The 564,528-nt window shown below is 38.9% G+C and overlaps 3 protein-coding genes and 3 pseudogenes across 4 annotated transcripts; 3 read left to right on the top strand and 3 right to left on the bottom strand.

Moving 5' to 3' along the window:
• Positions 1-25,515: 25,515 nt before the first annotated feature.
• On the bottom strand, positions 25,516-76,089 carry NME8 (NME/NM23 family member 8). Its single transcript, XM_024557921.4, has 16 exons — positions 76,048-76,089; positions 75,278-75,317; positions 75,142-75,199; positions 74,847-74,953; positions 72,416-72,487; positions 68,315-68,431; positions 62,130-62,196; positions 60,559-60,632; positions 48,493-48,585; positions 47,204-47,391; positions 36,070-36,245; positions 30,511-30,655; positions 29,713-29,820; positions 27,620-27,771; positions 26,900-27,044; positions 25,516-26,253 (listed from the first exon to the last, which is right to left on the bottom strand). Exons 2-16 carry the CDS (start codon positions 75,308-75,310, stop codon positions 26,025-26,027), a joined length of 1,764 nt encoding a protein of 587 aa, XP_024413689.2. The 5' UTR covers positions 75,311-75,317; positions 76,048-76,089; the 3' UTR covers positions 25,516-26,024.
• Positions 76,090-124,668: 48,579 nt separating this feature from the next.
• LOC112301779 (spermatid perinuclear RNA-binding protein pseudogene) lies at positions 124,669-126,683 on the bottom strand (annotated as a pseudogene).
• Positions 126,684-138,117: 11,434 nt separating this feature from the next.
• On the top strand, positions 138,118-192,956 carry PNPLA8 (patatin like phospholipase domain containing 8). Of its 2 annotated transcripts, none has more exons than XM_024558389.3 (10): positions 138,118-138,271; positions 146,426-147,577; positions 147,716-147,865; positions 156,079-156,230; positions 160,302-160,396; positions 163,869-164,040; positions 174,668-174,725; positions 176,781-176,975; positions 188,257-188,452; positions 191,902-192,956. In XM_024558389.3, the coding sequence occupies exons 2-10, from the start codon at positions 146,516-146,518 to the stop codon at positions 192,174-192,176; spliced, it is 2,355 nt and encodes a 784-aa protein (XP_024414157.2). In that variant the 5' UTR covers positions 138,118-138,271; positions 146,426-146,515; the 3' UTR covers positions 192,177-192,956. The 2 variants fall into 2 exon arrangements, with proteins under 2 accessions (XP_024414157.2, XP_024414163.2); XM_024558395.3 differs by having other exon boundaries at positions 138,119-138,271; positions 146,560-147,577.
• Positions 192,957-220,708: 27,752 nt separating this feature from the next.
• On the top strand, positions 220,709-543,692 carry NRCAM (neuronal cell adhesion molecule). Its single transcript, XM_053926256.2, has 31 exons — positions 220,709-220,828; positions 288,863-289,014; positions 459,096-459,296; positions 461,414-461,431; positions 464,633-464,738; positions 466,549-466,745; positions 468,099-468,221; positions 470,540-470,710; positions 471,210-471,266; positions 473,091-473,202; positions 476,111-476,295; positions 477,712-477,843; positions 486,102-486,245; positions 487,735-487,846; positions 489,205-489,371; positions 489,466-489,613; positions 491,163-491,287; positions 491,744-491,773; positions 493,279-493,380; positions 497,541-497,738; positions 497,835-497,905; positions 498,977-499,202; positions 499,571-499,686; positions 502,416-502,620; positions 504,998-505,120; positions 505,930-506,115; positions 512,516-512,632; positions 513,826-513,978; positions 519,796-519,927; positions 520,509-520,587; positions 535,622-543,692. Exons 3-31 carry the CDS (start codon positions 459,191-459,193, stop codon positions 535,857-535,859), a joined length of 3,879 nt encoding a protein of 1,292 aa, XP_053782231.1. The 5' UTR covers positions 220,709-220,828; positions 288,863-289,014; positions 459,096-459,190; the 3' UTR covers positions 535,860-543,692.
• Positions 229,180-229,696, bottom strand: LOC112301785 (large ribosomal subunit protein uL23 pseudogene; annotated as a pseudogene).
• On the top strand, positions 527,727-528,107 carry LOC112302948 (alpha-ketoglutarate dehydrogenase component 4 pseudogene; annotated as a pseudogene).
• Positions 543,693-564,528: the final 20,836 nt, after the last annotated feature.

The following is a 564,528-nucleotide window of genomic DNA, read 5'->3' as shown; positions in this document are numbered from 1 at the left end:
TAAGAGAGACATGCCTGAATTCCAGATGTCACCAGAAAGCCTTAAGGAATTGAGATAGACTTTCAAAGCTAATAAAAGCCCATTAGAAATAGCTTGTTACCTTGCCTGGTCACATGGTTCATGGCAGTCTTTCCAGGTAAGGAACGAAGGTTGCTTTCCTGAAAGATGAAAAGGAGGGAACCTCAAGACATTTTTGGAGACATGAGGAACTTGAAGAACTTACCCAAACCTATAGGTATTACAGGTAAAGCCAGATGGCAATTGTGTGGCTCAGCTCTACACCATGAGTGACTAAACTAAAGCTCAATCTGAAGGTTCCTTGTGAGCATCCAGCAAATCAGATTTGAAAGAGCCTGTGTGATCAATTGTTATTCTTGTTGTGTTCATACAAATAATCAGGCCAAATTAAAACTGGACTTAATTCAGGCTCTTTGATACAAAATAGGGTTACTTTAGTGAGAAAAATTGTGTTTCAACGGAAATCACAATGCATAGTTATGGATATTGAACTTCAGTGCAGTTAATTGTCTTCAAAGTTTGTTTTCACTTGTAAACTGGACTGGTCTTTGAATTCTCCTGGTTTTCTTCAACTTTCCAAATTCATGTTTCATTTTTTTCTCCTGTTTTTTGGCTGGAAATAATTAGGAACTAAAACTTTTTCTAAGGCTTTTTCTGTGTATGCCATACAGAACTTACCTCAGCACCTGATGAAATCACTGGGGATATTCACAATGCAAACAAAGAGGATCTGTCAAACTGTCTGCTTGCTTTTATTCTAGCAAAGCCTTGTATTTGGAAATCTTCGCATCTGACACTCTTGGAGACTGAGAAACTGGCTTATGATTTGCTGTGTTCATTAACCTTTGTGTTTTTGTCTTCTGTTTTCATAGGGTGTATATCTATGACTTTATTTACCTGATTGCTTGTTTACACAGTATAGGCCTCACTTTAAAAGCCCATCTGCATCATCACCTCCTCAAATGAGACTCAACAGTTTGGCTGGATTGACTGGTTGTCAGGACTAAAGGTTGTGTTAGTGAGGTATGGGGTCAGTCTATCAGCTTCACCTCAAACTGTTTTCCTTTTTATGTCCAAATTGTTTCAGACAATGGAGGCTTAAAGGTCTTCAGGGAGGAAATCTTAAAATGTTCACCTTTGCCTAGTTTAGGTACGGTATATAAGGGAACTTCAGACAGGTGTGACATACCTTCCTCTATGGAAGCCACTTCTCCAACTTAATCTGGGACACTGAAAAGTTAGTCCCGCCCTTTATCACCTAGTTTATACCTCTTACCAGACCTTTAGTTTCTATAATTCTCCTCATTTTTGGACTATATATTTTAACCTTTTTGTCAAATTTGTCACCTCTGGAATACAACGAGGATGCCAGCTTATCCCACATTGCCAGCCTTTAGACATCACATATGACACCTCTTAGGGATAGAGGACTGACCTGGACCTTGCAAAATCCCTCTTCTCTGATTCTTTCCTTTTGCTCCTTTCTTCCTTTAGCAAATAGGAAGAACTTCTGGGCCTGGAGATAGGCAGGACTATGCCCCTTGACATCAAGAAGCAGCTACAGATATGAGATCTTCATCCATTTACCATTGTACGATTACAAGGCCAAAGGTATTCAGGAGGGAAATGTTAGCACAGTTAGCTGGTTATTAATAAAGTAAGGAATCAAAGGGAACTGGGTATTGTTAAGCATAACCAACTGGGGAGCATGAGCCTGCTTCTTCACCAGGATGCTGTAGCATTTACAGACCCATTCACACACTTCAGGGGACTGCCACTGAGGAGATTTAATCCTCAAGACAAACAGGTAATCTCCCCAGGGGCATTGTAAACCCTTCAGTACCAGCTTATCAGGGGATCAGGGGAAGATAAGCACATGTGTAATAAAAGTCAAAATGGTGCCAAGGGGAGGTGCTTGACCATAGAGGCCTGTCAGTCTAGCCTGAGGAAAGAAGGGATTAGTTGGGAGGTGGACCCATCCAAAGTCTGTGAAAGCTTGGGAAGTTGATTGGTTATTTTGAAAAAGAGCCTAGTTCGTCCCAAACCTGAGATAATATAACTCAGCTTAATAAAGAAGTGCCCTCTCTCACTTGGGAACATGTGCTCACCCCTTTCATTCATACTTTCTTTTGGCAGCAACCATGAAGGTCTAGCAGCTGTGGACTCCAAATGCAGGCCCAGGCAGGAGCCTTGGTACAGCGGCATAGCCAGGAACAGCACTAAGCTGTTCCTTAGTCACCTGGACGGTGACTAAGACTGCTAATGCCAGAACAATGAAACAGAAAATCTGGACATTGGCTTTTGTTTGGCCTTGCTGAAGATACCACTAGACATTTTCCGTGGTGGTACAGATAGAGATAGGGCACAAGAGCAGCCTTCCATTTCCACCTGAATAAATCTTCCACAGCCACACCACAATCTCCTGTGCATGGATCAGTGAAATGCTTTTCTCACAATCCCATGAAAGAGCCTGACTTCTACCAGCAATGGTAGGTAGGTAGGTAGGTAGGTAGGTAAGTAGATGGATGGAAGGATAGATAGATGATAGATAGATAGATAGATAGATAGATAGATAGATAGATAGATGATAGATTTCTTGACTTCAGGGGAAAACTTATACAATCTCTTCATTTCTTTAATAATTCAAATTTAATATAACTTATCACCTAGACATAAAATTAGGATTTAGCAGAAGTTTCTAGGAAGGGAGAGGAAGAGGAAGAGAAAAATATATGTAAGAAACATCAACTAGTTACCTCTCATACACACCTGGCCAGGAACTGAACCCACAACCTAGGCACACACCATGCCTGGGAATTGAACCTGTGACATTTTGGTTTACAGGGCAACACTCTAAGCAAATGATCCACACCAGCCAGGCATAGTTGCATACTTTCCAGTTCTGAACCAGTGCAGGCTGCCACACTTTTGGTTTCTGGGCTTGGATTCTTATAAGACTGTCCACTACAAACTTAGTATAAATTTCTTTTATTTAAACTAGCTCAAGGGTACTTCTGCTTGGTGGAGCCAGTCCCTGAATAAAAAAGAAGGGAACATTGCAAGTCTCTACCTGCTGTTATCACCAATTCAAAAGCAAAAATGGTTATTTGGAAGCATGGAATAAAAATATTGAATGAGATCTATCTCATGTAGCTTGCTGAAGTAAGGCTGTCAGGGCTTGGCTAATGTCTCACAGGTTGCTAGAGAAAGATCTGGGACCCCAGCGTTACTCAATTTTAGTTTAGCAGACCAAAGTGTACTGTTTTTTTTTGTAACATAAAACCATTCTACTAAAGGGAATAATCAATTATCATGATAGAACAACAAGAGAACAAATTTCTATTACAGGTTATAATCTGATATGTGCTAATATTGATCATATGTCCTAATGGAAAATACTTTTTGAAAAACACATTCTATACTGAGAGATATATTATGTTATACTAACAGACACACCAACCAAAAATTTTAGTTAATTGTCACTTTTGTGACTTAACTGATAAGCAAGCAGTGTTGTGTTCTCAGATCAATAGACTACCTGGGTAGGGTATCTGTCTTAATATCAGTACCCCTACCCCCAAAAATGCTTGACACTAGAATAGCAAAGAAATATAACCCCTTTTATTATTAAACAAATGAGATCAATAAAAATAAAAAAATTTAAAAAAGCATCCAAAATGTCAAAATGGCCACCTCAAATGTCAAATTAGCATTTCAGTATGAATCCTTTCAGATTTTCTCCATTTGTATGTATGAATTTAATAATGACACAAACATTTTTCCTATAAGAAATACAACTAAATTTTTATTTTTCACAGCTGCATAGCATGAATGTGTCAGAGTTTATTTTGCCAATAACTTCTGAAAACAGACTTTTAGTGTAGTTCCCAGGCATGCTAGGGCAGGACAAATTTTTGTGACACTATTTTTTTCTACTATTATTTAATTCTCTGGACCAGAAAAAAATGGGACATGAATTTTTTGTACTTTTTCTAATGAACGTGTTACTTTTATAAGCAGAAGGTACTACAACAATGAAATGGATTTAAGCCACGTTGACATGCAAACATGTAAACTGTTATGTCATTGATTACATATTTGTTAGTCTCTGTCCTTAGAATAGCAAACATCAAAAGGGAATTAAACTAAATAAGAAAGGATTCTGTTAGAGGAAATACCCATGAGACAAACTAAGAGGGGTCGAATTGGAGAGGGGAAAGGAAGCATTTCAGACTGCCTCACTGTCTAACGATGGTTTGTCAAGGCTTCTGGGAGCACTGAGCTAAGCACTAAAAAGTTCCTTGCTCCTGGGAATGGCTCTGACTTTGTGTCCTGCTGTACTCTGTCATTGATTAGGAACAGCCAATAGGCAGCTTGGTCTTGGTGCAAAGGTAGCAACAGATTCCACACTGTGGTGTCTGGATACCTGGTTAATTATGGTTCCTGTACTTGGAGTCTATGACTCGTATCCTCATACACTTCAAAGTATGACAATTATAAAAATATTGAGATTTTGCTACTACATTTTCAACAAAATCTATAAAGTGGTGTTGTCAAGCAACAAAATGTCTCTGTCAACTTCTGTAACTATCATCAATACACTACTTGAATCCCCAAATGTCAAAAATTTTTCTCTCCATGTCTTTTTTGTCTTTTATTTCAAACTTATTGAAGAAAAAATGTTGAGTATGACTACAAGGCTTACATATTTATTTTTCTTAAAAGAGGTCTCTTTATACTACAGTGTAAGGAAACATTTTTAGAGGAACTTAATGGCTATAAGAAACACAGTGGGAGTTCGGGCCAAGATGGAGGTGTAGGTAGAAACGTTTCACTTCCTTGCACAACCAAAAGAAGGACAACAACCAATTTAAAAACAAAAACCAACCAGAACTTCCAGAAAATCAAACTGCATGGAATTCTAATAACCAAGGAGTTAAACATTCATCCAGACTGGTAGGAAGGGCACAAATGGAGAGCTGGGGCACAGAGAAAGTACGGCAAAGTGGCAGACCACATGGGCGAGGTGGCAGCTTGCTGAGCGGGTAGTCCCACATTTGTGTGCGGATAAGCTGGGAGGAACAGCTAGGGAGCAGGACAGTCCACACAACCCAAGATTTCAGCTCTGGAAACTAAATACTCAAAACCTCTGACTGTAAAAAACCTGTGGGGGTTGCAGCAGTGGGAGAAACTCCCAGTGTCACAGGAGAGTCTGTTGGAAAGGCCCGTGGGGTCCTAGAACATACACAAATCCACCCACCTGGGAATCAGCACCTAAAAGGGCACAATCAACTTGTGAGAAGCAAGGGAAGTGATGGAAAGTGGGGCAAGAGCCAAGCAAGTGGCAGTGTTCCCTCTCTGACCCCTCCCCCACAGACAGTGCCACAATGCAATGAAGAGAGTTGCCCTGCCTTGGCAAATACCTAAGGTTCTGCCCTTACAATGTAACGGGTGCACCAAGACAAAGAAAGATGGCCCAAATGAAAGAACAGATCAAAACTCCAGAAAAAGAACTAAGTGATAAATAGATAGCCAACCTATCAGATGCAGAGTTAGAAACACGGGTAATCAGGATGCTCACAGAAATGATTGAGTGTGGTCACAAAATGAAGGGAGAAATGAAGACTATACAAAGTGAAATAAAGGAAAATATACAAGGAATCAACAGTGAAGGGAAGGAAACTAGGACTCAGTGATTTGGAACAAAAGAAAAAAGCAAACATCAAACTGGAACAGAATGAAGAAACAAGAATTCAAGAAAATGAGGAGAGGCTGAGGAATCTCTGGGACAACTTTAAACGTTACAACATGTGAATCATAGCGGGACCAGAAGCAGAAAAGGAAGAGCAAGATATTGAAAATTTATCTGAACAAATAATAAAGGAAAACTTCCACAATCTGGCAAAGGAAATAGACTTCCAGGAAGTCCAGGAAGTTCAGAGGATCCCCAAAAAGTTGTACCCTAGGAAGCACACACCAAGGCACATCTCAATGACATTACCCAAGATTAAGATAAGGAGAGAATATTAAAAGCAGCAAGAGAAAAGGAGACAGTTACCTATAAAGGAGTTCCCCAAAGACCATCAGCTGATTTCTCAAAAGAAACCTTGCAGGCAAGAAGGGGCTGGAAAGAAGTATTCAAAGTATGAAAGTCAAGAACCTACATCCAAGATTACTGTATCCAGCAAAGCTATCATTTAGAATGGAAGGGCAGATAAAGTGTTCCCAGATAAGGTCAAGTTAAAGGAGTTCATCATCACCAAGGCCTTGTGATATGAAATGTTAAAGGGAATTATCTAAGAAATAGAAGATCAAAAACTATGACAGCAAAATGACAACAAACTCATAACTATCAACAACTGAACCTAAAAACCAAAAATAAAAACTAAGCAAATGACTGGAACAGGAACAGAATCACAGAAATGGAGATGACATGGAGGGTTATCAGTGGGGAGGGGGAGGAGGAGAATGGGGGCAAAAGGTACAGGGAATAAGAAGCATAATTGGTAGGTCCAAAATAGACAGAGGTTAAGAATAGAATAGGATATGGAGAAGCCAAAGAACTTATATGTGCAACCCATGGGCTTGAAGTAAGGGAGGGGAATGCTGGCAGGTGGTGAGGTGCAGGGTGGAGGAAGATAAAGGGGAGAAAAAAATTGGTACAACTGTAATAGCATAACCAATAAAATGTACTTAAAAAGAAGAAATGCTATGATGTGTAATTTTGCCATTACCTGTAGAAGCCTAATATTCCTAGCTGCAATATTTTCATGAGAACAATTTTATAACTCGATAATCCTAAAATACGTAGTTGCAATATCTAGATGAGAACCACTTTATAATGGGAAGTTTGGATCACATTAGTGAAATACTTTGAGAGGGAAAAAGAGCATACTTTTTAACAATTAAATTTACCTAAGAGCAGACTCATAACCACAAGGCTGAGCCCAAATCTCACAAAATTGTAATAACATGAATAATATAACATAGTGTAAAGAACTGACATTAAGCAAAAAAATATTATGAATAAAATTCCTTGAAGGTACTGAGAAATATATAAAATGCTGTTGTTGAATCAAACTGATGGATTTTTCAAATTTATTATCATTTTAGTCCTCAAACAATTTCAAATATTATGTCATTGAAACATTTCAGCAGCTGAGTAACATGGGAAATGGCCTAGTGATCTTTATTTCTTTATTAAAAGCACTTAAATAACTGGCTTGGGAGGTCATCCAAAGTAGCCTCCAAGGGTGAGGAAGTTTAGCCACAGTTCGGGCAAGAATCAGTGTCAGTGTATCATTCCAGTGAAAAGAAAAGGCAGCAAAAAAGTCCAAGAAGAGGAACATAAAACAAAGCATAGCATATTTTAGAAAATATGTCCATTTTATCAGAGCTTCTTCCCATAGGGCACAGGATGCAGGTAGAGGGTGATAGAAAGTATTAGTCTCAAATCAGGAATGCTTTAGGACTTCTGTCTCAGAAAGATGCTAGCGGGGCTCAGTAGGGCAATCAAAGAAACTCTGGCTTCAGAGTCAAGGTGCATGACTGAGCCAGCACTAAACAATGGGGCCTGTTATGTATGGTTAAAATCACGAAGACCCAGACCTCATCCCCAGCTCCGTTTGTTGAGATAGAGGCACTTCGCCCACAGGCGTACCGTTGTCTAACCTCTGAGCCAGTTCTTGTGTTAGTACCCATCTCCTCACCATCACATGCTTCTCATCACATTTGCAAATCTCAGCTCAGAGCTATAATGTGTGTCCACCAATATTGTAGACCTCAGTATGGTCCACCTCAGCCACAATGGCCTGGAACATGTGCTTTTAGCTGAAAGTCCAGGTGAGATTCAAGATCAGCCCCTTTAGCTGGAGCCCTGACAACTTCTGGCCTTCTCTAACCTTTCTCCCCAAGGCCAATAAGATATTCCCAGGATAAACCTGCCCTCATATGCCTGCCTCATACTGTGGTGTTCCACCCACTGAATTCAATCCACTCAACACCAACATCAACATAAACTAAAGTTTAATTGACTATATCTCTTTGGACATTGATTATTAGATTTCTGACTAGTTACCTCAGGACTAATTCTATAATCTGAAATAGCCTTTCTTAATGTATTATTTATAAAATCTTTGTACATATATGTACACATATATAAACAACTGAGTGAAGCTTGTCATCTGCTGTTGAAGTACTCATAGGTTATTAATTTTTAGAAAGAGAGTTTGTGTTTTTAATGCTTTTGAAGTTCTGGATCATTTAATAACAATGTATCAATTAACACAATTATATATTATGGACACCCAAATACTATCAGGCATGTAAAGCAGTAAATAAGAGTATTTGATTTGGCCCTGGCCAGTGTGGCTCAGTTGACTGAAGCATCAACCCATACATGAAAGGTTCCAAGTTGAATTCTCGGTTATGGCAATACCTAGTTTGTGGGTTTGACCCCCAGTCTGGGTGTGTGTGATCCCTGGTCTACTAACATACAGGAAACAACCACTTAATGATTCTCCCTTACATTGATGTTTCTCTCTCTTCCTTCTTCTGTCTATAAAAGCAATGAAAAAATATCCCTGGGTGAGGATTAAAAAGAGAGAGAGTACTTGATTTGAATGAGTGTAGAATGTGAAAGAAGTGAGAAAGGTGAAGATTTTCACTATGCTTATTTCTCTGCACAATTCAAAGAAAGCCAATAATTAATTTACCCTAGTTTTTTTAAAAAATGCATTCTGAAAAATATTAAGAAACATCCTTACTGGTAATTCACATGTGACTGGGTTTTGTACATTTTTTTAAATATATTTATTGATTATGCTATTACAGTTGTCCCATTTCCCCCCCCACTCCACTCCATCCTGCCCACCCCCCTCCCTCCCACATTCCCCCCCTATAGTTCATGTCCATAGGTCATACTTACAAGTTCTTTGGCTTCTACATTTCCTACACTATTTTTACCCTCCTCTTGTCTATTTTCCACCTATCATCTATGCTACTTATTCTCTGTACCTTTCCCCCCCTCTCCCCCTCCCACTCCCTTAATGACAACCCTCATGTTCTAGTTGTTTGCCTAGTTTGCTCTCGTTTTTGTTTTATGTGTGGCCGTTAATAACTGTGAGTTTGCTGTCATTTTTACTGTTCATATTTTTGATCTTCTTTTTCTTAGGTAACTCCCTTTAACATTTCATATAATAAGGGCTTGGTGATGATGAACTTCTTTAACTTGACCTTATCTGAGAAGCACTTTATCTTCCCTTCCATTCTAAGTGATAGCTTTGCTGGATACAGTAATCTTGGATGTAGGTCCTTGCATTTAATCTTGGGTAATGTAATTATGATGTGCCTTGGCGTGTTCCTCCTTGGGTCCAGCTTCTTTGGGACTCTCTGAACTTCCTGGACTTCCCGGAAGTCTATTTCCTTTGCCAGATTGGGGAAGTTCTCCTTCATTATTTGTTCAAATAAGTTTTCAATTTTTTGTTCTTCCTCTTCTCCTTCTGGCACCCCTATAATTCGGATGTTGGAACGTTTCAAGGCGTCCGGGAGGTTCCTAAGCCTCTCCTCATTTTTCCAAGTTCTTGTTTCTTCATTCTTTTCTGGTTGGATGTTTCTTTCTTCCTTCTGGTCCACACCATTGATTTGAGTCCCAGTTTCCTTCTCATCACTATTGGTTCCCTGTACATTTTCCTTTGTTTCTCTTAGCATAGGCTTCATTTTTTCATCTGTTTTTTGAATAGATTCAACCAAGTCTGTGAGCATATTGATAACCAGTGCTTTGAACTGTGCATCCGATAGGTTGGCTATCTCTTCCTCGCTTAGTTGTATTTTTTCTGGAGCTTTGAAGTGTTCTGTCATTTGGGCCACTTTTTTTTTTTTTTTTTTTTTTTTTTGTCTTGGCACGTCTGTTACTTTAAGGGGCGGAGCCTTAGGTGTTCACCAGGGCAGGGTAATGCTGGTCACAGCGCTGTGATGCTGTACGTGGGGGAGGGGCCGAGTGGGAGCTGTGGCGCCCGCCTCACTCTCCTCCGGCTTTCAATCTTTCACTCTGCTACCCACAATCAAACTGGGCCACTCTGGTGCTGGTTCCCGAGTAAGTGGGCCTGTACACACTCTAGGCCCCTGTGGGTCTCTCCAACAACCTCTCCTGTGAGGCTGGGAGTCTCTCCTGCTGCCGCCCCAACCCCCACGGGCGTTTTCAATCAGAGGTTTGAGGCTTTATTTCCCTGAGCTGGAGCCGTGGGTTACGCAGTCTGCTTCGCTCCCTGCCATTCGTCCAGTTTATCTGTGGGCGAATGTGGTGCCGCGGGTTGCTACCCACTGCTCTGCCTGCCCCATTCTCCGCCACTCTGAGTCCGGCCCTCTGGGTTTATCTGTGCAAATGTGGGGCCGCAGGGTCTGCTAGTGCTCAGACTGCCTGCGCCATTTGTCCCACACTCCGCCAGTCTCAGTCCCGCCACAGCCATGTGAGTCCTCTCCACCCTGGTGCCCGTCTCCGCCCCTCCTACCAGTCTGGATGAATATTTATTTTCTATTTCCTTGGTGTTGGTCCCCCTTGCTGTTCGATTCTCTGTCAGTTCTGGTTGTGCGAGGAGGCGCAGTGTGTCTACCTACGCCGCCATCTTGGTTCTCCCCAGTTTTGTACATTTTACAACACAGATGAATGTCCACAGATGTGGTTCTCATAGTGTCTGAATACCAGAGTTTTGAGGTGAGTAGTGTGTTACCGATACTAAGTGTTCAAGAGATGACATCAGCAGGATGTCAGATCAGGTAGCTTTGAACCATCCTTCCCCCACAAACTCACTAACTCAGCAATAATTCATGGACAAATTCCATATTTGAGAAATCCATAAACTAAGTGAAAAGCTCCTATACTCTAGGTGACCATGAAACCAGGCTCATGAAAGCTGGTAGGGAGATTTGGGACACCCTCTGGCTGCAGTCCCTGCCCCCAGTGCAGCACTGTTCAATCAGAAAGAGACCCCTTAAATCTTGACTTCTCATAGGGGAGTGAAAGGATTTGTTCACATGTCCAGTGCCCCAACTTTTCTGAGAGGGATCTCAGAGGAATAACCTCTGTCCATCTTAGAGCTGGATGGATCCACCACAGCCTAAGAGCCTAGAGGAAAACAGAGATGGCATGTGGGGATGGAAAACACCATAGCTTCCCCTTTTGCCCTATGCAGAGAAAGCAGATAAAAACAAACACAGCAATATGGAGAGAGGCCCCACATCCCATACAGATATCAGGGCCATATGGCGTCTAGCCCTCACAACCTATCCAGCTTCTGCATCAGAGACACAATATGAAAACTCACTTGTCCCAGGCAGATGGCCAGGTGGGCAGGGGCAAACCCTGGCCATGACGGTCTAGAGAACACAAGTGCCTGAGACCAAATGCAAGGTTGCAAGCTGCATATACACACACTGTACAACTCTGAGCATCCAGGGAGCCCATGTGCCCATCCCTGTGTCTGGGCTGTGAAGGAAGAGACTAAGCCATGGGTGTGTGTATCTGGGGGCCACATCACTCTCCCAAGGTCAAGACCACTCCAAAACAAAAGAGGTTATTTCCCAGAAGCCAGATCTTGTGGGATCTCTGAAGCCATGCCATGCTCAGTGGCACCAGGAGTCTAAAAATGAGAGACTTGTGACTCCTGATTACAAGAGAGGGCCTGTATCCCATATGGACAGGAGGACCATAATAAAACACTGGAGTCTCAGTTTTCCCGTGGGAATGGAAGAGTAGAGCTGCTTGTATAGCACCCCAATTTCTCCAAAGGTGCTCTCCAGAGGACTTGGTCCTGCCAACTCTGGAATTTAGATGAGTCCACCACATACTAGCAGCCCGGGGGAGAATGGAGATGGTAAGTTGGGTTGGCACCCAAATAGCTGCCCTGCCTGGTTCACCAGAGAGGGAACTGACAAAAAGAAACACACACACACACAACTACCTACTTCTTCCTGAGGAGGAAAAAAGTTTGTAGAGGTCTTTAAATTGCTGGTCAAACTGATTTGTGGCAGTCGTGACCATTATGAGGGACCAGGAGAGATGTCTTTTTTGTCTAATGCACAGACATCAACAAAGAAATTCAAGGAAAATTAAGAATTAGGTGAAGATGTTCTAAACAAAGGAACAAGATAAATCTCTAGAAACTGACCCTAAAAAATGGAGTTCTATGATTTACCTGACAGAGAATTCAAAATAGCTGTCATAAAGATTCTCACTGAGCTCAAGAGAACAAAGCATGAACAAAGTGAGAATTTCAACAAAGAGATAAAAAAAATTTTGAAATATCTAATGGATACTAGGAAACGATAATTAAGTAACTGAACTGAACTATTTATTAGAGGAACTCAATAACAGATTAGACCAAGCAGAAGAATGTGTGAGCAAATTTTAAAACAGGCCTTTGGAAATGATTCACTCAGAGGAACAAAAAAGAAAAAAGAAAAGAAAGAAATAAGTGAACAAAGATTAAGGTACTTATAGAATACCATCAAGTAGACCAAACACACACACACACACACACACACACACATTATAGGAGTCTCAGGCAGAAGAGAGAGACAGAGAGACAGAGAAAGAAAGGACCAGGAGGCTGAAAATTCCTGAAGTATGGAAAAAAAAATGGATATCCAGATCTAAAAACTCCCAAACTCCCAAAATAAAATAAATCCAAAAACTCACTGAAACTCATATAATCAACTTGTCAAACATCAAAGACTAAAAGAATTTTGAAGACAGTAAGAAAAAGTAAACTGGTTACATACAAGAGAACTCCATAAAATTATCAGCAGATTTTTCAATAGAAACCTTACAAGTCAGAAGGGAGTGATACGATATTCAAAGTGGTGAAGAAAAACAGAGTTTAACTAAGGTGGAAATTATGAGCAAGCAGCCAAAATGGGAAGACAAAGAAACAGACCCCAAATGAAAGAACAATCAATTTCCCTAGAGAAGAGCTAAATAAAATGGAGGTAAGTAACTTATCAGAGAGAGAGTTTATAGGAATTATTATAAGGATGCTCAACAGCATGAAAAAAAAGACATAGAAACCATAAAAAAGGACCAGTCAGAAATGTTAAAAAATGCAATAGCTGAAATATATGGAAGGAATAAACAGTAGGTTAGATAAAGCAAATGATCAAATCAGTGATTTGGAAAACAAGATATGGAAAACTACTCAACCAGGGTAGAAAAAGAAAAAAAGAATTGAAAAATAGGAGGAGAGCTTAAAAAATGCTTTGGACAACATGAAGCATAACAATATCCATATCATGGGAAGATCAGAAGGAGAAGAGAGTGAGCAAGGGATCAAGCATCTATTTGAAGGACTGATGACTGAAAACTTCCCTAATCTGGTGAAGGAAAAAGGCACACAAGTCCAGGAAGCTCAGAGAGTCCCAAATAATTTGGACCCAAAGAGGCCCAAACAATTTGGACCCAAAGTGGCCCACGCAGAGACACATCATAATTAAAATGACAAGGTTTAAAGGCAAGAAGAGAATCCTAAAAGCCACAAGAGAAAAGTGGTTAGTTACATACAAAGGAGCACCAATTAGATTGTCAACTGATTACTCGACAGAAATATTTCAGGGCAGAAGGGAGTGGTATGAAATATTCAAGGTGATGAAAAGCAAGGACCTACAACCAAGGCTACTTTACCCAACACAGCTATCATTTAAAATATAAGGAGAAAAAGGAGCTTTGTATACAAGAAAAGATAAAGGATTTTGTTAATACCAAACCAGACTCACAATAAATGTTAAGGGTTTGCTTTAAGAAGAAGCAGAAGAAAATAGAACAAAAAAAATAGAGGAAAATAGTCTAAGAATAAAATGGCACCAAATATGTATCTATCAATAATCACCTTAAATGTAAATGGCTTAAGTACTCCAACCAAGAGACATAGGGTAGATGAATAGGTAAGAAAACAAGACCCATATATATGCTGCCTCCAAGAGACACACCACAGATCAGAAAAATACACACAGACTAAAAGTAAAGGGATAGAAAAAGATATTTCATGCAAATGGAAAGGAAAAAAAAGTGAGGTAGCAGTACTTATATCTGACAAATAGAATTTAAAACCAAGGATATAGTAAGAGATAAAGAAGGACACTACATAATGTGAAAGGGAATGATCCAACAAAGAGGACAAAACCCCAGTAAATATTTATACACCCAACATAGGAGCTCCTAAATATGTGAAGCAAATCTTGACTGACATAAAAGGAGAGATTTATAGTCATAGTCGGGATTTTAACACCACATAGACTTCAATGGATAGATCTTGCAGACAGAAAATGAACAAGGAGACAGTGGCCTTAAATGACAGACTACATCAAAGGGATTTAATTGATATCTTTAGGGCACTTCATCCCCAAATAGAAGATTATACATGCTTTTCAAGTGCACATGAAATGTTTTTTAGGATAGATCACATGTTAAGACACAAAACAAGTCTCAATAAATTTAAGAAGATTGAAATCATATCCAGCATCTCCTCTGACCACAATGCTACGAAACTAGAAATCAATCACAAGGACACTGAACAACACACAAAGACATGGAAGCTAAATAACCTGTTATTAAACAATGAATGGTCAACAATGAGATCAAAGAAGAAATCAAAAAATACCTTGAAACAAATAACAATGAGGACACAACAATCCAAAATCTGTGGGATACTGGGAAAGATATCCTAAGAGGGGAAATTCATAGCATTAACAGGCCTATCTTAAAAATCAAGACAAAGCTCAAATAAACTATCTAACTTCACACTTAAAGGAACTTGAAAAAGAGCAACAAAAAAGTCCAAAATGAGTAGAAGGAAGGAAATATTAAAGATCAGAGCAGAAATAAGTGAAATAGAGTCTAAAAAAAATGACAAGAGATCAATGAATCCAAGAGCTGGTTCTTTGAAAAGATAAACAAGATTGACAAATCTTTTACCCAGCCTCATCACACAAAAAAGAGAAAGTACCCAAATAAATAAAATCAGAAAGAAAGAGGAGAAATTACAAATGACCAAAGAAATACAAAGACAATGCAAGACAACATTATGAACAACTACATGCCAAAAAACTGGACAACCTGGGTGGATGAATTTATAGAAACATACAATCTTCCTACACTAAATCAGAAAAAATAAGAGCATCTGAACAGACAGATTATACCTAATGAACTTGAAGCAGTAATCAAAAAACTCTCGACAAAGAAAAGCCCTGGACCAGATAGGTTCACAAGTGAATTTCACCAACATTCAAAGAAGAACTAACATTTCTCCTTCTTAACTATTTCATAAAATTGAAGAGGAGGGAAGGATCCCAAACTCATTTTTTGAGGCCAGCATTATCCTAATTCCAAAACCAGAAAAAGACACTACAAAGAAAGGGAATTATTGGCCAATATCTCTGATGAATGTAGATATTAAAATATTCACCAAAATGCTAGCAAACCAAATACAGCAATGTATCAAAAAGATCATATACCATGATCAAGTGGGATTTACTCTGGGAATGCAAGGTTGGTACAATATTCACAAATCAATAAATTCATTCACCACATAAACAAAATGAAGGAGAAAAAGCACATGATCATATCAATAGATGCAAAAAAAGCATTTGATAAAATCCAGCACTGATTTATGAAAAAAACTCTCAGCAAAGTGGGATTAGAGGGAACACACCTAAACATAATAAAGACCATATATGATAACCCACTACCAGCATTACATAATGGTCTTTTCTTGTCTCATAAACTTTTTTAGATGTAAAATGTACTTTTCATATAATAATAAAGCCACTCCAGTTCTCTTTTAGTTAATATTTGCATCTTTTTCTTTTCTATCCTTTTACTTCCAAGCTCTTTGTGTCTTTAAATCTAAAGTGAGTTTCTCACAGACAGTATATACGGGCAAACCTGGAAGATATTACGGGTTTGGTTCCAGACCAACACAATAAAGTAAATATCACTATAAGTAAGACACACACATTTTTTTGGTTTCATAGTGCATATAAAATTGTTTACACTATACGGTAGTCTATTAAGTGTGGAATAGCATTTTGTCTAATGATATACATACATTAATTTAAAATATTTTTGTTAAAAATGCTAACCATAATCTTAGCCTCCAGCAAGTTGTAATTATTTTACAGGTAGGGATCTTGCCTTCATATTGTCAAAAACGCAATTCTGCAAAGCACAATGATACTAAGCGTGCCTGTACACGGATCATGTGTTTAATTCATCCTGCCAATCTCTGCCTTTAAGTTAGAAAATTCCATTTACTCTACTTAATTACTGACTGACTAACTTCTGCCATTTAGCTGTTTGTTTTTCATATGTCATTTGTGTTTGTGTTCCTCAATTCTTCCATTACAGGCTCTTTTTGTATTTGATTTTTTTGTGTCATGTACAACTTGATTTCTTCTTTTTTTCTGTAATTTAAAAAATATTTTAGTTGTTACATTAGAAATTACAATATCCTAAAATTTATAACCACCTAGTTAAATAATACCAACTAATTTTTTTAATTTTTTATTGTTATTCAATTACAGTTGTGTGCCTTTTCTCCCCATCCCTCCACACCACCCCAACCGAACCCCCCTCCCTCCCTCACCTCTACCCTCCCCTTTGATTTGGTCCATGTGTCCTTTAAAGTAGTTCCTGTAATCCCCTCTCCTCACTGTCCCCTCCCCACTCCCCCCTGTCCATTGTTAGATTGTTCTTAACTTCAATGTCTCTGGTTATATTTTGTTTGCTTTTTTTTTCTATTTATTATGTTCCAGTTAAAGGTGAGATCATATGGTATTTGTCCCTCACCACCTGGCTTATTTCACTTAGAATAATGCTCTACAGTTCCATCCACGCTGTTGCAAAGGGTATAAGCTCCTTCTTTCTCTCTGCTGCGTAGAATTCCATTGTGTAAATATACCATAGTTTTTGGATCCACTCATTTGCTGATGGGCACTTAGGTTGTTACCAGTACTTGGCTATTGTAAATTGTGCTGCTATGAACATTGGGGTGCACAGGTTCTTTTGGATTGGTGTTTCAGGGTTCTTAGGGTATAATCCCAGTAGCGGAATTGCTGGGTCAAAGGGCAGTTCCATTTTTAGTTTTCTGAGGAAATTCCATGCTGTTTTCCACAGTGGCCTCACCAGTCTGCATTCCCACCAACAGTGCACTAGGGTTCCCTTTTCTCTGCATCCTCTCCAACATTTGTTTGTGGATTTGTTTATGTTGGCCACTCTGACTGGTATGAGATGGGACCTCGTGGTTTTAATTTGCATCTCTCTGATGGCTAGTGATGCTGAGCATCTTTTCATATGTCTCTGGGCCCTCTGTATGTCTTCCTTAGAGAAGTATCTGTTCAAGTCCTTTGCCCATTTTTTAATTGGGTTGTTTGTCTTCCTGTAGTGGAGTTGTGTGAGTTCTTTATATATTTTGGAGATCAGGCCCGTGTCTGAGGTATCATTGGCAAGTATGTTTTCCCATACTGTTGGTTCTCTTTGTAATTTGGTGCTGTTTTCTTTAGCCATGCAGAAGCTTTTTATTTTGATGAGGTCCCATTTGTTTATTCTTTCCTTTATGTCCCTTGCTTTAGGGGACATCCAACTAATTTTTTATATATATTTGAAACTCCTATACATTTCTGTCTCTTGTCCTTTTATATTACAGATTGCATATTCATAATTTTGGGCCCATTAACATGTTTATAAATTTTTATTATTGTTTTTTCCCACATTATAGGAAAAATGAGAAACCAAAAGTACAATAATACTGCCCTTTATATTTACCTGCATAGTTACTTTTACCAGCATTCTTTATTTCTCCATTTGGCTTTGAGTTATGGTCTAGCATCCTTTCATTTCAGTTTGAAATACTCCCTTTAGCATTTCTTGGAGAGAAGGTCTATTAGAAACAAGCTCCTTTATTCTTTTGTTAACTTGAAAATGTCTTAGTTTCACCTTCATTTTTAAATTTTAGTTTTGCTGGATGTAGAATTCTTGGTTGAGTTTTCTTTGTTGTTGTTGCTCTTTCAGCACGTTAAATACCTTCTGGCCTCCATGGTGTCTGATGAGAAATAAGTTGTTATTGAGGATTCCATGTGCATAACAAGTTGCTTCTCAGTTGCTGCTCTCAAGAATCTGTCTTTATTTTTGGCATTTCACAATTTGACTATAATGTGTCACAGTGTAAATGTCTTTCCATTTATCCTGTTTGGAATCATTGAGCTCCTTGGATGTGTGGATTTAGGTATTTTATTATATTTGGGAAGTTTTCAGCCATTATTTCTTCAAATATTTTTTGCTCCTTCTTCTCACTGTTTATATTCTGGGAACCTCACTGTGCATGTGCTAGTCTGATGGACAGTTGGCCACAGATCTCTTAGGCCCTGTTCACTTTTTGTCATCGTCATTTTTATTTTTGCTCCTTAGACTGGATAATTCCCACTGTCTTGTCTTTTAGTTCACTGATTCTTTCTTCTGCTTGCTCAAATTTGTTTTGAATCCTTTAGCAAATTTTTCAGTTTAGTTATTGCATGTATCCAGCTCTAAAATTCCTACTTGGCTTATTTTTATAATTTATCTTTATTGATATTCCCATTTTGTTCATACATAATCTTCCCAAATTCCTTGATCAATGCTTTCCTCAGCTATTGAGCATATTAAGACAATTGGTTTAAAGTTTTTATCTAGAGGCTTTCAGACAAGATGGCAGCATAGGTAAATGTGGTGCTCACATCCTCTCACATCCACAACAAAGTTACAACTAAACAACAGAACGTCCATCATTCAAAACTGCCTGAAACTAGCTGAACATAAGTCCTGTAACTAAACATATAAGGAAGAAGCCACATCCAGACTGATAGGAGGGGCAGAGAGTCAGAACAGCTGGTCCCACACCAATGTGTGGTGGTAAAAAATCAGGAGAAATATTTAGGCTATGGAGGAATATCTAGTCCCTGAAGAGCAAGGGCTCTTAGCCCCACACTAGGTCCCCCAGCCCAGGTTTCCAGTGCCAGGAAGGGAAATACCCATAACTTTTGGCTTTAAAAACCAGTGGGGATTGTGGCTGAGTGAGACAGAGGGCTTCTAGAGTCACAGGCATTCCTTTTAAACGGATCACACATAAACTTACTTGCACTTTCTCTGAGCTCCAGCATGGGGCAGCAACTTGAAAGGCACTGGGGATATATGGGAAGGAACTGAATTGTCTGGCTTTTTGGTGAGAATTGGAGAGGCAGCCTCCTCCCAGAAAAAAGTACTGGCAGAACCATTGTTCCTTTGCTGAGTCCTCGCCACACAGAGCTTGCTGGCAGGCACCATAAATGAGTGTCCATCAACCTAGTTATTATTGTTCTCCTGCCCTGCTGATTCCCTAAGACCCCGCTCCACCTAACTTGCTGGGTGATCCTAGGGCAGGGCACAGGCAGAAGCTGATCTTGGCCTGCATCTCTCAGGAGACACAGAGCAAGCACACCTAATAGACAACTTCAGATCCTGCTGGATCTTGCAGATCCCACAAAACCACCTCCATGAGCAACACACTCAGGGGATAACTAATCAGGCACCAAAGCCCCAATGAAGTGAGTTTTTCTCTGTGCCATTTACCTCTGTACAGCAGCTCCTTAACTGTGGTCATAGCCAGTCCTCACAGGCAATTGGTGTGGGGATAAAGCTCTCCCATTGACATTACAGCAATCAAGTCTCAATTACAACAGGAGGGTGCACAGAAACTACATGAGGGTTGCACTTGCAGTGCTTAGCTCAGGGGGGCTGTACCACTTGGCCCTAGAGAATGCCTACTATGTAAGGCCACACCACCAAAACTGGGAGATGTAGCAGCTCTACCTAATACATAGAAAAAAACACAGGGGGACAGCCAATATGGGGAGACAAAGAAACATGTTTCAAATGGGGAAAAAAACCAACAAAACTGAAAAAGAACTAAATAAAATGGAGAAAAGCAACCTACTAGATACAGAGCTCAAAACACTGGTTATAAAGATGATCAATAAACTTAGTGGAAAAGTATATGAACTTAGGGTAAACTTTAATAGAGATCAAAAGCATAAAAATGCAGATAGAAAATATAAAAAAGAAAGTCAGAAATGAAGACTACAATAACTAAAATAAAGAACACATTATAGGAAAACTACAGCAGAGTAGATGAAGGAGAGGATCAAATCAGAGATTTGGAAGACAAGAAAGCAAAAATCATCCAAGCAGGACAGCAAAAAGAAAAAGGATTCCAAAAAGATAGGGATAGGAAAGACGTCTGTAGGACAACTTCCTGCATGCCAATATTCACATCACGGGGTTGCCAGAAGGAGAAGAGAGAAACAACAGAATTGAAAACTTACTTGAAAAAGTAATGACAGAAAACTTCCCTAACCTGGTGAAGAAAATAGACACACAAGTTCAGGAAATGCATAGAGTCCAAAACAAGATGAACCTAACAAGGCCCACAAAAAACCCATCATAATTAAAATGGCAAAAGTTAAAGAGAAAATCTTAAAGGCAGCACGAGTTCACATTAGACTGTCATCTGAGTTCTCAACAGAAACTTTGCAGGCCAGAAGGGATTGGCATGAAATATTACTCTACTCAGCAATGCTATAATTTAGAACCAAAGGACAGAATAAGAGCATCCAGATAAGAAAAATCTAAATGAGTTCATCACCACCAAACCAGTATTACAAGGAAATTTGAGAGGTCTTATTTAAGAAGAAAAATAAGGATCAAAAATGGCATTAAATACATACTTATTAATATTTACTTTAAATACAGGTTGATTAAATTCTCCAATCAAAAGATATAAAATGATTGAATGGATAAGAAAATATGACCCTTACATATGTTGCCTATAAGAGACTCATTTCAGCTCAAAAGACACACACAGACTGAAGGTAAAGGGATGGAAAATTATACTTCAAGAAAATTGAAATTAAAAAAATAAGCTGTGGTAACAATACTTATACCAGACAAAATAGTCTTTAAAACAAAGACTATAAGGAGAGACAAATAAGGACCCAGAAATTCCACCTCTGAGTATTTATCCAAAGAAACCCAAAACACTAAATCAAAAAGATATATACATTCATATGTTCATTGCAGCATTTATAGCAGCCAAGATATGGAAGCAACCTAAGTGCCCATCAATAGATGAATAGATAAAGAAGTCTTGCACATACGTGATGGAATGTGACTCAGCCATAAAAAAGAAAGAAATCTCACCATCTGCAACAACATGGATGAAACTAGAGGGTATTGTGCTGAGTAAGCTAAGTTCAGACAGAGAAAGACAAATGCTGTATGGTTCCTTTATATATGGAATCTAAAAAACAAAATAAACAAATGAGCAGAATAGAAACAGACTCATAGAAACGAGAATATTTTGATGGTTGCCAGATGGGAGGAGTTTAGGAGATGAGTGAAAGGGCTGAATGGATTAAGGACAAATTCATTGGTACAAAATGGTCATGGGGATTAAAGTACAGCATAGGGAATATAGTCAATGATATTGTAATAACTATGTATGGTGTTAGATAGGTACTAGATTTATTGGAGTGATTACTTCATAAGTTATATAAATGTGTAATCACTGGTTTTACACCTGAAAATAATATAATGTTGTATATCACCTGTAATTTAAAAATAAAAAAATATTTTTAAGAATAGGACTGTTATCCCTGACTGGGGTAGCTTAGTTGGTTGGGTGTCATCCTGCAAAACAGGAGGTAGTCAGTTTTATCCCCAGTCGGGAACCATGCTTGGGTTGCATGCACGGGTCCCCATTGGGGAGTGAGCGAGAAGCAGCCAATGGATGTTTCTCTTGTGCATAAATGTTTATCTCCCTCTGCTTCTCCTTCCCTTATCGTTTTTCTAAAAATAAATAAATAAAATCTTTTAAAAAAAGAATTGTTAGTTTACTATGGTCTGATGGATCTCATGGATACAAATCCCACTTGGCTCTCAGAACCAGGCTTTTGGGAAGCCCATCTCTCAGCTGGATGTCTTAAAATTGGAGGCATTATATGTTCAGTTCAAACCATTCACTCCTCAGGAAAATGCTGGGAGTTGTGTGACTTCTCTCCTGATTGTACAGTTATGGCCAGAGTGTCTCAACCTCTTCCATCCATTACAACATGGTTGTGTTGTTTTGTTGTTCTTTTTTTCTCCATTTGCCTGAGGGGTAGGAGTCACTCAGACAGTGCTTGGATTTCTTTCAGAAGGAATTATGCCATATGTAGCTAAGATCTGGTGTGTCCATGGGAGGAGGTGACTTCAGGAGCCTCCTATGTGACCATCATGAACTGCAACCTCAAGAAATCTCATGAGACATTTACAAATAAGACAATGATTAAAATGTTAAGTCCTTTCCCCAGAAACAGGCAACTAGTAGGTGGTGAAACCAGAATTTGAAGCCAGGCAGAATGACTCCTAAACATATTCTCCTAATTGCTATATTCTATCCAGCTTTCTCTACTGTGTTCTATGGTTATATTGTTCTTATCATGGTTATAGAAAAACATCTTATTTTAACTAATATCAATGGGCATATAAGAATTTCATTAATACCACATGCATATTATATTAATCTTTGACCCGAAGCAGCTGTGGGATTTCTGATCACCATATAGCATTTTTGAGCAATGCCCATTACTTTTCCTAAGTGATTTTTTTCAGTTAGGCAAAACAGAGATGAGTGCCCTGTGTCATTTTTCAGGCAGCCTCCAGACAGGTTAGAACAGAAAAATACAATAAGCTTTTAATAATATCTGCTCTATTCTCTTTGGAACCAGAGACCAGAGTCCCATGCTGAGAACACAGGCTGCAATCTCCAAAACTGTGACCAAGCTGGGGAAGCGGAAGGGCAAAGGCACGGGAAAATGTCACAAAGCTTTCACACCCTTTTTAAGTTGCTCTCTTATTGATTCAGCACTCATTTATTTACTATAAACCTTTGATTGTTTTCCAGAGCTCTAACAATGTTTGTTCTGATAGTTTCTACCTATTTTTTCAATGCCCCTGTGGACATTATAGTTGCCTACTTTACCATTTGGCTGTTGTCACTCCAAAGGAGCTTTCTTATCTTTGCCACACATTGACTTACTCTCAGCTCAGGTGCCTTCTTCCCAATGTGAGCAAAACAGAACTCATGGTATTTCCTTACCTGCTTCTCTCTGCTGGGTTCCCTACCTGAGAATGGTTAGAACATTCTTCAGTTACTCAAGCCAGGAGGCTTTATCTTTTCCCACTTATCTGACAGAGTGGTAGTCAGTCACAAAGTCCTTTGGATGCAATGCAGCCTTTCAAGGATTCTCTGATCATTCTAGTTATCACTAACTCACCATTTCTATAGGTTGCTGTCATCTTCCACTTTGACTATTAAAATGCCTCTTGCTTGGATAGTTTGCACCTCATTTTCCCTCTCCACCTCCTATATGCATCTGCTCAAAGCACTCTGTGCTTAACCCTAATTTTGTATCTCCTGCTTTTAAGTCCTACACTCCTTTAGAACAAGGACTGTGTGTATTCAGCTCTGCAACAGTGTCCAGCATATAGCAAGAGCCAAACAAATGATTCCTGAATGTCTGAAACTGACCCACAATACTATCCCTCAGAGTGGTATGATACAATACAATAGGTATAATAAAATCAACCATCAAAATGTCCTTATATATGTATAAACATAAAGACATACATAACAATTTAGAAACTTTTAAAACTGAATTCACTTTCTTGCTTACTTACTTCTGATTTTGAAAATCTTACCCTTTATTCAATCTCTATTTCATTTCTTACCTCCTCAAACCCCTACCCATCAAATATACATCTGTCAATTTGGCACTGAATTATACACAAATCTGAAGTCCCTGATACTATTCATAATGCTCCCCTCATCAAAAAAGGAAGGGATATGCAAATGTTAGGATAGATCTATACCATGTTGCTAATAGATGCTATTAACACAATGCAATTCCACTAACCCCCCCAGCCCAAGTTATTCATCACTGATATGCTTAATAATATGCTGTTTTATGTTGGCTATAATTAGATATTATTTTTGTGAGTTTTGTCTCCCCATTATATTTGCATCTTCCCTAAGGTAAAAACCTTCATTCAACCAGTTTTCTATTAACCAAAACCCACAGTTCAAACAGATATACAATACATATTTTCCCAACATAAAAGTTTATAGGTTGTACAATGATGCTTTGGTCTATAATTGAATAAGTTTATGGGAAGAGCAGTACTATGCCAGAATTTACTTTTATTTTTGCATTTAAAGTTTTGATAGAATGTTCTAATGTGTGGAGAAATCATAGCCTAAATGACAATATTAAGGGAACAATGTACTCTTTTCTTCCTGAGGAAACTGAATGGGTGTGGTGGGGTTTCTCCATTTCCCATTGTTTTCTCATTATGCTCAGGAAATGGATTTTTAATGTGATGGAGACAACACTGCACATGGAAAGAGTCTGTACAGTCATATTCAAGACAGCATTCAGAGCCATACATTTGTGAGCCTTCTCTTTGAAAAGAAAGAAGGAAAGGAGGCTTAATGGGAAAAGTCATCTGTTTTACATTCTATCTCCCACATTGCCCAGGATTAAAAAGTTTTCAAGTTTTCTCTCTAACATGAGGGTTGTCAATAAGGGAGTGGGAGGGGGAGAGGGGGGTAAAGGTACAGAGAATAAGTAGCATAGATGATAGGTGGAAAATAGACAGGGGGAGGGTAAAAATAGTGTAGGAAATGTAGAAGCCAAAGAACTTATAAGTATGACCCACGGACATGAACTATGGGGGGGGAATGTGGGAGGGAGGGGGGTGGGCAGGATGGAGTGGAGTGTGGGGGGGGAAATGGGACAACTGTAATAGCATAATCAATAAATATATTTAAAAAAAAAAAGTTTTCAAGTTTTCTCTCAACAAAAGAACCTATGCATCCCAATGTTCATAGCAGCACAAGTTACAATAGCCAAGTACTAGAAGCAACCTAAGTGCCCATTAGCAAATGAGTGGATCAAAAAACTATGGTACATTTACACAATGGAATTCTATGTAGCAGAAAGAAAGAAGGAGCTTATACCCTTTGCAACATCATGGATGGAACTGTAGAGCATTATGCTAAGTGAAATAAGCCAGGTGGTGAGGGACAAATACCATATGATCTCACCTTTAACCGGAACCTAATTAACAAAAGAAAAAAAGCAAACAAAATATAACCAGAGACATTGAAGTTAAGAACAATTTAACAACAGCCAGAGGGGAATGGGGAGGGGATAGTGGGGAGAGGGGTTTTCAGGAACTACTATAAAGGACACATGGATAAAACCAAGGGGGAGGGTGGAGGCGGGGGAGGGAGGTGGGTTTGGCTGGGGTGGGGTGGAGGGGTGGGGAGAAAATGCAGACAACTGTAATTGAACAGCAATAAAAAAATGTTTAATTAATTTTAAAAAAACAACTAAGCAGTCTCAGTTTACATGAATATTACGCAGCTATTTATCCCTGAATAAGTACCTATTTGCCAAGGAATAGAAATGACTGCCTTTTGCTTTATGACTTCTAATATTCTATTATCATATATCACCTACAGGTAGCTAGTGGGTTTCAAGTTCTCAAATACTTAGTGAATAGAGTTGAGGTTGCTGAATGAGACCTTGGCAATTCAAAGAGGAGAAATGAAGGGGAATCAAGGAGAGGGACTTCATGAAACTTTCACTACAGCACAAACAGCTTGCAACCAAGGCTTTCAAACCCAAGGGTATCCTGCTTGCCTTACTATCTCCCAGGTCCCTGGCACATACAAGGCTTGACTTTGAGGCTTCAAGGCTACTATTGAACAGCATAATATTATTGTCTGGCAGGAATCGTTTAACATAGGAACATGGGGAATGTTCTGATCAGAACAATCTTGTCCTAGACAGAGTCACTATAACAACCAAAGAAAAGGAAGTAACAATTACTAAAGAAGTACTGTGCTTTAGTTTGCCTCAGGAACAAAACCTTCGAATATTTTATTAATTGTCTCCATTGCTTCATAGGTATTAGATGATCCATGTACAACATTTCTCAAAACACTTCTTCCAAATCTGGCTCGGATAGAGTCTGGGGACAATAGTTTTGCTTCATCTGGGTCTGTGGGACCCATCAATCTTCTCCATTCTGAAGCAGCATTCCACTTGGTCAGAACCATGACCAAAGATGGACCCCTGCAAAAAACAATGCTTTCAGAAGACTTGGGCTATTTACAACTGTACAAATTGCATACATGGCTAAAGACAGAATGCACAGCTTCATCCAGAGACCTTTTCTTTATTTTTTGTACTTACCAGTGATATTTTGTGCTTTTTTTTTTCATTTCATTTCGCCCCCTTTCAACAGTTTCTGTGTGTGCGCTTAAAAAAATGCTGTGGTTTAATTCTAAAGACATATGCCAGACACTGTTCAAGTACTTTCAGTGTATTAATTATTTATCCTTCACAACAAACCTGTGAGGTAGGTAATATTATTATCCCCATTTTACATACAAGAAAACTAAGACACAGATAAATTTTGTTGGTAATGGGGATTTAAACCCAAGTAGCCTCTATACCTAATGTAAAGACCTAAATAAAAAAAGAGAAAGGAAATAAGGAAGGGAGGGAAAGGAAGGAAAGAAGAAATAAGGAGAGGAGGAAGGAAGGAGAGAAAGGCAAGAAAAGAAGGAAATAGAAAAAAAATGAACCCAAATATTAACAAGGTGTCTGTTCATGAATGAGATTAGATGGAATGTTTTAATGAATTTTTATATTTTTCAGTTTCTACAATGAACATTTACTACTTAATAATGAAAAGAACTATATATCAGAAACTTACTCAGACAGTATTTCCAGTACATCTTTATAAAAGCTTTTTTTTACAATTTTAAAATAAATTTTGTCTGCTTGCTCTTTGGTTAGTAGCATTTCCTTCATCTGTGTTATATCAAATCCAGATTCTTTAATAAGGTTGAAGATCTCCTCTAGGGAAAATAGATATTTGTTAATCATACAGATTGCCTCTATTTTTGCTCCATATTCAAGCAGATTGAAATAACTAAGGAAAGTAATAATTTTATTGCATGACTGTGATTTAAAAAAAAAAAAAGCTATGATAAACTTTGGAACTTAAAAAGCACCAGACTAACATTCAGAAGAACTTTAATATGTTATTATAGATGTTCAGTCCCTGAGACCCATCTTTCGAGAAACCACCTGAAATGTCTGGTGGACTACGGAAGTAGGAGAGGAGGAGCTCCACTCCTGTGTTACAAGTGAAGACTTGTTTCGTCTCCATGCTGCAAATGCCAAGGAATTTCTTGCTAGAGGTGGATTGGAGGTGAGAGCCAATCTGAACTCTTCTCCCTCAAGTACAAGAGCACCACTGAGGGAATTAAATAAAGTAAATCTTGTCAAAATCTCACCAATAGCCTAAACTCTGGTGGCTACATTCTGCAGAGGAAGGTGTTCATTGCATTATTCTTTCAACTTTTCTGTTTGAAAAATTTCACTCAATTTGGAGAAATGTATACATTGGCTTTTATTTTTAAATATTTACCTCTTTGTTCTTGTGTTACATGAGGTTTAATCAGTGCTAAAGTGCTTTGAGGAGGAAAGAAATACTGTATTTCCCTTTCAGCAGCTTCTAATGAGTCACTTCCATACAACTGGTTGATAGGCAAACTTTCTGTTGCAAATTGTACACATAAACTTTGGAAAAGAAATCAAGTTAAAAACTGTTATAACATAACATAGCATAACATAACATAACACAATGTAACACCATTTATATAAATTGTTCAAAAATCACCAAGCAATAGTAACTCATCCCTGATCTACACCTCATGGAAAAGGAAGTAATTGCTGAGTAACTTGGGGCATGCTATTTCATTCTAAGGATATAATAGTCTTTAGGAAGATAGGAAGTGGACATTTACATAATCCTGATCATGGATACTGACAGACAGCTGTGAGTGGAGGAATGGATGCCCGGGCCCAGTGACAGAACCCTGATCTCACTACTTGCTAGCTATGTGATATTACTTCTCTGTGCATTAGTTTTCTCCAATATAAAAGTGATAATAAAACTTGTTTTGGAAAGTGATTCTGAGGATGTAATCACATGATGTATTTGAAATATATGGTACAAGTTAAGCTCTCAATAAATATTCTTTTCCCTTCTTTCACCACTAACTATTATCAAACACTAGAGATAGCATTTGACTCTACACCAAAGATACCAAACTATCAACTTTAAATCCAAGTGAAACTACAATGGAACCCTCCTGGTAAGCAAGAGCAGCAATGAAAGAGGAGCCCAGGTATGGCTATGACCACAGTTAAGGAGCTGCTGTGCAGAGGGTGACAGCCCGGAGCAGAACTTACTTTCTTGGGGTCCTAGTGCCTGATTAGTCAGCCCCTGAGTGTTTTGCTCATGGAGGTGGTTGGGTGGTGCCCCATCAGGGTCTGAAGCTGTGCACCAGGCATACTCGCTCTGCACCTCCTGGGAGATGCAGGCCAAGATCAGCTTGCAGATCCAGCCAAGATTTCTAGTGGCCTTTCCATAAAAACAACCTGTCTTGGCTCTCGCTGCAGACTTTCCTAAAATCTCTCAAAGGTTCACAAACCTCAAGCAAACAGTATCTGGCCTCAGCATGCCTTGTACCTCTTGCACAGTGGTCCCAGACCCAGCACTCATGGCAGCCAGACTCAGTTTGCAGTTTTGCCATTTCTGGGCACCTCCAAGCCCAGCACAAGTAGCAGCCACCTACAGGTCACTCTGTAGCTCATGCTGGGTGGCTTTAGGGCAGGGCACAGGCAACAGTTGATCGTGGCCTACATCTTCCAGGAAGCCCAGAGTAAGCACACTTTTATATAAGTGGTGTTTCATAAGTACTGTTATTTATTGTGTAAATATGTGTCCAGCTTGCTCTGCCTGATAAGAGCATCTCTATTCTTGCTCACTTGAAGGCAGAGCCTTTCTTCCCCTAAACTGAATCCTTCAATTAAGTATTGGCACAAAGAATTCAAGCTAATTGCACTTCAGTTGGCTTCCATCAGTGACATGCCAAGAATGGGGATGCATGAGATAATATCCCCATCCTCCGGGTGATAGTAAGTCTGACAGTTAAGATCAAAAAATATTTACAAAGTGCCCTCCATGTGCCAGATAATATATCATGTGTTAAATTGATTACAAAGTTTAGCTATAATCTACAGTTCATCAGTAAGCTAATTTAGTAACGGTTCCTAACAAATTATAGACTATACATCAAGTTAATCAAAATTGTCTTGAAATGCTTATGATCAACTAAATAACCTTCAGCTGCCATCACATCCTTCTCAAAAGAATTTTTCCCAAACAGTGGATGCAGTAGTTATTTCTGCCAAAAGCTGGCCTTTGGGATGGGTATGCACCACTGATTTCACAGCTCCAAACCAACAGCTCACAACCTTCTCTTGCAAAGCTTTGGCAATATTCAGGTTGGCACTGGGCTAGGCCTCCAGGCAATAGCAGTCCATCCCTGACCCGGAAAAAGTAGCAATCCTGAGAACTTCCCCTGAGCTAGAGCTGTTTCTGTACTCTATATCAAAAGGAAATTATAATGGCTCCCCCTGATAACATTTTGGGATACATGATATGAATCCTACCTCTCTGAAAGACAGCCTTTTGCTTCTTCAACAGTGCTTGGTCCAATTAACTTTTTCCAGTGTTGTAAACCATTGTCTCTTAATAAAACAAGGGCTAGAGATGGACCACTGTTAGAAAAGGAAAAAAGAAGCTAATAAAAATATGACTCAGTAGCTAATTATACATAGATAATACAAGTCTATTTGTAAATAGACAATAAAATGTCAAAGTAATCCTTTTATCAAGAGTATAAAATTAATTTCCATTGGTGTATTCTTAAGAGCATATTTATAAAATTTTTGGATGAAAGCAGAAATGAAGGGAAAAGAAGGGCTTTGGTTCTAATAGAGTGGTTTCTGTATAGTTCCCATACTCCTGCTAATTTATATATATACTCTCGCTGGATTTCTACCTCAGCTTCTATTTCACTTACTCTTTTTGAAACCTGATAGATTCCTAGCATCACATGCCTCTCTTAGAACTAGTGATCTTTAGAATTAAAAAAGTCCTTGAGGGTCAGTCAGTTCTGTTCGGACTTGATGTTGTACACCCTGGATTTCTGGCATTCAACTCAAGCAGACTTCAGCAACTTCACCTGGGATATTTCCATTACTCCAATAACCTTCCAGGAGGACCAGAGAAGGCAGACAGTTGAACAGAGTATCAACATGGGAGAGAAATTGGCAAAAAAGCAGACTCAGCACTTATTTACAGAATTGAGAGGCGTGGCAACTTGAGCAGAAAAAAAGGTTAAAAGAAGATTTAAGTGATTCAAAAGTAAATCAGAGCATGCATTCTACAGCTGAAATCTGCTTTACCTGGTCATGTTTTCTATAAGATTTTCAAAATAATCTTCATTTTCATATTCCTTGCACAGTATCTGTGCCTCTTCTTTTGATAATACTATTTGTCTTTGCATCAGTATTTTGAAGCCTTCAACTTGAATAATATTCAAAACATCCTCTAAATAAAAAGTCACATAAGTTTTAAATTGCTAGGTTAGTTTTTATACACACAATGTAGAATATATTATCATGGGGCATATAATCATTTTATCGTATTATGAAATTTAAAATTTGGCAAAAATAGCTCATTAGACTTTAGTTTAAGGTGAACAATATTCTTAACATATCAAATTATAATGCTATGTCCAATTTTTCATGACATAACATTCATACATACACACACATTGAAGTATCTCATTAGCAAATATTTTCTATACTATATGCTTTGATTCTAGTACTGGAATCAAGGCAGGGCTATCCTCTCTCATCACTCCTATTTGACATCATACTGGAAAACCCAGCTAGTCAAATAACACAAGAAAAGGAAAAAAGGGTATACAGATTGGGAAGGAGAAAATAAAACTGTTTCTATTTATTGTCAAAACAGATGACATAATTGTCTATGTAGAAAACCCCAAAGAAACAACAAAATTCCTGTAACTAACAAGAAACTGTTATAGCAAAGTTGCAAGTTATAATTAATATACAAAAGTTAATGACTTCCCTATGCACTAACAATGAACATTGGAATTTGAAATTTAAAACACCACCATTTACATTAGTACATTAGTATTACAAATATATTAAATGAAAAATATTTGCAAACTACATATACCAATTACATTAGTACTTCAAAAAATGAAATACATGAGTATAAATCTAACAAAATACATATAGGCCTTAAGTGAGAAATACTACAAACCTTTGGCAAAAAGCATCAAAGATCTTAAATAATGGGAACATATTCAGTGTTCATGGCTAGGAAGACTCAATGTTGTTAAGGTTTCAATAAATTCTATACAATCCCAATCAAAAGCCCAGCAAGTTACTTTGTGGATATGGATATTGACAAGCTGATTCTAAAGTTTATATAGTAAGGCAAAAACCCAGAACAGCCAACTCAGTATTGAAAAAGAAAAGCAATGTTGGAGGACTGATACTACCCACCTCACGATTGACTACAAAACTAGACAGAGAGGGATAGGCAAAACAAAAGACACATATATCAATAGAAATGAATGGAGAACCCACAAATATTCACACATCAATATGTCAACTGATCTGTGACAAATAAGCGAAGGTAATACAGTGGAGCAATGATAGTTTTTCCACAAAAGGTGATATAGAACAACTGGACATAAACATGAAAAAAAATCTAGACACACACCTTATACCTTTCATGAAAATTAACTCAAATGGATTATAACCTTAAATGTAAAACACCTATAAATATACTATAAACTTTCTAAAAGATAACAGGCGAGAAAATCTTGGTGCTCTTGGGTTTGGCAATGATATTTTAACTTAAACACTAAAAGAACAATCCAAAAAAAAAACTCTGATAAATTGAACTATATTAAAAATAAAAACTTTTCAGTGAAAGACACTCTTTAAAAAACACAGAATTAAAAACTTAGAAAAATATTTGCAAACACCACATATACGAGTATATAAAGGACATGGTCACAATATACAAAGAACTAATAACTCAACAGTACAAACAACTCACCTAAGAAATGGGCAAAAATCTGAAGAAATATCTCAACAAAGATACAGAAATAGAACTTATCATATGAAAAGATGCCCAGCATCATATGTCATTAGGGAATTGTAAATCAAGACAACAGTGAGATACCATTATATACTTATTAAAATAGAAAAAATCTAAACAACTACCTGTAGAGCAACAGAAACTCCCATTAACTGCTGTTTGAAACTGGAAATGCAACAGCCACTTTGGAAGGCATTTGACAGTTTCTTACAAAGCTAAACATAGTTTAACCATATGATCCGGTATTCATGCTCCTGGTGAAATATTTACCCTGCTGAGGTGAAAATTTACGTCTACACATGCAAACCAATCATATATTAATGCCTATAGCTGCCTATAGCAGCTTTATTCATAAAAACCAAAACTAAATGCAACAAAGATGTCCTTTAATAGGTAACTGGATAAATTTTGGTACAGCCATAAAATGGAACATTATTCAGCAAAAAAAGAAATGAGCTAACAGGTCACAAAAAGACATGGAGGAACTAAAGTGCATATTAAGTAGCTTTTTAATTTGATGTACTCCCATTTGTTTATTCTTTCCTTTATACCTCTTACTCTAGGGGGCATATTGGTGAAAATATTGCTGTGTGGAATATCTGAAATTTTCCTGCCTATGTTCTCCTCTAGGACTTTTATGATGTTGTGACTTATATTTAAGTCTTTTATCCATCTTGAGTTTATTTTTATGTATAGTGTAAGTTGGTGGCCGAGTTTCATTTTTTAGTATGTAGCTGTCCAGATCTCCAAAAGGGAACCAACCATATGAGAAAATATATTGGCCAATGATACCTCAGACAAGGGTTCAATCTCCAAAATATAGAAGGAGTCACATGACTCCACACCAGGAAGACATACAATCCAATTAAAAAATGGGCAAAGGACCTGAACAGACACTTCTCCAAGGAGGACATACAGAGGGCCCAGAGACATTATGAAAGGATGCTCAGATCACTAGCCATCAGAGAGATGCAAATTAAAACCACAATGAGATACCACTTCACACCACTGAGAATGGCTATCATAACCAAATCAACAAAAAACAAGTGCTGGTGAGAATGTGGAGAAAAGGGAACCCTCCCACAACAGTACACTGTTGGTGGGAATGCAGACTAGTACAGCCACTGTGGAAAACAGTATGGCATTTCCTCGGAAAACTAAAAATGGAACTGCCTTTTGATCCAGTGACTCCACTGCTGGGATTATACCCTAAGAGCCCTGAAACACCTATTCAAAAGAACATATGCACCCCAATGTTCGTTGTAGCACTCTTTATAATTGCCAAGTGCTGGAAACAGGCCAAGTGCCCATCAGTGAATGAGTGTATAAAAAAACTGTGGTACATTTACATGATGGAATATTACACAGCAGAAAGAGTTAAGGAACTCCTACCCTTCCTGATAGCATGGATGGTACAGAATAGTATTATGCTATGTGAAATAAGCCAGGTGGTGAAAGACAAATACCATGTGATCTCACCTATAAGTGGAACCTAATCAAGAAAATAAACAAGTGAGCAAAATAGAACCAGAGGCATGGAAATAAAGAACAAACCGACAGTAACCAGAGGGGAGAGGGGAGAGGGATAATGAGGGAAAGAAGTGGTAGGGTCAGGTCAAGGCACATGTATAAAGGACCCAAGGACAAAGATATAAGAGGTTGGAGGAAGAATTGAATGTGGGAGGTGGGGGGTGGGTAAGGCAGAGGGGAATAATTTGGGGAAAATGGGGACAAGTATAATTGAAAAACAATAAAAATAAATAAATAAATTCTACTTATCCTAAAAAAGAGAAATGCATATTAAGTAAAAGAAATCAGTCTGGAAAAGCTACATACTGTGTGATTCCAACTATTTGACATTCTGAAAAAGGCAAAACTATAGAGACAGCAAAAAGATCAGTGGGTGTCTTGGGCTGGGAGGAGGATGGGAGGAATGAATAGGTTATTCTATTCTGTATGATACTCTAAAGAGGACACATGACATTATGCATTTGTAAAAACCCACAGAAGTTATGAAATAAAGAACTTTAATGTAAACTATGAACTTTAGTCACTAACAATGTATCAATATCAGTTCATTAATTGTAAAAATATATCACAGAAATATATTAATAGGAGAAACTGTTAAGAAGGCATGTGGGAACTCTATACTATCTTAATTTTTCTATAAAACTACAAGTGTTCTAATTTATAAAAATCTATACATTTAACAAGCATGTAAATATTAAGAAAAATTCTAAAGGCAAACAAAACATTCCAAAGAACAACACTCTAGGCCCAGACAGTTACACTAGTAAATTCTGATAAACATTTGAGAAAGATATATTAATTATACACTGTCTCTTCCAGAAAGTAAAAGAGGAGTAACAACTCCCCTCATTTTATGAGGCCTGCATTATGCTGACACCAAAACCAGATAAAGACATTACAAGAAAAGAACAAATTACCCCCCGTGAATATAAGCACAAACGTCCTCAACAAAGTATTTAAATACCAGGTCCAGAAGTGTGTAAAGAAAATGAATAAAACAACCAAATGTGGTTTATTTGGAGAATGCAAAGCTGCTTCAACACTCAAAAATCACAGTAATTGCCATATTATCAAACAAAGAAAAAAATTGTATCAGTAGATACAGAAAAAAATATTTGAGAAAATACAACATCCATTCACGAAAAAAAAAAAATTCCAGAACTTGGAATAAGTGGGAATTTCTTTAATTTGATAAAGAATATACAGCCATGCCATAATACTTAATGGTAAAAATTGAATGCTTTCACTATAAGGTCAGGAACAAGGCAAGCCTGTCTACTCTCACCTTTCCTAGTGCACATCAGTCGGGAAGTTCTAGCTAGTCAGAACAACGAAGCAAGCCAAAGAAATAAAGGTATGCAGATTGGAAAGGAAAAGTTATAACTATCTTGATTTGCAGTGATATTATTGTTTACATCAGTAGCTCTGGGCCAAAGAATTTTGTCCCCCAAGAGTCCACATGACCACGTCATTTTTTGTTGTTGGGGACAATGGGTGAGTGCTACTGGCATCTCCTCAGTTGAGACCAAGGGTGTTGTAAACATTTTACAATGCACATGACACAGCCTCCCTCAGCCAAGAATTATCTAGTCCCAAATGTAAGTAGGTCTGAGATTAAGAAATTCTGGTCTCCATAGAAATTCCCAAGGAGACCACATCAAAGCTTCTAAAATTGAGTTCAGCAAGTCATACCAGGTCAATATAAACATAGTATAGTATTTTCACACACTGGCTATGAAAAAGAGTTGATAGTGAGAGTTTATGGTTGTGCTCTTATTCTGCCACCATGTTCACTCTGCTATGTGAATACAGAATTAGGAAATGACTAGAACTTTTTAAGTGTTTGTTTTCTCATTTATGTTTTCTCATTTACATATGGATTGTTTGGTTCTTTTAATTTAGTTTTCAATTAAAGTTTATATTCAGTATTATTCTGTGTTAGAAAAAATAGACTTGATAAAGCATCTTCTTCAAATCATGCTATTAATAAGGTATTGACCCGAGCTTTGAATTAAGGCATTTCAGACACGAAAGCTTCCAATCTTTATTATATAATAATTCCTGCCACGTTAAAATTTACTCTAACAAATTCATAGGTAAGAAAATATGTTGTAAACTCTCAAACTGCATAAATATTTTATTATTACCTATTGAGAAATTATTAAACTATTAACTAAATTTCTTCTTTAGGTACTTTTTTAAATTCTAAAAATATATGTTAATGTAATTGCTCTAGGGTTTATTCAAATCCATGTATGAAATACTTTAACAATTTATTCCTTATTTCTTACCTCCCTTTTCTCGAAAGAGATCTGGTCGAAGTAATGCCAGTATCCTTTCTAACTTTACACTTCTCATACTTTTAAAATCAGGAAAGAAGATATCGATAAACTTATTAACATTATCTACATTCTCTTCAATATCACAAAACGGAGATATATCTTGTCTTTCCAGATATTCTTGTAAACTGTTGAAATCAAAATATAATTTAAGATTATAAACTAAAGTTTAATAACCATGCTAGGAAATTAAAACCAATAATATGTTCACTAAGAACTTGGGGCTTAGAAAAACAAAGAAATGTTGGAGAGAATACGGAGAAAAGGGAACCCTAGTGCACTGTTGGTGGGAATGCAGACTGCTGCGGCCACTGTGGAAAACAGCATGGAATTTCCTCAGAAAACTAAAAACGGAACTGCCCTTTGATCCAGCAATTCTGCTGCTGGGATTATACCCTAAGAACCCTGAAACACCAATCCAAAAGATGCTTTATCAAGTCTATTTCTTCTAACACAGAATAATACTGAATATAAACTTTAATTGAAAACTAAATTAAAAGAACCTGTGCACCCCAAAGTTCATAGCAGCACAATTTACAATAGCCAAGTACTGGAAGCAACCTAAGTGCCCATCAGCAAATGAGTGGATCAAAAAACCATGGTACATTTACACAATGGAATTCTATGCAACAGAGAGAAAGAAGGAGCTTATACCCTTTGCAACAGCATGGATGGAACTGGAGAGCCTTATGCTAAGTGAAATAAGCCAGGTGGTGAGGGACAAATACCATATAATCTCACCTTTAACTGGAACATAATGAACAAAAGAAAAAAGCAAACAAAATATAACCAGAGACATTGAAGTTAAGAACAATGTAACAATAGCCAGAGGGGAGTGGGGAGGGGATAGTGGGGAGAGGGGTCTATAGGAGCTACTATAATGGACACAAGGACAAAATCAAGGGGGAGGATAGAGGTGGGGGAGGGAGGTGGGACTGGGGAGGTGGGATTGGCTGGGGTGGAGTGGAGGGATGGGGAGAAAATGCAGACAATTGTAACTGAATAGATAAATAAATAAATAAAACTTTTAAAAAAGAAAAGAAAAACAAAAATATAATTTCACATAAAGATAAGTTGCATCTATCACATCAAAGAATAATATATTTAATTCAACTTTTTATTGAACCAATCCACAGATCAACCAAATGAAATCATGTATATTTGACTTCATGGGAAGATAAAAAAGACCAAAATAAAATGTTTAACTTTTTTTCTTTCCTCTGTGTAAAGATTTTCAGATGGTTTCTATTTTTCCTTTGTTATTTTGTCTTTGAATCAAGAGTTATTAAGGAGCACACTTCACATTTTCAAATAGGTAAGACATTTTGGTCATTTTTTAAATTATTTCCCATGTAATTGGATTATAATCAGAAAATGTGTGTGGTGAAATCTTAATTTAAAAAAATGTTGACAGCTGTCAGAGGGAAGCGGGGTTGGGGACTAGATAAAAGGTGAAGGGATTAAGCAAAACTACTACAGGGTGGTGATAACCAGAGGGAAAGGGATGGGGGTAGATGGAGGTAGGCAAAGGGGGGATAAGTGGAGATGGAAGGAAACTTTGCTTTGGATGATGGGCACACAAGACAGTGTGCAGATGAGTTTTAGTTGAGTTGTACACCTAAAAACTATAGTTTTGTGAACCAATGTCAATCCAATAAATTTTCAAAACCCTGTTATGGCTTTCTTTGTAAACAAAGAAAATTTTATTTGTAAGTATATTTATATTTCATATATTATAGATTATTATATATAATTCTTGAATAGGCATTTTCCATTCATATGTATCCTTATTTATCTTTACCTGCCCTGTATTGAAATTTTTTACTGAGGTATTTTTGTCTACTCCTTATTTTTCTAATACTTTCATTTTTGTATTTTTAACTGTTACATTGTTTGGGGGCATTTTGACTACTATATCTTCTTCATAAATGTTGCCTGTTGCATCATGTTTTTTTTTAAATCGAGTTTAACACTTTTAATGTTCAATTCTAATACATTATTTTTCCTGGCTTTTGGGGTTTTTTTTTTTGCCATCCCTTTAGTTTTCTTTTTATTTGTGTGTTTCTTTCAAACAATATGAGTGCAGTTTTTAAAACTTTATTTTGAAATGACAGAAAGTTTCAAGACTTTGGGTAATGAACTTTAAACTCACCAACTGTTAACATTTTGTCACATACTAGAATCTCATACACAGTCCTCATTCAAATTTCATCAATTTTATAATAAGGTGTTATCTATAGTAATTTTTTCCTAATCTGGGATTACACTTGCATGTAGTTGTCCTATCTCCCTAATCTCTCTTGATCTCCAGTGCCTCAGCCTTTTTTGTCGTTCAAAACAGTGATATTTTGGAGTCCAAGCCAGTTGTTCTGTACAGTTCCTCGTTTTGAATGGTTTCAAAGTCTTGGATGGCCCAGTAGTTTCCTATTACATTAAGGTATGAACCTTTGGCAGGAATACTGCATAAATTGTGCTGTATTCTTCTTGGTACATCACAATAAAGAGTACACAATGCCAATTTTCCCTATTACTAGTGATATTAATATGGTTACAGTGGTACCCCCTAGTTTTCTCCACTGAAAAGTTATGATTTCCACTTTGTAAATAATAAGATATCTTGAGTACCCTATTTGAAACTGTGTATTTTTCACACAATGGTTTTAGCACCCACTGATGATTCTTTTCTGCATCAATAATTTACTGTTTTTTAATTTAGTTTTTAATTTTAAGTTTAGTTTTTAGTTTTTAATTTAGTTTTTTTACCTTGGCTTCATAATCTCTGTACTTAATGGGATAATTAACCTTTCCATAATTAGCAAAATAACCATATACTTGACTATGCTCCTTCCATCTTATTTTATATGTACTATTTATTTTAAATGGTACTGTCATCTTTTTTTTTCTTTCCCTTATTTTGCTGATCTGAGCAAATTGCTATTCATTCCATGTTTTCCCCCTTGCTAATGGAGCAATTTTATTATACTAATCCACCACACCAGTGTTTGCTAATTTTTGCCATCTTTTGCCTGCTTCCATAAACACATATACACCAAATGTTTCTTGCATTCTGGCACACTATTTCTCTAAATAACACTCCATTCATCCCTTTTCTGCAAATTCAAATAAGAATCTTAAAATACTTCATTACCTTATTCATCTCATCTTTCCTCTCTCCTCTCTGGGATTTTGTAATCATTATGCCACACATACGAGGTAATTCCTGAATGTGTTAAGATAATTTAGGATCTATCAGAGTTCTCTTTTGTTCAAAGAGTCCTTCACTAGCTATTGTACTATAACCCAGAATTATGTAATGTGCATGTGTGTTATTTGGGGTCGGGGGGTGTCTGTGTTCATAAATTCCAAGGTTCACTGATAACAACTGTTTCCCTTCTTTTATTATCCTCATATCAAGGTGTCATTTTTTATTTTTGGCTTTGTTGAGTTCTTCCTTAAACATTTTCCATGGAAAGATTACATAGGTGATATATTCCTAAGCATTCCTTGAACATCTTCCTTTGCTCCACCAGGTAAGTGATATCTTGGCTTCATTAAGAATGTTGGATTTGGCTCTAGCAAGATAGCTCAGTTGGTTGGAACATCATTCTGCAATCCTCTGCACCAGAAGGTTGTGGGTTCAAGTCCTGATTAGGGCACAAACCTAGGTTGTGGGTTTGATCCCCAGTTGGGGTGCATACAGGAGGCAAGCAATCAATGTTTCTCCCTTGCATTGATGTTTCTTACTATCTTCCTTTTTCTCTCTCTGCAATCAATTAAAAGCCATATTCTTGGGTGAGGATTTAAAAAAAAAAGAATGCAGGTGTTGGAGTCCTTTTCTCTTAGTAGTCCAATAACAAGTCTTAGTAGTCTGATAACAAGTCCTATTGCAGTCAGAGATTTTTTCTTTGTAAGTAACTCAGTTGCTGCCAACAATGGAGTTGGTGGAAGGGGTAAACTGTGGGTTGTGTTGTCTGTAGGGAAATTTTAAGCCAATAGTAAAACCAACTAACAGCTGAGTTGTTTTATTATCACCACGTACCAGCAATTCTAAACAATGTTGGTGATAAACTAGTTTTCCTTGAAAAAAAATATTTTGTTTATCTACATGCTAAACAATTCCTGTGGCAAGTGCTGAATTTTCAAAATATATTGTATAATTAGGCTTCAGGTTAGTTATCTTTAATAAACAGTAAACTTGACATTGTACTCTGCATGAAAGAATCAATCCTAAAATAACAAAGCTATGGGTAGTACTTGAATTTTTGGAATTTATTGTGAAACAGGAATTTTATGTATCTTTGTTTGTTAAACATCAATATACAAGGTCTTTATGGAAAAAGTTTAGCCATTGTTAATATGAGAACACTTTGCACAACATCAATGTGACCTAGGAGAGTGGAGTGGAATGTGCATGTGTGAACAATGACAACTTCACTGTACTAGTCAGTGGGGGCAATAGACACCATTGAGTTAGCATGTGTACTGTGTGGTCAATGTATTCAAAATGACTGAGCAAGTAGAGCAATGAATCTGCATCAAATTTTGTGTTAAGTTTGAACATTCCTCTGCAGAAACTATTTGGATGATTCAGGAGGATTTCGGGGACAATGCAATAAGTGCAGCACAAATAAAAGTGTGGCACAAATGCTTCAAAGATGGTCGAGAATCTGTTGAAAGTGATCCATGTTCTGGAAAGCCTGCAACAAACACAACACTTGAGAACGTCAAATGTGTATGGGCTACAATCAACAAAAATTGGCAACCAACAGTGTGAGAACTAGAAGCTGATCTGGGGATTCCAAAAACTACTGTGGCCAAGATTTTGATGCAGGATCTTGGCATGAAATGATGTGCCATGGCAAAATTTATTCCACAGCTTCTGCTACTAGAGCAGAAGAAACATCATGCTTCAGTTGCTAATGACTTGATTCAAACCATTAATGATGAACCAGATTTCCTAAAGGTCATAACTGGGAGATGAATCGTGGGTCTATGGCTCTGATCTGGAAATGAAGGCCCAGTCATCCCAATGGAAATTGCCTGGTTCTCCACACCTGAAGAAAGTGCAGCAAAGTCACAGCAAGACCAAGACCACATTAACAGTGTTTTTTTGATTGGGAAAGTGTTGTCCATCATGAGTACGCCCCTCCAGGCCTAACAATTAATAAGGAGTATTACCTCAATGTCCTTTCTCAGTTGAGTGATGCAATACAATGAAAACAGCCACCGCTATGGGCAACTGGTGATTGGTAGCTTTATCACGACAACCCACCCACTCATGCTTCATGTCTCATGTAGAGTTTTTTGGTGAAGCATCAAATCACCCAGGTGACTCAGTGCCCCTACAAGTTAGGATTTGGCGCCCTTGTGACTTCTGGTTTTTCCCAAAACTAAAATCACCTTTGAAAGGGAAGAGATTTTAGATGTCAATGAGATTCAGTAAAATATGATGGGGCAGCTGATGGCAACTCTAACAAAGGATTTTGCTGTGTTTTGAACAATGGAAGAGATGTTGGGAGAACTGTGTGAGGTCCCACGATGCCAACTTTGTAGGGGACTGAGGCATCATTGTCCTAGATGCAATATTTCTTGTATCTTGTATCTTCATCAATATATGTCTCTATTTTTCATATTACATGGCTGGATACTTCCTGGACAGACCTCATATAGCGGAGATCAGTTTTGAGACTGTCACTCACAAATCTTCAAAAGTTAAGGCTTACAAAAAAACTCTACTTTTTTAAATGCATTACTGTAATTAAACAGTAGTAACCTATTTCCATTTTTGTGTTACTTTTTTTGTTCATTTATACACAAAATGCCATAAAAAACAATTTTCACTGTGTTTCTTTTCTGTCCATTATTATTTGTCTCATTCAGAAATTGGAACTTAACATTGCCATGTAGTGGAGAGGGGTGTTAAGAAAACTACCTGCTCTGAGTCTCAAACATTAAGTATATCACTGCCTGTTCTTTTTCTCTAGAAACACTGTACAGTATTTTCCCCAGGATATCTGCATGTGTTTCTTCATTCCAGGGAATTTTGCTACTATTACTTGTTGATTCATAGCTAGTCCATTTGTCCTTTCTTCTCTGTATGGAATGTCTCTTATTACCTCATGATTCTCCAGCATATTCTTCAGATTACTTATGTCTGTTCTCAGAATGTCTGTCTCATTTTTTTTTCTGTACTTGGAGTTATTTCTTGCAGCTCATTTTCCAAGCCCTTAATTCAAGTCTCAAATGACTATCATGCTAATGATAAGTCAATGATTAGTCAAATGATTAGTCAAATAACTAATTCTTCACTTAACTTATAATTCAAATTGTGATTTTCATAGTACAAATTTAAAGTTTACTGTCAGTAGTAGTAGCAGTATCACTATTATTTTATTTAAGGATGTTTCTGTCCCTAGCAGTTCATTTTCAATGGGCTTGTGTTTTGATTTCTGTGTACATCTTCCTTTCTCTGGATGCTAGACTCCCTTAGGTAGATAGTCATTTTTCTATATCAGCTTTTTGTGGGTTAATGTTTGTTTTTTGGTGTGTTGGGTGTTGGAAAACCTGTACTTACTTGGAAGGCAAAAATGGCCTCTGGGTTACAAGCCAGCAGGCTGTCATCCCCTTACAGAAACAATTGGAAAAAGCCCTTAGAGAGCTGGAGTTCGAAGGCAAGGAATTCAATAATCCTTCTTAGCTATATCTTGGACTTTCAGGAGTCAGGAGGCCCAGTGAACTCCGGGCCTCACCTATGGCCAGCTGCTTATTAGTACAGATTCCCTTTAATTCTAAAGAGGCAAGAAAGGTCTGGAGTTGGGAGTAGAGAGTGAAGTTATAGAATTCAGACTGTTCTGATCCCAGAAACACTTTTAAAAGAGAATTTTGTAAAAGGAAAACTAACTGTCTATAGCTATGACATGTACAGAAATAAATAGGATACCGAGAACATAGGATACATACATTCTATATAGAGAGAAATACAATATATTATAGAAGTAGGAACTGTTATCTTCACTCAGTCATAAAGATACAAAGCTGAAAGGGACCTTAGAAATCACCTAATTTTTTCCTCATATTTGTATCCTCAGGACTTGGCACATAGGACTTTAATAAATATGAGATGAATGAAGGGATGCATAACAGAATATATAAGTGAGTGAATGAATGAGTGAGTGAAGACTGCCCCAAACTACTTATATGACTGAGCAATACAGCTGAGGAACCACACCTTCCCCTTCTGAAGGATGACTGGAAAACAAAGATAAACAACATTGTATTTTGGGTTCTTAATACAACTGGTTAAGGAGACAGACATGTAAATAGATAACATAAATAATGTGATAAAAAGCCATCATAAATGAATTTGAAATCTGGGTGAAAAATTTGGTTTCCTGTGTCCTATTTTCCTGTTTCTTTCTCACTCCTCCCTAGCCAACCATTGGATCATGTGGACAAAGTTTTCCCATACCATGTGAGTTCACAAACTGTTTTTCTCTGCAGGGATAACCAACCTGACATACCTGGGGCTCTGCTGTCCTGGGACTAGCTCATGTTTACAGAAGGGGCCACCTATTGCTCACAGCATAACTGATCTGTTTTTAACTTCCATTCTGCCTCACCCCCATCCCCTACCACCCAGACAGGAAGGTGAGGAAGCTTTGAGGTAGGGGAGGGTGGCAAGAAAAAGAAAAGTGAACAAATGTGTAAATTACTCATGAGAGATTTTGTCCTTGATTCTTTAGTTTCCAGATCTACTAAAAGATGGCAAGTGGAAGTACACAGCACCTGTTAGGCCCTGCCTCCAGAACAAGAGCTGTGAAATCTGAGTCCCACCAACAAGCTCCTCACCACTCCATGCTGCCCCTTTGTGGCCACTGCTCAGGATAAACACTGCCTGAAGGCAAAAGGAATCTCTTTAAGTCTAGAAAGAAAATACTGCAGACTTTGTCAAAACAAGATTAACACATCTCACTTCACTCCCACGCTGCCAGTTGCTTAAATTGTTCATCCCATTATGTGGGTATTGAACTGACTGGAGACAACTCCTTCTCAAAGTTGGATGTAATGGAGACTTACCTGAACAATGACACCAAAGCAATACTGACTTCTCATGTCAGTTGCATTCATGAGAATTGCACAAAACTCTTTTTTTCTTTATTGCCCAAAAGTTCTGGTATGAAATCTGGTATTGTTTTGAGCCAAACTCTGCCCACCCAAACCTTCTTTCTGGTAAGGTAATCCAACTGCTGACAAAGGGCTTTGTAAACAGTGATATGTATTTTCAGAGTTTTAAGAAAAAAATGACTCAGAATATCATTTTTTTCTTAAAACTCTGAAAATAGGTATCACTGTTTACAAAGCCCTTTGTCAGCAATTGGCTTACCTTAATGAGTCCCTCTACCCTACTTAAGAATTGGAATGAGTGATGTTAGGGTTTCTCTGTTACCTAAAAATCTACATTTCTAGGAACCAGCAGATGTAGCTACTTAAGAAAAGCCAATGCAATTCATTAGCAACACAACAAGGAAAGTTCTAGAGATTCCTAGCCAGAAGATGCAATGTGAGTATAGAGGGGTCAGGCATTCCCTTTCTCAGATTTGACTTGCTAATAGATGAGGAAACCCTCCAGTTGTTGTCTTACCCCATTAATATAGTGCAGGTACAAAAAGCATTACAGGAATATGGAAACAAAATTCTATCTGCCCCCAATAAAGACCACTAATACAAACAAATTAAACCAGGGTATATGTGGTCTATTTAAAAACCTGGAGGTACAACTGTTCTAAGTCCTAATTACAACTCAGATGGAAAGATCCACATAAGGTCCTACTAAGCACCTCAACTGCAGTAAAACTCACAGGGATATGCAGTTATGTTCATTTATCTCTAATTAAACCTGTTTCTTGTGAGCCCCCACAGGAATCACAACCTGAGACATATTCTTGTGAACCCATCAAAGACCTCAAACTCCTCTTCAAGAAACAAAAACCTGTTGTAGATAAGTAATATAACAGCTGGGTTTTTTAAAAATATATATTTATTTATTTTTACAGACAGGGGAAGGGAAGGAGAAAGACAGATAGTTAAACATCATTGTGTGGTTACTTCTCATGCACCCTCTACTGGTGACCTGGCCTGTAACTCAGGCATGTGCCCTGACTTGGAATTGAACTGGCAACCTTTTGGTTCGGAAGCTGGCACTCAATCCACTGAGCCACACTAGCCAGGGCTAATAGCTGGGCTTTAATACAATTCTCTTTCTCAAATTTTTGACACTCTTTCTAATAGCCTGTCTCTACATTCAGCCTCCTCCCCCAGGAAAGAAATTTTTCTGTCCTTGCTGGATTTAACCCTTATCAGATAAAGTTCTAGGTGCTCCACTCCACTAACCTTCTTGTCAAATTTGTCACCTCTATGCTATAATTCTATATCAAGATGATGACACTTCAGAAATTTCAACCCATCTGTACTTTAAAAGAAGCAGCCAGTGGCCTCTCTGTTCTGGTCTCAGATCCCATTCCCTTGTCCCCCCTTAGATCAGACAGGGAGAGACTTCCATACCCTATATAGGCATGGACCACATACCTTGTCAGCAGGAAGCAGTTACTTAAGACAAATCATCTTCCCTAATCTACTTTAAAAGACTTTAGGGATAGAAGTCGCTGAGGGGGAAATGAAGCAAGTTAGTAAGACACCAGGGAAATTCCTTGACAAGCAAAATGAGAGAAACTGAGACAAAAATAATTAAACAAGGCCAAATAATTTGAGCAATTTACAGCCAGCTAATGAAACACAAGGTTTTGTCTTCCCTAATCATGGACACTTAGGAGCAAATGGTTTATCCATTCCAGACCTTCTTGGGACAGACCAGCTTTGATCCCAGTCCATCTTCAATGATGTTCTTGATGACATTCTTTGAAAATTAACTAAACAGAAAATAAACCCTGACTCCTCTTTAGGCGCATGTTGATGAATCAGCATATTGAACGACATACCTGAAAAGCTAATGAATAATCTGTAAAGACCTCCCCTAGGATTCTGGCTAAAGATAGATTAAAAGCCTCAAGACAAAGGACCTACAGCTCACTGTCACTAGAGTACACCTACAACTTGTATCTCTGCTAAACTCTAAGGGTCTCCATAAGACTTGCAACCAGAGGAGAAGTAGGCAGTGGCAGCTAATACTGTGCTTACCCCCTGAGCCTGTCTCCTTTTTCTCTGACTTTCTAGTGAACCAAAAGCAGAGCTGCCTTGGCCCACTTCTTTCTTTGAGACTTTTATTTCTCAGTGAGCCAAAACAACCCTGCCTGAGCTCACTTCTTTCCTATACCTTAATCCCTTTGTTTGACTGTCCCCAGGTTTAATAAACATACTCTCAAAATCAGTTGGACTCATATTGTGAAATCTTTCCTGCATGGAGTCAAGAATCCACATACTATCAGCAGACCCAAGGCAGACCCACTCCAACCTGGTCCTCACCTGGTAACAATGAAGCCTCAAGACTTAACTAATCTCAGTATGTTCCCACTCACCCACCTTTCCTTCAGACACAACTCAGACAACCTTTGTGTTAAATTCTGGATTTTCTGAGTCAACAGAGGAATAAAAGGCACAAATAGCAGTGCAAAAAACAAACATTCAATAAATTATTTACATTTGGTTTCAAATATTTAAAAACACATTAACAAAAACATACAACTACTTAATTCTTAATGTATAACCACTAACTGCATTAAGCAAAAGAGTAGAGTATGTTTGATGTCTTTAGGACACAGGGAAGGTAGAAGTGGAATGTAGGGAAATGGGAGAGGAGACAGGGTTGGGAGGGATTATGCATGGTCCTAGCCTACCTCTGCCGACCCAGCCAATGAGGCCAGACTGGTGTGGAAATTTTTTCTCTTGCTAATCCCCTTGATATAAACTTTCAGAGCAACCCCAGCTTTGCTGAATATATAGTATTCTAGATTGACTCAGAGAAATACTAGTGGCTTCAACATAAATGTTTTCCTTCAGGTTTTGAAATATTTGAACATTACACTTCATTATCTACTAAGACATTGTAAACCGCTTCCTGGTCTTGAGCTACCTGTCCCTCTTCCTTTTCATCACTGTAGGCATGGCCATCTCATGTTGATCCTCAGGTAGTTCTTTATATTCAGTCTCAGGATTAGGTACAGTTTCTTCCCAGGAAGGTTCTTGTTTATTGCCTTGAGCTATAACTAGAATATAGCTTAGGCCATTTGTCATTAAAGGGATAAAATCTTCGAATTCAGGCTACAAAATAAAGTGTAAACTGTTCAGTCTCCTGAAATGGATAGACTAACATGGCAGCTACTACCTAAGTTAAATGACATCTTCCCCATTATAATCAGTGGGCAAGGGTATGGTATCCTTATAAAGCTCCTGTTAACAAACACATCTTTCAAGGATAAAAGTTCACAGCTAGCAGGGATTGACCTTAAAGATAGTCTCATAACTATTCTCAAACTTTAGGATGTTTCCAAATGATCTGAAGGGCTTGTTAAAACACCAGTTTCTGGATTCTGGTCCCAGAGTTTATGATTTGGTAGACTTAGAGGGGCCTTGGATTTGGATTTTCACAAAAGCTCCCAGGTGATGCTGATGTAGCTGGTCCAACCCTTTCTTGGGGCCAAGAAAGATGTTTTGAGTGGGGCAGCTGGTTCACAAAGTGCTGTGCAGTAGAACTTTCTGTGATAACAAACATGTTCTGTGCTCCTTAACATATGAAGCCACATGCAGCTATTGAGCACTTGAAATGTGGCTAGTCAAAATGAGACTGAATTTTTATTTAATTTTAATGAGTTTAAATTAAAATGGACACAAGTATCTTAATGGCCACCATACTGGACAGTACATTTGTAGAAGCTATGTCTCCTGACCCCCAAGCCAGCGCACTCTCCAATATATAGCACTGCCTTTATCATATTCCCCCAGGCAAGAAAGAATTTCAAAAATAGCTTGAAAGAAAGGCCTTTGTGTACAGAAAGAATTAAAGTTTTCCTGTAAAGTGTGTGACAAGGAACCTTCAACCTAGGATAAAAATCTATATGAAGTGCCTGGATATTAACTTCCAGGGCTGATGCAGGGAGTCTTAAAGGACATAACATAACGAGGTCTTCACTCCAAAAGAAAACAATCAGATCATCCATCCACTTTTGCTTGACTGCTACTATTTCTACTAGAGATTTCTCCTGAGTCACTGTCTTTGGTATTACCATGATATGAACATCAACAGCAATACTGGAAGGTTATTTGATTGGTTATACTTATTCATTTGTTTTTCTATAATGAAGATCTAAAACTTATAAGAATCTATTGTATTTGAAAACAGTAGCTTTTTTTAAACTTTCTTACCTGGTCTGCTATATGACTATAGAAGTCCCTCACTTGCTTTACAGTGAGCACTCTCTTATCTTCTGCTTCTATGACAAATCCTCCACTGATAATCTTCAATGAGAGAGTATGGTCAGATCCAGACATTGTGGGACCACATACAAAACAAGTCAAAGAGATTTGCTCCCTAGGCTTAACATACCACCCAGATCTCAATGGATTTCATGTAAGAACATCAGCACAATCTGTTGGGCACTAGATTTGAAGATGCTCAAAAATATATAAACCAATAAACTCCATAATATTTATATTATTTAAGTGAGTTTTCTGAAGACATGAAAAAACTAACTGAATTCCCAAAAAAGGTATCATAGTTTTTTGAATCGATCATAAAAATCATAAATCTATAAGGACTTTTTAATAATCTATTTTCAAAATCATTTTAACTTTTCTAAGGTTTTACTTTGATAAGGCTATAACTTATAATCTATTATATTTTCCTCTTAGCAACAAAAATTATGCAAATTATGGGAAAGGACAGAATTTAAGATTTAGAGATGCTTTACTTGTCTTAAAGAAAACTTAATGACAAATTCAACTTGCATGTTATTCAAGTATAATAAAATGTAACACGTAGAAGTTTTGAAGCTAATATAACAAGTCCAATGAGTTATTAGACAATTAAATATAAGAGTTGCCTGGGTTCAAAGCAACTTAGTAATTACATGAAATGATACCAATAATTTGAGCTCAATTTTATTTGGGAGTACCCAGCACCAAGTACCTCTTCTTCTATCATGAAAGCAAGCCCTGAACTGGTTCCATGGGTTTGTATATTACAGAGCTGTACTTGCATCTTAGTGACCTCTCTCCTAACATTCCAAATTGAAAAATTTCTAAATACTCAAATCATGCCTGTTAAGTTACTAAGTGTCTGACAAAAGAAGATAATATCCAAGCAACATTGAAACGTGATAGCTTCTCCTTTACTATAGTTGAAAAATGCAGTGTGTTCATTTCCTTTTTATTCAAAACATTGGAAAAACTTTTATTTAGCCTTTTACTATATTCCAAAGAGGAAAAGTATTTAATAGATATTCATAATTTACATTTCTGAAATGTCATTTACTCAAATGACATTTGACTAAAACAAACAAAAAAGCCAGATGATTAATAGTATTGCCTCAAGTAAAGAACAATATGATTTTGAAAATCTTCCCTATTGCAGTTATTAAAAAACATACTGAAATAAGGAAGAGTAAACCACTGGTATGTGATATTATTTTTGAAAACTTAAAAAAGTATAAGCAGGAGAACCAAGATGGCAGCGTAGGTAGACACACTGCGCCTCCTCGCACAACCAGAACTGACAGAGAATCGAACGGCAAGGGGGTCCGACACCAAGGAAATAGAAAATAAACATTCATCTAGACCGGTAGGAGGGACGGAGACGGGCACCAGGGTGGAGAGGACTCACGTAGCTGTGGCAGGACACAGACTGGCGGAGTGTGGGACGAACAGGGCAGGCAGTCCGAGCACTAGCAGACCCTGCGGCCACACATTCGCGCAGATAAACTAAGAGGGCCGGACTCAGAGTGGCAGAGAACAGGGCAGGCAGAGTGCGGGTAGCACCCCGCAGCCCCACATTCGAACATAGATAAACCGGACGAATGGCAGGGAGCAAAGCAGACTACACAATCCAGGGCTCCAGCACGGGGAAATAAAGTCTCAAACCTTTGATTGAAGGCGCCTGTGGGGGTTGGGGCGGCAGCAGGAGAGACTCCCAGCCTCACGGGAGAGGTCGTTGGAGAGACCCACAGGGGCCTAGAGTGTGCACAAGCTCACCCACTCAGGAACCAGCACCAGAGGGGCCCAGTTTGATTGTGGGTAGCAGAGTGAAAGACTGAAATCCAGAGGAGAGTGGAGCTGGCGCCATTGCTCCCTCTCGGCCCCTCCCCCACGTACAGCGTCACAGCCCAGCAACCAGCGTTACCACGCCCCGGTGAACACCTAAGGCTCCGCCCCTTAAAGTAACAGATGCTCCAAGACAAAAAAAAAAAAGAAAAAAAAAATGGCCCAAATGACAGAACACTTCAAAGCTCCAAAAAAAATACAACTAAGCGAGGAAGAGATAGCCAACCTATCGGATGCACAGTTCAAAGCACTGGTTATCAAGATGCTCACAGAATTGGTTGAATCTGTTCGAAAACCAGATGAAAAAATGAAGCCTATGCTAAGAGAAACAAAGGAAAATGTACAGGGAACCAATAGTGATGAGAAGGAAACTGGGACTCAAATCAATGGTGTGGACCAGAATGAAGAAAGAAACATCCAACCAGAAAAGAATGAAGAAACAAGAACTCGGAAAAATGAGGAGAGACTTAGGAACCTCCAGGACATCTTGAAACGTTCCAACATCCGAATTATAGGGGTGCCAGAAGAAGAGGAAGAACAAAAAATTGAAAACTTATTTGAACAAATAATGAAGGAGAACCTCCCTACTCTGGCAAAGGAAATAGACTTCCAGGAAATCCAGGAAGCTCAGAGAGTCCCAAAGAAGCTGGACCCAAGGAGGAACACACCAAGGCACATCATAATTACATTACCCAAGATTAAATGCAAGGACCTACATCCAAGATTATCCAGCAAAGCTATCATTTAGAATGGAAGGGAAGATAAAGTGCACCTCAGATAAGGTCAAGTTAAAGAAGTCCATCATCACCAAGCCCTTATTATATGAAATGTTAAAGGGAGTTACCTAAGAAAAAGAAGATAAAAAATATGAACAGTAAAAATGACAGCAAACTCACAGTTATTAACGACCACACCTAAAACCAAAACAAAAGAAAACTAAGCAAACAACTAGAACAGAAACAGAACCACAGAAATGGAGATCACATGGAGGGTTGTCAATAGGGGAGTGGGAGGGGGAGGGAGGGGAAAGGTACAGAGAATAAGTAGCATAGATGATAGGTGGAAAATAGACAGGGGGAGGGTAAAAATAGTGTAGGAAATGTAGAAGCCAAAGAACTTATAAGTATGACCCATGGACATGAACTATAGGGGGGGAATGTGGGAGGGAGGGGGTGGGCAGGATGGAGTGGAGTGAGGGGGGGGGATGGGACAACTGTAATAGCATAATCAATAAATATATTTTTAAAAAAGTATAAGCAATATATGGGGTCTGGGATATGGTCTGGTGTTCCCCTCTTCCACATATACACTAGAATCTGGAAAAGGGTGGAGGGACAGGGTGCTATACTTGGAGAATGATATTAATTAAATCAACTGGTAATAGGAGAGAGACTGTGTCATGGACCATAATCAATGATAATGCTACTATACCTAAAGAAAGAATGCATGATAGCAAGTTCATCAAGAGATACCCAAACCCTGCTGACATAGCTCCCAATGTGATCTCTACTATGCATGAAACATCCTTTCAAGTTTCTATATAATTTTGTTGTTTCAACACAAAGTCATTGTTCAAGGGTCAGCAAATTATAGCCTGCAGTCAAAATCTGGCACAATGCCTATTTTGGGGAATAAAGTTTATTGGAACATAGTCACGCTCATTTGTTTACATAGTGCCTGCAGGTGCTTTCTCCATACGATCTCAGACTTAAGCAGTCGTGACAGAGATCATATGCCCCACAAACGTGAAAGTGGTTACCAAATAGCTCTTTATAGAAAAAGTCTGCTGAGATATTTTTGATGATGGCGGTGAGGTAGGTAGGAGCAGAGCCTACTTCCCCCTGCGAACAGGTGGAACACCTAGCCGATCTTCTGAGGAACAGAGTGAACAGCCAACAGTATCCCAGCATATATGAAGGCTGGAGGCCAAAACTGTAGGGGACATTGAAAAACAGACGGTAAGGAGAGTGCTTTGGAATGGTAAGGTCCCTGGGACCAGCATGGGGACCAGGGCTCCTACAGCCCCTGGTCCGGCACCTGCCTGCACATGCTGCAGGATCCTTGGAAGAGAGCCAGGTCAACGGCTCCCTCCCCTACATGAAAAGGGAGGATAAAGTGGCACCAGGACAGACCTGTCTTCTTGAAGTCACTGGGGGGAATAAAGACGAAATGGGAGATGCACAGAGGCAGTGTTCACCCATAAGTCTGTGGACACCAGAGAAATTGGGGAGCCGAGTGATACCTGGAGAAGGGAGAAGAGTTGGTCTGTGACAGACCCTGACCCGGACAGCCTCCAGGCTGGTTGGAAAGTTGGGCTGTGTGAGAGGCTGGGCGCTTGTCAGGAGCAGCAGGCTTGAACAGGAATATTTTGTTGAAAAAAAGGCTCTCGGTGCCTTTTTAGGGAACTCTCCCATGGTGGTCACACCCACACCCCTGTCACCACAACTGAAGCCGGGTCCCTGCCCCCGTGCCTCAGCAGCAGAGGTCGCACCTCCACCAACTTGGCAGACTCGGCCTTGCATATGGCCCCAACACCCCTGCCACCAAGGCCAGGCTGACTCAGTAAGAGGAAGGAGGAGGTGTCCCTGAAGAAGAGAGCAGCGGGGCCCAGGGAGTTAGCAGTCCCCAGAAAGCTTTAACTCAGTGGGGGAGCTGAACTACCCTGAAGAGACTTTGAGAATGCCTAGCACTAGGACAGCAAAGAGCGAGAAGGTGGTGTGTGAGTTGCCCCTAATTAGTGCACCTCAAGTACGGCACAACTGGTGGACTGAAGGCACCAGCCTGGCACAGATGGGCAGTGGGGACCTGGCAGTGAACTGAGGAACTGGGCTGGAGGCTGGGCAACTGTGAATATTGAGGTCCACACCTGGCCCAAATCCTCACAAAACCATAGGAAGGAAGAAAATCTTAGCCCAAACCCTGTCTGCCTGAGGCAGCCAGGAAGACCCACAAAACTCGCTTGGCTTGGTGGATTTAAAGTCAGCAGGAGGCTTTTCTTTATTTTTTTTTTCCCCCAAATGAGACAAAAAGACCTGGAACTGTGAAAGGACCAGAGTCAGACCCAAAGAGGGATCACAAGGCTAATCCCAACAACTGAGAAACTGAGACAAATTTCACTTTGCTATTACAGAGAATTTGCATGTTATTGCTTATTTGTGTTATTATTATTTTTTCATTGTTTTTACTTTTTATTTTATTAGTATTTTTTATTGTTCTTTCTGTTTAGTTTTCTTCATTTTGTGTATTTAATTGCATTGTTTGACTGGTTTTCCTTGTTCTCTCTGTCATAGTGTATTTTAATTTTCCTTCTTTCACTTTCCTCATGTTTTAATAGCACACTACTCTAAATCATGTACTTCCTATTCTTGTTATTTAGATCACATAGTTTCTGTAATATGACTATTGTTCCAGATTTGTAAATAATTGTTGTTCCATATAATTGTAAATACTACACAGCAACCCCCACCCCTCAAAGATCTTAGCCCATTTCACTATCTTGCAGAACTTTATTACTGTTGTGGTTAATTCTATTCTCTCTCATACTACTCCTATTTTCTATCCTTTACTCTCACTATATCTCATAATCTGACCTCCCAAAAGCTCTGTTTTCTGGATTCAACTCACAAAACTTCTCCCTTCTAACAAGTCTTACATCTTTTCCACCCTTTCTAAAAAGTGGCAAGTTGGGTGAAATATCACAGTTAACACTACACTTATCCAAAGGATCTCCTATCTCTTCTCTATGGGTTGGCACTTTAAATCCCATAGAATACACTCTTGCTGTCTTAATCCATTTTGCCTTCCCCTCCAACTGATCACCTAAAAGAGTAGGTGGGAGCTGTGAACACCAATATACCTGCTAGAAGAGAGAACCCACCAGCTAAGGAACCACCAACAAGTAATAAAGGAAGAAGGTGGAGCAATGAAAGAAAACCAACACTAACCACCACCCAGGACCAATCTGGAATTACAACTAAATGGTAGTGAAATCCAAAACAAAACTCTGAACAATAGTGAAAGAGAAGCCTCATAAACTCGGACAGACAGAAGAACCAGCTTCAAAACAACCTATCCGACCTGCACAACAAAATACAAGATGTGGTGGGCACAGTGACCTGCCAGCTGACCCTCAGTTAACCAGCTGCTGGGAAGGACCCACCACCAAATACAACATCCAACAACAATCAAATCCAAATACATTCAGAGAACCAACATAAACAACAGCCCAAGAGCAGCAACTTCAGGAGATCAAGGAGACTGTGCCACTGATCTCACATAGAAGTGAGAACTCACCTACCATAGAAGTTCATACCACAAACCCAGGGAATTAGAACAGATCAATTTAAGAAGCAGAGACTAACAAGAAGAGTCTCACAAATAATGGGAAGACAAAAAAACAATCCTCCAAATGATAGGAAAGGAGGAAGCTTCAGAAAGAATGGTAATGAAATAGAGGCAAGTCAACTATCAGATATTGAGTTCAAACCAATGGTTATAAGGAAGCTCAATGAGCTCACTGAGAATTAACAAAAACTACAGGGAAACTATGATGAACTCACTGCAAACTATATCAACATGAAAAAGGAAGTAGAAACTATCCACTAGGGCCAAAAGGAAATGCAGAATACAATTTCTGAATTGAAGAATACAGAGGAAAGAATAAAAAGCAGGAAAGATGAAGCAGAGGATCGAATCAGTGAACTGGAGAACAAGACAGAAAAAAACACCCAGGAAGAGCAAGAAAATGAAAAGACTCAGAAAGAACGAAGAGGTGTTAAGGGAAATGCAGGACAACATGAAACACAACAATATCCATGTAATAAGGAACCAGAAGGAGAAGAGCAAGGGATAGAAAACTGCTTGAAAAAGTAATGATAGAAAATTTCCCTAATTTGATGGGAGAAAAAGTTGCATAAATCCAAGAAACACAGAGTCCCAATCAAGAGGAACCCAAAGAGACCCATTTCAATATACATCGTAATTAAAATGGCAAAATTCCAAGACAAAGAGAGAATCTTAAAGGCACCAAGGGAGAAACAGGAAGTAACACACAAGGGACACCCAATAAGACTAGCACCTCACTTCTCAATGGAAACGCTCCAAGCCATATGGAATTGGAAAGAAATATTCCAAGTAATGAAAACCAAGAGCCTGCCACCAAGACTACTCTATCCAGCAAGGTTCTCAATTAAAATGGAAGGCCAAATAAGGAGTTTCCCACACAAAAGAAGGCTCAAAGAATACACCATCTCCAAAACCAGCACTGCAAGAGATGCTAAAGAATCTGCTCTAAGGAAGGGAAGAAAAAGAGGGAGAGAGATAGGAACACAGGTACAAAAGAAGTAAAATGGCAATGAATAAGTACCTATCAATAATAACCTTAAATGTAAGTGGATTAAATGTTCCAATCAAAAGACATAAAATAGCTAAATGGGTAAGAAATCATGACCCACATATAGGCTGCCTACAAGAGACCCACCCTCAGAACAAAAAGACCTACACCGACTGAAAGTGAAGGGATGGAACAAATATTTCAAGCAAATGGACAGAAAAAAAATCCAGGGTAGCAATACTCATATCAGACAAAATAAACTTCAAAACAAGGGCCATAAAAAGAGACCAAGAACGTCACTTCATAATACTCAAGGGAAGAACCCATCAAGAAGACATAAACATTGTAAGCATAAATGCACCGAACATAGGAGCACCCAAATATATAAGGAAAATCTTGGAGGACTTCAAGAAAGATATTGACAGCAACACAATTATACTAGGGGTTTTTAACACCCCACTGTCAAAGATGGATAGATCTTCCAAACAAAATATCAGCAAAGATTCTGTGGCATTGAACAATGTCCCAGATCAAATGCACTTAACTGATATATACAGAACCTTTCATATCAAAAAAGCAAAATACACATGCTTTTCAAATGCACATAGAATATTTTCAAAGATAGACCACATGATAGGACGCAAAGCAAGCCTCAACAAATTCAAGAAAATCAAAATCATACCAAGCATTTTCGCTGACCACAAGGGACTGAAACTAGAAACCAACCTCAAAGAAAAAACTATAAAACACTCAAACTCATGGAGATTGAATACCATGCTATTAAACAATGGATGGGTCAAGACTGAGATCAAGGAAGAAATCAAAAAGTTTCTGGAAACAAATGAAAATGAACTCACAACAATCCAAAATTTATGGGACACAGTGAAGGCAGTTCTGAGAGGGAAGTGCATAGCTATACAGGCATACCTAAAAAAATAGAAACATTTCAAATAAACAACCTAACCCTACACCTACAAGAACTGGAGGAACAACAAAGGCAATCCAGAGCAAGTACAAAGAAGGAAATAATCAAGATCAGAGCACAATTAAGTGACATAGAGACTAAAAGCACAATTCTAAGGATCAATAAATCCAGGAGCTAGTTCTTTGAAAAGATAAACAAATTCAAGAAGCCTTTAAGCAGACTTATCCAGAAGAAAAGAGATAGGACCCAAATAATCACAATCAAAAATGAAAGAGGAGAGACTACAACTGATACCACCAAAATATAAAGGATTGTAAGAAATTACTACAAAGAACTATATGCCAAGAAAAGTGAAAACTTAGGTGAAATGGACAAATTTCTAGAAAAATATAATCTTCCAAAACTGAATGAAGAAGCAAAAGCCTGCTCAGACCAATAACAGCTGACGAAATTGAAGCAGTAATCAAAATTCCCAACACACAACAGCCCTGGACCAGATGGTTTCACAGGAGAATTTTACAAAACATTTAAGGAAGAGATAACTTCTATCATTCATAGACTATTCCAAAAAATTCAAGAAAAAGGAAGATTCCCAAACTCTTTTTATGAAGCCAGCATCATCCTACTTCCAAAACCAGGTAAAGACATAACAAAGAAAGAAAACTACAGGCCAATGTTGCTAATGAACATAGACACTAAAATCCACAACAAAATATGGGCAAACTGCATCTAGAAATATATTAAAAAGATTATACACCGTGATCAAGTGGGATTCATCCCAGGGATGCAAGGATGGTACAATATTCACAAATCAATAAATGTAATATATCACATAAACAAAAGGAAAGACAAAAATCACATGATCATATCAATAGATGCAGAAAAAGCATTTGATAAGGTACAGCACCCATTTGTGATAAAAACACTCAGCAAAATGGGAATAGAAGGAGCATTACTCAACATAATAAAGGCCATATACAAGAGACATACAGATAACATAATACTCAAGGCGCAAAAACTAAAACCTTTCCCACTAAGATAAGGAATAAGACAAGGATGACCTCTTTCACCACTCCTATTCACCATAGTATTGGAAGTCCTAGCCACAGCAATCAGACAAGAAAAAGAAATAAAAGACATCCAAATTGGAAAGGAGGAAACGAAACTGTCATTGTTTGCAGATGACATGATAGTATACATAGAAAATCTTATAGACTCCACCAAAAAACTACTCAACTTAATAAGTGAATTTGGCAAAACAGTGGGATACAAAGTCAATATTCAGAAATCAAAGGCATTTTTGTGTACCAACAATGAAATATCAGAAACAGAAATCAGGAAAAATATCCCATTTGGTATAACAAGAAAAATAAAGTACCTAGGAATAAACCTAACCAAGGAGGTAAAAGACCTGTACTCAGAAAACTACACAACACTGAAGAAAGAAATTAAGTAAGATACAAACAAATGGAAGCATGTATCATGTTCATGGATTGGAAGAATTAACATTTTGATGTTAATATCATCAAAATGTCCATACTACCCAAAGCAATTTATAGATAAAATGCAATCCATATTAAAGTACCAATGGCATATTTCACAGATACAGAACAAGCACTTCAAAAAATTATATGGAACCATAAACGACCCCAAATAACTACAGCAATTTTGAGAAAGAAGAACAAAGTAGGAGGGATCACAATACCTGATACCAAACTGTATTACAAGGCCACTGCAATCAAAAAAAGCCTGCTACTGGCATAAGAACAGCCACACAGACCAATGGAACAGAATAGAGAGCCCAGAAATAAACTCAATTCTCTATGGTCCACTAATATTTGACAAAGGGGACAGAAGCATAAAAGGAATAAAAATAGCTTCTTCAACAAATGGTGTTGGGAGAGCTGGACAGCTACATGCAAAAAAAATGAAACATGATCACCAACTTACACTATATACAAAAATAAATTCAATGTGGATAAAAGACTTAAATATAAGTTGTGACATCATAAAAGTCTTTCAGGAGAACATAGGCAGGAAAATCTCAGATATTCTATGTGGCAATATTTTCACGGAGATGTCCCCTAGAGCAAGGGACATAAAGGAAAGAATAAACAAATGAGATCTCATCAAAGTAAAAAGCTTGTGCATGGCTAAAGAGAACAGCATTAAAATGAAAAGAGAACCAACCTTTGGGAAAACATATTTGCCAAGGATACCTCAGACAAGGGTTTGATCTCCAAAATATATAAAAAATTCATACAACTCCACTCTAGGAAGACAAAAAAAACAATTAAAAATGGGCAAAGGACTTAAACAGATACTTCTCTAAAGAAGGGTCATACAAAGGGTCCAGAGTCATATGAAAAGATGCTCAGCATGGCTAGCTACCAGAGAGATGCTAATTAAAACCACAAAGAGTTACCACTTCACACCAGTGAGAATGACCATCATAAACAAAGCAACAAACAACAAGTGTTGGAGAGGATATAGAGAAAAGGGAGCCCTAGTGCACTGTTGATGGGATTGCAGATGGGTGCAGCCACTATAGAAAATAGTATGGAATTTCCTGAGAAAACTAAAAATGGAACTGCCTTTTGACCCAGCAATTCCACTGCTAGGATTATATCCTACGAACCCTGAAGCACCAATTCAAAAGAACCTATACACCCCAATGTTCATAGCAGCATAATTTACAATAGCCAAGTGCTGGAAGCAACCTAAGTACCCATCAGTAAGTGAGTGGATCAAAAAACTATGGTACATTCACATGATGGAATACTATGCAGCAGAAAGAAAGAAGGAGCTCCTACCCTTGGGATGGTATGAATGGAACTGGAGAGCATTATACTAAGTGAAATAAGTCAGGTGGTGAAAGACAAATACCATATGATCTCACCTAAGTGGAATCTAATCAACAAAACAAACAAGCAGGAAAATATAACCAGAGACATTAAAATTAAGAACAATTTCACAGCAATAAGAGGGGAGGTGGGAGGGGATAATGGGGGAAAGGGGTCAGGGTTTTCAGGAACACTATAAAAGACATATGTACAAAACCAATGGGGGGTGGAATTAGGGGAGGAAAGTGGGGATGGCTGGGGTGGGGTGGAGTTGTGGGGGGAAAATGCAGAAAACTGTACTTGAACAACAATAAAATAATAAAAAATAAAGAAAATGTCTGCTGACCTTTGCATTAGAATGCTCTAAAGCAAAACATTAAAAGGGTCCTTAGGCTATCATGTATATAAAAGGAATCATACACTTGTAACAACATACAGGGAAATAAAGCAAGCTAATGTGAGCCTATAACACATTTGTTATACAATAGTTAACACATATTAATTGCTAATTACTCAACATGACAAACATTTGCTACAATCCAGTGTAAGAACTACAGTTTTGGAAGCACTTTTCTCAATCCATTGAGATCTTGTTTCCAAGCATGTCCTTTGTTTGGCTCAAATAAACCCTTACTTAAAAAAAATAACTATAATTTTTGTCATTTATATTTGATGCTGGTAGAGCAGAGTTATTTAAGTAAAGACACTTGAGTAGGTCTAGACCAGGGGTGTCAAATTCATTTTCAAGAGGAGCCACGTCAGAGCTTCAGTTGCCTTCAAAGGGCTGAATATAATTTTTGGACTGTATGAATGTAACTACTCCTTAACTAGGGTCAAGGAGCTCTACATTTGGCCCTTGGAAGGCAACTGTGAGGCTGACGTGGCCCCCGGTGAAAATGAGTTTGACACTCCTGGTCTAGCTTTTGTAAAGACAAACTGTTCAAAGCCATTGGAGGCACCAGAAGTTCATTATGTTCTATTTTACTCTAAATTATAAGGTTGTCTCTAAATTGACGATTAAGGGGTTGTTATTTTTCAACTAATTTAAACTATTATGGCAAAATATTACTTACTTTTTCTTTAATTTCTATAGTTTTCCCAGTAGTCACAGCCTTGGGTTTGATAATAACGATACTGTATAGTTTGTCTAGGAAAAAAATAAATATACAAATTTTATTTTCTTGGTACAAAGTCTAGATAATCAAGGTTTGGGCAATTAAAAATGTAAACTACTAATGTCCACTGAATTTTTGTCAACTGACAGCTTTGTTCATATTATGGTATTTCAACTACCAAAGAGTTTCTATTTAGAACCAAAGTGCACTTTCATGTTTGCATACAAGAAAAACACTCACAAGAGTTTGTAGTCAATACCCAAAGAAAGAAAAAAGGAAGGAAGCAAGCAAGCAAGGAAGCAAGGAAAGAAGGAAGGGGAGAAAGAAACAGAGATGAAAGAAAGAGAGAAAGAGAGAGGAAGGAAGGAAGGGAAGAAGGAAGGGAGGGAGGGAGGGAGGGAAGAAGGAAGGAAGGAAAAGAAAGCAAGCACCAGTTACTTTAATACGATTCACATAAATTAAGAATCACACCCATGACCCATTCAGTTCGGTATTATTTGTGAGTGGAGTTTCAAATGCAAGCAAACATCACACACTAATGGATTTACCACTGTGGATTTATCCATATTTATCTACATATTCTTAGATATTTTACCTCTACTCCCTAAGTAGAATAGAAAGTACACTCATACACCCACATAGACCATCCAGAGAACCCAGGAAATTATTAACTGTAAAGTAAATTGGAAGTGTAGGTCATCAAGAAAGTGATTATTTTCAAAAGTTGAAGGATAAAATAAGAGAAAGCTGTTGTCCAGATGAATTACCTGTGGTCCTGCCTGGGTAACCTCTGAAAGGTTCTAGGCATAGAAACCAAAGAGAAATGGGAGGAAAGCAAAAGAGGTTTCTTTCTTTTTTTCTTTATGTTCTATAAATTAGTACGATTTTATTTTTTATCTTTATTTTTATTGTTCAATTACAGTTGTTTCACCTTTTTCCTCATTGCTCTCCCCTGCCCCATCCCACCCCCCACGCACAGTTAATCCCCACTGTCCATGCCCATGGGTCCTCTGTTCATATTCCTTGACTTGCTACTTCCTTCTTCTTTCCCCCATTACCCCCCTCCCCCAGCCCCTCTGGTCACTGTCAGTTTGTTCTTTATTTCCATGTCTCTGGTTCTATTTTGCTCATTTATTTGTAGCAGCATCATTTACAATAGCCAAGTGCCAGAAACAGCATAAGTGCCCATCAGTAAATGAGTGGATCAAAAAGCGGGTACATTTACATAATGGAATACTACACAGCAGGAAGAAAGAGGGAACCCCTACCTTTCACAACAGCATGGATGGAACTGGAGAGCATTATACTAAGTGAAATGAGCCAGGTGGTGAAAGACAAATACCATATGATCTCACTTATAAGAGGTTTCATTTTAATAGCTAAGTCTAGTATTGTACAAATCATCATTTATCCTACCAGTTCCTTATCAATTAATATTGATGTCATTTTGAGCTCTTTGCTGCTTTAAGTGATGTTGTAATGAACATTCATGTACACAAATCCTCTGCCATTACTTTAAAGTTACTTACCAACATTTTCATTGGATGCTTCCCCAGTATCTTCTGCATCTGAGTCTACAAATGCAATTTCATGATACTATAGAAGAAAATGCAAATAGAACAGTTATATTTTAATGTGATAGTGAGTTTTTAGAAACTTTGTTTATAATAAATATTTATAATCTAAGGGATAAAAGACAAATGAGATATGTGCCTGCATTTATCTAACACTACTTTTCTCAAGCTTTCCATTAAAATAGATAAAGAATATTTAAAACAGTTGGGGTAGGAGGACTATCAGAAATGATGCATATATGTTGTATGAAAATGATTAAAAACAAAGAACTTTATAACTTTTGAAGAGCACAGTGAATAAAATAAGAAGCATAGATTAACAAGTAGGAAAACAATAAATACATAAAGAAAACAGCATTAAAATGAAAAGAGAACCAACAGTATGGGAAAACATATTTGCCAATGATACAGGGTCTGATATCCAAAATATATAAAGAACTCACACGACTCCACTCCAGGAAGACAAACAACCCAATTACAAAATGGGCAAAGGACCTGAACAGACACTTCTCCAAGGAGGACATACAGAGGGCCCAGAGACACATGAAAAGACGCTCAGCATCACTAGCCATCAGAGAGATGCAAATTAAAACCACGATGAGGTACCACCTTACCAGTCAGGGTGGCCAACATAAACAAATCAACAAACAAATGTTGGAGAGGATGCAGAGAAAAGAAAACCCTAGTACATTGTTGATGGGAATGGAGACTGGTGCAGCCACTGTGGAAAACAGCATGGAATTTCCTCAGAAAACTAAAAATGGAACTGCCCTTTGACCCAGCAATTCCACTGCTGGGATTATACCTTAAGAACCCTGAAACACCAATCCAAAAGAACCTATGCACCCCAATGTTCATAGCAGCACAATTTACAATAGCCAAGTACTGGAAGCAACCTAAGTGCCCATCAGCAAATGAGTGGATCAAAAAACTATGATACATTTGCACAATGGAATTCTACGCAACAGAGAGAAAGAAGGAGCTTATACCCTTTGCAACAGCGTGGATGGAACTGGAGAGCATTATGCTAAGTGAAATAAGCCAGGCGGTGAGAGACAAATACCATATGATCTCACCTTTAACTGGAACCTAATCAACAAAAGAAAAAAGCAAACAAAATATAACCAGAGACATTGAAGTTAAGAACAATGTAACAATAGCCAGAGGGGAGTGGGGAGGGGATAGTGGGGAGAGGGGTCTATAGGAGCTACTATAATGGACACAAGGACAAAATCAAGGGGGAGGGTGGAAGCAGGGGAGGGAGGTGGGTTTGGCTGGGGTGGGGTAGATGAGTGGGGAGAAAAGGCAGACAACTGTAATTGAACACTAATAAAATAATTTTAAAAAATAAATAAAAAACAAAAACAAAAACAAAAAAACTCCTGAGGCAAATAAAAATGGAAATACAATGTAAAGAATATAGTTCAACTTCTAGCCAAGGTGGAGGTGTAGGTAGGCACACTGTGCCTTCTTGCACAACCAAAAGAAGGAAAACAACAAATTTAAAAACAAACAAAAAAACCCAGAAATGACAGAAAACTGAGCTGTATGGAAGTCCAACAACCAAGGAGTTAAAGAAGAAACATTAATCCAGACTGGCAAGAGGGGTGGAGATGGGCAGCTGGGGCGGAGAGGACTCACAGAAAGGTGGCAGCTGGTGGAGCCTGGTGGAGCAGTTGGTCTGACAGTTGAATGCGGATAAAGTGGGAGGAACAACTGGGAAGAGAGATAGACCATGCAACCCAGCGTTACAGCACAAGGAAATAAAACCTCAAAACCTCTAACTAAAAAAACCTGTGAGAATTGCGGCGGGGGGGAGAAACTCCCAACCTGACAGGAGAGTTCGCTGGAGACACCCACAGGGTCCTAGAATGTACACAAACCCACCCACCTGGGAATCAGCACCAGAAGGACCCAATGTGCTTGTGGGTAGTGGTGGAAATGACTGAAAGCTGGCAGAGAGTAGAGCAAGTGGCACTGTTCCCTCTCCGGCCCCTCCCCACTGACAGCACCACAACATAGTGACTTGGATTACCCCACTGTAGTGAACACATAAGGCTCTGCCCCTTACTATGTAACAGGTGTCCAAGACAAAAAAAAAAAAAAATGGCCCAAATGAAAGAACAGATCAAAGGTCCAGAAAAGATACAACTAAGCAACAAAGAGATAGCCAACCTATCGGATGCACAGTTCAAAACACTGGTAATCAGGAAGCTCATGGAACTGGTTGAGTATGGTCACAAAATACAGGAAAAAATGAAGGCTATGAAAAGTGAAATAAAGGAAAAAAGGAAAATGTACAAGGAACCAACAGTGATGAGAAGGAAACCGGGACTCAAAGCAATGGTGTGGAGCCAAAGGAAGAAAGAAACATTCAACCAGAACAGAATGAAGAAATAAGAATTGAAAAATATGAGGAAAGGCTGAGGAACCTCCAGGACACCTTTAAATGTTCGAACATCCAAATCATAAGGGTGCCAGAAGAGGAAGAGGAAGAGCAAGAAATTGAAAACTTATTTGAAAAATAATGAAGGGGAACTTCCCCAATCTGGCAAAGGAAATAGATTTCCAGGAAGTCCAGGAAGCTCAGAGAGTCCCAAAAAATTGAACCCGAAGAAGGACACACCAAGGCACATCATAATTACATTACCTAAGATTAAATAGGAGATAATCTTAAAAGCAGCAAAAGAAAAGGACACAGTTACCTACAAAGGAGTTCCCATTAGACTATCGGCTGATTTCTCAAAAGAAATCTTGCAGGCAAAAAGGGGCTGGCAAGAAGTATTCAAAGTCATGAAAGGCAAGGACCTACATCCAAGATAACTCTATCCAGCAAAGCTATCATTTAGAATGGAAGGGTAGATAAAGTGCTTCCTAGATAAGGTCAAGTTCAAGGAGTTCACCATCACCAAGCCCTTATTATATGAAATGTTGAAGGGACTTATCTAAGAAAAAGAAGATCAAAAATATGAATAGTAAAATGACAATAAACTCACAACAATTAACAACAGAACCTTAAAAACAAAAACAAACTAAGCAAGCAACTAGAACAGGAACAGAATCACAGAAATGGAGATCACATGGAGGGTTATCAGCGCGGGGAGTGGGAGGCGGCGAGAGGGAAAAGGTACAGGGAATAAGAAGCATAAATGGTAGGCACAAAATAGACAGGGGGAGGTTAAGAATAGTATAGGAAATGTTGAAGCCAAAGAACTTATATGTATGACCCATGGACATGAACTAAAGGGGAGGGAATGCAGGTGGGAGTAGTGTGCAGGGTGGAGGGGAATAAAGGGGAAGGGGAATGGGACAACTGTAATAGCATAATCAATAAAGTATATTTTTTTAAAACTTAAAGAATACAACAAAAGATTTCTAAGAAGGGAAGTTACAGCAATAAATGCCTACATTTTTTTTAAATCTCAAGTAAACATTATAACTTTACACTTCAAGAAACTAGAACAACAACAAAAAAGAAACTAGAACAAGAACAACTGAAGCCAAAGTTAGTACATGAAGGAAGTGATCAGAGCAGAAGTAAATACAATGGAAACTATAAATACATAGAAAAAGTCAGTGAAACTAAATCTGGTTATTTTAAAAAATAAAGGAAACACACAAACCTTTCAGATAGATTCTGAAGAAAAAAAGAAAGAAACCTCAAATAAAACGAAATGAAAGGGCAGACATTATAACTGATACCACTGACACCAAGGAAATACAAAGAATCTTAAGAGACTGCTAGGACCGACTGTTAAATCACTATCTCAGAAAGTTATCTGCACTCTAATGTTCATTGCAGCATTACAGCTGACGCTTAAACAACCTGTATTTGAACTGCACGAGTACTTATAGGCAGATTTTTTTTTCAGTAAACATACCATTGGCCACCCATATCCCTCCCTGGGTTTGGCATTCAAATGTAAATCAAAACAGTCCTTTTGGCCCAAGGTTGGGAATCCATGGAAGCGGAGAGCTGACTGTGTGCATTGCTTTATGCCATTTTACATAAGGGACTTGAGCATTAATGGACTTTGGTATCTGCAGGGTGTTCTAGAACCAATCCCACTTAGATGTAGGACTGGGTTTGGGAGGAGCCAAAAGTTATATGGGGATTTTCAACTTTGCAAAGGTCATTTCCTCTAACCCCTACATCACCCAAGTGTCAACTGTATTTACCATAGCCAAGATATGAAAACAAGCTAAGTGTCCATAAATGGATGAATGGATAAAGAAAATGTGGTATATAAATATGATAAAATATTATTCATCCATAAAAAAGGATATTTTACCATTTTTGACAACATGGATGGACCTTGAGGGCATTATGCTAAGTGAAATAAAACAGAGAAAGACAAATACTGTATGATCTCCTATGTAGAAGCTTTAAAAATCTGAAGTCATAGATACAGAAAACAGAATGGTTGTTGCCAGAGAAGGAGGGTAGGGAGTGGGGGAATTGGGTGAAAGTAGTCAAAGGGTACAAGTTTCCAGTTTAAGATAAGTTCTGGGGTATAATATACAGGATGGTGACTCTAGTTAAATGATATATTTTATATTTGAAAATTGCTAAGAGAAATCTTAGAAGTTCTTATATGAAAAAAGATAATCATGAGAGGTGACAGATGTTAACTATCCTTGGTGTGATAATCATTTTGTAATATACACATATATAAAATCATTACATCTTAAACTATACACTGTTATTTGTCACTTATATCTCAACAAAGCTGGAGGTGAAAAGATTTCTGTAAGGATTAAATGAGATCTGTTTGCAAATCATAGCAAACAGTAACTCTCCAATCATTTCTAGTAATGTTAATTTTTAAAAAGTGGGGAGTGTGGGAAGAGAGAGAGAGAAGGAAGAAGATTCCCCCCAAAACAAGAAAACCTAAAAAAGTAAAGAAAAATGTCCTTGGATGATATAAATCTCCATTAGAGATATAAATTCCTTACATTTGTCATTTTTTCAGTTGTCCATCAAAATGTTTTTTAATGCTCTTAATAAAGTACTTTGTATACAACGTCAATATTAGCACACTGACACACAGCACATGTTTCCCAGTTCATTGCCTTCCTTTACATTTTGAGTGCACTTCAAAGTTTTAAATAATTAAATCTATTTTTCCTTTTTGATATCTCTGGTTTGTGTTATACTTACAAGGCATTCCTCAATCTATGACAATATAGGGATCTGACAATATTTTCTCCTAATACTTTTATACTTAGCTTCTTCATATTCAGCTCTTTAATTCATTTGTAATGTACTTATGTATGTATGAGAAAATGATACAACTTTCTTATACAAATAGTAAACCAATATTCTAAGCCTGTTTATTGAATTGTGTATCCTTTCCTGATTTAAACTGACATTTTTATAGCAAATCCTTATAAAAGTTTGGGCTTATATCTTCTCAACATTTCTATTTTACAATATCTCTTGGCTAATATCAACTTTCTATTTCTTAAATTCATATTTCCCTTGGGTTTGTTGTTGTTGTTGTTGTTTGTATGTATATGCATGTATATTTCAATAACACCAGTTGCTCCTATTTATATACCTAAATTTCTGATCACTTTTTTATGTGGCTCAATGCACTGTTATGTTCATACCTCTATATACTTATGGTTTGTTTCATGATTTTAAAATATTTCATTTCTTATTACATAGGTAGTATGCTTCACATACACAGGATCTTATTCTAAATATCCTCTTAAGTATACTCTTTCTTAAATTTGTCTATCTTGGCCTCTTTCTACATCAATAATATAGAGTTAAAACACACTAAATAACATCTTACTATGGATTTTTATAATTTATGACATAAATTATAGACATTTTATGTAATCTATTGGCTATTGCTAGCATTTGGGTTAATTCCAAATTTTTCATAACACTGCAACAAATATTCTTTCTATATTTGTCTCATTATCTTCTTAGAAAAAATTAATTGTTCAGTCAAAGGATATATGTGTTTTTTAAGGCCTTTGATTCATATTGCCAAAATACTTCCCAGAAACTTGGCAACATTTAGACACCTAGAGAGTTATAAAATTAGGTAAAATGCTTTAGGAAAACAAACAAAAAAGATGTAATGGAATATTTTTAAAACAAAATAATCAGCAGTCTAAAGTATTACCTGAGGGCGAACCATTTTACCTGCTGCAATTTTTCTCTCCTCATTGATCAAGTTAATAATTTTTTTGTTAACAAGTGGTGCATTTGCACCCTCAATCTTTGCAATAATTTTGCCATTCTACAAAGGAAAAGAAAGCACAAAGAAAACTTTCATTTTCAGGATAAGTCAAAAATGAATACTTCAACTAAACTAAGTAAACCCACTCTGACCCACACCTCCACCAATCCTTTCTTAACAACTGAAATGAGCCATTTTAAAATATGGTATCAGTGACGTGAAACTATGTCTTCATTTGGTAAACCTCACTCTTTGAGTTCTACCTGCAGTTTGCCTGTCCTCCTACAACCAAAGACAGGCCATCCCTGCATTATATTTTAATGGTCTTTGTAGTTCTACCAATATTACCCTCCCTAATTATCTCTGACATTATAGTGCTTTTACCTGTATTACAGCACATTTTTACTAAATACTTGTTAGTAGCACTATACCAGGCATGATGTTATGGAATAATAGTCTTACCTATTACTACCTGACCTACAATACCTGACCTAGTTAAATCACAACACAGGCACATACACACACACACATGAAATAACAACCATGACAGGCACCATCAAAAGAGGAACAAAGAACTTGGAGAATCTATAAGAATTGGATCCTGATCAAGTTGATCACAGAAGGTATTTATTAATAACAGGAAGTGATTCTTGGTGTAAAATATGAAGTATGGGTAAGAGATAACTAGGCAAAAAGGAGAAGAAAGAGCATTCTAGGCAAAAGAAATAGAGATCAAAGCATCTAAAGGCCAGAAGGGAATAAGTCAAATGAGAAGGCCAGCCAAGAAAGTGAGGGATGACAGGTCTGAGATGAAGCTCACAGCCATGGGGAGCCAGACCCTGCAGAGCCTTGTGGTCATGGAAGGATGCAGCCTTTATCTTCACTGCACTGAGAAGCCTTCAAAATATTTAAACAGGCAGTGACCACAATTAGAACTGTTGTTTGTTAAGAACATCTCACCTACCATGTGGAGAAAGGATTAGAGGAGAATCAGAAGATATACAAATCAGAACCTATTCTAGAATTGAAGATGAGAGGGAAGGTTGCTGAGTCTCTGGAAGTGGTGATGAGATGGAAAGAATGAAAAGGAAGAGATGAGTGTGAGGGAGTCTTGGGTGGTAAAATCGACAGGTCCAAGTTCTGGTCTGGATTGGGTATGATGTTAAAAAGAGAAGTTGCTAAGATAACTTTACAGTTCTGGCTTGAGAAATTGAATAAATTAAGAGGTTATTCACCAGAAGAGGCAACACTAGACAACCGTGTTTTCTGGGAGAGGGAGGATTGGATCAGTTCATTGTGAGATGCCCTTGAGACAACCAAGAGAAAATGTCAAGCCACCAGTTAGACACACAGGTCTGGAGCTCAAGAAGAGGATTTAGCGGAAGATGCAAACTAGAGCCATTGATATATGAGGAGACAACTGAAACTGTAGAGGATATTTTCTAAGAAAGGTACATGACATGATAAAGTCAATATTTAACAGTCGAATAAAGAAGGATAAATCTGCAAAAGAGATGGAGAGAGGGTAGCATCTAGGAAGGGAAAAGAAAAACCAAGTCACAAACGAAGCAAATGTTTCAAAAAGAAAGACATGGTCACAGTATTCAATACATGTGAGAGGTAGAGTATGATGAAGCCCTAAGACTATTCGGTATATTTAGCAATAAGCTGGTAACAGGATACATTAGCAATAGTGAATTTTGGTGGAATAATAAGACATAAGTTAGACTGAATGGGTGTGGAGTTAATGGGATAAGAAGAAATGGAGTAAAAATAAATTAAAAACTCTTCTGATAAATTTAGCTGAGAACTAAAAGAGAGAGATGGGTAGAAGTTATAGAGAGACATGGTATCAAAAAGAAGTATTCCATTTTAAAAGGAAAGAATTATATTCAAAGGCCAAAGAAAATAATCCATTTGAGAAAGATTTAAGTGAAATCTGACATTCTAATAACCATTTCCCACTGAAAGGAACTTTCCAACAATTCTGTGAGCTTTCTAATGTCCCTTGAAAAAGCCCTTCTTGATGGAATTTGCTGAAATAAATTTGTTGTCAGCGAAGAATGCTGACCAATACAAAGGGTCATTGTGGAACTATTTGCACAAATAAACAGGGGTTAATGCTGGTTTTGTGATTACAGATTGAGATTCTTAATGATTACAGATAAGGAACGTGAGTGATAACAAAGTCTGAGCCATAAAGCACAGGAGTGATTGGATGAGGTCCACTGCAAGGAAATTTCGTTGAAAGTTAGGTGGCCAAGAATTAAGAGTCCAGGATTGGGGGTTGGTTGTCAGTGTAAAGTCCCAGGGTGATGGCAGGACTTGGTGTGAAAGGAATACTTTAAGCCACATGCCAACGTCTTCAGTCATCTACACAATTGATCCAAAGGCCAGTGAATAACAGAAATAAGGTGGGGGAGGAGGAGTCAAATAGAGAGGACCTCCAACACACAAGGAAAAGAAAGTTATTATAGTAACAAGTAAAGGAACACCAATTCTACACCTGGCCTCGAGAAAGAATCTGAGAAAATAGTCACCATTTCTGGGCAGCAGGGAAAATGTCCTAAGTAAGGATGCAGACTTAAGGAAAGTCAGGAAAGTAGAACAAAAGTTCAGGGCCAAGGGTAAAGCTTCAGAAGTCTGATAATTGCTTATAACAATTCCAGATGTCACACAGTGAAAGGGTTTGAGAGATGGGGGAACACTAGAGAAACGGGTCTGGGAAAAAATATTCTGAGTTTTGGGATGGAGCATGCATGGCTGAAAGGAGGGATGGTCTTATAATTTGGGCATTGATTGCAGATAAAAGAACATTGACTGGATGGCCCATATCAGAAGGGTGGGCATGAGTCTACTAATCAGACCTGACTAACTTGGCAGGATGATGGTCATCCCAGAGCTCTAGACTCTACGTGGTGGTTCACCCACCCAGTCTTTTCTCCTCATTCCCATGCTCCTAAGTGCTCCTGCTGCTGCAGTCTCCTCATTGTCTAAGTCCATTTCTTAGTCTATTTCATGAGTCTAAGTCCATTTCTGCTTCATGGAGTTACTCATTCTGGTTCACTAAACTACCTTCGGGCCAGTGGTCAGCAAACTATGACCCAACACAGCGCCAGCATTCTGGGAAAGCTAAAAATAGTTAGCTGACCCCTCATCTAACTCATCAAATCCTACATATGCAGATCTACAATGCGATTTTCAATTCAATTAACCCAGTAATTCAGTTCCTTGAAATAATTGCAAAGAGTAGTACTTACCAGAAGGAAAAAGTTATGTCTAGAAGTATTTTTATTATCAAAAATGACAACTGAAGTGTCCAGCAGCACAAGAACAGTCCAGGCCCTCTCTGGGAAGCCTTTCCTTAGGATCCCAGTTCTCCAGCTGTCTGTGTAGCAGCTACACTCTGTGTCACACAGCTTAGCACTCAACTGTATACTCGCCTTTTAGAAAACAGCACTTATTATGGTTTTCTGATTCTTAAAGCTGTTGTGTTTGTTACAGGATATTTGGAAAACATTGTAAGTATAAAGAAGAAAACTGAAATTATGCAATTTTCCTCCATACATAGAAAACTAGTGACATTTTGGCGATTACACAGTCTTCGTTCCATTTATTTGTAAATACAGAGATAAAAGTGATAGATATTACAAAATGGTGATTATACAGCTATTTCCTTGATTGGTATATGTGAATATCTATAAGCAATTCTCTCCTACTGCATGTCTAAGAAATTTCTGATTTTTCACTCCTTTAAATAATAATTCATCATACAAATGTCTGATTATTTCCTTATGAAAGGTTAATACAACTTGTTTTTCTTTTCCCCAATCAGCTTAGTGCATAGTAGTCTAATCACTCAATCTATTAGTAGCTCCTAGAAGTCAGGCTATAAAATATATTAATAAATAAGCAAAGATAAAGTAAAAAATCTACAATTAGTATCATCAAAAAAAGTTCCGTGGTAATTTTACAATGCTACTTGCTCTTTAACTATAAATTAGAATCTGATAATACATTTGAGACAATAAATATTATACTTACAACACTAAAAAGAAAAATAGGTTCACATTTATCTCTAAATGGCTGCAAAGTCACAATGTTGTCAGCCTCTGCCTGGAAAAAACACATTAATCTTTCACATGTTAATAAAGGAAACTATATCCAAGTCATTAGATACACTATGTACAAAAAACACAGATACACATATAATTTTTATTTTTATACTTACTCAACATTCTCTTAGTGTGTTATAGTTGTTTTAAGGACCAAATTGCAAATACTGACAAGTCAGGCCCTGTGTCAGTCAGCCTTAGCCTGACCTCTGGCTGTTCACATTTAAGGTACCACCCACCCACCCAAAGAGAGAACAAAAGGGGCTGAAAGAAACTATAATATTAAAGAACAGAAGGCAAAGATTATATTTAAAAGTAATTAGGTATCATCATTACATAATCTCACACAGCTCTGAGCTGGGCTGAGATGAGATCCTAACAATGTAAATGGTCTAATTTTTCTTCCACACCTACTTGGCAGCCTCCATCACCATCCCCTCCCCACACATACCCCAGGTTTGTTCCTACTTCGATTCAACAAACAAGGAGGGAAATCATGACTCTAGACCACCTGGAAACACAGCATCCAGTTACACTACCTCACTGCCTAAGGACTTCTTCCTTGCTTTCCTCTGCTCAAGTTCCTTTCCAGCTAGCCTGACAGGTAAATAGGGGGGCCTGCTTTGTTGTCAGCCTACCCCCATGGACCCCCAGTTTGCTTTTAGACACTGGAATTTCCCCATGGTTCCTAGCCCATGAAACTGCCCTCCTACCACAACCAGACAGCTACTAGGATTCATGAGAATGTTCTAATGACGCTCGATCATCTGTGATCTATTTGCCAGCTGTCAGATCCTCCTGATACTGCCTTTTAGCTTCTAATACCAACGTATTGTCTACTGCATGTGATGATCCTGTTTAGGCACCATTCTCTGTCCTCTAAAATTAGTTCTTCTTCCAGGCCAAGGATCAAATTTAGAATCACATTCCAGCCTCATTCAGGTGGTTCTGACTCTTCAGAGTAAATAAAGCAGGTTGTTATGTAATGCTGCCTTTTAAAACACTACAGGGCCCTTTTTTCATAAGGCAACCCCAACCTCTATTTCATTTTTAAAAAATTTTTCTCTGTTGGTTCTTTAGTTTTTTCTTTGCCACCTACTGTCTTCAAGAGAAAAAATAATAAGAGGTGGGTTTCTAAGCTTTATACTGCTTATTTGTAAAGTAGAACTAAAAAAAAGGTCCTGTAAACAATGTGTCTGCAGAAGGGGAGGGATGCACAAACACAAGTTAAGGTCAGTAAGGAATTTCGTCCCCAGTGTCTGGGTTGGGAGGGGTCATGGAAAACCTGAGAGCATGCACTGGGTTGAGATTTCATGTTTGCATCAGGGATTATGCATTTTAGGGATAAGGAATAAAGATGGGTAATCAGTTATCTGTTTCTGCATCTTAGGTCTAGCTGGTTCGGACACTGTTCTGTCCAATAGAAGTAGAATGTGAGCCACAATTATACTTTTAAATTTTCTAGTAGCCACATTTAAAAACTAAAAAGAAATGGGGGAAACTAATATAATAATATATTTAATAATACAAATTTCTTATAAAATAATATCCAAAATATGATCATTTTAACATGTGATCAATGTCAACATTATTGAGATATCTCACATTCTTTTCATCATACTAAGTCTTCAAAATCTCATGTTTATTTTACCCTTAGAGTACATCTCAATTTATGGGTTAAATTTTAACCATAAATAATTGACCTCTAATTTGATTTCACAAAATTTACAGTCAAAAAAGTAGATTCACATACCCAAGTTTCCCCAAGCAACTTTAAAAGTTTTACAGTTACTGAATTGAGTATATTTTTAAATTTAAGTAAGTTAATTAAAAATAAAAGTTCAGTTCCTCGGGCACACCAGCCACATTTCAGTGCTCCAAAGACACTTGTGCCTAGTGTCCACCATATTAAATAATTAAATAAAGCTCTAAATAGTTAATAATTTAATGTGGATAAATTGAAAATCAATACAATTAACTTTTTGTCACATTTGGGTGGCAAATAAATAAGGGAAATCACTATGTGATAAATGCCCAGCGTCCATCCCAAAGCTGTTTAGTGAACAGCATTTGCAGCCCTTGTTCTAAGAGACACACTGCATTTGGTCAGGTGAAAAGAAACATGTCAATAGACAGATACCCATTTTTATACTTTTCTAACATTCACAACCATGGTCAATAACCTCAATGTATAGGAATGGAATAAAAATCACATTAGTTCTCAGATCAGATGAACTAAACATATAGTAAAACTACCAAGTAAACACTGTCCATTTTGAAGAGTTAACAATCCTTAGAGAGCATACTTCAATACTTAAAATAACAAGAAAGCAATAGTTTAATAGAAATTAAATTCTTACTACAACAAAATGCAGAATTTCATCTTCATTCAGCTCATTTTTCAATTTTCTGAATAAAGTTTGCATTGCTTTGCAAGGTCCACACCAGGCTTGGTAAACATCGATCACTAGAAGATGATGGTATTTATGAAAGAACATAGTCAAAAATTCTAGAATAGCAGGGGCTATTGCCCCAGGGGCAAAGGCAAAGGACATAGCAGGGCTCTATGCTGGAAGTAGGGAGCCATACTCTGTGCTGGGGTGCCATGTTCCGGGCCAAACTACAGGTGACTGGACAAGGAGGCAAACCCAGTACCTGTTAGGCCTTTGTTGTGCAACATCTCATCCCATAGGCTTTGGTTATTGATGACTGCCTGCAAAAAGGAAGGCGCTGTAAAAGGTCTTCAAGAGCCAATGCACCAAGTGAAGAATTATTGATACATCATGCCCACCTGCAACTGGACTTCTCGCTTTTTGCCTGCCATTTATCCACTATCATGTGAAAGAGGAAGCAAAACAGAAAATATTTCAGGTAAATTGAAATAATGTTCTGCTTATGCATTCAAGCATCTTAATGTACCATAGAAATTTTCCTTCAGTATCAGCTATATGCTCCCACCTCTGTAGAAAGAGGGGCTCCAATGTCCCTGAAATGCTCTTCATGCTGTTTAAAAACCTACTTACTTACAACAGCCAAACTTCTTACTTTCCCAAGATTCCTGAAGCAAACTAAATATGTTAGGGGTTACAATTTTTTAAAAACAGTTGTGTTTGTTTTCCTGAAATATTATGCAGTGCTCTCTATTTTCAGTCACACACGTTAACTGTCTATGGAAACGCTCATGGATCTTTCTTGGGTCCCTCTCCAAGGACATTTAATTTTTAGAACAAGGCCCCCAGTCGAGTGGAGCACAACATAAACTGTCACAGCTGTTACATCAGTGAGGCCCAAATGCCCTATGCAATGGCCTCAGGGACGTTGAAAGTGTGGTCTGTGTGTGTGATAGCAGACACTAGCGTGGAACAGAGGAGTGACCGACAACCAGATTACATCCCAACAAAGCACAATGGAATCTGCAAAAAGCCTTACGGGAACAGAACCTTCTTTAAACTCGATTGGGACGTTTAAAGAATAGGAAGGAACCACCCCCACAGGATCAAAATCGGCCACATTTGCCAACAATTGTGACTTTGTGGGATGAGCTCCACCAAGTTGGAGTACCTGAATGCCCCGCAGGTAGGGCCGCAGGGTGGCGGGCTTCTGCTGCGTTTTCTGCCCGCGCTAATCCGCGCAAACAGCGGGAGGAGGGACCCGGGTGTGGCCCGGAGAAGGAGGCGGGAGCCAACGATTCCTGCCGGCCTGCCGGCTGCTCAGGCCCTTCTGACCCTCGAGCCCCCCACCCCGGCACTCAGACCCCGACCGCGGTTAGAGCGGTTGGCCCACGGCCAGGAAAATCGCGCCCTCTTGTGCCCCTACCCTGAAGGGACTACAAAGACCTGTTTCCCGGTCTTCCTCAGCTGTCTCCTCTCTGTCTTGGTCTCTCCATGAAAGACAATAGACGAAATTAGGTTTTTAAACATCACTCCTATTGATTGCAAAAAGCTTGAATGTTGAGGCTTTGAAACATAAACCCGATGAGATTTTGATTTGGGTCTTCCTAGGACAAGTGCACTCTGAAAATGTTATTTATAAGAAACTGCAATTGTATTTTATTAAAACAGAGCATAAATTATACATGCCAAGTAGCTTATGAGAAATGTCATTCCTGAAGAGATCTAATAGTATGTTTTGCTCCTTGCGTATATTTGACATTATCTTTCAAGATTTGTTGAAAGTGTTTTTTTTTTTTGTACATTGCGCTGCACAGCGCTATTTATAGTATTTAATTATTTTCTTGGGTCATAGATTTATTACCACTTGCTTCATTTGTATATTCACTCAACCTCTATCTAAATATAGTATGTATGAAGACCCAGAGAAGAGGATCTGATCTTTCTCAAATTTGCTGAATCTTTGCCATTTCTCATGTGTTGAGTCCATCTAATGAATGCTTTACTTCAGTTATTTTATCTTTCAATTTTACAATACCATTTTTAATAGTTAGCATTTCCTGTTGAGATTTCCTATCTGATATGACATTGATGTCATATTTTCATTAATCTAAAAATGTTTTTTCTTTCTTTGAACATATTTTTTCACAGTTGCTTTGAAATCTTTGCTAAATATAACATTTAGGCACACTCAGAATCAATTTCTATTAATTGCCCTTTTTCTTCCTGAGCAAAAGGTATACTTTTCTGTTTCTTTGAACATTTAGTAAGTTTTAGTCAAAAACTGGGCATTATTGATAATAATGTCAGCCTTGTAAAGACTCTGACTGAGTTCTTGTGTTATTTTATTTTTTTTTAAGATTTTATTTATTTATTTTTAGAGAGGGGAAGGGAGGAAGAGAAGGAGAGAAACATCAGTGTGCAGTTGCTTCTCACATGTCCCCTACTGGGGACCTGGCCTGCAACCCAGGCATGTGCCCTGATTGGGAATCGAACCCATGACCCTCTGCCTCACAGGCCAGCACTCAGTCCACTGAGCCACACCAGCCAGGGCTCTTGTATTATTTTAAACATTGCTATTTAATTATTCTAGCAGGTGATTAACTTTCTTCTTTGGACTCAAAATGCAAAGTTAGAATACCCCATGATGTGCAGCATCTAATAAAAGGTTACAGATAAGTTGAAAGTCAATGATGAAAAAGATATAATGTAAACAGTAAGCATAGAAAGTTGACCTGACCATATTAATATCAGACAAAGTGACTTCAGTACAAGAGTATTTTCATAGATAGACATTTCCTGATGATAAAAAGTTTTATCAGGAAGACAAATGTTTTTAAATGTATATACTAACAACAGAGCTCAAAAATACATAGAGCAAAAAAATTGCCTGAATTAAATGAAAGAATAGGCACATCCACAATCATAATTAGAGATTCTAACATCCCTTTCCCAGTAAGTGATAAAATAAGTATACACAAATCACGAAGCTTTTTGAAGAAGTAAACAACCTTATCAATCATGTTGACTTAATTGACATTTACTGACAGCTGCAGAATATACCTTCTCTTCAAGTGTAGTTGGAATATTTTCCACAATGAACCATATAGTAGGTAATTTTACCCTGTGTTTTTAAAAGATTTTATTTATTTATTTTTAGAGAGAGGGTAAGGGAGGAAGAAAGAGAGGGAGAGAACATCAATATGTGGTTGCCTTTTGCACGTCCCCTACTGGGCACCTGGCCCACAACTCAGACATGTGCCCTGACTGAGAATCAAACCGGTGACCCTTTGGTTCCCAGGCCAGCGCTCAATCCACTGAGCCACACCAGCCAGGACCGTATAGTAGGTAATTTTAAAAAGCACAGTAAATTTCAAAAATTGGAATCTTTCAGCATATTTTCTCTAATCACAATAGAAATAAACTAGAAATCAATAACAATAAAATATTTTGTAAATTATTAAACAACTGATAGTTAAGCAACACTCTACTAAATAACCCATGAATCAAGAAATCAAAAGGGAGGGAGAGGTGGGGAGAAAATGCAAACAACTGTAATTGAATAACAATAAAATAATTTTTAAAAAATCAAAAGGGAAATTACAATATATTTTAAGTTGAATAATAATTGAAACAACATATCAAAATTTGTTAGATGTTGTAATTCAGTGGTTAAAGAAAAATCATAATAATAAAGACATACAGGTTTTAAAATATATAATGCTTTAAGTTACAACTTAAGAACTAAAAGAATGTATTAAGGTGAGGGAAGAAAATAAAAAAGATTAGAAAAAAAATCATTTAAATAGAAAACTGAAAATAAAGTGATATTGACAAAATCAAAAGTTGTTCTTTTTTAAAGATCAGTAAAATTGATAAATTCAGAACAATAGTGATCAAGAAAAATGGGGTAAACACCAACTACCAACATCACAAATAACAAATAAGAGATGAAATATCACTAGTGATCTCACAGCAATTAAAACAACAATAATAAAATATTATAACAACTTTATGCCATTAATTTTTTAAAATTAGATGAAATAAAAATTCATCAAAAATTGCAACTTGCCTTTTAAAATACAATTATTATAAAATATAAATGTTTTGTGCATTTAAATATATACAAATATACCAAAATACAAACATATCACATTACAGCAGTTTTTATATAAAGTGGTGACAAAGAGTAGATACAATAAGCCATAAATTGTATCTGCAATATTTGGATACTGACACTGAAAATTGTCAAGTATTAAGTATAACTTGTATAATCGAATATATTAATTCTAAATAAATAATTGTTAATGTTTAGGATTATTAGAATAAAAATTAGAAGCAATATAAATGACCCAAATCATATTAGTATTATGAAATTATATTAAAAATGATTAATACTTACAGATGAATATAATGACTGCATTGGAAAGATACTACTACTCATCCTTGAGTGGTGAAATTATTTGTGATCTCCATTTTAATCTTTATACTTTTTCTATATTTTTCATAATTTGTACAGTTATATTTATTTTAGAATCAGAAAAAGCAGTAAATATTTTTAAATCCACTTTTCCCAGTACTTTTACAGTAGCTTTTCTTTGATTGTCCTTGGGTTCTTTCTTAACTACTTTCAACTATTTTAATAAAGAAGATTAATTTTCACTTAATCTGGTTTTCCTCGCTACTTTAACATGGCATTTCACTTATTTTCTGAGTATTACCCTTTTTTTAAGCTATGGGTATTTTTTCAGAGACATCTTTTTTTGCCCATATAATAGCCGTTTTTACAGAAACATCTTAATACCACCCTCTTACCTTTACTAGATAACTCAGTGACCTTTCAGAAGTACTTTCTCCTCCCTCTTTGATCTATCTGAATGCAGGGAGACTTTGGAGTCTAAACACTTAGGTTTAAACCCTGGCATTCCCCTTACCCTTAGTCTAACCTAGAACAAGTTGCTATGACCTTTCCAACCTTAATTTACCTATCTTCAGGTGGGGATTATAGTAGCATGTTTATGAAATTAATAACATAAATAACAGAGAGCGCCTAATGTAGAGTGTGTTCCATGGTAGGTGCATTTGCTTAACTTCTCTCCCTCTGCTTTCTTTGGTTTTTTCCTTCTGAGGCAGAACCTGATGATAGCTACAGAATTTTTAAAAAATAAGTCCTCATAAATAGTACAATAACTGAAATTGAATTTTCTAGTAAGATGTTCTTGGATCCTAGTTTGAAAAGGACAAATTCCTAAATGCTAACATTTTTAAGACCTCTGAGAATTTTCTCTTTTCCTACTATTATTTAATTTCTTTAGTGAAATCTAAATCAAAACTTTCCTTTTAAATATATTCTGCCCGAGGCCTTTATGTGAATTGGGTTTTTTTGCACATATTTATAAAAACAACTCATGACATTGTTTACCGTCAGCACTATTTGAAGTTTACAAGTAATAATGTGTAAGTGCAACTTCTCAAAAAGTCCATATGGTGGCTGTTTATATCATTGTGGTGACAGTTGAGAAGCAGCTCACTATGAAACCTAACATTTCTGACCACATCTTGCTGCCAAGCCTCTGTAGCCCTCCTGCCCCCTGCCCATTTGGAGGACTAGTACTCTCCTGAATAACTAGACATATATAGAGATACAAAGAGCTATAATCTCATATTCTGGGGCTCAGAATTGTCTTTTCTCTTCTTCATCTTCCACCATAGTTCCAAAATGACACCCCCACTTGTAAGATACATAAAGCTCTGGGACTCACAGCTTTCCAAGTGCTCCTGCAGCTCAGTTGTTCCCAGCTTGAAAGAGGTCTCTGTTCAGGAGTGGAAGGACTTCCTAGCAGCCTGACAGTATAGCCAGATAATAATTATAAGTCAAAGCTGATAAATATATGTCAAATGACCTCGTAGTATACTTTGATATCAGGTATTGTGATCCTTCCAAATTTGTTCTTCTATCTCACAATTGCTGAGGCTATTCAGGGTCCTTTTGGGATCCATGTAAATTTTTGGAATATTTGTTCCAGATCTGTGAAATAGCCATCAATATTTTAATAGGAATTATGTTGAATCTATAGATTGCTTTTGGTAGTATGGACATTTTAATGATACTAATTCTTCCAATCAATAAACATGGTATATGCTTCCACATTTTTATTTCTTCCTCATTTTTTTTCCTTTGGTATCCTGTAATTTTTTTCGAGTAAAGGTCTTTTACCTCTTTGGTTAAATTTATTCCTAGGTACCTTATTTTCATTATTGTAATAGTAAATGGAATTGGGTTTTTTTTTAGTTTCTCTTTCTGATAGTTCATTATTGGTGTATTAAAATGCCACCAATTTCTGAATAATTATTTTGTATCCTGCTAATTCACCAAATTCCTTTATAGATCTGGTAGCTTTTTGGTGGAGTTTTTAGGGTTCTGTGTACCATATTACATCATCTGTGAACAATGACAGTTTTACTTCCTCCTTTCCAATTTAAATGCCTTCTATTTCTTCTTCTGATTTTATTGGTTTGGCTAGAACTTCCAGTACTATGTTGAATAAGAGTGGTGAAAGCAGACATCCCTGTGTTGTTCCTGATTTTTACAGGAAACACTTTCAGTTTTTGCTCATTGAGTATGAAATTGACTGTGGGCTTGTCATATATAGCCCTCATTATGTTGAGATACGTTACCCCAATTTCCACTTTAGGGAGAGGTTTTTTATCATAAGTGGGTGCTGAGTTTTATTAAATGCTTTTTCTGCATCTATTCATATGATCACATAGTTTTCATTCTTCATTTTGTTTCTGTGATGTATCGAGCTTATTGATTTATGGATATTGTATGAACCTTGCAACCCCATAATAAAGACCATTCTATTGGTGTATGATCTTTTTAATATATTGCTAGATCTGATTTGCTAATATTCTGTTGAGAATTTTAGCATCTATGTTCATCAGGGACATTGGTCTATAATTCTCTTTCTTTGCAGTCTTTATGCATTTTGGAATTAGGATAATGCTGTCCTTATAAAATGAGCTTGGGGGTCTTCTTCTTGAAGTTTTAGAATAGTTTGAGAAGGATAGGTTTTAGTTCTTTCAATGTTTGGTAAAATTCACCTGTAGAGCAATCTAGATTAGGACTTTTATTTTGGGGGATTTTTTTTGTTTACTGCTTCAATTTCACTAGTTGCAATCTATCTATTCAGGTTCTCTGATTCTTTCTGATTCAGTTTTGGAAGATTATATGTTTCTAGGAATTTATCCACTTTGCCAAAATCGTCCAATTTGTTGGCATGTAGTTGTTCATAGTATTTTCTTGAAATCCTTTTTGCATTTCTCTGATGTCAGTTGTTACTTCTTTCATTTCTGATTTTATTTATTTGGGTCTTCTCTCTTTTTTTCTTGATGAGTCTTGTTAAAGATTTGTAAATCTTGTTTATCTTTTCAAAGAACCAGCTCTTGGCTTTATTGATCTTTTGTATTTTTTTAGACTTTATTTTGTTTAGTTCTGCTCTGATCTTTATTATTTCCTTCCTTCTACTCACTTTGGGCCCCATTTGTTGTTAGGGTTTTTTTTCTAGCTTTGTTAAAGATAGTTATTTGTTTATTTGAGTTTTTCCTTGTTTTCTGGGGGAGGCATGTAATGCAATGAAGTTCTGTTTAGGGTTGCTTTCACTATGTCCCATAGATTTTGGGTTGTGTTCTCTTTTTTATTGCTTCCAAGGGAACTTTTGATTACTCCCTTGATCTCATTGTTAACCCGTTCATTATTTAGTAGCACATTATTTAGCCTCCAGGAGTTTGTATATTTTTCAGTGTTATTCTTGTGGATGATTTCTAGTTTCTTATCATTATGGTTACAGAAGGTGCTTGATATGATTTCAATCTTCTTAAACTTACTGAAACTTGTTTTGTCTCCTAACATGTGGTTGATTCTGAAAAATTTCCATGTGTGCTTGAAAAGAATGTGTATTCTGTTGCTTTGGGGTGAAATGCTCTGAAGATATCAACTAAAGTCATCTGATAGAGTATGCCATAATAGGCCACCATTTCCTTGTTGATTTTATATCTGAAAGATCTGTCCATTGACACCAATGATGTGCTAAAATCCCCTACTATAACTATATTACTGTCAATCTCTGTTTTTTAGCCATCAAGATTCGCTTTACATATTTAGGCACCCCTGTGTTGGATGCATAAATGTTCCCCAGTGTTATGTCCTCTTGTTACATTGCTCCTGTTATAGGTACCAAACAGCACAAGAGGGATCCTGCTGCCCACTGCCACCTTCTAGGCAAAATTCTGGAGGCAGAGGTTTGGTGATAAAGGAAAGGAGTCTTTATTCAAAAGCTACACAATTTTGGAATAACAGCTTTCCACATGCATTAGTCACTTACAGCTTTAATCACTTAAACCTATCAATTAAGGATAAAATCATCAACTCTTTAGTTATAGCTTTAATCATTTAAGCCTATCAATTAAGGCTAAACTCTAACTCTTTAGTTACAGCTATAATCACTAAGTGATGCGGACTCCAGCCCACCAGGGTCTGTGTGTTGTGGCTGCCATGAACAAATTCACATGGACTACAGAAAGGGACAGCATGGCCACTCTCTAAGTGAGAGAGAGGAACCCAACCCCTGCCTGGACAGGATTTTATTGCTTTTCTGGGTACATTACATTGAGGATGGTCCTCACTTGGTTGGCTCTAGGCAATTACCTTTTACAGATAACAAAAGAAAGAATGTTGCTAATTACTTCAAAGAGAAGGATGTTGCAGATCAAGGGGAAAAGTGGCTGAACTGGTTACTCTGCATACTTGGGAGGTTCAGCTCAGATTTTAGGAAGTTACTTTAGAGATATGCAGTAAACATTTGCTGCCTCAAGTCAGGGTGAGGGAGTTTTAGCAAAAGCAAGCCTCATAGCAGCCTAGATACAATGCAGGCCTGATTCCCCATGGGAAAACCTATCCATGGGCTTGTGTCCTATGTGCTGACTCACTCCCCACTGGATTTTCTGAGTCAGGGGCTGGGCTACATTCCCCATGCCACGCAGAACAGTTCCTTATAACTAAACCTATCAATTAAGGATAAAATCTTTAACACCTCAGTTCTCCTATTATTCTGCATGTTAGTTTTTAATTATTATATTTCTATAGGGTTAGTTTACAAAGTAAAACTGTAAGATACAAAAGCTACACAATTTTGGAAGAATGGCAGTCTTCTACCTCAGAGCTTGTCCCCTCTAGAACACCCAAAGAAGAATAACCCTGCCACACTCTGCCAGGCCAGTCCAATCCTAGGCCATGCCTGGAGTTTCTTCTCCCATCCAAAATACCATCCTTAGGGAAACAGACAGCTGCAGCACGATCATCCAGGTATCCTCCAGGAAGAGAACCTGAGAGTCAGTCTCTGCCCATTTTTTATTTTAAATCTTGTGGCCCATAATTCCATGCACTCTTGGAGACATTCAGCTTCTCAGCCAACCCCTTCCTAAACTGTTTACCATTGCCTTGGGCAACCTCCTTCTACATCCCCTTCCTACTCCTCCCCAGTGATCTGACCAGATCTCTCTGTATCATCATTATTATTATCCTTCTTTGATTTTACTATAGCCTTTGTTTTAAAGTCTATTTTGTCAGATATAAGTATTGCCACCCTAGCTTTTTTTTTCATTTCCATTTGCATGAAATATTATTTTCTATTCCTTCACTTTTAGCCTTCATGTATCTTTCATTCTGCGGTGGATCTCTTGTAGACAGCATACATATGGCTCTTGCTTCCTTATCCATTCAGCTACCCTGGCTGGAGCATTTAATCTATTTATATTAAAGAGATTATTGATAGGTACATATTTTTTTTCTCTGTTCCCCTGGGGGTTTTGTTTGGTTATTCTTGTTTTTCTTCTTGTACTGCTTCTTAAAACAGGCCCTTTAACATTTCTTGTAATACTGGTTTGGTGGTAACAAACTCCTTTAGCTTTTCTTGTCTACAAAGTTCTTTATTTCGCCTTCAAATTTAAGTGATAGCCTTGCTAGGTGAAGTAATCTTGGTTGTAGGTCCTTTCTTTTCATCAGTTAGAATATATCATGCCAATCTTTTCTGGCCTGAAATGTTTCTGTAAACTCAGCTAAAAGTCTTATGTGAACTCCCTTGTAGGTAATTAACTGCTTTTCTCTTGCTGTTTTTAAGATTATTCCTTTGTCTTTAAGCTTTTTCATTTAATTATGATCACTCTTGTGTGCCTCTTTGGGTTCATCTTGTTTGGGACTCTCTATACTTCCTGGACTTGTATATCTTTTATCTTCACCAGATTAGGAAATTTTTTTATTATTATTTCTTTAAATATGTTCTCAATCCCTTGCTCTCTCTCTTCTCCTTTTTGTATCTCCTTTTTGGGTGTTGTTATGCTTCATGTGTCCCAATATGCCCTTAAACTATCCTCATTCCTCATTCTTTTTAATTCTTTTTTTTCTTTTTGATGTTTTAATGGGTGTTTTTTTTTTCCTGCCTTGTCTTCCAAATCACTGTTCAATGCTCTGCTTCATCCAACCTACTTTTTATTCCTTCCAGTGTATTCTTGATGTCAGATGTGTGGTATTCTTCATTTCTGACTGGCTCTTTTTCATAGTTTCTATGGCCTTTTTTGTACTATTGTAGTTCTCACTAAATTCCTTGAGCATCCTTATAACCATTACTTTGAACTCTATATCTGATAGATTGTTTACCTGCATTTCATTTAGCTCTTTTTTTTCTGAATATTTCTCCTGTTCTTTCCTTTAGGGCTTGTTTCTTGATCTCCCCTTTTTGTATGTTTCTTCACATTTGTTTCTATGTATTAGATAGATCTGTATGACTCCCAGTTTTCATGGGGTGGCCTCATGTAGTAGTTGTATCTTGGGATCCAATGGTGCAGTCTCCTTTATGTCCTGAGCTGGGTGCTCTAGGAATGTCACTTGTGTGGGTTATATGGGTCATCTTGTTGTAATTGTGTCTTGATTGCTGTTGGCCCATTTATGCATGGGATTGACATCAGGCTTGCTAACTGTGAGGCTCAGACTCAACTATGGCATGCAAGTTGCTGTGCAGGTGCTGACCAAAAAAAGAAAGAAAGAAAGAAAAACAGAAAAAGAAGACAAAGGAAAGATGAAACAGAAAGAAAGAAAGAGAAGAAAGAAGAAAGAAAGAAAGAAAGAAAGAAAGAAAGAAAGAAAGAAAGAAAGAGAGAGAGAAAGAAAGAAAGAAAAGAAAAAAGGAAGGAAAGAAGGAAGGAAGGAAGGAAAGAAAGAAAGAAAGAAAGAAAGAAAGAAAGAAAGAAAGAAAGAAAGAAAGAAAGAAAGAGGAGAGAGAGAGAGAGAAAGAAAGAAAGAAAGAAAGAAAGAAAGAAAGAAAGAAAGAAAGAAAGGCCAGCTTTTAACAGCTCTTGGCCCAGATGCAGTTTGGTAAAAATCCCAGGGCACCTTGGGATCCTCTTCTGCTGTCCTTTGCCTGCCAGCTCCCTCTTAAACTCTTTCATTGGAAAAGCCTCTGGTGAGATTGGGAGGATGAGGTCTGTGGATCTTCCCTTAGGGGGAATTACTGTTCAGGCTTCAGGGAATCTAGTGGTGAGGTATCCACCCCACAGCCACATGCTTGACTCTGTTCCAGACTTTTCCCTCACCTCAGCAGGGTGGAGATCCTTGTAGTCAGGCTAATAGCGACTATGGAGCCCAGTGGTTGTGTCTGCTGGAAGCAGGGAGGTTGGTTCTATTGGCTCTCCCATGAGAAGGAAGCCCCAGTCAGGTTCACAGGAAAGTAGGGGGAATAGCTCTGCCCTAAAGCCTGTCAGTGATGCCCCCATGAGACTGGCCAGATTTCTACACTCCAGCCTATGTTGCTAACTCCTCAGCAGGGCTTAAACTCCCCAAGGTAGATAGAGCAAGAGGGATCCCAAGGGTGGGGTAAGTGCTTTCCCTCAGCCTAATGCCACTCTAAGGGGGGTGCTCTGTCCAGGAGGGTTGGTGACTACAGTATTGGAGAATGACTCAGTGCAGGGGTCCTGGTGGCTGTCCCCACCCCCAGCCTCCTCCCCAAAGCCTCAAACCCAAGACTCTCCTCAGGCAACTATACTTCATACTACCATCCTTCTGTGGAGCCCAGGTGAGTGGCCATGAACAAAACATTGTGTATTGGTCCTGTAAGAGGGTGTTTATGTCTCCACCACATTTCATCATTCCTAGGTGAACAGAAACTCCCTTGCTTTTCACATCTGGATATTATGTGGGTGTCTCTTCCTACTTCTGGTGCTCTGGGCTGCGGAACCAGGTTTGAGGTTTAGACCCCATGCTTCTCAGGGGGATCCTACCAATCACTGAGATATCTCTCTGGAACCTCAACCACCACCTATGGGAGCAGGGGCAGACCTTTTTACATCTCTACCCTTCCTATCAGTCTCACCATGGCTTCCTCTGTAAATTCTTGGTTATAAGAATCCTCTTAAGCTAGTCCTTAATTGGTTATTCATGATGATTGTTCTTTATTTTTCTATTTCTTTTTTAAATGAACCATTATTGTATGCTTTTAGATTATATTTTAGTCCCCTTACATCCTCTCCCCCAAGCAATTACCACACTGTTGTCCTTGTCCATGAGTCCTTTTTCTTTTTTGCTCAGTCCGAAGGAACCCAAAACCCTAATTTGAAAGAACATAAGCACCCCCCTGTTCATTGCAGCATCATTTACAATCTCCAAGATATGGAAGCAGCCCAAGTGCCCATCACTAGAGGAGCAGATAAAACAACTGCAGGACATTTACACAACAGAATTCTACATGGCCATAAAAAAACATGATGATTGTTCTTTAATTTAGTCAAATGGGAGAAATCTGGTCAAGATGGTGGTGTAAAGAGACGTGGCTCACCTCTTCACACAATCACATCAAAATTACAACTAAAATATGGAACAACCATCACATACAACCATTAGACATCAAATCAAAAAGAAGTCTGACAACTACAGAATTAAAGAACCCACAGCCATCCAGACTGGTGGGAGGGGAGCAGATGTGGAACAGGCTGGTCCCTCACATACATGTGGTGGACAAAAATTCAGAAGAGATGTCTCAGGAGTGAGGAGTCTCAGACCCACACCAAGCCCCCCAGCTCAAGATTCCAGTGCCAGTAAGATAAGCCCCCACAACTTCTGACTGCAAAACCCAGCATGGATTGAGTTGGTGGAAGAAACTGCTGGACCCCCAGCAGTTCCTCTTAAAGAATGCACACATCGACTCACCTACTCAGACTCACTCCCTCTGAGCTACAGCACTGAGGTAGCAGCTTGCAAGACACCAATGGAATAAAGGGAGTAATTGAAATGTCTGGCATCTAGGTGAGCAAAGCCCATTGTTGCTTTCCTAAACCCTCCCCTCACAGAACCAGCAAGCTGGTGCCACATCTGAGATTCCATTAACCTAGCTAACATTGCTTTACCCACTTTGGAAACTAGAGACTCTGCCCAACCCAAATTACAGGCCCACCTAAGCTGTTTTTCCATATGAATGGCTGGTCTTGGTTCATGCATCACAACTTCCTAAATCCTCTCAAACAAGCAACAATTGGCCTCAATGAGCCCCACACCCAGCACTAGCAGCAGCTAGCTTAGATTCACAGCTTGATTTGCCTGGGAATCTTCAAGCCCAGCACAAGCAGCAGTCACCTCAGATTGCTTTACAACTCAGGCAGGGTGGCCCTGGATAAAACACAGGTGGGGACTGACCTTGGCACTAAGTGGACAAATACAGACCATGTCAGAACACCACCACCTTGCCTCTGCACATCTGATCCTCCATGAAGGGAGGAGGTTAGTGGTCAGAGGTCACAGTCAATCCTTACAGCTGACTGGCCTGGGTAAACCCCTCCCACTGATCTGCCAACAGCAATTAGGTCTCAACTACAAGAGAGGGGTGTGCTCAGACCACATGGATGGTGCACCTTGAGTATCCAGCTTGGGTGATGGGGAGACTGTGCCACTGGACCCTATAAGATACCTACTACATCAGGCAACACTAACAAAACATGCAGTTGAAGGAGCTATACCTAATATATAGAAATATACACAGGGAGGCTGCCAAAATGAGGAGACAAAGAAACATGGCCCAAATGAAAGAACAGATCAAAAATCCAGAAAAATAGTGAAACAAAATAGAAATAAGCAATCTATCAGATGCAGAGTTCAAAACACTGGTTATAAGGATGCACAAGGAACTTAGTGAGGACCTCAACAGCATAAAAAAGATCTAGTCAGAAATGAGGGGTACACTAATTGAAATAAAGAACTATTTCCAGGGAAACAACAGTAAAATGGATGAAACTGATAATCAAATCAATGATTTGGAACATAGGTAAGAAAAAAACAACCAATCAAAAGAACAAGAAAAAAAAAGAATCCAAAAATTGAAGATACTATAAGCAGCCTCTGGGACAACTTCAAGAGGTCCAACATTCACAGCATAAGGGTGCCAGAAGGAGAAGAGAAAGCAAGAAATTGGAAAACCACTTGAAAAAATAATGAAAGAAAACTTCCCTAATTTGGTGAAGGAAATAGACATGAAAGTCCAGGAGGCACAGAGAGACCCAAACATAATAGACCCAAACAGGACTAAACCAAGACACATCATACTTAAAATGCCAAAGATTAAAGATAAAGAGAGAATCTTAAAAGCAGCAAGAGAAAAGCAGTTAGAGACCTCTAGGGGAGTTCCCATAAGACTGTCATCTGATTTCTCAAAAGAAACTTTGCAGGCTAGAAAGGATTGGCAAGAAATATTCAAAATCATGAAAAGCAAGTACCTACAGCCAAGATTGCTCTACCCAGCAAAGCTATCATTTAAAATTGATGGGCTGATAAAGAGCTTCCCAGGTATGAAAAACTAAAGGAGTTTTTCATTGCCAAACCATTATTATATGAAATGTTAAAAGGACTTATTTAAGAAAAAGATCAAAACTATGAATAATAAAATGGCAAAAAATACATATCTATCAACAAATTAATATAAAAAACAAACTAAGCAAACAAGAAGAACAGAGCCTCATGGATGCAGAGAGTGTTTTGATGGTTCCCTGATGGGAGGGTGTTGTGGGGGAATGGGTGAAGAGGTGAGGGGATTAAGAAGTACAAATAGGTAGTTACAGAATAGCCACGGGGGTGTAAAGTACGGTATTGGAAATGGAGTAGTCAAAGAACTTATATGCATGACCCGTGGACATGAACAATGATGAGGGCATTGCCTGAGGTAGTGGTAGGGAGTGCTGGGTAGAAGCAGTCAAAGGGGAAAAATGAGGATAATTGTAATAGCATAATCAATAAAATATAATTTAAAACATTTTTTTAAGTTTAATTGTATTTCCAGTTTTCTTCTGGGATAAAGTGAGTGTAACATCCACCTATTCTGTTGCCAGCTTAAAGTCAAAATATTAACATTATTTATAGTGATAAATTGATTGAATATGTTTTGGATATTTTTGAAAGGTTGGTTTAATATGTATGATAAAGTGATTCAAATGTCTGCTTCTAAGTTTTAAGTGGCATTTCAATTTTGGAAGCACTTTCTCACAGGATAATATTATTTAAAATGAATTAGATTTCTTCTTCATTAGATGTATTTATTCTAGCATGATACTCATCATTCAATATCATCTAGAAATTATGCAAAAACTTTTATTACAATTACTCTAATATCTTACCATCCTATATTATTATTTTTATGAAGAAATATAATAATATTCTTATCCAAATGTAAGAATATGACCCAATTCTCCTTGCAGTTGAGGGATTTGTTGAAGATTTTATTTTATTATTATTTTTTTTAATTTTGTATTGTTATTCAATTACAGTTGTGTGCCTTTTCTCCCCATCCCTCCACCCTGTTGAAGATTTTAAGATCGCATAGGAAAAAGAATATGTAGAACTGAGGACACAAGTGAACCTATAGGAGAAGTCTATAAAGTCAATTTTCATGTAAAAATTAAAACAGTACATAACAAATAATAGGTCATAGAGATTCACTAGTGTTAAGTTTCTTAAGGGGCAATGACCACATCTGTTTTTTTCTTAATTAAGTCATTTTAATTGTTATTCTACTAAAGTTGTCCCAATTTTTCCCCCTTTGCCCTCCTGTGCCCATTCCACACCCCACTCACACAGTTAATTCCCACACTGTTGTCCATTTCTGTGGGTCACTCATACATTATCCTATATTATTTCAATCACTTTCCTAGAAAACTAACAAAACTATTTAATTTTCTAAGTGACCTAAAATTTTTTTAATTTAAAAAAAATTTGAAACAGAAAATTTGCAATTTAAACAAAATAGAAAATTTGCAATTCTAAGATTTTTTAATGTGTAATTTTCAAGGTATTTATTTATGTATGTTCACCATTAAAATCATGTTACTTATAGGGATATTTCTAAATACCAATTTTCATATAGTTCTGCTTTGTTACCATTAATTTTTTCAAAAGTCCTCAAATTTAAAACACTTTTTTTTCCACTTCCAGCCAAGATGGGTGCATAGATAGATACACTTTGCTTCCTCACACAACCAAAAGAAGGACAACAACAAATTAAAAAAAAAACAAAAAACCCAGAACTGCCAGAAAATCAAACTGTGTGGAAGCCTGACAACCAAGGAGTTAAAGAGGAAACATTCATTCAGATTGGTAGGAGGGCCAGAGACAGGCAGCCAGGATGGAGAGAACACATAGCAAGGCCATGGCTGGAGGACTGGGTGGGTGAGGCAGAGGCTGCAGACCTGGTGGTCCCACATTTCTGTGCAGATAAACCAGAGGAACAACTGGGGAGTGAGATAGACAGCACAACCCACAATTCCAACGTGGGGAAATAAAGCCTCAAAACGTCTGGCTGCAAAATTCTGTGGGAATTGTGGTGGTGGCAGGGACTCCAACTTCACAGGAAAGTCCTTTGGAGAGACCCACAGGGTCCTAGAACATACACAAAACCACCCACCCCGGAATCAGCACCAGAAGGGCCAGATTTGTTTGTGGGTAGTGGGGGAAGTGACTGAAAGCCAGCAGAGAGCCAAGCAAACGGCATTGATCCTGCTCAGACCCTTCCCCCACATACAGCGTTACAACGCAGCTATGTGGGCTGCCCACCCTAGCAAATACCTAAGGCTCCATCCCTTACTATGTAGCAGGTGTACTGAGACAAAAAAAAATATGGCCCAAATGAAAGAATAGGTGAAAGATCCAAAAATAGAACTGTGTGATGAAGAGATAGCCAACCTATCAGATGCACAGTTCAAAACACTGGTAATTAGGATGCTCACAGAAATGGTTGAATATGGTTGCAAAATGGAGGAAAAAGTGAAGGCTATGCAAAGCAAAATAAAGAAAAATGTACAGGGAACCAACAGTGAAGGGAAGGAAACCAAGACTAAATCAACGATTTGGAGCAGAAGGAAGAAATAAACATTGAACCAGAACAGAATGAAGAAACAAGGATTTTGGGGACTGAGACAAATTTAATATTTCTTAGAGTGCTGTTAAGAAGAGAAATCAGACAGCTATATGTAAATAGTTAAAATAAATAAGTAAATTCAGGAAGCTGGCCATTTAAGGAATTGATTAGAGTGAGAGTCTTTTGCTGAATTGACTTTTGGCCACTGACCTACTGCCAACGACTGCAAGGTTGAATGATCAGCATATCAGCAGCAGCAACCATCAGTAGCCTTTCCATCTTTCTGCATTATCCTGCCTCCCAACTCAGCCCCAGGCCTGTGGCATGGTGGCTGCCAGAGTGCAGACATTACCTGCAGACTCACCAACATTTAACAGAAGCAGGACCTTGCTTTCCTGTGTCTTCTTTCAAGATGGAGAAATTTTTTTTCCAGAAGCCTTCCTATTCCAAACCATCTCACTGGCCTGAAATAAACCACATACCTACCCATGACTCAACCTAACACTGGCAAGGGAAACTCATGGTGACCATGGATTCCTTTCTTAGCTCAGTACTGGCCCCTGCCTCCCCTGAAGAACAGGGCTATGCAAAAAAAGATAGAAACCTAAAAAAAAAAGTGTGTTGTTAGTAAGGAGAAAAGAAATGGTATGTGTAGGAAGACTGTAGGAAGTGGGTATGAGTATTTCGTACCCATACAAAACCACATCTTTTTGATCTAACATACATAAATTTCTCCATGGCAATAAATATTTTTAAAAATCACGATTTTTAACTGAGAACATAATTGCACGACTGAATCATAGTTTATTTACCAAGTTCCTTATTGTTAGACATTTAAGGCAGTTTGATTTTTTGCTATTATGAGTGACTCATTGTTTTGTCTTAAAACTGTCAAATTAATGTCCATAAACCCATTGCTTTGCATAATGCTGTTTCACTGAAATAAGTATTATCATTACCAGTTAAAGATGTTGTTATGTTTGCTCATATGTCAGCAATAAATCAGTCAATGATCGTTCAAGAAATACGGACTTGTAATATGTGCATGGACTCTTTTAACCTTTATGACCAGCTCCTGCACTGATTGCCTCACTTTATTCCTGAACTAGAAGAGCTCTAGGCCAACTCATTTCATCAAATACTATTTACTGATAATTTTGTCAAGTGCCATAAGATGAGTAAGACCCACTCTCTATCTTTTTGAACTTATAATTTGATAGGGTTTTTCCTGAGGTAACTCTCAGCAGAAAAAGATCTTGAGATTTTCATAACTGTCTGATTCACCTGTTTGTTTAATACACACTAAGCATCTGTTTCATGCCATGGCCCGTACTAGGATCCAGGGTATGATGCCCTCATTGAACTTCATAATCTTCTCAGCCACTAAGAAAGCAGTCCAAGTGCATCTTCCAAATTGTTCCTCCTACCTTTTGTTCCCAGGACACCCTTTGTCACTTAAAGAGGAATCAACTGAGGAAATTCCATACTGTTTTCTGTAGTGGCTGCACCAGTCTACATTCCCACCAACAGTGTGCTAAGGTCCCCTTTTCTCCACATCCTCTCCAACACTTGTTTGTTGATTTGTTTATGATGGCCATTCTCACCAGTGTGAAGTGGTATCTCATTGTGGTTTTAATTTGCATCTCTCTGATGGCTAGTGATGCTGAGCATCTTTTCATATGCCTCTGAGCCCACTGTATGTCCTCCTTGGAGAAGTGTCTGTTCAAGTCTTTTGCCCATTTTTTAATTGGGTTGTTTGTCTTCCTGGAGTGGAGTTGTGTGAGTTCTTTATATATTTTGGAGATCAGACCTTTGTCCGAGCTGTCATTGGCAAATATGTTTTACCATATAGTTGTTTCTCTTTTCATTTTAATGCTATTATCCAATGGAATACTATGCAGCAGAGAGAAAGAAGGAGCCCCTACCCTTTGTGACAGCATGGATAGAACTGGAGAGCATTATGCTAAGTGAAATAAGTCAGGCGGTGAAGGACAAATACCATATGATTTCACCTTTAACAGGAACCTAATCAACAAAAGAAAGCAAGCAAAATATAACCAGAAACATTGAAATTAAGAACAATCTGACAGTAACCAGAGGGGATGTGGGAGGGGATAATGGGGGCAAGGGTTTTCAGGAACAACTATAAAGGACACATGGACAAAACCAAGGCGGGGGAGGGGGGGTGGAAGCAAGGGAGGGAGGTGGGTTTGGCTGGAGTGGGAGGGGAGAGTGGTGGAGGGTAAATGCAGACAACTGTAATTGAACAACAATAAAATAATTTTAAAAAATAAAATATATTTAAGAAAAGAGGAAACACCTGGCCTCCTGCTTTTTTCCAAATACTTCTGTGAAATAAATTCATGTATATTTTCTCACCTTTGGCCTTATCACTGATGTCATAGATAATGTGGCTATTTTAACAGAGGACTCAGTCAGAAAGTAAAATTTGATAAACTTTATTTCCTGATGCAGTTTGTGGCCTAGAACAAGGCAGGAAGTGCTGATCACAGTGAACTTTGTTGGCTATAGTTGTGAATGAAATGGCTGCACTGAGATACTGCTGACCCAGCTGGCCTGCTCTCTCCAGGGACCCCAGACCTGCCCAGTAGTGAAAGGCCACAAGGTGTGGGCTCAGACATGGGATTTCTATTCAGCTTGAAATTTTTCAAGATAGATTGTCATCTTTACAAATGGAATGTAAATGTAAACAGTTTTGCAGTTGCCTGGGTGAACTTGATTTTTTAAAAAACGATATAAACATTTCATTTTTACTAAAATTAAATGAGAAGAATCTTTCTCCCTTTTTGTAGTTCATCTAATTCTAGACAATTAATAATTTTTTGGTTTCGGCTTAAAGGAAAAACAAAGAAACAAGAATTCAAAAAAATGAGGAGAAGCTCAGGAACTTCTGGGACAACTTTAAATGTTCCAACACCCAAATAATAGGGGTGCCAGAAGAAGAAGAAGGAAAGCAAGAAATTGAAAACTTATTTGAACAAATAACGAAGGAGAACTTCCCTAATCTGGCAAAGGAAATAGACTTCCAGGAAGCCCAGGAAACTCAGAGAGTCCCAAACAAATTGGACTCAAGGAAGCACACACCAATGCACATCATAATTACATTACCCAAGATTCAGAGAAGGACAGAATCTTAAAAGCAGCAAGAGAAAAGGAGACAGTTACCTACAAAGGAGTTCCCCAAAGACCATCATCTGATTTCTCAAAAGAAACCTTGCAGGCAAAAAGGGCTGGAAAGAAGTATTCAAAGTCATGAAAGGCAAGGACCTACATCCAAGGTTATTCTATCCAGCAAAGCTATCATTTAGAATGGAAGGGCAGATAAAGTGCTTCCCAGATAAGGTTAAGTTCAAGGAGTTCATCATCACCAAGCCCTTATTATATGAAATGTAAAGGGGCTTATCTAAGAAAAAGAAGATGATAAAATATATGACAGTAAAATTACAACAAACTCACAACTATCGACAACTGAACCTAAAAAAACCCCACCAAAACAAGATCAAACTAAGCAAACAACTAGAACAGAAACAGAATCACAGAAATGGAAATCACATGGAGGGTTATCAGTGGGGATAGAGAAGGGGGAGAATGGGGGAAAAGGTAGAGGGAATAAGAAGCATAAGTGGTAGGCACAAAATAGACAGGGGAGGGTAAGCATAGTGATGAAGGAAATGGAGAAGTCAAAGAACCTATATGTACGACCCATGGACATGAACTGGTGGGAGATGGGGTGCAGGGTGGAGGGAAATAAAGGGGAGAAAAAAATTGAGACAACTGTAATAGCATAATCAATAACATATTAAAAAATTAAAAAACCATTTTTTCCAAAATAAAAATGAATTTTCCAATAAAATAACCAGTAAAATTCTGTGTAGAACAAAGTATTCTCATAGTTACTCTCCATCCTACAAAAAGCAGTGTAAAGATTTCTGCGTTAAGATCATGGGTGTGTTTTTAATGAAATTAATAACTTGGATGTAATATAACATGTATAGGATGGGTTAATTCTCTATGAAATTAATGGTACGAACAGCTTGGATATAATGTATGTATAGAATGGGTTAATCTCAGCTGATCTGGATTGATGACATGCTTATTTCCCAAGCTACTTGGAGAACCATGGTGACTCTTGTCCGATGGTATAGATTATATTAAATAATATACATGATCCTGGAACCATAGATATATGAGTTGTTTTAGAATAGACATATGAATCTGTCAGTATCATTTAGGAATAATAATTAGAATTATAATTTGTACCACCTGATTTTGCTGGAGTTTGGGTGTGAAGAGTAAAGAGTGAGAGAGAGATCAATGGCCACGCATAGCTGGGATGTGCCTATGTGTGACCAGCTTTATATGAGAAGCAACCAACAGCTATTGAGCTTCCTGGTACCTGTGGTGGTTGGAGAGCTAGAGGTAAAGCATGCCTTTTGTGACCCAAAAATGAGAGAACAAAGAACGACACTACTACCGATAAATATATAAGCATTAACAGAGCATAATATCTTTCCCATTTTTCAGGTAAGAAACACAATTAGAAATATCCAATTTTTTTCTTCTGTAACATCAGATTATTTGTCACACCTCAGGAAACATGTGCATAACACATTGAAGACAACTGGATATAAACTAGAGGTGTCTAAAAAAGATCTGGGTAGGAAATAGAGGTTTCCATATAATTGGCATATTAAGGACGTAACAATAAAGGGGATGGCCAAAGAAAGTGCATCATTTGAGAATCTGAACACCCAAGAGGGTGTGGAGGGAACATCAAAATTTTGGAACAGATGAAAAGAAGTTCATGAAGGAAGAAGAGGAACAAAAAGGGGGTAACATCAGAGAAATCAAAGGAGCAATAGTCAATATTGCCAAGTGTGATAAAGTAGTCAAATAAAAAAACCACAGGTAAAGAACAAAGGAGACAACTTTTGAGATATTTGGGTTGTTATCAACAAGACTTGGGGAGTGACCTTTATAAGGGTTAGCAAGGAGAAACCGCAGAAGACTCCTAAGTTTCAAGTGTGGGTGAGTGAATAATGCCTTTCACACAAATGTGGGGTGTAAATGGAGGGCCAGACCTGGAGGAAAGGTCATGGTTCAAGTTGGTAGGATAATAAGGTGGAAGGAGGAAACTCATTACCACTATCGACAGTTAAATCAGGATTATTATGACCCACAACATTGATGAATCCCAAGGGAACAATTAGTAAGGCAAAAGCCCTTCTGCACCATAGCATTAGGCTTCAGTAATAGCCCGTTCAAGATCAATCTTGCTCTGTGTGATCAGGAATTTGTGAATAAATAAAGTGGATTACATATATTATGGCTTTTTAAAAAATCTTCACTGTAGGATATTTTTTATTCATTTTAGAGAGGGAGGGAGGGAGGGAGAGAGAAACATCAATCAGTTACCTCCTGTATGTGCCCTGACCTGAAATTGAACGCACAACCTAGGTATGTGCTTTGACCAAGAATTGAACTCACAACCTTTTGATGTGTGGAGTGACGCTCCAACCAACTGAGCCACCTGGCCAAGGCAAGGCCGTTTTTAGCTAATATGCCCCCTGCTCCAACATAATTACACATTTTCAGTGAAATTCCTGTGAGAAAATATTTTGTAGTGGTGCTCTTTGTGACCTTGGGCACGTTATTTAACCCCTCTGCACTCTAATGTCTTTATGGAAATAATAATGGAACCTATTAATCTCTTCTGTGAGAATTCAATGATTTATTTCATTTTTTAAAAATATTTAATTTATTTATTTTTAGAGAGAGTGGAAGGGAGGGAGAAAGAGAGGGATAGAAACATCAGTGTGTGGTTGCCTCTTGCATGCCCCACACTGGGGCATGACCCACAACCCAGGCATGTGCCCCCACTGGGAATCGAACTGGTGACCCTTTGGTTTGTAGGCCCATGCTCAATCCGCTGAGCTACCCTATCCAGGGCTCCATGATTTAAAATATATAAAAGACTTAAAATAGTCTTCAGCTTATGGTGAGCAATCAATAATTGCTATCTATTGACATGCAGAAATATAACTCTAAAATATTTTTATTAGTAATCCTGTACAGAAGTACAGTTTATCTGAAACTTGCAAAGCTATCTTTTCACAAAAATTCCTATCACTTTTAAGTAAGAATTGAATGAAGATGGTAGAGAAAGAATGCCAGGGAGACTAGCATGGGCATGAGGAAGGGAGAAGAATTACATGACTAAAATGTTTTCAGATAATGGATACTGATATCATCTTACACTGATAATTCAGTGATTAATTACTAAATGAAAACAAAAATGTGATTATAATGTCTGTATGCAGGTCATCTTAGCATTATTACAACATCTGGGACAAATTGCACAACCCACAGAAAAGAAGGTCATGATCATGAATATCTATGACATGTTGTTATATTTTGTTACATATTTTATTTCTGTGGTTCCCACCAAGATGGAGTAACAGGGACCAGATTCAACCTACTGCCTGAAACAATAAAAAAAAAACCTGACAAAATACAGATAATGATGGTTTTAAAGACATTGGATAGACATCAGGCAAAGGACAGTTATCAATGAAAGGTGGGAAACAAATGAGATGAGCCCTATGATTACCCCATCTTACTGCCTCCTAAAATCTTCCCGTTTGCAACATCAGAAGAAGGAATCGAGGCAGAACCAGCGGAATCCCTGTGTCGGGGAGTCTGAACTGATAATCCAGGTAGATAAAATTTGCAGGGCATGGTAACAGAAAGTAGACGGCAAAACAGAGACAGAACTCCAGGCATTTACAGAACACCACCCACACCCTTTTCTGTCCAGGGAAAGATACATACAGAATTAGTAGAAACTGCTCACACAGGATTGGGAATAGTGCATGTTCCCATCAGACAGATTGAAGAACATAATAATAATTTAAGGACCCTAGTTACATATTACTCAAGATCTTGACTGAATAATAGGGAAAAAAATAGCTCTAGATTGAACACTGCTCTGGATCTGCCTAACAAATCTTAAAAACACCACCTAAGAAGCTCAAAATGCATCCAGAAGATAGCTCAAGAATATTTATAAAAATACAAAAATATCCAACATCTAACCAGGTAAAAGTTACAATGAATGCCCTCCAATTAAAAATTGTCAGACATGAAAACCAAGAAAATATAACCCATAATGAGGGAAAAAATAATCCAAATTGATCCAGAACTGATACAGATACTAAAATTAGCAGAGAAGAACATTAAAATAGCAACCATAATTTTGTTCCATATATCACCATCAAGGAAAGAGGAATAAAAGATATAAAAAGGACCCAAATCAAATTTCTAGAGATGAACAAACACCCTGTCTCATGAAAAGTACACTAAATGGGATTAATGGAAAGTTGGACATTTCAGAAATAAAGATTAGTGAACTTTAAGACAAAACAAATGAAACTATCCAAATAAAACACAGAGAGAAAAAATAACTTTAAAAAAGAAGAAAAGTCCATCAGTGCAGTGAAGGAAATTTATAGCTGTAAACACATTTAAAAAGAAGAAAAAGTCAAAATATCAACTCTCTGAAGAAGGTTCTATTCCCATTCTACATAAGAGGAAGCTGAACGTCAGGGAGATACAGGGCCAGTCTCCTGTAAGGGAAGGGTCCTCAGGTGCATCCTCTGGACTAATCATGAGCCATTTGTGGCCATTGAAATGTGGCTACTCAGAATTAGAATGTCCTATAAACATTAAATACAAACCAGATTTTAAAGAACTTATTATGAATAAAATGATGCAAAATAGCTCATAATTTTTATATTGATTAGTTTTTATAATAATAAGATTGTGAATAGAAGTAGTTAAATATCCCTGGCTGGTGTGGCTCAATGAAATGAGTGCTGACTTGCAAACCGAAGTGTCACCGGTTTGATTCCCGGTCAGGGCACATACCCGGGTTGCAGGCTGGGTCCCCTAAAAGGGGGCGTGAGAGGCAACCACCCATTGGTGTTTCTCTCCCTCTCTTTCTTCCTTCCTCTTTCTCTAAAAATAAATAAATAAAAATTTTAGAAAGAATTAGTTAAATAAATTTTATTATATAATTTTACCTCTTTCATTTTAGTTTTTAATATGGCAACCAGAAAATGTTAAATCACATATGTGGCTCATATTTCCAACTTGCATTACATTTCTATTGAACAGCACTAATCTAGAATTTTATTTGCAGTGAGTCATTAATTACTATAATTACATATTGTTGCATAACAAATTACCCCCAAAATCTAGTGGCTTAAAACAATCATTTCATTATATCTCTTAATTGTGTGGGCCAAGTGTTCAGGCAAACTTGGGTGAGCAATTTCTCTTACACAAGATCGTGTGGACTGGAATCACTTGGTGGTATCCATGTGGCAGCTGGGCTGGTTTGGAGCGCCCAAGGACCTTCATTTACCCACCAGGCGCTTTGAGTGGAAAGCTGGGCTTGTCTAGGTTTATCTTCCCTTCCTCGCTGTCTGGGGACTACTCTAGGCTACACATCTCCAAGTTTTCTCTCCTGCAGAGAAGTCAGACTTCTTGACCTTTCAGGCTCAAAAATTAGTGTGTTTCAGGGACAGGAAATGAAGGTTACCAGTCTCCTAAGTCCTTCCGCTAGAAATTGGCCATGCCACTTCTGGGTTCTGTTGGTTGGAGTTGTCACAAATTCCACTAATAGTGAGGGTGTTGGGAATAGAAATTCCACCTCTCACTGGAGCCGTGTTAAGGAATATGTGCCCTTTATCAACCTATCTACTTAATCTAGAGCAGTGGTTCTCAGACTTTAGTTCACAGAAGGATCACCTGTGAGGCTTGTTAAAATACATTGTCGTGCCCTGGTTGAGCTGCTCAGTTGGTTGGAACATTGTCCCATACACCAAATGTTTGAGGGTTTGATACCCGTTCAGGTCATATACATAGGATGAAGGTTTGATCCCCAACCAGTGTATGTACAAGAGGCAATCAATCGATGTTTCTCTCTCTTATTAATATTTCTCTCTCTCCTTCCCTCCCACCCTTCCACTCTCTCTAAAGTCAATAAACATATCCTTGGATGAGGATTAAAAAAGTACATTATCATTCTTCCCAGGTGTTGCTGCTGGTGGTGGTCTGAGAACAGTGCTTGGAGAACCAGGATTCTGCCCACTCCCCTACTATTCCCCTTGAGATCTTTACCTTAAACCACCCCACTGTATTTCCATGTACTATCATATAAGTCTACTTATACTATTTAGGGATAGAAGTAAAGCTTCTACAATACCAGACAATTCTTATTGACTCAGAGAACAGTCAAGGACATGTTTGTTACGGTGAGGAACTGGAGCAGACAAGAACTACAAGTGGATTGTAAATATCAGACACAAGTACCTTATGTGGCAGCATTTCACAGGTACAAATAAATTGTATTTGTTATCTATTGTTGCAAAACACATTATTCTAAGATTTACTGGCTTATAACAACAAGTATTTATTGTATCATAATTTTATGTCAGGAATCTAGGAGCAGATCAGCCAAGTGGCTCTGGCTCAGGCTTTTTCACAAGGCTGCAGTCAGTGTCAGCCAGGGCTGCAAGCACCTCAAGATTCAACTACAGAGGGTCTTCTCCTGAGCTCACTGTATCTCTACTAACAGATCTCAGAAAATCTACTTCCAAGCTCACTCACATGGCTGTTATAATGTCTCACTTTTTTGCCATGTGTGCTGCCTCATGACATGACACCTAGTTTTCTTCACATTGAATTAATCCAAGAGAGAGTAAGAAAGAGTGCCCAAGATGAAAGCCACAGTCTTTTTGTAACCTAACATTGGCAGTGATAACCCAATGCTCTGCCCTATTCTATTTATAATAAGTCAATAAAAGGGAGCAGTTTACACAGGGGAGGGAATATTATTAGTAGGCAGGGATCATCAGAGGCCTTTTTATCTCTGATGTCCATCATATTAAAAGAAACTCAAGGAACACAATGCTCTAGTAAGTTGAACATGACTATATCCTAACTATAACTAATCACAATTGGTCTTGGGGTTACTATTACATCCAAGTAACATGTCCCTGTGGGGTCAGGAAAATAATTTCTCCCACCTTTCTAAATTCTTCTTTCAGAATTAATAATCAAATTAATGTAAGACAGATTAGCAGGAGAAAAACAACTTAAAGTTTAATACAGTAACATGTATACCTCCTTTGGAGACCCAAGAAAACTGAGTAACTTGCCAAAATGGCAGAAGCCATCACTTTAAATAGGACCTTCAGCTGAAAACAAAAGAAGATGCTGGATTGGAGAGTCAGTTATAAGAAGCTTCAAGTAAGTTTTACATTTCAAAAGCTAAATTGACAGATTGCTCTGTATCTCATTAAATCAGTCTCACTCTTGAGAACTGGTCAGTTCAGTTAAACACTTGTGGCTCATGCCAGGAGGCAGTCTTGGCAGGTTGCAGGAGGCAGGTTGGTGGGTTCCCAAAATTAGGCCCTATATTATGAAAGAAGTAGGTAACTAGTAAGAGACATGTCTGTGGAAACAAATGAGTACCAAAAGTTAATGATTAGAACAAATTATAATCCCAGTTTCTCAGTTCTGATACCAGGTAGTTGAGATAATTTCTGGATGATGGGGTCAAACATCTTTTGAAGTTTGAAAGTGTTTGGTGATCTTTCTTCAACAGGCACAAGGATTATCCATGTATGAGCTGTTGTGGCGATTTATCTAAAGTGTATATCATGTTGTCTAGAGGGAGTTCTCAGGGCTTTGGGAAAAGGGGAAGTTTTAGTTCTTGATCATTCCAAATCAAAGGATGAAGAAAACTAGAAAAATTAGTTCAGAGAGTGTAACCAAATATTGGGGGAACTGGAATAATTCTGGATCCAGTCTAGTTCAGAGGTAAAAAGCAAAACCTCAAAGACTAGAATCTAATTATCATAAGTATGTATTATAGTTTCTATTGAAACATAATTTTTCTCTCTAAAATCACTCTCATGTTTACCAAAGGTAACCAAAGTAAGACTAATTTATTTGCAAAATAAACTTGGCCTGATTATTTATACAAGTACAAGAATAGCATTTGAGCATATAGGCTCTGTTAGAACTGTTCTGATGGAATTTTTCATAAGTAATCTCCACATTGAACTTTTAACAGCCTCTCAAGGCTGAGGCCAAGCTAAGGACTTGCCATTAGGCTGCACCTGCAATACCTATAGATTTTGGGTTACTTCCTTTCTTCTGAGGTTCCCCAAATGTCCCAGGGTGCCTGAACCTTCCAGGAAGTGACCTTCCTTACTCACCTTGTAAGGTTGCTGGGAACCCTGTAAAAAAGTACCAGGCTGATTTTTCCAAGGGGCTTTTTACTGACTTACATAGTCGATCTAGTTCCTTAAAACTATCTGGGCATATCTGAGTTTAAGCAAATCTCTTTCAAACATAATATTCTAGTCAAAGCCTTATTAATATAACCAGTTTCCAATTGTGTCCCGTTGTAAGGAAAACAGATTCCTGTTGAACTTATGCAAATAACAACATTGCCATGAAAATAAGAATATTCACTGAGAGTGTCCAAATTCTGGAGGGATAGTAGAGAGAAAAAGGTAAATGTTCTTCAGTTCTTTCAGTCCCACATAATTAAGACTTGTTCTTTTCAATGCAGTTTTTTTCATTAGTTCTGAGACCATGCCTGATTATTGAGGGTGATAGGGACAGTGACCATTCCAAGAAGTGTGCAAGGCCTTCATCAGAGCTTGTACAATTTGCTCAGTGAAGTGGGTGCCTCAATCACCAGAGATTGTGGAAGATAAACCCCAAGTGGAAAACACAATTTCTAACAGGTTGTTTGTTGGGGGGGGGGGGTTGCTACTGTATAGGTATCAGCTTTGCAGCAGGGGATGACTTCAACCCATCTGGAAAATGCACGTACAACAATAGTATATATTTATAACCCATACTAAGTGGCAATCGAATGAAGTCCAGCTTAAATGCAGTATGGTAAATGAAAGAATGCAAAAACTGAAAATGGAGTTTTCCAGAGAGCTAGAAAAAAAATCCAGCAGCCATCTTGGGTTTCCCATTATCCCAACCATTTATTTAATTTACAGCCATTTTTTAACCATACAATATATCCTAGAAATTTATCATCACTTATTATATGATTCCCATGCAACTTAACCTACCAAATAGGTCTAATTAGTTTAATGTCTCTTTTATAAGAAAAGGAAAAAAAAACTCTGAAATGTCCAGAGATAAGATGCCAGCCCAGATGACGGCACAGGTAAATGTGGTACTTGCCTCTGCCCACACCTACATCAAACTACAGAACACCATCACTCAGAACCACCTGAAGTCTGGCTGAATGGAAGTCCTACAACTAGAGAATTAAAGAAGTAGCCACATGAAGACTCATGGAAGGGACGTGTTGCAAAATTGGCTGATCTCAGCCAATTTACTCACCCAAGTGTGGTGAGTAAAAACTGGGAGGACTATCTTGGCTGGTAAGGTGCCCTGAGGAGCAAGGAGTCCTAGCCCCACCCCACGCTTCCAAGCCCAAAGTTCCAGTGCCAGGAAGACAAGTTCCCATAACTTCTGGCTATAAAACCAGAAGAGATTGAGGCTGAGTGAGACAGAGGGCTGCTAAAGCCCCAGGTAGTTCTTCTTAAAGGAACCATACACGGACTTACACAGACTTACTCCCTCTGAGCTTTATAGTTCTAGAGTAGCAGCTTGAAAGGCACCAAAGACATATGAGGAGTTTGGTATCAGGGTGAGAGCTGGGGGTACAATTTCTCCCACACAGAAATGCTGGCAGAGGCCACTGTTCTTTTGATGAGCCCTCCCCCCACAGAGGTGTCAGTCAAACACCATATCTGAGTCTCCATCAACCTGGCTCACACTGTTCACTTTGACCTGATGATTCCCTAAGACACTGCCCCACCCAACTTTCAGGGACCCCCAAGCTGTTTCCAGTGGCTTTTTCATGTACAAATGATCTGTCTTGGCTTATGCTTCAGATTTTCCTAAAATCTCTCAAATAGTAGCACCTGGACTCAGTGTACCCTGTACTTCTTTCTAAGTGACCCCAGGACTGGCACTAGCAGCAGCCAGCTTTGGTTCACAGCGTGGCCTTTTCTGGGTACCTCCAAGCGCAGAAATCAAGTAGCAGCCATCTGCAGATCACTTTGTAGCTTATGCCAGAGGGCCTCAGGCAGAACACAGATGGTGGCTGACCTTGGCCTACACCTCCCCAGAGGTTCCAAAGCCAGCACCCCTAATGGAGAGCTTCAGACCCTGTTGAAGCACTGCCACCCAACCACCTCCATAAGCAACACACTCAAAAGGCAGATTTAGCGGGCACCAGAGTCCCTCTGGAGTAAGTCCTGCTTTGTGGGTGGGCCCCTGCACAGCTGGTTTTCCATAGTGGTTGGAGGTTGGAGTTTGTAGCCAGTCCTTGCAGCAGATTGGCCTGGGGGCAAATCCTTTCCATTGATGTGCCAACAAAAATCAAGGCTCAACTACAAGAGGAGGTGCACACAGCCTTCTTTGGGGGACACCTCAAGTGCCCAGCTTGGGTGATTGGGGAGGCTATGATGACCCTACACAACACCTACTAAAGAAGGCCACTCCACCAGCCTGTGAGATGTAGCAGCTCCACCTAATACATAGAAACAAACATAGGGAGACTGGAAAAGAGAGGAGACAAAGAAACAGGTGCCAAATGAAAGAACAGGACAAAACTCCAGGAAAAGATCTAAACAAAATAGAGGCAAGCAATCTACTAGATGTAGAGTTCAAAACGCTGGTTATAAGGATGCTCAATGAACTTAGGGGAAGAGTAGATGAAGTTAGTGAGAACTTCCACAAAGAGATAGGCAACATAAAAGTGGAACTGGAAAACATAAAAAGGAACCAGTCAAAATTTAAAATACATTAACTGAAATGAAGAATATATTATAGGGAATCAACAGTAGAGTTGAGTAGATGAAGGAGAGAATCAAATCAGAGATTGGGAAGATAAGAAACCTGAAAACAACAAATAAGAACAACAAAAAGAATCCAAAAAAATGAGGATAGTTTAAAGAGCCTCTGGGACAACTTCAAGCATGTCAATATTTATACCATGGGGTACTAGAAGGAGAAGAGAGGGAGCAAGAAATTGAAAACCTATTTTAAGAAACAATGCCAGAAAACTTCCCTAACTTGATGAAGGAAAAAGATATACAAGTCAAGAAAGCACCGAGTCCCAAACAAGAAGAACCCAAAGAGGCACACACCAAGACACATCATAAATAAAATGCCAAAGTTAAGACAGAGAATCTTAAAAGCAGCAAGAGAGACCTCTTGCTCTTGAGACTGGTTACAGCTTATTTTAAAGGTGGTTAACCTAGATGCACAAAACAATGGGCAGGGGCTTGCTTAAGAAAAAGACAAACCTTTCACTAAAAAGTCATATGCTTGGGCTATGAATACCCACCGTGACCTGCCCAGTTAGGAACTCCGCTGGTTGTAACAGAGTAAAAGGCTCAGTCTCTACGACTCCATCTTTGTTACGCCTGCATTGTTGCCATGGCCTTCAGATTAACAGCTTCTGCTTAGTCTTGCACATATATATGCTAATCATTAAAGGAATTCTGATTGCAGCTTGAGTTTTACAAAAATAGCCAGTCCCATTTTCCCTTTTCTTGCCATAAAAAAGCCTAAACTCTGTACTTATCAATACTTAAAATAATTTGAGGTACCACTAGGGCTCCCATGTTCTCATTTGGTGCCTTCTCGATAAAAACACATTTCTTTAGTCCAAACGCAGACATTTTGAGTTTTGGCCTTTCGAACCATTAGGCATATGGACTTTGGAGCCACAACAAGGTTACTTTTCCATAGAACCCCCTCTTTTTGATTTCACACTGGTTTTGCAAATATTTATTCCTGCCAACATAAATTTAGCTCACTAATTCTTATTCCCACTGAATGCTGCAGACAGATCAGAGATGCTGACAGGATAAGAATGCTTACTCTTCCAGCTTTTCGTCAGAGGTCACAAATCTCTGTAGCTGTAGCAGTGGCTGTAGCAGTTACTGGAGAGCAAGCAGTGCACCAGCCAGTGAACTCTCATGACTGGCTTGCCAAAACCGCCAGGGTCGAAAAATAATTTTCCTCTCATATGTCTATGGTTTTCAGGTTTGACTAATAATCACATTAACATGAGACACATTATCAGGAGAAAAACTAATTGTTGTTTAATAACATGTATACTTCTGTATACATGAGAGAGACCCAGGAAAACTAAGTAACTAGCCCAAACAGCAGAAGCCACCACCTTAAATAATACCCTGAGCTAAAAACAAAAGAAGATATTGGGTGTGCAGATTCAGTTATGAAGGTGAGCAAGAAAAGCACAATAAGCAAGGTAAGATTGTTACACACAATTAAGTCTAGGCCTTTTCCATTGTTAGTGAAGGCAGACCTGGTACAGTGAGGAAAACACCCTTACAGATGGAGATTTCCCTTACAAATATAAATGTCCTTTTATACTTGCTTTTTTATAATTTCTACTTGCTTTTCATAATTTCTCCCATGTCTACTATTTCTTAAAATTAACCAGCCTAAATTAATGTTTCAAAGGGGCGTATTTTAAAGTGACAAATTCTGTTCCCCTTAGTTTCCTAAAAAGGCTATTACCTGTAATTTAAGTATGTCGCTTATTTCTTTATGTGACAGCAAGATTATAGAATGGTTCTATTATATTATTTTAAAGTAAAATTAATAATTATAGTTCTAAAATGATGGTTCTTACAGGCAAAAATAAGATAAGCATCCATATAGTTATTGATTAAATAAAGTCATAAAGTGTGAGATCAATATTTATCAATAATAGCTTCTGAGACTCTAAAACATATTTCTATGTGGATCAACATTTTAGACCTATATTTAAAATTGTTTTGCAAAAAGGTGTCACTGTATTAGGAAAAGAAGTACTGCCTTTTTTCCCTTGAGCAACATGGAGGTCAGAGGTGCCAATTCCCCACAGAGTCAAAAATCTGCATATATCAAAAACCATTGTCTACCCCAAAACTTAACTATTAATATTCTACTTTGACCAGAAAGCTTACCAATAACAAATAGTTGATTAACACATATTTTATATGTTATATGTATTATATACTGTATTCTTAAAATAAGCTAGAGAAAAAATGTTGTTAAAAATCATACAGAAGAGAAAATACATTTATAGTGCTGTACATATTTATTGAAAAAAATCTGCCTATAATTGGAACCATACAGTTCAAACATTTATTGTTCAAGAGTGAACTGTAATATTATTCTGAGTACCATATACCAGGCACTATGCCACTATTTAACACTTGTTGTTATCTTGTTTCATCTTTACCAAAATCCTGTAACATAGAAAACTGGGGCTCCGACATCAATGTCATAAGACAGACAAGAGAAGAGTTGGAACAATAGGCCTGGTACAGAAGGTCAACAGGGCAGAAAGTCCCAGGTGCCTAGCAATGGGCGATTATCAAGTGGGACCTCACCACCAGAGTGACCTTTCCTTCCTTAGCATATCACTAATCATGTCGTAGACCCCCTTAGAGGAGGAACAAAGGGGCTGCATAATAGCCTCATATAACTCCTATACAGGCCCCTGTACTACCACTCCCTTAAACATTAAGCCCTTAAGACAATGAGATTCTGGCCCACATCAAATAATCTTAGGAACAAAACCACAGGTCTTCTGTTGACCACAGAGACAGAGTTTTGGTCACACTAGACATAATATCTAGGCCTCAGTTGTGTTTTAGCTTCCAGACCCAGAAAAGCAGGAAAACCAGACAGAACAACACCATGCCTGACATCAGGACCAGATGCAATGACCAGTCATCCCTTCCCCTAGCGCTGATCAATCAGTGGAGACCAAAACCCTGAAAGGCCACACCTGGAAAAGCTGATGAATATTGTACTGAGATCCTCCTCTGGAATCTCCCCTAAGATCACCGCCTTTACAGAGGGGATAAAACCCTCAGGATGGAGGACCCAGTGCTCTCTCTTTCTCTCTCTCACATGCCTGTGCCTTTCCCCACCTGTTCTTTCCCCAGGTCAGTGCTCTCCCTGGAGCACAACCACACCATTCCCTCCCCCCCACCCAAGGTGCATTACCACTACCTTTTTTCCTCTTAAGCTCTAGGGGCACTTCTTTGCCTCTGCAACTCATTTCCTGAGCCCACACAGACCTGCTGGCTTCTTCCATGGCTCATTTCTTCTACCCGTGTGACTTCCTATAATAAATAAATAAAATTTTGCTTGTATTTAAGTCTTGGGTCTGAAATCTTTCTCAGCCAGAACTCAAATACCAAGGTTGCTGAACCAAGGTCCAATTGCTGGTAATATTCTGATGCCATTTTGCCACTAACATAAATACCTCACTCAAAATTCCATAGTTACTAAACAGTTTTAAATCCAGAATCTCCAAATGACTCCAAAACTATTTTGTATTAACTATGCCACCTTGTTAACCAGTAAGGGCATTGTTTGGTTCTTGGATTCATTGAATTTAGTCTTAAAGGTAGTAACATTATTATAAGTAAAGCATAAGAGCATGTTAATTTTTATATCAGACAAGCAGAATCTAAGTTGGTTATTCTGGTTGTTTTTATTTAGTTTAACTAATACCAGCATTGATTTTAATTATGTGACACTACTTGGTCATACAGGGTGCCTTGAACAAGCTTAAGAACAGTCCCACAGTCTCAAATGTTTGGGCTCTCGTACAGTCTTCTACTATGCTTAGACTATGTCCAGATGTCTTCCACCTTTTAAATGTTCTTTTCTTGCTTAATAAATCCATGTCTGGGAAGATAGATCTAGGAGGCATTCTCTTACTTGTCTTAGTAAAAGTCAAATTACATCAATTCTTCTCCAGTTCTGAAAGTGCTTCCTCTGAGTCACTTGACTATATGAGCTACTCTTTTCCTCCAAATACCACAGCCAGCAGCCACAGATTTACTAGATATCAGTCATTTTCAAGAGGCAACTTTCTCAATTTGTGTATAAATTTAGTAAGTTGAATTTGTTGTCAAGTCACTATCTTGGAATTCTAGTTTGGAGGTGGAGACAAAGAATAGTCCAAGATTAAAGCTCAGTGAGAGTAAATGCAAAAAGGAGAACAGCCTGGATGATGTATAGGGAAAACCAATAGCTGGGCTTGGGGAAAATAAATATTACATGAAAAAGAGGTAGGGGTTAAGTCTGGAAGGGATGTTTTGGGTCAACTTGTACAGAGCTAAGGAAAGTGAACTCTATTAGTTAATGGAAAATAAGTAAGAGTTCTTTTGAGAAGAAGGAAACAATCAATCCTCACACTTTTTTATGGAAAAATAATTTGGTGATGATTAAGAGCAGAAAATTTAAAACTTTTGAAATCATAGTAGAATCCATTCAATTGAAACCATTTTGTTACAATGGTGAAAACTGAACAATGCATGTGACGTAAGAGTATTTAATGGATAACTCCACCTATGAAACACAGCATATCCAGGCAACAGACAGTAGTTAAAGCAACAAAAATTTCATTATAAAGAACTAACTCAGAATTTTCTATTGAATAATTTTGAATAAAGTGTACCCGGAATGCATGGTGGGGTACAAAACAGACAACTACTACTACAAGGAAGAAGAAGCTCTTGACTTGAGCTCTGTACTCTTGATGGGCCCACATGTCAGGCCAAAGAGCCTTTATCAGTTGAGTGATGACAGCCATCTGTATCAGAAAGAGGGTCATGAGCACTGTGATTATAATAACAACCATACAATAGTTCAAAATAATGAATTTCCTGCGATTGAGATCTCTGTGGAACTCAAAGCATCGGTGCTGTTCTGAGTAACTTGGATCTACGCCGTATTGTAAAAAAAATATTGGCAAAAATATTAGGCTACCCACCATCCAAATAATAATGTTTAAAACTACCACATGGTACTTTTGTAACTCTTGCATCTGGAGTTTCTTAAAATAGATGAGCAATCGGAGTATGACAATGGTCACATAGAAAACAAAGGTGAAGTACATATGCCAGTATATTATGCTGCTAACCAATCGGCATGTAAAAGATCCAAACTCCCAGGCGCCTAATACATAATAGCTGAGGCGGAATGGGAGGCTGATTAGGAGGATCAGGTGCAGTACTATGATATTAAGAACAATCGTGGCAATCACTGATAGGTTCTTCCTTTTGATCATTAAACGTGACATCAATACTGTTCCAGTAGTACCTCCAAGAAAAACCACGCTGTAGAGTGTTATCAGAATCATCTTGCAGTGTGTGTTGCAGCAGCTTGGTTCTAAGTTCGAGGTATTTGACTGGGTGGTTGTATTGATTGACTCCATGTTTCACCACAAAATGCTTAGAAGATCATAAACCCTTAAATAAAAAGTTTTACAAAATTATGATGAATGTATTGAAACTTTACAGCAACTGCACATTAATAGTATTGAGTTTTACAATCCTAGCCAATTATTTACAAACCTAAATAAAATTGGATATCCAATAAGTATTGTCAGAGACTCCACCTGATTACCCAAATATATTAAAGGGACAGAATTGAGTGAAACAAAATCACAAAAATAAATTTTAATATAAAATTCATAACTGTATGCTCAGGTATTCTATTAACATATATGTCTAAGTTCAAGTAGTAAGGCCAGGATCAGTGTGAGACACGTTAGCCTTCAGCATGAAATTTAAGGAAGGGCCAAAAACTCAGTATTCAAAGTATACACTATTTTAACACAGTATCTTTTAAAAATAAAAATCAATGCAAAAAATTCATGATGGACAAACTAAGAAATTTTTAATAAAAATTGGGTCAGTATACACATAGGGTGTGTTCAGATCAGATATATAAAAGTTATCTCTCCTGTTGTCAGAAGATCCAGCTTGAGGTAATGTAGAGAAGACAGTATAAAGCATATAATTCTTGTAAGAAGGGATATCAGACATTGTAAAATATTTCCTGTGAACAATTTTTGAGCAAGAAGCAGTATATAATATATATGTTATCTGCATTCTTTTTTTTTCTTCCTGACCCTGAATCTTTTCCTAGACTGATGTGCTACATTTTGGTGAAAAATCTGGGTTTGAGAATAGGTTCTTTTTAGTTTTTATATGGATTTCAAGAATGGATGCATGAGGGCAGTGACTGTGTAGCAGAAAGGGTGCTGGCAATCTACCATCCTTCAAGTAAGTGCCAACTCTGCGTTTGGTCTCTGTGGGAACACACATGGAGCCTCGCTGTGAAATGGGAAAGGCTGTACTGCCTACTTTAAAGGGTTACTAGAAAATTAAATGAGTTAGTATGTTTGAGGCAGCTTTATAACCGAAATAAAAAACCATATAAAAATTATGATTCTTAAGGTGAAACAATAAAAACAAAAGACATTGTTTTCGTCTTTCTCCTTACTCTACATAGGGGCAGGTACCCAGTTATACTACGTAAAATTGCTGTTGCATCAGTAAGTATTTAATAAATACCTTACCATTAAAAAACTTTTTCAGACCTTTGACTAGACTGTATGAGACCCAGGCATCAGCACATCAGACTTTTCCCTTAGAAAGTGTCTGTGTCCATTTTCCTCATCTATCTCCTGCCCACCTGGCCAGAAGCAAAGTTTGAGCATTGGTATCTGAGGGAGAAGTTATTCCACAGTGAACATCTAAATATTTTAATATTTTTCTTCTGCTACTAAAGAATCTTCTTAGAATAATGGTTTTGTTTGTGAAAAATTATACTGGACCTGGCATATTTAATACCCTCAAATAAGATTTCGTTGTAACAACAACATAATTATAACTTGCATAGCAACCTAAATTTTGTGTGTTGAAATATGCATTTAAACAAAGTACATACATATAAAATATGTAATGCTTATACACTTTTTGCATAAAACTGAATAGTCTAGATGATTTACAAACAAACAAGATACTAACTTGGTTTTAAAATATTCTTAGTCTTTAAGTCTAAGCAGACAAGATTTTTTTTTAATTCAGTTACAATTGTCTGCATTTTCTCCCCATCCCTCCACCTCACCCCAGCCAGTCCCACCTCCCTCCCCCACCTCTACCCTCCCCCTTTTTTTGTCCTTGTGTCCTTTATAGTAGCTCCTATAGACCCCTCCAGCAGACAAGATTTAATTTGGAAATTATTTTAAAGCTTTGAAAACCTAAATTATGTATCAGATCCACAGTCTGAATGGACACATTGAGAAAACAGGTTGCACTGCCACCTACTAGCTGGCTAATCATGGGACACATATTTAATTGTAAAGTTGTCTCTCATCTGTAAATGTGAAAACGAGAAGATCTATTTTGCAAGAACGTTTTGAGAAGTATGTTCAAATGCATCTATAAAGATCACAACAGATTTACTGACAGAGAATAAGTCATCAAAGTGTCAATGCTACTTCTCCCTCCCTAATGTACACAAAGATCCTTCACAAAGACAAGTTCCTATTCTTTTTTAGTTGCTTCTCAGAACTGTCCTATGAATATTTCAATGCACAGTGATGAATTCATTAAACAAAGAGAAGTTAAATCATCACTTTTCTTTTCCCTCAGGCTATTACCCTTATGACCATCATGGCCCCAACGTTATTCTTCAACAACCTGTAGTTTCTCTGCTCATTAAAACCAAGTACTGAAATTTCTAGATTTGTTTTCTATGCAGAAACAAATTACAACCCAAACTACTCACTTGTTCTTTTCCTCTAATAATTTGCTTCTGGTAGAGGACTTAAAGCATCCAGGCCATTCATTGGTGCTCTACATCAAGGCAGGCAATAAGAACAGTTTGCTATAATCGAGACTCCACGAACAACACAGTCAAGAGAGATCTTGTGATGAACGATGAACTGGGGAATAGCTCAAACTTTAGACAGAGGCTCTGACGTTCAACCGCCAAAATGGAGGAACCAGATAAAATGAGTGGACCACAAACGGATGTTTACTTTTACAGCTAGTGGTTAAACAGTTTCAACATCATTTCTGTAAGTAAAGAGTTTCATTTTTACTATCAATGACTGATCTGAAGGAATTTTTTTTATTATTGTGAACAACTTAGAGTTCTTTTTAACATGCTATTTCTTATCACACTTGTATGTTTTACACAAAATGTTTCACATTCAGAATAAAAATGACCTACTTTCTGTGAGACTTTCATAGACTCAACAGCAAGCTCAAAATATTTGTATTTTGCCTTTCAATTTCCAAAGACTCCCTTCCTTCATTAACTGCCATTTGGAAATTGTTCTTTGTGAAGCTCAACCCTCCAGTGATGTCACTTCAAAAAGAGGATTCATTTCATTTCTCTCAAAAGTCTTTCATTTTCTTACATCGACCTTCTCATTGCCTGTCCTAACTTCATAGTCATCTTTAGGTATGCTAAGAACTCATGGCATGTTTAAGAAAGTATTGTGTTTAGTACACATAAAGATAGGAAACCAACATGCCTTCAAAAGTTCCAGGCAAATCCAACCCCAAATCATATTATTATTTTGTTACAGGAATTCAAAATGACCAAAACTCTATCACCGTATAACAAGCTCATTATGGCCTGCATTTAGGTAACAACTGATAAAATTCTTGTTTTCTTTGGAAAAGAATGAGAATCACTCTCTCTTGTGTCATGTGCTATATAATTTGTCTAATAGTGCTAATGGCCACAGAGATATAAAATAAAATCAAAACATAATGAAACCATATGCTTAATTATTTCAAGAAAAATTCTCAATAGAAGATACAAATACAACTCTTCCTATCAAAAGCAAATTCAAATCAAAAGCAAAAACAATTCAACTCAGCTGGAAAAATTTCCCATGGAACCAATTTTTCAACCAATTATATATATGATGAGTATATAAATCCTTAAATTAATAAAATTAATTCAAAAATAGAAAAATATAGGTTATATGACTGTATTTGAACATATTTTTCTGGCAGGATTCATTTTCAGATGTAAACATGTTTCTGGAATCTGCAGGGTAAAGCATGTTCCCAACAAAACCACGCAATATTTAAGGGTTGTTTGTCTGACAAAGGACTAAATTGACAATAAGTTAGTTGTGACCAAGAGTGGAGCATAAAAGTAAAATTCAGTTATTATTTGGAAGTATGACCAGCATACAAAAATGAATTATTAACATTGATTATATAAGAATTTCAAGGTACTGAAATGTATGTATTTATATTTACAGCACAGTAAGAAGAATGCATGTATTCCATATTTTTTCCAACTATATTCAGAATTCAGGGTTTTTTTTCCTTAAGCAATGTCCAGATTTTAAAGAGAGTGAACAAAATCATAATATGGGAGTTAGAAATCACATAGTCCAGAATAGTACAATCATCTTATGTAAAAGCTAGAGCCCCCACAATTCAGGGAGTTTTGAAAACTGCCATAGGCCACAGGACTAGGTAAGGAGCAGATAAGGATGAGAACCGCATCCCTGTTCCAAGCACACATGTCCACTGCACTACAATGCACATATGGTGAACTTGAGATTATTTCTGGTGACACATGAACAATCTGTGGCTTAATTTTCCATCTTCTTCCCTGTAACATCTGGAATCTTATTCTTGGAATGGACCTTAATGTTTAAGTAAAAACTTTTTTTTTAATCCTAGAGAATTAAAACTCTTCTCTAAATATAGTTCTTCCCCAAGCCTCCCAAAAATGTTAGAATAAGGCATTAACATTGGTAATTAGCTTAAGGTAGTTTTAAGAAGGCAAAGTCCATCTGTCCTCTGCTGGAACAGGTCCAAAGCAAATGCTGCTGGAGATGCCGTCATCTTGCCCACGTCTCCCCCTCCATGGGACATGTGTTTTGAGATGACTGTTGGTGAGCAATCTCAGCTCCTGAGAGAATGGGTGCAAGTCACTTGTCTGTCTAAAGTGTTCAATTGCTACTGTACCTAACAGAAATGGGGTTATGCTGACCACCACCATCCTCTAGGCAAATTCCAGAGACAAAGGTTAGTGGGGAAGGAAAAGGTCTTTATTAAGATGCTCCACGATTTGGGGGCTGGGAAACTCCCTAGCTCCAGGCCAATCTCTTCCACAAAACATGGGAAAAAACCTACTTGTTCCCAAAAAGACTGAAACCCAAAACCATGCCCAGAAATCCCACTCCATCCTTATCTGTTATTTGGAGCTCAAGACTGCTAAGCAGATGGCTCTCCGGCTTCAGACTCCCCGGGGTCTGCACAGGAGGTTCGCACCACCATTGCCACACTGTGGCTTCCTGCACTAGGGGCCCAGGGCTTGCCTCCTGGCCACATGACTTCCAGGGCCCACCAGTCTCCTAGTGCTCTGGCACACGTCAGTGCCGTGGATCCCGAGGAAGAGAAGAACGGTGAGTATCTTCCTTCCTTCCATTTAAATCTCCTGGTCCAAGTTTCCAAGCAATCCAGAGGGCTCCAGCAGCCCAGCCAATCCCATTCTTCTACCAGTCTAGACTTACAGAATTTTCCCAGCGCAGCACCTCCCCCTTCCACCATGTACCACAAGGGAGTAGGAGGGCTTTTCACTAGCCTCACTCATGCTCTGTGCAGGGCCGCCTCCTGCTGTGTCTCCATCCAGGGATAGAGAAATCGGTCATCACAGGCCACACTAGCTTGTTTATCATTGCCCTGGGCCACCTCCTCTTACAAACTGTCCCTTTCCAGGGTATGGCCAGGCTGTCTGGTCAGATCAACATGTACCACTACCATAAAATATTCTTAGGGAAGCAGTAACAAAATCCGTAACTGCCCATTCTCAAACCTGTTTACCCTCAAAAGTCATTAACCAAGATCTTAAAATGCCATGCTTGGTGCCCTATTTGACTCAAAAGGTCCAAAGACTAAGCCTACCTAGATACTGGAGGCTGTACCTGGGACTTTGATGTCTCCTACTCCAGGTACCTGCATCCTCAGTCCCTCTCTCTGTTGATGGCATGGCTCTATCTTTCTCACTCTCTCCCAGGAGCAACATAACTTTCTTCCATGGAGACATGAAATTTTAAACCGCAAGCATCCAGAGAGATCATCCCATCCCTCTTCTGCATTTCACAAATAGGATATGGAGACCCAGAAAGATCATTCTGTCCCTCTCACTCCTTCCCCTACAGAAGGGGACTTGCTGATAATCTCTAGGTGCAAACAAACTGAAGAGCATCAAACAAGCAGGTTTCTAGGAACCCATATTTCTTCAAAAAAAATAAATATTCTCTAGTATTTATTTTTTAGTGTCAGTATAGTCTAACATAATAAAATCTAAGTTGATGCACAATAATAGCCTTGGATGGTCGAAAGCCATGGATATTAGTATTCAAATATACATATAAATGTGTAATTCATCCTGTGTTCTCTACAGCTGATAAAAAAATTATGTGATTTTAAGTACAGCAAGAGAGATTGAGATTAGACATTAAGAAGGAAACTTTAATGAAGGCAGGGAGAGGTTTATGCTGGCCCCAAAAGCCTTCCATTAACATGTTCAACATTGATTCATACCACACCATCCTCCGTGCTTCAACTTTTTTTCCTCCTCGAGCCCATTCAGGCACTTGTATATTGTGTCTTGTGCCATTATGGGTCTTTCTGCCTGGAGTGCTATAATCACTTCCACATGTCAGTCTGCCTCTTGTCATTTAGTTCTCAATGCTGATGTCACCTCCTTGAGGAAGCTCTCTCTGACTGCCATAATGTTAGGCAACTGCTCAGGTACTACCTCCTTGCCCCATTTTAAATCTGTACATATAAGTTTTCCACCAGATATTTTAATTGTTCATCATGGGTTTTTTATTTGCCTTCTTGTCTGCCTCCAGTATCTGATTATACTTAGCTTTTGGACTTTAATGTCAAACAGGACATCCTGCCTAGCATTTCAAAGTCTTGGTCAATGACTTGGTAGTGTAAACATATTTGAGAAATAGCCATTGCTGATTTATTTACAATTTTCTTAAATATGTATTACACCAGGCCCTAACTGTATTGTTCATTGTTACTTCCCAATGCCCAGAATAGTTCCTGGCACATACTTGTTGAATAAACTTAATGTTTGTTGAATGAATGTATAAATGTACATGATTTCCTAAGAGTGACTAGAAATAACACTCCTTTTGAAGATAATTATTTAATAATTTTTAACTTTCTCAGATTAGGGTTGAGTATGAAATGTAGAATTGACCTAAACCAGGCTCTATTGAATCCAAGTAAATCATTTTACAGAAGAAGGAAGTGAAGCCAGAGAGGCAAGGCAGCCTGAATGGAAGCAGCCTGCATAGATGTCCTGCCTCTGATACTCCAAGCCCATCCTTTTCTGACCTGCTTTACCACCCCAGGTGACCATCTGACCACCTTCCAGGCCACAACAATGGAGTCTTTACCATATTCAAGAGCCTTGTGTCATTTTTAGGTGACTGTGTCTCCTAGCCATTTGGAAGCATTCAGAGCGTGGAGATATTCAATCAATAGTAAGGAAATATTTTGTTCAACATAAACTATTCCTATAATCTTTCTTTAGCTTCAGATCTCTAAATGTTTTATGTGAATCATCTCTTGTGCCTGAGGGTACCCACTGGTACAGAAAAAGCAGGTTACCTCTTTGGGGCTTACTGTATAATGTGGTTTAATTTTTTTCCTTCTGTTTTATTCTACTCTTTTATGAAAGGGAGGCAATGTTTCCTCAGAACACAGGAAAGTAACAGGTGGTTTTACTAACACATGACACATACTAGACTGAAGAATGAGATGTAACTCAGATCAATAGATTAAACTCAACTGCTTTCTTGAAATGATCATTATCTTAGTACTTCAATATCCAGAGATACTTCAGTCAGGATATGGCCAACAGTGTATCTGATTACCATGTCAAGAAGGACTTGGCAAAAATTCACAGAAAGAAACTTTCTCAGGGTATAATAATATACAGAAACTGTGCTAGGCCTCACACTGTAGTGCTTTAAAAATACCCTTCTAGAAAAATGTTTCTCATGTTATTGTTGTTATAAATCACCTGGAGATCTTGTTAAAATGCAGATTCAGATTCAGTAGGTCCGTGTAGGAGCCTGAGATTCTGTATTTCTAATGGCATGAAGATCATGCATAAGCTGGTGATCCATGGACCACGCTTTGAGTAGCAAGACTGTACTACACTGTCCATATGGTAGCCATTTGACACATGTGGTTATGTCAATTTGTTTAAAATAAATTAACAACTCATTTCCCCAGTTGCATTAGGCACATTTCAAGTGCTCAGTTACAAAAAGTTCTATTGAACAGATTTACTAAAGAAAGCATAATTTGTCAAATAATTACTAGTCCCCATGATCTTACCTCCTTTCTTTCCTATGAGGTGCCAGATCTTATTTTAAAAATGGCAAGCATTTGACGGACAAGTAGGTGTGTTTAGAACTGAGGGAGATGGGGCAGAAGAGAACCAGGAAAAGAGTTGTTGAGGAATCCAAAGAATAAAAGGATTTCAAGAATGGGAAGGTCAACAGTGTCAAATGTTGAAAGCTGTCCATTGACTATGAAAGTGTGGATAGAGCAAAAGGGTAATAGTTGGTGGAACATAGGATCAAATGAGGGTTTTAAAGATAGAATATTTTTGCTTATATACATGATGAAATTTGAAAATGCCAGTCATGAGCCACAAGGGAGAATAATCATAAGAATACCATAACCATAACCATATTGGTTTTGTATATTGAAGTCAAAAAGGGATATGTGGTGACCTAGTTCATGCTTTGTATGTTCAAAGAACTTAAATACTACACTCATTGCATGCATTTGAGATCTTGCTCCCCAGAGTGTGTCATCAGTTTGGCTCAAATAAACTTTTCTTTTTAAATTCTTATCTGAGGACATGTTTATTGATTTTAGAGAGGGGGGAAGGGGCAAGAGAAGGAAATACTGATGTGAGAAGAGAGAAATATTGATGTGAGAGAGAAATGTGGATCATTTGCCTTCTCACATGCTCCCACCATTGATAGAATCCAAAACCTAAGCTTGTACCCTGACCGGAAATCAAATCCATGACCTTTTGGGTTATAGGAAGTCTCTCTAACCAACTGAGCCATACCAGCCAGGGCTCAGATAAATTCTTATTTAAAAAAATCACAATCATCAAAGACTTCTGTTCTGATGTGCACAGCCCAAACCCTCAAAGAAACCTCATATTTCCTCCTGGTTAAGTAGACAAATAATTGCTTTGTCTTTATTATATGAGTAACTACAGAACTACTGGCTCTTTTACGGGCTCTAGTTAGGATGAAGAGTAATTTCACTAATCACTTTTTACTTAACATCTCACCAGATCCTTAAAAATAAACTATCTTTTCAAGGAGAGGCCAAGTGCTAAGGGATTTCATCAGTCAAAAAACTAAGGAAACAAGTAGAACAGGAACAGAATCACAGAAATTGAGATCACATGGAGGATTATCAGTGGGGAGGGGGAGGGGAGATGAGGGGTGAAAAGGTAGAGGGAATAAGAAGCATAATAGTTAAGTACAAAATAGACAAGAGAAGGTTAAGAGCAGTATAGGAAATGGAGAAGGCAAAGAACTTATATGTACAACCCATGGACATGAACTAAGGCAGGAAAATGCTGGGGCAGGGCACAGTGCAGGGCAGAGCGGAATAAAGGGGAGGAAGAAATGGGATAACTGTAATAGCATAATCAATAAAATATATTTGAAAAAAAGGAAAAAAATTAAAGTAACCACAGATAATACATTTAAAAACTGTATGTAGCTGTGTTTTAATAAAATTTTTATATAAATAAAAAATCTGATACCTCATTCAGGGTATAAAAGCAGTTTTAACTAGGGTAGGTTACCTCTGAGCACTGAGTGACAGCAGAACTTTGGGCTGGCTTGCCTAAGAATCTCATGACTTTCCTCTCTCTCATGGCTACAAAATGGCAGTCTTTGCTTTAGTTTTCACATTCTCCCACAACTTTATGGAGAGACAGAAAAAAGAACTGTGCCTCTTTTCATCAGGAAGGAAAACATTTCTGGTAGCCCTCTAACGGATCTGTCTATACATCTCTTTGGTCAGAATGGGTTGTTTGTTGACTCCTCTACCCATCTTAGAACATTTATGGTTTACATTCTGTGGCTGTGGAAGGGTCTCCCTTCCCTAAGCCTACTTCACTGAAGTACTGAAATGGGCTGAAGTGCACGGGGAAGGAGTAGGGAGACCTCTTCAGAAGGCATCATTTGTTGTCTTTATCTATCCTCTCAGTAACACAATCAAAGGATTCTAAACACAAGGAAGAGGTCCTTATACAATTTACTGCATAAATTCTTTATGGTCTATCCATTATTAAATGAAAAAAACTTATGGTCAAGGAGATAAGATCTTAAATCTAACTCAGAGCACTACCAATTGTTTATCCATTCATCTTCCTCTAAAACACAGTGCCTATTCCCTCCCTGCACCCTCTCCTGTGCAGGGCCTGGGAGTCTTCGTGTCACATCAACCTTTGTGTTGAGGTGCACTTAGCTGCGTTTCTTAACTTGGGCCTTTTCTCACTTTAAATTTTTGAAACCAAATATTCCTTCTTCCAACCTTGTTTTCATTTTATTTTGATCCATCTCATTTCAGATATTTCACCTCTAACATATTTCCTTCTTCAAGGGAAGGTGAAAAAGCATTTCTTTTTAAATGCTATAGAAAAGTAGTCTGGGTTCTGTTTTTGAAATGACATGAAAACATTTATGACTAATGATTTCTGTGAGTCATAAAACATATAGACTTCCTGCTTGACTTAGTAATGTTTCATAAAGGCGATGTTCAGTTTGTATAATACCTTAAAGCTATTTCAAAAGAATACTTACAGTAAGACTATCTTAGTTGATTTTTGTATTTCTTCTTTCCCTTTCTTTTTCCAAAATTAAAATAAAGAAATGAAACATGATCTCAATATCAAAACAATCTTAAGTTTGAATATTCAACACAGTCAAGCTCCTTTTCCCCTTAAGAACAAGAAATGGTATTGCAAAAACAATTAGCCATTGTATCTAGAATCTATAAAGAATTCTTCATGGCTGGATAAGTGTTAAAAATCCAGAAGACTAATTGTTGAGAAAAAACTTATAGTCATAAGACCATCAGTGTTCAAAGAAACATCTATAATTAAGTTAGACACTAATCTTACTGTAAGAAGTTAAAACGAGAAAGGTGATGATGACAGTTGTTCAAATTTCACCTGAAGTAGGATGCAGAAACAACTCTTGATTTGTTCAGGCTATACACACACTGCTAAATATGACTGCCCCATATGGCTAATAAGTACTTTAAATGTGGTGCATCCTTGTTGAGATGTGTTATAGATATAAACTACACACTGGATTTTGAAGACTTACTATTTTTTAAATAAAATATTATTTATTTTTCATATTGATTATAGGTTGAAGCAATATTTTGAATATATTAGATTACATAAAATATATTAATTTCACCTATTTATTTTTTACTTTATTAAAATGTGGCTACCAGAGAATTTTGTAGTGTATTTTGAAATCAGTTAGTTTGGGGTGGGGAGGTTGTGTGTGTGTTCAAAATTACTTTGGCTATTTTTTGTCTTTTGTGGTTCCATATGAATTTTAGAATTGTTTTTCTATTTCTGTGAAAATGCCATTGAAATTTTCATAAAGATGGTATTGAATCTGTATATTGCTTTAGGTACTATGAATACTTTAAAAACTCTTCCCATCCATGAATATAGAAATCTTCCAATTTATTTGTGTCTTCTTGAATTTCTTTCATCAATGTCTTACAGTTTTCAGTGTATAGATCTTTTACATTCTTGGTAAATTCATTCTCGAATATTTTCTTTATGTCATTACCCACCATGACCTTCTCACATCACATTTTGGGGACTATTTTACCTCGGTTTAGGAATTTTCTCTGTAGTCTGATTAACTCAGACCATTTATTTGAATTATAGTGATTGGCTTATTAGCTAGCAAAGCCCCTCCTTCCCCTATGCTGACAAATTTCTGGCATTGTATATGTTTGACTGAAAAAATAAGGAAGTTTTCCATTTGTGCCTCCTTGGTGAGATAAGATGTGCCTTTGATTCACACATTGTGACTCCATTGTGAATTGTGTCACTTCCTGTTCTTTGGGGATTTGTAAGGTGCATCATAGTTTCTGAATATTTCAATTGCATACAGTCTTGCTTTATCCACTCTAAAGCCTGTGATTCACATATCTAAGTGTTGACCAACCTTCCTAGAGAGAACTAATTTCTCATTTTTTTTTAGACAGGCCTTTTCCTCTTCTTCTCAAGGTATTCATGGTATTTTAATTGTTTACTTTTTTAAGCTAAATTAATTAAAAATTTGTTTAATCTGAAGTTATTTCCAGGTTTCTTCAAGATTCTATTAGGTAACAGCTAGGAATGGGTAGCAAGAGGGGAAATAAATGCAGAGCCCTTGCCATTATTGTCTAACAAAGAACTTAATACAGGAGGCTAGAAGCAAAGGAAGACAGGTCTCACCCATTGACCTAGCAGTCCTGGCCCTGGTCCAATATGATTGCCAGGAATTCTGTAGAATACAAGCAAAACTATGATAGTACAAGAGGAGGAGAGAGTCCTTGAGACTGGGCTTCTGTAAGCTTCTGTAACACTTACTAAGATTTCCAAATGTCCTAAACATCCCAAGGCCTAGAAGGTGGAAGAGAAGCCCTTGAAATTCTATGTATCATTTCCACTATCTTGGAAAGAACCCTCACACATACTTTTGGGTAATCATGTCCCCTAGGGGAAGCTGGCACCACCTTTACCCACCAATCAATATGTAACTCCCTCACCCCAATCCTGCCAACTATATAAGTCCTCAGAACAAAGGACCTGAAACCTCTTGCCACCATTGTTATTGCCATCCTGCCTCTTGTCACCCTTTCCTCTTGCCACCTTTACTCTTGTCACCCTTGCTTTTGTCACCCAAGCTCTTGCCTCTCACCCTTATCTGGGCAAGGCCCATTCTCTTCCATGAGAATGTATCAATCATAAAATTTGCTTGCATAGTAATAGGTTTGCTGATCTGTAATTCTTTACTGTGTTGGCAAGAAGAACTGAGTGAGTTTCTCCTGTAACAATTCCATTTTTTTAAAATAATAACAGTACCTCCTTCTAGAGAAGCCCACCTACCAGGCCTTCTCTGTGGGATTTTTCTATTATTTTTTCTAATTTTTTTTCAAGTATGTGTTCAAAGAAAACAAGATTAAAAGGCTTTTTCTCTAACATTCTGTATTGTATTGTAGTGTTGTTCAATAGGAATAAGCTTCTGTCATTTGCTAAAAGAATGAGTAGTGGGGAACAGGATATGTTAGGAATTTCATAATGGGTAACAGAACCATTCTCTTGGGTTTACCCAAGAGAATGGGGCTGGGGCTGTAACCATTTGGTGTTCCATAGCCTGGAGCTATGTATCCAGGAGCAGCCGTGGCACCAACAAAAGCTCCCCTTGTTAAAGTTCCTCTTCCTCTGCCCTGAACAGCTTGGACTGCTGCAGACACAGCTGTGTTCACAATACCCTTTGCCTGAGGGATAATCTTCTTTTTCTTATTTGCTGCATTGGGTCCATAAAACAGCTTCTCCAGGGCAGCTAATGCTGCACTTGCCTTTGCCACTTTCTTATTTGGATCTGCACCTCTGAGTTTCTGTCCATCCACTTCTACCTCCATTACAAAGCATTTGTCATGGCTTCCACCAGTCTCTGAGATGAGTTCATACTTAAGACCTCTTCTTTTCTCATTGAGCTCCATTACAGGATTTTTGCCACTTGCTGTGAGGATAGGGCCCTGAGTTCTGAACTCTAAGGTACTGGAGGTTTCAGTTGTAGAATTTCCAGTATCATTGCTTGAGTCTGAAGACACGGTTTCATTTTTGCTTTCATTATCTGATTTTTCATCGGAACTCATATATTCAATATCTACATCAAAGCCTGTTGGGTACCACATTGCCCGTAATACCTTCACTGCTACATGAAGTTTTGCTGTTTTCTTGGATGGTCCTGAGGCTTCATATGTTGTACCATCTACATCTACAGACATTGTAAAGACAGGAGCATGGACAGGGCCAGACTGAGATAAGAACTTATATTGAAGCCCTGGCCTGATCTGATCTAGCCTCATTAGTGCATTCATAAGGTCTAATGCTTTACTAACAAGAATTTTCCTTAAATTTTGTTTCATTTTCTTATTGGGGTCTTTATCATCCCCTAATCCATCTTCAAATGGCCTCTTCAGAGCTGAAGACCCAGCACCTTCTTTATCAGTAACCGACCAGAAATATTTCTGAAAAGGCTTACTAGATGGAAGGAGGTCCATCTCCAGCACTTTATAAATCTGGCCAAAGTCTGACAATCGTAGTGCATGCTGGGCACTGTGGGTAATATCTTCTTTTTGCTGGATGGTCATATAGCTCAGAACATCTGTTGGGTCTCAGTCACAAGGATCATGAAGACCAGGACCCCCAGGAAGTAGTATTCCAGATGCCAAACACTCCATTACTAGTCTCAAGGCCTCCCCAGCATCCAAAGGTCTATTACAAGTACCTATAGACTTTTCACATATAAGCTCCAGTGGCCATCTTTTTAATGGTGCTCATGTGGGGACTCTGTTGCACAAATCACACAGAATGTGAAGCACAATTACACATGATTTTAATCCATTTGCTCTTGCCTGAAACCATTTGGCATGTCGGAAAGACACCAAGGCATTCAGACATTTCTGCCTGTACAGTAAGTTCGGAGGGTCTTTCATCGCAACCTTTTCTCCATCCTTCTTCTCCAATTCATCCCTAACGAGAGGGGAAGTAAGTATCAGCTTCAAAGTTAGCGTGGGCTCTTTTGTATTCCAAATTATAATAATGCCTCATCTACACATTGTTCCACTTCATATTTCTCTTCTATGAGTTTCTGAATCTGAATAGGAAGATTATCTTTGACTGTATTTAACAGGGTCTCTGTGGGTTTGTCTTTGCACATTAAAACCAGCTCCAAGTCCATATCATCTTTACTCAGCAAGCCCTTTGCAACCAGGCCAATCCTCATCACACCACACAATGTTCGACCACCTTGATCCTTGGAATAGGTGTCTATGGCCTCATCCTTCTTTACTGCTGTCTCACCCTTTGTTTTTGTTCCTGTATTTGTTTCATCCAGCCAATCTGAGACATGTTTAAGAGCACATTCAACAGTAGACACCACATTCTGAACAGCTTCAAGTTCCTCAGGAGATGGGTAGATGGTTGAATGTTTCACCATCACGTGGCGATCATCACTGGCAAAAGATCTAATAGATCTCATGGTTTTCTATAGTGTTTTAGCTTTTTTTCCCAATCCTGTCCCCTCTTTCTTGTCGTCTTCACTAGACAGTGTTTTGTGTGACAGAACCTCCTCATAAGCCTGAGTCCCCTGACAGCTCAGTCATTACAGCAAAGATGTCTGAAGACTGTTTTCTGGATTACACCCGCGCCGATGCACTCGGCCCGCGCCGGTCCCGCGCCCACTCCGCAACTGCTGCCACCAAGTCAGCCCGCATCTCCAGTTACTCAACCCAGCGGTGGCTGCTGAAGCGCCTACTGCCCTGCTGGCGCTCGCGGCTTCGGTCTGGATTTTTCTGTTATTATAGGCACAGTACATCTGTAACTTCAATATTCAAAAATGGAATGGAAAGATTTAATTTTATTTAACCAGAATTATACCCTACTAAATGTCTTTCTACATTCTTCCATTTGAAAATAATTAAGTTCTGTGGCTCGTCAGCAGCTCTCTTTAATAGTGTAGTCAAATAAAATACAAGACGTTCAGTTAAATTTGAGTTTCTGATAAACAAATAATATTTTAGTACAAGTGTATCCCAACTATTTTTATTTTGCTGAAGATGACAACCCTATCCCTCCCTAACCCCTTTCTGGAATCGATCAGTGCCTTCTCTGAATTTCGGTATCACTTTGCTGGTTCTTTTGTTATATAACGTATTTCATTCTTCCTTGTTTTATAGTAAATTTAGAGATTTGCTTTTTCTATAAGTGTATGAACACTTCTGTGAATGAAAAAGGGGTTCCATGAAAAGTAACCTCATGGAGCAATCTAGAAAGGTTGTGGAGGTAGTCATGCCCCAGACAGACAACTTTTTATGCAAGGTTTACCTTTGCCTTAAGCAAGCCCTGTCCATTGTTTCTGTACATCTAGGTTAATATACGTTTGAAATAAGCTTAACCACCCACAAGAGAGCACATATCTTATTAACTATTCTGTAATCCAATCCCTGCTTTGATTTCCCCCCATCTTCATGTAATCTTTCTTATGGTCCTTCCCTTAATTTCAAATGCTACAAAACTGATATTCTCCAGAGCATCTGAGATCTTGCTCCCCAGCAAATGTGGTCAGTTTCACTCAAATAAACTTTTATAAAAATTTTCCACATGTTTGAACTTTTACTACAATGACATTTTAAATGTGGAAATGATAGGGAAATGAAAGAGTTAAAAATTTTTGCCTTAGTTGATAAGCTTATGTGACTAATACAAGTGGAAAGCTGTTATTCCAGGAACTGGAATGCACAACATGTGAATGACTCCAGGAGGTCCACAAGCAATTCAATCTTTACCCCAGGGGGTCTGTTGTGCTCCAGGGATGGAACACCCATGATGCAGACAAAGGATTTTTGATCACCAGATAAAGAAGTGCCAAGAAAATTGCTGCTGGACTGCAAATCTTATCCAATTAACCTTTTTCTAAACTCCTTACCTACTCTTCTATCCAATTAACCTTTTCCAAACCCCTTACCCACCCTTTCTTCTGTTTATAAGAATGTCAGCCTGAAAGGAGAGAGTTAAGGTGAGTTTTGAGGGTACATAGCCTGCCATCCTCTCAGATCACCAGGTATCTGAATAAAGCACCCATGAAGATTCAATCCTTGTCTCTACTTATTGGTTCTGGTAGTGACAGGAAGCAGGAACTCCAACTTCTCCAGTTTCAGAAACTGCACATAGCTCACTATGTTGCATATAGTCAATGTTCATAAATGTAACGTCTACTTAATAGACTTCATCATCCTCGTATGTTGGTTCAGCTACACTCTTACTTAAAATAATATGTCTAAAACCCTAAGAACTTATTTTCAGCCCTGTTAAATTGGTATTGATATGCTAATAATATTAACAAAATTTACTAAATATATTCTCTGTGTTCATACTGCTAAATTATACAGATCACCAGGGCTAGGCCTCCATCTCTTTTATTGACCAATATATATTCAAAGACTACCACAATGATCAGGTTACTAAAAATGTACTATAAACTTTTGTTTTTAAATACTAGGCATTTATATATATTATCTCATTTACACCTCTGAAAAACCCTGTACAATTGGTATTACTGAACCCATTTTTTTTTTTTTTTGGATGAGGATAGTAAGACTCAAGGAGGTTACAACACTTTCCCACCATCATTTTGGGAGTGATAAGATAATTATGGTTCATATGGCTCTCCAGACCATATTTTGAAGTATTTTATGATATGATACAAGTAAGTATTGCTGCCTTTCAAAAATTGATATTCTATTTCAAAGTGGATTCAAATGTCCTTGAAGAGTTCCTTGCAAACAGAATAATATATTTTTTCAAGCATTGGAACTGAGACTTTAAAGTTAGATAATTTGCTCAAATAAATGGCAAAGCTAAAACAGGAATTTAGGTTTGCCCAATTTCAAAGCCCTTGGTTTTCACAAGTGCTGTACTTCCCAGGGTTAGTCCCTAACAATGTCTAGCTCTGGCAGACTGTAAATAACACTAAAGGAAAAGGGCTGCTTGCTCTCTTGCATGTAAGTACTGATTCATTCCTAGTTCCAACCAACATTCATCTGCTTGCTGTGTGGCCCAGCCTCTTTGTTTTTCTGCCCTACATTCCCCTCCTTCTTCTGGAAAAAGAAAAGAAAAAAAAAAAAAAAAAAACCTTTCTCCAAAAGAAAATTCTGTGGTTGTGAGGAAGCTGCTGTTCTCTTAAATGACCCAACATCTTAGGGCATTGTTGAGGGGTTTGAGGTAGCCTTATCATGCTGTCCAATCATAGTACCTCTCCCCTAGCTGTAGATCATAATAACCTTAGGTGATTAAATTGGGATTTTGAGAACATTTGCTGATGAAGAAAGGGAAGCTTGTAGAAGTTATTTGCTCAAGGTATCACAACCACTAAAAGTTAAATAAGGCTAGGGCTCCAATACTGCCTTAACGCTGAAGTTAAGTAACACAAATATTGATACTTGCCTATAAGAAAATGGCAATAACATTCAATAGCAGGGCACTTTAAGATTTTTGCTAAATTTGTAACTGGATAAGATAACTTCCAAATAAGTATTAAGTGAAGAAATAACCTACAAAAGTATTACATAAAAGGTAAAATGTAAGTCAGAATCAAGAGAAAGTTAAAGAAAATATAATTGCTTGTGTCTTTAAGATTTTAATTTTGTGCTGTTACTTTTATGCTAAAACCTGAAATATAAACTTTTTATTAATAAAACTATTGTTTGTTCAACCAGAAAATTACATCATACAAACTGGTTTACCTCCTCTGGCGATGTCTTTTTTTAAGCTTGATAGAGGCAAAGTACTTAAGGCAATTTTGGAAGGTGAAGAAAAAATTGATTAAATAGGAAAATAGATAACAATAACAGAGCACCTCATTTTCTCCAAATCTTGTCCTCTCATGATACCAAAAGAAATCTACTTAAAATTTATATTTGCTTTGGCCAGGTGGCTCAGTTAGTTGGATCATCGCCCTGTACACTGAAATGTTGTGGTTTCATTCCTTATCAGGACATATAGCTAGGTTGCGGATTTGATCCCCAGTCAGGGTGTGTACAGGAGGCAACCAATATATGATTCTCTTTCACATTGATGTTCTCTCTATCTTTTCATTCTTCTTTCTCTAAAATCAATAAATATATCCTGGGGTGAGGATTAATTTTTTAAAAATATGACCATAGTACTCTTCCAACAATCTTCTTAAAATCTAACAATGACTTTGATTACCAAGAAGATTAGATCCAAGCTCAGCCTCAGCTCTCCCCCAACTCTTATATCACATTTCCAGGACCAGCAATATGGAAAAGATCATAGTTCTTTTCATGCGTATTGGTGAGTACTCAGTAACTGTTTGTATTTTATCTCATTGGGTTTGATCATGATATCTATTCTCTCTGTAGAGCTATCTCCCTTCTTCCACACCTTTACCACCTCCACTGCTGCCATCTATCTTGCTAACAACTTCATCTTTTAAGACTCATATCAGAAATTTACTCTCCAAGTAAGTTTTTTTCTAACTCTATAACTTGGGCTTGGTATCCCTGCTCTGAGTTCTTATAATATTGGGTGCATATCCTTATTAGCACTCTTTCCATATTATGATGTAATTACCTAAACTTACACCATGAATTCCCTTCAATTTTTTTTTTAATCAAATAGCTCTATTAAACAGCTTGGTGCTTCTTGATAGGCACATAGTAGACACTCAGAAAATAACTGTTGAATCAATGAATCTAATTCAATCAAGATGCAATCATCAAATATTTACTGAGTATAATAAATGCCAGGCCTAGATGCTAAGGATAGAACAGGTAAAGTCCTTGCCTTCATTTCCTTAAACTATATAAAGGTAATTATAGTATATTCTATTGCTGTTGAAAGAAAATACCACTTAGCACAGTTATTAACGACCACACATAAAACAAAAACAAGAGCAAACTAGGCAAACAACTAGAACATGAGGGTTGTCAATAAGGGAGTGGGAGGGGGAGAGGGGGGTAAAGGTACAGAGAATAAGTAGCATAGATGATAGGTGGACAATAGACAGGGGGAGGGTAAAAATAGTGTAGGAAATGTAGAAGCCAAAGAACTTATAAGTATGACCCATGGACATGAACTATGGGGGGGGAATGTGGGAGGGAGGGGGGTGGGCAGGATGGAGTGGAGTGGGGGGGGGAAATGGGACAACTGTAATAGCATAATCAATAAATATATTTAAAAAAAAAAAGAAAATACCACTTAGTAACTAAAAACAACTCAGATTTATTATGTCACAATTCTATAGGTCAGAAGTCCTAATAGGTAGGGGTCAACTGGTTCCTCTGCACCAGATCTCACAAGGTCAAAATCAAGATGTCGTTAGCCCAGGGTGGCCCTGGGGGAGAAAATGCATTCAAAGGTAACTTCAGATGTTGTCATACTTCAATTTCATTTAACTGTAGAAGTAAGGTGTCCATTTTCTTGTTGGCTGTCAGCAAGGAGTATCTCCTAACTCTGTAAGCCCCCTATATTTCTTGCCAAATGGTCCCCACTTCTCCCCACCACACCTACCACTCAAGAATATCTCCCACTACCCTTCTGCCACATTTAATAGCTTCCAGCCTGAGAAAGTTCTCTGCTATCTTTTTCTAATTTTTATTGTTATTCAATTACAGGTGTCTGCATTTTCTCCCCATCCCACCACCCTCTCCCAAACAAACCCACCTCCCGCCCCTGCCTCCACCCACCCCTTGATTTTGTCCATGTGTCTTCTATAGTAGTTCCTGTAATCCCCTCTTCCCACTGTCCCCCCCCCCACCCCCCGCTATTGTTAGATTGTTCTTAACTTCAATGTCTCTGGTTATATTTTGTTTGCTTTTTTCTTCTATTGATTATGTTCCAGTTAAAGGTGAGATAATATACCCTTTGCAACAGCATGGATGAAACTGGAGAGCATTATGCTAACTCTGGTCTTTTCAGAACTCCAGGTTTTATTGTCTTACCTGTGGGAAAAGGAGGAAAAAAAAAGAAAAGAAAAAGAAAAAGGGAAGGAAGGAAAAAGGAATAGAAAAGGAAAAGAAGGAAGGAAGGAAGAAGGAATAAAAAAAAAGGAAGGACAGAAAGAAAGAAGGAATTTTAAAAAAAAAGTCTTCTGCTGGCTTTAAACTGGTGAGGTCAATTCTGCTGGTCTTCCTGTCTGTGAAATGAGAGGGGGTGGGTGAAGGGATTGGTTTCACTTTTCTCCCTTCCTGAGCCACACTCTTCGCTGTTGTCCAGCCTCCAGTCCAGTTCCTCAGGGTCCTTCTGCTCCCCCCTAGGCCTTTAGTCCACCAGTTGTGCTGTCCTGGAGGTGTGCCAATTAGGGGAAACTCACACTCTACCTTCTTGCTCTTTGCTGTCCTAGATGCTAGGGGCTCTCGGTGCTCCTTCAGGGTAGTTCAGCCCCCTACTGGGTCAAGTCTTTCCAGGGACTGTAGTGTCCCCTAGCCCGGCAGCTCCCCTCTGTTGGGCGTTCTGCCTTCGTCCTAGAGAATGAGTAGGCCCTGCAGGGCTCTATGCGCAGGGGCTAGGTGGGAGGTGTCAGTGCCAGGTATTTCAGTCATGGTCGCCGGCGGGCAGCCAGGCCGTTGATCAGGGTGCGCACCAACCTGGGCTTCAGGTGTGTACTGGGCCTGCTTACCCGGTGTTCACAGTCCAGGGGCTGAGGGGGTAGGGTCATAAGAGGCCACGGCTGCTGTGGAGAATTCTCTAAACAGCCGCTGAGTACCTCTATTTTCTCTTTTTTCTTTTGAGAAATTCTTCCTGTTCAGGCCCCCCCCAGTCCATACAAGCACCCAGCCTCTCACACAGCCCAGCCTGGCTCTCTCCCAAGAATCTTGCAGCAGACCCAGAGGCCCTGGCAGGGGGCTTCAGCCGCACTGGTTCCCCCGCTAGTCCCTGGGACCTTATTGTCCTTAAGCACTCTTCTTACCATCTGATTTTTCAATGTCCTCTACAATTTTTGGTCTCTGATCTTCATATATGCTGGAATACGGTTGGCTGTTCGCTCTGTTCCTCAGATCAGGCAGGCATTTCACTGGTGTTGAGGGGAAGTGGACTCTGTTCCCACCTATCTTGCCGCCATCTCAGTTCTCTGCTTTTAATGGCTCATGTGATTAGATTGAGCCAAAATGGATAATCCAAAATAATTTCCCTTTCTTAAAATTTGTACCCATAATTATATCTGCAAAGTCCCGTGTGCCATGTAACATAACATGCTTACCAGTTCATGGATTAGGACAAGGGCTTTTCTTAGGAAGCTATCATTCACTTACTACAGTAACTACTCATCTTGAATTATTTCCTGGCATATCCCTCATTGGGTGTTTTAAAAAATGTATCTTGCAGTGATATGACTAAATTTATTTTTGGGTGTAGCATTGAGTTTTGTTTGAACAATCAAGAGAGACTAGAAGCTCTTTGCGGAGAACTTAATTATGAGCCAGACCTTGTTAGTAGAACGAGAGGTTGACTAAGGATTTAGAGAAGGGAAAGATCTAAAATAGACCTTGTAAGTGGAATTTAAAGAGCAAGTAAATTATAGAGGAGCAATGTGGATATCTATTTGGTTTAGCAGCAAAAGAATATGATAGGGTAGAACAATTACTATATTTCACATTATTATAAGTATGATGTTTCATAAATGCTATTAAGTATTATTAATCTGCTATTAAGAACAATATCTTATTTTACACACTACTGAATTTATTTTGTTTGAAATGAACTGAAATTCACTTTTCTCTTAAAACTTTTTCCAACATCAAACGAATCATGAAGGGGTTTTATTCTATATTTCAACGCATTAACTAGTAATCTAGAATAAAATTAAAGTTCAATTCAACAATATAGAATTTTAGAGCATCTACTATTTGCTGGGTATTTATGCTAGATCCAGAAGATAGGAATATAGTTATGTTATTTTCCTTGCCTACAGGAAACACATAGGCACATAAATGAATAAATTACAATACCGTGCAGATAGGGCAGTAAGAGAAGCAAGAACACATGGAAGAAATGATTTACTCTATGAAGTAGTAAGATAAGCCTTCCCTGTGGGTTTTTCTTTTTAAAGGCAATATTTTTTAGATAGGTTTTTGGTTCACAGAAAAAGTGAAAGGACAGAAGTTTCTCATATAGTCTCTGCCCCCACACATACATAGTGTCCCCTATTACCAACATCCCCCACTAGAGGGGTACATTTGTTACAATCAATGAACCTACATTGATGCATCAAAATACCCCAAAGTTCACAGTTTAACTTAAGGTTTACTTTTGGTGTTGTACATTCTGTGGGTCTGGACAAATGTTTATGACATGTACCCATCATTGTAGCGTCATACTGAGTATCTTCGTTGCCCTAAAAATCCTCTGGGCTCCACCTGTTCACCCCACCCCTGCCATCCCAATTAACCACTACTGATCTTTTTACTGTCTCCATAGATTTGCCTTTTTCAGAATGTGATATTGTTGGGATGATACAGTAATGTAGTCTTTCAAGATTTGCTTCTTTCAATTAGTAATAAGCATTTAAGGTTCTTCCATAGCTTGACACTCATTTCTTATCAGTGTTTAATACTATTCCATTGTCTGGAAGTATCACAGTTTATTTATACATTCACCTACCAGATGACATCTTGGTTGCTTCCAAGTTTGGCAATTATGAATAAAGCTGCTACAAACACCTGTCTGTAGGTTTTTGTGTGAATATAAGTTTTCAACTTTTTTGGATACACTGTAATGTTACACAGTTCGGGGTGATGGATATTAACTGGAATTATTTAGGTGATCATTTTGCAATATACACAAGTATTGAACCATTACACTGGACACCTGAAACTAATATAATGTTATGTCAATTTTACCTCAATTTTAAAAAGTACAATTCAAATTTAACATTTAAAAAAAAGATGGGGTTGTAGAGATGAAAGCCTAAGCTAAAGTTGCAGAAATGACAATGCAGAGTGGAGGAGAGATTTTGAAGAATCGACAGACTTCCTGACTGTTAAAGGCATGTGTGCAAAAGGGAGAGAAGGGAAGGGCAAAGGAGGAAAGTGAACAGCAAAGACAGGAAGATTTGACATTTTTGAAAACTTCTGACATGGTAAAAAAAAATCCAGATACTTAATAAAGGCTGACGAAATTAGAGAATAAAGAAAAACAAGGGTTTGGGGGGAGGGAGGTGGGGAGGGCTGGGGGTCAGGTGGGGGGAAAAGGCAGAGAACTGTACTTCAATAACAATAAAATTAGGGAAAAAATAAAATAAAATACTAGTTATTAAATATGTAGAGTTAATTCTTATTAAATAAAGAGTACTTTTTCCTAAAAAAAAAAAAAAGAAAGAAAGAAAGAAAAAGAAAAGAAAAACAAGGGGTGAACGGATGGTGGCGAACACTTTCCCCTTGACCAAACTTTTATTAGTTTTCTCAAAGCTCTCTTCTTGTCTAGGCTTCCTGTCTGGGTCCTGTCTTTGGCCTGCCAAGTTCAGTGTTAGCAAGAACTCTGTTAAGTCAGTTTAGATAGAGTTTCCCACTCTTGACATCTCATCACCCTTGGTATCTGATCAAATTCCTCATCTCTCACCCTTAATATTTCATTACATTAGTCCATCTTTAGCAAGAATCCTGTAAAGTCAGTTTAGCAAGGATCACCCCCACTCTTGAAGTCCCCTCTTAGTAATTTTCCACCCACTGACTTCTTTCCTTCTGCTCTTGAACTATTTAGTTCCATCTGTCCTTGTCATATTCATGATTGAGGCCAATCTGTCTCCTACTCTTCTGGAAGTCTTGACACCTACAGCAATAGTTTTAGGACTATAAACTCTTCCTAATCATTTTAACAAGTGTAAGAATATTTTTTTCCTGTAACAATGGGGAGAAACATCTCTCCAAAACTAAAGATACTTCTATATGTCTGCAAAGTTTAGTTTGTAATACATCTTTTAACTACTGTATAGCTAAATAACATGTCCAGATTATGTACTTCAGGGTTTGTTTACCGGGCATAGTGATGTACACAATCCATCCACATGTGCCCCAAGAGTCTAGCAAGCTGGCTTTCTCATCTTAATAAAATAATAATGATAATAATGTCAGTCCAGCACCACAGTGTTTGGCAGCTTATCCTTCCTAAAAGACTTTACAGTAGTTTTACAGGGGAGCTAAACCTTAACACCCATGAGGATACCTGTGAGCCTAGGGGGAGAGGGTAAAAAACTTGGTAACATTTTGAGTTTGAGGTACAGTAATGACACTTTTTCTATTTCTTAACCTCAATTTATTTGCTAGTTCAATTCAAAGGAGTAAGGGGGAAGCTGTTGTAAATACCCAAATTTGCTGCTATAGCATGAAAGCTGCTTGACATGTAAAAAAAATGAGCATGGCTGGGTTCTAATAAAATTATTTTTATGGACACTGAAATTTGAATTTCATGTAATTGTCACATGTCCTAAAACATTTTTATTTTTTTAACCACTGAAAAAATGTAAAAGCCATTCTTAGCTCACAGATACTCAAAACAACGGGTGGGTCATATTTGTCCTAAGGGCTATCTATAGTTTGCTGACCTGGTCCACATAAAATGTCAGAATTTGAGTATATACCATACATATTTCTCAGACTATAAGACACACCTCCCCCCTCCAAATTTGGGAGGAAAATGGGGGGGGGTCATATAGTCCCAATGTAGTGTACTTGGCTCACTGGTAGCGGAGGGGGGGTGCATTGGTGGAGCAGGGTCACAGGAGGCAAGGCAGGAGCAGGGTCACCACTGCAAGAAGCTCGCTGTGGCAGGAGTGGGTCGATGCTGCGGGCCCTGGGCTGGTTGGAGGAGTGTCCTAGCCGTAGGAAGCAAGGGAGGCAGGAGCGGAGTCCCCACTGCTGCGGCATGCTACAGTGCTAGGGAGGAGGGTACACGTGGTGCAGGCACGTTAGGAGAAGAAAGCCTGCGGTGCCCTTATGTGCCTCCATCACATGATTGGTGTGTCCTCCATTAACATTAACATAGGCAAATTCCACTGCAGCGTCACCTGTCAATGTGGCCCTTCAGCTGTTGCAAAACTACAACTCCCATCATGCCTGGACAGGTTGGGATGACGGGAGCTGTAATTTGGCAACAGCTGCAGAGCCACACGGGTTGTGCAAAACTGGTGTCCCCAGACAAGAAAGAGTATTGCACAACCTGTGGCCCTCCAGCAGCAGATCTCCCCATAACAGTGCGTCATCCACTGATGTTCTCAGCTACAGTGCCCCCACAACTATGAAGGACACGGTGCTGATAGTTCTGTCATTAACTGTATTTTGTTATACAAAGATATGTACCGTAGTCTCCTGCTTAATCTACCGTAATTGTGGGACGATGTCAAAGCAGAAAAGGATTTCTACTTTAAAGAATGTTATTAAATATTTTACCATATTCTTTGCTTCAATTTTTTTTTCCTATTTTCCTCCTCTAAAACCTAGGTGCATCTTATGGTCCGGTGCATTTTATAGTCCGAAAAATACGGTACTACCTTCACAGGGTGACTTCCAACGATATAATAATACATGTTAAACCATGTTCCAGTGATACTTAGTTCGGTGGCCAAGCCCAGGGATGGTGACAGCTAAACGGTAGAGGCCCAAAGTCACGCTCCAAGGGACAAGGAGACCGGTTCGGCTGGGACCTCAGCTGACAAAGAACAGAAGCCCAAAAAGAACCGAAGCCCGCAAAAAGAACGCAACAAAACTGCTTCGGCCGCCCCCAAGCGGCGGCGCCGTTCCAGTCGCACGCAGGCACCCGCACGCACGCCTTTCGCCTCACTCCCAGTTTTGCTCTACTGCGCATTTCTTGAGGCGAGGGAAGGTGGGCGACTGACTGGCTGGCCAGGGCCACGCCTTCCGGATGGGCGGGTAGACGCTGACCACGTTACGTCACTTCCTCTGGGGCGGGGCGGAGCTGGGGAGGGGTGGTTTCGGGCTCCTCCGGTTGGGTTTGTGTTGGTAGCTCAGCTGATGCGGGCTGGCGGGAGTGGACGTTAATTCCCTGAAGAGGCGCGTCGCCACAGCCGCCGTAGTAGTTGCGGCCTGCACCAGGGTAAGTGGCCGCTGGGGCACAGAGGCGGAAGCTGGGAGCCTAGGAGCCCGGGCGCTTGTTCAGCACTCCTAGTCTCCTGATCTCTCCTTGGAGGACAATTTCAGAGAGAGGGCGGGGAGACTCGCAGCTTGCCGGAGGCCCCAGGACCTAGGCTCCAAAAGGCTACCCGACTACAGGAGCTCGGGAGTGCTGGGGCTCTTTGGTGCGCAGTGCCCTCCGTCTCTGGCACCCCCGTGGGTTTTGATGGGTTCAGACATGCAAACTGTTTTGATTTCTCTGGTCCCTCCCCGCGCTTCCTGCTCCACTTTCACGACTCCCAGCCTAGTTACCCTGAGTCTGCTTGGCTTCCCCCGACGGTAGGGTTTTCCAGCATTTCCCCGGTGACTGTCAAAACGGTTTCCCTATTCTACATCATTCTCGAATGTCAGCGCACCGGATGACTTCATTGCTGGGTGTTTTTGTCAGCGACTGCTTTTTAACCCCACCCACATTTAACCCTGTCCTTAACTATTGTTTATGCGGATTGAGTTGTGTGCTTTTTATTTTATTTTATTTTTTAAGATTTTATTTAAAATGGCGGGAAGGGAGAAGGAGAGAAACATCAATGCTTGGTTGCCTCTCACATGCCCCCCATTGGGGACCCAGCCCGCAACCCAGGCATGTGTCCTAGACTGGGACTGGAACCCATGACCCTCTGGTTCGCAGACCGGCATTCAATCCACTGAGCCACACCAGTCAGGGCCAGTTGTGTGCTTTTTAAAGGGTGATACTTTAAATATAATGATACTTTAAATATAAAGGGTGATACTTTAAATATAAATATAATGAATGAATCATTATATTGCAGTGCTTCCCGTCATCGTCATGTTGGGAGGAACCTGGTTTCTGTGCTTAATACAATGGTAATATTAAAGAAAAGTGGTGACTCGTAGGAAAAACTTAGGAGATTTGTCATTAGGGACTGTCATATAATCCTGTTTAAAGCAGTGTTTTTACTTCCAGTGATAGTTGCATCCTGGTTTTAGGTCCTAATTTTTCAGATTTCAAAAGTGGAAAAAACTGTTTAAATGTATCGAGAAAATGCTGTTAAAACAGTATTATTAAGAATTTAAAAAGTGAGAATTTTTAGAGTGTATGCCTATGAGGCAGTTGTTTCAAGCCTATTGTTATTTTGTTAAACTGCTTGTGCAGATTTGTGTACTTTCAATAAAACAACATGATCTGATTTCATAATTTTTATTAATCAAATATTTTCTTAATGTTGATATTGTTTTTCCAGTTCTGTGAGATGTAAATTAAATCTTGAAAACAATATCCTTTTAATGAGTGACGTTGAATGAAAGGATCAGTTTCACTAGTTTATGTATTTACTTCACATGCAAAGTTAAAAGTACAGCTTGTACTTTGACTTGTTTTTTTGGCTCAGCCATTGACAAAGGAATTGTGCTGAAGGTACATATTGTGTCACTTGTGTAACATTTATGAAAATGCCAGAGTTAGAGCTATTAGCCCAAGACACTTTCCTGTCTCCTTATGTCTTAGTTCTCATCTTTCACTTTGTTCATTATCCATTTATTTTTTAAATACTTATTTTTAGAGAGAGGGGAAGGAAGTAAGAAAGAGAGGGAGAGAAACATCAATGTGTGGTTGCCTCTCATGAAGGCCCCCCACCAGGGACCCAGTCTATGCAACCCAGGCATACACTCAGACTGGGAATCGAACCAGCAGCCCTGTGGTTCACAGGCCAGCACTCAGTCCACTGAGCCACGCTAGCCTGGGCTATACCCATCAGTTTGTAGAACTTTGCTATTGTATTGATTTCATTGTCCTGACTTTTTTTCAGGCTATCTTTTTGCCTGTGCCTTTTGTTTCCTTGGATGACTTCCTCTTTCTATCTCTGGGTAGCAGTCAAGGCTATACCCTCGTACTCTCTAAACTACAGTTTTAAAATTTGAAATCCAAGGAATACATTAGTAGGTCCATGAATATCCTGAAGTGTCATGGAAAATGTAGTATATATATGCAACTAAGCATTTTTCAAGGTAGAGGCACTTTTTTTCAGGTTCTGTGATCCCCAAATTCTCAAGAATTATTACTGTAAACCTTTCTTTGGTAAATCCAATCTTACCGTTTCAGCTGTCACTGTGCTTGTAACTCCAAACATAAATCCGTAGCTTATGTTCCTATAGTACATCTCCATTTCAATGTACGACTAAGTATAAGAGGTTTTTCTTTCATATTTAATTGGCCCCCTTCCCAGTTATCTCATATTTACAAATGACATTCTCCTATGACTGATTAAATACCTTTAGTTGTCTTGACACCTCCTTTTCCTTACCCAGTCTTTCCTGCCCTGTGTTGTTTCCCCATTTTCAAAGTGTGGCTCAGAGTTACTCCCCCCTCCGTTATAGTACTTCTACCTTAATTCAAATCCTTGTCAGTTTTTGCCTTCATGATTGCAATAACTAAGTGAAGTCCCTAGAAATTCATTCTTTCCATCCTCAGCTGAGTCTCCACCTAGAAATTCCCACATTTCTTTTCTATTAAATTTATACCTCCATTGTATTTATACTACCCAAAAAAAGGTAGTCTAATATTCCCTGCTCTTTTCTTAGTTGATGATGTCACCTCACTTTACATTTTTCTCCTAACTTCATTTCAGGTGCATTTACTCTCAAAACACTTACCTGCATTTACTAGTGTGATTTGGGAGCAGTTAAATTAAGCTTCTTGATTTTATTAATAGCTCTTTACGTTTATTAATTTTTCTTGACAATTGTCATTTCTGGAGAGGTGTATTAAAAATTGGTTGTGAAATTATCTAGTCTTCCTGTAATTGTCCCATCCCCTTTTTTTCTGCCTTATATACTATATTTCAATACCAGGTTGATAGGCGTATTTATAATTGGTCACAAGGGTTATATCCTATTGGAGAGATACAGTTCAGACCTCTACTGTAGTCTGGGCTTATGTGGCTCTGTCTTTTGACTCTTGGGCCCATTTCTACCATTTTTCCTGCTTTTTCTTCCCTTCAAACCACCTTTTGTTCTTGCTATTCCTGATCAGACAAAGTCCATTCTTGTCTCCAAAGGTTGATCGCTTTTTCCTCTGCCTTGAACGCTTTTTTTTCCAGATACTTTGAATAATTTGTGTCCTCACTTTATTCAGATCTCCAGTAAAATGTCAATGCACTTCTCCTGACTGCCTCGAGTAAAATACCACCTTCTGTGCCTTTCCTTCCCAACCCCCAGCTTTATTTTTCTTTATGACATTCTTCTACCTGATATTATATGTTATATTAATTCTTTATTTGTTAATAGATTGTACTGTCCTCCAAGACCTAAAAGACTACCTGAGATTTAATAAATAATTGGATTATTCCTTTTACTATTATATAGTATCCCTTTTATTAATCCATATTTAATGATTTTTACCTTGAATTTGTCTTAAAGTGCTTTTTTGCTTTCTTTTGGTTAGTATATGCCTTTCTTTTGGTTAGTATATCATTTCCCGTGTTCCATTATTCTTTGTCATTTTGGTATGGGTATGTCTAGCATGTAACTGAAGTTTTCATTTCAGAAATTTGCTCTCTCTGTTCACTCTTTGTACAATTCTTTATTGTCTCCTTATTTTTGTTCTTCTGTGTTTTCATTGACATTGTAAATCTACTTAGTTTTTTCTGTTATTTCTAAATCCTGGTTACAGATTTTTCATTTTGGCTGTGTTTGCCAGTACTCTTGAGGTGATGGTTTATTTTCTTGCTTGTTTCATACTCTTTATGAGTTAAACTTGAGTGGTGGTGTAGGAATATCTTTTGCCTTGTGCTTTAGAAGTGTTCTTAAATGTTAATTTCTGTTGACTTCCACCAGCTCTGACTAGTTTTCATTTGTTTAGGGTCTGTGTACCATCAAGATAATGTGACTGTGGATCTAGGTCTGTGATTCCTCTTCACCTGTGGATTTCCCACTGTTTTTGTGTTTGTGTGGTCAAAAACACATATAAAATTTACCTGAACCATTCTTATCATATAGTTCAGTGGCATTAAGTTCATTCACATTGTTGTAAAACAGATCTCCAGAACTTTTTTATGTTGTAGAGCTGAAACTCTGTACCTATGAAATAACCACTGTCCTTTGCCCTTTTCCCCGAACCCCTTATAACCACCACTCTACTTTCTGTATCTGAATTTGACTACTCTAGATACCTCCTGTAAGTGGAACCAGTATTTGCCCTTTTGTGACTGGCTTATGTCATTTAAAATAATGTCCTAAAGGTTCATCCATGTTGTAGCATGTGATGAGACTTTTTTCCTTTTTTTAAGGCTGCATTATGTTATATTTCTTTGCCATGTTTTGTTTATCTGTCCATAGACCCGGGTTGTTTCCACCTCTGTTGTTGTGAATAGTGCTGCTATGAATATAGGTGTGCAAATATCTCTTTTCTTTGAGACCCTGCTTTCAATTCCTTTGGTCATATACCCAGAAGTAGGCTTCCTGGATCATATGGTAGTTCTATTTGAGTAATATTTTGAGGAAACACCATACTGTCTCCCATAGCAGCCACATCATTTTAGTCCCACCAACAGTTCTCAAGGGTTCCAACTTTTCCACATCTCTGCCAACACTTGGTATTTATTTATTTTGATAATAGCCATCCTAATGAGGTAATATATCACTTGGTTTTGATGTGCATTTCTCTGATGATCAGTGATGTTGAGCCTCTTTTCATATGCCTGTTGGCGGTTTATTTATCATCTTCAGAGAAAAGTGTATTCAAGTCCTTTACCTCTTTCTTAATTGGGTTGTTTTTTGTTGAGTTGTGGGACTCCATTATTGGTTTTGAGCATGGCTTTTTGTCCACAGATATCCATAACTATGATTGTATTTTATCAAATATTTCTGTGTTGGGGATTTTAGAGTTTTTATGTTAATTCAGCTTATTATATTGACTGCAAGTCCTGAGGAGCTCACAGGAGCCAGGAAGGCAGATAGGTTTGCTGCTTTTCTCACCTCCCCACTGTAAAATTGGGTATTTTAAAATAATATGCACACATGCAATTTAGAAATATTTTAGTTCATACTACCATCTTCTGAACAGTCACACTAGGTTCTTGTCCCATTACTCCATTCTCTCAGAGATCTGCTAGAATCATCTTTTAATGTGATTCCTTTCCTTAAAATACTTTATTGACAGTTTGATTTTTAATCTCCTTAGAAAGATTTATAAGACTCTTCATCATGTGGTCCAAACTGCCTTTGCAATATCATCTTCTACCTCTCATTGTTCTCTCCAGATCCTGGAGTGAAAGTAGACTACTTGCAGTTTTTGTTCATGTTGTGTTTGCTTTCTTAAATGCTTGTTTTGTTTTGTTTTGTTTTTTTCATTAGAATTGTCTCCTTCCCTTATCTTTATCCTGTGATGATACTTCTTAATTTTGCCCAGTTTTTAGCATCTTTCTTCATACTTACCTGGATATTTACTCTCACTTTGTGTCTTCCATTCACAAGGCACCATCTATTAAAGGGCTTTAAACTGTTTGATTTCCCTGATTACAAAAATAAAATAAAAAGTAAAAGTCCTTCTAATTTTCTTTAGACACCACTCTTCAGTTCACAGGAATAAACTGGTGCTTATCCTTTCAGAATCAATCAGTGTGTATAGCCACAGCTTTAAACTACATATGTAGGCTTTTATTTTCATTTATTACATATTTATATATCTACATTTATGTGTCTTCATCTGCGTATGCTACATATAGTGTTGCAACTTGCATTTTACTGTACTCTGTGTGAAGGATATGTCAGTATGCAGATCACCTGGTTGTCTTTAACTGGTATGGTAACTGTGGGGGGGCTCCGCCCACAAGGTGCCCCCATCCACGAAGGATGAGACTAAGTCTACCAAGACATGATCTGCTTGGGGAGGAAAGGTGCCCTGTCTCTCAAAGGAGAAGGGGTAGGAGCCTGTTCCTCAGTGGGCTTTTATTGGGTTCAGTTTGCACAGGAATACAGGTAAAGCTCATCAATCATTGTCAAGTAGTATGATCAAACAATAGATAACATTCCAAGAACTATGAGGGCTTATTCTGAGTCAGGGTCAGTTAGCTAAAGGGCCATAAAACTTTGGGGAAACAAACTCATTCTGTGCTTGGACCCTTATCATTTAAACTGAGGGTATTAGCAAAACAGGTTTCAGAAGATTTTATGCATTCTTTCTTAGGCCTGATTGCTCTGGGGAACCCTCCCTTTCCAGCACAGGGCCACACCCACCTCCAGTGTTGTTTCAGACTTAAATCAGGCAAAGGAAGTGAGACAGCCAAGAGATTAGGAGACTTCTCGCAGACAGAATGAAGACTCAGGCTATCTCAAAGCTGAGGGGAGAGGGTCCATCACCCCCTTTTTCTATAGCCGCCCAAGTCCTTCCCCAAGGGATCCTTCATGACCTGTGCCTGTCTTAGTTTGTCCCTCCCTTGAGGAATCTTACCGGTCATTGGCTAACCAGTCTTCTACCTGGGGCCAAGCAGGGTGAAGTAGAAGGCTGCAGAGGTATTGCCCCTGAGAAGATAAGCTTTATCTCCTTAGTGGCTTATGGTCCCAAGGTCTCTTTATTCAGCTTTAGCCATAGGGGGTTACAGCTTCTGAAACCAGGCAGGGCAGTTCCCAACATGTAACTCATTCCATTGTATGTATGGACCATAATTTATTTAACCATCCCTTGCCAGAAGAAATTTACATTTGCCTTTGAAATTTACATTTCAGTGTTTTGATATTTCAAGCAGTGCATCAGGGATTGTGTGTATGTACCTTTGCACTATTCTGCAAGCAATTCTTAAAGGGGAATTGCTGATTAAAGAATATGTGCCTTTAACATTTGATAGATAGCACTTAATATTTCATTAGATACTGTCAAATAGCTCTCTGTATCCAATTCCCCCATCCCCTTATTAAATACTGGATATTATTAGTCATTTACATTTTTACCAATTGTAAGAACAAAATACCTTTAATTGGCATTTTTCTTTAATACAAAGATGTTTTCATAATTTTTTGTATTTATCCTGCTGTGACTGGACTGTTTATGGTCTTTGCCTGTTTTTCTGTTGGATTATTATTTCTTTTTTTTTACTTGTATGTGTTCTTTTTTATATTGTGGTTATGAACCCCTCAGCTATTTGATGTTGCACATAACTTCTTCTAGTCTGACTTCTTTAATAAGAACTTATTACTAGATAGTGAAATTTTCTTTACATAGCTATCTCTAGCTCTAAACTGAAAGTTCCTTAGTATCATGTTTGTCCTTGTGGTCTCAGCATTTAGCAACATATGGAGTATAGATTACATATTCTATAAACAATTTACAATAAATGAATTATGAGACCTGACCCTTGTCTTCAAAGAACATAGTCTAGCATCACGTAAACTTGTCAAGACTTTAAGAACAAAGAAGAAAAACAGCATAGTATCTAAAATGCACATTCAGTTAAGTGTCGTATAAAAACTTAACTGTTGAGTAGCTTCTCTAAGTTAGTACTCATGAAACATCCTACTATTTTTTCATTGACTTCTGTCCTGAAAGATGAATTATTTTCTATTAGCTTTATTTATTTTTCTTTTCTTTTAATTAATTTATTTTTATTCAGTTACAATTGTCTGCATTTTCTCCACATCCCTCCACCCCACCCCAGCCAGTCCCACCTCCCTCCCCCACCTCTACCCTCCCCCTTGATTTTGTCCTTGTGTCCTTTATAGTAGCTCCTATAGACCCCTCTCCCCACTATCCCCTCCCAACTCCCCTCTGGCTATTGTTACAATGTTCTTAATTTCAATGTCTCTGGTTATATTTTGTTTGCTTTTTTCTTCTGTTGATTATGTTCCAGTTAAAGGTGAGATCATATGGTATTTGTCCCTCACCGCCTGGCTTATTTCACTTAGCATAATGCTCTCCAGTTCCATCCATGCTGTTGCAAAGGGTATAAGCTCCTTCTTTCTCTCTGCTGTGTAGTGAAATCTATATCAACCATAATGGAATTACATTATTCTGTCTTTTCTTTGAGACAAGTTTCCAAGTTTAGTTCATGTAGTAATTAATGTATTTTTCTTACACCCAATTTTAATTTTACCTTGAATTCTAATTTTTTTTTCCTTGCCATTTCAGGTAAGACCATGAATTATGTCATTTCTTAAATGAAGCATTCAGGAATGAAGTGAAAGTCATAACAAATAGAAAATAAGTGATTTCTAAGTTATGTCTATTAATTTGACTATAGATATATATATTTACCTCCTTAGTAATGCACGAAGTCTTTGTGGGAAGCAGAAAAGCAAGCAACTACATTTCTTGTGCTCACCTAAATATTACTGGAAGATAAGCCACATCAGTCTACAAAGAGGTTTTCATACAAGCAAAATAAGATGTAAATGGACCAAAAGTGAAGCCTCTGCTTGCAGTAAACACTCTTACTCTCCAAGCAACAATGATTTACATATTGGAATTTTGAGACTCAGCACTTCTGCTCCCAAGGGACTTACAAAAGTGAGCATTCGTATGTCCCGTATTAAAAGTACTTTGAACTCTGTTTCAAAGGCTCTTTTTGGAAATCAGAATGAAATGATCTCACGTTTAGCTCAATTTAAGCCAAGTTCTAAAACATTAAGAAAAGTACCAGATGGTGGTTGGTTAAAACAGAAAAACATTAAACAAACCATCAAATCTCTAAAAAACTATAGTGACAAATCAGCAGAAAAGAGTTCTGTTCCAGAAAAGCAAAGTCACATTATAGATAAAGATGAAAATACTGGTAAGCAAAGCGTTTTTCATTACACAAATAGTATAACCACAAAATTTGGAGAGTCATTCTACTTTTTATCCAATCATATTAATTCATACTTCAAACGTGAGGAAAAAATGTCTCAACAAAGGGAAAACAAACATTTCCAGAACAAATCAAAACTTGAAGATAAAAAGGTTGAAGAAGAGAAATCCAATTCTCCAGATCCTGGTGTGCTGACTGATAAGAAGCTAGACTCAGAATCTTCTTCATATACTGTGGGCAAGCCTGAAAGTCCCAGTGGGACACCTGAGGTTCTTCCAGTTTCTACTAAACAAAGCATTGCTAACTTCCTTTCTCGTCCCACTGAAGGTGTACAAGCTTTAGTAGGTGGTTATATTGGTGGACTTGTCCCCAAATTAAAGTATGATTCAAAGAGTCAGTCAGAAGAACAGGAAGAAGCCACCAAAGCTGAGCAGGCTGTCGGCAAAGATAAAAACGCAGAGGAGAAAAAGCGTTTATCTCTTCAGCGAGAAAAGGCAAGTTGTTATGATGGTTTTAAGCTTTAATTTTTGTGAAATTGATGTTTTCCTTCCTAATGGGACTTAGAAACTTGAACCGTTTGTATTACTAGAGCAGTATCATATTATAATCATATATTTCACATGTCTTTGTAGATTATTGCAAGAGTGAGTATTGATAACAGAACCCGGGCATTAGTTCAGGCATTAAGGAGAACAACTGACCCAAAACTTTGCATTAATAGGGTTGAAGAACTGACTTTTCATCTTCTAGAATTTCCTGAAGGAAAAGGAGTGGCCGTCAAGGTAATTGTAATTTTTTTATCTGGTTTTGTCTTGGAATAAAAATACTGATAAGCCTTCTAAAATGGGGAAGGCAGTACCTTTCATATTATTTAAATATTTTTGTGGTTTATATCATGCATGTGGTATATAATATTCAATAAATTGCCCCATATATTCTATGATATACATTATACTAAATGCTCCCTTTTATTCTGTTATAAATTGTGCTGTTAGTAATAATATCTATATTTTAAAATTAAACATTTTATAATGGAGGATAAATCTCAATATATTAACTTTTATTTGCCTCAGTTTTTCAAATATAAAATAGTCAAAATAATTTATACCCACTTAAACAGAATGCTTTCAGAAAAATAAAATATGAATGATGTGGCTGAGTGTGCATCTGTGGTAGGATTATTTGTAATATTTAATGAACAATTCAAAATATAATGAATAGATAATGTTAATATTTCATTAGAGATCTGTAGTGCCTATTTTTAACTTGACATTCAGAAAATTTTAAATTAGTTCATATTCAACTTTTGACAGCCATCTTTGCTGAAAAATTATCTATGTCTTTGAATAATCTAGTTTTATATTATAATAATAGCTAAACTTTCATGCTCACAAAATTTGGAATTATCTTTCATATGGATATAATCTCTTACCTAAAAGATAAATTTTCTAAATATAAATATTCATTTAAGTCCATCTAACATTTTCATTGATATACTGAAAGCAGAGACCTAGAATTTCATATTTTAAAGAACTCTTTAAAAACATTTATTGAAGTAAGTTGTGAGTGTAAAGTTCAATGAATTTTCAAAGACTAAACACATCCTTGTAACTAGCACCCAGTTGAAGAATAAATTGACTGATGCTTCAGAAGCTTACCTTGTACCGCAAATCACAGTCCCCCAGAAAAGTATTCACAGGTTAGTTTTACTTCATGTTGTGTATTATATGAAATACAGCGATTGGCTTCTTGGAAGAAATCACTCATATTGTGGTTAGTTGTGTATCATTTAGTCATTGCTTTCATATTTCATTGTGGTTTGAATATACCACAATTTATTTATTAATTGCACTATTGATGGATTTTTTTATTAGTTTCATGTTTAGTCTATTATGAATAGTCTTGCTAACTGAAATTTGAGGACTCTTATTTTGCATCACTGATCCCAAATCAAAGGACCCTTCAGTACCAAGGAGAAATGTGATATAGGAATGTATATTCAGATCAGTTATGGATGAAAATGTGGGTAGTCTAAAGAAAGTTTTCACTCTTCTAAATAATAACTTAGTAACAATGAAGTTGATAAATTGCTTTGGACATGTTAGCATGTACACTTTCATATGACCTTTCCCAACTGAATTTTTAATTACTAGCAAGAATTGAGCTGTTGAAAAATGTTAGAATTGTTTATAAAACATCTATATGAGTTTTGTGTGTACCATATTTATGGTGGGCAAATCTAGGAAATTGTCTTTTGTATCTAATGCTCTAAATGAAACTATTTTCTTTTATGTGTATGTATTTTGTGTACTGCACCATGGCAGCCATATCTAGGAAATTATCTTTGATGATTTTTTCATTGTTGGTGGTGAAGATGATATTCCTTCACTATTTTTTAAATAAAAAAGTAACCTTTTTATAATTTTTTAAAAAGAGAGCACATGGAAATTGTAGAAAATTTTTAGAAAAAGCAAAAGTACGAAAATAAAAACATATTTCTACTACCCAAGATTACTACTATTGTTAAAGTATTAGTATCTATTTATATTAATCAGATTGAGCTGAGTTAAACTCTAATAAGAAACAATGCCAAAATCTCAGCAGCTTAACACAAGTTTATTTATCACTCATGCAAAGTCAGCAGTGATTCTGGGTGACTCCAAGAAAGTATACTTACGTGCAGTGGTTACTTTGATCCTGTTTTTTATATCTCAGTAGGAGGTCTCCTTCGTCTTTTCTGTATTCAGAGTGAGAGTACTTGAGCAGAAAGTACCACAGGTTTGTTCTGCTCAAAATTTACTTGTCCTGCCTGGTTCTACTGGCCTGAGAAGTACTTGCCTTTGTGTTCCTAGAAGGGGAAGTGAACTAGGTATTGGTAATGTCTACCACAATATTCCTCCAGAAATTGTTCAAAATAAAGTCATTGTATTTGGTTTTATTTGTCATTGGTTTTATTTTATAACCTGTTTTGTTCAGTTTGCATTGTACACCTTTCTGAATCAGTAAATTTTCATCTCATCCTATACCCAGTTCAAAATGTTTATTATATAACTGATTGGATCTAAATGAGGTTCCAATTTAAACCATACATTTCATGTGGTTATTTTCCCTAAGTTATGTAAGAGGTCTGTTCAGAAAGTATCCAGCCATGTACTATGAAAAATAGAGACATTTATTGAAGAAGATACAAGAAACACTGTACATAGGACAATGACGCCTCAGTCCCCTTCAAAGTAGACACTTTGGGACCTCACACAGTTATCCCAGCATCTCTTCTAGTATTCAAAACACTCTGCAAAATCCTTTGTTGGAATTGCCATCAGCTGCCCCCATTGTATTTTCCTTAATCTCATCAACCATCTGAAACCTCTTCCCTTTCAAATATGACTTTAATTTTGGAGAAAGCCAGAAGTCACAGGATGCCAAGTCTGGGCTGTAGGTGGGCCGAGTCACCTGGGTGATACGATGATTCATCAAAAAACTCTACAAGTGCTTCATGAACAGGTGCTTGTTGTGATGAAGCTGCCAATCACCAGATGCCCATAGCTGTGGCCATTTTTGTCATACTGCATGTCTCAACTGACAAAGAACATTGAAGTGTAGTACTCGTTATTAATTATTTGGCCTGGAGTGGCGTACTTGTGATGGACAGCACCTTCCCAATCAAAAAACACAGTTAACGTGGTCTTGATCTTGGTGTGATTTTGTTGTGTCTCTTTAGGCATGGAGAACCAGGGGACTTCTATTGGGATGACTCAGCCTTCATTTCTGTCATAGCTGTAGACCCACAATTCATCTCAGGTTGTGACCTTCTTGAGAACATCTGGTTCATGGGTAGTGGTTTCAATCAAGTCATTAGCAACTGCAGCCTGATATCCCTTCTGCTCTGGTAGCAGAAGCCGTGGAACAGATTTTGCCATGACACATTTCATGCCAAGATCCTGCATCAAAATCTCAGACACAGTAGTTTTTGAAATCCCCAGATGAGCTTCTACTCTCGCACTGTCAGTTACTGATCTTTGTTGATTGTAGCCGATACATGTTCAACATTCTCAGGTGTTCTGCTTGTTGCAGGTGGATCACTTTCAACAGATTCTTGAACATCTTTGAAGTGTTTGTGCCACACTTTTATTTGCGCTGCCCTCATTGCATCGTCTTCAATAGCCTTCTGAATCATCCACGTAGTTTCCACAGAGGAATGTTCAAGTTTAACATAAAATCTGATGCAGATTCATTGCTCTATTCTCAGTCATTTTGAATGCAATGGCCACACAGTACACATGTTCACTCAACGGTGTCTAGCACCACCACTGACTAGTACAGTAAAGTTGTTGTCATAGTTCACTCACGGCATTCCAGTCCACTCTCCTTGGCTGCCAGCTTACATTGATGTGCAAACCGTTCTCATTATATTAACAATATCTGGACTTTTTCCAGACACACCTTGTATAATATAATGTAGACCTTCCTTACCTGCACCATTAGAACGGACTAATTGAAGAGACCAGGCTATTTATCTTGTAGAATGGCTCGACTTTCTGGATTTACTTGGCTTCCTCTTCTTAGTGTTATTTGCTATAGTCCTCTTTCCTTTTTTATTTCCTGAACACTGGAATTTAAATATAAAGGCTTGATTGAGTTAAACATTTTCTTACCAGAACAAATTGCAATTGATGTTCAGTGCTTCATACTGCGTTCTGTTAGAACACAGAGTTGGTAGAACAACCATTAGTAATGCTAACTAAGGCTGACCACTGGATTAGGGAGGTGACAGTCTGATCTTTTCCTTGGACATTTAAGCTGGAACCATTATTTTATCAACCATTAACCTGTTTCCAGAACTAGTTGTTTCATTAGGATTGCAGAATAAATTTCTAATTCTGTCATTCTTCTGCATTATAATTGATATTATTCTGTCAAAATTCACTAGCTAAAGCAATTAGGTTATTCTCAAAGATCAATTTTACATGAAAAGCAAGAGAAATAATTTATTCCTTGTCATCAGTTTTTAAAGTAAAGAGTTGCTTCAAAAGCTACCTCAATGGTGACATGATTGGGGTATTTTTTTCTTTACTATCATTATGAACTTACGGTTTTTAATAAGTTGTGTTTCTATAATCTTTTTTTCTTCCCCTCTTTTTTTAAATGCTTAATTTGTCTTTGACTTGGAGGTTCCTCTTCAAGCTGATTTAAGTATCTTTTTAAAAAGTTACTATAAAAGTATATATAGAAAAATATATATCATAAGTATACAGCTCCATGAATTTTCAAAAATTGAACACATCTGTGAAGCCACCACCCAGTGAAAGAAAAAGAGTGTTACCAGTGTTTCAAAAGCTCCTTTATTGCCCCTCTAATCACTGTCTCCAAAAACATTGACCACTTTTTCTGTTTTCTAGCAGTGTAGATTAGCTGTGCCTTTTTCTAAATGTTATATAAATGGAATAATACAGTATGTGGCTTTTTATGTGTTTCTTTTTTCTGTTTAACATCATGTTTGCTAGAACCTTCTATATTATTGAGCATAGTTGTGGAACATTCATTCTCATCACGGTGCATTCTGTGGTGTGAATATGGCACAACGTATATATCCATTTTACTGCCGATGGCCATTTGGAGAGTTTCCAGTTTGGGAATATTCAGGAATAGTGCTTCTGGGTTGTGTCTTGGAAAACATATGTCTTCATTTCTTGGGGAGTATACCCAAGAGTAGTATTCCTGGTCATAGATTATGCTTGTTTTCTTCTCTAGTAGATAATGCCTGATGATTTTGCATAGTGCTTGTACCAGTTTATACGTTCACCAGAAATGCATGAGCCTTCTGGTGGTTCTGCTTCCTCTTCAGCACTTTATATTATTTATCTTATTTTAGCCATTTTGTTGAATGTTTAGTGGTATTGAATTGTGGCTTTAATTTGTATTTGTCTGGTGACAGTGAAGGTCAGCACCTTTTCCAGTGTTTATTGGTCATTTGAATATTTCCTTTGTGAAGTGCATATTTCAGGTCATGCTCATTTTCCCATTGAGTTGACCAGCTTTTTCCTACTGATTTGGAGAATCTATTTATATATAATGGATGTAAATATTTCTATATATATTATAATATGTGTATATACAATATACATTTGTGTTTATTGTAAGTATATTCTCCCAGTCTAGCTTACCTTTTCTTTCTGATGGTTTTTGGCAAACAAATATTCTTAATTTTAATATTGTCCAGTTTATAAATATTTTCCTTTATGCTCAGTGTATCCTGTTTAAGATATTTTTAGCCTATCCTAAGAGATTTTCCTGTGTTTTCTTGTAAAATTTTATTGTTTTACTCTTCACATATGTTTGCTATTCATGTAGGATAAATTAGGTTATATGGTGTGAGACCTGCTTTTTTTTTTTTAATATACATATCCAGTTGACCTGGAACATAATTGTCATAAATCAGGTGATTACTATGGATCTGTTTCTGAATACTGTATTCTGTTGCATTGGTGTATTTATCCTTGCTCCAATACTATACTGCTGAAATTAAAACTTTATAATAAATTTGATATCCAGTAGCACAAATCTTTTAACTTTGTTCTTCATCTTAATATTGACTTAGGTGTTCTTGGCACATTGTATTTCCATATAAATTTTAGAATCACCTTATCTATCAAAAAATTTTAAAAAAGAAGAATTATTCATGCTGGGATTACATTGATTCTATAGAGCAATTTAGGGTGAATTGAGTCTTTGTAATACTGAGTCTTCCAAGCCTTGAATGTAATACATTCTTCTGTTTATTTGGACCGTCTTTATTTTCCCTCAGTGTATTAGTACATTCGGACTGCTACAGCAAAATACCAACTAGGTGGCTTATAAACAATAGAAATGTATTTTCTGGAAGCTAGAAGTTCAAGTCCCAGGTGCCAGCATGGTCACTTTTGGTGAAGGTCCTCTTTCTGGTTCCTAGCTGGTACCTTCTCACTCTGCCCTTTCATGCTGGAAGGTACAAGGGATCTCTTTGAGGCCTGTTTTATAAGGGCACTGATCCCATTTATGAGAGCTCTGCTCTCATGACCTAAGCTCTTCCCTAGGTACCATCATCTTTGGGCATTAGGATTTCAACATAGAAATTTTGAGAGGACACAATACTCAGACCAGAGTACTCAGTGTTTAAAAGTTTTTCAATCAGTGTCTTGCACATATTTCATTAGATTAAAAAAAATAAAAACTAATTCCTAGGTGTATAATGTTTGGGTATAGTAATTTTATTTTTGGTATTTTTATTTAATATATTTGACTGGTGATGATTATATTAGGATCACCTCTTGGTCTTCGATCATTTGGTACTTGTTTCACATTTTCTGGATACTGGACATTGTGGATTTTTAAAAAATGCTTAAGATCTAGATTGTATCAAATGATTTCTTTGTCTAGAGACGGTTTATTTGTTCCTCTGCTTGAAACATAGGGTGGGGGCACTGATGACCTTAAATCAGTTAGGGTCAGAGCTGGGTTAAGACTGGGTTACAATTTGGTGAGACCTTTAGTTTGCCCTTTTTTTAGGCCATATTTCTCTAGGGCTTGCTGTTGAGAGCCTGGTGTGTTCACGACCACCACTACCATTACCCTTCTGAGCCCTAAAACTCAAGAGTACAAAAAGTTGCACTCTCATTTTCAGACTTTTTCAGCTTTAACTTCCCATGCTATATAATTGAAGAATCCACCGAATATCTTGAGGTGAAACCAGCCTTGTGATTCGTGGCCCCTCAAGTCTTCAGTTTTGTGGCTCTAAACCCATGAGACTAAATTCTAAATGACCTACTGGTTTCACTGTCCTCCATGTATGGTCCTCTGTCTGAACCAAACCCAGCATTTCAATCTTTAGTTTCTTCTCCAACTCAGCAAATGGTTCAGAGGATTTTTTAAATAAAAGTTCACATCCTAGCAGTTATCCTCTTTCCAGAATCTTATCTCCTCCTGCCCCTACAGCTTCGTTAGTTCTTCAGTGCTTTTAAATCAGTGGCACATTTTTTTAAATCAAGCTTTCCAGATGGTCTTACAAATAGACTGTTCTGTGCCAACAAGAATGAAAATGAACATATTCATGCTCCACCATTGCTCAGGTTCCTCTGGTGGGGCCTTGGAGGTCAACACTAAGCCAGAGCAAATAAAACAAAAAAATTAAAAAATTTAGAACAATAGTATTTTAGATTTGATTTATTAAAAAAAGAGAAACAAAATGAGTGATACTTCGGGGATTATTTGATTTACTGGAGGTTACACAGCACAAGTATAGCTGCAGCTCAACTCTTCCTTTAAATCTTAAATCTGGGCTACCGGCCAGATGAGATGTTTCTGTGCACAGAACCTAGAGAGCCTGGTAAACTCATTGTAGAACCCTAGGATTTAAGCTCTTGCCTCTGATCAACAGTATGAAGTTGAATGCTTAGCATCTTGAAGTCCCAGGTTTGTTTAACTTTTTAATTGTAATGGTCAGCTTTTGCCTTCTACCTTAACTTTATTAATTACCTTTTGTTCATATATCACCATGAGCTACCTTTGTGTTCCATGTTGAGTGTACACAAGGTGTTTGTTTTTTTTTCTTTTAGTAGCAAGTTTAGTTTCTGGTAATTACCATGAAGCAGTTTCATCTTAATTTTGGGATTTAGATAAAATATTGTATAAAATTTATAATGTTAACCTTTTGTCGTACATTGTTTATAAAGTTTCGTTAAGCAAATTACATTTTCTCTAATTGTTCAGCATTGCATCTTTAAAGGAAATATTTGGAAAGAGGTTAATTTTTGACCTAGATATTAGGACAAATATATTCTAGAATGTTAATTGGCATTAATTAATGTGTCAAGATTAATGTATCATTTAAGATTCCTGAGAAAGTAATAAACACTAGCACCTTCATTGCATGTGATGGTATACATGGATTGGTTACAAATAATCACGTATTTTTACTTTTGATTTGACAAAAGTAACAAAAAATTATTTTTCAATATAGGAGAAAATTATTCCATATTTATTACGATTGAGGCAAATTAAGGATGAAACTCTTCAGGCTGCAGTTAGAGAAATTTTGGCTTTGATTGGCTATGTGGATCCAGTGAAAGGAAGAGGAATTCGAATTCTTACAATTGATGGTGGAGGAACAAGGTAAGACTGGAAAAATGATGTTTAAAATGCATAATTCCAATTCAGCCTTATGAATTTTTAAAAAATAATTTGGTATAATTATTCATTGCAAAATCAAATTTTTTAAATAAAACATGAAATGGTTTTTCTTAATTTACTTATCAATTTTAGAGTTCCTTTAACATATCTGAATTTCCTTTTATTTTAATTCAACCTAGTATTTATATATTAATTTGGTCTTTTCAGACAGTTTTGGCAGTTTAGGACAGTTGATGAACCAACCTGAAAATCTTGGTGGTGTTTTATAATGTTCACTTTTTTTTTTTACTATGTTTATCCTACCATATGTCAACTACTCATTTAGTAAAGTGATGGTAATAAAGGAGCCTATATCAGTGACTTCTTGACTCCCAACATCTTCACTTGCAGATGCCAGTTCTGGTGCTACCCAAGAATTGTTAAATGCATTCTTAGCTCAGAAGGAGATAACTTTACTGTCAAGCTCCATTCTTCTGTCAGTCCATCCATGCTTCGTATTCTGTCTTAGTTCGTATAGTTTCTTATACTTAGTGGGTAGATTCTTTGGCTTGGTTTTATGAAACTTTCTCCCAAATTTGCTAGCTTGGGTTCCAGTTCCCTGCCATTTTTACTCTTACCTCTGGGATTCATAGTACATGCCTTGCTTAATGTTCTTCAATTAATTTATCTCTCTGATTTCCTTCTCTGGTATATCTGCTTTGCCAATCACTCTTCTGAATGATCAAGTACTATCCTTATTTTTTTGTTAAATTCTATAGTTGTGCATGTGAGCCAAATTCCTTAATGTGAGTGATGAGAGGAGGAGGCTATTTAATAATCTAGGCAGAGGGCAATAAAATACCAGCCTCAGGTGGTGGCAAGTGGGAAGCAAGAGAAAGGAATAATAAGCAAAAAATTTGAAGAGAAAAGGGGGCTGGATATAATAACAGTAGGTCAAGTATAAACCCTGTGGATGACTAGGATAGAATTGCAGGGATAGGGGAGAAGGTGATTGATATTGAAAAAGAGTTCTGTTTTAGACATGTTGAATATAAGGTATCACACTTCCACGTAGAAGTGCTTAGTTGGTAAATGAAAATAAAATTGTTTGAGAGGGAAAGTCTTAGAAGACCTTTTGGATTGTTCTTAGGGAAATGAAACAATCCAAGAAGGGGGATTCATGTGATAAAGTTGTAAAGAATTGGAGAGAATCATTCTAATTCACAGAATTGGTTCAAGAGATGAGAAGCAGGGAAAGTGGCAGTTAAGTGAGTAGGGGATTTCACTGAGGAGTAGGAAGAAGCCAGTCCTCTCTGCCATTAAGTTCAGGGGAGTTGGGAGTGATGGTGTCATTCACTGAGTCAACTAATAAGTATTGATTAAGTACCTACCATGTTCTAAATACTGATTGAGGTCCTGGTGTGACTCATTAAATAAAACAGACAAAATCCAAGTCTTATCATGCTACTATTCTAGAGAAGGAAAGAGACAACAAATAGAAAAAAATATTGAGTAATGGGTGCTATGAAGAAAATAAAAGCAAGGTAAAGGGATAGAGAGTATCAGTGTTATTTCACAGAGTGAGCATGACTGACTGCTTTTTGAAGAAGTAACATTTAAGTGGAGATCTGAAAGAAGAACATTAAAGGGCATTCAAATGTCTGTTGAGAGTGAGGAAGATAAAGGGGAAAAAGAGCTTTATGACCGATAAGTATTTGACTTCCTAGAAATGGGAGTTTTGAAAGTCATAGGAAATTAAAGTGAAGATAATTTGGGAAAACCTAGAGGTGGGTTAGAATGAAGGTAGGGGTAGATCATTGATTCTTCTCTGGAGACATCTTTTCCCCCTAGAAGACATTTGTGTCTAGAGACATTTTTGGTTGTCGCAACTAGGGGACTGCCACTTTGATTTAGTGAGAAGACAGTTGTTGCTGAGTATCTACAATGCATAGGATAGCCCTCTACAACAGAGTTATCCGTCCTGAAATGTCAGCGGTGCTGTTGTTGAGAGAAACCTTGGAACCTTGGTTTAGGGGAATGTGACAGAGCAGCCAGAATGGGAAATATGTGTTGAAATGAGTAAGATAAGAGGGTTTGTAAGAAAAAGAATTCTTATCTTTATTTTGTGTAAGAAAAGGTACAGTATTGGGCTTATAGAACCAACCTGGCAAGTATATTTATTTTTAAATTTATCCTGAGTTAATTTCTAAATATAGCATTTACAAGTAGTTTTCTTTCTCATTATATAAGTAAAATTATGGAGGAAAAATATATGATCAAGTACTACCCTTATTTTTTTGTTAAACTCTGTAGTTGTGCATGTGAGTGAGCCAGATCCTTTCATGTGAGTGATGAGAGGAGGAGGCTATTTAATAATCTAGGCAGAGGGCCTAAGTAAAACAAATCATAGCTCAGAATTTGAAGATTATTTTGATTTATTTCTTGAAATATTTTTCTATGTGAATATACATGCATGTTTTATTTCATTTTTATAAGTAAGGGAGGTCATATTGTTAAATATATTTTATCCAGCATTATCTTTAATTCTTCATGTCTCACCTTGAATTCATAACGTAGCTCTATTATAAGCCATCTTATGTTCTCTTAACACTTCAAATCCACATTACTTCTTAGAATTAAAATAAACATCTGCATTTTTGATTTTCTGATGACTTCCTGTTACCAGTATCAAAGTATAATTCATCATTCTCAATTTTATTTTGTGTTGTCTGACCGCCATTGTGTTCAGGACTTCTCTGCCCCACACCTTGGGTTGGGATTACAACGTTTCATTATTTTTGTCTATTCTCCGAGTGTTAAGAATTGTCCACGTCCCAGAGGTTATTATACTAAGTGAAATAAGTCAGACAAAGACAAATATCAAGATTTTACTTATCAAGATGTGCAATCTAAAAAAACACAATAAATGAACACACAAAACAAACTCTTAGATACAGAGAACAAACTAATGGTTGCCAGACGGGAGTGGGTTGTGGGAACAGGTGGAAAAGGTAAAAGGATTTTGAAGTACAAATTGGTACTTACAAAATACTCATGGAGATGTGAAGAACAGCATAGGAAATATAGTCAATAATACTGTGATAATTATATATGGTGCCAGATAGTTTACCAGACTTACTGTGGTGATCACTTTGTCAGTTATATAAATGTCTAATCACTATGGTACACACCCGAAACTAATGTAATATTGTATATCAACTATAATTGAAAAATAAATTCAAAATTTTTCAAAAAAGAATTGTCTACCCTGAATTGGCCTAAACACACACCCTGATTGGCCTACACTTCCTAGACTATTTCATCTTTTATATTCATTGTGAAGTTATTTGCCGCCTTTGGCAAAGATCCAGAAATGAATAAAGTCAGTAGCATAAATTAATACATCTTTGATGTAGACCACTATCCTAAGGTTGTTAAGAGTTTTAAAAAATGAATAAAAGCTTAAAAACATGACTAGTGAAATGTGTAAAACAAAACCGTGTAGAAGCATAGGTGACTGACTACAATGGTTAGAGAAGAAACCAATATGTGGCATTGCCAAACTGGTGAGTGGAGACTTTAGGTATTTTCCACTGTTGGGATATTTTTGATGTTTTTATCTTTATTATTATTTTTTATGTATTGATTTTTAGGAAGAGAGAGACCTCAGTTTGTTGTTCCACTTATTTATGCACTCAGTGGTTGATTCTTGCATGTGTCCTGACCCGGGATCGAACTCGTAACCAGGATGACACTAAGCGACTTAGCTACCCAGCCTGGGCAGTTGGGTTGTTTTTGTTTTCTTTTTACTCTTACATTGGCATATCTTTGTAGTCTAGACACTAGTATAAATTTAAAAATGTGCAGCTGTAGCACAGGTTTTGTACCATTATTTAGATATTGGATATTCAAAAATCATCTTGAAAACTTAAACAACTTTTGCTGATGCTGAATTATATTATTTGTTTTTGTGTTAGCATACAAGCTAGAAAAGCAATTTTTAGGATTGTTTTATTCAATAACTTAACTTTCCTTGACACAGGAATTCTTATTTTGTCTTTATCTTTTCTATAGGGGTTTGGTTGCTCTTCAGACACTGCGAAAATTAGTTGAACTTACTCAGAAGCCAGTTCACCAGCTGTTTGATTACATCTGTGGTGTAAGCACAGGTAATTATTATTATGGGAATGGAACATCCTAGCAGTTCATTAAGAAAAAGAACATCAAGCACTTATGTTGAAGATCTTTCTTTGAAGTGATGAATATTAATTTCATGTTTTGGTGAATAATCCTTTGGTTTGCTTAATGAATTTTTAAAAATATTTATTGGCAATAAAGTAACATTAAGAAGAGAGTTTTTAATGTGTTTGCTAATATTTTCTAAATAAGTCACAGTGACAAGTTACAAACTATGAATTATTGCTTGATGGTATAGTCACCTTAAGGACAGTGATGAAATGAAAGGTCAGTAGGTACTCAACTTGTACTTGAACCAATAGAATATTAACGATAGGTAAGGTTATACTTGTTTGTGAGAGGTGTCCCTTTGTGAATTAATTGCTTTTTCTATCATTTTTCTTTAATCTGGTTGTTTGTATTACAGAACCCCACCTATGCTGTTGTGGGACAGCTGTGGGGTTTGATTGTCTGCCACCAAGAAGCATGACTTACAAGGCAAGAGTTTGGTGAAAAAGGAAAGGGAGTGTTTATTTACAGGTTATACAGATTCAGAATAATGGCAGATTTCTGCTATTAAGTCCCACTTGGTTTAAAACACCCCAAAACACATAATCCTGCCCGCCTTTGCCAACCCAGGCCAGTTTTAGATTACAGCAGTCAGAGGTACTGTCTTTCAGAAAAGCAGAAATCTGAAGCTTAGCATTTCCGGTCACAGTTAAGCATTCCAGGCATCTCCCACTAATCCGTGCTTGGTTAGACAGGTCTGTGCACAGCTCCATCAGCTCTGCCACTGTGTTCTCCAGGTAGGTTTCCCAGCAGGTCTCCTGTTTTTTTACTCCAGCTCTTAATCCAAAACTGCATGGCATCTCCTTACTCTAAACCACGTGGTGCCTTATTATACACCAGACCTCATGGCCAAATCCCCCTACTTCACGGCTCTTTCCTCATAGCTGCCTCCTTCTCTCTCAGACCTCACAGCTGCTCTTCACTGCTGACCTCATGGCCAGTGAGGTGGCCCTTCTATACCCTTTCAAACCGCATGGCTGCTACCCTTCTCTTTCTCATCCTACCCTTATTCTAAATGCTGACCTGGAGCTTCCTATGTGACCTCATATCTGACCCTCTACAATGTGCTACTGTTGCCAGTTTCCCCATATCTTTTATCTTCTTTTGGCTGCCATCTTTAGTCAGGGTGAGAGTACCCCATGACACAGGAGTCTTTGGCTCTTGTGTCTCGTGCAGGGTGCTATATGAGCTTCCCACCTGCATCAGGAGTCACTGTATGGTCTGAAAGTCACGTAAACCTTTTACGGTGGGGGGAGGGGGTGCACGGCTATCAATTAGCTGTCAACTTGCCACCGTTATGAAAAGTATTTTATCTGCAGTATCATCCCCTTCACCCATCCCCCAACCTTGGGCTATGGGGAGTATTTTAAGGGACCCCCCACTTTGTACCCCATTTCATTTGAAGCCAGAATTTAAATTGATAAATGCGAGAATCTATGTTTATAGGCTACTTTTAATATTGCTAGTTGACACATAGTTAAAATTTATAGTTTCATGTTTATATAGAAGAAATTGGCAACATAGAATACAATTGTACTGAATTATTTCTTAGTTTTTATTGACTCACCATCAGATGAATTTTTGTTTTGTTCTTCTGTCTCCTTACGCCAGCTCTCTCACCCATCTATTCCCCACTCCCAATACATCCCACCTGTTCATACCATATCTCAGGATACTAATTGCTGTTGCTTACCTCCCAGGTAACTCTGAAGGACTATTAAGATTGCAGATCCTTGCTGTATATTTTACTGTTTGACATGATAATTTCTCAGTTTAGTTTATCTTCATAGATTTTAATTTCTATATTTTTATCTATTTTTTGAATTATAATAGTAGTTTTAAAGACCACTAGCAACAGAATCAAATTATTTGTGTCAAGTATAACAAGTTGTAAAAACTGAATGAAAATAGTCACAGGGATGATTCAGTAGCGTTGGGAATCTGATTTCTATGTTATTACACTGCATACTAATTCCTCAAGATGTTAGCGTATTTGGAAAATGTTGGGTTAAAAGAAGTTAAACAAATTTCTTTATAGAAGCACTTCTGAGATCTTTTAGTGTGTTAAAAGTGCATTGTGACTTTCAGAATTGGAAAATAATATGTATATCCCAGATTGATTTAACTATGGAAACTTTTCTTGAAGAGACATTTTCCAGGGCTAGAGTTTTTTTGGTAATTTTTTTGGATCTATTACCTTGACTATTTCTTTTACATTTTAGAATGATCCTAGCAATTCAACTATTTAAACATATCTACAAGGTAACTTTTTGCTTTGACACTATTCTTAGTAGGTGGGTGCTCAGTAAAGAGAATTTTAAGTCACAAAGATTAACCCATGGAGTAGAATATCAGCTTATGTAATATGTACATTTCTGTATTAATCATAATATATCTTTTCCATTGTTTTCTAGCTTATGTTAAATTTAGTTTATAATATAGTACTTACAATTTTTCTTTTTTCCATTTTGTATATTTTAATGTAGAAATTTTGTTTCATTTATAATTTCTATAAAGTTAATAAATATATACTTAATACAAGGGTGATGTCCTTACCAGTTCAATAAAATTCAGTATTTTTAATATCTGCTCATTTATACAGTAGCTCTACTTGAAAGAAACTTGATTTTTTGGCAAGTTATTTCTTGTGTTAATTACAACTTTTCTACAGATTGAAAAATAACAATATCTGTTATATAGTTATGCCACACAGTATAAAGTATAAGCTATCTTACCTTTCACTAGAATAAGAGTTAATATAGTAAAATACATAAAATATGTAAAATACAGTATGGTAGTGATTTTCTATTTTCTCTTTCTTTGCAATCTCAAAGTAAGCAGTGATATGATACTGGTGTTTGCCTTGTCCAACGCAACTGTCTCCTCATCCCTCTAAACCCTTCTCCAGTTTTTCTTGTTAGTTCAGAGTTAGGCCAACTAGGTACACTAGATGGCAGCGTGTCCCATCAATTGTAGCTAGGATACGAAATCTGCTATTTAAAATGATATCCTAGAGACCTAATTTCTTTAATTACATTAGTTCCCAGGACCAGCCTGAAGGAGGAGCAATTTTTTTAATGAATTGGACTGTGACTAAAACTAAGGAATTTCTTAAGGTTAGAAAGGACATTCTCTACCACAATATCTTAATTATATATGATTTAATATAAGGTAAAACAACATATTTTTGTATATTTTTAAATTGTCATCAGTCATCACTGGTTGCCATTTATGTATCCTTATTGAGGCCAAGTAAATAAGGCCCTTTACATGTGTTATCCCAATATAAGGACCTTGTAAATTTTTGTTGTAATTATCCTTGCTTCATAAATGAAAAAATTGGGCTCTGAGAGATTAAGTAGTTTGTCTTTGGTGACACAGTTTGTTTTCTTTCAGGTGCTATATTAGCATTCATGTTGGGATTATTTCATATGCCCCTGGATGAATGTGAGGAACTTTATCGAAAATTAGGAACAGATGTGTTTTCACAAAATGTCATTGTTGGAACAGTCAAAATGAGTTGGAGCCATGCATTTTATGACAGTCAAACATGGGAAAATATTCTTAAGTAAGTTATAATTATTCTTTCTAAAAACATTTTGATTATCTGGGTAATACTGCATATTATAATGAGAGAAATGTGGAAAAATATAAGGATGACTATTAAACTATAGATCCTACTAGTTAGAGATGATCACGATGAATATTTTGGTGAATATGTTCTACTCACTATTTTCTTGGGTTCATATCTGTGAGATTTGCATGTAAAAGTTGCAATTGCCTTTCAAAAATTGAGACCATATTGTGTATAGGCCATGTCTGCATCCTATTATTTTTATTTACCATATTAGTCTTCCTTAGAAGTCATTAACATATAATTTGTCTAAAACATTAATTTTTAAACGTTTCTTTCAAAGCACAACAAAGACATTATACCACTTTCCAAAGTAGAAGCATTAAGTACAAACTTAAAACTTTACACAATCTTGACCTTCCAATGTATCAGTTTCTAAGATGCATAATTATTGGACCAATGCTGATGTGTTTTAAAAATAATCATATATGTCTCAGAGTGTCCTTTCAGGCAAAGCCAAACTAAACTACTATGTGGTGGGAGTTGTGAACACCAGTATACCTGCTAAAACAGGAAACCCACCAACAAAGAAACCACCAACGGATAACAATGGAAGAGGGTGAAGGAGAGACCGGAAGCCACACTAACCTCCACCCAGGACCAATCTGGAAATACAACTAAACGGTAGAGAGATAACCCAGGACAAACAACTGAACAAGAACAAGAGAAAAGCCTCAAAACCTTGTACACATGGAGGAAACCAGCTCCAACACAACCTGCTCATACCTGTACAACAGAAAACAAGAGGTGGCAGACAGACTGACATGCAGTAAACCAGCTGGTGGAACCCACCAAAGAAAGACCCAACAGCAACCAAAAACCAAAGACATGCACAGAGCCAACATAAACAGCATCCCAAGAGCATCAAGTTCAGGATATCAAGGAAACTGCACTACTGAATCTCACAGGTCTTCTACCATAGAAGTTCACACCATAAACCCAGGGAGTCAGAACAGATCAATTTAAGAAGCAGAGGCTAACAAGAAGAGTCTCACGATGGGAAGACAAAGAAACAATCCCCAAATGAAAGGAAAGGAGGAAGCTTCAGAAAGAATGCTAAATTAAATAGAGGCAAGTCAATTGTCAGATATTGACTTCAAAGCAGTGGTTATCAGGAAGCTCACTGAGCTCACAGAGAATTGCCAGAAACTGCAGGGACACTACAATGAACTCACTGCAAACTGTATCAATATGAAAAAGGAAATAGAAACTATCAACAAGGACCAAGAGGAAATGAAGAATACAGTTTCTAAACTGAAGAACACAGTAGAAGGAATCAAAAGCAGACTTGATGAAGCAGAGGATTGGATCAGCGAGCAGGGGGACAAAGTAGAAAAAAAAAGCCAGAAAAAGCAAGAAAAGGAAAAGAGGCTCAGAAAGAATGAATAATGATTAAGGGAAATGCAGGACAACATGAAACGTAATAATATCCGTATAATAGGGATACCAGAAGGAGAAGAGAAAGAGCAAGAGATAGAAAACCTCTTTGAAAAGGTAATGATGGAAAATTTCCCTAATCTGATGAGGGGAAAAGTCACACAAATTCAGAAATCACAGAGTCGCAAGCAAGAGGAACCAAAACAGGCCCACTGCAAGTCACATAATAATTGAAATGGCAAAATTCCAAGACAAAGAGAGAATCTTAAAGGCAGCAAGGGAGAAACTGGAAGTAACATACAAGGGAGCCTTGATAAAGGTTAGCAGCTGACTTCTCAATGGAAATGCTCCAAGCCAGAAGAGAATGGCAAAAAATATTCTAAGTAATGAGAACCAGTGGCCTGCAACCAAGGCTACTTTACCCAGCAAGGCTGCCAATCAAGATAGAAGGCCAAATGAGGAGTTTCCCAGACAAAAGAAGTCTAAAAGAATATAACTCCACCAAACCAGCTCTGCAAGAGATGCTAAATGGACTGCTTTAAGAAAAGGAAGGATGGGAATGCAGACTGGTGCGGCCACTGTGGAAAACAGTATGGAATTTCCTCAGAAAACTAAAAATGGAACTACCCTTTGACCCAGCAATTCCGCTACTGGGATTATACCCTAAGAACCCTGAAACACCAATCCAAAAGAACCTGTGCACCCCAATGTTTATAGCAGCACAATTTACAATAGCCAAGTACTGGAAGCACCCTAAGTGCCCATCAGCAAATGAGTTGATCCAAAAACCATGGTACATTTACAGAATGGAATTCTATGCAGCAGAGAGAAAGAAGGAGCTTATACCCTTTGCAATGGCATGGATGGAACTGGAGAGCATTATGCTAAGTGAAATAAGCCAGGAGGTGAGGGACAAATACCATATGATCTCACCTTTAACTGGAACATAATCAACAAAAGAAAAAAAGCAAACAAAATATAACGTTATACATTGAAATTAAGAACAATGTAACAATTGCCAGAGGGGAGTGGGGAGGGGATAGTGGGGAGAGGGGTCTATAGGAGCTACTATAAAGGACACAAGGACAAAATCAAGGGTGAGGGTAGAGATGAGGGAGGGAGGTGGGACAGGTTGGGGTGGGGTGGAGGGAAGGGGAGAAAATGCAGACAATGGTAACTGAATAAAAATAAATAAATAAATTTAAAAGAAAAGGAAGGAAAAGAGAGAGGAACACAGGTATGAAAAACTGGCAATTAGTAAGTACCTATCAATAATAACCTTAAATGTAAATGCATTAAATGCTCCAATCAAAAGACATAGACTAGCTGACTGGACAAGAAAGCATGACCCACACATATGCTGCCTACAAGAGACCTGCCTCTGGACAGAAGACCTACACAGACTGAAAGCAAAGTGCTGGAAACAATTTTTCCAAGCAAACGGACTGGGACAAAAAGCCGAATAGCAATACTCATATCAGACAAAGTAGACTTCAAACGAAGGACCATAAAGAGAGACACAGAAGGTCACTTCATAATATTGAAAGGAAGAATCCACCAAGAAGACATAAACATTGTAAATAGATATGCACCCAACATAGGAGCACCCAAATACATAAAGAAAATCTTGGAGGACTTCAAGAAAGATATTGACAGCAACACAATTATAGTAGGGGATTTTAACACCCCACTGTCAAAAATGGACAGATCTTCCAAACAAAATATCAAGAAAGATATTGTGTCACTGAACAATACCCTAGATGAAATGGACTTAACTGATATATAGAGAGATTTTCGTCCCAAAGAAGCAAAATGCACATTCTTTTCAAGTGTACATGGAACATTTTCAAAGATAGACCACATGACAGGCCACAAAGCAAGCCTCAACAAATTCAAGAAAATTGAAATCATATCAAGCATTTTATCTGACCACAAGGGACTGAAACTAGAAATCAACCCCAAAGGAAAAAAACAAAAACACTCATGGAGATTGAATAGCATGCTATTAAACAATGAATGGGTCAAGAACGAGATTAGGGAAGAAATCAAAAAAGATTCTGGAAACAAACAAAAATGAACTCACAATAACCCAAAACCTATGGGACAAAGCAAAGACACTCCTGAGAGGGAAGTTAATAGCAATACAGGCCTACCTTAAAAAGATAGAAACATTTCAAACAAACAACCTAACCCTATGCCTACAACAACTCAAGGAACAACAACAAAGACAGCCCGGAGCAAGTAGAAGGAAGGAAATAATCAAGATCAGAGCAGAATTAAATGACATAGAGACTAAAAGCACAATTGTAAGGATCAATGAATCCAGGAGCAGGTTCTTTGAAAAGATAAACAAAATCGACAAGCCTTTAAGCAGGCTCATCAAGAAAAAAAGAAAGAAGATCCAAATAAACACAACTAGAAATGAAAGAGGAGAGATTACAACTGATACCACAGAAATACAAAGAATTGTACGAAATTACTACCAAGAACTGTACTCCAAGAAATTTGAAAACCTAGGTGAAATGGACACATTTCTAGAAAAATAAAATCTTCCAAAACTGAATGAAGAAGAAGCAGAAAGCCTGAACAGACCCATAACAGCAGACGAAATTGAAGCAGTCATCAAAAAACTCCCAATACACAACAGCCCTGAACCAGATGGTTTCACAGGAGAATTGTACAAAGCATTTAAGGGAGAGCTAACCCCCTATCCTTCACAGACTATTTGAAAAAATCCAAAATGATGGAAGACTCCCAAACTCTCTTTATGAAGCCAACATCATCCTAATCCCCATACCAGATAAAGACACAAGAAAAAAAGAAAACTTCAGGCCAATATCGCTGATGAACATAGACGCTAAAATTCTCAACAAAATATTGGCAAACCTCATCCAGCAATACATTAAAAGGATCATACAACATGATCAAGTGGGATTCATCCCAGGGATGCAAGGATGGTACAATATTCGCAAAATCATTAAACAAAATACATCACATAAACAACAGCAAAGACAAAAATCAAATGATCGTATCCATAGATGCAGAAAAAGCATTTGATAAGATACAACACCCATTTCTGATAAAAACGCTCAGCTAAATTGGAATAGAGGGAGCATTCCTCAACCTAATAAAGGCCATATATGAGAGACCTACAGCCAACATCATACTCAATGGACAAAAACTTAGAGCTTTCCCACTAAGATCAGGAACAAGACAAGGATGCCCTCTCTCACCACTCCTGTTCAACATAGTATTGGAAGTCCTAGCCACAGCAATCAGAAAGAAAAATAAATAAAAGGCATCCAAATTGGAAGGGAGGAAATGAAACTGTCACTGTTTGCAGATGACATGATAGTGTAATGGAAAATCCTATAGACTCCACCAAAACACTACTCGACCTAATAAATGAACTTGGCAAAACAGCTGGATACAAAGTCAATACTCAGAAATCAAAGGCATTCCTGTATACCAACAATGAAACTGCAAAAACAGAAATCAGGAAAAAAATCCCATTTGACAGAGCAACAAGAAAAATAAAGTACCTAGGAATAAACCTAACCAAGGAGGTAAAAGACCTGTACTCAGAAAACTACACAACACTGAAGAAAGAAATTAAGGATGACAGAAACAAATGGAAGCATGCGCCATGCTCATGGATTGGAAGAATTAACATCATCAAAATGGCCATACTACCCAAAGCAATTTATAGATTCAATGCAATCCCTATTAGAGTACCCATGACATATTTCACAGATATAGAACAAACATTTCAGAAATTTATATGGAACCATAAACGTCCCCGTATAGCTGCAGCAATTTTGAGAAAGAAGAACAAAGCAGGAGGGATCACAATACCTGATATCCAACTGTATTACAAGGCCACTGTAATTAGAACAGCCTGGTCCTGGCATAAAAACAGGCGCATAGACCAATGGAACAGAACAGAGAGCCCAGAAATAAACCCAAGTCTTTATGGTCAATTCATATTTGACAAAGGAGTCAGGAGCATAAAATGGAGCAAAAATAGCCTCTTCAACAAATGGTGTTGGGAGATCTGGACAGCTATGTGCAAAAAAATGAAACTCTATCACCAACTTACGCCATACAGAAAAATAAATTCAAGGTGGAGAAAAGACTTAAATATAAGTTGCAACACCATAAAAGTCCTAGAGGAAAACATTGGCAGGAAAATCTCAGACATTCCATGCAGCAACATCCTCACAGACATGTCCCCTAAAGCAAGGGACATAAAGGAAAGAATGAACAAATGGGACCTCATCAAAATAAAAAGCTTCTGCATGGCCAAAGTAAAGAGCATTAAAATGAAAAGAGAACCAACATTATGGGGAAATGTATTTGCCCATGATACCTTGGACAAGGATTTCATTTCCAAGATTTAAAGAACTTACACAACTGCACTCCAGGAAGACAAACAACCCAATTAAAAAATGGGCAAAGGACTTGAACAGACACTTCTCCAAGGAGGACATACAGAGGGCCCAGGGACATATGAAAAGATGCTCAGCTCATTAGCTATCAGAGAGATGCACTTAAAACCACAATGCAGTCCCACTTCACACTGGTGAGAATTACTATCATAAACAAATCAACAAACAAGTGTTGGAGAGGATGTAGAGGAAAGGGATCGTGAATGCACTGTTGGTGGGAATGCAGACTGGTGCGTCCACTGTGGAAAACAGTATGGAATTTCCTCAAAACTAAAAATGCAACTGCCTTTTGACCCAGCAATTCCACTGCTGGGATTATATCCTAATAACCCTGAAACACCAGTCCAAAAGAACCTATGCACCCCAATGTTCATAGCAGCACAATTTACAATAGCCAAGTACTGGAAGCAACCTAAGTGCCCATCAGTAATTAAGTGGATAAGAAAAACTATGGCACATGTGCACAATGGAATACTACAGTACAGAAAGAAAGAAGGAGCTCCTGTCCTTTGCAACAGCATGGATGGAACTGGAGAGTTTATGCAAAAACCTGACGGTGAGGGACAAATACCATATGATCTCACGTTTAACTGGAACATAATAAACAAAAGAAAGAAGCAAATTAATTATAACCAGAGATATTGAAATTAAGAACAATCTAATGAAAACCAGAGGGGAGGGCAGAGTGGACAATGCAGGGAAGGGTTTTCAGGAACTACTGTAAAGGACACATAGATAATACCAGGGTGGGGGTGGAATCAGGGGAGGGAGGTGGGCTAGGGCGGCAGTGGTGGGGAGACAATGCAAACAACTGTAATTGAACAACAATAAAATAATTTTTAAAGTAATCATATAGGAAATATTGAGCATATAAAGAAAACATTGATAATAATGTATAATGATACTATTGACATGGTGATGTATGGGGGGTTGTTTTTTTTTTTATAGAATTTTTTTATAGATAAATAAGTGTATATGTATGGGGTTCTGAGAATACCCGTCACAAAATTGAGGTGATAATGAACCTGTAATTTTGATCTTGTGTTTTTACCTTAGCATTTATTATGAATGATATCCTACATCATTGTTTGCTGAGGAACTTTTAATGGTTTTTTACTGTCCTTTATGGATGTGCTACTTGTTTTCATTTAACAAATTCCCTATTGGAAAAGAAGGATACTTAAAAAATATTTACAGTTTAAAGTAAATGGACATCCTATATCTGTACTTAAATCTTGGATTATATCTTTAAGGTAAATTTCTAGTGTGAACTTTTGGGACAGAAATAATACATTTAAAAAAAATTATGAGATATTTGCGAGAGTTCTATATATATATATATAAATGTACATGAATATATATATGAATTGTTCTTCAAAACATTTGACCCAGTTTATTCACCCAACAGCATCAATTTGTATTTCCATTTCACCAAACATTTTAATTTTAAAACCATCAGTTTGAGAGATTTTTAAACTGATGTTTCAAATTTGTATCACTTTGATAAATTGTAACAATTTTTTGTCTTTTATTTTTTATATATAGTTATATATATTTATATTTTGGTGTATTTTAAGGGCATAAATGTTCTCATTTCATATCAGGGCATTCCTTACTATATTGTAAATATATGTATCATTTATATGTTGATTGTGTTTTTTAATTAACAATAGTTTTTAATGTTAGAGAAATTTAAAATCTTCAGTCAAATCATTTTTTATTTTAACTTTGCTTTCATGTTTAAAAAGGTATTTTTGCATTAAAATGAAATAAATCTTTATATTACTTTCTAGTCCTGAGGTTTAATTAATTTTGTTTACAATCCTTGTCATCTGAAATTTATTTTGATGTATATTGTAAGGAGGTTAGACTTAATTTTTTCCTCCAGTGTTAAATATCCCTGTACCTATAGTAGGTACTTGGTGTAATCAAGTACTTTTTTCCTTTTTTTTCCCCCACTGATTTGAAACACCAAATATATCATATTTTAAATTCTTATCTAAATTCGAATCTTGGTCAAGTTTTTGGGTTTTTTTATTGACTTTAACATTTTTAGTCCAAATTCATTGTTTAGTCACTGATTCTTTCCATGTTTTTATACCCTAACCCTAACCCTACTTATATTTTGATTGAAATTACATGAAATGTAGAAGTTATTTTTGGAATAATGGCATCTTTCCAGTTGAGTGATCTTTCCATTCATTAATGTTGTTCATTGCTTATATTGGGGTCTTCTTTTGTGTCTATTCAAAAAAATAAAAATTGTATTCTCATCATAGAATCATAGTACTGGTAAAAAGATTTTAATGAATATTTGAAAATTTACCTTAAAACCAGCCTCTGTGCTATGAAATGTTTTTTTCCTTTTATTATTCATTACAATATTTTCATGTGTTTGCTTATGGCTATTTCACTGATGCTCCTCCAAAGGCTTCTTTATTTCTAATCACATCATTGTGAAACTTTCTAAATGTGATCAGTTCTTTTTTCCTTTTTCAACTTTTCCACTCAACCTTTGGTGCAAAAGAGATCATTCCAAAACTTGTTGTTTTAAAATGACAGTTATTTAGTCTCATGCTTCTGGGGTTTGAGGGTGTTTCTTCTGTTCTTATCTAAACTCACTCACAGGGTGAGAGTGGCTGTGGGCTGTCAGCTGCTCAGCTGAGATGGCTGCGACAGCTGATCTCTCTGCACACGGTCACTCTCACCCTAGACTTTACCTCATAATGGTGGTCTCAGAGTTCCAAGAAGGCAAGCCCCAGTGCAAAAGTACTTACCAAGCCTTATTTTATTTTATTCTAATGTATTTAATTTTGCTGCAATATATATATTTTTTAATTCAAAGTGAATCAACAGTAACACACCATAAATTCTTTTTGATAGACATTAAAATAGTCACCTGGAAAACCCCCTTTTTCTGACAAAGTATAGAAGGCTTAGTCACATTTAAATCACTGAGAACTAGAGAGAATTACTACTGAAACTGTAATAGACAGTAATGTCCGTACCAGTCTTCCCAGTCCTTGTTGTAGTATTGCGCAGTGCAGTTGCTACTTGGTAAACTAGTGCAGCATAGAAGTAAAAGCAAAAACAAACCAAAGGAAAAAAGCCACAAGTCTAGAATTGTTAAACAGTTAATAGTTTAAACTTAGTAATCAAATCTGTCATTGGGTTAATTAAAACAAATCCTTGTATACCTTACAGTGTATGATTTAACTTTTACTTTTAACACAGACCAAGTTTAAAATTATCAGTAGAGATAGAAATGAAAAGATTTTTGCCACGGCATGTTTGCCAATGTCCCACTGACCATAGCCCCTCGAACCCAGGGTCTAGGTGGGAAGGAACTATGTACAGGTATATGGGTATCAGGAAGTGTATTCATGGGGGGCCATTATTATCATAATCTACCATACCTACTCCCTGGACTTTTTTGTCATCTTTTTTTTCTCATTGTTTCTTGAGAGCATTTTTATAGGTGTTTGTTCCCGTGAAAATGATTCTGTATTATTTTAGGGATACTTTTAATTATAGCATCAGCAGAATCTAGAAATATTGAGATTTTTAAAAAATATTTTGATATCTCTCTGAAATAAGCAGTGTTCCTGACTTTCTCTTTGAATTTACAACTTAATTCACTAACACATTTTGGTTCTGTTAATAAAATCAAAGTTTAAAGAAAAAGTAAATGTGAACTTTGCTTAAAGTGTGAAAGCAGCATGCTCCCAAGGGTCTCTGCCCCAATCTTACAGCAGGAGTTCTATGAAAAGATAAAGTGAAAAATCTGTAGAAGAATAAAATTGCATTGATCTTTTGCAGAAGAAACATGGGTCAGGTTGGGAAAGACAAAGATTTTGTCTGTTTTAGAAAGTACTTTACATTAATAGTTTTGAATGATTGTGAAGGGTAGACCACAAAATCTGTCAATACTACCCTTATGTGAATCCACTAACATTATAGTTGAGAAACAGGAGTATTATTTGAAAAAAATGTCATTTGAAAAATGTTTTTTCTTATTGAAGCAAGTTGGTAAAAAGCATAGTCTTTATATTCAATACAGGGGAAAAGGGATAATTTTAAGTCAGGAAAAAGTCTACACTGAAATAAAATTCCCATCATGGAATTTTACAAATTGCTGCCCAAAGACAATTTCTGTAATGTTACAGTAGTTCAAACGCCAGTTCAGATGACTTAAAAAACATTTTGGGGGATGGTGGTGACATTGGCTTTGTATTACTAATACAAGTTTAAAGTCTAAATGTCCTTGATCTGGATTGCTCTGTAACTAGCTTACCCATTCTGCAGTATTATCTCCACGCAGCTCCTTTATCCTCTCAGAAGGACCCTGCAAACAACACATTTATTCTGCACCTGTGCCTTTGCTGTTTATGTCCTGACTTTGAATGTGTTATGTTGCCATGTTTTGGTGTCCTTTTCAAGCTACACCTCTATATTTCTTTCCCAGATACTGCGGCCTATATAATTCCCTGCCCCCGCTCAGAACCATAGTTACCTGTAGTTTGAATCAGAGATTAATAAATAATCACATACTGTTTCATGTGCCTTGATTGGATGATAAGCCTACTAGAGGAGAGTCTTATACTTTTTGTTTTTAATTTGGTCCCTCATAGCACTTTGACAAAGCCATGGGCAAATAATAATTGCATAGTGTATGTTCCCTGATATTAGGAGATAAAATAATTTTGATATAATTTATTTCTTCTCCTTTAATAAAGGGATAGAATGGGATCTTCACTAATGATTGAAACAGCAAGAAACCCCACATGTCCTAAGGTAAGTTTAGAGTATATAACACCTAGTTAAGAGTTGAAGGTGAGGTGAAAATACTTATATTGAAGGCCCTTTATTAAAGGAAAAAATTCTAGGAAACTTTTAATAGATTATATTGATTCCTTATATATTGAGTCATTCTATGAAAATATGTGATCGTTAGACCTTTTCTATATGTAGTAAAAGTAAAATAAACGTTTAAGAACATGAAAGACTGAGACTAAAAATAAGGAAGAATTATCATAAGAGTTAAATCCAGTGATTAAGAAAAATTGTGGCATTTTCTCTCCTAGAAATTCTGTATGCCTCATATATATATATATATATATATATATATATATGATTAATATACACAAGGAATCCTAATGTTAAAAATGTTATTGTTACTAGAATAAGTCTCAGCCTGGCTTCTCTTTCTTTATTTTGTTTGAAACACAATGTACTGAATATTGCTCAAGTTCTATGTTCTTTGATAATACTTGTTATTTGATTAAGGAATAGGATTTCTGTGCCTAGGAATTCCATGCAGCTTGTATTTATTTTTGGATAACAAGCTATAACCATGAAAACAAATATTGCTCCCTCTATTGGTCTTTCACCCTTGTTTATTTATATTTTCATTGATTCTTTAGGTTAATTATGTACCCAATGTACCAGAATTGTGCTAGGCTCCTTGGATACCTTAGTGCGTAAATGCAGACATGGAATTATTAATCAAATAATCACACAAATGAAATAAAGTTTCCCTGAAATAAGTTTTACGCAGCATTAAAAACAGTTCTCTGAAAGCATGTATTCTCAGGGACTTGAGGGAAGGCTACTACAAGGAAATGAGATTTGAGATCTCAGTGTGAAGGCTGATGAGTAGGAGTATGCCTGGCAAAGGGAATGACCTCTGCAGGAGGAATTCTGGAGATAGTCAGGAACTGGAGGAGTTCCTGAAGACTAGAGCCTACAGATCCAAGGACAACTTGTGAAATGAGGCTGGAGTGGTAGGTGGATCAGACCAAGCAGGGCCTTAGAAGCCATGATACTGAGAGACATATATTCTTTTGGAGAAGACCCTTGGATGCACTGTATACCTCATGTTTGTTCCCCTGAATCATCAGGGCTGCTTCTTTATTTTTAAATCATGGGAGTTGCCGACTTTAAATAATAAAGAATAGAGTGGGTGTGGGGGAGCTTTAGCCACCTCGAATAGTAATTCACACATGATAAATGGAACAGTCACCCATGTTTCTTAGTTCAGTCTGTGTGTATACCAATAGATAGAGAGATCTTCTGTATTATAATATATGGCCAACTTTTATCCATAGTCACCTAGAGCTACACTTGGATCACTCATAGGAACTTGGGCTGAGGCCTTTAGTTTATACGAGAGCAAAGCACACAGGCCCTTGGCAGGCTTGACACAGGACTCTTAACAGCTTTGGCCTTCTCAATACCTTTCACTGTTTAACTTTATATTTCAGGTCATTGATACATATTTATTGTACATGAATACAGCTGATGTTGATAAAATCTGAGACCCAGGGTGATGGTGCACATTAGTTTTTTTAATAAAAATAATTACCTAGTTGCCAGTTACTAACTATGATCAGAAAGTCTTGAGAGTTCATGTAGTCTGAGTTTCAGTTGTTAAAGTCATAATGTTTTCAAAGAGAATAGGAACAAAACTAATTAGTAAATTTTATTGTGAAAATAGTATATTTATCTTAGGTAGTTTTCATTTGTTGCTGCTATTGCTGTATCTGTTATTATTTAAAGATCTACAAATGTATGCCTTCTTGAATATCTTCTTAAATAGCTGTCAAATCATGTAGTCAAAAATACCTTTTGTATTTCTCAAAATTATCTCAGTCTTTGTATCTACTTCTTTATAAAGAAATACCTATTTAAAAAGATTGGGTTTGCATTGCTTAATGTGATAGTTATTTTTACACTTATCTTGATGGGTAGACTTGCAGGTTTTAATTCATACTACTAAAAAATATTTAATTTTATAAATCCCAAATATTGCTGCTTACAGTGGGTATTGTTCACTTTTTAATTTACTAGGTGGCTGCAGTAAGTACCATAGTAAACAGAGGGATAACACCAAAAGCTTTTGTGTTCAGAAACTACGGTCATTTTCCTGGAGTCAACTCTCACTATTTGGGAGGCTGTCAGTACAAAATGTGGCAGGCCATTAGAGCCTCATCTGCTGCTCCAGGCTACTTTGCAGAGTATGCATTGGGAAATGATCTCCATCAGGTAAGTTGAGTCTATGGCCTATCTTTTAAAACTTTACACGATTGCTTTAGCCAGGTGGCTCAGTTGGTTGGAGAGTCATCTCATGCCAGGGGTGTCCGACCTTTTGGTGTCCCTGGGACACACTGGAAGAAGAAGAGTTGTCTTGGGCCACACATTAAATACACAAACACTAACGGAAACTGATGAGCAAAAAAGAGGTTTTAAATAAATTTACAATTTGGTGTTGGGCTGCATTCATAGCCATCCTGGGCTACATGCGGCCCATGGGCCGCGGGTTGGACACCCCTGTGCCATACACCAAAAAGTGGGTTTGATTCCCTGTCAGCGCGCATATCCAAGTTGCTAGTTGGATCCCTAGTCAGAATGTGTATGGGAGGTGACCAATCAATGTTCTCTCTCACATTGATGTTTCTTTCTCTCTCCCTCCCCCTTCCTCACTCTCTAAAGTCAGTAAACATATCCTCAGGCAAGGGTTTAAAAAGAAAACGTTACCTGATTAAAAAGAATCAGCACTTATTAAATGTCACTGAACCTAGAGTAGATCAGCCCAGGAGACTTTCTTCGTCATGTCTCCATGTGGTAGGAGATGTACAGTACAAGATTTTTTGTTGTTATTGTCTGTCTTTCTTTAAATTAACAAGCCTTCTGGCTTAAAGAGCATATTTTAGGAAAGATTCTTTGTATTTTCCATAACATGATTGATAGCCAATTACGGTAATGATTGGCTTTCCAAATGTGACAAAAATTAAAAATGAAACACAGTCCCTGGAAGTGCAAAACACAATCTGTTTGACAGTTTGGGTGGTCACTTAAAACACTTTTTTTCAGTTATTGTTGACATCGAATATTATATTAGTTTCAGTTGTACAACATAGCAATCTAGTAATTTATTTATAGACATTTATATAACTTAAAAAGTGATCCCCCTGATAAGTCTAGTACCCATCTGACACCATAGAAATGTATTATTGACTATATCCCCTATGTTCTGCTTTACATTTGGTGGTCATGTTTTGAATGAGAGGATATACTAAAGTAATAGTAAACACTTCAGTTACCTGTGCGCTAGATACTATATAGTCCTTTGTATGCATTATCTCAGTTAATCATCACTGCTTATGAGGTAGATAGAGTTATTTCCATTTTACAAATAAATTTGAATCTTTAGAAAGGTTAAGTGACTGGACTAGGATGAGCTGTTAAGTGACAGGATGCTTTCTGTAATTACACTAAAAATTTATGGCTAAATGATATATAAAATTGAATATTTCTGGTAATTCATTCCTTTTCTGTTATATAGACTTATTTCCTTATAAATTTTTTTCCTCTGTCAAAAGTGTTTCCCACTTCGTATGGAAATCTTAAGTCATAACTTATATTAAGTATTAAAAGCAATAAAGGTTTTGAGCTGATATTGCTAAAATTTATATATTTTATACATGCTAAATTTTGTATATAATATCCCACTTAAAGTTAGTCCCATTTGAGGTAATCAATAGCTTTAGCTTTCCTCTTTAGTCACTGAAGTACAGTATGCTCTCTTTATTTGGTATTCAGATATATGTTGAGAAAAATAAACTAAAATTTTGACAGAATTTTCAGATGTTATTCAGAACATCATACATAGATCTTCTATATAAACTACATATCAACTATATACTCTTAATTTATGTGTCAATGTTATAACATTTTTATCAATTTTATTTTTTCTATTAATATAGCATATTTTTAATATTTTAATATATATATTTAAATGTATATTAAATATATTTTTAAATGTGACTGTTAGCTCTCATTTTCTTTCTATCTTTGTAGTTAAGAGATTAAAGTAGGATTTCTTTTGTCTTTGGAGTCAATTCTATTTCTCTGTCAAATCAGTCATTGTTGAATTATATAAGACACTTCCCCTTGTCACCTTTCTCTCTTCCATCCCCTCAAGGCAGAAGCTATGGAGTTTTTCTCACATTGATTTCAGGCCTTATTGGTCAAAATAAAATTTTTATTTTAATATGTAGCTTGCTGTTTTTAACGACTTATTCTTACCATGTCATAAATGATGAAGTAACAGTGCATTCAAAAATAGTAGTTAATTTTTATAACTTTAAGATGGTTGTTATGCAGCCATCTTAAGGTGAAAAGATTAGACAAAAAACATACGCTTAACCCATAGACACTGACAAGTATGTTGATGCCCTGAGGGAAGGAGACAGGGGTAGAGGCTGTGTGGCAGTGGACAAAGGTAGGGGTGAATAGAGGTAATTGTAATAGTGTCAATAATAAAAATAAAGTTAAAAACAAAGATGGTTGTCATGCTTACAAAATTGCCATTATAACAAATATTAGTGAAAGTCTCAAATAAGTCACTGTACTTCAAAACCATACGTTCCCATTTTTTCTTATTTTTTATCTAAGAAGTAGTTCTAAAGTTTAATTTGGCCCTGTAGAGTACATGTAACAAAAGTAATTTAGTGGTTCTTTTTGATTTCAGATAGGTCAGTGATACTTCTTTTCATGCTTAGCCATTTCTGCTTTGATGACCATAATCTTTGAACTTAGGTTGAAATAACTTCTATAAATTTTATGTAAAGCATATGACCACATGCACAGAGCATGTGTTTTTATGTAAATAGTGACTGACTGCAGAAAGATTGGCACATTGAATTTAATAAGAATATTCAAATGGAATCTGGACTCCAAACAAACCTTAAGTAATATTTTCTTTACTGCCTTCTCTTCTAGTACTTGAAGAAGAAATGTGGTATTTTTCTCTTCAAAAGATACTATGAAAGATTGATTAGCATATTCTATGGTGTGAATGATCTTGATTGCTTAAACAAAGAAAACATTTAAGCAAAGTTTCTTTTCAGTTCTTCAGAAGTTGCTAAGAAGTTTAAAACTAAAATGTACTTATTACAATCCTCTTATCTGCTATGGTCTTGGATACTCAGTTGTCTCCAGTCTCATTTTTAAAACTACTTTTAATTGTTATGTGACACATGTTCTAGTGTATAAGTTACTTCATATCCCTTTTGGAATCAGGAAAGTATAAATTATAGATTAATATTCCATTTCAGCAGTTTTTGAAGGTAGTGCTGTAATTGATTGTGTTTTGGAAGACAGCTGTATGTGCAGAAGTGGCCCTCAAATGCTGAAGGAGCCAAGGGACCAGGGAATGGGGCAGACAAATCCAGCTTGTAGGTTGAAGAGTTTAATAGAGGACTTATGTACAGAAACACAGTCCTGGGCAGTAACAAGATGAAATGGATCCCCACAACTTCACCCCTCATACCATGTGCTTATATCTCTGAAGCAATGAGAGTGCTCTGATGATCAAAGGTATGAGGTGCCGGGAAGCTCTGGTGCCAGAGATAGACGAGTTAAGAGATAGGCAATGTTGAATGCAACTCGCCCTGGACAGAGAACTACTGGAAATCCTGTGATCAGACCAGAGCTCTGTGTACATATTCTATCAGTCACCTGGGGCAAGCCGAGAGGCTCAAGGATCCTCATTTACCCAGATGTCAAGATGGCAGGTTAAGGTGGAGTCATTTATGTTTTCACACAAAGCAGATAGACAAATTGCATTTGCCTTTGATTATAAAGAGAATATTATAGGTTTATTACATGTCCTAGAACATTATTGTCAATCCATAGTCATAGGAATAAATTCAACATCAACAGGGATGCCTAATTTGAGGTGCATTGAAGCACAAAACTATTCATTACAAACAGTTCGGTATATGATACAGAACAACTCTGAGAACAGCTCGGCTGTGGAACAGCTCAGTAGTGTGGCAGCTCAATTACGAAGAAGCACAGCTATGAAATAGCATGGCTGGGAGGTGCTAGGGCCAGGTCCCTCTTTGGCTAGACAGCTGTGCTCTGCTTCTGTTCAGTCCACTCAGGCCTGCTATGCCCTGCTCCTCGCTGTCTGCTCTTCTCTGCTCTGATCTGGCAAGATGTCTTTGGTGTTTCAGCTACAGTCTGGGACACAGCCCTTAGTCTGTGGTGGAAAGGGAAAGTGTGCTCTCAAAGCCAGAAGGGAGCTGACTTATATAGAAGTCCCCACCCTTCACGCCTGATTGGTCTACCCTCAAGCAAATAAGGACTCCAAATCCCCCCAGTGTGATTGGTCCAAAAAGCACTGTCCTGATAGGTCAAAATAAAGCTGCTCTGATTGGTTGGTGAAAATGCTGATGGGGGATATAGGTGCACAGCTCCAATTTTGGATTGGGAAAGCCTCAGTCTTACTGGTTAAAGTAATATTCCAGTAACTCCCTTTTAAGGGCTGGCTCACATGGCAGGAACCCAGCGCAGGCAGGCAGTTCAGTGCTTCAAGCAGGCAATTTAATGCAGGATTCTCCCTGAAGTGTGATTTGTATGAAAAGCCCTTATGGGGAAATGGCTGGTAGGCTCTGGTTTTGTTTTTTTGTTTTTTTGTGTTTTTTTTTGAATCCAATTAAACTACTGAGAACCCTTCTTAGTGGGTATTTTCTTTCTCTTGGTTCGCATTATAAAGTGGGAAGAAGTATTTTTGAGTAGTTTCTAATGTATTCTCACTTCCCTGCCCAACTAGCATCATATTTATCTTGAAATAGTACTTTTTACACAAAATTATTCCTCTCTTCTCTCCTCTCTCTACTTCTCTCTCTCCCCCCGAAAAAACTGCACAGATACTATGTATACAATTTGATGAATTTAGATATAACCCTTTTATTCCCTGTCTTTAGAGAAAAAGTCTGATAAATTGTTTGCATTAGGGATTTTGATGACAGTCTCAAACAATATTTTTTAGGCCTTATTTACATTTTAAAAGGTTATGTTCAGAACTCAGAATGCATTAACCTAAAGGGAATTATGATAATTCATAAAAATATTCTAGGTAAAGAGTGTTTTTAGCAGAGAACCTGCCTAGCACCTGCCAAATTGTACATATGCCAGGTCACAACTATTAATTTTTGTTATGACTGGACAAAAATGTAGTGAGCACTTACTCAGTGGTAGGCGCTGTGTCAGCCATGAGAAATATAAAGGTTTTTAATAAGTGCTAGCATATTGTTTGTATTTCCTGGATTCTACTCTCAAGCTAGAAGAATATAAATACAGTTATAGAATGAGATGATAAATTCAATAATAAAAATTAGTTCAGGCTTAAGAAGTAGTGTAGAAGATACGATTTCTTCTGTCATGATTAGCTTTACAAAGATGTTTTGTTCTGAATTGATGTGTAAAGAATGAATAATTGATTAGGATAGAACCAGAGGGGGAGGACAGCATGGGGAGTGATTGTGTAATAGTTACAGAGTTTCTGTTTAGGGTAGATAACTTTTTGGAAATAGGTAGTGGTAGTTGTTGTAAAATATTTTGAATGTAATTAATGCCACTGAATTATGAAAATGGTTTAAAAGGCCAATTTTATGTTATGTATATATTTTACCATGATAAAAAACAAACTTAAAAAAACCTAAAAAGAAAAACGATGATATGATTAGGAGACATTTATATTGTCCATTGGTTATTTTCTGATAGGTGCTCTGATTTATGATTTGAAAAGATTAAATATGCTTTGAAAGTAATAAAAAGTGCCTGAAATTTAGGCCATTAAGTACATGCACAATGTACTGTAGACAGAATGTAATCCTGCATATTTCTCTGAAATTATTCAGTCAGTTTGTTTTTGAAGTCTTTTTTACCTCGGCACCTACCAATGTGCCTGGCAAATGCCAAGTACACAATAAATAAATAAATGTGAATTTGACTATTTAAAGGAATGGAAAGACTAAATAAAATACCATAAATATAACATTTGCCTAATGACTTAGTGATAGGAGAGGCATCTGACAAAAGTAGGCTAACTAACTGTAGGCAGAGTTGAAGGGGTGCTAAGCCTCGCCACTAGAGTAAGAGTGAGTACCAAAATCTTCACTTCAGCACTTTTTGGAGGGAAAGCAGGTAAAGTGTAAAGAACAGGAATTTACTCTGAGGCATGGCAACTTTTTGATTTGGGATTGATCTTCTTATTACCAATTCTTGCTAAACCTTCTTTGTCTCTTCTTTTCTCCCCTTTTTGTCTTCTTAATCTTCATAATAGATATAAAAGTGTTTCATTTAATATACCAGATGATTAGAAGTTATGCAGAGTATAACTATAGAATTTAAGATAAAAATAGTTGAATAAAAAAAGATAACTTTTGCTGAATTAGCAATCAAATGTTACCTCTATTATGGGATGGGTATCATTCTAATGTACTATTAATTGAAAACAAAGCAAAAAGTTAAAAGGATTAAATTTGACCTGAGAAAACCTCTAGAAAATAACTTAATTATTATTATCTCCATTTAAGGAAACTAAGTAGATATTTACAAAGGTAAACAATATAGGTTCCCAGCCAATTCATGACTTTCAAAAGATAGCTAAATTTAAAAGTAGTTTTTTTCAGCTGGTGAATGGATAAACTGTTACATTTCAATAATTTGAATAATTAACTATTACTCAACCATAAAAAGGTATGAATTACATGGATGGATCTTAGAAGCATTCTCTAGGTGAAAGAAACCAGACTTAAAAGACTATGTGCTGTGTGATTCCATTTATTTTGGTAACAAAAGCTAATGTGTGACCTTAGAGAGTAGGGAGAATAGTTTCTGTGGATAAGAGGATTATGGGACTGATAATCCAAGGTATTGTAAAGATGTGAAGTCATGTTGGGTGATATAAAGGATTTCTGCCCTTTGCACATGGGCTAGCAAGTAAGTCTGTGAGCCACGTGCTGACTTGACTGACTTGTTGAATAGGAGGAGTGATTAGAGGTTTGTAGGTGACAACAATACTGGGGAAATGGTGGTGTAGTGGAATAGCAGTGTTTAAAGAACATGAAGGAAAGTGAGCCTAGTGCACTAAAAACTTGTCCCACTCACCATACTGATTGGTTCTAGCAGGTACAGTCTCAGTTCATTTGCTTCAAACAGCACACACAGCGGTCACGCTTTTTGGTCTGTCGTAGAGTAGGTGGACTTTTAAGTTTTTAATGAATGAACTGAAACAATCTACTTGGTCAGAGAAGGCTTACTTCTTACAATCTGAACTTGCACTTTGATAAGTTTAGTTTAGGATTCTGATATTTTGTGCATATTCTCTGCCATTCTGTGAGTTTAGGAAAGATTCAACTATTACTATAGCATTTAGCTATCTTACTAAAATTTACACTGAAAATTGGGCCTATTGAGTCTGTAATAAAGGTAAGTACAATGCTAGCATGTGTGTTGCTTTTTTGTCATTGTGCTCCTGGTACACATTTCCTTCTTCCTGAGCCTAAAGAAAGGAGGAAGGTTTCACTTTTCTTAGCACACCTGCTGCCACTTGGGGGGATAAATAAGGTGAACCCAGCCTTCCCCCACTCCCACCATTTTTCTCCTGTCCCAGACCTGGGTCATTCACAGGCCATCTTTCTATCATTTCTAGGTTTCAGAGACAATCTCAACTTAAGCACATCTCAGCCACAAAGGGACATTTAGGAAAAGAGCCAAAGACCTGAAATATGGTGGTCCTGTGAATAAATGTGCCCCTGTTGACAAGAGATTTCTTTTAAAAGGATAGTCTTTTCTCCTGAAAGTCACAAATGTGGAAACAAGACATTCGTTTGAAGAGATGCAGTTAGAGTGGAGGAGGTTGCCAGCTCAGGAAGGTAGAGAGTAGATTTGAAGTGGCAGCAAACAACCCATTCTAAAATGGCAGAGCCAGCACTGAGAACATGTGATAAAACAGCTTTTCTGAGAGTCCACACAGCCCTGTGTGTTCTTGTTAATCATCCCAAAGGCATCATAAAGCTGCATGTTGGGGATGAATGACATATTCCATGATAAAGGACCATTAACCTCCCATTGGGTATTCCTTAACTATAGAGCCAATTAACTTTCTCTGGAAAGTGTGGTTCTGTTTTGGAACATTTCTATATTGCTGCCATCCAGTGTAATCTCGACTAGTTGAACCAGGCTGTTATTTGAGATACCTGTTTTTGAGAGTTGTTTTGGTAATGTTTAAAATGAAGAGTTATCATTACCAATGATTTGTGAAATAAATATGACCCCTCCTAAAATAACTGAATATAAGTACACAAGAGGTTAGGAGTGCTTCTCCTTCACAGTCTGTAACACATTTTAGTAACAGTAGTGCATTTCATTAGCAGAGCAAAGTCCTGCATGTTTTTAATGGGGCCTTAAGCTAGAGACCACTAATACTGACAGTGGTGGAAGTTTAGGGTAGATGATTTTTCACAAGGAAAGGAAACCACTTGGGAGAAGTTTCTTTGATCCTTTGATAAACTAATTTTGTAAAAATACAGGCAAATGATTACCTCTTTATAGAGGTTGGGTTGCTGCATGTTCTTTTTACCTTTATTAGAAACTCGCAGATTATTTGAAAGGAAAACTTGTTAAAGTTCTAGTGCCAGTACTGAAATAAGTTGCTGTTGAGCTCATTTAAAGTTGTACATGTATCTATAATCAAAACAATATCTAATCATAAAATTTTGGAACTGGAATGGACTTTAGAAATTATCTAGTCAAACTTTATTTTTTTTAAAGTATGATGCCTCAACCAATGAGCTAATGAGTACAAGAGCTGAATTTAGAATTACAAATATCAATATTCCTAATCTGTGTTTTCCCTACAATCCTGAATCCTCAAGAAAAATTTAAGTAACATTATATTTTTTAAAAAGTGTATGGCATTTCAGTAAAAGTTTAATTTTAAAGATTTTATTTATTTTATTTTTAGACAGAGGGGAAGGGAGGGATAGAAACATCAATGTTTGGTTGCCTCTGCGCATCCCCTACTGGGGCCCCGCAACAACCTGGGCATGTGCCTTGATTGGGAATTGAACTGGCCACCCTCTGGTTCACAGGCTGGCATTCAATCCACTGAGCCACACCAGCCAGGGCAAAAGTTTAATTTTTAAATACACACACATACACTCTCCGCTCTAAGGAAAACCCTGCTATGCAAATCAGTTCATTTGCCAAGCATTCTAGATTACCATAATTTTACTGTACTAGGACATTAAAAAGGAATTTTGAAGGAAAAAAAAAGTATTTCACAAAAAAATTTACGTCATTGTATGTCTTTGCCCAAGAATGTATGAGTTACTATGATGGCAGTACCTTCCTTTAAAATATGTATTGCATTATTGCATGACAATTTAAGGTTATATTTCTCTTCTTATCGTTGTGGAAGAAATTATTTCAAAATTCATTTTTCATGTACTGGTATTGAATTCAGTAATGTCTTATCTTCCAGAAGAAATAGATTGGTTTCTACTCAGTATATTAGTATAATTTCAGTTAGGTTCTTCATAGAATAGATGACTTTTGGACCATATTCTTAATAGAATAGATGACTCTTGGGCCACAGTTTCAAGAATTAATGGGAGTTAGTTGAGCAAAGAAGAGGACAGAGCATTTTGAGATGACAACATGAACAAAGACGTGAAGGCAGGAGAATGTGGCTCATTCAGAAACTGCAAGTAATTCAAAAGTGACTAGATGGTAGGATTAGACAACCAATTCGGCGTACTTGCAAAATCTACAATTAATAGGTAAAAGTTACAGAGAGAGATTTGCGCTTATTGGAAGGAGTAATTTTCTAGCAGTTCATAGCTTTTCAAAATTGAGTGGACAATAAAACCAAGTTGTATATTGGTTTTACACTCTTATTCTACTACATTTTAATAGTACTCTATCAGCATATTTTACCCTTTTTTCCTTTTCAATTCTTCAAAATAATATTGATTATTGATAAATGCCTAGAAATATAAAGTTTGCCTGCTTTGTTTAGGTTATGTGTGCATTATAATCAATGTGATGGTTTGAAATTGTACCATATTAACCACTAAGCAAAGGATAATGTATCTTTAGAAAGTAATTCAATTTATTTCAGTAGTTTTGAGCAAAATGGATAAAGCAATCCAAGAAGTTCACAGAACCTTCATAGTAAGAAAGGAAAGCTTAATAAGGCCAGTGAGGCCAGTGAGTTTTTACATGACTTTTTGTAGCCATAATATATAAGATAAATTCACTTTTAAAGGACCTTTTTTTAAAAATTAAAACCACAATGAGATACCACTTCACATCGGTCAGAATAACCATCATAAACAAATCAACAAACAAGTGCTGGAGAGGTTGTGGAGAAAAGGGAACCCTAGTACACTGTTGGCTGCACCTAGTACACAGACTGGTGCGGCCACTGTGGAAAACAGTATGGAAGTTTCTCAAAAAACTAAAAACGGAACTTTCTTTTGGCCCAGCAATTCCACTGCTGGGATTATACCCTAAGAATCCTGAAACACCAATTCGAAAGGACCTATGCACCCCAATGTTCATAGCAGCACAATTTATAATACCCAAGTGCTGGAAGCGACCTAAGTGCCCATCAGTAAAGGAGTGGATCAAAAAACTATGGTACTTTACATAATGGAATACTATACAGCAGAAAGAAAGAAGGAGCTCCTACCCTTTGGGACAGCATGGATGGAACTGGAGGGCATTATGCTAAGTGAAATAAGCCAGGTGGTGAAAGACAAATACCATATGATCTCACCTGTAAGTAGAACTAACCAACAAAACAAACAAATGAGCAAAATAGAACCAGAAACATGGAAATTGACAGTGAACAGAGTTGGGGGGTAAGGGGGGGTGGAATAAGAGGAAAGAAGTGGAAGGGTCAAGTCAAGGAACATGTATAAAGGACCCATGGACAAGAACAACAAGAAGGATTGAGTGTGGAGGTGGGGGGTGGGCTGGGCAGGGGAAAGTAATGGGGCGGAATGGGGACAACTAACGGAATAACAGTAAAAGATTTAAAAGTTTTTTAAAAAGCTTTTTTTAATGGTATGTTATTTTTGTAAGATTTTCTTTGTATTTTATTTTTTTTATAGAGACGGGAGGGAGGAGAAAGAAAAGAGAAACACTGATGTAAGAGAGGAACATCAATTGGTTGCCTCTCATATGCGCCCGTCCAGGGATCAAACCCGCAACCCAGGCATGTGCCCTGAGCGGGGGTAGAATCAGTGACCTTTCCCTTTGCGGATGATGCCCAACCAACTGAGCCTTACCAGTCAGGGTGCTTTAAAGAAACCTTTTGTTATTAAATAATATGTTGTTGAATTTATTATATAGTCCAGCTTTCCCTGTAAGTTTTAAACTATTTACAATTTTTTGTTTTCGTATTTGTAAAATAGAATTTTACTTTTAAGAGTTTTGTCTTATGTTTTCTTATACTTTGCAGGATGGAGGTTTGCTTCTGAATAATCCTTCAGCATTAGCAATGCATGAGTGTAAATGTCTTTGGCCAGACGTCCCATTAGAGTGTATAGTGTCCCTGGGCACTGGACGTTATGAGAGTGATGTGAGAAACACCATGACATACACAAGCTTGAAAACGAAACTATCTAATGTTATCAACAGTGCTACAGATACGGAAGGTTAGTTGTTTGCTACATTAGAGCACTTTAACTTCTAGAATTCAGCTTTTGTAGAATATGCTGCTGCTTACTGCAAAAGAGTATGTGTTAATGTCTGTATTGTAGGCTTAGGAAGCACATGGTAGTAAGTCTTCTATTGTTTTTATTTCTCCCCACTTATTTCTTCTAAGGGACCCTAGAATAGAGACTCTTCTCCATGTGGGAGTTAGGCCTTTGCCTATTTAGAGTTGGAGAAGTAATCTATAGCTGGGTTAGCACAAAGGCTTGGTTGGAGACTTTTAAGCCATTTAAGAAACTAGTAAAAGAAAAGGAGTCAGGTTGGTCCAAATACACACACAACAGTGAGAAAATTAGAATACTTACAGCATTAGATTATTTAGTAATATGGAGGCAAACTGGAATTAGAATAAGTTCTTTTGCCCTTGATGCTCCTGTAATCTAGTTTTCATATGAAAGCTGAAGTGAATTTTTAAAAAACATAAATCATGTCTTTTGCCCTGCTCAAAACCCTCCAGGCTTCCCATGACACTTAGAACCAAATCCAGAAGTCTCATTCACTGAAATTTACCAGGCCCTGTAAAACCCAGCTTTTGACTACATCTCCTCCTCCTCTCCTTTCCCCACAAAATGTGTCTTTTGTAAATATGTCCACCTGCACTTTAATTTTTACTTTTCTTCAAACTTGCTAAGAAGTCTCCTGCCTCAGGACCACTACATTTGCTGTATTCTCTTCCTATAAGGCCTTTCCAAGATACATGCTTGATTCATTCCCTAATTTTATTCAAGTCACTGCTCAGATATCATTTTCTTAGAGACCTCTCTTGACTACTTTCCTGCCCCCTCATCATCTCTCTCTAACACCTTATCCTGTTTCTTTCTTATTTTCAACCTCCTAGAGCATTTATCTCATTTGGATATATGTTACATATTTGCTTGTTTAATTGCCTGTTATCTCTCTATCCTACAAGAATGGAAGGCAGGAATTTATCCAGTTGAATATGTTGACTTTAGTGTCTGGCACTTAGTAGACAGTCAATATTTGCTGAATTTCTAGTTTGGGCCTTGAGATCTAGATATCCTTATTTTACTCTTTTATTTTTAAATCCTATGTGAAATCAATTATTAAATTTTTGAAAAGAATTGTTACCACTTAGCCCCTCGCTTCTGAATCTCACTTTTTCTTATTAACATGTTATTAGCTAACTCATTTGCCTGCATAAGGACCTTAATAACCCACGCAGGACTTTCATCTATTCAGTGATATCCCAAGAAAGGCTGACATGCATACTGGTTTTTTCACTATGTGAAATTTTGTTGTCAAATCAATAAAATATTCTTCTTACTGTAAGCAATCTACTGAGAAAAAGATAACTTTAAATTATGTAGTTTCGTATTAAACACATACCTTGTGCAAACCCTATGATGAGCTCACTTCAGATTTTCAAGAAACGTGAAATGCTGCCATTCTATACTTATTTCACTCTAGTTAATGAGAATTTATATGTCTGTGCAAAGGATCTAAAATAGCCAAGACAGTTTTGAAAAAGAACAGTTGGAGGACCTAAACCCTCTGATTTCAAGACCGAAGTACAGAAAGCAAGGGACTATGTTATTTGCATAAAGATAGACATAGATCAGTGGTATGTAATAGAGAGTACAGAAGTTCATCTATACATGTAAGCCCAAAAGGTTTCTGAGAAAAGGAAATTTTCAACAAATTGTACTGGAACAACTAGATAGCTGTATTCAAAAAAGATTGAACTTTGTCCCTTCATTACATATATAAAAATTAACTTGAATGGATTATGAACCTAAATATAACAGCTACAACTGTAAAACTTCCTAGAAGAATATTAATATTCTCCTAGGAGAAAATATTAATGGCCTGTGCTAGGTAAAATTTTTTAAATATAACACAAAAAACATGAACCAAAAGAAAATAAATTAGATTTCATCAAATTACAAATTTTGCTCTTTCAAAGATACTTCTTTTTCTTTTTTTAAGATTTTATTGCTTTATTTTTAGAGAGGGGAAGGGTCGGAGAAAGACAGGGAAATATCAGTGTGTGGTTGCCTCTTGCACTCCCCCTGCTGGGGACTTGGCCGGAAACTCAGGCATGTGCCCTGACTGGGAATGAAACTGATGACCCTTGGGTTCACAGGCCTGCACCCAGTCCACTGAGCCACACCAGCCAGGGCTCAAAGATACTTCTAATAATGAACAGACAAGCTACACGCTGAAATAAAGTATTAGTAAAACCATATATCTGATCCATTGCCAGAAATATACAGTCATACCCAAAATATATAGAAAATTCCTATATCTATAAAGAATATATAAAGAAGAAAACAAGAAATTCAGTAAAAAAAAAATGCAAAATATTTGGACAGACACTCCATGAAGAAGATGTACAGATGATTAATAAGTACCCAAAAGACTTCTCAACATCATTAGTTATTAGTGAAATGAAAATTAGAGCCCCAAGATTCCACTGCACATCCTCTTAATGGCTAAATTTAAGACTGACAATACTAAGTTTTGGCAAAGATATGAAGCAGTGGGAACTCTGGTGTACTAATGGTTGGAATGCAAAATGGTATAGCTTTTTGGAAAACAGTGTTGTAGTTCTTAAAAAGATAAACATACTTTACCAGTTTCATCCCCTGGTATTTACCCTAGAGAAATGGAATCATTTATCTGCAAAAATACTTGGGTGTAAATGTTTATAGGAGGATTATTTCTAGTATCTAAAAACTGAAGAGAAATAACTAGAGAGAACAAATTATGCTAAATTGTACAATAGAATACTAGTCAGCAATAAAAAGGAAGGAACTATTTAAACATGCTAAACATAGATAAATTTTAAAAGCCTTTTGTTAAGTAAAGGCAGCTAGACATAGAAGGACTTACATCCCTATGATTCTGTTCATGTGAAATTCTAGAAGAGGCAGAGGTAAGGGGAGACCAACTATAAAGAGGCCTGAAGGAACTTTTGGGGATGAAGGAAATGTTCTATGTCATGATTATTATTGTGGTTACATATGAGTGTGTACATTTGTCAAACCTTGTCAAATTATATTGGTAAAATGGGTAAGTTTTATTGTCTGTAAATTATGTCTCAACAAACATGATCCCAGAAAACTAAGAACAAAAATAGGAGATTGGAAAGGCATTTCAGCAGTGGCTAACAGTGTGACCAAAAACAGAGAGAAGAGAATATTGGATCAAGTATCCTAACTTAACAGAACTATATAAAGCATTCTGGGAGATGAATTTTACTATAGTTATATTTATTATTATGGATTTATTTTCTACTGTTAATTAGCTGGAATGATGAAATAAGCAAGGTTTTGTAATTTTCTCTGAAAGAAGATAACTTTTAAAAAAGAACATTAGATCACTGCAGAAGAATAACTGTTTTCTTAACCACCCTATTCTCTTTTAACAGAAGTCCATGTAATGCTTGATGGTCTGTTACCTCCTGACACCTATTTTAGATTCAATCCTGTAATGTGTGAAAATATACCTCTAGATGAAAGTCGAAATGAAAAGCTGGATCAGCTGCAGTTGGAAGGGTTGAGATACATAGAAAGAAATGAAGAAAAAATGAAAAAACTTGCAAAAATATTAAGTCAAGAAAAAACAACTCTGCAGAAAATTAATGATTGGATAAAACTAAAAACTGACATGTATGAAGGCCTTCCATTCTTTTCAAAATTGTGATGAGTGTGTGTGTATATTCCCATAATGAAGGCCTGTTCCGAAGATCCACTGAATTCAGTGAGGAATCGTGGAGTTCAACGTCAGTTAACTTTGAAATATTTATGAATTCTTGGGGATCCCGAAGATGTGGCTTGGACCAGCTTGCACAGCACAGGGGGTATACTTGGTTTCAGACTATATAAGGAAATTAGGTTTTTATGGTGTTAATAATTAACTGTGCTTTAGGAATTATCTTATTGTGTTAGTTGGTTGTAGTAAATATTGGTGTTATATTGTTTGATGTTTGAAAATTTATTAATATATGTGCCAAGCAAGAACTGAAAAATATACTTGATTTTTTTTCTGTAGTCACCATAATCATGTTGAATTTACTTGATCATTGATTTTCTTCTATGTGGAAAAGCTAATTACTTAAATTTATATCACATGTTTTTATCAGCTACATTCTGCAATCCAAATGTTGCCTTTTGCTGTAATATCATTTAAACGTATAGAAAGTTGGAATTTTCTTTGTCAAAGGACTTTTACATTGGAAATATGAAAAAATCATAAACAGTTTTCTATTCAAACTTGTTTATTTCAACATTGTTTGATTAAAAATCATAGGAGAGATTCCAATCACTTTCTGCCCTTAAAATTTCAAGATAATTCTGTATGTTAACTTTTCTAGTGCTAGCTTATTATTTACTGTTATAAAATTAATTATTTGAATTTACTGAGAAAATATCCCTATCAACAACAAGAATAAAGTATTGAAATAATTTATTGTTAAAAGGCTAATGTTTTAAGATTGTCTATTGTTTGTAACGTAGCTCCCCATCTCTTTGTAGCATTTGAATATACCGGTTAACAGTGGTATGCACTAAAAAATGTTGGGCTTGTTTTGCCATATTAACTCCTTTAACTGTCTGTATTTCACAGAAATTAATAACATATACCAACTCAAATCATTGTTTATGCCAGCCAAATTTATCTCTGTTGGATTATCTATCTGCCTTGTTAATCATGTTTAGATTTGTGAAAAAAATCAAAAAAGGTAAGTGCCCTTTGCTTTGTACATATAAACTAAAGCTAACAACTTCCGTTGCCCAGATTGTCACATTGCTTCTTTGCAACGCTGACTTACAGAGTGTGACGCGATTCAGTGAGTGCCGAGGGGAGCTGAGAGTCTGAATGCTAATCCCAGCTGGACTGCAGAGTCCTATTTGTGACCTGAAGGAGGGCAGAAACCTTTCTGAGTTTCAGATATTTCATTTGTAAAATTAGGAAAGCTAGCTCTAAAATAGTAAAATATTATTTGCTTTTCTTTGTAGCAACCTAAAAACTAATCTGTAAATGTACAGGGAAAAGACAGAAAGAGATGTGAAAATGAATTTTCAGTACTACCCAGGTAAAATATGTTTTTTTTAAGAAGTAAAGAAGAGTATTTTAGAAATAAAATGTAATAAATTCTCCAACTCATCAGTTATGTAAAAAAAATATAGAGAATAAGAAGTATAGATGGGCAATTACAGAATAGCCATCGGAATGTAAAGTACGGTATAGGAAATGGAGTAGCCAAAGAACTTACACGCATGACCCGATAACATGAACCATGGTGAGGGCATTGCTTGGGGGAGTGGGGGATGCTGGGTGGAGAGGGGGCTAAGGGGGAAAAATCAGAACAACTGTAATAGCATAATCAATAAAATTAATTATATAGAGAGAATAAAAATTGTTTTGTTGCTAGGCCTTCTTGGACGTCTCAAAATGCTCATCAGTATAATAAACGGCATGCTGGGGATACTTCAGCTCCCTCCTTGCTGCAGATACTACTCCTTAATACAAATAGTACCTCAGATAGATTGTCCGTAGAGGCCTATGGTCTGTCTGGGGTTTCCCCTGGGGGTTGGAGGTAGCCTGGCCTGGGCTATAATTACACTGTGCACTTTTCCCCTCCCAAACTGCATTTCATTCAGGAGAAAGCAGATACCAAAAGAATCTTCAGAGTGGGGAAGAAAGTCATGAAAAGTCAGTCTGTAGTCTGAGGAGATAGAGGAGGATCTTACAGCTTTGTTTTGGTAGTTGGATGGAGGGGGTCCTTTTTAGTTTCCCTTCCCCCAGTAGCTACTGACACCTGTCTCCCCTTTTCCCTTATAAAGCTGCTAATTACTGAAGTAGCTAGGACTCTTAGAGTTCAAAGCTCAATTTTACCTAACCTGTTATGCTCTAGAAAAAATTCTAACAGTTTTGAATATTTCACAGGTATTGGTGCTAGTAATATGATTAAAAACATTAACTTTTACTATCTGAATCACTTCTAGATGCAGTATAGGCAAATGTGAAGGTACCAATTATTTCTAAAAATGTAAAATAATCCTTTTGGACAATGAATATCTCATATTCATATGCAACTAGAAAAACTTGTAAATGTAAGAAAAATACAAATAATTGGAAATGAGAATATTTTTGAGTATTCTTTGTATTAAGCCAAATTTTATGCACAATAAAGTGGTATTTGATGCATTTTGCATATATGTACCTATCATGAAGTTAACTCTGTCCCTTGTTTTTGCTTAGCTGATTATTTCCCTCTTGAATAGCAATAAAATATACAGGGTGGAGCAAAAGTAGGTTTATAGTTGTATGTGAAACAGTTTATTTTTGTATTTATCAATTGTATTATTTTCCATACAGACAACTGTAAACCTACTTTTGCCCTAAGTTGTACTCTGGGAATAGTTTCTTTCTTAAACTACAAAGTATTGTACTAGGGTGGGTTGGGCCAAGTCGCTGGGAAGGTGCTGAGGGACCCCAGAAGCAGTGCTAGAGCCAGTACCTACCCCCGCCCCATGGCAGAGGGGCTGCAGGAAGTGCCAGAGGCTGCCAGGGTTGCCTGGCTTGAAAGCGCAACCCAAATCACGTGACAACCTTCCCCATATCCTAAGGCAACGAGGCTGCGCAAACCAGCGTGTGTTGCTCTAGCAGCTGCGCAGCTCCTGACAGAGCCTACAAAGATCCTGCATCAGCTGTGGGGGCCATACACCCAATGTCCGGCTGAGACACTTGTGTGCCCGTGCACTGCCGGGAAACTTCGGCCCCCTTGTGCAAAATGGCTGCGGGAAGAGGAGCAGAGACACTGCCAAACATGCGGACATTAGCCCACGTTGGTTGAAAAGCCCGATGCTCCATCGCACATGGGTTTCTGGGCCTAGGCATTAAAACAGAACGCCTTTGCCTTTGGTTGGTGTGCAGGGAGTGCTCAGCAGGACGCCAGGCCTTACTCAGCAGCTCATGCCCTGCCATCTTGTTTTGGAGCAGGGCCCTGCGCAGGACATGCACCCCACCAGTGATGGTCTCTGGCGAGATTCTGCAGCCCTACAACCACACAGCAGGAGTGCTTCCTCTCTTGTCCTGAGGGTAGTATCTTTTGCCCTGAGGGTAGCACAGATGAGCATGCTGGGAAGGTTCCTTTGTCCCAAGGACACTAGCAGCTTTGGATGCTCGGGCCTCACGGAGGGATCCCCTTCATGACTGATTGGAGTGACCTGGCAGGGTGCACCCCCAGACCCTGGGGGAGAGAGAAAGCTGCGTGAGACGATGATGACTCTGGAACCCTCAAGTGCACACCTCAGAGAGCCTAAAAGCTGGAGAGACAGAGATCTGTTTGGTAGCTAGCTGCTTTGGACTTCAACAGGACAGTTAAGGAATGATGAAGAACAACTGGGCATAGGTTTAGATTTTTCTCTTCCTGGGAAGAGGAGAATTTCTGTGTTTTGCAGAAGAGCTTGGCTCCGAGCAGAGATATTCCTAGCCCCACCAAATTGGCTATCCTGTTAATAAAGACCTTTTTCTTTATCCACCAAGCCTCAAGTTATGCTTGCACACAGTGGCAGGCGGCCAGACCCCAGGCTGCTCAGTTACAACATGGCAGCTAAGTATGTTCCCAGGCTGCATGGTTTTTTTAGCTCTTACCACTCTCTAACCAAAGGTGCACCCAGTTGTGAGGTATACCAATTTTCAGCCATTGCTGTTTGCATTTGTATTTGAAACTGGTTATCTACAGAACTCTGTAAGTTACCTGAGATAATCATTTTATAATGCAGCCAGTGCTTTTCTTTGTCCAAGAGCAGATATTTCTTTTCAGGAAAGAACAGCCGAAGAACAATTTTCTGAAGGATGAGAACTCATTACCAAACAGGTTATGGATTCTCCATTGGACTGTTTTTTAGTAGGATTAAGTTTTTATGATAGAAATTTTAAAGATAGAAAAATGGCCTAGTTAGGTTCCTTCCAACCCTGTAATTCTGTGATTATATATATGTACTACAATGATCATATAAAAGAAATATTTGTTGGTCAAAGAAGAATTTAGGACATTGTATTACTTGTTCATTCATATTACTTATTCTGTAAGATTTAACTGATGTTTTTAAAAGTTTATGCTTTTTGATAAACATATATTTAAATCAGTCTTCATTCATACCAATGGATAGATCTCATTTTGTTAATCATTTTAATATTTTTAAACATGCCAATGTGTGCCTTGAACATGGCTATATTTTGAAAAATTTGATTGAAGAAACAAAATTTATCCACTCAATAGTTTTATTACAACTTTGAGTAACATTGATTAAGTTGTGGTTCTATTTTTACATTAAGAAATTTCATAGCTACAGAAACAGAAAAATATAAATGTGTTTTGTTAAGTATTTTTGCATTTATAGAGGAAACCTGAATATTGTTTTTTAAACAGAATTTTTTTTAAAGATTTTATTTATTTATTTTTTAGAGAGGGGAAGGAAGGGAGAGAGGGAGAGAAACATCAATGTGTGGTTTTCTCTTGTGCACCCCCTACTGGGGACCTGGCCCACAACCCAGGCATGTGCCCTAGACCTGGAATCCAACTGATGAACCTTTGATTATCAGGCCAGCACTCAGCTGCTGAGTCACACTAGCCAGGGCAAACCTGAATATTTTTGTGATGGTTAATAGCCAGTACCTAGCACCTGTATGCCAAGCACTATACTGAAATCTCTATACCTGTGATCTTGTTAGGTCTCATTATACACCTGTGAAGAAGGTATTAGTACTCCTATTTCCAACTAAGGACACCAGGGTTATAGAAAGTTAAATAATAGTTTTCAGGATTTGCTGACAATGCTGCATAATGCTGCTATGAAAATCATGTACACGCCTTTGAGAGGATGTATGATTTCATTTCTCTTGAATAGATAATCTGAGAATGGAATTACTGCAGTTGTATGGTAAGTGTATATTTAACCTTCCAGGAAAGAGCCAGTTTTCCTGTGTCTGTCATTTTATGTTCCTGTCAGCAGTCTGTGTAAGAGTTCCAGTTTCTCCACATCTTCAACAGCCCTGGATATTGTCTGTCTCTTTAATCATAGACATCTGTAGGGCTATGTAATGGAATCTCATTATGGTTTTAATTTGCAGTCCCCTAATGATTATTGATGTTGAGCATCTTTTTAGGTGCTTTTAGCTATTTGTGTATTTTCAATGAAATGTCCGTTCAAATATTTGCCCATTTTTAAATTGGTTTTTCTTACTAAGTTGTAAGAATTCTTTATGTAGTCTAGAAACAAGTATTTTGCCACATAAAGCATTTGCAACTATGTTCTCCTAGACTGTATCTTGTCTTTTTATTTTGTTTTTAATGTTGATGGTTAGTTTATCAATTTGATCTTTGGTGTTCATTTTGTGTCTATTGTAAATAACAGTCAAATTTATTTATTTATTCATTCACTATTTATTTATTTATAGGGATATCCTGTTGTTTCAGCATTATTTGTTTAAAAAACATAACCTCTCACCACTGAAGTACTTTTAAACTTTTGTCAAAAATGTGTTTTCATTATATTTGAGAGGCTATTTTTGGACTCTTCTGTTCCATTGATCTATATGTTAACCCTATGCCATTACCAGACTGTCCTGGTTACTATACCTATGTAAGTTTTGAAATCAGACAGTATAGTTATTTTGACTCTTCTGGTTCCTTTGCATTTCCATATAAATTTTAAAATAAGCTTATCAATCACTGTACACACAGAGATCCTGCTGGAATTCTAACAGAGACAGCATTGATGTATAAAGTTGAAAGAACTGTCATATTAACAATATTGAGTCTTTTCAGTGGTGTCTGTCTTTTGAAACATACAATGAACATGGACTAGCTCTCCATTAATTTAGTTTTAAAAGTTTTTTTCAGCAATATTTTACAGTTTTCAGTGTATAAATCTTGCACATTTTTGTAAAACTTAATTCTAAGTCACATTTTGATACAGTTGTGAACAGAATTTTTACTTCATTTTCTGATTGTGACTAGTATGTAGAAATATATACAATGATTACAGCTCTGGTGGTAGCATGTTTTTTGAGCTTGTGAATTATCGAACTAGTCATGTTACAGTGACCTCATCCATGAATTGTGGGTAGAGTGCTATAAATTGTGAAAAATAATTGTAGTAGTATCTTACTGATTGTGCAAGACTGGTAGTTTTGGGTTTTTATTTGGGGCATTGAACACCTGTTTTAAAGTGTTCAGTTCTAATTGTGCAACTATATATGTATGTATACAGTTCCACAATGTGTTAAGTATCACATTTACATTACTGTGTTATTTTGGCATAAAGATATGTAAATCTAAAAAAATATTTACTTAGAAAAAAGTCAGATCCTGCCTTGGTATCTGGATTGGATTATATTTTATTGTTGCAGGCAGGCACTCAGTATCTGGTGAGTTAATTGTTACATTTTAGCATTTTGTTATTCTTTGTAAAATGTTTTTAGTTTATTTTTGATTAAATATGTTGAATTGGGCTAGATTTCAGTCTGAACCAGTAAAAACATGAATTGCAGGCTATTTTTGAGAAGAACAACATATTAGGTGCTCAATACATTTGTTAGATTAAGAAGTTAGGAATTAGAGAGCATGCTTTCTTGTTTTCATATTCCTTTACTGTGGGTTCCTGTGTTGAATACATAATTAAAGAAACAAAACATTTCGACATAGGCTGAGCAGTTATGAACTATCAAATACAGAAGTTCCGGATTATATCTATTTGGAACAGGAATAGTAATGAGTGTAAAATAGGGCACAAAATAAGAAACACGAAAGCTCATCTCAGACTTTATAACTTTATTAAAACACATACTTTTTTTTCACCAGTTAAGAAGACAACAAAGAAGTCATTTCTAGTAGTAGAAGTTGCCATTTGCCTTATATTTAGTTATTTCTGAAGCTGCCCTAATTTTCCTTTGTTTCTTCCAGTATACATTATTCAGACAAATTCTTGGTCCTTCTGAATGACAGCCATTAAACACATAAACTCCTACTTCGCCACCTTTATGCTTAACGGCCATAAACTGAATACCAAGAACTGACCTAAGCAAGTTCCATGTATTAGAACATTTAATCCCCACAGTAAGCCTATGAGATAAATAATATCATTTTCTCTTTCTCAGAAAAAGTTGCCCCCGTTATCACAGCTAAGAAGTGGTAGAACCAAGATAAATCCATTTTCTTGACTATCACTCTTTTATAAAATGTCCTTTCCTGAATGTTACAAAATGAATTCAAATCTAGTATACTAAACTGTAATTCATAAACTCAGGTTTAGTCCATGAAAAAGTGTAATTTCAACATCAAATTGTATTATACTCCTGATGTCCTTGTTTACTACCGCAGTAGTTCTCTGCTAGGTGTGGTATTACCCCTCTTCCTGGAAGAATTTGAAAATCTGGGGGAATGAGGAGAGATGGTGGGTAATCAGAGAGGGCAAATGTCAGGCAATGCACAGGGCATATGACAGCCACTCATAATGGAGAACCGTCCCACCTGGAACACCAACATTGCTCCCTCTCAGAAACTGTGAGTTGGTTATCCACAGAATACAAATTCTTCCATGAGAAACTGAGTATATACTTTACTCAGAGTTAGGGTACATAAACCATTGGTAAAATTCCACTTTGATTCTATCCCAACAGGAATTTTTTAAAAATTAATTGCTCCTCTTCCTTTTTTTAATTTTTTTGCCACGTCTATTTATTTTTTGTATAGATATGCCACATTTGATTTATTCCATTCATTGGTTGATGGACATGTGAACATTAGTGAGTAAATTTTTAGATGGATGTATATTTTCATTTCTCTTGAGTATATACCAAGTAATAGAATTGTTGGGTGATAGGATTTCTGCTGTCTGCTAATTACCGAACACGTATCCCAAGGTATGTTCCAAACATGTATGGAGATTTGGCAGAGTTCTTGCCTAAACAGTGCAGAAGGAAACATGAAGATTCCTTAAACAGTTTTTTTTAAATTAATTGAATGTATTGGGGTGACATTGGTTCGCAAAACCATACAGGTATCAAGGGTACAACTCAATAAAACAACATCTGCACATTGCATCCTGTGCCCATCACCCCAAGCAGTTTCTTTATGTCCTCATTTTCCCATCCTTTGCCCACCTCCACCTAGCCCCCACTGCCCTTTCCCTCTGGGTATTACCACACTGTTGTCTGTGCTTATGTGTTTTCATTTGCATAATCCCTTCACTTTCTTTCATCTGGTCCACCAACACCCCTCCCCTCTGACAGCTGTCAGTCTGTTCCATGTATCCATGACACTTTTCCTATTTTGTTTGTCAGTTTATTTTTTTATTAGATTCCACATCTAAATGAGATGAGATCATGTGGTATTTGGCTTATTTCACTTAGCATAATAAGCTCTAGGTCCACCATTGCTGTCACAAAAGGTAAGATTTCCCTTTTTTATGGTCAAATAGTGTTCCATTGTGTAAATGTACCATAGTGGTTTTTTTTATCCACTCATCTACTGATGGGGACTTAGGGTGTTTCCAGATCTTGGCTATTAAAAAGAGTGATGCAATGAACATAGGGGTGCATGTATTCTTTTAAGTTACTATTTTGGGTTTCTTCAGATATACTCCCAGAAGTAGGATTGCTGGGTCAAAAAAGGAGTTCCATTTTTTAAATTTTTTGTGGAAACACCATAGTGTTTTCCAAATGGCTACTCCAATCTGCATTCCCACCAACAGTGTACAAGGGTTTCCTTATCTCTACATCCTCACCAGCACTTGTTGCTTCTTGATTTATTTATGATAACCATTCTGATAGGCAAGAGTGATTATCTTATTGTGGTTTTAATTTACATCTCTCTGATGGCTAGTGATGTTGAGCATCCTTTCATATGTCTCTGGGCCCTCTTTATGTCCTCTTTGGAAAAATGTCTGTTCAGGTCTTTTGCCCATTTTTTTATTGGATTGTTTGTCTTCCTGGTATGGAGTTATGTGAGTTCTTTTTATATTTTGGAGATCAAGCCCTTGTCCGAGGTATCATTGACAAATATGTTTTTTCCATGTGGTTGGTTCCAAAGAAGCTTTTTAATTTGATGTAGTCTGATTTATTTAGTCTTTCCTTTATTTCCCTTGCCCTAGAGGATATATTGGTGAAAATATTGCTGTGTGGGATATCTGAAATTTTGCCTATGTTCTCTTCTAGGACTTTTATGGTGTCATGATTTACGTTTAAGTCTTTCATCCACCTTGAGTTTATTTTTATGTATGGTGTAAGCTGGTGGTCTACTTTCATTTTTTAAAAGATTTTATTTATTTTTAGGCAGAGGGAGAGGGAGGGAGAAAGAGAGGGAGAGAAACATCATTGTGTAGTTGCCTATCACGCGCCCCAACCAGGTTCCTGGCCTGCAACCCAGGCATGTGCCTTTAACTGGGAATTGAACCAGCAACCCTTTGGTTCACAGGCTGGTGCTCAATCCACTGAGCCACACCAGCCAGGTAGTTTCATTTTTTTGCATGTACCATTACAGTTCTCCCAGCATCATTTGTTGAAGAGGCTGTTTTTACTTCATTTTATGTTTCTCCCCCTTTGTTAAATATTAATTGACCGTAGAGACTTAGGTTTATTTCTGGGCTTTCTATTCTGTTCCATTGATCTATGTGTCTGTTTTTATGCCAGTACCAGACTGTTTTGATTACAGTGGCTTTGTAATATAGTTCAATATCAGGTATTGTGATCCTTCTTTATTTGTTCTTTTTCAAGATTGCTGCAACTATTTGGGGTCGTTTATGGTTCCATATAAATTTCTGAAATGTTTGTTCTATATCTGTGAAATATGTCTTTGGTATTTTAATAGGGATTGTGTTGACTCTGTATATTGCTTTGGGTAGTGTGAACATTTTAATGATGTTAATTTTCCAGTCCATGAACATGCTATATGATTCTATTTATTGATATCTTCCTTAATTTCTTTCTTCAATGTTGTATAGTTTTCTGAGTACAGGTCTTTTACCTACTTCGTTAAGTTTATTCTTAGGTACTTTATTTTTCTTGTTGTACTAAATGGGATTTTTTTCCTGCTTTCTGTTTCTGCTATTTCATTGCTGGTGTACAAAAATGCCTTTGGTTCCTGAATGTTGACTTTGTATCCCACTATTTTGCCAAATACATTTTTTAGGTTGAGTAGTGTTTTGGTGGAGCCTATAGAGTTTTCATGTACACTATCATGTCATAGGCTGCAAACAACAGTTTTACTTCCTTTTTTCCAATTTGGATGCCTTTTATTTCTTTATCTTCCTTGATTGCTGTGACTACAACTGTCAATACGGTGTTGAATAAAAGTGGTGAAAGCGGACACCATTGTCCTGTTCCTGATCTTAGGGGGGAAATTTTTAGTTTTTGTCCATTGAGTATGATGTTGCTATAGGTTTTTCGTATATGGCCCCCACTTTGCTGAACGTTTCTATCATAAATGGGTGCTGTACTTTATCAATAGATGCTTTTTCAGCTGAAAAAGCATCTATTGATATGATCATGTGATTTTTTTCTTTAATTTTGTTTATGTGGTGTATTACATTTACTGATTTGCAAATATTTTACCATCCTTGCATCCCTGGGATGAATCCCACTTGATCATGGTGGATGATCTTTTTAATGTATTGCTGGATGATGCGGTTTGCCAATATTTTGTTGAGGATTTTAGTATTGATGTTCATCATTGATATTGGCCTGTAGTTTTCTTTCTTGTGTCTTTACCTGGTTTTGGATTTAGGATAACACTGGCCTCATAAAAAGAGTTTGGGAGTCTTCCGTCTTCTTGAATTTTTTGGAATAGTTTGAGAAGAATAGGAATTAACTCTTCCTTAAATGTTTGGTAAAATTCACCTGTAAAGCTGTCCGGACCAGGGCTTTTGTGTGCTGGGAGTTTTTTTATTACTATTTCAGTTTCACTAGTTTTTATCAGTCTAATCAGGCTCTCTGCTTCTTCTTGATTTAGTTTTGGAAGATTATCTGTTTTTAGAAATTTGTCCATTTCACCAAGATTGTCAAATTTCTTGTCATATAGTAGTAATTTCTTACAATTCTTTGTATTTCTGTGGTATTAGTTGTAATTTCCCCTCTTTCATTTCTGATGTTATTTGGGCTCTCCCTCTCTTTCTTATGAGTCTGGTAAAGGCTTGTTGATTTTGTTTATCTTTTCAAAGCACCAGCTCCTGGATTTATTGATCCCTTGGGTCGTTCTTTTAGTCTCTGTGTCATTTATTCTGCTCTGAACTTATTTCCTTCATTCTACTCTGTGCTTTGTTTGTTGCTGTTCCTCTAGTTCTTATGGATGTAGGGTTAGGTTGTTTATTTGAGATTTTTCTATCTATTTTAGGTAGGCCTGTATTGCTGTGAACTTCCCTCTCAGGACTGCTTTCACTGTGTCCCATAGGTTTTGGGCTGTTGTGTGTTCATTTTCATTTGTTTCTAGAAATGTTTTGATTTTTTCCTTGATGGTGTTGTTCACCCATTAATTATTTAATAGCATTTTATTCAGTTTCCATGAATTTGAATGTTTTTGAGTTTTTCCTTGAGGTTGGTTTGTAGTTTCAAGCTATCATGATTTGAGCACATACTTGATATGACTTCAATTTTCTAAATTTGTTGAGGCTCGTTTTGTATCCTACCATGTGGTCTGTCTTTACTATCTTTGAAAATATTACATGTGTATTTGAGAAGAATGTATATTTTGCTGCTTTGGGGTGAAAGGTTCTGTATATATTGATTATGTCCATTTGATCTAGAGTATTGTTCAATGCCACAATATTCTTGTTTGGAATATCTATCCACTGTTGACAGTGGAGTGGTAAAATCTCTTATGATGAGTGTGTTGATGTCGATATCTTTCTTGAAGTCCTCCAAGATTTTCTCTATATGTTTGGGTGCCTATAGGTTGGGGGCATATATGTTTACAAGGGTTGTATCATCATGATGGATTATTCACCTAAGTTATGTTGTGTCCTTCTTTGTTTCTTTTTATGGCTTTTGTTTTGAAGTCTATTTTGTCTGTTATAAGTATTACTACCCCAGATTTTTTTTTCCATGTCCATTTGCTTGGAATATTTTTTTTTCCATCCCTTCACTTTCAGTCTGTGTAGATCTTTTGTTCTAAGGTAGGTCTCTTAAAGACAGCATATATGTGGGTCATATTTTCTTATCCATTCAGCTACCCTATCTCTTTTGATTTAAGCATTTAATCAATTTACATAAAGGTTATTATTGATAGATACTTACTCATTGCCTTTTGTTCTCTTTTCCTGTGTACTTTTGTACCTGTGTTCCTTTCTCTCTTTTTCTTCATCTTCGTAAAGCAGTCCCTTTAGCATCTCTTGCAATACTGGTTTCGTGGAGGTGTATTCTTTTAGCCTTTTTTGTCAGGGAAACTCCTTATTTCGCCTTCCATTTTAAATGAGAGCCTTACTGAGTCGAGTATTCCTGGTTGCAGGCCTTTGTGTTTCTTTAGTTGGAATTCATCTCAGTAGAATCCAGTGTTTACACTATCTTCTCTTTCCAGATCCACCCCTGGTGATGTCAGATGGTGTCCCAGTCTGGCCCTAGGCAGTCTGTTCAAGATACCAGTGATCCACAGTCTGTGTCTTTCTCCTTCAGTTGTTAATCTAGTCAATCTGTAATCAGCCCTCATACTTAAGCACTACATGGTGGGGTCAAGGTAATTCTTGTGGGCAGGGCTGTTGCTTCCCCTCAGGCTGAGGCCACTTGGAGGGGAGTGCTCTGCCTGACCAAGATGGCCACTGCAGTATGGGGGATGACTCAGCACAGGGATCCCTGGAGGCTGCTCCCTCAATTCTCTCCCCAAAGCCACCATTCCCACCATTCTCCTCAAGTGTCTCTAGTCCACTCTATTCCCACTTTGCTGGAGCCCAGGGTAAGTGGCTGTAAATGAAATTGTGTGCATGGGCCCTTTAAGAGGCTCCCTGTGTCTCCAGCCATTTCTCCCTGGCAGACATAAACCCTGCTGCTTTCTTGTCCTCTAAATCATCTGCTACTCTGCTTCATCTAACCTGCTGTTGATTACTTAAAGTATATTCTTCATTTCAGATACTGTGTTCTTCATTTCTGATTGATTCTTTTTTTATGGTTTCTGTGTCTTTTTTTAATGCTTACTCTCTCTTTATTTAAGTTTCCACTGCAATCATTCGTTTCCTCCAAGATCCTTGAGCATCCTTATAACCATTGTTTCAAACTCCGCAACTGATACTTTGGTTGCTTCCATTTAATTTAATTTTTTCCATGGTATTCTCTTGTTCTTTCCCTTGATGCCTATTTCTTTTTCTCCCCATTTTGTCTATGTATTGTATCTGCTATGACTTCCAACTTATTATGATGGCTTTGTGATGCAGGTATCTTGTTTGACTTGGTGGCACAATCTTCCAGATCACCTGAGCTTGGTGCTCCAGGAATATTGTTTTGTGGGTTATGTGCAACCTCCTGTTGTAGTTGTGTTAAGTGCTGTTGGCCCTTTTGTGGGTGGAGTTCACCCTTCAGGCTGGCTGACTATAAGGATAAACCTCAATAACCATGTATGTACAGAGGTTGCCCCTCAAGGCAGAGTTGTTCCCAGCAGGGTCTAATATCTTTAATTGGGTTGAGCGCTGATGTGGTCTGAAGCCCAGTACTGTTTGTGTTGGTTCTGGGTCCATTTGAATGGGGTTCAGCTACAATGAATAGCATGGTGGCTCCAGAAAGGTAGCCCTCTTGTTGTCTGGAGCTACCATGCTATTAACTGTTTGTTGCTGTGTCTACTGGGCCTGAGTGTGGGGGGGAGGGACCAATCTGTGTACAAGGATCTGGTTCCTCCAGCTTACAGCTGGGGCAGATCTGGAAAAGATTCGAGGCTCCCTGAGGTCTGCCTCCACCTATCAGCTACTTTGCCTCCCTCTGAGGTTGCCTGATCTTCCTCCAGAGCCTTCCAAAGACTGTAATGGGCCCAGGCTAGCCACACCCACAGATCTTTTCACAGGTCACAAACTCGGTGTGGTGGGGAGATGGGTTGAGAGGATGGGGCTAGTGGTTCCCCTACTTGGGAGCCATGTGGTCAGGCACTCAATGAGGGGAAAGTGGCTCCTAGTCGAGAACCAAAGCACTCAGTCTCTGCCATAGTCTCCAGCTCCAGCCCCAGGAACAGCACATTGCAAGTTCAGGTTGGGTACAGCTGGCCATCCCCTTTGCAGGAGGAAGCTTGGCAGGGCAAAGCCCCTGGGGTTTGGGGGAGACAGATTAAAAGAGGCTCTCATTGGTGGTGGTGCCAGTTGTGCCTGCAGTTGGAATCCAAGCACTTTGTCTTGGTCCCCAACAGTAGCTTCTAAGGGAGACAGACTTCAAATGTCCCAGCTCCAAGCAGCCCTCCCTTCCCCCTACAGAAGTGAGCTCAGCTGGGTGGGGCCACTGGGACTTGGGAGGGCAGATCCAAATGGTCTCTCACTGGGGGTGCTGCAGACAGCCTATAGAGGGGGGAAGGACAGTTCTTCCCCTTCCCAGAATACTGTAGCCTGAGCTTGCAGTGGAGATAGGAGTGCCTGCCCCACTCCCCTCAATGAAGCCACACAACCCGCCACCCACCTGTCTGATCTGTGGACAGAAGCTTCCGTGGGAGACAGCCCTCCAAAACTACCAGCTCTGCATGGTGCGTGTGCATGCTCGCTCGCTCTCCCCTCTCTCTTTTTGCCAAGTTTAAATACAATTGAACTATTCACTTGATCTCACCATTTTTGGACCAAATCTATGGCAGCTACTCTTCATGAGTAGGAAATAGAAAGGAGGAAGATCACATTTTTAAAAAAAATTTTGTTCTGTTGCTCTCTGGAGCTATCCACCATCCAAAAAAGACTGAGTGCGGATGTCTCTGGACTAAATTATTTGCATGTACTTGTCCAAGGGGTTGATAAATGTCTTTTTCAGAAGTCACACTGATTGCCTTATTATAACCTTTATTCAACTAATGCAAGTGGCATGAAAATTATCACTTTATAGATATGTATTACTACTTTATATAATTAGTCAAAAATAAAGTGCTGGCTGTAATGTTGACTTAACCTTCATAATAAAATCTTTAACTTGATACAGACCCATTCTTTACCTCTAGACAATATATATTAAGGTGTATTTTAAAAATCTTAATCTGGCCCTGGCTGGTGTAGCTCAGTGGACTGATCCTAGACCTGTGAACCAAAGTGTTGCTGGTTTGATTCCCAATCAGTGCACATGCCTGGGTTGTGGGCCAGGTCCCTAGTAGGGGTCATGCAAGAGGCAACCATACATTGATGTTTGTTTCTCTCTCTCTCTCTTTCACCCTCCCTTCCCCTCTCTGTAAAAATAAGTAAATAAAATCTTTAAAAGTATATATTTAAAAAATAATTTAAAAAAAGATCTTAGTCGGATTGAATAAGGTCTAAAATGTTTGCATTCTAGTCGTAGTTGTAGCTAACATTTAGCCATTCAATCTTCACAACAACCTTATGAGGTAGGTATTATCACTACCCCTAGTTTACACTAGCACTGAGATGATGATGAGAAAAGTCATTTATTTTTGACTGCTGTTTAGACTCTGTATAGATTATAGTATGAACATGGTGTGTAGCAGTCTTTCTTAAATTACATGTCTAAGATAAATACTTTAATATCCTTTCACATATTCTAATCTAACCCACACTACATTTAAATGCCTGGTTTGTATTACTTAGGCAATTTTCAAGGATCAACCCAAAATAAATGTGTCCCTCTTCTAGAAGAATAAAATAGTTAAAATTACTCTTTGTAACACTCTTTCTTATAGCATACACTACCACTGACAATTTTGGTAAAAGACAAAGTAACACAATCCAAAAATACAATTATCTGAGAAGAAAGGAAAGCTGTGTCATCTTAAGTTAATTGTATTACTTTGTATTCCCAACATACCTTCCTCCAAAAGTCTTTAGTGTAGCATTGCAATTAAATTACCTACCAAAATAATTGTAAAAGAACTGTGAATGCAGATATGGGTTAAAGCTAACCCATGTCTGACCAAACAGAGCAATAGTAAGAGAAGAAACAAGTCACTGAGCATTCTATGCCAAGACCAGCAGTCCTGTAGTCAGTATCGGAATCTCACCAAATAAATTCTCTTATCTTCCATTATGTTTTGCGCAATTGTACCACATTTTTAAAAGTAAATGTTCTAGGATAACAAACATAGTCACTCTACTTTGTGTTTGTAGTAACATATATGAGCAATCTGAAGAATTCTCGATCAGAAGTATCTCAGATTGAAAAAGTTAAAACTAGTGTAACTTATACTTCTCTCTGCCTTTCAGATTTATTTAAAAAACAAGTTTTTAATAAAACTAGTAGGATTAAGAGCCACTTAAACTCACAATTCTTTTCTGTCTCTTAGTCATTGAAGCCACATTCTTGTAAATTACCGGTGCTCTTACTTTGCTTATTATGATGAACACGCTTGGTATCAGGATACAGTTAATCCACACACATCTAAACATGCCTTCAGGTATGTACTTCCAATCTGAATTGTGGGAAAAGTGCCCAATGCTGACACCCAAGCACTGTAGAAGCAATGGAACCTTAAACTATGATAAGTATGTAATGTAAATATTTGCTTATCTATGCATATGAAGTATAACAAGGAAATATATGCTTCAAGGTTTTGATGAAGTTCAGATAGTACAGAATTTTAATGTAAGCTTTGTCAACCAATTGCCATTGGCCATCAATTCAGTATCAACAGGATTTGGGGTGCAGTAAAAAAAGGAAACTTTATTCAGTGCAAACAGCTCAATTGTGATACAGCACAGCTGTGAAAACAGCAAGGCTATGGAATAGCTCAATAGTGTTACAGCTCAATTATGAGGCAGCATGGTTGTGAGGCGGCCCTGGGGCGAGGCCGTTCTCCAGCTAGACAGCTCTGCTTTGCTCTGGTGTGATCCACTTGCTCTGATCCAGTTGGCTTGACTCTGCTCAGGTGAAACATCTGTAGTGTTTCAGCTCCAGTCAGGAAAACAGTCTTCAGTTTTCAGTGGAATGGGAGAAAATGCACTCCCTGAGCCAGGGGCACTGACTTATGTAGGCAGAAGTCCCTGGCCCTGGTCCCAGATAGATCTGTTCCCACGCAAATGAGGACTCTAAATCCTCACAGTTTGGTCCAAAAGGCACTGTCCTGTTTGGGCTGGCTCAGACGGCAGGAACACAGTGCAGGAACGCAGTTCAGCGCAGGAAGCAGGCAGCTCAGTGCAGGCTGCCTCCTGAAGTATGGTTTGCATGAGAGGCTGTTGAGTAGAAATCACTGCAAGGTTGTTATTTTTGTTTTTCTTTTTAATTTGAGCACAGTTAGCCCTGGGAGCCTTCCAAGTAGGTATCTTCTTTCTCAAATGCAAAGCTTATACCATTGTCATTTTCTGAGCATGGGTAAGTGGCTATGTCCTGATATTCAGACAGTGTCCCACGTGTCTACTACAGTGTGTGGAAAAACAATGTTACAGCCATCTCGTCACAAGCTTAATCAACAGCTTAAAGGATACTCTCTTTAAAGTTTCACAACCAGAGAGTTACTTTTTAAAAAAAAAAGAACACTGCAATCATTTGAAAACATCTGCAAAAGTCATGATTACAATTTTAAACCTTGTACATAAAACTATTATATGTGCTTCTTTATGAAGCATGAGAGAAAAATGAAAGAAAACAGACATTGGGCAATAACTGAAATAATGTAGCCTTGTTTTATCTAGTTATTTTATGTATTCCCAACTCAATTGTCATATGCTCTCCTTAGGAATATTTCACAGTTGTAGAATTATGTACTTGAAACCTGTATAATTTGGTTAACCAGTCTCACCGCCAATAAATTCAATAAAAAGGAAAAAACTAAAAATTAAAAAAATTAACATTAAAAATAAATCTCATAGTCTCTATCACTCTGCTAGATGCATTATAGGTCCCTAATAAATATTTTTCTTAAATTAGGCTTAATTGAATGATCTGCTTTATGCCCTTATGTGGAGTTGGCAAAATGAAAATGTTGGTGGTAGAATCTTGGCTGGGGTCGTTTCCTTCATGTGAGCAAGACCCTTTCCAGACAATAAAAATTGCGTGGTTTGCAAAGCCTATCATTTCATTCCACCCAGCGCCTGAGGTTAACATTGTTCACACTGTTTGCATGTCTTATATGTTGACAGGGATCAAATACAACCCTCTGGGCACAGAAGAAAGATTTCTTTTGTTTGAAGTGTGAGCTTTTTCTTTGTCCTACCTCTTTCTGACCAGTACCTGTTCATTCTGAAAGCATATTTCTCATCACTGCCTCCTAGCTTGGGATCTTCCTCATTTTGTCAGACTGAGGCTTTTTATTGAGCTGCCTTATTGCCTAAACCCTTAAAGACACACCTTATTTTACTTAGTTTATGGATAGGGAGCTCCGTATCTTCAGTGAACAGTAACTACAGTAATATATTTGTGTACACTTATTTACAGGTGATACAGCATTTATATACTTTCCAAAACACCTTTAATATATTTCATTTATTCTAACAGCCATCCTGTAGGTTTGGAAAGGCCTGCATTGTTATCCCAACAAGGAATATATGGAAAATATAGCACTGAAAAATCCAAAGGCTTGTTTGACCTCATCCTGTTAAATAAGATGTCTGGAGCCAGTGGATTCTCAGCCCTTTCCTCTGCTTTCCAAATAGTTGGGAGTAGTGAGATCAGATGCAACGAATATGTTTGATCATGATGGCAATTTGTATTCTTTCCCAATATTGCACAAAACTTGTATTTCTGTGATATTTGCTTTTGTATTCCTAGTATGGGAGTCCTTCATCATCTAAATAACATTTGTTAAGTGCCCTTTGTATCATCGATCTGTTTTTTAAAGATTTATTTATGTATTTGTAGAGAGAAGGGAAGGGAGGAGGAAAGAGAGGGAGGGAAACAGCAATGTGTGGTTGCCTCTTTCATGATCCCAACTGGGGACCTGCCCTGCAACCCAGGCATGTGCCCTGACTGGGAATTGAACCAGTGACCCTTTGTTTCACAGGCCAGTACTCAATCCACTGAGCCACACCAGCCAGGTCTGTATCATCAATCTTAATTTGAATGACATTTCAGTATATTAAAGAATTTGACCTGTGAAGGTTCTGTGATGATCTGGATGAAAAAAATAATATAGTGAGTGAAATCCTATACACTATGGAAGTACACAAATGGAACTAGGTCAACATAGTGTTGCCCAGTTTGTACCTAGTTTCTCCAAAATCCCTGGTCATAGTCCATAGGAGGTAATAGGATTTGTGTTTAAGATGAAGGCTTTTGTCAAAACTTGAATGGGTTCAAAGTGAAGCCTTAGACAAGTCACTTCACATCCCTGAGAGTTTCCTTACTTGAAAAATGCAGAGTTACGAGCACTAGGACTAATGGAGGTTAAAGTGCCTGGATTGTAATAGCTTCTCAATAAATAATAGCTGTCATTTTTATGTCCTGGGCAATTAAAATACTGAGGGAAGTATAAAGAATTAATTTTTACTGCAATGTATTTTTCTGAAATCAAAGTGTGTGTTTCTCAAATACAATGTCACAGATCTAAGTTGTGCAAAACTCTTCCCTTCCAGTTCTTGAAAGGAACATGCAATCACTTGATATGATCTCTATACTTTTCTGCATTATCTTTTATTATTCTGTTATATTGTACCATATGGTACATTGCTAAAAACACTAATACTAGTATTATACTTTGGGGATATAAATTGAGGATATAAATAATACCAACTCTTGTTTATAGGAAAATAATATTATAGATCTTAGAGACAAATGCTCTTCTTGCATATAAGTACATTTTATGTCATTTGCTTCCGAATAATTTTAAACAATTTTCAATGCCCTAGTTTCTGAAATTGATTTTAAAATAAAACAAGTATGAACTTAGAAACTTGATTGTTTATTTATGCCTAAAAAGATACTTTAAGATATTGAGAAAATTATATATCCCTTAGGTTGCAGAAGTTACTAAATGTGTGGGTCACACTATTTGAAATGAAAACAGTTCTGACTTTCTACATTGACAAAGATACCTTCAGAAAGATCTTGATGTCCACATTTGAATTTATAATTCTTGGACTTCAGTGCCAGAATGTGGTGGTATAGGGAGAGCAGCCCCACACCCCAGCCCATGGCCCACCCTTGGCTTAGTCCTGGACCTTCAAAGGCCTCGGGCATACTTAGGTGAACACCCCAACCTACATTCCCAAGTTCTGTCCACACCCCTGTTCAGTCACTTATCAGAACAACAGGTTTTTGTTTGTTTGTTGTTGTTGTTTTTCCAGCTTTAGGAAGATATATTTGGCATATAACATTGTATAAGTTTAAGGTGCACAATGAAATGATTTGATATATGTATATATTGCAAAATAACAAGATTAACGCATCTATCACAATTTTTTTCTATTGAGATATAAGTGATATATAACATTGTATTAGTTTCAGGGGTGGTCAACACAATGATATTTGTATATATTATGAAATTATCACTACAATAAATCTAGTTAATATCCATCACCACACATACTTACAATTTTTTTTTCTTGTGATGAGAACTTTTTTTTCCTTATTAAAGAATTCCCTTTAACATTTGCAATACTGGTTTGGTGGTGACAAACTGTTTTAGCTTTTTCTTGTTTGGTAAGCTCTTTTTGTCTCCTTGGATTCTAATTCATAGCCTTTCTGGGTAGGTCTTTGCTTTCTATCACTTTTAATATTTCATGCCAATTCCTTCTGGCCTGTAAAATTTTGTTGAGAAACCAGGTGACAGTCTTATGGGAGCTCCCTTGTAGGCAACTAACTGCTATTATCATGCTGCTTTTAAGATTCTCTCCTTGTCCTTAATCTTTGGCATTTTAATTATGATGTGTCTTGGTTTGGGCCTCTTTGGGTTCATCTTGTTTGGAACTCTCTGTGCTTCCTGGACTTGTATGTCTATTTCCATCACCAGGTTAGGGGCATTTGCAGTTATTATTTCTTTAAGTAGATTTTCAATCCCTGTTCTCTTCTCCTTCTGGTACCACTATGGCCCAAATGTTGGTGCACTTGATACTGTCCAAGAGGTCCCTTAAACTGGACTCATTTTTTTAAATTCTTTTTTCTTTTTGTTGTTCTGATTGGGTGTTTTCCACAACCTTGCATTCCAGATTATTGATTCAGTCCTCTGCTTCGTCCAATCTGCTGTTGATTTCTTCTAATATATTCTTTATTTCTGACTGGTTATTTTTATGATTTCTATCTCTTTGTGTAAGTTCCCTCTGAGTTGACCTATTCTTCTAAGTTCATTGAGCATCCTTATAACCAGTATTTTGAACTCTGTTTATGGTAGATTGCTTGCCTCCATTTCATTTAGTTCTTTTTCTGGAGTTTTGTTCTCTTCTTTCATTTGAGGAGACATGTTTGTCTCCTCAATTTGGCTGCCTCTCTGTACCTGTCTATATATATTCAGTAGATCTGCTGTGTCTCCAAGGCTTCGCCAAGTGGCCTTATGTAGTAGGTGTCCTGTGAAGCCCAGTGTTAGTCTCCCTGATCACCTGAAAGTGGGCATGTGTGCCTTCCCATTGCAATTGAGCTCTGATTGTTGTTGGCACATCAGTGGGTGAGATTGACCCTCAGGCTGACAGTTTTTTAAAGATTTTATTTATTTTTAGAGAGAGGGGAAGGGAAGGAGAAAGAAGGAAAAAGAGAGGGAGAGAAACATCAATGTGTAGTTGCCTCTCACATGCCCCCCACTGGGGACCTGGCCTGCAACCCAGGCATGTGCCCTGACTGGGAATCGAACAATTGACCCTTTGGTTCACAGGTCCGCACTCAATCCACTGAGCCACTCCAGCCAGGGCTCCTCGCAGATTTGTACAACCAGATATTGAGGGGAGTTCTCTTTCTGGCACTGGTGCCCCAGGCTGGGGAGCCCATTGTGTGGCTGGGACCCCTTGCTACTCAGGGGAGACTTCCACAACTGAGATATCCCTCCTGATTCTTAACTGCCACATGTGGGTGTTGGACCAGCTCTTTAACATCTCCACCCCTCCTACCAGTCTGGGCATGGCTTATTTATATCTTCAGTTATAGGAGTTCTGTTCAGCTAGTTTTTAGGCGGTTCTCAAAAGTGGTTTTTCTGTAAGTTAGTTGTAATTTTGATGTAGCCCTGGGAGGAGGTGAGCAAAGTTTACCTACTCAGCTTTCTTGACCACTGGAGAACTTTTTAGATCTATTCTCTTCAGGCCTCAAGTTCTGCACACCAGGAGAGCAGTCCTCTACTAGGAGAATGACAAGCAGGACTTTGCATGTTTAATGGTCCCAGAAGTGGTACTTAGGTGGACACGGCCACCAGAGCAGGACTTTCTAAAACACAAGACCCTGGAAGGTTGGTGCTGCACCTGTTTTTGTCCTATAAAAATCTGACATTTAAAAATATAGGAAGACCTTCAAGTAAAATTCAATCAACATTTAAAGAAAATATAAACAGAAGTAAATGTTAGTATCTATTTACTTAACATCTTTGTTGTTCTTTTAAAAATGTGGCGTAAAAACAAATAGGAAAGAGTGTAAGTCAACCATTCATTTAGATCTCAGAGTATTGTTCCTGAAGTCATTTCCTTTCTTTTCTCCATAGTGAATTCATCTTCATCGTACCTGTCACCGGTTCCCTCTTAAGGTAGATATGAAGGGCACATAGCAAGAGTGTTGGTCAGTATCTCTGTTTCCGGAGCAACAGTTTTCTGTCCCTGATGACCCCAATTGCAATAGCTAATTGCACATTGACCTTGGCTAGTCTGAAATCCATTCAGTAGAATGGATTTGTACACTCTTAAAGATAGACACTGTAGGAACAGATGGAGGAGTTGGCCTCAAGGAATAGGCTTATTATTATTGAAAATGTTCCTTCTTTTTCCAGCTTGGTTCTCCAGGCACGAGGTTGGGCAGAAGATCTTTGTGACTCATAGGTTCTCGAGAAAAAAATCCACTTATAACAACAGCTAAAGGCACATTTTCCTTCAATAGCTTGAGCATTACATTCTTCAGATAAGTGTAGGGATACTGTATTGCTAAGCACTAGGCAAGAAATTGGTTGCAAATTTCTGGTTTCTGTTTCACACATGCCCAAGTGGAGCCAGACAAGCACACAGAATTTTGTGGTTATTTGGCGGATGATGAGGAGAGGCATGAGAGAACAATTGATATTTTGCATCTGTGGTAACTCCTCTACTCACTGGTCAGGCCATGTATGAAACTGCACATCCTATTATTATCTGTGGTGGGTAATAATCACCCATTATGAAGTTTCAAGAAGTGTGGTACAGCTGAGCCTGTGGCTGACATACAAGAGGAGAAAGGAGCAGCTCTGGTTGGGCACAGTAGATGGCTAACCCCATGCTTGCCTGTATGAGCTGTATGTCTTTGGGTTGTGGAACTAGGAGCTGCTGAGGTTCACCTTGGACAAGTCATAGTGATATCTGTTTTCCACAATTGCTTCTTTAACCACCACCATATCTGCATCTTATGACAACTATCATTTAGTCAGTTTTCTCCTTTCCTGTACTGAAAAGAGATATGATTGGTGTGGTCAGATTCAAATTTAGAGTTCTGAGGTGCACTTACATAACTGTATCAGTAATGAATTTAGCAGCTTAATACGAGAAACATTTATTATCTCCCAATACAGATGAACTGAGTGTTCTGGCTCTGGGTCTCTCAAAAGGCTGCAGTCGGGGAGCCATCCTGGACTGGAGTCTCTTCCATGCTCACTTAGATGTCTGGGGCAGGATTTGTCTCCTCCTGGGCCATTGAACTGAGGGTCTCTTTCCTCACAGGCCATTGGCCAGAGGCCTCTCTCAGTTCCTTAACATGTGGGCCACTCTATAGGGCAGCTCACAACACACAGCTAGCTTTCCTCTGGGCAAGCAAGCAAAAGAGCAAGACTGCAAGACAGAAGAAGCCAGTTGTTTTTTTTCTTTTTAAAGCCAGAGTCCTTTTGGAACAATATCAGAAGTGACATCCCAGTACTCTTGCCATATTGTATTCATTAGAAGTGAGTCACTAGCTCTGGTCTATACTCAAGGGGAGGGTCAGGGAATGAATACCAGGAGGAGGGGGTCCCTGGGAGCCATCTTGGAAGCTGCTCACCATAACAATTATGCTTTTTGATAATATTCAGTTGTAATAATATCCTTTCAAATAGAAGGGTTTTAAAAATTACTGACTTTACTATATCCCTGTCAGAAACCCAAGGCATGTTGCCCAGCTATGGAATATTAAGACAATGATGACACTGATGTAAGCCACTCTTGTAGCCAACAACCTTGTTACTACAGAACATTTTTAGTGATTCACTCTTTCTTACCTAGAGTTCTGCTAGCTTTCATCTGACTTTTACCATAGCAGTTACCACCAGAATCATAAAATGACGCAGCTAACAATGTTTGTTTTTCCCTAGCCCAACTCCTTCCTTTCACAGTGTGGAAACACAAAAAGAAGAAATGACTTGTTCATGGACACACAGCTTGGTATAGTGTGGCTGGGTCCATGTTAGGTTTTGGTAAACTGAACATTGGTTTTAGGACAGGGCTAATTGCACTGCCTCACCTGGGTGGCCTGAGCATGGATGAAGATCAAGAAAACTAGGATGGAAACTAAGGCGAGGCAAGAAAAAAGTGAAAGATAAAAAGTAGAGAGGGAAAATTCCAAGAAAGAAACAAATAGGGTTGAAGATGAAGAGGCAAGGAGAAAGGCTCAAAACGTATGCACTGCGGGTACCACTGGAGGGCTCCATGACTTCCCGATGCAGCTGCTTTAACGCGATGACATTCTTAGGCATCCGTCCACACACATTATAGTGTGCTGTCACTGAAAGGCAGCAGAGCACAGTGGGTAAGGCTGCGGACCCTAAAGCTAGAATGTCCAGGCTTGAATCCCAGCCCTGCTACTGGCTTGTGTGACCTCTGCAAGTTACTTAGTCCCACTTTCCTTGTTTTCTACAATGGGGATAATACTAGTACACACTGCATGGGATTTCCATGGGATTAAATGAGTTAATCACTCTAAGTGCAAACAACAGTGCTGGGCATATGGAAAAATGCCTAAGCTGGGTTTGAAGGTGAAGTGAATCTTGGGATAGAGAACAAGGTAAGGCTCAGGGTGGAATAAGGCTTGGCAGTTAAGGTAAGGTGTGTCAGTACGCAGTCAGATCAGAATGCCATATACATCACCAAGCAAATCACATGGATAGTTCTGTTGCCCACTCAGGCATCTTTCTAATCCTTTTCCAGATCATTCCTCTTTCTCCTCATGCTCTCTTCTTTTTAGCTCCTTGCGCAGCAGCTGTTTGGTTGTTCCTGTCACTCATCCTCTAGGGACACTAATCTCCAACATGCAGAGCTGAAATGAAATTAGAACCATATAATAATTTCATATTATTACAAATATACATATCAAAATTATTTAATTTTTTGGTGCTGTCACTGTAGTCGTGTTTTCTCCAGAGCTTTTTTCCCTCTGCTGTCTTTGTTCTTATTATTGAAGGAATATTCATATGACAAAACATCTGATTAAACAATTGCTTTTCAAACTAGAATTTGCTGAATACCTATTATGTCCTAGACCCTGTGCAGTGTTTTAAGTTGACCCTTATAATAACTCTGTGTATTAAGTATTGCTATTCTACCTGTAAAGATAAGGAAAACTACCTAGAGAAGTTGTTACTTGCCTGAGATTCCGTCGTGTCTGCATTCCTTCAACAACTGAGTGCCTCTGCGTCATAGGCAGTCTCCAGGGCCCAGGACTGACCTGGACCTCCCTAGGCTCCATGCACCAGGGCTGGGGTCTGAAGAGTAAGACCCGTTCCAAACAGCAGCTGGAGTTGTTTAAGGAGGGTCCTTATGAGGTTATGACATTGGGGAACACAAGCAGTGCTTCAGTGTCCAGGGGACAAATTGCTACCCAGAACTAGGGCAAGAACTGAAGAGGGTAGAGTGCCATTTTTCTACCTCACAGGTTTGCCATGTGGGTGCCCTGGGAAGGCATGCCATCAGGGGATCTGTCTCATAGTGGCTGGGTGAAGGGGTACCCTTGGCATGCCAGAGCACAGAGCAGAAGAACACGCTGTACAACCCCAGGCAATACTGGGGTTGGGAATTGTACTGAGGAGGGAATTGAGGGCTCTGAAGTCTTTTACACAGGTAGGGATGGTGAGGCAGTGAGAGTTTAATTATGCTTATCTGCAGCTCTATTTTATGTTAGTCTGGAATGTGGTCACACAAAAATAAGTAAGACAAACTGTCCTCAAAGAAGTGGTATTTTCTGGAGTCAAATATGCTAACATAACTAAAATGTGACAATTACTATTACAATAAAACACCTAGGAACTTAGGAAAGACTTCAGAAATAAAGTAACAACCGAGCAAGGCTCTGAGAGATGAGCAAGAGTTTGGCAGATGAAAAGAGCAGAGGAATATTCTGGAAAAGAGGAATCACATACAGGGGTTTCACGTTATAAAAATTCTTTTCTCTGAAGGATGGAGAAGCTAGGGGCAGACTGTGAAGGAGTATGCCAGGAGAGCTGGAATTTACTTAATAGGCAACGGGGAACCAAGCCCATACTTTTAAGTAAGGGTATCATCGATTCACAGCCCCACCTTTTTTTTAAAGAAAGGTAATTTAGAGGGAAATTTGGACAATTGAAAGGTGAAAGGTACCCAGGTGGTAGGGTAGGGTAAAGACTAGGATCAGAAAGCAATGGGATTGAGGAAAAATTATGCAAAGACCCAATAGTTATAGTACTGTTTCAGGAACTGTGGTTTCAGGAACAGGAGGTTCTGTGTGGCTGGAGCACATTTGGTGGTGGGAGGGGAGGATGGCAGCAGCAAGAGAAAGAAAAGGCTGCTCACTTGCATGCATGGAGCTGTGGGTAGAAGTGGCAAGTTCAAATTGAAGTTAGAGTAGAGCAGAGTTGTCAGGATGACCTTGTGCCTTTTTTATTCCTGAACCCCCTTCCTAGCACTGGGGCCCAGAGCCTGGGAGTAGGGAGAGGGGACCGAGGGCTACAGAAATGCTTTCTTGAATTAAACTAGAGAACTGCCCCAAGCAAGGCTCAGGCCCGGTGGGAGTAGAACCTGCAGCGAGTGGTGGTCAAGTGGGTGACACCTCGTGGCTGAGAGGAACCTCTGGGAAAGCGGGGGGGGGGGGGGGGGGGCAGAGCAGAGTAGATCACTGAGGACCTTAATGCCAGGCTAAGGGTCTCGGGCACCATGTAGGATACAGTGGAGTTAGGGCTCCGGAACTGGCCTATGCAGACCTCGGGGTGTTTGCTAAAATTCTCTACATTTAGAAAATTTTAACTCTCTTCTTACATTTCAAATAATTCTCCATAATGTTCACAAAGCGGAAAATAAGCAAATTTGAACGAATTCTGTTCTCGGGGATAAGATGACCCAATTCCTACCGCGAATGGATAGCATCTACCTTACCCTGAAGGCTCCCTTTTCTGGGGGCTGTTTGGAAATAACGCTTGAAAAATAAGCAAGTAAATAAGTAAATAAATAAATAAAAACAAAAGGAACTCATCTCGATCATCCCACCTGGCAAGTTTTGAAGAAATTAAATGTTTTAAAAGAAAAGGAAGAAAGAAAAAAGACCGCGGACGTTGCACAGAAATGGATACCCGGGAGAGTGGCATTTAAAAACCACCCATTTATTTTCTGGAACATCTTTTGTAGCCAAATCCCAACCACCCTCGTCCCCGGAGCCCTCCCACCCTCTGTCCCTCCGTCCCTCCCTACCCCCAGCATCCTCCTGCCCACCCCCCGCACCCCTCCCCGACAACCACCACTTCACACGCCGGCAGGATGACGTTGCGTGGTGGTGGCGGGTGCTCAGGTGAGGCGCTCCCCAACCCCCCAGGCGCTGGCGGCCAGAGTCCATTCGCAGCCGGCACCACAGCAGCAGGGGCGGGAGGGGTGCTGGCCAGGCGGGGAAGGGGCGGGGTACCCCGGGGAGTGCGGGAGCCCAGAGGAGGAAGAGCAGACGCGGGGAGGGGGAGCGGCGAGGGCGGGAGCGGCGGGGGCGCGCCGGCGCGGGGCCGGTCCAGCTTCACTCCGGTCGTCGGCTGACGCGCGCTGCAGTCGGAGCCCCAGTCGCGCGGGCGCAGGGACGGCGAGGGGCTGCCAGAGGCCACAGCTTCGTCACGATCGGCAGTGCGTGCTGGGCTCCCGGGCCAGCGCCCCAGGGCTGAGAGGTGGGCGCCACGTTAGAACGTGAGTAGCTCGGTGCAAGTCTGACTGTGACACTCGGTCCTGACCGGGGGGTACGCCTGAGGCGGAGGAGGGCGCGGGGACCCCGGCCCCGGGTTTGGCAGAGCGCTCTCCGGGCTGGCAGCGCCGCGCCGGCTGTCCTGCGGCGGGGCGAGCCTTGTGGCCAACTTCCCGCTTCGCCCCAGGCCCCCCGACCCCGCCGCGGGCGCCCGGGTGAGGGCACAGCCCTAGTGCCCACCGCTGCCCAGGCTGGCGCCCATCGCCGCCTCCTGGCTGTGGCCAACTTCTGCCTCGGCGCCCGAGCCCTCCGCGTACGGGCAAGCCCGCCTGGCGGTCTCTCTGTGCAGAGTTGGGCCTGGAGGGGCTGCCGAGCTGGACGCTGCGCTTCCCGGGCGCGGAACTCGGCGCGGGGAGGTCACGCCCCAGGGCCCGCACAGGAGCGGGGCGCTGGGCCGGCGCGCTCGGGCGTGTGCGCCTGGAGGTCCCCGCGGACACAGCTGGGCGTGGGCTTTGTTCGTGCGTGCTCTCACCTGCGCGGACCGCCGGAGTTCTGGGGCGGGCAGACCTCCGCTGTCGCCGCCCCGGAGAGAACTCGGGGAGACTAGAGGGAACGGCAATGTGGGCGCTTTCCTGGGCTTTGTGGCCCTACAGGTGCGGGCCCCGGGGGACCTGGCGCCCCGCCCAGCCTCGGGGGGCTGGTACTTGTCGGGGCTGGCTCGCCTCGGCTTGGGGCCGACTCGGAAGAGCACCTTCCCTATCCGTGCGCCCCAAAGCGGTCCCTGCCCACGCTCCCGAAGCGGGTATCTGGCCACAGCTTCGGCCGACAAAGCTGTGTTGAGCCGGGAGGGACTGCTGGCTCTGGAGCATCCGTTGCGCGGACAGCGCCTTCCGTGCCGGATCCATCCACACCTCGCGGGTGGGAACCGCAGCGCTCTGGTCCCCAGTGGATCGCCAGCTCAACCATTCCCAGCCCGCATCTGCCAGCGCGCAGAGAGGGGGAGCCAAGGAGTCGTCATTTCTTCCAAAGCTGTGTACACGGGGCAGCAAGTGACGCCGGTGGGTTCCGTGGGTCCGGGGGACTGGCGAGCAAGCCTTTTTCCTTCTCTTCGCAAGGCCTCCCCGCCCGCCTGCCTCCCAGTCCGCAGGCTCATTCTCTACCCCCGCACACTCCCTAGCCGCCCCTTCGTGGCGGCGGGCGGGGAGAGAGGATGCCCGGGCTGAGTCTTGGCGTCTCTTTCCCACCCCACCTCTCCCCGCCTTTTCGTACCGTCGGCACCAGCCGGAAGCCACAGCGAGCGCGGAGCTGTCTGTTCTAAGAGCGGGGCTTTCTTTTCCTGCCGGGTCGCTCCGGTTGAACGCGCCGAGGTGCTGTTCCAAGGGGCTGGGCCCTTTCTCGTCCTAGGCTCTTGCGAGAAGAGGTGGAGGCGACTGTACGAGGGTGGGAGTCATTCGCTCAGTACCAGGAGCTCCCCCTGGGGCTATCCTGGGAAGGGACAGCGGTAGCCGCTGAATACAAACCGAAGGAGGCTGGGATGCTTTGGGTTGGGACTGTTTTACGTTAACCATGTCCTGTTATTAAAATATTGTAATAATAGCTCGCGAGTAAATGAGACCTTCCAGGAGTATAGAACTGAGTTTAGACAATTGGATGCTTTCTACCTTAATGGTAATAATAGTCAACATTTTTTTTGAAAAGCTTCAGATATACTGGGTAACTTACATGTATGATGTCACTTACTTTCCACAACAATCCCATGTAAAAACTGGGAGATGGAGACTTAGAGAAGTCAAGTAACTTTCCTAAGGCCACACGCTAGGAGAAGCAAGGGTTAGCTTTTTGCCCCTACACTTTGTCATTGAAGACTGTGAAAATGGAGCCTTTGGGAGGCTTATCATTAGTTTAGAGGAAGCCTGAAATCATCGAGTGTTCAAAAATCAGGGACACATTATAAACCCATTTAATTCCAACCCCTGCAGACCTCACAGTAGCAGGCAATATAGTAATTCAGCGAACTGTATTGTGTAAATAGTCTTTTATTGCCCTTTAATTCCTTTACAAGTTCCTTTATTCCTGTTAGCTTTTAAGTGCTTGGCTGTTAACCACAGTCCAACTAGTTACAGTCACTGGACTGTTCTTAGTGACCAGAGCCCCCCTGCCATTACAGAGAAGCTGAAAGTTTCCCGGCACATGACAATTTTTGAGAAACCTTTTAATTTATGTAGTTATTTTCTTTTTTAAGAAAAGGCAACATTTCCATTTGGCAACTGTTTCTACTTCAGGTTCCCAGCCTTGAATCTCTTTTGTAGACCCTTTTGGCTGAGGAAGATTAACTCCTCAAATTGGATGTTGGATTTGAGTAGACCCTAGTTATAAAATCTTAGAAAAGCATTCGATATCCTAAATATTTAAGACTGTGGGTGCATTTGCAGAATGCTCCATGTTAACTATTAGAAACAAGAATTTGAACTAAAGAGAAAGCATCTATTCCTGCAACAGCCTTTAGAATGATTATAATTGGCTGATCAATCGAAAAAATGAGTTCTAAATTCTACTAACTCTTGGTCTTCTTTCAACCTGCTTTCACCTTATTACAGGAAATCTGCTAAACATTTTCTATAATCCAGGAACTTTAGAGCTGTGAGAGAACACTACCTGAACTTCGGGTTGCAGAATAAGTTCAGTGGGGCCGGGAGGTTACCCAGCCCTCTAATGCAGGGTAGTGAGGAAGTCTTTGGACTGCAGGCCAGTGCCCTTCCACCACGTCATTTATTTTAAAGATTTTCTTTATTCATTTTAGAGAGGGGAAGGGAGGGAGGAAGAGAGGGAGAGAAACATCAATGTGTGGTTCCCTGTCGTGCGCCCCTTGTTGGGGTCTTGGCCTGCAACCTAGGCATGTGCCCTGACTAGGAATCAAACCGGTGACCTTTTGGTTCGCAGGCCGGGTGAGGGGTTCAATCCACTGAGCCACACCAGCCAGGGCCACCACATCATTTTTTAATTATTGCATCAGTGAGTAAATGAAAAAGAAGTTATCTTTGGAAATCATACTTTCTGTGAGGCCCATGTGACAATGACAACAATAGCTGGGTGTGAGTACTTCAGGAAGGTGAGAGGGTAATGAGAATGTATACACCTGGGGTGTAGAAAATTTCCTTAAGAGTCATTTCAAATAACGTTTTTGTGTTGGTGTAGTTTTCCTTGTGTAACTGAATGAATATGAGTAGAATCTGAAGATATATTGTATATGTACAAAGGAGTTATTTAATGGAATCCTACAGGAAGCTTTTCTGATAAAGGGATTCATTCATTCATTCATTCATTCATCACTGTTTACTGTGTGCATGACCTACTGTTCTAGACACTGAGGTTACAGTGGTGAGCAAAGCAGAATCCCTGCCTTCAGGGAGAATAATTCTAATTTTATGCTACATACTTCCACACAGAGAGATTCTTTTTTCACATACTGTAAATGTACAGCTTGCTGAACTTGCACAAACTGAACACACCAGACTAGCTCAAAAAAAGGAACAAAATGTTATGAACATCGGAGAAAGCCCTCTTGTGGCTTCTACCAGTCATTACTTGCCCTAAGGGTAACCACGGAGACACCCTTTGCCTTTTTTCTGATAGCCTCACCATAAAATCAGCGTCTATGTCCTAGTCAGCTTGGGCTGCCCGAGCAAAGTGCCATTGACTGGGTGTCTTAAAGAATAGACATTTATTGTCTTACACTTCCGGTGTCTGGAAGTCAGCGATCAAGGTGCCAGCTTGGTTGCTGGTGAGAGCCCCCTTCCCAGCTTGCAGACTGTCTTCTTGGTGCCTGCCTGTTGAGAGAGAGCACCCCCTTCCCTTTCCTCTTCTTATAAGGGCCCTGATCCAATCAGATTGGGCCCACCCTTATTAATTTGAGGTTACCTCAGTTAACCTTGATTGTCTCCTAAAAGCCGTATCTCCAAACACAGTCACACTGGGGATTAGGACTTCAGCATATGAAGTCCTAATGTGGGCACAGTTCAGCCCATAGGAGGAGACCTGATTTGCCACCTCTCTCAGCAAACTTTGGTGTTTCATTCCCATTTTCAAAGAACAGTTTCGATTTGAGAAGCGTGGTAACCAATAACAAATTTAACAAGAACATAGACTTCCTAATGTATTCTTTTTGTCTGGGAAGTTTTGTGTGTTTGCATCTCAAGACTGCTTTAGATCAGCCTTCAGCTGCTGAGATGATTGTCGAAGAGGAAAATGAAGATTATTTGAAATGGTCGAAAATTACTAAATACATTTAGTTGTATTTCCCTTTTATACTTCATGCTTTCCCACCTGAAGGAGCCATGGTTTTCCTGCCAGGTGAGAACAGAGGAGATGGTAGGGACCTCCTAGCATCTAGGGATGCCAGGGGCAAGAACCCAATGGCTTATTTTATTTAACCCTTGTCCATCCAGCCAAACAAAAGGCCCCTTTGGGAGGCTGAAGTTTCTAAGACTAGGAAAGTGTTCCAAAATGAACTGATGAATGTTGATTTTTTCCTCTCAAAATGTGAAGGAAGGGGCCACATGAGGAAAATATGGGAATAGCTGTACCTCCAGTTTTAGCAGTGATAACTCTTTCAATATTGGGTTGTCTTTAAATGGGGGAGTAAATGCAGTATATCCATAGTTATATACAATGTGATGTTCTTGGTAAATTAATTTTACATTGTGGTGAAACATATAACAAAATTTACTGTTTTACCCCCTGGCTGGTGTGACTCAATGGATTGAGCGCTGGCCTGTGAACTGAAAGGTCACTCGGTCAATTACCAGTCAGGGCACATGCCTGGGTTGTGGGTTAGGTCTCTAGGCCGGGGTGTACGAGAGAGGCAACCAATTGATATATCTCTCCTTCTCTTTTTCCCCCCCTTCCCCTCTCTCTAAAAATAAATTTTAAAAATCTTTTAAAAATTTACTGTTTTAACCATTTTCAACTGTGTAGTTTAGTGGCATTAAATATTTCCCGTTATGTAGCCGTCACCACTGTCCATCTCTAGCGCTTTTGTCACCTTCCCGAACTGAAACTCAATGTCTAGTAAACACTCACTCCCTATTCCCCTTCTCCCCAAACCCTGGAAAAAAATCATTCCATTTTCTGTCTCTCTGAATTTGTCTACCCTAAATACCTCATAGGAGTGAATTTATAGAGTGTCTGTCCCTTTGTACCTGGCTTATTTTACATCACTTGGTATAATGTCTTCAAGGCTCACCCATGTGTCAGAATTTCCTTCCTTTTTAAAGCTGAATAATATTCCATTATATATACATACCACTTTTTTAAAAAAATTATTAACCTGTCAATGGACAGTTGGGCTAGTTCCACTTTTTGGCCATTGTGAACAACGTTGCTATGATCATGGCATCGTGTACAAATATTTTTTTGAGTCACTGCTTTCAACTCTTTTGGGTATGTAGCCAGATGTGGGATTGCTGGATCATATGGTAATTCTATTTTAATTTTTTGAGGGACCACCATACTGTTTTCCACAGCAGCTGCGCAATGTTACATTCCCACCAAGATTGCACAAGGATTCCAATTTCTCCACATCAGCACCAACTCTTATTTTCTATGTTCTTGAAAAAGCCATTCTATTGGTGTCAAGAGCTATAGTTGTTATTTTTTAAAGTTATAACAATATACAATGTATTATGAACAAGTTATTCATAATGTTTTCTAACTTATCAGTTTAACTTTTATTAATAAGGAGATGTATGGTTTTTAAGAAGTATTCATTGACTCCATACTTTGTGCAAAGCCAAAGTAGATGCTGTGTAGCATGTGTGCCGTAGTGCAGGACGAGCCAGCATTGCCGACATATATTCATGGTATTTTTTTGATGCTGAATTGGATCATATATGTCTGTAGTGCATTTGTGCTCAGTGATTTTGCTGTGAAGATAGATTAAATATTAGGGTGCTTTTATTTACTGGAAAAATGATATTATTATTTTAACCCATATCAACAGCAATTTGCTTCATATCCAGAAATATTTAGGGATGCCCTGGAGGTGTGTATTCCAGGGCTGGGTTGGGCATTTCCCCCCACCACTGAGTCTCTAAAGATGACAGCACAAACACTCACCACCCAATTATAATTGCTTAGCTGAGCTAAAAAAGACGTGCTGTCAACTTAATTGACCTATTTTACTAGCATACAAGATTGGAATTTTAAATTAGGAACAGGTAATTTTTAAAAACTTGATGGAGGGTTTCCCTCAACTGACTAAAAAATTAGTGAATAAGAGAAATGCCAATGGTAAAGGGAACAAATCTGCAAACACCGATGCTCATCGACGGCACATACTGTCCAACTGGCCTATTCAGTTTAAAAACAGGAATAACAAATAAATCTCATCTTGTCCTTTGTGCTCTCTGATTTTCTTTCACACTGCTCTGTATGCAATGAAGCATTGCTGAGTTCACATGAGTGTGAAAATGACAGTTACTATCAGCGGAAAATGATCCTTTTAAGAATTCTCCTTACTAAATGTCGAAAGGAAGGGCTGGAGAAAATATTTTGAATATACATGTATATAAATTTATATGTATATTTAAATTTTATGATGTGCATGGTATATTGGTTCAAAACTGACTGTAACAAGAAAAATATATTCCCAGGGCAATCTGAGGGAATCCTGTAGGAGGTCTTCTACTGTGTAATATACAATGAATTTGATTTATCTTTCTCAAGTGGGCTGAGAGCATTCAAAAAATTCAGTATATGTATTCAGTGTGTAGCAATCTTTTCTCCAAATTTCAACTTTAAAGCCACTTTCATGCCACTTTCAGATGCCCTTGGCATTTGAATGGTATGATTTGCAGCCTACATTTTTGATGAACATTACAAACTCATGTAAAACACCATTAACATATTCTCTCTCCAGGGAAAGGGAAAGTACTTATGTTCCATTAATTGTGGCTTAAGGTGAAAGTGGACTGTCGAAAGAGTTCCATCCTCCAGTTTTTTGGTCTTTGAGGGAGGCGGCTTGCGAGCTGGTGCGCTGCTGCCTTCCAAAGCCTGTGTGCTTTTCAGTGCCTCACCTCAATAGAGAGCTGAAAGGACAAAAGTGAACAAAGGAGGCCTGTTTTGCCTGCCCCACTTGCTGGGCTGTTGTCTTGGCCCTTTTCAGTGAAGGAAGGAGGGGGAGCTGGGTCAAAGTTGAAGAACACTGAAAAGGAATTCAAGCTTCATGTCGAAATTTGAATTATAGCTTTAGTTTGAGTGTCGAGTAGATTAGTTGGAATTGAAATTTGTGAATCTGCGGAAGCTTAAGTGACAGATGGTGTTGGAACAACGTACACAGAGCTGGATGGTGTTCCCGAAATGTTGAGTGCCCAAGCGAGGCACTCGGTAAACATCTAGTTAACTGACAAAAGTTTTAAAATTGTAGGAAGTGCAGTTTGATGCCGCACACTGCATTAAGACATTGGACTGCGTGAATAAGGAGAGGCCCCTGCATCTGGCATACACTCAGATGCCCTCGTCCCTCCTAATTGCATTGCAAATCTTCTTCTGACTGTTCTGCTGCTTTCGCCTCTAGTGTCCAGTTGAATAAACACAGAAATTCCCAATCAGCTTCCCCTGTAAAATCTCACTGTAGTGTTATGATATTGATCACAGATTGTTTTGATATGTGACAAGATAAACCTATCATAAACATTGACTAACCAGTGTTTTCTCCTATATGAATACATTTAAGGAGAGTGATTTCAGCTTTCTGCTTCTAGTGGGAATCCATCACTATCATATTTGTTATTGAAGTTTTTAATATGGCACATGGTTCCCCATTCAATTTGATAGGCAGCATCTGATTTAAAACATTTCAGAAAGAGAAGTTAGCTGAGTGTATAACGAGAATAATAAGTAGCTACTGGGAAGTCGAAGCTACTGGAATGCAAGAAAAATAAAAAATAATTTGGGGTAATTTGAAATACTTCCTGGAGTTCCATGAAACTACAATTGGAAAATTTTGCTTTGGCATCTTTGACCATTTGCAGGATCTGATGGCAGTAGCCTTTTGTTCTGATGTAAGTGACACGATAGCTAAAAGCCATTTTTATATACACTTAATACACTCAACTGACTGTCTACTTCTGGAGAAATAATGGCAAGAAATTTCTACATGAACAAAATAGTAAAGTAGAAATTCAGAGATAATTAATACTATTACTTATGTAATATAAACAAAAATAAATTTACTTCAGAATTGATTACATTAATTCCTATTACATGTTTTCTTTACATAAATCATGATATATGCTTTGTATGTCTCACAAATTTTAAGATAACTTGCATTTTATTTTATTTTATTATTTTTTTTAGTATAAAATTTTTATATTTAGAATTAGCCAGCTGGACTCAGTTCAGATGATCCCAATTTTGTTGGCAACATCCAAAGCATCAAAGTCTGGAGCCAGTCGAACATATGCCTTCTTCTCCCCATCAGGCCTGATCAGGGTGTTGACCTTGGCCACATCAATATCATACAGCTTCTTCACAGCCTGTTTGATCTGATGCTTGTTGGCCTTGACATTCACAATGAACACAAGTGTATTGTTGTCTTCTATTTTCTTCATGGCTGATTCAGTGGTCAGGGGGAACTTGATGATGGCATAGTGGTCAAGCTTGTTTCTCCTGGGGGCGCTCTTCCGAGGATATTTAGGCTGCCTAGGGAGCCGCAGTGTCTTAGGCCTCCTGAAGGTGGGTGACGTGCGGATCTTCTTTTTTTTTGTGGCTGTGGACGCCTTTTAGCACTGCTTTCTTTGCCTTCATAGCCTTTGCCTTGGCTTCAGCTTTGGGAGGGGCAGGGGCTTCCTTCTTCACTTTGGGAGCCATCTTTGTGAAAAAGAGATAACTTGCATTTTAAAAAATAGTTGGAATAGGGTTTAAAAACTCCATTACTATATGTATATATATTTTTAGTAACAGTTACCTTGTTGCAAAATTAAGTGGAAGGTAAAATATATCAAGGGTTTATTGCTGTCCTAGAACTAAAGGGGGACTCATTAAACAGCAAGGAGTGAGTTCATGGTCAGATTGATTGGTAGGACTGGGATTGGAAGAGTAGAGATCAGAGAGTGTGGAGGATTCAGATGGCGGGGAGGCTCAGGTGGGTAATGAGAATTGTGACATCCTGGAGAAGTGTCCTCTACAGAAGGCAGAATAAGTGAAAGGAATTTTAAATAATGAGAAAAGAGTAAAGAACACAGCACTGTAGAAGCAATAACTTAAAATCTGAAAGAAAGGCAAAGAAGGTAAAACTCTGGTAGTTGGTCAGCTAATGGAGAATAGTCTCCATTTCAGAGTGTTCAATACTAAATATTTTAAAAGGAATTTTTTGTGGTATGTTATGTCATTGAAGGAACTTGACATCATAAAGTGTAAATAACTTATAAGCCATTCTTCAAAATGAAATATGATAATACATTTACATTGAAAAGAAATGCAATGAGAAGAACTTACTAAGAGTCAAAGCTAAAGTTGTTTCAGAATAAAATAGGTTTATTCTTTTTTTTTGAGTTTTAATTGTACCATTTATTTATTTATTTAATATATTTTATTGATTATGCTATTACAGTTGTCACATTTTTTCTCCCTTTTATTCCCCTCCACCCTGTACTCCCTCTCAACCTCATTCCCCCCCTCCTTAGTTCATGTCCATGGGTCATACATATAAGTTCTTTGGCTTCTCCTTTTCCCATACTATTCTCAACCTCCTACTGTCTATTTTGTACCTACCATTTATGCTTCTTATTCCCTGTACCTTTCACCCCATTCTTCCCCTTCCCCCTCTGTGCTGATAACCCTCCATATGATCTCTATTTCTGTGATTCTGTTCCTGTTCTAGTTCTTTGCTTAGTTTGTTTTTGTTTTTGTTTTTTTTAGGTTCAGTTGTTGATAGTTGTGAGTTTGTTGTCATTTTACTATTCATAGTTTTGATCATCTTCATTTTCTTAGATAAGTCCCTTTAACATTTCATATAACAAGGGCTTGGTGATGATAAATTCCTTGAACTTGACCTTATCTGGGAAGCACTTTATCTGCCCTCCTATTTTAAATGATAGCTTTGCTGGATACAGCAATCTTGGATGTAGGTTGTTGCCTTTCATGACTTCGAATACTTCTTTCCAGCCCCTTCTTGCCTGCAAGGTTTCTTTTGAGAAATCAGCTGACAGTCTTATGGGAACTCATTTGTAGGTAACTGTCTCCTTTTCTCTTGCTGTTTTTAAGATTCTCTCCTTATCTTTAATCTTGGGTAATGTAATCATTATGTGCCTTGGTATGTGCTTCCTTGGGTCCAACTTCTTTGGGGCTCTCTGAGCTTCCTGGACTTCCTGGAAGTCTATTTCCTTTGCCAGACTGGGGAAGTTCTCCTTCATTATTTGTTCAAATAAGTTTTCAATTTTTTTTCTTCCTCTTCTCCTTCTGGCACCCCTATGATTCAGGTATTGAAACATTTAAAGTCATCCCGGAGGTTCCTAATCTTCTCCTCTTTTTTTTAACTCTTGTTTCTTCTTTATTCTGTTCTGATTGAATGATTATTTCTTCCTTCTGCTCCAGACTGTTGATTTGAGTACCAGTTTCATTCCCTTTACTGTTAGTTCCCTGTACATTTTCCTTTCACTTTATATAGCCTTCACTTCTTCTCTTTTGCAACCATATTCAACTATTTCTGTGAGCATCCTGATTACCAGTGTTTTGAATTCTGCATCTGATAGATTGGCTATCTCTTCATCACTTAGTGCTATTTTTGGAGCTTTGATCTGTCCTTTCATTTGGGCCATATTTTTTTTTTTTGTCTCCATGCCTGTTACATAGTAAGGGGTGAAGCCTTAGGTATTCACCAGGGCAGGGCAACCTACGTCACTGGCTTGTGGCTCCGTATGAGGGGGAGGGGTTTGAGAGGCAATAATGCTGCTTACTTGGTGCTCAGCTGACTTTCAGTCACTTCCCCCACTATGCACAAGCAAATTGGGACCTTCTGGTGCTGATTCCTAAGTGGGTGGGTTTATGTATGTTTGGGGACCCCGTGGGTCTCTCCAAAGAACTCTCCTGTGAGGCTCAAAGTTTCTCCTGCCAATGCAACCCCCACTGGTTTTTACAGTCACAGGTTTTGAGGCTTTATTTCCCTGCAATGGTACCCTGGGTTGCGCAGTCTGTCTCAGTCCCCAGTTGTTCCTCCTGGTTTATCTGCATGCAAATATGGGACCGCCCAGTCCTCCAGCACTGCCTTGCCAGGAGTCCTCTCCATCCTGGCTGCCAGTCTCTGCCCCTCCTGCCAATCTGGATGAATGTTCCTTCTTTAACTCCTTGGTTGTTGGATTTCCATACAGTTTGATTTTCTGGCAGTTCTGGTTATTTTTTGTTTTTAAATTTGTTGTTGTCATTCTTTTAGTTGTGCAAGGGAGCAAATATATAAAACAGTTAAATTCTTAATCAGATCACCTCTTCTTTAGCTATTTTTCCTTTATACAATATATAGATGGCCCCACCTTGAGAAAATTAGATATATTAAAACATGAACTTGACCAATATATTTGGGGTGATTATTAATAGTAAGTAGGATTCTTTGCTTTGCACAGGATTATATGATGAGTGAGCTCCTATAAAATGTTTCAAAGTTCAATTCATGCACAACTTTTCAGGGATATCTAAGTGGACGGGTTATTCTGTCTACTGAAAGAGCACAGTGTAATAGGTATAAAGTGAAACCCCAAGCAAAAGACAAAAGAAAAATCAGTAAAGAGGTTAACAGGTGGTAAATGAAAAGAATTACCTCAATTTATGAAAATATTTGATATTTTCTCTGGATAACATTGAGAGGCCAAGTGTCTCATGATAAAGAAAAGCAGATAATAGTCATCCAGGTGATCCAGGCAATTTTGGCCTGCTCATAAAAGAGTTCAGTTAGCTCTCCCAGCCTTGTGATTGTGGAAGTCAGCCCTTGATATGCTTCATTCGGAGCCTGAGCCGCATTTCTCATTATGCATGTGGTATGTATGCAAGAGTCCCCATACTTGGTGAATGAGTGACTGCAAGAGTGAATGAATACTTGAATATTGCAAAATGTCAAGTAGATCTTTTATTGGAGAAAATGGACAATTTGATCCTTAGCCCTGGTTAAAAGACATAGACAAAGTCTAGACCAATGGAAATCAAACATTCATAATTTCATGCCTGGATTCTGCATGATTGTAATTTGCCTCCTGGTTCTAAACTAGGCACTCGAGCAGACAGGTGAAATAATTTAATCCGGAAGGGTACCATTTTTTAAATTGCTGCTTTGGAGCCCTAAATGACATTTTTGTGTCCTGAAAGGGTTCCTGTGTAATTGTCTACCATTGCTTGTATGATTCAGGATTTGCACAAGGTTTTTCTTCCCCTTCACTGTCTGAAGCTGGTGTTTGTCATTTCCTTCTGGATGTCTCTGGGTGGCTGCACACTGATCACTGATTGAGTTAAGTAGTTTCTGAGGGTGCTATCTACTCTCTGAATTTGAAGAAATCAGAAGTGAAACACACAGGACAGAACTGAAATGAGAAGTATAGAGGCTGGTGCATGAAACCAGGCCCAGAAGCACTCAGGATGAAGTTTTAAATCTAAATTTTCTTACTGTTTGGTTGGTCATTAAGTACTCCTATCTCTTGTTTTCTTTATATTCCAAGATGTGAGTTGATAGCCTGGCATTATCCAAACAGTTAGGGGGTTACAGTGATTGGGTTCAGGGCAGTGGTGCCATGTTTGAGAGATACCCAGAGAAAAAAATTTACACGGAATTTATAATTAATTAAATTTTGAGAAGTACCGATCCACTCTACATAGACTAAAAAACCTTAGTATATGTATAACTTTGGAAAAGTAGCTTAAGTACTTCTCTTCCTTTAGCTAGACAATGAAGGTAAAACATAAATTTTCTTATCATCCAACCTACCTCACAAGAATATGTCATTATGACAAGTGAAAACAATGAAAGTGCTGAAAGACAACATCAGTCTATGTTCTTATTAGGTAGAATGCACCTGCCACTTTTTTCACATTTTTCTGCCAAATGTTCTTCAGAGGTATGTATGTGTCACGAGTCCTTAACAACAATTATATCTACGTGATTTTAAATAAATGAAGTAGTCTCATGCTGCAAATAGCATCTTTTTGATGCTGCATGGTGGGACTGTTTTCAAAACACAAACTCTATTCTTCAACAAATGATAATATGTATGCGAAATCAGCTTGAGTCAACATGATTAAAAAGTTTGTGAATTCAGCAAACACATTTTTCCAAATGTATTCTGTCAGTAATAGTCTTTTGAAATCTAATTGTTTTATTTCAAGCCATATCCTATTTATATTTTTCAAGAGGACAATGATTAATATTTTTGTGTGTCAGTCACAAGGAACTAACAACTCCACAAGCAAAACATGAAATCATATCAATATATTAAACTAATCAAGCTCACAAATTGAATATGCTTCAAGTCAAGGTTTTACATAAAGAGAAACATGCAATGAAGCTTGTGAGTAGGCTCGTGTATATATCCTTGTTTGTGTTTATTCTATTCCTCTGCACTGCAGAGAAGAGATAGCTACTTAAAAATAGTAGCCACACAGCTACTTTGGAAAACATTAAAAACAGAACTATCATATGATCCAGCAGTTCCACCTCGGGTATATATCCAAAGGAAATAAAAACAGGATATTTAAGAGATATCTTTATCTTCACTCCCATGTTCATCACTGCATTAGTCACAATAGTCAAGATATGGAAACAACCTAAGTGTCTATCAACAGACAAATGCATCTTTATGAAGATGTTCCATGTATATTTGTGACAACGTGAATGAACCTGGAGGGCATAGAGAAAGACCAATTCTGCATAGTATTAATTATATGTGGAATCTAAAAAACAAAGTCAAACTCACAGAAACAGAATAGAAAAGTGGCTGTCAGGGGCTGGGGGATGGGGAAATAGAGGTTGGTGAAATGGTACAAACTTTCAGTTATAAGAAGAATAAGGTCTGAGGATCTAGTGTAAAACATGGTGATTATAGTTAATAACACTGTATTGTATAATTAAAATTTGCTAAGAGAATAACACTTAAACATTCTCACCCTCATTCCTCCACCAAATAGGTGATGGATGTGTTAATTAACTAGATGGGAGGAATCCTTGCACAATGCATAGGTCCATTAAATCGTCACGATGTACACTTAAATATCTAAGTTTTATTTGTCAATTATACCTCAATAAAGCTGAAAAGTAGTGATCATCATTGACCTGGGTATAGACACAGAACTTTAGAAATGGGCATGTGTTCCAGGTGGACAGTGTCCCCTCAAATTTATGTTGAAATTCTAAACCCTAGTACCTCAGAATATGACCTTATTTGGAGATAAGGCCTTTACAGTTAAAATGAGATCATTAGAGTGGACCCTAATTCAGTATAACTAGTGTCTTCGTAAAAAAGAGGAAATTTGGAGGTAGGCAGAGTGGGAGAAAACCATGTGGAGATGAAGGCAGAGACTACAAAACAAGGAACACCAAAGATTGCCAGCAAACCACCAGAAGCCAGGGACAAGCATGGAACAGATTCTCCCTCACAGCCCTCAGAAGGAACTAACCCTGCTGACACCTTAGTTTTGGACTTCCAGCCTCCAGAACTATGTCAGATGTCTATATATCTATATCCATCATTGTCTACTTTGTGTACCAAAGGAGTATGTGTATATAAATCATTTATTTAGAAAGTCTCCATACCTTGAATTAAATCACATAAATACTGGGAGTGATGGGGAGAGTATTCATTTTCTTAACTGGACAATGTGTGAAGTAGTAGTTTAATGAGGTGATTACTCTTTTTGGTTGTAATCAAGTTGACTCGAACCTGACTGACTTTCTCATCACTTGGGAACTTAAGGGGGTACATTTTGTTCAAGTCTTTGTAGGTGCCTTTGCCGCTCCTTGCCAAGCAGAAGGTGTCTTTACACTTAGACCATGGTAGGTTGCTGATATTTCCTCACGCTGAGGAAAGTGAAGGCTTGGACGAGTTGCCAGACTTCACTTCAGTGGAACAGGGTGAAGGATAACATTGTGCAGCTCAGTGTAATCGGGCAGCGCCTCTGTCATTTGAAGAAGCAGATTGCCAAGCACTTTTAGTCAACTTGAATATTAGTTTGAATGAATTAAAAGCTCTAAAAGCATTTTGGCTGATCCTTAGTGATGTCTGCCCACTTGATGTGAATGTCTCTGCTTCATTTTCACCAATGACAGCCTTGTCTGTCCGAGCTGGTAAGCTCCTTTATGTCAATGCCCCTACCTATTAATGTCTTATGTATATCATTTAATGAGTTGCACGTCCAAGGAAGGGCCCCAATGTTTTCAGTAAAAACAATGAGATGACTTGGTAGGAAGGTTTTGGGAATGAGCACTGAGGACGTTATGCCTCTGAGTTGTACGATTTACTAATTCCATTTTAATCTGTAAACCATTGGCTAATTTGGGGTTTCCTCCTGGTAATAATGTTTTTCCCTTGCTAGGTACTCAAGTCAGGAGGGACTAATGAAAACCCACCAGCATCCAGCAGGAACTAATTTGTAATCTGGGCTGTTTTAATTGTGCGGGTTCTTACAGCTTCTCTTCCCCATGCAAGGCAGTGAGATGCAAACTGACAGAGAGAAATGTCCAAGGCCCTAGACAAGAGCAGAATACAGGCAGTGGTTTGTTTCCAAATATCACCAGCTCAGTGTAAATTCTTTACATATTTTAATATCTGCCTTGAAAGACAATTTCCTGAAGATGGCTTGAAAGATTTATGGAGACCATTGTGCCATTTGGTGTTGACCAAAACTTATTTGTGAATGTACTAATACGGAGCTAGCAGTGCTACTTCTGGGACAGATTACCAGCTTTATATCTTATTATTTATTCATAATCCTCACCTGAGGATTTAGAGAGAGGGGAAAGGAAAGAGAAAGAGAGAGGGAGAGAGACATCAATGTGAGAGGGAAACATCAATCGGTTGCCTCCTGTATGCTCCCCAATTGAGTATCAAACCTGCAAATTAGGTTTGTGCCCTGACTGAGAATTAAACCCTCAACCTTTTGGTGAATGGGATGATGCTTCAACCAACCAAGCCTCTGGGCCAGGTCATGTTATTATTTTAAATTGTTAGCCTAGATTTTGTTACATTAAACTCACATTTAAAATTTTTGTGTACAAGGCCACACTTTTCTTATTTCCTATCCTGGACAAGTAGAGTACATCTTGGGAAAACAGCTATTTCTAGGGAAAATGGAAATAGGCAGTGCTCTGATCATCTTCTGAGCCTAATTTCAGCCCTTCCCAGCCCTGCTCCAATCCCCTCTACAGTCAGGAGTGGGGCTAACGATAAATATGCATGTGTCACACACCTGTGACCAAGATATTCCCCATCAAGGAACAGCAGAGTATCAGTTTCTTGAAATGGATGGCTTGTGGCAGCTGCTGTCCGAGGCCCGCCGGGCTCACTGCCCTGCACCGACAGCTGCACATCACATCCTGCCATCACACCACCTCGGTCACCTCCATCAAAAAAGGGGGCTGAGCCTACTGATCCCAAGGCATTACTTCATGGGCAGTCTGCCCCGAGGCCAAATATATAAGATGCCTCTCTGAATTTTAGGAAATAAGATCACAATGATTTTTATAACTTTTTACTATTAATAAATAACAATAATCCATGTTTATTGGTTCCTTAACTATATAAACACCTTACATGAATTATCTTATTATTTAATCTGCATGATGACCCTTTATGTCAGAGGCCAGCAAATTTTTTCTGTAAAGAGCCAGATAGTAAATATTTTAGACTTTGTAGGCTATGCAGCCTCTCTCAAAACAGTCATAGAAAATGTGTAAATGAATGGACATTTCCATGTTCCCATAAACTTTCTTTACAAAAACAGGCAGTGGGCCAGATTTGGCCCATGGGCCATAGTTTGCCAACCCCATTTCATGCTATTATACCCTTTTTAAAGATGAGAAAACTGAGGCTTAGAGAGTTTAAGGGGCAAAATAGCACAACTATTAAATTGTAGAACCCACGGAGTCTGACTTCCATTCCTTAGTCTTAACTCCTATGAGCTATGGTTATCCTGCCATGAGAAATGACAAGAAATTGAATTTTAGTTTCCACATGTTGCGAGTTATAGATTATGTCCCAAACTTCAAAGAGAAACTTCCAGTTCCCTTAGAAACATTGTGAAGTGAAGAGTATCCGTCCATGTCTTGAAGACGTTAGTTAGGTAATACAGGCAGTCTAATCTTACAGTACATTCAAGTGATGAGACTGCATCCTTGTGTAATTGGATAAGCCCTTTAAGATTCTCCAAATGACCTGATATTGTGGCCATTTTAGTCAATAGGATTGCAGAAGCCAAATTACCCTAATTAAAAAATATATGTAAATTATTACTTTTTAAATTTGCTTATACATTGGTGGTCCATGTGTTAATGTAGCCAGAAAACTTTGGCATATTCTCAGGAAAGACTTTTATTTTTATAAAACACCAAATTATGCAGAGGAGTCTCATGTTTAATGTAAAATCCTTGAATGAGAATTATAAACAGTTTTTATTTTCCAGGATGGGCAACTTCTTTTGTGTCTTATTTCCATGGTAACAGTTAAGTTTCTACTTGAGAACAACAAACCTGCAAGATAACCATCCAGTTGACATTGTTGGGCGTCCCTTTAGGGAATTTGTAATGCATCATGGTGTTGAGATAGCACCTGAAGTAGAAAAACACAGGCCTTCTGTGTTTTCCATGCAACAAGCTCTTATTTAAAGGCTGAAGTTTCTGAGAATAGACTGAAGTTAGGAAATATTTCGTTTTAGGCAGCAGCTGAGCACAGGTAAAATACCATGAGTAGCCAAACTTCAAAGATGGTCCCAAGACGCCATGAAGAGTTCCAGGACTCATAGTTCCTGACCTCCGGGTGACTGAAATTTTAGGAAGTATGCAGCTGGCGAAATGGAGGCTTCATGTGACTAAACATTGTTGTGTGTTCTTTGTTTGAGAGAAGCTCAAATTGGAGCCACTCCCTGGTGGAGAAATCAGAGAGTAGAAACTTGTGGGGAGGTAACTCTATTCTCTTGAAAATCTGAAGTCTTTGAATTTAAGTGAGCTTCTATTCCTTACTAAAAAAGCTGAAGAAGAAAACCCAACTAGTGGAAAAGTTGACTACTGTGTTCCTGGGAAGTGGTTACTTGTGAATTAATTGGTGTAATAAATTGTGAAAGGCATGGTCAGACAAATGTAGAAAAATTCTTTGTTGAATCATTTCCTAATGGGTTAGTTCATTTAATGAAAAAAAAAAGTAGCCCAAATAAATAATGGAATTCTGATACATGGGCAACTTTTTGTTTTTCTTGGCATTATTTTATTTATTTATTTATTTATTCAGCTAACAGAGTTTACAATTTTATTTTCACATTTCACAATACAAATGAAATTTTTTTTGTCCCACTATTCCCCTCCAAAAGTACTCTCTCGTCGATAGGAAGAGGCAGTGAGTCTTCCTTGTCACGCTGTTAGAACACACTCAGAGTCACAGCACCACGGTCTCCTGGTGAAGCAGAACAAGTAGTGTAAAACCAGTCTGTCTTTCTCACAGATGGAGAGTCAGGGTGAGGTATGTATTGCAGTGATCACAGAAAAACTTGCATGTTGTTCTGCAGGCTGTTGGCCACTCGGTTGTACACCTCCGGCATTATTTTACATATTATCTAAGTTAAGTATGCAACTTAGTGATTTTTAAAATAAATTTTAAAATGGAATAACTTTAAAAATTGTGTAACTGTGGTAAACAGATTTCTAAGATGGCCTCTAAGCTTCTCTTCCCTGGTGTATGAACCCTGTACAAAACCTTCCTTTAAAGTGTGGGCAGACCTATGAATATGATGGGATGGCACGCCCATAAGTAGGTTACACATTATATGGCAAAGGTGATGGCATTTTGCATATGTAATTAAGGTCCCAAGTCAGTCAATTAAGAGTTAGTGGAAAGGGAGATATCCTGGCCAGACTGACTTAATCAGCTGTAATGCCTCAAAAAAATAAATAAATAAATAAAAGGATAGTCACAAGAGAGACACTTTCCCACAGGCCTTGAAGAAGTTTTTATCCACCTTGTGAATTACTTATGGAGAAGTTCCTTGTGGTCCTTCAACCGAAAGGAATTTAGTTCTGCCAACAACCTGAATGAGCTTGTAAGCGGACCCCTGAGCTCCAGATAAGAAAGCAGTTTGACTAACACCTTGATAGACTCAGCTCAGCCATGACCAGACTTCTGACCTGTGACAAAGTGTGAGATAATATATGTATTAAGACTCTAAATTTGTGGTAACTTGTTGCCTATCATAGGAAAATAATGTAGCAACTGCCCCCACAATCTAGTTTTGAACATTTTCATCATTTCCCCTAAAATATTCTTGAGGGGCTAAAACCACTGATCTGTTTTATTTCTCTACAAATTTACCTTTACTGGACATTTCATATTAATGGAATAATTCAATTTGGAATCCTTTGTGTTTGGTTTCTTTCATTTAGCATGTTTGTACCTTGTAATAATTCTTGAAATTAGGTAGTATAAATCTTCCAAAATTTTCTGCTTTTTAGTTGCATCCCATAAATTTTAATATTAATATTATTGACTTGGTTGGGTTTATGTATGACACTTTGCAATTTATTTTCTATTTGTTTCATTTCTTGTTTGTTTCACTGATTTTCTTTTACTGAGTTTTTATGTGAAATAATTTTTAGAGTACCATTTCAGTTCCTGCATTGAGTTTTTACACCCTTTTCTTGAATTATTTCCCTAATGCATAAGATATATGCATCTTATCATGCTGTACTTCAGAAAAATACTTTTAGCAAAATATACAAACTTTGCTTCAATATATCTCCTTTTATCATCAAAGCATATAATACATAATAATATATTGTCTGTCCAGAAGGTATCCAGCCATGTAATATGAAAAATAGAGACATGTTTTGAAGAAGATACAAAATACAAGAAGCATTGTACATGGGACAGTGATGTCTCAGTCCTGTTCAAAATAGGCATCTTGAGACCTCACACAGTTCTCCCAGTTGCCATCAGCCTGCTCCACTGTATTTTCCTGAATCTCATTAACAGTCTGAAATCTCTTCCCTTTCAAAGGTGATTTTAGTTTTGGGAAAAGCCAGAAGTTTCAGGGCACCATATCTGGGCTGTAGGGGCTGAGACACCTGGGTGATTTGATGTTTCACAAAAATCTCTGTACAGGACATGATGCATGAGCGGGAGTGTTGTGATGAAGCTGCCAATCACCAGTTGTCCATAGCTGTGGCCTTCTGAATCATCCAATCAGTTTCCACGGAGGAATGTTCAAGCTTAACACAATATTCGGTGGATATTTGTTGCTCTACTCGCTCAGACATTTTGAATGTAATGGGGTTACACAGTGCACGTGCTCACTCAATGGCATCTACCTCCCCCACTGACTAGTACAGTGAAGTTGTCTGTTGTTCACACATGGTCATTCCAGGCCACTCTCCTTGGCTGCCAGGTTACATCAATGTCGCACAAACTGTTCTTGTTATACTAACAATGGTTGGATTTTTTCTGGACAGGCTTCCTGTGTGTGTGTGTGTGTGTGTGTGTGTGTGTGTTACTATTTTATCTCCATACCTAAACACAAAATTATTTTCTAGTTTTTCTTTTTTTCATGCATTATTAGTCTGAGAAAATGCTTTTATTTCCCCCTTTGCTGTGCTCATTAACTACTTGAACTATTTAGCCAACAAATTTTTAATACATTTGTTTACTGTGTTTTTGACAACTGAGAATCCTCCATTTTTCTAGCTGGCTACTTAGAGCTGTTGCAAAGATGTGTCTTATACTGTTTGTTGGAAATTGATAGTATTGTTATATCAATTCTTTGAACAAGAAGCATGCTAATGTTATCTCTGAAGAATTGGCAGAAATAGCCAGTAATTGCCATTACCTGCATTTTAAGCAATCCATATGAGTGGATGAAGAGGATCAATGCCAATAACCTTTCTTCATTCCTTATTCTTTTAAAAAAATTAAACACTTTGTCTTTTTAAGCAGTTTTAGGTTTAGAACAAAATTGAGAGGGTGGTACAGAGGTTTCCCATAGGCCCCCTGCCCCCTTAGATGCATTACCTTTCCCACTATCAACATCACTCACCAAATGGGACTTTTTTTTTTCTTTTTTTTTTTTTTTTACCAAGAATGGACCTACTTTGACACATCATACCCAAAGTCCATAGTTTATCTTAGAGTTCACTATAGGTATTGTACCTTCCATGGATTTGGACTAATACATAGCAACACACCATATCCATCATTATAATATACCAATATTATTTTCAGATTACATTGTACATTTGTATGGAACCACAAATTTCCAAGACTAATCTACTCTAGCACATGTGAATACATCTAATGCATTCTTTTTAAAAAACACATAGATGGCTTAATTTAGCTTTAGATATTACATTGAGCTGGTAATTCTAATAGAAAATACTCTCCTTTGGGTTTTACAGAATAGAGCAAACTCACTTAACTGCCCAGTGTCTGGGCCAGCATAGCTTGGGAGTCACCTGGCATCTACAGAAATTTCTCCTGACTTGCCTGGGTCTGTTTCCTTCCCTAGACAAGGCAGGGTGCCAGAAATCAGGTTGGTAAAAGCATAATTTATAAGATCAACTATGTCTTTCTTTTTTTTAATGTGGAAAAACTAATAATAATAAATCATACCAAGTATTTTCAGTGCCCTAAAAATCCCCTGTGCTCTGTGTCTTCATCCCCACCCCTGCAACCCCTAATTTTTTGTTGTCTCCACAGTTTTGCCTTTTCCAGAATGTTAACTGGAGTCATACAGCATGCAGCCTTTTCAGATTGGCTTTTTTCACTTAGTAATATGCATTTAATTTGCCTCCATGTATTTTAATGTCTTGATAGCTTGTTTCTTTTTAGCACTGAATAATATTCCATTGTCTGGATATACCACAGTTTACTTACCCATTCACCTACTGAAGGGCCTCTTGGTTGCTTTCCAAGTTTTGGCAATTATGAATAAAGTTGCTGTAAACATCTGTGGGTAGGTTTTGGGGTGGATGTTAGTTTTCAGCTATCTTGGGTATATACCGTGGAGTGCAATTGCTGGATTGTATAGTAAGAGTATGTTTCTTATTCTTTCTTAAAGCTTGTAGAAAGCTGTTGTAGTACACATGATACAAAGATTACTGGTTGAGACAGTAGACATTCTGTAAAGACAACACGTGCAAACAGTATTACAAACAAATCTAGCAACTGAGACAAGGGTTATCCACTAGGATTCTGAATACATTTCCTAGCAGCATCTCTTCTTGCCTGCCTTGCTAACTAACTGAAAAATTTGCTGCCAGAAGCTGGCTGCAGAATTGCTGGGTTACTCAGAGAAGTTCCAGGTCCATAGAGCAGATTGGCTTACTAAAGCTAAGTTACCTTTACCTCCACCTCTTGATTTAGTTATTATGGCTCTTTTAAAATGAACATTTAGCACTATTATCTTACTCACATTTGGGTTATGCTCTTTAAAAATCCTTTGAATTGAATGCTAGTATTGTGCACTGTTCTTTTGACAGGGATTATGCATCATGATCAAAACTAAGGACAGTAGTCAATTGTTGAAGAGTTGCTGAAGCCTTTGGCCATAGTGCCACACAAGGCCTGAATTTCCCCAACATAAGATGTATATAACAAAGGAGGTGCTTCTGTTGGCCACCCAGGCAGACTCTGTGGCAGTGGAAAGAGCACTGGGTGAAGAGTCTGGAAGCTTTGGCTGGAGTTCAGTCTGCCATAAATTACATGACATGTCACACATAGCAAGTCAAGCATTTTTCCCATTGACACAAACAATGTTCCCTCTCTTCTCAGGAATATTATTGAGATAAAATGAGATAATATGTCAGAGTGCTTTGAAAAAGTGAAAAGCGGGGGCAAATATTAGTACTGTGTTTTTATTCATTTAGCAAACATGTACATGCCAGACATGCACTATCTGCATTTGTACACTAGGAGACGCCTAGCTGATCCATGAGCTGGATCCTGTGGTTACTGGGTTAGTGGGGAGATGAACCAATAAGCATGTCCTCACATTGCAGCATAGTTGGGTGTTAGAGCTTACCCAGGTATGAAATCCTATAAGAGAACGAAAGTGGCCCTGGGTAACTCTGCCTAAGGAAGTGGTTGAATTCATCACAGAGATAGAGGGTTTTGATATGGCTCTTGGAAAATGGGAGTTTGCCAGACTGAAGGGAAGTAAAAGACCATTCTAGGCAGAAGGACCTGCATGTTTAAAGGTATAGAGGTGTGACTGCATAACATTACCAGCAAATTAAAATTAATCCAACTGAGAACCTACTCTCTAGGCACTGCTGAGGACTAGAGAATTAACAGTGAATAAAATGGCCTCAGCCCCTATGTACTTTTGAATTTGTTTATTTTATTAGTTTCCTATGGCTAATGTAGCAAATTACCACAAAGTCAATGGCTTAAAACAGCACAAATGTAGTTTTTTACAGTTCTGGAGATTGGAAGTCCTAAAATAAGGCATCATCTGGTCTGCATTTTATCTGGAGACTCCAGGGGAGTACCTTTTTCCTCTCCTTTTCCAATGTCTAGAGGCTGCCTCCATTGGTTGACTCATGGACTTTCCTTCACCTTCAGAGCTAGCAGCGTAGCGTCTTCAAAATTCTCTCTCTCTCTCTCTCTGATTCTGGCCCTCCTGCTTTTTTCTTATAAGGACCCTTGTGATTATACTGGGTCCACTTGGATAATGCTGGATAATCTTGCCATCTCAAGATCCTTAATTTAATCACATCTGAAAATCTCTTTTGCTCCATAAGGCTACATAGTCACAGGCTCCAGGAATTAGGACAGAGACATCTTTCAGGGGCCATTATTCAGCCTACTGCATTCATTCATTCAGCCAGTAGTTTTCAGTTTCACACCATTGGGCGCTAGAATAAGGTAAATGAGCCTCTTGCTCTCAAGGATTTCCATGAGTGTCTTGGATAACGGGGCAATTACAATATATTCATTTGTGCCCTAGGTACTAGACAGATTTAACAAAGAAGTGTTTCATACCCGGTACATCCCAAACTGACCTGCTTTCCTCCCCGAACCAGACTTGCTTTATCTCAGTTGATCCTTTTAGTTGCTTGTACTCAATTTTTGAAGTTCCACTTGAGCCCTTTTTTCTTCTATATGACATATGTAACCCATCAGGAAATCCAGTTCATTCTACCTTCAAAATATATTCAGAATCCATCTACTTCTCATCATCACCACCAGTTCCACACATGATCAGACCACTGTCTGGATTACTGTAAAAACCTCCTCCTGTTCTGTTTCATCCTTGGCTGCTACATTTTATTCTCAACGGGGAAAACATAAAGACCTTCTTAAAATAAAAGTCAGATCATGTCACCTCTAATAACAACCCATTTCCCTCAGAGTAAAAGCAAGATTCTCCAGGCATTGCCCCTGCCTTAGACTTTTGCGTTGGCTACGTCTTAGGCCCTACACCTTCTTTCCCTGGTCCATTCCTTCACCTCCATCATGTCATTGTCCAAATGTATCCTTTTAATTAGGCTAATCTGGTTACCCTATTTAAATTGCAACTCCCCATCCCTTACTTCTTTTGTTTTCCCCCAGCTTTTAGAAACTTTATTTTCCATCACTCTTACTTCCGTTCTGTTAAGAGTTTGTGGAAGACCAGCTTAAGATCACTCAGTGGTTGTTCCTACCCATTCAGTGGCCTGCACGGTGGGGGCTGCAGACCAGTCTCCAGTGGCAGGCTGAGCACTCCAGTCTTCAGTGCGAAACCGCTGAACAGGCACAGAGGGCACCTGCGCCTTCAGACCAGTCAGCGACCTCAGGCTGTGTGGCAGTGAACTCGGGAGCTGGAGCTGTCCATTCACCCTGAAGTTCCTCCTTGGTCACAGCCTTTTCAGCAGTGGCCTACTCTTCCTTCTCAATCTCTTCAGGATCTCTGTAGCAGTAGAGATCAGAGGGGACCTCCCCTGGGTGTTCATGGGAGATAGTGCTATGCATGTACAGAACTTCCCGGGCCAGCATCCATCCACCACATCAGACCCACTGAGTGGACCCCCCTTGTTGTTGCAAAGGATGGCAATGTCCACATAGCCCAGAGGAGAGTGTGTTACATGGAACAATGGTAGGCAGGTCAACACTGGATGCCTCCATGAGAGACTGGTGGTCAGCCCTGGGATCGGTAACCACCAGAAGTCTCAGCTCCCGGGAGGCCTCCTGGATCTGGTTACTGAAGGTGCCAGGAGTGAAGCAGCCGGCAACGGGAGTGGCTCCAGTGGCAGCAGCAGACTTCAGCACAGCTCGCTGGCCAGTGTTCCTGGACGATGTAACCCTGACGTCAGCGAGGTTCTCAGTGGCAACAACAGGACAGGCTGCCAGCAGAACTTCTTGCAGGATCTCTGCAGATTGATGATGCAGATGCCATCACTTTTCCTTTTGTAGATGTCCTGTTCCATTTGGGAGTCAAGGTTGGTGCTACCTAAGTAGGTGTCTGTGGAAGGATTTTGAGGACATCTCCTCATTCATTTGCAGGACATCGAGAGCTCCGGATATTGTGAAAGTTTCCCTTTAAGTTATGTGGGAACTGAGAACAATGCCCAACGGGCCCTTCTCTTGGTAGCATGGAAAGGCCCATCCCTTACTTCTGACTCCCCTTAACTTGCTGTACTTTTCCATAGTACTTACTACTTTTTAAGTATTGCATATTTGTTTGTTTAATTTGTCTCCCCCAAAAGAAATTTAAGCTTCACAAGACCAGAGATTTTGCATCCCAAGCACATAGAATCCAGTATACATTAGGTACTAGCAAACATTTGTTGAATGAATAAATGAAAAACATCACAGTGTATGCTGTCAAGAAACTTCTCTATGTGAGGAAAAATGATGGGCACCACTGAAACAATTGTGTGCCATCTTGGATTATTTGTGATTTAAATATTGTATCATCTTTAGTTGGGAGAGTCATAAAAAGTCTGCAATGGTGAGAAGGAAAATGAACTCAGGCCTTTCTTCTGTGTGAGAGTGTATATTTGAGAAATGAACATTTGGTTAAAGAGGAGACTTTCAAATCAACTCCCTGGTCTTGTTTTGCAATTAAAAAATAAATGTCATTAATTGAGCATCTGTAACATAATGCATATTTTGCTAGGCCCTCTGAATTAGACAAAGCTTGCATGGAACCATCAACCTTCCTCTTTATGGTCTGGAGAATTGGGACACTTGGTAATTCTTGCAATGCCTTTAAAAAAATAAACTTGAGGTCCAAATGGAATGTCAGAATAACAATTTTCCTTCTTACTCTTGGTCTTTGCCAAGAATTACTATAAATAATTTTTTAAAAGGATAGCATGTTTTCTGCCAGCTTGTCAAGAAGTGTTTCTATTCTTCTGCAAACCAAAGGAATTGAAAAACAAGTGTAAATGAAGAGTGATAGATGAAAAAGAATATGAAAGATTTCAAAGTCTGAAAGGAAAGGAGTTCTGTACTATTTTAAACATGCTTACTGAACAGTACATAAAATTATTTACATTGATATCAAGGAAAATTTCTGTGAAAGCCAGTAGTTTTAGTGTATTTTAGATATTTGCCCATGGAGGGGTGACCCCTGTCTGCTGAGCCCATCAGTGTGTAATGAACCTGCTGCTTGGTTTTATTCCCTTTTCTATTTCTCTTACCCTCTCTCCTCCTCTGTCTTCCTTTTGTCCAAGGATGTCAGCGTCTTTTGATTTGAAGTCTGTGAGTTTCTTGGCAAGAATATGTAGCCTTTTCACAAACCAAAAGGTCACATGTGCAAAGTCCTGGTTTTCTACCCCTTAGGACAGTGGCTTTGTCCACATGCTTTTTTTCTTCTTCTTTTTTTAAAAATTATTTTATTGTTGTCCAATTACACTTCTCTGCATTTTCTACCCACCCCTCTACCCCACCCCAGCCAAACCCACCTTCTTCCCCTGCTTCCACCCTCCCCCTTGGTTTTGTCCATGTGTCCTTTATAGTAGTTCCTGAAAACTCTTCTCCCCACTGTCCCTTCCCCCCTCCCCTCTGGCTGTTGTTAGATTGTTCTTAACTTCAATGTCTCTGGTTATATTTTGTTTGCTTTTTTCTTCTGTTGATTATGTTCCAGTTAAAGGTGAGATCATATGGTATTTGTCTCTCACCACCTGGCTTATTTCACTTAGCATAATGCTCTCCAGTTCCATCCATGCTGTTGCAAAGGGTAGAAGCTCCTTCTTTCTCTCTGCTGAGTAGAATCCATTGTGTAAATGTACCATAGTTTTCTGATCCACTCATTTGCTGATGGGCACTTAGGTTGCTTCCAGTACTTGGCTATTGTAAATTGTGCTGCTATAAACATTGGGGTGCATAGGTTCTTTTGGATTGGTGTTTCAGGGTTCTTAGGGTATAATCCCAGTAGCGGAATTGCTGGGTCAAAGGGCAGTTCCATTTTTAGTTTTCTGAGGAAATTCCATACTGTTTTCCACAGTGGCTGCACCAGTCTGCATTCCCACCAACAGTGCACTAGGGTTCCCTTTTCTCTGCATCCTCTCCAACATTTGTTTGTTGATTTGTTTATGTTGGCCACTCTGACCAGTATGAGATGGTACTTCATTGTGGTTTTAATTTGCATCTCTCTGATAGCTAGTGATGCTGAGCATCTTCTCATATGTCTCTGGACCCTCTGTATGTCTTCCTTGGAGAAGTGTCTGTTCAAGTCCTTTGCCCATTTTTTAATTGGGTTGTTTGTCTTCCTGGAGTGGACTCATGTGAGTTCTTTATATATTTTGGAGATCAGGCCCTTGTCTGAGGTATCACTGGCAAATATGTTTTCCCATACTGTTGGTTCTCTTTTCATTTGAATGCTGTTTTCTTTAGCCATGCAGAAGCTTTTTATTTTGATGAGGTCCCATTTGTTCCTTCTTTCTTTTATGTCCCTTACTTTAGGGGATTTGTTTGTGAGGATGTTGCTGTGTGGAATGTCTGAGATTTTCCTGCCAATGTTTTCCTCTAGAACTTTTATGGTGTTATGACTTATATTTAAGTCTTTTATCCACCTTGAATTTATTTTTGTGTATGGTGTAAGTTGGTGATCGAGTTTTATTTTTTTGCATGTAGCTGTCCAGATCTCCCAACACCATTTGTTGAAGAGGCTATTTTTGCTCCCTTTTATGCTCCTGCCTCCTTTGTCAAATATTAATTGACCATAGAGACATGGGTTTATTTCTGGGCTTTCTGTTCTTTTCCATTGGTCTATGTGCCTGTTTTTATGCTACAACCAGGCTGTTTTGATTATAATGGCCTTGTAATGCAGTTTGACATCCAGTATTGTGATCCTTTCTGCTTTCTTCTTCTTTCTCAAAATTGCTGCAGCTATTTGGGGTCATTTATGGTTCCATATAAATTTCTGAAATGTTTGTTCCATATCTGTGAAATATGTCATTGGTACTTTAATAGGGATTGCATTGAATCTATAAATTGCTTTGGGTATGGCCATTTTGGTAATGTTAATTCTTCCAATCCATGAGCGAGGTACATGCCTCCATTTGTTTGTGTCTTCCTTAATTTCTTTCTTCAGTGTTCTGTAGTTCTCTGAGTACAGGTCTTTTACCTCCTAGGTACTTTATTTTTCTTATTGCTATATCAAATGGGATTTTTTCCCTGATTTCTGTTTCTGATGTTTCATTGTTGGTGTGCAAGAATTCCTTTGATTTCTGAGTATTGACTTTGTATCCAGCTGCTTTGCAAAATTCATTTATTAGGTCGAGTAGTTTTTTGGTGGAGTCTATAGGATTTTCTACGTACACTATCATGTCATCTGCAAATAATGACAGTTTTGTTTCCTCCTTTCCAATTTGGATGCCTTGTATTTCTTTCTTGCCTGATTGCTGTGGCTACGACTTCCAGTACTGTGTTGAGTAGGAGTGGTGAAAACAGGCATCCTTGTCTTGTTCCTGATCTTAGTGGGAAAGCTCTAAGTTTTTGTCCATTGAGTGTGATGTTAGCTGTAGGTCTCTCATATATGGCGTCTATTATGTTGAGGAATGCTCCCTTTATTCCCACTTTGCTGAGTGTTTTTATCAGAAATGGGTGCTGTATCTTATCAAATGCTTTTTCCACATCTATTGATATGATCATGTGATTTTTGTCTTTGCTGTTGTTGATGTGGTGTATTATGTTTATTGATTTGCGAGTATTGTACCATCCTTGCATCCTTGGGATGAATCCCACTTGATCATAGTGTATGATCTTTTTAATGTATTCCTGCATGTGGTTTGCCAATATTTTATCGAGGATTTTAGCATTTATGTTCATCAGCGATATTGGCCTGAAGTTTTCTTGCTTTGTTATGTCTTTATCTGGTTTGGGGATTAGGATGATGTTGGCTTCATAAAACGGGTTTGGGAGTCTTCCATCTTCTTGAATTTTTTGAAATAATCTGTGGAGGATGGGGGTTAGCTCTCCCTTAAATGCTCTGTAGAATTCTCCTGTGAAACCATCTGGTCCAGGGCCTTGTGTGTCAGAAGCTTTTTGATTACTGTTTCTATTTCATCAGGTCTTATTGGTCTGTTCAGGCTTTCTGCTTCATCTTCACTGAGCTTTGGAAGGTTATATTTTTCTAGAAATTTGTCCATTTCATCTAGGTTTTCACATTTCTTGGCATATAGTTCTTCGTAGTAATTTCTTACATTCCTTTGTATTTCGGTGGTATCAGTTGTAGTCTCTCCTCTTTCATTTCTGATTGTGTTTATTTGGGTCCTCTCCTTTTTGCTTGATGATCCTGCCTAAGGGCTTATCGATTTTGTTTATCTTTCAAAGAACCAGCTCCTGGATTCATTGATCCTTAAAATTGTGCTTTTAGTCTCTATGTCACTTAATTCTGCTCTGATCTTGGTTATTTCCTTCCTTGTACTTTCTCTGGGTTGTCTTTGTTGTTGTTCCTCAAGTTCTTGTAGGTGTAGCGTTAGGTTATTTATTTGAAATGTTTCTATTCTTTTTAGGCAGGCCTGTATCACTATGAACTTCCCTCTCAGGACTGCCTTTGCTGTGTCCCATAGGTTTTGGACAGTTGTGAGTCGATTTTCACTTGTTTCCAGAAACTTTTTTATTTCTTCCCTAATCTCATTCTTCACCCATTCATTGTTTAATAGCATGGTATTCAATCTCCATATTTTTTAGTGTTTTGGGTTTTTTTCCTTGAGATTTTTTTCTAGTTTCAGTCCCTTGTGGTCAGAGAAAATGCTTGATATGATTTCAATGTTCTTGAACTTGTTGAGGTTTGCTTTGTGTCCTATCATGTGATCTATCTTTGAAAATGTTCCATGTGCATTTGGAAAGAATATGTATCTTGCTTCTTTGGGATGAAAGGCTCTCTATATATCAGTTAAGTGCATTTCATCTAGGGCATTGTTCAATGCCACATTATCTTTGTTGATATTTTGTTTGGATGATCTGTCCATCTTTGAGAGTGGGGTGTTAAAATCCCTTACTATAATTGTGTTGCTGTCAATATCTTTCTTGAAGTCCTCCAACATTTTCCTTATGTATTTGGATGCTCCTATGTTGGGTGCATATATATTTACAATGTTTATGTCTTTTTGGTGGATTCTTCCTTTGAGTATTATGAAGTGACCTTCTGGGTCTCTCTTTATGGCCCTTTGTTGAAGTCTATTTTGTCTTATATGAGTATTGCTACCCCTGCTTTTTTTGCCTGTCCTTTTGCTTTGAAAATTTGTTTCCAACTTTTCCCTTTCAGTCTGTGTAGGTCTTTTGTCCTGAGGTGGGTCTCTTGTAGATAGCATGTGTGGGTCCTGCTTTCTTATCCATTCAGCTATTGTATGTCTTTTGATTGGAGCATTTAATCCATTTACATTTAAGGTTATTATTGATAGGTACTTATTCATTGCTGGTTTTTTGTACCTGTTTTCCTCTCTCTCTCTCTCTCTCTTTTCCATCCTTTTCTTAAAGCAGTTCATTTAGCATCTCTTGCAGAGCTGGTTTGGTGGAGGTATATTCTTTTAGACTTCTTTTGTCTGGGAAACTCCTTATTTGGCCTTCTATCTTGATTGAGAGCCTTGCTGGGTAAAGTAGTCTTGGTTGCAGGCCTCTGGTTCTCATTACTTGGAATATTTTTTGCCATTCTTTTCTGGATTAGAGCATTTCCATTGAGAAATCAGCTGCTAACCTTATTTAGGCTCCCTTGTATGTTACTTCCTGTTTCTCCCTTGCTGCCTGTAAGATCCTCTCTTTCTCTTGGAATTTAGCCATTTGAATTATGATGTGTCTTGAAGTGGGCCTCTTTGAGTTCCTCTTGATTGGGACTCTCTGTGATTCCTGGATTTGTGTGACTTTTTCTCTCATCAAATTAGGGAAAATTTCCATCATTTCTTTTTCAAACAGATTTTCTATCACTTGCTCTTCCTCTTCTCCTTCTGGTATTCCTATTATAGGGATATTATTACATTTCATGCTGTCCTGCATTTCCCTTAATCCCTCTTCATTCTTTCTGAGCCTCTTTTCCTTTTCTTGCTCATTCTGGGTGCTTTTTTCTACCTTGTCCTCCAGTTCGCTGATCCAAAACTCTGCTTCATGGAGCCTGCTTTTGATTCCTTCTACTGTGTTCTTCAGTTCAGAAACTGTATTCTTCATTTCCTGTTGGCTCTTTTTGATAGTTTCTATTTCCTTTTTCATGTTGATGTAGTTTGCAGTGAGTTCATTGTAGTTTCCCTGTCGTTTTTGGTAATTCTGCGTGAGCTCATTAAGCTTCCTTATAACCAATGCTTTGAACTCAACATCTGAGAGTTGACTTGCCTCTTCTTCATTTAGCATTGTTTCTGAGACTTCTTCCTTTCCTGTCATTTGGGGATTATTTCTTTGTCTTCCCATTGTTTGTGAGACTCTTCCTGTTAGCCTCTGCTTCTTAAGTTGCTCTGTTCTGACCCCCTGGATTTATGGTGTAAAATTCTGTGGTAGAATACCTGTGAGATTCAGTGGTACAGTCTCCTTGATCTCCTGGGCTTAGGGATCTTGGTGTGTCATTTATTTGGCTCTGTGTATGTGTTTGGTTTTTGGTTTTTCTTGGGTCTTTCTTTGGTGGGTTATTCTCACCAGCTGGTTAGCTGAGGGTCAGAAAACCTATTGTTTTCTGTTGTACAGGTGTTGGCAGGTTGTGTTGGAGCTTGTTCTTTTGTGTGTACAAGGTTTTGAGGCTTTTCTCTTGCTCTTGTTCAGTTGTTTGTTCTGAGTAATTTCTCCATTATTTAGTTGTATTTCCAGATAGGTCCTGAGTTGAGTTAGTGTGATTTCCACTTTCTCCTTCTCCTTCTTCTGTTCTTAGCTGTTGGTAGTTCCTTTCTTGATGGGTTTACTCTTCCAGAAGGTATCCTGGTGTTCACAGCTTCTACCTACTCTTTTTTGTGATAGGTTGGAGGAGGAAGGCAAAATGGTTTAAGACAGCAGGAGTGTATTCTATGATATTTAAAGTACCAGCCCTTAGAGAAGAGATAGGAGATCCAATGGATAGGAATAGTGTTAACCATGATAATTCACCCACCTAGCCACTTTTTAGAAAGGGTAGAAAAAAGATAAGACTTGTTGCAGAGGGGAAGGATTGTGAGTTGGGTCTAGAAATCTGTGAGCTTGTGGGAGGTCAGATTATGAGATAAAGTGAGAGTAAAGGGTAGAAAATAGGTGTAATGTGTGAGAGAACAGATTTAACCAAACCAGTAATAAAGTTCAGGGAACAGTGAAGTGGGCTGAGATCTGGGAGGGGTTCTGTGTAGTATTTACAAAAGTTTGGAACAGCTATTATTTACAATAGTAATGGAGCAACAACATATGACAGACTCTATGTGATCTGGATAGCTAGAATAGGGAGTATAGGTCCTAGAGTAGTGTGCTAATGGAACACAAGTGAAGTGAAAGACAGTTAATTAACAATACATTATGAAAGAGAGAACAAGGGGAAGCCAGTCAAACAATGCTAATTAACCAGTCAAGTGAAGAAGACTAAGCAGAAAGAAGAGAAATACAAAAATACTAATAAAATGAGTGATATAAAAAGCTATAAAAAATAATAATACAAAAATAATAGAAAAAATAATATAAATGTACAATAACTTGCAAGTTCTCTGGAGTAGCAAAGTGAAATTTGTTTCACTGTCTCAGCTGTTGGGATGCCCCCTCTTTGGGTCCAACTCTGGTCTTTTCACAGTTCCAGGTTTTATTGTCTCACTTGTGGGGATTAAAAAAAAAAAAAAGACGAAGAAAGAAGAGATATAAAGGGAGAGAAAGAAGGAGTAGAACAAGAAAGAATGAAAGAGAGAAAGAAGCTTCTACTTCTTTAAAAAGAAATAAAAGAAAGAAAAAATAAAAATAATAATAATAATTACTTTAAAAAAGAAAAAAAAGAAAAAAAACAAGCCTGCTGGCTTCATACTGGCCAAGCCAGTTTTTGCTGGTCTTTTTGGCTGCAGCCAACTCAGGGGACCTAGCCCAGCTCTTCTCCGTTCCCAATCAGCACTGGGATAGCCTCCCGTCCAGCTCTCCAGCAACCCCCAGACCCACAGGTTCAGGCACTCACCCTCCTCCAGGCTATGGGTACGTGCTGGGCCTTCCATGGTGTGTACTGTCCTCAGTGCCTGTGGTCTCAGGACCCTCCGAGGTGAGGTGTGTACACTTCCTGATGCCTGTGGTCTCAGGTCCCTCCAAGGTGCGCACTCTCCCTGGTGCTTTGGATGTGGGCTGATGCCCCCTACACCCCTGCGAGCCCCTGGCGGCCAGGTGGAGAGGAGACTGGAGCTGCTGCTGCAGGAGAATTCCCCAAAGTGCCCCCAAGTGTCTTTTTCTTTTTGAGAAAATCCTCCTGCTCAATCCTGCCGCTCCCTCTGTATAAGGAAGGGCCTGTCCTCTCACACAGCCCACTTCTCCAGCTAGACTGGGGACTGTCTGTGTCAGGGCCTGACATGGCCCAACTCTCAACTCTCCCCAGGTGGCTCCCACAGTCTCCCTGGGCTTACCACTTTGTCCTAATTCCCTTCCCTGTGACTTCAAGCAACCAGGTCTCTCTCAGTGCTGCTCAAGCCTTGTTTGGCAGGGGAGGGAGCATTAACCCGGCTCTCTCCCAGGAGTCCTGCTGTAGGCCCAGTGGGCCTGGGCCTGGGGCTGCAGCCACCCTGGTCCCCGCACTGGCCCCAGGGACCTTTTTGTCCTGAAGCAATCCCTTTACCTTCTGTTTTTTCAGTGTCCTCTATACTTTTTGGTCTCCTATCTTCATAAACGCTGGGGTACTGTTGGCTGTTCGCTTTGTTCCTCAGTGGATCAGGTAGGTGTTTCACCCGTGTGCAGGGGGAAGTGGACTCTGCTCCCACCTATCTCGCCGCCATCTTGAGAATCTGCTTTTCTTCAAATAAGTATCACATAGAAACCAAAGAGGTCTAAAGTGGAAATATTTATATATTTTTATTTATATATTTAGGTGGAACTAATGCAGTCTATTTAATCAATTAATTTTTATAATTCTAAACATATTAACCAAAAATATTTTTAAAGGCCACTTTTTCTTTTCTCAACTGTGGGTAGGAAAACTGAGTGTTTTTTTGTGCATAATAGCATGTAGCTATAAGTAATGTCAGCAAGATGCTTACAGATTTATATCGTTTTTATTTCTATGAAGTTTTAGAATTTTATTCATTGTTTGTTTATTTACTTATTTTGCTTTATCATGTCCTTACGCTGGTTAAAGCTATCCATCACATAGCCCATTTGTCATTAATGACCTATGACCCCTTTTTATTAGACATACTGGAGAAGGTTATGGATCTTAACTCAGTTGTAAAGGGGACATTTCATTTTCCTAATTTGCAGATTGTGAGACCACAGAGGAATCTTAAAATTTGATTGATGGTTAATCACTCAAATAAAATATGGAGGTAAAATAATTAAGAAAAAATAAATCTAGAGGAAAGTCAGATAACTATGTTTTATAGGATTTCTCAGGCTTATTGTTTATTTTTGAAATAATTATTTTTATTACCAGCTAGTAAATTCTTTCTGAACAAAAGACTTATGCTAGTGGCCATCTCTTGCTGTTCAGTAAAGGATTCTAAGTTTCTGATCTCTGTTTTGGATATACTTGTATATATCCAGGAAATATGGTGGAGTTCAGATATTATGAATGAAGTGAGAATGGTAATCATAAATAAATTTCTCTTTTTCTCTTAAAGATAAAATTGGTGCTACTTCTGAGTAATTCTCTCCATTTAGTGACATTGTAATGAAGAGTGAAATCAGTCCATTCCTCAAGAAACTTGGTTTAGATTGAAATTTTGAGCCAAATAATAATTACGTGCAACAAATATTTATTGAATGCCTGTCATGTGCCAGGCACATTTGTAAAGTAAGTTACTTTACAATATGCTTCCATATGTATTTGATCCTCATTGTTTTCATTTGATTATATTTGATCCTCATAACGGTCTCAAGCAATGGGGTAAACAATATTTACTATCCCAACTGCGCTATAAGAGAGTAAACTAAAACCATGATCTTGCCATGGCCAGATAGCTGCTAGTAACAGAACAAACCAGGAAGCCAGTTCTTTGGGCTTCCTGTCCTGTGCCTGTCCCAATATTTTGTACTGCATTCTTTCTCCTGCCAGTTATCAGCTCAAGTGATTGAACCGTACCAGTAGTTCTTAAAGTGTGGGCACAGGACCAACACCATCATCTGGGGACTTGTTAGATATGCAGATTCTAAAGCCCCGCCTCTGACCTACTGACTTGGAAATTCAGATAGAGCGCAGTCATCTGTGCCAAACACTCTAGGTGGTTCTGATGGGCACTCAAATTTTGAAACCACTGAACTCGAGAATACATTTCTTGGTCAGTAAAAGTGTGGGGTAGGCCTGGCTGGTGTGGCTCAGTTGGTTGGAGTTTCATCCCATAACTGAAAAGCTGAGGGTTTAATTCTTGGTTAGGCCCCATATCTAGGTTTCAGGTCTGATCCCCGGGTGCATGTATGGGAGGCAACAAATGGATGCTTCTCTCTTGCATCAGTGTTTTCATCTCTTCTTCCTTCCTCTCTCCCTCTCTCTCTAAATATCCTGGGTGAGGATTAAAATTTTTTTTAAAACTTGGGAGAGGCAGTTTATTATTTATCCATAAGAGCTGCCTTGTGGGAGGCATGGGGAGTGTTTGTCTTCTAGGTACTCATCAAGTTGAGAAGAGCAGACTAGCTCAGCTGAAACAATTGCATGTGCCTGCATTGTTCATTCATTAAGGGCTAGGTCAAGGGTAGCAAGAGCTATTCATGTAGTGGGTCTTCAGGAAAGGGAGTCATCCCTGGAAATAGCAATGGTTGGAGAAGGCTTCCCAGAAGAAAAATAATTGGAGCTGGATTTTGAGGTGCCCTAGGACTTGGAATGAGGAGTCTAGAGAGAGGTAATTTCTGAAGAAAGACAATTTTGTGAAACAGTAAGGAATACTGGTTTAAACAGAGCTTTTATCTTAGGAATAGAAGTAGATTGGGTGAGTAAAGTGGACCAAATTGTAATAAACTTCCTTAGTGAAAAGATCGTTTAGCACAGGACAATGTGGAGAAATAATGGGTTTTGATTAAATAACTGAGATAATAACAGCATTTTTGAGGACCATTAAACTACCATGTGTGACAGGATCCCCATATGATTTGAGTATCTCTCAGTGTTTTGTACATTGTTTCTACCCCCCATAAATATTTGTGGGTTTTGGAGTAAAGTCTGGTTTTACAGATATTTTTAAAACAAAAAATAATTTTCTTTTAGATTATGGAAATAATTACATATTTTGATTGCTGAGTGAAATAAGCAGGTGTTCCTGGTTTTTGGGTGGGTGGTCTTAATCCGCTGATGAAGAAAAGAAGCCAGGGTCTCCTCTGATCAATATAGCTGGTGTTGCTCCCCCTTCATGGGCCTTCTTGTTTTGTAGGTAGAGGGGCTTCAGCCCTACCGTGAATGAGGCTTCTGCTTAGAGAAAGAAGAATGATGTGGACTTTTTCTGGTCAGAACGACCTTTGCACATGGGCACCATGCAATTGAGAGCTTTATCAATTGCAAAGGCCTTTAGTTAAATATTTATTTTACACAATTAAAATAAAGAGGAAAAGGGTATCAAGTACTTAATCATTTAAGCCTTGTGCCCAAGGCATAGCAATGGCTGTGCTATGTTCCCTTGTCTATAGCTGACATCTAGAGCTTTGGGGGAGACAGGAACACTGACATTCATAAGAGAATATAAAATGGAAAACAGTTATGTAGCTTCAGCTGACAAGTGAAGATAAAATTAGAAATGTCACCACATTCTGCCTCATATCTAGTTCTTATGGCACAGATATACTTATCTTTTTGGCTATGTGGACATAATCAGCCCTGCTTCAGAGATACCTGGAGTGATCCATCAGTCCCCCTTGAAGATTTGAATTCACTCTTTCAAATAATTAATGCATTACTGCCATCCTTGCGAGGTAGAAAACTTAACATTTCCATCATAAATAGAGAAGACAATGGTTTAGGCCACCTGATCTAAATCCTAAAGAAAACTAGGGGCAGTAGTGACTCAGAGACCCCAGAGCTTTGCTTTCCTCAGTGTGGCGGGGAAGTTGAGGCTTTCCTCAGTAATTGTGTTTCTCCCTGAAGTCTGTTCTCCTCTCTGCCCATTTCTCTCATGATGTGCCGGAACAGTGTTCAGTGTCAACAGTTTATTTAACCTGCTGTGACAATGAGAATGCATGTGATTTGCCAGTACAGTCAGTGGAGCCAGACAGGCTGATGTGACAATTCTGTGTATTTAGGTGGCCACTCTTACTATTTTGTATTTTATTTTATAACCTCGAATTTTGATCTGATTGTTAGGGTAAGCATGTATGTTCTAAACATATTTAAGAACTATCAAATCTCGGGCAATCACTTGAGGCAGCAAAGTTGCTGTGACATATTTATGTATCTTGACAGACTCATTTAATAGATTGTGAGAACAATAAACACACTGTGAGTTTAAGTCAGAAAACCTCCCAAACCACCACAAGTGAAACCTGCTGGTTTAACACACTGCATATGGTCACCTCTCCCAGGGTGGACTCCCACTTTGCAGTGGGATAGGAGAGGAATGTGGGGGTTTAGAGTTGTGTGGGGTCTCAGCCCCCATATGTATATAGAAAAACTGATCAGAAATGGTTTTAGAAAGACAAATGAAGGAAATATTGGGAAAATAATACCTTACTTTTTAAATAAGGTATTACTTCTCTGAGGTTTCTATAAGGTATTACTTCTATAAAGTTTCACTTCTCTGAGTTATTTTCTACCATAAACATCATGCTTTGTTATAATCTTACTAATAATCTAGTATGGTAGTTTTTAACCTTCTGGGTCATGATTACTTTTAGAATCCAGTGAGAGTTATGACCCCTCACCCCAGAAAATCACTCATGTGCACATTCTTACGAAAATATTCATGAAATTTGGGGAGGGGTTCATGAGCTTTGTCAAACCCTAAGTCTTAAGGCATTCATTGAATGTAACAAATTAACTTATTATCTATGCCCTAGCTATATTTGAGGAAAATAATCATGCATATCATTTTTATAGAGCTTATTTTTTTTTCAAAATTAAGTGAAACCCTGATTGAGAAAGGCTGTGGGTGAAACAAAACAAAAACCCTCTTATATTATATGCTAAATTTATGGTCATCCTACTGCTTGAAAGTAATATACAAGCTTGAAATTTAATAATTATGCATTTCAAAGATGGATTAGTTTCCAGTATGTTCTTTTGCCCTGATATTTTTTATGTTAGAATAAGTCATGTTCAGGTTCACTGAAATGACTATTTGCTTGGCACCTTTGAGAACCATTGCACACTAGCTACAGATAGTACTACCCTGCATTCAATTTTTAAAATCCAGAATAACAATGTAAACTCCACTGACAAAAGCTAAGTTTAAAAATGATGTGTTTTGTTCTGCTGGGGTGGGGTGGAGGGATGGGGAGAAAAGGTATACAACTGTAATTGAAAACAATAAATTTTTTTTTAAATGATGTGTTTTAACGTATTATGTTAAAGGAAGCAGAAGACATTTTGGCTTCCACACATCTTTGTTTACTCGCCCAACAGGCCACACATTACTCTATTCGAGTGATTAGTGGACATGCTAATTGGCAGTTTGAGATGTCAACTGTACATCTAACCATTGTCCTTCTCTCCAGGGCTTCTAGGAAAGCCCAGCACAGGCAGTTTTTCCAATAGTACTTTATCTTGTTGAATGAACAGAATGGCTACCATCTTGGTTTCACAGGAAAGCCACAGAGGGCTGGAAGTGGCAATTTCTAGCTTATTCCCTTCTCACCAACTCTTTGACACTCCATTCCTTATAGGAAGCACAATATACCATTACTCTCATCCGTCCCCAAATTGGGGTCCTAAGATTTGTGACTGTGCAGGGGTGATACTTCTTTTCTTTTGTATGAATGTGCAAATCCAAGGCTGATGGGCACACAGAGGCATGTGACTGATAATCAGAACAACTGGCCTGGGGTGCATTTGGGGTAATTGCAGTGGCTGCTGTCCTCTTGGAGAGGAGGGAGAAGCATCTGGAGAAGAGGCCGTGACAACAATAGATTAGATGTGAGGCTTGTCACTCTAATTAGTAGGAGAAACTTGAAGATCAACTTCCAGAAAGGAGATTTCTCCATCCTGGTGTCAGCATTTACCAATTATTTGGCTTCCCTGTAGCTAAATGTCTTCATTCTCTGGAATTTCCCACCCTTGCCTCATTAGAGAATGGAGCTCCAGCCCTCCCACATGAGTGGCCCCTACATGTATCACTGATGTTCTTGGTGATGACCCAGAGGGAGAGAGAAAAGGTTAAATTCTATTTGAGAAGGTCAGGAAGCGTGGCACGTTTTTGGCAACCTTTCCACTCAAAATAAGGTCGAGGGCTTAGAGTTATAAATCCGTTACCTGGAATATTGACTCATTCAATGGCAAAGATGAGGTGCCACTAGATTTTATTTCAGAGCCCCAGCAATCAAAATGTTCATACTTGAACTTCTCAAGTTCCCATTTAAAGCAAGCTCAAAGCATATAGTCAAGTTTGAGATGACCTTTTATTTTTATCGCATTGTTCTCTCATAATTTCCTCATTTTTATGTCTTTTTATCCTTTCCTCTATAACTTGTAAGTTCTCCTCATTTTTGTTAAGAAACTCCTGCTGAGGGCTGGACTCCTGCCTCAGCCTTCCCTCCCCACCCACTCTACCTTGGATTTTTTTCTCACTTTCTCTTCCTTCTTACCTTAAATCTTTCTTATGCTTTCATTACCTACCTCCCTGGCCTACTATAATTTTTTTTCTTCCCTTAACTACTTCTGCTCTTTGTATTACATATATATGCAATTATTTTCATATATATGAAAAGATAAAGAGTGATACAGTGAACAACACTGTCCTCTCTGCTATGCTGAAGGAGCAGAACATCACCAATTTAGCTGAATCCCTATCCCCAACTATAACCCTCACACTTCTGCCTAGAGGTAACTACTGACTTATATACTACTTCACATCCTATTCTGATTGCCCAGGGCAGGAGGAAGGATGCTGTCCCCAGTTCTTAGCCTTTCCAAAGGCATCTTCTCTTGGCTGCTGGAAGCCAAGCCTAGACTGGGACTGACACGAGAAGGCCACCCCACTGAAGCCAGGGTGGGGGGAGGGCCAGAGCAGGTGGGAAAGGGTAGCTTTCACTACAGAACTTGGCTGCATCACTCCTCCTTTGAGAGTCATGTTTTCATTCAGATGCTCTTTCCCGACCTCTTTGACGTATTTGAACAAGAAAATGTTACGAGTCCAATAAACTTTTAGTAAGCACTTTCTCAGTGATCGGCACTGTGCTTAATAGGACTTTATCTACCAGGTTTGTAGATTCACTTCTCTCCTTTCTTCCTATTACCTTTTCTTTTGGATAGAGAAACTCCATTATATATTTTAAATGTATTTTTATATAAAGAGTTATTTGTATCTTTCAATTTAAGTATATTTGTTGACAAGCTGGGTAATATGTATTATATGTTCTGCTTCTCGCTATATTTGAAATATTTCACATACATTAAAGAGCTTGGGCCAGAGGCATACAGACATGGGATAGACCCTAGCTGAGCCGCTTACTAGTAGGATGACCTTAAGCAAATTACGTAGGTTCTCTCAGCATTGGTCTTTATTTATTTATTTTTATTATTTTTAATAATTTCATTTTTAAAATTTATTTATTTTCACAGAGAGGGGAAGGGAGAGGGAAAGTGAGGGAGAGAAACATTGATCTGTTGCCTCTTGCACACCTTCAACTGGGGACCTGGCTTACAACCCAGGCATGTGCCTTGACCAGGAATTGAACTGGTGACCTTTCAGTTCACAGGCCAGTGCTCAATCCACTAAGCCATATCAGCCAGGGCAATAGTTTATTTTTTATTGTATTTTTTTCCATTGCCATTTATCCCCCTTATAGTCTCTTCCACCTCCACTCCACTCTGCAAGCACCACACTGTTGCCCCTGTCCATGAGTTCTTTTTATTTATCGTTCAATCCCTCCTCACCAACGCCCCCCTCCAGAACTGTCAGCCTTGATTTTTTTAAAGTATGTTTTATTATGCTATTACACTTATCCCAATATTTTTCTCCCCTTTCTCCCCCTCGTTCCTGTACCCTCCACATTTCAGCATTCCCCCACTCCTTTGGTTCATGTCCATGGGTTACACATATAAGTTCTTTGGCTTCTCTGTTTCCTATACTGTTCTTAACTTCGCCCTATTTTGTGCCTACCAATTATGCTTCTTATTCCGTGTACCTTTTCCCCCATTCTCCTCCTCCCCACTGATAACTCTCCTTGTGATCTCCATTTCTGTGATTCTGTTCTTGTTCTAGTTGTTTGCTTAGTTTTTGTTTTTGTCTTTTAGGTTCAGTTGATGATAGCTCTGAGTTTGTTGTCACTTTGCTGTTCGTAGGTTTTGATGTTTTTCTTAGCTAAATCCCTTTAACATTTCATATAATAAGGGCTTGGTGATGATGAACTCCTTGAACTTGACCTTATCTGGGAAGCACTTTATCTGCTCTCCCATTCTAAATGATAGCTTTGCTGGATACAGTAATCTTGGATGTAGGTGCTTGCCTTTCATGACTTCAAATACTTCTTTCCAGCTCTTTCTTGCCTGTAAGGTTTCTTTTGAGAAATCAGGTGATAGTCTTATAGGAACTCCATTGTAGGTAACTGTCTCCTTTTCTCTTGCTGCTTTTAAGATTCTCTCCTTATTTTTAATCTTGGGTAACTTAATTATGATGTGTCTTGGAGTGTTTCTTCTTAGACCCAACTTCTTTGGGACTCTGAGTGTCCTGGACTTGCGCATCTAGTTCCTTTGCCAGACTGGGGAACTTTTCCTTCATTATTTTTTAAAATTAGTTTCCAATTTCTTGCTCTTCCTCTTCTCCTTCTGGTACCCTATGATTCGGATGTTGGAACATTTGAAGTTGTCCCAGAGGTTCCTCAGCCTCTCCCTACATTTTTTTTTTAAATTCTTCGTACTTCATTCTGTACCGGTTGGATGTTTACTTCTTCCTTTTGTTCCAAATCATTGATTTGAGTCCTGGTTTCCTTCCCTTCTCTGTTGGTTCTCTATATTTTCCTTTATTTCACTTTGTATAGCGTTCATTTCTTCCTTCATTTTGCTACCGAACTTAATAATTTCTGTGAGCATCCTTTTTAACAGTGCTTTGAACTCTGTATCTGATAGGTTGTCTATCTCCTTGTTGCTTAGTTCTTTTTTCAGAGTTTTGATCTATTCTTTCATTTGGGCCACATTTCTTTGTCCCCACGCACCTGTTATGTTGTTAGGGGCAGAGCCTTAGGTATTCGCCAGGGCTGGGTAACCCACTTCCATGCATTGTGGCACTGTAGGTGGGGGAGGGGTCAGAGAGGGAACAATGCCCCTTGCTGGCTTTCTTGGCTCTCGCCCCAATTTCTGTCACTTCCCTTGCTTCCCACCATTGGATTATACCCTTTCAGGTGCTGATTCCTGTGGCAAGAGTGTTGGTTTAAGTACATTCTAGAACTCCGTGGGTCTCTGCAATGGATTCTCCTATGAGGCTGGGAGTTTCTTCCACCACCGCAACTGCCACAGATTTTTACAGCCAGAGATTTTGAGGCTTTAGTTTCCTGCACTGGAACCCTGAGTTCAGTGGTTTGTCTCACTCTCCACTTGTTCCTCCTGGCTTATCGGTGCACAAATGTGGGAAATCCCATCCACCAGCCACCACCTCGCCCACCTGGTCTGTCAGTGCCTTGCCACACATCCTCTCTGCCCAGGCTGCTTGTCTCTACCCTTCCTACTAGTCTGGATGAATGTTTCTTCTTTAACTTCTTGGTTATCAGACTTCCATGCAGTTTGGTATTCTGGAAGTGCTGGGGGGTTTTTTGTTTTTAAGTTGCTTGTTATTCTTCTTTTGGTTGTGCGAGGAAGTGAAGTGTTTCTACCTACACCTCCATCTTGGCTTCTCCCAGCCTTGGTTTTTAAATGTGGGAAGAAGGAGATGACAATACCACCTCTCAAAGCTGTTTATGAAAGGAGGTAATGCATGGAAAGTGCTTACTGCAGTGCAAGGCATGCAGGACTAAATACAGGCTAGCTATAGTAACATTGGATTTTGAATTTAGAACGTAAAGCTGAGATATATTTAATTTGAAGCCCTTATTTTAGGATGGAATATAGCATTTGAATAGAGCATAGAGCATTTGTGTGGTTGACATTGCAGCTCAGAAAAGAAGCATAGGAGAAGGGGGGAAATTCTTCATAGAAAATACATTCTTCCTTCTGCCTTAGGACTTGTGAAGCAGCCCCTGGAGGAGGCCTAGTCTATGAAACGTCATGTTGTTGTGGAGGAGGCCGGAATCCCACGTCCCATAGACCTGTTCTTCCTGCTGGTCCACTGTGAATGGCATGTAATAAACATCCCTACAGTTTCCTGTGGAGGGGCTGCTGACATTCTGTCTGTCTGATCTTTCTCCTCCCGTTAGGCAGAATGTGATTAAATGTACAGTTTATTTCCACAGCAGGTCAGAAGGCTCTGTAAACTTTTAAGATCCTACCAGTAGCTAAGACCACAGAGTTCTCAAAATAAGCTGTGCAGATTGATCATAAAGCAAAAGGATTGAAGAGCAAAATGACTTATTCTGTCAGTGGTTACTACCCCATTGATATTCCTTGAGTTGTGAATGGCTTCAGTTTCCAATCTGGAATACAGAAGGAATGATACTCTTTTATTTAAAAACAGAACACAATTTAGGTCATACTGTATATTAATTTTGTGGTCTGCTTTTTCCTTCAAGTAATTTTACAACTAAAATAACAATAATGATGATTCTGACTCTGCTTCATGATAAAGATTTTCCATTTACGTTTTCACATTCTCAGTTTATCTTCAGAAAACCTGGTGTTTATATGTTTTAATTACTTTTCTTAATAAGAGAAACTTAGTTTTTCTAATAAATTCCATAAATGTGTTATTTCTTACTATACTAATTACTCAGAACCTGTGAAGGACAGATAATGGTAAAATTATTTTTTACGTATTTTCTTGCTTCTCAGTGCTGCTACAGTGATGGAAACATTCTTAGCAAAAAGCATTGACATGTTCTGTTGTTGATTGATAAGCACTTGCTCACAATTTTGGAAATTTTATTACAAAGTTTAACAATATTTATTTTTGAACCTTTTTTAAACATTAACATTTGTGTATTATGAATGAAATTGCAATAATTTATATTATGGAATACTTACAAATATTTGAAGATATGATTATGAAACACCTAAACATTAACAAATGAAATTGTTATAGGCACCATGAAATTGTTGTAGGCAATACCTCCGTGTGACATGTCAAAGATAAGGCTTTTTAAATTCAACCAGAGCTTGCTAATATCTAGCTCACACTAATTTCTCTCATAATGTTTCCACCTATTCTACTCCATCTAATGCAAGTTGATGATTCTTTTATGTTGCTTAATGTGCACACACACAATCTTGTTTTCCCAGCACCTACTGTAATGTTGAACTCGTAGTGGTGGGGTAATGAATCCTCCTTAACTGTCTGTGTAGGGCTGCTTTCCTGTGTGTGCTATTTTAGGGTGTGTGGGGGAGTGGAATTAGGTCTTTGTTTTCAAACAGTTGTGGTTTTCATTAACCCTTAGTTAACAGGCACTCTTTCCAATATGCTCTTACTGTATTAAGGAGATATTTACCATAATTAGTTTCTTCCCCTTTTATCCAAACACACACCCCCTTACTTTCTTCCTCCCCACCAATTCTGAAAGATGTTTCCTTAGAGAGCTCTGAGACAGTGTCATATACTGGAACGAATATAATACTAGGGGTACAGAGACATCTAGGTTATCTGGATATTTACTATTGTGTTTCTACTCTGGGCTTTGGGAAGAGATTCAATGAGACCAAAGTTAGGAGACTAATAGAATAGTTGGGATGAGAAACCATGGGTACCTTAAAAAAAGTCAAGTCATAATATAAATTCACCTAGAATAAGTATAAAATTAGTTGATCCATAGGTACTATTGAATATGGGAAATGTTTTGTGAATCAGGGAATTGGTCTAATTTTTTTCTAGGTAGCTGAGAAACCCTTCCTACAACAAGGGACTCCAGGACTCCCTTAAAATATGTGGCCAGAAGAATGGTGGATAAAAATTTGTTTTTATACTTACATACTTTAAAAATCACCAGTTCACATATTTTTAAGAACTTTGCATTAAAAAACACATAGATTGTTTCTTCTTTTAGCAAAGTGCTGCTGTTTGGGAATGAGGATCTTCTCAGAAGTAGAAATGCATAAAGGAGACCATCAAGTGTCTGCGAAGATATATTTTGTGGGTGTTCATAAAACAGAATCTCTGCAGTAATGTCTACTGAAGTAGGCATTTTTAATGATTGATGGAGGAGGTAAATATTGACTAGTGCCAAAGAAAAATAAGATCTGTTCTTTTCCCCAGATTCCTTAGTCTTGTGCAGATATTATAAAGGTAGATAGCTTTTGTAGATGCAAGTGACAACAAATCAGATTTATATATGAAATTAAAGCACTGTATGAGTACTGAAGTATTAGACTTCCTGATCTGTAACTGAATAACTAAAGGTGGTTGTGTCACACATAAAAATGAAAAATAAGGTGAAGTTCATTTACTCACGCCGACTTCCCCCTTTTTTACTCTTTTTCTCTGTCTGTGGTGCTACTGGAGTGACAAAATGCCCATTAGACACCCCCACCCCAACACCAAAACCTGTCCTCAAGAAAGTCCCCAAGTTTAAATCCATTAGTGCAAAATCAGGTCATTATTCACCTGCCATGTTTTAAGCCATCTCTGTAGTTCTGGCATGAAAAAGATTTTTGTGTTATCTAGAGCAGTTTCAGGTGTTGATATGGGAGTGGAGAAATACAACTTTCTTGGGGTGGGAGAAGGGTGTCTTTGAAGTGAGAGCACCTGGCGAGCCCTCACTTCTCTATGTCCTAGATGTGTCCTATTTATCAGGATGATATTTAACATGTATCTCCAAACTCATAAAAAATTGAATGCTGAATGAGCTTAGATGGAAAGATCAACATTTAATAGACGTGCAGTTTTATTTTATTTGGGTTTTGAGCATTAAAATTTACAATCTCTTGCACATAGGTGAATGAGATTGAATTAGAAACAATGTAAATCATATGTCTCCCTTGAAATATGATAAAAGAAGGCGGATGTACAAGAGAAAATCTTGGATGTGAGCTGGGCAGGATTATGAAGAGAAGAAACTAATTGAAGATTATATGGGAAAAAAAACCCAAAACCCTGTCTGCAGCACTCCCAGGGGAAATTAACTGCCAGATGAGCAGCATATTGTGAAAACACGGTGACTAACATCTTTTAAGAACAGTTTTGGGGATGATGGCAGAGCTTTTACCTAAACAACAAAAAAATGAACCAACGAATCTGAAAAGGGTGAAAAAAACTGATATGATAAGCACTAACAGGGTAGACATGGTGAAATTTTTTTGGTGAAACCAATTAAGCATACATGTATCCTATTAATGCCTCTTGTTATCAAAGGGACTGTGAGACATTTTTAGAGGTTATGGGGAGAGAATAAAAACTCCTGAAAAACGTTTAATTTTTGCTTGCCACTGAGTTACTTGGAAAGTACTTGTGTCACAATCTAATGCACTGTATTGATGGTCAAATAAATTTTCTTTCCTTAAAAATGTTTTATTTTTCATTAACAGTTGATATAAAATATTATAATAGTTTCAGGTATACAACAGAGTGATTAGACATTTATATACCCTGGTAAGTCTGGTACCCACCTGACACAATACATAGTTATTATAATATTATTGACTGCCATATTTTGCCATGTGTAATGCACAGTTTTTTGCCCAAACTTTTGAGGGAAAAATAAGGATGTGCATTATACATGGGTATAATGATTACATACCATGGGTATGATAATCCTGTGTACAATGCACACAAAATATGGATGCACATTATACAAGGCAAAATACGGGTATATTTCCATGCTGTACTCTACATCCTCATGACTATTTTTATAACTGTCAATTTGTACTTCTTAATCTCTTTATCTTTCCAGCCATCTACTCCCATAAATAAATTTTCATACCGGAAAAATAAGCTAGAAGAAATCTACATGGTTGTATAAAATGTTAAAATTGTATTAAATGTTTGCGATCAAATTAATTATTGACCTTTATCATAATGGGAAAATGAGAATGCGGGTGTACTTTCTGACACTTAGGTGTTTGGTAAGTGTGGTTAGGCCAAGGCAGCTTTCATGGCTCAGGCTGTGGTGGTCACCACTTCAAGGTGGAGTGTCACCACTTGTCCCAAGTATTACCATACTGTTCAGTAAAATCCTCATCCAGAGAACGCACCAGCCATTCATGTCCACAGAGAAGCTCGTCTGCTGGTATTCTGTGAAGGGCTTGTCTTTCTTCTCAAAATATACTGTGGTAGAGTGTGCTTCCTGGAAGCACAGGAATCTTTTGTTTGGTCAGAGAATCTCTAGTTTAGAAATATTATGTAAGTCAGCCAGTCCTCTTGCATTGATTGGCCTTGAGCTCCAGAAAAGACCAAAGAAATGCAGATCTGTGGTACCACAGCTCTCAAGGAAGTGGGGGACCGTACCTCTCCCTGTCACTTGGAGGTTGTCTCTTGTTGTGTGTCACAGATGTAGCTTCTTCTATGAATGTGGCTTCCAGAGAGCCATGCTTTTATTTCTCTGCTGAAATCAGTGTGGAGCTCATTGGCTCACTGTTAGTGACTGCAGCCTTCAGTGCCAAAAGGCTGTGGTTGTGTTACAGAGCAAGGGGGGGGGGGGGTTCACAATAAATTATTACAGAAAGGATCCCCCTTTCTGTCTCTGGAGGTTCCTTCCCCCACGCCCACCTGCTAGGTTCGAAATGCCCGCCGCCAGAGGAAAGACGTCTCTCAATGCCAGAGACTGGTGAAAAGGAAAGGAATTGTTTATTTAAAAGTTACACAAACTTAAGAGTAATGGCTTAATGACTTCAATAAGATACTAAAGTCCTCTAGAATACCCACAGATGCGCAGTCCTTCCCTCTCCCTGTGCCCAGTCCGGGGTACCGTGTCTCAGGAAAAGAAGTAGAAGTCCGTGATTCAAGCTCCCGGCACCATCAGCTGGGTGGCTGCTGCAATCTCCAGTTAATCCAAAACCATGTGGCACCTTCTCGTGGCCCACCAGCAAGAGTCCTTTCTCCCCTTCTCTTCCCGGCAAAGTCTCTCCTGCTGCCTAAGCCGCGTGGCAAAAAGAAGCACTCCAAAACCTCGTGGTCCTCTACTCTCCTTCAGAACCTTGTGGTCCTTTTCCCCATTTCAGAACTGCGTGGTCCTCTTCCTTTCCCTTCAGAACCGCATGGTCCTCTCTTTACTTCACCAAAGCTGCCTGATCCTGGCCCTCTTCCTTTCCCCTCAGAACCTCGTGGTACTCTCCTCTTTTACTTCAGAACCACATGGACCTCTATCTATCTACTTGCTTCAGAACCTTGTGGTTCCCCCATTTACTTCAGAGCCACGTGGTCTACTCCCTATTTACTTCAGAGCCGCATGGTCTACTCCTTTCTCCCCCAAAACCTTGTGGTCCTCCCCCCTTCTATGGCTGCTGCACCTAGGTTTAAATCCCAGCACCCATCTTCCTTTGCAGCCCCATTTCCGACTCCTCCTACAGTCAGTTACACCTGCCAGCATCCCTGTATTCTTCCAGCTTTACTGGGCTGCCATAGTAAGTCTGGTCAGGTGTGGCCCCATGGCATGGAGCCAATCATCTCCAAGCTCTCACGCAGGCCCTGTAACCAGGGGGGGTTGCTTCCCAGTCCCACCTTGGGTGGAAGTCACTCCCATCTCCCTGGCTCAAAAGCAGGGCCACAGCTATTTAACATATCCATGAAACCAGTTAAAGGCCATAGATATGTTAAATGACCATGCCAGGGGTTAGCTGCAAAGCTCTTGCTACCCAAAACAGCTCTGAATGGCCCTGTTCCATGTGTCCCATCCCCCCTGGCTCAGGCTTGTGGGGGTGAGGACATCCTACATACATTTTTCTAATATTTCCTGGACACCCCGAGTCCTGGACCCCATTACAAATCCCTTCTTGGGGACCTCCTCTTGGCTGCACCCTGCTTCAGTTGCAGGTCAAGGTGAGACATTGAGAATTGCTGCCCACTTAGTGTACATATTGTTGGAAAGTCAGTTTGGCTCAAGGGCTGCCATAATATCAGAAAGATGAGTAATGAGTGGCTGTCAGCTAGTGGTGTTTAACCAGGTACATACAGAAGTGTCACCCATGCGGCTTGTAAAAGAAGGGGAAAAAAAAGAGAGAAAAGTCACTTGCCCAGTGTCCAGAGATTTGGGGTTTGAGGGCTGGATGTTTCAGAAAAAAGAAACATGCTATAAGGGATTGCGACATGAATTCCCAATTGAATTGCTGGAATATCTACCTCAGTTACAAGAATATTATTTCTTTTCTCCACTGTAATTTTAATAGGCTACTGTCATTATCTTAAATATTCCTAGAAGCACCGGTGTTCATGGCAAAAGCAGAGACTCATGAGACATTTAGTTACTCTTTAAGGGAAGATGGGAAACAAATAAATGGCCAATGACGACAACAGCAACCCATCAAAAGTGATGTTCCCAAACTAAGATTCTTCTCTGGAGGGCGTGTGTTTGTTATGGTGTCAATTGATTGAGCAGAAAAGTTAACAGAGTGGAGGTGAAATGGGAGGGGACTGTCATAAAGCACAACCTCTTTTAAGAGTTCTTAAAAGTAGGTGCTATTTGATAGTAGGGCTTACTAAAAGTAGGGCTTACTAGCTCTACTAGCCTTACTAGTAGGGCTAGTAAGATCCAGGAGGAACCTCACTTAATTATGAATGGCAATAGTAATTAATAGGATGTGTGAACTGTTCTGCAGTGACTGAAATTTCATTCAAGTTTCCTTTCCCTCCTGCTGGTTTCTTTCTGCTTTGTGGAAGGAGGTCCCAGGCCTTCAACTGCCTGGTCATGAAATTCAAGTCTTAAAAAGTATATTATAAAAAGCCAACATTTTCCTTGGGGTATTAATATGTCTAGTTAAGAAAGACTTATTGTTAGTTGTTTCTTTCCCAAAGAGGCAGGCAATTAGATGTAAAATGAAAGAAAAAAACCCTACATGATTGCCTTCTGGCCAGAACATGTGACCTGCTGCCATGGAAACATCTCTGTGATCAGAGAAATGATGACAAAGCATAGTTCTGATAAAGCAGGTTCCTTGCCACATGCATAAGGTTTTATCTCCCCCTCCCCCAGAATTGTCAACCATGTCAATTGTACTGGAATGTCTCAAAACATCTGTAAAATACTGATTAAAATAGACACAATGGTACTATACAAGAAATGTGTTGTCTTTATTGTGTCTCTATCTTACCTCCTAGAATTGCATTTGCAGTTTTATTAAAGCAAATGTGTTATCTAAATCTCCTATAGCAATCCTTGCTAGAATAAGGTGAGTATTTTGATCATGCTGGACTAGAGGGATGGGCTCACTTGTGCCTGTTGGCCCTGTCCTGTCATGAAAGAGTAATTTTTCTGGAGTACAGAAAACAAATGAAATGTTTCTGAAATGTTTGGGGTGTCTCTCAGAGGAAAAAAGAAACTCCATGGCAGAAATATAGCCAGAGATGGCCACTGTAAAACACACTCGAGGATAAGAAAAACCACATAAGAGAAACCACCTGGAAGCCACCGAGCCCTCTCATGTCCTCTTTATGGGCAGAAATTAGGACGTGGGACAACCACTTAATTAAGAAGCTTTCATTATCTCCTTTGTCATGCTTGTCATTGCATCCTGCTCTGCACCAAACCCCTCTGCTGTGGCGAGGCCGTCAGACCCTTCCCCCCCCCCGCCCCCCACGGCACACCCACTGCTGCAGCTGCGCCCTCTTCACCAGGGTGACTCCTCCACAGAGCCCCCTCCAACATCCCCTCCCAACCTCTTCCCTAGCAATTGGCTGTAGGTGGGTTGGATGGTTTTTCTTCTCTCTGTGAATACCTTTTGTATTTATTGTATGCCCTATTACAAAGACTACTATAAAATAGTTTCCATTTTTTAACCCTCTGCTCAACAAGCCTTTCATTACATTCATTCTGGTTTTTCCCTTCCTTCATCCTGTCTTCTTCACTTACTGTTACATGTATAGATGTCTTGCCTCCTCAAATAGATTGTTAGGTTGCTGTGAACAGGATTGGTTTTTCTATCTTTTGTACCCCTACCCAGGGCTAGTCTAATGCACAGTGCAGTGTTTATATACATAGTGGGCTTGCCTTAGCTTGGGCTCTCTGGAAAACATAGTCTGAGACAAAAGTTACATAAAGGGCTTTTGGAGAAGGTGCAATTTCAGAACAGCTATAGTGAGAGAAAAGGGTAAGCCAATACAAGATAACATGTTACCAAGCTGCCCATAGCTTCTTGTGCTATGATATATATTTTCTTACAGACAAGTCTTTGGAAGCACTGTACCTCACAGTAGTCTGTCACAGAGAGAAAAGACAAGGAATTGATCTTCTACATCCTTCTTGTCTTCTGTCTTTAAGTGGCCAAGGTTACCCCCATTGGACTTTAAGTCCGTGTTTCCAGGTTGTGTTACCCAGCCCCTCTGTTGTGGGGTATAGGATCTGGGGAAGCCAGTTTGGTGCTTCATGGGATTCCTGAAGTGGAGGGCGGAGCCAGAGCTCCACGATACCAGGTAAGGTAGACTAGGGTGCCAAGGCTGCTACTGCTCATGCCGCATGCTCAGGACAGAGCCAGAGCCAGGGCTGTCACCCTCGGAGAGGCTGAGACAGCTGGTGGTGTTGGAGACAAGGTGGCAGCAGGGGCAGTGACTGTATGGAGTCCAGTACAGCACACAATAAATAGATATTGGCTGAACAACTAAACATAGTAAGTGTATAATAAACACTCCCTTTTGTTGTTTGCTTCCTATATTTTTACCTTATTAATATTATTGGGAGATACAAAGGGAGATTTAAGAGTCAGCACAAAATAAATATGTAAGTATTGAGAGATCAAAGTAGAGGAAGAATTAAAATGTGAGAGATCAAGCAAATTAATCCAGGAAGGCTTTCTGGAGGAGGTAAGTTTTGAGTTGTCTTTTAAAGGCTATAATGGCAAGGATTTATAAGTAGGAAGGAGTTTTCTGCAAATGTCTCTTGGAATCTTAGAACCTGAGCTAAATGCCAGGTTTGGGGGTAGATTTTTGACATATGTTAGGATAGTTTAGCTTCACTGTTTTTTTAAAAATGCAACAATAGTCTAGAATATCACTATTTTGGCTTATGATCCAAACTTTGGAAAAACCAAATGGTGTTTTTTGCCTTTGAGACTATAAAAATTAAAGTATTTAATGTTGGAAAGAGGTAGAAAAATAGTTTTCTTATGCATTATTATAAGTGTGTAAATAATCATAGCATTTTTGGAAGTCAGTCTAAATTTTTTTACCAAAATTTTAAATCCAAATAAATTGTTGTTCCAAATTCCATTTTTTATAATATATATATTTACATGTTATCCATTGCAGTTTTGTTTCTAATAGTGCAAATGGGCTCAAATGAAGTACCTATTAACAGTGGAATTGATAACAAACTAATGAAATGTTTCTGAAATGGTGGTGGTGTCTCCCAGAGAAATAGGAAATTCCACGGTAGAAGTATAGCCAGAGAAGGCCACTATGAAAAAAAATATATGAGGATAAGAAAATCCACATAAGAAAACCCTAGGTAAGCTACATTTTTGTGTGTCTGTTAAGAGATGCAGACCCACATGGACTGGTGTGGAAGGATCTCAATACACATGAAAATGCAAGTTGCAAAAGAGCTTGTCTAGTATCAGCCCAGTGGTATGAGAGACAACAAAGAGCAAAACGTTAAAGAAAATTCCAACCAAAGGATTGGGACATGAAGGGATTTTTTTCTTTTTGTTCTGTTTGCTGCTGCATGTATTACCTTGTCTAAATTGAAGAGGAAAAAAAACCCTTAAGGGTATCACCTTTAAATAAGAACAGAAGTTTATCTCCCAGAAAGGGTCAGAAGAAATTTTGATATTAATGCTTCCGGATAAAAAAATAAATAAAAAGTATAATTGAAAAAGAATCCACAGGTAGTTCTGTGCCAATGACATTTCAAAGAACATTTAGAATGAGGAATTTTTTTATTAATTGAAGAAAAACAAATGCCAGCTAATTTAAAGAGGCTTTTATAGGCTGAAGTAGTAGGAAGATGGAAAAGAGTATCAAAAATTACAATGTAATAATTCCATTAATTGTGGAAGGAAAAAAAATAATAGACCAATACTGAAAACAATAAAATTTTGATTTTACTTTGTAGATTAGGAAGTTTTATGTGGACAATATGAAAGATTTTATGCAAATTGTTTTGTTCTAAGGATGGCATTGCAAATGAGGTATTTATTTTTGTTTTCTAATTCTAACTTAAATACCAACCCTAGGTAGAACTAGTAAAAAGAAGAGAAGAATCAGTTTCAAAGATTTTAGGACCCCTTTTTCCATGGTCCATGATTGGGGCTCAGATACGTAGCCCCTCCTTCCAGGCTTGCTGTGACAGGCGACTCTCCCCGGACCCCCCAGTACTATTTAAGTAAAAACTACCTTGGGGGACAGTTTACTTCTAATACAGGGAATAAGCTTTGAAAGTCAATCAAGGCCCAGTCCCACCCTGGACCAATTAAGTCCCTGGGAATGTGGCTCAAGCATCAGCATGTTTCGGCAAGTGCCCCAGAGAGCTTCAGGTGCAGAGCAGATCGCCAACCACTGTGCTCCTGGCTGCTTGTCCCATTTATAGAGGGCACGCTCGTGTTTCACCTTCATGCCTTCTCCAAGAAAATTGTCCTCCAGTCTTCATGTGAAATGGCTTGTAATATTTTAAAGTTCTGTACAATGAGTCTCAATTTATAACTGAAATAACTAACAGGGCTTTTCTTTATTAGAAATTATGTGAAGTACAGTTGTAGTGATAAGAATCATATTGCCAGGAAACAGACCGACATTTAACCATGGGTTATTTAGTATACACATATGGGCTTCTATTTTCATATCTGCACTTTAATGAAGTGTGTTAACTCGAAATCCAAGGTCTTCTCAGTTGCAACATTTGGATTAAATGCACTGTAAGGGTATGGATTTGGGAGTTTTCTGAGTCAGAAATCCCTGTACTGAGCAGGCTTTTCTGAGTCTATGTTTGTTTTTTAAAGTGTCAATATTCTGCTTTTTGTATTGATTTAAAAACCAACCCAAGGCAGTGGCAGAAATAAGCCAAAGGTGGGATATATACAGCTTTATAAAAAGAAAATATAATAGGAAGGATATAATGTTTTTGGTGTCAAGTTTGGTAGTGAGAACTAGAAATTATGATATGCATAATTTTAGAATCTAGGTTTCCTCCCAAAGTCTATGATCCTATTTTATCTTGCAAAATAAGGTAAACATAGCCTTGTGTTCACAGTTTCTATGGAGCATAAGGATTGCTTTTGCCTGAGGAAATTTTGTTAAAGTTGAATTTCTCACTGCTGAAATGAGAGTCCATCCAGGTCTCTCATAAGGTGATGTTCAAACACCCAGAACAATGTGTATGTGTGTGTGAGGTGGGTAAGCCAAGGCATTTGGGCCCTCTTGAAATAGAACTGCTCTGGGTTCTATTGCCCACTGCCAAAAGAACTATGACTTCCAATGCCAGAGTCTTATGAAAAGAAAAGGAACTATTTTTTCAAAAGTTATACAGCATTAAAATGGTGGAATTTTTCGGCTAAATCCCAATCCCTTAGAATAAAAAAACACACACAGTCCTGCCTCCCCTTGCCAAACTAGGCCAGTCAGAGGTACCGTTTCTTAGGAAAAGAAATAGAAGTGTATGGATTATGGTAGCTAGCTAGGCAGATTCCCGTTTCAACGTTCCAGCTTCTCCCAGTTGTCTGTGTTCAGCTAGGCTCCTGATCTTAATCCCAAACCACATGGCCCCTCCTCATGGTGGGCATGGTGGGCTGGTTTTCTGCATCCTTTCAAACCGTCTGGCCAAGACCCCCTTCTCCGCTCCCAAGCCACATGGTTAAGAGAGCACGGCTGCCCCACACTTGGGTTTAAATCTGGGTGCAGATCTTCCTCTGTAACCCCATTTCTGACTCCTCCCACAAAGGATTACACCTGCCAGTGCTCTAGTTACTTCTGCCTTTCTCAGCTGCCATTGTTAATCTGGGCAGCTTTGGCCCGTGACTGGATGTGGAAAACTGCCTTCCTGCTCTTGCACAGGTATTTTAGCCAGGGGACCACCTGCCAGCTGCATGGGGGTTAGAGTCAGGAGCTCTTGTCTCCCTGGCTCCAGCAGACAGGCCCAGCTATTAGCATTACTAAGACACTGGCCAAGTTCTTTAGATATGCAAAGTAGCCCTCAATGGCCTTACTCTGCTTCTCCTTTTCCCAAGCCAGATTAGTGGGGGACTTTCCCGTTTGGGGGGAACCTCCATATTCCCTGTTATGCTCCCACCAAAAAACTGGTTTCTGAACCCCTGATCTAGGCATTGGGATGAAGATGGGGTGACCTGGTCCTCAGGCCTGGAGACAGGTGATCTGAGAAATGGATTTGGGGTTGAAAATGGAATTGAAGACTGATCCAGGCATGGATCTAAAGAGGCTCTGAAGAGATACCAACAGTGGGTGTCAGATAGCAGGAAGTTTGGGGAAGGAAGTGTCAAGAGGAGCCCCAGTTTTTAGTTTGAGTGTAGCTGTCAATCTTGGCTTTTAGTAGGAGGGAGCTGTGTAAGGTATTGAGCTGAGGTTAAGTTGTAAGTTGATCTTTTTATTTCTGTAAGGGATATAATCTATTTCATCCATTTTGATTGAGGAAAACATAAGTTAAATATTGCTTAATTTTAGCTAAAGTGGTGATAGGGGCCAGCAGTCTGGAAGTCATATATTTTCCCATTTTACGTTTTTCTTAATACTCCTCACACATGGACTCTAACCTTACTGTTGAATTTCTACTTGGTGTTCATTCATTCATTGTGACTAAAGTGGTCGTATTCAGCCCAGCAGCCTGACTCTCCGCGTTGCCTCTTCATCTGGCTGGTTGTTCTACAAATGGCCTCACTGCAAGCAGCTCTCTGGACAAGCCACACTCACAGTCCCCACCCAAAGTGCATCAATTATCTGTGACTTCGGTTTGTGGTGCCTTATGGAGATTGGCGGTGACAAGGAACTGAGAAGGAACTGTGTTAGTCACAGTTCTGTCCCCATCACCACACACAGTCATTCTACTTAACTTAGACCATTTCTTTCTGAATGAAGAGGGTTGGTTCCATTTCTTTTCTTCAAATCCCTTTCAGAGAGTGCTCAGCCTTTGTGAGTAATGAAACCCTATGCTCCATGGCTCATGTCCAGCTGGGTGCAGTTCCAAACTGTACTCAAAGCCAACACTAATTATGTTCAAAATTTCTTATTAATAATAGAGTAAAGACATATGAGTGAATATTGAATATTAATTTTCTCTAATAAGAGAGCTCGGCTATTTTATTATGATGTGAAGCTGTGTTGGTATCTATCGATGGAACCCTGGCATAGAGCCTCAAATATCAGGAGGGGATGATGGTGCCCTCTGGCAGGAAGCTTCTGATTTTCTGGGACAGCTATTCCTACATTCTTGCTAAAAAACCCAAGCCCCGCTCATTGGCTTGTCAACAGAGAGTTTAAAACCTCCTGGATTTTACCCAGTCTCATAGAGAATCTGTGATTGCTCTCTGGGGCCATAACAGCTTCATTTTTACATTTTCTGTGTTTAGTTTTCCTAGATAAATCAACGTTTAAACTAGTTTTTTAATTAATCTGATTTAAATCTGCTTAAGAGAATGGTGAACTCTTTAAAAGTGGTAATTCTGCACAAAAACATGATCCATGATATGTCTAGAATAGCACTTGGTACACAATAGGCTCTTTAAAGTTTGATTAATGAATTATTACAAATTATTAAGGCAAGACTAAATTTATTTGCTGGGTAGCACTTTTTAAAATGGCAGATTTTGTTATTCTTTGTATTTGAAAATGATGAAATCATTTATTTAAAAATATCCTCTTATCAGTTTCATATCAATTAATTAATTTAAATTAAGAAGATTCATTCTACATTAGATCAATGATTGTTGCCTTTCCATTAAGAGCCCCTGTCAAAATCAGTCAAATCAGAATGTCAGGTGTGGGTTTTGGACACCTAAGGTCTTACTCAGTTTTTTAACAGCTTTATTGAAGTATAGTTAACACAGAACAACTGAGCATATTTAACATGAATAGTTTGGTAAGTTTTGCCCACCTGTGATGCCATCGCCACACTACAGATAGAGAACACACATCATCTCTGGGTTCCTAAGTGCCAGCAAGGTGGAGAACTATTACAGTGGAGACTCAGTCATAAGCTGTTCTTCTTTTTTAACAAAACATATATTTTATTGATTATGCTTTACAATTGTCCCAATTTTTCACCCTCTACACCCCTCTACCTGGTATCCCCATTCCCTCCAGCAATACCCCCCTAGTTCATGCATATAAGTTCTTTGGCTACTCCATTTTCTATACTATTCTTGGCATCCCCTGTGTATTTTGTACCTACCAATTTGTACTTCTTAATCCCTGCATGTTTTCCCCATCCTTCCCATTCCCCCTCCCAACTGATAACCCTGCAAATGATCTCCATATCTATGATTCTGTTTCTGTTCTGCTTGTTTGCTTAGTTTGTTTTTTAGAGACAATTGTCAATAGTTGTGAATTTATTGCCATTTTAATGCTCATAGTTTTGATCTTTTTCTTATATAATTCCCTTTAACATTTCATATATTAATAGCTTGGTGATGATGAGCCCCTTTAGTTTTACCTTCTCTGGAAAGCATTTCTCTTCTCTTCCATTCTAAATGATACCTTTACTGGATAGAGTAATCTAGGTTGTAGGTCCTTGCTTTTCATCATTTTGAGTACTTCTTGCCAGTCCTTCTAGCTTTCAAAGTTGCTTTTGAGAAATGAGCTCACAGTCTTATGGGAACTCCTTTTTAGGTAACTATCTGCTTTTCTCTTGCTGCTTTTAAGAATCTCTCTTTATCTTTAACCTTTGATAGTTTAATTATGATGCGCCTTGGTGTGGTTCTCTTTGGGTCCATCTTGTTTGGGACTCTGTGTGCTTCCTGGACTTGTAAGTCTATTTCCTTTACCAAGTTAGGGAAGTTTTCCTTCATTATTTTTTCAAATAAGTTTTCAATTTCTTCCTCTTCCTCTTCTCCTTCTGTCACCTCTGTGATTCAGTTGTTGGTACATTTGAAGATGTCCCAGAAGCTCCTTAGTCTCTCCTCATTTTTTTTTTTGAATTCTTTTTTCTTCGTGCTGTTCTGATTGAATGCTTTTCTCTTCCTTAGGTTCCAAATTGTTGATTTGATTCTTGGCTTTATCCCCTCCACTGTTGGTTCCCTATAGATTTTTCTTTATTTCACTTAATGTAACCTTTATTTCTGCCTGAGTCTTTTTTTATGCTCTTGAAGTACCCAGTGAGTTCCTTGAGGATCCTGATAACCAATGTTTTCATCTCTGCATTTGATAGGTCACTTATCTCCATTTCATTCGGTTTTTTTTCTGGAGTTTTGTTCTGTTGTGTCCTTTGGGCCATATTTCTTTGTCTCCTCATTTTGGCAGCCTCCCTGTGTTTGTTTCTATGTATTAAGTAGAGATGCTTTGACTCCCTGACTTAGCAGCATGGCTTATTGTAGAAAAGCACACCTGTAAGTTGTATGGGGCAGAGCCTTAGGTGATTGCCAGGGTAGGTCAACCCATGTCACCTCTCTGTGGCTCTGTGTAGGGGAGGGCTCAGAGAGGGGACAATGCCGCTGCCCGGCCTCTGGAGTTTTGCCTGGGAGGAAGCTGTCTCCTGGCAATCACCTTGATGCCAGTTACTTCAATATCTCCCCCTATGCCACTGGTGACCTTCCAGCAGTTGCCCTGTTGCTGAATCACAGAGATAGTGAAAGTCCTAAGTCCGTTGTAGGCCCTTTAAGAGGAGTGTCCTAAGAATCCCGCAGTTTCTTCCACCACTCCAACCCCCACTGGTTTTTACAGCCAGATATTATGGAGATTTATCTTCCTAGCACTGGAACCCTGGGTGGTCTGACCTGGGGCTGGGATCCCTCACTCTTGAGGCATCCCTCCTAATTTTTATCTACTACGTGTGAATGTGGGACTTCCCATTCCATGTCTCTGCACCTTTCCACATCACACTGCTGTGCCTCTCTGGGCCTCTCCACATGTCTCCATGTCTCCACCCCTCCTACCCGTTTAGATGAATGTGGCTTCTTTAAATCCTTGGTTGTTGGGAACACAGTTCAGTTTTCTGACTATTCTGGGTGATATTTGTTTTGTAGACTAGTTGTAATTTTTTCTGTAGTTGTTTGAGGAGGTGAGGTATATTTACCTTTGTCTCCATCTTGACTGGAAGTCAGTTCTCATCATCTAACATGTAATAATAATAATAACACAAAAGAAAATAGTTACTGATAAGTTCACAATCTAGCCCTTTGTTTCTTTTGAGACATAATATAACCACCTTATAACAAGAAGAAATGTTATCATTTTTTAAATGTCAGGCTATCTATCAGCGTTGCCCCCAAACTCTCTTTCTGTCCTAGGAAGAACTGTCTCCACACACAGTCTGGGATTAGGGGCCAATTGGTTCATCTATCCTTCTGTGATATGTTCACTGGAAAATTCAAGCTTTTAAAATAATCTGGGTCAAGAGGCAGCCAATGCCTCTAATCACACGTAATGAAGCAGACTACCCATTGCCAAAGTTCAGATGTGTGGCAAATGAGAAGGCAAATGAGAAGGCAAATGAAGCCAATGAGAAAGGCAGGACTGGGATGGCAAAAGGTGGGGCCAGGCAGGACATGTGCTCGTGCTGCTCTGAGCAGCACCAGCCTGACACCCTGTCACTGAATAATGATCCACACAGTAATTGCGTAAGAATTTTACTGGCTCTTTTTCAGCCAGTGCTAGTCAAATAGTACATCTCTGGTAAATGATACAAAAAAGTCAGCCAAATGGAATAACATTAATGGCTAATACTAGGAAATTGGTTAAAAATATGATTTTTATATGGTAAAATATTATGCAGAAACTAAAACTGATTTTGTAGAATACATAATAACGTGGGGAAATGTTCATTTTATGTTGTTAAGTGGAAACAACAGGTTATTAAATCCATGCACACTGTATGATACTTGTACTTTAAAAATGTGTACACAGACCCTTGTACATATAGGAAAAATAAAACACTTGCAAGACAAACACCAAAATATTCACAATTTTTATTTCTGGTGGTAGAAAAAAATTGCTTTTTTATTTTTAAAAAAGCTATTATTAAAAAATAGCTTTGAAAGTTCCTCAAAATAAAAGTAAAACCCTTTCTAAAACAATCCAGTCAAAATGAGGAATGAAAATAAAATTAATTAGCATTCCAGCTTCAAACTAGTGTGCGTTACCCAAAAGGCACTCACTAAATGTTTTTTGCGTGATTAGAATAAATGACTGGAGCTAAGCAAAATAAACAAACCCCTGCTAAAGTTGGAACTAGTTCAGTTGCTTTTCAGAGTCATCAAAACAATTTTGTTTTGTTTATTCTATTAAACTCAAGTTGAGGTTGCAAGGCATTTGTATTACAGTTGAAATGTGTTGGCATTTCATTTCATTTTGACTGACGCCAACTGTTTTTAGTAAGAGGACTGGGCAATATGCAAATAAGCACGTTTCTGCACATGGGCTGCATGTTGCTTCCGTTCTTGAAGACTAACTTCAGAAGCGCTTCAGTCGGAGGGGTGTTCTCTCCCACATGGGAGAAGAAATGAAATGAGTCCACACGTTCCTTATGTGGAGGTAAAGGGGCCAAAGTAGAGTAAGAATTCCATTCCTTAGGTGTGTGAACCTTCTATCAAGCTCTCTTCATTGGGCCTTGGCTTTGTCCACTACTTTTGCCGCTTGCAGCTTCATTCTCTCTGTCTTTCTTTGTTGCATCTGTCTTCCCACCTTCAAATGTGCTCAGATCCCCACTGGCTTCTCTTGTGTGCTGCTTCCTGGAGTTAGCATTTTATTCCTCTCCTTTCTTTCACTGCCAATGTCTCAGTGAAGTCATTGGTAGTAACTGCCTGACCCCAGCCTGGAGTACTTTCTTCCTTCTCTGAACCCCCATGCACTTTCTCGGTGGGAGTCCAGGCACATTTTGTCTTTGACACATTTCTCCCTCTACCTCCAATTTTTTAGGAACACAGAGGCCCTGTGGGGACTGATTTCTGAGACTTCAGATTAAGAACATGGAAAGGTTTGTATAGGTTCCTGGATTTTCCTGTGGAACATATTTCCACTAAGTGCCTTGTGGGGGGCTTCTTGGGGGCAGGGGTTTCTTGTTTGTTTTACATATACCTCACATCGAAAGTTAACTGCCTTTCCAACATTAACAAAGTTTTATTTCTCAGACATACCAGGCTCAAATCCCATCTCTGACATGGACAAGGTTTCTGACTTTGGGGTGCATTATTGGGCTTCTCTGTGCCTCAGTATGCTCATGTGGAACATTGGCATAACAATGGCCACCTTGTAGGATTGAAAGAAACCTTTTGCCCTATATAACAGTTACTCACTAAATTTGGTTTCTTTTGTACTGATTCCATTTTTTCATACCTGAAAACAGGTTCAGAGTACTGCACTGTGGTGTGAGTGCCTAGCAGCCAGCAGATTTGTGCCACTCAAGCTGGTGTCCCAGCAGACTGCCAAATCATACTTCATGAGCCTCCCGGGCGGCCACTGCAACATCATCAACCATGCATGCCAAGGGTCTCCTCTCTCCGCTTTGCTCAGCCAGTGTGATCTGTCCAACGAATTGGAAATTGTAGAAACACACATTGCAAGTATTAATGCAGCAGGTGCTATTCATACACGGGAAGCTTTTCTGTCCAGTCACTCACACCACCAGAGTCATGGAGGAGGGAAAGGGGCAGCATCACATTTCCCTCTCTTCTTAGAATTGCCACCTTTTTCTCGTCTCCAGTGCCAGTGTCTTCTTACAGGATTAACGATAGAAGAAAAGTTTCGCTGTTCTGGCAATGGTAAAAAAAAGTTCCCACTCTTTCTAAGCATTCTTCCTAGCAACAGACCCAGTGACTTCCTCCATGTTTCTGCCGGGTGCACTGCTCTCAGAGTATTTATCGCTTTCTGCCACCTGCCAGACATACAGCCGTGGGTCAGTAGTCACTTTCTGTGCCTCAGTTTTCTGATCTGTTTCATGGGGATAATAGGATCGCTCACCTCATTAAGTTGTTATAAGAACCAAAATTATGTCAGCCAGTTATAAAAGTAACTACTTACACATGTTGCTTTGTAGTCATTTATTTGCATAAATAATGAATGGACCTATGGGCTGGTGGAAGTAATGTGGACTAAGAATCACAGAGCTTGCCTCTGGGGTCCTACCTTTGCCACTTACTAGCTGTGATGAATCATTGTGAAGTCCCGTACTCTTTCTGAACCTTTCCTTCTCTCTGTAAAATGTTGAGAAAATACTTATGTTTCAGTATTAAGTGAGATTACTTCTATGCAAAATAAACCACAAAATGCCATATAACACAAAATGGTATTATTATGTCTCATATCTGTCTTTGACCTGCTGAGTCTCAGTCATATTTGTGTTTCTTGTGGCCCCCAGGGTAGTACTTTCCCCCTAGTATATCTAAACAGTAATTGTTGAAAGAACGGTTTAATAATTCAATGCAGCTGAGAAAAAAGAAGTGTGCCAAGAAGGCCTCTGTGTGGCCAACAGAGATGGTATGAACCTACACACACGCTCCTGGGAGCGCTGGAGTATCCAGTTAGAAGCAGTAAGAATGGGTTTGGTTGCTCCAGGCAGGCACACTGACCACCATGGGAAACTGGAATTTGGCAGTCTGACTGTAATGGTGGAGACAGAAAAACTGAGAAAAGCGGACATGAGAACTTAAAAAGCCATTCAGTGAGGTGCTTTTAACTGTAAGAAGAGATCCAAGGAGGCTTACTGAAAGATAAATTAGACAAAGCAGTTGAGATCTTTGGAAAACAATTTCACTTTGGCAAGAATATACCAGGTGACTTGACATGACAGATTCTCCTAATTTTCATGATTGCCTCCGGGAAGGATGAAGCTAAACTGGCTCTGTTTTTGCAATATGTTTCTCAAACATCACTTCTTGGCCTGCTGCACAGGTGATTAACTACAAAGTTCATGTTGCCAATTATCTCAACGATGGCCTAATTTTCTCTAGTGATCCTGGAACCTACTGTATTTCCGGACTACAAGATGCACCGGACCATAAGATGCAGCTAGGTTTTAGAGGAGGAAAATAGGAAAAAAACCTTGCCCCACCACCACCAACCCCCCACCCCATCGAGCCAAGTAAGCTACATTTGGACTATAAGACGCGCCCCCATTTCCCTCCTAAATTTGGGGGGGTACGTCTTATACTCTGAAAAATATGGTAATTCTCCTGGGTTTTGCAATATCTACCAAGTAAATGTTAAAACCTTTATTTAGCAAATGAATTGCTTGGTCAGTTTATGTAGCTATTTATATCTTCAGGATGATTTGCAGTCAGTTTGGAGAGTTGGTAATTATTAATTTTAAGTAATGACTTTGACACTAAAACAAATTCATTTAAATTTATTGACTATTTGATTTTCACTATTTTTATGCCACTATTAGCTCTATGAAATAGCATCCAATTTAGTGTTTTTATCACATGAACATCAATCTAGATGGCATGCTTACCTAATTTGTAGATAACATGAAGAGGAAAGGCATAAAAAATATTTTAGAAGGGCAGAATTGGGAAGCCAGAGTTTTGAGCAGGTTAGAACCCATTCTAAAAAGGTAAAATAATAATGTGGTAAAATAAAGCCTTCACTAGGTTCTAACAGAAACACCTACAAAAAGATAAGGGAAATATTGTCATGTGATATGCAACTATGGGATCAGCTGGTAAATGAGGTCCTGTAATTTAGTTCATATCTATTGTGCATTTGAGGTTATAGAGACCAGATTCACTCAGAGCACCATCAGAAGAGCGACTTCCCAACACAGCAGCCCTGTCTGGATCTGCAAGGTGCAAAGTTATCAGGGTCGTCAGAAACTTATCAGCAGGAAGTTAAGAGGCAACTTCAGGGACTGCCTCTTCTCTCTTGTGGTATCTCTTTGGCCTGAGTACCTCTCATATTCAGTAGGTTCTCCTCTGGCTCCTGATATCTGGGAGATATTAGACCAGAGAGAGCTGGTTTAATTGGCTTCATCGATTATCATTTCTAGAACAGAGACCTTTGCAGAGATCACCTCATGTGTCATCCACCAGATTCTATGGGATACCCTTGAGTCAGGTGCTTGCCCGGGTCTCATCAGTGGCCACCTGTGCTAAAACAACAGTTTAGCCCTGCTTTTCAGAACAATGGGCTGTGGTAGAGGAAGTTCACACTAGAATGTAAATCTGGATATATTTCTAAGGGCCCGAATTGGGACCAATGGGTGAAAGCTACAGGAAGAGAGATTCAACTCCATACAGAATTCTCTAAAAATGCAATAGGCCATAGGTACTAGATGGTTGGATACTATGACATTTCAGGTCTCTTCCAGTTCCCAAAGTTGTGCGGTTTTTTAAAAAATCACTCTTTTGCTTCTTCCCAGAAGTGTCTAATGAAAGCCATCTTTCTTCATTATTATTATTATAACAAGCCATGAAGATAATTCTGCCATAGTGTAAGTAGGATATGCCTACAGTGTCAGAAATAGTAATGCTTTTGCCATAACCTCTTAAATAAAATATATTTCATAGTAGAATATTTGTAAATAAAATTTTACTATAGTGAATAACAATAATTTATTTTTTATTTATTGATTTTTAGAAAGAGAGAGAGGAAGGGAAAGAGAAAAAGAGAGAGAAGCTTCTATTTGTTGTTCCACTTATTTTTACATTCATTGGTTGTTCTTGTATGTGCCCTGACTGGGGATCAAACCCATAACCTTGTTGTATTGGGATGATGCTCTAACAAACTGAGTACCCAACTAGGGCTAATAACAATACTTCAAAGAAAGGGAATTATTTTAAATAAGGTAAATGAAATGAGGCAGCAAACTGCAACAAAGATATTTCTCTAAGATAACTGAAGATGAATGTAAGAATGTTTGGTGAATTTTTTACAAATGGTCTGTAAATGGTGTTCCAGAGATTTCAGCTAGGCTTTTACACGCATATGACATGATGGGCAGAGTCATTTAGGGCAGATTTCAGTGATGGCTCTTCTGATAGTGGCCAAGCTGAAGTCTCCAAAATAGTATAATTAAATCTCAGCATTCAAACTCTACTAATTTAGAAGTGTGTGTGTGTGTGTGTGTGGTGAAGGGAGAAATGTGAATCCTCTTACAAACAACAGGAATTAGCAATTTAATCTGAGAAAATCTGAAAGCACTGGGAAGACTCCAGAATGCTTCTGTTTTCACTTCCAATTTGGAAATGCATTGTGACAAATGAATACAAAGCAGATACAAGGGCGGAGTAGCCTTGCCTCCCTCTGCCTGTTAACTGCATACCCTCAAGGCAATTTATGGTTAAGAGAGAGAGACCAGCTTTGTAAAAATTCTAGTTCCATTATTTTGGAGACAAGGCTAAACTCTCTTGGCTTCAGTTTCCTCTTTTATAAATTGGGGATAATAACAGCACTTAGGTCGGAGAGTTCTTGTGAGAATTAAAGCACTTCTTAGCACAGTGTCTAGCTCACATGAAGTGCTCATAATTTAGCTACTAGGGTTATTTTTCTCTTTATTATTTCTTAAGGGGTGGGAACCCTGAGGGTAGGCTCTCCTCTGCCCAGGCAGCCAGGGCTTCAGTGCCTAGTCATCATTGTGGCCCCACCTCTTCTTATTATACTGAAGTAGAGTTATGCCCAAATACAGTTACATCCAGCTCCAGTTCCTGGTCCAACTTTGTCCTCTCCAGATGACTTGATTCCGCCCTGGAATTTGCTTCCACCTTGCATGAGTCACTGTACCTCTCAGAGCCTCAGTTATGGGACCTGCTTTCAAAAATTGGTGATCTATTTAATTTTACTGGGTTTTTTAATTTTTGATACTATTAATTTAAATTTGTTTTAAAACAATTTTGAGCATTATCTTGTACAAAATGTGTAGAAAAAGATGACATTAGAAGTAGATGAGCTGTTGAAAAACATCTCTGACTTTCTCTATTTTGAAAAAAATGCCTATACTCTGGTTCCATCCTACTGGCTGAGGATTTATTTGGCCTGTGAGGGGGCAAGCCATCATCATTTTTTAAAAGCCCTCCCACTGATGCTCATGTGCCCATAAGGCTGAAAAGCACTTAGCAAGCCCGAGGTCAGACTGTGGTGGTGGAAGCATGTCTGGATCTCCTGGCTTCTGCTCTTCTCACTACCTACTGACCCCAAGTTCTGGTTTCAAAGAGGCTCTCTAAATGATTCTTTCTGTAATTTCCACCCTTTCTCAAAAAAGGGGGGGTATTAAATAAGCACACTATTCAAGCACTTCTGTTTGTTGGTTTCTTTTTAATTAAGGTTTCACTCTATATTGTTCTACCCTAACCTTATGCTTGTTTTTCTTATCCCCAGTTGCCTCTTTTCTCACTGCCTTCAAAGCCGCCTCTAAAATGTAATTGTATTGCTGAATTCCTCTCTGACATCATCAACCTTGATCAAATACTTGGTCTTCATTGTTTGTTCTTTTCAGTCTGTATTAGATTTTTCCCACCCATGGCTTGGGTGTTTATGTGATTATAAAGTACAGTGTATTCCCATGAAGTATGAGAGTAGAATAAGATCAGGTGCATTTTTTACTTTTTGATTTGTGTATACAGTGTTTTTAGGGGTCATTCAGACCAAAATGTAATTGGAATTATGCTACATTTATTTCATTACCTGTTGCCATTAAATTACTTGAAGTTTCTTTGACATTGATGTCCTTAAGTACAGTAATTCTTGGTTCAACTTAATCATGGAATTTAATATGTATTAAGTTCTCCTTGTCAATTGTAGTAGGATAATAGAATGAAATCTCAGTTAAATAGAATTAACTAACCCAAAACAATTTTTCACTGTTCTGTGGGGGTTTTTTTCTTTTCAGGAATCTGTGATATTCTTCCTCAGCAACGCCCACCCCTGCTTGGCGAAGACTCACCAAGCTGCCGTCAGCTGTTGGCATCAACCTGAGAAAAAGACGGCTTCGAAAATCAGGGAAATGTTCAGGAAACTGTTGGCCCACTAGATCTTCCAAAGGTGAGAACCAATCAGTTCTCCTTTTGTATTTGGAAATCTGAATGAGCTGTTTTGTCTTCTGAAATACACTTCTTTAAAGGAGAGTGGTTAGAGGATGAGGTTATTGAAAACTATCTATGAAGAATTGGAAGTTTTTCTTTATTAGGAGAAATTTTTAGTAGTTATGAAGGAAACCAATGGCCTATTTTGACCAAGTAGAAATTTATGTGAGGTTGTATTTCTGACTTACGAAGACCTACTGAACATGCACATGCAGGTGCGCATGCGCACACACCCTTACCTGAAAAAGCCGATAACATTTCCTCCCCAGAGGGATTTCTTACGTACAAGAGTGCCCCTTATCTATAGGAGAAATGTTCCAGTGGATCCCCAGTAGACCCCTGAAACTGCAGATGGTACCAAATCCCATATATGCTGTTTTTTCCTATACATACATACATACATACATACATACCTTTTCATTTAAAGGAAGCACTTAATGGCTTCTCTTTGACAGATCTGAATAGCCAGCAACTTGCGCTTTGGGGCCATTATTAAGTAAAATAAGGGTTACTGGAAGTCAAGCACTGAGATATGGTGATATTCGATCTGTAACCATGGTTACTAAGTGATCTAGCGGGCATGGATACACTGGACAAAGGGATGAACCACATTGGGGGGAGAGACGGATGGGGATGGCATGAGATTTCATCATGCTACTCAGAGCCATGTGAGATTTAAAACTTACAAATGGTCCATTTGTGGAATTTTTGTATTTAATATTTTTGAACCATGGTTGACTGTGGGTAACTGAAATTGTGGAAAGCAAAACTGCGGAGGGGGCTACTGTGTTTGGAGTCTACATCAGTCTTCATATCTACCTTACCCTTCTCTCTAGGATTGTTTTAAGGCTCAAACAATATAAGCAATATGAAAACACGTTGTAAATCCATGAAATATTATTTGTATAAGTAAGAAAAACAACTATCATTTCTAAACAGTTATAACCCTCCAAAATATTCTCATATCCTCCAATGTGTTTTCTTAAATAGCTTGATTCACTTTAATTTGATGCAATAAACTGCTAGGGTTTCAAGAAGCAAAGGTGATAAGTACTTACCTTCAAGGAATATCTGTCAAATGCAAGAGACATACACATAAATCAATATGCTTACCTCCAATATGATAAAAGTATACTAAGATTATATTAAGGAATGGAAAATGTATCAAATGGAACATGAGGCCAGAGGATTGTATATAAAGAAGTCTTTCTGGAGGTGACCCCTGAGATGGCTCTTGAGAAATGAATAGGAGTCAGTCTGCTAAAGAGCAGGGGGATGAGGAGGGCATTGCAGACGGGAGCAGTGGGATTGGAGTATGAAACCCACATGTGGAAATAGTAAGTTGTACAAGGTATGGGGTGTGTGTGTAAGCACTGAGGTGTTTTGAGCTCACAATCATTAGTATTGTAGGTATGTTACCCTGGAGAGAATATAGAGAAAGAGCTGGAGGTGAGCAAGATTGAAAGGAGGAAGATTCATTTGTAATGATTTGGGGAGAAGATTGGAGGGCTAGAATTAGGGTACAACCAGAGAGGAACACAGAGAGAGAGAAATGCAAAAGAGCTAGAAGGTGTTGGTTTTGGTGATAGCCTGGGCACTAGAATTGAAACCATGTTAGAACTTGGGATTCTGAGGCATCTGACTTGGGTGATTGAGAAAATGATTATGCCATAAAGGGAATTTAGGAGGAAAGAGGACTTACTCTTGGGGAGAAGAAAACTTTGAGGCATATATGTGACATTTAGGTATAAATGTCCATCAGCAGTTGGAAGTATAAATGTGAAGTTTAGGGAGGGTTTAGGGCTAGAAACATTGATCTTAAGAAATGCAGGCAATGGTTAAAAATATTTTTAAAATTTTTTTATTGTTGTTCAAATACAGTTATCTCCATTTTCCCCTCACCTTTCCCCCCACCCCATCTATGCCCACTTCTCACCCTTGATCCTACTGTCCTTTGGCTTTGTCCTTGTGTCCTTTATACATAAAGTTGATTTTGTACTTAAGCCTTCAATATTATTTATTCAATATTATACTTAAAAAACAACTCACCACATTCTCAATTTCCATTTCATTTTGATATTACCTATCATTTCATCTGTCTATAATTGTTGTTCTTATTTTCTTGGCATAATAAATGAAGATTTTTCCTAGGAACATATGTGATAACTTTTTTTAGTTTGATAAATGTAAATTTAAACCAGTATTTAAAAACCAATGTAAACCCTAAAATTTAGAAGAGTTATAAGCCAGTAGTATTCTCCATTTTAATTCATAGTAGATACAGAAATTAAGAAAGTTGCTTTGCCTTCCAAAATATTGTTCTTTTTCTGTATGAATCACGGTTTCTTATCAATTCCCCACTTTCCTTGCTCTGCCCAGGATTTGGACATTGCATATGGGAGACTAAGCAGGATCTTTCTTCATCCTTCAGCGGGATAGTGCCAGGACTTCCCCGCCGCTTGGGTCTTCCCGGCATCAACCCAGAATGTCTCCAAGGGTCCTGTTAAACAGAGGCTGCCCTGTTTGAGAACAAGTTTACAGAAGTTAGACTTTTGAAACACATTACTCAGAGGCTTCTTTGAGGGAATGTTGTGGGGGAAAATTTTAAATTCAAATAATACTTACAATAGTACTATTTTGAATGAATTTTATTAGATTACCATGGCCTTCCTTAACTTACTGACATTTTTTTAAGACCTGTTGTAAAATTGGAAAATGCTCCTTTTTATAGTCCACTTCACTACCATCTTTCCCCCAAATTCAAAGATCAGCTAAACTCTCACTTTCATTTTCATATATAAGAAAAATAATGTGAAGCAGAAATAAATTATTTAATGGTAACAGCTGAAGCCAGAGCCCTGGTCTCTTAAAACTCGTTCTGCTCTTTTCACTTCATCATTTTTTCTCTCATTCCAAATCTTCATTGAACTGTGAAGTTATCTGTATGTCCTAAAATAGGAAATTGAATTAAGGAAATCCATTCATACTGATGGCATTGGCTTTGGCTGTCACTCTTCATTCAACAGACAGATTTTGCATTAGTAATTTTGGCTCTGATTAAGGTGTTATTATTTTAAACTTTTTAACATGTATTTTGTTTTCAGCATCTTCTATTTATCATACTAGTTAAAATGAAGGATTGGGAGAGAATCAAAACCACCTATGTTTAGAATACAGTTGAAAAGGACACTCAGCCAACACTCATCACCACGCCAGTTTCCCCCAGCAGGTACTCTCAGTGCCACTGTATCAGGCGCACTCACGACCAGTGCAAGTGCTGGCTACACAGCCCCGTGCCATGAAACATGCTAGTTTTTCAGTTTTATTTTCCCATTTCAATAGAAGATAACTTTTACACATAAAAAGGCACTCAACAATTATTGTAAAACTAACAAGCACAAGATAGTTCTGATTTTCTCAAACATATTACAGTACCCTATGAATTTTGTGTATAAAAGTTTATGGAAATGCTGAGTTGGTGTAAGTTAGAATGATGTCACATGCATGCAAGTTGTAGGTGGTCTCAAGGACAATGAATTGTTCTCTGAAATTCACAGAACAGTCAGTCATCGCTGTGAAACCAGTGGGCTGTAAATCATCGAGATGCATGTACAAAACATGATTCACTCATCCGCAAAGCTGCCAGTAACAAAAGGGGTTTCCTCTCGTTTCTCTGTAAAACAAGAAATATGTCTCTCTGATTTGATATCTTTAGGGGGGTGTGGTTTCTTTTTCTGCCTCTTTCATCCTTGTCTCTATGTCTTTTTCCTGTCTCACTTATATTCTCTGTGTGATAGACACATACTAATATGATGTCTCCAGAATGTGATACCCTTGACAGTTTGTGTTTATGGAACTGGCTGTGGAAGCAGCTGAGACACCCTTCATTTCATGAGGGGTGAGAGCTGTGGGAGGCATTGTCTGACATGGTTGCCCTCTGCATATCTTGGCTACATTGGGCAGAATGACAGCATGAACAGGGATGGACAGATAGGGAGTCAGTGAACACAAGACGGTATGGCTGGTAAACAGCTTTCACCACTGTTGTCTAGTGGTGGGGTCTTCTTCTGAACCATCTTACCATGGCCAAAGTGCAGAATGCAACAGTAGTGGGTGGCTGCTCAGAGTACCATCAGGCTACAAAATAATGGATAGACTTTATGTTGGCTTGGAGCTGCCACTTACAAGTATTAAGAATTTTAAAGAATAATTAAGACTGCCCTTCTACTGTGTGGTTAGAGCACAGAATGCTGCTGGGGGAATATTGTTCAGGGGAAACTCCTATTAGAAAGAAGCCATAGGTGAGTTGCTAGGTGACACTTCTGAAATGGGCAAGACAATGTGTTATCCTATGCCTTTCTGTAGTGTGGGATTTTTTAAAGAAAGGGGAGAGCATATGCTGAGCCACCAACTCTTGATACAAATTCAGTCGTATTATAGAGGTCAGGGACTGCATCAGCAATTTGTGGGCCGTTTTTGGTGGACAACAATGATAATGGATTTCTAATCAGATAATGTCCTGCTACATTTGAATTTTCACTTTTTACTGCCTTTTGTTGTTGGAGTACTTTTGAAATTATTCTTGATTCAGGTTTATTATTAACTTTTTAAAATCTAGCTTCTGCACTAATGTCTTGCTGCTCATGTTAAAATGAGAATGGTGACCAGAGAATTTATTTTTGCATTTGTTAATAGAATAGCAAGGCAGCATAATATGAATTAATGACTCTTCCCATTTCCCCATAATATAAGCTAGATTCGTCATCCCCTGGGGATCTATTTCAAATTCATGCCCTAATAAACCATTCTTGCTAGTTGTTGCCTTTCTAGCATTTTAAAAGCTTCTACATAATGGATAAATAGATAACTATCAATAATAAATCATTTTTATTTTAAACTTAAAAAAATTTTTGATTGTTCTCATTATAAAATGGAAAATGAAACAGAACTTCCTCTTCACAATCAATTTGTGCTTTGTGTTTTGTTGTTTTTGGTGGGAACCATCCTGTGGCAATTGTCTTTTTAATATGTTTTAGAAAATAAAATCTATGAGGAAAGATTGAGGATAAAAGAAATTATTGAGGATGCAGAACTACTAATAGGGTTTATTCAGTCTTTGTAATATCTTTTATTTAGAGGATATATATATATATATTATCATTGACAGAACTATTTTAAAATGACAGTATCTACTTGGGTAATAGTTATGTTACCAATATTTTAGGTTATTCTCTTTTGTTCCCCCTCTTTGCTATCAAAGTTGTCATGTTTTGTTGAGAGTCATCATATTAGTGTGTTGTATGTGACACATAAAAGGGACAGATACAGAGAGAACAAGAGAAACAGAGGTGACCAGAGAGAAACTGAAACCAGAGAGAGATATTCCTCATTTGCAACACATACATCAAAGCAGTATTTGTAGTTCTTCCCCCCTCTATCTTATTTCTCTGATTTCTTTGGCATTAAAGCTATGTAATTTTTGTAACATACAAGCCTATGAACAGGTACACAGAACTATATCCTAAGCTGGGCATCAGAATACGGTTACCATTGTTGAACTCTGAGGTGCCACCGAGATCCCTTGCCCTGCTGAGGACTGAGACACTCCTCCTCCAGCTTCTGGGAGTATTGACAGCTGGGAGCTCATAGCCCAGTCCCTCCATTTGGAGACTGCCCCCAGCCTTCAGCTAAAGAGTTGCCTTACTCAAAGTTATACCACCTGCCCCAGGGCAGCAGCGTATGTTCAATGACTGGTCTATTTGGGGACACAAAGGCCCTTAGGACAATTCAAGACAACTCTGTAGGACCTGTAGGGTCAGTTGAGACTTTCATTGTGACTGCATCACAGCCCAGCTTTTCCAGCACCTTGTCTGGCTTTGTTCAGTCATTGTTACATAGTGAGCCCAAGAGCCCACACCAATAAAATTCCTGCATGCCAATCCTCATGTCAGAGTCTGGTTCTAGGGAAACTTGGCCTGCAGCAGTCACCAGACATGGACCATGTCATGCACACATGTGTGAGCCTGTGATTATGTATGTTTATAGCACTGTGATATGGTACTAGCTCCAAAATCATAATCAAGATCTCTGAAAATCTAGGCCAGGCAATTCTGTGAAAATAGGGATAACAATACCTACCTCTTAGAGATTGCCAGAATTTGATAGCAAGGTATTCAGTGCCTGGTAAAAATGAAGCACTTATTCAATTATACTTTTTATTGTAATTAGTAGTAATTACCTACAAATAACCCACTAGTTCTGACCAATTGGTTACAGTGCAGTATGCATTTTAGTGTCATTTTTATTACTACGTTTGTTTTAGTAGAGTATGAAGGTTAATAAAAGATATATCACCTGCAAATTTAAGTAATTTTTCAAATTTGTTAGTCCTCTTTTCTAAAGTATGTGGAGAAATTGGGCATAGTTCCATAAGAAACCTAAAGTGGTTAAAGAGATTAAAATAAGTTCTATGAGTAAAAGTTAAAGATCTGAAGTTGTTTAAGATTGGAAGATGAAGGTAAAACTTACCTTCTATCTTCAAGTGAGTGGAGGTGTTTTGTGTATGTAATTGGTGGGGGTGGATTATTTGACATGTTTCGTCCAGGTTTACAGAGAATACAACAACCAAAAATGGGCATAAATTAGAGGAGGAGACTAGTTGGGTTTAAATTAAGGCAATTTCTCCACTATTGGATGATAAGAAACAGGAAGGAGCTTATAGAATATACACTTAAAAAAATCTTCAGAAAAAGAAAAGACAACATTAAGTCCTTAGTCACTGAGATGCTTCCCAGGGAATTGATGGAGAACTCTGGACTCTTGATTCTGTGGTTTCATATTTCAGAAATGATGTTTCTAAGAAACTCAATCACATGTTCTATTTTGCAAATGGGGGAAAATAACTATCCACATTTGTTTTTTAAATATACTTTATTGATTATGCTATTACAGTTGTCCCATTTTTTTCTGCCCTTCACCCCCCTTCACCCTGTACCACCCTCCCACCAGCATTCCCCCCCCGCCTTAGTTCATGTCTATGGGTCATACATATAAGTTCTTTGGTTTCTCCATTTCCTATACTATTCTTAACCTCCCCCTGTCTATTTTGTACCTACAGTTATGCTCCATATACCCTGTACCTTTTCCCCCATTCTCCCTCCTCCACCTCCCTGCTGATAACCCTCCATGTGGTCTCCATTTCTGTGATCCTGTTCATGTTCTATTTGTTTGCTTAGTTTGTTTTTGTTTTTGTTTTTCAGATTCATTTGTTGATAGTTGTGTGTTTGTTGTCATTTTACTCTTCATAGTTTTGATCTTCTTATTCTTAGACAAGTCCCTTTAATATTTCATATAATAAGGGCTTGGCGATGATGAACTCTTTCAACTTGACCTTATCTGGGAAGCACTTTATCTGCCCATCTACTGTAAATGATAGCTTTGCTGGATAGAGCAATCTTGGATGTAGGTCCTTGTCTTTAATGACTTTGAATGCTTCTTTCCAGCCCCTTCTTGCCTATAAGGTTTCTTTTGAGAAATCAGCTGAGAGTCTTCTGGGAACTCCTTTGTAGGTAACTGTCTCCTTTTCTCTTGCTGCTTTTAAAATTCTCTCCTTATTTTTGATCTTGGGTAATTTAATTATGATGTGTTCCTCCTTGTGTCTACCACTTACAATGTAACAGGTTCACCAATACAAAGACATATGGCCCAAATGAAAGAACAGATCAAAACCTCAGAAAAAGAACTGAGCAATGAGGAGACAGCCAACCTATCAGATGCAGAGTTCAAAACACTGGTAATCAGGATGCTCACAGAAGTGATTGAGTATATATACAAAATAGAGGAAGCAGTGAAGGCTATGCAAAGTGATATAAATAAAATTATACAGGGAACCAACGGAGAAGGGAAGGAAACCAGGACTGAAATCACTGATTTGGAGCAGAAGGAAGAAATAAACATTCAACTAGAACAGATTGAAGAAACAAGAATTTTAAAAAATGAGAAGAGGCTTAGGAACCACTGGGGCAACTTTAAACATTCCAACATCTGAATCATAGGGGCGCCAGAAGGAGAAGAGGAAGACCACATTTGTTTTTTAACTGAATTTCTTAAGAGTATATATGAAAGTGTCCATATGCACTTTGTATGTGGTTTCTGATAATGAAACAAATCTGTTTCACTGAATAGATGCCTTTCTACATTTTAAAATATGATAGATATTACCATAATTTTCAATCTCACTGTATGTTATCTCTTTATATTTCATATAAAAATAAATTAAAACCTACCAACATGGACCATTTATTTGTACCCAATGTAAATTCTGAGACTCAGATTTTGGGATGACATTGTTAAAACACTAATGAGTATTACGTCACTATGATGGACTGTAAAACAACAGCAAGAAGTCTGGAATTTTGGAGTAGAACAGCTTTTTCAATCAATTAATTGCTCATAGATAAGACTAAAAATGGGTAATGGAGCTAGGTTTTTACACTAAATGCTCTTTTAAGACTTCAGTGTAAGAAGATAAGAGGAAGCCACTAAGAAGTTTCTAAATTATTAATAAGTATATTGGATTTTGCATTCTCCTTGCCATATCTTGTCAAGTAGTAACAGGCCTAGAGACAGAACGTAGGAAAAAGAGCACTGGACTGGAAGCCAAAATGTCTGGCTCTGGTTTAATCACAGCCACTGAATGATCTCTTCTTCTCATAAAACTATGTCTCTCTCTATAGGTTTCCTTTCTTGTTCCAGCATCATATCTTAGATGCTCATCACACTACTGTACCTGCTTTCAAAAGAAGCCCAGTGGACCTGAAGATTCAACCTCAGCCTGGGAGCTCTGTCACACATTGACCTAAAGAAGCTCTGATTTAATTTAATTCTTTTTAGCATACATAGGTAAATAGACAGAGATTTTCTTTAAGATTTCACTTGATTAAATGGATCTATTGCTAGAAAAATGAGTTTTAAAGGTATCCTTACTGATTTCCATGTTTTCAATATTCTCCCCAATATATTCCATCAAAATACTCAAGTTTATTTCTTCTGTTACTGCCAAGCTAAAACTCTTCAAATGGCTCTATATCTCATGAGGAAAAACATATGCAATCCTTGCCTTGGTATTCCAGGCCTCCCTGCTTACCCCATGAGTTGAGGGGCCTCAGTGTTCTCATACAAGGTCATCCTGATCTGGTTATTGGATGCAGGGCCTGCGCTGGGTTTGCTATCACAAGCCACTCATTCAACTGAGCTCCAATTCTGATTTTGCTCAGCGTTGTTCTTGGTCCTCTGCTCGGCTATCTAAGCCATCGTCTTTCTCTCCAGCAAACCCCAAAGCACATTATCGTCCTCCAAAAAGCCTTCCTTGATTATTCTAGTCCACATTCATCTGTCTATCTCTGAATTCTTCCATGTGTTTGGGTATTTTACTTGTCTACATTACATTTTACCTAGTTGACAATGGTGTTATATAGGCTGTGTGGAGAGTTAGTATTGCTGTGAGTACTGGGAGTACAGTGGCCTATGGAAATACAGTTGCTTGAATCCCCCCATATCATATGTAAATGTTCAATGTAATATGTGGATTGAGATAGGAAGGTAGATGTATTTTGGAAATAAATTTCAGCAACATGGATGGAAATAAAAGTGATCTGGTCCTCATGTTACCTTAAGATGCAAAACATTCTGAGGTGGTATCTCATTGTGGTTTTAATTTGCATCTCTCTTATGAACAATAATAAAATAATTTTTTTAAAAGATGCAAAACATCGAAGCTCAAAGTACTTGCTTAAGATCAAATGATAAAGTTTTAAGCATAATTCTGCCTCTGCACTTTGGGTCCTTTGGCAAGATTTATCCTATGTGATTTTCTTTTTAATAACTGTGATAATATTCCTATTCTTTCTTTTGTGCACATCACAAAACACTTTTGTATGTTGTTTAATTTTAGCTTCACAGTGACCCATGGCAACTAGGGCAAGCTAGTTAGTATCTGTCAAACAAGAAAACTGAGCTTGGGAACATGCCCCAAACCCTAGTGTGTTAAATTCACAGCAGGCACTGAAACGCAAACCTTCTGGTTTCTATTTTAGTGTTCTATGCACGTGTTACTAAAAGTACCTTCTATAGTTCTGCAGCATGGGCATCACCTAGGCGCCTGTGAAAATGCAGAAGCTCAGGCTTCATTTTAACAAGATGCCCAGGGATTTACATGTACTTTAAATGTGGAGAATTCCTATAATTTAAGGACAGTGTAAGCCTCTGAGGTACAAACATGAAAAGGTTTTATTTTTATTCCTACCACTGCCATCACATCTCCTCTTCCTTTTGACAAGGTCTATAGCCACTCTGATAGATTTTTTTGTTACTTTCAGGTTTTTAAAAGTTTAATACACTCTAGTCCACTTTTAAAACTTCAAACTCATGTGGAAGGAAAAGCCCACAGCCCAGCTGTGCCCTTCAACAATGTTTTTCCTATTCATCAACCTTTTCCTGAACCGCATGGACCACTTCCAAGCTCTGCCTTTTAGTGACGTACCATGATGATGCTCATTTTTCAGGATAAGAAATTCAGTTGCCCCACTCAGTCTTCAGTAAAACTCAGAAGTAAAAACCAAGCCCATATACCCAACATAAAATAACTAAGAAATTTCCATCTTTATTCATTATATTTCACTAAGGTATTGGCCCAAGGATGATATAATGGTTGTCTTTGGCAAGAACTAAAGTTGATGAAGTATGAGAATATACTTCATTAGGGAGAGACACCTGTTAAGCTGTTGTTCTTAATTTTATTTGAAATTTTTAATATTCTCAGGCTAAGAAGCCAAGAGTTAGTCTATTCACCATGAGCCAAATGGCTGCCTTAAATGTTCAAGAGGAACTCCATTGAAGTACCTGGGGGCTACGTTCATTAGAATTCTTAGGGGTTGTGTATTACCCAGTCCAAGCTATCTATTATATCAAACTTCTATCGCCTTATGTTCATCCCTGTAATGAGGTTTTATTTTGGCTCTCCTGCTCCCTCCTCTGTGTTTTGTTTGTTTTCCCTTTAAAGTGACAAGAAAAGACAGATTTTGTCTTTATTTCTGGTTAGCAGACTTCATAAATATTTATTAACAGGTTCCCTTTCCAGCTACTATTTTGTGATTTGTTGTTTTGAGATGAAATCTAAAGTGAAAAATAACTCCCAGTTCTTACTTAAGTACATTTGAGTTGTTAACCTTGATTTTGGAGGTCATGAGCCAGACAGGAGTAACTTTTGAAGACTGTTTTCCTGGGCTACATCATTTTGAGAAGGCACAGGCCTTGTGTGGGTGGGGGGTGGGGAGGGTAGAGAGAGTCTTGTGACTCAGTGGGCAAGTAAATAGGACTAGTGAATAAATGCAAGGAATATTTCCAGAGCACCTGCAGGGGTGGCAGGCAGTATATCCACTGTGCCTCCATATCTTCACAAGGGCACTGTGAGGCAGGTGTAACCATATCTGTCTGATAAACTAGGACCTAGAGCTTAGGAGAAGTTAGCAATTTGTTCCAATTCACGAAGCTGGTAAGTGAAGGAGCCGTGATGTCAGAAGTTGTTGAAAAGTGAGTGTTGCACAGTGCTCTTCTGGTTGTTCTCTTGAGGTTGATAGTGGGTAATTTTGAAGTAATTACCTTTAGAGAGTCGATATGCTTTTGTTTTGGTAGATTAACTTGTTAAGAAAAAAATGTTAACAGGCCTGGGCTACTTGGAGTAGAGCCTGACGTTCCTGTGCTCACCCAGCTCCTGAGGCTGGGTGCTAGCACTTAGATGCCAGGGGACTGACCCTGTGTTTCTTTGGATTGCCCTTTCAGTTAGTGTTTTCTTTATTGGAGAAGGCTACTAAACTCCGCCGTTATCTGTCTGTAGAGAGATTTTCCCTCATTTAAGAAAGCTCTGCTTTGTAGAAATGTGTTCCTGTCCCCTCCTCTGCAAAGCACAACAGATGCAACTCTCAAGTGACCCTGTGGCCCAGTAGCACGCAATCAGCAGCTGCCGTTCAGCCCTCTGCTGTGCTCCCCTGAGCGTCAGCAGGACACTCGCGCTCCCATTTAGGGACTGCTTTTCTAAACTTATAGTCAGTCGGGGACTCTCTTTGTCCTGTGAGTCTGTTTCTTGACCGCGGCATAAAATTCTGTGTCTCGCCTTATTCAGGCTGGTGTCTGTGGACAGGGGATCGCCCCCACCACCATCACCACCCAGGCACCTTTCTGCCTTGGGTAGGTGGGGGACTGTCCCAAAGTCACAGAGGCGCATGTCAAGACAAGTCTGAAGCAAACTCTTTACCAGCCTCTTACAGTTTTTTTGCTGAAATTTAGAACACTGCTTTTGGATACAAAATGAAGGCCCTTATTTTGGAACCTAGTAACACTCGTAATTGTCTATTATCTGCCAAGGAAAGTTGTAATTAGGCTTCCTATGTAATTTACCACAGGATTTAAGGCATGTCATTTACATACAAAAAAGCAAAGGGCAGGGATATTTTTAAATAATATCGATCTTTCCTCCTAAGTATAAAAGTAATACATAGTCATTACAGATAATTTATAAAATGAAGAAAAATATGAAGAGAATGAAATAACAGGTAAAATGATTATTAATCTTTGATATATATTTTTGTTACATTCACACACAAGTATAGATACACACGTTTGTTGCAAAAACATTTTTAATGGCATTACTCCTTGGGACTTTAATGCCAACCATTTTTTCCTTTTAAATTCTTTCTTTTTATTTTTAGGATGGAATATTAACATAGTATATACAAAAGAGAAGGAAAATAACACAGTATTCAGGAACATTTACTATAGAAACGCATTGCCTAGATTATGGTCTTGGCTCTGTCATTTGCTAGGCTGGAATCTTGGGAAAGTTACTTCATGTTTTATGCTAGTTTTCCCATACATAAAATGGGGATAAAGTAGTTCTTATTTCATTCATAGGGTTCTTGTTCAAATTACATAATAAACAGTTAGCTATTATTATTTTTTAAAATGAGTATAACATATATAAGGTGAGAAGAATAAAAACCAACACAACATAGGAAATTTATTATTATGTTGTTTGTTTTACTCCTTGATCACACCCCTCCTCCCGTTTCTCCCAGAGGTAAACATCACCCTAAATCATTGTTTAGCTTTATATATCTTGAAACTCTTATAATTAATGTCATAGTAATTTTTACTTAGCATTTATGCTTTCAAGATTTCTTCAAGGTGAATTTTTTAGAACTCCTAGTATATATCACAATTTTTTATCTCTTTGGGTTGTTTTTAAATTTTGTACGGTTATAAGCAATGTTGCTATGAACATGTCTTTTAGTGCACATGTGCAAAGATTGTTGCTCTGTTCTTTTTTAAATTTATTCTAGAGAGAGGAAGGTGGAGAGAGAGAGAGTAACATTGATTTGTTGTGCCACTTAGGCATTCCTTGGTTGATTCTTACATGTATCCTGACCAGGGAATCAAACCTGCAACCTTGCGTAGTGGGATGACCTCCTAACCAACTGAGCTATATACAAGGCCAGGGCCAGGTCTTTTGATTTTTGTTTTTTAAAGAAGTCTAATTGCTGAGTAGAGGTATATATGTATTTTTAACTAAATAATGAAGAATTATTTTCTGAAATGGTTGTAGTGGTGTATATATACTTGGATTTATAAGAGGTGAAAAGTCAGTAGGCAGTTTAACTTTTGCTCAGTATTGATGATATGCATTTTCTCTTTGAGTGCTTTGAAGTATTAGCTTGTCATTGGAGAGCTGTAGTTTTATTATAATGTGCTGGGTGGTATTTCTCACTATTCACCCTTCTTGGTATTCACAGTTGCTGTGTCAGTGAATTCATGTCTTCCTTGCAGCTGGAAAATTGCAACTGTTCCTTCTTTGCCCATTGCTTTGCCTTCATTCTTTGCCTTTGAAACTAACTAGAATTACTTAGACCTTCTCATTTTATTTTATTTATTTATCTTCTTTTTTATTGAACTTATTGGAATGACACTGGTTAATAAAATTATATATATTTCCGGTGTACAATTTCATAATTCATCGTCTGTATATTATATTGTGTGTTCACCATCCCAAGCCAAGTCTTTTATCACCATTTATCGCCCCATTCCCTGTTCTACCTCCCTCTACCTGCTTTCCCTCTGGTAATCACCATCCTGTTGATTGTGTCAATGGGTTTTTATTTTGCTTAATCCCTTTCCTTTATTCACCAGCACCCCCCCACCCCCTTTGCCTTCTGAAAGCTGTAGTCTCTTCACTGTATTTATGAGTCTGTTGCTATTTTGTTTGTTAGTTTATTTTGTTCATTAGATTCCACATCTAAGTAAAATTATATGGTACTTTTCTTTCTCTGACTAACTTATTTCACTTAGCATAATAAGCTCCAGGTCCATCCATGCTGTCGCAAAGGGTAAGAGTTTCTTTTTATGGCTAGGGAGTATTCCATCATGTAAATGTTCCACTGCTTTTTACCCCGTCACTAGTGATGAGCACTTCGGTTGCTTTCCTAGCTGGCTATTGTAAATAATGCTGAACATTGGTGTGCATATATTCTTTCAAATTAGCGTTTTGGGTTTCATCAAACCCAAAGTGGGATCACTGGGTCATAAGGCAGTTCCATTGTTAATTTTTTGAGGTAACTCCATACTGTCTTCCACAGTAGCTGCACAAGTCTGCATTCCCACCAACAGTGCCCTGGGGTTCCCTTTTCTCCACATCCTCACCAACGCTTGTTTGTTGATTTACTGATGACAGCCATTCTGACAGGTGTCAGGTGATATCTCATTGTGGCTTTAACTTGCATTTCTCTGATGGTTAGTGACATTGAGTATCTTTTCATGTGTCTGTTGGCTATCTGTATGTCCTCTATGGAGAAGTGTCTATTCAGGTCCTATGCCCGTTTTTTAATTGGAATTTCTGTTGTTAGGTGTTGAGTTTTATAGGTTCTTTATACATTTTGGCTATTAACCCCTTATCAGATGTATCATTGGTGAGTACATTCACCCATTCGTGGGTTGTCTTTCCACTTTGTTAAAGATTTCCTTTGCTGTGCCAAAACTTTTTAGTTTGACATAGTATTTGTTCACTTTTTCTTTTGTTTCCCTACCCAAGGACATATATCAGAAAAAATATTGCTATAAGAAATGTATGAGATTTTACTGTGTATGTTTTCTTCTAGCGTATTTATGGTTTCAAGTCTAACATTTAAGCCTTTAATACATTTTGAGTTTATTCTTATTTGTGTTATAAGAAGGTGACCTAGCATCATTTTTTGTATGTATCTGTCCAAATTTCTCAATAAATTTTCTCAACATTCATTGAATAGACTATCTCTCCCCCATTGTATGTTCTTGCTTCCTTTATCAAATATTAGTTGACTATGAAGGCATAGGTTTATTTCTGGGCTCTCTATTCTGTTTCATTGATCTATGTCAGAGGGCGGTGGGACATTGAAACCCAGGGGGCAGCTTCTGTCACACAAATAAACCATCTTCCACCCCAGAATCTCATGTGCATGGGTTCTTGAAATGCTTTTCTTGTGAGTCTGTGGAAAAGCCTAATTCCCACCTACAACACTGCTACTTTACTGAATTTATTATCAGTTCCAGTAGTTTTTGTGGTGGAATCTTTAGCGTTCTCTATGTACAGTATCATTTCCTCTGCAAATAATGAGTTTTACTCCTTCCTTTCCTATTTGGATGTCTTTCATTTATTCTTCTTGTCTAATTGCCGTGGCTAGGGCTTCCAGTACTGTGTTAAAAAAGAGTGGTGAAAACAGACATCCCTGTCTTGTTCCCAGTCATAAGGAAAATGCTTTTAGTTTCTGCATTGAGTATGATGTTGGCTATTGGCTTATTACATATGGCTTTCATCGTGTTGAGGTATGTTCCCTCTATTCCCACTTTCCTGAGAGTTTTTTTCCATAAATGGGTGCTGAATTTTGTCAAATGCTTTTTCGGCATCTATTGATTTGATCATGTGGCTTTTATTCTTCATTTTGTTTATGTGATGTATCATGTTTATTGATTTGCGGATATAGTACCAACCTTGCATTCCTGGAATAAAGCCCACTTGATCATGGTGTTTGCTGATATTTTGTTGGGAATTTTAGCATGTTCATCAGGGATATTGGTCTATAATTTTCTTTCTTTGTAGTGTCTTTATCTGGTTTTGGAATTAGGATAATCCTGACCTCATAAAGTGAGATTGGTAGTCTTTCCTTCGCTTGAATTTTTCGGAATACTTTGAGAAGGATAGGTGTTAGTGCTTCTTGAGTATTTATAATATTTGCCTGTGAAGCCATCCAGACCCGGACTTTTTTAATTGGGAGTTTTTTTGATTACTGCTTCAATTTCATTAGTTGCAATCAGTTTGTTTAGGTTCTCTGACTCTTTCTGATTCAGTTTTGGAAGATTATATGTTTCTAGGAACTTAACCATTTTGTTCAAATTGTACAATTTATTGGCATATAGTTGTTTGTAACATTTCCTTAGCATCTTTTTATTTCTTTGGTGTCATTTGTTATTTCTCCTCTTTAATTTTGCTTTTATTTATTTGGGTCCTTTCTCTTTTTCCTCTTTTTTAAAAATTAGTGGCTTATCTCTCTTTTTTTTTTAATTAGTGTATCCTCATTTCTGACTGGATTCTTTTTATGCTGCTGAGTTCCTCAGTAAGTTCTTTGAGCATCATTATAAGCAGTATTTTGAACTCTGCATCTGATAGATTTTGTTTGGCTCTTTCTCTGGAGTTTTGATCTGTTCTTTCATTTGGGACATGTTTCTTTGTCTCCTTATTTTGGCAGCCTCCCTGTGTTTGTTTCTATGTGTCAGATAGAGCTGTTTTGACTCCACGTCTTGGTAGTGTGGACTAATGTAGTAGGTATCCTATTGGGTCCAGTGGCACAGCCTCCCCTATCACCCAAACTGGGTAGTCAAGTTGCACCCTTCGTGTGGGCTGAGTACACCCTTCTCTTGGAGTTGAAACTTGGTTGCTATTGGCAGGTCAATGGGAGGGATTTACCCAGGCCAGTCAGCTGCAAGGACTGGCTGTGAGCACTTACCACCAACTTCCATCTGTGGAGAATCAGCTGTGCAGGGGCAGGGTGGTGGTGCTCCAACATGGTCTGTAGCTGTCCACTGGGTATGTTTACTCTGAGGTTTTCCAGGTGTGGCAGGCCACCAAGGTCTGCCCCCACCTATGTTTTGCCTGGGGCACCCTGCCTGAGCTATAAAGCAATCCAAGGTGGCTGTTACTTGTGGTGGGCTTGAAGATTCCCCGGAGAAGCCAAACTGTGAATGAAATCTGGCTGCTACTAGGGCTCACTGAAGCCACCTGTTGCTTGTTCAATAGGATTTAGGAGCCAACACCAGCCATTTGATATGATTGTTCAAGGAGGTGAACCGTGTCTGCCTATACTGCCATCTTGACCAGAAATCTCTTTTTCTTGAGTGGGCCTGTAAGTTGGGTGGGGCAGAGCCTCTGGGGAACTCCCAAGCAGATCAAGCAATGGTAGCCAAGTTGATGGAGTCTCAGATATGGCACCAGCTTTCCAGCTCTGTGGGGGGAGGGTTTAGCAAAGAGACAATAGCCTCTGCTTACCTTGATGCCAGACACTTCAGTTTCTCCCTGTATACTACTGGTACCTTTTAAGGTGCTACCCTGGTGCTGGAGTTCAGAGGGAGTGAGTCTGAGTGGGTGAGTCCATGTGTGGGTTCTTTAAGAGGAACTGCTTGGGGCTCCAGAAGTTTCTTCCACTGACTCAAACCCTGGTTTTTGCAGCCAGAAGTTGTGTGGACTTATCTTACTGGTACTGGAATCCTGGGCGGGGGGCCTGATTTGTGTCTGGCACTCCTTGCTCCCGAGATATCCCTCCCCAACTTTTATCCATGTGGGTGTGGGACCAGCCCATTCTGCATCTGTGCCCCTCCTACCAGTTTCAATGAATGTGGTTTCTTTAATTCCATTGTTGTCAGATTTCCATTCAGCTTGGTTTCTGATGTTCCTGAGTGATGGTTGTTCTATATTTTAGTTGTAATTTTGATGTGGTTGTTCAAGGAGTTGAACCATGTCTGCCTACACTGCCATCTTGATTGGAAATCTCTTTTTCTTGGTAAATCTGGTTAAAGGGTTGTCACTCTTGTTTATTTCTTCAAAGAATCAGCTTTTGTTTATGTCTGCTCTGATCTTTATTATTTCCTTTCTTCTATTCAGTTTGGGTTTGGTTTGTTGTCCTTTTCTAGTTCCTTTAAGTATAAAGTTAAATTGTTTACTTGAGCTTTTTCTTGTTTCTTAAAATAGGCCTATAATGGCTGTGAATTTCCCTTATAAGATTGCTTTTGCCGTGTCCCATAGATTTTGAGTTGTTGTGTTCTCATTTTCATTTGTTTCAAGGTATCTTTTGATTTCTTCCTTAATCTCATTGTTGACCCATTCATTGTTTAGTAACATGTTATTTAGTGTCCTTGTCTTTATGTGTTTTTCAGTTTTTTGTGTGTGTATGTTATTGAATTCTAATTTCATATCATTATGGTCATAGAAGATGCTTGATATATTTTCAATTTTCTTAAATATATTGAGACTTGTTTTGTGTCCTAACATGTGGTCTCTCCTAAAAATATTTCATGTATGCTTGAAAAGAATGTATATTGTGCTGCTTTGGGATGAAATGCTTCGAAAATATTAATTAAATTCATCTGATCCAGTGTGTCATTTAAAGCTGCTGTTTCTTTGTTGATTTTCCATTGCCAGCCACTTTGGTTGATATCCATTGAACTCAATGGGGTATCAAAATCTCCTGCTGTGTCCCTATCCATGTGTCCCTTTACATCCATGAAGTTTGCTTTCTGAATATGTTTAGGTTCTCTTATGTTGGGTGCATAAATGCTTATAAGGGTTATATCCTCTTGTTAGATTGTTCCCTTTTTCCTTACGTAGTGTTCTTCTTTGTCTTTTAATACAGCCTTTGTTTTAAAGTCTATTTTGTCAGTTATAAATATTGCTACCCCAGTTTTTTTTCATTTCCATTTGCATGAATATCTTTTCCCATCCCTCTACTTTTAGTCTTTGTGTATCTTTTGTTCTGTGCTGGGTCTCTTATAGACAGCGTATATATGAGTCTTGTTTTATTATCCATTGAGATACCCTATGAATTTTGATGAAGCATTTAAGCCATTTACATTTAAAAATATCAGGTACATATTTATTACCATTGTATTCTTTTAAATATGTTCCTCTTTTTTTCTTACTCTTCTTTTCCTCCCCTTCTCCCTACTCTTTCTCTTCCCCTCCTCCTCCACTACTTCTCCTTCTTCCCCTTCTCCTTCTCCTTCTGCTTCTTCTAGAAGGCCCTTTAACATTTCTTGTAATACTGGTTCGGTGGTAACAAACTTTTTTAGTTTTTCTTTGTCTGGGAAGCTATTTATTTCTCTTTTATTTTAAATGATAGCTTTGCTGTGTTAAGTAGTCTTGATTGTAGGTCCTTGCTTTTCATCGCTTTGAATATTTCATGCCAATCTCTTCTGGCCTCAAATGTTTCTGCTGAGAAATCAGATGTCAGTCTTATGGGAGCTCCCGGGTAGGTAACTAACTCTCTTTCTCTTGCTGCTTTTAAGATTCTCTCTTTGTCTTTAATCTTTGCCATTTTAATTGTGATGTGTCCTGCTGTAGGTCTATTTGAACTTATTTTGTTTGGGACTCTGCACTTCATGACCTTGTGTGTCATTTTCCTTCATCAGGTTAGGGAATTTTAGGTCATTATTTCTTCAAATACTTTCTCAATCTCTTGTTCTGTCACCTCCTTCTTGTTCCGCTGTAATGCAGATGTTGTTAAGCTTCATGTTGTCCCAAAGGCCCCTTAAACCATCATAATTTTTTAAATGCCTTTCTCTTTTTGCTGTTGCAGTTGGGTGTTTTCTTCCCCCCGTCTTCCAAATTGCTGATTCGGTCCCCTCCTTTCAACCTACTGTTTATTCCTTCCAGCATATTCTTCATTTCAGATATTGTATTCTTCATTTATGACTCATTCTTTTTTAAAGTTCCTATGTCTTTTTTCATGCTGTTGTAGTTTTCACTAAGTTCTTTGTAGTTCTCACTAAGTTCTTTGAGCATCCTTATAACCCTTTTTTGAACTCTATATCTGATGAATTGCTTGCCTCCATTTCATTTAGCTCTTTTTCTGGAGATTTTTCCTGTTTTTTCTTTTGGGGTATGTTTCTTTGTCTCCCCATTTTGGCTGCTTCTTTGTGTTTGTTTTATGTATTAGGTAGATGTGCTATCACTCCCAGTCTTGGTAGGGTGGCCTAATGCAGTTAGTAGGTGTCCTGTTAGACCCAGTGATGCAGTCTCCTTGATCACCTCAGCTGGGTGCTCTAAGAATGTCCCTTATATTGGTTATGTGGGCTCTTCTATTGTAATTGAGTTTGCTTGCTATTGGCCCATTTATGGGAGAGGTTGACCCTCAGGCTAACTGTGAGTATCAATCCCAACCACAGTGTAGAAGCTCCTGTGCAGGTGCTAACTTCCTGAAGTGCAATTTTCCTCAGCAGGGTCTGGCACCTGCCAAGGTGTGCTTTTGGATATGTTGCTTGTGAAGCTATTGGGATCCTGCTCTGATGTGGTCTGAAGCTGGCCTCTGGGTGTGTTGGTTCTGGGACCTCTTGGGAGGAACTGCAGTGCAGGACAATATCAGTTGCTGCCTGGCTGGCTCTGGGCAACCGGTTTGGAGTTACAGAATCATCCATAGCTTGTGGCTGCCTCTGCTGGGCCTGGTTGTGCACAGGAACGATCAAACTGTGCACCAAGGTGGGCTTTTACCAGCCCCAGGCCTGGAGACAGGTCAGCAAAAATTTCAAGGCATCCCAGGATCCACCTCCACCTATCTCTGCCTGCCGGTTGCCTGTTTGGCTCAGTCACCGAAATTGCCTCTGGCAGTACTCAAGTTACATGAGAGGTGAGTCACCAGGTAGGGGCGAGTGTTGTTTCCCACAGTGATATAGGTTCATACTTGGTGCCAGTGCTGGATCTGAGGCCCCTCAACAAATATCCCATGACATGCCAAGTCCAGCAGTCTCTTGCCAGGCGCTCACACACCTTAGTGATGTGACAGGGTCTCAGAGAGTCATCAGAGTGAAGCCAGTAGTTTATCGGGCCCAAACAGACCAAAATTTGACATGTTGAAGTGAGGGCTCTGCACTGGTCAGACGTGTGAGGGAAAAATGTTCCTTGTCCTAGAGCCACAAAGCTGTCTGTCCCAGATTCTGCCCAGAGCCCCATCTCAGCTGGGTGGGGCAACCAGGATTCAGAAGGATGGGGCCAGTGGATCTCCCATGAGGGGGAGGTGACAGTCAGGCCTGGGGGAAAGTGGTGGGAGTGGCCCCCACCTCAAAGCCATACAATTGAGTCTGTCCTGGATTCTACCCAGAACTCAGCAGGGTGAAGCCACTAAGAGTCAGGAGGGTGGGGCTATTGGGGCTTCAGAACTTGAGGCTAATAGGTTTCCTGTGAAGGGGAGGCACCAGTCAGGTTCATGGGATAGTCGGGGAAATGGTCCCCACCCCAAGTCCATAAAACTCTGTCACTAAAACCCTCCAAGTGTACCCAGACTTCTACACCCTGGCCCAGGCAGCTGACTCCTCAGCAGGTTGCAGGTTCTTCAGGGTGGGGCTACAAAGTCCAGAGGGTAGAGCTATTGCATTCTCCTAGGCTGATGTGCTGTAGGGTGGGTAGCTCTTCACCCCAGAAAGATAGGGTCTGCAGTACGGGAGAATAACTCAGTGCAGGGATCCTGGCAGCTGTTCCTTCAGCTCTCTCCCCAGAGCCACAAACCCCAGTCTGTCTTCACATGACACTAGTCTGCTCCACCTTCTCTTTACCAGATCCCAGGGTGAGTGTCTGTGAATGAGATTTTGTGTGTTGGCCCTTTAAGAGGGCACCTATTTCTCTAGCAAACTTTTGTTTCTCCTTGGTGGACAGAATCCCTGCTGATTTTCACGGCAGATGTTATGTGGGCACCTATTCCCGTCTCTGATGATCTGAGCTGGGGATCCCTGCTTGGAGTTAACACCCCATGCCTTTCAGGGGAACTTCTGCAGTTGAGATATCCCTCCAAGAATCTCAGCTGCTGCTCTTGGGAGCAGGGCCAGCCCTTTTTGCATCTCCACCCTGTCTACCAGTTTCATTACGGTGACTTCTATAAATCCCTGGTTATAAGACTTCTCTTCAGCTAGGCTTCAGTTTGTTATTTAGGTTGAATGTTCTATAATTTAGTTGTAATTCCAGTTTGGTCCTGGGAGGAAGTAAGTGTAACATCCACCTACTCCACCACCATCTTGGATCCCTCATTTTATTTTCTATTAACCTCTCTTTCATGTTTTCTGTTTGTGCTGTACTCTAGATCAGTTTAGTTCTATTTTCTTTTTAATAATAGCATCTTTAGCTGTATCTAATATGTTTATTATATATTGGGTTTTTCAAAAAATTAAGCGGCTTTATTTTTCATTTTCATAAGTTTTATTTGTTATTTTGTAAGTCTGCCTGGTCACTCTTATAACATTTTCTCCTCTGTGATTAAAAAAAATTTAATTTTGGTAAAATACACAAAAAAAGTACCATCTTAATCATTCGTAACTGTACAGTTCATTTAATTACATCCATGATGTTGTGCAACCCATCTACAGAACCTTTTCTCTTGCAAAACTGAAACTCTGTGTCTTTTAAACAACTCCATTTTACCCAACCTCTGGCAAACACCATTCTACTTTCTGTCTCTATTAATTTGACTATTCTAGATGTCTTAGATAGTGGAATCATACAGAATCTGTCCTTTGTGACTGCCTTATTTCACTCAGGACAATGTCCTCAGCGTTCACCTATGTTGTAGCATGTGTCAGGATTTCCTTTTTTTTTTTTTTTTAATTTTAAAGGTTTTATTTATTTATTTTTTTAGAGAGAAGGGAAGGGAGAAAAAAAGGGAGGGAGATAAATATCAGTGTGCAAGAGAAATTTCCATTGGTTGCCTGTTGCACGCCCCCCAAATGGGGACCTGGCCTGCAACCCAGGCATGGGCCCTGACGGGGAATCAAACTGAAGACCCTCTGGTTTGCAGGATGATGCCTAACCCAATGTGCCACACCAGTCAGGGCTAGATTTCCTTCCTTTTTAAGGCAGAATAATATTCCATTGTATGTTTGTTTTTGATTTTTTATTAGCATATTTATTTTTTAAACTACTTCAGATATAATGATTTTCATTAGTATCTGATAATTGTAACATTTGAAGTTCTTTGGCATCTAGATAAGTTATTTGTTCTACTAGTTTTCCTTCACGGTAGCTTGTTCCCCTAAGTGTTTGGTACTAGTATTTATGAGATTATAATAAAATGAATTTATATTGGGAATCCTGAGATCTATCTCAGGGAAGATTTTAATTTGCTTCTGTCAGGGGCCTAGGTACTACCAACCTGGATCCACATTAGCCTTTCAGGCTTAACGTTGGAATTTCAGTTGCAGCCCCACCTCACAAGCAGCCTCTATAAGGCTGTTGTCAGCATTCACTCCCAAGGGAAGTCTGCCTTTTCTGTGTGTGAATCAGCACCATTCTGAATTTATAATGGGGTGCAGAGCGAGGAGTGCCCCCAGGAAAATAGGAGAAAATCACCACAAATCTTGGTTGGGGGGTGGGGGAGAGTGGATGAAAGGAGAACTGGCAAATGTTGCTCATTGTGGGAGGAGTTGGAGATGAGGTTACACAGGAGGTTCCGTGCCAAGATTTGAACTAAGGGCAGGCGGCCATGAGGGAATTTGGCCATGCGTCTTGGAAGGTAGTAGAAGAACCATGAGAGAGCCATGATGCAGCTGGTAGTGAAAGTAGATTCCGGTAGGCTGCTGGTAGTGAGATAGGAGCCATGCGATCTGTAGGAGCTGGTCTGCCATGGGCTAGTAAGAAAGCAGACAGGCTGCTTTGATCGCGCCCAATTCTAGTGCACTCCAAAGCCATGAAGGACCCTTCTTGCAAGATGCTGACCTGCTGCTTTGCAGACCTGGATTTTATCTGGACTTTTGAGACTTGTGACATTCCTGGATTTCGCCAAGATCCACTGCATACAGCACATACTTTCCTAGACTGTTACACAGAGGCTGGTGACGACGTATCCCAGATCCTGAAGGAGAGAGCTGCTGCATGAGGTTGGCAACTTTGGTACCTGCCAGAGAGGCTGGAGAACTGTTTGCGCAGCCAGCTTAAGATAAGAATATGGGGAATTATTGGGTTTGCCTTTGGCTGATAGCCTTTTGGGAAACAAGGGAAGTGCTAGGTCTTGTGGAAAAGGAGGGCTCCAAGCATAAGTACTCTGAGCCCCACCAAGGTTGGAATATTGTAAATAAAGACCTGTTCCTTCCAATACTGATTGTTGGGTCGTTCACTGAGGTGCCATGTGGATGACCCCTGTCTGCTTGGTTACAGTTTCAGCTGTTTTCCCCCCTTTTCTCCTTCTTTTCCATTCTTTTCCATAATATTCCTTCCTTGTGTTTTTTTTATTCCTTCTTTCTCCTTCCCTCTTCCCTTTTCATGTTTTCTCTTCATTCACCACAATGACTTATCTCTGAGACAAGTTCTTGAGGTTTTCTTTTTGCCTTTGGAATTCTGAAATTTCACTGTCTTGTCTGTGTTGGAGTCTAGTTTCATATTTTCTTTTATTTATTTATTTACTCTGTTAGGAAATCCTACTTGTTATTTATCCTGATTCCTGAATCTTGGAGTTTGTGTATTACATCCATTCTGGGAAACTCTTAGGCATTCTCTTCACATATTGTCTCCCTGTCATCCTCACTATTATCTCTTTCTAGAATTCTTTTTATGTATGTTATTCATTTATTTTCACCCTTTATGCCACTTAATCTTTTTTTTACATATTTTCTTTTTGTTTTTGTTTATTTTTGTCTTTGTTACCAGATTTGTGTTCCAGTTATCTCAAACCCTACTTTTACCTACATCTTATTAGCTAGTTGACCCATTCAATATTTTTTTTATTTAAATCAATATATTTTTATTTCAGGAAGTTCTATTTGGTTCTTTTTCAAATTGGCTTCTTATTTTTATAGTCTCTTTCTTTGCTTATATACTCAGTTCTCTCTTTAATCTTTTTTAATAGCAGATAATTTATAATTCCAACATCCCGTCTACGGCCATACCACCCTGAACACACCTGATCTCATCTGATCTCAGAAGCTAAGCAGGGTCGGGCCTTGTTAGTACTTGGATGGGAGATCAACATATCTTGGCTCTTTGTACTGTATCTTCTTTTGCTGACTCTCGTTTATGTTGTCTTTTGTTTTCATGTAATCAACTTTTTTATTGTGAAATGATATTTGTTGGGACTTATCTATGGGGCTTCTGCAAGGTCTGATTTGAGGGTACATTCCACTGTAGAGGATTTAGGTTAATTTCTAAAGGAAAAGGGACTGGTTTAAGTTTATTTGTTGGCTTTGGAGGATTATGCAGTGAGTATAAATCAGGACCTAAATTAAAAAAGGAGGTGTGTGTGTTGGTTTCTGATTACATATTGTCTAGGAGACTTTTTTATTCTTCACTCAATATCAAAGTCAAATGGAGCAGTTTCTTGGCCACTTCTCTTTGCAGGGTGAGCTTTTTTTCCTACTTCACCAAGGGCATAACCCTTTGGGGGTTAAGCTTCATGCAGTTGCCTCTGTTTGAATTCTCTCCTGATGCGGGCCCAAAACTTTCCCCTCTCCCCCTACCTTCCCAGAAATGGGAAATGGAAAATTACCCTTAAAGTAACTACTGATTTTAGTCTGGCTTAACCTTTTCTGATTATTGTTTTTGCTTTAATGCTATCCTCTCATATTTCCCTTTTAATTTTTTATAGCTCAGCTATTCTTTTACAAGCATGTCTTTTATACTTTAATTACAATAGAATATTTTGGTGTTTATTTGCGTTTCAGAATGTGTAGTCTGCTGTGAATGCAAATTCTGAGTATTTAAAATGCTACCCATTCTCAAAAGTATTAGAAACAGTATTGCTCTGATGTTGGTAAATAAGATGGTACCCTTGCTCTGGTGTGGACTGAAGGGCAGCAAAAAAGCCTTTTTGATTTGTTGAGTCCAAGCTATCCAAAAGCCTTCTTGACTTACTGAGTTTCTAAGAATAGTGGTATGGTCATAATAATATTTTGAGGCTCCTGTGTTTGCTTTAGTTTCTGAAATATCTCCATTTTATTAATTTTGATCTTTTCTACTCTTAATTGATACTATCCACTCTCAGTTTGATGATTTCCCAAAGAAAAATTCTCATCGAGGGTATTTATAGCCAGGTTTGTTGATGCTCATTTCTGACATCTTGTAATTATTCTCTTCATGTCTTTCTCTTTATTAGACTGTAAACCAGGTTACCAAGTGTGAAAGTGCTATAGCTGCTCTGGATTTGTTTTGATTGCTAAGCAGGGTTTTTTGTTTGTTTGTTTTTGGTTTTGGCCTGGCTAGGTAGGAGCTTCCTGATGCTTAAATTTTGTTTTGAGAACATATGCAGGTATGTTTGTAAATATATGTGTATATTTATATGTACGTGGTCCAGCAGAAGTAAGGCCTGCTTGAGTGTGGTTGGTGGGGTACGAGAAAGTCACACAAGATGGACAGCAATTTGAATATTTCATCTAAAATGTTGTGTGGTATGCTTGAGTGTGGTATTGTTATGTTACAGAATTACATGCTTATGATTTTGTAACAAAATATTTTGTAATAAAAAGGGGCATTATTTGCACCAGACCCTGTATTATACATGTTTATATATGTTATATATATACACACATATGTTTATATGTATAAAATAACTTTCTATTAATGTTGTTCTATTGTCTCTTTTCAGTGCTAGGAAGATAGTGCATAAACGATCACTTAAGAGAGTCGCCAGTGACATTATTTTAGAAAGAATTGCTTAACAGTAGGTTTTATGTAGCCATTAATTTTTGCTAGGATTTAAGACAGATTATAGAAAGAAATTGGGATGGTCATTTCACTAGCTTTCCATATGGATTTTGCCTAACATTCATCTCTAACTGGACCCTAACTGGAAGAGAGGTAGAAGAAAAAAATAGGAAAGAATGAGGGAGGAGTTGCCCAACATGGTTTACATACACTCATTGGTAAATGCAGCCCGCCAGAAGATTTCACAGTAACCGGAAAACAGGGACCCACCTCTCCAGCACGGCACTTTACGCTCATCCTTTCTTAGGAGGGCAGCAGGTACCAGGTGTGTGCTCGTCCTGCACATGTGCATATGACAACACTCAACTTTGACTGACTTAGTGAAAATTTATGGGAAGGCCACTAGGAGAGCACAGAAGTTACAGGATAACTCAATCACCAAACTTGAATATAGGCAGGGACCAGGTCATCTCCAGAGAGCAGGAAGTAGGAACAATAGGTGTTATCTTACAACAGAAACAGTCTGGTTGGGATGACAGTGGTTCAAATGGATGAACCTCAGTCATTTCGGTCTCCTAGGCACTCTGCTCAGGATTTGAGCTTCAGGCAGATTGATCAAGCTAGGGTTACATAGCTGCCCCACGGCTGGGAGAGGTAGGGAACTAGATTCAGCGCCCCTGCAAATTATATCCAAAATTGAAATAACCCTCAAAAGAAATTTTGGGTGCACATAGAAACATGTACAGAGACATAAGGCAACCGAACACCAGCAGACATCCATCTCAATGAACCACTGGAATGTTTAACGTAATGGCAGTTTGTCAAAATCAGAGCAGCCGTCTGCAATACCTGTGGTCAATTCTAAATATTCCTGGGTTCATAATTTCTCAGATGTTTTCAGGTATGTTTTCTCTTCTTCTTATTTCCTTTGTCCTCTAGCCATTTCAGGTCACATTATTTTCTCTACAAAAGACCGGACAGGAGACAATTGTTAAACTTCACACTTGTGCACACAAAATGAAATAGAAACGGTGTTTGAAGGATAGTGGAATGAAGGATATATTGACTGTAATTATATTTATGGGGTTAACTAATTTTTATACTTTTGTATAATGTATATCAGATCAACAAATGACTCAAGATAAGCTATAGTTTGGATAAAAATTTGAAATCTCTCCAGAGAGTAAGCTTTACCTTTATCGCTTGTGCCTTTTTTCTGGGGAAATTGCTTATCTTAGAATAGAGAAAAGTGGTGACTCAATGAGTGTTTCAAGACTATGACTCTTTTATTTCCAGGTTTATTCTGAGTAGTTTTAAACTCTCAGAGGCCATATACAACAGGAAATGTTCTAACATTAGCCTTTTACTAAGTTGTGTCATATGGAAGAACATGTTGATTCTTAGAAGAAATTGGGACAAATTATCCCTTGAAAGAGTGTAAAGATTGGTATTGATTATTTTGGGGGAGAGAATGGTGCTTTAGATTGATTCTTTCATTCATTCAATAGTCAGATATTGAGTGCCTTCTATGTGTCATGTACTGAACCACTGCCCCAAGAAGCTCATGGTCTACTTAGGAGAAGACAGACACATAAGTATCTACATGTACAGCTAGCTAGAACTTGTCAGTCAAAAAAGAGGCCTGGAAATGAGCTAAACCTACCAAGACAGGCAGCCTGGACTGTGAGGCCAGGTTCCCTGCCTTCTAGCTTTCAGATAGTTTGTGTTTTAGATAAAACATTTAATTCCTGACATCTACACAGTTCCATGTACTCAATAAGTATTTGATGTCTAAAGCTGCAGAGTTATCATTCTTGGTAATCACTAAGGAACAAAACAAAAAGCAGATATCTCCTGCCTAAGAGTACTGCTAGCAGAAAACTCATTATTCATGACTTCTATGGACTATGGCCCCTTCTTTGACCTCTCCCTAATCATTGAGCGTGAGCTTATGCACGCCCACACTATGTTCTGAGTTTTGCTTTTATTATGGCATCTGTTTCATCTCATGGCATCTTTCTACTTGTAGGTTTACCTTGTATTTGAAGAAAGGAATTTCTTTGTTTCATCTGTGTAACTCCAGTGTCTGGCAAAGCATCCTACACATAGCTCAGTAGGGATTTGCTGAACTGAAATTTCACTTTATAGTTTGTATTCCTTGTTTTTCTATATATGCTTAATACCTGCCCTGACTAGAGTGAACTCAGATAGAAACAAGCCTCGTTAAGAGAGTACTCCATTATAAGTTCAGATGGCCTGCTGTTGCTCGCTTTGGGAACAGAACATCGATCACATTTAGGTAATGTATTCCTCTTGCCCTAGGTATCACTACACTAAACACTGAGGTTCTTTGCTTGAGATGTCATGAAACAGTAATTTGGTAAGTGTAGTGATATGTTTATTATACCTAACTATTTGCAACAAACTCTGAGTGTACATGCTAGGTTGGTTCAGTTATTAGTTCTTCCTCATCAAGTTCTGTTCATAGCCTTTTGTGATTGTGACTTAAGTATGGTTCAGACTAGATTCTCCTGCAGGTCCTATGTGTTCTCCTTGGCTCCCTCTGCTGGGATGCTTCTTCATTCAGAGTCCTAATTACTGGTCATTGAGTAACTCATAAGTTATAGGTTACTCTTAATCTGTGCACTTTTCAAGAGTACCATTTGACTACCAAGTATTGGATTATCTCAATGGGAGGCTTTCCTTTACCCTAGTCTACATGGTAAAATACTGGCTCCCTTATTTTGAAAAGCTCTATATGAAGCAATTCTCTATTTTTCTGGTCTGGATGTGTTGTTTCTTAATTCTGTTTGGTAGCTATGTTCCTCTCTTCCAGCATCACTGTTCTTTTGCTCTCTTTATAGATGGGAAGAACATTTAAAAATATGCTTGGCAAGTAGAATTGCTATCTTAATGTGGGAGCTTAAGTATGTTCTCCATTTAGAATAAATGTGATTGAAACTTCCCGTGTAACATCAATAAACATCTCCCACTCCCACAGTAACTTAGGAAGTTACCATTCAGTCACCTCAAGTCCAAGTGTATGTGGCCTGCCCGTTTACATCCCAGTAGTAACCATTTGCTTCCTTGTTCACAGGTCTTGCCCTCCTGTTATTATCTGGGGCAATCTGCGATGACTACGGATAAGGCAGCTGCATATTCAATGGCTCCTTTGCCTACCTAGTACAGGATTTGTGGGTACAACATCAGTATGCTGGCAACCATAAATGATTTTTGTCTCTTCTGCCTTACTCTAGCATCAGCCTGTTGTGGGAAGGGCAGCTACACCTCATGGTGGATTTGGGTCTGTAGTTGAAAGTAAGAGGTGGTGGCAGGACACCGGTCCCCTGAACAGGTCTGTAGCACAGTAAAGAGGGAGGGTTCCATTCACACCAATGTCTTTCAGCCTCTTTTTGAAGAAGCTTTTTTATGTTTCACCAGATAGTTTATTAATAAGTTCCTTTAAAGAGAGAGACTACTTGATGTATTTAAACTGTGATTTTTAAATGCTTTGTGTATATGGTTGTTTTCTTGGCCTTAAAAGCCTTTGTTTGTTGTTGTTATTGTTGCTGTTTTGAATTTAGAATTAACCATTCTCTCCCCAGCCTTTCTAAAGTACATGGCTTCTATCAGAGCACTTTCTCTGTGTGTAACATGTTCATGGAGCTCCTACCCTGGATGGGTAAGCTTCCGGAACAAGTGGGTGGTGTCCTACTCATCTGTATATCCACAGTGGCCATTCTAGTGCCTTACATCAGAGATGTTCAGTAAGTAGTTATTAATAAATAAAAATATATGTTTACTTACCCTAAAATTTGAGAATGCTTTTATAGCATCAAGTTTCCTTGAACGTGCAAATGGGACAACATATCATTTCCCCCAGGGAAGCCCTGGAGACACGTATGTGCGTTAGCATGCCCGCTGTGCCCCGGGCACACTGTGTTGCCCAGTGGAAGGCCCCGTGGCCATTTTGCCTGCTGGTCACACATATCACTTTGCAGAAAAGCAAAATTATTCTTTTCCTTGGTCATAGTAGTGAGTGGAGTGCTATTAGATGGTTTACATCTGGCATGCACAAATGCTTGTATATAGCCTGGGCATCCTGTGAGATTCCCAAGGACTGTCTCAGCACCAGGGACAAACAGAAAAACGTTCTACTCTGTTGTGAAAAGCTGGACTTGTGATGGTAAACTAATGCAGAGGGTCCTAGGAAATTGGACCAGGGCATGTGGCATAGGCCCAAGGCCTACATGGGGCTCTTGCTTCAAATTTTACCTCCCAAGGGTCCTGAGGATATTATTCATGTAGGCCACATGGAGAAGTGTAGGGAGAGACAAAAACTTTTTCATCCCCTCCTGTTTCCTTCCTTCTTCCTGTAGTCGGTGTATTAGGAGAAAGGGGTAGGGAGATGTCGCTGATTAAGAATTAAAACAACAAAGTTCCTGTTTCTACTCTATCAAGAAGTGTTTAAGGAAATAAATTTTAGCTCAATTTTCCCCTTTCTTCATTGCTTTCTTAGGCATTTTTATGGCCAATATGTGTAGTGTCTAACATCTACTAGGTAAAATTATTTCTCATAACACGTTTGCTTAAGGCCTCAGAGTCTCTGCAAAAAGAAGTAAATCTGAATTATCCTAAGTTGCAATTTTGGTTTTAATCTCAGAAAACACATTTAGTCTTTATAGGAGGCAGTAGGAAATTCACTTTCATTTAGTCTGTAGTCTGTGACAGATTTCACAGTTTTTTAAGAAGGAAATCTAATTCTGGTAGATAGCATCAATGCATAAAAACCAAGCAAACTTTGGAGGCTGAAGTAAGCAGAAGGTGGTTGGAAAAATAGCATTAGCATGATTACAAGCATATATGAATTTTGTAAGGTGTGAAGAAGTAGTTGTGAAAGATGTTATATTTTAAGCCTTGAAACGTGGGTGGACTGCCATCTTGACTAGATTTAAAATTAACCACAGTCTTGAAGCTTTAATTTGTATGTATAATGTGGGAGATGTGTTACAGGAATAGATACACCAAATGTTGGAGTTCAATCCACTCTACTTTTGCTGCTACTTTGTGGCACATAGAAAGAATTATCTATTGTAATATCAAGGAAAGAGTGGTTAGTGAATGAAATATTTGGTTGTCTGAAAAAGTTATGTTTTTATTAATGTCTATAGAAGGGACATGATGATTACTAATGTATTGTTCCAGAAAACTTTGACAAAATATCCTTCTTATATTTACTTAATCGCCCTCATCAAGATATTTTTTCTTTGACGTTCATGCCCATTATCTTTGAATATGATACTTTTACAGTGGAACTGGAAAACAGCAGGAGCCTTTACACCATGCAATGAAAATATTCTCTGTTGCCTGACTCCCTGATTCTGTTTCTGAGGGTTCTGACACACTTTACACAGCAAGTGAAATGAAAAGAAAGCCCTCCCAGTACAAAATAATGTACTTCAAGCCCGAACTGCCCAGAACGGCTTTAACTTGGAGCTATGGAGAACATTGGCTCAAGGTTGGGTCTTCCCCAAGATTATAGTACTATCCTGAGTTCCTTTCCAGTAATTATGTACATCTATTGTATCATAACTTTGGGGCACTTTTGGATTTTATGTTAGAAAAATAATGGAAAGGTATAGAGAAATATAATTGAATTCTTCACTAAGTCTATGAAATAAATCAGCAGTCCCACCAGAATGAATGATTCTATTTCTAAATATTTTCAGATAGCTAGAATTAAAATTTTTTTATAATTCCCATTTTATTTAAAAATGTTTTATGTTTTTGCATTAAAATGTATTGAATTTATTGGGGTGACATGGGTAACAAAATTATATAGGCTTCAGGTGTATAGTTCTATGATACATCATCTGTATATTGTCTTGTGTGTTCAGCACCCAAAGTCAAGTCTCCTTCTGTCTCCGTTTATCCCTCCTCTACCCTCTTCTACCTCCCCCACCCCCTTTCCCTCTGGTAATCACCATATTGTTGTTTGTGTCTATGAAGGGTTTTTAATTTTGCTTATTCTGTTAACAAATCTAAAAAATTCTTAGTTCTCATTACTATAAAATTATCAATTAAGATTGACATTTTGTTATCAAGTAACATTTCCTCTAAATGATGCTGAAGGTCAGCTTCAACACTTGGAAACATTATATATCCTTTAAAATTATTTTTTGTTTCTTAAACTCCTGAGGAACTGTGGCTGCAAAGGGAAAATTTCATTTGAATCTATATGTTAAAGTTAATCAGCAAATGTTTTATGACAAGAAAATAGGTTAATTGACATGGGAAAGCTCAAAGATGGATAATTCATTTCAACAAACATTTTAGGTAAGGCACAATATTTTGTTCTCAGGACCTCTTAGTCTCCTGGGGAAGAAAAACTTGTCTGTAAGTAAATTAATTGAAATTCAGGAAAGAAAACAAATTCTACATGCTTCATATGAACAAATAACTAAGAAACTATTGGGAAACAAAATATATTTGAAGAGGAGAAACATAATGAGCTAATAGCATCTGTTGACATTTCTTTAGGAATATTAAGTCAATTTAAAATTTTGTTAATTTTTTCAAGGAAAATTGCTTTCAAATACTTTTCAGTTGACTGTACTTCATAAAATATTTTTAAAATTTCAAGAAAATATCATTAGTAATTCTATATAATGTTTTGATAAATTTATAACTTACTAATGTAAATAATGAAAATTTATAAATAGGTGTCAGAAAATTTATGTGTTTGTGGGTAGACCAATATATAGAGTAGTATTGTAATTATAGTCTGATGAGTGTAAAATCACTGATATAATTAGAATTTATTGGAATAGGCTTATAGTCTTCAAAAATTCTGAAACCTGTTAACATGAATTACATTATAAATGTATAACAAGATATGATAAACAATTTAAATAAAGTTAAAATATATTGTCTATATGACAATCTGCTGTTTTACTGAAGAATCTTTAATTTGGATTCACAAAGGGGGAATATATGATATAGTACATTTAGTATTTTTAATATTGTTTATCTCTTTGGTACTTTTAAAATACAGCACAAATCAGGACCAAATTGTCTGTTAAATTCCCCTTTTTTAGTTCATCTTAAGACAATTCAATATTTAGATTTATAGCCTATCCACAACAGGTCATTTTCACTGTATTGTTGAGAGGTTTCTATCATAGGTTGCCTGTGTGAAAATGCATCTCTAAAGTTCTACCGAGTGGGTCTTCTGGAGAACGAATCTTTCAGAATTATATGGTTTCTTATGGTATTTGCTTTACTTTGTGCTTGTTTTTTTCTGGTTTGAGGAATTTGTTCAGTGGCATGTTTGTTAGATCAGCTGGCCCTCAGCACTGCCCTGATACAAAGTCTTGCAAACAGATGGAGAAATTTAATTTTCAGTTAGGAAGGGTTCCATAGCAACCTCTGAGAGAAATATATGTCTGGCCACATTTACTGGGCTATTGGCGTTACAAACCAAACATACGCATAAGTGTGATCTGGACAGGGACATTTAAAATATATGCTGCTTATCTATTCCCTTACGATTTATCTCTTTTTTCAATGTAGAAGATGTTTTAAATTTTATTTCAGAAATACTGAGTGTGTGTCTGTGTTTGTACTTAGCATATCAAATGGCTTTTGACAAGCCTTAATAAACTTCATTTGATAAGTCAAGTCACATGAAAAGATGTTTCCCCCATATTGTTGTGAGTAGAAATTAGTCATTCAGAAAGCACGTTTCAGGATTTAGATGATATATTCAGCAGTAGTGAGGGGTGTGTGACAGTGTGATTCCATGTTGTCTAGGCTGCTGCAGGAAGAGCTGGTGCTAAATATACCACAGTGGGATCTAGGCAGACAACAAGAACCTGGTGAGGAGCATGATAAAAATAACAACGCTGCCAAGCCCCCTCTGTCTGGAAGACAGTCAACCTCAGCTCAAATAGTTAGTGCATTTTCATCAAACTGTATTAAGTGATGATTAACAGGCATACTAGTGAAACTGAGGCATGATAAAATACTGAACTACTTCTCAAAGCATGAAAAAAATATTAAACTGTACAGTATATTAATGCTTGGGTCTTTTTTATATAATTGCTTGACATTGATGGATAAGCAATGTGGGGTTTATATAGTAACTTTTAGAGATAAAATATTTAATTAAACTAGATATTTTTCATTTTGTTTTTTAATTTAACCATATAGATTAAATGGTTAAACCATTTAATGGCAACCATTTTCTTTTTTAATTAAAAAATTTTTTGTTTAAAATTTTTATATTTTTCAATTATATTTAACATACATTAATTATATTAGTTTAAGGTGTACACCCTAGTGATTAGACATTATATAACTTAAGTGATTATCCCAATAAATCTCACACCCATCTGACACATGCACAACTATTAGAATATTATTGACCATGCTGTACTTTACATCCCCCCGTGACAATTCTATAACAGCAGATTTGTCCTTTTTCATCCCTTCACCTTTTCACCCACCCTCCCAATACCTCTCCCATCTGGCAGCCATCAGATTGTTCTCTGTATCTATGAGTCCGTTTCTGTTCTGCTTGTTTATTTTGTTTTTTAGATTCAATTGTTGATAGATATATATTCATTGCCATTTTGTTCATATTTTTTAATCCTCATTTTGCTTCCTCTTCTTTTTATAAAAATACATTTAACATTTCATATAATACTGGTTTGGTGGTGATGAAATCTTCTAGCTTTTCCTTGTTTGGTATGCTCTTTATCTCTCCGTGGATTCTGAATGATAGCTTTGCTGGGTAGAGTAATCTTAGTTATAGGTCCTTGCTTTTCATTACTTTGAAATAGTTCTTGCCAATTCCTTCTGTCCTGCAAACTAGGGTCCAGTGGCATAGCCTCCCCAATCACCCAAGCTGGGCACTTGAGGTGTGGCCCCATGTGGGCTGTGTGCACCTCCTCTTGTGTTTGAGCCTTGAGTGCTGTTGCCATGTCAATGGCAGGGATTTACCCACAGGCCAATCAGCTGCAAGGACTGGCCGTGACCAACCACTGTGGAGGATCAGCTGTGCAGGGGCTCACCCCAAAGAGCAGGACTTAAGTCAGTGGGGCCCTGGTGCCTGCTGAGTGTCCCTTGAGTGTGTTACTTGTGGAGGTGATTGGGTGATGGTGCTTCAATGTGATCTGGTCTGAAGCCGTCCACTGGGTGTGCTGGCTCTGAGGCCTCTAGGGATGAATTACAATGCAATTTGCAGATGCTAGCTACTTGTGCTGGACGGAGGTGCCCAGATGAGGCCAAGCTGTGAACCAAGGCTGGCTGGTTCTAGTGCCATGCCTGGGACCACTTAGTGAGAGCTATGGGGCAGTTTGAGGCCAGATGGTACTTGCTTGAGAGATTTTAGGACAATCTGAAGTGTGAACCAAGACAGGCCATTCATTTGGAAAAGCCACTGGAAACAGCTTGTGTGGGCTTGCAAGTTGGTGGGGCTGTTCTCAGGGAATTACTAGTGTGGGCCAAACAGTGTGAGCCAAGTTGATGGGAGAGTTCCTGCTGGCTCTGTGGGGGGAGGGCTGATCAAAGGAACAACAGCTTCCTCCAGCTCTTCCGTCTGGGAGAAAGCTTATCCCCAGCACTCGCCCTGACGTTAGACAATTCCGCTCCTCCTTGTATGTCTCTAGTGCCTTTCAAGCTGCTGCCTCAGTGCTGGAGCTCAAAGGGAGTAAGTCAGAGTAAGTCCTTTAAGAAGAACTTCCCGGGACTGCAGAAGTCCTTCATCTCCCTCAACCTCAATCCCTGACGGTTTTTATAGCTAGAAGTTATGGAGACTTCTCTTCCTGGCACTGAAACCCTAGGATAGTTGGGTCTGGTGTGGGACTGGGACTCTTGCTCCTCAGGGGGTACTTCTGCAGCCAAGATATCCCTACTGATTTTTATCCACCACACGTAGGTGCGGGACCAGCCTGTTCTGCATTACCACCCCTCCTACCAGTCTCGGTGTGGCCTCTTCTTTAATTCCCTACTTGTAGGACTTCCATTCAGCCAGATTTCAGGCGGCTCTGAATGATGGTTGTCCGTAGTTTAGTTGTGATTTTTATGTAGTTGTGGGAGGAGGCTCTGACAACCTTCTCCCTGCACTACCATCTTCCCTGCATTTACTTGCACTACCATCTTCTCTGGAAGCCAAACACCTTTCGTCTTTTCTAACCATTTTCGTAAATGGATATTTATATGATACCTCATATTTATATAAATAAATTTTTAACTCCTCAAAGTATTTTCACTTATAAAATGTGATCTTTCACATAGTTCTTTGTTGAGAATCTTGTTTAGATATATAAGAAAAAATTGATTTTAGAGACAAGATCATGTTTTATAAAAACATTAAATATGAAACATTCCAGCAAATTCCCAAAGCCTAGCTTAGCTCTGCTTATGACATAGCTTTCCAAACTGCTATATCATTCCTGAGCAAGCAATAGATTTATTTTTTTAAAAATCTTAGTGGATGCAGTAGGAACCCTATAGATAGAACCTCAGTTTTTAATTTTGGAATTATTCTTAAAAACTGAGATGTTTTGTAAGATGCCACACAATAAGTCAAATACCTCCTTTAAGATTAAATCAGGCATAAATTAAAATGAAAGTGCTATGTATATAATTTCTATCTAATATGATTATTTAATGTTATATGTAAAAAAGATGAACCTAGAGTTTTAGTGGGATAATATTTCAAGGCAACTGCTTTATGGGTATAATGGGAATCCTTACCTGAGGATATGTTTATTGATTTTAGAGAGAGAGGAAGGGAGAACCAGAGAGAGAGAAACATCAATATGAGACAGAAACATCAATCTGTTGCCTTCTATATGTGCCCCGACCATAAATCAAACCCTTAACCTACATGGGGTATATGCCCTGAACTGGAATCAAACCCGAAACCTTCTGGTATACAGGACAATACTCCAGCCCACCAAGCAACCGGCCAGGGCAAATAGGCACCTTTTTTACAGGCATCTCCAAAGTCACAATCTGTGTGACTTCCATGCCCGTCATTGGTTGAGGCAGCCACTTTCACTGTCTCATATCCATTCTAGTTAAAGTAGTTTACTGCCATAGAATTGAGTAAAATGCCTTTTTAACATTTAAGATTAGGTATATGACATCTCTCCCCAAAATCATTTCAACAGTTTCTTCTTATTTACCTTTGGATAGAATTACTCCACAGCATAAAAATAATAATGAAGATAATGTGTTTTGATCTCAGATGGTAAATCTTTAGCACCTTGTCCCAGGTTTACTTAGTGAGGTCCCAGGCTTCATGCTGAGACGGTCAAGGATCATTACAGTGGACTATGGTATAATCCAATGAGTTGAGTCAGACAGATCTGGGTTTGAATTCTGGCTGTATCACCGTTTAGTTAAATCCAGCTAAACTAAATCCTAAAACTTGGAGAGGTTAAGAAACTTCAACAAAGAAGCAGAACTAAGATTTAAATTCAGCTTATCTGACTGTGGCACTGGTCCATCTCTGCATTACATTACACTGGCAAACTCGGTTTGGAAACATATTCAGATATGACTTTTAAAAATAAGTGCATAGTTAAAATATATAATTTCACATTTGCAGTAATGACTTCATGGGAGGGTTATATATAAATTGTCTAAAACATACCTCTACCTATTTTTTTAGTAACCAAAAAAATGAGACAAAATCATGAATCTGATATGTATTATGCTTAAAATCTTTGCATGTTATTATACTTAAACATTCAACAATGAAAAGCACAATTCTATCCCCACCCCGCAAATAACCAAAGAAAGTATGTTTTCACAAAAGAAAATTAAATCACCTCTGAATTGGGAAAATAAGATATTTAAATTTAAAGCAATTATAAATTTTTGTAGCACTCTTATTCACAGCTTCAGTGTTCAGGTCTTCTGTATCCAGAACCAGAGAGTATGCTGTTTGTAAGGTTTAGCTGTTTGGTTTTCATTCTGAATGTGTATTTGTCTGAATATAAAAAGGAAGAATAAATTAATAATTCAGAAGCTAAAAAGCATTTTCATGTTATCTAACTTGGTCCTAAAGACAATTCTATGAGATAAGTAGGACAGTGATGAGAAATCTAACATTTGAGAGGTTGAGATACCGGGAAATGTAATGGTTGAGAGCTGGCCATGGAATGAGTCAGCCTAGTTTTAAATCCAACTCTGCCACAATTCTTTAAACTGCAGATAATTTTTTGTCTTTAAAATGTAGATAATAATACCTACTTCTTGGCTTGACTATGAGGATTGAATAAAAGAGTACATATTAGATGCTGAGCTATCAGGCAGCCTGGAGGGCAACATGTGTAGGTCTCTTCACAGATTACACCCTCCAGCACCACAAGCACTGAGATACATAATTACTGCTTTTAGTGCAGGGTGAGCTAGGGACTGGCTTCTTTCACTTAGCATAATGTTTTCAAGGTTAATTCACATCGTAGCATGTATCAGCTACCTGACAAAATAATATGCCATTGTGTGGATCACCACATTTTGTTTATTCATTCATCACTTGATGGATATTTGGGTTGGTTTCACGTTTTAGCTATGATAAATAATGTTCCTCTGAACATCTGTGGACAGGTTTTCATGTGGGTATATGTTTTTAATTCTCTTGGGTCTATACATAGGGTCACATGGTTATTTTATGTTTAACATTTTGAACACCAGCCAAATTATTTATCAAAGTGGCCTCATTATTTCACCATTAAATCAGCAATGTATGAGGATTTCTCCACATCCTCATCAACACTTGTTATTGTCTGTCTTTTTGATTATAGCTGTGGTCTAAGTAGATGTGAAGTGCTAACTTATTGCAGTTTTGATTTGCATTTCCCTAATGACTAATGATGTTGAGCATCTTTTCACATGCTTATAGCCATTTGTTTAACTTTGTTGGAAAAATGTCTATTTAAATCCTTTGCCTTTAAAAAGTTTATATTCATTTAAACAGCTTTAGATTTACAGAAAAATTGCTGATTGTGTAGAGAATTCCTTTAAACACCATACCCAGTTTCCCTATTATTAACATCTAATGTAAGTGTGATACATAAGTTACAATTAATGAACCAATATTGATACACTATTATTAACATTATGGTTGTTTCCATTTACTTGCGTTTTTACCTAATGTTGCTTTTCTGTTCCAGGACCTCATCTAGGATATCACACATTTATTTAGTTATCATATCTCTTTAGACTGCCTTTACTGTGACAGTTTCTTGGTCTCTTCTTGTTTTTGATGACTTGGACAATTTTGAGGAGTACTGGCAGAAATTTTATTAAATGTCATTCTACTGGGATTTTTTGGATTTTTTTCTCATGATTAGACTTGAGTTATGGTTTTTTGGGAGGAACACCACAGTGCTATTGTACCATTTTCATAATATCGTATCAAGGTTACATACTATCAATATGTCTTATATGTTGATGTTGACTTTGATCACATGACTGAGGTAGTGTTTGTCCGGTTTCTGCAATAGACAGTCACTTCTTCCGCACCTTCCCATAGTCTGAGTCACTATGAGAAGCTCATATTTAAGAAATATGGAGACAGGCTCCACCTTCTTGAGGGGGAAGTATCTTCATAAGTTATTTGGAATTCTGCACAAGAGATCTGTCTCTCTCTATTCATTGTTAAATTTATTCAATTATTTATTTATATTGCTATGCACTCATGCATATTTATTTTATGCTTTGAACTATAATCCAATACTACTTTATTTATCTTATTTCTCACATTGTTCCAGTTTGAGCTATTGGGACCTATTTTAGTTGGTTCCTGTGTGCCTTTGACGTACGTCATCATGGTGGGTTTTCATAATCACTGCCTTGTTTTCTGCACCACTAGGCCCTCCAGGATCATCTGGTGTATTTCCTGCCGCAGACCTAAAGTCAGCCATTTTCCTTGCAGCACTTATTTCTTTTATTAGAAAATGACACTGGAAACCAAGATGTGGCCACTAGATGTGCTCATTGCCATGACGATGTCCTTCCCTTTAGGCCTGAAAGGGCAAAGAAGTATATAGACACATAGCAACCTGTGTTATATACATATTCCTATATATACATATAAGATTATGGAACTATCCGAATCTATAGTAAGATAAACATGGGTTCATACAAATGCCCCCTACTCTAATTCATTACCACATGGCTCATTCCAGTCTCTTCCCCTTGCTTATATGTAAACTTACTCCAACAGTGAGAACCTTGGCTTCTATTATCAACCATCCATTTACTTTGTCTATGTCATATATGTATATCAGGTATAACTTTTTCAACAGTATAATATGTCTTCATGCCAGAATCACACTGTCTTGATTATTGCAGCTTGGTAATAAGTTTTGAAATCAGGATGTATGAGCTCTTCACCTTTGTTCTGCTTTTTAAAGATCGTTTTGGCTATTCTACATCCCTTGCATTTCCATGTGTATTTTAGCTTTTGAAATATTTTAATCATTGAAATTTATCTTTTAATTATTTTCTTCCTTTCTATCTTTCCATGCAGTGTTAATGTGTATTTGGTCCTGCCCTTTCTTACCAATGACTTCCCCTTTATCAGGACCAATCAGCTAAATGTTAATTAATGCTATTGGAAGCTGTTAAATAACCCTATGGATTAAACTTGGACCTTGCAGGGACTTTACCTGGGGAGGATATGTTTATACCAATTCTTGGCTTTTTCCCTCCCCACTTTTCCTTCTCTGGTTAATAGACAAGTTCTCTAGCCTTGTACCTACCCCAGTATCATTTGAATCCACTCCCTCTGTACATTTCGATAGACCTCACTTCCCTCAAATATACTGCTGAAATTATTTTCCTCTCGTCAGCAACTTCTTTTTTTATGTATATTTTATAGATTATGCTATTACAGTTGTCCCAAATTTTTCTCCCCTTTATCCCTCTCTGCCCTGCTCCCCCCTACCCTCCAGCATTCCCCCTCCCCCATAGTTCACATTCATGGGTTGTACATATAAGTTCTTTGGCTTCTCTATTTCCTGTACTATTCTTAACTTCCCCCTGTCTATTTTGTGCTTACCTATTATGCCTCTTATTCCCTGTACCCTCCCCCTCTTCTCCCCCCTCTTGCTCCCCACTGATAACCCTCCATGTGATCTCTATTTCTGTGATTCTGTTCCTCTTCTAGTTCTTTGCTTAGTTTTTGTTTTTCTTTTTTAGGTTCAGGTGTTGATAGTTGTGAGTTTGGTGTCATTTTACTATTCATAGTTTTGATCTTCTTCTATTTCTTAGATCAGTCCCTTTAACATTTCATATAATAAGGTCTTTTTTTAATATATTTATTGATTATGCTATTACAGTTGTCCCATTCCCCCCCAACTCCACTCCATCCTGCCCACCCTCTCCCTCCCACATTCCCCCCCTATAGTTCATGTCCATGGGTCATGTATATAAGTTCTTTGGCTTCTACATTTCCTACACTATTCTTACCCTCCCCCTGTCTATTTTCTACCTACCATTTATGCTACTTATTCTCTGTACCTTTCCCCCCTCTCCCCCTCCCACTCCCCTATTGACAACCCTCCATGTGATCTCCATTTCTGTGGTTCTGTTTCTGTTCTAGTTGTTTGCTTAGTTTTCTTTTGTTTTGGTTTTAGGTGTGGTCGTTAATAACTGTGAGTTTGCTGTCATTTTTACTGTTCCTTTTTTTGATCTTCTTTTTCTTAGGTAACTCCCTTTAACATTTCAAATAATAAGGGCTTGATGATGATGAACTTCTTTAACTTGACCTTATCTGAGAAGCACTTTATCTTCCCTTCCATTCTAAATGAAAGCTTTGCTGGATACAGTAATCTTGGATGTAGGTCCTTGCGTTTAATCTTGGGTAATGTAATTATGATGTGCCTCGGTGTGTTCCTCCTTGGGTCTAGCTTCTTTGGGACTCTCTGAGCTTCCTGGACTTCCTGGAAGTCTGTTTCCTTTGCCAGATTAGGGAAGTTCTCCTTCATTATTTGTTCAAATAAGTTTTCAATTTTTTGTTCTTCCTCTTCTCCTGGCATCCCTATAATTCGGATGTTGGAACTTTTCAAGATGTCCTGGAGGTTCCTAAGCCTCTCCTCATTTTTCCGAATTCTTGTTTCTTCATTCTTTTCTGGTCGGATGTTCCTTTCTTCCTTCTGGTCCACACCATTGATTTGAGTCCCAGTTTCCTTCACATCACTATTGGTTCCCTGTACATTTTCCTTTGTTTCTCTTAGCATAGGCTTCATTTTTTCATCTACTTTTCGAACAGATTCAACCAATTCTGTGAGCATATTGATAACCAGTGCTTTGAACTGTGCATCCGATAGGTTGGCTATCTCTTCCTCGCTTAGTTGTATTTTTTCTGGAGCTTTGAAGTGTTCTGCCATTTGGGCCATTTTTTTTTCTTTTTTTTGTCTTGGCGCGTCTGTTACTTTAAAGGGCGGAGCCTTAGGTGTTCCGGGGGGGGGGGGGGGGGGGGGTAAGGCTGGTTGCTATGCTGTGATGCTGTACGTGGGGGAGGGGCCCAGAGGGAGAAATGGCGCCCACTTCACTCTCCTCCAGATTTCAATCTTTCACTCTGATACCCATAATCAAACTGGGCCCCTCTGGTGCTGGTTCCCGAGTGGGTGGGCCTGTGCACACTCTAGGCCCCTGTGGGTCTCTCCAAGGACCTCTCCTGTGAGGCTGGGAGTCTCTCCTGCTGCCGCCCCAACCCCCCGTGGGCATTTTCAATCAAAGGTTTGAGGCTTTATTTCCCTGAGCTTTAGCCCTGGGTTGCTCGGTCTGCTTCGTTCCCTGCTGTTCCTCTGGTTTATCTATGTTCGAATGTGGGGCTGCGGTATGCTACCCACACTCTGCCTGCCCAGCTCTCCACCACTCCGAGTCCGGCCCTCTCGGTTTATCTTCGAGAATGTGTGGCCGCAGGGTCTGCTAGTGGTCAGACTGCCTGCCCCGTTCATCCCACACCCCGCCAGTCTCAGTCCTGCCACAGCCATGCGAGTCATCTCCACCCCGGTGCCCATCTCCGCCCCTCTTACCAGTCTAGATGAATGTTTATTTTTTATTTCCTTGGTGTCGGACCCCCTTGCCGTTCAATTCTCTGTCAGTTCTGGTTGTGCGAGGAGGTGCAGTGTGTCTACCTACGCCACCATCTTGGTTCTCCATATAATAATGTCTTGATAATGATGAACTCCTTTAACTTTACCTTATCTGGGAAGCAGTTTATCTGCCCTTCCATGCCAAATGATAGCTTTGCTGGATAGAGTAATTTTGGATGTAGGTCCTTGCCTTTCATGACTTTGAATACTTCTTTCCAGCCCCTTCTTGTCTGCAAGGTTTCTTTTGAGAAATCAGCTGATAGTCTTATGGGAACTCCTTTGTAGGTAACTGTGTCCTTTTCTCTCACTGCTTTTAAGGCTCTCTCCTTATCTTTAATCTTGGGTAATGTAATTATGATGTGCCTTGGTGTATGCTTCCTTGGGTCCAACTTCTTTGGGGCTCTCTGTGCTTCCTGGACTTCCTGGAAGTCTATTTCTTTTGCCAGATTGGAGAAGTTCTCCTTCATTATATTTTCAAATAAGTTTTCAATTTCTTGCTCTTCCTCTTTTCCTTCTGGCACCCCTATGATTCAGACATTGGGATGTTTAAAGTTGTCCTAGAGGTTCCTAAGCCTCTCTTCATTTTCTTGAATTCCTGTTTTTTCATTCTGTTCTGGTTGAATGATTATTTCTTCCTTCTGCTCCAAACTGTTGATTTGAGTCTTTCCCTTCACTGTTGGTTCCCTGTATATTTTCTTTTATTTCACTCTTCATAGCCTTCACTTCTTCCTCTATTTTGCGACCATACTCAACCACATCTGTGAGCATCCTGATTACCAGTGTTTTGAACTGTGCATCTGATAAGTTGGTATCTCTTTATCACTTATTTTATTTTTTCTGGAGCTTTGATCTGTTCTTCATTTGGGCTATATATTTTTTTGTCTTGGCATGCCTATTTTGTAGTAAGGTGTGGAGCCCTAGGTATTTGCTAGGGCCAGCCATGTTGCTGCATTGTGGTGCTATATGTGGGGGAGGGGTCTGAGAGGCAACAATGCCACTTGCTCTGCTCTCTGCAGGCTTTCAGTCACTTCTTCTGCTACCCCCAAGCAAATTGGGCCCTTCTGGTGCTGATTCCCTAGTGGGTGGGTTTTTGTACATTTTAGGACCCTGTGGGTCTCTCCAACGAACTCTCCTGTGAGGCTGGGGGTTTCTCCTGCAGCCTCAACCCCCACAGATTTTTTCAGTCAGAGGTTTTGAGACTTTATTTTCCTGTGCTGGAATCCAGGGTTCTGCGGTCTGTCTCTCTCCCCAGTTGTTCCTCCCAGTTCATCTGCAAATGTAGGGCTGCCTGGTCCACCAGCCACCACCTCACCCACCCTGATCCTCTATTTGCCGCCTTCCTGAAGTTCCTCTTCACCCCAGCTGCTTGTCTCTGCCCCTCATCATTCTGGATGAATGTTTCTTCTTTAACTCTTTGGTTGTTGGACTTCCATACAGTTCAATTTTCTGGCAGTTCTGGTTATTATTTGTTTTAAAACTTGTTGTTTTCCGTCTTTTGGTTGTGCGAGGAGGCAAAGTGTATCTACCTATGCCTGTATCTTGGCCAGAAGTCTCCTTTTTCTGTAATTTTGATCTGTTCTTTCATTTGAGCCACATTTCTTTGTCTCTGGGCACCTGTTACATTATAAAGGGCAGAGCCAAGCAGGGTGTACCCTCTTTTCTGCCTTGTGGTGCTGTCTGTGGGGGTGGGGTCAGAGAGGGAAAAAGGCCACTTGCTAAGCTCTCGCCCACTATCTCACTTCCCTGGCATCCCACAAGGAGATTGTGCCCTTTCTGGTGCTGATTCACAGGTGGATGGGTGTGTGTACATTCTAGGATCCTGTGGGCCTCTTCAAAAGACTCTCTTGTGATACTGGGAGTTTCTCTCACCTTTGAAACCCCCTCAGATTTTTACAGCCAGCTATTTTGAGTCTTTCATTTCCTGTGCTAAAAGCCCTGGGTTTCCTGGTCTCACTCCCCATTTGTTCCTCCCGGCTTATCCACGCACAAATGTGGAATGGCCTGGTCAGCCAGCCCCCAGCCTCCTTACCAGCACTGTCCACCTCCTTGCCATGTGTCCTCTCTACCCTGCTGTTCATCTGCCCCTCCTACCATTCTGATTGAATGTTTCTTTACCTTCTTGATTGTCGGACTTCCATGCAGTTTGATATTCTGGCAGTTCTGGTTGTTCTTTGTTTTTAAATTGGTTATTATCCTTCTTTTGGTTGTGGGAGGAAGCAAAGCATTTCAACCTATGCCTCCATCTTGACTTGAACCCCTTCCTCTTCAGCAACTTCTAAACACTAGGGCCAGGTTAATTATCCAGTGTAGAATTATAATCATAGTATTTTTGCTGCTTAAAAACATTTTAAAACATGGATGAATCTCAAAAACATGTTGAGTGAAAGAACCCACACACAAAAGAGTGCCTGCTTATTGTATGATTGCTTTTTCATGGAGTCCAAGAACAGACAAAGTTGATCTATGGGAATAAAACTCAGAACATTGGTTGCCCCTGGAGATGGGGAGAGGATTAGACTTGAATGAGATGAGAGGGAATTTTCTAGAGTGTTTGGGTCATTTGTTAATTACACAGATGCAGACATTTGTCACAACTCATTGAGCTGGACAGTGAAGATGTGTGCATTTTCTGTATAAAATTATATACTTCAATTTTTTCAAGTAAAAAATAAAATATAAACATCACCTTTAGCTCAAATGCCTTGACTTGTCATTTAAGGACTTTGAAAACCTGACATCTACCTAACTTGTCAAGTTTCTCTTATTATTTCCCTTCCATACCCTGTAATCCAGCAAAATAGACTTCTCTCTCTTCTTCATAAGTGCCATGTTTATCCATTTCTGTCTTTGCTCTCACTTTTCACTCAGTCAGGAATGTCTTCCAATAGCTCACTGCCAATCACCTTGTGTCCAAATTATCTTCCCTCAAATTCCATATCAAAAGCCACTCCTTCTCTAAACACCTGTCTTGATAGCATTTTGTATTTCTCTAATGGCACTCTCGACTTTCCCCTGATTTTATCATAATTATTTGTATTGCTATGTTTGTATGTTCCTGGTACTGTTTATGAACATCCTATTCCCACTTCAGCCCATAAGTTCCATTAAATGCAATACTTACATTTGCCTCATTTTTATCACCAACAGGACCTAGATAAGTATTTATTAAACGGATGGATGGAGTGATGGATGGAAGAATTAATTGGATGGTATGGGCAGCGGGGAATACTGGGGAGCAGTAGCCATCTCAGCACCTTCCAAATCCTCTAACATACCCTCCATCATGCTTGGGAGGTGAATGAATGAGCTGAAATATGACAAGAGATAAATAAAATTTTGGTGGCTGTCAGCAAAGTCCTGAGCTTATAAATAGATCTATGCAAATATGGAAAACATGACAGCTCCTGGAATGAGTTTTAAACAGTTTTGTGCAGTCAGTTAAATCATTTTCTCCATTGTAATCCCCCAACTCCTGGGGGTTTGTGATGTCCTCATCGTGGCAGTGCCTTTAGACTTTGTCCTCAGGCATTAATTCCCAACCAAGGCATCTGGCACATCTATGGGTCCAGAGGCGGTACTTAGTTGGTTTTGCTAATAGGGTAAACAAACTCCCTTGACAGGAGGGAGTGATTTACAATGTTCAGGGAGCCTGCTGAAGCAAGCAAAGATCTGGTGGTTACACAGTCATTGGATAGGAAAGCCCGGCTCAAGTTCAAGAGATGTGAGCTTTCAGCAGGGGCTGGTGCATTATGGGTTGTGAGAATTTGTGTGTATGAATTCAACCTCACCTGACATTGGTGAAGCATCCTTATGAAATGTAACAAAACAAAGACAACATCTTCCCCCCTCCCTTTAAAAAATTCATTTTATAGAGGTATCTTGGGAAGTTGACAGGAAGCTTTTAAACCCTTAAAAAGAAAGAGTAGCCAAAGAACATATGGCCAGGAAAAGGAATGTTTGTGAATTTCATCATTAGCTTATTGAGATTTCATTTATAAGATTCTTTCCTGAGATGTTACACAATCTGTAAGGGCAGGCTAGTTCTTATGGATGAGAAGGCCCCCCCATCTTTCTCTGCCATACATACTCTTCAAGGTCAGGGGGACCATGATAGCCAAAGGAATAATGTTTTAGCCTCATTCTTTCCCTTCCCAAATAGGCCACATTAGCAGGGGAAGGGAAAAACATAACTTGACAAATCTGAATGTCTGTTTAAAATCTCAGAGAACTGATTAGGTCAGAATACTTGTGTGTGATTTAATCAACAGAGGAGGTGCACTTACTGAAGGCAAGAGAAAAGAATGAGTCCCTCCACTCCCGTGGTATGGCTAATTGTATATGTATATACACAGTTTCCATTTTGCTAAGATGTTGGACCCATTTAACAAAAGAAAACTTTTTAATACTATCCCATTATGAAAAGACTCAAGAACAATGAAAATCTTGGAAGAGCTTTAAACAAACTGGCAAAAACCGTAGTCCAGAAAGTATACACGTTATAGTGACAATCAATGTTGTTTGCAAAGTAAAGCTCCCAACTGAGACTTTTTACCTCCTTTTTTTCCTGCCATCATTACCTGGCTAGAATGGTGACTTAGCAAAACAGTGACGCATGCATAATAGAGCTCTGTAGAGACTCTGTGCTGGACTCAGGTCCTTTCCTGACCCAGAACATTCAGCCTCCATGGATCTCTAAGTTATTATGCTGTGCATGTAATTTATAACTCATGTAAGACAAGCCCTCTGGCTCCTCTTTGGTCTATATAGCTATATTTTGGCAGGCTGTAATAATCATTTTTAAAAAACAGTTCATCTTTTTGCATTTCCTTAAACAGATTTTCAGACTACAGCCACATAACATTTTGCTGGTTCGCCATTAGCAGAAATGGAGTATACAATCAGTTTTTCCCTTCACATTCGGGCTTCCAGCTGATTACTTTATAAACCACACAAGCATTTTTCATCACTCTTTATTTTATATATCATTCAGATAATATGTAAATGTGTTATTATTATTTTTAAAAGTATAATTCAAAATTATACAGATGAGAAATAGAAGTTCTTTATCGGTGTCCCTCACCCTCTTAAAACTTATGTTCCTTCCTCCCTAGAGGTAACAACTGTTACCAATTTTGTGTCTGTTCTTCTGGATCTTTTCTTTACTTTTACATCACATTTATACATTTAGAAATGCATTGCCCCTTTGCTTTTTCATTATACATTTTAGAATCAGCTTGTCAGGTTTCATAGAAAAATGACATGGGATTTTATTTGCAATTGTATTGACTTTATAGATTAATTTGGAGACAATTGATATCTAAGATAATAAAGCTTCGTATTAATGAACAGATGTCTTTAAAATTCTTAAATGAAGTTTTGTTTCTGCCCTATGGTTTTACAGATATTTCATTGTATTTATTCCTAAGTATCTTGTATATTGTGTTATATTATGTTAATTTACTTTTAAAAACTACTTGTTGCTGGCATTGAGAAATAAAAATATTTTTATAAGTGTTGGTCTTATAGCCAACAAACTGCTGAAATCTCTGTGAATTCTGTCATATGTGAACTCAAGTTCCCATGAGTCTTCTTTGCAGGAAATCATACTGTGTGTAAAATATTGCTGGTTCTGTGTCTTTATTTCTATCATTTCTACCTTTTATTTCTTCTTACCTGACTATCCTGACAAGAATCTCTAGTACATGGTGGAGCAGAAGTAGTAATAATGGCCATCCTTGTCCTGTTTTTGATTTTTTTCCTCTAATTTTATTGTTGATCGAGTACAGTTCTCTGCCTTTTTCCCCCAACCCAGCCTAACCTCCAGCCCTCCCCACTCTCTCCCATTTCCACCACCCCACCCCGTTATTGTCCATGTGTCCTTTATAATTGTTCCTACAAGCCTATAGACTCCGCCAAAAACTGCTAAACCTAATAAATGAATTTGGCATAAGAGAGGGATACAAAGTAAATACTCAGAAATCAAAGGCATTTTTGTACACCAACAATGAAACAGCAGAGACAGAAATCAGGGAAAAAAATCCCATTTGATATAGCAACGAGAAAAATAAAATACCTAGGAATAAACCTAACCAAGGAGGTAAAAGACCTGCACACAGAAAACTACACAACACTGAAGAAAGAAATCAAGGAAGACACAAACAAATGGAAACATATACCGTGTTCGTGGATCAGAAGAATTAACATCATCAAAATGGCCATACTACACAAAGCAATTTATAAATTCAATGCAACACCTATTAAAGTACCCATGACATATTTCACAGATATAGAACAAACACTTCAAAAATTTATAGGGAACCATAAATGACCCTGAATAGCTGCTGCAATTTTGAGAAAGAAGAGCAAAGTAGGAGGGATCCCAATACCTGATACCAAACTGTATTACAAGGCCACTATAATCAAAACAGCCTCGTACTGGCATAAAAACAGGCACATAGACCAATGGAACAGAACAGAGAGCCCAGAAATAAATAGACTTGCATTTATTGCAAGTCTCTATGGTCAATTAATTTTTGACAAAGGGAGCAGCAGTATAAAATGGAGCAAAAATAGCCTCTTCAACAACTGGTGCTGGGAGAGCTGGACAGTTACCTGCAAAAAAATGAAACTTGAGCACCAACTTACACCATACACAAAAATAAATTCAAGGTGGATAAAAGACTTAAATATAAATCCATAACACCATAAAAGTCCTAGAGGAAAACATAGGCAGGAAAATCTCAGGTATTTCATGCAGCAGTATTTTCACTGACATGTCCCCTAGAGCAAGGGACATAAAGGAAAGAATAAACAAATTGGATCTCATCAAAACAAAAAGCTTCTGCATGCCTAAAGAAAACAGTATTAAAATGAAAAGAGAACCAACAGTATGGGAAAACATATTTGCCAATGATACCTCAGAAAAGGGTTTAATCTCCAAAATATATAAAGAACTCACATGACTCCATTCTAAGACAACAAACAAGCCAACTAAAAAATGGACAAAGGACTTGAACAGACACTTCTCCAAGGAAGACATACAGAGGGTCCAGAGACATATGAAAAGATGCTCAGTATCACTAGCCATCAGAGAGATGCAAATTAAAATCACAATGAAATACCACCTCACACCAGTCAGAATGGCCATCATAACCAAAGCAACAAACAACAAGTGTTGGAGAGGTTGTGGAGAAAAGGGAACCTTAGTGCACTGTTGATGGGATTGCAGACTGGTGCAACCACTATGGAAAACAGTATGGAATTTTTCTCAGAAAACTAAAAATTGATCTGCCTTTTGACCCAGCAATTCCACTGATAGGATTATGTCCTAAGAACCCTGAAACACCAATCCAAAAAAACCTATGCACTCCAATGTTCATAGCAGCACAATTTACAATAGCCAAGTGCTGGAAGCAACCTAAGTGCCCATCAGTAAATGAATGGATCAAAAAACCATGGTACATTTACACAATGGAATTCAATGTAGCAGAAAGAAAGAAGGAGCTGTTTTTGATTTTTAAAGGCAGTGCTTCTAACATGTCAATATAAACTGTGATGTTTCCTGTAAGTTTTTGATAAGTTTCTCTTATCAGGTTAAAGAAGTTTTCTTCTATTTCTAGTTATCTAAAAGCTTTATGTTAAATGAGTATAGAATTTGATTATTTTTCTGTAGCTAATGAGATGAACATATAGTTTTCTCCTTTAATATTTATATTAAATATTCTTTTAATATATTTTATAATGTTGAACTATTTATATATTCCTTGGAAATCCTATTTTATATTTATACACTTTTATGCATTGTTGGATACTTTATTCAGCAACATCTAATGGAATTGGGAGCTAGACTTTGAAGGCTGTCTAAAGTAGCTTGTGGCTCCATGGTTCTCTGATTTTCTTTAAGGACTCTATGATTTGTATAAAACTTTGGGAAGGACATGTGCGTGATAATTTTTCCTCTTGGGAGGAAACTAAAAACACTAAATGATCAATCTAAGACCACACATTGGGAACAAGAGTTACTGGTGTGTGCAGTGGTTGTACTTCACGAGTTTTACAACTCTGTCATTTACTATTTCATGAGCCCAGTGTTCCTCTGTACAGTGGAGATCATAGTAGTCCCTATCTCGTGTCTTGTTGGAGCTTAAAAGCAACAGTGTATCTGATGTGCTTTGCACAGTTCTTAGCACATGGTAAAGAAATCATTCATTCATTCATTTATTCACTCTTTTTTTTTCTTTCAACAAACGATTATTGCACACCTGCCATGTGTTCTATGAATTGAGGACATAGCAGAAAATAAGACAGAAGAGGTGCTTGTTTGCAAGAAGTTTATATTCTAGTAACAAGGGACAGATAATAAATGCATACAAAAGACAATGAAAAATCAATGAAGGATTTCCAGAATGGGTGTGACATGACGTGGTTTATATTTTAAAGAGATTACTCTAGTGCTCTGTGGAGAATAAACTAGACAGTAGGAGGCTGTTACAATCTTCAATGCAAGTAAGTAAAGACAGTGGCTGGGACTAAGGTGGTAAGAACAGACTTGGTGAGAAATGGATGGAGTTGGAATATATTTTGTACATGTAATAAGTGGGATTTGCTGATGGATTAGCTGTATAGGTGAACATTAAGGATTTTTTTAGCTTACACTTTATAGTTGTGGCTACTCTAGAGAAATAAGTGTGGCAAAAGAAAATAATTCAACATGACTCCTAGTTTTTTATTTTGACAACTGGGCCATATATTTTACTGAAATCACAATGTTTGGAGGAGGAATAGATATTCCCCCAAGGGGGTACAAGAGTTGATCATCAAAAATTTTGCACCATTATATTCAATCTTTGCATTATATTCCAAGTCTCATTGCTTTCTTCTCTTTTGGTGAGCCAAAGTATTTATAAATTTTCAAAAAAGGAATAAAAATAAATTTTATTATAGTTAAATATAAAATATAAGCAGAGCTATATTTTTGACAAATCAATTTTCTCTTTATTTTCAGTGATATTTTTTATAATATGGGGCAATTACACAATATGTAAAGTGCATTCTTTACTAAAAAAAGACACACATAGGGAAGCATGTGCACCATGAATTCCCCTATCTAAGCATTGTGATTAGGTGTGTATTTACTGTTGGTACTTGTCAAGTAAAATATGGTCAGTAAACTTTCACAAAATATTTAAAATTATTTCTATATGTGGTTATTTTTATGGTAACTCCTGAAAATATGACATAAAATTTTATTTCCTTCATAGAATTTTAAGTATGAAAATATCTCTCACAGGCAGAGCAGCCTTTCCGACGTTCAGCAGACCTCTGCACTGTATTTACTATCTTCAGTAGGCCTGATGCTGCCTGACCGTGTGAAGGCAAATTCTCTTTGACTTTAACATAGAGCACTGTTCAGTACCTCTTTGATTAGGTTATACATAAAATTTATATGTATGTCACTCACTGGAGATTAAATAATTAAGATACTCTTAATATTGCAGGGGAAACATTACAATTCTCATTATTTTAATGGACTGGTGGACTCTAGAGATTTGATAATAGGATGCAACACCTTGCATTTATTTCAGCCAAATTCATGATTTTGAATGTTTGGTGACCTAAATTTGCAAGCTTTTGATGACTTGTGCAGAAAGATGTAGTCTCAGATCAAATCTTAGCAGACAGATCGTTCTTAAAAATAATAACAGTAATTCATGTAATGGTGCCTTTATTATTAGTGTCATTCAAGCACTAATGACTCCACAGCCAGGGAATGAGTGGTCTTTTAATCTTTGCTTTGAGAGGGGTCCCGCAGGCCCTGAGGCACTCTCAGGGCTGCTGCACAGCTGTCTGTGCTTTACTGGACATTGTCTTTTAGGGGCCTCACTACGGATGACTAATAGGTCGCATAATCCAATAATTACACTGCAGTGTTTGCACTGGAAATACAAAAAGACAAATATTTTCTTTTGTTCAATTTATGTTCCATCTTGTTCTAAAATAACCTTAACTAGCTTATTAAAAAACAAAAAGTATGACCTGCTCTACAATCTTGAAGTACAATTTCTGATTTTGTCTCTATAAATCTGTGACTTACTGGTTAAGACTGTCATAGTAGTAGTATGTCCAGTATCTTACTCCACAGGGTCACCCTCCTTCTAAGTTGTAAAATGCTAAAGTGAAACAAATATGAGGCCTTAGGTGCTCCAATCCTGAAATCTATCTAAAGTTCTGTGCTCGGTGGAGTGAGCCTTTCTCTAACCAGTGCAACAGTGCTGTTGCTTCTTGCAGCTACCAGCATTGCCTCTTAGTCCTCCACAGTCCAGTGATGAGGTTAGTCTACCCTTGAAGGGACCTGGATGTTCCAATTTCCTGAGGATGAGCTGTGGCTCTTGAAAGGAGGCACACTGCCCCCTCAATGCCACACCTGATCAAGTGTTTTAGTGAAGCATCTATTCTTCTAGGCACATTTCAGTTTAGCAGGAATATAGTGGAGAATGGAGAATAAAAATCCAAACTTCGGCAGGTAGCATATATTCTACTGGGGGTTCCAATCAACAAGTAACTGACAATCAATCTACTTTATGTAACACCGTGAATAGATGCTACTGATGAGCTCATTTGCACAGGGACCCCCAAATGGAGGTTGCCTCAGTGGCCCAGCCGATTCACAAATGTGAACCCAAGTGAGCCTGCACTTACGGAAAACACCTTTCGAGGGAACCTAACAAACACCAGTCACAATCCTCCAACTCAGCTTAGCTAGCTTAAATTATCCTGGAAAAGAGGGCCTGCTACTTTCCTAAAGTAATCCTTACCCTCCCAGCCAATCCTGCCCTGTTTCCGTGTTGCCTCTTACTACTGTTCTGTACAACTCCCTTTTGCCTAAAATCACTCAGGAAGAGTGCCCCACTGTTTGTGAGGCTCTGTAGGCTCCCAAAGGCATGGGTTCTTTTCCTTTAAATAAAGAACATCAAACCAAAACTAAACTGATTTAGTTTTGTCATTTGATACTACCAGCTAAACTGTGACAAACCACCTACTAGATAGGATGTGATTTTTATTTTCAAAGGTGTTAAGTTGTAAAAAGAGAGAGAGAAAGAGAGGGGGGAAGGAATGAACAACAGACAGGAGGTAGGGAGGGACAGGGACAGAGAGGGGAAAAAGAAAGGTAGGAAAGAAGGTAACTGGGTTACCCCAAAAGAAGACTTTGAAATAAGGACTTGAGTGCAAGTAATTTGTTTGGGAGTGGCCCCAGGGAGTACCAACAAGGGAGCAGGTACATGAGACAGGAAAGAGAAAGAGCCAATCAGGATGTAGTAATGAGCAGGTAACCTTATTACCTGTGGGCAACTGGGGAGCTCAGTCCCACTGTGAGCTTTGGGAGTGGGTTAGAATATGTCTCAGTGTTGTCCTCCTTGAGTTGCAAGGAGGATGGGACATTTATCTACCAACTCTTTTTGTTTTCATAATAAAATGTTTTATAAGAACCGTTTATTTTAGAGCACTAATACAATGGGCATTAATTATGCAACAAAATATAACCAACACAAAATAATACTGACTATAATGTAACCCCATTTTCAGTTCACAGAAGATAGTAATAACAGAATACTCCAGAGTTTCAGGAACTCAAAAAACACACTTAAAGCTATTCACAAATATGTTGTGACTATTAGCATTGGCTACTTTTCTGTGAAGGACCTAATAGTGAATATTTTCAGCTTTGGCACATGTTCTTTTGTTCCTTTCTTCTTTATTTATATACATATATAAATAAATATATGTGAAATACACACACACATACATATACACACATGTGCATATGTGTATATGTATATCCACATATATATTTAGAGGGTTTTGTTATTACAACCCCTTAAAATATAAAAAACATTCCCTTTTTTACATTCGATATTGTTTTATTTTAGTTTCAGATATACAGTATAGTGGTTAGACAATCATGTATCTTACAAAGTGTTCCCCCTGATATTTCGAGTACCCAACTGGCACCATACATAGTAATTACAATATCACTGACTGGATTCTCTCTGCTGTACTTTATAACCTGTGACTACTTTGTAACTACTCATTTGTACTGCTTAGTACCTTCACTGTTACCACGTGGTCCCCCACACCTCTCCCTTCTGGCAACCATCAGTCTATTCTTTGTATCTATGAGTCTGTTTCTGTTTTGTTTATTCATTTATATTGTTCTTTAGATTCCACATACAAATGAAATTATGTGATATTTTTCTTTCTCTGACTGACTTATTTCACTGAGCATAATACACTCTGGGTCTATTCATGCTTTCACAAATGGTAAGATTTAGTTCCTTTTTATGGCTGAGTAATATTCCATTGTGTAAATTTACCACAGGCTTTTTATCCACTCATCTATTGATGGGCACATGGGTTGCTTCCATAGCTTGGCTATGGTAAATAACACTGCAGTAAACATAGGGGTGCATATGTTCTTTCAAATTAGTGTTTCAAGTTCTTCGGGTATATTCCCAGAAGTGGAATCACTGGGTCATAAGACAAACCCATTTCTTATTTTTTGAGGACCCTTCATACTGCTTTCCACCAGTCTGCACTCCCACCAACAGTGCATGAGGGAGCCCCTTCCTCCACATCTTCTCCAACACTTGTTGTTTGTTGATTTATTGATGATAGCCATTCTGACGGGTGTGAGGTGGTATCTCATTGAGGTAATATGAGGGAACACTGACAGTGTCTGTTACAATGAGCACCTCAGGAGTTTTGAACAGAAATTTTAGATAGTAGTGAACATCATGAAGGAAATTAAATGGAGGAAAGTTGTAGAGGTGGGAGGGAAAATGCAACTTTTGAGAACATGGTGGGAGTTGGTGTGCACTGCAGAAAGTGACACTTGAGCAGAAAACAGAATATTGAGGACTGAAGCATTGGTAGACCTGAGGGAGGGGTCTCCAGTGGAGGAGCCAGCGAATGTAAAGGCCCTGAAATGGCAGAAAGCTTGGCAGGTCAGGAACTAAAGAAGCTGTTGTGGATGAAGCATCGTCAACAGAGGTGTAAATGGTAGGGAATGCCTTTGGTGAGGTAGAAAAGTACCATTCATGCAGATCTTTATAGCCAGGACAAGGAATTTGCATTTTATTTTGAATATGATGAGAAGCTATTAAAGGGTTGTGAGCAGTATGTTTGATTCCATTTTGCTTTAAGCAATCACTCTGACCTCTGTATGGTGATAAGGGTAGAAACAGTAGATGGATTAGGAGGCTATTGTAATAATTCAGGTGAGAGACTTTTGTGGCTTAGAACAGAAAAATAGAAATATTACAATAAGAAATATTCTTATGATAAAGAAGAGTGCTTCCTGTTCACAAAAAAAGTGCTATCCAACCATATATAATAAAAGGATGAAATATGTAGCAAACAAGATCTAAAAATAGAATGGATCATTGGCTCAGAAAAAGACTTAAGAATTAATAACTAAGTGCATACTTATAGAGCAGTAACAAGGATAGTGACAAATATACAAGAGGGTCAAAAGAGCCAGAAGGCTCAGAGCAATAATCAAAATAAAATGCATACAACCTAAAACCTTCGCAAGTCTCTAGACCATAAAGTAACATTTAGTTATTCAACAGTCCAATGGGGAAATTTCTGAAAAATAATGTAAATTGTAGTTAGCTTTTTGGGCCCTGGAATTTTTGCCCATCACATGGCAAAACTTTCCCAAATGCTCTTTTGCCACCACATCCCTTCCACCAGATAGGTCATCCACTCCTTGGCTGCCCCTAAGACTTTCCTTCCCAATTCTAAATTTCTGTAAATGCTGCCCACAACATCGAGCCAAAGGTGCCATTATTCCTCATTCATTGCCCAATAGATTCTTAATTGCTGTTTTTGCCTTTAATCCTCTCCCAGCACACAGTGCACTGTTCCCTAAAATACTCCTTTTATCCTGTCAGTTTCCTGAATGAAATCTTTCTGAGGTTCTTATTCCTTGTCTAAGGATAACAATCTCCTTAGTTGCTAGATAAGGTTTATCTCCCACTCCTCCCTCACAACCCTCAACCTCAGCTTAACAGAGCTTGACATGAATATACCTTGTGGCTACCCCTTTTGGTCTTTTCTCTTCTCCCCCTATTCTGGAATTTTACATTGTGTCACACAGACACACACACACACACACACCATCTCCGCCTACAAAAAATACATCTCAAGCTTTCCTTCTTTTCTTTTATTTTCTTTCTTTCTTTCTTTCTTTCTTTCTTTCTTTCTTTCTTTCTTTCTTTCTTTCTTTCTTTCTTTCTTTCAGAGAGGAAGAGAGAGAGAGGAAGGGAAGGAGAAAGAGAAGGAGAGAAACATCAATGTGTGGTTGCCTCTCACACACCCGCAACTGGGACCTAGCCTGCAACCCAGACAATATGCCCTGACTGGAAATCTAAGTGGTGACCCTTTGCTTCACAGGCCCACGCTCAACTAAACTACAGCAACCTGGGCTCAAGTCTTTTTCTTAAAGCCTTTCCTATATGTGATGCATCCCAGCAGAGGTTCATAAAGTAGCACAGTTACAAGTATTAGCCAAGCATTTAGTCATTTATTGAGTGCCTACTTCATACCAACTTCTCTATTTAGTGTACAAAGATCAATATAGAATGCTCCTGCCTTAAGGAGCTGAATCCATTGGGAGAGATGAATGCAGAAATATAGCTTTGTAGAACATGATGAGTGTGATGTTTGAGATATGAACAGGCGTTAGGGTTATGGGTGTCCAGGATTGCAAATAAGGCAACGCAGGGCAGGGCAGAAGGGTTCAGCTGGCAGGCACAGAGAGCCAGGTCTGAGCTCAACCAAAGGCAGAGGTCTCTCAGTACCAAGGAGAGCACCTTGTGCACCCAGTTTTGAGGCATTCTTCACATTTTTGGAAGCAGCTCAAAAGTTCTGTTAGGCTCTATCCTGACAAGCAATAGTTTCTGGTAACAGAACCCTCAGACATACCCTGGGCCCCCTTGAGTAAGGAAAATAGTACTTACATATGAACTTGCAGGATTTGAGGACTGAAGGTTAGCTGAGGAATTTATATCCTTAGAAGATCCTTTTTAATCAAATCCTCAGAGGATGGTTTTCACTCCAGCATCTGAGATGGAAACCAGGACTTTATTTTATTGGGATTTTCTTGTTCAGGCTTTGGGGGATTGGAGCCTGATTCCTGACTACTACAGATAGAATTTATATCCCCAGTCTCATATACCATGCACCCGGCAGCTATGATGTTATTATGAATGTCATACTTTCTCCAAATATGATGTAAATTTCTAGAGTAGCACAGTCCAATAGAAATGTAATATGAGTCACTTTATGTAATTTTAAAATTTCTAGTAGCCAATTAAGAAAGTAAAAACAAACAGGTGAGATTAGTTTGTTTTATTTAAACCAGTAAATCTGAAATGCTATTTCAACATGTAATGAATATTAAACAATTAATAAGATATCTCACATTGTGTTTTTCACACTAACTCTTCAACGTCCAGCATATATGTTCTCATGCAGAACATTTCAGTGCAGACTAGCCATGTTTCAAGTGCACAGTTGCCACCTGTGGTTAGTGGCTGCTGGATTGGACAGCACGACTCTGGGTGTTAGACTGTCTGTATTCCCACACCAGCCTTTCTGACATTTCATCTTCCCAAATCTCATGGGTATTGGTAAGAAAAACAGCGTCACTGTGAGAGGTGGTATCAAACCAAGTATGTTTTGTCCTCTGTTTACAACTGAATAGGAGGGAGAAGGAAAGAATGTTTTAAGTTTCAAAATAAATTTGTGTATTTAAAAAATCAACCTAATAGAATTGACCAGCTAGTTGGCCACGTAGTGGGTAGAAAAATGGGTTAATGAATGATGACAAAATACTAAATCTGTACAGAGATGTATCATAATGAGGGAAACTAATGTTAAGGAGTATAATATACTTCTTTCCCCTGAAAAACATTTTTAGAGTGTTAAACATATATATTCTGGTGGTGAGGAGAAAAGAGCACTGGAGGTCAGGAGATTTTAATTTTCGTTTTTTGATCTGCCACAAAGTAGTTAAATTTAGATTCTTAAACAAGCAAATTAATCTTTCTAGCCCTCAGTTTCCTCCTCCCTAAAATAAAGGGATTGGATCAGATGTCCTCCCACTCGGAATCCCTGTTGACTTGGTCTCTTCCATAAATTCCACAGCCATTGTCTCCTTTCCAGCCCGACTGCATAATTCCTCACCTGACCTACCATGTCCAGTCTCCGTAACAGTTTCTCAAATCTGTTCTGTTCTTGACACTGCCATCAATGAAACCTTTCTAAATAAAATGTCTCATCATCTCATGCTTAATGTCATTAGTGGCTCCTACTAATTGTCCATGGCGATTTGTATGGTCTGCTTTTATCTGCTCTCCAGCTCCTGGAAAGTCTTGTAATTTTTAAAATATGTGCAATGAAAACCCAGGATTTAAAAAACATACAATGTTGTTGAAAGGCTAGTAGTTTTTGCTGTTAAACCCTACAGATAAGTTTAAATCAGCTAATCTCTCTAGTCTGCATCCTTTTAAAAGTCTTCTATGATTTCATTATTATATTTTTGTAAACACTGCACCCATTCTTCTGGATACATAAAAGTGGATACAAACATACCAAGTGACAGAGGCTCCACCACAAAAAGCTTCAAATTTGACTAGATATCCAGAAACAGGAACTTGGAGGGTGGGTTGCCTGCCTCCATTATGTGAATGAGTTGGGTGGTATTATACAACCTTTTAAATATGAATAATTAACTATAGAAAATAAGGTCAGCAAAATCTTGAACTGGAGAGAGGTCATTTAAATGAAGCAGAGGTCATGAACTGCAAGCAATGCATATGGACCAGAACAAAACGGGTCTATGGGGTTCCATTTGTGTGTGAGGTCATTTCAAATCAAATAGATGAGAGAGGCATTTTCAGAATTAGTGTTTTGATTAGAATAGGTAATTGAAAATGTGCTTTTGTTCTTGATATTAATCCTCATAATGACAACCCTTTCTGCTGCTTGTAGAAAGTAGGAAGAGAAACAAAGTTAAGCAACAAAGGGAGACAGTGGACCATTAATAATAGACAGATGTTGAGTCCTATGTGTGAGCGGTGAGCTTTCCCAGGATTGGAATTTGAGGTACTGGAGGATACTGCAGTCAGTTTATAGCAATACTAAGATTTCTGTGCTTCAGCTAGAGGGAAAAAATAAACCTGGAAATCACTAAAGAGCATTGTTTTACTCCACCACTTTGAAACTATCTCTAAAGGAACAAAACCCTGCCCAGATATTTGGAGACTTCTGTGTAAAATAAATATCTAAGCATTTTCTGAATCTAAAGGATGGAAAAGAGATCAAAATAGTTAAATCTGAGATGGCCCAAGCATTCTCAAAATTACTTTCCCATTTTTGGCAGGCAGCCAGCCAGCCCCTTGTCTTTGCAGTGAAAACTCAAAAGAAAAAGATGGAGAAGGAGTGGGGGCGGGCGGGGGAGGAGGAGGAGGAAAAGCTGGCAGAACAAATTCACAGGACATAAACCAGCCAGATGAGGAATTGAAAGGAGAAGTGCCCATTCACTTTTCCTTTTCTTTTTTCTTTTTATTGTCATCAGGAAAAACAAACAGGGAATCTCCTCTCTCTCCTGTGAAGGAAAATACATCAGTGGCAGAAGCATTTGTAGCTTTATAGAGCCAGTGGTGAGCTCTATAGATTTGAATGGCATGGTCCATTTAAGGTTTAATAGGAATTTTGGTACGATACCTTTGTCTGAAGGAATGCACATGAACCACTGACACTAAGGTTTGTACACTAACAAATTCCAGCTCCCAGATTTTCTTGCTGTGTGACTTCAGGCCAGTTATGAAACCTCTTTGACTGTCTGCATACTCTTCTGTAAAATGGCAGCAGTAACTGGAAATACATCATCATGTCACTATGAGGATCAAATTAGTTACTAGGTGTACATATGGCTACAACTGTGATAGACAGATTCAGCCAATGCCACCTTTTATTACATAACTATGTCAAATTTCCTCATTTTCTAATTTGTCTCTTCATTTATCATTCCTCATCTTACATAAAACATTAATTACATCAAGAGCTCCCATTCTATTATTTCTTGATTACTAGATACTGTCTCATATTTATTTTTAAATGGAAAGAAATCCAATGGGGAGGATGGTTTTTGCTAACAAGCCCTTCTTTCAGGTTGTGTGAGTCATTGCAGGCACACGCTGTCCAGTGGGTCATGCCTCCGTGTCAAGGTTCTCATCTCAGGCAGGACTCTGATCTGATCATGCCTGTCACCCATGACAAAGCCCCATAGCAATCAGCTCTTCCCCAGTCAGGTCAGATCTTGTCCCTCTGTCCCTCCCTCACCTTTGCTCCTCTTGTCCTTTTCATCCAGGAGGGCCTGTTCTTTCCCAGAGATGGGCACACATCAAATCACTTTTCTGCTTCTTCTTTGGGTATTTGCATACTATAAAAAGGATGGCTTTGTACAGTAGTGGGCTTTAGAAATGCCAACCATAAATACATTATATTTGGGAATATGGTTGTGAATAAAGGGAGTTAAGGAACTGTGTAAGCTTATGAAATAGTAGGGATGCAATGAACCTGGAAAGAAAAAAGCTAATGGAGAGTCTTGAATAAAGAAGATACGGGTTAACAAACTTGTGTTCAAATTTTCTATTCTGTTAATCATTTCATTACAGTTTTCTTTACTAATTAATTATGCTTACTTTCCAATTTATTTTTTAATTAATAAAGAAAAAGGGAAGAAAAGGTAGAGAGGATTTGTATGATAAATAGTAGGAAAATAAGAGTAATTGGGAGAAGTGACAAAATTTTAAAACAAAGAATTTATAAAACAAACAGATTGATCTTGTTAAAAGTTAATTAACATTAAGCATTTATAAATAAATAAGATAATGCTTTGCATATAATTTAGTATTTTTTCCTTCACACTCTGTGAGGTAGGTTACTACTATTAGGGCCATTTACAAATGGACTTCAAAGAGGCAAAAAGGCCTAAGGTTACAAACTAGTAAAGGGACAGAGCCCAAGTCTGAACCCAGGACAGTCCGACCCCAAAGTTCTTAACCACTAGGTCCCCCTATGAATATATAGAATAAATGAGCTGAAAAGGAAATGGAAACATGAAGTAATAACTGAGGAAAAAGTAAGTTTTAGGGAAAATAAACAATGATATCTGAGTTGGTGGAAACGATGGAATGATTGGAAGACTGTTAAAGGAAAGACAGGAGGTACAGAAGAACAAGGAGTGACAACCTGCAGGAAAAGGCATATAGCCAAGAAGTAATTATTCATGCTAATGAATATGTGATGAGGTAAAGATTTTTGTATTTGAATGCATTTTTTTCTCAAGTCATATACAGTTCATATACCGGAAAGCTTAGCCATACTTAGACATTCACTGATTGGTCTAACAGTTAATAGGTAACTGCTGTGTTCAAAGCACGGTGCTCGGTGTTAGAGTTAATAGAAAATAGCTTATAATTGAAATTGGGAAGAAGAGTCAATTATATTTTTAAAAACTAAATCACAAAAAATAGTCAGTGTATGATAAGTGCTAAACAATAAGGTGTAAGGGCAGAGGGGCGGTTCCCTGATGACTGTGTACCACAGTTACATTGTCATGGGGGCAAATGGATTTGATTTAGTGCTGATGGAAGGGAGAGAGTTACACAAAGGGATCGGGAGCACATTCCTCGAGTGATGTCTGGAAACAGAGTCAACAGAGGCGCAAAGCTGGAATGGGCAGCGATCACAGACCTGTTTAGATGGAAGAAACTGTGTGTTTACGACTCATGGAATATCAGCTTGGAGTTATAGGTGGGGGCTGGATTGTAAAGGATTTTAAATAACAGTCTAAGGACTTCATAGGCAATGGAAATATCTCAACATTCCAATAATACGTGCTTAATTTGGGAAAACTAACATGTCTTACACCTATTGCACTGACCAAAATATTTTAAGATAATTTCCAGTATTGCAACATGTAAAGGTGACCACATACACTTCTGGTTGCACTAGAAATAACAATGCAACCATTTAAAAATAATGTGGAATGGCACATCCATAAAGATGTTTTCACTTATAATTATTTTCAGAAATGTTTTTCAAAAGTGTCTGGTTTCACTCTAGCTGGTGTGGCTCAGTTGGTTGGAGCATCATCCCATAAACCCAGGGGTCATGGGTTCAATTCCTGGTCAGGGTGTATATGTAGGTTGTGGGCTCGGTCCCTGGTCCGGGCATGTGCAAGAGGCAACCGATTGATGTTTCTTTCCTGCATTCATGTTTTTCTCCCTCTCTCTCTCCCTCCCTTGCCCTCTCTCTAAGATCAGTGGGCATGTCCTCAGGTGAGGATTAAAGAAACAAATCCTTGGTATATGGTGATAAAAATTGTGGTGCAGCACTACAGTGGAATATTGGCTGTTCACTTAAAATCACAATACTGAATACTGTTAGCAATATGAAAAATATTTATGACACAATGTTAACTTCAAAAATGAAAAATTTCGAGATTGTAACTTTGCTGAAATCATACACACACACACATTCAGACAAGAACTGTAATGAAACTCTGACACACTGGAAGAATTGGAAGAATTTTATTATTTCCTGTTAGTGTTGTCTAAGAAAAAGAAAGATGAGTGATGAGTAGAATGAATTGTGACACAAAAGGTAAAATCAATTACAAGAGTTGCATTAATCTTTTAGGTACTCTGAAATTGGATTCTTGAACTTCTATCATGTGTTCAGGGGGTTCTGAATTTTCATGAGTTAACATTCCATACTTTCAACAGATTCTTAAAATCGTTCTATTGCTTGAACTTCTAAAATAAATCTAAGGAAGCTTGATTTGTAATGTGTTCCACAAACATTCTGTAACAATTGAAATGAAAGAGAATTCACTCACTGACAATTTTTATAAGAGGAGGTGGTAGATTTTACAATTCAGAAAAGATTTGAAAATACGTGATTAAAAAGATCTCTTTCAGCTTGGATGATTTTGGTGGATTTTGTTAGAATAGAATTGGCAATCTTCTTTCTATTTTATTTTTATGAATGAATTGCTTCTGCATTATTCAAATAAGATCTCAGATGTCACATGTAAAGTCATTTTGAAAAATGAACTTGTATTATTACACAGAGGTATATTCAGGGGGATTGATTCTAGAAAAGGTGTACATGTGTTTAAAGGTGGGGTAGAGAGGTGGGGAGAAAATGCAGACAACTGTAACTGGACAACAATAAAATAATTTAAAAATTGAAAAAAGATCAACTGCATAAATTTATCATATTAAATAAATGTTGTAGTAATAGCAAAATAAATAAATAAATAAATAAATGTCTAATGAAGAAGAGGTAGGAAAAATTACTTTGCCACTCAAACACACTTTAACAATGTGTGGCTGTTTGACGTCATTGATTATAGCAGCTGAAACTTCTAGAAAATGGCTATGAACCTTGTTTTATACCAGCGATAGAAATGAGAATTATTTGCTCTGGGAACCTGGGCTGTATTTCAGATACATAATTTGGATATTACTAGAGTTGGGAAGTCCCAGGCAAGGAGTTAGGTTTAATGACATGAAATTACTGATATTTGACCTTTTTTGACCTAGCAAATGGCCACTTAATGTGGTTTGATCCCCTAATGTGTTTCCTATTTCTTACAATCTACTTTTTTACTCTTCTCATTTCTATTTCTTGTTGTTATATACTTTCAAACTTCAGTTATGATTGCATTGTTGCTATTCTATTCTTTACATTGTCTGATAAATTTCCATGTATGTAAAGATAATTCTAAGAAGACTTTAAATGCAGTGCACTTAAAGATATGTTTTAAATAAAACACATGTCATGTAATATATTGATACACATATGAATTGCCATAAAGGAACTCTATATAAAATGTTGCAAGAATATAGTGTTCAAAAAATTCTGGTTCTCGTTACTCTCATTAAAGGTGTCCAGTGTTTTCATCACTTTCATTTGAAAAACTCTTTTCTTATAGAATCATTCTTAATTATAATAATACCAGAATTCTTTTTTAAAAATAAATATATTATATATTTATTATATGTTAAAAATAAAATTGTACTTTACAAACCACTGTTTAAAAAAATATATCTCTGGTATTGTTACACTTAGAAATATACAGCCCTGGCTGGGTGGCTCAGTTGGTTGGTGCGTCATCCCAAACATGGAAACATTGCAGGTTCAGTCCCCAGTCAGGGCACACTCCCCGGTTCTGGTTCTATCCCGGTTAGAGCAGGAGGAGTGGGAGAGAGATGGAGACTGGGAAAAGAAGGACGAAGACTTACTTGACTTGGGGTGGTGACACTCAGTACAGTGTACAGATGATGATGCGTTGTGGAATTGTGCACCTGAGATCCGTATAATTTTGTTAGCCAGTGTCACCACTGGCTAAATTTAATAAGAAGGAAGGAACACTTCTTATTAAATAAGAATTTAATGAGAAGTTAATTTAATAAGAAGGAAAAATATTTTAAAAGTTTTTTTAAAGAAAAAAGAGATGGAGCTGAGAATTAATGAATGTTTTATTGTTTCGATGGTACACAGATTGAGAAAGAAAATATGTCTCTGCTGTTCTCTTGAAATATTCGAATGGACCAATCCTCTTCAGGAACAGCTTCTCTCAGCCTCCCTCCTTAACTCAGCATCACAATACCTTTCTAGAATCTTGGCATTTTGCTTAGCAGTAAATTATTAAAAAGCAATAGGATGCCAGCCTCTTGTGCCATCATATTATCTGTGGGATTCCTGGGTCTCTGTACTGTGTTTACAGAAACAGATGGCTCTTGTGACACTTTCACCGAATGACATGACACTTAGCATGTCCCTATCATGCAGAGCCACATCCTTGAGAAATATGCCTGTTGATACCTGGGAGCTTGTGGGTGCAGCATAGCATTTCAGGATGGGGGAAAGCAACGCTAATTAATTCATTTTTCCCACTCAGTTTATAGGCTACTTTAGCAAAAAAAATTGTATCTCACATTCCACCAGCTAATTGACATTCTTTTTTCTTTCTGCAAGGGAATTCAGAAGAAAAGCATTCATAACTTTTGCACTGGAGAACTTAGAGACTGTTGCAGAAAACTGACAGTGAATGGGTACTCGGGCAAATATAAAAGCCTGTCAAATAATGACAAAATTAAGATCATGAAGGTAAACTAATAGTTCAGGGTAGAGATCTTCCATTCTGGAAGAATGCCTGAAAGAATCATTGCATATATTCTAATTCATAGATAGTATTTGATTTATTTTTATTTGTTTAATACGAACACTCACATAGTATCTACTATATGCTAGGCATTGTTCTAAGTACTTTAAAATATTAACTAATTTAATCCCCCTAGCAACTTTAGGATGATGGTACTATATTATCCTCATTAAACAGATAGGGAAACTGAGGCACAGAGGTTGGATATTCTGCACCTGGATTATGACATTTGGATAGAACATAATTTTTTAAAAACTGAAAATTTCTGATTGTGTCTATTTGAATAAAAATCTAGAAACGTAATTTTAGATTTAAAGGAAGCACTGTATCTGTTAAAAAAGCACATCTGTTATTCTTATGTACTTCTAAGAATGGGTACTGGCTCATAGCATGTAGAAAATCAGTCACATGCCGGAAATGGGCAAGTCTGTGCGATCTGAGAGATTGTGTGTGGGAAACAGAAAGAAAGCACATTCGGTGCCATACGTTGCCTCACCTGGTTCCCAAAACAGGACTGTTTGAGAATGACATGCTAAGCAGGATGATGAGTTAGTTAGTAGCCAATGAATTTTAAATGAAATATCCAAAATTACATTTTCAAATCAGAGCCACTTCTGTGGAAGAAGTAATAACTGTCAGCTTCAACTTCTCTTAATAAAAATATATTGCAAAGTGAAAGAGTTACTTCAAAGGGCCCTCCCTGCATGGCATTCCCAATGGCACTGTTTTAAAGTGGGACAATACCCATTCTTGTCATAAAATGACAGATTTGATTATGGATTTTAAGAAGCCTGTTAAACCCAGTACCTCTATTTACCAAAAAATGTTTTGAGTAGCCCACTGAGTAACCACTGTTGAAAAGCAACAGGTCGCAGTGGGAGACAGAGCGAGAACCGGGCCTGCAGAAGCGTTTAGCCTTTAATGGGTCTGTGGCTGTAGTGAAGCACTGTGCTGAAATAATTCTGATTAGGCTCGGTCAGTCAGCCCGCATAATCAGACTGGGCTCTCCTCCATTCAGCCTTGCTGTTCAGAGCACAATCACAGTTTAAAGCACCATTTTAAGTAGTCCTTACACTGTTCTTTGAAATACAGCCTTCATTCAAATTCCTTCATGAGCCTTTTTTATACCTGTGGGAATAGCTAGCTAGGAGAAGATAAAAGTTATGTTAACATATTAATAGAAGAACATAGGCACATTCTACTTTCCAATGGGAGTGTTTAAATTTATAAAATTCACTCCAAAGAAATTATTGGAAAATACCAAAAGGGGAAACAGGTATGAATCATACTGTCTAGCCAGGCTTCTGTTACCAGCGGTGTGTGACACACTGGTGACCCCGGCAGCTGATCATTTGTTTCCTATCAGATGGTGCCAACTAATAATACATATTCAGAGCAGCAGGTATGTAGTTAGGAGGAAATACCTTTATAGGCTTTTCCCTCATACTTGTTTTATCTTTTAAAAAAGTAAAAACTAAGTCAGAAATTATTTTATATATTCAAGTTCTGTGAGCAAATTTAAAGCTAATTAGGATACAGTAAGCAGAGAAACAGCTGTGGGGAGGTAGGACCCAGTCAGGATTTCTCCGATGTGTCTACTTGGTTGGGTTTTAGAGGTCTTGTGGCTGTGGTTATTGATGATCTCCCCAACAGTATGCTTTGAAGGAGATTGTGTTACATTTTGGTTGTGCTTTTGTGAAGAAAGGCATTATTCTAAGCAGATCTTAAGAAGTGCTGAAAAGTGCTTCAAAGAAATATACTCACCCATTGTTCATGCCTGTCACTGTAATAAATGGGGGACAGATTTTTAGGTTTGTTCTTAGGAAGTGAATAACTGTAATTGAAAATACAGTAAACGGACACCATCTAAACCTGAATCATAGCTGGTGGTGAATGACTTGTAAACCTGCTTCTCTTGAAGTTTGTCCAGAGAACCTAAAAGCTTGCAAAATAATCATTAGAAACTCAAGGAGAAGCGAGCGGCTTGAAGCTCCCTGGCAGTGTCTACCGTGGTGTCGCCCTGTGCGTACATTTTAGAGCACCTTCCGTTCCTTAGGTCTTCTTAACAGGAAATACAACTCAGATGTATTTAGGACTCTAATGGAAATACTTGTTCACGATTTATTATTTTTATTTGTGTACTTATGTATCTGTAATATCTGACTTACAATAATAGTAATAAGCAACATTTAAAAGTTTTTACAGCTTGGATAGGTAAATACTAATGACAATAGACCAGAGAAGCTTAAAAGAGGAATGAAATTGAGAAATAGGAGAAAGAGACAAAGAAAAATAGTTACAATATTGATTTTTACTAAGATCTCATATAAAATTAATTGAAGCAAATAGAGTTTCTAGGCTACCATGATAGGAAAAAGGAAGAAATTATTGTTGTGAGCCAAATGGATGGCAGGTAGACATGTATGTGAAGTAGGTTCTGAGGCCGAACTAAACAAGCCAGTCTCAAGTACTTACTGTGTCCTCTAAAGAAAGAATATTTAAACAGAGACCAGATAGGAATTCTAAAATGTTACTTTGAGTTAATACTAGGTTAAAAAGAAGAAGAAGAAATTACTGTATAACATCCCCCACATAGGAGAAAATAAGGCAGTTATTCTCTTCAAACAACGATGTTACCAAACCAGAACCTATGTGTGTTTTGCTAAATAATTTTGAGCAACTAAACAGATTTTTCTTGCTTCTAAATGGATACGAGGAAATGTTTAACCCCCATTGTATTGCCACAAAGCCAGGCTGATCGCCCTGGGAGGCCCCAGAGGTCTGAGCAGCTTTGGATTGGCTGTCAGAGGACTTTAACATTTTACTGCACGTGGTCCGGCCTCAGCAGGGTTCAGTTGCCAATGTTTCATCTGCAGAAATGTGCTGGGATGAACACTTCGTTTAAGATTTTTCTTTTGCTACTGGGAGGAAACAGGAAGCAGTAAGATAACTTCATTTGGAAGGTAATAACCGTGCTTGTTTCTGTGTAGAGCGAATTGATATTTGACTACTTATTGGGACTGATTGATTTTTGTTCCCACTCTCAGGTATCATTTTAATGATTTGTTTAAAACTGAAGTCAAAATTAGAGGTGTATTCCAACTGGAAAGCTTGTCTGGAACAGATGTTTTCTGTTCATTGATTTGGTTTCATTTAGTGTGCTGACCTGGTTAATGCAATTTCAATGTATTTTGTTATTCTCTGTATAGATATTTGTTCTCAGTGATCTCATGGACCATTTTTTTATATTACTGGAAAACAATTTCCCAGCCAGACCTTATTTTCCCTTTTCTGCTGCATTCCTGGTTTTTAAATTATTGTAATGTAGTATTTTTGTGCATAAGGTGTGGGATAAGCTTACCCATTTGTGTTTTTAATTAAAAAGAGGATTCAATTGTAATTCTTTCTGCACCAGCTTGAGAGTTTCTCCCAAGTTTCCTGTATTAATTCTCCTGTATTCCAGAGAACTCAGTGGTCGAGAGGATGAGAAAAAGATTAGAGGCATATTTTTAATGCCATAATTGGATTTGCTAGCTTTAGCTCATGAAATATGTTCAAAGATCAGCTGTAAGATTATATTTAATGTCTCATTTTTTAATCTCATGAAATGAAAAATGGTGTGACTATAATAATGCAACAAAGTTTTGCATCCTTGAAAATACCCCTAAAAACATCCATTATCTGATTTTTTATTGCTAGACATAGAGCAAGTGTATTGAAAGACATTCTGCCTTTTTCCTGTGGCAGTTTTCTCTTTATCTTTATATTTTGCACTGACAGTAGTAAAATAGCATTGAAATCATGACAAAATTAAATTATGTTTGTATATAGTGCTTTTCAGTTTACATTATATAGTTTTATCCTCTTAACTATTTTCTGCAGAAGTGGAAGGTCTCACTATTCCCATTTTCAGGATGAGAAAAGTAAGATTCGGGGAGATTCACTGCTGCACCCCAAGTAATTCAACGTAGAATGTACAGAGCTGGATTTCTGAGTCCGGCATTTGGGCCACTGCTCTTTCCAAAACACTGTGTTGGCTGCCTGTGCTGCATGTTTGCTTTAAAGATCAGACTATTTGAACTAAGCCCTTTAATAGGAAGGCTCTGGCAACAGCTGGTGTTAGATGGATTAAAAATAAAATCAAAGCCCTTGGTTGGAAAGTGGAGTAATCAAGAGAGTAAGAGAAAAGGTTAAAAAGACACTAAAACATCTGAGTGATGTTAAAAGAATTGCGGGATAAGGGCAACGTGATTCCTGAGGTTCATGTTTCCTTCTTTTCTCTCCATCCAAACAAGTCTCCATCCCTCCAGTGTTTCTCTGCCTGTCTCTTATTTCTTTTGGGAAATTTGCCATGCTTTGTCACCACAGGCCACTGTTAATTACAAATAGACTCCAGAGCACATTTCCCAAACTTAAACATACATTTCATTTCCAGAAAACAAACTGCCAGATCTATAAATCCTCCCTTTATGTGACAGATGGCCTAGATCTCTTCTTTACCTAAGTTACCTTGAGAATAATATTTACTTCAAGTTGCATTCACTCGCCATGTCTTCCTTCTTTTCCTTCTGAACTTTCTTACTCTTTAAATAACTATTCTCTTGTGGTTGAATTCTACTACTTTGTCAGCCCGCTTCTCTCTGACTTTCCTGACTGTACTGTTCATGGCTTCTTTCATTTTCTCAGGAAATCTCACTACGGCGGATACTAAATTGTATAATAGCCTTGCCCTGAAACTCAAATGAAAACTGAAATGGTTTTCAAGCCTTGGCTTCAATTGAAATACTTGCCACCACGTTGTTAGTATAAGTAAAGTTCTTCAGTGTTCAAAGTGTCCTGATTATTGGGAAGTCCTTTAGCTACAGTTGTCTTTGGTACTGACCAGATCTGTTAGGTGTGAGATCCTTGAGCATTCGAAAACTAGAAGACCAATTGAGTGTATCTTCTTGTCTTTGCATGTCTCATCAAACACTTTGTATATGTTTATGTGTATATTTTTACACTTATTTTGTGGTTAACTAATTTTAAATGAACATTTAGTTGTTTTACTATTTCAGATTATAAAAATAATTTAAAATAGCCCATAATTCATATCATCCGGGTATCTCTGAGTGCTAATAAAAAAATTCTAATGATCTAAAGATGTTGATAGTACATTCAACTAAGCAATGATATGTAGATTTCTCCCCCTCAAGTCTTCCCTGAAGATAAACTCTGTTATCAGTCTCTTGTGTATCCTTCTGGAAATCTTACTATACATGTGCTAACCAAAATTGATCTTTTAAATATAACATTTCAACTTAAGATTATTATCTGATCCCTCTGTGGAATTCATTCATTCAGTAGCTAGTTATTGATATTCTCTGTGTGTTAGACATTGTTCTACGAGGCACTGGGAATATAGTGAGAACAAAAGCAGACAAAAATCTCTGTGCTCTTGAAGACAACAAACAAAATATGTCAACAAAATATGTAACATTTTAGATGGTGATTAGTGCTAAGGAGAAAAATAAAGCAAGGAAGGAGTGCAGGAAGTTGGGTATGGGCTGCCGTTTCGGACAAGGCCAGCCACGGAAGGTCTCACCAAGAAGGTGGCTTCAGGCCCTGAAGCAGATGCAGGAACAGGCAATGCAAACACTTGGAGGAACTAGAGCCAAGGGTAGACCCCAAGCTCCGAAAAAAACATTTTCTTCTAAATGTCAAGAGGTATCTTTTTTGGGGGTAAGTCAGCCAAAATGAAGAGAAGAGAGATACTTTATTTAAAGTAATAATCCAATAAATGTCATGTCATTTTATTTATAGAATGGAAATTCTCATTCCTACTTATTCTGAAAAAAAAAAGAAAAAAAGGAGATCCAGATAAAAAGTAAGAGTACTCCCACCTACATGAAGCAGATGCCATGGTAATCCAAGAACTCTCTGGTTGCACTTTCTTCCTTCACTATTGGTCTTAAAGTTGCTAAAAACTTTTCTTCTAGGTTGGCTGTAAAGACTAATGTATTTTCCTCCTTTTCACATAAGGGCCATTTCCAGAATCTTCTCTTTGGGCAGTAGCCATTGCCACTACCTTCCTAGAGTAAATGGAACTGTGCTGAAGTGTGGGCCACCTCCTTTCTGTTTGGTGAAGGGAATATCTGCCCTTGTTTCTTTGCAGTCGGGGCTCAGGGCTTAGGTTTGTCTGGTACATGGTGTCTCATTACAATGGTCCTGGCTAAAGATTTTTATTAAGTACTAAATTTTCTTTAAGTACTAAATTTTACACACACACACAGGAGTTAGAAGTCAGTGAGCATTTCTTTGGTTTGTATGGACATAAGAGCATAGAAAAACAAGATAATAGTTTGTTTCAAAAAGTGGTTTTTGCATTCTAAGTGGGACTTAATTAACTCAAAATGCAAGCAGATTTGTAGAGCTTACTGAAAATTGAAGCTGTTGGCCTCACCCCAGACCTCTGTACCCAATCCAATCACTCCCCACGAACCCCCACTCCACTTCAAAGGGAGGGTCTTACTCCACGGTCAGATATACTGTGATGCAGTGCCTGTTGAGGAGTGGCAGGTGTCTTTACTGAGAACTTTGACAGAACCCTATCAGGTCCTTTCAGCTTTGGGAGAGCAGTGTTAAAAATAAGACAACAGACCCAGAATGGAATCACTTATGCTAACTGAGACTTAACGTACAGTTTCAGCTCTCCTAGAAACAGAATCTTAAACCAGTCAATCAGGAGTCGCCTGATCAGCAATAGTTAGGTAATCTACCTCATAGACCCTTGGCATCCCTTAAAAGAAAAGCGACCTTCTAATATCCAACCTAAGTTTTCACCTGTGGAACTTCCTTGTCCCTCCTCCTGCCTATGAAAGTCTTTCATTTAGTAGAGCTCCTCAGAGTTCCTTTCTGTCTGCTAGATTGTATGCTGTCTGATTCAAATGGATTTTTCCTCAAAAAAAAAACCTCTTATAAAATTATAATATGCCCTCAGTTTATCTTTTAACAGTAGTGTGCTTGCTGACTAGACTACATCCAAATGTGGCATGTTTCGATCCTAAGATGGTCTGGTTAGAGGGAAAGTATTATTACTGACAGGGAGGGAAGGGAAGGGAAGGCTTTAAAGAAAAAAATACTTTCTTAGAAGTAATTCAAATAAGAAAGCACAGCTAGGTGAAGAGGAATGTGATTAATAAGGAAAAGCTGTGAAACTGTACCCATGCACCACCCTCACTGGCTCCAGCCACTAACATCTGCTCTGAACTATTGCAGTAGCCTTCTCTGTGGCCTTTGTGTCTCAGCTTTGCTCCCCTTCAGCCTATTCTCAATACAGCTATTCCAGTCTTTAAAATAGAAGTCAGATCATGTCACTCTGCTCAAAACCTCCCTTGGGCTTCCCATTTCACTCACAGTAAAAACCAGAGGCCTTGCAATGAGGTACCGGCCCTAGATCATCTGGTACCTCACTCCATCTCTGCCTTCATCTCCCACTTTTCTCCTTTTGCTCACTCCCTTCAGCTACCCTATTTTTAAACTTGAGAACTCCTACCTCAGGGCCTTTGCATTTGCCTGGAACCCTTGACTTATCTCCAAGCCCTTTCCCAGTGGCTGACACAGTCAAGTCCCTCAAATTTTTATTCAAAGCACACCTTCTCAAGGACTTTTATCCCTGCCCACCATATCTAAAATTGCAGCCTTCCCCCATATCCCATATTTGCACTCTCGTCCTCTCACCATTTCTTCATTTGAACATATATTTACTTACCTATTATTTTTGCTTACTGTTTGTTTTCACCACTGGAATACAAGCTATGAGAGAGCAGGGATTTCTGACTTCTTTATTCAGTGCTGTCTCCAGCACCTAGGACAGTACCTGGCACCTGTTAGGTACTCAGTAGTAACTATTAGTCAGTGGTGAAGGCCAGGAGGGGATGGAGGGCAGATAAAGAGATTCCCAGACAAGAAAAAACTAAAAGAGGCCTGGGTGGAGGGGAGCAAAGCAGGGGAAGAGTGGGGAACAACTGTAATAGCACCAGCAATAAAAAACATGGTTAAGCCCCCCACTCCCCAAAAATGCATGAATTGTGGAAATTTAACTCGGGAAGAGAACTTACATTTTCTAAAAGTAATGAAAGTCTGGGCATCAAACAATAAAAATACCTTAAAATGAAAGAAGGGTAGTGCCTACACAGCCCATGCCTGATGACAGGCCTGTTTCCTCCTGGGTGTGCCAGATAGTTGATTCAGAAAGAAAGGCCTTGGATGCTCCAAAGTCATGCTTTAAAGCAAATTATGCTGGTAGTAGCAATGAGAATAATGGGAGGGGGGAGCCGATGGAAATTGCAAATGGTTGTTTTGCTTCCAAAATAATGATTTCCAAAGCAAAGGAATTGAATAGGAAATAAATTCACAAAAACTCTGTCTCTGAAAACTCAAACTTCATTTACATTCTAATCTGTGCTGTTTTTCAAGTTCAGCCATCCAAGGTCACAGGGCACTTGTATTTGCATAGACCTTGCTTTGGTAATTCACCTCTGACTAACCCTCTGAATTCCTTTTTATGATAGTGGCATTCCAGTGACAATGAAAACCAAGCTCTCATAACACCAGCAACATTCGTACAGCACTTAGACAATTCCTAAACGCATTGTCTCCAGAGACCTTAAAAGATAGATTGAGATTATTAACCCCATTTGTACACAAAGAGGAAGTAATTTGCTTAATGTCACCTGGTAAAGCTATTGAATTCATAATTTAACTGCTTTATTTAGAAATAATAGCTTGTTTAATACAGGCCATGTTGCATTAAAGATTACCTCTTTTTAAATGGACAGCTTCATATTTGGACTTAACTTTATTAGTGACCTGGAACTAATAGTATTCCAGATTTCTATAGGACCAGGGTTTTAAATTCTCAAGCTGAGAGACCGATGCAGAGGACTGAGAGATGTGAGACTCCCAAAGCCATTTTGGTATTTTCCAGGATCAGGCCATTCTGCTCAGATACCACTATGGAAATCTCTAATGGTAGGCTTAGGTGTGATTGGGGATCTTTCCAAGCCATAATTTAAGTCCTGTTTGAATTTCTTTGCTTTTATTTTTTAGGTTAATAAAGTTCCCCTTGGTTCACAAAATCAGTATAACTAACATTGAAAATCACAGATAACTGAGAAATGGAGACAAATCCTCACTAGGGGGTCCCCAGTGCCTGTCAGTGTTATAGGAAACATAGGATGAACATTACTGAAGCTGTATTAAAGTTGTGTTTGGAGCCCATTTTATTTTTTTCTGTTGTGGCTCATTCTTTTTCCTTCCGGTCCAGTATTATGAAAAGACCTCAACTTCAGTTCAATGAACATGGCAACTAATCAGGAAGTTGTGAGGAAAAATAAAAGGGAGGGGCTACTTGTGAGTTCATGTCTATAGCTAGAAAGGACTAGAAATCTAGAGCATCTAAAAAGAATTATGAAGCGAAAAAGACTTGCTGACTTTGAATGCTGATAATTAAGAAAAACGAAAAGAAATGTCTAGTCTTTAAATGTTTGACAGTTTTTCAAATCTCTTTCATTTTATCTTTACAGTGACATTTGCTTAGTGCCAGCAACAACAAAAAATGTACAACCAAATTACAATTTTAATATTTAAAAATATTTTCCGTATGGGAAATGCACTCATTCTCCTTTACTGTTCCTGAATCTGATTTACTACATTTTCCCCCCTTTCTTTATAATCTGACTTATTATTTGTAATATCTACTAGGAATATGAATTACAGTTTTGATAACAATGGGCAATTTAGCTGGGTCTCAAACTTTGTGTTAAAAATCAAAAGTATTCTGCATGTGAAATTTAAAAACACTTTGTATCTGAGTACATTAAATTGGTCAGACCAAAGTGTAAATTTATAGAACAATAAAATTGTGAGGTTATAAATCAAGTCAAATTAAACTTTATAATTAAGATCTTTGTAAGGCTCATAAAGTGGTGGTAGTAGAGGCTTCTGCATATAAGGTATAACTCTCAGAACCTATGAAATCAAGGGGGCTTTGGTGGTTTATAATGTAGCTAAAGCATCCTCGGGAGCAGTCTTCTAGCTAAATACATGGCCTTCTTAAGGTAATTTAAGCAGAACAACAGAGTGACAGATCTGAATTGTGTAAGTGACAATTTGGTGACAAGGTGAATTGTGCAAATTATATGGGTCAAGTCTATACAACTTTTCTGAACTTTGAGAGACAGTCTGGAATCTATTATGTTGTTCAATGGTCAGATTAGCTTTCAACCAAATTAAACGTTTGCTCTTTCCTACCCCTATGTGTAGCCAGGAGTTGAAATACAGAATTCTCTGTTACCTACTTATTGAATTTTTAAATCTGCCTAAATTAAAATAATAAGCAAGTGACTAACCTGACTATACATGAAAGTTGGAGTTTTCTTATTACCTTATATATCTGCTCTTTGCCCACAGCATTATGGAAGTCTGAATTTTTTTCTGTTCAACAATAAATATTAACATTGACACTAAATTTTAAAGGGAGAAATACTGTGTATTGGATTCTTTGTTCAAGGTCTTAAATATTAATCAAACTGGTGCAACATTTAGTTAAGTCTTATTGTCACCTTATGTTTTGTTTTTGTGTGTTTTTACTTTTTTATTGAATTTATTGTGGTGACATTGGTTAATAAAAGTATACAGGTGTCTGTTATACAGTTCTATAGCACTTCATATGTATGTTGTGTGTTCACCACCCAAGTCAAGTCCATCGTCACTTTATGTTAATGGAAGATGCCTAAGTAATCATATTTTGTGATGGTTAATACACTTTATTTTTTTTATAAAATAGTTTTGCTGTTTTTTTCCCCTTGAAGTTTCCACTTTTTAAAATTTTACCTTCATTTATTCTTTCTCTAACACTCTACCTTTCATTGCCATTACCTTCTTCCTAGCAGATTTCTTTTTTAATTATATTTTATTGCTTATGCTATTACAGTTGTCCCATTTTTCCCCTTTTGCCCCCTTCCACCCAACACTCCCTCAGGCAATTTCCCCGCCATTGTTCATGTCCATGGGTCATGCATATAAGTTCTTTGGCTACTCCATTTCCTATACTGTATTTTACATCCCCATGGCTATTCTGTAACTACCTTTTTGTACTTCTTAATCCTGCCGCCTCTTTACCCTTTCCCCTATACCCCCCTCCCATCTGGCAACCATCAAAACACTGTCCATATCCATGATTCTGTTTCTGTTTTTCTTGTTTGCTTAGATTATTTTTAGATTTGATTTTTGAAAGATATGTATTTATTGCCATTTTATTGTTCATAGTTTTGATCTTTTTCTTAAATAAGTCCCTTTAACATTTCATATATACTGGTTTGGTGGTGATGAACTCCTTTAGTTTTTTCTTATCTGGGAATCTCTTTATCTGCCCTTCAATTCTAAATGATAGCTTTGCTGGGTAGAGCAATCTTGGCTGTAAGTCCCTGCTTTTCAAGACTTTGAATATTTCTTGCCAATCACTTCTAGCCTGCAAAGTTTCTTTTGAGAAATCAGCTGAAAGTCTTATGGAAATTCCCTTGTAGGTAACTAACTGCTTTTCTCTTGCTGTTTTTAAGATTCTCTCTTCATCTTTAACCTTTGGAATTTTAATTATGATGTGTCTTGGATGTGTCTTGGAGTGGGCCTTTTTACATCCATTTTGTTGGGGATTCTGTGTGCTTCCTGGACTTGTATGTCTCTTTCCTTCACCAAATTAGGAAAGGGTTTTTTTTTTCATTACTTTTTTCAGTAGATTCCAATTTGTTGCTCTTTCTCTTTTCCTTCTGGCACCTCTATGATATAAATGTTGGACCTCTTGAAGTTGTCCCAAAGGCTGCTTATACTATTGTCATTTTTTTGGATTTTTTTTCTTCTTGTTCTGGTTGGTTGTTTTTTTCTGTTTTATGTTCCAAGTCATTGATTTGATTCTCAGCTTCATTCACTCCACTGTTGTTTCCCTGTAAATTGTTCTGTATTTCAATCAGTGTATCCTTTGTTTCTGGCTGGATCTTTTTTATGCTGCTGAGGTCCTCACTAAGCTCCTTGAGCATCTTTATAACCAGTGTTTTGAATTCTGCACCTGATAAATTGCTTATCTCCATTTTGTCTAGTTCTTTTTCTGGAGTTTTGATCTGTTCTTTCATTTGGGCCATGTTTCTTTGTCTCCTCATTTTGGCAGCCTCCCTGTGTTTTTTTCTATTAAACAGTATTAATCAAATATGAGCAACATAAGTTACCAGGCTTACAAATTCAGGTAACTCACTTTTAATCAAATTCAGCTTCATTAGTAAGTTATATAATAGAATCTTAAGAGATTCTGTTTTGATCAACTCTAGAGAATTAAAAATTGGAGTGATGTTTATAATTTCTTATTTAATCACAGTAATTCTTTGATATGGTAAACACTGTCTTTTATCTGAAGCCTTCAAAGAGTTTCACCTATTTTTATAACTGTATAGGAATTCACTTGTAGTTCTTGCCCTCATTTTCAGTCAGTAATTTTTACACTGTTAGAGCAGCTAAGTAAGTATTATTTTTGATCAAGTGATTCCTTCCCCACCCTTTCCTCCCTAGACTCTTTAAAGTACATCAGTGGCTCCCATTGCCCTTAGGATAAAGACTGAAAGATCTGTAGGGCTACGTGTGACCAGACCTCCACCTCCTTCTTCAGCCTCAACTCTCCTTCTTCTCTGCTCTGCTCAGCCCACACTCTCCTTCCCAACCCTGTTCATCAGTCATCATTTCTTTTAGAAAGACCAACCTTCTTGACTAAGCCAATTCCCATCATCATATACTCTAGGAGCTTCACACATCTCTCCTTTGATGACTTTTCAAAGTTGATATTTTAGATTCCTTTCTGTGATTATTTGGCCAATATCTACCTCCTGCACTCGACTATGAGCTTCATGAGGGCAAGGAAGGGTCTGGTTTGCTGAGGTTTTCATCGTTATCTTTTACCATTATATTTCTGGTATCTAGCATAGAGACTGGCCAGTGATAGACATTTAATAAATATTTGTTGAGTTTATGAGGGAATGAATACACAAATGCTACATGAGGACAGGACAGGACTTTTAAAAATTCTGTTAACTGCTGTACCTACAGGCCTAGAACAGTGCCTGGGCCATGGAACAGTGCTCATTAAATATTTGTTGAATGAATTAATTTTTCCTGACTTTTCAAAGTCATAGGAAGTATTAATGGGATAGTGTAAAATGTAAGTTGAATTTTTTCCTACAAATATCCTATTAGATTTATTAACTTACAGAATTAGAAGGAAGTCCACAGCCATAGTCATGGGGTTTTATAATCTTTTGTTGGTTTTCCTTAGAATCTTTTCTTTTCAGTACTTGACATGTTCAATATGTAAAATACATAAACATGAGCTGCTTTTGCTTCTTTTTTAAAAGATTGTATTTATTTACTTTTAGAGGGAGGGGAAGGGAAGGAGACAAAGAGGGAGAAAAATACTGTTGTGTGAGAGAGAAGCAATTGCCTCCCACATGCACCCAGCTGGGAACCTGGCTCACAACCCAGGCATGTGCCCTCACTGGGAATTGAACCGCCAACATTTCAGTTTGCAGGCTGGCACTCAATCCACTGAGCCACACCAGCCAGGGCTGCTTTTGCTTCTTGAATAGGGTTGGGTGCATCCCCATCCTGTTTCATTCTGTATCTTAGTTGGTGATAACATTATCTGGAGACTGTGTTCCAGGGCAGAGATACCCAGGGGAGATTGGGGAACCTGGGGCCATACTGGGGACCTCTGCCCACCCAGGCATGATATCTTATCTTCCCAAGGCAAACCCAAAGTCATCTTTGTTTCTTCCTTTTCCTCATCACCAGCCCCTCTACACACACACACACACTGATATATATTCAAGGTCACTCTGCTAAGACTTTGAGTTGCTTATAGGTTGGGATCCTATCCTACTTGTCTACATTACCAAGCCTCTGTAATGTTTCTTGACAGGGTGTGTTTTCCATCTGGTAGATGAAAAACTTTCGCAGTTTTAATTTCTTATTTAGGGAGGAAATTGACAACCTCACCAAGTGGTATACATATTTCACTGTTTAACCATCATTACCCTAGAGACATTCTTCACCGTATTGCTCATGGTGTGTCCCATGACCACCTGCATCAGAACCCCCTGGGGCTGCCTATTAGCCAAGTGGATTTCCAGGCCCTCCCTACACTTACTGAATCAGATTCTCTCAAAAACTTTCAATGTTCTAGGTACAATGTTGTTTTATATAGCATCATGTAAATCTTCTCTATTTGTTTGGTTTATATTTAATGAAGTTGAAAGATAGTTTTTCTCTATGTGCTATAAAAATTCTTAAGACCTTCATGTATTTACTGACAACTTCACTAGTCTCATTTAAACTTTTTCTTCCCTGGGAAAAGTAAACACTGTTACTTTAACTGTCTTTAGTAGGACTAATTTAATAACTTTTAATCATGTTGCTTTACTGTTCTGGATACATTAATATTTTAAAATTAGAATAGATTTAATTTAATGTTCCCATTATGTTCATGACATGCTGACTCTACTAGATAGGACAGAGTCAGCTAGTGCAGCAAACCCCTAAATTCTAGAAACTTCACAGGATTAAAAGTCCTTTCCTACTCATGTAACAGTCTGGTGCTCATAATGTAGATCGCTTGTATGAAGGGAAGGACCTCTGTTTGTCTCCCTTCAGGGACCTATGCTGACAGAGGCCATGCCATGTGACTTCTAGTCATACTGAGCATTGACATCCAGCTCACTGGGAGAGCTAACACAGGTGGGAAAACACACTTGCTTCTTAAACATCTGGGCAAAGAAGTGATACACATTAGCTCTGTTACATCTCACAGTCCCACCCACATATAGGGGGAGCTGTAAGTGAAGAGCCTGGACAGGAGCCTCTTCCCCACAACCACTCTACGTGTGACAGCTAACCATTACTGCACCCTGGATCGCTAGGCTTCTGTTTATAGTTACAGCAATTCCTCCTATAAAACCATAAAATGTAATAACCATGTATGTGATAGTGTGATTATCACTGCACTGACATAGTAAGGTGACGTATGCCCACCCTGATAGATCAGTGTCATTTGCCCACTGTTGAATGTTCAAACCAGTCTACAAGGTAGTAAGGGATGATGTCACTTGAAACTGTCGAAAGCTTCTGGGGTGGTCAGTCTTCAATCTGTTTAATTTGGTTTATCAAGGGATCGGTGGTTTCCTTTCTCTAAAAGTAAAGCAGGATACACCTGCAAGTTCCCCATCAGAAGGGATCCCGTCAGCCTTGTTCCCATCCTGACATTTAAAAGGTCATGGAGTTCATCCCAAGTCCCAACAAATTTCCTAGGTCTTCCAAAAGGCTAAAACTGGGGCTAAAAGTCAGGACCTCGTGTGCCCAGAACACCAGCCAGCCAGGTGGAGGTAGAGGTGGGCTCATCTGGGCACCGTCTGGTTGAGGTACTAGTTGGAGAACCTGCTGTATTTCAGAACATACTCTGCTCTTTGGAATGGGTTGTTTCATAGCTTGCTGAAATGGGGAGAACTGGGTTTCAAGATGGTTTTGGCTTGTTCTCACGCCATGCTGAATTAAATTGCTGGGTGACAGACATACCCCAGAGAAACTAAAGATAAATGCCAATTTTAATAGGGTTGTTTGTTTATCCTTTTCTCTCCAGTTAATAAGTATGAATGGACCCCAAATTCAGTCAAGAGAGCATGTCAAAGGCAGAAAGTTAGGAAAAAAGTATTTCAGGGTTAGTTCGTGATTTTGGTACTACTGAAGTTTTGTTAAGATCAAAGATTAAAAATAAGTTTGTAAATTGCTATCATTTTATAGTGATAAAAACTCAAAACAATTTTGCATGCTACAGAAATACATAATAGTGTATGGTTATAAATATATTGTTACATGTAAGGTTTTCAAAATAGATACTTTAAAAAGTATTTCTTAGCTGTTTACTTTTTAAGAGTGTAAACAGGAAATAATTATCATTGTTGAAAACACAGTTTGCTCGAGGGGACAGATGCTTAATATTTTAATGTAATCTATCCTTTGCTGTATCATCAATAAGGCCAGTTTTTAGAAATCAACCTCACAGGAACCAAAGAGTAAGCATGTTTAATGTCCTCATAGTTGTTCCATAGAGTATAAACCAAATGAGATTTTGAATGGTTTTGTTTGATAATAATTGTTACCTTCTAGTATTTTCAATAATTGATTTTTTTGTTGTTTTAAATGTTATAGATTTTAATTAAAAAAACACAAAAATATTCCTGCAAAAAATTTATGCCAGTCAATAGTTTGATCTACTTTAGCAAGATTAGGGGGGCCCAATATTTTATTTTTCCATGAGTGGCTAAGGCAAGTATTCACTTTCTTGAATTATTAAAATCTTTATGTAATACTTAGGTACCATTAAGTTACCTTTATTGTAATTGGTTTATTGTGTGTACTATAGCCTTTGGGTTTACATTTTTCACCTAGATATTATTCATGTTTTCTGAAGGCTACTTTTAAATTACATCAGATCTAATCTTGACCTTTTGACTTAGGACTGGTTTTATTTAATAGGGTAAGTTGATCATATTTAGGTAAAAAAAATTAAACTATTATTTTTGTTATTGGAAAAATAGTCCTTAGCAATGATGTATTACTTTATTCCCTCCATCTAAACATGTTCCAGAATGATGAAAGCCCATTGACATAGCTGTCAAACCAAGAGTAATGAATGTAACAAAAATGTATTCCCTAGAAATGTTTGGCATAATTGCTGACATGGCAATACAATTAATACATAGTTTTTTGGTGTTCTTTGCAAAGGCTTGAGGGCTTAAATCATCATAGGGAGATTAAAAATGAGGCAGTGCCCTATCAATAATAACACTAGCAAGGATGAAATAATTTTTCCACAGCATGCCTATAGAAAGCATACCTATACCAAGCTGTGTTCTTTTCAGGGCAATTGGCCCTGAATTAAATTATATTAAAAACTATTCAAAACAATCAAAATAACCACATTGAGTCTTCCTCGACACAATACCCAGTAGTATTTTCCTACCTGCCTTATTTATGAAACATTATTAATACAAGTTATACTTGGCATAGGGGCATAGAGAAGGTAGTGCAGTTATGTGTCACTGAAAGCTAGAAACCACAGTCCCCAGGGAGGATGTGGTAGTTGCCAGCTTAGGCTTCGGGGACTTCGCACTGACAGCTGCTGAGTTCTCCCCTGAAGGCTTTGACCCTGTGGATCACAGGCCTCCTCTCCTGACCCTCTTATTTCTTGGTTTTCTCAATGCCTCCCTCTCAGTCTGACCACTCTTTCTTACAGCTTCTGCTGCTGCTGCCCTCCCTTTAAATCTCAGTAGCACCCCAACTCCCAAGTTTATTCTGTCCTCTCTCATAAACTGTAGGGTGAAGATGAAGAAGCACGAGTTTTGTATTTAAACAGAAGAGGTATTGTATTCCAGATGTATTGTCTGCTAGCTGTGACTAGGATATTTCTTTAACCTCTATGTGCTTTAGTTGATGCCTATGTATTGAGGCAACAGTGATACTTATAGAATTGGTACATCACCTGCAATATACACACAGGGTCTGGGACATAGTAGTAGCCTATGAAATGTGAGTTCTCTTCTCTCTTCTGATAAAAATGACAATAAAATTATTTTTATTGACATGCATGTTTGATTCATTTATTCCCCAATATTTAGCTGTAGCTTCTAGTCACCTGTGACACAGCTTTTCAGCAACACTTTCACAACAGTGTGGTGTGGGCTCTTCAGACCCAATGAGAAGTCCCGAATAATTAGGGTGAAGATCCTCCTTAAGGACTTGGTTCAGCGAACTAATGGTCTCTCTAAGTTTCTATTGATTTTACCATACATAGAAATTTGTTTTAGAAGAGACATTTTTTTTAGAAGAGACTTTAAGAAGGATGGAACAGGCTACACTTTTGAGTTTCATATCTATCACACCATGATTTTTTTGGAGATGAAGGATTATGGTATGCTTTGGCCAGAAGACCCAAGAATGCTTATGTTCTATTTTGCCTATGTGGCCCCCAAAGGAGACTTTTGAGTGGGGACACAGACAAAGCAAGAGAAAGTACAAATGAATTATTAGCTTAAGCTTTGGTCTTGAGTCCCAATTCACAGCTCTATTACAATAGGTTAGAAGAGGTGACAGGCTCCTGGTTTCCTGAGTGAGGTTGGCTTGAATGACCTGAAAGTAACATATTCTGTTAGGCAGGCTCTGATTCCCTTGAGCTCAAACCAATGTCAGACATTAATACTCCAATGTGAAGAGAAAGAGAGATACAAGGTGCACATCCAGCAACATGAAAAAAGGATACAGAGAGATGTTTCCCAGCTATAAAATGTGTCACTGGGCTAACCCACCTGCCACAGGTCCTGGGCAGGCCCAAAAGCAGAGCTGCCCTGGGGGAGAGAGATGGTGGGAAGATGGAGAGATGGCTAGGGGAAAAGGAGAAAAATGAGACCACAGCCACCTACTGACCTAAGCAAGTTCTACCTATAGAGGTGCACTCACATATCAGGATAACAGAAAATCACAAAATTGTTCCATTGATAAAGTAAAGAGATGTGCAATAATACTGGCCGTCATGGCCAAATCAGTGTCCTTACCCCTAAATCAGTGTTGCATCTATGTAACCTGATTCATCTTGGCGAGGAAACAAATGTACACTTGTTGGGCTGAGCTTAGGAAGGAGGCAGTGGTTGTCCTTAGAATTCAATAATCTAGAATGTTGATTACTGAAACACCCATTAAACAGTCTCCCTTTCCAATCTCTACCCTCTCTGAAACAGTTACCCACTCTACTGACAAGTGATCTGCATCCCACCTAAAATCTTCAATAAGTCCACATTGTTTTTAAGTTCAAGTCCAGACTTATAAATTGGTAGGTGCTCAAGAGGCCCTGCGCACTCTGCTTCCAAAAGATCTCTGTAGCCTCCCCTCTTTGCCATACTCCTTGCCCACCCCTCATAGCTTCATTGCTGTACTAGAGGAACATATCACCTGCTTTGTCATTGCCATTTTGCTCCTGCCATTCCCTATATTCAGAATGCCCTTTCTACCCACCTTTAACGTTCAACTTGAGTGTTATCTCCTATAGAAAGCCTTCCTTTTGTCCCTTTCTTCTGTGGTCTCATAATGCTCTATAAATACTGAATTTTTATGATGGTTGGTAGTAGTTCTGTTTTTCCCAGTAGCATCTGGACTAAGATCCATTATGGTACAATACATGTCTTATTTACATTTTATTCTTTTTTCTGTATTTATATTTATCTAATATGTTGACATATATTAACTGTTCAATATACTTGTAGAGTTGAGTTATTATTGTAGACATAGCTTCAAATCATTATGGACTCTTTCCTACCCACCTCTCGTGCTAAAGGAGTTTGTTAACATCAAACCAGTACTGCAAAAAATGTTAAAGGGCTTGCTTGAAGAAGGAGAAGGAGGAGGAGGCAGAGGAGGAGAAGAAGAAGGAGGAGAAGGAGAAGAAAAAGAAACAAAACAGAGGAAAATAGTCTAATAATAAAATGGCCCTACATACATATCTATCAATAATCACCTTAAGAGTAAATGGCTTAAATGCTCCAACCAAAAGACACAGGGTAGCTGAATGGTTAAGAAAACAGACCCATATATATGCAGCCTCCAAGAGACCCACCTCAGATCAAAAGATACACACAGACTAACAGTAAAAGGATGGAAAAATACATTTCATGCAAATGGAAAGGAAAAAAAAAGCTGGGGTAGCAGTACTTATATCCAACAAAATAGACTTTAAAACCAAGGCTATAGTAAGAGACAAAGGAGGATACTACATAATGATAAAGTGAACAATCCAACAAGAGGATATAACCCTAGTAAACATTTATGTACCCAACATAGGAGCACCTAAATATGTAAAGAAATCTTGATGGACATAAAGTGAGAGATCGACAGAAATACAGTCAGAGTTGGGGATTTCAACAACTCTTTGACCAATGTATAGATTTTCCAACAGAAAATCAACAAGAAGACAGCAGTCTTAAATGACATGCTAGATCAAGTGGATTTCATTGGTATCTTCAGAGAATTTCACCCCAAAGCAGCAGAATATACATACTTTTCAAGCGCACATGGAATGTTTTCTAGGATAGACCACATGTTAGGACATAAAACAAGTCTCAGTAAATTTAAGAAGAGTGAAATCACATCATGTATCTTCTCTGACCACAATGTTATGAAACTAGAAATCAATCACAAGAAGAATACTGAAAGACATACAAACACATGGAAGCTAAATAACTGTTATTAAACAATGAACGGGTCAACAAGGAGATCAAGGAAGAAATCAAAAGATACCTTGAAACAAATGAAAATGAGAACACAACAATCCAAAACCTGTGGGACACAGTGAAAGCAATTCTAAGAGGGAAATTTATAGCATTACAGGCATATTTCAAAAAAAAAACCAAGAAAAAGCTAAAATAAACAATCTAACTTTATACTTAAAGGAACTTGAAAAAGAACAAGAAGCAGCCAAAAGTGTGTAGAAGGAAGGAAATAAAGATCAGAGTAGAAGTAGATGAAACAGACTCTAAAAAAATGATACAAAAGATAAATGAATCTGAGAGATGGTTCTTCGAAAAGATAAACAAGATTGACAAACTTTTAACCAGACTAATCAAGAAAAAAAATAGGACCCCAAATAAATAAAATCAGAAATGACAGAGGAGAAATAACTGATACCAAAGAAATACAAAGGATTGTAAGGATATACTATGAACAACTCTATGCCAAAAAACTGGACAACCTGGATGAAATGGATAAATTCCTAGAAACATACAGTCTTCCAAAACTAAATCAGGAAGAATCAGAGAATCTGAATAGACAGATTACACCTAGTGAAATTGAAGCATTAATCAAAAAACTCCCACAAAACAAAGGCCCTGGACCAGACGGCTTCACAGGTGAATTTTACCAAATAGTCTGAGGAGAACTAAAATCTCTGCTTCTCAACTATTTCAAAAAATTCAAGAGGAGGGAAGGCTCCCAAGCTCATTTTATGAGGCCAAAACCAGATAAAGACACTACAGAAAAAGAAAATTACAGGCTGATATTCCTAATGAACATAGATGCCAAAATGCTCAATAAAATATGAGCAAACTGAATACAGCAATGCATCCAAACTGTCATACTTCACAACCAAGTGGGATTTATCCTGAGAATGCAAGGTTGGTACAACATTTGCAAATCAATAAATGTGATTTATCACATACACAAAATGAAAGAAATAAACCATATGATCATATCAGTAGATTCCAAAAAAGCTTTTGATAAAATCCAGCACCCATTTATGATAAAAACTCTCAGCAAAGTGGGAATAGTGGGAACATACCTAAACATAATAAAGGCCATGTATGACAAACCCACTGCCAGATTCATACTCAGTGGGCAAAAACTACAAGTGTTCCCCTTAGTATAAGGAACAACATGGGGGTTTCAGCTTTTACCTCTTTTATTCACACAACACTGGAGGTCCTAGCCACAACAATCAGAGAAGAAGAAATAAAAGTCATCCAAATTGGAAAGGAAGAAGTAAAACTGTCTCTATTTGCAGATGACATGATATTGTACATGCAGAATCCAAAATATTCCACCAAGAAACTACTGGAACTGATAAATGAATTCAGCAAAGTAGCAGAATATAAAATTAATATCCAGACATCAGTTGCATTTTTATATGCCAATAATGAACTAACTGAAAGGGAAATTAAAAAACAATCCCATTTACAATTGCTTCAAAAAGAATCAAATACCTAGGAATAAATCTAACCAAGGATGTAAAAGACTAATACTCAGAACATTATAAGACACTGAAGAAATAAATGGAAGAAGATACAGATAAGTGGAAGCACATACCATGTTCATGGATAGGAAGAATTAACATCATCCAAAGCAATCTAAGGATTCAATACAATTTCTATCAAAATTCCAATGATGTATTTCACAGAACTAGAAAAAATATTTCAAAAATGTATATGGATCCACAAAAGACCACACATAGCAACAGCAATCCTGAGAAAGAAGAACAAAGTTGAAGGAATCACGCTACCTGATATCAAACTCTACTAGAAAGCCATAGTAATTAAAACAGCATGGAACTAGCATACAGACACAGAGATCAATGAAACTGAAAAGAGAGCCCAGGAATAGACCCATAACTTCATAGTCAATTAATATTCAGCAGAGGAAGCAAGCACATGCAGTAGGCTAAAGATAGTTTATTCAATAAATGGTGTTGGGAAAATTGGACAGATATGTGCAGAAAAATTAAAGCAAACCACTTTCTTATACCACACACAAGAATAAATTCAAAGTGGATTAAAGACTTAAATGTTAGACCCAAAACTATAAAAATCATAGAAGAAAACATAGGCAACAAAATCTTAGACATACCTCATAGCAATATTTTATCTGATATAACTCCCTAGGCAAGGGAAATAAAAAAGAAAAAATTAGACTACATCAAACTAAAATGTTTTTGCACAGCAAACAAAAGCATCAAAAAGATTAAAAGACAACCCATGGAATGGGATAACATGTTCACTGATACATCTGATAAGAGGTTAATATCCAAAATTTATAAAGAACTTAGAAAACTCAACACCAAAAAAATAAGCAACCCAACTTAAAAATGGGCAAAGGATCTGAATAGACACTTCTCCAAAGAGGACATACAGATGACCAATAGACATGTGAAAAGATGCTAAACATCACTAATCATAAGAGAAATGCAAACTAAAACCACAGTGAGATACCATCTCATACCTGTCAGAGTGGCTACCATCAAGAAATTAACAAACAACAAGTGGATGTGGAGAAAGGGTAACAGTTCTGCACTGTTGGTGGGAATGCAGATTGGTGTAGCCACTGTGGAAAGCAGTATGGAGATACCTCAAAAAATTTTAAATGAATCTGCCTTTTGATCCAGTAATTCCACTTCTGGGAATATAGCCAAAGATACCCAAAATACTAATTCAAAAGAACATAAGGACCCCTATGTTCATTGCAGCGTTATTTACAATTACCAAGATATGGAGGCAGCCCAAGTGTCCAAAAGTAGATGAGTGGATAACACAACTATGGGACATTTACACAAGAGAATACTACTCGGCTGGAAAAAAAGAAAGTTTTACCCTTTATGACAGTATGGATGAACCTGGAGAACATTATATGAAATAAAATAAGCCAGGCAGAGAAAAACAAATACCATATGATTTCACTCACATGTGGAATCTAATGAACAAAACTGAACTAACAAGCAAAATGGAGACAGACTCATACATGGAGAGCAGGATGACAGCTAAGCAGGGAGGAAGATGAGGGGGTGGAGGGATTGCACAAAAAGGAAAAAAGACTCATGGACGTGGACAACAGTGTGGTGATTGTGTTGAGGAGAGGAGTATAGGGGGACTAAATGGTAATGAAAAAATACAATGAAAATTATTTTTAAAATAATAAAATAAAAGTGGGAAATGATTGACAATGAAAGAAAAACCTGTCTAAATCTCACTCTAAAAACCTTGCTATAAAATGAGTTTTAATTGCAAGAAAGAATTACCAACCTTCATAACACTAAAAGTTTGTTCTGATAAAATATCACGCATCAAATCCAATGAAAATTTCTATTAAAGATTATCTTTATATGTAATTAAGAAAAAGCTTTTTGCAGTTTAATTCAGAAAATACTTTATAATGCATGCATAATCCAAAATATCTGAACTGATTACACATCTTTTATTTTAATTAATGGAATCATTTGAAATTTATAGTTGTCTTAATATTTGAATGCAGCCAGGAGGTTCTGAATTGACACTTGTTTCTCATCTCTGAAGGGTTTTTCAAAGGTTGATAGTACGACTTCTGTTTCCAAAAGTCCAAAGTCCAAAAAGCCACAAATCCTCCTTTAGAAAGCGATGGATGTCACTGAGTTGGTTGTCTGAAAAAAATGGAACCTAATGTGCTCAGCTGTGATTGTACTACTCCGGGTCCCCGCTGTCCTTTTTTGGCTAATTCTCAGCTGGAATATTTGCAAAGGGAGCATTTAGGCTGAGAAAAGAGTTCAGGACCAAGCTCTGAAGCTGTGCATAGCTGAGCCTTTGTCATGGCCCAGGTGGGGCCGCTCCACTTTTGGCTACTCCCATCATCTACTTATGACCCTCACTGAAAACTTGGGACCTTTCAAAGACAGTCAAAAGAATTCCTACTATGATAAATGAAAAATTTAAATAATAATAATAAAATAATAAGCCCACAACAATGAAATATTTTATTCACACAGTATAAATGCATTACAAAAACCCTCTCTAGTCCCCTAAAATGAAAAGAGAAAACAGACATGATTTTTTGGGGTGGGATCCATTAAGAGATTAGCCACCAAAGTTTCAGTAACCTGTCTGCTTTCAGTTTTGATTGAAACCAGTGATGTGTTTTTCCAGGTCTGTTCAGGAGTCCCCCTATAATTGTGTTTCCCATCAGGGAGTCACTTGGGGTTAATGTATTGACAATATCCTGTGATTGATGACAAATGTCTTGTTAATATTCCCCCTCCCCTCAATCTACAGAGCAATACTGAGAAGACTTCTAGTTTAAATTACGAAAATGAAGAACAACCTATTCAGACTTTCTTCAGAGGCAGTAGTTTATCTTTTTGAAAGAAAGGAATTATACCATAAAGTGATGTGATTATGTAATATTTTTGCCATCCGTAATACTTTTTAATCCAGAGAGTATGATAAAAGGCAGGAAGTAGGAACATAGATGCAAAACATTAATCATACTGCTTCTCGAAGAGGATAGATCAAGCACATAGAATACAAAGCAAAGAAAACCAGCCCTTCGTATCCTTTCATAGTAATAAGATTTTTGTTTTACTAAATTATGAATCATAAACTTCAAGAAAGAGACAGCAGGATAAAAGCATTGCGAGTAAACAATATATTCTGAAGGAATTAAACACTTAAGATGACAGGGAATCATTGATAAGAAAAGAGTTTTCCTTTTGATTTAATCATTTATCAAAAATCTCCAGAGAACATACTCTCTGTACATGATTTTTCTTGTCTCACAGTGAAGTCCAAAATACAAAAGTCCTTTTGGAAACTTAAATATTACTTTGATATGTGCTTTCTGCTTTGTAAATTCCTTCCCCACCCCTTCTTTCCCACCCCCACCACTCACCCCACTCCCATTTATTATATGTCATTTAAAATTATCAGCTTCAGAATGGACTCTGCCAGGCCTATGATGCCTTCTGAAAGGCCATTATTATAGTATTGACCTTCATGAAAAATATCTTACTTGGAGATCTGGGACACAGTTCAGAGAACCATATCTCAACCAATAATGGCTTTCTTAAAAAATGTATGAGAACATGATTATTCAGACATTTAGTCCTATACCTCCTGGGTTTCATTTGGTAAATAAACTCTCATGGACTTTAATTAAGAAAAAAGATTTCATGCAAGATTTTGAGGTAATAAAATAGTCTAAACATGTTGTCCCTTGTCCTTGAGAGTTCTTTGATTCATTCAGATGTTGTTTTGTACTTAAAAGGAAATGATTCATGCCTTGGTTGAATTTGCTTCCAGTGTGCTGTATTGAAACTGATTTTATATGACTAGTTTTTATGGTGTTTCAGAGTACCACCAGAATTCCCCAAATCAGTACCCTGGAAACTAAGAACACTGCTTTTTACATCAAATCACATATTTTGTTTTGCTTGAGTATGACCAATACCAAAAGAGCCTTAATTTGTATAAATGGCTCTTTTAGTAGGAACCTCCCTTCGTTGATGTAAAATGTCTGATTTTACAATGTTTTTGATATACCTATACATACCCCCTCCAACAAGTGTCCGTATTTAATAAAATAAACGTACCTACCTGCAAGGTAGAGCAGTGTACTAGTAACATTCTGACAGAGGCATGAAAGTCTGTGTACACCAAACCACAGTTGTTAGGAACTAGGACTTAGTAGTAATGGTGTGAAGTGGCCTAAATAAAACACTAATATCAGCAGTAAGTTATAGCAAGTTCTTATGTAGATAATATATTGTGTGATACCTAGGAGAAGTAGAAAGACAGCAAGACCAGGTCTGTAAGTGGTCATTTCTAATTAAAGAAGAAAAGACATGAAGACAAAGCCAGGGAAGGGACCACTAGGAAGGAGTGCATGCAGCCCTGTTAAGGGGGCAGCAATGGGGCTCAGTAAAGGGTGCTGTCCCACTTTTGAGGATGCTCTCAGCTGGTTTCTAAGGGAGTTTTCCTGGCTGCTTCCATTCTTTTCTTTTATTCATTGTGTGAGCGTTATTTGACTTAAAATCTCTATCTTCTAGAATAATAGGTAAAAAGGTTTAGTTCTACCTCTCTCAACATATTCTCATTGATCTTTTTGTCTAGGCTTTTGTTAAATGACTGAAGTGAACTTTTAGTTGTAAAGCACTATTGGAGCCACTAAAATATCTCATTTTACCTTTGTGAATGATTTAATCTGGTTGAAACTAAATACTGAGTGTCTTCCCCATTCTTTCCCTTGCTTCACAAAAACTCCCTAAAACTTCCTGAAATTCTGAAGCACACTTGTATTCAGAATGTCCCCAGGCAGTTCAAGAATTGGCCTCTCACATTAGAATAAGAAAGTTTTTTTTTGTAGTTAGTGTTTTCAGTAGTCTTTCCCACATTCACTGGTGTGCTCTGGTCTCCGAAAGATAGGAGCAGCCAGAACTGTGGTTTGTGAACCCCCACTCCCACGTCCACATCCTTCTCTCTGGAAGGTGCTACCTCTACCAATTTCCAGTGGCATATTAAAAATGTGCTCACATTCATCATTAATGCTATTGTGTAAATTCTCTCCAAGGGAAATCTGCTTCCCACCTGAGCTTGAAAACCTTGAGCTAAAATGCAGGAGAACGATTGTGGAATTTCAGCAGCAACCACAGTGAGGAGAATGGACACCCCCAAAATGACTTCATAGAATTGGTTTTCTGCTCTGGCTGCATTTGTGTAAGTTTGGTTCTGGTTGTCACCATAAGAGGTCTGAAGAAGCATCCTGGCCGTGCTGCACCTTAAAGCATGCTCCCATTTGGCAAGCTATGGTAACAAGGAAATTCTGACATGTTATTGGAGTTCTTTAATAGTCGTTTTTGGTTAATGGTTTGAAAGTTGTTCTTTCCCTTGGACTCATAGTGCTAACTTCCTGAAATTATGCATACATCTCAGGACAAGGGTAGTTAGAGTTGACCCTTGAATAACACAGGAATTAGGAGCCCTGACCCCTTGTAAAGTTAAAAATTCAGGTACAATTTTTGACTTCCCCCAAACTTAAGTTGTCCCTTGATATCTACATGCAATTAGTTCTAGGACCCCCTACAGATACTAGGATGCGCAAATTCCCTATATAAAATGGCATAGATCGATTCACACAGTTGGCCCTCCACGTCCACAGACTCTCAGACATTGATCAAAAACAATACAGACACTTACTGAAAAAAAAGAACATGTGTAAGTGGACCCATGCAGTTCAAACCTGTGCCATTTAAGGGCCAACTGCATAGACTAAGGAGATCATAGTAAAGTTCATAACAGTAAAAAGACTATCTTATAATTAAGTTGATTTGTAAATGTGAGTCAGAATTTTATAACAAAGTCCAAATGTGACTACTGTTTCACTATGAATGTTACATGACACCAGACAAGTCCAGGAGACACAGATCATCCACAAAAGGAATATTCACCTCATGAAACTGGAGATGAATAAAAGCAGTTACCCTAGGAAGCCTAGAACTTAAGAAAAACAAGACAGGGATTTAAATTTAAGCAAAGGATCTTTCCTTCTTTCTTTCTTTCTATCTTTCTTTCTTGAATTTATTGGGGTGAGATTGTATAACATTTCGGGTACACAATTCTATAATACATTACCTGTATATTGTATTATGTGTTCACCACCTCAAGTCAAGTCTCTTTCCATCACCATTTATTCCGCCTCTACCTTCTTCTACCTCCTTGCTGCAGGGGGGTGAAAAAAGGTGAAGGGATTAAGAAAAAATAAAACCTCAGAGACACATGGTAATTATCTTTATTTTTTTAAATTGATGAGGTATTAGTCAGCTAGAAAACCAGAATGATCTTTTCTTATACTTTCTGACTTACTCCCTCTTTATCCTGACATATGATGAGTAATCACATCTCTTGAAACATTAGTGAAAGGTTTTCTTAGGCTCTGCTGAGGAAGAAATGCTAATCAGCCACAAAATTAGGCAGTACAGGGGTTTGCACACCCAGGCGAAATTCTCTGGTCCTCAGAGCAGGTGGAGAAGGTTGCCCCAAGCAGGGAATATGGTGGGGGTTTTATGCACCAAATTCTGATTGGCTCCCCTTGAGGGCTAGGGATTGGTCTCCTGGAACAAAGCTGTGATCCATCATTGGTGGTTCCCCTCGAGCTCAGGCTGCCAGGCGGATATCCCCACCCATCCTGACAATTAGCACCCTCCATTGTGATTGCAGCAAACTTCTTCATGGAGTGACTGCTCCTCACCAAAGTTCAGCATTCCTGAAAGCTGAACGAGAAAGAAAACATTCTGTTCTTCCATCCCCATGTACCACCCAGCTTTCCATTACTGTGTGGAGACTGAGTAATGCCCTGAGACCTGAGGTCAGATGGGAGAATATTAAATCTCATGTACAGCGATTCTGTAGGGATGTCGGATAATAATATACTTTGTGATATCAGATCTGAGTTATGGCATCCATGATTGGGATACCTTTATTCATTAAGCCCTTTCTGCCCCTTGCATCCTCTGTTCATAATTGTTATGGGACACAACCTCCTAGATCTATGGTTGCATTTACAAAGGCACTGGTGTGAAATGTGCAGAGACCAGTTGTCTCTGGTAACTCACCCCATTCCCTCCCCACTACTCTGGGCTGCTCATATTGTTAACAGTTTCTGAAGGCTCAGAAAGAGCTACTGAAAGGTATGTGAAGAAAGACATCAGCACACTCTCTTAGGAGACAGTGGGAGGTGGGTGGTCATGCAAGGGTGAGAGTGCTGAAAAAGGTGGCATTACGTTTTTGTGGCCGCAACAATTAGTGGTAGTAGTCATTAGAGGAATCTTGCAGCTTTCAACGCTTTGTAAGTGTAATTCCCCTTGCCTCCCACTGTGGTCTAATGGGGAGAGATATCTGCTTTGAATTTTGGAAGGAGAAAATTGCCTGAGTCACTCCAGTAGAGGAAATGCGTAGCAACTTAGCATTTATACACAAAAGGGCTGATGCAGTGACATTTGCAAATAGTTCTTTGCACATACTTAGTGGATCACTAAGTGGATCAGATTTGTTTTCCCTGAGGCACTTTTGGCTTGTAGTTTTTAAAAATACTTTCTAGTATTACCAGACTTAGAACTGGTGGTAAGTCTAGATCAGTGGGCCATGGACTTTGATTTGGGGGCCCACTGCCACCAGAGAGGGGAGCCTCTGCTCTGCCACCCTTGTTCCCAACAAGTACAACCTCTAATGAAACAACTCTGCCCCTGAGAGGAAGCTTATTCAAAATGATAACTATAAATAGTATCCATTATTCATTCAGAATTATGATCTTTATGTTCAGCTTTCTCATGACCAAAATCAATAGTTATTGAATTCTGTCCACCATAACCTACTGCATGAGACACTCTGACTGTTGATAATACAAGAAAGCCTGAAATGTCCAGGTCCATGTAACTGCACGCACAAAGGTAGAAATGTGTGCCTAGGTTCTGTGGGGGCTTTATCAGATCCCTTCCTTCCAGCATCTGGACATTTCATCCCTGGCTGCTTTTGGAGGGAGTCAAATCCTGACAGGAGGGTTATCTAGGGAACTACCCAGGGGGAAAATGAAGCCCAATGTGGAGCAGGAGGCCAGATCCAGGCCCCTGCTGGTAATGCAGTATGTTGCTGTCACATCTGACTGCATACACAAATAGATGCTTGAACTTCTGTTTTGTTTTATTTTGCCTTATTTTGCCTTTCACAACAGCATTCATTTCATATGGCAAAGAAAAAAGTCTTTTGGAAGGATTCAAGTTTTCATATCTGCAGAGAGCATTGCTACAGCTTTCGTCAAATTTAGCTGGTCTATAAAGTGTCTTTGTTTCTGGTTGACTTGTAGAAAGCAAGCACGTAAACTAGTGTGAACACAGGAGAGAAGGATTTCTATTGAAAGTGTCGAGTAGGATATGGTGCATGGGTCCAGTGCTGAGAGGGCTTTGTTTCTTGCAGCATGGTGGAAATTCACATTCATATTGCTGCTTCGTGTTCGTTAGCATGCATGGTTAAACAATGGGACATGCCAGCCAGCGTGGCAGCGTTGATTAATGCATTCCTCAAATGTGTTGATTAATGTGTTCCTGAGATGCCTCCTTAAGCTGCCACCGCACCTGAGGTGTACAGGGTGTGCCTTCTCACACACTGCTGTGTCGCTCACACGAGCCCATTTGCACATGGATCTTCTCTGTGTATATTTCACACCAGTGCCTTTGTAAATACAACCACAGATCTAGGAGGTTTTTTACAGAAATATTTTCCTCTCACAAAAGTGTCCTACACTATAATGTACAATAGCAGGGACTCTGTACACTATGAAGTTACCTAGAAGGAATTATCTGGTAGCTACATGTATATACTTGGTACTATCTGTCTCTCCTGTGGATGATTCTGCCCTAATTTTAATTTTTGTTCTTCTCAGTGTTTTTGTAAACAGAAAAAGCTGAAAATACTTATTGCATACAATTTTATCTAGATGAAACAGGGAGAGATATGCAAATGGACTGTCCATTAGACACTTGGTGAACTTGGCATCTCAGCTGGAAACCTAGTCTTCCCAGAGACAGGGATTCCCATCAGCCCAGCCAGGGTACTTCTGTCACCAGTCAGCCTAATTCAGGATGATGACTTTTCTTGCTGTATTATGAATTCCCATTAAATCACACAGGTTTTCATGTCTTGTTTCCAAAAAGTCTCATCTCAATGGGATTCTGCCTTGCCAATGGTTTGAAGAAGGACTGTTTGAGAGTTTTTATTTATGTAGTATCATTTACTTGTTATTTCAGACATAAGAATTCTACTGCTACGTTTTAAACTCTCTGACCCTAGAGGTCTCAGCAAGATGGCCAAAATGTTGAAAAGGCCATGTTCTAAAATGTTGAGAGAATGTCCGAGCACAGAAGAAATGATTCCCTAGTGCTGAGGGCGATAGTGTTGCCCTCCATGTCTCAGTCTCCAGCTATAACATTTTAACAGAGAAAATCATCAGTGCTATTCAGAAACACTTCTTTCAACACTGGGAAAAGCAGAGCAAACAAGTTCATCCTGAGCAAAAGGAACTTTTATATGTCTGAGAATTATGAAACTATTATATGAAGAAATAGTAAAGTTACCAATACTTATCCCATTTAATTATTGGATGAAATTAATGGTGAAGGATGGCGTTCTGATATTTTCAAGAATAAGACTTGAGTGAAGGTTCTTTAGTCCATTTATACTTAGCAGTGATAAGACCATTCTAAGGTCTACTTTGGAGATTCATAACTTCTGTTACTTGATTAATGACATCTAACTCTATTACTTTAAAATGCTTATTTATGTCTGTCTCACAAGGAATATTTATTATGCAAAAATTAAAATGGTAAAATATTTAATTATTCCCTTGGCATTTGAATACATAAGCTCTTTTGGAATTTGAGGTACACAGAATACATGTTTAAATAATTACAATACATATTTGATGTGGAAGACATTTTGGAAAGCTAATTTTATTTGATTTTCAGAGAATCTTTTTTTATATGATATGTTTAAAAGAGAAATGCACCAAAATAACTAAGAGGGAATTCACATTTGTGATTAGACATGCATTTTCGTGGTTTGCTTAAATTCTACAAGAACCAAAGGGGTAAACAAAGAGAAGCAGCGAACATGATTAATCTGTTTTCCTGCAAGCTTTTCATACTGTACTGAATAAAAGCCTTGCAGACAGAAGCTGTTATCCTGGTGAAGGAAAGGGCATAGGAACAGGTTATGAAAGGAGAGAATGGAAGGCAGAGAACAATCCCCTTGGAGAAGGAGCACAGGGGAAATGGTTTCTGCTAGTTTCTATTTATTTTTTTGTCAATAACACAGAAAACATGTAGTTAATTTAGTTTCCAAAATGGCTTTGTTCCCTGGGGCAAAAACAAAAAAACAAAATGGGAAGAGAATTTAACAAATATTACTGGACAAAACTACCACATTAAAATTATTCAAGTGGCCTGGAAAATATATCTATCAAGTTCCAAGTGCCCTAGAAAATATTTCTTCATTGTGTAACATTTCCCTCTTATAGAGAATATAAGTACAGATATGGTTCAATACAAAAAACAAGTTTTTGAATTGATATGTTGTACAAAATAAATTATTTGACCAGTATACATTTTTGAAGGCCCTTAAAAAGCTTTCTTGCCATAGGCAAATGGGAAAAAACGATTATGTTTTAGGAAGCCTCTTGCACTATCTTGGGTACTTAGTTCATTCTCTGTAAATATCTGTTAAATTGAAATGAATACTTGTTATGTACCAAAACCAGGAGGCACCCCTCAAGAAAACTTTCCCGCTAATTCTCTCTGGGTCTTTCCATCGGTTGCTGGTGATTGTTGATTACTCAAAGCAGCTTTATGGTAAATTGATAGACATTTTCATTTTCCTAAAAACAAATTTTTGAACATTAGAGTAAGCATCTTCCAAGTTCAGTGAGGAAGTGTATTTCAAGTATGTACATTACAATGGATTTGCTGAATTCTGTCCAAATTATTATTTTAAATCGTCACCTGAGGATATGTTTATTGATTTTAGAGAGAGAAGAAAGGGGAGAGAGAAAGAGAGAGAGAAATATTAATTGGTTGCCTCCCATATACGCCCTGACCGGGGATGGAACCCACAACCTAGCTATGTTCCCGGACCAGGAATCGAACCCTCAACCTTTTGGTGTATGGGATGATGCTCCAACCGAGTCACCAGCCCAAATTATTTTTATTACTGAAATGTAGCTGCCTTGATCTAGTAAGTGTTTCAATAGGTACAGAAAGGGCATGGACAGATCTTTGTTAAGAATAAACAATTAAAAGACTCTCTTTTATAAAACAGATTTCCCTCAGCTGAGAGTCAAACCCAATTCTTCACAAGTAGAGTATTCAGTAACCACTGAATGACTTATGAAACCGTTGCCCATACTGAAACCTAGACTGTCACCAGTTTACTGACAATAAATCTAAGGTTTTTCTCGAGTTATTTGGTTTTTATTAATACAAATAAAATACTAACTTAAGGGACCTACATATAGTTTCTATATGCTCACCATCTTCATTAATAAACATTGTTGATTGTGTTTTATTTATAGGAAATTATAAGAGGTTCTAATAATGCATTCTGAATTAAAAGATATGGCTCTTGCCCTTCAGTGACTCACATTCCTTAGTTATATAAATATGGGTTGACTGTTCACATACTCTTTAAGCCTCGCAGTTGATATACTTTGAGTGTATTGGTATGACTGAAGGTGAAGTCGCAGGTGCTGTGAAGGCAGGTCAGAGAGTGTTGTCTGGGCTAGGGCTTTGGGATAGGTATGGGATTCTACTTAAGGATTTTTGAATAGAGGAGTCATATAATTATCTGAGTTTAGAACAAATACGCTGGTAACTATGCAAAATAGATGGTTGAAATTGGGAACTGGAATCCAGCAGTAGGCAAGAGATGATAATGCCCTACCCAGGATCCTAGCAGAGGGGCCGCAGAGAAGGAGATAGTTTAAGTTATATAACATTTCAGTGGACCTACATGCCAACTGGGAATGAAGAATGAGGAAAAGCAAGGCTTGACATCTGACTTTAGAGACTGGGTGGATGGATGGTGGGGCTACTGACCAGAATACAAAATGCTGAAGGCCTGCTTTTGAGAGGAAGATATTCTGTCATAAATATGTTGAGTGTGAAGTATGTCTGATTGTGAATGTACGGTACTGAGTTTGAATTATGTTCGGTTATAAACCCTTTTAGTTCTCGAGTGAGCAGTGATGTGTGCCCACCATTGTTTTGAAAATGTTAATTTGGCATCAGTATTTTAGGAAAATTCAGTGAAAGCATCTTGAAGACAAGGGAAGCAGTTACCATGAGGAGAGCGGAAACTGTGGCTGTGGTGCATGTGTGACTACTAACATCCCCAAACTAGGAGACAGGCTGTGGCGATGGCGAGTGGAAATGCCAGGAATCAAACAGCTGCAGCTGGAGGAGAAAGAACCCTTGCCTTTCATCATTTTATTTAAATTTCACCAAGCTTTTGTTTCATTATTTCGTGAATACAATCTTAGTTGAAACATCTCTGCCTTGGTTGAGTTCTTTGGAACTCAGAGAACTGAGTTGGTAGCATGATAACGGGTCATCCCAGGTTGTCCTTGGAATTAGTGCCTTTTTTGAAGTGGGTGGTTTCCCATGGACCACATGTGAGGAGAATTAATGCCATCAATCATCCAAGAGAAGAACAGGCTGTAGAAACCAAAAGGTCAAAAACTCTTATTAACCTCAGGACCTAGAATGTACACAATTTAAACTGAAATGACTTTCTCAAAGAGCGATCTAAACAAAGAAGTTTTGCCAAGGGCATAGCATTCCCAAGAGTCACTGGAAACATTTTTGAAGCAATAACGTGGGATATTACTAAGCAGACAAATTTGAGTCCAATGTAAGGGGAAAGAGATGCATTGTTTGTTTCTGTTGTTATGTTTGTGTTTAATGTTTTTTTTCTCCTGCAATCACTATTTGGACACATGCCAAATAACCAAGATGGCATTAACATTAAACATTTTTATTTCAACAATTCTTTCAGATTTCTAGACAAAAGGCAGCTTAACCCTGGGGTAGTACTAACATGAATCACTAGTCTCAGAAATAGTGTCCTACCACGACGCGTTGCCTGCAGAGGGAATTCGTGTACTCATAGACAAATTCTGGAGTAGTTAGTGCCCCAGGTCATCATTTTAAATGCCCAAATCATAATTTATATTAATACATTTTTCACTTTGAGATCCTAGATATTTTTTAAACAAAACTCATACCACTGTCCATTCATCTTCTATTTAATCAATCAAAAGGAAAAGAACTATAATTTTTTTAAGAATAAAAGAAATTATCTAATTTCCCTTCTACTTCTCATGCACATAAGATAAGCAGAAAAAACTGAATTTTGGCCCTTCTTTCATTTATTCCAGAAACATGGCATGGAATAGTATGCAATAAAGTGGTTCATGTCACGGGGGCACCCTGCTTGCTTCCTCTACAGTTTACCAGTTAAGTCTTGTTACTAATAGCCTCCCAGGTGCCTGGTACCAATTCTTCATTAGTTCCTGCTGTCCTAGAAGTCATGTTGGTGATCCATGTGGACCATGGAACCTATTTTCTGGAGAATTGTCTACTACTTATTTTAATTTCTATAAATTTTATCTGTGGGAAACCCTCTGTTTTGTTTTCCAAATTTTACTTGTATTATTTTGAATCTGGCCGACATATAACATACTTTGGCATCTGTAATGAAATTATATTTATCATCTGTCAGTAATTTGCTTCCTGATAAAAGGCATGGGACATGTTTGTTAGAATATACAATAGCACTATTTTTAAATTGTTAAATTATGTAGAATTCTTTGCTAATGATGTTAGAGAGTTCGTTACAATTTAAATTTATTTTATCAAAATTTTCCTTTTTCTTCTTGGCATTATATAGCTGTGCCTTGTATACTTTTTCACTGTAATTAAATGTTTTACCTCTATTTATAGAATACAGAGAATCTTGTGCATTTTCCTTTATTAGTTTTATAAAGATTTATAATGAGAATTTATGAGCTATTGAAATCTAGCTCTATTGAAATAGTTATTCAATATAAGTACAATTTGTTTCCTGAATAAAAAGTAAAGTAAAACAGAGGTTTTTTAATATTTTTTGTTACAGAGTTGATAATAGTATATTTTGATTAAAAATATTTGAATTTAAGAGGATTCTTTTTCATGATTGAGCTTCTGTTGATTTGTAAAACATTTTGTTGCCACAAATTCAGCACCATAATTTCAATCTTAAAATAAATTAGAAAAGAAATTGAAGAAATCCTAGGTTGTAAACCAGATCTGATACCAATTTTGCCTGATCTCTTTGTTATTAACTTATGTGTCTTCCTGGCTAGGTGCCTCCACCATGGTAGACATTGCCATTCTTCTTTGGAACTGCTCACTTGAACTGTTCCTAGTTTAGCTCAACACAGAGGCAAGTTATTTTCCCAAAGGGTCTTAATTTACCCGGGGATGCATTTGTCTCATGCTTCTCTGTTTTGTTTGCATATATGTACAACATGATGGCCTTTCAGAAAATAGATGTGTGTTGTAAAAATAGCACCTGGGATCCTCTAAGGCTGTATTCCATAAAGATAAATTAGTTTAATTTTACATAATATATTTTAATTTCTTCCCAATGGTGATGGTCCTTTTTCAATATTTAATAAGGTAAAATTAATACAATGTAATAACAATTGAGAATAATCAAAATATGCCCTAAGCAGTATTCTATTTTTAATATCAGCCCTTCCTTCCTTCTTTCCTTTCCTTTTTTGTCTATACCTATAAAAAATGTCAACAGAATGCTCTGGCCAGTGTGGTTCAGTTGTTTGGAGCATCATCCTGTAAACCAAAAGGCTGAGGGTTCAATTCCTAGTCAGGGCACGTGCCTAGGTTGCAAGTTCCGCGTCTGGTCAGGGCATGATGTTTCTCTCTCATGCTGATGTTTCCCTCTCTCTCTCCCTTCCTTCCCCTCTCTCTAAAATCAATGAGCATGTACTCAGGTAAGGATTAAAAAATATGTCAACAGAAGTTTTGGGAAGGATTAAATTTTTATGTAGACACTAATACCATAATAGTGGAACTGAATATTCTCAGTGGTACCTGTGCTGAAAACCATTATGTTCCACTGTGATAATAGTCACCATTCATAAAGTTTACTATGTACTAGACAGGCTCTAAGCATGTTTTACCTCATGTCATCCTCACAGTAACCTGTTGTCATCTCCATTACATAGATGAAGTAGAGAATTAAGTACATTGCCCATAGATACACAGCGAGTAAATAGAGCAGGGATTCAAAACAAGTTAGTCTAATTCCAGGGCACATATGCTCCACCAGCATACCTCTCCTTGGGCAAGAGATGTGCCCACCAGATGCTTAACTCATTAATGAGGGAAGCCCTTGGCCTTAGGAATTCTGGTCAATATGCTATATGTACATGACAAATAAGGTCTGTATGGAAATCAAAGCTATTACACTGCTGCCCATTCACATCAAATAATAAATCTAAAGGCTATGAAGGTTGTTACACTGCACCTGTGGGTCTAAATATCCACTTCATGTCCACGCACATTGTGTGGAATGAATGGGAGCTAGAGAATGAGGAAAAATACTCTAGGCCAAACAGTAGAAAAAGGTAGGAAAGCTTGCCTGCTACAAGATGGCATGGCATCAGCGTTGGCCCTTTTTCTTATCTCTTATGTAGCTGATTATACCTGAAGAAAAAGTGATTGGGATTTTAGTGTCAGTGTGATTTGCTCATAGGTGTGACATTTGTCCACTTCAATAGAAATAGTCATAATTAAAGCTTGCTTTTTGTACCTTGTCACCACCTTCACATCGCACCTCTGCCTCCTAGAGTTCTGCAGAAACCCTCTCCATGTTTCATTCACGCAGGAGATCAACAGCAGCCAGCTGCCTACTGCGTCTCAGAAATCACCTGGGAACTGCTTTAGGTGTGACTTCCTACTCTTTTCCCTGCCCCTTCCCATCCTAACCCAGTATTTGTATCTTAATAGAAGAATCTGGAAAACAAATGGCCTTGAAATGTAAAGGAAGGAAAAATTAAACCCTATCATTAAAGTTGTAGAATTCCATGTTGAGGGCTTTTCTCTTTGGGCAGGGGAGCACTGTCCCACAAACACCTGAAAGCACTACACAGTAAAACTAGCTACTCATGAAGCCCCCACCTACTTAGATTATACTAATTTTGGTAAATGATCATGATTAGTATGTACTTTTAAAAAGTCATTAGTAATAAAATATGGCTTTGCAATATATATTTTATTTAAATTTATAGTTTTTATTAACTATCTTCTTATTATCAAGTGCTTTACTGTAGATATTACTTTTTCTTTATCTTAATTAAGTATGTACAAAGGCAAAGCCCTTATCCTGACCTCACTCCTGTTCCTTTCCCCAATTCTGTTCTCAATATATTGGCCCCCTCGATGTCCCTTGAACAAGCCAGGCACACTCTCCACCTCAGAGTCTTCACACTGTGGTTCCTTCTGTCCAGAACACTCTTTCTGTATATGCTCCAATTGCTTGTTGCCTCTTCTTCATATTTTTGCTCAAATATCACTTTTTAGTGAGCTATTTCTGGATCCTGTGGTGAGCCAGTGAACTTATGCATACACACACACACACACACACACACACACCACCTTGGAACCCATACCTCCTTCTCTAGTTCTCTAGTTTTATTTTTTTCTCCAGAGTACTTACTACTTAACAAACTGTACAATAAACTGCTATTTTGTTATTATCTGTCTCCCGTCATTAGAGTATACAGTCCATGAGGGCAGGAACTTCTGTCTATTGTGTTCATTAATTTTCCCAGCACCAGGAATACTGCCTAGCATATAGTAGATGCTTAATTTGTTCAGCAAATAAACCAATGAGTGAATGAATGTAGCCCTTTGAAAATTTTAAGTTTCAGCCCTTTTAATAATGTCATTAGCTAAATAAATTCTGCTTAACTTTTGTGTAACATTCTGACTTCCAAAGTTTCAGAAATGTCATAATTAAGAACTCAGCTCACTCACATATTCTGCTAACAGTCAGAAAGGGTATTGTAATTTCCCATTGTTAAATGTGGAGGTGGAGTTGGAAAACAATCAAAAGAAATGTTCCTCTTATTTTTTGGAACAAATGAACAAATCTAGCATTTGATTTTGTGAGAACAAATGCTCTTTGCAAAGAACAAGAAACTGTTCCCGAAATCTTTGAAGTGTGTCACTGATCCCTTACCCAGTAGCTGGAAAAGCAAGTATCGCAGTGACAAAAATGGGCTTTGTTGGGATGAAAGCTAATGATAAGTTTACAAAGACTGACTGGGCATTCGGGTTGTGACTAATTCCTGGCAGTGACACAGAGTAAGCTCTGAACTGGCCCGGGCACATATATTTTAAGTAAAGATGCTTGTCCTCAAAGAAATTTGATTTTTTGCCTAGTGCTCTCGTTTAAATTAAAATAATGCATTGCTCAAGATATAAATAACATTTAGAATTCTGTCAAAGTCACAACAGTTTCTATAATGGTAGAGGGAAACAGATTATTAGGGACAGGGATTATCATTATTTGTTTCTTACAAGTTCTTTTTTCCAATAAGCATTTAATTTGCTGGTTGCAAAACCGCAATGAATCAGAAAAATGTTCCTAATGGTCTTCCAATTTTTGGATCTGTTTTCTGGTACAAATATTGAAGCCAGCCTGTTTCCTATCAACAGTAAAAATCTTTATCAACCACCGAGGAACGTTCAGGCAGTGATTTCAGGATGTTCAGAGCTTTCCAGCCTGCTGATTAGTGCCTAAACTTGTGCTAGCGCATGGTTTCCTAAATTCAGTTCTGAATTTATTGAGCTGCTTCTGCTTCAATGACCTATCAGACATGGAATTAGCACTGAGTCATCTATATACTCTCCCGTATGCCAGGAACTTTAAGCTTTAATCCTTACCGAAATGAAACCTTGGAGGTCTCATTCACATGTAATGTTTTACTGGCTCCATATTTCAGCTCTTTCCAGGGAAAGATATCAGGATACCTGTACAGAACTGGAAAGTACAATAAACTTTCCCAGCTTTAAAAATGTATAGAGGCTCAGCCTTGTCCACAAGTTATAAGGATAAAATGCTAATTGCTTGAAAGCCTGTGGTTCTCTTAGCAGATGCCCTGTTTCTTCTGCCCTTCTTAAGACCTTGAAGGTGTCAAGTGCAGCAGGCAGAAGTGCAGATTTCCATGTATAACCACGTAGAACAAAGAAGTAGCATTTGCTTCTTGAGACAAGCTCTGGGAACTTGGAACTTGGTACTAGCTCAGATGCACACCTTCAGCAGGTTCAGTGGAGCCCTTTTCAAATATAAGGTCATGTGTAGAATTCCAGCGTGTAACTCGGAGAAGAGCTGAGCTGTTCTGGAGCCCCTCCTGTTAAGCTTTTCCCAAGTGCCCCGAAGAGGCTCTGCCCCATGATGCTCTCCTCTGGCACAGGACACTGACCACAGAGGTACTTGGGTGGTTGTCACAAATGCTCTTCTGCATCCATGGAAACCGGGCCAGTTCAGTGTTGTTTTAAAGTGTACAGACTCCGGAGGCAGACAACCTGATTAGACAACATGAGTCCTGGCTTTGCCAATAATAAGTAAGGAACATGGAGAAGTAACCGGACCACTATGGGCCTCACTTTCTTCATCTGTAAAACGGGAAAACATATGGTTTTGAAGAGGTTTAACAGACTAACATATGCCAAGGACCTGGTACAGAGTAAGCCCTTAGTAAAAAGTAGTTGTAAAAGTAAATAAAACTTAATCCCAAATGATATAGAATGCTTCAGTTTTAGAGGATAAAAAATAAAATCAGTAGCTTTAATAAAGACTGAAAAAAATGTGACAATCTAGCAATAATTTAATCACTTTTTCTTCCACTCTTAACCCCGTTTGTAATTAATAGTTCTATCCTTTTTTGCTATAGACAAAAAGTTTCTGATGTATGGTGATGCAAATGTGGATTTAAGGGATGCTAATGTTATAATGAGCCAGAAGTTAATGAACAGGAAACTGAACAAGAATGGGGCAGACAACTTGGCACCAGAGATGGCTTCGGGGCAGGAAGTATAAACCCAGCAAGTCCAGAAAGGGGAAGTGATTTGGAAGACCAGAAGAGTGGACTGGGTGTGGGGCTGTGTCTGGGCTGGCTATGAATAGATTTCACTGCGTGCTGAAGGGAAAGCCCAAGTGCAAGACCCTCTCCGTGCGTCAAGCAGATGGTTTGTGATGCACTACCTGCGTGCTTTCCCATCTCACAGATAGTCTGTGTGCCATTTACCTCAGCCCCTGAATGTGTCTATTATTTCTTATTTACTTGCTGTTCAAATGTATTAGTTCTATTACCCAGGTAGATTATAGATTTCTTCAGGACAATGTCTTCTGCTTTATATCCCTCTCCCCAAGTATTGCCACATAGCAGGTATATTTGTATCAGACAAGGTACAGAGGAAAACAGAAGCCATTTTTGGTATTTTAAACAAGAGACTGTATTAGAAAGGCTGGAGCTGTAAGGGAGAGAGAGAGAGGGAGAGAGAGAGAGAAAGAGATCTTGGAGGAACAAAAAGGAAGAAGAGGTGATAACCTATTTCAGAAGCAGCTAACACCTCTGAGATGGAACCCATGAACTTGCTTTAGCTGTTGCAAGTTGGTTGGAGACGTATGCATTTGATTCTGGGTCTACTCAGGAGGTGCTATGTCAACCAGGATTGAAACCCATAAAAAAGTGCTGGTCCTTCCTGTGCTGCTGGAGTCAAGAATCACACCAGCCCCACTGCTACTATAGCAACTACCAGCAACTGCCTCATTCTGAGTCAGAACTGAGAATATTGTCCTTACCATTCTTTTGTATTACCCTCATTACCTACAGTTAGCAGGACCAAATGGAAAGACAATGGTAAAAGAGTGTGGAATTTTAGTTTGCAAACTCCTAGTCCCAGTAGTACAAAGTATGGTAGAACAGCTGTGGAACTGAAAGACAACAGATGCATAATTATAATGGAAAGAGCATTTGATTTAACATCAAAAGACCTGAAACTAAGCCCATATCTCAGACTTAGTAGTCAAGTGATCTTGTACAAAGCACTTAACCTCTCAGAGCCTCGGCTTTCTTAGAATGATAATAGTACTACTTAAAAGAGTTGTTCGGAGGAATAAATGAGATAATTCATATGGAAAACATTTAAAAATGATAAAATACTGTGTGAATATGTTATGTTACACAGACCTGTTATGAGACAATCATACGGGCTTTTTATAAACTAGAAAGATGTCTGCCATTCTTGCATGTACTTAGACTTCCTTTATGGCACAGGAGAGCATTACTAAATTGTGGGAGATGTGAGATCAGTAGTATTTGTCAATTTAGCAGATTAAAAAAAATTTTAACAGTTCTCTTTTAATGGGTCACATCCAAAGATAAGCAGCTGAGCCCTCTTAGCAGCAGGAAGGAAGGGAGACTAACGTAGGGTTACACAAATGAACTTATTAAGGGGATTTATAAAGCCATCTAGTTAATCAGAAAGGAGGGGAGTAAATACAGCCTTTCTTAGCCAAGCCATGATCACCCGCTGGACAATTAGAAGCACAGCTTTCATTATACTGTTGTAGTCCTCTGTTGGGGTCAGGCATCAGAGCCAGCTACAGCTGGTGGGTGCGTGCAGGAAGGCTGTTAATGAATCACAAGGGGGTGGAAACCAAGGATGAGGCATTCACACCCTTTGATTTCAAATGGCCCCAGTTCCACTGCATTGACCCGCATTTCCTAAGTTGACCTCTGTTAGATGTCTATGAACTGTGGCATGTTAGGTCCTCATTTACAAGTTGCCAGTGGAGTTGTTTAGGCAAACCATTGACTTTGGCCTTGATTGGATGAAGGTGTAATTTATTTTATGTATTCTAGAGTAAAACGCTAGTATAAGCAGTGTAAGAGATTTGGTAGATTTACCTATTAACACTGGTAATAACAACAGCTAATTTTTTTCTGATGCCTTTTCTGTGTCAGACACTATGCTAAGCACTACTAAAAATTTATTTAACCTTCATAATAACACTAAGAGGTAGGAACTGTGATTCCCATTTTCACATATGTGAAAATTAGGGCACACAGATCTTAGACAACTTGTGTAAGACACAGTTAGTAAATGGGGAAACGGGCTTTGAACCCAGGCCAAGGCTGGCTCCCGTGTGTGTTCTTGACCACTAGGAAGCATGGCCTCTCAAAAATGGAAACTTCTTTCATGTCGCTTCTTGTTTGGTGATTGTTCACCTCATTAGATGTGGCATATTTAACAACAGAAACTTCCGTAGTTAAATCATACTCCTGAATTAGCCATCAAGTCTCTTAATGGCGATTGTCCTTTTGGACTTCAGTATCACATATTTTAGTACTCCAACTTACTGAGAATTAAAGTTTCTAAACAGTTTCTCCACAAGTAAAGAAATTTATTACATAAAAGCACCAGAGCAGGCATCTGGTGCCAAGAGAAACCTGGACATGTGTTTTTCAGATAAGGAATCAGTCTCAAGGAGACCCACAGCTACTTAGTAACAGCAGAAAGTCTAGCAGATGGCATCTGGCCCTGGATGTGTCTCTTTATCCTGGAGCCACACAGCATTTTTACATTAGTTGTTACTACTGTAAAAACAGTTAATTTCATATGTGAATTTGAATTTCTGGCTGTTTAAGAAAAAAAAAATAGGTGGTCTGACAACACTGGGTTTTTATTTCCCTGACCACAGTCAGCTGGAGCTCAGTAGCAGCAGACCCCTGGCTGCAGGGCCTGAGCCTTCGTTCCTCCACTGGGCGTATTCATTCTGTAACTGCTTGGCCACTCATAGCATTTTAGTGTGAGACCTCTAGTTTGGGACAAAGACTTCCTGATTCCAGTCAAGTCTTTTTACACTAACACATTGTTCTCTCAGCAGATGATATAGCTGTTTATAATTCAGATACCTTAAAAAATGTTTTAGTAAAGATTATAGTCAGTGTTTAACTTCTCCTATTGGGTGATAGTGTTTAACTTCTCCTATTGGGATAAAGTTCATCTCCTTCCCTTTGTTCCCCTTCTTTACCTCCCCTCTCCTCTCCAAGAACTTGTGGTTATATATTCGTTTCAGGCACAATCAAAAGAAAGATTGATCATTCTCTTCATTTACATGCAATAAATATATACATACATATCTAAAAACTGGTGGCACACCAAAGAAGACATGCAGATGGCGAATAATCATGTGAAAATGAAAAGGTGCTTCAAATCATATGTCATTAGGAAAATGACTATTAAAACACCAATGATTGAATGGAATCACAAAAGACCCCAATAGCCAAAGCAATCTTGAAAAGAAGGAACAAAGCTGGAGGCATCCTGATTTAAACTATATAATAAAGCTATAGTTATCAAAAGAGTGTGGTATTGGTATAAAATAGACACATATATCAATGGAACAGAATAAAGATTCCAGAAATAAACCTATGTCTATATGCTCTATTAACTACAACAAAGGAAACAAAAAATATATAATGGGGAAAAGACAGTCTTTTCAATAAATGGTATTGTGAAGCCTGGACAACATGCAGAAGATGGAAGCTGGACCACTACTTACACCACATACAAAAATTAACTCAAAATGGATGAAAGACTTGAATGTAAGACCTGAAACTATAAAACTCATAGAAGAAAGCATAGGTGGTAAGTTCCCTGACATCAGTCTTAGAGGTGATTTTTGGATTTGACACCAAAAACAAAGGCAACAAAAGCAAAACTAAACAAGTGGACTACAACAAACTAAAGAGCTTCTGCACAGTAAAGGAAACAATCAAGAAAAACAAAAAGGCAACCTACTGAATAGGAGAAAGTATTTGCAAATAATATATCTGATAAGGAATTAATATCCAAAATATATAAAGAACTTATACAATTCAATAGCAAAAAAACAAAACAAAACAAGAACCCCCCCCCAAAAATTCAATTGAAAAATGGGCAGAGGATCTGAATAGACATTTTTTTTTCCAAAGAAGACACACAGATGACCAGACATGTACATGAAAAGATGTCCAATATTACTAACGATCAGGGAAGTACAAATCAAAACCACAATGAGGTATCACCTCACACATGTTAGGATGAATACTATCAAAAAGACAAGAAATAACAAATTTTGGCAAGGATGTGAAGAAAAAGGAACACTTATACTCTATTGGTGAGAATCTAAATTGGTTAAGTCACTGTGGAAAACAGAGTGGAGGTTCCTCAAAATATTAAAAATACAATTACCATATGATTCAGAAGTTCTACTTCTGGGTATTTATCTGAAGGAAATAAAGACACTCAGTTGGATACATATCTGCACCCCCATGTTCATTGCCATGTTATTTACAATAGGCAAGATATGGAAGCAACCGAACTATCCATTGATGAATGAATGAAGATTTTTTATATATATAATATATAAATTAGATGTTTTATATATACATATAAATGTAGATATGCATATATTAAACATCTGTATAAATCTATTTATAAAACATCTCTATAAATTATCTATATGTAAAACATATAATATAAATTATATGTATTTTCTATATAAAATATGTATGAATGTATGAATTGTGTGATATATGCAAAATACATATATAATTCATATACATGCATGTGAATTGTGTGTGTGTCATACATGTATGAAATAGATGTGTATATGAACTGTGTGAGTATGTGTGTGTGTGTATAAATAATTCAGCCATAAAACAGAATGAAATCTTTTCATATGTGACAACATGGCTGGACCTTGAGGGCATTCTGCTAAATGAGATAAGTCAGAGAAAGACAAATGCCATAGGATCTCACTTATGTGTGGAATGAAAAATAAGTTTTGTAAAAAGCTAACTATAGATACAGTAAACAGATTGATTAGCAGAGGTTGGGGGTGAGAGGTGGACAATTTGGGTAAAGGGAGCCAAAAGTTACAAAATTCCAGTTACAAATAAATAAGTCATGGGAATATGTATATAGTATGGTGACTATAGTTAATAATCTTGTATTGCACATTCAAAAGTTTCTAAGGGAATAGATCTTAGAAGTTCTCATCACAAGAAAACCATCTATAACCATGTATGGTCATGTATGTTAGTTAACTAAACTTACTCTGGTGATTATTTCACAATATATACAAATATCAAATCATTAAGTTGTACCCCTGAAATTAATATAATGTATGTGAATTATACCTCAGTTATAAAAATGAGGCCAAAAGAACAACAGTGAGAAACCAGTACCACTTATCAGAATGGCCAAACTCCAGAACACTGAAAACGTCAGATGCAGATGAGGATGTGGAGCAACAGGGGCTCTCACGCATTGCTGCTGGGAATGCAAACTGGTACAACCACTTTGGAAAACAGTTTCAGGTTTCTTACAAAACATACTCTTCTATGATCCAGCAACCATGCTCCTTGGTATTGATTCAAATGAGTTGAAAATATATGTTCACACAAAAACCTGTACACAAATGTTTATAGCAGCTTTATATATGATAACCAAAACTTAGAAGCAAATAAGATGTCCTTCAGTAGGTGAATAGATAAGTAAACTATGGTACAACAATGTAATATTATTCAGAGCTAGCAAGTCATGAGAAGATGTGAAGAGACTTTAAATACCTATTACTAAGTGAAAGAAGCCAATTCGAAAAGGCTATATTACTGTAGGATACCAAGTTTATGGCATTCTGGAAAAGGCAAAACTATGGAAAACTTTCAGACTAGTGGAAAGATTTGCTGTTGCCAGGAGTTAGGATGGGGAGAGGGATGCATAGACAAAGCACAGAGGATTTTTAAGACAGTGAAAATATTTCATATAATAATGGATACATGTTATTATACATTTGTCCAAACCTATAGAATGTACAACACCAAGAGTGAGCCCTGAGGTAAACTATGGACTTTGCTGATTTTGATGCGTCAGTGTAGGTTCATCAGTGATAACAAACGTACCACTCTGGTGGGGATGTCGATAAGGGGGGAGACTATGCTTGCGCAGAGGAATACATGGGAAATCATTTTACCTTCCTCTGAATTTTGTTTTTAGTCAAAAACTGCTCTAAAAAGTAAAGCCTTTAATTTTTTTTTAAACCAAAACACTGGTGATGCTGTCATTAGCCAGTGTTTATGACCCATGTTTAACTCAAGACACATGAAAGAACAAGCAATTTAGAATCAATTCTCTTTCCTCATGTTGTTCTGCCAGTGGTTAAATTGTATTAATTTCTGTGTCTCTAATTATGTGTCATCAAGCTTATGACCTGTAAGCATTTGCTTGTTATCTGGCTATTTTTAATTCAAAAATAAATTGCATAATGAAAGTAATTCTATTTTCCATTGAGATAATGTATTTTTAATTACTGAGAAGGGAGTCAAATTAAGTAGTATTTACCCAAAGTAAGTGCAGGAGATAATAAAATGTCTTTATGACATATTTAATTCAAAACAGTCATGTGCACAAATTAATTGTTGTTGGATTAGAGGTATGTGGAGGAAGAGGTTGCCCAGAGACACAGCTCTTGTCTTTTGATCTTGTGTATTTCCCCTGCCAACAGCTCAGTGGTTAGATTCTGGAGTTGCCAGTTTCCTTTCCTGTGGAACCAATGGAAATGTGACTAATCCCAGCAGGTTTTGTTCATGCTCATGTACAGTTTGGTCTCTGGAAGTGCCCAGACGTGAGCACTGTTAACTCTGGCTTTGTAATGCCATTTATCTAGCAACAGAAGCCCTGTTGGCAGCAGTTAACTATCTTTTTTATATTTACCACAGTCCAGTGGTGTTGCAGAGCTTTGTGGCTTCAGTAGCTCGTTGAAGACAATCAGCAGATTCTAAAGCCTTTTCAGAACCCTGAAAGAATAGATACTGATAATGTATAATGCTGAAATGAGGAAAAGAATAATGGATATTCAAATGTTGATGCAATATAGCTTCCAAAAAGGATTACAGTTCATTTTCTTTGATTAGCTTTTCAAGTTTTGACTTTAATTCTTTATTGTTTAACTTCTGTAAAATGACAAGCAGAGAAACATTGCCACATGAAATCTGTCAGAAATGCTTAGACAGTTGTAATCACAGAGTAGAACTGCCTGCCTTGTTCTGTGCTGTTGACCCTGCTGTGCCCTACACTGATACTTGCTGATTCAACTTTTTAAGCATATAAATGATTGCTTTTTAAATGTTTGAGGGAAATGTTGTTTAGCTTCTGTATGACATAGGAATGGTGTTCAGCTGACAGAAACTCGAAAAAGAATGAGTTAAATGAAGTAGTATTATTTTTACTCAGATCAAGAAGCCCAGCATTTCTTTCACAGCTCAGGAAAATATGGTACTCCACAGATTATGACCGAGACACTAGATCCTTTTTGCTTTCTGCTCTTCCCTCCTTACACTGTGTCCCTAGTCCTCATTCTTTGAATGTGACTGCTGGGAATGCCCACATTTCATGCCACAAGATAGGGCAGGGCAAAAAGGATGAACGCCTCATGGAGCCCTCAAACTTTGATGAGATTAATGTCTAAGCCTACCTATTATCTAAAACCTTGTAAGTTTATATTTGGTGGCACCATAGGTTTGCCCCAAATGTGGGAAATGTATTTCTTCCTCTTGGCAGACTTCCCTTCAGGAAAGCAGGAACCCCACAATACCACTATTAGTTTGATTGCAGTGGTTCTCATATGTTAGTGTCAGAATCACCTGAAGGATTTGTTGGTATATGGATTCCAATCCCATCTTCAGAGTTTCAGATTCAGTGGGGCTGGCATAGGGCCCAAGAATTTAACTACCCAACAAACTTCCAGGTAACGCTGATGCTACTGGTCTAGAGACCACACTTGGAGAATCACTGAGTTAAAAGACTTTCATCTACAGCAGGTCGAAATTCCTGCTAGTAAGGAATTCCCACATAAGGCTCTGAAGGTTTAACTTCAGTGAGTTAGCTGTTGAATCCATTTAACTCAACAATCACTTCTTGAGAGCTTGGTGTGCCTGGCCCTGACAGATACTGCTAGTCATGAGAAGAGAAACAAAGATGAGTTAGACAAAGACTTAGAACATTTACAAACATATGTCAAGTACCTAAATAACTTCTGTACTTTTTCAGCTTACACTGTTGGCAGTGTATATATAGGAATTTTAACGGAATGCCAAAATTCTTTGATCATACTGTTCCAAATGCAGTGGTTAGTCTGCATTTTTATTTAAAACAGGGGGTCATGTCCTGTGACCACTCTGAACCCTAGATAACCTTTGTTTTGAGAAACCCCAGCCCAATCCACAGCATGTGCTATTCCAAGCAGGCTGATTTTCACCATGTCCTATTATTCTCCCCCCAAAAAAATAGAAATGGAGAAAAGCCAACATAAGCAATAACAGAGACTCAAGATCTAAATCATAGTTTTTGGCTAAAGAAATAACTCATATCTCCTCCCACGGAAGGCAAATAACACCTGCACCAAAGATAAAAATAAACAAATTCAGTAGTGGTGGCTCATATGGTTAGTTATATGACATCTTTTTATTGAGGGAAACACTTTCTCAACTATTATTCTTTCTCTTACTTTCTCCTTCTCTCCCTAGCCACTGAAGATTGCTGATTTACCCTGAAAAGCATTTAGAGAGTGGAGGTAGTAGTGGGGAAAGATACTAATATAATTTAAACTCTCTACCAACCTGAGGAAGGATTCATGTCTCCAGTAAAACATACTATTAAGCAAAGATAGGGGAATACAATAAATGTGTGATCCATGTAACGTGAGCTAAAAATAAAGGATCCTTATTGAATCTAGACTAATTGGCACGTTCAATTAAAAATTAAAAGTAAAAAGAAAAAACTAAATAAACTAATTGGCATAGAGAGAAACATTTACAGTAGCTTACTTATAGTTCTCAAAATACTATATGATATACATTTCCCATGTACCATTGAATAACCATTGCTAGTACATGCATTTTAATGTTAGAAAATATACTTAGTAAAGAGTTTGAATGCACAAACATATTTATGTGGCCATAAAAATTTCCTATTTAGAATTTCTTAGATTTAAAAACTCAATGTACTGGAATGTCACTATATAACAGCAACTTTCAAACTGTGTGCCATAAGAATTTTTGAAACATGAAATACCTGACTTTTTTTAATATATTTATTGATTATGCTATTACAGTTGTCCCTTTTCTGCCCCTTCACTCAACTCCATCCTGCCCACCCCCTCCCTCCCACATTCCCCCCTTATAGTTCATGTCCATGGGTCATACTTATAAGTTCTTTGGCTTCTACATTTCCTGCACTATTTTTACCCTCCCCCTGTCTATTTTCCACCTATCATTTATGCTATTTATTCTCCGTACCTTTCCCCCCCTCTCTCCCCCTCCCAATCCCCTATTGATAACCCTCCCTGTGATCTCCATTTCTGTGGTTCTGTTTCTGTTCTAGTTGTTTGCTTAGTTTTCTTTTGTTTTGATTTTAGGGGTGGTTGTTTATAACTGTGAGTTTGCTGTCATTTTGACTGTTCCTATTTTTTATCTTCTTTTTCTTAGATAAGTCCCTTTCACATTTCATATAATAAGGGCTTGGTGATGATGAACTTCTTTAACTTGACCTTATCTGAGAAGCACTTTATCTTCCCTTCCATTCTAAATGATAGCTTTACTGGATACAGTAATCTTGGATGTAGGCCCTTGCCTTTCATGACTTGGAATACTTCTTTCCAGTCCCTTCTTGCCTGTAAGGTCTCCTTTGAGAAATCAGCTGACAGTCTTATGGGAACTCCTTTGTAGGTAACTGTCTCCTTTTCTCTTGCTGCTTCTAAGATTCTCTCCTTATTTTTAATCTTGGGTAATGTAATTATGACGTGCCTTGGTGTGTTCCTCCTTGGGTCCAGCTTCTTTGGGACTCTCTGAGCTTCCTGGACTTCCTAGAAGTCTATTTCCTTTGCCAGATTAGGGAAGTTCTCCTTCATTATTTGTTCAAATAAGTTTTCAATTTTTTGTTCTTCCTCTTCTCCTTCTGGCACCCCTATAATTCAGATGTTGGAACATTTCAAGATGTCCTGGAGGTTCCTAAGCCTCTCCTCATTTTTTTGAATTCTTGTTTCTTTATTCTTTTCTGGTTGGATGTTTCTTTCTTCCTTCTGTTCCACACTGTTGATTTGAGTTCCAGTTTCCTTCCCATCACTATTGGTTCCCTATACATTTTCCTTTGTTTCTCTTAGCATAGGCTTCATTTTTTCATCTGGTTTTCGAACAGATTCAACCAATTCTGTGAGCGTCTTGATGACCAGTGTTTTGAACTGTGCATCCAATAGGTTGGCTATCTCTTCCTTGCTTAGTTGTATTTTTTCTGGAGCTTTAAAGTGTTCTGTCATTTGGGCCTTTTTTTTTTTTTTTTGCCAATATTGTCTTGGCGTGTCTGTTACTTTAAGGCGCCGAGCCTTAGGTGTTCACCAGGGCGGGGTAACACTGGTTGCTGCGCTGTGACGCCGTACGTGGGGGAGGGGCCAAGAGGGAGCAATGGCGTCTGCTCCACTTTCCACTGGGTTTCAGCCACTCCCTCTGCTTCCCACAATCAAATTGGGGCCCTCTGGTGCTGGTTCCCAAGTGGGTGGGCTTGTGCACACTCTAGGCCCCTGTGGGTCTCTCCAACCACCTCTCCCGTGAGGCTGGGAGTCTCTCCTGTTGCTGCCCCAACCTCCACAGGCGTTTTCAATCAGAGGTTTGAGGTTTTATTTCCCTGCGCTGGAGCCCTGGGTTACTCCGACTGCTTCTCTCCCCTCCATTCCTCCTAGTTTATCTGCGGGAATGTGGGGCCACAGGGTCTGCTAGTGGTCAGACTGCCTTCCCTGTTCGTCCCACACTCCGCCAGTCTCAGTCCCGCACAGCAACTGAGTCCTCTTTGCCCCGGCTGCCCGTCTCTGCCCCTCCTACCGGTCTGGATGAATGTTTATTTTTTATTTACTTGGTGTCGGACTTCCTTGCCGTTGGATTTTCTGTCAGTTCTGGTTGTGCGAGGAGGCGCAGTGTGTCTACCTATGCCGCCGTCTTGGTTCTCCATACGAAATACCTGACTTTTTAGTCAGGGACACTGACCTCTTTTCTCTTAGATTGTCGAATAAAAAAATTACAAGAGCCAACACAACAATAGCCATCTGGTGTGAATGAATCCAAATATACCTATTTTTTGTTAAATCAGCAGAAAATATAATATATATTTTTGTGCCACAATATAAAATTCTGTGCCACAGAATTTTAGTAATAAGGTTATGTGTGCCATGAGATTAAAAAGGTTGAAGAGTGCTGCTATGTAAGATATGCCTAAAAATAATAAAAAAGACATAGCTGATCTTACAGACATCGAAGTGGAGTGGAGAGAGCATGGGCCGTGAAGTACCATAGACCTGGCTTTGAATCACGGCCCTGCCATTTAATAGCTAAGTGTTGATAAAATGGGGAAAGTAATATCTACTTCACAGGATTTGGGGGGACTAAATAAAATAAGGTACATAAAGTATTTAGAAGAATGTTTGATGCATGTTAATCACTCAGTAAATACTTTTCTCTTCCACCTCTAATCTTTCCTTTTTTCCTCCTCCTGTCCTTTTCCTCTTCTTTCTTTTCTCTACTTCTTTTTCCTCCTTTTTCTACTCCTTCCTCTTCCTTTTTCCTGGACTTAACTTCCTACTCCTCCTCATATTTCCATTGTTTGATTTGTCTCAGTGAGTTCCTCCCTACTCAAAGAATCATCTCACTGAATTCTGTCATCATTTTCACCTGTGAGGTTAAATTTGGTTTCTGAATGGTCAAATATCATTTATAGACAACGCTATACCTGTGGATAAGGCTGGTGAGCCCTGCCCTAAAGCAGTGATCTACAAACTACTGCTGCTTCAAATCCAGCTCTCTGCCTGTTTTGTATGGCCCATGAGTTAAAGATGGTTTTTACGTTTTTAAATTGTTGGCAACAAAAAATCAGACTCTCAGGAAAAAGAGTAGGCATGGACTGGATGTGAGTGCAAACAAAGAATTACCAGCTTGATCGGGTGAGGCATTCTGGGACAATTCTATGGAAACCCTTCCTCTCTTATCCCCTAAAAAGAAGAAAAAAGAAAAGAAAAATCAGAAGAATATTTCATGATATGTGAAAATTACATGAAATTCAAATTTCAGTGTCTACAAATAAAGTTTTATTGGAACCCCACCATGAAAAACAGGCTGCTTTTACACAATGGTGCCAGAGACTAATTGTTGCAACAGAGAGTATATGTCCACAAAAACTAAATATATTTATTATCTGATCCTTCCCAGAAAAATTTTGCAAACCTATTCTAAAGGAATGGAACATGTGTGAATTTTAATTTGGTGTTGAAGCCACTTCTGAAAGGGGAGCTTTGTGGTAGAAGCTGCTGCAGCAGGGTTACAATGAATATTAAGCTTCTCGGGTGCCTCTGTAGAGGAGAGCATTCAAGGAGATAGATGGTGGAGCTTCTGATAGAATTGCCTACACGGGGACAAAAATCCACCTCTTTGCTCTTATTCTGTTAACTCCTGACAATATTAGTGAATCACGAGCATATACAAAGGAGTTTTGTTACTCACTCCTGATGCTTTTTAGACCATTTTATCTCTGAAGGAATCAGGGCAGTGGTCTGGGGGAGACGGGTGTAGCAGTTCACTAAAACAATACCTAGGAATGGTTTGGACCTGTATTTCAGAAGATATCCAATGACAATGCAAATCCCTCTCCTTCCATTGAAGAAATCCATTGTCTTCCCTGAGCAAGCTGGGAATTCCATTGTACCTCTTTAGGAGAAGGACCGACCAGATCAAATATCTACCTTGAAACCCATTGTAAATGTTTTTTTAGAAACAAATTGAAACTGATCACATATTCCTTGATAGTACGCCCAGACGGAGCCAGTACTGACATTTGTGAACACATGGGTATTGTTTTTTTCAATTAAATGCAAACAGCTAATCCTGGGAGGGTTAGTAGTATAGTGTTGTGCTCTAAAGAAATGGAACTGGTGAATAGGAAAGGGTGGGAGGTCAGGTTTTTCCTACAGCCGTGAAGACACGGCGTGATCTGGTATCCAGTGACTGATGCTGAGGGAGAAGACAGAGGAATAAAGCCATTAGTTGAACTACTTAAAGCTCAGATGGTTGAATTAGACAAGCCAGTGTGTTTAATAAGTTAATGAATGCCGTCTGTCAATTGCATCAGTTCTCCTGACTTTTCATTGCAGCCTCTATTTCTCTCTTCTCTCAAAGTCTCACCACAGCCCATTGTTCCCATTGCTGCTCCAGTCATTCAGTGAGAAGATGAATGAGCCCTTCTCCCACACAGCTCTGATTAGTCAGTCACTCATTCATTTGAGTGCTAATTATGTACCAGGCATAGTGTTAAGTGCATGAGACACAAAGCAGAACAAGAAGTCTTTCCTGCCCTCCCCAGTCAGGTGCTCACAGGCTCCCAGCAGAGACAGACTTATAAACAAGTGTAGTGAAGTGTGGGGGCCTCCTAATAGATGCATGTGGAGTGAAAATCTTGCCCTGGGGACAGACAAGTAAACTAATAGTTGCAGTTCAGTATAAACCACAAGTTGGACACAGAGGAAGAACATCTGACTCAGAGCAAGAATCTCTAAAGATTTCCAGGGAGAGGATTGAGACTTGAGGAATGAGAAGGGAGGCATGCGAGGCAGGCAGGAGAAACCACATTTAGAAAGGCATACACACCTGAACACTAACTAACTGCAGGTGGGTCGGAATGGCTAGAATCACAGTGTGTATGAAAGAGTATCATGTTAGAAGTGATCAAGTATCAAATCATAAGGGACGAATGTGCCAGGTAGGCATTCTGGACGTTAACCTAGGAACCCCAGGAACCTGAGCAGGGGAGCCATGTCATTGGGATTTTGCAATGAGGCTCTGGAAACCAGTGGAGAACAGACTGGAGTGTATTGATGCTGGAAGCAGGAAGCCTAGTGAAAGCCATTAGGGTATCTAGAGAAGGTGAAAAATAGAGGTTGAGGAGAAAGACTCAACTAAACAACATAACTTCTTAAGGTGGGAGAGAAGAAGAGAGAAGAGTGGATGGCATATAGGTTCCAGCTTGAACGCCAAACACATGAAAGCAGTTCAAATCCTGCACCTTTGTTGTATGAGAAATGAAGACAGGAGAGAGTAAATAAATTCAGGGACACGAAATTTTTGAGAAATGTGATAGAATTTTGGAAATGAGCAATATACAGGGTGAGTGGAGAAAGAGAAGTCTAAAGGGGGCTGGAAAAGGACACCAGGAAGCAAGAAAATACAGGATATTGTGGATCCTGAGGGAAAGGAGTGCAGGAAGGAGGGCAGCAGCTGGACAGCAATGCCACACACTGCAGAGACAACCAGCAAGGCCACAGTAGAAACTGTCATTCATGTCCCAGGAACCTCAAACTTAGACATGGAGGGTTCTCCCAGAAGTGCTTCAGCCTCCTTTTTGGGATGTATCACCTTTTACTTTTTGCTTCTGCCAAATTGAACTATTCTGTTTCCTGGGTGTATTCCTCAATTTCCAATTTTTATGGAACGAATGATTCAAAGTTCACATCAAATACTATCACCTTCAACTTTGACTGAACTGGAATTGATCTCTCCTTTTTCTCAGTAATCATAACATGTTTTTTTAAGATTTTATTTATTTACTTTTAGAGAGAGGGGAAGGGAGGGAGAAAGAAAGTGAGAGAAACATCAATGTGTGGTTGCCTCTCACACCCCCTTACTGGGGACCTGGCTTGCAACCCAGGCATGTGCCCTCACCAGGAATGGAACTGGCGACCCTTTGGTTCACAGGTCAGCGCTTAATCCACTGAACCACACCAGTAAAGGCTTTTTTTTTTTTTTTAAGATTTTATTTAAGCAATCATAACACTTTATCTGTACTATATCTGTGTGTCACTAGTCACCTTCTACCTAATGTTACAATTACTCATGAAATTACACCCTTTCTGCTCACTTGTAAAACATACAAATCATATTTGCAGAATACTTTAGGATTCAAGTATGAGGTCATACTAAAAACATGGGATTGTCTTTGGCTAATAATTTAAAGAATTCTAAAATCAACCCTCACACCACCAAAATTTAGCGCTTATCAGAAATTTAATTATTTGTGATGAAATCAGTAGACCTGACCTTCTTATAATATTCTTACATTGTTCATTTTCATAAACAGTTTGAATTTGATTACAAAATGCTATTATGCTTAAGGTGCATGAAACAGAGGAGCACTTGAAAACACTGGTTCCCACATGCTGGAATCACCAGGGGAGTTTATAAAACACAGACACCACTGCCTGGCTCCACCCCCAGAACTCCCGACTTCATTGGTGGGGAGCGTGGCCTGGGCTGCGGGAGCTTTCAGACCACCTCAGCTGGCTCTCCGGAGCAGTAGACTTTGGGAACCACCATTTTTCAAGCTGACACATTTCAAGTTTCACATCTTTTGCTGGTGATGACTTATTGTTCCTTACACTGAAATCCGTGTATAGTGATAAAGCAGAAATTTGTTTCAAACTACAATGTATTCTCTCTCTCTCACTCTTTCTCCTGCTCCCCTCTGCTCCCAACCCAGGAGAGAGCAATCCTGAAAGCATGACTGACAGACGTTTTCTCTCTGCCAGGAGGAGAATGCCATTCTCTTCTATAAATGTGTCACTTTGGCCACATGCCAACAAACAACAAACTCTTGAATCTATAAAAGTATTTCATACTGAAATCTTGGGGTGCATCAATGTCATTAATGGTATTACGGCCACATATTAGCTGTGTTCTCAATAAGTTGCACTGGAACTGAAATCCCCAACATAAACATGTCGGTGGGTGCTGCTGCCCAAGCTCTATATATCTCTAGTAATCGAGTCAGAAGGAAAAAGTGTATAAAATATTTCTTTCTTTAAAGAGGAGTAAAAGGATGAGAGAGAAGCCCTAGGTATCATTCAGTTCATTGCAGACATTAGTAAAATACTCCTGCTTGTGTTTCATGGGCGAAATGATGTCCTGCATACCTTCTCTGTTAAAAGTCGTAATTTTGGTCATTTTATTAGAAGTAGTAGTAATATCTAATATATTTTGTTATACTACTAAGTTTGTGTATATATACACTATAAAGAGCTAGGTTTATTTTAAAATACTAAGTAAATTATCATACATGGCTGCTGGAATTAATTTTATTGTTATTTAAGATATTTTATATTTATAAAACAGTTATGTCAAAGAAGCAGGACTGAATGACATAGCAACTTTATTTTTCCCATACGCCCCCTACACTCCTGCTCCTGGAAGAAATCTCCATTTATCCACTTGCTGTGTTTAATCAAAAGTCTTCCAGACACTTGAAGCCCCAAAACACTCTCAGTTCTGTCATTATCATGTCCAGTTTAGTTTATTCATCAAAACTGTCAACTTTATTGAAAGCCAGAGTTGTGTGCCTTCCCCAGCTCCAGCCTGCTGGTGTGGGCAGAGCAGCCCCAAGCCAGCGGTCATTTCACGCTGATCTCTCCTGAGTTCCTGAGAGACGCCCCTCCCACCTCACAACTGCCATTTGGGCTTTTTCACCTGCACGTTCTGGTGGGTAGAGGATAATCCTTCTGGCAGCCCTTGGGCAGCATTCTTTCAAATCCTTGCCATGGTGTATTTCAAATACTTTCTGCCCCACAAAAACTTTTGGATTCAAAATCCCAAGATAACTTGCCTTTCTCTGAGCTCTCACAGAAAATTGTGCTATTTCTAAACCTTTTATCCCTTTATTCCTTGCATCACAGTTATTTATGATACAGCCTCCTGTATTATCTCCCCCATTGCTCAAAGCTCCTTGAGAACTCGCATCATTCATTTCTTATTGCCCACAATGCACAGGGTACAAAAGTAAAAATAAAGGCATTTATAAAACGTGTAGTTAGGTTATTGGCATATAAAGTTACATATGTAAACAAGTGTACAATTGAACACATGAGAAAATTGCTCAAGGTCTTAATTTGGTTTATTTCTTCAGGTTAAGTGTTTATGTTTTTACAGTTTTTTTCACATATTTTAAAATGGAAATATGTGCAATAATTCAGAGTAATTTATCTAAATATTTTAAGTTGTTCCATGAAATAATTATCGTAGTTATTGTGTTACACCACAGAGCAGACAGCAAATCACTTACTCCCTTTAGCAAGGAACCCATTTCTAAAGACTGTTGGGACTTCAGAAGGACAGGTTTTTCATCATTTAATTTTTAAGTGTAGTTAATGCTTCCATTTTAAGAGTTGTTGGCATAAGAGGCCCATTGCTTCCCTGTCTACATTCCCTGTCTTTATGAGGAAGATAATTCATAATTTCATTTTTTTGACCTAGTGTTAGTGAGCAGACAAAAAAGCATATGAAATATTTTACAAAATCATATTAAGGTAGCATTTGTGCTTTTATAGAAGCTTCTAGCTGTATTGCCAGATCCTTGATTTTATTATGTAAAATACAATGACTTTGTTATTCCTATCAAACCAGTTTAAAATGGACAAGGCTCGAACTACAGGGTCCGGCACAATTAAAGCCCCTTTTTCATTACAAAATCTTTTATTACAAAATCATAAGCATGTAATTCTGTAATGTAACAATATCACACTCGAGCATACCATATGACATTTTAGGTGAATGTTCAAATTAAAACTATAAATCATTACACCCCCATATTATTACCCTACCACCCACACTCAAGCAGGCGTTACTTCTGCTGGACCCTGTGTTTTCAGTAGCACCAAAGGCACTACATGTAGGAATTCTGGATTAACCCAAAGCAATTTTTGAGACAGTTCAATGAAAAATATGATTTTGAGATACAGATTTGTGAACATTTGTTATTGTTCAGTGGGAGGCTTCTATTCCAACTCTTACCATTCTGTGATTTCAATAGTTCTTTCTAAAAGGTAGTTGGATCCTAACTGACTAGGATAGACTGACAGTGTGCTTGATATGCCAGCGTAGCTCTAGGGCATCCCACTAATTCTCCTTGGCAAGAGAAAAGGCTTTTACACCACATACTAAATACCTCATTTCTTCCTCACATCTGAAACTGTGGCCTCTTCCTGCCTTTTGCAGATTGACCTTAATTCTAGTGAAAGGTGCCAGAATTGCTGGACCTTCAGTGCTTAATAGCCAACAGAAAGAATCACTTTATTTGGAACTACCAAAAGAAAGATAATGCTAAATCCATTGAAATAGAGAGGAGGCCAGCCCTTACCCCAGAGGGTTCTGTTGTTCTCTTTTCATCCTAATATTTTAAAATTATATTTACTATTAAGTTCTTTGGATATAAAATTTGCTTGGAGAGACCTAAGACTTTTGGTTTTGATAGTAAATGTTGGTACTGTTTCTGCTGAAGTCGAATATGCAGCTGAAAATGTGAAATGCCTTGGTTTCCTCTGCCTCAGTGCTTGGATTTCCCCCACTTTAAAACACTCTATGCCCATAGTTATCTTGCTGCCAGATTACAAATAAAACCCAGCTTCATTAGGAAGAATTAAAATGGTGGTGCAAAAGTCTCCCTGGGGGGGAGGCATAAGTCTGCCACACCCCCAAACTCCCCAAAACATAATATTTTAATATATTTATGTATATAATATATACAATATATTTATATAAATCCCCACATGAGGATGTGTTTATTGCTTTTAGAGACACAGGAAAGGGGAGAGAGAGACAGAGAAAGGGAGAGACAGGGAGAGAAACAGAAACGTCGATATGAGAGAGAAACATCAATCGGTTGCCTCCCATACACACCCTGACTAGGGATCAAAGTAGGTATGTGGCCTGACCTGGAATCAAACCCATAACCTTTTTTTGGTGTACAGGCCAATGTCCCAACCAACTGAGCTGCCCAGCCAGGGCTATATACAATATATTTTTAATATTTTAAGAACATAAGTGTTTAAAAGCATATGAAACAAATTATAGCAATTGTGAAACATAAGCCAGGCTTCTATTTGATTTGTGAGTATGGAAAATTTTCATATTTTTTCATGAAGACAGGAAATAAAAACAAAGAAAATACAATTGATAAAAACTGAATCCTACCAGTATCATACTCAAGGAATAAGTATCTGTTCAACTTTTTTAGTTCTGCTACACTTATGCCTGGAAGCCCACACAGATAGCACCAAATCTAATCTCTTACCTTACACTCTTCTCCTATCATCTAGTGTACTGGAAAGCAGACAGCCATTATAAGGAGACAGCCCTCTTTCAGTACCTTTTTGCCTCTTGCTTGCTATATGGCCTTGGCAAGATACCACCACTCTCTGAGCCTCGGTTTCTTCATCTGTAAAATGAGAATCCAAGTTCATGATTCTCTTTGTGAAATCTTGGGACCAGATGAGTTTAGAATTCAGGATTTTCTTAGAATTTCTGTTTTAGAAAGATAACACAGTGTAAATACAAATGTTATATAACAACCCTAGCCGGGTCTGAAGAAGAATTGTATAATCAAACACGTTAGTAATTCTGCAGTAAAATGTACAGATAGTCACATTTAGTGGGATGGAGTGTATAAAAATGGGTCAAAGCTGTCACCAAAACTTGCATTTTTCAGAATGTATGGATAAGTGAACCTGTACTAATCCTTTCTTTGAGGATGTATGTATTATTTGTTTAGCAAATAGCAGTTGCTTTGCCAATGGTAGCTGTTGTTTTTATTAGAATTAATGTCAGATAATGTGGATTTCATCTCTTAACAGAAATTGGAATGTGATAATTCTACTCACCATATCCTCTCATTCCCATTCAACTTCATAAAAGGCCATTATAATACTTTTAAAATGGTGATCTTCACTCTTCAAGAAAATATTCACAAAAGGGTATAAATGCTTTCTTCAGTAATTTTAGATCTAGATAGTTACTCTGCTCTGAGATGATTGATAAGATCAGGTTATAGATTTAGAACAGGAAATGAGCTTTCCATTACATATAGTTAAAATTAGCACCAGCACATTTTTAGCTTTTTCTCCTTTCACCATAATTCTTACTTGAGGGGATAAAAATCAATCACTTCACCCGTTCAGCCAGTGTCTGAACATTCTAAAGTGACTTATGTTTCTTCATGCTAACTTTTGCTTGCTCGCTTATGCTCGATGTGACCTTAGGCTTGCAGGTTTCAACTCACTGGTGTACCAGGGTCAGTGTGAGCTGTCTCATAAAAAGTTTTACCAATAATCAAGTACCAGAGTTTGTAAATTATTTAATTAAAGAATCAATGAGTCGTTATTTCAGGTTACCCTATGATAATGTCCTTTTCACTTTCTTAGGTTCTAATATACTTTCTCAAAGGGAGAGAAGGGAAGGCATTGTGCAGGACTGTATATTGATTGAATGCTACCCAACACATCCTAGCAGGAGAATTTTCCTCTTTATTGTTCTGTTACAGTTGTCACAATTTTCCCCCTTTGCTCTCCCCTGCCCTGCCCATCCCCCACTCCCACAGTCAATCCCCACCCCATTGTCCATGTCCATGGGTCATTTATACCTGTTCCTTGACTAAACAATTTTCCCTCTTTCTGCCTTTACTCCACTTCCCCTCTCCGTTCTGGTCGCTGTCAGTCTGTTCCTTCTTTCTATGCCTCTGGTTCTATTTTGCTCATTTGTTTGTTTTGTTCATTAGGTTCCTCTTATAGCTGAGATCATATGATATTTGTCTTTCACTGCCTGGCTTATTTCACTTGGCATAATACTTTCCAGTTCCATCCATGCTGTCACGAAGAGTACGAGCCCCTTCTTTCTTTCTGCTGTGTAATATTCCATCATATAAGTGTACCATAAATTTTTACTCCACTCATTTACTGATGGGCACTTAGGTTGCTTCCAGCACTTGGCTATTGTAAATTCTGCTGCTATGAACATTGGGGTGCATAGGGTCTTTTGAATTGGTGTTTCAGGATTCTGAGGGTATAGTCCCAGCAGTGGAGTTCCTGGATCAAAAGGCTGTTCCATTTTTAGTTTTCTGAGGAAATTCCATACTGTTTTCCATGGTAGCTACACCAGTCTGCATTCCCACCGACAATGCACTAAGGTTTGCTTTTCTCCATATCCCCTCCAACACTTGTTGTTTGTTAATTTGTTAATGATGGCCATTCTGATCCATGTGAGGTGGTATCTCACTGTGGTTTTAATTTGCATCTCTCTCATGACTGAATTTTTTTAAAAAACCTTTTTTCTAGCATATCTACCTGTTAATCAAAGTATGTCGATTTTTAATCTTTTTTAAATATGTATTTTATGTTACATTTGGAAAGATTAATTTTTTAAAATTCTTACTGGCAACTGCTTAATTTTTTCATCGTGGAAAAAATACATAACATGAAACTTACCATTTTTAAGTGTACAGTTTTGTGGCATTAAGTACATTCACGTTGTTGTGCTACCATCATCACCATCCATCACCAAATTTTTTATCTTTCCCCACTGAAACTCGGGAACCATTAGACATGTAACTCCCCACTCCTCTCTTGCTCTAGCCCCTAGCAACCACCATCCTACTTTCTGTCTCTAAGAATTTGACTACTCTAGGTACCTCAGATAAGTGGACTCATACAGCATTTGTCCTTTATGACTAGCTTATTTCACTTCACATGTCTTTAAGATGCATAAATGTTATAGCATCACCTGTCAGTATGTCCTTCCTTTTTATAGCTAAATAATGTTTATATGTATGTATATCCATTTTATTTTAATCCATTCATTCATTGAGGGCTCCTTGCACTGCTTCTACCTTTTGGCTGTTGTGAGTAGTTCTGCTATGAACATGGGTGTACACATGCCTGAGCTTGAATTAGTACAGTTACTACTTGTATGTTCAGTGATGCTCATATTATCGTAAAAAATAAGTCTGTTAATATGTTAATTTGGCTATTTAAAGTCTCAGTAGCAGAAATTCAGCATAAATAGCAGTTTTAAATTGAACATTTAACTGTGTAACACTGATATTTCACCTATCGCCTACCTGTGAATTATTAAGGTACCAGTCTCTATATGAAGAGAGCCTTGAAAAGGGGGTGTTTGGTCTTCTCTGACTAAGGAAACATGCAAGAGCATCACCAAATAAATTTCTTATGACAGGCTCTGAAGGCCAGTTCTAACCTTAGAATCTAGGATGTAGTGGAAAAGGAAGTGCTTGGTTTTCCTACTGAATTATTTTTGAGTCTCATACTGTCTCTCTTCTTACCTTACTACCTTTTTCCATCTTACAGTTCTTCAAATAATCAACAAATACTCTCCTTACAAAATAGGAATAATGGAGATTTATGAAATAGGGAAAACTATTGTTTTCCAAACTCATTATAGCTTCTGAAGATAAGGAAAGCTTTTTTAGATGAAATATTTTCAACTCTAACAAACAGTCAAAAAACAATGTCTCTTTTAGATGTAAAACAGATAATGCAGAGTATGGTTGCTATGTCAGGAAACCCCATTAAGATTTCTAGCACATTCAAAACCTTTTATATAGCTACCAATTTCTATTTATTCCTTTCTACTCCTACAAGTGCTATGGTGATAATGCCTGGATCTTGTACCTAAAGGATAAAATAGCACCGGGATGATATTTTCAATTTTAATAAAAATTTTAATTTGCTTTCAGCCCAATTTATTTTATTTTCAGCTCAATTTCTTTTATGATTTATGCACATAGGCCATTGATTATTTACCTGGAATGTAAATAATCTCATTACAATTTTGCCTAGCTTTGTATTCATTATCTTTTATATGGGTTCCTTGTGTCAGGTATGTAGTTGTGTCGTATTTGAGTGAGTAACCTGTAAGAGCCATGTCCCTTCCTTCTTATGACAGCCAAACACCCTTCCTATCAGGCACTCCTATCTCCTAGTCAGGCCCTTCTTTCAGCCTGTCTGGGACAAAAGAGTGACCCCAAACAGTCCCCTGCTCTCACAGAGTTTACCATGTTCTAAAACGCAGAGGGGCAGCAGCCTAATAAGCACACCACATTTGTACAATTACAAACTGAAGTCAGAGTTTGAAGAGACAAAGTTTTTAGGAGATTGTGGACCATAGTAGTTACAGACACAAACGCCAAAGCAATGCCCTGCTGAGCCAGATTGGAGGCCAAGGCAAGGGTAAGTAGGTAATATTGATCTTCTCTTTATTTCAACTTTTGATATTTATTCAAATGGGTCATTTGCATTAATTTGTTTTCTCAAATACTTTATTAAGATATTATTTATCATGATAATTGAATTTTTGGTGCCCCCGCAAGTTTTGCACCTAAGGATGGTGCCTCATTCACCTCACCCTAGTCCTAGTCCTGTTCCAAAGCCAAACTACCTGAGTTCTGGTCCTGGTTTAGCCACTCACTAGCTGTGTGCCATTGGGAAAGTTGCTTATATAGTGTACCTCAGTTTCCTCATCTGTAAAATAGGGATAATAATAGTAATACTTCAAAAGATTGTCAGGAGTATTAAAATAAATTAATGTTTGTAAAGCATCAGAGAAGTACCTGGCACAAAGTACTACATGTACTTAAGATGTGTAATAAAGAAAGAAGTCTCTAGCCTGGTTCAGATACTGAAAGAGTCGATATGAGCTGGATCCCATATGTGTGAATTCACCGGGCTGCCATGAGTGGGTTTCTAACCCCCGGCACTTTTGCTAAATTTACACATACTACTCAGGAAGTCTTATAGCTAATGTGATTGCATATTTTGAAAGTGAAGGACTTCCTTCATGCATTTTCTTTTTCCCTTCTCATTGTTTTGTTTTGTTTTTTACTCTTAAATAACCAGGGATATGATGGGGAATTGAGTCCACCACCCTCAGGCAATGGCATCTTTTAGGCACTTTCAGAAACATGCAACACTTCCTGGGTTTGTGTTTTTCTCACGCGGAGGCTGGGTCAGCCTCTGTGTCACTGCAGTGTCGTTTAGGAGATTCGCACCACCATTAGATCCTCACCCTCGCTCGCTAACGAGTTTCTCACGCAGCCGTTTCCGAGTACTGCGCACGCGTGAACATGCCAGTTCCTCGTCAGGATCCCCACTTGTAAAATCCACTGCTTCTCTTCCTCTCTGTGGGGAAACGCCTAGCCTTCCTCCAGCCTTTATTCCTAGTGCCATTTTAAATTCCACTCACGGCGTTCTACAGAGTCTAACACACTTCTGTTTATTCGTGTAATCACTTTTAATGAAATATCGTTCCCTTATGACAGAGGTATTGTGTTTACACTTTAATAGTATAAAGAGTAAACAGGAAAAAAATCCTAATTTAAAAAGTGAAAAAACTCATTGTAAATTAATTTTACTTATTCAAGATATTCATGTGAAAATGGCTAAATACACATTTCACTTTAAAAGACAAACTCTGATGTGCACTAATTTATTTCACAAGACTGGGGCAACTCTGTGAGATAAGCAGGAATTTAATTGTCTGTACAGAATTCTGGTTAACAGGTAATATTTTTGCTAAAGTAGACTCTATGTATGAACATACTAAGTGCCCTCAGGAAAATAACATTATACCGTGGAAGAAATGAGCCACGTCTCTGAGCAAATGAATGGATTCTTTCCTATTTTACCCTTAAGCTTTGAATTAACAATTTATTGAAAGAGGGCCACTGGATTAGAATTAGCATTCTCCTTTGATGAACTCTATTCATATTCTGTCTGAGATTATAAGTACATGTAAGTATCTTTCTATCTCTTATAAAGAATCCAAATGAGCTACAGTTTAAATGCAGTGTTTCAATTTAAATAATGAAGCACTAAGAAATAAAAATGTTTCCCTTTAAGGATATATGTTTTGTGATCACACTTGTTAAAACTTGGTTAAATTGAGAGAATTTATAGTGAAATTCTAAATAACATTAGAATGTCTTGGGAAATGTGACCAAAAGTCATTATTGACATTTACATTCTCTTTGGAGGCCATGGGATTCTCAGGGCCCAAAGCCAAGAGCCCTGACTGAAGGCATGAGGTTGCCTGTTGAAAGAGTGTTGCTCTATTACAGAGCCACACAGTCTGCCTCTCTGCCACAACAAGCAGCAGCAAAATTAAGAGATTGTTGGGAGAAAACTCTCCATAGGCCCCTTGCACATCTTGCAAGCAGAGGCACTGGTTACACTTTGTTGCAAACTCTCTTTTTGATGATGTTTGTATAATGAACAACCTCAGAAGGTGGAGAAAGTGTTTCCCTCTAGAGCAAAGGGCAGGCGTGCTCACCATCCATTGTAAAAGATTCCCTAAGCTCCAAGTCCTCTCTCATAATTCATTCTGCATACAAGTGTCACCTGGTCCTCTTCATATCACCCTGTAGGAATTGAAACCTTGGGAATTTGGGCAAGAAAATGCTGATATTCTGTATACTCTGGCTACTGTTATTGCTGTATGCAATAAAGGTCTTTGTTTTTGACCCAGGAATCTTGTGTCCTCTACTGGCATCCGTAAAACTGTAGCAAAATGACTCATTAGCTTGTGAGTGAGGTAAAATCTCAAACCCTTTACACCTGTTGATGGAAGTGACCATTAAAAGACAGATAAAGATTTTTGTCCCTTTGTACATGATCCCAAGTAGTTGGTGGTGGGTTTATAGATAACATGGCCTGAGGACAGTGTGTGGGTAGAGCCCCGCATGATATGGCAGGGCATCCAACTCTAAATATAGAAGGTGGTGTGAATTGGAGAGAATAACTGGTATTTCTCCAAAAGTGTAGGAGATTGTCTGCTTATAAAGACTTTGTACACCCAAGGACAAAAAGGATGCTGGATCTGATTTGGACTTCATCTCTTTCGGCTCAGATACTCAAGAATAACAGTATCTAAATTTACCTAGAGAGCCTGCCATGTGTACTGACTGCTTACTCTCGGAGACGGCAGATAACCATAAGCCTTTTCCTGTAATAATAGCTCATTTTTGCTGTCATGTCCAGGCTTCACCATGCCAGAATGCCAAAGTCTACATTGTTATGAGTTATAAAACAACAACATTTCTTCATATTTGCCTTCCTAGTATGGGCACACCTCTAAGAAATGGATCTGCTAGACTAGACAGAAATGTCTTGTACTTCACCCAAAATGGCTAAGTTGAGGCCACACCATCCGGAATAGGGGAGCCAGCATGGAGCCTTTCTGGTACTTGTTAACTCACAAGAGAAAGAATGCTAAGTGATTTTTACATGCCGTTCAGGTGAAGGCCCAAAGTGTCCATTTCTACGTGTTTTGGCATATGATATGATGGGAGAGATAAAAGGACTTCACCTAAGAGTGGCAGTAAGAAATTATAGAGGGGTCTTCACAAGTAGCCCAAAGGTTTTTTCATTGTTGTTAAGTGAGGTTGGCCAACAGGTGGCACTGCTGCTGCCCCTGCTCCCCTGTGTGTCCCCGCGGCCTTGCTGGGCTAACCAGCCTTCTCTCTGATAGCACCTCTAGCCTCCGGCTTCTCCACCCAGTCCTCCATGAAGCCACTGCCAATTGACTCATGATGGCCAGGGAGTCCAAACCTGTTTGTTCCATTTCTGTAAATGTTTATGATGATTCAGTAGGCTTGTGAATCAGAAAGCCCCACTGAAACAATGATGCAGGCAAACCTTACAAAGAACACTGAGAAATCAACTTCTCGTACAGAAGAACATTTTAAACTTTCACAACAGTGTTAAGAATTTTAAAAAATGGAAAATTTCAAGGAAAACAATAAAAACCAGATTAGATGTATGAGAGGCATATTTCAAATGATTTCACCAATTCAGAACTATCCAAAATGATGCGTATTATTCTAGCACTTACACGACCACCGTTTTTCATATTCGCCAGTTTTCTCGTCTACCAGGTGTGCTTTCGTTGTCTAGACACCCATGGTATATTTTAGTGTAAACCATCCTACAGATAAGAAAGGCATGGTTTGAGGATATAATTGTGCTGGTTAATTCTTGAAGAATCTTACCGTTTTTGTGAACTCTGCTAAGTGTCTGGGAAACTTTATATTAAGGTGCCTTTATCTGTTAATTATAATACCTCACTCAGAGAACTGCTGTGAAGATCAAATAAGGTAAATGTGTGCAAATTTCTCAGCACTTAGTAAATGCTCAGTAAATGTTGACTGTAATTATAAGAAAGGAACAGTTTAAAACATGCATTTTAGACATTAGGAATACACCCACTGATGTTCTCGGCTACAGTGCCCCCATAACCATGAAGGACACAGTGCTTATAGTTCTGTCATTAACTGTGTTTTGTTGTAGAAAGATATGATAGTGTACCGTAGTCTCCTGCTAAATCTACCGTAATTGTGGAAAGATGTCAAAGCAGAAAAGGATTTCTTCTTTAAAGGGTGTTATTAAATATTTTACCACATTTTTTGCTTCAAATTTTTTTTTCCTATTTTCCTCCTCTAAAACCTAGGTGCATCTTATGGTCCGGTGAGTCTTATAGTCCGAAAAATAGGGTGTTTAGAGGAAGCCAAATTCTGCTGTGTAATTTGAAAAGTATGAAATAGAAGTCAGATGTGAATTTGTTTCCTAGAAGGTGATGAAGAAATAAAAGGACGACTATACCTACTTGCTAAACTGGGTCAAATTGGGATAGGTCTCAACATAGATGTTCTGTGAAGTCGTCTATGTCTCACAGAGAGACATTGGGATCCACTTACAAGGTGACCAACCATTACTACTGACTCAGGGTGAGGTCACTGGTAAGGCCTTCCACCAGGGGAGGGATATTCCATTAACCTGTGTCCCAAAGCTCCAGGGTTGACATCAAGATCCAGAAGCACCAGAGTTGCACAGATGATAAAGGAAGGGACAACCAGGAGTGTGCCCTGGGTATTGTTTACAGGTTTACTTTCTAAATGCAGCTATGTCCCCTGAAACCTTGTGAGCCTTAGCTGCCACATATCAGCTCTGAACATCTTTCAGAAGGTGAGGTTGAAATGAACTATCGGTCATGAGAGGTTACACAGGTGCTACCATTGCCCGGAAGCACCTAATGGAGCTTAAGGCTCAGATATCTCAGTCCCTCTTGAGCAGGGGTGTCAAACTCATTTTCACCGGGGGCCACATTAGCCTTGCGGTTGCTCTCAAAGGGTCGAATGTAATTTCAACTCCTTAACAGTTAAGGAGTAGTTACATTTTTACAGTCCTAAAATTACATTAAGGAGTTGAAATTTTCACCAGGGAGGCCCCTGGTGAAAATGAGTTTGACACCCCTGCTCTTGAGCAAATGTAAGGTCAATGTCCACTACCTATCTGGTAGCCGACCCTCACTGTTTATCTGCTGATGGAAGGAGAGATCATTGCTTTTTCATTATACCTTGCCTGGAGGAAAGAATAATTTTTCTTCTCCTCCCCCACTTCTGTGGAATTAGAAACCTAGAAACTGAATGAGCGCTCGATCCAATGAATCAGACTGGAAACAGACTCTGATTTCTGATTAAAGAGAACAACTCAGGGAAAGAGAAACATACATGTCTGTTACAGGAACAATGGTCTTTGTTTTTTGCCCTAATTCTGGAGAGGACCATAAGAAATAATGGGTTGCCATTATGAGGCTTTTAAAGACAGCTGCTATGTAAATGATTGATGCCAGTTACAGTTAAATGCAGTATTATTTAGTGTGGGGTATAAATATGTCTCTGAAATATGTTTGTTACAGTGGTTGGACCACTTTTGGAGTGATAATTTCAATTAAAAGTAGAGGACTAATCCTAGTTTTGGTGAGATCTAGTGACCTTAAGGTCCTTGTGATTTCCCCAAGAGTCCCCATTGTGTGTTATCTTTAAAAAGTAAACCAAAGAAAGTAACTAAGCTTGCATAAATTATAAGCATAATTAAAAATGAAATAATGCAGCATTAAATATCTTCTTAGTTAAACGAACAAAGAGCTTTACACGGGAAGTAGAAGTTGCTAATCCATATTTTATTTTCAAACACTGCATTAAATGTAACAGTAATATTATGGTATGTTTTAGAAACAGCAGGCAATGCAATATGGGGAGGCTGAATCAGAGAAGACCTACATGGACTATAAGGTAAATAAAGTTCAGGAACTCTCTGGACTGCTGGGCTAGTATGAGGCCTGGCCCAGGTCACTTTCAGCTGTCTAACATGTGTTCCTCACTCATGGCACCCACCCAACATGAAAATGAGCTGTCCTGATTAAGTCATCTCATAAGCCCATGAGCCAAGCTCTGTGGAGTGGGTCATTCGTGGAGATGAATGGCTTCTAGTTTCCTAAGTGGTTTCTGTGTGACAGTTGTGCTCATGGAAGGGGTAAGGGCTTCAGAGAAACACCCCATGATTTCGGGCAATTGCACAGCCTAGTTCACGGCTGGGAAAGGCAGCACCTGCCAGATGGTGCTGGCAGGAAGTGGGCACGGGGCGAGCCTGTGTCAGCGCTGCCTGATGAGGAAGCCACTTTGCACCTGTTAGTGAAGAGGCCACACTATTGTGTCATTCATGTGCAGAGGATTTCTTTCTTTATAACCTTTGGAATTAGTGTTATTCCCCTCCCATCTCTATGCTGGGGGGAAAAGAACATCAGTTCTCATTTGCATTGAAAAAAGGGGGGTATGGAAAGTAGTATGGAAATTCTCTTCTGTGAAGAAGAATGAACAGAGTGACGTGAGGCAAACAGATAAAATAATATGATTTGGTTATTTCTCCTGGAGTCTAGAATCTGAGAGGAAATTCATCAAGGTGTTTCTTGAGGGGCCATAGAAGAATGGTAGTCACTCTAACTTAGCGCCTCGGAAATTGAGAGTGGTTTTGGTTGTCTCTCAGACTATATGGTATGTTCGTTTTCCTCCCAGTGTGTGCCCCCATGTCAAGCTGGTAGCCAGGCTTGAGGAGACATTAAAGATGTCTGAGAAATGCCTCTCCAAGATGTGGCTACTGTGTTCTTGCACATAACAAAAGAACTTGCACCAAGGGAGTTTGTAGTTATGTTTCCAGTGATGCAAAGGTGAATAAACAGCTAAGCCAAGGGGCTTCAAAGTGGAAGAATGCGAGGCAAAAGGAGAAAAGGGGGGAAATTTCTAGGCAATGAAGCAGAAAGACTTTTCACATTGTGAGTTAGTATGGGCCACTCGGACATCTTGTGTTCCCTCTGGAGATGGAGGTGAACCAAATTCAGAGTCCAGAGAAAAATGGCCCCACGGAGGAGGGAAACTGCACGTCTGGAGATACATCTTGTATAATGCTTGTCCTGCGGATCTTCAGGGGGTAAATGTGGAAGGGAAAGGATGCTGAAGACTTGTAGTAGTGAGGACTTGTCTACTTAGTATGCTATGGAAAGAGTATAGGCTTTGAACCCACAGGACTTGATACAAATCCTAGTTTGAATTCTCACTGTGAGATCTTGAATGAGCTATCTGGCCATAGTGAAATTGTTTCCTCCTTGTGTAAAGAGGACAATAAGAAAACTAAATAAAGCTGGGCACATAAGTGCTCAGGGAATAGCTGTTTCTGTTTCCCCTGTTAGTCTGGGGAAGAAGAGACAAATCAGTGCAGCTGAAGAGTCCTAGTGTTGGGGGTGGGGTACCTCAAGGGCAAGCTGTGGGTGTTGTAATCCTGAAGCATGAATCCATGGCATGAGACTTTGCAAATCCAATCTAAGAGGGCACCCTTTTGTCTTAGCTTAAGGTCTCTCAAAAGCTAAGTGAGAGACCAACCTTGTGCATAGGTAGCTTCTTTGGAAATGCCATCTCAGGGAGCAGAAATGCAGGACAGGAGGAGTGAAACAGAAAAAGAGGGACACCAACACAAGGATGCATGATGGCACAGTGGCTGTTTCTTTGCCCCAGTTCCCATAAGGGGGGATATGAAATGCATCTCAGAACTGTCTGCTAGGAGATGAAAGTGTGATCCACTTACTCACTGGCTCCAGCTGGTCAAGAGGGGCTCCACAGCACTAAGTGCCTGGCCCTGCTGGGCTCAGCATGCCTGAATGCAGAATGGATTCCAGGGACTTTGAGCTACAGAGTAGAGGTGCCCAGGGCAGGAAGCAAACAGCCCCTTATGAGGGACAAAGTGAGGCTGCTGCTGTCCAGGTGCACCTGTGCAAAGCTGCTCAAATCCTGCCAGGGAACAAGACCCTAACAGCTGTGGCTGAAGTACAAGGAGCCACAGAGATGGTTTTAGAGTGGTGCAGAAGAGGGATGAACACACTAACTCTCATGGAAATGCCTCCTTTTGTCCTTCTCTCTAGAAGGAAGGTGCTGAAATAATTTCTTGGAGTGTCTTTGGCCTTTCATGTCTATGATTGATGAAGACGGGAAAAAAACTTACTAAAAATATCTGAATAAAATGTGAATGGACACAGCAGATCACAGCAATAGCAATTCTCCAAAAGATATCTGCCAGCTGTAGAGAAGGTGTGGAGCAAAACAGAGATGTATCCGGTGTCTATTTAGAGACCTGAATAGGCAGCTGTGATATACACTGAAAACAAAGAAATCAGTGCTTGGGCTCTGAGGAAAATCTGGTGAAGTCACGTTTATTGATTCTTAGTACCATAACCATTACCTGGGCCTAAGTGGTTTTTATAATTTAGGTAATCTTATTAAAGGTGAAAGTTTGGAAGAGGTGCCAGGGTGGTTTTATTAACATGAGATTTAAGGAGAAGACATAGGAAACCTTTCAAAATACACTTGACTCCAGGCAAAATTATAAAATGGATCAGGTTTTTCAGCCCTCCTCTGTTCACCAGACTCCCCTAACATCCCACACTCCCTATTTCTGCATCATCTTTACCCTTTGGTGACCTAGAACCCCACTGGGCTGCTCAGATGCCTCTATGCTCTCATCCAGTCGATTTTTATTGATGCTTATCGTGCACCCAGAACCTTTCCAGGAATCAAGTGTGGGATCAAACACAGAATTTTGTAAAATCTTCTCCAAATGTCTTATCCTCCGGTTTCTAAGTCCTGCCCATGATGACTAGATAATTTGAAAGATAAATTTATATACATTGTGCCAGGCGTCTTTTATGCTCCACCTCAGAGTCTCTTGGGCTCCCCATCTCTCGTTCCAGCTTTTAATGGGCTCTGACCAACTTGGTACCAGTACACTTCTCATCTCCAGCTGCAGACTCTGGGGTTGACCCACTGCAGGACCTACCTGCCCGACTTGGAATGCACAACGCAGAGATGACTAAGTGGAGCTTGGGATAAATTTTTCCTCCTTTTCCCACTTTATCCTAGGGCTGGTGCTTAACTGCCATTTATACAGCATCTCTGGGCTGTGCTCTATGGATTGAACAGTCATGCTCAGCAGCTTAATTTACGTCTCCGTATTACCTCTTCTTCCTCCTCAGCTCATTCCCTTTGTACTTCAATCCTCCCTAAGATTATATTACATGATGAGATCATAGCACACTCAGTCCTTCAACTAATATTTGTAAGGTACATATTATGTGCTGGACACTATCCCAAGACACTGTAAGTACAGAGGTATTTTATATTCAGTGACTTATCTGACATCAGATATTTTCCCAGATGCCATATTGTTTAATTTCCTTTCAAGGAGGTCAAGAAATCCTGGCCACTTGGTGTAGAGCTGGGCTTGCCCAAGCAGATTAGGGACCCAGAGCGACCAGAAACAAATGTAATCCCATAAAAATACATGATGAGATGAAGAAGAGGGATGCCAGGAACAGAGCATTAGAAGCAGGATATAGCAGCTGATCTGGGAAGACACACATCAGAAAAGAGGTAAGAGTCAGCAGTCAAGGAGGTCAGGAACTGAATCAAAGGATTTGGAGTGGATTGCGAAATGGAGGTAAAACAAAGCAGAACCATTCAGGTCCAATTGCTGAAAGCAAGGATGTCAGGAGCTCCTTCCTCATGACTCTGCGGCCTCCAGGCAATTAAAAAAAATTTTTTTTAAGCTATTTAATTAATGTCTCAGTAACTTACTTAGCAAACTCGTACCAATTGAAGTGGTGCTTCAGAAAACTCATAGTTCATACAGAAAAACAAAGAATCAAAAATCAAAGCATGATCAGTAAGTGCTCTTATAAAAGTATGCATTTGGAGGATCCAAGATGGCAGAGGAGTAAGTGGAAGCTACACTAACCTCCTCCCAGGACCAATCTGGAATTACAACTAAATTATAGAGAAATCATCTAGAATAACTAACTCAACAATAGCTGGAGAGAAGCCTTATAACTAGGGACAGAAAGAAGAAACCACTACACTACAATGTGACTGGTATGGAATGTGGCGGAGAAGCAAGAGGACTGGGTGGACTCCCACATGCGGCAACTGAAGTGCTGGAGAGAAATCTCAGTGGCCAGGTGGTTCCCCCTGAGAAGTGTAGGGTCTAAACCCCAAGCTGGACTCCCCAGCCTAAGCACCAGAGCTGGAAAGGAACCCAGATAACATACAGCTGTGAAAAGCAGCATGATTTCTGTCTGCCAGGGAGACAAGACTGGAGACACAGAGATCCTCTTAAAGAGCCAATGCACAAAATTTCATTTATGGCCACTTACCCTGGGCTGTAGCAAAGCGGTACAGAGTGGACTAGAGACACTTGAGGAGACTGTGGGGATGGTGGCTTTTGGGAGAGAACTAAGGGAATAGCCACGAGGATCCCTGTCCTGTAATTCACCAACTGCAGGAGCCAGTTTGCTCAGGCAAAGCAATCCCCTACAAGTGGCACCAGCCTGAGGGGAAGCATGGAGGAATTCCTCTGCCCCACCCTGTGGAGTTTAAGCCTCACTGCTGATTACAGATTGACTACATTAACAACTGAAGGAGATAGACTTCTAGCAAAGATGGAGACGTAGGTAGACACCCTGCGCCTCCTCACACAACCAAAAGAAGGACAACAATTTAAAAACAAAAAATAACCAGAACTGACAGAAAATCGAACTGTATGGAAGTCCGGCAACCAAGGAGAAAAGGAAGAAACATCCATCCAGACTGGTAGGAGGGGTAGCCGGGTGTAGAGGACTTACTGCAAGGCAGCGGCTGGCTGGCAAGGCAGCAGCTGGTAGACTGGGAGACAGACCTCGCAACCCAGAGTTGCAGTGCGGGGAAATAAAGCCTCAAACCACTGACTGAAAACACCTGTGGGGGTTGAGGCAGCAGCGGGAGAAACCCCCAGCCTCACAGGAGAGTTTGTTGGAGAGACCCACAGGGCCCTAAAACGTACACAAACCCACCCACCCTGGAATCAGCACCAGAAGGGCCCAATTTGATTGTGGGTAGCAGATGGAGTGACTGAAAACTGGCAGAGAGAGGAGCAAGTGCCATGGCTCCCTATTGGCCCCCTCCCCCATGTACAGCCTCACAGCACAGCCACCAGCATTACCGTGGTGAATACCTAAGCCTCCACCCCTTTATGTAACAGGCATGCCAAGACAAAAAAAAAAAAAAAGACCCAAATGAAAGAACAGATCAAAGCTCCAGAAAAAATATAAGTAAGCAACAAAGAGATAGCCAACTTGTCAGATGCACAGTTCAAAATACTGGTAATCAGAAAACTCACAGAATTGGTTGAATTTGGTCACAAATTAGATGAAAAAATGAAGGCTATGCTAAGAGAAACAAAGGAAAATGTACAGGGAACCAATAGTGAGGCGAAGGAAACTGGTATTCAAATCAATGGTGTGGACCAGAAGGAAGAAAGAAACATCCAACCAGAAAAGAATAAAGAAACAAGAATTCAAAAAAATGAGGAGAGGCTTAGGAACCTCGAGGACATCTTGAAACGTTCCCACATCCGAATTATAGGGGTGCCAGAAGGAGAAGAGGAAGAACAAAAAATTGAAAACTTATTTGAACAAATAATGAAGGAGAACTTCCCCGATCTGGCAAAGGAAATAGACTTCCAGGAAGTCCAGGAAGCTCAGAGAGTCCCAAAGAAGCTAGACCCAAGGAGGAACACACCAAGGCACATCATAATTACATTACCCAAGATGAAACAGAAGGAGAGAATCTTAGAAGCAGCAAGAGAAAAGAACACAGTTACCTACAAAGGACTTCCCATAAGACTGTCAGCTGATTTCTCAAAAGAGACCTTACAGGCAAGAAGGGGCTGGCAAGAAGTATTCCAAGTCATGAAAGGCAAGGGCCTACATCCAAGATTGTTCTATCCAGCAAAGCTATCATTTAGAATGGAAGGGCAGATAAAGTGCTTCTCAGATAAGGTCAAGTTAAAGGAGTTCCTCATCACCAAGCCATTATATGAAATGTGAAAGGGATTTATCTAAGAAAAAGAAGATAAAAAATATGAACAGTAAAAATGATAGCAAACTGACAGTTATTAACAACCACACCTAAAACAAATACAAAAGCAAATTAAGCAAACAACTGGAACAGGAACAGAGCCACAGAAATGGAGATCACATGGAGGGTTATCGACAGGGGAGTGGGAAGGGGAGAGGAGGGGGGGAAAGAATAAGTTGCATAAATGGTAGGTAGAAAATAGACAGGGTGAGGGTAAGAATAGTATAGGAAATGTAGAAGCCAAAGAACTTATAAGTATGACCCATGGACATGAACTATATGGGGGGAATGTGGGAGGGAGGGGGTGAGCAGGATGGAGTGGAGTGAAGGGGGGGAAATGGGACAACTGTAATAGCATAATCAATAAAATATTAAAAAATTAAAAATAAAGAAACAATTAAGGAGATAGACTGTGGATTGCTGGTAGTCTTGAACAGGCTGTGTAGGGCCAGACTGGGACACCATCTGATGTCACCAGGGGCAGATCTGGAAAGAGAAGACAGTGGTAAACACTGGATTCTACTGCAATGAATTCCAAGTAATGAAAAGCAAAGGCCTGCAACCAAGACTACTCTACCCAACAAGGCTCTCATTTAAAATAGAAGAAAAAATAAGGAGTTTCCCAGACAAAAGAAGGCTAAAAGAATACATCTCCACCAAACCTAAAGGGACTAGAGATGCTAAACTTAGAGATGCTAAAGGGACGGTTTTAAGAGGATGACAAAAGAGAGAGAGGAAGACAGGTACAGAAGTACAAAGGGAAAAAATGGCAAGAATAAGTACCTATCAATAATAACCTTAAATATAAATGGGTCAAATGCTCCAGTCAAAAGACATAGGGTAGCTGAACGGATAAGAAAACATGTCCCACATATATGTTGTCTATAAGAGACCTACCTCAGAACAAAAGATCTACACAGACTGAAAGTGAAGGGATAGAAAAATATTCCACACAAACGGACATGAAAAAAAAGCTAGGATAGTAATGCTTATGTCAGACAAAATAGATGTCAAACCAAAGGCCATAAAAAGAGACAACAAAGGACACTACATAATACTTAAGGGAATAATACAACAAGATGACATAACATTTGTAAACATAGGCACCCAACATAGGAGCACCCAAATATATAAAGAAATTCTTGGAAGACTTCAAGAAAGATATCGATAGCAACACACTCATAGTAGGGTATTTTAACACCCCATTGTCAACAATGGATAGATCTTGCAAGCAAAGAATCAACAAGGATATTGTGACATTGAACAACACTCTAGATCAAATGGACTTAATTGATATATGCAAAGCCTTTCATCCTAAAGAATCAAAATATACATTCTTTTCAAAGGCACATGGAATATTTTCAAAGATAGACCACATGGTAGGACACAAAACAAGCCTCAACAAACTCCAGAAAATTCAAATCATATCAAGCATCTTCTCAAATCACAATGGCTTGAAACTAGAAACCAACCTCAAGGAAAAATCTCAAAAACATTCAAATTCTTGGAGACTGAATAACATGCTACTAAATAATGAATGGGTTAATAGTGAGGTCAATGAAGAAATTGAAAAGTTTCTGTAAACAAATAAAAATGAACAAACAACAGCCCAAAACCTAGACACAGCAGAGGCAGTCCTGAGAGGGCAGTTCACAGTAATACAGGCCTACTTAAAAAAGAAAAATCTCAAATAAACAATCCAGCTCTACAACTACAAGGAAGAACTAGAGGAACAACAACAAACAAAGCCCAGAGTGAGTAGAGGGAAGGAAATAATCAAGATCAGAGCAGAATTAAATGACACAGAGATAATTCAAAAGAACAATTCAAAGCATCAACAAATCCAGGAGCTGGTTCTTTGAAAATATAAACAAAATTGACAAGCCTTTAACCAGACTCATCAAGAACAAAAGAGAGAAGACCAAATGAAATAAAATCACAGATGAAAGAGGAGAAACTACAACCGATACCAGAAAAATGCAAAGGATTGTAAGAAATTACTACTATATGCCAAGAAATTTGACAACCTGGGTGGAATGGACAAATTTCTAGAAATACATAATCTTCCAAAACTGAATCAAGAAAAAGCAGAACACCTGAATAGACTGATAACAACTTGTGAAATTGAAGCAGTAATCAAAAAACTCCCAGCATACAAAAGCCCTGGACTGGACAGCTTCACAGGCAAATTTTACCAAATATTTAGGAAGAGGTAACTCCTATCCTTCTCAAACTATCCTGAAATATTCAAGAAGAGGGAAAACTCCCAAACTCTTTTTATGAGGCCAGTATTATCCTAATTCCAAAACCAAGTAAAGACACAAAAAGAAAGAAAACTGCAGACCGATAACATTAATAAACATAGATGCTAAAATCCTCAACAAAATATTGGCAAACTGGATCCAGCAATACATTAAAAAGATCATACACCATGATCAAGTGGGATTCATCCCACAGATGCAAGGATGGTACAATATTCACAAATTAATACATGTAATATACCACATTAAAAAAATGAAAGACAAAAATCACATGATCATATCAATAGATGCTGGAAAAAGCATTTGATAAAATACAGCACCCATTTATAATAAAAATGCTCAGCAAAATGGGAATAGTGGGAGCATACTTCAACATAACAAAGACCATATTTGAGAAACCTACAGCCAACATCATACTCAATGGGCAAAACTAAAATCTTTCCCTCTAAGATCAGGAACAAGACAATGGTGTCCGCTTTCACCACTCCTATTCAACATAGTATTGGAAGTTCTAGCCACAGTGATCAGATAAGAAAAAGAAATAAAAGGCATCTAAATTGGAAAAGAGGAAGCAAAACTGTCATTGTTTGCAGATGACATGATAGTGTACATAGAAAACCCTATAGGCTCCACCAAAAAACTACTCAACCTAATAAGTGAATTTGGCAAAACAGCAGGATACAAAGTCAATATTCAGAAATCAAAGGTATTTTTGTACACCAACAATAAAATATCAGAAACAGAAATCAGGAAAAAAATCCCATTTACTATAGCAACGACAAAATAAAGTACCTAGGAATAAACCTAACCAAGGAGGTAAAAGACCTGTATACTCAGAAAACCATGGAACAGTGAAGAAAGAAATTAAGGAAGTCACAAATAAATGGAAGCATATACTGTGTTCATGGATTGGAAGAATTAACATCATTAAAATGCCCATACTACCCAAAGCAATCTATAGATTCAATGAAATCCCTATTAAAATACCAAAGACATATTTCACAGATTTAGAACAAATATTTCAAAAATGTATATGGAACCAAAAACAACCCCAAATAGCCTCAGCAATCTTGGGAAAGAAGAACAAAGTAAGAAGGATCACTATACCTGATATCAAACTGTATTACAAGGCCACTGTGATCAAAACAGTCTGGTCCTGGGATAACAACAGACACATAGATCAATGGAATAGAATAGAGAGCCCAGAAATAAACCCATGTCTCTATGGTCAATTACTATTTGACAAAAGGGCAGGAGCATAAAGTAGAGGAAAACATAGCCTCTTCAACAGATGTTTTGGGAGAACCAGAATGGTACATGCAAAATAAAATGAAACTGGACCACCAACTTACCATATACCAGAATAAAATGAAAATGGATAAAAAACTTAAACATAAGCCATAACACCATAAAAGTCCTAGAGGAAAACATAAGCAGTAATATTTCAGATATCCCATGCAATAATATTTTCCTCGATATAGGGCAAGGGAATTAAAGGAAAGAATAAACAAATGGGGTACATAAAATTAAAAAGCTTCTTCATGGTTAAACAAAACATCATCAAAATGAAAAGGGAACCAACCATGGGGGAAAACATATTTGCCAATGATAACTTGGACAAGGGTTTGATCTCCAAATTATATAGAGAATTCATCCAACTCAACAAGAGGAAGACAAACAATCCCATAAAAAATGGACAAAGGACATGAACAGACACCTCTCCAAGGACATACAGAGGGCCCATAAGCATATGAAAGGATGCTCAACGTCACTAGCCATCAGAGAGATGCAAATTAAAACCACAATGATATGCCACCTCACACTGGTCAGAATGGCCATCATTAACAAATCAACAAATCATAAGTGCTGACAAGGATGTGGGAAAAAGGGAACCCTAGTGCACTATTGGTGGAAATGCAGACTGGTGTAGTCCCTGTGGAAAAGAGTATGGAATTTGAACTGCCTTTCAACCTGGCAATTCCACTGCTGGGATTATACCCTAAGAATCTCAAAACATTAGTTAAAAAGAACTTATGCACCCCAATGTTCATAGCAGCATTATTTACAATAGCCAAGTGCTTGAAACAGCCTAAGTGCCCATCAGTAAATGAGTGTATAAAAAACTGTGGTACTTTACACAATGGAATACTACACAGCAAAAAGAAAGAAGTAACTCCTACCTTTCTCAACAGCATAAATGGAACTGGAGAGTATTATGCTAAATGAAATAAGCCAGGAGGTGAAAGACAAATACCATATGATCTCACCTATAAGAGGAACCTAATGAACAAAACAAACAAATGAGCAAAATAGAACCTGAGGCATGGAAACAAGGAACAAACTGATAGCAACCAGAGGGAAAGTAGGTGGATAAAGAAGGAAAGTACACATTGGTTCTTTGGTGAAAGGTTAGCAAAGATGTGTTCTCTAGAACTGTTCTGTGCAACAGAACTTCCTATGATGGTGCAAATGAGTTCTATTCTGCAATGTCCATCACAGCAGCCACTAGCCAGCCACATGTGGCTATTGGGCACTTGAAATGTGGTTAGTGTGACTGAGGAAGTGAATTTTCTGTTGTACTTAATTTTAGGTAATTTAAATCCAAATAGCTGCATGTGCTTAAGGGCTACTGTTTAGGACAGCACAGTTCTAGAGGATGACACCTTAGTTGAGTCTTCAGGAATTAGGCGGCATTATCTAGGTCATGAGGAGTGTGAGGGTCAAGTAGAGAGTAGGAGAAGTGTTCCAATCAGAAGGAACAGCAAAGAAAGGCATGGAGATCAGTGTGTCTGCTTATTAGTCTTGTGATAGAGCAAGTGACAAAAAAAGGAGTCTAGAAAGGTATACGGAGGCTGTGTGTGACAGGCCTTGTCACGTTTACTAAGTCTCCATTTACGAAGGGTACACTAAGTTCGTGGCATGTTGCTGAGTTCATTACATATTCATTTCATCTCTACAGCACTGGAGCTGGGTTAATTAGCCCCATTTTATTGGTGAGGAGACTAAGGCACACAGAGTTGATTTAACAACCAGTGCAACACAGCTCATAAGTGGCAGAGTCAAGATTTAAAGGGGGATCTGACTCCACAGCCTCTCTTCTTTCCACTTTGTTACTTCACCCCACTATGCATGCCGCTAGTCTGCATTGGTATTTTTCCTAGGCAGGCATGATGTAAAAACAAGGAGACAGAGGAGTTGAGACCACTGGCCAGAAAAATGAAGGATCGCCCATGGGACCCAGGCTAGAAAGAGAAGGAAGTTAAGAGAGACCAAAGAACAGAGACAGTGGAATGATTAAGAGAACTGCAGGTGAAGACGTTATGGTCAGAGAGGATTATTGACATTTTAGTGGCTTTCAGCCAGAGGAAGAGGTGACTATTTTCAGCCCTGGAATTGAGGGTGTTAATTGGTGGAGAAAGCCTTTGGCAAAGTTCCCGTCCAGCACATAGGCAACCTTCTCTTTTTCCAACAGGCAGAGACCCAGGTTCCTCCTCCATGTGAGCATCCTCAGAAACTGAATCCGAGTTTCAGAAGTTTTATATTTTTATCTCTATTTTGGTGACTTATTTTTGCTTAGTGAAATAGAAATAAATAGCATTAATTTTTAAAAGTCAGTGTTTGTATCCCTCAGCATGCTAAGAAATAGGGAGCCCGGGAGGAGGCGTCCGGGATGTATGGATGGGGCGAATGCCCTCACCTGCACCTCTTGGTGACAGATCCTCTCTGCCTGAATTACGTTTTAAGATCTCATGTGCATTAGATGAGAAGGAAGTGAATGTGAGGTTAAATGTATTTTTGATTTGAAATCAAAATTATATAGAAATGAGTCTTAATATATCATAAAAATTATTTTGAAAAATGTTAAAATTGTCCTGATCTCTAATTAAGGAAACTGATTTGCAGATGGTGATAGAAATACTTTTCATGAAAATGACAAATGTAGCTTATTTTCATTGGCATTATGGGTGTTAGTTAAAATAGCTCCTATCTCTACATTTCTTCTCTTAAAATGACTCCTTCAATAATTCAGTTAGACTCATAAAATAATATATTATTTGTTGTTTCTCTCAGTATTACTTAGTTTTCTTTTTTCAGAAAAATATATGTATTTAACCTATACTAGGACTAGAGTATTATATGTGAGAGCACATAGCAGGGGAAATAAGGTCATAAATGTATCAAGTGTATCCTGATTTGGAAAACACAGGGTGTTCAAGTTATTTCCTTTTTTATGGCTTTATTGAGATATAGTTTATATACCACAAAATTTACTCATTTTAAGTGTAGTTTTAAGAACAAGTATAAGTGACCCATGGACATGGACAACAGGGTGGGGATTGACTGTGGGAATGGGGGGTAGGTGGGCAGGGAGAGCAATGGGGGAAAATTGGGACAACTGTACTAGAACAACAATAAAAATAATAATAAGTGTAGTTTTGTTACCAAACAAAAGCGTGGTTCTGTTGCCTGCTGCCCAGCACAGGAATATTCCAAAGACAAAGATTGGTAGGGAAGGAAAAAGGTCTTTATTAGGGTGTTGCACAATTTGCGGGAATGGGAGACTCCTCAACTCAAGCCAGTCTCTTCCATGAAACAGAAAAAAAAATCATCTGTTGCCAAAAAGCCTGAAACCCAAAACCATGTCCAGAAATACTGCTCATCCTTATCTGTCCTTTGGAGCATGAAGCTGCTAGGCAGACGGCTCTCTGGCTTCAGGTTCCCTGGAGTCTTCATGTGGCCTGGCACTGCCATCCCCACCACTTCCCATGCCAGGGTCCTGGGCCACTGCTAAACGCTGCAGTTGGCCATGCAGGGGCTCCGTCATGCCAGCCGCAGGGTCCAGAGCCCACCCCTGGCCACGAGGCTTCCAGGGCCCACCAGTCAGTTCACAAGCATTCCAGCCCACATGTCCGTGCTGCAGATCTGGGAGGAAGAGAAAGAGTGAGACAAGTCTCTGCCTTCCCTTCATCTAAATCTCCCAACCTGAACTTGCCTGCACTCCAGAGGGTTCAGCTCCTTTGGCCAATCCTGTCCTTTTCCCAGGCTAGACTAACAGGTCTTATTCTAGTGCAGCACCGCCCCTGCCACCATGTTGATCTTGAGGGTACATGTGACCGTACCCTCTGGTCCCCTGTTTAATTAGGGACCAGAAGAGGTAAGATGGCTTTTCCCTTTGTCCATCCCTCTAGCCTCCTGCACACTCCATGCAGGGCCTCCTCCTGCTGTGTCTCTGCCCAAGGTGTAGGGAAATCTGTCATCAAGTGCCACACTAGCAGTGCAGCTTACCCCCGCTGCCTCCTGGACCCCCTCCCTCACTCCGGGGCCTGGCCAGGCCTGGTCTGCCTGCATCAGTTTGATGAGTTTTAGTAAATTTAGACATTTGTGCAGACTTCACCCCAATCTAGTTTTAGAACAGTACTATTGCCCCCTAAAATTACTTCCTATTTCTAGTCAATCTCATCTCCCAATTCCAGGCACAGGCAGCCACTGATCTGTTTTCTGATTCTAGAGTTTTACCTTTCTTACAAAGTTCATATAAATGGAATTATATACAGTTGACACTTGAACAACATGAGTTTGAACTGAATGGCCACTTATATGCAGGTTTTGTTTCGATAGCTATAGTTGGCCCTCTGTATTCACACCCATGGATTCAACCATTGGCAGGTGGAAAACTATTTTGAATCCACAGTTGGGAAATTCATGGATTTGGAGAGCCAACTGTGTGCATTATTCTGTGTCATTTTACATAAGGGAATCGAGCATACACAGACTTTTGTGCTGTGGGGGCCCTGAAACCAGTCCCCTTGAAGATACTGAGGGATGACTGTAGTTAAGTGTTGGGAGAGTCAAAAGTTATACAAGGATTTGCAACTGCACAAGGTTATTGACTCAACCCATTGTTCAAGAGCCACCTGTATAGCCTTTTGTGTCTGGCTCCTTTCACACGTAATGGTGAGGGTATACCCAAGTTGCTGCACGTATCAGTAGTTCATTCTTTGGTATTGTTGAAAGTTTTCCATTATGTGAATATACCTCATTTTTCTTTTCACCAACTGATGGACATTTGGATTGTTTCTAATTTTATATTATTATTAAAAATGCTGCTGTGTACATTTGCATACAACTACTTTTGTTTTCATTACTCTTAGGTAAATATCTAGGAGTGGAATAAGGGTTGTAGAGTAAGTGTATCTTTTACCTTCTAAGAAATTGCCAAACTGTTTACCAAAGTGGCTATGCCTTGTTACATTCCCATAGCAATGTGTAAGAATTCCATCTCTCCACATCCTTTCCAATACTTAATATAATCAGTCTTTTTAAATATAGCTATTCAAATGATGTATGGTGGTATCTCATGGTTTAAATTTGTATTTCCCTAATGATAAATTATATTGAACATCTTTTCATGGGCTTATTAGACATTTGTATATATTCTATGGGAAAATGCCTTTCCAACTTTTTTGCCCATTTTTTTATTCTCTTATTTTTGAGTTGTAAGCATTTCTTTATATCTTGTTGATACAAGTCCTTTACTAGCTATACGATTTGTAAATATATTTCTCCTAGTCTGTGCCATGTCTTTGCATTTTTATTGGTACCTTTTGGAAAAATATTTTTAGTTTTGATAATGTCCAATTTATCTTTCGTTGTCTTTTATGGATCATACTTTTAGTGTCATATCTAAGAATCTACCTGATCTAAAATCACAAAGCTATTTTTCTACATTAAGACTATTGACTTTTATTCCTTTAAAAATGATCAAGAATTATCTGAATGTCACAACAATACCTTGGCAGTCTCTGTCTGTTGGTTTTATGGGTTTTTTGGACTTTAAAAAATACTTTGCTTTTTAGTTCATAATGATAATTTGAAAAGAAAATTCCTGTTACTTAATTTTTTCCTTTATGCTGAGTTTTGAAAGTGAGAATATTAATGAGAAAAGAATAACAAAGTATTTAAGCAAGACATGCCAGAAATAAACTGTCACCTAGATATAGTAAAAAAGAAAACTTAAACTGATGACTTGTGAATTTTATTTTTTAAGTTTCTTTTTTTTTAATCCTCACCCGAGGATATGTTTATTGATTTTAGAGAGAGAGGGAGGGAGAGAAACAGACAGACATCAATATGAGAGAAACTTCGATTGGTTGCCTCCCATATGCACCCAGACTGGGGATCAAACCCGCAACCTTAGTACGTACCCTGACCAGGAATCGAACCTGCAATCTTTTGCAGTATGGGATGACACTCCAACAAACTGAGCCACCCAGCCAGGGCTTAAGTTTCTTAATCACAATCTAAGAACTTATTTATATGCCATATTTGAAGCATTAAGTAAATATGTTAAATTGGGACTTTACTTAATCCAGTCTGTTTCTCCCACTTAAGGTATATTTGGTTTGGTGGTTGTGGTAATGATAGGGGTCAGGAGGCCTGGTGTATTGTTGTCACTTTAGAAAATATAACTTGGCCCCAGAAGCCGTCTATCATTCATTCTGCTTAGCACTATACTCAAAAAAGTATATACCCTCCTGCCTGTTTGCCATTCATCTATCTCCTCTTTGACTGCCCTCAGCCTCAGGCAGCCATTGATCTGTACATAACTGATCCTCAGATTATTGAATTTAATTGAATCCTCTAAAATTTCCTGCACATTTTACTCTTTGCATGAGAATATGGTACTCTCCATAGTCCTTTTGAAAAAGTTAACTCACCATACTCAGCTTAGTGCTTTGAAACTCATCTAATTTTATGATGAAGTCCAAAGTCAATGACACGGCATTTAAGTTCACCTGCAATCTGGCACCAGCTCGCCACTTCCGCCCCATTCCTCCCTTCCCACCATGCGTCCTTCAGCACCATCTAGGCACTTGCCGGAAACATGCAGTACCCTCTGTGCCCTGTGACTTTATTCAGGGCTTCCATCTTCTGTGCCTGGGGGATTCTTGTTACTCTCCAAGGCAGAGTTCAGATCTCACCTCCTGAAGTCTTTCTTCAGGAAGAGTCTCTCCTCTTGAGCAGAACTGGTCGCATCGTCCTTCTCTGCTCCCATCAGCTCAGGTCCTGCAGCTGCCGGAGCACTTACCACATTGTTTTTATATTTAGTTCTTCTAGAGTTTACTTCCCTCTCCAATGCCCAGATTTGAGCACTTCAAGGGCATGAGTTATGTCCAATTCACTTTTGAAATCCCCCCAGAATATCTGAAACTTAATAGGTATGCAATGAATATTTTAAATAAAATGTTTGAAACCAGTCCTACAAAGAAGTCTATGTAATTGCATTTAGACACAGCTCTGATGCTGCAGTTTTAAAGCTTCTGAGTAAAACTGAGTGCACTCTCCCCTAAGCTCTGTCATTTTAGAAATGCTCAGGCCTGGCAGCCCTCTCAGGCAGCCCTGCCTCTGTGCCGCTAGTGTGAGCTCTGTTCTCGATTTTGTAGCCTTGCCCTCCAGTTAGAATTTTCAGCATCCAAGGTAGAGATTTTATCACTTGCTTCCCTGTCTTGAGCAAAACAGTCTCATTAAAATATCCAGATATTCTTCTCCGTTTAAACCCTTGCTCTCAATGGAAACCTAAAGTACATCTTCCAAACATGACTGTAACTTTCTGCTTCTTGCCTGTCTACCTGAGAGTTTGGCACAATTTCTGAAGTATGTACATAAGAACCAGGTTCTTTGTTTGTTTGTTCAATCATAAACTTTATTTTCAGAGCAGTTTTAGCTTTACAGAAAAATTGAGCAGAAAGTACAGGGAAGTGCCATATGTCTCCTGCCCCCCCGCCACTGGACAGCCTCTCCCACCAACATCCTGCACCAGGGTGGGACATTTATTACAATCAATCAATCTACAGTGAACTACTTAAATATATGAGAAAAATGAGAATGTAAATATCATGTTCTGTAATCAACTTTGATGAGAAATTAGAAATTACCACTGAGCTGCTATGGTGTATTGACAGATCTTTCTAGAAGGGGACTTGGCCTTTCAAAAATACACACAAACTTCTCTACAAAGCTTGGAGAGGAGTTGGAGATCAACAATTAATGTTTTGTATTCTAGCAATGGCCTAGAACACTCTTATTTTAAATTTTTGATGGAAACAAAAACCTAACTTTGCCTTTCTCAGACTGGACATATTTAAGATGCTGCCCTTAGCCTAGTGAAGTGTGGCAAGAGGGACCCCAATGTTTACCGACTTAATCCTGACCCTGCTGACCCTGCAGGGAGGGGACCTTTTACTGTTTCTTCCTGCCTGTGCCCGAGCAATTTCCATACTCATACTCAAAACCCTTTAAAAGCCATATGTAGTCATTCTTTTTAGCTCTAGGAATGTCTCTAGGTTTTGTCTCCCACATCCCTTGCTCTCAAACCTCATACCTTAGGAATGTGGTCTCCCTTAGGAACCTTTCTACTATCTCTTACCTGGATTGTGTTCTTTACCCAGGCCTTTCACTTCTAGACTCTGTTGGCTGTTCTGCCAGGCTTTTGAATTGCCTTCTCCACAAGAGGTTTTCTCTTGTCTTGCCACCACTGGACACAAAGATCCAGCAAGTGGTGCCCAGACCAAGAAACCAGTGCTCAGCCTTGGCCAAGAGCCCCAAGCCCACTCTTCTCTGAGAAGGCACTGGGCACAGACTTGCCTTACCTGCTGACATCATGCTGCCCTTTGTTGAGACAGTAACATGTAGCTAATACTCGTTTTTTTCATTCCTGCCTTGCCTACCTTCATCAGATGCAATAACCAACAGCCTCACAGAATCGGATGCCTAACTCGCTGTTTTCCAATTTCTGGTCTTGGTGTTTCCTTCTGCTGTGGCATCTCAGTGGCTGTACAGTTTATTGATGGCTGAACTACTTACTGATGGCTGCTTTATTTAACTCCACTTACGTTTTGGCAGAAGCGGCTCTCATGATCAAAGGGTAGGACTGGAAGAGGCTGCGCGGGTGTTATCAGCATGAGCCCTTACAGAGGCACTCCTTCGTAAACCTTTTCCTTAAAATTTTTGTGACTCCTTTCATATACTTAAAATTTTTTCCCGTAGCTATTTTTCTGCCCAGTTTCTTTCTTAATTATAATTTCTGAATCCCCTCCAAAAAAGTGATGATAGTAATAATGATGTAACTTGAAATTGTCTTGCATCTATGACATTTCTTTCTTTGCTTTCTCTTTGTCCTCTTATATCACTTTTCCTTCTTACTTCCCAACTCTCTTCCCAGAAAGGCACAAATATCTGTCTTTAGGAAATAAATGCTCAGTTTACCTCAAAATTTTTTCCATGAAAACCCAACTGAAGAAACACAAGGAGGCAGTAATTCTGGATTTAATGTTCTTATCAACCAACTTTGATTTAAAAAAATAAAAAAAAACTCTGAGGGCCTTTTTTGTGCTGATTCTTTCAGAGAGATGGACGTTTGGACCAAGACTACTTTCTCCCAGATGGTATTTCTGACCTGCTCTTTGACTCGCCATTTCTTTCACACCAAAGCAATGGGATATATTCTTTCTATAGAGTTCATTTAAGTAGTAATGGAAATAGAATATGATCTTCTCATAGAAAACGTGGCTCCTGAGAAGCTGGTGTCCATTAGCACACACAGCAGAACATCCTAAAACTTTGAATGTTAGGTTGGTTAAATCTCACATTGTAGAGAATGTTGTTTTAACACTCACACTTTTGTGTACATAGCTTTTATAGAGCATATGGCTCTTGAGGAACTAGTATTTGACTTCCTGGAAGCAATCACGCTCTAAATGCTCAGGAGGAAGATGTTCTTTGGAGTAAATCTGATAACTTATTTTGGAAGCAAATGATCACTTACCATTTTTTTTGTGGATTTTCACCTGGCCTGTTTAAAATTAAATGTGCCTGGAGCTAAATAGTATTTCATGCCTGACTCCCTGTTTTGCTGGTAAATCCTCTGCAGTACAAAATGCATAAGAGCAAGTGACTCAGATTTGTTCTTTATGTAAAATAGCCTCTGGCTGGAATGAAGGATTTTCAGCTATTTAATTTATGATAATATATTTTCCCCAGCACCAATGACAAGGGGAAACCACAATTCTTCATGTCACATCAGTCTCCGTTTCTCATTTTCATGGTCCTGTTGTGATTATACAGAGCCTGGATACCTTAGCAAAATATATTTGGAAATGTTACTGTGAAGATTATAGTAATCTGTGACATGAAAGGAGTGATGTCCCTTAGATTTGATAAATCTGGGTCTTCTGCCTCCTCACCCCCACACCTAGGCCCATGGTTGGGAAAAGCCCAACTTGCAGGAAAGAGTGATGCAGAAATGCAGCTGGGAGGTAGGCAGAGAGGGTGACTGCAGCCAACCCACACCCACACAGCCCTTGCTCATACCATCATTCTGCTCCCTAACTGATCACTGAGATGCAACATGAGAGAGCTTTCTTGTAGAATGTCACTTCTGAAACTCTTTCCAAAAACAGGCATCTTCAGGTTTATGGTGAATCCAGCACATACTCTGTAACAGAGGTGGAAGTGCTCACTAAATATTCCACAGGCACCTTGTCTTCATGACTACTGCTGGTCAATGGGTTGTGAGCAAAAGCTGTGTGCATCATCTCTAAGTGGAGGCAGTAGAGAGCAGGGGAACATGGGGGCTCTGGAAGCCACCTGTTGAAATGACAGCATCACAAAGTGGTGGAGCTTCCATCAGCCTGGAGCAGAGCCCCCTGCCACCCACTCTGAACATTAGCATGAGTGAGGTATGAACTGTTTCGTGCTAAGCCAGAGATCTCTGGGTTAATTTCTCACTACAGCACCGACTCACTCTCTCGCACGTTCTCTCTTCTCCCTTCCCCCTCCCTTCAGCCCCATTAGGAGAGGAGCACACACTGAGATTTTGGCCCATGTGCTGCCTCTCCACACTGAATGGCTCATTACAGTTTAGATCCTGGCTTTTAAAAAATATATATTATTTATTGATTTGAGAGAGAGAGAGATTGATTTGTTCAGGCTTTTATTGGTCTATTCTTGTATGTGCCCTGACCAGGGATCAAACCTGCAAACTTGACATATCTGGGTGACATTCTAACCAACTGAGCAACTCGGCTGGGGCCAAGTTCTGGATTCTTGTATTTGAAATGTGACAAAACTTTTTTTTAATGACTAGCCTACCATGAAATACATGGCTACTAGTCTGCCATGCATTTGTTTACTTAACAAATGAATGAGGTATAGTCCCTTTAAAATATTAATATTTCATATGGCCTTTTTGCTAAAGGTTTTAATAAACTTTCTGATACTTCCATCTTTTCAGTGATATTTGTAGAAAGCTCAATTTATAGGAAGATAGAATCAGAGCTTTCTCAACAATTCAACAAATGTTTTTGAATATGTTACTATCAAGACCTATGGTCAGAATTAAATTTCTATTTCTCAGACTTCACCTTTAGAGAAATTCCCTACTTTCATTTTTAAAGATTAGAACTTTTTTTTGTTTTATAATTGGAAGGAAACCAACTGGGAAGTGGGCTTTGTGATAAAGGAATAGATTTGTCTCTAGCTTAATTTTTGCTTTTCTGCATTAGAAATAAATCATTATAATGCCTAAGACTCTCAGTTAGTCATAATCCACAATTGTTTTAGTGTAAACAAACTTGTTAGACATCAGTGGTAACTGTCTTCTGTTTATTCTGAGTATAAGTTTTGCGTGAGAAATGTAACTTGTCTGTGCATTTTGGTTGCACCAACATATATAGAAGGAAGTATATCTAGAAAAAAATGATACATCACTTTAGAGGAGAAAACCTGTATCACCGTACTATTCAATTAGAATTCCTGTGGTTCCAATCATGCTCTTGTAAGGAGATCTGTGTATTTGAATCATTAAGGATCCTCTAAGGGGTTCACATTAGGGTCTTTCTGATTACATGAAACAACCAACCTCCATTTATCTTAATTAATTGTTTCAGATATCTGCGCTATGTAACAAATCACCTCCAAAATCTGTGGCTTAAAACAACAATAATTTATTATTTATCGTAATTCTGAGCAGTTGTTAACCCTCAGATGGCTAGCATCTGATTGTGTTTGGAGATTTTTCAGAACAGAATCAGATGCAGATTTTGTGGATTAACAAGTCACTTAACTGCCTTCAGCTGGGAGCTCAGTTAGGACCAGAAAGTCCATGATGGTCATTCATGTTTCAGGGTCTCTTTCCATGGGCCTCTTATCATTCATTAGTCTAGCTCAAACTTCCCCAAGGGAACATTACAAGAGAATAAGCCCCCAGTGTGCAGATGTTCAGCACACCTCATCTTGCGTAGTTCTTGCTAAAATCCGCCTGACCAAAGCATGTCACGTGGTGAAGCCCAGAGTCACTGTGAGAAGGGACCACACAAGGGTGTGGATGCTGGGAGGAGTGCTTCCTGTGAGACTCCGACGTAGCAGTCTACCCATTGTACCGTGTTAGTGAAGGCTTGTTTAGAATTCACAGATAGCAGAGAGACAGGAAGACGTTTCAACCACAGTCACTATTCTGACAAAATTCATAGAGAATTAGAACATCATTTGGGATACCAAGAGTTTTAGAGGCCTGGTAATCATAATGCAATAGGAGCAGATACTCATTATCACCTGTCAGGCATTCCACTGATGCCGTGGTCCCTCAAAGACTCCTTGTTTCTATTTCTGCTGATTTTGTTGCTGCTCACTGACTTCATTCTGTTCATGATACATCATATCCTCTGTTTACACATGGTTTCTTGTGCTGTCTTGCCTCTGCATGATCTTTGACCTTTCTTCCTGCTCCAAATTGTTGACTCATCTTCTCTTTTGGCTTCATATTCACTCTCCCCATGAGAAAGGAATTTCTTACCATTTCATCAGTCATTCTTCAGCCCTCTGAAATACGCAAGTCATCCCACAGTCTCCATGTGGCTGCTGCCTTTGCTCAGACACCGCCCATGCCCTAATTCTTCTAACCTTGGTCAGGATGGTGGGGTCAGTGCAGAAAGCCAGACTGTGAGCCTTCACAGTATAGTCCTCTCTCCATTCTGTTTAGTTAATTGTGGTGGGATTTGCAGGTAGGAGTGAGGAAGGCTTCCTTTGAGAAGCACTATTCCTTTTATCTCTGATTCTATCCTTCCTTTCTTTTCCAATTAGCTCTCTCACTCCTGAAGCTGATGCTGACACCTGTCACCACATAACTGGCTGGGCGTGTGTAGGACAGGTGCTGTCCTTGGTCAGAGTCACTATTAGTCTGAAGCATATGGACTTTCATTAAGCATGCTTTATCCTTTATCTTAGCTCTCTCAATTATATCACTATCTACTATTTCCTTTCTTGTAATTTCCATGCTTAATAAAGGAAGTACAAGAAAGCCAGTATCCAAATAATTTTATGTGTTGCAAATAATTAGATTTCATCAAAAGACATTGGTATTTTTGATTGTCTAACATCAATGTCAAAAAGGCTTTATTTTTTTTTTCAAAATCCAAGGGGTCCTTAAAACATTGTTTTATATATTTTTATACTTCTTTATGTATAAAACATCTCTAGAAGGATTCAGGAAACTTGGTATAGTAACCCCCCCAAGGGAGAAACTGGGTTTCTGCATTGCTTACTTTGAATTATATGGCCTTTTGTACCTTGCGAATGTTGTAACATGTACATATGTTGCCTACTTTTAAAATTAACTTTTTTACATGTGTCTTGCCTACATTGTCCTGACTTGCAGTTCCTGTAAGAGGCCAGGCCAGCACGTGGTACACTTCCAGCTGGCACCATTCTCACAGACCCACCATGAAGAGGCCCCCACTGTGAAGATCTGTTGATATTTAGAAACCATTCGTGTTTTTTTAACATGAGTGCCTAAACATGTTAATTCTGTTTGCCAATTGATTAAATGCAAAATAAGAGGTTATGAGAGGGAGGGAAAGATATCATTACCATCTCTGTAGTCACATAATCTCAAACTACTTTTTTCTGAGGTACATTCATGGTAATGTCCTTGTACTTTGTTGATGTGTTAATTATGCAAAGTCATTGTCCACTCTCTCTAACCTTCCTTCTGTTACCAGACAGGGGCCTGGCCCTGAGGGGGTCCACCTAGGGCCAGCTGTAATGTGTGCGTTCTTGACTTTATGTACAAAAGCTTTCACAAGACAAGTCCAGATGACTGTTGAGTACGTTTATTAAAGCTGGGGATAGTAAGACAAGGAAGGGCTTAGCATAGAAAGAGCAACAGGAGAGCCGAGAGAAGAGGGGGCCTTGGGGACAGGTTCAGGGCATTAGTCTGGGACAAGCTTCCAGCTGCCCCATTGCCTTAGAGTTTAGGAAATGCATGCCTGTGGAGAAAGAAGTGGGGGAAGAGGAAGGGAATGATGTGGGCTGCTCCCCACAGGGAGAGCACAAGCTGGGTCCTTTGTCTTGAGTGCGCTCTCTCTCTCTCTCTCTCTCTCTCTCTCTCTCTCATCTTAGGGGAGGTCTCAGGGGAGGGTTCAGCAGAATATTCATCACTTCTCCAGGTGGCCCTTTCAGTGTCATGGTCTCCACTGATCTGTCAGTCACAGGGCAGGGTGTCTTTAGCCATTGCAGTTGGTCCTGGCATTGCCCACCTCATTTTGCTGCTTTTCTGGGCCTGGAGCTGAAACACAACTGAGGCCTAGATGTTACCTCCAGGGAGGAAAGGCCAGGGACGAAGAGATTACCCAGGAGGTGAGGTCCTTGTTTTCCCAGTTTTGCCCCTTGACAGGCACTGGGGGCCTTCCGCCCTGGCAACCATCTGTATCTGGCTGTAAATTGCAAGGCTGTTGTGTTCAGCTGTCTGTCTCAGTTTCCCTAGTCCAGTTGCCAAGGAATTTTCCTAGCTTCTCACTCTCCTGCCTCACTTCCATAGTCTCAGACTCAAAATCTGTGGTTGAAAGCAAGAGTATGGGCTACAAATGGGCATTAATGTGCTTATTCCTTATGGTAAATATTTGATTAAATATGAAAAGTAACCATGCTCGGGTTCACTGCTGAAAAATACCTTTCATCATCAAGATAATGTCACACCCAGCTGGCTATCCATCAGGGAGGCCAGCCACTGATGAGTCACCAGAGCAATAATTAGTGTGCCAAAGAGCATCCAGTCACAAATTTATTGTCTCAGAGAGTCGATCGTGTTACATTGTGCCATCAGCATTGAACCAGCCACACTGGGATGCTGAAGATTGAACTGACTAGAACGAAACAGTAAGTAATGCATGGCCTTCCAGTTCCAATAAAAAGCTGGTATTTTTTTTAATATAACTTATCTCATCTTTCACTTGAGAGAAAAATGATTTATTTTTCCATCCTTTCCAAGGATGACTCCTTAAGTGAACAACAGAAGAGCCAGGTTTCTTAGGCTTAATGTTAAAGCTTTAGGGTTTTTATTTCACTTTTTAAAAAATATATTTATTGATTATGCTATTACAGTTGTCCCATTTCCCCCCCTTCACTCCACTCCATCCTACCCAACCCCCCCATTCCCCCCCTATAGTTCATGTCCATGGGTCATACTTATAAGTTCTTTGGCTTCTACATTTCCTACACTATTCCTACCCTCCCCCTGTCTATTTTCCACCTATCATTTATGCTATTTATTCTCTGTACCTTTCCCCCCTCTCTCCCCCTCCCAATCCCCTATTGATAACCCTCCATGTGATCTCCATTTCTGTGGTTCTGTTTCTGTTCTAGTTGTTTGCTTAGTTTTCTTTTGTTTTGGTTTCAGGTGTGTTTGTTAATAACTGTGAGTTTGCTGTCATTTTTATTGTTCATATCTTTTATCTTCTTTTTCTTAGATAAGTCCCTTTCACAATTCATACAATAATGGCTTGGTGATGATGAACTCCTTTAACTTGACCTTATCTGAGAAGCACTTCATCTGCCCTTCCATTCTAAATGATAGCTTTGCTGGATACAGTAATCTTGGATGTAGGCCCTTGCCTTTCATGACTTGGAATACTTCTTGCCAGCCCCTTCTTGCCTGTAAGGTCTCTTTGGAGAAATCAGCTGACAGTCTTATGGGAACCCCTTTGTAGGTAACTGTGTTCTTTTCTCTTGCTGCTTCTAGGATTCTCTCCTTCTGTTTAATATTGGGGAATGTAATTATGATGTGCCTTGGTGTGTTCCTCCTTGGGTCCAGCTTCTTTAGTACTCTCTGAGCTTCCTGGACTTCCTGGAAGTCTATTTCCTTTGCCAGACTGGGGAAGTTCTCCTTCATTATTTGTTCAAATAAGTTTTCAATTGCTTGCTCTTTCTCTTCTCCTTCTGGTACCCCTATAATTCAGATGTTGGAAAGTTTAAAGATGTCCTCGAGGTTCCTAAGCCTTTCCTCATTTTTTCAAATTCTTGTTTCTTCATTCTTTTCTGGTTGGATGTTTCTTTCTTCCTTCTGGTCCACACTATTGATTTGAGTTCCAGTTTCCTTCCCATCACTATTGGTTCCCTGTACATTTTCCTTTGTTTCTCTTAGCATAGCCTTCATTTCTTTCATCTAATTTGTGACCCAATGCAACCAATTCTGTGAGCATCCTGATTACCAGTGTTTTGAACTGTGCATCTGACAGGTTGGCTATCTCTTTGTTGCTTAGTTGTATTTTTTCTGGAGCTTTGATCTGTTCTTTCATTTGGGCCTTTTTTTTTTTTTTTGGTCTTGGCACACCTGTTACATAAAGGGGCAGAGCCTTAGGTGTTCACCAGGACGGGGTACCGCTGATTGCTGCTCTGTGATGCTATACGTGGGGGAGGGGCCGAGAGGAAGTAATGGCATTTGTTCCACTCTCTTCCTGGATTTCAGTCACTCCCTCTGCTACCCACAATCAAATTGGGCCCCTCTGGTGCTGATTCCCGAGTGGGTGGGCTTGTGCACACTCCAGGCCCCTGTGGGTCTCTCCAATGAACTCTCCTGTGAGGCTGGGAGTTTCTCCTGCTGCCACCTCAACCCCCATGAGTGTTTTCAATCAGAGGGTTTGAGGCTTTATTTCCCTGCACTGGAGCCCTGGGTTGCGAGGTCTGTTTTGCTCCCCCTTTGTTCCTCCCGGTTTATCTATGTGCGAATGTGGGGCTGCGGGGTCTGCTAGCTGTCGCACTGCCTGCCCCATTCCACAATCCACCACCTTGCTGGGTCCACCAGCCACCGCCCTGCCGCAAGTCCTCCCTGCCCTGGCTGCCCGTCTCCGCCCCTCCTACTGGTCTGGATGAATGTTTCTTCTTTATCTCCTTGGTTGTTGGACTTCCATGCAGTTCGATTTTCTGTCAGTTCTGGTTGTTTTTTGTTTTTAAATTGTTGTTGTCCTTCTTTTGGTTGTGTGAGGAGGCAGAGTGTGTCTACCTACACTTCCTTCTTGGCCGGAAGCTCTCCAGCTTTAGGTTTTTTTTAAATACACAATAAATAATGCAGGGGAACATTTGTTCTATGATTTAATATGAATTTTAAGCAGAAAGCAGTAAGGGAACCGTGAATTGCATTTTTTCTCTAATGATGAAAAGTTTACTGGAGGAGAATTTTCCCCCTTCTCTTCCAGAGGTTCTGTAGGTATATGTGAAAAGTTGCTCTGAATGGAGTTAAATGAAATATTAAAAGGCTTTATTGTTTATCTTACTCTGGGTCATTTTAACAATATATGTGGTTTCAAATGTCAGGGTGGTTTATATTCCAAAGCTAAACCTACCATTTTTCTCCTTCAAGCATGCTTTAAAATGTCTGTGGCAAATATTTTTTTCCAAATTACAAGCTATATTGTACTAACATGCTCTTTAGCCTTGACTAAACATGACTTGCTGTTTCAAGTTGGGGTTTCATTCATTTTAATGTAATTACATAAAAAATTTAGCTTCAGTTCATGATTCTCTTATAAGAGAGAATGGCCATCATTTTCCAAGGTAAACTGTAAGGCAGATGGGCTCCTAGCAGGGCAGGGCGTTGACATCAATATTGAGAATGCAAAAGCAGTGGTGTATCTTTGTGAGGCATGCAGAGCACATTACTCTTACAAAGAGTAAGCTTAATATTTTGTAGCTAAATTTGATTTTCACTTTAACTGAGTGCTGGGGACTTGGGCATTGGGTTTTCCACCTATGACAGCATACGTAGGAGGAGTGGGTGATTTTCCATGGGCAGGAGTCAGAGGATGGGCTGGGCCATTGCTTTGTCCTCCTTAAACAAAACCTACACTGAAGACAATTTTGTGGCTGCTGGTGCAGTTAATTTCTTGGAAGAGAGACCACATCTTCAGTCATCATAGTTCACACCCTACCCTCATTGTGAGGATTTACTCATGTCTCTTTAAGTAAGTGCTTTCTCAGTTTTTCTTAATATTTTTCTTCTGTGATTTAATGTGCAATATTTTATTCTATATATATTCTGAAAAGGTAAAGCAGGTTGAATGATACTTTCTTTTATGTGAAGTTACCTAATGGCTTTCTTTGTTTTGAAGGATGAATCATTAGGCATCCAGGAAAAATAAATAATAAGTGAAGAAGTATAAGAGAAATTATATGTAGTTGCTGAGATCTTATGAGCATTGCAATTTATTAGTACACCTTTGAGAGAGTGTGTCAGCTCTCTAGCTCCTATTCAGAGAGCAAGGCACTTACGTCTAGTAAACTCAGTTAGCCTGACATATAAATCAGTCGCGTTTGCCGTTTGTTTCCTCGGGGTTTGATTCTGTCGTCTTCTCAGTATGTGCAGTATGTAACATCAACTTTTATGCTGGTTACTTTCATTTTCCCTGAAGCTTTTGTGTAAATTCAGAATTAGCATTTTAACAGAAAATCATGACAGAACTAAGTAAATTTACCTAATTGATGGAATTATGCCTTGCACACAGAAAGACAGTCTGGTTTGTATTTTGCTTAGAAATGTTTGTGTGAGCTTCTATATTTGCTTCTCAATTCTTTTTATTTATTTACTTATTTTCTTTTAAAAAAATTTTATTGTTATTCAATTACAGTTGTATGCCTTTTCTCCCCATCCCTCCACCCCACCCCAGCCGAACCCACCTCCCTCCTCCACCTCCACGCTCCCCCTTGATTTTGTCCACGTGTCCTTTATAGTAGTTCCTGTAATCCCCTCTGCCCACTGTCCCCTCTCCACTCCCCCCTGGCTATTGTTAGATTGTTCTTGACTTCAATGTCTCTGGTTATATTTTGTTTGCTTTTTTCTTCTGTTGATTATGTTCCAGTTAAAGGTGAGGGACAAATACCATATGTTTCTCAATTCTTAATGGGCCTGATTGTTTATATATTATATTATGGAAAGCCAAATTTCCTAGATCTTAAAGGAAACCACATACTATGGATGTCTTATTCACAAAATATTTATGTATGTATAATGTCTATATTTAGCACAGTAATTTTTTTGTATTTGTTTAGCAAGAAGTGTCCAACTAAAATTGTAATTAAAATCAGAACTCCATTGCTAGCAAAACATGTTATCGGTATTGTTTCATTCCCTTTTTTTAAGTATTTTGTATTGATTATGCTATTACAGTTTTCCTAAATTTTCCCCCTTTATCCCCCCTCCACCCTGCCCCCCAACCATCCAGCATTCCCCACCCGCTTAGTTCATGTCCACAGGTTGTACATATAAGTTCTTTGAGTCCTCTGTTTCCTATACCATTTTTTATCTATTCCCCATTATTTTATGCCTACTAATTATGTTTCTTATTCCCTGTACCTTTTCCCCCATTCCTCCCTTCTCCCTCCCCATTGAAATCCCTCCATGTGATGTCCATTTCTCTGATTCTGTTCCTGTTCTAGTTGTTTGTAGTTTTTATTTTCGTTGTTTTTCTTTTCTTTTAGGTTCATTTGTTGATAGTTGTGAGTCCGTTGTCATTTTACTGTTCATATTTTTTATCTTCTTTTTCTGAGACAAGTAAGTCCCTTTAGCATTTCATATAATAATGTCTTGGTGATAATGAACTCCTTTAACTTGACCTTATCTGGGAAGCACTTTATCTGCCCTTCCATTCTAAATGAAAGCTTTGCTGGATAGAGTCATCTTGGATGTAGGTCCTTGCCTTTCTTGACTTCAAATAATTCTTTCCAGCCCCTTCTTGCCTTCAAGGTTTCTTTTGAGAGATCAGCTGATAACCTTATGGACACTCCTTTGTAGGTAACTGTCTCCTTTCCTCTTCCTTCTTTTAGGATTCTCTCTTTATCTTTAATCTTGGGTGATTTAATGATAATGTGCCTCGATGTGTTCCTCTTTGGGTCCAACTTCTTTGGGATTCTCTGGGCTTCCTGGACTTCCTGGAAGTCTATTTCCTTTGCCAGATTAGGGAAGTTTTCCTTCATTATTTGTTCAAATAAGTTTTCAATTTCTTGGTGTTGTTCTTCTCCTTCTGGCACCCCTATAATTTGGATATTGGAATGTTTCAGGTTGTCCCAGAGGTTCATAAGACTCTTCACTTTTTTGAATTCTTGTTTCTTCATTCTGTTCTGATTGGATGTTTATTTTTTCCTTTTGTTCCAAATTGTTTCTTTGAGTCCTGGTTTCCTTCCTGTCACTGTTGGTTCCCTGAATATTTTGCTTAATTTCACTTTGGGTATCCTTCATTTATTTTTTCATTTTTCAACCAAGCTTAATCAGTTCTGGGAGCATTTTGATTACCAGGGCTTCAAATTCTCCATCAGATAGGTTGGCTATCTCCTCATCACTTAGTTCTCTTTCTGAGGTTTTTCTCTCTTCTTCCATTTGGGCCATATTTCTTTGTCTTGGTGCACCTAATAAGTTGTAAGGGGGCAGAGCCTTAGGTATTCACAAGGGCAGGGCAACCCTCTTTTCTGGGCTGTGGAGATGCCTGTGGAGGAGGGGCCACAGAGGGAACAGTGCAGCTCACCTGCTCGTCTCTACCCCACTTTCCAACGGACTCTCGTGTGAGACTGGAAGTTTCTCCCACTGCGGCAACCTCCATAGCCCACAGTCACCTCTGAGTCTCAGTTTCGCCTGCAGCTGTCCCCGCCTGCATGGTCCACTGCCTCACCACAGTTTTTCTGAGTCAGTCCCCTGGTCTGCTGCCTTACCGGTTTCATTTTTCTGGTTGATTTTTTCTTTAATTCCTTGGTTGTGGGAGTTCCATGCAATTTGATTTTCTGACACTTTTGGTTGTCTATTGATTTTAGATTGGTTGTTATCCTCCTCTTGGTTGTGTGAAGAAGTGAAGGGTTTCTACCTATGCCCCCATCTTGGCCAGAACTCCTATTTCATTTTCTTTGTACACATTTAAACTCTATTCCACACACAGACATAATATGACAACTAATTTGATCATATTGACAAGAGTTTGGTTTTCAAACCAAGTAGATATAAATATAGAATTGGATAGACTATGGTGAGACTGTCTATATAAATAAAAGCTCATCTTCAAAGATGTTAATCTCCATTTCCTTCCCCTTTCCTCCTTCCATTTTTTTCTCAAATACTAAATAATTTACTTGCTACCATGTGTCCTGTGATGGGCTCTGCAGACAAGAGAGATGCAGTCCCTATCTTTAAGAGGCTTTCAGTTTAGTAGTAAAGGTGGACATTATAAAAATGCACAATTACACAAATAGTAAAAATCACATAAATAATTCAGTAATTAAGCTGGAGCTACCTTGTTTGTAACAATGGCATCCCCCTACCTTCTCGAGAGAACCGTTGGTCTCTGCCACCTCTCTTCACTAGTGAGAAGTCGCGATTAAAGCTGTCATTTCAGCTGGGAGTCTGCTGCAGGGCCAGGCTGTGCTCTGTGTCTGTGCTCATGCTCTCCCGTGTACAGCGAACACTTTGACGTGCACGGCGCACTGCACTACGTGATGGGAGAGGGACAGAAAGATGGGAGAGACAGAATCTTGGCTAAAGGAGTAATGGAGGCAGCTTGCATACTGGAAAGGTCTATTTATCTCTCTATCTGTCTATATAATATATGTGATGACTAAAACAAGGAATTTCAGGAATTCTTAGGGGGTGAAATGACTTCTAGTTTTAGTGATCAGCTAATGTTTCAATTTTAACTGATCTATAAATAAATAAACTGAACTTTGATAAGGAAATATGGTATAATGGGTATTCAAGGAAGAAGGAATAGAATAAACAAAGACAACCTGGCTAGTATGGCTCAGTAGATTGAGAGCTGGCCTGCGAAGCAAGGGGTTGCTGGTTTGATCCCCAGTCAGGGCATGTGCCTGGGTTGTGGGTTAGGTCCCTGGTCGGGGGCATGCTACAGGCAACCACACATTGATGTTTCTCTCCCTCTCTTTCTCCTTTTCCCTCTAAAAATAAATAAAATTTTTTAAATGAATAAACAAAGGCAAGAAGGTGGGGAAATTTAAGGCATTGACACAAGAAAGAAAAACAGAAACAGACTGTCAAACAAAAAAATAGTCATGCAGAAATAGGAGGAGATAAAGGTCAATAGGATAAAATGAAGCCCAATTATTGAGGGTTTTTTATTAGCTGTTTAAGGGTATATTGAACTCTATTTGGTAGATCCCATATGGCTACTTCCAATGTTTAACCAATGAAGACCCTTTAGGGAGAATTAATAAGAATTGTTCAGGAGGGTGACTTCAGTGAAGAAGGCCTGGAACTCAGAGCCCAGCCATACTGTTGCCACCGTCTAGGTAAGAGATGGAAAGGCCTGAATTGTCGGTGGTTAAGCTGGCAAATCGGTGTATGTGGTTTGAAGCCAATTTACAACAATGTCCTGGAGTTTCCCTGAGATAATCTCTAGAACAAAGAAGCCAATAAGCCTGAAGTCACACTTTCGGACTGACTTGTAAGCCAAATTTGTATGACCTAGGGAGAATACCATGGCGGCCTCTGATACAAATGCAGATACTTAAAATGAAAAAGACTGTAAGGATGGCAAAGTAGGCAGATTTTGCTTAGCATCACCACAAGTATTTCTGACCTGATTTCAGCTGGTTTATGAATAAATGATTATTCTGATCCTGAGAGTTAAATATTTAAAAAATAGCTTACTTTTAGAGTTCATATATAATCCAGGACTTATTTTCAGTGCTGCAGATTTCCACTCATTTCCTTCTTTTTAATACACTATAACTCTTATTCTATCCTTTTCCAGTTTCCTGCATGAAAATTACTTAGCCATTGCACACAAATCTTTTGTGAAAGAAGAAAAGGAAATTCAGTTTGTGGGTCTCAGCAGGAGTTAAGCTAATGCAGCTTAAAATAATGCCGAAAAAGAAGCGCTTATCTGCAGGCAGAGTGGCCCTGTTTCTCTTCCTGTGCCAGATGATTAGTGCACTGGAAGTACCTCTTGATCGTAAGTATTAACGTTTTAAAGCTGTTAGGCCTGGGAGTCAAAACCTCCCCGGCATTTACCATCACTCTGAACTGTGTGAATGGAGAAGGTGTCTGTGTGATACCGAAAGCTAATCAAAATTAATTTGGCTTTTACCTTCAGCACCTGGTGTTTATGAAGAATCACACCCCAGAAACAGCCATTGAAACAGTCATACACATTGTACCCTCCCTATCATTATCTTTCTCCTCCCTCAGGTGCCTTTTGTGTACCATGGGGGGTTGGGGGTTGGGGGCCTAAGAAGGAGTGAATTGTGGGCTGCACTGATCCTCCCAACAGGGGACTCTTTATAGAAGCAGTCCTGCAAGAGAGCTATATGAATTATTTTAAAATGATTGTAGAGAGCTCCCCATTTCTTCACCCTCTCATATGCTGAGAGTGCTCTGGAAAAGACCGGGAGACGGTCTCTCCGCCACCCCCACACCGCTTCTACATCCCCAAACTGCCCATAATATATTACTCTTGATTCAAACAAGGCAAAATTCACCTTTGATTTTTGAATCTTAAATATGAATTTAGGGCTAGGAAATGTATCTTATCTAAAGCCTAGCCAAGGGTCCTTTGTGTTTAAAAAATGTAATCAAAGATCAAGATGTAAATTTTGAAAATAAAACAAGTCATCTACAAAAACACTATTTAAAATAGAGCAAGTAACAGCTACTATATTAGCCTACCCTTTTCCTAATTAGTAAAATGTATGCTGGACTCTCCCTGGTCTGGGTGGCCTGTTTATGAAAAATAAACGTAATGCTAGATTTCAACTGGTCACTTTTCTTGCAATAGAAAGCAGAATTTCAAATCTGGACAATTACTATACTTCAGAATTGATTCATTCTTTATCCCTAATCTGCATGACCTCTTTAAATCCATTAGCTTCCTGAAGTAGACATCTGTTTGGCAAGCTTTCCAAGGTGCAGGGAAGGTAACACTTTCCTGGGACTATTTAATTGTTGGGATGGCATTTTTGCCAAAGAGGTTGCAACTGCCAGTGGGAAGACATTAATAAGTGGTTTGCCCCACACTTTTTTGAATGCCTTTGCTCTACCTCTACAAGTCTAAAGTACAATAAAATCCAATATTTTACTTATATTCAAAAATATTATTTCAATGACTTTAATTTCAATTTTCAAATAAAATGATTGCTTATGCTCTTAGGAGTTGGAATGCTTAAGTAAGCACTTGCCCTAAGAGATATATAGGAAAGAGAGAAAAGCACTGGAGAGAAATGCTTTTATTGTCTTTTTTGTTAAATATAGTCCCCCTTTATCTGACTGCTCAATCTAACAGTCACAGGGAAACAGTCACCTAGGGCTAACTCAATTATCCCTGCTGATGGAGAAGAGGCAGAACCATGATCAAAAGAAAGTCACGGACAACGCAGGCGCTCCTGCATTAACCTTTGCTCGTACCAGTGACAGGCATTTGAATTGCATACGAATGTAATTTCTTCCCTGCCCCTAATCCTTATATCCCTTCTACATGAGCTGCTCCTTGATGTGGCTACTTGCTACCCCTGGGTGATGAAGGAATTCTGAAAGCAAAAATATGCTAACAGTCTGATTTGGGGATTAACCATAGAAATATAAAAACCTAGAGTCAGTGTTGGAGTTGGCTTGGGTGGAGCACTGTCACTGCAGCCACATCCCATTGTTAAGGATCATCACCGAGTGCATCGTGATGTCTGGGATAATAGGATCAGACACTACAAAGTATGTGGCCACTCAAATTAATTGTAGATTTCAACAGTTTTTCAAATCGAAAGTAATTACTTGTCCTGTACAACTTGGAGAGAATGGAATTAGCCATTCTTACTCCTGGAAGAACCATTTTTTGCCTACAGTATTCCTTTTGGTTCATCCATATGTTATGTGGGTGACTGCTTCAGGAATAAACAAGGCCATGCATGGGAGTTGCTCCTACAACTTCACCACTGCAAACTGTGCTCTGCTGGTTTTTTAGGTCAAATCAAATAGACAAGACACCCCTATTATCTTCAGGGTTCTAACATTCTTATTACTAACATTTGGTTTTCTTTAATCCTATTTGCCCACTCACCTGCTGATATTGATGGGAAAAAGCAAAACTTCTTGAAGACTGTAAGTGTCTTTCTGTAATTACTAGGCAGTGTGAAAATTTGGCCATGTCTTTGTTTTTGAGTGAACAGTGTGAATTAAATTGTACAATTTTGTGTTTTGTGACTAAAGTATTTTTAAGCATGTATACTTACTGTGGCTAAACATTAAAATACCAAGAAGCAAGTTAATGTAGTCCCTGCATGAATTCTGAAGACTCAGGTATTACTATTTTTCATTTACTTATATTATGCTCTACTAACTTCTGTGCTTTATTCACTTCTGATGTAACTCAATGAGAAAATCCACAAAATGTAAAGAGAAAGACTGCCTGCTTCAAAATACTATTAAATGCTTGCTGGAATACAGACATGTCTTTTGGTATCTTTTAGAAAGTGGATACATGCAGACACTTCATCCAAGTCGGCATCTGTGTACCCTCTTATCCTTCTTCAGCCTGTGAGCTGTGCAGACAAGTGTGTCCAGGTGTCATCTGTACAATGGCCTGGAGAACTTGAATATTGTTTTGAAATGTGCAAAAGGCGATGAACGGCCCTCCCTCACAGAGTCTCTGAGTGGCCTCCTCTAAGCAAAAACTTCTGCTGCCTCTGACGGTTGAGCAGCATCTATCATATACCTAAAACACAGTTTTCAGGCATTTGAAAAACCCTTTGATGTTGCATTAAGCAGGAAATTATATAAAATCACCTTTTTCCCTTATTACTTCACTGCATTTGTGAGTTGCCAGGTGATTTAAGCACTGTCTAGATCAGGGGTGTCAAACTCATTTTCACCGGGGGCCACATCAGCCTCACGGTTGCCTTCAAAGGGCCGAATATAATGTTAGGACTGTATAAATGTAACTACTCCTTAACAGTTAAGCGAGAGCTCAGTGCTGCCACTGGGTAGAAATGAGGTGCAGGGCTGGATAAAACAGGATGGAGGGCCAGGTGTTTGCCCCCTGTGGGCCTTCTGTTTGCCACCTGTGGTCTAGATGGTAAACTCCTGACAGTTGGGAGTGGCGTTTAAGCCAGCTCTGTTGACAGGTAAATAGAAGTTGTGGGTCTGAAACCACCAGACTTGCACCTCCATTGCTTGCAGAAAAGCACAAAAAATTGGGCTGAGTCACTTCTAAGAATCCCTCACCTACCACCTACGTCCACTATTCTCTAGGTGTAAAATTCCAGGGTTCTTTCCATCATCCCTAACTGTATACTCCTAGAACCTAAAGGATCACTCAGAGGTGAAGCTGGTCCAAATAAAATTATTTGATAATAATGTAAACATAGCTAACATCACTAAACCATTGTAGTAATGGCATGTACTAAGCAGTTTACACAACTTATTTTATTTAACCTTTCGGTGACTCTAGGTACTAGACACTACTCTTACCCCCCATTTTCTCTCTAAGGATACTAGGACATAGAAGTTAAAAAACTTGCTTGAAGTCTCAAAACTGGTAAAAAGAAACAGACTAGTTCTTAGCCACAAGACCAAACTACTAAGCAATATTGGGAACCTGCAGAGCTGGAAGAATGAGGGCTCTGTGTTGTTGTGGAGGCTGAGAAGAGCAGCTGGTGTATCAGGAGGATGAGGAGGGGGGGACCTTGCTAAAGGGAGGGGAAATTGATATTGTCCAGGGTCCTGCATGTAGTAGGTTGCGTAATAAGTAATGACGATGATGGGTTCAGCTTTTGATCTGTATCTTAGGTGTCATTTGGATACTTAGTAAAAGATGTCTGGTGGACAGTACAGGACTGGAGACAAAGCAAGAGAAGAGAACCATGTTTGCAGAGCTATGAGACCTAGACATGGAAGTAAAAAATTTAACCCTGGCAACAATGAACCACAGTAAAGACAGATGAGAGCAGAGGGCAGTTATTAAGCTTAAGGAAGCACCTGGCTGGCAGGTGGAAGAAATTTCACAAAGGAAGCACAGTGCATGGGCGGGGAGGAAAGGGGAGATCTCGAACATGAAAAACTTCAATGATTGAGGTAATTTTTGTTCCAGGGAGGGGATATACATTGTAAGATGTTTAGCAGCGTCCCTGGCTTCTGCAATAGGTGCCAGTACCACCCCAGCCCCAGAGGTGACAACCAAAATTATCTCCAGATATGGCCAAATGTCCCCCAAGGGAAGGGGGCAAATTGCCCCTGGTTGGGAACCGCTAGCTCTCCCTGACCTCGGGCAAGTCAGTGGTTCCAACCAGGAGAGTTTTGTTCTCGACTCTGTTGTGCCTTCCTAGTCAAACCTAGTTGCTGCCCTAAGCACAAAACAAGTTGAAATAGATTATTTTTTGAGTCCCTACCTGTTCTAACCCTCTGTAATTCTGATTCACAGGAAGAATATGGTAATTTTAGAGTGGCTGAAGTGCTGGATGTCCAGATACCAGCTTTCTTCAGATTAAATTGTTCTAGGTCATAATGGTTTCCCCTATGATTTATGTAATAAGTGATCATATATAACTTTGAAGAGTGAAATGGAAATATTATCTCCTATAACAGAGAACTTCCCAGATCTATTTATCTCCAAACACGACTTTTATCTTTGTTCCTACCAGCTACCTATAAGCATCCTGGCTCTAATAAGACATGTCAAGTCTCTAATGTAACCATCTTTTTAACATCAGCTTCTCAAATTTATTTGTTCTTAACATACAGGGTGGGGCAAAGTATGTTTACAGTTGTTCGTATGGAAAATAATACAATAATTAAAAAATAATAGCACAAGAATAAACTGTTTTGCGTGCTCACAACTGTAAATCTACTTTTGCCCCCTTGTGTGTTAAGTTACATGAGCTCGCTAATGAACTACAAGTCAGTTACTTTTTCCTAAGAAATGCAAATTTTCTTCATAACTGGAATTTCACTGAAAGGCCTGTTTGAACAAAAGGAACCAGAGGAAGGAATTTCTCATTGTTACATCAGAAAAGAAACTGTCTTAATATTAAACTTGTATAGGTAATTCCTCTCCCAGACGTTTAGTGGGAGAAAATGGGCTTTGCGAGTGGTACATATAAAGTTACCGAAAGGAAGCGGTGCCTGACCTCCGAGTTTCAGGAGACTGCAGGTTAAAAATCGACTGGGTATGTGCTGCCACCATAGAAATTTCTAAAAACATTTGGAGCACGTGTAGTCTGGGGTGACTTTGATAAAGAAAAAAGGATTGCTATTATGATATTAAATGATATATTTCTTTATATTTCTCTTCTTTCCACAATTAAGTGGTACAACCTCCAACCATTACTCAACAGTCTCCAAAAGATTACATTATTGACCCGCGAGAGAATATTGTAATCCAATGTGAGGCCAAAGGGAAACCTCCTCCAAGGTGGGTGTGTGTTCCGCTTTGTTAGAGTAACTAAAGTAAGCGTGGACATGAACATCGAAGTTCCTGTGCATCGCTCAAGCATCATGTGTAGCTTCACTGTTTTGTCTCTGCTTAGTTAGTCAGTTTGTCCTTGAAAATCCAGATGATTGCATTTCTGTATTCATGCCTTGTGTGAAATGCTCAGAAATTGTGAGGAGATGGTGGAAAGAACCTTCTAGCGGCTCTAATTGACTTATGACACAGGCAAATCCCTTCTTTCTGGGCCTCAGTTTCTTCATTTGTAAAATAAAGAAATTGAATTTGATGACTTATAAGGTCTTTCCTATCTCTAGAGAGGTCTGTACAATAGTCTTAAGTGGGTTTCCAAACTCGGCCAGGTTCAGCGAGCACTGCGTGGCGTTCTAGAGTTGGGGGAGATACAGAAATGATCTGGTCCGACCAACATACTTTCTAGATGGGGAACTGATGCCTAGATAACTTATCCAAGGCCTCACGGCTAATTAGTGGATAATCTATAACTTGTCCAGTAATATATAGGGGTTTGGGAGAGTCGGATTATTATTATTAAAATGTAATTTAAATGTTTAAGTAATAAAGAAATGAAAGTTTCTAAATATTTTATTTGAGTTTGTCTATTATTGGCCTTATCAAACTATCACAGACTAGCACCTGAGGGAAAAAATTAATGGGTACAAATACTGAAGTATATCAAAAACTTTCATCAAGGTTTGCTTCAAACCAATATATTCTGCCATATCACTAGAAACTCTCTAGTGCTCAAGCCCTAACGTGATGTCATTTGATGGAGTTCCCTTTTAATTTCACTCCATACCTCCTGTAACTCTCTGTAAAACAGAATTTCTTCATCTCAGTGCTACTGATATTGTGGGCCAGATAATTTTTTACTGTGGGATGGGCTGTCCCGCGCATTGCCGGTTATTTAGCAGCATCCCAGTACATGCCAGTAGCACGCACCACCACCCGCTACCCCAGCAGCTGTGACCACTACTGCTACAGGAGAGCAAGAGGAAGGGAAATCCATGTGGGCCCGGCAAACACAGTAAAGTTTGGAGATTCATGCCTCTGTATGAGTATGTTCATTGTTTATTTGTGACTAGTGATAAAGTATTAAATTACGTGAGCACTGTGACTTTTATATAAGGGAATCTTCTGTACAAATAAAACTGAGAAAGAAGAATTTCAGTTGTTAATTTGAAATACTTCCTAAGTAATTTACAAAATCATCTCTAGAATTAAAAATTCTTTAAAATATATTATATGTAGAATTACCACTTTTAATAACCAACATTTAAAACACCACTGAACTCATAGTTCTTCCCCTCCCCGCAACCTACACTTTGCATTTTGGTAACTTGAAACTTGTCTGATTACTTGTGAAGTCCTTTCTTGTCACATTTCAGCCCAGAGCAAATTTTTGTAGCTAGGTTGTCAAAGCTATGAACACCAGAGTTTACAATAAAAATGCTAATGAAGCTCTAAGATAGTGTGCCTAGGAGACCTACTGTATTTCTTTGAAAAATGGCAGGCAGTTCATGTGCATTATTTTTTTTATTGAGTCAGATGGCAGCTAGTTCTAATAAAGACATGTGCCTTAAGATGTGTGGCCGGCACTCTCTTGTAAGTCGTGATTCAAGGAAACATTTTAGGTATGGAGCCTATTGCTTTTTACTGAATATTAAAATCTAATAACTATTTCTGGAAACCCATAAACTGCTAGGAATTTGTTAAATAGTAAGTAATCCTGTTTTTCTGGACCATTAACAAGCTTAATCCTTTTTGTATCGGGCAGCTTCTCCTGGACCCGAAATGGGACTCACTTTGACATAGATAAAGACCCTCTCGTTACCATGAAGCCTGGCTCAGGAACCCTCATAATAAACATCATGAGCGAAGGGAAAGCGGAGACCTATGAAGGCGTCTATCAGTGTACCGCTAGGAACGAACGTGGAGCTGCAATTTCAAATAACATTGTTGTCCGTCCATCTAGTAAGTGGGACTTGTCCACCAACAGGGGGACCTTCTTCAAGTACGGCTCTGAGACAGCATCCATTACGCCGTCCAGATACTGTTACAAGAAAGAAATGGCTTTGATTCCAATATTCTGGCTTTGTTTACCTGAAAATTATCATTCCTTTCCACTTTCCCCTAAACTCCTCAGCCTATTACTTTACCAATCCAGTATGTCTTTTACCTGTAAAGGCCAGAATTAAACAACACAATGGCTAAGAAAAGTGTTTCCTTCCCAAATTGATCTAATTATTAATTTCTTATGTATTTTATGTATGAGCAAACTCCCTACAGCCAGATGGAAATATGTCTAGTATGAATTGGCTAATTGAGGTCTAAGTATAATTTTTTTAACATTTCTGTTTCAAAATTTAGGTGGAGATAGAGTGGCCTCACTGCCTTGATATCGCAGTGGTCTGTACCCAAATCCTGTCTACAGCCCAAGAGCGTGTATTTAAAGAAAAGTGACTATTGGCAGCTCTGGTCATTTTAAAAGCTTTTTTTACTACATGTGCAACATGTTCATTATATAAAAATCAATTATAAATAGACAAAAATAAATTTTAAAATTAGTCATGAATTCTTCCATTCAAGAGAATAATTTTACTGTTCCATTTTTTTTCTAGATATGTTTGTATGTGTTTAAAACAAGTTCATTCTGAAGTGCTACTTTATGACATTTTCTGACTTACCTATGATATATATATTCTCATATCAATCTTATAAATAATATAGTTATGTAATTTATACTGTATGATATTCAAAGGTGTAGCTGTACAGTTATGTTATTTGTTTTACAAATCTTTGGACATTTAAATATTTTTCATTCTTTTGTGATGAACATGCTTATAACAAAATCATTACATATCTTCTTAATTATTTTTTTAATATAAGTCCTTAGTCACTGGCTGGTATGGCACCAGCCTGCAAACCAAAAGGTTGCCGGTTCAATTCCCAGTCAGGGCACATGTCTGGCTGTGGGCCAGGCCCCCTGTTGGGGTGTACAAGAGGCAACAGATCAATGTATCTCTCTCACATTGATGTTTCTTTCCCTCCCTCCCTCCTCTCCCCTCTCTCTAAAAATAAATAAATAAAATATATATTTTATATATATCTTAGAACCACTGACTTAGAATTTATACTACTAATGGCAGTGAATGAAAATTGTCATTTTTTAAACTTTTAACATTGTATTTAAAAAATAATTTCTTGTTATCTTAATGTGTATAAACGAATTACTATTTTCCCAAAAGTTTAGTTTGTCTTTCTTTCTAGTGCTCTTTTTCTTTTTCAATGCAGAAATAACTTAGAAGCTATTATTTTATTTCATAGGGTCACCATTGTGGACCAAAGAAAAACTTGAACCAATAACACTTCGAAGTGGCCAGTCTTTGGTACTTCCCTGCAGACCCCCAATTGGATTACCACCACCTATAATATTCTGGATGGATAATTGTAAGTTTTAAAAGTATGAACTTTATTTCTTAAAGAGTCTTATAATTATTTGCTGTCACAATAAATCATTACCCCTTGTGATTCATAAAATGTTTTAGAGGTGCTCAGGAAAATAAATGCTCATTTAAATAAATAACATGTCATTTCATTCGTTTGCTTGATTTTGCCATGCACCTGCTATGTACTAGGCACTGCTCTAAAAAACCAAACAAAGTTCCTGCTCTCCTCGAGCTTATATTCTATGCTGTGGAAATAGATAGGGGTAGAGAAGGAAGCAGACAATAAATGAATGTAGAAACTATATGTCAGTTAGCAGGAAGTGCTATGGTGGAAAATAGCAGTTCTGAACAGAGACTAAACAGAATAAGAGAGCAAGGCAGGCCTCTAAATATGTGGGTGGGCAGGGAAAAACGGGGGGCACACCCCTAAGACAGGAGCACCTGGGTGTGTGTAAAGGCAACAGGGAGGTCAGTAGTGTGTCAAAGGGAGAGTGACAGAAAAGGTCAGATGAGTCCATAGGCCCAGTGCAGGGGCTTTGGCTTGGCTTTGCATGAAGCAGGAGACACTGAGGGAGTGACTTTACCTAAAACCAAACAAATAGTAATAACATCACTTCGGTTTATGTGCGGACAATAGAGAGGACAAAGGGAGAGTAGGCCTCCTTGTTTGGAGGCCACTGCTATAATCTAGGCAAAGTTGACGGTGACTTGGATTCAGGTAGTAGCACTGAGTGGGTAAGAATTGGTCAGATTCTGCATATATTTTGGAGGTAGACCCTCTAGCCTTTCCTGAGGTTGGGATGGGGGCCTGAAAGAGAAGAATCAAAGGTAACTCCAAAGTTGAGGACTGAACGACTGGTAAAATGAAATTTCCATGTCCTGAAACAACAGAAGCCTATAGAGGAGAGGAAATCAGGCTGTTTGGATTTTTTTTCAGTTTAATCCCCAACAGTGGCTAATATTTATTGGGTATTTACTAAGGCCCTTTGCTAAGGACCTTACTTGGGTTATCTCATCAATTTTTTACAAAAACCCTATGAAGTATGTCTGGTTATTCCCACTTTTTAGGTGAGGAAACTAAGGCACAGACATGAAGTCATCCATTAGGCAGTTTAACATGTGTCCACCTGTCCCTGTCCTTGAGGGAATTATTTTGTTGCTCTGCCTCCCCACCCTCCAATCCTCCTCTGCAAAGAGGTTAGCGTGTTAAGGTGGTACATGGTTCTGCTGGGAGACTAGCAATCAGGGTTTTGGATGTGACAGGCCTATGAGACATCCATGGAGCGATGCCCAGCAGGAGTCAGAGCTACAGCAGTCAGAAGAAAGATTCTGGACTCTAGCCAGCAGTGTTTGTGTGTGGAGCCAGGGGCTGGATGAGAGAAAAGAGGGAGGGAGAGCAGGTGGTAAAGAGCAAAGCCTGGGGAACTGAGACCAGCAGCCCCCCAGGGACCAAGAATTGAGCAAGAAACCAGCAAAGCAGATAAGAAGGAGCATCGCTGATATAAGAGGACAGAGAGTGGTGTCCGCAGGACAAGGTGAAGAAAGAGTTGCATTTCAGGGCTGCAACAGTAGACATAGCAGCTGATAGTCTCAGTCCTCCTGGAACTTAAATTCCAGCATGGGGAGAAAGGCCATAGCCATATATATGACAAATAAAATATTTTATATGTTAGAAGGTGATAAGTAACTCAGAAAAGAAAAAGTAGAGGAGGTGAAGGAGGCTGGGTAGTCTGCAGCATTAAATAGTGTCATCATTGCACCCTATTGTTAACTGCCCCTTTGCTGCCTGACTCTTCCGTTAGACAAGCTCAGACATGGTAGGGACCCTAGTGTGGCCGACACCTTGCACAGGGCCTAGCTTACAGTTAGGTGTTTCCACAGTGTTGGATGTCTGACCATTTATGAAGATGCAACCCAAGTTAACATCTTTACAAGCTTCCTTAATGCATTTTCCAAAGCATGTGTGTATATGTGTTTAATAATTAGGAACTACTTAAATATTAGGAAAAGCCATGCAAACTCTTTTTGCCAAACTTTTTTTTTTTGGCTTACACTTGCTTCATAAAAACTTCACTGTACAACTCTAATCTCACCTCTGCTCGACTGCAGAGAAATTAGAGTCAACAGGTACAATTGGAGTTTTAATGTGTTATTTTGTCGTTATTGCTTACAGTTATATGCTTTTATTTAAAAAGCTTTATAGAAAAAAATATTCAAGTGAAATTCATAGAACTATTAATAGATACACTTATTTTGCTAATTTGGGAAGTGGTCACTTTATGATAGAATGACCTATATTATCTTTCTGCCTTTCTCCAGCCTTTCAAAGACTTCCACAAAGCGAGAGGGTTTCCCAGGGTCTGAATGGAGACCTTTATTTTTCCAATGTTCTCCCAGAGGATACCCGTGAAGACTATATCTGTTATGCCAGATTTAACCACACTCAAACCATACAGCAGAAGCAACCTATTTCTGTGAAGGTGATTTCAGGTAAGAGTTTAGCTTCCTGAATCTGTCTTTCAATGATGTGTACAAATATGTGCAAAATAGTAACTATTAGATACTACTGACTGAAAATAACAGGAGAGCCATTGATCAGGAAACTGCCCGTGCACAGCGACTGAAGTGTTGGCATGCGTGCTGTAAAGGGCACGCACGCATACCCCAAATACTATGTTCCCCATGCTCCGCTGGTATTTACGTATCTGCTTCCCTGATAACTTTATGAATCTACTTGCAGTTCTGCACATTTGGATGTGCTTTATGCCCCACGATGCCTTTAATTGGCAGTCCCGCAGCTTCAGTTGTGTGTTCACATAACCCTGGTTGGGGGTAACTGAGTAAGTTAACAAGTTAGTCATGTACAATGTAAAGCACTCTTCAGTTGGTGAGGATGGCCCTTGGTATGTTTGTTTTTGTTGCCCAGTACTTTCTTGTACAATACCTCTCCCCTACTGTTTACATCTTCATAATGTTCTGTTTATTTCAGTGGATGAATTGAATGACACTATAGCTGCTAATTTGAATGACACTGAGGTTTATGGTGGTGAGTTATGGTGATTGTAACTGATATTCTCTCCTTCATTGTAGAATTTAGTTCACTAACTTCACCTCCATGGCTATTTAACCTTATTTCTTTATGAAATCCCTAGTTACGTGTGTAATGCCACTAGAATAAATGTATGTTTTTTATGAAATTTAGCTATAAGCTTGCAAACATGCCACTAAAACATTTTCCATGTTGTATGTGTAATAATAAAAATTATTATAGCTGTTTTCATATAAAGAATCATTTCACGTGATTTGGAAAATTTTTTTCATGTATGTTCAGAATTATATTTTTCATTTTTTGTCTTGTTCATAAAATTTCCTCATGAACTAAATAAGAATTGGGAGGGTGCATTAACCTGTTTGAATACTAACTGTTCAAAATCTTAGTAACCTTTAGCAACTAACCTTAAGTGGATTTTGATAGTAAGTCATATTTTCCATCTGTTTTCACATGACATTATCAATATCATAAAATTAGCAATAGTATTTCTCTTAGTTTTGTTTAAAGCCCAGTCACTATCTTCAGTGGAAGTAATATCTCCAAAAATAAAACATTTGACTTCGTTCTTTCAAAAAGGAAAGAATTTGATTTCCTTAAGGGGAATGTGGGTGGTCTCAGATATAGAGTTGATCAATGAAAATTATGGTTTCTGGATATGGGGTCTTCTTAATTATCTATAAGGCAGAATTTCTGCTGTATTAATTTTTTAGCTTTGAGATGTGAAGTAAAAAAACATTAAGATTCTATCAATGACCACAGTACACATACCACAACTCCTGTCTTATTTTATTTTAATATACTCCTTAAAGATATAGCCCTCAAAACCATTCCCAACGCGATTTCAGAAGGGTAAGATTTCCCCTACTATCTCTAAAATCTTAGGAAAACTCTAATTTCTCTCAAGTAATACCTTTTTTATATTCAACTTTTTCTTATGAGAAATGAGAATAATTCATATATTACATTGTATTCAGTTTTCGTGAGCATCAAATAGGTAATATGTTGAAGTTTTGAAAACTGTAAAGGGCTGTAGAATCTGAATATGGTGATTTCTACTTTAAGTTTTTCTGAGAGTTCATCAGCATATAAGGCCACATTTAGGCAACGCCTCCACGAGAAAGGAGGTGGCCTGCCTAGATCTCCCTCAGAGCTCTGCCTTGGGCCCTCTTTATATTTTCATTGAGGGAACCAATTTCAGTTTCTTTAACCCCACTATTACACTTAATTTATGGCAAAGTTTGCCAGACCTCTCAGTAACTTTCTAGTTTTGTTTTGTTTTCCATAAACCTTGCAGTGCGGGGAGTTTGATATGTTAAACATCTACCACAGATTTATCTCCATGACTAATCTATGGAATTGAGTGTAATGTAGCCCCCGGTATAAACCAAAATAGCCTGTCCATAGCCATACTTTTCAAGAAAAATATAACACCTTCCAGACTGTAAATAGTCAATTTTCACTTTGACCTGAGCACTAATGTTAAGTGATGTATATTTTGAGAATATGATTTTCTTTTCTATGTCTACATTTTGAAATTTACCTACTCACAAAAAATTCATAAAAATATAACCCAAATTAACAAAACATATGAAAAGAGAATAGTTCTTACTATCATTAGTGCTTATGCAACCCAAATGTCTCTATTCCTGGCTGAGCGAGCAACAGCTATTTGTAAGGCAGAGAGTGTGCGTGTGTAGTTTAACAAATTTTACAATGTTAAATAGTTTTGAAAAGGGATTAGATTTTTTAGGCAGTGAACTGTGTTTCTAAAAATACATATTCATAACTTTTCATGCATATTCATTTTCTCATTTTCAGCTAAATCAAATAGAGAGAGGCCACCAACATTTTTAACTCCAGAAGGCAACACAAGTAACAAAGAGGAATTAAGAGGAAATATTCTTTCACTAGAGTGCATTGCAGAAGGACTGTGAGTTAATGCTTTCTGTCTTGGTGTACATTTCTTACAAAAACATAATAGATTGGTAGAGAAGTATTAATATCATAGGAAGAGTCATTGTTTTATACTAATTCCATCAAGCATCAAAAAAAATCTGATAATTATTTCCAAAATAGGCCATATGAATCTCATATTATTTAAATATTTTAATGTAATAATTTCTCCTGAAATAAGTATCAGTAATCATCTTTTGATTGCTATGGTTATAACTAGGGTATATTATTTTGCTACTGTGTGTAACTAACCACCTCAAAACTTAGTGCCTTAAAAACAATAGCTATTTATCATTGATCTTTTTTCTATAGGTCTTCAGGGAGGTTGTGCTAGAATGGGTTATATCCAGCTGATACAGGTCGAGCCTGTTCTTGCGTCTGCTAGGTGGCTCACCTATGGGTTCACAGTTCTGAGGGTCTGGCCGCGGAGCTCTTGGCTTTGAGTTTCTTGCATCCCCCCTCCACTAACAGTCCAGCCCAGGCTAATTCTCCTAACAACAGAGGCACACATGACCTCTTAGGGCCTAGCCTTGGAACCGGCACACTGTTCCTTCCACTACTTCCTAATGACAAGTCACAAGCCCAGATTCGTTGCAGATGTCTCATCTGTGCACACCTCAAAATTGATGCCACCCCCAGAACCCATGTGTCTTTGACAGGAGTTGCAGGAAGGCCTCACTCGGATATAAGAACCACTGTTACATTAGGTACACATTAGAGGCAAGATTCTACCCGGTCACCTCTTATGCCTGGCACAAAGCAAGTGCTATTGATATAGACATATATGCTGAAAACATTGAATAGACTTTCAGAAACATGTTGTGATCACATATGATCTGTGCTGTCCTTGACCTGCTTAACTCAGCAGTCTCAGATTCATTCCCAGAATCAGCCTTCAGGAACAGCTTTACTGCCAGAGACATGTGGAGGCCTCTTCTGGCCATGTCTGGAAATTACACTTTCAAGTAACTGAAAACCAGCAAAACCTTAATTAAAGTATATATCTTGCTATAGAATTAAAAAACAAAAGACAAAACCCTTGCAATTTTCATCATTGTTGTGTTAAAAAGTGATTTAATCTACCAGCCTTCGACCCTTTGGAAGTAGAGGTACTCATTCTCACAATTTAGTGATCCCCCTTCCCACAAATGACATACTAAAAAAAAAAAAAAAAAAACCCTAAAAACTAAAATATGGTCGATAATTGGAAATTACATCAAATTTCCAAAATTTTTTTAAAAGCTTGAAATATTATAAAACTAAGATTGGAGCGCCATCACTTACAAATCAATAAGCATAAGACTCATGGAATCAAACTATTTCTAATTCCTAACACGCCCTCAGCAGAATAGTATAGGCCTCCGGAACAGTTTATGACTCAGGGAAGCCATGATCTCGTGCTTCTGTCTGTGCCGCCCTCTCACCTCCAGACCCTGTGAGATGCAGATTAATATGACTCTAAAGAAACATCATAATATACTGTCAGATTCCACATGTGTATAAGTTGGAGAAAAGTATCTCCAACTTTTCAAAATGATTTCACATTTTCTACCCCTTGTTATAGTTGTGCCATGTCTTATTTTAGAAGCCATTTCATCAACTATGCATGTTCAATTATTTTTATTCAACCAAATAAACCAAAATCAATTCTAAAAATCAGTTAATCCCACTTGCATTTCTAATGACAAATATTGTGATCTTCTTGAGGACCTGGATCATTCTTTTTTCATCTTTATCTTCCCAACACACAGCTCAGTGCTTGGCCTCCAGTTCAGAGCTTAGTAAATGTTTGTGTCGAACGGACTTTTATTTTGCCCTCATGAAAACCTTCTAAAGCCACTTGATCTTACCCCCAGTAAGACAGCTAAGGAAACTGAAGCCCAAAGAAGGTCAGGGATCCAAGGTCAGAGAGCACTTTAGGGACAGGGCTGGCACTTTGAAGTAGATACCTTAACGTCAAGCCTATGTTCTGGCTTTTCCTCTCTCTATATATTTCATAATTTAATGAAAAACACCATAAGTAATGGTGTGAATAATACATGAGTTTATTCTTATCAATTGATTTAATGTTTTAAAATATAACTAATAATGAAATTTAAAAAGAGTGCTATTTCTCTAATTACTTCATTTACACTACTAAATAGCCTGCTATTAAATAACAAGCTTCTTCCATTTGATATGGAAACGTGTGGGAAAGTTCCTGAACACAAATGTGTTTCATCTCTTTCTCTGTGCATCTTTAACTCTAGCTGATAAAAAAAAAATTCTAACTCAATATCATTAATTCCAAGGTAATTCTTTTTATATTTATTTTTAGACGGAGGGAAGGGAGGGAGAAAGATAGGGAGAGAAACATCAATGTGTGGTTGCCTCTCACGCGCCCTCTAGTGGGGACTTGGCCCTGCAACCCAGCCATGTGCCCTGACTGGGAATTGAACTACTGACCCCTTGGTTCACAGGCTAGCATTCCCTCCACTGAGCCACACCAGCCAGGGCTATTTCATGGTAATTCTTTTGATTGGCATAGTACCTCCATGTAAAATTTTCCAAGTGTGCCTCATTGATCAGAATTTTGAAGAAAACATTTAGGCCCCTTCAGTAAAGTAACTCATGCTGACATTCTCACTGCATCTCTGAACTCAAAGTTCATGGTGTGCCATAAAGTAGTACAGTTCTGCTTATGTGAAAATGGTAGCTTATAGCTTTAAATATAAATTTTTGAGCATTATTTATAAAAGTGTGATGGTAAAGTACCTATACACTTCTCATTAGCTTTATGAGTATGTAAAGAATTTGTGACAAACTTACATGAAAATTCATCCTCAAAAGTAGGTAGGTCAACTTCTTTCTTCGTATCATCATCATTTATTTATTTATCTTCTCAGGCCTACCCCACTTATTTACTGGATGAAAGAAGAAGGAACACTACCCTTCAACCGGACATGTTATAAGAACTTTCAGAAAACACTACAGATCATTCAGGTTTCAGAAGCAGATTCTGGAAATTACCGATGTATAGCAAAAAATGCACTAGGAGCTGTCCATCATACCATTTCTGTCACAGTTAAAGGTATATAGCATTCTTTAAAATGCATTGCTCTTGTATTCATGAGAGGCCCTTAATCTTCGATTAGCATGTCTTTATTATATTCACCAATAATAATAAATGTAAATTTATATCAAATTTCTGGTACCTCGAATCTCTTCTCATTGCTATTTATGGTGTAGTGTATCTAAATCAGATTAAAAATGATCTCCCTCACATCTTCCTTACAAAAGAATTCCAATTAATAAATGTAGAAAGAGGGAAGGAAATGGAAATTCACCATTAGAATCCGCAGTTATCATCGCTGCAGGCAAGAGCCAGTGATGAATGCTAAAATTAGTGGATGAAACCTCCAGGGGAAACAGGATATTTGCATAGCCTCAAAGTATCTCCGCCCCTGCCCCTGTGGCTAAAAAAAATTTAATTACTGAGGCAGTTTTAACATGTCTGCTTATCCTTTACTATTTCTCCCCTATGGAGATAGATTAATTTCCCTATCCTTGAATGTGGGCTGAACTTAGTGACTCGCTAGCGAATAGAGTATGGAAAGCAGGAAAATAATCACATTACAGTGGAGAAACTGGCAAACATTACCTTAACCAAGTGATTGAGATTAACACAACCGGTCATGAGTCATGTGCATACCATGTACTGCCTGATATGATGTAATCAGAAGGGTCCATCACCCAAAATCTAAGTCGAATCATGAGAAAACGGTCAAGCCCAAGTTGAAAGACATTCTACAAAATAACTAATCAGTGCCCTTTAAAAGTCGAAAAGTCATTAAAGACACAAAAGACCAAGAAACTTTCAAACTGGAGGAAGCTAAGTGAGGAGACATGACAAGCAAACGCAATGTGGTACCCAGGACAGGATGTGGCACAGAAGTAAGGCGGTGGAAAAACTGAGGAAGTTCTGATAGAGTGTGTAGTTTGTTAGTGGTGGTGTACCCATGTTAATTTTTTGTTTGGATAACTGTATTATGGTTATTTAAATGTTAACATCACAGAAGGCTGGATGAAGGGCTTGTGGGAACATATATTAACTTTGCAACCTTTCAAAGTTTTAAAAATTGCTTCCTAATTTTATCATTACATATATTCTGTGGGGCTCAGAATTTAAATTCACATTTTTACCTCTATCTATGCCTGTAAATTGCTTACCTTTAGATAAATCTTTCACCTGTTTAATGTATGATGAATTAATGTAAAGCAGATGATGATAATTATATCAAAAGGTCTAGAAATAATACATAGATGTCAGTGAATCTTTTTAAATATTCTTTTGAAAATCTGAAGTACTTATAAATCTATTCACTCGAAAAAATAAAACTAACAAATGTCTTGAAAAATAGTTTTTATTACAATAGGTTAATGTACTAAATTTGCTAGAATACTTATTTGATTCACATTTTTGTACTTTTTTCTTTCCCCTATAAAGCGGCTCCATACTGGATCATGGCACCTCAAAATCTTGTGCTGTCCCCAGGAGAGGACGGGGCCCTGATCTGCAGAGCTAACGGCAACCCCAAACCCAGAATTAGTTGGTTATCAAATGGAGTCCCAATAGAAAGTAAGTTTCCTTAGCTTGTGTATTTTCAGAGCATAGCTACATCTCAACAGCGAAAAAATTGTGATAAAAATAATTTGGCTTAAGGAAAGAGACCATGTATAAGTTAAACAGTCACCAAATTACCTTTAGATTTTTATCTTACTACCTTTAGGTGTTTATTATGACTGAACATTTTGTGCAATAATGGTATGTGTTGATTGGGACTCAGGGACATTTCCTTTGTTTTTTACATGCATCATATGAGGGATGGCAGGGTCAGAAATAAAAATCACTGCGAAGTTCAGATTATCTGCTTTGTTCAAAATGTGAAGTGGTTTGTGGAAACATCTAAGAATCAGAGGAGGTGGGTTAGGGTTAGAGCCAGTGGTATAAAAATAAGAAACACAGCTGTCTTAATTTAAGGAGTTTCTATTCCTCAATATAACCCAGATGTTCCCAAGTTCTCAAGGCTGCAGGGGTCGCTGTCCCATGGAATACCCAGGGAAGAATACAGCCTCTCACCCCCGTCATGTGTAGGACACTCAGTCTTTGACCAGCTTCCCTGAGTCCTGGCTGCTGAGGCACTTCTCTTCTGCCACCTTCCCTGGACTGCTCTGGGCAGTTTTCTCAGCCAGCTTCTCCAGGCTGCCATTCTGCTGCCCAGAGCAGTCCCTCAAGTGTGGCCATGGGCTCTTCCATTAATTTCCTAAATCACAGCAAAGACCAGGTTTTTGGAGTTTTTTTTTTGTTTTTTTTTTTTTAATTTTTATTGTTATTCAATTACAGTTGTATGCCTTTTCTCCCCATCCCTCCACCCCACCACAGCTGAACCCACCTCCCTCCCCCACCTCCACCCTCCCCCTTAGTTTTGTCCATGTGTCCTTTATAGTAGTTCCTGTAATCCCCTCTTCCCACTGCCCCCGCCCCCCCCCCCCCGCCCTGGCTATTGTTAGATTGTTCTTAACTTCAATGTCTCTGGTTATATTTTGTTTGCTTTTTTTTTCTTTTGTTAATTAGGTTCCAGTTAAAGGTGAGATCATATGGTATTTGTCCCTCACCACCTGGCTTATTTCACTTAGCATAATGCTCTCCAGTTTCATCCATGCTGTTGCAAAGGGTATAAGCTCCTTCTTTCTCTCTGCTGCGTAGAATTCCATTGTGTAAATATACCATAGTTTTTGGATCCACTCGTTTGCTGATGGGCACTTCGGTTGCTTCCAGTACTTGGCTATTGTAAATTGTCTGCTATGAACATTGGGGTGCACAGGTTCTTTTGGATTGGTGTTTCAGGGTTCTTAGGGTATAATCCCAGCAGCGGAATTGCTGGGTCAAAGGGCAGTTCCATTTTTAGTTTTCTGAGGAAATTCCATATTGTTTTCCACAGTGGCCTCACCAGTCTGCATTCCCACCAACAGTGCACTAGGGTTCCCTTTTCTCCGCATCCTCTCCAACATTTGCTTGTGGATTTGTTTATGTTGGCCACTCTGACTGGTGTGAGATGATACCTCATTGTGGTTTTAATTTGCATCTCTCTGATGGCTAGTAATGCTGAGCATCTTTTCATATGTCTCTGGGCCCTCTGTATGTCTTCCTTGGAGAAGTGTCTGTTCAAGTCCTTTGCCCATTTTTTAATTGGGTTGTTTGAGCAAAGACCAGTTTTACAAAAAGTGATTAAAGGCTTGAGGATAGTAGAAGGGGTTTATAGCAAAAGAAAAGAAAACTGAAAACAAATATTATACCTCTCTGCCGCTGGATTCCCAAGCCACAGCCATGCACAGCGAGCCCACTGAGTTTCCTCTTTCTCAGCCTCACCCACCACCAACTGCTGCCTGAGGGAGAATGCTGGAGCTTTTCCTCTTCTCAGAGTGCAGACCTTCCCGTACACCCAGAAGAAGAGAAAATCAGTTTCCGTTTAAAACCTAGCCTTAGGGTCACCCTTTCAGTCAACAGCATAGTAATCTGCAAAGATACCCTTCACTCACAATAAAGACAACCTTTTAGGTTTATGATGAAGAGCAACTTGGACCCTCATTGCCTCAGGACAGAATCAAAAATTAGTTTTACATTTCCATAACCAAAGGTCATTAAACTGGCGTACCTGAAACAGTCTTTACCCTAAGATGAATCTAAGAACTGCTGGCAGGTTTGAAATGGCACAAGTCCCTTTTCCTCACCACCAAGGTCTTACATTTTCGAGTCTAGAGTGAGTAAGAGCACCCAGTTCTGTGAGTATTTTTTAGGAGTTTGTTTTTGTCACATAGAAGTTATCAGATATAGTCATAAGTCACATCATGCCTTTTCAGTCAATGACAGAAGGCATCTACAACATTGGTATAATATTTAGCCTGGGTGCATAGTAGGCTGCACCACCTAGGTCTGCGTGAGTGCAGCCCATGATGTTCACACGACGACGACGAACTCGCCTAATGACTCATTTCCCAGGACGGTCCCTGTCATTAAGCAGTACACGGCTATACTCTGAAGCAGATAGCCTGTAAAAGGAAATACACCCCTGGGAGAAGACAGATTTTAAAGAAGATTTTAACCCCAGCAAGTGGTGGTTTGGATGTTTCTACTACCTATTTTGACCATGATCAGAATCAAGAAGAACCGCAGAGAGTGGCTGTGCATGGGAAGCTGTTACCACTCTCAGAGACATATGAATGAAAACTGAGGAAAAAAATGAAAGAAGGCCCAGAACTAAAACAAGTTTTATGGTACATTTTCTGCTTTTCTTAGGAATGCACGGCAATAAAGGATGGAGCGTGCTCAGCATGTGGACACCATGTTTTACAGCTCAGAGGCCTGCGCCCACTTATGGAAAGTTAAATGTGCGCCTGAGATCTGGCTTCAGCAGACCTCAGTGGGCAGGGCCATCCTTCTAGCCACACAGCAGGAAAACCAGGGAGCCAGGGAATGCTGAAAAGATAAATCCTTGAGCTCGGCAGCCAGAATGCAATCATAAGCAAGGAAAATTGAGACAGAAGTGGGCTAGTGACACAAGGACAAGGGGAGATTAAATAATGAAGCTGATCTTTCCTCCTTACTCCCTTGGTTTATTGCCCTTCCAATCCTAGCATAGGTGTTATATTAAGAGCTTTATAGACAGTCCTCTTTAAATGAAATGTTTTGGGGAGGATCAACTGTGAAAGGCCTGCTTGGGGGCGGGGGGGTGCACAGGACAGTGGTCTCAGGAGACAAGGCCCTTCTACTATAACCCCAAATCATCTGATTAGGTCCAGAGCAAAAAAAAGAACAAAAATCTCTCAAGTCATGTTCCATATTAGTTCATTTCTTCCATTTCAAAAGTATTTAAGTCCCCACTGGAAGGAAAGCAGGAGATTGAGTAAAGATAGGACCAGAATTCTAACAGTGCCAGAGGTCCCTTGACCTCTGGTGTGCCTTAGAGCAGTCACTCTGGTGGAAACGCAAGGGGAGAAACACTGTGCAATGTGGCAGCAGAGAAGGGCCCTCCCTGGCCCACCAGGCTATCCCGTGGTGTCAGGAGAAAGTGCTGTATTTTTACACCACAGTGATGTGAAGCATCCATGAAAGGTTTCTTTCTCCACATTTGGTGGCCAAGCTAAATGTGTAGGGATTGCTTTTTCTGAATCTCATAACTAAGAGGTTAATTGCTGAGATACCTGTCGGGAACCCTTATAGTTCTCTGCACAGTGATACTACAGGGACACCTCTGTTCCTCTCCCCATCCTGATCAGCTGGTCTACCTACAGCTTCTGCTGAGTGGCCTTTTGGCTAGATGCTAAGTCATAAACAGCTAGGTTCAAAGTCAACCCTACATGCCCCCACCTTGTGATGACCTACCCTGATCCAGCATAAGGAGTAAATGAGGGAGAAAACTGTCAAGAATTTCATGTAAGTTCAAGGAGCTTTGTGCCTCTCCACCCTGCTTGGTGGTATCCCTATGAATTTGGAGGGCCCTAAACAGAATTGCCTTTGAGGTCTGGAAACAGGGGGCTGGGGATTGTTTCTCATCTGCAGTTTGCTGCATCCGGCAATGATGGGTCCAGGGGGAAGGATGGCAGAGAAGCAGGGGTAGGCAGAGCAAAGTCTGCAGCAGTGTACGGTGGCACGGAATTGTCAGGGCAAATATTCCTAACCTTCAGGAGCGCCTAGACTGGGCTGCGGAAGTTAGCTGGGAGCACAGGCTGACTTGCTGACAACACCTTTCACCAAAGAGGCTGTTGACACCTTGGGTACAGCAGCTGCTGAGAATGAGGGGCAGGGAACAGCTGTGCCTCTGCAGCATTATCACACAGGGAGCTGTGTAGCATCCCTGCCAGGTGCCACACAACAGAGACACTGTCCGGGGACCCTACTCCCAACACCTGGCTTGCAGGCAGTCACCTAAGGACAATGACACTCCTCCACCTTCTGCAGGCCCTAGCTGCAAGTGCGCATAAATAGTATAAAAGGAGAAGCAGGATCCGGGAGAGAGAGGGATTTTTTAGCAAAATAGTGTTAGCGATTTGTGACTGTGTATTCCAGGCCTGGAATCTGTCTTACAAAACTGGAAGAATAAACTCAACAACTGAGCTCTAATCTCAATGTCTTCCAAAGCTCTGTCCCCCCAGAACTAGCCAGGTTACTTTAAACTTTTCTTGAAGCAAAAAATAAACTATGAAATATGTAATTTGTCCAAATCTACCAAAAATATTTTTTAAACAACCTATAGAAGTCAAGAAAAAGAACACAGATGCAGAGAGCTCGTGCTGAAAGAGAACTTTGATTTTACCACATGACTGGCAGTGTCTGGGGTAGTGTGGAAGTAGAACCCAGGACCAGAAAGAAAATGGCCAAGGCCAAGGCCATGTGCACCATAGTTCCTGTCCCTGTTGTAGGAGGCAGCAGGAGAGCCGAATGCTTGTAGATCTGGAGTTGTGTTCCATGTGAGTTGTGGCAGCATATATCAGGGAGCATATATAAGATTACACCATTATTGTGTTAAAAGGAATGAAGAGAATGAGAATCACAGAAGACCTTTTCCTGACACAATTACATATGTTGCCAGCATTGCAGGGAGAGACTGAAAACCAGAAACACATGATAAGCAGCCAGGGGAATGGAGGAATGAACCAGGATATTCCCAAGATTCCGCCAAGGCATCTTCCTTCTTCCATGTCTCAAAAGTAAAGGGCCCGGTTTGCATCCCTTTATGGTGGGTGGAATAAGTAATCGGAGAGGAAAGTGTATCTCTTCATCTGGAGGCTTGTTCTACATTATCCCCAAATATTCAGATTCCTGGAGATGTTTAGGAAGCAGACTAACTCAGAAAAGCTGAGCGCTGATCTCATGTTAAAGAAACTACGAAATGCTCCAGTCTCGAGTTTCTCATCTCCAAAATGCATATTCTGTCTAGTTAATCTAGTTCACAAAGTTCTTTTTAAAATAAAATTACATAATAGATATAAAATATTTTTAAATTGGTAGTACTCCATACATGTAAGATGCACTAATTATTATTGTCATTCTCCTTCTCTGGATGTGGGAGCATTTGGCTTGGCTAGCCACGTCAGGACAGTAGGGGTAAGAGAGTTCTGGGGAAGGCTGTCACCCCAGTTCTGAACGCTACCCTCAGGGCTTTAAGTTACACGCAGTGATCTGATGTTCTACATTTCTTTCTCCAATGTTCATTTATAGCAAATGAAATTAATTATTTCCAGAACCAATTATTATTCCTTTGGATAACTTAGATTTGGATGCTAGAGAGTTATTCCCACCCAGTAGGGAGCACAGAGCCCAAAGGCTTCAGGTGTCTCTATACTAGCCATTTCATTCTTTGTCCAAATACCAGCTGAGCCTCTGTATGTCATGGGGACAGCTCCTGGGTTTGTCTGCGTTTCATTAGTAAGTGCTTCAGGAAAATGTAGCCCAAACCCCATGGAGAGAGACCTGCTTATTCACCACTCTTACTTAAAGGTTTATTTTATTCCCAAACACCTTGCCAAAAATATGCAAAGCCTGCTCCATTTAGTGGAAAAAGGGCACATACAGTTGGATGCCTTTCAGGTATAGAATAATATCAAAAAGTGCAACTGTGAGCGGCATAAAACCTTTAAAAGTAGTTTATGTAGTGATGTGATTGACAAGAGTCCTTACTGGGGGAAGCTTGTCCTAGTTTCGTTTACTGAGCTGGTCTTCCATGTGCATGGCAATGTAACTTTTTAAAGTAATGATTGTGGTTAAGAAACATACAACGTAAAATTTACCATCCTAACCATTTTAAGTGTACAGTTCAGTAGTGTTAATATATTCACCTTATTGTGAACGAAATCTCCAGAACTTTTCCATCTTGCAAAACTGGAACTCTACACCATTGAACAACACAGGGTGGTGTAACTCCTAAGAGGTCAATATACTCAAGGAATTAGAGGAGCTCTTCCCACTGGGTCTGCCACCCATCCAGATTCAGCCAGAGCTCTTCCCAGGCCTCATCACTGCCTAAAGTGCCCATCACTCAATCCTGGCCCTCCACTGCCTGGCACAACCACAGAGGTACAGTCCGGATGGACATGTGGGCATACTGGGAGTCCCCCAAGGAGTTCCAACAGTGAGTGCCCAAGTGCTGGGTCTAAAAATGCTAAGAATGATCGACAGAGAACGAGACTCAGAAATGCTCCTCTGTCCCAGCATGCTTTATTGAGGCAGTAGATGGACATCACTGAGAGCATGTGAGTCAGAGAGACTCTGAGGATGCTACTAGACTTCAGATCTGAACCAAGGAACCTGGCTGTCCTGAGGCCTGCTGCATTCTCAGGGTACCTGGCTATCTAGCTACAGCTGTAGTTCGCTTCCTAGGTCAGTGTGACGTTTCTGTCCTTTGCTGTAGTTTATTGGTGAAATCTATACCTATTCAAGGAATTAGAACTTACATTTGTCTTCTGGTTAGAACATGCTTCCTAAGGCAATTTTGAAGATACCAGAGTCATAAACAGGAGATATGAGATAAGATGCTGACTCAAGTATCTTGGCACAATGAGACCATCTGGTTGGGGCATCTAAGAGGATTCATAAATTAGCTATTGATTGTGATCAGAGTGTTGAACAACTATGTACAAATCTGTATGGTAGTAAATTTGTGTGGCTTTAAGCCACTAAGTTTGTAGTAACTTGTTATGGCAGCAGTAGAAAACTAATGTAGAAAGAATGAGCACAATACTTTGAATATGTGTAGCAAAACAAGGATTAATAACTATGCTTTGGCTTATTTTTATTAGTGAGTTAATAAGTCACAGATGAACCATGTATTTGAGACTTAAAGGAACAAAGGAGGTTAAATGCCATGATAGTCATGTCTTAGATGCACATACTTTTCCTGTCATCGAAGAGGAAAGTGGTATGTAGAATGGAAGTAAAGTTCATCTTAAACTTGCAAAAACAGTTTAAGAGAAAAGCTGCTGTTACTTAGTTTTGATTTTGATCAGCATGCTAAGGCAGATACCTATCATCCCTTTTAATGGACCTTCAAAGCAGGGCAAGGTCCCAGCCTAAGGTTTAGCATTTACAAAAAAGGAATTATCTCCAGTAGTACAGCACCTCCCAGTTGTTGGGCACGCCTCGGACCTCATTCTCACGTGTTGTGTTTCCCAGCCAGTTTCATTCTGCTTCAGTAAGGATCAGTGCTGGAGTTAACATTTTTTAAATTACTCGAGAGATTTAGCTGAAAATACTACCTGCAAGAGAAATTTTACACAATTTATTTCTATGTCAGCCTCAGGGATTTCCAATGCAGGAAAATAAATATCTTCACATTTGATTATTAGTTCTGTATTTATTTACTTACTGATTTATCTAGTTATTTCAATAAGAGGCTCTTAAAATACAGATTTAGATTAGCTAGAGGGCTTCTATACTTTTTGACTCACTTTGCCATCTCCTCTTAATATTTTATTAACTTACCTCCTCATAAATGACCATGGTTTCTTTGTGAACAAGGCAATGTTTTCCTAAATTTGTATTGTTGTTTTCACCTAACCTGCGCTTTTCTGTTCCTGCATCTCTCAAAATAATATTCAGTCTTACAGAATCAATCCATTTAAAACTAAATGAATATCAAGCATACACCTATGCTAAGTGGTAACTAAATTCTGAGAAAGGAAAATTAAGCTTCTGCTTGGGTTCATGGTCTTGTCCTTCTTACTGGATATACCTTCATCAGTCCGTATTTCTGTTTTGCTCACTATAACATAGACCTCAAACTTTATATCTTCTAAGCAAAGAGGAGTAAATGTATGCTTTTTATTTTTACACCCAAACAGTTGCCCCTGATGACCCCAGCAGAAAAATAGATGGTGATACCATTATTTTTTCAAATGTTCAAGAAAGATCCAGTGCAGTGTATCAGTGCAACGCTTCTAACGAATACGGATATTTACTGGCAAATGCATTTGTAAATGTGCTGGGTAAGCTCTTCCTTTATTAAAGGCATGGCAAATTAAGTTAATGACTTCCGCTGTTTTCCATTCATTCAGCAAAAATGTGCTGAGCATCTACTATGTGATGTGGACATGCTCAGTACTTGGAGCGATGAGGGACGTAGATAGATGAATAAAACACAGACCTTGCTCTGTCTAAAGGGTATTGCAGTCTGTTCTTAACGTTCTTTCATAACACAGTATGTATCGTGCGATGTTCTCCTTGTACAAATAACCAAATAGTCATTCTTCTCTGTGCACAGATGGTTAGACCAGGTGTCGAACCCCCAATAGGAAAATAGCATAGATCTGTCATTAGTAACGGAATATTACTGCTGTTCCATCCTTGAAAACTGACAACTTGAATAACAATTTCATGATTCTGATTTTTTGAAAATAAATCATTGATCATAATATTTGGCCTTCATCCAAGTCACAGATATGCATTTATTAATTCACAATAATTCATTTAGAAAACTATATCATATTCAAACATATTCTGAAATGCTTGGTTTATGTGAACATTGTATTTTTCATAATGGACGAAACTACCAAAATACCAAATTTGTTAAAATTTTATGTGAGAATTGTTTTCATGGTGCCAGGAAATTATATTTCAATTTCAGACTAATAGGCTCCATTTCAAAGTTAAAGTTGGGAAGCCAACCAATACTTGGTATTTTTTCCTTCATGTTTGAATGAAGGTCAGCAAGTCAAAAGAGCAGAGCAGTTAAGATATTGGTGGGTGTTTCAGAAGTACTTTTCATTTCTGGTCCTTTTTTTTTTTAACCCTTCAAGGATATGTTCACTGATTCCAAAGAGAGAAGAAGGGAGGGAGGGAGGAAGGAAGGGGGAGAGAGAGAGAGTCATCGATGTGAGAAACATGGATTGGTTGCCTGCCACAAGCATCACAGCTGGGGGCGTATGGGACAGCGCTCTAGCAAGTCAAGCCACCTGGCCAGGGCTGGTTCTGTTTTTTAATCGTCAGCACTCTGCTTTCTGGGCCAGCCCATTCCTACCCACCCCTCATTGTAACCAGAGGGCTATGACGGGCCAGTCATCAACAAAAATGTACTTAGCCATGATATTTGTGCCAGACACTGTGCTAGTTTCTGGGGGGAAAACAATAAAAGTCTCATTCTCTGCCCTCAAGGGACTCGCAGTATAGTAGGAGATATAGGTAAATAAATCAATTATTAAAGTTCTCTGCTTGAGTAATATGTGAAGCATGATGCAAAGGGAGAACACTTTCATTTTTCCTCCGTGAGTGACTGGTAGTGTCATACCTGATAGAAAACACAAGGGCAGAGGCGTATTTGTTGTGCTTTACCATAAACTCTATTGGCCTTAAAACAAAACGCAATCAAATCCTCGGCGGGTCTATGTGCTCGCTTCAGCAGCACATATACTCAAGTCCATGGTGGGTCTAAGTGGTATATTATTTTATATTTACTTTACCCTTTTATAATGTTTTCAGCTGAGCCACCGCGAATCCTTACATCTGCAAACACACTCTACCAGGTCATTGCAAACAGACCTGCTCTACTACACTGTGCCTTCTTTGGGTCTCCTCTGCCTACCGTTGAATGGTAAGTATTGGCCCTACTTCTTTTTAATATTTACATTTGCCAAAGCCTTTGTGTTTCTCAATGTGTTGGGTTAGTCAGAAAACAGATAGGGGAAAGGCAGTGCAGAACCCATCATTTTATAAATTATTAAATTTATTCACAAATATGTGTTAACTACTTGCTCTGTGCCAAATACTTTCACATGTATAATCTATTTAGCAGCACACTTTGTCAACCACAGAGATATCTGTAAATGTTTTTGAAAAAATTTGAGGTTGCTATATTTTCCAGTGCCATGGACATTACCTGGGACTTCGTGAATGGCGGCTGGAGGGATTGGTTAGGGACATTTCCTGATTATAAAATATCATCTGGGATGCGGGAGAAATTCTATAAGCTCAAAATCAGAATTGTTGTTACCACCAGTGTTTGTCTTTAGTACCTCTCCCCCGAGTTTCCTGACCGGACCCAGCCAAGCTCTCCTGTGTTCTTTCACTCCCCGCTCAGCCCATCCTCTTTCATATGACACTCCCGATACAGGTCTGCTCATCCTCCTAACCTGCTGACTTCAGCATGAGCTGGAAGAAACAAGGCTGAGGCAACAGCTCAGAAAGAATGAGTGAAAGAAAACCGGAACATTCATTTATTGGTCCTCTGTCAGGTGGAGACACTGTGCTGGGCTCCGCCTACAATGACAGATGAAAGCCAGGCTCAGCGTTAAAGGATAATCTCACCCTGTCCCACTTCACCCTCAGAGAAGCATGGGTGCTTGTGCAGGTGATTTCCTAGTGAAGGAGGCAGGGTAACGCTTAGTCCTGGGTGATGTGGCCTTTTCATCCATCCTCACTTCTGTCTGACACTAGCCAGGAAGCTGAAGGTACACATGATTTACATACATGCTTCATTTTTTTTCTTCCTTGAATATTTTCCTAGTCATACTTTCAAAAATACAACCCTTGTAACCTTGAAATCAAAATCTCTTTAGAATTGTATCCTGAAGATGCAGTTACAAATACATCACAGTAGGGGGAAATGTCAGAAAGAGCAGTCTTCATTTTTGCCTATCTTGTCACTTATTTAGAGAGTATGTAATAATGTGTCTATAAAATTGTTAATTTCTCATAAGGAAAATTACAATTTAAGAAGTATTTTGTATTGTCACTCTAATTCTGTGTGCACTGTTGATCATTGGATTCTCCGGTTTTACATCCTTCTTTACATGGACCAATATGCATGCAATATGCTGTGCAGGTTCCAAACACCTTTGAACTTGATACTGTAATGCAGATCATGGCATGTTGACTGCAAACATGGCATTTTATGTCTGACTTCAAATTATAATGTGTTTTATTTCTCATTGTGGTTTTTCCATAATGAAGGTTTAAAGGAGCTAAAGGTAGTGCTCTTCGTGAAGATGTTTATATTTTACATGACAATGGAACTTTGGAAATTCCTGTAGCCCAAAAGGACAGTACAGGAACTTATACCTGTGTCGCAAGGAATAAGTTAGGAATGGCAAAGAATGAAGCCCACTTAGAAATCAAAGGTAAGGCAGAGGTGACAAAATTTTTTCAAGAATTTCATGACTTTGAGCAAATTCTCCAGCTTTGGCAATAGATAACAATAACTTTAAATTTCAGATCCAACCAGGATCATTAAACAGCCTGAATTCTCAGTTGTGCAAAGAGGGAGCACAGTGTCCTTTGAATGTAAAGTGAAACATGATCACACCTTAATCCCTACTGTTATCTGGCAGAAGGACAAGCGTGAGCTGCCCAATGATGGAAGGTATTTGAAAACGATTTCTTTCCTTTCTCTTGTTTTTCTCTTTAAGCTGCTATTGAATTAAAGGTTTATTGTATAATGGCTTAACCATAACGTTTTAAATGTTTCTGAAGTCTGCTCTTTCCAAAATAGATTTGCATTTCCTCCCTGCTGTATAATGTTTGTACCTAAAAAGGCATCGAGTTATTAAAACAAGAGCCTGAGAATGTTTGCCTATCACTGTATTGTCTCCTTGCAACTCAGGATGAGAAAAACCTTTCAGGCTTTGGACAGCGTCCTTTGTTTTCTGCCATGTGCTATTAAATTTCAACAGATGTTTTTGTTGCCATTCTACATATAGGCAGAAAGTACAACCTCTGTGATCACTGGAGTGTGCCTGAATCCTTGTATTTTAAAGGACACTAGTTTTTATTTGGATAGGGAGTTTTCTTTTGATTTTACTTAAAGCCAATAAAAAAGAGGAAAAAAGTTTAAAAAGCATTTAAAAGACCCTGAGCGTGTTGCAGCCCTTTAGCTTGTGTGAACACGTTGAGGCCCTCAATTTGACCTAGCAAGTACGGGTTGAAGGTGTGAATTGTAGCTGTCCGAGGGTGGCTACAAGCACTGCCCCCTGTTGGAAGGAATGCTGGATGCTGGTGGAAATAGTTTTTGTGGTTTGCTTGCAGGGTGCAGAAATGGTGCCCTGTTGCTGTTAATAGCTCCTAAAAGAACAATGTGGTCTTTTCTACATTCCCATAGTTTCCATCTAGTTCTATGCTCCAACTGGTCACTTTTGTTTGTGGGATCTGAGTGACAAAAGATGAGAAGAAAATATGAAGTAATGGCCTTCAGGTTAAGTTGGCTAAAGCTTTAACTTTGAAATTCTCTGTGAAGACAGTTAATGATTTATACAGCCTTGTTAAAACCTCGCATGAATTGATGCAAGGATTTGCGTGGATTTTTCACCTACTCGGTAATTTCTCATGACTACAGTGACCTCTAGAAAACTCTCCGTGGTGACTGCTGATCTGAATCTTCCTGTTTGTAGGGATGAAGCTGATTCCATTCTTTGCATTTACTTTCTCTTATAAGGGTTTATGCATGTGGCAGAAATGACACAAAATTTCTACAGTAAATACTGAATTACTTTAAAATATACGCTCCGTTAGAAATTGAGCTGGATGAGTGGTGTTCAAAAGTGCCTTAGCAGCAGAAGCCACTAAGGAAAGCCCTGCGGTGGGGTAACTGGAGCTGCCTCCCACCCCACGCCCCACCCCACCTCTGGATGTCCCTGGTCTCTAAGGAGGCTCCTAAAACTCCAGGGGCGTGGTTGAACACCACCAGACCAGGTGACAGACAGCCCTGATAACCCAAGGTGATAATTCATTGTACTTGTTTTCCAACTTGAATCATTATCAAAGTGGTACGTGTTGTATAAGATTTTTAGCTCTAATGTGCTGCAAATCTTCATCCTCTTCCTCTTTTATCAAATTCACAGTTTCATGCCAGTAAAGCAGTCATCAGTCGTGGTTAGATGTCCATTTCCATTGCTCTGAATGCATTTGATTCACAGGTTCACTATCGACAAGGACCATTTGGTGGTAACTGATGTAAGTGATGATGATAGTGGGACCTACATGTGTGTGGCCAACACAACTCTGGACAACGTTTCTGCTAGTGCTGTGCTTATCGTTGTCGGTAAGAACTGGGACCCACACAGCACCACTGGCTGCCCTGTTTTAGGTAGAAAGGAAAAAGAGTCAGTTTTTCCTTCCCAAATAGTCAGTTTGCTTGTTAGAGTTTTACAACTTTGTAGGTGAGTTAAATACTCATATGTTTCATTTCTTGGCAAGACACCCATGAGGTGATAATTTCAGTGTAAATACACTCTGCAGCAGTACTGGAATAAAGTGGTGGTTATGCATATTAGTGATATTTGTATTAAAAAATTGGGGAAAATAATCTACTGTTATTTAAAAGGGAAGGTTCCCCCCCTAAATTGTTGCTGCATGTTTATCAATTCCATATCTCACAGCTAAGCATAAGGCTTAGTTTTATAATCTTAATCACATTCAGTCTTTGTCTTCTTGTGCTATCTTATATCTTTCCATTACTAATTGTGATTAAAATCCTTTATATTAATGTCCTTTCTAGCTCCTACTCCAACTCCAGCTCCCATTTACGGTAAACTAATGAGTCTTCTTTCTCTATTTTCTGTCAAACAATTTCGCATTTGCAGAAAAATTACTTTGCTCCATCGTATCATTGTGTTCTGTAGGGAAAGGGACTCTGTCGAATGTTCTGTTGGCTCTCTCCTTTACTGCTATGCATCATCTCTCCATCATAACTCTGGAACTTTCTGCTGAATAGATTACCACTCTTTTCTGAAGATTCCATGTGTGATTATAAAGCCATTTCATTGGCTACAAGTCCCTGTCTGATATAATTTCCTTGTGAAGAAGCATAGTGTTTTCTCAGAAGCTACCATTACATTTTACAGAATGAGAAAGCTATTTCAAGTATCCCACAGATCAGATTTTCATTTCAGTCTATTAATAGTTGTTTTCGGATTTCATTTTTAAGAAATTTACGTAGGGAAGCAATGGATGTTTAGAACAACATCGGACCTTTGTATCAGAGAAAACCAACTCATTGTGTGTCAGCGAAAGATAAATCATTAAAGAAAAACCAAAAGGAAGGTCCTTAAGGTTCTGTGAATGTTCTGAGTCTAGAAAATAAATCAGAAATATTTCCAGAAATCTTTTAGATTAAAGAACCTTCATCTTTATTCAGTATATAAATACATAAATTAATTTTGTGGCATAAACTCAGCTGGACTTTATACAGTATTATTAGTTATGCTATAGACCTGTCCTTTGTAGACATTTATTGCTACTTTACTGACAGGACAAAAAGTGCCCATATTTTTATATGGCCTCCGATCCCCCAAGAACCACAGTCACCCCTAGGAGCAAGGTCAGGAAGAGTCCCAGGGAAGAACACTAACTCTCGATCTCAGAAGCACCATTAGAAGAGGCAGACCGCTTCTGGGACAGCTTCACCCTGAAAGGTGTCTGTACCCTTGTATCCTCTGAGAGTGAACACACCTCCCCATGTGCCTGCCTGACTATTGTACTGAGTATCTGCATAAGGTGTGCATGCGGAGGGCTATATATAGCATCAATTTTAGAATTCCATTAAAAATATAAATATTCTTCAGGAGCCCCCAAATCTATAATTTAGCTTAGCATGTTTCAGGAAGAACATTTGAGTCTTCTTTAAAATGTACATGTACTTGCCTGTATATGTTTTTTAGCATTTATTATTCTGTTTCTCATTTATTAGAAGTTAAGTTTCTATACAATTTTTTCTGTCTTCACTCACTCATGTTTATTAGAAGACACATACTGGGAGTGCTGGTGAACCATCTGTGCCCACTTCACTGGTTTTGGTTACAAGTAATTTAGTTTCATTTGAAAAAGAAACAAGCAGAACTCATTGATGGGTGTCTGGAGTGTGCTTGTGTGTTCCCAGCAACCTCAGTTGTTTCCATTTCATTTCAGTTGCATGCTTGTTGTCCATTCAGTGTGTTGTGTCTTTAATATGTCCCTTCTGTGAATAATGTCACAACTAAACAAGAGCCTCATAAGGAGGGACGGTTAATTATGATGTCTGTGTTTCGTCTACAGATGTCCCAAATCCTCCCTTTGATTTAGAATTGACAGATCAACTCGACAAAAGTGTTCAGCTGTCATGGACCCCAGGCGATGACAACAATAGCCCTATTACAAGTATGTGTGTCATTCGTTTTATAACATAAAATAATGACCATTGTTGAAGCACTTTACCATATGCAGTTGAAAGTCCCTACAGAGATATTTGTTGGCGCTCTCTGCTTCATTACTAATAGAACAAAAACATTTAGTCATGGCTCCCTTCAAAGCTAGAGTTATTTCTGGTACAGCTTTTGGTACAGGACACTAACTAATTGCTGAAGATGTTAATTATGCAAATACACTATCATTTTGTGTTTAAGATCCATAAGAACCACCTTAAGTTTCCACCACAGGAGAAAGGTGCATTGTAAGCTACTCACAATGCCCACGAACGCATGAGAAAAGGAAAAGAGGGCCAGGTGCTATAATGCCTAGTCTGTATATTAGGAAATTGACACTTGGAGAGTAAAATGACTTTTCAAACCTACAGTAGGTAACAGAACTGTGTGTTGTCGGCAGAGTTGTTAACTTACAATCCCAGGTCTCTTTCTTCTAATTAGCCTTTCCTGCAAAGTGACAGCACAGTCAGCAATGTCAACTCCTCACCTTGATGACAGGAGCCTAGGGCACAAAATCAGGTCAGGGACCATGCCCTAAGGATACTGGAAAAGCTTAATAAAGTTAGGCTATAGATAAGCTTAGACATTTTAAAACCGTAAAGATACTTCAGTGTAGACACAAGCAAGACACAAGCCTGTAATACTACCTTCAGGTGTATACTGCAGGAAAACGAAATTCCTTTCTGATGACTACTTCAGATTGCTCAAAGTCATGTGTGTGTTGATTTATGGCACATGCTGGTAAAGCAGAATATTGCCAATAAAATTGAACAAAGTCTCCTCTCTATCTTGTGTAATTCAGTGGTGTTCCTTTCTCAATTGACTTCAGTGTCCTTGATCAGAACACTCATTCATTCATACTGAGTCTTCCAGTTAACTCAATACATTAGCCTGATTCAGCTGCGTAGGCTGCTTGGAGACTCTGTTGCAATGATAGTATCAGATTTCAAGGTATCTCTACTCATCCCTTCCTTCATGCCTTCATTCAACAGGTATTTACTGAGTGTCCATTAGGTACCAAGCATTGTCCTAAAACAAAACAATAAAATAACCTCTGCTTATATGGAGCTTATATTTTACTCGAAGGCATAAATAGAATAAAATTAATAATATATATTATGTTAGAAATAATGTCATCATATGTTTGTATACATGTATATGTGTACACATACACATCTCAGAACTCCCTTCAAGAAAGAACCTGCTATAAGGACTGTTAATAGCAGGCTCCATCTGCTGCCCCTTCCCCGAAGATCTGCTGCAGGGTTCACATGGCGCCGCTGTCTTCCTAAGCTACTCCAGTGACTGAGCACAGCAAGCGTCCTAGAGCTCGGACACACCCAGGACAGGACTTGACTCCGGGCTCCTCGTGATTGAGATGAGGCTGCAGTCTGAGGCTTTTCCTACACACTGCTCCTTCCTTCCCCCTCTCCTTTCCCAAATATCAGACCTTTATCTCCGTCTGAAGATCTTCCCTGCCTACTCCTTCTTTGTCTCCCTTTTATCTACCATGGGCATTTTCCCCCAAAAGCCTCTTCCACTTCTAATTCTGTCTTAACATCTGCTTCTTAAAGGACTCAAACACATATATATCTATACACATGGTTGGGGGGTGTGTATATACGTCTTGTGTGTGTGTGTGTGGTGTGCATTTAGGCCATGCAGAAAACGACAAAGAGTGAGAAGGAACTTAAGGAACACAGGGGCCCAGGGTACAATTATGAATCGTGTGGTCAGGAAGGGCCACATTAAGGCCACATATGTGTTTGAGTTCTTTAAGAAGCAGATGTTAAGGCAGAGTTAGAAGTGCAAGAGGCTTTTGGGGGGAAATGCCCATGGAAGATAACACTTGAGTATGTCAATAAAGACATAAGAAGGGGAAAGTGAACACACTATGCAGTTTCTGGGGGGAGAAACTTTCCCAACAGAGCAAGAAAAAGAGCAAAGGCCCTAGAACAGGGGCATGTCTGCTAGGAAGCCAGTGTGGCTGAGTGAAATGAACAGGAGGAGGCGAAGTAGGAGAGAACGTCAAAGCGGTAGAGTTGGAAAGTGGAGGTGGAGGTGAACTTGCAGTGCCTGGTCGCCATTATAAAAGTTTGGGAAGTCATCGGAGGGATTTAAGTAGAGTAGCAATTCATGGGTCATGTTGTTATTCTATTGAAAACAACAGTAGTCTGTTCTCAAGCTGCACTGAGTACCCTGAGGAACCTCAGCAAACTCACAGGGGTGCTCCAGGATATTTTTTTAAGTTTTTGATTTTTAAATTTTGATATTTGAAAAAAAGAAACATCTATGACATGAAATATTAGCTTGAGACAGTTTGCAGTTTTAACATGATATTGCTATATTTTATTATAATGATGTCATATCTCTGCAAAGCCTTTGCTGTGATTAAAAGCAAGGACCATATGAAAATCAACACGGATCAGGAAATGAGGAAGGTGGTGTCCAATCTGTTTACAAGGTTTCAGAAGTTATGAGGTACCCATAGGTTTTAAGTTTTTAAGACATGAATATTAATTAAGTTAAATAGACCTAACTACTTACATGGAAATGTTAGTCATTTCTTTTTCCCTAAGGGAATCATGAAACAAATTTCTAAACACTCAATGTGCCATGAACTTAGAAAGTTTGGGAACTTGTGAGTTAGTAGGTTATATAATAATTGAGGCAAGAGATTAAAGAGGCTCAGAATAGGCAGAGAGTGATGGAGGTGCTGAAAAACAGTCATATTTGCATGTATTTTGAAGTAGAGCCAACAAGACTATTATTGGGAGCATGAAAAAAGGAAAGGAGCGAAGGACTTCAAGGTTTTGACCAGAGTTGTCACTGTGAAGTAGGGAAGCAAGATGGAGGTCTGTCTTGGTCGTATCCAATTTAAGCTGCTGTAGTAGACAAACTAGTGGAGTTGTTGAATAGGCAATTAATTATGCAAGTGTTCAGTTTAGGGAAAAGGTAGGGCTGCAGATAGAAATGTGAAAGTCATCGGTTTATGAGACTGAAGATCACCTCCAAATTAATGTAGCTTGAAGGGAGAAATCATAAGCACTGAGCTTCAGAGTGCTGTGACACATGATGTTCCTAGTTCATCTTTGTATCTCTAACTCATCTTATTACACATGGCACTTAGTAGGCAATTAATGAATATCTAAATACCTGGTTTTTACAAGAGTAAAATATGTATATACCACAATATTTTGGTAGATGCAAAGGATATGCACTGGAAAATGAGTTTCTCCCACCCGATTCCCAGTTCCTCCAGTGACACCCGCGTATATATGTACCTTTTGAGAGGTAATACGTGTGCATTCGAGCGTATGTGAATATATATGTGCCATAGTAAACCTTTTCACTTTTACACAAGTGTAGTATCTGGCACATACTGACCTATACCCTACCTGGTTTGACTTAATGATGGATTTTAGAGATCATTGCATTTCAGTGCACGCGGAGCAGCCCCAGCACTTTCACAGCAGCAGAGTGTTGTGTTGTGAGGATGCACAATATTTTATTTAATCAGTTAGGTTGTTTCAAGTGCAAACAGTGCTGCAATGTGGATCTTTTTCTTATGTTTTTGAGTACACGTGTGAGTGCATTTATTTGAAATAAATTACTGTAAATACAATTTTTCACTCAAACGGTTATCTGAGTTCAAATACGGTCAATGTTCTAAATTGTCCCCTGTAGGAGTTGTACCAATGTAATTTTCCACAAAGTCTGAGAATGCTTGTTTGTCTGAGTACAGTCATCAAAGTGGGTTCAACTTTTGATTGTGGCCAGTTTGTCTCACTGTACTTAATTTAACTTCTATTATGAAAACATTAACCATCTTTTCATATACTTAAATGTCCCTAGGGACATATGTGGATCCCTTCTAAAAGTTTAAAGTAACTAAACTCAGCATGCCGGGGAAATATTATTGGGTATGCTTAAGTATTGAGGATAATGATAGAACTCTGAAATCAAAATATTCTAATGAAATATTTCTTGAAAGTAAAATAATTCATGTCTGGGTAATCATGTTAGATCGCCCTATTAGTTATTCTAGCAACCTACCCTTGAGTGACTGAATCCACTGTCTTGCATTTGCTGTGTGTGTGTGTGTGTTACGGCCAGAATTTATCATTGAATATGAAGATGCAATGCACGAGGCAGGGCTATGGCACCACCAAACTGAAGTTCCTGGGACGCAGACCACAGCCCAGCTGAAGCTGTCACCTTTTGTGATCTACTCCTTCCGAGTGATGGCAGAGAACAGCCTCGGGAGGAGCTTGCCCAGTGAGCGGTCTGAACAGTATTTGACTAAAGCTGCAGGTAAAACAGGACTTTTGCTATGTGAAATAAAATAGAAAAGTTTTCCACTGTTTGAGAAAGACAAAGCTTACATGTATGTGACTGCTTAACTTCTAGAACCAGATAAAAATCCCACAGCTGTGGAAGGACTAGGATCAGAGCCTGATAATCTGGTGATTACATGGAAGGTGAGCTATGTGTAAAGCCCTCGACTTTCCGCAGTATATTTGTAGAGTGCAAAAATACTTGTTTTAAAATAATATCTGTATTAAAGTCCCATTTTACCCATTTTGGGAAAATATATATTATATATCTTTATTTAAAAGATTGTTTTGTGCAATAGTTAAAATCTCGATCCTTGAAGCAAATATGAGTGAATGCATATCCCAGCTTTACCACTTACTGTGTAGCTTTAAGCCATTTGTTTAACATCTCCATTATGTATGTTTGTATAATTAGTATAATAGTAGAACCAACTTCATAAGATTTAGAGAATTAATATCTATAATGCCTTGAACAGAGCCTGGCACACATATGTGCTCAATAAATGTTAGCTAGTATTATCATCATTATAGAGAACCATCTAGAAAATATGTATCAACATGTACCAACTTATTCACCGTAGTCGACTTCTTTTCTTTTCTCTTTCTCTTTCTTTCTTTCTTTCTTTCTTTCTTTCTTTCTTTCTTTCTTTCTTTCTTTCCTTCTTTCTTTCTTTCTTTCATTTGGCTTATCTGTATTTTCTGGACGTGGAAAAGTCATATACCATATAATTTTAAAAACTTGTTTTAGATAGATTTGATCATGCATACTTATATGCAAACATATTTGTACATACTTATATACACACCTACATGTAGAAAAAGGATAGGGTGACAAACCAGCTTTTCTTTAATAAAGGAAGAAGCAGTTCACAGGTTTTATTCTCCAAGTGAAACAGACAACGAGGTACTGTTACACAAACAGGAATATAAAGGAACCTACATAACTGAACTGTGGAGCCAGAGCTTGAGAGGCTTATGTGGTATCACTACTTCAAGATAGAAATGAACAACTTTTGAAATATTGACCACAAAACAACCTTTGAATCTCATCAAAAATAAAAAAATAAATAAAAGTTCCCTGGAGAATATGTTAATAGCTTACATTTTAGTGTTTCAGTGCTCACTGTAAGTCTGAGAATTGGTTTTGCTGTTCCTTTAAAAGGTTGTGTATTCAATCTGTTTTTATAAGCCCTAATTATCTGGCTTTTCTTGTAGCCCTTGAATGGTTTTGAATCTAATGGGCCAGGCCTTCAGTACAAAGTGAGCTGGCGCCAGAAAGATGGCGATGATGAATGGACGTCTGTGGTTGTGGCAAATGTATCCAAATATATTGTCTCAGGCACGCCAACCTTCGTTCCATACCTGATAAAAGTTCAGGCCCTGAATGACGTAGGGTTTGCTCCAGAACCAGCTGTAGTCATGGGACATTCTGGAGAAGACCGTAAGTGTCTGATACTATTTTGTTTATACTTTTTCCCAGCAAAACAAATTTACCAAAGTATAAGCCAAGTCCAGAGGTGCTTTGAATGGGAGGAAGACAGGCAGCAATTATTTTGTTCAACATTTCTGAATTTAAATAGCCTGCTATGTAGAAAATAGATTCAAAATATTAAAAGTTATTATTTTTTAAAAGATACATTATTCTCACAAGGTCAAATGAACAGATACCAAAAATCTACTCTCAGTCCTTGATAATTTATAGAATAGGGCTGGGGCATGCTTCAGTGAAACCAAATTATTAGACAGTGGTATTTTTTGTCTGATACTCAAAATAACATCCCTACTTCTATCCTCCTTCCCTATCCCTAGTCCCAATGGTGGCTCCTGGGAATGTGCAAGTGACGGTAGTGAACAGCACCTTAGCTGAGGTGCACTGGGACCCAGTCCCTCTGAAAAGCATCCGAGGACACCTGCAAGGCTATCGAGTAAGTGTAGGGGGAACTTTCCTATTCTTTCCTTAGGGACAGCCCATCAGTGAATGCCAGATGCACTTCTCTTGGTTGGAGGAGGCATTAAGTTCCTCTGGTTTATCGCCTTGGGCAAGCCACATCTAAACAACCCCTGCTAAAGCTGAATCAAAATCTCCCTGCATCCAAAGTGAGAAAAGAAAATGTTTTCTCCTTTTTCCCACAGATTTTGCCAACTGAGCAATTAATGTATGCACAACATGGGGAAAACTGGTATTTAAAATACTAGGGTATAACCAGAGGCACCTAGGTTTAAAACAATACTGAGCACATTTGTTGAATACACAAATTATCCTGAAAATAATGTAGACAAAATTTTCTACATTATTAAAGACAATTCAGAGTATACCTTAAGTTCATATAGTATCAAATGGGTCATTCTTCATAAAATCAATTATCTTTCTTCTTGAGAAACACAGAGAAACTGTTTATAGAGATTTTCTTTTGATTGATGGTCAAAGAACTGTTTTTACACCCGCAAAAAAGTCATTACTTTGATTTGTCAACTCTGACCCCTAGAGGTCACTTTTTGCACTGTATCATGTTCAATTGGGTTTTTTTTCGTTAACATTGCTAGATTCTGTATATAGTTGATGTCTCTTAAAAATGTCTTTGAACTCCTAAGAAGAGTTTAAGATGACATAATAAACAAAAATTCTGGATTTTTAACCAAAGTTAACCAAAACTTTGTTAATCAACTACAATAAATAAATAGATAGATAGATAGATAGATAGATAAATTGTGAAAGCCCTAGACTTAGCGTGAAGAGTATACTTCACTCTTGATTGCCCCGTGGCTTTAGATAAGTCACTTGGTAACTGGGGGGCTCATCTGTACTATAGGAATAATAATAATAAAATCTCCATTGTGGTTTTTAGGATTGAACAAAATTATATATTGTACATGAAGTTCTATTAACTCTGGAAATGTATATAAATATTGGCCAGTAATTTTACTTCTGGCACATTTTATATGAGACACTTAAATCCTCCTATTGTCTTTTTTCACTTATTTTTCTTCAATTTTTTATTGTTGTTTATTCTATTACAGTTGTCCCAGTTTTTCCCCCTCTGTCCTCCTCCACCTGGCCCACCCACCCCAGTCAGTCCCCACAACTGTCCATGTCCACGTGTCATTTATACATGTTCTTTGACTAATCCCTTCCCCTTCTTCCCACCATTTCCCCTCCCCCTTCCCTCTGGCAGCTGTCAGTCTGCTCCATGTTTCCATGTCTTTAATTCTATTTTGCTCATTATTTTATGTTGTTCATTAGATTCCTCTCATAAGTGAGATCATATGGTATTTGTCTTTCACCGACTGGTTTATAGATCAATGGAACAGAATAGAGAGCCCAGAAATAAACCCATGTCTCTTTGGTCAATTTATGTTTGACAAGGCGGGGGGTGGGGGAAGCATACAATGGAGTAAAAGTAGTCTCATCAATAAAAGTGTTGGGAGACCTGGACTTGGTACATGCAAGAAAAAGGAAACTAGATCACCAATTTATGCCATACACTGGAATAAACTCAAAGTGGATAAAAGACTTAAATATAAGTTGTGACACCATAAAAGTCCTAGAGGAAAATGTAGGCAGGAAAATTTCAGATATTCCACGTAGCATTATTTTTGCCAATATATATCCTAGAGCATGGGAAATAAATGAAAAAATAAACAAATGGGACTACATCAAATTAAAAGGCTTCTGCAGGGCTAAAGTCACTATCATCAAAATGAAAAGGGAACCAACTATATGGGAGAACATACTTGCCATTGACATAGCAGACAAGGGTTTAATCTCCAAAATATATAAAGAACTCATACAACTCAACACCAGGAAGACAATCCAATTAAAAAAATGGGCAAAGGCTCTGAATAGACACTTCTCCAAGGAGAATATGCAGATGGCCCATAGATATATGAGATGCAAATTAAAACCACAATGAGATATCACCTCACATCTGTCAGAATGTCTATCATTAATAAATCAACAAACAACAAGTGCTGGCAAGGGTGTGGAAAAAGGGAACCCTAGTGCATTATTGGTGGGAATGCAGACTGGTGCAGCCACTGTGGAAAACAGTATGGAATTTCCTCAACAAATTAAAATGGAACTGCTTTATGACCCAGTGATTCCACTGCTGGGAATATATCCTAAGAGTCCCGAAACACCAATTCAGAAGAACTTATACACTCCTGTTTCATAGCAGTGCTATTTACAATAGCCAAGTGTTAGAAAAAGCCTAAGTGCCCATCAGTACATGGGGGATTAAAAATCTGTGGTACCTTTACACAATGGAATACTATGCAGCAGAGAGAAAGAAGGAGCTCCTACCCTTTGTGACAGCATGGTTGGAACTGGAGATTATTATGCTAAGTGAAATAAGCTAGTTGGTGAAAGATAAATCCTTTTGTTGTCTTTTAGAGAGAACTATATGGGTGCTATTTCATTTATTTCTCTTGTATTCCTCCAACAAAATAGTATAGTTCAGCTTTATCCCATATTCTTAATTTAATTTTCCTCATTATCTTTGGGCTTCTTATTCTCTTGCCTCAGAGTCAATATTTCTCAGTTTTACCAGTAATCCTCTAAAATGTACAACAGGAATTTTCTGGAAAAGACTCCATAAAAAACTTTTATCTTATTTGCTTCCTTATACATCCCTGGCTGTTGTTCTTGCTGCTTCAGATTTACTACTGGAAGACACAGAATTCATCAAAAAGAAACAGACGCCACATTGAGAAAAAGATCCTCACTTTCCAGGGCAGCAAGACCCACGGCATGTTGCCTGGGCTGGAGCCCTTCAGCAACTACACTCTGAACGTCCGAGTGGTCAACGGGAAAGGGGAGGGCCCAGCTAGCCCAGACAGAGTCTTTGGGACCCCAGAAGGAGGTATGAGGTGGACATGTCTCTGAGGTCCTAGCAACAGATGGCACATGCTGAGAGGCTCTGAATGACAGAATGGCCCCCTGATAAAGTATATTGTGAAAGCCAAATGTGATTTTCCCGGAGATGAATACAGCATGCACAAAGCGGGCAAAGTGTCAGCTTGTATGCGGACTGAGGGTGTGAAGGCTGCAGATCACAAAATGCTGCCCTAAACTCCCATCTCGCTTGACGTAAACTTTTTTCCCCATACTTAGTCACACTCTCAGAAACCTTGCTAATTTGATGTTTATTTGGGTCATTAACTTCCTGACTGGAAGCAAATTATATAACTTCTATAAGCCTCAGTTTCCTCATTTGAAAAGTATGGGAACTAAGTGTGATATCCTAAGAAAAATATCTGGGAAAGAAAATAATTCTGTAAATGATGGTTTACTTCTTCCTCAGCGCACTTTCATAGTTTAGGCTAAACATGAGCTAAGTTAGGTGGTTGGGAGCCTTGTCAAAACGGGTTGGGAAGAGAAGGGAAAACATCATTGCTACTATGGGCCACCACAAAGGGAAGAGGGAGGAGGGCCCACATACATGTTGTGTGTGGGGAGGGGGACAAGAGGAGTTTGGACAAGCACATGGGAGCCTAGTGGATGAGGGAGGGAAGGGCGGTAAGTAAGAGAGACAGGAATTTGAGAAGACACTGAAAATAGGCCTTGCCTATTTTGAGTTTTTCCTCAAGCCAGTATTGAAAATGAGCCAGATAACACCTATAGCTTCAATACGAGTTCTTTTAGAGAAAAGCAATTTACAGACAAATTCTGTCCTGGCTCCTAGTTGCAGAACTCATGATGTCAGCAGCTTCCCAACAGCCTCTGAGAGTCATCCTGTGTCCCAGCTCCCATGTTCTTATGACTGCTGGTCATCAGTCTCATTGCTCCTTGGAGGTTAAGGGCTCCTTCCACTCAAGGCTTTCCCTAGTGAGACACCACACTGGCCTTTAGATGGTTCAGGGGGAGGTGTCATAGAAGAGATGACCAGGGGATGAGAGGGTAAAGAAGAGAGGAAGTTGTGTGTTCAAAAACACAAAGGTAAGACACAGCGTGGGTTCTTCAGGGAACTGCAAGTAATATAGCTAAGAATGGTGAGAAAAGAGGGGAAAGTCAGCTAGCAGCAAGGAGCCATATCCTGGATAGTCTTAAACGCTATGGATATTAAGCCAGAGGCCCTTAACCTGGGGACTATAGTTGCACAGAAAATCAGTGAATGCATTTAAGGAGCTCCATGAACCCCAATATTGTAGAAAAAGCTGTATATTTTTCTAGGGAGTGTTTATGGTTGTCATCAGATTCTAAAAGGGGTCTGTGATCTTCTAAAGTTCGGAACCACTTACTGGTTTGGGGAAACTTAGAGATATGTGCCAGATATGTTCTAGGCCCAGGCAAAGGCCACAGAGGCCCTGAAATGGGGTGGTGGCAGTGAGCAGAGGAGGGAATCTATATTGTTGAGATGAACAAGGTGGATTAGACAGTATTTAGTGGCCCAGGAAATGGTGGGAATGAAGCAGAGGGAGTAACTCAGAATGACTCCCTGGCTAGAGTGACAGGAGGAACAGTGGTGGCATTAAGGGATCTAGGGAATATTGCGGGCTGGGTAGAGGAGGTAATGATCACAAGGGAGAGCTGCCACCATCCATCATCCTCTTGAAGGAGTGACTAAAAGGAGCCCAGGCATGTCTCCTTTGGCAATTTGCCAGCCTCTGCCGCAGAGCACCTGTCACCTGCAGGCCTGCCCTGGGGTCAGGGTTTGCCAGCACTGGTGCTTTTGTCCGTCCTCGCCATGAGATTCTGGGCATCTGTCAGCTCTCCAGGTGTGAACTACTCTGCACCTGGGCAGGCTGGCTCACGCCCAGAGCCCAGCAGGCAGGATGTTCTGACTGCTTGGAGACAGCTGGTTTGTTGGCGCAAACAGCCCTCAATAGCCCAGAACACAGCTGCTTCTACTCAAAGGTCTGGTTAGAATAGAGTTAGTCTCTAGTTTGCTTTTATTAAGACTTCATTCGTGAAACAAATACAGTCTCTTTTTAATGTTATTAACTTTATTGTCTCTTTTAAAAAATATTGGTTTGGGTCCATATGAAGGCAAAATCTGTATATATTTGAGGTAATGGTTTTAATGAATCTAAGTGGAAATGGTGAGAAAAAAAGAGGAAGAGAATGGATAAATGGGTACCTGTCACAGGTTTCTGTTAATGTATTTTCAGCTAAATCAGGAAAAATAATGTGTTACAAAACCCAAAAATCTTGAATTGTGTGAACATAGTGAAGTATGTCGTTTTAATACATTTTGAAACATTGGAAAACCTTTATGTTGACTGTGTTCTCATTGTAAGTTCCCAGTGCCCCATCCTCTCTGAAGATCATTAACCCAACACTAGACTCTCTCACTTTGGAATGGGATCCACCAAGTCACCCAAATGGCATTTTGACTGAGTACACCTTAAAGTATCAGCCAAGTAAGTTATTGGGAGAAGAAGAGAAAATATCATTCAAAAAGAAAAAGAAACTTAACTGTTATATTAAAATACCAACTGGTTATTATTTTATAACTGCAGAATATATACATACAGGGTCCAGCACAAATAATGCCTTTTTTATTACAAAATCATAAGCATGTAATTCTGTAACATAACATATCACACTCACACCATGTGACATTTTAGGTGAAATATTCACATAAAAACTATAAATTATTGCACCCATATTATTACCCTACCAACCACTGTCCATGGGCGTTACTTCTGCCGGACCATGTATACTTTCAATTGTTATTCCAGAAGGAACTTCAAATCATACTTTTTAAAGAAAAATTACATATATGTTATTGAAAATTAAGTATTCTGTAAAATTATACAGACCATTGAGCATGGGGCTTAGGTAGGAGCTGTTGTTAGGTTAGGTAGACATTATCCATAACTAGAAAATAGTAAGAAGAGGGGTTCCTTTGGCACGAGTCCTCTGAAGATGAGGTTCGGGGTTGTTTAACAATATATGACCCCACCTGCAAAATCGCTGAGATGAGAAATGCTACCGTAAGTCAATTATAAAATTCCCCCAGCTAGAACCCAGTGGAGAATGTATTTCCTCTTGTTATGCCATATTATAGGAACTGTAAAAGGCTGTCAGTTATGTCAAGAAAAAAGTGAGTGGGGTTACAAAAGTCAGTATAATCCAAACTTGACATTTTTGGTGAACACATTTATTTATAATAGTATTCCTATAGCAATTAATAGGAAATGTTCTTGTTTCTTATTCTTCTTGACAGTTAACAGCACCCATGAATTAGGCCCACTGGTAGATTTGAAAATTCCTGCCAACAAGACTCGTTGGACTTTAAAAAATTTAAATTTCAGTACTCGATATAAGTTTTATTTCAATGCACAAACATCAGCAGGATCAGGAAATCAAATAACAGAGGAAGGAGTAACAACTGTGGATGAAGGTAAGATGGGTATGTATAAAATCCATAAAACTGTAAGTGTTTTGAAACAAAAATCTTTAACTTGAATTTATGCTTTCTCTTTTCTTCTGACCATGGAGTATTCATCTTACCAATTAATACAAACACCTATTTGTAATTTCTCATTCAGATATGTATAAAATCAATTATTTAATTCACATTAGAATGATGACTTGGTATTTGTTTTCCAAGTCCATATGAAATTTTTAAATTTCTATTAAAATATTGAGGTGAGAGTGGGAAATTACAATATTATGCCACACTTGAATTCAAAGTTCAAGGCATTGTTTTTTCCCTTCCACAACTATATATACACACACACACACACACACATACAGGTAATACACATATATGTACACATAAGCATACATACCTATACACAAATAAATATATGTAATTCTAGTTCTGGTCTTCATTCACAAGAAAATAATTTGCTAGTCCACATGCTGATTTAGGTTTTCTAGCAATTGAAATTGAAAAGTTATTAAATAGTGCATTTATCTTGTATTTGAGCACGGCACTTCATACCTTGGTCAGTCGTCTATACAGAGAAAGCAAAATAATCCCATTAAAGTATCTAGAAAAGGAGTTAAAACTTTCAGTCATACCTTTAAGAATTATTTTGAAAAAATTTGAAAACTTCAATAAAAATGATGAAAAATATTGTAAAAAATGTTTCTCTTTTTGCATGTCTCTAAGTTGTATAATTGTTTAAGGATTATTTATTTGACTGTCTTCCATAGCATAAGAAATTGACATTTCTACCCAAAAATTATCTTGAGATATCCTAAGCCTTTTTACATAATAGGCAAGTATGAATAAGGTACCTTAAGTAAAGTGTAGATTTGATTACTGGGTAATTTGGGGGACGCCAATATATCTTTGTGCCCTGTACCTGACATGGTGCACTTCATTCTTCTTGCATGCTTCCGCATTTTGAGAAGTGTTTTTATATAGCTTTACATGCTCATGGATGTGTTACATTTAACTATATAGTGTCCTGTTTCTGTTTCCCTTTGTTAAAGCTGGTATTCTTCCGCCTGATGTAGGTGCAGGCAAAGGTAACATAATTCATCTGCATGACTTTATTACATGTGTGGAATTTGCAATGTTAATTAAACATGGGGAAGTGCAGCATGGGTTAAAAGAAAAAATAAATAAAATAAGCTTTGAAACACTAAAAAAAGAGAAGATCTTGGAAGATCTTGGCTTTAAAATTAATATCTAGTCTTTTTTACAAATAGCCACATTAAATTCTGCTAAGACTTTTCTCAAGCCTTATCCCTGGTGCAAACCCAAATGTTAGTTTTTTATGATCTGACTGTGGCTGGATCAGACAGGACCAAACTGTGGATTTGTCACGTGTCTTCTATACGGCCATGCCACATATTGAAGCTTCAGCAATATTAGTCCTGTGATGAAAATAGCCTGTGAGGAAATCAGATCAACTGAGCTTTCCATTCTAGTCTGACTTAGCTTTACTCCTCATCGACACAGTGTACACTCTGCTGGCATTACACTACACCGTCCATTTGAAACTTTGGATAACCTCTAACCGGCCCGAGACTAGAAGTGTCCCCCCGGGACCCCGTAGAGCAAGTCTTCCAGTCTGCCTGCATGCTCTCCTCAGTTGTGTTATTCCACCCTGTTCTCACCAAACTGCTCGGGTCTCCTTCTCCTGAATAACAAATAGCCGACTGTCACAGCGGATTACTTTTGTTTTCCTTTACTTCTCAGAGCTCACAGAGTGAGAAAGATTTGTTGGGAGAATGGTGCTTGATTAAGTTGTAATATATCTTCCACGTGAGGCAGTCCCAAAGATCCTCCCGTTTACAGCTTTGGGTGCTGTTTCCACGTAGAGTTTCCTCGGGCTTTGACAGATTAAATGAGTACAAATAGGAAAGATCATGAAGAATAAGTGCTTTGTCCTAAATTATTCAAATCTTGTGAGCTTAGGCCCGATATATACCTTTTATTTTTTTAGAAAGCTGCTTATAGTCAGAGTCGTGGTAAATTATTAAATGTAAATTAGATTAGATTTTGGAGTCATTGACTAAGAACTGCAGCCATTTTCAGTAATCTTAATATGTTATATATGTGTTTTTTAGACATGAACAAAGTTGTAAAAGTTCAGTTTCCACAATATTGTAGAAAGATGTAAACCTCTCCTTTATATGTGTTCTTCTTTCCTGAGGTAATTAGGTGTCAATTAAAACCGTTGGTTATCTTACGATAATTTACTGCCATGCTCCCCTCCTCGCCTTTCACTGGAGCTCTCGGAGAAGGCCTGCCTCCTCCCGGTGCGGTGGGCACCCCCTGCTGCTCCGCCTGCGTCAGGGCAGAGCAGCTGTGCTGCAGCGGGGCCTGCGAAGTGCGGCTGTTTTTTATTGACTTGTCGTGTTAGTGGACATGCAATCCACTGGGGGGAAAAGCCACCTGCCTAGTTTAGCATATTAAAACTAACTAAAATAAATTATTACTAAAATAATTTAGGTGTTACCATTTAGTGTTACTAAATTGAATTATGAATTTCTTATGATTATACAAACAAGTAAAAATGGAGTGCAAGAAGGTTCTGGAAGCCCCCAGCGTTGAAATCTGATGGATCTCAGATAAGAAGAGAAATAGCATTTAAATTTCAAAAGAAAACTAAGTCTCTCCTTACTTTCTATATTGTTTCTCTTAATAGTGCTCCAATAAATAAACATTGTTTGCATAAAGCAATGGCATTTTACTGATAAGACTTTAAGCTGCTCAAAAAGAATTTGTTATCCTGGGTTTTCCTCCCTTAAAAATATTTTTTTCAATGTAAGAATAAATTTTATCTTCTCCATTTTTCTTCTCCAGATGGAGTTTAGCCACTCCCTCACAGAGGAGAAGAATAAAAGTGCACCATGATCCTTCCAAATTTTAACATTTTTATATTTCTTTTATATATTAATTTAAAACGTGAAAGAGAATAAAGGAGAGAGAAGTCATTGAGAGAAAGCATGTGCGATGGCCTTAGCTATAGAAGCACCAGCCTCTAGTGAATTGAATTAACTTCTGATTGAAGAGATGCATCTAACTTTACATTTTTTAAAATTTTCCTACAGATTATAAGAGATGTTAATGAAACCCAAACTTACAAAAGATACACTTACAAAATGCATACTTACAAAAGAATTATTTAAACCACAAAGAAGCCAGGATACCGTATTTTTTGGACCATAAGATACACGTAGGTTTTAGAGGAGGAAAATAGGAAAAAAAAATTTTGAAGCAAAAAATGTGGTAAAATATTTAATAACATAAATAACCCCCTCCCCAGTGAGCCAGGTAGGCTACATTCGGACTATAAGACACACCCCCATTTTCCTCCCAAATTTGGGGGGGGTGCATCTTATACTCTGAAAAATATGGTAATTCAATTTGCTGTATCGTGCCTGCTTTCCCTTTTCCTTAACAAACACTCTCCCCAATTTGATCGTGGAAATATCCTTATCTTCTGGAGTCGCTCATTTTGATCTAAGTCCTTATTTGTTTTCAGTATCTCCGTAAGAATTGTAGTTGCTTGGCTGCATTTGTTCAATTTCTGTGTCCCTTTAAATAGTTTTATGTCTGGAACTCTAGGAAATATACTGTGAAGGCATCTATAAAAATGACCCAAAACACGCTAATAGCCGATTTGAGTTAAGATCTCAGTACTGCTGATGCATGGACACTGCTTCATCCATAGCTTGTACTTTCTCACCCTTGAGACCAGACTTCAGAACACTTTTGTAAAGTGACTAGTTAGGGCACAGAAATACGGAGAAACTAAGTGGCAAGTCAGAATCTGAACCTGTTTCCTGACCTAATTAGCAGCTGAGTATTAACTAAGAGGAGGGCGCTGAGGAACTGGTGACAAATCCTGTCTGCAGTCAGACTCTCATTATATAACATGTCAGAGTCGGTCCCATCGCTACCAGTGAGGTCAAGAAACAGGAAAAGCTAGAGAACCAGTAAATTAAAATGAGGTTTAAAGTTCACAACTTTGTTTGGCCTGAACAACAAAAATAAACTACATAGAAGGTTCAGTCAAGTTCAACAGCTAATTTCTATGTAGCACGTAAAGTTGCAACAGCCTTTTGTAAGATACCGTGTGAGATCTAGATGGTGAAACACACCCTGCCTTTGATATGTTTAACACCTGTCAACTAAGACCAATGTATGAAAGGTAAAAATAGATGCCAAACTACTTATGTGAACAAAATCTTATGTAAGCACAGAAGAGTGAATCATTTGTTTTGCTAAGCATGATCAGGAAAATCTTCAAAAAGAAAGCAATAATGGACTAGGCCTTGAGACAAGAATTTTGGCAGATGAGTTGGGGTTGAGGTGTATAAATTCTTGGTAGGGTAAGAAAAAGCATGGGGTTTGAAAATCCACAGAACATTTGGGTTATATCCAAAAGTCCAGTTTAGCAGAAATATAGAGTGCATGGAAAAGAGAACCTGAGATGTGACTGAAGAGGTAGGTGAGGCCAGAATGACCCTTAACGGCCATGCATGCCTTGCTAAGGAATTTAGGTTTACCTGTCAACAGCGGTAAGTCATTTCCATGCTTTATATAGAAACGACAGAATCAGATATGTTGTTTCAAGGTGAAAATGTAGGTAACTGCACTGGCAGGATCTACAAACAAAGACACAGTAAGCAGACTAGAGGCGGACTCCTGAGAAAGTCCAGCTGAGAGATGGCCCTGGCTGGTCCCAGCAAACTGTCCGCACATCACAGGTGCTCAGTATTTGTTTAGTAAGCAAGTGGATGAGTGGGGAGTCAAAGCAAGGAGAGTTGGAATTCTCTGGTAAAAGGGGCCAAACAGCATCACCTCAGAACACTGCAATGTCTTCTCAGGGTGTCTTTAAGAATAAGCTACATGCTGTCCTGTTGACAGTGTTTCACTATGGTCCTGCCCTGAACATCTTCCGTGGTCACGCCAGACTATACATCACTCAGTTCCATGATTCCAAACTCTTTTAAAGAAAATAAATGTTTTGCCTGGGTTCTCTGCCACTGATGTTTTTACACACATGTTTGTATTTACTGTCTCTGTTTATTGATCATATTCCTATCATTATCTATTTCTTTAGTGCAAAATCAGTTAGGTCCACAGAAGAACTCTACATGATTCAATAATTTTTTCTCTGTTTCCTACCCTTAACATGGAGGGGCACACAATATACAAGTGATGTTACATCTCAGAGGTCAAGTGCCTTATTTAATTTCTTAATATACTTGTCTTTTTTATCCAAAAAAATGTCATTTCATTACATTTTAGATTTAGTAGAGGTCTTTCACTTCTAAATTATATAACATAATTTGAAATTGAATTTTAGAGTCTGAGTAAATCTTCTGATTGATTTACTATCCTAGGATGTTTCCTCTGGGGGAATAAATTGATCTTACCAGCGTTAACTACCCAAGCAATGTATCTGTAAATGTGTCATTTTAGTGTAGGCAGTTGCAGTGGGCTGACACAATTGTCAGACCGTAGATGGCCAAATAGCATCTTTTATAACCATAGGTGTCATCTTTATTTAGTAGCAAGTATATTTCATCATATTATCTCCATAATTTGGTATTTTAAGAAGCTACTTAGGTTTGACCATGGTTTTTTCAGAACATGATGTATAATGAGCACTTAAGTATAAAATTGTCCTGCTCTCTAGGGTGTGTCAAGTAAAATAGTTCTTTCATTTCTTCTTCCTTAACTTCTGACAAAAGCATATTTGATGTTTCTTTTGGGAGCTTTCCTTCCAGCTTATCCTAACCATCCAACATTCTCCAAAGCAGGTGTTCTTCACCTGGGCTCCCTGAACTCCCCAGAGGCAGATTCTTAAAGAAGTTTCTGACTCAAAACAGGTCAAAAGCCACTATTCTAAGGAGATTCTTTCCCACCCCAACACAAATTATTTGAAGACCCACACTGAGATGATAAATGGAATTGAAAAGTAGCCAGCTAGTGTTGGGTTTTACCTTGCATTCTGTGGCCTCTGCCACCAGGATTGCTCAGCAGTCCCAGACCTCACTGTCCATCAGTGAGTGAAGACTATGTTGTGTCCTAGGATGGCATCTAATGGACAAGAGTTCACAGTATGCAGGACCCATATAGTAGAAATCATAAAAGAATATCGTGCATCATTATTTCTGATTATTGATTTATTTCCTAATGCTGTAATTTAATAAATGAAAACCCTGTCTATAATGAAAGTGATGTATGAGTGAACCCTAAATTCTAACAGTAAATTGTAACTCAATTTTATTTGCACATTTTCAGAGTACTTAAATTATTTTATATTTGTGTGTATGGTGTTACGATTTGATTGTTTGTTTGTTTTCTTTTTCTATCGTATATTTATTTCAAACAGTAAATCCCAGGATCAACAAACTTACTGCCGCAGCTGCTGAGACCTATGCCAATATCAGTTGGGAATATGAGGGACGAGAGCATGTCAACTTTTATGTTGAATATGGTGTAGTTGGCAGTAAGAAACAACTTCATTGCCTGGTTTATTTTTAATTTGGGGGATACATTCAAAGAGATTAAAAACATTTTCAAGGATTTACTGTGGATCATCTTGAAAAATAACTCGATCCAATTAAATGAATCAGATTTATCTAAAAAAAGTTACAGTGAACCATCAACCTGTATATGTTACACATACCAAACAATCTTTTTTTGTTCCTGTTACTAAAAAGGGACATAATAAGTTCCACTGCATGTGTGATTTTCATATCACGGCACTTAAGACTGTTCTATAACCACAATGTGTAAACAGGAGCAACAATGAATAACTGCATTTGTAAGTACCACAGGAAAGAAAAAATAGTTTATTAAAATTGGACCTTGAAAGTACCATAGGAAAGAAAAAAAGTTTATTAAAATTGGATCTTGAAGTAATAAATCAAACTGACTTAGTCACTTTGCCATTACTACCCAAGAGAATTTTATCAGAAACTGTATAAAACTACCACTTTTATTTTGATGTTAAATGTATTCCAGAACCAGGCTCCCCACTTACACCCTGGCCACTGCTACCAGGACGTGGGGCAGCTCTAATTCTGAGCAGTTCATGAAAAACCAGTGCCCTCCCTAACACAGTGCGCTCTGCACATAAGCTGGGGGGCCAAGGAGCAATTGTAAGAAAATGTTGAACATAGTCCGACTTTCTGTGTAGGCTTTATCCAGGCAAATAAATATTTTTAGAAATAACATTCCTTTAGGAAAACCAATATGCCAGAAAGATTGAATCTGTAACTTGGATAAATTAGAAGGCATTTAGGTTTGCTAAAACTTGTGAATCTTAAAAACAATTCTTACCATAGTTGATTTAAACTATTTAATATATAACACTTCTTTTCATACACATTAATAGAAAAACTCAATATTTTTATACAGGAAAGTGCACATGAAAAAGCTTCCTTTGTATGAAAAAGAAAACTTAATACATGGTAATATATGCAATTAGGCAATCTGCATATCTAGTCAGTTTTTCTTTGAGGATATTTCTATGTAGTTTTGTATATTAATTGATTTATTTGGCTTGACCTAAAATGATATACCTAAGTATCCTAGATTTTGTCTTTAGCTTATAAAGATTTTTCCTTTCTTGAAGCATTACGTGACTTCCAGTCCCTTAAAATATTATAATTTGTTGTTTTTGCAAAATTTCCATAGGCAAAGAAGAATGGAGGAAAGAAATTGTAAATGGTTCTCGGAACTTCTTTGGGTTAAAGGGTCTAATACCAGGAACAGCATACAAAGTTCGAGTTGGTGCTGAGGGGGACTCTGGTTTTGTGAGTTCAGAGGATGTGTTTGAGACAGGCCCAGGTGAGGTGCACACCACGCCAGTTCTGGCTTATGCTCACAGGTGAAGCCACCGAGCACTCAGGTGGAGATGGGGGCCAGCGGTGCGGTTATGGATAGGGCTACGAATGGCTTTCTGTGGGGTCCAGCTGGGTTGGGAGTTGGGTTTTTAATTGTCTTTTGCTCTTTATATCAAATGAATTATAGAATTGAGTAAATAATTTTCTAATCACATTATTGCCAAAAAACATTTACAAAAACAGCTAAATAAGATCCTTTTTTTCATTTTTAAGTCATTTTATTTTCAATTATAGTTGACATACATTATTATATTAGTTTCAGGTGTACATCCCAGTGATTAGACATTACGTAACTTACTAAAAGATCATCCCATTAAATCAGTCTTAAATATGTGACTCCATACACAGCTTTGCAATAAAGGACAGCATTAAGCCGTGCTTTACACCCATGACTGTTCTGTAACAACCAATTTGTACTTTACCTTTTCCACCCCTCCCCCAGCCCCCTCCCACAGGGCAACCGTCAAATTAACTTCCATTAGTTAGGTAATTCAATTATTCACTTCATCTACATGTATTAACTTTCCCTCAGAGTTAGAATGGAATTTTTGAAACACTTTTGAAACTGAAATAACTCATTGATAAACTCACAATTTTTCACGTCAAAATGGACTATGACCCAGCAGAACCCTGCAGGTTGGTTATATAACTGATGTAAATATTGTTACATTTGTACAGAACGAGAAATTGCTCAAGCCATGTATTTCATTGTATCACAGCATGTTTGACTGCCTGTATATTGTTTTAGTTATTTGAACATTATCAAAACACGTAAGTAATAAAATCTCTAAAATAAAGAAAAATGTTCATATAAGAGTCAAAAATATTCACATTTACTCACAAAATGGAAAACAATCTGTTTAATTGAATTTAAAGAAGGGCTATTTGGTACACGTTCGCTTTGTGATTCATACACCCACATTATGTTCGGTCATTTCATGCGTTCTTGAGGAAATTTTGCATTTCCCATAGAACCTATAGGCAAATATTTTTTTGTCTTTCATTACCCAAGCATTATGATTTTAAAGTCATTGTTTATAACTTAATATACAATCAAGAATGACTTCTAAAAAGAAAGAAGCCAAAGGTAATACTAATTTACTAAACTATATTTTTAAGTATTTGTGAGCTAAAATCATAATGTATAAAGAAAATTTTTTTCTGTTATTCTCTTGTATTTTCATATCCATTTGTGTACAAAGTTCTAGGAAAATACTACATTAAACTTAAAAGAGGAATATCAATTGACACTATTACCAGGTGTTTGTTATTATCTATAACTTTTAATTTCAAAATACTAAAAGTTCAAGTAGATACTCTGTCCATTCATAGCCAGAACACTAGTAAAAATAACAACACTAGCATTTAATCAGCTCTAGTCCATACCAGGAGAATGGTATTCGTAGCTTTTCTCATTCAGTCCATACAACAATCCTATGAAGTGGGCAGTGTTAGTACCCACTTATACATCACATCAACGGTCTGCCTATCACCCAGCTAGAAGGTGGGAGAGCTGGGCTTAGAGGCTCAGCCTTCCAACACCACAGGAGAGGCTCTCACTACAACCCCCGTACAGGGCCACAAAGGCCACATGTGAGGGGAACAGGTGCTCTCAGAAATAACCACTTAGCCTTTCCAGATCTTACAAACCCAGTCCAGTGCACAGCCAGCTTGCACATCTAGCTAGAATTAGATTCCACCCTTAAAATCAGTGTGTGGCATTTTTTCTCCTTTTATACGACAGAAGGCAAACCCTTCAGAAAAAATTATTTTCTTCAGTGTTGCAATATCTACAAATGCAGCTGCAGCTGACAGTTCAAGGTGAGCCTCCATGGTGGGTGGGCCATTCTTGTGTGCCTGCAATGGAGAAATAGGACGAGGCTGCAACCAGTTATTGTTGCCTTTTAGTTATAAATGTAACTACTAAAAGGAACAAATATTGATTTAACCCTAGTGACCTTAGCGTGATTTATTACCCCCTAGGAACAAATCTGTGTTGTTAATCCCACTCCCTCGTTCTCCCATTTTCATTGCTGTGTCCTGTAGGGCCACGGGGCCAACCTCAGTGTGAAGGCACATCTTCCACTGCTCTTGCTTCTTCTCTCCTCCATGCCAGGTCCTGAGACTGAATGGCCGTGCTGGGCACGGAAGCGTGCCGTTCGGGCTAATTCTGTAACTCTCAATTAATGAGCTCCTCTGAGTTCTAATTTCAGCACCCGAGACTCAACTTTCATCAACGCTTGTTTCGTGAATCTTCTTAACATGACACCATCTCTGCATTTGATAATCTGAGTTTTTAAGATCTATTTCTTAATTTTTTCCTATGGCACAAGCTGAACACTAAATTAAAAACAGCTGTGGGAGGTGTCCTATGCTGTGCCTCTTACCCACACTCTTGTCAGGAGCCCCTCCTCCTCCTCTTCCTCTTCCTCATCTCTTTCTCTCAGCTACGCTGTCTCTTCTTCTCTCATATCACAAAGGATTCAAAACAGATTTGTATTCACTGAGGCCTGTCAGCTGCCTCCAAACTTTGGCCAAGGTAACTTTTCCCTTTCTATACATTTCTAACTACTTTAATGGAATAGGACATCTTTTTATTTATAATGGGTTCTTTGTAGCCATTTGTCTCACTGTCTCTTCCATGTTTATTTTATTTTCTAAGTACTCTGAGATTTTCCCTCAGTGGCCTACTACCCCAGAGCGCACATTATGCGTGAAACAAGAAGCAATGCCATAGCAGAAGTCTGTTGTTAAAACTAACTTCTAGGAAACAAAGCAAATCTCATCCCTCTGGCTTATTTTCTTTTTTCATATTCTTAATATTTGTCTATTTGTTTAATTTATGACTTTATGGATTACTTGAGTAATACATGATATAGTTTTATTATAAACTTTTTAGGTAAATTAAAAATCCTCTTTCTCTAGTCTACCCAATCCTGCTAATAACCCACCCATTAAAAACCAGATTCAAGCCCTGGCTGGTGTGGCTTAGTGGATTGAGCACCGAACTTCGAACCAAAAGGTTGCTGGATCAATTCTCATGCAGGGCACGTGCCAGAGTTGCAGGCCAAAGGCAACCACACACTGATGTTTCTCTCCCTCTCTCTCCCTCCCTTCCCCTCTCTCTAAAAATAGATAAAATCCTTTAAAAAATAAATTTTAAAAAAACAGATTCAATAAGAAACAGCCCACAGGCTTCATTCTGCATGAATGCATGTGTGTGTGATGCACGTGGTGGTCACAACCTAAGTTTGTGACATCATCTGTAGTTAACAAGGTCTTAGAGTGTCCTAGGAAGACTGGAAGCCTTTTATAGTCGTTCTGCACTTTGGATCCCTTATATGGATAGGAAGTCAACAGCAGTTATTTTAACTTACGTAATTCTTGTTTTACCACCTTCTGGTGCACTTGCGTGCGTATGAGTATGCATACACGTGTACCTGTTAGCATTCTGTGGCTGCCTAAACTTAAAATAATGGGGTAGTGAAATATTTAGCACTTTTTCTTTAGCTATAGAGGCAAATTCAAGGCCAATTTGGATGTTTCTTTGTGCAGTGTCAAAGAAACATTTCCACTTTTTGCATAGTTGCATACTAGCAAGCTGCCAGTGGGCAGTTCGATGTAGACGGTCGCCATCTTTATAAGACAATGTTTGTGATAGTTTTTGAGTATCTTATTGCATTTTCCCTTATCAGTGCATTTAATTAAAGGGGAAAATGTAAATGCAGATACCATTCATGACAAGGCTGTAAAAATCATTAAGCCGACCAAAAACTCTTTAACGTTAATCAAATGCTCAACAGACTTAACATCAGTTAGGTTTTGGTTCAGTTTTGAAGAAACACAGAAAAACCATGCGAGAATTGACAGAAATATATTGCCAAAGAGCGTGTAATGACGGACTTTTAAAATACTTTTACCTGTCTCAAAATAGAAAGTCCCTACAACATTTTATTCTCATAAGTAAAGACTCCTGCAGTTTTGATGTCCGGACATGTTTTCAGGAAAGCGTTATGACAGCAGGGTATAATGGCTACTACCGTGTACCCTGGAGTCGGGCAGACAGGGGTCAAATTCCAGCTGCTGGGCAAGTTCTTTACCCTCTCCAAGCATGGATTTATTCCTCATGCTTACCTCAAAGGATTGTTGTGAAGATTAAATGAGATTTTTTTCTCCCCGCACAGTGACTTGCAGATAGTAAGATTTCAAAATGTAAGCTCTCATTACGACTGTGTCATCATCATCATCATCATCATCATGGTTCCTGTGCGGACGGGGAGCACTGTCCATACTGGTGCTTCAGTTGTATCAAGTTATGATACAGCTCAAAACCCCTCTAACCAGTGAGGCACAAGGGGCTACTGGGGAAGGGCTACGGGCATTTGATTTGTATTCCCGATCATGTATTTTCACTTCTCATTTTATTTCTTTAACACACATCTACACATTTTGCACATTCATATTCACACTTGATTTTAAGCATTTCATTTTTCTCATATTTTGTATGGAGGAAAAAGAAAGCAATGAGGTGGCATTTTTGCACATACATCAGAACCTGAGACACATGTAGCTATGCTTATGCCTGTATCCAGAGATCTCATACACCTAACCCAACAACACTGAGTGTATTCAGAAGAATTTTAATCAAATTAAAAGCATGACAGAGGCATGCTTATTAATCAATAGAAGAAAACCTTTTATCTTAATTATCATGATTATGGTCAAAATAGAAAAATAAAGGCCTTTTTTAAAAAAAGCTTTATACCAATTTATTTGAACAAATCCTCATGGGCATGTCTGAATAGCCATTGATGCTGCACTTTGTCCCATTTGGTTACCACTTTTGAAAGCACTAGAAATGCCGATTATTCTATGTTTTTCTTAGGAGATTTGCAAACTGCCACTGGTTGAAAAAGAGATTTTACATTTATTGACTCAAACAGAATAGATGAAAGCTTAAAGAATATGTATACATGTGAATGAGTATTTTCTCTCTAAACTAGTCACTTACTCTAATAATGATGCCACTGATCAAGACATATTTCAAAGTCTTTAAAATGGAGAATAAGCAAAATTGAATATTGATCTTTTGAGGGTAAATTGAATTTTTCAGAAATTTGCAGAAGACATTCAGAACCAACTCTTGTAAATAAGATGAATAACAAAGGAGACGAATAACAAATCTAATATTTGGGGTGAAAATTGAGATATAAAATAATAAGGCTGGTTATCTTACGTGGATAGGTTTCTTACGTGAAAAGTTTTCTTTTTTAACAGATTTCCACAACATTTTGAAAAATGGCAGCATCATTGCAATGCTATGTTAGCCTCTAAAGTGGGTCCTTTGAAGGAAAAATACTCCATTAGATGTATACATTCTGTTCTGTTTAAAATTCAGTCTTATATTCTTACTATTGTACTTAATGAACAATTTATCTTATAAACAGTAAATTTGTTAATTGGTTTGGGACTCCGTTTCTACTGAGAATACATAGTTAAAATAACTGCGAACATGTTGTTCAGCAGGGTTTGTTGGCATTTAATGGTATTAGCATTCAAATTTCTTTGTGTAAATTGTTTTAATTAAGATTTTTCAAAGTTAAGTGTTTGTATATACCTGGTAGATAACTGACAGATTCCAATTTGGGGCCACACGTAAAATATATAAAAGTTTATTACTATGGCACTTTTTAGGCAAAAGCCAGCAGTTCTCGCCTCTCTGTTAGCCCGTTCCCACCAACACCATTCACTTGTTTTCCAGCAATGGCAAGCCGGCAGGTGGACATTGCAACTCAAGGCTGGTTCATTGGCCTAATGTGTGCTGTTGCTCTCCTTATCTTAATTTTGCTGATTGTTTGCTTCATCAGAAGAAACAAGGGTGGTAAATATCCAGGTGAGAAATAAAAATTAAAATTGCCTTATACTGCTGCATAATGATCCTTTAAAGTAATAAGAAACTGTGAAGGTACATCATGGAGATTGCAATAAGTGTATCTTCCCAGAGCCATAAGTTTGGACTCTGTTCAAACAACTTTTTGTCTTTTTTTATCTAATGGGAACTTAAACATTGTCAAGGATCAGAAGGCATTTGGGGGAAGTAAATGAATCTGTTCTTTGAAGATATTAGTGATTCTGCTCCCTTAGGCTGCAAGTAAGCCATAGGCACAGCTACAACCAAAAGACAGGGAGGGGGAAGGCACCTGAAGTCTTCCAGAGGAAATGATGCATGAACTGAGTCCTCATACCAGACCGTGATGTTTAACATTGCTTTCCTACAGAGTTAACGTTGTACAGCCCATCAGGTTGTGTAAAAGTGTTTTCTACTGCTGCGTTTTTCAGAGTGCACTCTTTAAAACTTCGAATAAGGAAGCACAGAATCAATAGATAAGAATGTATGGGGGGAAATAGGGATAACTGTGATTGAGCGACAATAAACAAAATTTTTTTAAAAGAATGTCATTTTGAAATTTTTAGTTAAAGAAAAGGAAGATGCCCATGCTGACCCTGAAATCCAGCCTATGAAGGAAGACGATGGCACTTTCGGAGAATACAGGTGAGCCTCTGCCGCGGCTCCAGCGCACCTTCCCTGCGCTGCACAGACGCTGCGCCCGCCTGCCTGCGCTAGGCTCCGGCCAGGAACAGGCTCTCCCTGGCATTTTGCATTTTCCTCAAATATTAGATTATAAACACTTCCCTCACAGTTCAAATAGTCAATCACTTTTCATTAAATAACAAATTTCCATTTTAGTCATAAGTTGAGAGGCAGAGTATCTTCCACTCTGAAATATTATAGAGGCCTTGTTGTATTGATCGTCCTAGCAAAACCAGGAAGTTACGGTAAGAGTTAAATCAACAATAAAGACCCTACAAACCTTCATTGTAGCGAAAACTACACCTGTCATTTTCTAAACAGTGCTTTTAAAAACCAGTGTTACTTGCCCTGGCTGGTGTGACTCAGCTGATTGGAGAATTTTCCCGTAACCAAAAGGTCAGGGAAAATTCTCCAACCAACTGAGGGTCCCGGGTCAGGGTGCCTATGAAAAGGCAACCAATTGATTTCGATCTCTCTCTCTCCCTCTCTCCCTGCTCCCCCCACCCCCAGCTGCTTCCTCTACTTCTAAAAGCAATGAAAAAACAATATCCTCAGGTGAGGACAAAAAATAAAAGTAAAAAGCAAATTTAAAAAACAGTGTTAATCTTTTTAATCTTGGATTTGAAACTTGTGTTTCCAAAACGAATATCTATAATTCTCCCCACCAATCATAAAATGATGACTAGTGCATTTTAGAGGCTGTCAATTATTAAGAAATACCACAGCTCTGGAGGCAGCGTGATGACTCACATGGGCAGCATGAGTACTTTGATAAGACGATCGTGGCTTGGCTCCATCATTAAGGACAAATTTTAACATAACCTATGTGTAACATAGTTTAAAATAAAGGAAGGAAGGAAGATAGGAAGAAACTTTAAACAAAGGTATACTTGCCTAAGGGTTATAGGCCTTTTTAAAGAAAGATAAATGACTATTTTAAATATGATTTAAATATATATATTAATTCATTTAAAAGATTGGGAATTTGGTGTGCCAGAATACTTCTATTTATAAAATGCCTTTACACCTTACTTTTTCTTCTTGTAAGCTTCTTGATTACATAAAATATAATCTTTTAAATAGGCAATGAGCCCACTTTAGGCTTTTTTTTTTTGCCAGAAGAAAAGGCTTTTAGGTGAAATAAAATATTTCACTATTGTATTGTGATTTCCAGGTGACATTTGTAGATGTTTGTATTACTTTATACCTGTCTCTAGAGCTCATTTTTACTATTTTCATGTGAATATTCTGAGGGGAGAAGTAATGCCAAAGATAAGAGATAATTGAAATGATTGGGGGAAGAAACATGCTTTTGACAGGATTGGTTTTTATACCAGTTTTCATGCAGGTACCAGTGTTTTGCCTTTGTGTCTCTGCAAAGGCAAAACACCTGAACTTGCATATTCCAATCTCTTCAACAGAGATGACTATGATTTCTAAAACTTCTCAGAATTTCTATATCTTATGATATAGAAAAATGTCTAGTGAGGGTTGTCTTGATTTCAGATGTTGACTCTAGGGCTGAAAGTTTATGAAAACCTCCTGCAGCAACCCCCCCCAGTCCACCCAGAAGCTTCCATAGCACATTAGAGAGCCTGCAGAGGGCCACCGCTGAGGGCAGCTGCACCCTAAACTGGGCAAGGTGAAATCGTTGCTGATTTAATCCACTCTCTACATGTTTCTCCTGTAAAACCGGGGAGCTGATAATGACTAGAGTTCTTGCAGCTAAAATCCTGCACAGGATATGCAAACACTCGCTTATATACTGTGATGAAGCTAAATCTTTTACAGAACCTGAAAAACTATGTATCTGCATGAATCAAAAGTAGACCATTTCCCTTCATACATTCTTCACACGGTGATGGATTTCTGTTCAACCTTATTGTGCTTAAATGACTCTGGGAGTGTGTTGTTCATCTTCTGGCCATCAGCTGTCAGCTTGCTACTTACTGCAGGGGCGTGAAACCCTGCTCTGCTGCGCTGTGACTGTCTACGGATAACTGTGCTGCCTACCCCATTAAAACTAGCCTGAAATGAAGGCTGGAGGAATGTGAACTAGCTTGGAATCAAGAGACTATTAGTTTTACTGTCAACTCAGCCATTAACCTCGGTTTCTTTAGAATCACTTAATTTGTCTAAATCTCTATTTTTTTCATATATAAAATGATACAGTTGTTCAAGATTTAGATCTCTGAAGGTTTCTAGTTCTATGATTGCTGTGCTCCTCTATGGGCTATCTATAAGAACTTTTAATATGATTTTGGATTCTAGAGCAGTGCATAGCAAGTATTTGGTCTGGCCTCAATATCACTGAGCTTACATTTATTTGGTCATATTTCTTTGTCTTGGTGTTAATTCATATCTGATATGTTTGTGAAGTGTTTTCTTTTCCTAAGTATATTTTTTGATTATGCTATTACATTGTCCCATTTTTTTTCTCCCCTTTCTCCCCCTCCTCCCTGCAACCCCCACCCTCCAGCATTCCCCAGCCCTTAGTTCATGTCCATGGGTCATACATATAAGTTCTTTGCCTTCTCTATTCCGCATACTGTTCTTAACCTCCCCCTATCTATTTTGTACCTACCATTTATGTTTCTTATTCCCTGTACCTTTTCTCCCTCTCTCCCCCTCCCACTCCCCTGTTGATAACCCTTGATGTGATCTCCATTTCTGTGATTCTGTTCCTGTTCAAGTTGTTTGCTTACTTCGTTTTTGTTTTTGTTTTTCTTTAGGTTTGGTTGTTCATTGTGTGAGTTTGTTGTCATTTTACTGTTCTTAGTTTTGTTCTTCTTTTTCTTAAATAAGTCCCTTTAACATTTCATGTAATGAGGGGTTGGTGATGATGAACTCCTTTAACTTGACCTTATCTGGGAAGCACTTTACCTGCCCTTCCATTCTAAATGATAGCTTTGCTGGAGAGAGTAATCTTGGATGTAGGTCTTGCCTTTCATCCAAGGAGCTACATGGAATGACTTGGAATAGTTCTTTACAGCCCCTTCTTGCCTGCAAGGTTTCTTTTGAGAAATCAGGAGCTAGTCTTATGGGAACTCATTTGTAGGTAACTGTCGCCTTTTTTTCTTGCTACTTTTAAGATTCTCTCTTTATCTTTAATCTTGGGGAACTTAATTATGATGTGCCTTGATGTGTGCTTCCTTGGGTCCAATTTCCTTGGGACTCTCTGAGCTTCCTGGACTTTCTGGAAGTCTATTTCCTTTGCCAGATTAGGGAAGTTCTCCTTCATTATGTTTTCAAATAAGTTTTCAATTTCTTGCTCTTCCTCTTCTCTTTCTGGCACCCCTATGATTTGGATGTTGGAATGTTTGAAGTTGTCCCAGAGGTTCCTAAGCCTCTCCTCATTGTTTTGAGTTCTTGTTTCTTCATTCTGTTCTGGTTGAATGTTTATTTCTTCCTTCTGCTCCAAACCATTGATTTGAGTCCTGGTTTCCTTCCCTTCACTGTTGGTTCCCTGTACATTTTCCTTTACTTCACTTTTTATAGCTTTCGCTTTTTACTCTATTTTGTGACCACACTCAACCATTTCTGTGAGCATCCTGATTACCAGTGTTTTTAACTCCACATCTGATAGATTGGCTCTCTCTTCGTCACTTAGTTGTATTTTTACTGGAGCTTTGATCTGTTCTTTCATTTGGGCCATTTTTTTTTGTCTCGGTCGCCTGTTATGGGATTGTAAGGGATAGAGCCTTAGGTATTCACCAGGGCAGGGCAACCCAGGTCGCTCTGTTGTGGTGTTGGAAGGTGGGGGAGTGGGGTCCAAGAGGAAACAATGGTGCTTGCTCAGCTCTCTCCTGGCTTTCAGTCACTTCCTCCTCTACGCACAAGAAAATTCGGCCCTTTTGGTGCTAATTCCTGGGTGGGTGGGTTTGTGTACATTCTCAGACCCTGTGGGTCTCTCCAGCGAACTGTCCTGTGAGGCTGGGAGTTTCTCCCGCTGCCACCTCACCCCCCACAGGTGTTTTCAGTCAGAGGTTTTGAGGCTTTATTTCCCTGCACTGGAACCCTGGATTGCATGGTCTGTCTTGCTCCCCACTTGTTCCTCCGGGTTTATCCACATGCAAATGTGGGACCACCCGCTCCACCAGCTGCCACCTTGCCGCAAACCCTCTCCTCCTGGCTGCCTGTCTCCACCCCTCCTACTGGTCTAGATGAATGTTTCCTCTTTAACTCCTTGCTTGTCAGACTTCCATATAGTTCAGTTTTCTGGCAGTTCTGGTTATTTTTTGTTTTTAAATTTGTCATTGTTCTTTTGGTTGTGTGAGGAGGCAAAGTGTATCTATCTATGCTTCCATCTTGGCCGGAATTCCTAGGTTCATTTGTTGATAGTTGTGAGTTTGTTGTCATTTTACTGTTCATAGTTTTTGATCTTCTTCTATTTATTAGATAAGTCCCTTTAACATTTCACATAATAAGGGCTTCACATAATAAGTTCATCATCACCAAGCCCTTATTATGTGAAGTGTTTTCAAATGGCTGTTTTTAGTTTATGTCTTGAGTTTCTCAAAAGAGAAAGACATTTCCTTGGGCCTTTTGAAAATAAACCCATTGGTTCATGTGTGAAGACAAAAACACTCATCACACATGTAATTATACTGATCTGGGAAGTGCCAAGGGAAATAAGTTTCTAACAGGTGTCTTGAACATGAAACACAACTCAGTGATTTTTTCTTTTTTACTGAAGCTGAAAGTTCATAAGGATAATTTCACACTGAAAAAACTTCCCCAAATACCCAGCCACCCTTTGCTACAGATGTAGCTTCATTCTATGACTTCCTGATATGACCTCAAAATTTTTCCATTTGGTTTCTCTTCTACTTAAAAAAGAACAAAAGACCTTAGATGTCACAATTAATGAAAATTGTTCCCACTGTTTATTACAGAATATTTTTTAATGATACATTTAAGTGCCATTCTCCTCCCTAACTCTTCAGGGTGCCTTCTCTGCTTTGCATGTTGGGAAGCTTTGAGCTCTGTATTATTTATTGATTTTTATGCTGTCTTATTATAAAAATAAGTTAACATGCTGATCACACACATATATACACAATTAGGGCAATTGCCTAAGTATAAATTAATTCTGTTTTAATATGTTCATTCTTCAGGTTGAGGGTGAAACATGGTTGTCTCTGAGCTGGAGGGTATTTCACAGTGCAAAGGGGGTGGGGCTTCAATGGCCAAACTTGATGTTTTTGTATATGCTATAACCTGGTGCCCTCACTCCAAAACCCACCCCCAAGCAGTTATCCTCCTCTGGAAGCCTGCAGCTTTCTTTGTTTCTTTAATTATACAGACAATAGGATCTGTATCCTTACTAGCATATAGAAAAATCAGAGAAACAATGCAGCCAGCCATGTATTTTTTTATTCTTTTATAATATATTTTATTTATTATGCTATTATAGTTGTCCCAATTTTCCCCCTTTGCCCCCCTCCACTTGGTACCTCTCATTCCCTCTGGCAATCCCACCCCCTTGGTTTATGTCCTTGGATCATGCATGTAAGTTCTTTGGCTTCTCCATTTCCTATACTGTTCTTAACATTCCCCTATCTACTCTGTACCAACCAATTTGTACTTTTAATCCCTGTACCTTTTCGCCCATTCTTCCCCTTCCTCCTTTCAACTGATAACCCTCCAAATGATCTCCATATCTATGATTCTTTTTCTATTCTGCTTGTTTGCTTAGTTTGTTTTTTAGATTCACTTGTTGACCATTTCAATGCCATTTCAATGTTCATTCTTTTGATCTTCTTTTTCTTAAATACATCCTTATAACATTTCATATAATAATGGCTTGGTGATAATGAACTCCTTAAGCTTTACCGTGTCTTGGAAGCACTTTATCTGCCCTTCAATTATAAATGATACCTTTGCTGGATAGAGTAATCTAGGCTGTAGGTCCTTGCTTTTCATCACTTTGAATACTTCTTGCTAGACACATTTAGCCTGAAAAGTTTCTTTTGAGAAATCAGCTCACAGTCTCATGGGAACTTCTTTGTAGGAAACTTCTGCTTTTCTCTTGCTGCTTCTAAGTTTTTCTCTTTATCTTTAACCTTTGGCTTTTTAATTTGATGTGTCTTGGTGTGGTCCTGTTTGTGTCCATCTTGTTTGGGACTCTTTGTGCTTCCTGGACTTGTATGTCTATTTCCTTTACCAAATTCGGGAAGTTTTCTTTCATTATTTTTTCAAATAAGTTTTCAATTTATTGCTGTTTCTTTTCTGTTTCCAGCACCCCTATGATCAAATGGTGGTACATTTGAAGTTGTCCTGGGGGCTCCTTACCCTACCCTTGTTTTTTCAGATTCCTTGCTGTTCTGAATGGGTTTTTTTTTTCCCTCTTCCTTATGTTCCAAATCGTTGATTTGATTCCTGGCTTCATCCACTCCACTGTTGATTCTGTGTAAATTTTTCTTTATTTTACTTAGTGTAACTTTCATGTCTGTCTGGGTCTTTTTTTATGCTGTTGAAGTATCCATTGAGTTCTTTGAGCATCCTAATAACCAGCGTTTTGAACTCTGAATCTAATTGATTGCTTATCTCCATTTTTTTTAGTTCTTTTTCTGGAATTTTGTTCTGTTGTATCCTTTGGGACATATTTCTTTGTCTCCTCATTTTGGCAGCCTCCCTGCATTTGTTTCTGTGTATTAGGTATAGCTGCTTTGACTCCATGTCTTAGTAGTGTGGCCTGTTGTAGAAAAGCACACCTATGAGTTGGATGGAGTGGAGCCTTAGGTAATTGCCAGGGCAGGGCAACCTGAGTGAACTAGGTTGATGGAGTCTCAGATATGGTGTCTCTGCTCTGTGGTTCTGCATGAAAGAGGACTCAGAAGGGTGACAGTGGCCACTGCCTGGCCTCTGGAGTTTAGTCTGGAAGGTAGCCGTCCCCCAGCACTCATCCTGATGCCAGACACTTCAGTTTCTCCCTGTCTGCCACTGGTGCCCCAGTGCTGGAACCCAGAGGGAGTGAGTCTATGTAAGTCCTAATCCACTGCGGGCCCTTTAAGAGGAGACTCCTGCCCCAGCTGCCCAAGACTCCAGTGATCACTATGGCTCGCTAGCACCCTGGAAGCTGCCCCTTCTCAGGGGTCATGATGGGCAGTAAGATGGTGTCTGCTAGCAGGGTCATTCAGGTAGTCAAGCCACATACTCCATTAATAAGGTTGCCTTACAGAAGAAACCATCCTAAACCCAATGCGTCAGAAGTTCTGAGATCAGCAGGACTATCATCTCACTCTTCTTCAGTTCCACAGCATTCTAAGGGAAGTAAGTCACCAGATTGGCAGATGCATTAGGGTCCACCAGACACTGCAGAAATAATAAAAACATTACCTCTGAAATATAAAAGGAAACCTATGTCTCAAGAAAAAATCGAATTTATCCAGCGTGGAGGTCCAGAATAATCACTGGCACTGGCTGCTGTTTGTCATCAGACAGAAGAATAGTCTTTATAATCAAAGACTTCCAACATGACAAAGAAGAAATTGCACATTAAACAACTTTAATAAATATTCTGTAAGCAAACACCACTATATAGAAAATTTAGATGGATACTTATATCTTATAATTTTTGTAGCTTGGTCAGGTCTTCCACAAGCTTACCTAATTGTTTATATACTTCATACTCATTAAAGTTCACATTTTAAAATGTTAGCCTATTAATTTACTCTTGATTATCAAGCATTTCCAGTGTTGAACTATTAAAAGCACACAATGTCTAGTAAACTATCATAGGTTTCCCCTAACTTCATTTTTCTTTCAATTTCTGTGTAGACATGAATTTATCGGGCAGAATTGCTGCTTTTTGGAAATGATTTTCCTGAAATTGGATGAGGATCAGTGAAATAATGGCTCCATTATTTGTTCTTAATTCTCTCAATATTTTTTCAGTTACTAGAGTAATACTGGCTTAATAAGCACATCCTACTCTGAATGATAAAAATATAGCCAAAGTAAAACCAGTGACTTTGTGGTAGTAAGACTGGGGAGTTAACACAAAAGATTATTTTCACCTATTTTTAGAAAATAAGTTAGTATAAAATCAGAGATCAAAATGAATATAGCCTAGGTATAAATGTTTGACTAGAAATTGTAATTTCTTATGTTTTTAGGGGTGTTAAGTGTTGTTCTTTGGTTTATTTTGCTGTTTTAATTGTAATAATGTATGCAAATCCTGGTAACCATTAATTTTCTCAAACTTAATATCTGAAAGATTCATAAGATCAACCTAAATATTTACCTTAATACCTTTATGAAACTTTAAAAGTGTCTTCCTATGCCAAGGGTGTATATTGTGAAAGTAAAGTCTCACACAGCTAAATAGATTTTCTTCCATATGTTTAAAAAAAAAAGGAGACTCCTGAGAATCCCCCAGTATCTTCCGCCCCTCCAACCCCCACTGATTTTTATAGCCAGAAGTTATGGGGATTTATCAACCTGGCACTGGGAGCCTTGATTGGGTGGTCTAGTGTGGGGCTGGGATCCCTCACACCCAAGGATTTTTATCCACCACACATGGGTACAGAACCCCCTGTTCCACGTCTCCATGTCTCTGCCCCTCCACCCCTCCTACGTGGTCTGGATGAATGTGACTTCTTTAATTCCTTGATTGCCAGACTTCCATACAGCTTAATTTTCTGACTATGCTGGGTGGTAGTTATTTTATAGTTTAGTTGTAATTTTTGCTGTGGTTGTGCAAGGAGGCAAGCCATGTTTCCTATGCCTCCATCTTGATGGGAAGTCTCTTCTTTTTGTTCTTTAGAACCATTCAACTAAAAACCAGAATGAAGCTGGGTCATAAACCATATGGCCATGATACTTGAAGCATAAAGGGAGGCTCTTGGCATGGGAATCTGGTCATTCATGTGACCATGGTCCTGTTGCAAGCATTCCAACCCATACTCATAAGGCTTGTATGAAAGGAAGATGTGTCACATTTGTTACATTACTTTCGATTTATTCTGCTCAAAAATATAAACCAGTGTGTAAGCAGTATAAATAATGACAGACTTTTAGAAAGTGTGTTTGGAAAGAATGTTTGAGTCCTGAATGTCAATGATACTGCAGCATGGTTTGGCCATGGTAGGGTGGTGACCGTAGGAAATGAGATCAAATAACTACAGATTTATCCACCGTTGCTCAATCTTACTCAGTAAAGGTACATTCAGTGTGCACAACCCTGAAGTGCTTTTAGAAAAAAATTGTAAACTCCCTAAAATACATTCTTAGGGTAAAAGAATGGACAGAATACATATACATATTCCAATGCTTTGCTGATATTCTAAAATTAATTAAGATGGAATGAAATTTTTTAATCCTCACCTGAGAACAGTTTTCCATTGTTTTTAGAGAGAGAGGAATGGAGGGAGAGGGAGGGAGGGAGAGAGAAACATCAGTGTGAGAGAGAAACAGTGATCAGTTGCCTTCTTACATGCACCTGGACTGCGGATCAAACCCACAACCTGAGCGTGTTCCCTGAGCAGGAATCAAACCCATGACCTTTCAGTCTCTGGGATGGCACTCTAATCAACAGAGCCACACAGGCCAGAGCTGAAAATTTTTTTAATGTTAGAATTCTGCAAAATTACTAAAATGCTTATTACCTCTTCTATTGTTATTTTACAATGAATTTGTTTATCCAGTATTTATTGAGTGGCTACTGTATGCCAGGCTGTAGAGATATCAAAACCAGTAAAATGCTATTCCACTGACTTATAGTCTAGTGAGGGATGCGGGAAGTAAAAGAACAATCTGAGCATAATGTGAGAAGTTCTATGAAAGGAATAAAAACTGTGGTGCCAAGGGAGCAGGAGCAGAAAGTCAAGGCCAAGCAGGTAGCAGAGAAGGAGAACAGGGCAATAGTCTCCCCAGAAGAAGTGATGCAGGAACTGAGTTGTGATATCATAATGTGAACATTTCTTTTCACTGCATGACCATCTTTTTTCATGGATAAGAGTATCAAAAGTATATTTTGTGGCTATAGTGTACGATTTTATTATTATTTTATGACACTTTGAAATTTGTTTAATTTTTGACATTCTAGGTTCAGAATTAACATCTGACCCCTCCTGTCCTTAAAAGGTTTCATAAAAATGTGCATGATGTTTTAAGCTTTGAATATGATATAGCTAAATAAGTATATGACTTTTACATCACCTTCTATATCCTTTAAATTTCTGTCATTTGGGAAACTACCTTTTCATAGTTAAACTTGGGAGAGCATCTTCCCTTGGTACAATGACGAAAGCAGTTTATTTACTATTATAAAATTCATCTTTGAATTCAAAAAGGAAAGCACTAATACAGTGCTTCAACACAACCTTGAAACCACTCATTACATCTCTAAAGTTCTAAGTGTGTGTTACACAAAGAATTTCTTAGAAAATAAATCCCTCTGTGGGGAAGACCCAGAGTGGAGAGAAGAGGTGTGACGGCAGGTGGATGGGCTCAAATCACACACTGGGCGCTGTGCTGGTGCCTCGTGTGATTTCTCCTTATTTAACCAGATTCTAATTATTGAAGTTTGATATTACATCACACCACTTTTACAAAAGTAGTCTTAAAAAATCTTGAGCTGCCTTTGGAGAGCTGTTCCTTGAAAGATTCTGTTGGCTAGAGCATCCCCTTCTGACTTCACTTCTTTTTAGCCCAGCCAATGTTGCTGTAGGTCCTCTCTCCTCCACTAAGCTGGACTGGCTGCTTCCAGGGAGCCCCTTCTCACAAGCCCCTGTGATTGTGTATGGAAAAATCCAAATGAATCTTCAAGAAAATAGTACAATTAATAATAGTATTTAATAATGTTACTTGACAAAAAATTAATGTAAAGACTGTTGTATTTCTATGTACCAGCAAACAGTTGGAAAATAAAGTTTTAAAAATAACTGTAGTTATAATAGCATAAAAATATGAGGTTATAATAAACCAATCAGAAAGATGTCCTAACTATTACAGGGCTCTGTATTCCATTTCGCTGATCAATTTGTCTCTCCCCACCAGAAATACATTGTCCTATTAATACGTAGCTTTGAATGAGTCTTAATATCTGGTAGGTCAGTCAGGTCCTCCAACTTTGTTTTTCCTCCATGATTTTTAGATATTCCTTGCCCTTTTTATTTACATTTACATCTTAGAATGAGCTTGCCAAGATCCATGTAAAAACTGGTTGGATTTTTATTGGACCCAAATTGAATCTAAAGAGCAATATGGAGAAGGTGAACCTACTTACCATGTTTGAGTCTTCCTGTCCATCATGATGGTATATTCCTCCATTTACTTAGCTCTTCTTTAATAACTCTAATTAAAAGTTTCCTTTTCTTCCTAGACGTCTTACACATATTTTTGTTGGATTTTTTCTTATATACCTCATATTTTTAAGATATCACAAATGGAATCATTTTTTAAATTTTATTTTCTAATTGTTTGCAACCACATAAATAAAATTGACTTTTATTCTAATGTTTGCCTATAGATTCTTTTGGATTTTTTACACACATAATCATATCATTTATGAATAATGACAGCTTCTTTTCTTCTTAATATATTTGCCTTCTATTTCTTTTTCTTATCACTTGCTCTTTGTGACGAGCACTGGCGATGGCGGGCATCCCTTCTGTTGTTTCCGACGTCGAGCATAGAGCGTTCAACACCACTGTCAAGAGAGACATTTACCCCAGGTTCCTGATGGATGCCTTTAACCAGGTTACTGAACGTCCCCTTCTTCCTCCATTGTGTGGGTGTTGAATATTACCTTATGCCATCTCCTGAATCTACTGAGATAATCATCAGACCCTGTTCTTTTCTTCTGGTAAAATGATGAATTATATGAATTAGTGTTTTAATGCTAAACCAGACTTGCATTCCTGAAATAAACCCAACCTGGTCTGATATGTTATCTTTTTAGTAGATTGGTAAATTTTATATGCTCATGATTTCTTTGGGATTTTCTCATCTATCTTCATAAATGAGATTAGCCTGTAATTTCAGTTTCTCGAAGTGTTCTTGTTAGTTTCCAATGTCAGTGTTGTGTTAGATGCATGAAAGGGTTAAAGGAGTGGTTCTTCCGACGTGTCAGACTTCATTCAACACGTCCACAGCTGAGCTACTAGGTCTTCCGCACCAAACGTGCTGTTCGCCAGCAGGGTAACTCTATCCTTCCTGTTGCTCAAACCAAAACTCTTGGTGTTATTTTCTTGTCTCTTATTCCCATCTAATCCATCAGAAAATCCTGTTTTTTCTATATTCAAACTATGCCCATGCCCTGACCGCTGTGTGCCCCCACCAGTGTTCCGCTCCGGCCCAAGTCAGTCAGCTTACCCCCCGGGTTACTGCAACGGGCCCCTGGCCTCCTAGTGCAGAGGACAGCAAACATTTTCTGTCAAGGGCCTGACGACAAATGTTTGACTTTACAGGGCACCTGGCCCCTGCTGCAAAACTACACTTCTGCTGTTGGAGTGCAGAAGCAGCCACAGATACTGTGTGATAAATGGGCTTGGCCCAGTTTTGCTGGTTACCAACCCTGCCCTCTAGGGTAGGCTGTTCTCAAACTGATGACAGTAATCCTTTTAAAGTGTAAGAGCATGTCACTCAACCTTTGGAAACCCTCCAGTGGCTTCCCATCTCACTCAGAGTTAAAGACAGAACCCTTAACAGTGTCCCACAAGGAAGGCGGTGATCCTGTCTCCTCTCTGGTACTTTAACCCATCCCCTCATCTCTCTCTCTATCTCTCTCTCTCTCTCTCTCTCTCTCTCTCTCTCTCTCTCTCTCTCTCTCTCTCTCTCATTCAGTTTCAGCCACACAAGCTCTGCTCTCTTCCTAGAACTTGCCAGGCTTGCCTCCACCTCAGGGCATTCTCACTGCATGTTATTCCTGCTGGAATCGCTCTCCCTCCAGCTCTCCACCTGGATAACTCAGCTCTTTTAAGTCTTGTGATCAGGTGTTACTTCTTCAGGAGGCCTTCTCTGGATGTCCTATTTAAATGTGAGCCTTTCACATCCTCCCCTGACACCTTCCTTCCTTGTTACTCAGCTCTTTGTTTCATGGCACTTTTCCTTCTGATATACTTACTATATGACTAGTTTTTCTAATATGTTGATTATTTGTGTCTGTGTTTTCCCGACTAGAAGTAGCTCAGTGAGGTCAGGGTTTCATTCTGTTTTGTTTGCTGCTATATCCGCACTGACTAGGACATTCTCTGTCCTACAGCAGGCACTCAGTACACGTTTGTGGGGTAATGGACACACACGTGGATGAATGCATGGGCGGGTGAGAGAAATGCCATAGGCTAGAGTTGGAATCCAGGTGACAGAATTCTCCTTATTGACCCCTTTGGTGGAGTTAAGTGCCTCACCATGTCATGAGCAATATTTCACACGGAACATTCAAGCAAAACCTTCAAGTTAATGATTAAAGATGTGCCTCTTATTCTTGGAGCAGGTTGGAGAATGGATGCCATGTCCCATAATGGGCCCCAAGCTCAGGCCAGCTCCAAGTTCTGTGATACTTCTCCAGTTGTTCATTAGTAGTGGTGATAACAGAGTTTGTTCACTTTGTGACAAAAACTTGTGTTTTGTTGAGATGACTAGTTTTCAATAGCATATGTGAGTGTCTTATTAAGCTACTATCATTTTCCAATATTAAGATTTTCTTCTTGGAGAAAAATTATAAACACTAGTAGGAATTACTGGCAAAAGAGCCAGAATACTTGTACATCTTGAAATAGTTGTATCTTGGTTAGAAAAGAAGTCACTCTCAGAAACAAAGGGAGCAATAAAGTCCTAGCACAAATGGTGGGTGAACTGTAGCTAATGCGGCTTTTTTTTTCCCTTTACATTAAGCCTTTTTATTTTTTACCAATATTGTTTATGATTTTTTTATTTTGCCTGTATTTTTGTTCTTTGAAAAAATATTATAGTTGCCTTTTCCTTTTTGTTTTTTTAAGCCAAATGCTACCAGTTAAGGGATAGATCGATGTGCATGCCTCGTCACAGGACTCTGTGAGCGGGCATGCGAAAGCACAGTGAGTGCTCTGCTACTTCCAGATGCGGTGCTGAGGGTCCAGCGGAGGAATCAGGGGAAAAATGTGTGTGATAAAGATTCATTGAATCGCACTCCTTAGATTCCCACCTGGCGTGGCTAGGCTGCATGGCACACCTGGGAGAAGGGAGCGTGGGGTAAAGATGCGGACAGGAAGCCCTTGCTTTTACACTTTTGGAATCTTTCACACTCTAGAACACATTGGCCTCCCATCAATAGTGCAAATGGAGTTCTCTGAAGTTACATTGTGTTGCTTCCTAAAATAATAAATCTCTCCCCATTAACTGAAATTCTTACAGAAAAAAAAATACTGTATTCTATCAGTATAAGGATTTTGCTTTTCTTCTTAGGCTGTTTTCATTTGTTTCTTCTGCATCCTTTTAATGGAATTTGTAGGTCTCTGGAAAGGTAAGGCTAAAGTTTACAAGTCTGCCCTGTACTCAATAACAAAAATTATTTGAAATGCAGGATTTTGCTGCTTCTTCTTGATCAAAAAAGAATCCATATTTCACACTTAACCAAAATCATCTCCATTTCATATCCAAGGAATCAGAGATATTACACAGTTTAATATATACTAACTTCTCTACTTGCCGTAATCTTTTACACCCTTTTGAATTCAAAATAGTAACGATTTTCATCATTTTTCAAGTCTTCCTTTTTTAATGCTTGTGGTTATTTCTGAATTGTTTCCAAATCAGGAGCCCAGACCTGACACTGATGTTGATTGGCATGCACAATAAGAAGCCATCCACCTACTGGAGATTTCGAGATTAAACCATTTCTGCTCCTGATTCTCATTCCGACCACATGCCAGTCCCCGGGGTTAACCTGATGATTAGATGTGGTGGCTCAGGACTCCATATGCTTTCTCATCACTCGCATGCATGATCTTTAAGAACAAAACATTTTACCCAAATGCCACTCTTGACAAAAATTTCTTTTCTTTTCCAGTGATGCAGAAGACCACAAGCCTTTGAAAAAAGGTAGCCGAACACCTTCGGACAGGACTGTGAAAAAAGAAGACAGTGATGACAGCCTAGTGGACTATGGAGAGGGTGTGAACGGCCAGTTCAATGAGGATGGCTCCTTTATTGGACAGTACAGTGGTAAGAAAGAGAAAGAGCCCGCTGAGGGAAACGAAAGCTCAGAGGCGCCTTCTCCTGTCAACGCCATGAATTCCTTTGTTTAATCCGCAAGCTTCTTGCCGATACCCCATTGCTCCGGAACGGTCACCTCCAGCACTGTCGGCCTTCTCACACTGTGCACGCAGAGGCAGGAAGTGGGTGTTCTGCTGTTATGTGAATACTATGAGAGCAGTTAAAGTAAGGACATAATTCAGTCAGATGATTTATTAATGTGAACTGCAGTGCAAAACGCACACTTTTTCATTCAAAATAGGTATTCTTGATTTTCTCAAAACTGATACAAATAGTACATTGTCAACAGATCATGTTATTTCCTCTTCAGGATACAGTTCAATCTGATGCATGAAAAATGCTGCACAGTTAAAGAACATACCTGCATATGTTACTAAAACATGGTTTGATACTTTGTTATACGATCCTCGGCCGAAACCCTAAATATGAATTCCGTTTTCATTGTCAAGAGTGTTACTATAGTGTTCTTTAGAACTTCAATGTCTTTGTGGACATTGTTGTGAAATTGGTGACTCTATGTCTAGCTGTTAGTCTTTTTGGGAGACTGTTAGGAACAGTATGTACAGTATTTACTTGCTAAATGAGTTAATCGCGACAGTTGCATTTGCTGACGCTTATGGAGACTCTGTTACCTGCTCTTCGCTCCTGTGACCTCGTAGCCTTCTTAATCTTCCAGGTGTTACAGCAGTACAGTGTTCTACTTTTTACATCATCTCCACATTCAGTTGTTTTTAGGCATAAACAATGTGCATTACAATGCATTTTGGCAGTTGTGCCATGCTTAAAGAATCAAAAACAAATCACTCTGATTAAATTTCAAAACTTACTGCAGAAAGCACAGGGCAAGACACATGCAGCGCCTTCAGACAAGAAGCATTCCGTAACATACCGCCAGCTGTATCAAAGGCACAGGTGACACAGAGTTCGAGGTCACTGTCACTAAGAGTAACTTAAAAAAGCAGAGATAATGAAAGTGGCAGTGCTGGGAAAAAAAGGAAATGTGAAAATAAAATTAATAAGACAGCTTATTTTAGAAGTATTGTCCCCATAGGTATAAAAAGAGAAACTTTACCACCAACTGGAATGCATGATGATTTTTTTTTAGCCTTTTATGGTTTCTACTAAAACATGTCCCATTCAGTAAGAAGGATGTCAACTTGGTAGAAAATTTGTTTTAAAAACAAGTTATGTCAGAACTAAAAGCACACACCAGCATGCCAACAGGAATATATTCGCTCTAGTTCGTACCTACTGAAACCCTCTGCAGCATTGAAAGATCTGGATGCAAATTGCTATGGACACGTTTCAGATTCTAAAAAGCCTAGTAAGTGCTAACACGGCCAAGAGTCAGACAGATTACATCTGCAGTTTCAAAATATGTGTCCTCTACCATGTTCATAAACAACTCCTATTAGTGGTTTACCTCCAAATATGAAATTCTATAACAACCTATGGTTGAAGGAATGCTCAGTTTCATTTGCCAATAAATTGGTTTCTCATAACTTGCATCAAGTTTAATTTTAAGTAAAGCTTTTTATATGTAGATATTTTGTTGAATTTGTAAATACACTTAAAATGTAGATGCTATATGCTTATAGGTGTCACATACAAATAAACATGCAAACAATGTTTATGCTGTACTGTATAAAAAGTGAGCTAAATAATAGAGTACATGGGGCTGGAAAGCATTTAAATACCTTTGAGGCTTTATTTTCCCTTTTTGCTGTGAAACTTAAAAAGTGAACTATTCTACACACTGACAAGTTTCTAGATGAACTCTTCAGAGCTTTGCCTGTGGGGCTCAGTGAGCTGAGTCACGTGGCGTCTTTGATGCCTGTAGGTAAAGCCCAGTTGGAAGTAATCCCAGGTGAAGTGAAGATGGCCCTAAGTACTTTGAGGTCTCCGCATTTGCTTTTTATGGATCAGCCTTTCTAACGGAAATACAAAAAGACAGAACAGGCTTGCCTTGGTATCAGAGAGCACAAAGACAAAAGTTACTTTAAGTTTGCCAGTGTTTGGGGGAAACAATCAAAGTGCAGTTTTTACTCATCCATAACAGTAGATGCTAAATTTACCTGTGCATGAAGGGGTCACTTCTGTAACAGTGCGACACATTTTGTATTAAAATTAAATGTGGTTTTAAAAGCCCCTCTCCCTTTTGTAATATATCATATTCCTAGTGGACTGTGAATGTCCAGTGGTACATGTAACAGTGCAGGCAGATACGACTGGATTTCATCAAAAAGTAACTATTAAACAGCCTTGATCTCTTTGTGATTTTTAACTCTTTCAAACATATATTTCCCAATGTTTTAAAATAAGGCAAATTTTTATTTTTGCTTTTGAAATCATATATGCAGAGAAAATTAAATGCAAAACTAAACACATAGAACAGAGCTAACAATGTAGGACATATCAAAACATTTTCATGAAAAGCAGGAATAGATATTACCAGTCTTTTGAGAAACAGTCTGAGAAATCAAGTGCTGCTTCCTTTCCTGAAGCCTGACCCCCCGCCCCTGCCTGTCTTCTGCCTGCCTAGACCTCCGCCCTCCTTACCACAGACAACTGGGACTCCTTACCCTCTCCCTCTTGATGGGAGGTTTGGGCATGCACAAATATTACGGGTATTCATCCACTTGCTTCACCCCAGCCCCATTCGTTTGATTGTCTCAAACCTGTCTAGCTCTGTAAACTGCCAACGCCCAGTTTGCCCGCCACCTGCCCTATCCACCCGTTTCCTGGTCCTAGCTTTCCACCCACGAGGCCTGCTGGCACAGAGCCCCTCTCTACACGGCTATGTGGATAACAACATGTTACAGTGGTCCCCCTTATCCAAGCAGGATAAGGTTCCAAGACCCCCCATAGATGCCTAAAACCTTAGATAGTACCAAGCCCTATGTATACTCTGTTTTTTTGCATACATACACACATACCTATGATAAAGTTTAATTTATAAATTAAGCAAAGTATGAGATAACAATAACTAATAAGATAGAGCAATTACAGCAATATACTGTAATAAAAGTTATGCAAGGCTTTGGGACCGTTATTAAGTAAAATAAGAGTTACTTGAACGCAAACACTGTGGTACCAAACCACCGATCTGATAACCAGGATGGCCACTAAGTGACTGATGGAGGGGAGCGTGAACAGCACAAAGACACCGGACAAAGGGATGTCTGTGCTGGACGGAGCAGGATGGCGCCAGGTGGCTTGCAATTTAAAACTTATGAATTGTTTACTTCTGAAATTCTTCATTTAACATTTTTTGATCACCATTGACTGTGGGTAACTGAAACCTCAAAAAACAAACTTGTGGCTATGAGGACTATTGTGTGTGAGTCAATGATAAAATGCTACATAGACCTTAGTATTTCTAGCACAGAAAGCATTCACTTCCGAACAGAAAACCAGGACCTCCGCTTCACACTGCGGCCCGTTCACAGTCCACTTCCTCGGGGCACATCGTCAGTCGCAGCTCTGGTCAGCAGCGGGGAGGGCAAGTTGTAAGCCTGAGCACAAAAAGCATTGGTGCATTGATGCCTTCTTGTTCAGATGGTTTATAGTAACACTGGTTTACTTTTACTTTATTTATTTTTTTATTTTTTTAAAGATTTTATTTATTTATTTTTAGAGAGAGGGGAAGGGAAGCAGAAAGAGAGGGAGAGAGAGGGAGAGAAATACCAGTTAGATGGGCCTGGCCCACAACCCAACCATATGCCCTGAGGGGGAATCGAACCAGAGGCTTTTCCATTTACAGGACGATGCCCAACCCACTATGCCACACCATTCAGGGATGGTTTACTTTTAATGGCTGATTTTGGAAATGGCTTGTGGAGGCAAGAGACATACAAAGAACTGAGAATTCCCACCCAACCTCAGCAAATCTCTCTGCCTCAAGAGATCTTCCTACAAATGACCACCAGAGGACTCTCGTGCTTTATTCAGAGCAAAGGAAACACTGGGGAAATGAAGCCTCTGGGGAAACCGTGAATAGCTTTTGACCCAGTCTGACTGTGCAGACAATGACCGCCTGGTGCCACCAGGGGAGATGGGATTTGCAGCTTCCAGGGAGTAAGTGTGTGTGGCCGTGAGCCTTGTTCGTCTTCCTCTTACCAACTGTGTCCAGGTGGCTGGTGGCTGGGCAGCAGGGGAGGAGCGGGAGTGAGCTTCGTGGCTCCCACCAGGCCACCCTCACTGCTGCAGGCTGGTGAGGGTGAGGGTAGGGGCGTGTCCTTAAAGTGGTTGGCCCCTTTCCCCAGAGCAGGCCGTTCTGATAGCCAGTGCTCTGGTGTTTTGAGATTGGACAGCACAAAAGCATGGTTTGCACACAGAGAGCTTTTATTTTTTCACTTGCAAAAAAAGCAAGAAAGGGAGAGAATACTATGAAAGTATTTATATTGAGAAAACAAACAAACAGTCCCCAGGCTGAGGTAGAAAGTGACCAGAACTTACATTCCAGATCCAGGGTACGACCATGCGTGAATGAAGCCGGCCTTTGTCCCCACCTCTGTCCCCGCCTCTTTAGGGGCTCCATTTCTTCAACTTCAAAATAATAACAGAAAACAGATGATTTCTAATATCCGTTTCTGATTAAGTCCCATGGTTTTAAATAACCTTCCCTTCCCCCCAAAAAAATGTATTTTAAGAACCTTCGAGAAGTAAGTGGGAGTGTACAAGACAAGCTACACCAGATGTGGTTCCTGCTCTCAAGGGGCCAGGAGTCTGGTGTGAGGAGACAGACATTAAGCAAATAACCACCTGAATGAATGTGATTCCAAACTGAGATGAGCACCGTGAAGAGAAGGCACGCCATTCCATGAGAGCAAACAGTGGAGGAGGCTGACCTGTGCGGCACGTTACCAAGGCTTCCCTGAGGAAGCTGAGCGCAGGGATTGCTGGGGGACAGAGAGAAGAGCAGGCAGGACAAAGGCCCGTGTGCTAGGAGCAGACACTGGGGCTGGCCATGCGGAGGCCTGAGGACCACAGCACAGGTTTTTGTGTTTATTCAAGGAGTAGTGGAAAGTGGGGAGTAATTAAAGCAGTTGAGGAAAGGGTTATATAATCACATGTGTGTTTGGGGAAGAGACAGGAATCCTGGGATTCAGTGTGGAGAATGGGCTGGAGGGGAGCCAGAGAGATGGATAAGAAGGCATGTAGAAGCTTTGCACCAATTTGGTCAAGAGATGGTACGGGCTGGATCTGGATCTGACACTGGAGAAGGAAAGACGTGGTGGATTCTAAAGATATTCAGGAAGCAAACTGATGGGAGTAAGAGGTAGGACGTGGGAGTTTGAGGGAAAGGGAATCTCTTACATTTCTGACTTGTGTAACCAGACATGAGGTACACTTAGGGAGGAACGCCAGGAAAGAACCAGATTTGGGGTAAGTTATGAGTTCAGGTTCGTAAATGAGAAGTTTGAAAAGCCTCTGAGAGAGCCAAGTAGAAATGACTGGTAGAAATTGGATATAGGGGCTTAATGCTCAAAAGGAACTTCCAAGACAATGAGTAGTCATTGAAGCCTGAAGCACCAGTGCAATTGCCTAGGGGGAAAAATAGACAGAAGGCTGAGAATTAACCCTATTAAGAAAATCCCATGTATACATGGACCTCTACAGGGAACTAATAAACAGGAGCCAGAGAAGTTGGGAAGAAATAAGGAGCATGTGTTGTCTTGGAAGCCAGTGAAAGAGACCATTTCCGAAATAGAGAATGGTTTACAGTGTTATATAATGGTGAAAATCAAGCAAAATGAGGATTGGACAATACTTTTGGGACTTGAAGGCATGGAGGTCATCTGAGACCTCAGTAAAGCTGTTGGGTGGAGTTTGGTCACAGAATGGAGTGAGCTGAGGAGTGAGGAGAAGGTGAGGAAACGGAGACAGGGAGATTTGCCATCACCCCCATGGACAACCCCCTGTTTCTGGCTCAGTTCCTTGACGCCTCTGCCTCCACAGTATAACTTCCTGCTCTCTGCTCACAACCTCTCTGCCAAACTGCTGACCCCTCTACTTTCTCTCAGTCCTTTAGCTGCTTCTGTTTTTCCATCCCCTTTCCAGCATGGATTTTATAGTTCATTTTTTAATTTTATTTTAAATGACAGTTTACATTCATGTAGATCATTATTTTTGAAACACTCCGTCTTTACCCCAAAATCCTTCGCCCATCTGTCTCTTCTAAATACCTGTGGAGCTAAATACCTGATGTTACTCAGGATCAAGTCCACTGTCTGCTCTCTACTGCCTGCCCCCAGGAGCTGGAAGACAGAATGGAGGTCAGCATCATTATAAAGTCATAAATATCTTCAGATGGCTCAACTCGCCACACTGCACAGTAGACCAGCTTATTTTTCTCAGGCAAACTTACATTCTCACACTTAGCAATGACCATTTCGAGTCTTTTCTACTCTCCTCAAACATTCAACCCTGCTTCGTCTCCCCACCCAGCCTCACAAATCATTCTCTACAAAATGACCTGACATCGCAATTAGCTAAAACAATAAAAAGAAAAGCAGAGATGGGAATGCCCTCACCAACCGGCAAACCCAAGTACCGGGCTCAATGTGCTCTTAGCTTCTACCTCCTGTGAAAGTGCAGGAGCCGCCCTTCCCTGGATCATGGACCAGTCCTCCTTCTTGGGTCTGGAAACCCCTGTCAGTGTTGCCCCAACCATCAGTCACCCTTCTTCTGCTCAACCGGATTTTCTGTCGACATTTAAACGCACTCGAAGTCTCTCCCATCTGAAACAAAGAGACCCTCGAAACCTTTGATTCCCCCCAATACTCCCCCTTCAGTTTCCATTTTCTGCCCTCTACTTCATGGTCAAAAACGTTGAAAAGCTGAAATAATACCAGAAAAATTAAATGAGGATAATCGTAGAAGCTACTGTTTGCCAGACAGTGAGTGCATTCTCTCTTCCTTCTACAGCCATACAACTTCTCCAGTCTCACTCAGTTTGTGCCAAGACACTGTCTTTCTTCACTGGTAATTATGTGGCTGTTATCCCAGTGAGTGGCTCCAACTTTCTTGTAAATCAGGGGTTCTCAGCCTGCCCACTGGAGTCACCTGGAGAGCGTTAAAGCCCTAATGCTTGTCTCACCCTCAGCTGCAGTCGAGATGTAGCCTGGTGGCAGCCCCCACACAACTGCCATGTGCAGCCGAGGCGGAAACCAGCGCAGAGCAGCATGTTGCCTCACTCTGTGTGGGCACTTAACTAGCTACGAACGGTGTTTCGGATACATTTCTTCACACGAGTTAATCTCAGATTCTCTCTCGTATTTCTCACATTAAAAAACATGCCATGGGGAAATGGGCTTTCACATTGCTGGTGGGAATATAAAATGTTACGGCCACTTTGTGAAACAGTTTGGCAGTTTCTTCAAATGTTAAATAAAAATTTATCATATGAGTCAGAAATTCCACTCCTGGGTGTGTGTCCGAAAGAGATGAACCGATGATACATTAACAAAACGTGGTGTATTCTTACGTCTAAGTGGTATGTCCATGCAATTAAATGGAATACTACGTGGTAATTTTTTTAAGAACTAACACCTGCTGCAACATAGAGGCCCCTCGGTAACATTAAGCTACATTAAAAATGCATAAAAGGCCACATATTGCATGATTTCATTTACTTGAAATATCCAGGAAAGCAAAGCTACGAGGACTGAAAGTAGATTGTGCTTGTCTGGGACTGGGAACGCGGACGAGGATGAACCATACCTTGGCGGGAGGGATGTTACTACAGCGGTGGAAATGTTCTAAAACTGTACTGTGTTGATGATTGCACAGCTTGGTAAATTTACTACAGATCATTGTATACTTAAAACAAGTGATTTGTGATGTGTAAGTTATACCTCAATAAAGCCATTAAGATCACCGTCCCTAGGCTTATGTGTGTCTGGGAAGCGTTCAAGGCGTACAATGAGCACAACACCATTAGAGGCCACCCCACGTCCCTTTCCTCTTGTTTCCTCAAGGACACATCGCAAGACTGGTGGTCCCGGAACAGCAGCGTCTGCCCTATTTGATAGACAGGCAGATTCTGGGTCCACCCACACCTACTGCATCAGAAGCTCAGGGGTGGAGCAGCATCTGGTTTACGGAGGGCTTGGGGTGATTCTGACGACACTAACAGGTGAGAAGCTCTGTACTCGATCTACACGCCCGGCTCTCTCCTCTCCCACCTGTAGAAATAGAAGTATTTCTATTCTCAATCTCAATCACCTGTTGAGATTAAAAGAAAAAATTAGGTTGTTTTCATAATAGCAAGAAAGTTGAAATAACTCAAATGTCCATCAACAGGTAATGGATGGATACTTTTTGGTATATCACATCAATATTTATGCCAATGAATTACTAATCTGCAATTAAAAAGGAGTAAACTACTGAACTCATCCTGCTGAGTGAAAGGAGCTGACACAACAGTATCACTTATATGCAACAGGCAAAACCAACCCACAGTGACGGAAAGCTCACCGGCAGTTGCCTGGTGCTGGGAGAGGGAGGGCTTCACTACAGGGAGGCCGAGGGAACTTGTAGGGCTGATGGAAATGGTCTATCTTTTCATTATGGTGGTGTTTGCAGGGTTGTATTCATTTGTCAGGACTCAAAACTAAATTCTTAAAATGGGTATGTTTTACTATACATAGTTACATCTTGATAAAGTTGGTTTTAAAAGGAAAAAATAAGGAACAGGGTCTAAGTGATCCTCTTCTGTTCTTTCTCTTGGGTCTACCTACCCAAAGAGGGGGATGGAGCAGGGGACATGGGGCAGGGGCCTTTGTCTCCACTCCCGTTTCCATGTGGTAAGTGCCAGTGGTCAGGCCCCTGCCCGCCTGCTGGAGAAAGATCCACCAGAGGCCCTCTGTCCCTGCCTCACCCAGTCCTGCCCTCAATGCCCAGGGCTCCAGCGCACACCCACACCTCCGCAGGCAGTGCCCCAAGGAGACAGCCCCTTCCCAACTCACGTCTCTGTGTGACCAGGCCCCCTTTGGGGCTTTTCTGAAACCCTAGCTGGTTGCTGTCTCCAGCCTGGTGCCTCAGGCCATCCCTCCTCTCCTCCTTATTTTTCTTTCTCAGGCTTTTCACTATCTTCCTTACTCCTTGCTGGTATCTCACTCAGTTTTGATCTCCTGGGCCTAAACAGAGTTAGGTTTCCTAGCTTTCAATTCTCCATCCACATGAGGTCTAATTGATATACCAAAATTAACCCGTTTAAAGATAAATCTTCAGTTGTTTTATGCTCTGTAACTCTTCCCTTCCTCGATGCACCCAACTCAGTAAATGATACCCCACTGCATCAGCGGGCCCATGACCCTAGGAGTCACTGTTCTTCCTCCCCACACCAATAGCCGATAGCCGATTCCCTAGGGTTTTTCCAAAGCATGTGTTGAATACATCCGCACTCTTACCTCCAGTCTCCCAAATACAGGGTCTGGCATGAATAATGCCCCCTTTTTTATTGCAAAATCATATCATGTAATTCTGTGACATAACAATATCACTCTCAAGCACACCATATGACATTTTAAGTGAAATACTCAAATTGCTGTCCATCTCGTGAGAGACGCTCACATACCCTACCAACCACACTCCAGCAGGCGGTACTTCTCCCTGACCCTTTACAGGGCCGGCTCCCTTGCCTGCTGGCAAGCCAACACCCCACAGTGGAGCACAGTTGGCAACTTTTTCTTTAAAGGCCCAGCCAGTAAATAATTGAGGCTTTGCAGGCCATAAGGTCACTGTTGCAAGCACCCAGCTCCTCTGCTGTAGAGTGAAGGTAGCCTCAGACTTAAGACTTATGATGTGAAGACTTATAAACAAATTGGCCTGGCTGTGTTCCAGTAGAACTATTGACAGTAACAGCTGTGTTTTGTGTTTTGTGCTGGTCTCAGCTTATCGATAGTGATGCTCTCTGCTAGAAATGCCTGGGGCAAGATTCCCCTCCATTTCGGGACCACTTGCCTGAGAGTGCATGACAATCAACAATGGTTAGGACACAGGGAGGCCAGCTGCCTGGGAACGTGGACCTGGACAGAAGTTCCAAAGAACTTTAGGTTGGAGAGTCCACTGTCGAGTCTCCTCAGAGGTAAAGTGGTGCCCTGGTCAGAGCTAACCAGAGGGAGCAAGAATAAATTCGGTAAGGAAAGCGAGGACTTGTTTTGAAGAGGAATTCCATCCAGGAAAGGGCCGCCAAGAGGAGTCTCGTGTAAGTATCAAAGATCCTGATGCTGTATCTGGAAGCCCCAGTTCAGGGGGCAGCTGGAGGGTGAAATCACTGCCTGAGGAAGTGTAGTCAGCCTCCCCCAAGGAGTATGTCCCCATCTGGATAGGCTCTGTTGTTTGGTTTGGGGGCAGAGAGTGCACTGGTCTATGATAACCTTGTCGCCAGAGAGAGGGATTCCCCTGGCTTGAGCCCAGGTTGTTAAGGCATGAACTCCCTGATGACGCAAGTTGGTGGAAAGGGTCAGTACTCTGAGGTGTCTGTGCTTAGCTGAGTGTGGAGAGCTTCGTGAGGGAGTCTGCGATACTGTGGAAAATAGCTTCTGATGGGGAGCGCTTTGTGTGAACAAAAGCATAAGTGGCAATGATAAAAATTGGGGATTCTGCTAATTTCTTCCATATTTGGACACCTCAGATGGGTTTGCCTTGGATGAGGAAATTGTCCTCTGCCATTGGCCAGAACAAACGTCAATGCCTCACAAGGAACCAGGAGTCTGAAAATGTGGCTCTGTGAAAGGGCCTTTCTTACGGCCCCTTGCGGGCTACGTGAACAGCAACATTCTACCCACTGGGCTGAGTCAGAAGTGCCCTCTTCCACGAGCAAGGTATCTGCGGCAGGCGGGATGCCAAAGCCCACCTGCGTGCTGCATTGCGTACAGTGGTGGTACAGCCACTGGTGAAGGCACTGACTCTGTTGGAGGCAGTTAGGGCCCCAGGGCCTCCCCAGGTTGCCAGAGGGGAAGAAGCGGGGAGCACTGCTATCACTTCTTCAAGCACTCTGGCAAGAGGATGAGCATGGGGTGGGGAGCCATATTCTCCTATAATCTGGAAAAGCCTTTGGCATCAGGGTTAGCCCTCTGGTGAAGGCACCACGTCAGTTTCACCAAAGAGGCATCTCTCTCCCAGTACTTTATAGAACTCAGGTACGGAGTAGTACTGGGCGGGGCCAGTTAGGGCCTCGGTTTCTAAAAGAGCCCAGTAGGATGCTGAAAGCTGATGCTTAAGGGGTTTCAGGCTGCCTCTAGGGGTAGCAAACCCACACAGGAAGCCAGGCAGACTCTGGTTTGGTCCAGAGGCCCTGGGAGGCACAGTCAAGTGCAGCCAAGGTCTCAACTCAGAATGTGGAGCCTGTGGGGACAAAAGGTGAGGCTTGTACGACAGCCTGTTGGACAGTTTCTAAAGCCCACTATTGGGCTCTGTCCCAGTGGAGGGGCAGACTGCACCTGGTTGCATATACAGGGCGAAGGACCACTGAGAGGTGTTGCCTTAAGAACATGAAAAGAGCTCGCATGTGTTGTGCCGTGTGAGTGTGGCGGGCGTTGTCGTGTCATTGATGTTGACTGTTGGGGGGATTCCTCGGCCCTCAGAGGACCAGAAGATGCCCAGGAACTTGGCGGAGAGGCTGGGCCTTGAATCTTGTGAGGGGCAATTGCCCAGCCGTGTGGGTGTCGGTGGTCTGTGAGGGTGAGCACATCTGTTTATACTGCTTCCTCAGGGGGACCCCTCCACATGTCACCAATATAATGCCAAAAATGGCACTTTCCAACTGCAAGGTGCTGAAATCCTGGTGGCAGAGTGCTCGTGCAATTGCAGGACTGTTTAAATACCCCATTGGGCGCCTCGTAAATGTGTACTGAGCCCCTAGGGAAGTGAAAGCAAGCTGGGCCTGGGATTCCTCTGGGATAAGAACAGACTAGAACATGTGAGTTAGGTCATAAACCTCGAAGAATGCTTCTCAGCCATTGTAGTGTGTCCTTGGTCAGTTCTATAGTATTAAGAATTAGAACCTTAGTCAAGGGAGTCTGAGCCCTGAGTTTCCAGCAGTCAGGGATGAGGCAGCACCATTGGTGGCTGAGTCAGGGACCAGGCAAACAGGGTGTTTACAGGGGAGGTTGTGGGCTTAGTGACCCCACCCCAAGCCTGCCGTTAGCGACAGGGCAAAGCCTCAGTGCCCTGTTTTAGCTGGTCCTGGGGAGTGGCTTCCATCCTGACCTCAGGAGGAAGACTCGCCAATATCCATTTGGTGAGTCTCACCAGGAAGGCCAAGAACTTGGGCTTGTTCCAAGTTGCATGGTGACACTTCAGTGTCTCCATGTCTATAATAAGGAAAGAGCAAGCCAGGGGCCATCACTGGAGGAAGCTCTTTGAGGGGAACAGTCCCAACAGTTACATTTGAATGGGTTTATAAACTTCGATTGTTTTACCAATCAAAGATAGAAGGGTTTCCTTTTTGGAAATTTAGAGAGATTGCCCGGAATGATAGTGACTTGAGCCCTGGTGTCCAATCGGGCCAAAAAGAACTGTGCATTTCTGTTTTCCCAGTGGACCACCAGAGTGGAACAGGGTGCTTGTCCCTGGGAGGTGGGACAAGCCCTGGGAGCTGCCGGTTTCCCGGGCAAGGGCTCCAGGGGCTGGCAGTCCTGGAGGTGGGGGAAGAGGCAGAGGTAGTAGCAAAGACTGGCTGGGCCAGAGGGTCATAGGGCAGCTATGTGGTAACAGGATGGATGACAGAAGGATGTTTGTAGCTGGGAGGATGCTGGTTTGGGGCCTGGAGTTTAGAGTCTGGCTGTCCAGAGGTTAAGTGGCCAAAACACTGAGTTCTCACATCTCCCAGGAGAGGTTTGCCTGGGCATGCCCATGGGGGTAAAATTAGGGGAGGGAGCGGGGAACCCTTTCCATCAAGGGAAATTTGTTCACAGATAGACCCTTCCCGGGCGGCAGAAGCAGAGGAGCATGCATCTGAAGTGTCTGGGCATCTGGGAGGGAATCTCCTCCATGCCCAGCAGTCCTGTCAGCACCCTCCAGCCCTGGGTGGTTTTGGTATCCCAACAGAATGCAGTTGCACTGTCCCGCACGCAGGGAGGGGGAGCTCCCTGTAAAAAGAATTCTCTGGACTCAGGATCACATGGGGCCTCTTCAGGGTTGTAAATAAAGATGGGATCAGTTGGGTCACTATGGTCATGGAAATGAAACTCATTGGACCCTGCCAATTTTGCACAGCGGGAGATGAACCTCATCTAATGTTTTCCATCCACTGTGAAGCTTAGCACTGATCACCTCGATGGAAGGTCGGGCACAGGAGCAGGCAATAAATAACTGGTTGAGGAGAAGGACAGCCCCGGTACAATATCAGTGGCTCTGGGGGGCTTTGCCTCCCCTTCCCTCACTTCCTCCTCACTAGAGGCCTTGCAAATCCTGTCAGCTTTTCCCTGGGTGGCAGGGGTGCCTCCTGGCGTATACTTCTTGGTTCTGTCCCATTCCAGGAAAGCCAGGGATCTGGGGTTCTTGGAGTAGGGACATATAGCCCAGATGGATCTTTGAAAAGTTATGGATTTTAGGATTACAGACACCAAGCAGCTGACGCGTTTCGGGAGCCGTGAGTGTCTGAGCTCGAAAAGCCCACAGTAGCCAATAAACTCCCTACTTTCCTTCCTGCTGCACCAGATCTTTAAGGAAGTTTGTGTTTCAGTTAAAGTATAGTTTCTGAACTCAGTTACAATGTCCTGGTTTTCTCCTGTTAACTTGCCTGTTGTCACCATAAAAATTTGTGGATTTTCACATCCCTGTGATCTCTCCTCATGGGCAGCCACCTTCTTTTCCAGGGGTCCCAATAAACCTGCCCAGACTGGGGTCTGTCTCCACTAGTTGGGTGTGCACAGGGTTTTTGGCCAAGCCCCAGGCCTCGGGAGCACAACACCAGAGCCTTGGCTTCTTGGTTTCTGCAGCGCTGAGCGATGCTCAAGAATGTGCACGTGCCAAGGAGCTGGTGCACTTCCTCGGGGACTTTAGGAGGCACTGGCAACCAGGTATTCTCGACATTTCTATTTACCTATTACTTTTTTAGCAACATTGTGCCAGAGATTGAAACCACAATATCCCATCGGGTCAGGGGATGAGGAGTGACACAGCGAGTGCAGTGCTCACTCAGAGACCATAGGTTTCTGCTGAATGTCCCCGTCTGTGGTGCCATCAGTCTCCTGTTGCAAAGGTATTTATTTGTCCAGGTTAGAACACACAGCCCAGGTGTGACCCACCGACTCTGAGGTCGCAGGCAGAGTTCCCAGTCCTCTGTACCTTGGTGTGGAGGAGCTCCGCTTATAGAGCTCCCCCACTGGCCCTTGTGGATGAGAATAAATCTACCAAGACATGATCTGCCTGGGGAGGAAAGGTGACCAGTCCCTCAGAAGAGAAAGGTCCCGAATGTCTCCTTCCCTGAGTCTTTATTGAGTTCAGCTCACACAGAGATACATAGTGTGCACATAAAGCTCATCAACCAATGCTCAAAAGCTACAGTCATGAAAAACCAACATCATTTATAGATAATAGTTGGAGAAACACAGTGATTGTCTCTGGTCAGGGTTGGCTTTAGCTCAAGTGTCTGTTTCATAGAAACAGGGCAGAGCAAGCCTCAAAGGAAACAATGTATATTCTTTCTCTGGCCAGATTCACCCCTTGGGAGCCATCTGTTCCAGTACAAGGTGACAGCTGCCTCTGGCACTGTTCCCAGGCTGAGTGAGGCAGGGAGAGCAAAACAGCCAAGAGACTAGGAGACTTTTACAGAAAGACTGAGGACTCAGGCTATGACAAAGCCAAGGGGTGAGGGTCTTTCTGCCCCTTCTCTGAAGACCCCTAAGTCCTTCCCTGATGGCCTATTGCAACTGTCCCTGTCTTAGGATGCCCCTCCCCCTCTAAGGGACCTTAACTGTCATTGGCTAACCAGTCATCTGCTTGGGCCAAGCAGGGGGATGTAAGGGAAGCAGGGGCTGTGCTCCTGCCAGGAGAGAATGTTCTGTCTCCTTAGTGTCTCATGTCCCCAAGGCCTTTTCACTCAGCCCTAGCCGTGGGACCTTTTGTCCATTAATGAGGCTACACTCCCTGAAACCAGGCAGGATGGCTCCCAACACCTTGGGAAAATCCTTTTCTGGTGACTTTAGTCCAGAGCCTGTTCTTTTTCCCTGACAATAGTCTTGCGATCCAATCCACCCTTTCTACCTCTCCTTGGTTACTTGCTGAGTGTTTGTATTCCCCAACTAGCGCCTGAAGAAGGCTGGGGCTTGGCGCTTACATTCACCACTGTGTCGCTCATGCCCAGAATAAAATGCCTAAGACTCATTCAGAAACACATATTGAGTGCTTAGTGTATGCCAGATGTTGTGCTAGACTCAAAGTTGATACCAAATACCGTATTTTTTGGACCATAGGACACACCTAGGTTTTAGAGGAGGAAAATAGGAAAAAATTTTTGAAGCACAAAATGTGGTAAAATATTTAATAACATCCTTTAAAGCAGAAATCCTGTAGCGAGTCAGGTAAGCTACATTCGGACTATAAGACCCACCCCCATTTCCTCCCAAATTGGGGGGGTGTTGAAAGTGCATCTTATAGTCCAAAAAATACAGCATATGTTGTTTGAGTGAATTAAGAAAAGAATGAGTGAAAGATACCATTCCAGGATTCTTTCTGTAAGCCTCACTAGGGTAAGCATGCAACCATATTTCTACATACTTCAGCATTTTAAAAAGATGGTATTTATTTATTTTAGAAAGAGGGGAAGGGAGGGAGAAAACAAGGGAGAGAAACATCAGTGTGAGAGAGAAATATCAAATGGCTGCTTCTTGCAAATGCCCCAGCTGGTAACCAGACCCACAGCCCAGGCTCGTGCCCTGACCAGGAATCCAACTGGCAACCTTTCACTTTGCAGGAAGACGCTCGACCAGCTGAGCCACGCTGGTCAGGATTACTTCATCATTTTTTTAAATCTTCACCCAAAGATATGTTTATTGATTTTAGAGAGAGGAAGAGAGAGAAAAACATCGATGTGAGAAAGAAATACTGATTGGTTGCCTCCCATATGCACCCCAACCAGGGATCAAACCCGGAATCCAGGTATGTGCCCTGACCGAGGATTGAACCTGCAACCTTTTGGTGCACAAGATGATGCTGCAACCAACTGAGCCACCTGGCCAGTCCATGCTTCAGCATTTTTCTTTACATTTCCATCACCCTGTAACGTGCATCTGATCTCTCTATTGACATTTGAACATGTACTTCCATCGACCTGCTGGAGCCCCTCTAATGACGGTGCACAACCACATTTGCAGAGCAGGACTTTTGCATTCCCGCTTTGGCCCAGGAAGCCGTGTGCACATATTAATCTCTGGCCACACAGAGATTGGAAAGTCTCCAAGTTTAGAAGGACTGGTCCTCAGCTAACCTGGGAACCTTTCACTTTGCAAGTGATTGTCCCAGACAATAGAGCTCACACCCTAGGATGCTGCTTAACACTCAATGGATGTTAGTGATGAAAGTGACAAACCAGCTCCCCCAGATGACCAGGCAAACCCCTCCTTTCTTTCCCTTAGCAGCATCACACATATTTGCTGCTCCTGGTTGTGGTTTTTCCTTTGGCCCTATTCTTTTCTGTCTTCTCTAGCTAAAGGGGAAAAAAAAGCTACAATCTCTTAAAAAATAAAAGATATCATTTTATACAACACTGCTGGATACTATGTACAGGAAAGCAGACTTGGAGCAGCTTTTCACAACATGTATTTTCAGAATAAGGCATTGCTGTGTTGAGTGACATACAGAGATATCAAAATAATCAATACAAATAAAAGTAGCAGCAACTGGTATGTTGATGCTTTCAATTGACACTGACTAGGGAGGAGGAGGGGGAGGAGGGTATGAGGTGTGGAGAGACCACACAGTCTTTGGAGGAAGGTGATATGAGATTCCAGGTCTTTTGACCCTCCCACTCCTTCCTTTGCCTCTGCGTCTCTCCCCAAACTGTCAAGGGCTGAGCTGTGCTATGTGAGGTTATGGAAGGTAACATTAGAAGTCTCCTTTCATTTGCAATGAACCGTGGGAACACTCATGGAGCAGTGCATGGGGGCCTCAAGAAGACCCCACTCATCTCCAGCTGTGGGGAACTGACAAAGTGGCAGTGATGCTGCTCCCGCCCCCACCTCTGGCCTCCTTCTGCAGCAAAGTCCAGAAACAAAGTAGGAGAGGAAGCAGTTTCATAGGTCTTAACACAATTTAAATCATCCAGGGTAAAATCTGAAATGAAAAGAAATGCCGAGTATAAACATGACTGAATGTGTCCCCCAAGGCTCTTAAGTTGAACCCCAATCCCCAGTGTGACAATATTTGGAGACAGGGCCTTTATAGAGGCTAAGGTTAAATGAGGTCATTGGGGTGGCACCCTGATCCAAGAGGAGTCATGTCCTTATAAGAGGAAACACCAGAGAGCTTGCCAGCTCCCTGCACTCCCCACCCACCGTGCAAGGGTACAGGGAGAAGGCGGCCATTTATGAGTCAGCACCCCGGAGGCTGGTGCCTTGGTCTGGGACTTCTGGCCTCCTGTGAGAAAAAGAACTGCTGTTGTTCAAGCTACCCGTTCTATTTTGTTATGGCAGCCTGAGCTAAGACATAATCCTTTGCAAATCACCCTATATTCTTTTACATTTTGTCCTCCAAATGCAAACAATCATTGTGGTGTTTTCTACTTTATATGTGTTTTCTGCATTTAACCCTCTTCAGTTAGCATGAACAGAGAAGAAAAGAACTAACCTGGCTTTGGTGTCTATTAAATGCAGGGCACCAAATGAAGTCCTATATCTCCTGTATATGCTGTACATCATTCCCATTCCCATTCTCACCTGTCCTGGGAGGTGGCACCCTTCTCTTTCAAAACATCACCCAAACATAGAAGAGCTCTTGCGTGTGAACTCGGGTGTGTCTGACTCCAAAATACAAGCTCCTTCCCCTGTGAAATTATTTCTCCTTAAACCTTAGCTACATAAAATAAAACTCTATTGTTCAAAGGGAGGAGAGTAGGCCTATAGATCAAGGTCTGTCTTATAGTAAAAGATTAATATTTAAAAATGAAATAAAAGCCTGTTGTACAGTTTAAAGGTCAGTAAGTTCTCAATCCAAAACCTATAAAAGGAAAAGACACAGCTTTGTGCCCAGCCATGGGCCCACATTTATGCAAGAAAAGAGACCCACATCTTACTCTTCAGATTTTGGCACATAGCGCACAGCCTGGGACCGCCCACTCTCAAGAATCATCCTGCTCTGCCCGTTGTGAGGCTGCCAGATCTCTGGAAGGCAGAACCCACACTTGAAAGTGTTTCAAAAAGGCCCTAAAACATTGTTGGGACTCGTCTGAGGTTGTCTGGGATGTGTACTGACTATTATTTTCCATAAAGATGGGAGGGACACCATGAGAATATGGAAGTCACACCCAACTGCTTACCCGTTGTACTCTGGCAGCAGCTCACGGGCAGATGCTGTGGCTGGGATCTCAGCTCTCTACCCAGCCCTCCTCAGGCTCACCTCTCGCATAAGTAACCAAAGGGTGGAAGTAGAGGTCAAATTTGGAGGTCCAGGATTTGCAGCTCTGCACATAGTTTACTCCAGGTAATAAGGGAACCTTCCACCAGCACTGTTTACATCTTTGGGTGCGTGGGCAGTGCGTCAGGAGAGCCAGTGGAGTATAACAATAGTCTCTGTCTTCGAGGCACCTTCAGAGCAATTAGAAAAATAGGTGACCTCATGTCCAACAATTAGAGATCTGGGACCAGGTGCTGTGATTGCATATAAACTGTAATTACAAAGACAGACATCATTGTGAGCTGAGGTAAAGGAGGTCCAGGAGAGGACCTTGAAAGGTGAATGGAATTTGGAAAGGATAAGGATGGAAAGAGGTGTGGTGGCATCCCAGAGATGCCCGTGTCCTAATCCCTGTCACCTATGCATATGTTAGGTTACATGGTAAAAATCTACTTTGCAAATGTGATCAAGTTGAGGATACTGAGGAGGGAGATTTTCCTGGATTTTCTGCAGGTACCCAATATTACAGGGCCCTTACAAGAGGGAAGCAGGAGAGTCAGAGTGAGAAGTTAGAAATACAACAGAAGCAAGAGATTAGAGTGGAGGAAGGAAGGGGCGACAAGGCAGGCACCTCTAGAAGCTGACAAAGGCAAGGACATGGATTCTCCCCTCAGAGCCTCTGGAGAAGGAACTATATGTGCTGGCACCTTGACTTCAGCTAATGAGACTGATTTTGAACTTCCACCCTCCATAACTGTGAAATAATATTTGTTACAATGGTAGTAGGAAACTAATATGGGGGAGGTATTCAATTTGGAAAAGCAGCAAGATCAACAAACCCAAAAGGCAGTGACTCTAAGTGAAATAAACCCCTAACCCCAATATTGGGGATGGGGAAAAGAAGGATGAAAGTGAGGTGCCATGATGTATTAGTATGCTGCAGCTTCCATAACAATGGAAATGTATTGTCTTATAGTCCTGGAGGCTAGAAGTTCAAGATCAAGGTGCTGGCAGGGCCATGCTTCCTCCGAAGGCATTAGAGAAAGATCTGTTCCAGGAGTAGTGGGTAAGTGGAAAACTTTGAGGAAGCCACTCCTAGGAGTTGGGCCAACTGCTTGGTTAGTCCTGCCCATCTCGGGAGGGTAGTTCCGGCTGGCCAGTCCCAGAGAGACTTTTAAACCTGTGCTCTCATCCAAGGACATCCCTCCTCTGCAGAGCAAGGACACCATGTTAGGCCATGGCAGCTGGTATTCTTACTTCCTCCTCCACTGTGCCCTTGATCACTTCATTTCCAGGGAATGAAAAGAAATAATGATGTATGTCATTTTATTTTAAAAATAGGTTGGCTTGTGTTGTTGCTTTAACCCCCCAAAATAAAAAATAAAAATAGGTTGATAGTCAGTTACTAAATGCTGAATGCTGTGATATCCAAATGCCCTTGTTGTCCAGTATAGGAAAGAAGCATTCATTCAATGAATACTGAGAGCCCGTTATGAGCCAGGCACTGTCTTAGGCTCTGGGAATGCAAGGGCGAACTAGGCATAGTCCATGTCCTCAAAGGATTTCCAGACTAGGGGTGAAGGCATAAGAAGAGTGAACACTCACAACACAGATGGCAACTGCTACAGTAGACACACACACACAGAGTGTTTCATGTACACATGAAGGGAGCCCAGCCCAGAAGAGAGAGTTAGGAAGTGTCCTGGAGGAGGTGCTGAGAATTTAGGGGCATGAAGTAGATTATAGGTGTCTTAGTCCCTTCAAACTGTTGCAACAAAGCACCATCGACCAAGTGGCTTATAAACAATAGCAATTTATTTTTCACAGTTCTGGAAGCTGGAAGTCCAAGATCAGGGTACCAGCATGGTTTGGTTCTGGTGAAAACCCTCTTCCCAGCTGCAGGAAGCCAACTCCCTGCTGTGCCCTCACAGGGCAGAAGGGGACAGGGAGTTCTTTTATGAGGGCACTAATCCCATTCATGAAGGTTCCAGCCTCACCACTGAAGCACCTCCCAAAGGCCCCACCTCTCAATATCATCATCTTTGGGATTAAGATCTCAACATATGAATTGAGGGTAACTTAAACATTCAGACCATAACAATGGGGTCAGAGACTTTTCCTGAAAAGGGCCAGATAGTAAGTATTTTTGGCTTTACAGGTGGTGAGAGCTCTTTCACAACTTCTCTGTTGTTGTAATGTAGACATGGGAGCTGTAGACAATACGTAATGATCAATATGGATATTTCAATTAAACCTAGTTTATGAACACTGAAATCTGTATTTCATATCACTGTCATGTGTCACAAAATATTATTTTTTAAATATTTTTTAACCTTAAATGCCAGTCTTAGCTTGTAGGCCATTACAAAAGCAGGTAGTAGGACAGACTGGAACTGGGTCTTGGACACTGCTGACCACTGAACTAGATGAAGAGGTGAGTGAAGCATTACATGAAGAGGAAACAGCATATGAGAAAGGCACATAGGCGCATTCAGGAACTATAAGCAGTTGTTAAAGATTAATTTTTTAAAAAAGATAAAATCGTGAGTCTTATACAAACATAAAACAAACATGTGCCAAAGATTTATTTAACTTATTAATTAATGAGCAAACCAGTAAAATATTATAACCAATTCAAAAGACACATTTTTAAAATATATTTTGTTGATTATGCTATTACAGTTATCCAAATTTTTCCCCTTTGTCCCCCTCCACCCAGTACCCTGATTCCCTCCAACAATCCCCCCTTAGTTCATGTCCATGGGTCATGCATATAAATTCTTTGGCTTCTCCATTTCCTTCACTGTTCATATCCCCTGTCTCTTCTGTACCTACCAATTTGTGCTCTTTAATCCCTGCACCTTTTCACGCATTCTTCCCCTTCCCCCTCCCACCTGGTAACCCTCCATGTAATCCGCATTTCTGAGATTCTGTTCCTGTTCTGCTTATTTGTTTAGTTTGTTATTTGGATTCAATTATTGATAGTTGTGAATTTATAGCCATTTTAATGTTCATTGTTTTGATCTTCTTTTTCTTATACAATGCCCTGTAGCATTTCATATGATAATAGCTTGGTGATGATGAACTCCTTTAGTTTTACCTTGTTTTGGAAGCACTTTATTTGCCTTTCAATTCTAAATTATAGCTTTTCTGGATAGAGTAATCTAGGTTGAAGGTCCCTGCTTTTCATCACTTTGAATACTTCTTCCTAGACACATCTAGCCTGCAAAGTTTCTTTTGAGAAATCATCTCACAGTCCCATGAGAACTCCTTTGTAGGTAACTGCTTTTCTCTTGCTGCTTTTCAGACTCTCCCTTTATCTTTAACCTTTGGCTTTTTAATTTGATGTGTCTTGGTGGGGTCCTGTTTGTGTTCATCTTGTTTGGGACTCTCTGTGCTTCCCAGACTTGTATGTCTATTTCCTTCACCAGATTAGGGAAGTTTTCTTTCACTATTTTTTCAAATAAGTTTTCAATTTCTTGCTCTTCTTCTTCTCCTTCTGGCACCCCATGATTCAGATGTTGGTATGTTTAAAGATGTTCTAGAGGTTCCTTAGACTATCCTCACTTTTTAAAAATTCTTTTTTCTCCCTGCTGTTCTGATTGAATGCTTTTCCTTCCTTATGTTCCAAATCATTGATTTGATTGTTGGCTTCATCCCCTCCACTGTTGTTCCCTGTAGATTTTTCTTTATTTCACTTAGTGCAACCTTAATTTCTGCATGGGTCTTTTGTATACTGTTGCAGCACCCAATGAGTTCTTTGAGCATCCTGATAACCAGTGTTTTGAACTCTGCGTCTTATAGGTTGCTTATCTCCATTTCGTCTAGTTCTTTTTCTGGAGTTTTGTTCTGTTGTGTCCTTTGGGACATATTTCTTTGTCTCCTCCTTTTGGCAGCCTCCCTGCCTTTGTTTCTGTGTATTAGGTAGAGCTGCTTTGACTCCCTGTCTTAGTAACATGGCCTATGGGAGAACAGCACACCTATGAGTTGTATGGGGCAGAGCCTTAGGTAATCACCAGGGCAGGGCAACCCCTGTCACTGCTCTGTGTCTCTGTGTGGGGGAGGGTTTTGAGAGGGGACAATGCCACTGCCTGGCCTCTGGAATTTTTCCCAAGAGGATGCTGTTCCTTGGAACTTGCTGTGTTGCCAGTCACTTCACCTTCTCCCTGTTTGCCACTGGTGCCCTTCCAGCTGTTGCCCTGGTGCTAAATCTCAGAGAGGGTGTGTCTATATAAGTCCTATGTCCATTGTGTGCCCTTGAAGAGGAGTTTCTTGAGAATACTGCAGTTCCTTTTGGAAACCCCCTCTGGATTTTACAGCCAAAAGTTATGGGAACTTATCTTCCTGGCCCTGGAACCCTGGAGCTCAGAGGTCTGGTGTGGGATCTCTTGCTCCCAAGGTATCCCTCCTGATTTTATCCACCACATGTGGATGTGGGACCACCCGTTTCACATTGCTGCACCTCTCCGCACCTCTCTGCATGGCTGCCCCTCCTACCCATCTGGATGAATGTGGCTTCTTTAAATCCTTGGTTGTCAGACTTCCATACAGCTCAATTTTCTGACAATTCTGGGTGATATTTGTTTTAGTCTAGTTGTATTTTTTGCTCTAGTTGTGCAAGGAGGTGGTGCTTGTTTACCTATGCCTCTATCTTGACTGGAGGTCCAAACCTTTTAAAAACTCACGTATGTAAGCTATCAGAAATGCCAAAGTCAGTTGGTCAATGTCTAGAAGGCAATAATCTCCACAGGGCGCACTTTGCACTCCTATGGACAAGAATCATTTGCATTATCAGTAACCATGGGCAAGCTCCTTCTTTGTGCCCCAGTTTCCTCATCTGTAAAATAAGAGTAACTTAGTATACCTCACAGCGTTGACGTATACTAAGTGAACTAAATGATTAGTATGCCTCATCATCCCACAGAATATTTCCATTTTTCTGGACTCACTGAAACCTTCAAGTATGCTAGTGTGACACTGTGTCACAAAAGCACCACAGAATGAGATCATAGAAACCTGGCCAGGTGCAATAGGCTGTCAGTGTGGCAAAGATGGGGAAGGGCTGTTGTCCCATGTGTGGTGTGAGCTGAACCCTTTCAATGTAGGCTTTAGTTTCCTCGTCTTGAGGGCAACGAGAACTGTAATTACCCATGGCTTTGTTAACAATGTTTACATAGAAGTGATAGAGTTTTCACATTATCGACAACTTAAAATCTGGTACATTTTCCCACCTTCCTGTAGGGATTGAAATGCATTTAAAAATTCTGATAGGAATTATAAAAGCCCACCGATGGCCCTGAGTCACCTGACTGTCTCTTAAATGCCCTCTGAGCTCCGTCTACCTCAGTCTGGTAAAGGGAGCTCTCCAAGGCAGAGTCTGAGGTGGAAGCTGCCAGGAGCTCCTCAGGCCCAAATACCTGGAGGCTGTACGGACTGTTCCATCTTCCTCTGTTAGGAAAGGAACTAGGAAAGTTGGTTATAAAAGAAACCAAAGGGTAAATCTATTGGCATTCTTTCCAGGTGCCAAGGAGCTCTCTGCCTGGGGTCACTCAGAGGTAACACAGGGAGGTTGACATCAGTCCTGACAGGAAGGGTTTTGCAGCTTCCTCGCTGCCTGAGGACACTGTAGGCAGGTCCACACCCATCTGTCCTTTCAGAGTTTGACAGCACATGTCATCTCCATTAAGCATAGAGATCTTAGATCATTCAGGTTCACCGAATCTTATTAAAGGCTGGTGAGCTGTTTTAACATCTTCTGAGACTTACTAATCCTCCACACACCCCATCGGGACGTGTGAGCCTCCTGGTACCCCATGAAGACCACTTAGCCCTCAGGAAATCTCCTTGAGTTTGGGCAAGTCTCTGTGGGTGCTGCCTCCTCAGCCCTGCTGTTAGGTGAACCACTGCCACCAAGGAGGACAGGCAGGCGGGGTCACAGCTGAACAAGGCTCATCAAAGAATTCTGGTTGAGATAATGCTGCTATCTCTTATATACCTTTCCAAGAACATAATAGCTTTATTGCTTTCCCTGACCAAGAATAAATGCTCATATCTTCCCAGGCTGCCTACCTAGGGGTATGAAATGTTCACTTATCCCATATTTGAGTTCAACTGAATGCATTGAATTGTGTACTTCAAACAACTGGACTTTATGGTATATAAATCAAACCTACTGGAATGTGCCAGCTTTGAAGCAGTAGCACGGGGATTCCACTCTGCTGAGTCAGGGACCCCCGGACCTTCAGCCACCTGCCTCTGTTTCTTAGATGAGGGCGAAAGGAAGAACGGGAGGGAGATGAGAGGTCTGGACAGGTGTTCACAGAAAGACTGTAAGCTTCCAGGTGATTTTTATTTTCTTCTTCATACTTCTTTATATTGTCTGACTTGGAGTAAATAAGCATTTATTATTTTTCAGGAAAAGCAATAAAGCTATTTTCACTTTGGAAAAGAAAACAGAAGGTGCCAAGACCTTTGTTTAAGAAGAACTGTACTAAGAGACTGCTTCTGATTAACTGGTAAACTCACCTATTGGTTTAACAGGCAAATATTTTTCTTGAAAATACCTCCTCTCTAACAACACCCTAGCCTAACCTTAATCCTAAGAGATAAATAGTTAAGTCAGAGAGTGAAGGAGAGACCCTAAGAATATGGCATCAATTTACAGGGAAATAGCTACGGTCACTATGCATGATTATTTGAAGACAAATTTCTGAAATTTGAATGGTGTTGTCACTTAAATTTTTACTATAGAACTAAAGATATATATATCGGGGGGAAATCCCTCAAGATATAATAAAATCACTCAAGAATGCAGCAAGCCTTTTAAAATTTATATATATTTTTAAAATACTTTTTATGAAATTCCAATGTTTGAAGTTACTTTAAAATAAACATAAATACTTATTGTCTAGGGTTTTCCATTTAGCACAATAATTTAAAATACTACAGGGAAAATAGTATTAGATGAATAAAGCAGATTACAAACCAATCAAATGAACAAACTGAAAAGTTCCTCCATTTCATCTAAACTCCCTGCTGAAGTTTCTACCCAAAAACCAAACAGTGTCCTTTGGTCTCCTGCCACCTGGTGCTTTGTAAAAGGAAGTGAACCAGGCTCAGCAGATGCTGACTGCAGGCTCCTCTGAGTTCAGCCCTGAAAGTGGAAAAGACACTTGCCCAGTTGTCTAGGAGTTGCTTTCTAGTACGCCTGCGGGGAACAAAATTAAAGCCAACAGTGGTAGCAATTTAAAATGTAGCAATAAATAAAAACACAATTATATAACAAGTAAGAACCTTTGAAACACACTCTGAAAGAGCTTAAAGGTCTATAAAATTAGTGTTTGGAGAATGTTTGTTAAATCTATTCTCTGTTTAGTCGATGTTGTGTAAAAGTGAATGTCTAGTTTTGGCTTAGTGCACAGCCATTATCTGCCAGGAGGGGATTTATTCTCCATGAGCTTATGGGAATCCTAATTATGTCTTTTCAAGCAACCAACAGACTTACCCACTGAAACCGAACATGAGGTCTGAAATGGGTACTTTAATATACTCTGATGGGTGAATGAAATTGAAGATTCTGACTTAGTTTCACTTCTATCCTATAAACCTTCTTTGTAGGAGAATGAATCCCAAGCCACATAGATTCCCAAACCACTGAAACCTGAAGTTCCCACAATAGATGTACTTGCTGAATCACAAGAAAAACAAAAGGTATGTGAGATATTTAGGATGATCCTGAGTCAGTTGGGATTTGACGGAATGTTGAAAAGCAGAAAGGAAGTGTTTTACCTGGTTCCCCTAGGCGTAGATTGGGGTGGGGCTGGGGTCTCTCGCTTCTTAGAAACAAGCCCCCTCTAGTGAAGCACATTTTATAGCTGATAGATATCAAGCTGCCTAAAAATGACTACTGGGGCATGAACCAGAAAAAAAAAAAAAACGAATACATAAAACGGGGAACAAAATACCCCTGCATTCGCCCTGGCAATTAAAAATGGCTTTAGAGAAAATGAGAAGGATTAAGGTAAGAAAACTAAGAAGCTGTAAGAGATGGGGGAGTGGGAATGAAACAAAGGCAAATGACATTTTGTCAAGAAAGGCAGATGGTGACTGATTTAAAAAAATGTAACAGTTGACTTAAGTTACCGCAGGGGCTTATTAGGGCATAAAAATTATTCTAGCTGTTCTAAGTTATTAGACTCCAGAGAAAATTGTCATGTCCTTGTCTTGAATGTTTTGCTCTCGAGAAATTCCCTTTGAGAACTTTCCTGTGCCCTCCAGCTCTGGTAATTCACTGAGCCTGGTAAAAGCCAGCCTGAAGCAGTTCAATTCATGTGCCCTTCAATTTTACAATATAAATTCTAAATCCAAATTAGAGATTTAGATTTTTCTGATATAAATATAACCATATAAGTTTGTTAGCAGTGTCTGCAATTTAATATCAGCTCATTCAAAAAAGAACGTGCCCACTGTGTACATTAAGTTTGGCATTTGAGAATACAGTGTGATATATTTTAAATCCTTGGCCAAAACCTTGTGGTGTAGGAGATCATGCCCAAGTGGATTTGTCACAGCTGGGCGGATGACAAGCTGTCCACCCATACTCTAAGACTAGAGAAGGGGCCAGGAAATGGACCAGATTCATCTCAGTTCTGGTATGGCCAGCTCCGTGGAGATTAGGCAACACCAAGCAGAGGAGAATCCATGAAACTTTCAATATTGAGGATCTGTCTGCTGTGGCAGAATGGTGGGACGAAGCTGACATAAAGGGGGACCCACCCCAAAGGAAAAGACGAAGGTTCCTGGTCAAAAGAGAGGGCTCAAGGTAGACACAATGAAGTCTCCATATACTAGGCCAGGCTTCCTACTAGCAATAAAGGACCCTAGACAGAAACCCAGTCCTGCAGAACAGGAAGAGGCTGCATGGGCAGTGAGAAGTGCTGCCCCCGGCTGAGCACTAGAATACCCAGAGCTGGGGAGAGTCTGGTGACAGTGAAGAAGATCAGAGGAAACACAGGAGTTTACCTGCTGGAACTGAACCATTGGCACAGGAAACGTGAGCACTGCTGGACCCAGAGCAGAGCGGCAACCATGCGTCTTCTCTCCCATCCTTGCCGCCGCATTGCTCAGAGTATTACGGGGAGGCTGGCACCAGCGTTCCACAGCAAAGGAAAGCCTGTCGCTCTATCACAGTATTCCTAAAGGCGGAACAGCCAACTCTGCCTGGAGGAGACAAGGAAGCCTTTACAGAAGGTGAAAGTTGAAGGTAAAATGGAGAAGGGAGAATGGTGTGCCATAAAGTGACAGTCTACATGAGGCCAGTCACAGAAGTGCGTGGCATGCGGGGAACAGCATGTGTGGGGCAGAGCTACCATGGAGGGAGTGTGGAAAGAGGCCAGGACCAGATTGTGAACAGACTCTGTTATGCCACAGTAAGCAACTGGAGACTGTAAGTAAAAGGGAGCCAAGAAAGGTTTGTAAGCAAAGAAATAACACATGGAAACGTGTGCTCTCTGGTGATAATGAGGAGAATGGCTTGGAAGAATCGAGGACAGGATTTAGGAGACAACCAGAGACTGTGTCAGAGGGAGACGGTGGCAGCCCCGACTGACGCACTGATGCCAGGCTCCAGGGCGAAGAAGAAGTGGGGAGAAACACTGATGGCATTCGGAAGCTGGGGGTTTCTTCCATAATATTTGAACTCATCTTGGAAAAAGCTAAGTTAAGAGTCAATCGGGAAATGTAGTGTTTTAAAATGTTCTGCATCAAGTAACTGAGGTAGCATAACTTTGTTTTGATCATCAAGACCTGGCCACAAAATACGAAATTTGGTTTTTCTAAGCAAAATAATACAGTTCAGTCAATAATATTCAACCTTCTTTCTCCAACCTCCTTCCACACCCCACCCCACCCCTCCCCCTGTTCTTGAAAAGATCATAGGTGTAAATGAGCCAGTGAAAATTTCAGACCTTCTGACTAACAACGTTGAGTAGAAACAGTGAGGATCAAAGAAGGAAACACTGAGACCGTACGTCCTCCCTTCGGGTGATGCTCCGACACCCAGGCTGAGCCCTGAAACTTCTTTCTGAGCGGACATGATGGTGGCCTAGTGCCCGCAAACCATGCCCAAGGGAAGTCCCT

This window comes from Desmodus rotundus, chromosome 6 (genome assembly GCF_022682495.2).
Source record: "Desmodus rotundus isolate HL8 chromosome 6, HLdesRot8A.1, whole genome shotgun sequence".
Lineage (NCBI taxonomy): Eukaryota > Metazoa > Chordata > Mammalia > Chiroptera > Phyllostomidae > Desmodus > Desmodus rotundus.
Note: the sequence above shows the minus strand (reverse complement) of the source record. Positions and strands in the feature narration are given on the sequence as shown.

Coding starts and splice junctions, on each gene's coding strand:
- NME8 (XM_024557921.4), bottom strand. CDS start 75,310: ATGGCAGGCAAAAAGCGAGAAGTCCAGTTGCAG. Junction 74,954..75,141: donor GCACAACAAAGGCCTAACAG/GTACTGGGTTTG, acceptor ATCATCTTCTAG/TGATCGATGTTTACCAAGCC. Junction 47,392..48,492: donor ATAGTCATATAGCAGACCAG/GTAAGAAAGTTT, acceptor TTTATTTTGTAG/CCTGAATTCGAAGATTTTAT.
- PNPLA8 (XM_024558389.3), top strand. CDS start 146,516: ATGTCTATTAATTTGACTATAGATATATATATTTACCTCCTTAGTAAT. Junction 147,578..147,715: donor TATCTCTTCAGCGAGAAAAG/GCAAGTTGTTAT, acceptor ATGTCTTTGTAG/ATTATTGCAAGAGTGAGTAT. Junction 156,231..160,301: donor ATTGATGGTGGAGGAACAAG/GTAAGACTGGAA, acceptor TCTTTTCTATAG/GGGTTTGGTTGCTCTTCAGA.
- NRCAM (XM_053926256.2), top strand. CDS start 459,191: ATGCAGCTTAAAATAATGCCGAAAAAGAAGCGCTTATCTGCAGGCAGA. Junction 473,203..476,110: donor GAGTGCATTGCAGAAGGACT/GTGAGTTAATGC, acceptor TTATCTTCTCAG/GCCTACCCCACTTATTTACT. Junction 489,614..491,162: donor GAGCTGCCCAATGATGGAAG/GTATTTGAAAAC, acceptor TTTGATTCACAG/GTTCACTATCGACAAGGACC.